This window comes from Anthonomus grandis, chromosome 4, assembly GCF_022605725.1.
Source record: "Anthonomus grandis grandis chromosome 4, icAntGran1.3, whole genome shotgun sequence".
NCBI classification, from domain to species: Eukaryota; Metazoa; Arthropoda; class Insecta; order Coleoptera; family Curculionidae; genus Anthonomus; species Anthonomus grandis.
The window spans coordinates 39221101-39797816 of record NC_065549.1 but is presented as its reverse complement, the minus strand read 5'-3'; the positions used below and the strand labels follow the sequence as shown (position 1 = coordinate 39797816).

Genomic DNA, 576716 nt, shown 5'->3' with positions numbered 1-576716 from the left:
TATTCTGATCACCTACATTACGAAATCACCCGGTTATAACAGGATCCGAGCAGAACTAAGGGAATGAGAGCACTTTGAAAATCCTGAAAAAGTCGTTTTCGACGTCCGTTTTTGAGGCCAAAAATGGGCCTCAAAAATGCCATATCTCGGCTCTCGTAGAAGCTACGATCTTGCGGATGGTCTCGTTGGATTCACAAGGACGAAACTAAGACAAAACCGTTGGAATTTTCCCGATAGCTCATATAGAAGCCGAGATATAAGCCTTCAAAGTTTGGGTTTTTTCATTTTTCGGGTATACCCCCCCGTATCGAATTTTTTCACCAAAAATTGATTTTTTTCGAAGTCAAACTAAGTATACCAGCGTCTTATTCTGATCACCTAGATTACTAAAACACCGGGTTATAACAGGATCCGAGCAGAACTAAGGGAAAGAGAGCACTTTGAAAATCCTGAAAAAGTCGTTTTCGACGTCCGTTTTTGAGGCCAAAAATGGGCCTCAAAAATGCCATATCTCGGCTCTCGTAGAAGCTACGATCTTGCGGATGGTCTCGTTGGATTCACAAGGACGAAACTAAGACAAAACCGTTGGAATTTTCCCGATAGCTCATATAGAAGCCGAGATATGAGCCTTCAAAGTTTGGGTTTTATCTTTTTTCGGGTATACCCCCCCGTATCGAATTTTTTCACCAAACTGAAAAAGGGCTACAAAAATGCCATATCTCGGCTCTCGTAGAAGCTACGACCTTGCGGATGGTCTCGTTGGATTCACAAGGACGAAACTAAGACAAAACCGTTGGAATTTTCCCGATAGCTCATATAGAAGCCGAGATATGAGCCTTCAAAGTTTGGGTTTTTTCTTTTTTCGGGTATACCCCCCCGTATCGAATTTTTTCACCAAACTGAAAAAGGGCTACAAAAATGCCATATCTCGGCTCTCGTAGAAGCTACGACCTTGCGGATGGTCTCGTTGGATTCAGAAGGACGAAACTAAGACAAAACCGTTGGAATTTTCATGATAGCTCATATAGAAGCCGAGATATGAGCCTTCAAAGTTTGGGTTTTTTCATTTTTCGGGTATACCCCCCCGTATCGAATTTTTTCACCAAAAATTGATTTTTTTCGAAGTCAAACTAAGTATACCAGCGTCTTATTTTGATCACCTAGATTACGAAAACACCGGGTTATAACAGGATCCGAGCAGAACTAAGGGAATGAGAGCACTTTGAAAATCCTGAAAAAGTCGTTTTCGACGTCCGTTTTTGAGGCCAAAAATGGGCTACAAAAATGCCATATCTCGGCTCTCGTAGAAGCTACGACCTTGCGGATGGTCTCGTTGGATTCAGAAGGACGAAACTAAGACAAAACCGTTGGAATTTTCATGATAGCTCATATAGAAGCCGAGATATGAGCCTTCAAAGTTTGGGTTTTTTCATTTTTCGGGTATACCCCCCCGTATCGAATTTTTTCACCAAAAATTGATTTTTTTCGAAATCAAACTAAGTATACCAGCGTGTTATTTGGCTCACCTAGATAACGAAAACACCGGGTTTTAACAGGATCCGAGCAGAACTAAGGGATTGAGAGCACTTTAAAAATCCTGAAAAAGTCGTTTTCGACGTCCGTTTTTGAGGCCAAAAATGGGCTACAAAAATGCCATATCTCGGCTCTCGTAGAAGCTACTACCTTGCGGATGGTCTCGTTGGATTCAGAAGGACGAAACTAAGACAAAACCGTTGGAATTTTCATGATAGCTCATATAGAAGCCGAGATATGAGCCTTCAAAGTTTGGGTTTTTTCATTTTTCGGGTATACCCCCCCGTATCGAATTTTTTCACCAAAAATTGATTTTTTTCGAAATCAAACTAAGTATACCAGCGTGTTACTTGGCTCACCTAGATAACGAAAACACCGGGTTTTAACAGGATCCGAGCAGAACTAAGGGATTGAGAGCACTTTAAAAATCCTGAAAAAGTCGTTTTCGACGTCCGTTTTTGAGGCCAAAAATGGGCTACATAAATGCCATATCTCGGCTCTCGTAGAAGCTACGACCTTGCGGATGGTCTCGTTGGATTCAGAAGGACGAAACTAAGACAAAACCGTTCGAATTTTCCCGATAGCTCGTATAGAAGCCGAGATATGAGCCTTCAAAGTTTGGGTTTTTTCATTTTTCGGACATACCCCCCCGTATCGAATTTTTTCACCAAAAATTGATTTTTTTCGAAGTCAAACTAAGTATACCAGCGTCTTATTTTGATCACCTAGATTACGAAATCATCGGGTTATAACAGGATCCGAGCAGAACTAAGGGAATGAGAGCACTTTGAAAATCCTGAAAAAGTCGTTTTCGACGTCCGTTTTTGAGGCCAAAAATGGGCTACAAAAATGCCATATCTCGGCTCTCGTAGAAGCTACGACCTTGCGGATGGTCTCGTTGGATTCAGAAGGACGAAACTAAGACAAAACCGTTCGAATTTTCCCGATAGCTCGTATAGAAGCCGAGATATGAGCCTTCAAAGTTTGGGTTTTTTCATTTTTCGGACATACCCCCCCGTATCGAATTTTTTCACCAAAAATTGATTTTTTCGAAATCAAACTAAGTATACCAGCGTCTTATTCTGGTCATCTAGATTACGAAAACACCGGGTTATAACAGGATCCGAGCAGAACTAAGGGAATGAGAGCACTTTGAAAATCCTGAAAAAGTCGTTTTCGACGTCCGTTTTTGAGGCCAAAAATGGGCTACAAAAATGCCATATCTCGGCTCTCGTAGAAGCTACGACCTTGCGGATGGTCTCGTTGGATTCAGAAGGACGAAACTAAGACAAAACCGTTGGAATTTTTCCGATAGCTCATATAGAAGCCGAGATATGAGCCTTCAAAGTTTGGGTTTTTTCATTTTTCGGGTATACCCCCCCGTATCGAATTTTTTCACCAAAAATTGATTTTTTTTTAAGTCAAACTAAGTATACCAGCGTCTTATTCTGATCACCTAGATTAAGAAATCACCGGGTTATAACAGGATCCGAGCAGAACTAAGGGAATGAGAGCACTTTGAAAATCCTGAAAAAGTCGTTTTCGACGTCCGTTTTTGAGGCCAAAAATGGGCTACAAAAATGCCATATCTCGGCTCTCGTAGAAGCTTCGACCTTGCGGATGGTCTCGTTGGATTCACAAGGACGAAACTAAGACAAAACCGTTGGAATTTTCCCGATAGCTCATATAGAAGCCGAGATATAAGCCTTCAAAGTTTGGGTTTTTTCATTTTTCGGGTATACTAATTGATTTTTTTCGAAGTCAAACTAAGTATACCAGCGTCTTATTCTGATCACCTAGATTACTAAAACACCGGGTTATAACAGGATCCGAGCAGAACTAAGGGAATGAGAGCACTTTGAAAATCCTGAAAAAGTCGTTTTCGACGTCCGTTTTTGAGGCCAATAATGGGCTACAAAAATGCCATATCTCGGCTCTCGTAGAAGCTACGACCTTGCGGATGGTCTCGTTGGATTCAAAAGGACGAAACTAAGACAAAACCGTTGGAATTTTTCCGATAGCTCATATAGAAGCCGAGATATGAGCCTTCAAAGTTTGGGTTTTTTCATTTTTCGGGTATACCCTCCCGTATCGAATTTTTTCACCAAAAATTGATTTTTTTCGAAGTCAAACTAAGTATACCAGCGTCTTATTCTAATCACCTAGATTACGAAAACACCGGGTTATAACAGGATCCGAGCAGAACTAAGGGAATGAGAGCACTTTGAAAATCCTGAAAAAGTCGTTTTCGACGTCCGTTTTTGAGGCCAAAAATGGGCTACAAAAATGCCATATCTCGGCTCTCGTAGAAGCTTCGACCTTGCGGATGGTCTCGTTGGATTCAGAAGGACGAAACTAAGACAAAACCGTTTGAATTTTCCCGATAGCTCATATAGAAGCCGAGATATGAGCCTTCAAAGTTTGGGTTTTTTCATTTTTCGGGTATACCCCCCCGTATCGAATTTTTTCACCAAAAATTGATTTTTTTCGAAATCAAACTAAGTATACCAGCGTGTTACTTGGCTCACCTAGATAACGAAAACACCGGGTTTTAACAGGATCCGAGCAGAACTAAGGGATTGAGAGCACTTTAAAAATCCTGAAAAAGTCGTTTTCGACGTCCGTTTTTGAGGCCAAAAATGGGCTACATAAATGCCATATCTCGGCTCTCGTAGAAGCTACGACCTTGCGGATGGTCTCGTTGGATTCAGAAGGACGAAACTAAGACAAAACCGTTCGAATTTTCCCGATAGCTCGTATAGAAGCCGAGATATGAGCCTTCAAAATTTGGGTTTTTTCATTTTTCGGGTATACCCCCCCGTATCGAATTTTTTCATCAAAAATTGATTTTTTTTGAAGTCAAACTAAGTATACCAGCGTCTTATTCTGATCACCTAGATTAAGAAATCACCGGGTTATAACAGGATCCGAGCAGAACTAAGGGAATGAGAGCACTTTGAAAATCCTGAAAAAGTCGTTTTCGACGTCCGTTTTTGAGGCCAAAAATGGGCTACAAAAATGCCATATCTCGGCTCTCGTAGAAGCTACGACCTTGCGGATGGTCTCGTTGGATTCACAAGGACGAAACTAAGACAAAACCGTTGGAATTTTCCCGATAGCTCATATAGAAGCCGAGATATGAGCCTTCAAAGTTTGGGTTTTTTCATTTTTCGGGTATACCCCCCCGTATCGAATTTTTTCACCAAAAATTGATTTTTTTCGAAGTCAAACTAAGTATACCAGCGTCTTATTCTGATCACCTAGATTACGAAAACACCGGGTTATAACAGGATCCGAGCAGAACTAAGGGAATGAGAGCACTTTGAAAATCCTGAAAAAGTCGTTTTCGACGTCCGTTTTTGAGGCCAAAAATGGGCTACAAAAATGCCATATCTCGGCTCTCGTAGAAGCTACGACCTTGCGGATAGTCTCGTTGGATTCAGAAGGACAAAACTAAGACAAAACCGTTGGAATTTTCCCGATAGCTCATATAGAAGCCGAGATATGAGCCTTCAAAGTTTGGGTTTTTTCATTTTTCGGGTATACCCCCCCGTATCGAATTTTTTCACCGAAAATTGATTTTTTCGAAATCAAACTAACTATACCAGCGTCTTATTCTGATCACCTAGATTACGAAAACACCGGGTTATAACAGAATCCGAGCAGAACTAAGGGAATGAGAGCACTTTAAAAAACCTGAAAAAGTCGTTTTTGACGTCCGTTTTTGAGGCCAAAAATGGGCTACAAAAATGCCATATCTCGGCTCTCGTAGAAGCTACGACCTTGCGGATGGTCTCGTTGGATTCAGAAGGACGAAACTAAGACAAAACCGTTCGAATTTTCCCGATAGCTCATATAGAAGCCGAGATATGAGCCTTCAAATTTTGGGTTTTTTCATTTTTCGGGTATACATCTTCAACAGTTGCAAGATTAAGTGTGAAATGCATGCTATTATCAAATACACCATTATTATAACACTGAACTTGTTCATCACAATTCGCAGAATTTTGACGAAATTGAGAAAAAAAGATGTTAATCTGATTTGGATCAGACAGGTGTTTCGGAATATTGGTATTATTTTTATCTCTACAAATGATAAACTTTTTTAATGACGACCAAAGCTGACGTTTATTTTTTTCGTTACTCAACAGATTAAGGTGCTTCTTTTTTTCTCTTCTAATTGTAGCCAGAGTATGATTTCTCAGAAATTTATAATTCTCCCAATCTTGTATATCCCTTGTTGCCTTGAATTTCCTTAAAGCCTCATTGCGTTGTTTTTGGAAAAGAAGTACCTTAGATGTTAGCCAAGGAGCTTTAGGTTTAGTAATTCTTGCTTTTTTAAAAGGAGCATGTTTATTAAAAATTGTTTGAATTAAATAATTAAAAATTACTAGCTTACTATCGATATTATTTTGATATAAAATGCTATCTCATGGTAGGAAATATAAATCCTGTAAAAAAAGTTGGTTATTAAAATTTTTAAAGCACCTGTACTCAATTAGTTTAGGAACTATGGGTACCCTGTTTAAATTTAGTTCACAGAAAACCAAGTTGTGATCTGAGATGTTGTCTGCGCAAATGACCCCTTTATTATGTATCAGAGACACATTAGACACAAATATTGCATCAAGAAGAGTGCTGCAAGTAGCTGAGACTCTGGTTGGGTCTTCAATTTCAATTTCAAATTCAAAGAAGTTCCAATTGAGCATTAATATTAAAGTCAAATGAAACAATATTAACTTTATACTTGTCTCTTACATAAGCCGCCACGCCCCCGCCTCTACCCTGACGATTCTTCTTAAAAAATTGGTATCCCGGAATTTGAAACAACAATTAGTCATCGGTATTAGAGAGCCATGTTTCAGATAAAAAGATAACGTCTACATTTTGATATTCTACTAGGAATCTAAATTCATTGAACCTTGTATGCAATGATCTTACGTTTAAATGTGCAATTCTCATTTACCTATAAAATATATAACACCTCACTATAACAGACACTATAATATACCTTTTTATACCAAAAAGAGAAAAATTAATAAAAAATAAAAAATTAATATACAAAAATAATATACAAATAAAAATTATTTAACATAAAAAAAGTAAATGGTTAGAGGTTAAGAACCACAGATGAATGATGAATGAGTCGCTCTCATTCCCATTTGTAATACCTAAGACAAGTTTTTACCAAAGAAACAATTATAAATACAAAATGAAAAAAAAAATACAAATTCTACCATTTTATCGTTATAAACAAAAAGCGTAAACACGCATAAAATTATAAATAATATATGTAGCCATATACTTATATAAAAGTACAGTAAACCAAATGACCAATTTTAATTTTTAAATGTACCTGTTAATCACGTCAATTTTTAATTGAATGAATATCCATCTCTGAGTTAATGCGGTGCACTGTACCATTTTCCGCTCTAACATACACATTACCATTCAAAATCCATGTATTTTTATGTGAAAATGAACTAGAAGCACTTTTGAATAGCACTAACCGAGATTTAGTTAGGTCCTCCTTAATTTGCACACCCGTATTTTTTGATATTTTCGATTTTTAAGCACGGCTATATGAGCGGTCTCCGACGAGAATCGCACCATAACTGCCGGCGCGGCGGCGGCGGTGATTCGCTAGGAATTTTAGAAGAAATTCTGTGGCATTTTTCAGGTCATTGTGTCCAATTTTTAATTTAAGTTTAGTGTTAAATAAATCCAATAATTTATTGGGCAGATTTTCGGATTCCTTAGGTTGTAAAACAAAAATACGGATGTTGTCATTGCGCACACTTTGCTCTTGTTGATCTATTTGTTGTCGAAGAGTGGCATTTTCATTTTGTAACTTTATCAGACCACCTCTAATTTTCTCAATTTTGGCCTTTTGAGTTTTCAATTTATCATCAAAACGTTTTTCACCCATTGTGAGAACTTTTTCTGCTATATCAGAGAGGAATTTCTCAGTAAAAACAGCAGCAACAACTGACTTAATTTCACGTAGATCTGTCGACGAAAGAACCATTTTGGCAAGAGATAATAAAAAAATAGCACTGGAGCTGCAGTACTATCGTTTACCAACTAAATATGGAAACTAAAAATTTGTATCTCGGTTAGTAAAGGAGCTACGACTTTGGGAATAGTCGCGTTGGATTTAGAACGACGAAACTAAAACAAAACCGTTTGATTTTTAAAGCTAGTACTGATAGAAGTCGAGATATAGATTTCCAAACTTTGGGTTTTTGGTGCATATATATGGAAACTAAAAATTTGTATCTCGGTTAATAAAGGAGCTACGACTTTGGGAATAGTCTCGTTGGATTCAGAACGCTGAAACTAAGACAAAACTGTTGGATTTTTAAAGCTAGTACTTACAGAAGCCGAGATATAGACTTCCAAACTTTGGGTTTTTGGTGCACATATATGGAAACTAAAAATTTGTATCTGGGTTAATAAAGGAGCTACGACTTTACAAATAGTCTCATTGGATTCAGAACGCTAAAACTAAGACAAAACTGTTGGATTTTTAAAGCTAGTACTGATAGCAGCCGAAATATCAATTTCCAAACTTGGGGTTTTTGGAGCACATATATGGAAACTGAAAATTTGTATCTCGGTTAGTAAAGGAGATACGACTTTGAGAATAGTCTCGTTGGATTCAAAACGCTGAAATTAAGACAGAACTGTTGGATTTTTCAAGCTAGTACTGACAGAAGTCGAGATATAGATTTCCAAACTTTGGGTTTTTGGAGCACATATATGGAAACTGAAAATTTGTATCTCGGTTAATAAAGGAGCTACTACTTTGGGAATAGTCGCGTTGGATTAAGAACGACGAAACTAAAACAAAACCGTTGGATTTTTAAAGCTAGTACTGACAGAAGTCGAGATATAGATTTCCAAACTTTGGGTTTTTGGAGCACATATATGGAAACTAAAAATTTGTATCTCGGTTAGTAAAGGAGCTACGACTTTGGGAATAGTCGCGTTGGATTTAGAACGACGAGACTAAGACAAAACCGTTGGATTTTTAAAGCTATTTCTGACAGAAGTCGAGATATAGATTTCCAAACTTTGGGTTTTTGGAGCACATATATGGAAACTGAAAATTTGTATCTCGGTTAGTGAAGAAGCTACGACTTTGGGAATAGTCTCTTTGTATTCAGAACGCTAAAACTAAGGCAAAACTGTTGGATTTTTAAAGCTAGTACTGACAGAAGTCGAGATATAGATTTCCAAACTTTGGGTTTTTGGAGCACATATATGGAAACTGAAAATTTGTATCTCGGTTAGTAAAGGAGCTACGACTTTATGAATAGTCTCGTTGGATTCAGAACGCTAAAACTAAGACAAAACCGTTAAATTTTTAAAGCTAGTACTGACAGAAGTCGAGATATAGATTTTCAAACTTTGGGTTTTTGGTGCATATATATGGAAACTAAAAATTTGTATCTCGGTTAGTAAAGAAGCTACGACTTTGGGAATAGTCGCGTTGGATTTAGAACGACGAAACTAAAACAAAACCGTTGAATTTTTAAAGCTAGTGCTGACAGAAGTCGAGATATAGATTTCCAAACTTTGGGTTTTTGGTGCACATATATGGAAACTGAAAATTTGTATCTCGGTTAATAAAGGAGCTACGACGTTGGGAATAGTTGCGTTGGATTTAGAACGACGAAGCTAAAACAAAACCGTTGGATTTTTAAAGCTATTACTGACAGAAGTCGAGATATAGATTTCCAAACTTTGGGTTTTTGGAGCACATATATGGAAACTAAAAATTTGTATCTCGGTTAGTAAAGGAGCTACGACTTTGGGAATAGTCGCGTTGGACTTAGAACGACGAAGCTAAAACAAAACCGTTGGATTTTTAAAGCTAGTGCTGACAGAAGTCGAGATATAGATTTCCAAACTTTGGGTTTTTGATGCACATATATGGAAACTGAAAATTTGTATCTCGGTTAATAAAGGAGCTACGACTTTGGGAATAGTCGCGTTGGATTTAGAACGACAAAACTAAGACAAAACCGTTGGAATTTTCCCGATAGCTCCCATAGAAGCCGAGATATCGACCTTCAAAGTTTGGGTTTTTTCATTTTTCGGGTATACCCTCCGGTATCGAATATTTTCACCAAAAATTGATTTTTTTCGAAATCAAACTAAGTATACCAGCGTCTTAATTGGGTCGCCTAGATTACGAAAACACCGGGTTATAACAGGATCTGAGTAGAACTAAGGGAATGAGAGCACTTTGAATATCCTGAAAAAGTCGTTTTCGACGTCCGTTTTTGAGGCCAAAAATGGGCATCAAAAATGCCATATCTCGGCTACCGTAAAAGCTACGACCTTGCGGATGGTCTCGTTGGATTCAGAACGATAGAACTAAGACAAAACCGTTGGAGTTTTCCCGATAGCTCCTATAGAAGCCGAGATATCGACCTTTAAAGTTTGGGTTTTTTCATTTTTCGGGTATACCCCCCCGTATCGAATTTTTTCACCAAAAATTTATTTTTGTCAAAATCAAACTAAGTATACCAGCGTCTTATTTGGGTCACCTAGATTACAAAAACACCGGGTTATAACAGGATTCGAGCAGAACTAAGAGAATGAGAGCACTTTAAAAATCCTGAAAAAGTCGTTTTCGACGTCCGTTTTTGAGGCCAAAAATGGGCATCAAAAATGTCATATCTCAGCTATTAGAAGTGCTACGACCTTGCGGATGGTTTCGTTGGATTCAGAACATTGACAGGAAATAAGACAAATTAAGAAGAAATTATGCCGAAAATAAAATTCACGAAGCTCTAAAAGCAGTGTCTCTTATATCATTAAAACATATGCTCAAGATTAACCCCCTGAAATATAATATGCTTTTTATTGGCGATTGTCAGTGACATTCAGAATCAGACTAAAATTAAAATAATGATGACCAAATACAGATCGGTGATAAACGTAAAAGTTTGGAATTAATGGTCGATTCTACCCTTTGTATTTGGAATCCTTAGAAAGGCTTACATGGCGCTAAAGTCTATTTATATTTATAGGCAAGATCTAGATATAAAGATATACTCCTTTGTGACTCGCTAGTTTTATCTCAATGTAATTATTGTGATGATGTCTATGGTTGATGCTTGGACTATAAGAGAAGAATAAGGAATACAAAAGCTATTTATGTATTTGACTTATTTTTGGTATTTGCAGAAGAAATCATGAATCATATAAGTGAACTAAAGTGGCTAAATATGTTTAATCGCAGATTGATGCATTCATTGTGTTTTTATTATAAAATTTTAAAAAACCGTAGCCCACCATACCTTTATCGGAAAATTTCTTTTAGTACTTATGTTCAACATAGAACTGAATTCTTTAAACGATCATTTTGTTACAATATTAAGTCGATATTAAAAAAAATATCGACTTAAATTCTTTGCAAATTTCAGTAAATGTGTTTAGAAAACATATATTTAAAGTGCTGTTTGATGGTCAGTAAATAGCTTTCTGAACCTTGTGTCTGGCATGGATTTTGCTTTTTGGTTTAGTTTAAAAATGTGTTTTATTTGTATTAAAAAGGATTACAAATAAATGTTACATAGGCATGTTTATAAATTTAGATTTTAGTATTGTCACACTTAAGAGTTGGCTTATACATATTGAATCTGCTATATGCAGAAATCTGAAAACATTTTGTCGGACTTGCATTGTCTTATTTATTTAATGTAACACGATGTTTCGGTTGGTAAGTATCTCCAACCGTTATCAAGCGTAAACTGTTTACATTTACATTACAAACCAGTTTACACTTGATAACGGTTGGAGATACTTACCAACCAAAACGTCGTGTTACATTAAATAAATAAGACAATGCAAGTCCGACAAGATGTTTTCACTGTACCATTGTCTACCACCTTCAAAAACAGACAGAAATCTGAATCTGGCGCCTTTTTTATTTACTCGTGTAATTTTTATACCAAATGAAACTTTGTATGTATTCTTGAGTTGAGTAAATAAAAAAACATTTATTACTGTTATTATTATAAATGTTATATTTTTTTTAAATGAAACCCTTAAAATTAGCAAGTACATTTCTTTAATATTAATTCTTAAAATCACAGTTAAATATCATATCCGTTGCCCTATTTTATAGATAAAAGAAAGCTAATATTTTCACCCTCCCCATATATCTGATTTCCATTTCAATAAAACAAACAAAAGTTTGATCTTCGCGGCTAGGTTGCGGTCACCCCAACGCACCAGGGGTTCACAAGATGGGCGTTTCGAGGTCCCATCCATCACCAGGGGCCGCCGCCGTTTCCTGCCTTTTCGTTGCTGCTAATATCAGGTCCAGACGGACTCCTTTGTCTTGTATTATTCACTTTCCGCTAACTGCAGCTCGCGGGGAAACACGTCGGTCGTTATTCGTCCTGTTTCTTGACGACCCACGACCCGACTGCACTTGATTTGTCATTTTTCTGTGTCGCTACGATGGGACCGCAGCATTACGTTTATCATTTGTTATACAATTGTTTGTTCAGACGTCAAAATTAAAATAAATTAGCTTTTTTGGTGCAAATGGTGTTTTTTTGAAAGTGTAGATTATACTGGGTCGTTGTTTAAACTGAGATCATTTTTCATAAAAAAATTAATTTAAGAATCAAGATTCTTTATTAAGATCCTTGCACAAGATAGCACTTACACAAGTCAGGGCATTACTAGAGTAACCTAAGTACTAAAAAAAACTAGCGCTATGTGCGTAAACCTAAAATACAGACATGAAGTACACACCAACTAAATTTAAACGAAAATATAAAATTTGTAAAGTTTGCACGAGCTAAAATAGGAAAGTACATTTTTTGTTGTATTGATTGTATAAGATTCTTCAAAATAATCGAAATAAATTTTCGTTTATTTTGTTTTTATACTTTATAAAACATCGTTCCTGTATTTTACAGAATTTACAGAAAATAGACTTTTGACTAGTGTCTCTAATACTTCTAAGTGAAAACACCATCTTGTTTTGAGTTAGTTATTTTATTGGGTATTACGTCACTTATAGCAAAAATCAATTTAGAAATTACTATATCACACGCTCAAAAATTGAAAAAAAGAACAAAATAGACCTATAGAAAATAGATTAAATTAAATTAAGTATACCGTTCGATATACTTAATTTAATTAAAGTTCAATAAGTTTTAAATACAATAATTTATTTGAGGTATAATAGATTTTTTTTTGTATATACCTAGAAGCTAAGGTTTAATCTAATAATCTCTGAGCTCGTTTCTTCCTTCAAGTTTGTTATGAATATAAAAATTAAAAAAATGATAAAAACAACGAGAAGACTTTTTAAAAAATACCTAATTTGAACCAACGTTTCGGTAGTTATATCTACTACCGTTATCAAGGTAATTAAAGTGAAATTAAATTAAATTAAAAATATAAATAAAATACATACTTATCTTTCAAATTTCCTGCTATATAATACTTCCTTAAAAACTCCTTCCTAATTCAACAATACTTTAAATACTTTTTTTACTTTTGCTGCAAAGCCGCGAGATAGCCATAAAAAAAGTTGACTGTATAAGTATTACTGTATTAGGCTTGGCCTTAAGCCGGCCACTCACGTTCCGGTAGACCTGAGAGCACAAAGCAACAATAGAGAAAAAACATGAATGGAACTGTCAAAAACATGTTAGGGTCCGGCCCACACACTGCTGGCGCTAGCGTCGTAATCTCATGTCATTTCTGTCAATATCATATGGTGGTATTTTTTTCGACATAATTGCGTTATTTATAATTTCTGATTTGTTTGTTCAATTTTGTGAATTTCGTGATATATTAGTTCTTATTCATTGAAAGATTTAGATTTTGTGAAAAACTATGCCTAAATACGTCAAGAAATGTTGTGTTCCAAATTGTAAAGACACTCATAGTAGAAGACATCGATTTCCAAAGTTTCAACCTCAACTTTTTAATCTATGGTTGCAAAATATCAGTAATGTTAAGTTAAATAGCCTTAGTAAAGACAATGTATATAAATCCTATGAAGTTTGTGAAAGACACTTTAAAAAAAGCTGTATTGTGCCAGGTACTCGTAAAGGGCTTGTTGTTAATGCAGTACCAACACTTTATCTTCCTGGGAGTCCTGGTAAGTTTAACATTGATCTAATAGGGTTAAACTATTTATCTTATATTTTTATTTTTTAGAAGATAATGTAATTCTACAAGACGAGCAAAATAAGAATGCATCAACCTCGGCATCAACATTTACTGACCATGATTATTGTTTGTTAGAAAGCAATTCTGACTTAAGAGGTATGTTATGTTATTAGATTAAATAAAATATAATATGAGTAATCTGCCATGTAATTTTCTTTTCTTACATATCTTGGCATTATATAAATCAATCTAATATTGTCTAAATTGTTGAAATCTAGAGATAATAGAAAATTAATCCAATAAGTACTATTGTCAAAGATTGAAGTAACAGAGTTATATTACACACATGTAATTTAAAGCCAAGCTTAGAAACATAAGAGCAAAACTATTATATTTTAGCTTTCCAAGATATTTTTACAACTCCTGAACTTTCAACATCTCTGAGTGAAATTGATAACCAGCTGAGTGATAAACCATCTGTATCTGGAAATGTTGGATCCAAGAGAAAAAGGAAAGGTAAGTTTGGATGCCAGGTACTGCAAGTTTCTCTTTTTATTGCTCTTCAGATATACATACGAGTTATGATTATTATTAATTTGAAATAGTTATTAAATTAAAACTTAACCTTAAATTATTATTAATTTATTGGTATATACATATTTATTAAAAATATTGTTAAATTTACATGTTTTTTTTGTTTCAGAAGTTTTTCGCCAATATAAACACATCCTTGGTAGAATAGGAGTAACAAGGCAAAAGCAGCTTACACCACGATGCAAGTATTTCTATAAAAGTGTGATGAAGTATTGCTCATTATCAAATAATCTGCAAAAAAAAGTTAGATCTTTCCAGACAAGATTAACTTATGCAGAAAATATATCTAAATCTGATACTTTCATTAACTTAATAAAGTATGTAAATACTACCACATATAACTTCATAATGTGTCAAGTTAAAAATCAGCTAAAAAAACCACAGGCAAGAAGATATTCAGTAGACGAGAAAATTCTTGCACTGTCTCTGCTAAAATGTGGAGGCCGAGGCTACAAGCTACTGTCAAAAATTTTTTCACTGCCAAGTAAAGGTACACTTACGAAGTTTTTAAATAAAATTCCCTTTAAAACTGGAGTGGACAAAAGAATGTTTGATGTTTTGGAAGGTCCAATTAAAAAAATGAAAATACATGAAAGATATTGTGCTGTATTATTTGATGAAATATCGCTTAGCACCAACGTACAGTATGATATCAAGGAGGATTGTATTGAAGGTATACAGGACAATGGGGTTATAAGGAAACCAATATTAGCCGACCATGCAAATGTATTTTTTATAAAGGGCATATTTCGTAGCTGGAAGCAGCCAATAGGATATTCATTTTCTAATGGGCCGAGCAAAGGATTAGAGCTTAAAAAATTGCTGGTTGATGTAATTAGAGAATGCCGGAGAGTTGGCCTTAAGGTTATTTGTTCGATTTGTGACCAAGGTCAAAATAATCGGGCTGCCATCAATTCACTTTTAAAAGATACAGCAGAAGAATGTATTAAACACAATGTTGATAATCGCCATCATGGGTATGTTCTAGACGGAGATGAAATTGTCCATGTCTACGACATTCCCCACTTATTTAAAGGAATTCGCAATAATCTTTTGACGAAAGACCTAATTTTTGAAGTTGAGGGTAAGAGGAAAGTGGCCAAGTGGGAACACATTGTTCAATTCTATTTGTTGGACTTGGATGAAGAAAACAGAATATGTCCCACATTGTCAGCTGCACATGTCTTTCCTGAAAAGATGAACAAAATGAAGGTGTCACATTGCACCCAAGTCTTTAGCAATAAAGTAGGATGTTTAATGTATAGGATTGCTAAGTGGGGTAAGTTTTTGTTTAACTATATTTGTTATATGTATTTAATAACAACAATTAATGTATTACAGATATAAAAGATGCTCAAGGTTTGCCAAGGGAGGCCATGGATACTGCAGAACTTATCCTTTTATTGGATCAGCTGTTTGACAGCTGCAACTCTCACTGCAAGGTAGCACCATCCAGCAAACCCCTTAAAGGGGCTCTTACGGCTTTCTCAGTGCACGAGAAATATTGGCTAGAAAAAATAAGCCTTCTTAAAAGTATGAGGTATCATGATAAAAAGAATAACAAATACATTACTGTACCATCATTAACTAATCTTATTTTCACTTTACAAAGTTTTATTCAGGTAAAAAAATTAATTTTGAAGGACAATCCTAAGTTTTTTCTGTGTTTGAGGGAAATTAACCAAGATCCATTGGAAAATTTTTTTGACTTAGTTAGGGCACATGGTATAAGAAATATCAATCCATCTGTATCTCTTTTTAAAAAATCATTTAAAGCATTAATAGTTAGTAATTTTTTGTCGTCACGATCACCAAACTCAAATTGCGAGGAGGATCAAACCCAAGGGGCGTTAGATACTCTAAGGTGTTTTATTACAGGGGAAATAATACCTGGCGTAATGCCATTATATCCTGAAGTCGCTTGTATTATTCCAGAAATTTCAAATAGGAAAACGAGAATTGGTCGGTCAACAATATGTTATATAGCAGGATTTATAGTAAAAAAGCTAAAGAAAATAACAAGTTGTAAATTTTGTCGTGATAACATTTCGAACATTACCAAGAAAGGTGATTATGGTGAATTCATAGAAGCCAGGGAATATCCTAATTCCTCTCTCACTGAGCCTGGAACGAACTTTTATCTTATGACTAGTAGGTGTTTTGCAACTCTATTTTATTTAATACCAAGGTATTGCCATTTACCTAATTTGTCAGCTTCTTTGGAAACATATTTAATTAAAAATATTGATGTCGGAAGTCTATGTTGCAAAGATCATCCCAATTTTGTAAATATTGTGATTAAGCTGTTTGTCAAATATACGTTGTTCTTTTGGTGTAAAAGAGTAAATGTTATTGCTAAGGGCAAGGATGAAAAATTTGCACGGTTTATAAAAAAAAATCCAACAAATGTTGATCCTATCAAAAAAATGGCGTTATTAAAGTTTGAAAATTGCAAAAAAAGATACATAAAAAAAAGCTAATACTGTATAATAATATTTAATAAAGACGTTTCTGTTATAATGCCTAATTTTCCTTCTTTGAACAGTCTTTTTTTCTTAGGAAACGTCAAAAAGTGATACAAAGATAAAGGATTGAGATAATAAAGATAAAATCCTTTTATACGAAATGAGTTCTAAAGTGATTTCAACACTCTTGGATGTCTTTAACTTATCAATTTATATAATGTTAGAATGGTTAATTTTTGTCATTTGTCCATTCTGTAATTTAAGTAAGGTATCGACACTTACGAAACTATACCATGTCAATCTAATTTTTAGATTTAAAAAAAAGCATATTTATTTATAGGAAATATGTTCCACATTTCATAAACATGTCTAGAATATTATCTCAATTCTTAAAAGAATTTTGTTTGTCGTAAACAATCACCCTTTATCTCAAAAATAATTAAGAAGAGCACACGTTCATGCAAAAAAAATTCTTGAAATTCGTCCCAAAATCACCCACTCTATGTATAAGGCCTTTAAGGAACACCCTGTACAACTAAGAAAATAAGATTTTAGTAAAGTAAGTGTATAATAAAATTGAATAAACATATTTCTTCTCTAATGTATTGTTTTAATTATTCACACCGAACCTTTTATCAGGAAATGTCCAAAAGTGTTCAAAAGATAAATGGCTTTCATACGAAATAATTTAACGTGCTTTGAACACTTTTAGACTTTCTTAAAAACAAGAATTTCGAAAAGAGTAAGTGCAATACAGGATTTAATAAATTCCCGAATTTCCCGCTATTTCAAGTTAGTTACGGGCCCACACACAGCGGCGCTGTAACTTATTTCCAACCTTTACACGTGAGAAACTTCTCTATTGGTGGTTGCTTTGTGCCTGAGAGGTATGCCTGCACAGGCATGCCTGTACAGGTATACTGCAACGTGTGTGTGAGCAAACCTGCGCAGTTCGGAGCAACTGTGCAGGTGACCGGAGCAGAATTGAAAATCGATTCGGTGTACCTGTGCCAGAGTGTTGTCGTACGATGTACCGAAACGTGTGTGCCGACTAACCTGTACAGTTCGTCAGTTTTTTCGGTAATTGGATACGAAGGCCACTTGTTTTTTTAATAAAATGGCGTTAAGTACGGAAGAACAACGTCGAATAATTGCTGAGTTAGAAATTTATAAATTTTCGCGCTGTTTATGGCGAATTAAGGCGAAAGAATATGATGATCGTGCAAAAAGGGATGCAGCATATAAGACACTTGTGGAGAAACTGAAAGAATTAGATCCTACAGCCGATAATGCTGTAATAAAAAAAATTTATAATCTAAGAAGCAATGTAAGAAAAGAGAAAAAAAAATATGAAGATTCTGTTAAATCGAGAGCATCCGCAAATGAAGTTTATCACCCTAAGTTGTGGTACTACGACTTATTTGTCTTTCTTGGTGACCAAGAAACGCCAAGAAATTCCACATCGAACTTAAATGCAGATGAGGAGACTTTATCTGAGGTAAATTAATAAAACACAATCTATTATTATTTATATTCATTATATATTTAGTTAATATAATTGTTTTGCCATGGTACGCTGCCCTCATGATTAAAGTAATACATGAAATTTTCCCTAACATTTTTTGCTGTATCACTGATATTGCCGGGGTTTCGTTGCTCTAAATTTTCCATGCTAGAGCTTTGTGTATTGTATCCATAATTGATAACGGTTCCGTCAGCATTTTCTTCTTGAACACATTGTTTAGGTGCGTATGATTTTGGTGAATTTTCTATTAGAAAATTGTGCAGCACAACTGCGGCCATTACCATTTTAATAATGTTTTCAGGTTTAAAATTAATTTGAGTATGAAACATACGAAATCGTGCAGCCAATATTCCAAACGCATTTTCGATGATGCGCCTTGCACGAGACAATCTATAGTTAAATATTTTTTCTCTTTCGAGTTCAAGTCCGCTTGTCGAAATGGTTTCATCATATCGCTGCGTAAAGCAAAAGCGTCGTCGGCGACAAACACATACGGCAGATTCCTACCATTTCCTTTGATATGTTCTTCGGTTGGAATACGTAAATCACCTTTTGTCAACATTTCGAAAAATTTTGTGTTTTGGAGAACACCTCCATCCGAAATTCTTCCATTGGTCCCAAAATCTGCTAAAATAAATTGATATTTGGCATTTGCAATTCCTAAAAGAACCATACTGTGCCTTTATAATTAAAAAATTCAGAGCTACTTCCAGCCGGCGGAATAATGTCAATGTGCTTGCCGTCGATTGCGCCCAAACAGTGTGGAAAGTTCCATCGTGCCTCAAATAAATCTGCTATTTCTTTCCAATCTTCCTGGAATATTGGATACTGAAAAAATAAAACAATAAAATTACAATCTTTACAAAATTACAAATAAATATAATATTACAAATAAATACTAAGTAATATTATCTAAATGTTAATAATATTGTTTATTTTAGGTTGAGTCAGTACAAGAAAACGTTGACTCGGAATGTCCATCTCAAGCACAACCTACAACAGACGGTACCGAATCGCTAACGCAAAATGAGAAGGTTGCGTGTTCTTCAAAGAGTGGCACAGTAACTACTTCTCGATCAAGGCCAGGAAAAAACAACTACGATTCTTTAACCAAGAATATTTTGACCACTGTGCAAGAACATTTTAAGCGTCCACGTACAGAGGAAGACCGTTTTGCTGTTTTTGGGAAAAGTGTTGCTATGAAACTAAGAGAAGTGGACAAAAGGCAGAGTCTACTTGCAGAAAAAATAATCAACGATGTAATATTCGAGGCTGAACTGGGTGGCATTACACTGCAACATAGATGCGTTAACATGCAGGAAATGTATAATGCAAGAAATCCTAACATGCAGCAATGCCAGCCACTTATACTACCTTGCCAGTCGGCTTCCAATTCTACATCATATTCGTCCTCTCCCAGCTTTATTAGTACCCCTGCTACAAGTCCAAATTGTCAATTCTAACAAAACAATTCAACAAACCAATAACAATTGTCTTCTGATGATGTAGCGGTTGTATGATTAAACAATACATCTGCTGCTTCTTATTTTACCAACTTCACAGACGATCAAGTGGTAAAAGAATTTTGAAATCCCCTTAGATACGGAAAACCCACAGAAAAAGATCAAAAAAGGCTTTTTTTCTACTTTTGAGGTTATGTAAACCCGCAAATTATTTAATTCTTAAAAACGTATACATGTACAATGTACATTTTCAAGAATAAAAAACCTAAAGTGCACAAAAACCCGGTTTTTGCCAACTCTTAAGGTTATGTACACCCGCAGACTTTTTTCTTGAATTCTTGAAAATGTACATTCAGGCTCCTAAAGTACAAGTCATCATCTGTCAAATAATGCCGTTATTAATAATAATTATTTTATTCCTACTTAATTATTAATATTCCTACTTAAATAATTTGTAATAAATACGTTTTAAAAAATAATAATTTGTCTTTTACTTACTTTCAAGTATTGTTTGCGCAGAACTTTATACAAAGCATCACACGTTTCGGGAATTATTTTTCCCAGGGCCTGAGGTGAAATAATTGTAGAATACTTCAAATCTTCATAACTTCTTCCTGTTGCTAGGAATCTTAGAGTTGCAGTTAATCTTTGATGAGGTGAAATGGATTTTCTCATTACAGTATCCTTCTTTATAATTAAAGGACTTACTAAAGAAAGCAATTTTAAATAGGTTTTCTCATCCATTCGTAGATAGTTTTGAAAATCTTTAGGTTCAAATTTTAACTCGTTCAATAAATTGATGTGACTGTAACTTTTTCGCTTTAGTATCCAATCTTTGCACCATTTTTCCCGTTTTTTCCTTACACGTTTATTTAAAGTCAATAAGAGTGCTAGCACAGTCAATGCATCATCACCTTTCGACGCCATCATTAACTGAACAAATTCTAGAATTTCACCATAGCGTATGTGGGCTTGTCAGGTCTTCGGTATACCTGTACAGTCTTACCTGCACAGTTGTACCTGCACAGGTCTACCGGAACGTGAGTGGCCGGCTTTACACGTTAAGGGCGACCATAGACGTAACGGTTTACCTGTACGGTAGCCTGCGCAGGTTACTCTGCAGGTATTCCTGCACAGGCAAAAGAGCGTATACACGTTACGGTAAAAAGCGGAGGGATTCAGTTCAGTTCGAGATGGAGACCAATCAAGAAGACGACGCGATCGCTTTAGTCGGTTTAGTAGTGGCGACTAAATGTTTTTAAAAACAAAGAAAAAAACGCAAAACCTGGTGTAACGACTGGCTTTTGAAAAGGAATTACTACACCCACACAAAATAACTACAAGAATTAAGTTCCCAACCAATGCATTACCGTAATAATTGCGGATTATTTGCGTATTATTTGCGGATGAGCGAGGAGGTCTACCAAAAATTATTGTCAATGGTAATCCCTTTGATACAAAAGAACAATACAGTTATGAGAGCTGCAATTTCCGCCCATGAAAGACTGACAGCTACCCTAAGATTCCATGCAACTGGCCGGTCTTACGAATGTCTCAAGTATTCTACTATAATATTGCCCCAATTCCAGAGACGTGAAGCTATATGTAAAGTGCTACGAAAGGACTATCTTCAGGTACGTATAATAACAAATAAATATAAATTAAATTAATTTGTTTGCCTTAAAGTTTTTTATTTAATGCCTACAACGAAAAAATTACATACTAGCATCAAACTGCGAGAAATAGGTACCTGCTAAACTTGTCTGGCTCGTACAATCTGCCACTGTTGACTGTGTACCTACATTGTAAATCATAATTAGAAGATGGCGAGACATAGGGTGTGCTGGTGTATGAAGAGGAGCTGCTCATGGAACTGCTCAGTGTAGGGTTCGAATACTCGGGATTATTATATGATGGGTATAAGGGCGCATTAAGCAAGCCAATTTCCGCGTCAAATAATATATCTTTTTTTTTTCTTAACCATTAAACCCTGACGTTTATCCAGAGATCTGATTCTCATAGCAATGCTTTTACCGAAAAGGTCATAACGATATTCCTGTAGCCGAGGCTTCTTGAAATGATCACGTACCGAAACTAAAACATCATTCGACAGTTCCTCATTTCTCCTTTTCTTTGACAGATCAGGTCTTGACCCAGGAAGTCGCCTGCGTTCGTTGGAGTCATTACAGCGTCCATTTTCACTTGACCTTGCTTGTTTTGGACTAATCTCGTTTTTCTCTGTGGTTAAGATTACTTTATTCACGCAAGGTATTGGGCTGGTTCCTCGAGTATCTCTTGCAACAAATATACATATTATTGGACCCAAATGCTCAAAATCGACAACCGATTTTTTTTGTATAACAATACAACACTAATAGCAAACAAATTTATTAACTTCAGCTTAACTAGGCATATAATGTTAATGAATTTAGTAAATTATAATTATAAATTTAGGGAACACAAAAGTCATAATGTTTTTTTTCAGTTTCCTGATACTGCTGAAAAATGGGAAGGAGTTACGTGTATGCCGAGCCTAACGGTTTACTGGAGAGGTTTACCTGAACAGGTCACCCGTATCACTTCCGCGTCATCCTTCACCCAGTCAACACGTGGTTGTGCTCGTCCTTTCCTATCCTACGGATTCCTTTCCTTGACTCTTTCCTACCCCTTACCGTTAGTACAACGTGCATTTCAGAATTAAGCTTTGTAAAAGTTTCTATCCCACTTCCGCGTTATCCTTTATCCCGTCAACACGTGATTGTTCGTCCTTCCTATCTTTTAAATCCCTGTCCCAGACCCTTCCCAACCCCTTGCCGATGGTAGCCGATCCTATTCACGCCGGTAACCAGGCCGGATGATGCCGGATGCATCGTGAGGGAGGCGACATCGTGCATTGAAAAGTCCCGATTGTGATTGATAATTTAATATAGTGAAAGTGTCGATTCGGGGAACAGGGTACATACCCGATGGTTTTCCGAAATCTCCAAATCGTGCTGGCAAATTGCCTCGTAGCAGAGCCATCAATTGAACGGAACAGAACAGGTCACCCGTACAGGCAAACCGTAGCGTGTATGTCAGCGTCTGCAGGCAAAGGTACACAGGCTAAGCAACCTAAATAGGCGATCGTAGGAGAATGAAAAATAGATTCTTTCGACCTGGGCTGGGAATCTAAAATCACGACTCGATCTCGATACGATCACGACTTCGAATTCGATCGCGACGACAAGGGTGATTCTAAATTTCAATCGTCGGCTAAACTCGTTTTATTCGATTTGATTTAGGTTTCTTGGTATATATTTGTTATTTTCCCTAATATTTGACAGATGGAAACGTCAATTGTCTTTTCTATTGATAAACAGTAAACACTAAAAATTTTTATTTATTTTGTAAATTTTTCCCCTTCGTGTTTTTTTATTTAAATATATGCCCATATTAATTCTTTAAAATAAAAAAAATTTCGTTTAAAACTACCACTATCCCTTGGAAAATAATAATTCAATTCATGGAAAATCACAAAACTTGTTGTGTTCATCCACTTTTATATAATATATAGTAACATGGGTGCAATCAATAGGACCTATAACACCAGGGACATTGGATCTCTCTATAAATGTTAATTTATTAATTTCTCTCATCTTTTATATTTGAAAAATTAGTCGGTCAGCAAGGTGATTGTCAATAATTTCAGTAATTTTATGGATTCAACGACTTGCAGTAGTTTCGCTAATTCCAAATTTAAAATCTTCCAAAATTAAATTCTTCAATTTTTTTTTAAATTCTTCTAATGCTTCTTTGGTAATAATCTGTGGCATAAAATCTTGACATACTAAAACTGCCCATTCAATGATAACTCTACTTCCTCTGCCTGTATTATTAACAGAAGGTTGTGGAAAATAGGGTCGAATTAAATCTATTAGTTGTGTTTAAGAAAGCTTCTTGATATACTAATGAAAACCTGGTATGACTATTGATAAACAATAAATAAAACAAATACGTTTAAAAAAGGATGCTTTCACATTATGCACGTATTAAAAAAGGAAGAAGCTATATCGTCTGGTGTATACGATATACCCAAGCGTGTCTTCGACAAATCGTTAAAAACTAGGCAATCCGCAAGACACTCACGACTGAAAATTTTCTTTAGAATCAGTCATATCGAGTAATCGTGTCAAATCGTGATTTTAGAATCCCAGTCCTGTGCAGTTGTGCTTTCCGAAGCGTGTGTGCCTCTTATCGAATGCCTGCGCAGTCAATTATTTTTCAGTTTGTTGTTGAGCGGGTGTTTATATGTTTACGTCGCGTTGTTTATTAAGTTTTTTATGGAATTATATGGATAGAATGTCAGGACAGAAGCGTAATGAATTAATAGAACAGTTTATTGAAATATATAAATCTGAACCCTGTTTATGACGAGTAAAAAGTAACGAATATCGTGTTCGCGACAATGCAGCATGCGAAAAATTGGTGACAAAGTTAAAGGAGTTGGAGCCCGATACTACAGCATAGAGAAATGAATATTAAAAGAGTGTTTGAAAGGTAGCCTAATTTGATCATCAAGTTTTAAAACTTAACCTAAGAAATTTAGTTCGGTTAGACGGCATCGAGGGCCAACTTCTGTCATTAGATTATCGATTTTCTTTCGTTCTTTGCCATCACCCACCTTCGCATCATCGATCGTCGCCATTGCTACATTGCTTATTCCTTTTTATTTGAGCGTCCATTGGGTGTGTTCTTTTGTTTTTTTCTCAACAAAAAATAGTTAAACATGTAGCTTAAAGTCATTAAAGTGTAATTTCATCATATAGAAGCTTTTTTGTTGTTTTATTGTGTGGTTTCAGATCCCTATAGGATGGGGTAAGTGCAATTTTTTTTATCAAATAATTTTCACCATGTTGTAGGTCACCTAAAATTGTTGTTTACCATTTTAAAACTGCCCTAATAATGTCATCACCAGGAAAATTAATTTTTAAATGCAAGGCACCCACTTGTTCTAATACATACTATTGTCCTATTGAAGATTCATACAAAAATAAAATTTTCTTTAAATTTCCTGAAAGTGACATTATTAGGAGGTCCGAATGGTTTAAAATACTTGGTTTAAGCCCAACCTCAACAAGGTGTTATTTATGTCAAGACCATTTTGATGATATTTCATTTACTAGTACTATACATACTCATTTAAGAAAGTGTGCTTTCCCAATTGCTGGCCCAAGTATTATTCAAAATGCCCCAGTACTGGTTGAGGCACAAGTACCTTGGGAAGATACATTGACTTTATTACCTGCTATCACAATCCAGCAATCTCAATATAATGTTTAGAATGAACATAATTATGCTAGACCACTTTTTACTAGGTCTGACGAAAGGTATCATCAGTGCTTGTTGTGCTTTGCAGTGCTGCTAGGAAGTACCAAAAGCACAATAAGTGAAACAACTTCCATTCTACCAGGTCACTACTCAAGGAGGTACCTCACCTCGATAAGATGGGAGTAAGATCCAGGGATTCTCTTTGAATATTTAAGAAAAAGGACCGATGACATCTAGAATTTAGGGTATACATCAGTGTCAACTAATTTTTAATATCATACTCTCCATAAAGAATATTTTAATTACAGGGTTAGTTTTTATATATTACCACACCCCTAACATTTTTGGGGACCCTCTGTACAAAAAAGTAGGTAGTAAACGTAAAATTTTTAGGGCATATTTTTAAGAAATATAGTTCTTATGTCTATAAATAATTAATTTATAAATTTGATAAATTGTAATTTTTGTATCATATCCTCAAAATGTAAAAAGCAAAATACATACCATGGACAGTGTTGTGCTAAAGCAGCACAAAAACAAATTGTATCAGGATCCCTCTAAGACAATAAATTATAAACTTACTTTACAATTGACTTAAATTCTACCCCTACTCTTGTTAATTTGTTGATAACAGTGAAATTAACATTGTTAGTATCGAGCATTTAATTCTCAAAATAGGACTAAATATATTATACTTAATCTCTAAAATATTGTCTTACATAATTGACCCATTAAATCTTTTTTTGATAGCGTATTGGGCTGTAAAATCTCTTTCACATTCTCTAAAAATTAATGAAATAGTGCAATTAACAATTAATTTTTTTGAAAGGCCTAAATGCATTAACTTAACAGCTTAAAAGCAAATTTGATGAATTTAATGTCAAAAAACTAACGAATTCAATTAAAAAATGTATAAAATAAACTTAAATTACAAACATTATCACTCTTAGCCTCTTCAAAAATTAAATTAAGACCCTTGCACTATTTCATAATTTTTTAGAGTTTGTGATCGAGATTCACAGCCTTTACGCTGTTAAAAATTGATTTAATAGGTCAATAATTTTAAATTTCGCGCCATTCTAAAATTTTGAATAGCCTGCCTTTCATTTCTATGACGGATCGGTATTACAGTAGACTATTTTACCGACTGTGACAAATGTAAATTATTTTAGTTCGGTTAGACCGCAACCGTACGCTGCAATCGAGTTTAGGGTAAAGATGGTGCCCACTTGTCACTATGGGATTGAACCCTCTCATACTTTTAATTACTCTATGAGTTAGTTTTAGTCTGCTTCGAAAGCCAGACTAAAACTAACCTTATACCATTTCCCTTCTCATAAAAATCAACCTCCTTCAAAATGTTTACCTAAACACTTTTTTTAAAACAAACACACATTCATTCGCCTTTCTCACGTTAAGTGCTTACACCCGCAGTTTATCCTACTTGGAACCCTCTTGTAAATAAAGTCATAAATAATAACCATGTTATAATTAAATATAACTTAAAAGAATAGCGCTAACATAGGTACTACATTTAAAATGTTAATTATTGTAACTATAATAAAACCTATAATATTCAATTAAATATAAAGTTATCTTACAAGAAGAAACGTGATATGTCAAAGAAGTCTGGAGCATCAACAAACGATTTGTACGTACCTAAACTGTGGTACTATAACTTATTCGATTTTTTTGGAGATCAAGACATGTCTAGTTCGTCTGTTTTAAATTTGGATGATGACAATGAAAGTGACAAAGTAAGTAATCAATTAAATAAGAATACTGGAATTTATTAAATAGATTTCAAATGATACATATTTTTTTACTTCTGATTTTTAAGAATACGACTTTCCTGCCAAGAAAGTTTACCTTCATGCATAAAATAGGAACTGAATTTATCTCTTAACTGTTTAGCAGTAGAATTCCAATTTTCCTGGTTTTGACGGTCCAATGCGATCATGTTCGATTGGGAGGTATTCAAGCCGGTGCAAATAACTTCCCCATCATGATTCTCCTGATACACTACCGCTCAAAAGTATTTGCCCACCATGTATTATTTTTAATATTTTAAATTAGATACAAAAATCTTATCTTTATACCTATATTTAGATTGTATGTCTTTTGTAAATTGCATATGCTTAAACAGCATACCTATCAACTATGGTTCATTGAAAAACACTGAGTATTTAAAAATAGTCTTGCAAATAACAAACAATGTAGTAAAAATAAGAACTTCTTCTAAAAAACTAATTTGCTTACAGCTCGTTTCCGATGAAATTTGAAACATTTAAAGGTGTTTAGTCTTTAAGAATTGATTTTGGTAACATTGGTAAATAATTTCGCTTGCTTATTGACGATTGTTACCGTTTCTTTGTTGCTGGTTTTTCAACATTCTTGGCTAAAACAAAAGTGTTATTGGTAGAAACAAAAGGTGTTATCATTGGACTTCATAAGGCTGGAAAGACTAACCGTCAAATTTCGACGGATTTGGGAATTCCAAGGCGGACTGTCGATTATAATGTTAGGAAATTCACCAGAGAAGGGACTATTAGCAACAAACCTCGATCAGGAAGGCCAAATGCAACAAGTTCAAAGGAGGATTTAAATATTATAATTACAAGCAAATGCAATAGACGCCTTACCGCCCCTGAAATCACAGCAAAAATCAACAAGGAGCGTAAAAAAGCGGTCAATGTTTCGACAGTAAAACGGCAACTTCATAATGCTGGTCTTAAAGGACGTTTAGCTGTATCAAAACCGCTACTGAAGGATGTTAATAAGAAGAAAAGACTTGAGTGGACCCAATCACACAAAGAATGGACCATTGATGACTGGAAGAAAGTTCTCTGGAGTGACGAGTCGAAATTCGAGGTTTTCGGAATGAAGAGGCGAGTTTTTGTTCGCCGTTATGCCAATAAAAGGGTCGCTGAGAACTGTACGGTGGCCTCAATTAAACACGGTGGTGGTTCGGTGATGGTGTGGGGTTGTTTTGGAGGATCTGCAGTGGGCGAACTAATTAAAATAGAGGAAATTCTTCGAAAAGAGGGTTACAAAACAATTTTTAGTGACAATGTACTTCCTTCTGGTACTCGAATAATTGGGGAAAAGTTCATGTTTCAACATGACAATGACCCCAAGCATACGTCGAAGTTGTGCAAGCAATATTTAGGTCAATTACAAAGGCAACATCTTCTGAAAGTTATAGTATGGCCCCCACAATCACCGCACCTCAATCCTATCGAATTACTGTGGGATGAACTGGATAGACAAGTGCGAAAATCATGCCCCACATCAAAAGAAGATTTGTGGAGGATCATCCAAGAAGAGTGACACAAGATACCTCAGGAAACTTTGGACAAATTAATTAGAAGACTACCGAAACTCTGTGAAGCTGTTATTAAAAATCGAGGCGGACGTGTAGATGAATCCAAAATTTGATTTTCTTAAATTTAATTAATTGAAACATGTATTGTTTATATTCATTTTGTTATAAATAAACCGTTTCTTAAGAATAACTGATGGGTTTATTATTTTTAGTTATAACTTTAAAACAGTCATATGTGGGCAAATACTTTTGAGCGGTAGTGTATGTATCATTTGGATGCACATAAGTGGTTGGTTGTTGTTGCATCAAGAAATTATGCAAGACACACGTTGTCATGACTACTTTTGATATGGTTTGGAATTGATTTGTGTGTGGAATATACGAAATCTGTATGCAAGTATTCCAAACGCATTTTCCACAACATGCCTTGCTCTGGAAACTCGGTAATTAAAAATCTCTTTCGAAGCTGAGTCTAGCTGAGCTTGTAGAAACGCCTTCATAATATTTGTTGCTAGGGGAAAGGCGTCATCGGCCACAAACACGTAGGGAATTTGTTTAAAATTATCCGAGACATTGCTAGGCGCTGGAATATTGAGGTTATTACTAATCAATCTTTCATAAAAAGTAGTATTTGAAAGAACTCCTCTATCTGAAATTCGGCCATTAGTTCCAAAATTCACTAAGAGGAACCGATATGTAGCATCCACTATTGCGAGAAGTACCATGCTGTGTTTGCCTTCATAGTTAAAGTAGAACGATCCGGTATTACCTGAGGGAACCATATCTATATGTTTACCATCCATAGTCCGGAGGCAGTGAAAAATGCCATTTTTCCTGAAACTTTCCTGCAACACCTTTCCATTTTTCAGCAGAATCAGGAAACTAAAAACAAACATTATGATTTTTGTGTTCCCTAAATTTATATTATTTATAATTTGCTAAATTCATTAATATTATATGCTTATTTAAGTTAATAAATTTGTTTGCTATTAGTGCTGTATTGTTATACAAAAAAATCGGTTGTCGATTTTGAGTATTGGAGTCCAATAATATACCATGCTTTTCTTTGAAGTCCCCCCCCCCCCCATTTATTTTTTGAACGGGTCAAAAAAAATTTTTGAAACTTGTCATAAGTAAATTGGTCTATAGATACTATTTTTCACTGTAAACTAGGTAGTTGTAAATTCCAAGATGGCGGCTGGGCGACATCTTGAGAAAAAAATTTAAATAGAAAGGGGGGTCGTGTGGTACCTCATTTTAAAGGTCTCAATGAGTACTTTATAACCCTGAAATATTAGACCCATATCTTAACTCGTTTCAAAATGACGGCCTAATAAAAAAGTATTTTTTTTTATTTTAACGTTTTACATTTTTATGATTTTTGAATAGGTAAAAATCAGTGTACGAAAATAAATGCGTCACTATTTTATTTTGACATAAAAACGACAGTTCTAAATGTCAAAATAACACATAAGGGCCATCTTGAATAAATGCATTAAATAGAAATCTTGTGTTACCTCATTTAAAAGGTTTTATTGAGTACTTTTAATATTTATTACATGGACTCGGTGGACTCCGTTTTGACCTGTCTAAAAGTAACAGCCAAAAAAATACACTGTTGCGATTTTATTAACGTTTTTAATAATGATGTACAAATAATTTATAATTTTTGAATTTTGGATTTAAAGATTAACTTTTTGGTTTCTAAAGACTTACTGAACCGCCCTCGTATGTCACATTTCACGTTAAAGGTTATTGAACATTATTTAGACATTCCAAAAACCAAATAGCTATTAAAAAAACTCGAAAAAAAATTCAAAGATATTTTTCCTTAACCGGTAAATTACTCTTGTATCGGTCATTGTTAGATATTTTTTAGTGTGTTTGGCAGTTTGAATTTATTGTTATTTTCAAAATGGTTAATTCTCGTCCATTGGAGGAAAAAGTAGAAGCAATTTTTATTTATGGAGCAACGCGTAATTTTCATGAGACTGAAAGGGTTTTCAACGAACGTTTTCCTGATCGTCCTATTTGCCGTAAATATTTAAGGGAACTTGTAAATAAATTTACAACTACTGGTACTGTCCAGGATAAAAAACGCCCAGGAAATATGTCTATTTCAGAAGAAAAGCAAGTCCAAATAATTGGCGAAATAATAGAAAATCCCCAACATTCTACTCCAACTGTTGCTGATATCTGTGAAGTTTTAACTTCGACGGCATGGAGAGTTTAAAAAAAAAAGTTTCACCCATACAAGATCCAAATGGTCCATCAACTGACTGAAGATGATCCTGACCGAAGAGTGCAATTCTGTGAAATTATGGCAGAGAGAGTAGAAAGGCAACCTACGTACGTGCGCAACATTTGTTTTAGCGACGAATGTACTTTTTTTTTAAATGGTAATGTCCACAGACAAAATTGTCGATATTGGAGTGATACCAATCTACACATTTTTCGTGAAACCCGATCTCAGTATCCGCAAAAAAATCAATGTATGGGCAGGAATATTAGGGAATCATATCGTAGGGCCGCTGTTTTTAGAAGAAAATTTAACAGGTGAATTGTACTTAAATATGCTGGAAAATGCTATCGATCCTCTCATAACAGAAATTGTTGAGGCTAATGTACATGAATTTGACATGGAAATTACATTTCAACAAGATGGTGCTCCTCCGCATTTTGCCAGGAATGTGAGAAATTATATAAATGATAATTATTTTGGTCGTTGGATAGGTCGTCGGGGTCCTATTGAATGGCCAGCTTGGTCACCAGATTTAACGCCGCTAGACTTTTTTTTGTGGGGATACCTAAAGCAAAAGGTATACGAAACAGAACCTGCCTCAATTTTTGAGCTACGACAAAGAATCACTAACATTTGTCAAAATATTGAGGCAGATGTATTTGAAAATGTTCGACGTGAATTTTCAGATAGGTTATTTATGTGTCAAGAGGTACAAGGAAATCATTTCCAGCATCTTTTAAATTAAATATTGTTTTTCTTTTGATAAATTGTTTATTTGCTAATTGTAAATTAGTATTTCATTGTATTCTATTAAAAACGTTAATAAAATCGCAACAGTGTATTTTTTTGGCTGTTACTTTTAGACAGGTCATTGAGACCTTTAAAATGAGGTACCACACGACCCCCCTTTTTATTTAAAATTTTTTCTCAAGGTGTCGCCCAGCCGCCATCTTGGAATTTACAACTACCTAGTTTACAGTGAAAAATAGTATCTATAGACCAATTTACTTATGCCAAGTTTCAAAAAAATTTTTTGACCCGTTCAAAAAATAAATGGGGGGGGACTTCAAAGAAAAGCACTGTATATATTTGTTACAGGAGATGATCGAGGAACTAGCCCCAATACCTTGCATGAATAAAGTAACCTTAACCACAGATAAAAACGAGATTAGTTTAAAACAAGCAAGGTCCAGTGAAAATGGACGCTGTAATGACTCCAACGATCACGGGCGACTTCCTGGGTCAAGACCTGATCTTTCAAAGAAAAGAAGAAATGAGGAACTGTCAAATAATGTTTTATTTTCGATAGGTGATCATTTCAAGAAGCCTCGGCTACAGGAAGATCATTATGACCTTTTCGGTAAAAGCATTGCTATAAGAATCTGATTTCTGGATAAACGTCAGGGTTTAATGGTTAAGAAAAAAAATTAATGATATATTATTTGACGCAGAAATTGGCATGTCTAATATAATAATCCCCAGTATTCGAACCCTACACTGAGCAGTCTCATGAACAGCTCCTCTTCATACACCAGCACACCCTATGTCTCGCCAACTTCTAATTATGATTAACAAGGTACACAGTCAACAGTGGCAGATTGTACGAGCCAGACAAGTTTAGCAGGTACCTATTTCTCGCAGTTTGATACTAGTATGTAATTTTTTCGTTGGAGGCATTAAATAAAAAACTTTACGGCAAACAAATTAATTTAATTTATATTTATTTGTTATTGTACGTACCTAAAGATAGTCCTTTCATAGCACTTTACATATAGCTTCACGTCTCTGGAATTGGGGCGATATTATAGTAGAATACTTGAGACATTCGTATGACCGGCCAGTTGCATGGAATCTTAGGGTAGCTGGCAATTGCAGCTCTCATAACTGTATTGTTCTTTTGTATCAAAGGGGTTACCATTGACATTAATTTTTGGTAGACTTCCTCGCTCATCTGCAAATAATTACGGTAATCCATTGGTTCGGAACTTAATTCTTGTAGTAATTTTGTGTGGGTGTAGTCATTCCTTTTCAAAAGCCAGTCTTTACACCAGGGTTTGCGTTTTTGTCTTTGTTTTTGAAAACATTTATAGTCGCCACTACTAAACTGACTAAAGCGATCGCGTCGTCTTCTTGATTAGTCGCCATCTCGAACTGAGTTGAATCCCTCCGCTTTTTACCGCAACGTGTATGTGCTCTTTTGCCTGTGCAGGAATACCTGCAGAGTAACCTGCAAAGGCCTACTATACAGGTAAACCGTTACGTGTATGGCCGCCCTAGGCTTTTGAACCGCTTTTAAAAATAAAAGTCGCAATCACATGTGACTTTCAAAGAATCGACGTAACCTTTTTTTGCAAGAGAAGTTTGAGGAAAAGCAAGATTGTTAGCAATTTCCATGTTAGTTCAGAGTTGAAGAAAGAAACATCTTTAATGCTAAGTTTAGGGAGACTCCTGGTGCTCATAGCACAAGCAGGAAAAAGAAATTTTCTACAATCTGGTATAAAAATCCTGTTTTTTAAATAACTAATGCAGCCCTTTTACAAAATGTAAAAATTGTAGGTATACAGTTGTATGATAACAATTAATCTGAGCGTATTTATTTATTTTATTATTAACGATAATGTGACGCGAATTGATGTTTTCAGTTTCTATGACGTAATTTTTTTGCTTTTTGTATCGCTGATGATGATTAATTATCGTTTCATAACAAGGATATATACATGTCTCATTTTCATTTTTATGTATATAATGTATAAATTAGCAATGGGAATGTTAGTAAAAGGATTTATCAATTCTTAAGGTAAAAAATGTTTTCAAACAAAATAAATAACCACGTTTTTATTAATCATATTGGAACAAGAATATACTGGAGTGAATATATGTATATACATATTCATTTTATTATATATTTATATTAATTTTATTGATTGTGTCACAAATATTAATTTGTAACCAATCTATTATGAATAATTTGCGACAATGATTATCTACGTAAATATGTCAACGTATAAGATCGTAATTAGTTAACAAATTATGTTTGTTTAATTACAAACAGGTGGCATTTTGTATGCCAATTCCTAAGAGATTAGTATGATGAGATTAGAGGCTTTGCATAAATATAAAACTTTTTTATTTTCCCCCTGTGATAAGTTCCCGATTCGAATAAACCAGATTAATAAGGAATTAGGTAGGATTTGGTAAATTACTTACTTTAAGTTTCTATTTTAAAGGGAATAAGAAAGGTTATTATATTATTGCATTCATATAATCTGAACATAGGAAAAAATGCATCAAAGGAAGTATTTACAGACCAAAGTTTTAAAAAATTCTTAATTTATTGTATTTTGAAATTACCTATATGTAAAAAAAAAATTAAAAGAATAAAAGCAGAATCGGTCTACTTTTTTATCAATTGAAGAAATTAGGGTTTTTTTAAGGGTAGTGAAAAAATGCCCGTATGCATATGTTTTTTTAAATTATTTATTATATCATTAAAATCTACTTTATAAAAATGAAAATTATCACTGTCGGTACCTGATCTAAAGGAACTTTAAAGAGGATCATGATTATTCAGAGGGAGATCTTTTAGTAGGTCAAAACCTAAATTTTTAGCACCTCTCTGAATCCTAAATCTGGCCTTTTAAGAAATATATTACTAATTGACCCTGATGGGCTGCAACATGAAACTCTACCATTTCTAAGGAAAGTATTTCATATTGTAGCGTTTTTACTGTTCGTTAGGTGTGAATTAAAACAATTGAAAATGGTCAAGTAATTTATTTACACACTTCACTATGAAAACACGATCTAGATTGACTACTAGTAATATTTAATTTTACTGTATTTATTTACAACTATTTAAATCTCGCGCCAATATTCCGAACATTACTTCACCGAACTGAAAACTATCGGCCATATTTAATTTTTTTTTATTACCGCAATTGTTGGATAATGCCTGAGTACCTATTAATAATAATAATAATAATAATAATAATAATAATAATAATAAATCATTTTATTGTTCCATAACATTTACATAGTTTATAATATTTACATACATATAATACTGGAACAAAAGGCTTTTTATTCAGCATCCCTCCCAAGGAAGGGGCTGTTAAAGCTCATGCATTGCTATACACTTTTCATTATAGCACTCAAATAACCTTCACAATAATTCCTCAATTTTTGCCAGTTATATACACCCAATTATATATAAAGTAGGCAAAAAGAACTACATTAAACCAAACTAACAATGTGGACGAATAATAATATTATTACCTACATCTACCCTAGATCTGCTAAACTCAATGATAAAAATCTAAATTTACTAAAGGAGTTGCTGCCTGATTTTATATTTTAAATACACAACAGAAAAATTAAATGTATTAATTTTGAATTTATTAAGGGTGGAGGCTATGTTATATGAAAATCCCTTTTTGAAAGACTCTTTATTGTGTCTTGGGATTGTAAAAATATGTTTTCTTCGTATATTAAGATTATGGATATCCGTACGGTATACTACTTTCTTATTAAGATAAATAGGACATTTATATTTAACAATGTTATAAAAAAAGCAAGCCGAGTGCAATATTCTTCTATTGTACATAGAAAGCCAATTCAAGTTCCCTGAGCTTATGTGATACACGCTGCCTTCGTCTAATGCCGCATATAAATCGTATACAAGAGTTTTGTACTTTCTGCACTCTTTTAGCCTGAGTTGTGTCCAAAAAGGGCCCATAAACGCTATCAGCAAAATTAAAATGTGACAACACAAGTGCTTCACACAATTCTATTTTTGTTTTCCTTTCTAAAGAATGTTGGTGGGGAAAAAGGGATTTCAGGGCTAAGTAAGATTTTTTAATACATGAAGTTATATGTTCATCAAATTTAAGTTTATTATCAATTATTAAACCTAGGTTCCTTGAAGAGTTTTTAAAAGAGATATTACACTGCCCAATAGTGAGTCTTAATTTATTATAAATTATTTCTCGAAGTCTTTCACTGCAGAAAAGTAAAGCCACTGACTTTTGTGGATTTAATTTTAATAAATGATCTTCCGATAGTGCGTTAAGAGTTTTAAGATCTATGTTTAGTCTAAAATTTGCCTCTACAGCATCCTCCGGCTTAAACGAGTATATTAATTGTGTGTCATCGGCGTAAAAATTATATTTACAAAACTTTAAGGATGCTATAAAATTAGACGTATAAATGGTAAAAAGAAGAGGCCCCAAGACACTTCCCTGAGGAACACCAGCAAAAATAGACATAAATTTGGAAAATGTACTATCAAGCGTTACTCTTTGCGTCCTTTTACTTAAAAACGACTTAACCAAAGCTTGGGCATTAACACCAAAACCACAATAAGATAATATGGCTAGTAAAATATCATAATTTAGCATATCAAAAGCACGAGAATAATCCAGGAGCACCAATACGCTTGCATTTCTCTCGTCTTATGCACCAGTAAGTTGATCCGTAACATCCGCAAGTGCTGTCGTACAGCTGTGACCACGGCGAAATCCTGATTGTTTTTCTGGCAAAAGGTTGTTGGACCACACGAAGCCTGGAATTTGGGACGCCATAACCTTTTCCAGAATTTTAGACATAGATGGTAAAATAGAAATGGATCTAAGTTGACTATAGGTCTCAGGATTACTCACTTTAGGAAGCGGAACCACTATAGCACATTTCCAATCACTTGGAAAAACTGAATTTCGTAAACAACAATTTATTAAGTGGGTCAGGTAAGGTATAACAAAGGGGCAGCATAATATTAAAAAAGTGCTATTAATATTGTCACTTCCAGATGCAGTTGACTTCATGTTAAGTATAATATTAGAAATAGTTTCCTCAGTAACCTGAGTATTGACAAATTCCTTATTTGTTTTTTTGTTTTATTTATAAATGTTCAGTCCGTCCCTGGCGAAACCGACGATCAGAAAAAGGTCTCAACGCTGGCGAGCTCGGTGAAGCCGAACGAACCACACACCGTTTTCGGCAAGCGAAGTTAACGCATTTATCCGTATTGTGTAAACGAATTTTATACGAAATTTGTTAAAACCAGCAAATATAACCTACATTCATTTTTAAAGTAGTGTTTATTTAACGATCAGTCCATTCACACGTTTCATGGTCCTTCTTGAAGCCAGATTAGCCGAATAATTAGTGCCAATAATCGAATCTAATACGAAATCCAATCGACAACAAAGCCGAAGGTCAGCCGCAGCAAGGAGTAAGATCCATTTATTTCCTTTCCTATTTAGTGTTTTTCCTTTATTATTAGCAGCGAATTCGATACGATATAGCGATTGTCTGTTAATACGCAGGCAAATAATTTGCATTTTGTTGAAAATTTTATTTGCAACAAGAAACAGCGTTTGAGGTTATTACGGCCGGTGTTACGGTCGGTCCGGCCGGTCGCCATTTCTGCAGCCTTCTCCGTTTGAATTTATTTTGTAACAGGGCCGGCTTAAAAAATTTATCCGATTTTTGTTTTTAAAAAAAAATAAATACATAAATTTGTGTTTTATTTAATTTTAGGATATTTTTTCTTTTTTTAAAGTGTTTTAGGTATTTTATGTTAAGGTAATTTTTTTTACTGCATTTTTCTTTCTTTACTTGGTAAAATGTCTGTCACAGAAAGCGAAGAATTTAAATTGTTGGTAAAAAAACGAGGCTCAATAAAGGGCAGATTAACAGTTTTTGAAAAATACGTAAAATTATTTGAAAGCCAACAAGCAGGCGTCCAAACAGTTGAGCGTGTTAAGGTCCTTGAGTTGGAACAACGAATACGCGATGCTGAGTTTTTGTTAGTAACTTTTGATGATATTCAAAACGACGTTGAATTAAATTGCGATGACCTTGATTCTCAGCTGTCAGAACGCGAGGAATTTCATACACGATATTATGTTAGTATATCGCTAGCAAAAACAATATACGAAAAATTTAATTTAAAAAAAGACGACCCAGTAATCGACCTCGATTTAGTATCTAATCATTCAGCAAGTCAGTCTAATGCCGATATTTCTGAAGGTATTAAATTGCCAGAAATAAAATTGCCAAAATTTGATGGCTCATTTCAAACGTGGCTAGATTTCCGGGATATTTTCGCTTCCCTTATTCATGAAAATCCCAAAATTAATGGAATTCAAAAATTTCATTATTTACGGGCCTCTCTGGTTGGTTCCGCTACACAGGTTATACAGTCTATAGAATTTTGCGCGGCAAATTATGGAATCGCCTGGAGAACTTTATGCGATCGTTTTAACAATTCGAACCTTTTAATCCAAAACCACATTGGTGCAATTTTTAATATAAATGCACTATCTACTGAGTCAGCAGCTAAGATTCGAGATTTAAGCGACAATCTTTTTAAGCATTTGAATTCTTTAAATCAATTAGGTGAGCCCACTGAACATTGGGACACTTTGATTATATACGTCATATCAAGTAAGTTAGACCATAATACAGCCCGCGAATGGGAAAGAATGCGTGCGAAACAAAAGAATTCGTGTACTTTAGAGTTTTTCAAAAACTTTCTAAAAGAACGGGCAGATTTGCTTGAAAATATGGAAATGAATCTCCATAAAAATAAATACGAACGCGATAACGAAGTACGATCAAATACGCGCGACAACCGTGTTGTGAATCGCGAAAATAAACGCAGCAACTGTAATTCTAGAACTTTATTCGAAAAGATAGAAGACAATAATGTTTCTTATAATTCATATGGAGTTAAACCAAAAACTTATGTTTGTTTTTTATGTAAACAAAATCACAGTCTTTTTTACTGTCCTGATTTCTTGAAACTTTCTATATTTGATAGAATAAATAAAGTAAAAGAATTACATTTATGTAATAACTGTTTACGTCCAAATCATTCGACAAAAGATTGTAAATGGACAGGCTGTAAACTATGCGGAGCTAAACATAATACCATTCTTCATATTTCGAAAGAAAAAACGGCAACTTTCAGTGCGCAGTCTCCAGAAAGTGATACGGTTGCTCACCAAAATTCAAGTTGCAATCTTTCTGCGTCAGAAAATGCTCTTTTGTGTACGGCCGTTGTAAATGTTCAAAATGTCGACGGTGAATTCATTAATGCCCGAATACTGCTTGATTCAGGGTCGCAATCAAGTTATATAACTTATGAACTCTATAAAAAATTGAATTTACCAAAAATCAAGACGAATTTAACCATATCTGGTATAAACGGTAAAATTTCTCATGCGACGGAAAAATGTTTTTTAAAAGTTCGTTCTACCATAAATACATATTGTTTTGATCTGACATGTTTTATTATAGAAAAAATCACAAATGATTTACCCGATACGTTAATGAGTCGTGACAGATTGAATATTCCTTCACATATTCAATTAGCTGATCCTCATTTTGAAAGACCTCAAAAGATTGACATGTTAATCGGTGCAGAAGTTTTTTGGAATCTTTTGAGTGAAGGCAAGATCCTTTTATTAAAACACGGGCCAGTTTTACAAAATACTCATCTCGGATGGGTCGTAACGGGTCCTTTAGATTCGTCGTACCATTCAATTTCACATAAAACTCGATGCAATTTAAGTAAAAATATTATTTTACAAAATCAATTGTCAAAATTTTGGGAAGTAGAGGAAATTTCTCAGAAAAATCCATGGTCGGTCGAGGAAGTATTATGCGAAAAACATTTCATGGAAAATTTGGAATTCTCCCCTGAGGGAAGATACGTGGTTTCTTTTCCGTTAAAAGATTCTCCGTGCAAACTCGGTAACTCTCGCGAAACAGCTATCAAGCGACTGGTTAGTTTAGAACGAAAACTTTTTTTTAACGAGACTTTTCGAAAAATGTATAATGATTTCTTACGCGAGTACGAAGAGCTTGGTCACATGACCGAAGTTTCGGATCAAGTTTCCGATAATGCACCTGACTACTATCTGCCACATCACGGGGTACTTAGAGAATCAAGCTCGAGTACTAAATTGAGGGTAGTATTCGATGGTTCATCACTTTCTTCAACTGGAGTGTCTCTCAATAATTTGCAGATGGTAGGCCCGGTAATACAGTCAGATTTACTTTCGATCATATTGAGATTTCGTATGCGACCCTTTGTTTTATCTGGTGATATACGTATGATGTATCGTCAAGTCTTAATTAAACCAGAGCAAAGGCGTTTGCAAAAAATTGTGTGGCGGTCTAACCCGAACGAATCGATAAAAACGTACGAATTAAACACGGTCACATACGGTACCACATCGGGTTCGTTTTTAGCAATACGAAGCTTATGCGAGGTAGCGAATGAGTGTTCGGATGAATTTTCTGAAATTGCTAAAATCATCAAAAATGACATGTACGTCGATGATTTGCTAACAAGTTTAGATTCGATTGAACAAGCAAAGTTAATTGTCAAAGAACTTCCTGAAATTTTGTTAAAGCGAGGCTTTGAAATGCGAAAATGGAAGTCCAATAGTGATGAAGTCTTAAAGGATCTCAAAGTTGAGCAATCAGAGAATATAATCGAATTTTCTGAAAATAAAGACAATAATAGCAAAATTTTAGGTCTTCTTTGGTCTTCCAATCAAGATATCCTCACTTACAAAATATCTCTTCCACACAAAGGAAATACAAAAAAAATTACAAAACGTGTCATCTTGTCAAAAATTGCGTCCATATTTGATCCCTTAGGTTTGACTTCACCTTGCATTATAATCGCGAAGGTTTTAATGCAAAAACTTTGGGCTGAGAACCTTACATGGGATCAGCCACTTCCTAAACGAATTCTTGATTCCTGGTTGGAATTTTCATCCGAGTTAGATATTCTAAATAAAATTCTTATTGAACGTAAAGTTATCTGTGAGCAACCCATCTCTATTTCTTTACATGGATTCTCTGACGCTTCAGAGTCTAGTTATGGAGCATGCGTATATGTTTTATCAAAAAATTCTAAAAACAAAACGGTTTGCAATTTACTATTCTCCAAATCAAAGGTAGCACCATTAAAAACGTTGACAATGCCGAGGTTAGAATTATGCGCAGCCTTTATTTTGTCTCAAATTATGACAAAGGCATTAAATGCGATAGATATTAAGTTTGATAAGATAATTTGTTGGTCAGATTCAACTATTGTACTTGGGTGGTTACGGTCAACACCGAGTTTACTAAAACCTTTCGTGAGTAATCGAATTGCCGAAATACAAAACTATTCGTTTAAGTGGAGACATGTACCCACCAAGGACAATCCAGCAGATCTAGTTTCCCGAGGTGTACGTCCAGCAAATTTAATCAATTCAGACATGTGGTGGCATGGCCCTAAATGGCTTTTAGGTGATGAAAGGGATTGGCCTGTCAATATTTATGCAAATAAGGATTTACCAGAAATTCGAATCTGTTCATTTATATCCACAACTCCTAACAGGAGTTTTCCATTCGAACGTTTTTCAAGTCTTGTTCGTTTAAAACGAACCGCAGCCTATATCTTTCGTTTCTATGAGAATTGCAGAAAGCCACCAAAAGATCGGGTATTTACCCATTTAACCGTAGCTGAAATCAATACGAGTTTTACTAAAATTCTTAAGGTTGTGCAAATAGAATCTTTTCCTGAGGATTACTTTATTTTATCGAAAAAACGACAATTATCATCTAATAGCAAAATTCTAAGTCTTAATCCGTTCTTGGATGATAATGACCTCATAAGAGTTGGAGGGAGACTGTCAAACTCAAATTATTCATACTCGAAAAAATATCCCATACTCTTATCACCGCATCACCATTTAACAAAATTAGTCGCAAAATTCGAACATGACAATTTGATGCATGCTGGACCGCAACTTTTATTATCGCACCTTCGTGATAACTTTTGGCCTATTTCTGGTCGCAGTCTTGTTCGGAAGGTAGTTCACGATTGCGTAAGGTGCGCTAGATACGATTCCAATAATTATCAGCCCATTATGGGAGATTTGCCTGTGTCACGGGTTCAAGCAGCTTTGCCGTTCGTCAAAACCGGAGTCGATTATTCAGGTCCTTATTTAATAAAAGATAGACGCGGCAGAGGATGTAAGGTCATAAAGTGCTGGGTCGCAGTGTTTGTTTGTTTCAGCACAAGAGCCATACATCTTGAAATGGTTTTATCATTAAGTTCCGAGGATTTTCTACAAGCGTTTTACAGGTTCATTAATCGTCGTGGAAAACCTTTGGAAGTATTTTCCGACAATGGGACTAATTTTACCAGGTCAAATAAAGAAATTCAATTATTGGGCAAATTTCTACAAGAAAACAATTCAATTATTGCAGAATCAATAGCGAACATTGGAATAAAGTGGCACTTTATTCCCGCGAATTCGCCCCATTTTGGAGGCATATGGGAGGCGGGTGTTAAGAGCCTAAAACATAACCTTAAAAGAGTTTTGGGGTCATATACGTTGTTTCTTTTTGATTTTCAGACAATGCTTATTCGTATCGAAGGCGTGTTAAATTCCCGTCCTATATGTCCTTTAAGTTCCAATCCCGATGATTTCTCCGCTCTCACACCTTCACATTTCCTCATCGGAAGATCTACTTTAAACGTATTGGAACCATCAGTCATTCATTTACCCGACAACCGACTTTCTCAGTACCAACTTTTGCAGAAAATTCATGAACAATTCTGGAACAGATGGCACAGAGAGTACATAAGTGAGATGCAGCTCAGAAATAAATGGAAAAGATCTACTGGCAGCCTCAACATTGGACAGTTAGTGTTAATAAAAGACAATGCATTACCTCCTATGCGATGGCGTCTTGGAAGAGTAATTAACCTTATCAGCGGAAAGGACGGAGTATCTCGAGTTGCCTGTTTGCAAACGCAAGATGGTATGTTGTCTCGAGCAGTTACCCGATTATGTCCATTGCCTGTTGAAAGTGCACCCTTTCAAGACGGGGGGCATGTTCAGTCCGTCCCTGGCGAAACCGACGATCAGAAAAAGGTCTCAACGCTGGCGAGCTCGGTGAAGCCGAACGAACCACACACCGTTTTCGGCAAGCGAAGTTAACGCATTTATCCGTATTGTGTAAACGAATTTTATACGAAATTTGTTAAAACCAGCAAATATAACCTACATTCATTTTTAAAGTAGTGTTTATTTAACGATCAGTCCATTCACACGTTTCAATAAAAATCCAAGAGTTCAGGTTTTGGAGAAATAGTAAAGTTAGCTGCATTGACAAATTGCGTGTTGATTTCATTAAGATTTCTTAGCTGATCTGGTATTGTATTTATTTTTTTATTTATGATGCCAACTTTTTTTAATTCCGCCCATTTTTCTTTTGCATTACAGTTTGAAAGCTTAATATTTAGATATGTTTTTTTTTCAGCTCGAAGTGCTGATGTAAATGTATTCCGAAGCTGTTTATAGTATTCCCAATGTTCTGGCAAACGTGAATGACGAAAGCGATTAAGTGCATCAGTCCTTAACTTTTTTAATAATTTCAAATTATCCGTAAACCACGGGCAGTATGGTTTTTTATTGTTTGTTTTTCTAGTTTTAAGAGGAGCATGTGCATTAAATAGGGTTGTTAATTTTGACGTAATAAAATTAACTTTTTTATCAACTGTATCTAAGTTATAAATTTCATTCCAAGCGATCATTTCTAAATCCATTTGAAATTCAGCCAAATTAATTTTTTTTTAATTTCTATAAACCACTGTCGAGCTCGGTGGAGCCTCATTTTGAAAAGGAATGTTACATCTTGTGAGAAGATGATCCGAAATATTAAGATCTTCTACCTCAGTATTAATTTTAAAATCACTATCAAAACAGATTAAATCTATAATACTTTGGGTTTTTTTAGTCAATCTAGTTGGCTCAGAAACATATTGACTTAGATTAAAAGTGTGTAAAATATTATTTAATGTACTGGTGTTTGCAGAACTGTCATCCAAGAAATCAATATTAAAATCACCCAAGCACAATATTTTATCGGTAGTCGTAAAAAACTGTAAAAGAGTATCCTCAAAGCAAGCAAAGAACTCATTACAATTGGTATTGGGTGGCCTGTATATTACCCCTATCAAAAGACTCGAGCCATCAACAAGAACCTTAATTCAGATATGCTCCAGAAAATTTAATGTTTGATTTATACATAATTTATATTTTAGGAAACTTTTCATATAAACAGTCACTCCTCCCCCTCGCGAAGGTCTGTCTTGTCTGATTAGCAGATAACCATCAATATTTATGGAATTATTAGCAATATTAATAGACAACCAGGTCTCAGTAATGGCAAAAATATCATAACTGTAATTAGATATGTGGATTTTTATATCATCGAATGAGTTCAGCAACGATCTAACATTTAAGTGTCCAACCTTTAACATATTATAAAAATTTTATTATTACTACTTAAGTCTATAACCAAATAACAAGCAAAAAGAAAAACTAGAATATGAAAAAAACTGTGAAACAAGGCATTATACTATAGCCGCTCTGTAGTTAATCTACCTACAATAGAATTATCTTAAAAAAAACATTTAGTAGAACAAAATATACATATGTTTAAATATTCATTAACAAAATAATATTGGAGATAAGTAGCTTATTACTCTCTTTACTGGGATTTTGTAAACTTACTTATTAAGTATCAACAATAAAAAAAGTTTTAGCAGTTTCAGTTTAATTACCCTAAAAATTATACTTAAATTAGCCCCATCACACACCCACAAAAGCTACGGTTGTCACCATTTGGAAAAATAATTAATAGAATAATATACCTCATGAATTCTAGCTGCTTCCTGAGCGTTGGAGCCTTGCTAAATCTGCCTCAGACATAATTCTAGTCACAGAGTTATCTGCGCACCTCACTAACACATTTCCACTCCATACCCAGGTATTTTTTTCACCAAAAGTTAGCTTAGCCCGATTGAACAATGAGACCCGTAATTTTGTTAAGTCTTCACATATGTGTATTCCGGAGTTTTTTAATGATTTGCGGAATTTTAATATCGACAAACGTGCATCGTAAGATGCGAACCGAACTAATACTGGCGGCGGCTTATTGTTGGGGACTTTAACGGCGATACGGTGACACTTTTTTATGTCGGAGTCCGAGATATTTACTTTAAGGTGATCCTTAAAGATACGGAGCGTTTTTTGACGTATATTTTCGCCGGGTTCACTTTTAATCCCAAAAATTCGTATATTTTTGTTACGATTAGACTGTTCCAGCATATCTAATTTAACATGAAGATTGGTGTTTTCCTCCTTTAGGACAGTTAGATCTTCTTTCAGGGCCGTTATTTCCTCTCTCTGTAGCCTCAGTTGCTCCTCAAACTTTTTAGATACAATAGAAGCAACTTTTTCGGCCAAATCTGACAAGAATTTTTCATTTAAAACACTACTTATTATTGTTTTTATTTCTCGGATGTCTACTGATGACAGACCCATTTTGGCGGCAAACACATAAAAGATGCAATCTCAATTTATGGGGTTTATGCAACGTTAATCTTGGTGAAAATACAAAAAAACAGCAGACCAGAGCACCAAAGAATCACTTAAACTGCTATCACTTAGTAGGTAACTTTTTAAACCTTAGTTATAATCAAAACTTTACAGAGCAACCACGAGCCTGTGTTACTCAAGCGCCATCATATTTATCAATTATATCAATATTATCAATATATATTATCAATATTCTTTTCAGTACTTGGGAGTTTTGTGATTTCTTCCAGGCAGTTGAATCCAGGCGTTCCTGGTTGAATAAAAATATTTTTTAATAAGAAACTACCATACTGGACGTTCCATTAAAATTTCTGTTTTAGGCCATCATTAGTCCATTAACATCTATAGTAAATTTAATGTTTAAAACGATTAAAAATTTGAAACGTCTATAATATCAACCACACCATTTAGGTTTCATTTGCCTTTATCCTATTTAAGTTATTGTCAATAATTGGACCGATTATTTGGATATTTCATGAGAATTCTTTTTAGAAGTTCCAGGAATTCCTGGACCAATATAAATATTTTTTTAGATCAAATATACATTAATTTATGAAAATCGTCGCTCTACGCTCTCTTTTTTTCAGTTTTATCACTATTTTCAATTTTTTTTTAGTTTTCTCGGTTTTCTTGTTTGATTTTATTATTGTTCTTACACTTTATTTGTCTTGATCTTATTTAATTTTTATTAGCGCAATTGTTGGATATTGCCTAAGTACCTATTCTTTTCAATAGTTGGGGTAATTTTTGACTTCTTCCAGGCAGTTGAATCCAGGAGTTCGTGGTCGAATAAAAATATTTTTTAATAAGAAACTACCATACTGGACGTTTCATTAAAATTTCTGTTTTAGACCGTTATTAGTCTTTTAACATCTATAGTAAATTTAATGTTTAAAACGGTTAAAAATTTGAAACCTCTATAATATCAACCACACCATTTAACTTTCATTGGCCTTTATCCTATTTAAGTTATTGTCAACAATCGGACCAATTATTTGGATATTACATGAGAATTCTTTTCAGAAGTTCCAGAAATCCAGAAATTCCTAGACGAATATAAATATTCAAACATACATTAATTTATAAAAATCGTCGCTTTACGCTCTCTTTTTTTCAGTTTTATCACTGTTTTTAATTTTTTTTTAGTTTTCTCAGTTTTCTTGTTTAATTTTATTATTGTTTCTACACTTTATTTGTCTTTATCTTGTTTAAATTTTTTTACCGCAATTGTTGGATATTGCCTAAGTACCTATTCTTTTCAGTAGTTGAGGTAATTTTTTACTTCTTCCAGACAACTGAATCCAGGAGTTCCTGGTCGAATAAAAATATTTCTTAATAAGAAACTACCATACTGGATGTTAGAATTTATTGTTAATTTTAATGATAGGTACAAAAGAGGTGACAGCGTTGCCCAATGTATAAACAGTTCACATTAGCGTTAACATCAGATGAAAATAAACTATCCTAATCTGTATTAAGAACCAGGTCTACTGATATAATACAAAACCAAACTTCAGCATTCACTGGTAGCCCCAGTTTAAATAAAGCATAATACTTCTTTCTCTTTTAGTTTTAATTTTTTCATATTTGCATCCATTGCCCGTATTGTAAAATTTAAGAAAATCAATAATGTTTTCCTCTTTTGTTTCTAATATGATATGTATGTATGTAGAAATATGATCAACGCCAACATTGTATGCTTCATAGAATAGCAGAACGCTTTCGACAGGAAGAAGAATATAGAGGAATTAAAATTAACGAAATTCCAAGTAGCAATATACGATATGAAGACGATTCTAGCATCAGCTTTAAAGGATTACAGCAAATGATGGATATAATAGAGACCATAAGTAAACGTTTTAATCTTAAAATCAACGCTATCAAGACCAAACTTATGGTAACAGTTTGTCTGCCAATAATCAATACAGATTTAATGGTTGATGAAAACATTATAAGGCGAGCATCATAGCTTAAATATATGGGTGCCATGATCAACGAACGATAAGATTATGATGAAAAAGTTTAACACTGCTGAAGTAGTCATCATTCTTATTGCGATAAAATTCTTTTTAACTCGCCCCGGTAAATGGATTGATAAAGACATTAAAGAGAATAAAAAAACGTCTATACATAATTTATGTGTAAAAGAACAAAAAATCATAGCTTGGTGGCGTGGCTTAAAGAAATCGCGGGCTGAAAACACATTACTCGCAGCGATTTCCTCCCAAGTTTAATCGACTGTAAGGCATATATTAAAAAACGGATAATCCCTCTCTCTATTCGAAAAAAGTGGTCTGGGATATGTAGTTGGGTTATTTATAGCCGAAAATTTTAAAAGTTTTATAGTCTGTGTGCAATTATCCGGAGAAACTGGTCTCAGATCGACTGCACGGATGTTGGGTATCGTTCCTATTTCATTAAATAGTCACGACCCACATTAATATAATTCGTATGATATTATTATAGGTTGTGATATAGAAAAGTTATTAATGGAGGTTGTTGGTGGTACCAGAAAATCATTGGAAATAGTAAGAATGTTTGGTTTTATGTTGTTCCGTATGTCCTCTATATGTTTGGTTTTAAGATAGTCGTTGTGACCACGATTGTTGTTATTAATTGAACATAGTTCTGTTATTAAGGACTTCATTTTATCTCTAACTGGTGCTTCCCTTAATGTAGCAATGATATAATGTTTCGGTGGGATTATTGTTTTTTTCGACAGTAGTTTGAAGTTAAATTAAAAGTCTGCAATCAGAGTCGGCACCAGGATAATTTAACGACTCGAACAGAGAAGTAAAAGTTCTTCGAAAAATGTCTATATGAGTAAAACATTAAAAAAAAGAAAGGAAGGTACTTACCGGTATTTACTAAATATCAGATCTAGTCGTAGACTACAAAGGTATTGTACAAACTGAAGTGCAGTATTCCAATTTTAAGCCAAACTCTAGACATACATATGATCCTGTATTGGAATTAGGGTTGCCAAGTGACCTCCTTTCGGGAGGACAGTCCTCCTTTCTTGCTGTGAGCTCTCCTTTCTCCTTTTCTACCCAAATGTCCTCCTTTTGAACTGCTTTTACACTAAATCCTGCTTTTAATTTTTAAGTCAATTTAGCGGCGATTTAGCGACTATCTTTATTTTACTATATTTATCGCTATTATTTTCTTTTATTTAAGAGTTTCTTACGCTAACATTTCATATAGCAGTCGATAGATGTCTCGCCCTTCGCCCGTATAGTTGTTTTATTTTTGTAGCGTAGGTACCGTACGGCGGACGGCGGTATTTTGTAACCAATAACCATAGACGTATAAACAAGGATATGTCCTTGGTTATACGTCTATGTTTGTAACAGACGGCGCCGGCGGCGGCGGTATAGGTCCGGCTGATTTTTTTGGTGATTTTAGATTTTAGTGTTGTCTTGTCTCTGTTTTAATAATATCTATCAGCAGTGTGGCCAGATTGAGCGATTTATCGCAATTTGGGCTACTACAGGCTCTATATATTGAATTATGGATCAATCATTAACTTCGACTCCAAAAAGTAAGAAAGTGAAGCGTTCCAGCTATTTCAATGACGCCTGGCTTAAAGAGTTTTCCTGGGTGAAAAAATATCCTTTTAATATAGAAGAAAATAAAAAAACAACTCAGGCATATTGTGTAATATGTAGATCGCATTTTAGTGTAGAATATAAGGGATATACAGCTCTTTCTAACCACAAAAAAACTGCCAGTCATCGTTCAATGAGTGAAGCTGCTTCAACGAGCAAATCAATAACAAATTTTTATGTTAAATCAAACACTGATGAGGAATTAACAGTCATTGCTGTAGAAGTTGCCAATATTTATCATTGTGTGAAACATAGCATGTCATACAATTCATTGGACTGCGGTTTAAAACTAGACTCAGAAACGTTTTCAGATTCTAAAATAGCAAAAAAAATATTTTGTGGAAGAACAAAAGCTACTGCTATAGTTCAAAATGTTTTAGCATCTTTTATTTTGGAAAATATTGTTTCTAATTTAAAGTCACAAGATATTTTTTTTGCTATACAGACCGACGCATCAAATAAAAAAAATAGAAAGTTTTTTCCAATTTGTATACAATATTTTGATAAAAGCGGTATTCAAAACGTAGTTCTAGATTTTGTGAAAATATGAAAGTAGCGAGAGTATGTTTAAAATGCTAGAAACCTCATTAAAAAAACTACACTTAGATTTTACCCATATTACAGCCTTTAACGCGGATAATACAAATTCCAACTATGGAAAACACAATTCTTTATACAAATTAATATGTGACAAAAATAAGAATGTTTTTAAAGCTAACTGTCATGCTCATTTAATCCATAACAGTTTAAAAAAATCTTTGGGAAATTTAAATCTAGATGTGGAGAATATCATTCTAAAAATTTATGCTCACTTTTCCAACTCGGCAAAAAGAAGAGATAAATTCAGTGAATTTTGCGATTTTACTGATACAGAATTTAAAGAAATTTTACGTCATGTAACAACCCGATGGCTATCAATGGCACCGGCTATTGATAGAGTTGTGTTGTTATGGGATGCTCTAAAATCTTATTTTCTATCGGCAGAAGATTTACCAAAGGTAGTTAAATCAGCCTTGTTAATCTCTACTGATAATGAAATTCCAGACAAGGTTTTAATATATTTAAACTTTTTATCCCACATTCTAAAAATTTTTCAAGACACGGTATTAAAACTAGAATCAAATGACACAACAGTTTTAAACATCTTTCAAATAATAGAGACATTTTTAACTAAATTATCTGATAGGGTCAATAAGAAATTTTTTGGATTTAAGGTTATGGAGCTTTTGAAAAAAATACCTGAAAGCGAAAAGAAAAGTATTGAGGCAGATTTTGCTTCATTTCTAGAGATTGCCATAAAATATTGTAAAGATAGATGTGAACTGGACCAAAATTCAACTTTACATTTATTAAGCAAAATATCACTAAGTGAAAAATGCTTTAATTATGATGACATTATTAATGTTATTACGCGGTTGCGTTTGCAGGACATAATAGGATTAGACTGTGATAAATTATTTGACGAGTGCCAGGTATTTGAAAAAGTTTTTGATAGGCTGAAAACAGTAGATCCTAATTTTATAAATTGTGATACGGTAGCCAAATATGTAAACATTTTTAATGCAATCGAAATTCCCAATATTATTAATATTTTTAGTGTGATATCATATATTTTAAGCATGCCAGCTAGTTCCGCTTTTCCCGAAAGGGTTTTCTCTGTTATGAACACGAAGTGGCGAGATGAAAGAAACAAAGCTTCAAAAGAGCTAATTAAAAGCGAAATTATAATTTTTTTTAATCAGCCCGAAAAGTGTGTTGATTTTTACAAAAAAATAAAATCAAATAATTCTTTATTATCTGCCGCAAAATCTGAGCAGAAATATAAATTTTTGTTTCCCTAAGAGCTGATAATTATTATTGTATGTCGTTTTATCAGTATCTGTTTAATTTCTGTCAAGTTTTTCTTAAGTTTCGTTTTTTATTTGTATTGCCACAATAGGCACTTCTTTTAGACTGATTCGTTTTGCGTTATTAGATTAAGTTTGCATATAATATTTTCCTTTTTTTTTTGTGTTGTTAATTTTTATTATTTGTTCGTTAGAATTTATTTATTTTCGTTACAAAATTTATTTACGTTATGTTTGCAAATTGCAATATAAGAAATATAATTTATGTTTGCATGAAATTATACATTTATTAAATTTTATTACATCATGCTTCCCGCCCTACGAAAACCTCTCGTTCTTCCATGCAGGCATGCACACCCCCTCCCCCCCTCTTTCCAGAAAAGTCCTCCTTTGGCTTGTGGAAAACTTGACAACCCTAATTGGAATACATTACCGTCGAAAAAATTGATCCAGGATGATTTTTTATTATTAATAAATAAATAAAAAATCATCCTGGATAAAAAATTATTGATAATGATTTTTTTAAATCATTATCTTTTAACTAACAGCTTGGTCATACATGTAGGGTCTTTTTAACTATTTCTCTTGATTTTTTACCTATATAGAATTTAAAAACGAGTTCGTTCTAGTTTTAGTTTCTTTACGCAATATAAATTTTGAGTGTTATGAGCCTGATGGATATGCCATTAACAATATAGGGTACAAAAAAAAACAAATAGCTTGGATTAAACGGAAACGTATAAAAGATCCATTTTCTATTTGATACATCCTACAGTTTGTAACAAAACCTAATTTTTTTGTTTAAAGCTGACCAATTTAGATATTCTGAAAGTATATAACCTGAGCATGAATGCATGAATGCATCCCTAAAAAACTAAAAACGTCATAAATATAGTCATCAGTTTTAATGATAATATATTTTTTGCCATTTCCTTCCTAAGTTATTTGAAGTACTTGTACTATTTCTAAGTTCTTGGTGAATACGGACAGATGAGACTGGTCATGCTAAAATCTGGTCACAGGTTATACACCAACATTCTCATCATTTGGTAGGAAACGGCTATAGGTCAACTTCTTCGGGACCCACATAGCAGGCAGAGATGATCTTTAAATAATGGGCCTACATTAGTAAGCAAAGGGATCATCTGGTACAGACAGCTGGTGACTATATTAAACAATATACTATATGGACCAACAGAGCTGGTGCAGGGTTCTGTGGTGAATCACCATATACCTGGGAGGATAAGCTGAAGTACGAAGGTCAATCAAATATAAACTATAGTTTGTCCATTTCGCTAAGAAGTCGAGAAACCGACTTGTTCTAAAAAATAAAGACACTCACGGAAATTTTTACTCAATTGTTTGAAGACACAGTTTGAGGCCGATATACTGTGTTAGAATCAAATGTATACATGTGCCAGAGAAATTAAAAAAGGGCGACAATGTGTCGAAAAAGAAAGTCACGATCCAAGGACAAGTCTTAGAGATAACAATATCCGTACTGTTTGAGAGCTTCTTGAAAGTAATCGCCGGTTAAATGTTAAAGAAATCACATCTGAAGGGTGTGTCAACTATGATAGTGCGCAATCCATTATCACTGATCGTCTTAAAGTCAGAAAAATTACTTCTCGATGGGTTCCAAGGTTATTAATCGAAAATCAAAAACAGGTCTCGATAGGAGAATTTTTTGAGACGCATCATCACATGAGATGAGACATGGGTCCACCATTATACTCCCGAGTCCCCAGAAAAGATGAAGGTTACCCACTGAAAGCCAAAACCCATCTCTAAGCCGGAAAAGTTATTGCAACGCTTTTTTTGACTCGAGGAGAGTTTTGCTTATTGATTTTCTTTACGAACAATGGACAGTGAATGCGGTTTACTATTGATAGTTATTAACAGTCCACAGAAATCGCCTATAGAAACAGAAGGCGGAGTATGCACATTTTAGAGAGGTCATGTAGCGTTTTATTTTTCTATTCCTTATGTTCACTAACGCTCCATTGATATTTCATTAATTTCAATAATTACATTAATAATTTCAGTCGACTTCTTTTATTCATATTTCTTTACATTCACACTGTCAATACTACTGTACACGTTACTACTGTAATCACTCTCCTGGTTTAATTATCGATGTTTCTGTTGACGGTCCGTCACTTCTCTGATTGGCTGATATTGACAGCTCAGGCGACAGGTGGGGTCGTTATTGATTGAGTCGGTACTGCGTCCATTTTTCGACGACTTGTTCGCGTGTTGCAGGTAGGAGCGCACGTAAAAGGCCATTTTTTTGTAATTTCCGAAGTTTGTGAAGCAGGAAGTGGCCAATATGGTTTATAATTTATGGTCCTTAATGTTGTTCCTTTAGGGAACCATTTATTTCATAATTCTGGTGCAGGATGCCCAAGATTTTGATGGATTGATAATGAAACCTAGCAAGGTGAGTGTGTCACATTTTTAACGCCATTCATTTTATATCGACAGTGAATATAATGGCAACCGTTATTGGGGGTTTTACTTTTCCGTTTTTCTCTTTATTCTTCTTCAATTGTTGATGGCTGCAGGCTTTTGATTTCCCTGGGAAATTGCTGAAAGCGGTGGAATTGGAGCTAGTATTAGAGATTCTCAGTCCGGATAGCTGAGCTACAAATGGCATACATCCACAACCTCGGTTTTGAAGGCTAGCCGTGCATTTTTTGGATGAATATACAGGCCAGTTTATTCCATTTATTTAAATATTACTAACCATAGATTTGTTTCACTTATTTAATTTAAATTTTTATTAATATACCTTTTATTTCAATTTAATGTTACAAATATTTAATCAATGTGATAATTTAATACGTGAATTTCCTATCTATAATATTAATTATTTTTTGTTCAGTATTTTTCAGTACCCATTTTGGTAGTTAAGTAGATATAACACACAGAATACACAGGAAGGACATTTGCCATGATGGTATCGATAAAACAAACAGAGGTTAAAATTATCAGGATTGTATAAAATCAAACAGCTTTAAAGTATGTTTGAGGCAAAGCTCCATATGTAAGAGCAGTTGAAACCTGTTGCGGTGTATACAGCCTTTCCGTTTTAAAAAGAGCCCCAAGCTTTTGAGAAGCCGCTTTAGCTGTTTTCGCTATACAGGGTGTCCCAGCGAAAACGAAACAGAGGTATTTTTGGTATAAAAAAAAAATTTTTTTACAAAAATCTCGAACACGTCGATTTTATTTTCGAGGGGGACAACTTTTCCTTACCAAGGCACCCTCATACCAGTAACCCTCTTCGAGGGGGTGGGATCACCCCTAAAATCTTAAATGGAAAGAGGGGTCGTATGATACCTTATTTTAAAGGTCTTTTAATTCTGAATATAACTGCCAAATTTGAAGTGGCTAAAATTTTTTATCCGGATATGACAGCTTGTCAAAATTGTAGAAACAGCGAAAATGAAAAAGCTATTTTGAACTCTTTTTTGGATAATATTTTTAAAAGAATAAGGAAGTCCTAATTTCAAAGAGGTCACTTATTAATTAAGAGGCCACCCTAATACCTGGAACCCTTTACGAGGGGTTGAAAGCACCCCTTAAATCTTAAATAGAAAAAGGGGTCGTGTCATTCCTTATTTTGAAGGCCTTTTTACTCTGAATTTAAATGGTGACTTCTGAGTGACTGATGGATATCTTGTGGATATAAAAATAGCAAGAAATACAATCTTTACTGCCAGTAAAAATGGAGAGATAAGAAATACCTACCCTTTTCCTTTTGTGTCTTTTAAATAAAACAAGTTTATTTAAATTACGTCAATTTATTAAATGTTCAAATTGTGCCCCGCCTACTTCCATGCAGGAATACAGGTTTTGCTCAAAACGATGCCTGATGTTTTGTAGAACTTCAGGTGTTATCATCTGACACTCATTTATAATTCTCTGGCGTAAGTCTTCTAGGGTGTCTGGTTGGGTAGCGTAAACTTTTGTTTTTAAATGCCCCCATAAAAAAAATCTAATGGGGTTAAATCGGGTGACCTAGCTGGCCATTCCATAAAAGGTCCTCTCCTTCCAATCCAACGATCAGGAAATATCTCATCAAGATATTGCCTCACACCAGCAGCATAATGTGGAGGCGCTCCGTCTTGTTGGAAAACGACTTGATCATCATCAGAATGATTTCCGCCTTCCATTATTTCTACTATTCTTGTATATGCCGCATTTTCCAAGAGATCTCGGTACATTTCTCCATTCAAATTTCCGGGCAGAAAAAACGGACCAACAATGGAGCCGCCCAAGATTCCCGCCCAAACATTTAACTTCTCAGGGAACTGAGTATGAACTTCACGAAACTGGCCCGGATTTGTATTTGACCAGTAGCGGCAGTTATGACGATTTACGTTGCCATTAGGAAAAAAAGTACATTCATCTGAAAAGCAAATGTTGTAAATAAGACGCGGATTAACAGTTATCATATCACTAAGCGATTCACAAAATTGCATTCGTCTGTCAAAATCGTCCTCATTCAGTTCTTGCACCAGATGAATTTTGTAAGCATGGAATTTATTATGCTCAAGTATCCTATGAACACTACTTTTGCTTACTCCTGTACTCATCGCCAATTTTCCGACACTTATTCCTGGCTCGGCATGAAGTTGACCTAGGACAGTTATTTGCATTGCTTCATTGACAACAACAGCATTTTGAACCTCACGCTTTTTATTTAAGACACTGCCAGATTCCCTAAATTTAGCAACTATTTCTAGAACGTATTTTCTGTTGACTCGTTTTTCTGGATGAAGGTCATTAAATTCTTGTACCGTTCTATTGGCACAATTGTTATGCCGAAAGAAAAACTCTATCATCTCAACCCTCTCTGCAGTAGAATAAACCATTGCTAACAGTGTTTCAACACGTAAAAGACTGGGTAATAATTTAAAACTATTTAAATAAATGCTGCTTTATGAAAAAAGTACCAATGATATTTAGCAAGCTAAATAAATTCTTCAGATACTTGTGTTTGCATTTTATTTGGTATTTTGTTTTTATTTATGATATGCTGATAAGGTGTAATAACAATAATATTAACAATACTAATAAATTTTTAATCATGTTTTAATGATCCAATAAAAAAAATTGTAAGAAAGGGTTTCAGGCATAAAGGTTTATTTAAAGCATTTTTTCCAGAATTTTATTTGGCTTTCATATCCAGAAGAAATCCATCAGTCACTCAGAAGTCACCATTTAAATTTAAAGTGAAAACGCTTTCAACATAAGGTATAACACGATCCCTCTTTCTGTTTAAGATTTAAGGGGTGCTTTCAACCCCTCGTAAAGGATTCCAGGTATTAGGTGGCCTCTTAATTAATAAGTGACCCCTTCGAAAATAGGATTTCCTTATTCTTTTAAAAATATTATCCAAAAAAGAGTCCATAATACCTTTTTCATTTTCGCTGTTTCCACAATTTTGACAAGCTGTTTTATCCAGAGAAATAATTTTAGCCACTTCAAATTTGGCAGTTATATTCAGAATTAAAAGACCTTTAAAATAAGGTATCATACGACCCCTCTTTCTATTTAGGATTTTAGGGGTGATTCCACCCCCTCGAAGGGGATTGCTGGTATGAGGGTGCCTTGGTAAGGAAAAGTTGTCCCCCTCAAAAATAAAATCGACGTGTCCGAGATTTTTGAAAAAAAAAATTTTTTCATACCGAAAATAGCTCTGTTTCGTTCAATCCGACAAATTGCTTCCAACCTACACTAACCACACCTAATAAGCGAAAGGGCCAAGACAGCGTCAAAGTAAGCCCGGACATAATGAGTCTTAGCTACATTAAACTAAATCAGATTGCACTCACCCCATTCCAAAATGATGTTAAAGTCGGCATTAATAGTTATTATCTAGTAACGCCTATGACACTGTGTGACGGCTGAAGTCATATGGTTGGGCAACTTGATCCTTTAAGTCTTCTGATACCTCAAAAATCAAATGTCTTCCTACACATCAATATTCCGTCATCAGCAAAGGTGTAAATTGGATTACGAGTTTTGTCTAAAAGATCGCTAATATATAACAAGAAGAAGGTAGGGGATAAAATGCATCTCTGAGGGACACCACTATTAATTTGAAACCTGTGCGAGATGTGTCGTCCATCAACGAGAGTTGGTGGCAAACCATATGAATACCGTTTGTTATGAAAGATTGTCATGTCAGACCCTAACGAATGCCTTTAAAATATCCAGAGGTATTGAACGAGATTCACCATAATTTTTGATACCATTGGTCCAAACATGCATGACATAGGGTCACCAGAAGATCAGTGTTTGCAAAAACCGTACTGACGGTCGCTAGTGATGTTGGTGGACTCCATGTTATATTGCAACGTCTCAAATATTTAGCAATACGATTTTTCAAATTATTTCACACGTTTGTCTTGTCTTTGATTTAGGACAAAATAGACTATTTTGCTATGCATAACATAATTGAATAGGAGGCTTATTGGAAAGGATCTTAAAAGTCTTAATAGGTTTGTATACTGTATAAAATTAGTCTACCATACAACGATAGGTGCAAAATATACATGAAAAACGAAAAAACGTCTAACACTGGAGAGAGCTAGGCAGGTCTTATTTGAGACTGGCTTTCTGCGCTCCGGTGTGTTGCTTAGTCGACTGACCTAGATACATAGAGTAGATGTCTTGGTAGTTGGTGTTTTGCTACTGTTTGGGCTCCTCTCGAGGGGCAAAGTGCTTTTGCAGTGATTTTGTCTCTAGGTCCCCGTACAAAGTGATGTTCCTGACCAACCAGGGTGCTCCTACAATGATTTATCTGGAAGAAGTTTTCAATAGCAATATTTCGTCCAAAGTGTCTATTCCTTATGTCTAATCATGAAGTACAGATATAAAAAAGGAATGACCTCGCATACATCTGGACTAGGATTGGACTACTAGGGCTGAACCTTTCAATGATCGTCGGTTGTTACAGTATGGCAGCACATACAGTTGATGAATTTGCGTGCACACGTTCGCTATTTGTAATTATGCATGTTGCCAGATACAGGAGAGCAATGATGAGGCATTTTCCGATTTAGACCATAATTTGGTAGAAGAGACACAAAGTACAACTGACTTAGAACGTTCTATTACTGCCTCGCCATCAACTTCTAGTGCGCCAAATACCTACACCCCTGCAAGATTACCTAAGAGAAAAATGACTGATAGCATTTCAAAAATACTTGAAGAAAACAAAAAGGCCAGAGAGAAAATCGTCGAAACATTTGTGAATTAAACCAATGTTACCCAAGAAGACGATATAGATATGTTCTACAGAAGTATTGCTTTAAGTGTAAAACAGCTTCCCCCGCATTTAATTGCAAAAGCAAAACTTCAACAGTTACAAATTGTTAATGATTTACAATCGCTAGCATTTCAACAAAAGGATTTGCCTCTACAGCAAGAGAGATCTTCACTTAATCTTTCTACAGATTCGAGATATAATGTGAATAAGAATCAGCCAATACATTTACCTCAACAGCAAGACAGATGCTCATTAAATATGGATAAAGATTTAACATGGCAAGGATCTGATAATGATCACCATAATCAAAACGATCAGTTACGATATTATTTAAATTTTATAAGTTAAATTGTATATATTATTTGTCATAACAATAAAAAAAATTTGTTTACCTTAACGTAACACCTAATTTTTCTTCAGCTGTTATCGATCGTTGAATTATGTTGGTGGGCGCTTTTTCAATATCTGATTTAATGGCAGATAAAACAAAGTGAAACTGTTTTTTCGTTAGTCTAAAGAACTGCTGAAACTTTTCTTCATCGTCCACTAGGTATTTGCATATTAAATTTGTATACGTTCCTTCCGTATTTCTTTGCTGAAACATCATGTGTTGTGGTCTTCTCTGAACATTGCTGATAGTTATATGCACAATAGCATCGTCTTCTTCTTCGTCTAACAAATAAAGAGCTAATAATGCACCACGATTCATTATTTCAGCATAAAGGCTTTCAAAAGGAACTGCCTAGACTGGTCCGAGTCTGCCCTCAAGTTTTTAGAAACGCTTGCGTCTTGCGTTTCCACTGCACAAGGTGAACCACTTCGTACTAAGCAGCCAAACACAGCAGCGGTTACAAGCAGTGGCTGCATGCGTCCGCTGCACAAGCGGAACCATAACTTAAGATGTTGTTCGAGGAAAACGCTCAGATGGTTGACGTATGTAGCCCAAGGGAGATTCACATCTTTCCACTTTAGTGTTCCACCTGGAATTTCGTGTGTCTTTTTAAAAGCATTATCGTTTCAGTGCTAGTCAAGGTGGCGTTAAAGGCGTTGGTACACTCATCTTTTCTATGCAGCTGATGTTGTTATAGCTGCATCGTCGGCAAATTAAATAATCGGGGTTGACTCTCTAATGGGTACGTCGGACAAGTAAATATTAAACAGGAGTGATAAATGGTAAACTCACGCTAGGATTTGGCAAATGATAAAGAAAACTCTGTTCTGCAAGAAGTAAATCAGTCTTATCTAGTACTCGAAAAGTTGGAGTTTTCTTTTAAGTTCAACTTGACACATTCTGTCAAATTCCATAGAGATGTTGAGGAATACTATATACTTTATGGTTTACTTCATATAAGATATTAAAGCGGAGTTTCATGATCTAATACACCGGGGTGTTCTTCCTCCGGAATCCTTAAAATTGCCTCACTTCCCCCACGCATTGGTGAGGCCATTGAACAAATTTTAATCTTTGTCTAAGTGCAGTAAGGCAGTCCAGTAAGAAAATTTCACAATGAGGTAGTTCTTCGCAGAGTTTGTTCAGAGTGTCATTGAACGTTGCATAACACTCAAATAAAGATCTGAGGCTACTTACTTTTGAGGCTCAACTGATAGAAGTTTTTAAGGGAGCCGACTTAATGCGGAAAATCTCAATAGGTATGAGCTACAATAGACCAATGAGTCGCAGTAAAGAGCGATTAATCAACCATTTATAGTAAATCTATGTTAACCAAACTTTTGTAGAGATGAGGTCACATATCAATCTTTTATTTAAATATATACAATGTCTATTAAGATTACATAAGAAGTGTTGGTGTTAAATTTAAGACAGTCACTGATTTTGTTAAAGTAAGTATGTCAAATTATATGATTACATTTATAATGAAAACTCTCTACAGAGTAATATTTTTTTAATGTAGACGAGAAGGAAAAGGAGTTGAAGCTGATAATTTTTACAAAACACATAACTGAAATATTATCCTTTATTGCAAAAAATATATATTTATACAATACTAGCACAGGTTTAACTTTTTTTAATTATTTAAAAATTACACTATATTACGAAGAAACATCTTAAAATATTTCTCTCCTGGCGTACTGGGGTAATTCAATGGGAACATTTAAAAATGTAACATTGGGTTTACATTCATTTTTTGCATTGTTTACTCCAATAATAATACACTCAGCCATAGGCTTCCCAGCTTCAAAATCTTTAAACTCCGAATCTGAACACCAGCAGCAACATATTGTCGTCACAATATTGCTAAACTTCCTGCTAAATACTATGGTAAAATTCAAAAAAGTGTAAAGAAATGGATTAAGCAAGCAATTAAATAGATACACGGCTATACAGCAAAATCTAATATTCCACATGATATTTACGTTATCTCCTAAATTTACTTGCTGATATAACATTAACATCCAATAAGGTAGCCGGCATCCGATAAAAGCAACGATTAAGCTCACAACGATCTTAAAGCTTCTAACTTTTCGTTCCATTTGTACGTTTTTCTTTTTTATTTTTGAAGTTACCACTGAAGCATCAATGGTGGTCGTTCTAGTAGCTGTAGAGGTTTCGGTAATTTCTTGACTGTATGCCTCTGACGGTGGTTTTCTATGTTTCCAAATCATTTGGGCAATCTTATAGTAAAACCAAAAAAACATTATCACAATCGGGGTAAAAAAGAGGAAAGTCATGCAAGTGTAGTAAATCAGTATAAGGGACTTAGTTATCGGTGCTCCTGAGCAAAGTGCAGATTCGTAACCGTTTACTAAGATCGGAATGAATAAGTAGAACGTCACCACTGGGTAAGAAATACCTGAAAAGAAAAAGCAAATTGTGGAGAGATGACTTTAGTAACATAATCCGATATGAAGTATATGTATTTATTTTAGGTCATCTACAAATATTAAGAATCCACATGTGAGCAACGTGCCTAGGACATTCATGAATACAATAAATAGAAAAGGGCCTAAATCGGATCCCTTATAAGATCTCCGGATGTTACATTGAAAGAATTGGACAAATAATTGTCAGTGTTAACTTGTTGCCATCTATCAGACAGACAGGAAAGTATCGAACTCAGTAGTACACCAAACAGATCATAATAAGGGTTTTTCAGCAATAGGGCATGGCTGACCTAGCCGAAGGCCTTGCTAAAGTCGGTGTATATTGCATTAGTTACATGACCCAACTAAGTTACATAAAAATTTTTCAAAAAAAAAACAGAATTTATAAAAAGATACAAGTTCGTATTAACAGAAGGTCCAAGCATAAAACCATATTTCCTAGGCAGTATTTTTTCTTAAAAATGGGCTGACAAAGCCAACATAACATACTGCTTAAAACTATGGAATTTTTATGAATGGGTGTATTAGAGTATGTTATATATGGGTATATGAGAGTTTCTAGATATCAGGAAAATTGCCAGATTGTAAGAACTTATTAAATATAATTCTCATGAATAGCTTATACAGATGGCTTAGCAAACTTATGGGCCTATAGTTCTCTAGTACAGCCATATTCCCTTTTTATGGGATATAATATTACAGTGGCGTTATACCATACCTGTCTAGTATGGTGTAGTCAGGAAGGGACATATTAAAGTGTTTTGATTTTCTGTAGTAGGATACCAATCTTAATTGCGTCAATTACCAAACCATCCTTAGCAGCAGTTTTGTTGCTTTTTGCTTTTCTTAGTGCTAGCCTTATTTCATTAATGCTAACACTTTTGATCCCTGTTTAACAGTTTCAGTAGATCTGTAATAAATCAAAGATTCCAGAAGCAAAAAGTCTGAAAAATGTCCTGAATTTCTTCTAATTGTACGTTATACTGATATCTTGGTCGCAGTATTCTTTGAAGATCTTTTGGAGATCACCCTATTGGTTTTTACAAGATGTATTTTGAGACACGTATAGAGCGACACATGGGAGAGGAAACCAGAGGTTTTTTTTTCAAGAATTAAAAATTATTAGGATATTTTTATTGTTAATTATCGCCGGCAATTTGGCTCATTGCTCAATTTAATTTTCTATATTCAAATAATAATTTAATGCAAATTTTTGTTTGAATATGACAAAAAAAAAAGAATATTACAAACTTATGTAAAATGCGCTAATCCTATGCACAAATTTAAATAAAAGTAAAATCCAAATTTGAGATCAGCCATATTGGCCACAAAATATCTAATAACTTACCTGTACAAACAATCCAAAAAAGAAAAGTTGCACCTAAGCATTTCCAAAGTGCTGGGTTCCATTTTTTACTTAACGCGTGAACGACGTTATGGTACCTGTCAAGAGCGATAACCAATAGAGCGATGGAGCTACTTAAGTTTCCTAGAACTTGACCTACGGGTATAAAGTGACAAAGAAATTCTCCATAAATCTGAAAGTAAGTTACATAAATAATTAAGTCCTTTCTTCGTTTAAAAAATAGCATTGGAAAATATTGTTCGCAATAACAAGCGATTTTTAGGTACAGACAAGTTATTTCTGAATGCTTCTCATATGGATGCATGAATGAATCAGGTTCGTTCCTTGCGAAGTTATTTACGACGTTTTTAGGAAATATTTTCGAAATTGATATAGCAGTAGCCGATATCAAATTTCTTATTTGAAATACGATACCCTGTATATTATTGAATTTTTTGATTTTTCAGAATATTCTCGACATATTTCATGTACAATGTCATATACCAATTTTCAACTGTTGATACACATATAACAGAGATATTCAGTCTTTTTCGATTTTTTGCAAACAATAACGTTAAAAATAAAAAAATTATTTTGATACATAAATTCGTTATAAAACACTCAAATACTGATATGTAATACTTCAGTCAAAATAGGAATCCTAATCTTAAACAGAAATTTCTTCTAACGTTACTCGACATCTCAGCCGTGACCCGAACTAATCGTAACCGTTATTCATCTTCTTAAGTCAGCTAAGTCAAGAGGTTTAGTTTTACAGATAATATTTTTGACGTATCCCCATAAAAAGAAGTCTACTGATGTCAGATCAGGAGATCGGTCAGCACGATCTCCTGATCTGATTCAGATCGGTCCTGGTCTCCCTATCCACTGATTTGGAAACATTCGGGTGAGGTACTGTCAGAAATTGATTTGGTAAAGTGGTGCTCCATCTTGCTGAAACTATATAGTATTAGCTGGAACTTGTGGGTTTGCTGGATCCGGATATAAGTTTGTCAAAGTTGACATAAGATTATTTTGGAGCAGTGTTAAATAATTATCACCATTCAAATTTCCATCGATGAACAAGGGATTTATTATATGATCTTCAACAATTCCTTTCCAAAAATTGACCTTTTCAGGGTATTGGATATGTTGTTTTTTCTTCCAGTCAGGAACAATAGCAGCAATTTTGTCGATTAGCATGACCATGAAGTGTAAAGGTGCACTCATTGGAAAACAAAACATGCTCTGATTGGATCATATTGTTATCTAACTTTGTCATCATTTGTTTACAAAAATCTGTTTATCTATCAAAATCGTCTTCGATAAGTTCCTGTATGGAATTTTCTCAAACTTAAGCATAATATCCAATTTTGTAACATCACTTACTGTATTCGCAGCTAATTTTTAAATATGCCTTACATGTTCAAGCTCGCAAAACTGCTTTTTTATTTTACTAATCGTCCCTCGAGATATAGGAGAAAAATTTGAAAATTTTGGAATACAATCAACTTGCATTTAAGTCCGTGTGTTATCTCCATAACCATCATCTGTAGAATTATTATTTTGTACGTTTTTGTTATTTAAACAATTCTTCTGATAAGCAGTTAACGAGCAATTATCCAAACTGAAATGGGAAATAAGTATTAAATTTGTGGTAATGAATCTTTGCAATAAATCGGAATATTTTTATTTATCAGACAGTTAATATCTCCGAAACAGTATGAAATTCATATAGGACATAGTACATGAAATATATCGAGAATATTCTGAAGAACTTAAAATAATAAAATTGATATTGGCCACTGCTACATGACATACCCTGTACAATTTTTTAAATAGGCAAGTAACGTGCCTAAGTATTTTTTCAAAAATACCTCCATTTATTTATTAAGGAAATTAATCCATTTGGCTGATACACACTGTATGAAATCTCATCAAAATTTAAAATCTAAGCACAATAAATATGGCTTTGAAATTTGTGCATCTTCCAAATACCTACCATCATAGAGATCTAAAACCTGTGACTGAGAAATAAGTCCGAATAGAGAACAGATGTAGTACAGTAAGTCCTGTACTATAACTATACTCACGGCCTCTCGAAAAACCCATGGAGAGCACTGGTGATCCATTTGGAGGACACCGATACCTTCACAGTATTAACGAATAATACGATCCATCTCCGTCAAAAGATTGACCTGATACTAGAACGATTCATTAGTATCATTGATGAAGACTCCAGGAATTTAATAATAATAATAATAATAATAGACTGTTTATATTTCCTCATAAGATATTACATATGCTCACATAGATATAAATAAGTTTACAATATAAATACAAAGAAAAAGAAATTCATCATAGTATATTAATTCAACATGTAACTGTAAAGAGGAAATAAAGGTCATATTTCAGCTACCCTCAGAAGAAGGAGCTGTTAAGACCTTGAATATTACACTTATAATTTAAAAAAAAAAAAATATCGCGAACCGCATTATAAACTGTACGAGTAGCATGCATACCCTACATCCATAACTAACCGAAAAGAAAAGAAATCTAAATTATCCTAGCTTACTTATTATTTACTAATAGGAGGCAGGAAAGGAGGAACGAGGGGTACAGGTATATTAACTATATTTCTGTTGTAGACTCTTATAGTAGAGAAAAATATACATATAAGAATTTATATTTCCACACGCGCGCCAGATCCAAACACGGAATCCCGACACAAAAGAGAGCAAAACCAGGGCGACTGATTTACTGACTGATATACTGATGTCAGTATTAAAAAGAAATAACATAAATTATTTCAATGCATTAAATATTATTTTGTTTAGATGAAAGAACCATTTTTATTGATTTTTTAAAAGCCGATGTAGATTTAGAAAAATCCCAAATTTTGTATTTATTAATTTTGGACACAATATTGTAAGAAAATGACTTTTTAAAGATTTCTTTCTTATGTAAAGGTATAGACAAAAGGTCATGTCTGCGAATATTTATATTGTGAACGTCAGTACGGTATCTGAGCTTATTATAGAGATATGGTGGTGCTTTAAATTTTATTATTTTATAAAAAAAACATATGGAGTGCAACTCTCGGCGATTTAACATATTAAGCCATTTAAGATCGACTAATTTATGTGATACCCTTTCCCTACGTCTAATTCCACAAATAAACCTTATGCACAAGTTCTGTAATTTTTGAATTCTTGCAGAGTTAGCGCAGTCTAAAAATGGTCCATATACTGTATCTGCATAATTAAAATGGGATAGAATTAATGAGTCGCATAAAATTTTTTTTGTTTCTTTTGACAAATAAGATCTATGCTTGTAAAGTTTTTTTAGCATTGAAAATCCTTTCTTAAGACAACTTGTAATGTGATCTGTGAACTTTAGCTTGACGTCTATGATTAGGCCTAGAGCTTTAGTTGAGACATGAAAAGGGATAAGTTCTCCATTAAGAATTAGCTGGACATGATCCAAAACCGCCCTTCTGCTATTATCACCACAAAATAACATTGCCACGCTCTTGGCTGGATTCAATTTAAGAGAATGATCTGTCGAGACTCTATTTACTAGAGCAAGGTCAGCATTCAAACATAAATTAGCTCTTTCAATATTACTAGCATTAAATGACAAATATAATTGTGTGTCGTCGGCGTAGAGATGGTATTTACAGAATTGCAATTTATCCATAAAAGCCGACGTAAAAATGCTATACAACAAAGGACCCAGAATGCTACCCTGTGGGACGCCAGACCTTACTCTAGCCACCCTAGACTTATCTTCCCCAATTAAAACTCGTTGTATCCTATCACTTAAAAAAGATAAAATTAATTTAGTAGCTGTAGTATTAAAACCGAAATAATGTAAAATATTAATCAAAAGTTCGTGATTTAGCATATCAAATGCTTTAGAGTAATCAAGCTGTATTAAAATCATTGCATCACCCCTGTCCAAACTGGCGACAACCTCATCAGTGACGTCAGTAAGAGCGGTAACACAGCTAAATCCCTTTCGAAATCCCGACTGTTTTTGTAATATAATATTCTTATCAGTAACATAGGCGGTAATTTGTTTTTCCATCACTTTTTCCAAGATTTTTGAAAGGGCTGGTAAAATTGAAATTGATCTAAGTTCGCCATAATTTAAGGGATTATTTTTTTTAGGAAGTGGCAAAATAAAAGCAGATTTCCAAGATTTTGGAAAGTACGAGTTTAACAAACAACTATTTATAATATGGGTAATAAATGGTATTATAAATGGACAAAAAAGAATTATTAATGTTGTGTTTAAATTATCAGGCCCAAACGCCTTAGATTTAAGTTTAATAATTAAATTTGATACTAAATTTTCATCCACTGGTGTAAAAGAAAATAATGGTGGAAACTCCTGATTAGATTTATAGAAATTGAAGGTTTCTTTTGTCGGAGGAGTAATATTAGAAGTTAAATGACTGAACCAGTCGTTAAGTTCATCGACTTTTTTTAGATGTTCGGGAATTTGTCTAGATTTGTAATTTATTATATTCAGTTTATAAAGCTCCTTCCATTTGTCTCGAGTAGTGCAGTTTTGAAATTTGTTATTTAAATAAGCCTTTTTTTCATTACGTACGGCGGTGGTGGTAAAATTTCTTATCTGCTTATAATAGTTCCAATGTTCCAAATTTCTTGTTTTTCGAAAGCGCATTAAAGCCCGATTTCTGTGTTGCTTCATTATTTTTATATTATCAGTAATCCATGGACAGTAAGGTCTATTTTTACAAGTTTTAACAGTAAGAGGTGCGTGAATATCTAGTATATTAAGCATATGATTAGTAAGTATAGACACCTTTTCATCAATATCTTCAGTATCATAAATTTGATGCCAGGGTGCACCTTCCAGATCAATCTGAAAATTATCAAAGTTAATTCGTGTCAAAGGTCTGTAAGAAAACATATTGTTTTCCTTATTTAATTTATTTAGTTGTAGATTACAGTATGTTAAACAATGATCCGATATATGTATATTTATAATACTAGAGTCAACTAAATTATCCGAATTATAGCATATTAGATCGAGGAGAGTTAACGAACCATTAGAGACTCTCGTTGGTTCAGAAATATACTGTTTTAAATCAAAAGTATCAAGAATCCCATTTAAGTCATCAACCCTACTCGACTCCAACTTAAGCATGTCTACGTTAAAGTCACCAAAACATAAAATTTTATCACATAATGTGTTAAGATTTATTAAAGTGTCCTCAAACATTGACAAAAATTCATTATAATTTCCCCTTGGCGGCCTATAAATAACTCCAACTATAATTATTTCATTCTCAATCTTTACTTTAACCCATAAATGCTCGATTGCATCAGCGCACTCGCGATATATAATTGAGTAATTTAATGTGTTGTGGATATATAAACCAACCCCACCACCTCTAGTGTATCGATCTTGCCTTTCAAAGTTGTAGTTTTCAATGAAAGTAGCCTGATCGTCAATGCCCTGAAACAACCAGCTCTCCGTTATGCCAATAACACCGTAGTCCCGGCCCGCCACATGATTCTTAAGAATATCAAAGTTATTAAGAAGTGATCTGACATTAACATGAGCACACAACATAAATTCAACAAATTATAATATAAGTTATAAAGGAGTGGTAAGAAAAGGATCTAATTTACTTCCAATAGAGAAAAAAGACTTAACTCATTTAAAAAATAACTTTCCTTTCGATATCCGTACTAAATAAATATTGTACTTCGTTGATTGTACTGTTCTCAATTCAGGTTTCTCTGACCATGAAGCTGTATTGGCCAGATTTACTATTGGCACATTAAGCAAAAATAATTTTCGTAAATTAGGCCGTATTTTTGGTAAAAAATTTTTTTTGAAGTTCAAGAATCTATGCCAAACAGCTGACTGGGGTCTTATCTTTGATGATATCGATGTTGAGTTTTCTAGATTTGTAATGACTTTGTCAAGTATTGCGAATAAGTCCTTTCCTTATAGACTTATCAAAAATTAGGCATCATAAACCCTGGTTCACTAAAGGCTTACGTGTGTCTGCAAGGAACATGCGCGCTCTTTATCACACCTAAAAAAATTTTCGGACAGCATATTTTTTCATAATTATGTAAGGCTATATAGAAAATTGTATCGAAAAGCAATAAAAGCCGCAAAAGATATTTATTATATTAATAGGCTGGCTAATTCTGGTAACGTTGCTGAAGAAACATGGTCTATTGTTAACGAATTAAGAAATAAGCCTTCTTCGACTAGCACTATCCCCTCTTCACCTGAGAATCTTAACGATTACTTTGTAAACGTGATTAAAAATCTAATGACTACTATAACACCTTCTCATGATGACTTTCGCGTCATCCTTCACCCAGTCAACACGTGGTTGTTCTCGTCCTTTCCTATCCTACGGATTCCTTTGCTTGACCCTTTCCTACCCCTTACTGTTAGTACAACGTGCATTTTAGAATTAAACTTTGTGAAAGTTTCTATTCCACTTCCGCGTTATCCTTCATCCCATCAACACGTGGTTGTTCATCCTTCCTATCCTTTAAATCCCTTTCCCAGACCCTTCCCAACCCCTTGCCGGTGGTAGTCGATCCTATTCACGCCGGTAACCAGGCTGGATGATGCCGGATGCATCGTGGGAGTAGCAACATCGTGCTAGCAACATCGTGCGTTAAAAAGTCTCGATTGTGATTGATAATTTAATATAGTGAAAGTATCGATTCGGGGAACAGGATACATACCCGACGGTTTTCCCGAATCTCCAAATCGTGCTGGCAAATTGCCTCATAGCAGAGCCATCAATTCAACGAAACAACAACAACAAGCTTCTCATGATCCACTTTCATATCTCTCTAATGAATACTTACATAGTTTCTTTTTTACCCCTGTACTAATAACAGAGCTTCAAAGTACAATAAATGAAATAAAAAACAAATTATCATCTGGTACAGATGGTCTTACTCTAAAAATCTTCTGAAATCTGCCTGATAACACCTTAAACCATCTGAGAAACCTAATTAACAAATAATTTCAAAATGGGGTCTTTCCTAACTGCCTTAAGACTGCAATAATTATTCCCTTGCATAAAGGAGGAGATAAAGAACAAGCTTCAAATTATCGTCCAATTGCTCTCCTTCCAACATTATCAATAAATATAGAAAGATTGGTTAAAAAAAGGCTATTATCATTCCTGTTTAAATATAAAATACTAACTCCCCATCAATTTCGCTTCTCGAGTAATAAATGCACTAATGATGCTATGTTCTCCCTTTTTAATAGTGTTTACTCCAGTATAAACAATCATCATTAAACAGCAACTATTTTCTGTGATTTTGCCAAGGCTTTTGATTGTGTAAACCATACTGTCTTGATCAACAAATTACAGCACTATGGGTTCAGAGGAACGCCTCTCGAATAGTTTTTTTTTAATCGTTCTAAAATTTTAAGTTTATCAGGAAGACTAAGCACAACTCGTTTACGTCTCGGCATTGCTAGGAGTCACACAGCACAAATAAAACAGCATGGACCGTTAAAACAACACTGAAGTCAGTCAACGTGAATAGAGAAACAAACTGATTAGGCAGATCCGTACTTTTTCGTTTCACAGGTTCAATCATTAAAAAGTAGTGTATCATTAAAAAGCATTACATACATAATATGTATTCCTAATCCAATGACGTGTTTTATTACCGTACCCTCAACAAAGAACTGGAATTTCGCAAATGTTCGTTTATCCGAAAAATCGATTATCCGAACACCCCCTGCACCAATTGTTTCGGATAATCGGCGCTCTACTGTAATTACGTTCATTCCGTACTCTGATATGGTCTAGGACAACGCAGTCCGCATGGAGATACTTTGGTACAATTCTGCTAGGAAGAAACCTAGTTATTACCAATACTTGGTTTCAGTTGTTCCATCATCGACTGTACACCTGGTAATAACCTTGGCTAATCAATTAAACCTTATTCCAATAAATCATAGATAGAGAAATGGTCTACAGGGAGTAAAGCATACCCCGGAGCGGACTAAACAGTGACCATAATCCCGGTAGTTGGCACTTTACTCGTAAAATGGAAAAGACTTCAAAAGCTCTCTATTACCTCCGTCAATGTTCAGAACCTAAAGAATCCTACTATGCTTGAAGGAGTCAGACAACGTATAAAGAACGAATTTTCAGCAAATAACTTAATGAATGATGCACATGCATCATAGAATGAAATACATAGTATACGAAGCAAAATAGAAAGAGAAAAAATGGGTCCAAGGACAAAAGGAAAAGGAAAGCATGGATGGAAAATCGACATCGCGATAATAGCTAATAGTTTAGAAATCTACAACGCTTGCTAAAGCAACTTACTACAGTTGGAGATCGTAACGGCCTTAAAATTAATACAACTAAAACAAAACTCTTAGTATTTATGGGAACTGATTAGAAGTGATAAAGAAAATTTCATATTTGGGGATCTGGATGAACAACAACCTAGACCCAGAAGGTGCCCACTATTCTGTAATCCAACCCTAAATCTAAGTCGTAGATATCATTTTGTGAAGTGTTACGTACGCTCAGTCTTTTTGTATAGCTGTGAAACGTTAACCTTGAAGATTAGAGCCATTTACAGAATAGAAGTCCTTGAGATGTGAATTTTTCGTAGACTTCTCAAGATACCTTGGATATCACAAACAAGGAGGTGCTAGAACGAGTGCAGTGAGAGAAAGAATTTGATACACGTAGTCACAAAACGAAAGATAGCTTATCTGGTTCATGTAATGTGTGGAAGTAAATATGATCTCTTAAAATTATTACTGGAAGGAAAGATTGAGGGCAAGAGAGGCATGGGTAGAAAGAAGCTTTTTTGATTAAATAATATTAGAAACTAGGTATGGATCCACTCTCTATTTCAGAGGGTCCAGGATTGTCGGTTCTTCGCCGAGATTGTTGTCCACCTTTATTGATGAAGACGGCACCCTGAGAGAGTATGACTGCTTTTGCTGAGTACTAATTTTTTCTTTCCAAATATGAGACTACAAACACTACGCTTCCTTACTAGTAGGAAGACTACTGGGTGAAGATGACACCAAGCAAGAGACTAAGTAGATTGTGTATATTCAAAAGTTGATGTCTAAATCTAAGGAAACATCTTCCATAAAGACCCAGATGAATTTAACGAACCTGGTAAAAATGCCAGAGGATGCTGTAGGTTCCTCTGTATTCCCACCCGAACACTTTAGCTTTAGACGATTAAAGAAGCTGGCTTTATCAGCGACTCTATACAGAAAACAACCAGAAACAACTCTGTCTGTAAGAGCTTTTAAATATGTAAGTCAATTAAATTATGCTTACCCAGTACATAGGCTTCTTTCTGAGCAAGTCCAAGTTATTTAGAGCAAAAAGTGTCACCGACAATATGTCCGAGATTGCCAACGATATTATGCATGTTTTTTGTAGATATTTGTATTTTCTAAAACAGAACAACTAATTTAAAATGTTAACTACCGTATTATTAATTTTCTTATTAACTCTGATAGGTTCAAGGTATAAATGCACTTTAATTTTTGGTTGTTTATGTTTTAGTATTAGGAATAGGAAAAAAGGTGCTCTGTGCGGATCAGAATCATCTATAAAATATTATTAGCCTGAATACCAACTTCAGACACTTAAAACATCAGAAACCAAAAATAATAAATTAGAAACTTCCAACATAAAAACTTTTCAAAGAACAACTCAAAGCCCTGACACCTCAATACTCAATAGATGTTCACGAAGAACTGGATAAAAGTTGCAGTAAACACTTGCACATTTGATATCAATTAAGGAAAATCATTGGAGGATATTGAATGAGAAAATACCATTGATGGACCAAAGAAGAGAAATTAACAACTTAAACATGCATAAAAATGACGTTCTTACAATGTATACATATAATAATAGACAAAACGTGTTTCGCTCTAGCTAGAGCATCATGAGGCCTACTTAAAAAAAATGGTTGATCCCTATATCGAGAGAGTCTTCATATCGAGTCATATTGGTATACGTACATACCTACCTACAGAAATCAAGTGACTTGCAGTGATTATTTAAGTTTGACTTTGATGTTTCCGTCAGTTAGTCAGTTGGCATTTTTTGTTTAAATATTTGCTTAAAATGGAAGAAATTCCACAAAATATAAGAGAAAAGGCCATAAAAGCGACCGAAAATCTTTTGCCAGTTAAATCAAGGCAACAGTATGATCGGGAGTATGGCATATTTGGTATTTGGAAAGATGCCAACGCAATTATTCAAATAACCGAAACTTTTTAACAGGTACATATGTTTAACAAATTTTAATATTTTTAGTCGGAAAAATACAGTCCGAACTCTCTCTGGACCAAGTATTCTACCCTAAGGTCTACGTTAATGGTCTATAAAAATATAGACATCTCGCAATACCATCATCTCATATCTTTTTTAAAAGTTAAGTCGAAAGGATATGTCCCGAAGAAGTCTAAAGTTTTGGAAGGAGAACAAATAATAAAATTTATTAAGAAGACTCCTGATGATATCTACTTGGTACACAAAGTCATATTGGTAATGGGTGTTTTTGGAGGTTTAAGACGAGATGAGTTGGTCAAAATGACCATTTATGATATTGAAGATAGAGGAACGATCTTGGTTATAAAGGTACCAGAAACTAAAACTTCAACTTCAAAAAGTTTTACTATCATTGAAGAAGATTTAGGCGCTTTAAATTTAATAAAAAAGTACGCAGCATTAAGACCAGCTAGAATAAAGGAGCGAGGATTCTTTCTTACCTATAGAAAGAGTCGCTGTACAGTACAACCTGTTGGAAAAAATACCATAGGAAGCGTCCCAACATTGATCGCAAAATTTTTAAAACTGGATAATGTAGAAGCTTATACCGGCCACTGTTTGCGTCGTACATCGTCAACTTTACTTGTTGAGGCAGGTGCTTCGTTTGAAATGCTAAAACAACATGGGAAATGGAAAAGCTCTTCAGTAGCTGAAGGATATATAAAAGAAAGTAGTTCATCCAAAAATAAAGTAGCCAAAATGATTGCCAATTCAGTTAATTCCGAGGTTAATTCCGTATCAACTATTGAAATTCTTTAATGGACAATTTACAAACTATACAAAATAGCGTTAGTGCTGCCACCTCTACCATCACAAAAAACACCGACCATTCTATAGTGGGATCTGCTATATTGTCTGGGACATTTCAAAATTGTAATTTTTATTTTGGAAATAAAGTTTAATTTTTAGTATTTAAAGAAACATTATTTTTTGTATAAAATGGATGTTTATTCTTTATTATGAGAGAAATAAAACTGAATAAACAATAAAATTTCCGGGCATTATCATAATGCCCGCTTATAATGCCCTAGGTGTGATAGCAGGTATTATTGCTACCATAACATATTCCGTTTCTAAGGTATTATAAATCAATAATAGATAGGTAAAACATAAATTTATTTATAATTTATTTTCACATTTAAATCCTTTACAGGCCTACTATTTATGTCAATATCCAAATTCTCACCCTAACCCGTGCTATGTTCACACTTGATGAAAATCGATAAAAAGTTCGAGATTATTTCGAGTTTAAGCGTTGTGATACACTCGGTACTCTGGATTAACTTTGGTAACGTTGTGATACTCTTGGATTCTCGTCATGATCACAGACTCTATCCACTATCCGTCATAGACAGATTATGTTACGGACCTTGTCATATGTCACGGACACGAACTTAAGCCATATTTTAGCGAGTAAGCGCCTTACTCGGTTGCCTTACGATATCTTAAGCCTTACGTCATCATATGGTTGCGCTCGAATAACGTCATGTTTAACAGCTGTCAGAGTCTAAATATTAGCTATACCTTTCATTGATTTTGCATTCGTTTTGAAGACTGGCCTAAACCATGAAAACACCCATTTGTCTAAGTTTTCAAAACGTTTTGAGTCGAAATCCGATCTCATACATTTTTAGGATCAGATCTAGATCGGCACAAAATACAAATAAATTTCACCCTAAAAACGTTTATAAAAGATCAGACATTTGCCCAAGAGGAAATACAATAAACAAAAAAGTTACTGGCGTAAACATAAGCTTACTCATATTTTTTTTCCACAGAAATAAACACAATCTAATCAAAAATCAATTTAAAACAATATCCGTGCAACCTTAACTTTATGTTCTTCACTGTATTTTTTGCAAATCATTTGCTCTTTTGATAATTTCTTTTTTTTTTCATTTTTATTTGGTATGGATGTCTTAACTATCTCATATACATTAATATTAAATAAATTAAAAGTAAGAAATATATTGCTTCTCAACTCTAAAAAAATATCAATAACAAATTGATATCAATATTTATCGTTTATTATTGTTTGTATAGCTTCCCTTTGACTTTGACATATCGAGTTTACTAGCGGTCTCGGGAGAACTCTTAAAGCGCCTTATACGGTGACGTCATGACTTGATCGCTCGAATGAGATGTCTTAAGACGCTTATAGACGCTTACTTGCTAAAATATAGCTTTAATAAATATACCTGTACTGGGATTATAAAATTACGATGCGACACGATTGCTCGATATTACTGATCAAAATGAAATTTTCAATCGTTGGTGCCTAGTTTTTAACGATTTGTCGACGACACGCTTGGGTATATCGTATGCACCAGACGATATAGCTTTTTCCTTAGATTTGCCACAGATTGTTACCAAAGAAGCATTAGACAAGATTTCAAATTTGGAATTAGCAAAACTACTGCAAGTCGTTGGATCCATGAAATTACTGAAATTATTGACAATCACCTTGCTGACCGATTCATTAATTTTCCAAATATAAGGAATGAGAGACAAATTAATAAATTAACATTTATGGAGAGATCCAATTTCCCTGGTGTTATAGCTCCTATAAATTGCAGCCATGTTGCCATATTAAAACCAAAAGTGGATGAACACAACAAGTTTTTGTGATTTTCCATGGATTCAATTATTATTTCCCTATGGGTAGTGATGGTTTTAAACAACTTTTTTTTATTTTAAAGAAATAATATGGGCATATGTTTAAATAAAAACACACGAAGGCGAAAAAATTAACAAAATAAATGAAAATTATTAGTGTTTATCAATAGAAAAGACACTTGACGTTTCCATCTGTCAAATATTAGGGAAAATAAGCCCTGCCAATTTAATGAAACGTAAATGATCACTACTAGGGGGCGCCATTTTGCGTCATTGTGTCCTTTCGATGTTGGTCACTCGGACAAATTGCAGTTGTGCCAATTGTAGGGAAACAAGACAATTACAGTTCTCGAGAGGTTATGTTTACAAAAATACAAAATAGAAAGTTAAATGTAGTTAAGAATTTAAGATAGTTGCATTATATCTGTGATTTTTCTTGTACTTCTTCTCTTCTTTAAGAATTTCGTTAAAATTTATGAAAGAAAGTAATGGTCACCTAAAATGAGACAAAGTTTTAATTAACTTGAGATAGTGAATTTAGGTACAGAGATACAGTGTTTCCTCATTAATATGGATGATTTTATGAGGGTTTGTAATTAGCAAGGGTTAATATAGTAAAAATAAACAACTCTATATATTATTCTATCATAAAGAATACAGATAGACAATTCACAATAGTTCGGTTTTGAGAAATAGTGAACCAAATACGTTTAAATAAGGATGGTGATACATTATCCACGTATTAAATAAGGAGGAAGCAACATCGCCTATTGCAGACGATATACCCAAACGTCGTTTACAAATTGCCAAAAACTAGGCAATCCGCTATATTCACAATTCTAAATGTTATTTAGAATCAATCGTATCGTGATTTTAGAATCCCATTAATGGTTTTTAAAACAATATCAATAAAAAAAAGTAATTTAGTTTGTAACAGGTCATACGTCAAACGTCAGTGTCGCCAACTTCATTATCATTATTTTTTGTTGGCGTCACTGAAAATGTTCAGAGTGACCAACATCAAAACGACACAACCACTATAAAAATGGCGGCCACCAGGCAATGGTCATTTTTGGGTATCGTGACCATATGCATTAGCAGTCCAGGTATATTTATTAGGTTCGTGGTCACGGAGTGGCACGACGTTTTTAACAGGAACGATTTTCTTTGACTTTGGTGGCAGGTGAAACTCACACTTGTGAAGACCTTTTCGGGTATTTTCTCTAATTGGGTCAATGTTGGAGCTTTTTCTAATTTAATTGTGTCTTAAAGAAATATCATCAACATTATTTAACACCACTACCGAGTGATTATTTTTTTAAATCTTTTTATATGCTGTTATAGTAAAGTCAAATTCGATAGTCACGTGTAACGTGTTCTCAAAACTTTCTTTTGTGAAAAACCCTCATGGTTGAGGTAAGCCCTTTTATCTATTTTCCTTTAAAATATCTTTTATACACCTATATTACTGATAATAAAAAGGCTTTTGTCCTTCCAGGGTTTTTTTCTGTTATGCAAAAATTTTAAGACTGGAATGTTGACCTAACCTCAACTGATTTTTCCTCAACGTGTTGACTAAATATTGTTCTGTATTATTGATCGCCAACTATACCCCGATTTAGCTCAAGTGCCTGACTGAAACTCGGCTACACGAAGTGACCACTTGGTTAATCACCTAGTTCCAGTCAAAGGATATTTAAGGCCAGTTATCATTTTCTTATAATATTAAAATTCTGTTTAAAATCAATATTCACCCATTAATTATTTAAAACTTTTAATATCTTAACACCATTTAGTTAAACCTTTTCTGCTGATCCCTACATTTTTTATATATATTACTTAAACTTCTTAAATGCAATTATTTTCTAAATCTTAACATTTAATGTGAAACAATTCTGATTACTCCTTTTTTAAATATTTTGATATTATAACCTTTCGCCTTGTATATATATAGTGTACATTAAAATACAGTATCTATTCAATCTTTGGCCAAAGACAATCGATATTATGCGGGATAAATAATCATAAAAAGGGTTTCAATGCCTTTTTAATTTGGTTCTCATTTCGAAATCAGAAGAGTTATTTCATATATTTTGTGTATATATTTGATTAGGAATTTTTATCATAACCCTGATTGAAACCTGATACAAAAGTCTTGTTCTATTTGAAATACCTTTTCACTATTTAAAAACAGTTAAATAGTGAGTTAATGTTTCTCAATTCAAGTGGCTTCAAACAATTAAAAGGTATTGTGATTTAAATTGAGTGGCGCCTAACTTATTTTTGATTTATGGGAATGTGATAAGTATTTATCAACATACGACCAAAAGCCTACCAATATAGAGATGCCGTTCGCTGTGTAGCAATATTTATTTACCTATTAACATCATTAAAAAAAAGCGCTACAATTTTTAACCTTTCAGTGGTCGCGCGCGGACTCTCGCTCCATTTGAAAATGATTTTGGTTATTGACTAAAAGTTACTGCGCACCTTGGGCCGCGGTTCTCAGTACCTTCATAAAATAGCATTATTAGTGTACCGCTAAACTCGGGAGCGTTCAGTTGTAGTGCGTTAGAGAGATAATTATATTTCAGTATCAGTCAGAGTATCAGTCCGCAGCGACTAGCGGCGTGTCGAAAATCGTTTTTAGTAAATAATTATTTTATTGCTAAAAGGTATGTAAATATTGCCTATTTTCGATCTATTTACTAATAGTTTACTTTTGTTTAACCTTTAGAATGGCTTTGTATGAAAAAGAGCAAGACAGACTAGAAAAATGAATGCAGGAATGTTTGGAAAATGACTTTGAAGAAGAATTGCCTCTGGATGAATCTGATGATGAAGAAGAACGCGTCGTCGAAACAGAGGTTTATAATCCTGATAGTGAACAGGATATTTTGGATACTGAAATTGAAGCAAATGAATGCAATGAAGGTCCCTTTTTTATAGGCAAGGACAAGACCACAAAGTCGCGAAAGCATTGTCCTTCAAAAGTTGTCCTAACACCGGCCGAAAATTTTGTTACGCATTTGCCTGGTCCCAAAGGAGATTTAAAAAATCAAAAATCTCCAATAAAAATATGGCAGCACTTTTTTTCTGAAGAAATAGTAAATACTATTGTCCAGTATACAAACCAGCATATTGAATCCGTCCGTGGCAATTATTCACGCGAAAGAGATGCTAAACCCACAGATTCTGTTGAATTGCTTGCTTTGATAGGTCTCCTTTATTTAGGTGGATTGTTAAAAAGTAGTAATTTAAATGCTGAAGATTTGTGGAAAACCGATCGCACTGGTGTTGACATTTTTAGGCTTACAATGTCCTTACAAAGACTTCGCTTTTTATTAAGACATTTACGTTTTGTCGATATGGAGACACGTGAAACTCGTAGAGCCATAGACAAGTTGGCGCCAATAAGGGCTGTTTTTGATAACTTCGTGCAAAAATGTAAATCTGGATTTAGTCCATTTCACTATGTTACTGTGGATGAAAAACTAGAAGCCTTTCGCGGTCGGTGTAGTTGTCTCCAATACATACCAAGCAAACCGAATAAATATGGACTAAAAGTGTTCGCTATGTGTGACTCAAAGGTGTTTTATACATGTAGTATGGAAGTTTATGTGGGTAAACAACCTGAAGGCCCTTTTCAAGCTAGCAACTCTCCAGATGATGTTGTACAAAGATTGTGTGAAACAATTAGAGGTACTGGTAGGAATGTAACAACTGATAACTGGTTTACCAGTTACAGCCTTATAGAGAATTTTAATGAATAAACACATAGCTAAAATAGTATCACTGTACCCTACAGAGGGTAAAAGGAATGAGAAGAACAAATCAGCAAGTGAAATATTTTTAAGATGAATCGAGATAGCCAATTGTTTCTTTGGAAGTCATTAAAAGCCAATCATTGACTGGCTTTTCTTATCACTTGGTGAGCGCACAGAAGAAGTTTTCTGGGTAGATTTTATTTTATTTGGCGAAATTTAACAAATTTACTTGTAAATCTTGTATCGTTAGATGTCAAAAAGCAAGGCTTCAATTTTTTAACGAGTATATAACAAACGAGTAGCAAATAGTTCATTATCGTAAATAATAAAAAAATTGTTAATCTTACCTGTGTATGACTGTTCTTATGGCTAAAAGATTTGCTGTTAATGCCAAAACAGAAATAATTAGAATGATCCAAAAATATAGAGGTCTGTTAACTTCAAAGCCTATGAGATAAGATTCCGGAACCGTCACTGGAATCTAAAGAAAAATTATATACTATTATACACATTTGCAGCAGATCGACATTTTGGGTGATTGACTAAAATTAGGCATTATTAAAGAGGCCCTAGACGCTCAATCGTTTGAGAAAAAGATTGAATCAATCGATTGAGTCAATCATTGGCGGTCGCTTCAATCATCCATGAATTTTTTGATCAAAGTGCATTCCCAAAAGAGGTTTCGTTTTAAATGGTACTGTTCCCGATGTTTTCCTATTTTTGTGAATTTTTAGTGGTAAAATTTCAAATATAGTGTGTTGAAACGATGGTCTCAAGTGCAGATTTATGCTTTGCTTGCCTTGCTTTGACTTTAGCTGCCGTCAAGTCAAAAAAACAGAAAAAGAAGAAGACACGAAGGTGGTCAAAACAGTGGTATAAATTAGGAAATCGCTTCACTCATGAACATTTACTCAATGTTTTGTGCAAAACAGAACCTGAAGACTACAAAAACTTCCTCAGGATGGACCAAGAAAGTTTTGATTTTTTATTAGAATTAGTGAGGCCTAAAATAGAAAAAAAAGACACTAATATGCGTGAAGCGATTCCTGAAACTCAGAGACTTTCATCACATTGAGGTACTGGTATGGATTTGGAAGACTTAAAGTTCATGTGCGCCATTGCTCCTCAGACTCTGGAACTTATAATAATAGAAACTTGCTCAGCAATTATCGAGGCATTAAAAGATAATCTTCAGGTAAGTTTTCAAAATATTTTTATTACACATTAAACATATTTGCATATAAAAATAGAAAAGGAAACATAAAAATAAATTAAAGTCTCTAATTGACATTGACAAAAATGTTGAAAACAAGTCCGCCGCACTTTCTTCTTGCAAATTTTCTGCACTGGGTTGTGGTGAATGCATTACAGAAGGGGCAGAGCCTCGGGAAGGACTGTCATTGGCTTCAGGTGGAGAGTGTATTGATTGTTGTGACGGAGATGGAAAGCACATTGGTTGTTGTGACGGAGATGGATACCACATTGTTTGTTGTAACGGAGGTGCATATGGTGCGGTGAGACAGCGCTGCCAACTATAACCTGACTATGGTGACGCTGGAGGTTGAGAGGGTGACCAACGTGGGTGCGTTCCAAAACGCAATCCGTCCCTTATTAAGCTACCCATTTCTGCTTCAAAAAGCACATCATTTATCATTTTTTCGGCGAATCGCTTTTGGTCTGGAAGTAACTTTTTTAGTTTTGTAGCCCAACCCTTAGCTAGTATGTCCTCTTCTTGCTCAGGTCTTCTAAAATAGTCTGAAGCCAGTTCCACTAGGTGCTCAGTTGGATGTGGCTGACCTTTTTTTTTCTTTGAAAAAGACTGTGGAGTTCGGGTAGGAGTGATGGAAGCTAGTGCAGTTTCATTAGTACGAGTAGAAGCAGTACTTGAAGCAGGAAATGGCTGCGAGTCTTCAGGCAACAGTGACTGCAACAAAAAACAAATAAATTAGTTAAAACAAAACTACGGAATAATAGTAAAGATGTTATGTTGTCCTATGAGTATTTGATATATATTTTTCTTTTTTTCAGATTCCAAAAACTAAAGAGGGATGGACGCAGGTTGCACAGGAATTTGAAGAAAAATTGAACTTTCATAAATGTGTAGGAAGTGTTGATGGCAAACACATATTAATCCAAAAACCCTCCAATTCGGGGTCTTACTATTATAACTATAGAGGTTCGTTTAGTATTGTGCTTATGGCGATTGTAAATGCAAATTATCATTTCATGATGATCGATGTCGGAGCAAATGGCCGAGTGTCAGATGGTGGAGTGTTGAAGAATACGTTATTTTGGCGCAGGTTGTCTGAGAATCGGCTGAATATGCCAGATTCTCGACAGTTACCAGGTACTAATAAAAAATTTCCGTATGTGTTTGTTGGTGATGAGGCTTTCCAACTGCTTCCTAATTTTATGAAGCCCTATAATAAAGCTGTTTTAACAGATGAGAAAAGGATCTTCAATTACAGATTATCCCGAGCACACAGGATAGTCGAAAATGTGTTTGGAATACTTACAAAGAGATTCAAGGTATTCCAAAATAACATTAAATTTCAACCACATAAAGCTAGAAAAATTGTTATGGCATGTTGCCATTTGCACAATTACTTGTGCTTAAGAAATAGAAGGAACTATTTGCAACCACATGACGTTAATAATGCAAATTCTTCTACCGGTAGTGTGGAACCTGCTTCATGGACACAAGGAACTCAACTATTGCTACAACTTCAAAGAACCAAAGGTAACTCAACAGTTGAAGCCAAGAAAATATGGGATAACTTTTGCGAATTTTTCAATACCTCTGGGTCAATCCCATGGCAACAAAATTGTTTGAATAATTGAAATAATTTAATTAAACTTATCAACCTTTATATAATGACACCCTATATATAATTATAATGTATAATAATAGATAAATATGTGATAAAAAAAAACTCTTACCTCTAAAGTTTCTGTTGATGCAATTTCAATTTGATCTTTTATAAATAAAAGGTCGTGGTAATACCAGATCGATGGCTCAGGAACATCATCCGCTGACGCCCCAGGCACTTTTTTTGCTTCAATTGCCTTGTATTCCCTGTTAAAATTAGTTCTCAAAGTATTAATTTTTTGTTTTAATTTTTGAACAGTGAAGTCCGGTTTTAACACTTTTAAAACACCCACAATTTTTTCACGCGCCGCGCTTTTTTTATTTCTATTAAAATAGTCCTTGCTTTTCACTTTCCACAGCTCTGAGGAATCTCGATATAAATCTATTAACAAGCTTGTAAGCTCACGTTCCGATTTTGTTTCGTTGTTGTCGGCCTGCGAAGAGTCATCCATGATTGCTTCTGAGCGTCTGGCTGTTGAAAAAGTTGATCAAAACGCTCCTAAACGGTCAAGCGTCCTCTTCAATCATTTGCGTCAATCAAACTTTTCATCAATGACCATCAATGATTGACTCAATCGACAAACGGGTTTCTAGACGATCAATCATGCTTAATTCAATCAATTGGCGCAATCGTTTGATCAAAATGATTGACCGTTTAGGGCCTACTTTAGAGAATTTATAAGAACCATACAAATGTTTAGGATTTCCTTCATAGTTAAGTGTTTTAAATGGTACGTCTTGGCTGCGTAAGGGGTAAAATTGTGGAATTAATTTTTTTAATAAAGACACTTTACACTGCGAGATTTTTCTTGCTGATAAATATACTGGTTTTTGAGAAACCCTAAGTAAATCTTTAAGAATCAAAGAAAAATTAAGTTTAATTAAAGTTTACAATAAATTAAAGATAACAATAAGCATACATTTATTTATTTCAATTTTAAAAGCCATATTGACAAAATCTAAAAATAGTATCCTGATATTACAACTTTCACCTGTTATACAAGGTGTTTTTTATAATCATGGGATAAAATTCAGGGGTGTGTTTCTTGGACGAAATCAAGCAAGAAAGTTTCTATGAACATATGTCCTGAAAGTCTTAGATTTTGTACTACAGGGTGGTAGAGTTGAAAAAAAAACATGCATACTCTTTTTACACACAGAGATACGATTATTAAATTACTTCACTGAAAACCTAAGGAGTACCGTAGAATGGGGCTATTCTGGAAATCAGGGGTAATTTGAGAATTCATCTGAAAAATGTTAAAAGCGGCAACAACGCCCACAGAGTTAATAACAATACGCAAACGCCGCGCAAGGCCATTAGTACACATGCAACCGCGTACTCGAGCGCACATCGACGAAAGGTAGCTGTTTTATTTTGGCGCGTAAAAATATTAGGAAAAACACGTGTTTTTTGGTGAAAGAACGGTAAGTGGTTAACTTTAATCTGTAAATCTAAACCGATTAATTGTATGATATTGGCACTTAATCCAAATAAAAGTATGGGGTTTTAGGAAGGTGTATTGGTAACATAAACATTTTAGGACTCTTTTGTTTTTTTTTATTCAGTATTTTCTGGAGTGGGGTAATTTGAGAAGTGACTGGGGGCTATTTGAGAAGGCATGGGGGCTATTTGAAAATTGTTAGAAATTGCTTTCAAATGAAATTGGCTTTTTTAGAATGGTATGAGATAATGGTGCGCACTTATAAAAAAACATTTAGCCATGTCAGAAATGGCAAAAATTACGTGCCATATAGGCATTACTCAGAGAAAGCCTTAGCCAGAGCAAAAGAAGAAGTAAAAAAAGGGCGGTTAACTTTGGCTAAGGCCTCCGAGCATTTCAAAAGGCCCATCGCCACCATAAGCAGACGTGCTAGGGGGACCCATATATTTGAAAAACCGGGAAGACTTTCAATATTTTCCAAGGAAGAAGAGGAACAGTTTGTGAAATACCTAAATATTGTGGCAGCTTGGGGATTTTCCTTTGACATATTGGATCTAAGACTTTTTGCGAAGAATTACCTGGATAAAAAAGGTGTACAGGAGGTTCGTTTGAAGGAGAACTTTCCTGGTAGAGATTGGGCATTAGCTTTTCTTAAACGACACGAAAAGCTCATATCAAACCGTCTATCATCCAATATTTCAACTAAAAGAGCTTCACTTTCACCAGAAGTTATCGATAATTTTTTTGATAATGCCCGAGATACTTTATTAGCGGTAAATCCTAGTTTAATGATAAATTATGATGAAACAAACCTTACCGACAACCCAGGCACTAAGAAATATATTTATAAAAGAGGATCAAGGTACCCAGAAAGAGTGATAAATTCGACAAAAACAGCCATAAGCTTAATGTATGCTGGTACTGCTGATGGCCAGATATTACCAGTTTATGTAGTGTATAAAGGTGAGCATCTTTGGGACTCATGGACTAAGGGAGGCCCTAAAGGTGCCAGATATAATAGGTCTAAAAGCGGGTGGTTCGATTCCGCTTGTTTTCGAAATTGGTTTTTTACTGTGGTAGTTCCATTTTTTTAAAATAAACCTGGAAAAAAGGTGAGTAGGTATAACAGAGAGGTTTAAGTCATTTTACCCATATTTAATTATCATTTTAGGCTCTCCTTGGGGACAACTTATCTTCTCACTTTTCCGAAGACGTCCTTAAAACGTGCGAGAAAATGGATATTGCATTTATTTGTTTGCCAAGCAATGCGACCCGTGTCATGCAGCCATTAGACGTCGCATTTTATTCTCCACTTAAGAAATATTGGCGCGAAATTCTGACAACGTGGAAGAAAGGCCAAGGGCGGAAAATGACTACACTCTCAAAAGATGTATTCCCTAGATTGCTTGCACAGCTCCATAACAAGATTGAAGAGAATGGCGAAGGAAGGCAAAATTTAATCTCCGGATTTGCCAAAACTGGATTGCACCCTCTAAGTCCTGCGCAACCAAAGGAAAGATTACCTGCATCGTCCAACATAGGTACAGATTCTAATATTTTAGATTCAAGCATTTCAAGCTCAGTTTTGGATGTCCTAAAAGAAATGCGTATGGGTAGTTGTGAGCAGCGTAAAGCACCGCGTCGCAAGAAGCTTACTGTAGAAGCAGGAAAAAGTGTTTCTACATCTGATTTGTACCCGTCTACTAGTAGAAATGTTTCTGAAATAAGTTCATGCGAATCATCAGATGATGAAGAAGACCAGCTACAAAATATTGACGATGAAGACCTTCCCTGTTCTAATTTGAAAAAACCTGATAAAGAAATCCAACCAGAAGGACATGATGATGAAAATCAGCAAGAAATAAGTGACGATGATGACCGTCCTCTTATAAACTTTAGTAATCTTAAGGTCAATGATTGGGTAGTTGTTCGATACACGGCAACAATTTCAAGCCAATGTTATATAGGACAAATAAAATCCGTTACCCTGCTAAACGGGGAACGGGTTTTCAAAACATCGTTTTTAAAAAAATCCTCCAAAACGGAAAGATTTTTACCTCCTCCTAAGTTAGATGAAGACGAGGTAACAACCGAAATGATTATCATGATACTTAGCCCTCCTAAGATTGAAGGTTCAGGGACCAGGCAATTTTTTACCTTTTCGGATAATCTTTCAGAACTAAACATAAAATAAACATATAGTCACCACTGTTTGTAACCTTCAAGAAACCTTTGTTACCTTCAAACCAGAGTTATTTTTAAGTTGTTTTTTTTTTGTTTGATCAATTTTTAGAGTTATCTACTTTATGTTTTTTTGTTAACATATTTTAATTGTAATTTGCAATGTTGTAAGAAATATTTTTTGTTTTGTATATTTTTTTTATATGTTAACATGTTTTTTATTTTTTTTTTAAATGTTTTTTTTGTTTTCCAAATATCCCCTTCAGTGGATAAATGATGATTTATGCAATTTTAAGCCATATTCTCAAAAAGCCCCACCCTATGGGGCAATTTGAGAAGGCCCTAAAAAAATTTTTTTACGGCTCCCAGAAGAGGAAGCCGTTAGTCAAATATAAGAAATAGATACCTCTATCATAGGTCTTTCCAACGCCATTACAAAATTGATCAAGCTTACTTTTGTCTTATAGATATCGCTCAAAAACCTCAAAAAAATTCTCAAATAGCCCCATTCTACGGTACTGTGTTCTCTGAAATTAATTTAGAATTTTTGTATTATTCTTACGAAATTACTTAGGATTAACTAAATCTATTCAATTTAGACATTTTTCAGATGTTACTTAAGATTTATAATCTTCGCTTGACTTACTCAAGATTAATAGTCATATTCTCTAAAATGCAGATACTAAGTAACAAAGCCTTAAACTCAACTTAATAGAGATATCGCAGCCCTTAGTTATGATATCCTCCTCTCAATAAGGTAACTACATAAAAATCCCTTGTATCTTTAGACGTCCTACAATCACTCGCATCAAAATTTTCTAATTATTCTAACATTACGAACAATTTACAATACTACAATATATTTTCGTATATTTATAAAATCATTACGTAATTAACCGATTAAACTTACCCATAACAAATAAAACTTACTTTTGAGGTAGCAGAACCCATCTGGTGTTGATGTGTAGTAAACACAGACTGACGAGAAAAAAAAAAGAAATTAAAAAACGATTATCTATCAATATGTGCCCAGGAAAAGCAGAGGCGAAATTTATTAATCCCAATATTAAGATAAATGTTTGACTCGGATTATGCTAAATTCTCATATACGTTTGATAACAGATGACTGAAATCACTGTTCTGAAGTGGAGAGATAGGTGTGCAATAAAAGCAGTTTATTTAATAAAACAATCTAGCCCTTAGCGTATCAAACGACAATTTTTAAAAATAATAATTTGAAACTTTTTTGGAATAATATATAAAAAATTAGCTTACAAAACCTCCTCAATTGTCTACGATCTTAATGATAGTCTCTTTGAATTATTATTTACAGCGTGAATATGAAGATTATTGCACTGTTGAAATTATTAAGAATAAGATATTGAACTGTTGGAATTATTAGGAAGGACTGGATAGTTTTTTCTGCAAAGGGCTGTCAACGTTTGAATTTTTTCATTTTTCGGATACCACCAGGCAATTTTGTTTTACAATTTTTTTAATTCGAAATCAGACTAACTGTATACTAGTGGCAACATCATAAGATCTCAAGTTTTTTAATTACAGTACTACAGGCACCAACGGCTCTGTCATCTATATGACTTGTATGTTTTCTGGTTAAATTATAGGAGTTTTAATGTCAATAACAAAAAATTAGGTAGTCTAGAGCTGTAAGATCAGGGCTTCTTGCTGGCCATTCAAGTTCATTTCTTCTGCCAATCCAACGATTTGGAAACGTCGTATCTAAGAATCTTCTTACCTTAACTTCAAAAGAACAAAGGGCACCATCTTGTTGAAACTAATTCTCCAGCAAATCCAGATATCGGGTGACATTTCAAATTATCCTCCATAACCCATTACTGTAGCTACTGATGCACTATTTCAGAGTAGTATTCATTATTTTGGCTATGAGTGTGCTGTATCTTGTGCTGGGGGAACAAGGGTCAACATACTATGAGTATAACTATGATTTTAGAAGTGCCAACTATAGGAAAATTAACAGTTTTCTAGTGTAGCATAGAAGTAAGTTGATTATTAATATTGTTATATAAATTAGGCACGTGGGGTTAAGTTGTAAATATTGTAACTATTAAGAAATTGCATATTAATATAATTAAGTGGGTTGATGACATAGGGAAATAAATGAATAATAACAATTGGTGTAACTGTTTAATATAATATCGTCGGCTGAATGCAAAAACTAGGTAACTCAAAATTTCGTGTTTATTGGGTTATCTATGTTTTAATATGCTTGAATTGAGAAGAAATTTATGCAAAAATTGGATAACTCCTAACTTTAAATTAGCGACATCTATTAGATATTGTAAAAAGTAGATAAAATAAATATGTTTCTTCTTTTTAATGCTAAAATCAGATAACTTAAGATACCCTTACAAATTTCTAAATAAAAGATCTTTTTCAAAAACAAATGTAGACATCTTAAGTCTCCTTTTTTTTGTACATAAATAATAGGTCCCTATTTTAAAGCAAATAATGGGTAACTGAAGATATCTAGTTTTTACATAAACTTTCACGGCTAAATTAATTGTTAAAACTAGGCAACTTCGTATACCTATTTATTGCCCAAAATATTTAAAACTTTTGTTTACGGTATTTGTGGATAACTTAAGATATACACTTTTTATCGTACTTTGACGGCTTAATTTACGACAAGTACAGTAGCTCATTGGTAAAACCATCAATAATAAATTCAATTAAATCCTCTTCCAAAATGCCCACATTATTGCCCAATAAAACCTTGTCATGGAAATAAGTGGAAAACTTCTCTCCTCGTTTCCATTTCCTTCCTTCTCATCCTAGCTACCTTATTAGGCCTAGCACCAAACATTCGTCTTAACTCAACAGTCAAATCATCCCATGGCATAATCACTAAATCATTTTTCGAGTGAAACCAGGAGTAGGATTCTCAACTTCTCGATAGGTGACGACTCGAAAGGTCACGACTACTCGAAGTAGATTTCGGTACCTAGCGATTAGGTGATTCTCAACACGTCTCGAGTCTTAGTCGTAGCAAAAGTCAAAATTATATTGGTAGCATTGAATTTAAACTCGTAATTTGACAGACTTGACGTTGACATATTATTATTAAATTATTTTGATATGATGTTTTTATTATTATTTTTGTTTGTGGTTTGTAGCAAAGGACTAATACCTATTATTTAATAATATTTTTTTTGTATTTTTATTGTTAGTAATGACCTAAAAATGTTGCCAGTTTTTGATCATTTGTTAAGGGAACAAGCCATTCTTGATTTTAGACGTAGAAGGAGAGAATGCAAAGAGAGTTTTGATTTTAATGGTATCAGTGATAATCGCTTTAAAGAACTCTTTCGTGTGAATACAGCACTCTTCCAGCATCTGTGCGAAGTTTTGAGACCTCAAATACACCACCCGACACACAGGGATAAGGTATCGGTGGAACAGAAACTCTTAGTAGCCCTAAGGTTTTATGCAACTGGTCGCTACCAGAGAAGTGTGGGTGGAGATTAAAAGTTCTAAGAAGTAACTAAAAATTATAGGTAGCCACAGAAAGTGGCAATTTAAAATGGCATTTTTTTTAAGAGAGCAATAATATTAATTAATTAAAACAATAAAAATATAAAAAAACAATTTAATAATGAAGTCAACAAAAAGATAATTGAGACATAAACTTAAATAACATAAATAAATACAAACCAAGATAGGAACTCAAACAATTAATAACTAAACTCTTAAAAAATAGGAATAGAACAAAAATCACAAAAAAATATAACCCATGGTGTTAAAACAGAAAAAAATTGCACTCTTGGCCACAAAACTTATACTAAATTAACAAATTTTTTATACCTAATATATTACCAAATAATGGTTGTGTATATTTTTTATGGTAATTCATTGTTCCTGTTACTTGAAGATTGAAAGCCTTCCTTCAAAGTCAAATTTATTTCTGAAAGACCACATTTTAAAGTGTTTTCAATGCTTTTTAAGCATTCTATGGTTTCTTCATATGCTTCCATTGGTTCCTTACTTTTTTTCTTTTTTTTGGGGGGAGGTTCACTATGATTCCCAAAGAATAAGTAATCATGGTCTTGGTCTTGCCTAGGGCATGCTTGCTCACATGGACCTTCACTTTCCTTACCCCTTTTAGCAGCAGAAGTCGAAGGCTGCTGTTGAGCATCATAATTATTATTATTCTCTATTTCAGTAATAGATTGGTTTGAGGTTGTGGTACAAGCTGTTGAGGTTGAAGCTCCTGATATGCTAACATTTATCTGAAAATTGCAATATAAAACAGTTAATTAATTAATAAGAATTTTATTTAAACAAAAGTGAAACACAGTAATTTAACAAAAACCATTTGCTTGTTTATGATTGGTCTATTTTGCAGGGAAAGAAATACCTAATCAATTAAAATACTTACACCTCTTTCCTCCACACCAATCCCTGCATAAACATAGTGCCCAGAATGTTAAGGATTCTCTGTTCTAAATCTGACAAAGTCTTACGGGTTGCTGGACCACCACCTGTGCCTTCTTGATACCTTTTTATTTCGGCAGCTTTTTTTTTTAAATTACTTTTGTAATCAGACCATGTCTAAAAATATATACCTACTAATTAAAACAAAATTTTTACATAAGATATTTTATTGATTCTAACTCAGATTTTATATTTGTGTATCAGACACCCACAAAGCAAACTTTAATAAAAGTCGCATTTTAATCAAAAATTTGTTTGATAATGATAATTTGCTTGAAAGATTTGTTGTATAATTCAGTAAATGGCACTTATTGCAGCATGTGGTTAACTCTTGTGATTGTGACTAAACAAATGTATAAATCTGGCATTATATTCTATATTTTGCTTACTTTTTGCCACTTTTTCACATCTCTAACACCAAGTCCTAAGGGATTTAACCTGGTGGTTAAATTTCCCCACAGTGCCTTGAACTTCTCCCTAGCATTCGAGGCAGAAAGTCTACCCCTTGCAAATTCAGGGTTGTCTTCCATAAACTCTGCCAAAACTTCCACATGCTGTATTTGCATTCTTCCTAGGTACCTGTTTAATAAATATTATTATATGGCAGGTTCCTAATAAAATTTACTTTAAATTAGTAAATTTAAAGTAAAATTAAAATACGGTAATTTAAAAAAAATAAATCTATAATAATATGCATAAATAAACAAACAACTTACCGGATTCTCCAACTGCACGCTGCCTAAGGTGCGGAAAGGATCGATTTAAAACTTTAAAAAATATTTGGAAATAATCTGTACTTGTACTCCCAAACAAAAAATCAAAATATCAAAAATTCAAACTCAAGCTCAAGAACATGAAGCAACAACGGATCATAGAGTAATTAAAAGTATATTTAATATTCATTTCTCTATGCAACGGATTGTCGTTGTCCGATCCAATAGAGATAGACACACACAACGAAAAAAAGGAATAGGAGATTTTTCGACCAATAGATCGCTTCGTTTACCATTCTCGGCAGCTTCTTAGGTCCCGAGCGAAAATGACAGATGAACTCGATAGATCCCGACTCGCTAGCGAGAACAAAATGGATCGGGAATCGCATTTCGTAGCAACTCGAGACGTCACGTCTCGAGAAGATCATTGAGAATCCGCCTTCAGGACCTTGCTTGACCCACAAATTTGTCAACAGCAATAAGAGTCATCACTTGAAGGGGTACATCATAAGTATTCTTGACAGCTGCAGAGAGTGGAACTCTGCAGCCAAACTTCTATGTCTTGACCAAAACCAGCAAATTCAGGCAACAAACTAGCAATCTTAGCATTTGAAAATTGTTTACGAGAAGTAGGGGAAGTTTTATGAGGTCAAGGTTGTGACAATGGAACACTATTTTGCTGTCTGACGCGGCTCATACGACATAATAGCGCGAACAGTAGCCTGCACTATGCAATCCATGGCAATTGCATGCACATTTTCACCGCCAATCTCACTAATACCTTGATTTGGAAGACTTTGTGTTATGTAATTCTCAGAATCGTCTTCATTCTAGGAATTGTCTCTTGCGCTACCTTTATCCATGATACCGTCGTCGCTTGATCGTTAGATTTTATCTTACCCCACACCTGAACTGTAGAATGGCCTTTTATTCGGTTAAACAAATACACAAATTATAACTCATAGCTAATAAATCCATAATTTAATATACATAAATTAATGCGTCTCGCCCACGAACTTAAAAATATACCTGGATTGCCAATTCAATGAAAAGTAAATGACCACTACTAGGGGGCCGCCATTTTGCGTGATTGTGTCCTTTCGATGTTGGCCACTCTGACAAATTTTAATTGTGCCAACTGTAGGGAAACAAAACAATTAAAGTTTTTGAGAGGTTATGTTTACAAAAATACAAAATAGAAAGTTACATAAAGGTAAGAATTTAAGATCGTTGCGTTAGATCTGTGATTTTTCTGGTACTTCTTTGAGAATTTCGTTAAAGTTTATGAAAGAAAGTAATCCTCACCTAAAATGAGACAAAGTTTCAATCAACTTGGAATAGATGCGTGCACTTTAAGATATTTGTTTTATCATTCTGATAATCTTGAATCTTATAAATCCTAATGCCATGAAAATCATGATATTCATTTAAATTTTTGCTTGTATTTACTTAACAAATTCAGTTAAAAACACTTATTTTCTTTCTATTTTTACTATTACGAGTTTTACTTTCCTTCCATGTACAGCGTTTCCACATTAATAGGTACAACCATATATAAGAATCAAAATATAGATGATTTTATGAGGGTTTGTAATTATAAAGGGTTTATATAGAAAAAATATATTATTCTGTCAACAACTCAATATATTATTTTATTATAAACAACACAACGGACAATTCACAATAATTCAGTTTTGAGAAACTGAACCAAATACCTTTAAATAAAGATGGTGATCATTATTCACGTATTAAATAAGAAGAAAGATACATCGCCTGTTCCAGACGATATACCCAAGCGTCGTTTACAAATCGTCACAAACTAGGCAATCCGCTATACTCACACGTCAAATGTCAACTTCATTATCGTTATTTAATATATTTTTTGTTGGCAATACTAAAAATTTTCAGAGTGACCAACATCAAAAGGACACAACCACTATAAAAATAGCGGCGACCATGCAGTGGTCATTTTTGGGTATCGTGGCCGTATGCATTAGCAGTCCAGGTATATATTTAAGTTCGTGGTCTCGCCACAATCGAGTTACGTCAATATCTCCTTGTCAATCACTTATGCCAACCTAACAAAACGTAATAACTGTCAACACATATGACGTTATATCTAAAGGCGCGAAATTCAAATTTTGAAATTAAATACTCCATCATTAAAACAGAACGAGTAAAGTCTATATAAAATATCTTAGAATCATTACCTTTACTATGCCGGTCCTCCATAAACGCTACCAGCTCTTCTAAATTAAATGCAGCCATAATAATAATAATTGAGATACAAAAACAACTGGCACGTTTATTTTACTCCCAACGATAAATTTTTAATGCCCGTTACAAACGAGCAATTGTCAAAAATAGAGCGACATATCACGTTGCATTAAATATATTATTTTTAATTGTTTGTCGGTTTTTAGTTAGTTATATTCCGACTTAAATCCATGTATCAAAATTAATATTCCTGGTTTTGTATGGATGTGAATATACGGTTGATAAAACAATCGACGATCGCGGGCCATGTTCGATTGTCAACTAGAGAGGAGGCATCTACATAAAATCAGATCCGTACTAAGTTATCATTTTTCTATTTAACTCATAGGTATTATAAAAAATATATGAAGATGTAATTATAACAAATTTTAAAATTGGAATAGGTAAACAGGCTAAAAAAAATAAAGAAATCTAATTTAAAATACACAGAATATCCATAGTTTATTTTAGGCATATTGAATACCAGAAAACAGAAATTATTTATATATAATTATTGAAAATTTATTTCATACAAAATTCAGACAGTTCAATACAAAAACTCGACTGAAATATTTGTTATTGGTTGGGGAAAATTGTGATTTGCAACTGCTGGTAAAGAGTTAGGTATTTTGAGACGGCGTATATTTATATTCCCCTTTCCAGGTGTAAGATAAAAAAACCTTGTTGTTTCTTCTACTAACATTTTATTAATAATTCCCATTATACGTATTATTCAATTCATTTATCCTAATTACCTAGTCAGAAAAATACCTCGTGTCATAGCACTCATAGGAATATTAGATACTTTTGCTTACTATGGCTATTTAAGATTGATGTACTTTAATAGTAGCGTAAAAGCTATCTATTCAATGATGCCATTTCCTGACTTTACTAAATTATAATAAAATAGGTTTGAGTTTAGACACAATTATTTGGAAGCTAAAGGCATCCAGAAACCAAAAAATACACTGTTTGAGAGTAAAGTAGCTGAATGTAAAAAGTAATTTCAGTAATTCTTATTTCACTTCTAGTATTCACATCGGCTTGAGTTTTAAAAAGTTCCTTAAAAAAAATCCTCAAAGTTCAACTTTTGAGGATTTTGATTTCTATCTCGACCTAGAGTGCTTATTCATTAAATTACGTTTAAGGAAGGAGCTTTTTCTTATCGGCTTTATGTTATGTTGCATTTACTTTTTACATAAGGATCTTTTCACAAGTAAATACTGATATTAGCACTTAGTCGTAACATCATGTCAAGGGCCAACCGTCGACATAAACGTAGAATAATAAAAACTTTAAGAAAGCTATAATAATAATAAAATATTTAATTTCCATAAAAATGCTTTTTATTAGATAAGTACCTTAATTACTTTAATGAGGTACGTTAAAAAAACGCCTAAAGAGTTGATAAACAGTAATATTGTTTATAATTTAAGCATAATCTATTAATAATAAATATTTATCATGTAAATATTTTTGACGGCGTCACTGGTAAAGATTACTTTATCTCCATAGAGAAATGAATATTAAAAGAGTATTCGAAAGGTAGCCTAACCTGATCATCAAGTTCTAAAACTTAACCTAAAAAATTTAGTTCGGTTAGACCGCATCGAGGGCCAACTTCTGTCATAATTGTCATTAGATTATCGATTTTCTTTCGTTCCTCCCCACCACCCACCTTCGCATCATCGATCGTCGGCATTGCTTATTCCTTTTTATTTTGGCGCCTATTGAGTGTGTTCTTTTGTTTTTTTCTTAACAAAAAATAGTTAAAAATGTAGCTTAAAGTCATCATTCAAGTGTATCATTCAAGTGTAATTTCATCATAATATAGAAGCTTTTTTGTTGTTTTATTGTGTGGTTTCAAATCCCTAGGATGGGGTAAGTGCAATCACCTAAAATTGTTGTTTACCATTTTAAAACTGCCCTAATAATGTTATCACCAGGAAAATTCATTTTTAAATGCAAGGCACCTACTTGTTTTAATAGATACTATTGGCCTATTGAGGATTCATACAAAAATAAAATTTTCTTTAAATTTCCTGAAAGTGACATTATTACGAGGTCTGAATGGTTTAAAATACTTGGTTTAAGCCCAACCTCAACAAGGTGTTATTTACGTCAAGACCATTTTGATGATATTTCATTTACTAGTACTATACATACTCGTTTAAGAAAGTGTGCTCACCTAATTGCTGGCCCAAGTATTATTCAAAATGCCCCAGTACTGGTAGAGGCAAAAGTACCTTGGGATGATATATTGATTTTATTACCTGCTGTCATAATCCAGCAATCTCAATATAATGTTCAGAATAAACATAATTATGCTAGGTCACTTTTTACTAGGTCTGACGAAAGGTATCATCAGTGCTTGTTGTGCTTTGCAGTGCTGCTAGGAAGTACCAAAAGCACAATAAGTGAAACAACTTCCATTCTACCAGGTCACTACTCAAGGAGGTACCTCACCTCGATAGAATGGGAGTAAGATCCAAGGATTCTCCTTGAATATTTAAAAAAAAGGACCGATGACATCTAGAATTTAGAGTATACATCAGTGTCAGCTAATTTTTAATATCATACTCTCCATAAAGAATATTTTAATTACAGGGTTAGTTTTTATATATTACCACTTCCCTAACTTTTTGGGGACCCTCTGTACAAAAAAGTAGGTAGTTAACATAAAATTTTTAGGGCATATTTTTGAGAAATATAGTTCTTATGTCTATAAATAATTAATTTATAAATTTGATAAATTGTAATTTTTGTATCAAATCCTCAAAATGTAGAAAAAGCAAAATACATACCATGGACAGTATTGTGTTAAAGCAGCACAAAAACAAATTGTATCAGGATCCCTTTTAAGACAATAAATTATAAACTTACTTTACAATTGACTTTAATTCTACCCCTACCCTTGTTAATTTGTTGATAACAGTGAAATTAACATTGTAAGTATCGAGCATTTAATTCTCAAAATAGGGCTTAATATATTATACTTAAATCTCTAAAATATTGTCTTACATAATTGACCTATTAAATCTTTTTTTGACAGCGTATTGGACTTTTAAATCTCTTTCACATTCTCTAAAAATCAATGAAAAAGTGCATTATTAACAATTTATTTTTTTGAAGGACCTTAATGCATTAACTTAACAGCTTAAAAGCAAATTTGATGAATTTAATGTCAAAAACACTAACGAATTCAATTAAAAAATGTAAAAAATAAACTTAAATTACATACATTATCATTCTTAGCCTCTTCAAAAATTAAATTAATACACTTGCACTATTTCATAATTTTTTAGAGTTTGTGATCGAGATTCACAGCCTTTACGCTGTTAAAAATTGATTTAATGGGTCAATAATTTTAAATTTCACGCCATTCTAAAATTTTGAATAGCCCAACTTTCATTTCTATCACGGATTGGTATTACAGTAGACTATTTTACCGACTGTGACAAATGTCAATTATTTTAGTTCGGTTAGACCGCATCCGTGATGCTGCAATCGTGTTTAGGGTAAAGATGGTGCCTACTTGTTACTATGGGATTGAACCCTCTTATGCTTTTAATTACTCTATGGTTGCATGACAATGCTAATTCTAGCATTTCAATGTTATCTCCCTTATTAAGAGCCTTTATGTACTTTCAAGTAGAATAGAAGGCATTTTTGTGTAATGTATAGCTTGTAACTGTTGGTAAACTGTTATATAAGGAAATATTTGGTGAATTATTTCTTGATAATTTAAGCCTGTAATCGAAATAGTGATGTAGAGCTTGTTGTTTACTGATGATAGTCCAAGTTGGATTTATACTTATTTTGATTTATATGTATTTCGCTTAACTAGAGATTAATACCCAAGTAACAATTTGCAGTCACCTAAGTTGAGATTACTCTTCTTTTCACTAGTTGCAACGTTGTTTTCAGCGCATTTAGCTGGTTTTGCAACGACGTTTATTTTCGACAAAAGCTCGACGTACTGCACTTGTACCGCAACTGTTGTAAAACTCTGCTTTTTTTACAACGTATTTTTTTACTATAGATGGTAGCAGTGATAATTTACACTTAAAATAACGACGTGCAGACGTGTACAATTTTTCGAATCAAAAACCCAGTAAGAACAACGTTACCTCATCGTTAGCGAATGGGAATTACATTGCCTGATCGTCTGTGTTGAGCATTTTTCTCTGTAGAGGGAGCTTTTTGACATGTTGAGATAGTTTTAAGAAGAAGATGACAATACAAAGGTAGAGGGAATAAGAGGAAGAAAAAATATTCAAATCAACATAACCTACTTAATCTACATTTTTATTTTTATAATTCATTTTTTGCTTGGAATTATTCGGATTTATTATTTTCGTTTTGCTTAAAAAAATTAAGAGATATAAAGACTTTAAATATTCTGCAACTTACTATAGACGCAAAAACTTGCAATGGAAGCAAAAATGCCTACAACTAGCTTACCTAAAGTTGATATGGATTATGTAGAATCAATAGAAGCAGTGAAAAGGTTTGTATTAAATTTTACATATTTAAAGTTTAAAATACTGGGCTTACTTTTTATAAATGGTTTCCTTTATGGTTCCTATATCCTAGTTTACAGGAGTTAGTGAGTTTATATTTTTTGAAGAGCTTATGAATTTTTTTGTAAAAATTAAAGTTTTTGTTTATTAAAGTTTGTGTAAAAAAACGTGTTGCATACGCGCAACAAACTGTCTTCCTCTTGCTTCAGGCTAACCAAGGACAACGACAGCGCGTTTCTTATGTAACCAATAAAAAAAATAACTTATTATTTTTTTTCGAAATTCGCTATAAATTCGCGTGTTATTTAGGGCTAAAATAGCATCTTTTTACAGTAAACTATGTTACGTTTATAAATTAAGTGCTTGTAAATCTTTCAAAACGGGTATTTTACCCGTATACCCACTATATTAAACTACATACAAAACAAATATTAATAAGGACTGTTCAAAAGATGGATTAAAAAGGTTGTATTTTTGAAGTAGCTGCCTACTGGAGTTATCTATTAGTTTATTGTTAAAAAAGTAATTCATTTTTCTGTCGTTATGGCGTCCATCCGTACAAAAATCAGTAACTCTAAGAACGTCGCAATAGCGTTTAGAAAAAAATCTCTTTCAAATTGGTGTAAAACGGGGTTGTCTCTACGGTTAAGACAACTTAACAATGCAACGTTGCGTTGCAATTTGCAACGTTGTCGCGTCGAAAAATTGCTAAATGGGTATACAAAAAAGCAAGAGGTAAAAATTGTCAAATCTACGAAAGGTAGTTGCAGTGGTCTTGGTAGCCAGCCCTGCATCACCTTATTTTGCAATATAAAGATACCTGATGATTTACCTGAGTTGCCCTAAAGTTCCAGTCTATACTAGATGTGTGGGAGTCAAAAATAACATAATATATACCGACTTAAGTTGTTCTGTGCAAAATATTTTTTTAATTTCTACAAAAATACCTTTAAAGGGTTTTTTTTAAATAGATATGCGTGTGTGCCAACTCAATCTGTCATCCCAAGTTATCTCGAGGAGTTTGACAGATTTTTCAGACGTCACTTGACTCCTAGGTTATTTTTTGTAAACTAAGACCCAGCGGTCTGTTATATTTTTGTTTGCTGTCAGATTCTAAAGTACTTAGGTCCTTACTTTTCTTTTTGAGTATTTTATCATCTGGAATTTATCTGTAAAAACAAAATTATACAACTCATTCTTATATATGTCGGAGAGTCACTTTCATTATTTTCAGCGGACATTTTCGTTATAAGTAAGTAAAACTCGTAATTCGTGAAAACACACACTTAATTACGTCAGTATAAAGTACAGTCGCAAATAAAATAGAAGAACTAGTGATCCGAAGCCGGTCTATCTATCATCAGTTCTCTCAAAAGACTGCCTTTTCTTTTCCTTTATGCATCTCGAAGTATTCATTCCCGGCTTCGTTCCACTCTATCGATATCTCTTAAAAGATATTGAGTCATGTCCTTTATTTTATTTCTAAATAAACTTCACTAAAAATCAACATGAACCCAGACTCATAAAAATAATTAATGGACGGCCGTACCACCGATCGTTGACAGTAACTTAATACCAAGCCTATTACTAATCAACAAAAATCCTTAGCTTAATATTCTTAAAAAAATACGTATAGCCGATATATTGTAGAACAATAATGGCCCCATTAATATGTATGCTACTGTGGTCAGATTATTTTCCAACAAAGTCGATATATTGCTCTCGACATGACATATAAGATGAAAACAAATTCCAAGGATAATCCATTAATCCCTCAATTTTTCCTAAAAGAGCTTCATCATCTTTCTTATGTATGAGCAAGGTAGTTGTCTATTGAAGACTATGTACCAAGAATAGTAGCTTTTTATAAGGTAAATATTTACTAAATAGTCTTTAATTCTATTTTTCAACTCGTTTTAGGTGTCTTTTGACAACACTTGTTGCAGATAAAAGAAGATGATTCATAGTGTGGCAATCTATGACCACGTGGCATCGGTAATGGGGAAAGTAGTAAGCCACAACTATAGGAAAAGATGGAGAAACTGTTTTGATTAAGAACATGGAAAAATATAAAATATATGGTGAAAGAATTCTTCCAGCAAGGACCTGATTACCCAAAAAGGAATCTTATTTAACTCTGAAACTGAAGAGTTGACTCTGTTAGATAAAAATGTATCCAAGAGATAAGGAAAAGATTGCATTTTCGACTGGAACAACACTTTGATAGTTTATAGTCATGCTTTTTGGATCGTGTATTTGAAAAGCTTATAGAAACTGTGTTACGTGGGATGACGTAATCATGCTTAGTCTATCTAGATGATGTGTGACAATCACTTTACAATAGAGTATAGGAAAGGCGAACATCACCAAAATACTTCCGATGCTGGATTCCAGAAGTTCTTCATGTTGTCGATAGAATTGTTGGTGGAGGATATTTTGGAGTTAGTAAGATCTTGGCAACAGTAAGAGAAAGATTTTACTGGTTGAACAGTCATGATGATGTTGAGCGCTGGTGTCGACCGTGTGAGCTCATCAATTAAAGGCCCAACAACTTGAACCAGAGGAAAAGCAAAAATATCTTGGTATACGTAGCGCTCTTGTTGCTATGATTTCTTTTAGTAAGTAGCCCGAAGTTTATCGGATTCCAAATTAAGAAGCAACCACAGTAGCTGAAGTGCTGTTCCAGAACTGGATATACTATTATTGAAACTAATATTAGTGAAGAAATAGTCGATTCTTGCAGTGGAGTCGTGAGTTAAGGTGAAATGAAAGTCCTGCAGTCTCGCTCTACTTATTTAATAAACATTTAGTTATTTAAAATTATCTACATGTTTCGGACACAGTAGTGTCCATCATCAGAGGAAAAAGGAAATAGTTCGAACAAAAGACAAACAGACACAGAAAAAACTTAAAGAATTGATATAAGGTACACTTACAAAGGTTTAAAATTTATATTAGATATACGCCCCAGGGTTTGATTCCATATCAAAAAAACCCTCTATTTATTATTACTTTTTTTTTTTAATTATTTATTTACATTCTGTTCTTGACAAGTACGGAACAGTATGCTAAAAAATATATATCCAAACCTCAAATGTAGGTGACATCTATGGAGAAGTTCTAAAAGTACCATGGTACCTGATGGTGTGTTACTACATTTTTTTTTTGGTAAAAGCGAGAGGAAAGCAGAAACATAGAGAACATATTAGATGGCGCGGTTAACATAATAATGTAGGTTTTGTAGTCACCAGACGAGAGATCCTATACTCTTAAACACCAAAATAATACACTTGTTAACGGGTAACAATACTTTATTGTACCAGTCGTACAAGAAAACAGCTACATAGCTTAGACACGTGGAAGTCAACGACTTTTACAACCAGTCTCTGTCACGACTCAGGTGCAACCTAATTCGCCATAATGGATCGAATCCATCCTGACAATTGACAGCCTCCACTCCACTCTCGGAGTGAGTGAGAGGGCGATACAAGTCCCCACACACTCCCCTCCTAGTGTGAACGTTACAATTCAACAAAGTCACAAACATTATATAATATGCAAAGATTAATAAAATTATGCATTAGCAACATTAGAATAACACAAAGTTACAAACACTATAATATGCAAAGATTAATAAAATTATATATTTGAAAATCTCACTTGCTTTTTACGAGCGTAAGTTTTTAAAACCTTTTCAACCATTGGTACTGGCAAATCGCCAGGACCGTCCAAGTCGTGGGTTCCAGCCAAACTGGATGAGGTGACTGGCGAATTGCCAGCACCATTCGAGTCCTGGGTTCCAGCTAGACTCGAAGGGGTGGTTAAAGGAGGGTCGCTATCAAGTGTATCAGCTATCAAGTCTTCAGACATGAGATATGCCGGCTTAAGTAGCTCAACCGAGACGCTTTTCGTTTTCCCGTTGATATCGATATCAAACACCCTATCGGACAGTCTTTTAACAACCTTGTAAGGTCCGGAATAGGTTCGTTCGAGTGCCTTCGCAACAACATTGCGTAAGAAAATATGGGAGCATTCGTATAAATTTTTAAAAACAAACGCGCGCCTCTTGTGGTGATGTGTGACTGGAACAGGCCTGACGAGTCGCATAAACTCACGAAACTCCTCAATGAATGTGCGAGGATCAGGAGTAAAATCCCCTTCAAGAAAGAATTCGCCAGGCATGCGAAGTGTCGTGCCAAACAAGAATTCGGCAGGCGATGCCTCGGTGTCAGCACGAACATGAGAGCGCAACCCTAAAAGAACCGTGGATAAGGTCCGCGTCCAATTCTTGTCATTGTGACACTTCAAAGCGGCTTTAAGGCAACGATGCCAACGCTCGATCATTCCGTTTGCCGCAGGGTGGTAAGCAGTCGTATGGATGTGTTGAGTGCCAATAAGGCTAAGTAAGGCTTTAAATAAGGTGGCTTCAAACTCAAGACCCTGGTCAGAGGTAATAACTTTGGGAGACCCATAACGAGAGACCCATGTATCATAAAAGGCCCGCGAAACAGTTTGGGCAGATTTATCCGGGATTGGAATGGCCTCTACCCAACGGGAGAACCGATCAATCATTGTCAAAATATAATGGAAGCCGTTGCTTGGAGGCAGAGGGCCCACCAGATCGATATGTACGTGGTCGAAACGACCATCAGGGGTTACAAAATGTTCAGGAATAAATTTGACATGCCTAGAAACCTTGGCATGCTGGCAATCTAAGCAGGTTTTGCACCATAGTGCAACATCACGGTGCAGACCGGGCCAAATGTACTTCATGCGAATTTGCCTGTCAGTTGATTTGGTTCCACAATGGGCAGCGTTATGTATACGATCAAAGATCACGCGCCGTAATGGCAAAGGGATAAAGGGGCGAATGGAGTCGCCAGAGACATCACAATATAAAGATGTCTTGTCAGGACCAAAGTCGAAGGTTTTAAAACAGAAGTCTTTATGGGGTGTCTTAATAAGCTCTGCCAGTTCTTCATCTTTGCTCTGCAAATCAGAAATTTGTTTTAGAGAGATGTCTATGGGTAGAGAGAGAGACTCAATACGTGACAAACAGTCAGCCACCACATTATCTGAACCTTTAATGTATTCAATGCACGTAGTAAATTGGGAAATGTATGAAAGTTGGCGAGATTGCCGGGGAGAAGCTTTGTCTGGACGCTGAAGAAAAGCGTAGATCAAGGGCTTATGGTCGGTCACAACCTTGAACTCCTGACCTTCAAGATAATGCTCAAAGTATTTAATTGCCTCGTAAATGGCTAGCAATTCTCTATCGTAAGGACTGTATCGAGTCTGCCGAGGGGACAATTTCTGAGAATAGAATGCCAAAGGCTCCCAGGACTGCTTCGTCCCATCAATCGGTTCAGACAGTTGTTCGAGGGAAGCACCAATCGCAATGTCAGAGGCGTCGGATACCACACGGAGTTCCGCACCAGCGCGGGGATGGACTAGTAAGACTGCACTAGCCAGCTCCTGTTTAACTTTTTCAAAAGCTCGTTCAGACTGATCCGTCCAGATGATAGGACTTTGATCATTTTTACGCGAGTCCTTGAAATATGCATTTAAAGGAGCTTGAGAGGAGGCCGCGGTAGGAATATTGCGATGGTAAAAATTTACCATGCCTAAGAAGCGGCGAAGCTGAGAGACCGTAGAAGGCTTGGGGAAACTTAAAATGGCTTCAACCTTAGTAGGAATAGGAGATATACCACGATGGTTAATGCGATAACCCAGAAAATCAATTTCATTAACGGCAAGAACACATTTGGCGGGATTTAAGCGAAGACCAAATTCTCTAAGTCTTTCGAAGACTGCTCGTAAATGAGTGTGATGGTCTTCAATGGTTTTGGAGAATACCAAAATATCGTCCTGATAAGCAAAGGTAAAATCAAGATTGCTCAAGGCTTGGTTGAGATATCTCTGAAAGGTCTGGCTAGCATTACGCAAGCCGAAAGTCATGAACATGAATTCGAACAAACCGAAGGGAGTTATTACAGCAGTCTTTTCGATGTCCTCAGGATGAACTGGAATCTGCTGATAAGCACGAATAAGATCAAGCTTGCTGAAGATTTTTTTACCATGTAATTCACTGGAGCAGTCATATAAATGGGGAATGGGATATTTATCCGGTTTGGTAACAGCATTCAACGGTCTATAGTCACCACACACCCGCCACTCGGTGTCACCCTTTTTGACCATATGAATGGGACTTGCCCAAGAGCTAGAAGAGGGTCTACACCTACCAGTGTTTATCCAATGCTGGAACTCCATTTTTGCATACTTAAGCTTATCAGGCGGTAGCCGACGAGCCCGAGCTGACAAGGGAGGTCCTGAGGTAACTATATGATGGAAAACTCTAGGAATTTTTGGAGGAATATTGCAGGAGCTGCCTGTAATTTCTGGGAATTCTGAAAGAATTTTTTTGCACTCACTATCTATCAGCACACAATGTATGGAGTGTACAGGAGCCTCTTTGACAATTCCTTTAGAGCATAGCTCAGTTGAAGTGTCTATTAAACATTTCCTGCGTAGATCAACCGCCAAATTATACTGAAAAAGTAAATCGGCGCCAATAATGGCATATGGAACCTCCGCGATACAAAAGTTCCAGGATATATCGCGCCGCAGCCCCAAATTCAGAGTACGAAGCGCCTCACCATAAGTATTTATGAAGCTATTATTAGCGGCATAAAGTTTTAGCCGAGCCGGTCTGTCGCGAAACCTAGGATCGACTGGCACTAGCGAAATGTCCGCACCGGTATCGACAAGATAAATTTGACCTGTCGTCCTGTCACGGATATGAAGACGTCGAGAAGGTCCAATCACACCTTTACCTGCCGCCTCCAAACAGGAAGGTGTAGAACTTAGTTTTTTATCTTAGCTGAAAATTCCGCGAACATTTTACACCACTCTTTGCACGAAAGAGCGTTATTCGGGTATTTCTGATGCGCATAACATAACTCGGATTTTGCAGAATTACTCCTGCGACCCTGATTGGACCCAGACCGTGACCGACCGCGACTGCGTAAGCGTTTAAATTCCATTTGCATTTGCTTAACTGATTCCATCATGGTGTCAAATTTAGCCTCGAGCTTTTGAAATTCAGAGCGGTCTACTGGCAATGATGGCTCGGGTTTTTTAAACACCCCGAAAGCTTGGGGAAATTCAGCGTTCGAACCCGGTTGACACGAAATTTTGTCGGCGATAGTGGCTAAAGTTTCAAGGTCCTTGTCTGATACAATCGTTAGAATGTCGCGCTGTTGTTGCGAAAGACAATCGAGAAAGATTGTTTTAAGAACTTGATCCGAGAGGTTACTTTCATTCAAATCACGAAGTTGACTCAATACTATAGAAGGTTTGCAATTAACATCGACACGACCCTTTAATAACTTTTCTAAACTGTCCTCCTTAGATAAGGAAAAACGTGAAACAAGCTTGGCTTTTGCTTGTTCGAACGCATCACCCGGAAGCGGACTCGATTTAATAATTGAGCTGATACATTTGAAGGCTTCCGCATCGTCAATACCATAACTAAATAATCGAATTTTGTAGAATCTACAGTTATATTGGCACGGCGTAAAGCGGCATCGACCTGAAAAAGCCAGCACTGAATGTCAGAAGTTATAATTTTGGGAATTTTAGGCGAGACAGCGTCGATGCGGCCTTCATTACGGCCATTACCGGCAATAACGTTAGCCAGGGCGTCCCTGACATCACGTAGTTGAGCATTAGTTTGATCTAATTGCACTTGTAGCTCTTCAGCCGACATTATGGCAACAAAATGAATAATATATGTGAAATAAATGAATAAAAAAATAAAAAAGTATGATCTAATTTTAAATTAAAAATAGTTTCCAACACAATATTTAATACAGTAAAAACAGTGACGATAATTAATCAAAAGGGATGATTATCACACATCCATAATAAAAAACTAAATTTAAACGTTTGTACCTTTACGCACTGCACTGAAGTATCATGAAGTATCAAATCAGCTGATCCCTCAATCACAAGTTTGAAGTTTGAAATCAGCTGATCTTGCTGTCAGACGGCGAGATGCAAGAGTCAAGTGGCGAAACGTCGCGCTCCAAAGTACAGCAACCAGCCAAACATCCGGCAACCGGTAAACAGCACCCGTACGAACACTACCAACAAGTGCGGCCAATAGTCGAACTGCAAAAAGCCGGCTGCACACAGCACAATTTCAACCGACAGCAACTGCGTGCCAGAATTCTGCCTAGCAATACGAACAATCACAAAGCCGGACGCACACGATGGCAGATGGGAAAAATTGGCGGTAAGGATACTGAAGACGGCACAATTTTTCAATAAAATTCATTAACAACACAACTGAGCGATCACATCACCGTTCCAGGGTAAAATTACCAAATAGCGTACTAGTTTACTGCTAAATTACAGCACACGCACAACCGTTACTATATGAACGTCGGGGTCACCACTGTAGGTTTTGTAGTCACCAGACGAGAGATCCTATACTCTTAAACACCAAAATAATACACTTGTTAACGGGTAACAATACTTTATTGTACCAGTCGTACAAGAAAACAGCTACATAGCTTAGACACGTGGAAGTCAACGACTTTTACAACCAGTCTCTGTCACGACTCAGGTGCAACCTAATTCGCCATAATGGATCGAATCCATCCTGACAATTGACAGCCTCCACTCCACTCTCGGAGTGAGTGAGAGGGCGATACAAGTCCCCACAATAATTCGTACGTTGTGAAGAAGGAAAGCAACGGTTAGGTACTATATAAAAGAAAATTGTAAAGGGTAAGAACGATGTATTAAGAGACTATGAAGAGTTAAGACACAGTGAATTGAAAAAGTGAGTACAAAAATGATGTACTTGATCATTACCACAGTAATGGTGGTTGTTTTGTATGACTTTATTTATTTCGAGTAATTCCAACAGATCAATTTTATTGCTTTTCCGGCAGAAATGTAAAAGCTTTAAGTCAGTAGCTGGATTTAAACTGTGGTTGTTAGTATAAACATGTCTTGCAAAGTTAGATTTGATGCTTGTAGGGCAAATATTTCGGTTCTTGTTCTTCTCAATCTCTTTACAAAGTGACTATAAGTCAAAGCGACTTTAAGTCCTTCAAACCACAGAGCCGTATTGGTTTTTCCAAGGCTATCGTAACCCTCGAAGGGACACGACGAGTCATCAGGCGACCTAAGTGCATAACAGCCTCGGGCTCCCCACTACACTACAAATCAAGGTCGTCCTTGTAGACATAAATAAAATAAAATAAATAAGGCCTTTATTCATAGCACACAAAGTTACAATATTAAAGAGATGAAATTTAAAAAGTATAAATTTTTTCTATATTAATATGCAGGCTGTCGAAGTCTAGCAAATGATTACTACTTACTTATAGATACTTACTTTTCGGAAAAATTTACATCAAGCAAATCTAAGATTTATAAAAAACTTGTCAATTCCTAGATATCAAACAGCCAATTTACAATAACCTTGTTCCGAATCCTATAAAAGAAATGTCAGTAGCGGGTTTTAAGAAAAAACTAAAGCTGCATTTTTTAACAAAACAGAATAGCTAAATTGGCAGTAGGTCATTCTTATTTTATATTTTTGTATTTTTATGGATCAATGGGTGTATATCTGTTTATTTTTATATTACTATTAGTGTTACCATTATACTGCCCTCCTTAGTTAAAACGTCCTAACTACAAAATTCTCTTTTTTTGGCTTATTACATTTTATTGACCTATCAAATGGTATCTGCCTCCTTGGCTAAATTAGAAAGTCCTAACTACATTTTTTATGCCTTAAATTCACCTAAATATATTGTTCATGTGCAGAAAAGACGATAATCCCAAATTAAAATGTCCTATCTATCTTTTTCTAAGTTTAAATGTCCTAAGTAGCTTTCCGTTTGTAGAATATTCATTGATGAGACGAGAGACACACCTTGTGCATTTATTTAGAAGTATTTGTACATTTAGAACATATAAGATTAGCCTGTCAATGGCTACTCTTACCCTAGATTTTTGACTCTTAAGTCTTTTTTTTATATTTAGGGATTTCAGGTGTCTCTGGAAGACAAGAATCTAAAAGTTGTTCAAAACAGGAGGCATAATGTCAAATTCTTTGGAACGCAATAACTCAAATTCGAAACCTTCAAACCGCTTGAAATTTCCAGGACTAAAAGTTCAATAGAGGCTTGAGAACTGTATGGTTTTTGGAAAAAATCGGTATACAGGAAGGGTTGTTTAGAGCCAACAAAAGTCAGGAGAAAAATTCTAAGAGTCGTAAAAAAAGTGCCTAAATGAAAATATGGCTGGATTTATAGTCCAGATTTCAAACTCTATGAAATGCTTTCGAATATGCCAGTAGGGGCATATTCGAGTTATAGCATATTCGAGTGCTAAGCAAAGGGGTTGCGGGTCGAAATAAGGAAGATTTAATTTCACCTTTCTTTTAATTTTTTTTATATATAACAGAGACTTATGTTACGATCTGGCTTGACGACTGTGCAACTCAAAACAAAAATTGGGCTTTATTTTCTTTTTGTTTACGTTGTAAACTCTATCGAAACTGAACTGCAGAATTTGGAAATAAAATACTTTCATCTGGCCACACTTTTATGTCCGCGGACTCGTTCCATCACCAAGTAGAACAATTATTGAAAAGGTACGGTAAGGTGATCAATTTTAATGATTTTAAATCGTCTGTAGAAATGGCAAACTCATCTAAGGTCCATATAAAAGAGATGAACATACAAAACAACTTTTTTGAATGGAAAGATTGTTCATCCAAGTTTAAGCTTCAAAAAAATGTTCTCAAACCTTACTTGCAGAATATGGTACATTTGCACTTTAAAAGGGGATAAAATGTGTTGTACTACAAAAATGCCTTTTCGGAAGAACCAAAACCTTCTTGCCGAACACAATGTCGAGGTGTAAAATTAAAAAGAAAACAAGATCTGATTTCTAAGCTACGTCCTATTATTCCGGCTAACCGAATGATATTCTGGAAGAATTAGCCGTTTCCCAAAATAATGATACTGACAATAAAGGAAATGTAGATTTCCAGGAAGAGTAAAGCACTTTTTCCATTCATAATTTACTTTAATACTGTTTTTAATGTTCTAATGTTTTATTAGTTAGTAATTTAGTTATAATGTTAATTTGAAATGTAACTCCTGTGTCTTTAATAAAAATCAGTAAAGTAATTATAATTAAAAAAAAAAAAATTTTCTCAGCTTTATCGATTTGCGAGTTAGGATGTTTTAACTAAGGACGGCAGTATAAATATATTATGGTTTTATTATAAATATATAACAAATAAAAGTTTCAAAGTCAAGCATATGTCATAAGTCATACGTACTTACCGGCACTTGATTTGTACATCAAAAAAAGTGTTTTGAGTTTAAATTTAAATTTATTAAGGTTATGCAATCGAAATTCATCCGGAAGTGAGTTGAGTAACTTTATTGCGTTATAGAACCTAGTATAAAGTGTTGTGCCTAAACGAGGCGTAGAATACTTTGTCTTATGTCTAATGTTTACAGAATGTATGGAACGACGTGTTTTAAAGATATTGCGCAAGATATTAAAATTGCAATCATGATTGGCTAAAACTTTATGGGTGAAATTGCATAAATGATATTTTCATCTGTTTTCCATACCAAGCCATTGCAAGTCATTTATGAGATATATGATCATGTTTTTTTAAGGACAAGCGAATCTGTTATTAACTTCATAATTTAAAAAGTGTCTTTTAGTAAAAAGGATTTTTAACATAGAAAATGCCTTTCACATTAACTGCTCTGCATGCTCCCAACCGTAAATCGTAGAGCTAGATCACCGTTTCTGCGTAATCTCAAACATTAAAGAGCTAATCAAAACAGCAATTTATAGACAATTTGTAGAATGATACCCTTGGGGCCTTGGCTGTAATTTACCAGTTTCGCTCTTAGAAAATTGTCTCTGACTAGAAGGAAACTATGCTTGGTAACAGGTGTTCTTACTGATCTCTGTGAAATGGGTATTCATAGATCATGGATCAGTGCAGTGATGTTCACACCATTTTATAGATACCGATGCATAGCATCGAAATATTGTATATTTTAAAATTGTTGATATATCTGTGGCATTCCCCCAAACTAATATTGGAAAAAAAGGCCTTAAAACATAATGATAAAGTTTTGAGAGTTTCGTTAGTAGTAAACAGTTGCCAAGTAATAAAAATAAAAGAAAAATTGAATAATTATAACCTTCGCATAATATATTTAATTTTATAATATGCATCTCAAAAACCAGTTAATGCATTTGGCCTTTATGTAATTATCATTTGCAATATCTAAATTACATTTAAATTCACCCAAAGATTCAAATAAACTAAATAAAGAACTTCATCAATATTTCATATAGTAAAGAGCACACAATTTTCCATCCAAACATTCAAAGAAGCATAAAATCGGTTTACGCAGACGCGTGTGAAAAGAAAAACTGTATATTAATAACATAAAGTTAATCGAATTTGAATAATTTATTTTATCAGTTTTTATAACGATAACTAAATAAAATCGCATCACAGTGCAGCTATTTAGCTCTCCACTTAGCTGTAGGAATGCCTTGAACTCCGAACCTGTATATTCCCAAATGGCGTATATCATGACGATATCCTTTCAGCCAATTACAGCGGTAGGATTTATTACCTGATTAAAATCATTAATTGCACTCAAAACGGCAAATATATATTTCGGTCTGTACAGCTCTATTTTGGTACTGTCACAGCCGGTGAACGAATGGCTTCTATTATAAAATAATTTTCAACGTACGTACGATACAAACGAGCTGGTTTGATATAAATTTTATACCGCCCTCCGAAAATTCGGTTTCATTTTAAGATTGATGGAGGTATTTTACGAAAAGAAATTTAGAAAAAAAATAATAGAAATATCCGTGTGTTTCAGTTTATATTTTATTTGTTTTGTTGTTAAAAATGTAAATCGTTTGTTAATTTTTGTACTTTTCTGAAATTTTGTAGTCTAAGGTTTATTAGATAAGTTAATTTATTCAATCTATTTTAGCTAGACTACAGTTTTCAGTCACTTATATTATAAATTAATGTAAAATCAGAACATGGAGCAAATGTTTTAAACAAAACCAAAAAAAAATAGTGAAAAACTTTGAAGCAACAAAAGCGACGGAACTAGGCCATATACAAATCAATAATAAAAAATAAAGAAAAAAACTTAAGTAACATTAAATGCCTAAAAAGAAAAGCTACTGAAATTCTTAGTGTAAAGCGATCAAAGGACTCAACTGAGAAGCTAATAAATATGCTGACTGAGACGACGAGGGCCAGCCTAGTGTTCCTTCTGTGGTTACATTCCAGTGAGCAGGTAATAAGTGTTAGGGTGGCGTCTATCTTGAAAAAACAGACCGTTTTTAGGCAAAATTTTAGGCATATTTTATGAATTTCTTGTTCGTTGAATTTAAAAACAATTCATTAGTCATATGCATGAATACCTTATTAACGACATCTTTACTCACAACTTATATTGACTATGCGTGGTTTTTTATCTATTACTTTTTACCTAAATAGTTCTAATTTTTAATCCTAAATAAAATTAATACTTGTAAAACTATTCTAATAGAGATTCTCTTACGTAGCAAACTAGTCTTACTTAAAAGCTTCATGAACTCCATGCAACGGCAACTTCATCGAGTCTAAAGCCAGACTCTTTGTAACCGGATCTCGCCAACACCTTTCATGTTCGTGAGATCTAGGCAGGGATATAATTTCCAGATAATTTTGGCAGGTTTCTGGATGGCGCCCAACTTCCCAACTTCCGGAAACGTCTAACGAACTTAGGGAAATTGATGCAACTTCTAGTTGAAATGACGACTATCTTTGCCTCTAATGTTTCTAATGTGATTTCTACATGACCGTTTGCAATGAACTTACGGAAATATAATTATTATGTATATATATACAGTGATCGCCTAAATTTCCGCATAAATTCGATAAAAATTAGAGACATGATTTTTCGAGAAAACGCTCGAACCCGTCTATTTTTATTTTAAGTTGCGCATTATTTCATTTATCATCTATTGCATTTATGAAATATAGGCGAAATTCCAAGCAAGTTTCGTATAACACACCTTATCTCAAAACTCGACTGTTTCAGAAATATTTACATTTAACCAACAAGAAAGCAAGTAAGTACGTCTATTTAAAAATTAAGATAAAATGGAGGATAAAATGTTATAAACTGTGAAAACTTTTATTAATATATCAAGTGTTCAAACTGATCCCCATTTACTTCTTGGCTATCACTATCAATTATTTCGGGTAATATCAATAACATCTCTACAAACTGTCTTTGAGTGGGTGTTGGTGATATACGTCTAATTTCATATCTAATTCTATTTTTTAAATCTTATACGTTGTTTAGCTTCTCAATATAAACTACTTTTCAGGTACTCCCATAGAAACTAGTCGCAGGGATTTAGGTCTGGTGATCTGGCCGGCCACTCTATTGTCCCTCTTCGTCCTATTCATCTTCCTGGGAACACTGTATCCAAGTAGTCTTGCTGAAACCACAAATTATCTGTCGGGACAGCAGGGTCTTGTTCGTCTGGGTATAGGGCAACCAAAGCAGGGATAAGATCTTCTTGAAGAAAATTCAAATAGCGTTGTCCTGCTAAGTTTTCTTCTGGATTTACGGTACTGTGTATGAGCCTCAGTCGTTCAGTGTGGATTTGACACTGACCAGTACCGACAATTTTGCCGATTTACGACATCGTTTGGACCGCTATGGACCTCCCCTACTCTATGGACCTCAACCGAGCGTTCCAAAATCGCATAAAAAACACGAGTGTGAAATGGGGCAAAATATGGAGTTCGTAATATGTCTGCTAAGATACGCTTAGTGACATTCCTTGGAACAAACGACTCCATATTAAGCCTCTTGGGCACATCATCCACTTGAATACCCAATGCTCCTTTAAATCTAAGGTCGCTCCCAAAACCCTAGCCTCTGCAGCAGCAACATTCATATTTTCTGGAAGATTTGTCACTGTAAATACCATTTGGTTCATCTTGTAAATACCAACTTACAACAATAAAAATCAACTCTCTATGTGCTGCCAATTCGGCCATTGTTTTTTCATACAAAAAAACTTTATGTCATCGGTAAAGAAAGTATAATTGTGTTTCAAACCCTCACTGCATGGTAGTACCCCGAATGGATCCTTGTGGCACTATATGCCTGCAGCTAAGGTAGGAGTTTTATTGTTGTAACGGGTCAGTTTCTTAAGATCAAATTATAAAACGCCTCTGAGATCGCAGGACCAAGCAGCACCTCTGTGTTTTCCAAAAACAAACTGACACTGAAGTAAAAGACCATGTGTCTTAATAAAATAAACTACTTTAGAGGCTATTAATGTTTCTATAATTTTAGAGACAATGGGTGAAGAAGGTATAGATCTATCATTGTTGGTTCACTGCAGGAAAATGCTTTGCTCCTGCAGTGACCCAACAATGATATGGAAATACGATGCAGGAAAAATCCTTTGCTTTGCTGGAGCAAAGCATTTTTCCTGAAAGAAACGTTAATTATTTTTATTAGTATCCCTTATTTCAATGAATGTGTCTTGGGAAAAGGAAGCCCTTGTGGGTGTAAGGTAATCGAGTCTTAGGAATCCCTATTTAATAATGTTGGAATACCATGAATGATAGTAATAAATAGCATTAAAAATGCTGGCGTTATACCAACATCATTCATACAATTGCAACATTCTCTATGTTTGTTACCTACATTCCACATGATTTTGGACATGGAGAGAGTTAAATTATCATTTGAATAAAGTTTAGCATCTTTTAGTGCCTGTTGATAATTTTTTTATACAATAATTCTATGTCCGAAAAATTATACTGTTGTTTCCTGATTCCCTTAGAAAAAGTAATGTGTTCCTCAATCCTTTAAGTCTGTCATTAAACCAACTTCCATTATTGAGTCATCAGATCAACAAAAAAATTTCATCATTTGTTATTTTCTCTGTAAATGTTGACAAGACTTTTAAAATAATTACAAATATTTCCTTCAAACTCCATATCTTCTATATTAATATAAATCAGATCCGTTTACATTTCATGCGGTGCGTGAAACCAGTGTAAATCTCTCAGCGACATCCCTTTTTAGGATTTAGCGATTCCTTTAACAAGCTAATATGAAAATACCTACCCGAAACTAAAAGTTACAAGGGGGAGAAAAATGAATTTATGCAAATAAACCCCTTGAACCGACGTGTCTAAAATTAAAACCCTTCTAAAATTTATGGACCATTAATACCAGGGGACCAGCTTAGAATAAAGCGGGTGTAAAAATTAATACGTGACTGTAATGACCAGATAAAAGTCATGAGACACGAACTGAGCCTAATAAATCTGAAAACAATGAATCATTTTTGATCAAATGCCAGTAGGTATAGTGGTACATTTAGCCCCTACCTTGTTTTAATTCAAATATACGCGGTTGGACTTTTAAAAGCTAGGGGAGAGCTTTCACAAATTTCAGTAAAGTTTCGGTTAAATTCATTGGCTTCCTATTAATTTATTGTTTTCTATTATATGTTATATCTATTATTTTATTTTTTTTTATCACAACTTATCTTCTCGTCTTTTGCCATAATTATTACGGAAAGGGCATTTCTAAAAAGGGTTTTCTATTTTTAGATTTTGTATAGATCTTCCAGAAGTTGTTTTTCGACCAGTCCATTTGTAGATATTATAAAAGGACAGATGGTTACTATTTTTAGTTGATGGAGGGCTTTTATTTCACATGGTAAATCGATATATTTCGTAATTTTCTTGTTCCTTGCCTCTTTTATGTTATTGTCTTTGAAAATCGTTATGTCAATTATCTGAGCCGTTCTCGCTTCTTTGTTAAATATCACATTATCTGAGCAATTGTGGATTGTTTTCTTATCTATTACAATTCTCAAGTCCCAGTAGACTTTTTCTTTTTCGTTTCAACTGTGTCTTTAGATTTGTGCTTGTAGTAGGGGATTTTTTCGGTTATAAGGTTATATTTGTGGCATATCGCTTGGTGGAGGATTTTGGCTGCATTGTCATGTTATTGTTTACAATCCCTTGAGGCCAGGAAAGAGCAATCTGCTTCCAGGTGCTGAATAGTCTCTCGTTTGTGTTTGCAGAGTCTGCATATACCGTTTGGTGTATCCTGTTTCAGTATATACTTATAGTTTTTTGTTGCCCTTACCTGATCCTGTATAGGTCCAATAAACCCTTTAGTCTCCATTCTTAGAAGGCTGTGAGTTAAGTATAATACTGAAAGATTATCATCTATATTATGAGTGTAACCCAGTTATGTAAATGTTTTGATTTTCACTTTGTTTCTAGGTTTTTGTAATAATCTTTGTTTTCTTCAGGAGCCATGTTCTCGGCGAGGTTTAGAGAAGTCAGTTAATGATCTATGGATATAAGTGCTTGATGCAATTGATGTTAAACTAATCTAAGGTAAGTATGCATATTTCTTATTTCTTTTGCGTGACTCCCTTTTAGGTTCCTTATATCTCTACCCAACCTTTTTTTCTTTGCAGGTACAGTCTATTTACAAAAGAGTTTAAGTAATGGAAGCGGTGCTTTGTCAATGACTTTCTTATCAGGCGATCCAGTCTCTCAAGGTCTCTTGTGCTCGGTTTTATGACTCCAAAGCTATACGTGACAACAGGTAGTACCCAGGAGTTAATGGCTTTAATTTTTTACGTGAGTATAATTCTGTTTTTAGTAATATATTTAATCTCCTTTTTAGGGTTTGTTCTATTGGATTTTTTATTGTTATATATTCGATGTTTACTACCTGATAAATCCCAAGGGACTTATATTTTTCATCAGACAGCAGTGATGTGAACTCTGAGAGATCTCCAAGTATATTATTATTATAGATTTTATGCCAAAGGGCAATCGCACTCCTCTCAGGGGTGGGAGGGAACATTCAACATTAGGGAGAGGGAACATTAAATTATTAACAAAATTAAATAAATAAAAATAATAATTTTAGTAATATATTTACCTTAATTTTAAAGCACCAAAAACAATAAAACAGCACATGAAAACCTAACAGTTGCCATAACTTTGCAAATGGCCTCCCTGATTGATGTTCGGTTAATCTTTCAACTTCAAATAAGGTTTACTAACATACTCCGTTCTTCTTGTGAATAAATAGATGGCAGCATAAGCCATAAATTAGTGTTCGCCATTATCCGCTGTTCGCGATTACCCCCCGCTCCCCTAAGAATTCACCTTTACTCTTTGTGCTCTATACAGGGTGTTTCCTAACTACGGTACGAAACTATACAGGGTGAATCGTTAGGTCGTTTTATGAAAAAAAGTTCTAAAATTTTGTTCTATTTCAAAAATGTGATAATAAAAATCGTAGAAGTTGAATGTTTATTATCATAGTAAACAAGACACAAGAGACAAAAAGTCGTGCATTGGAGGGTGGACATTTTGCTCATGTACTTTAAGGTCGAAATTGTTTATCGAATTAATTGGTTTTTATTTCATGTTGTCGTCCATGGATAATTTTTAGAATGAGTTAAAGATACTTAAAAATTTTTTTTCGAAAACAAAGCCAGATATGAAGATACGAAAAAGTTGTATTTTTAGTTGCTTAAATACAAAAATAAATAAAAAGCTGCAAAACAATTATTGGCCTTGTTTTTTTCTCAACAATAAGCATGTGGTGCCCACTGACACGCCACTGGACCTAATAATTTTAATCTAGTTACAGCTAAATAAGCGTATTATAACTTCAAATAACTGCACCAAATTTCAACCAAATCGGTTTAAGGATAGTTATAGTATTTTTAAAATACCGTGTTCTGTGCTTTGTAGTAGCTATAATTCAATATCAAAAGAAGTTTGATGGATTTAACTGTATACAACCCAAATCATTATTAATATATTATGATGTCTCTTTTTTTATATATAACTAGATTTAGATATAAGTTTTAATTTTTTTTATAATTTACTATGGTATATTTTTTAAAGTTTACTAATACATTTACTAATTAGTTTTGTTTTGTGTTTTGAGTTTAAACAAATAAATATTTTTTAATTATTACACTGAGAAAGGTGTGTCTGTGTGTGTGTATATTATGTCTATACCTAAAACTGATCTTTTTAGAAAATAAATGCCAAAGCGTGTCTGCTAATTGTTAAATGACTGAAAGGGCATCCTGGCTAAAGGGCCACCCCTCGGGAATGTACAGTTGGGGGAGATAAAAGAACCGGCCAGTACGGAAATTATTTTAGATCGTCGGGATGGCTCTCTGGACGGTAATATATTAACTAGCCTTGAATTGATATGTCTGCCGTAAGTATAGCGTAGTCCAAAAACACGCAAAGTTAAAAACTACTGCTGCATATCGATCCTCCTGAAACTGAACTAACATTCATCAATACCAACCCCCCGCATTTGTTATACTACAGATTTTATCAGAATTGTCGTCCCCTTTGTTAAAAAAAAAAACTAATCGCCTTATGTTAATTTTTTATAGTCTATTACAATTTTCTTAACATGACGCGAGGCAGGCTATGAATAAAATAGGGAAATCGCCTGTCAAAGCGAAACTCGATTTGTCTAAGCCGCGTTCGAAAGCAGCTCAGTTGTTTTTCCTTCGATCCATTTATATTAATTAGACAGTCACATCAGTTGTGGCATAAAAAAAGCAGGAGGTTTTTATTGATCTTTTGTTCAACCATGTTTATTTTTACGTTGCTTTTTCTCTAGAATGGATATAGTAATGACTTTTGAATTAATTATGTAATGACCACATTAGATATGTAATTAGTAAAATTATGAATTACCCACCAATCAGACGTGTTGATTACACGTGTTTCGCCTCTATCATCATCATCAGATCAAAGTAAGGTGAACTCGCTTGCTTTATTGGAGAAGAAAGATATTACTAAGGGCCAGCATTATAAATATTTTTCAAAAGTTAACTTTAACTTTTAAAAAATATTGTTGATTTTTATTATATTGACTTAAACCATACAATTATGTGTAGTAATCTCTTACAGGCTAACATCACTTATTTTACATAACATATAAACTTACCTAACCAATAACAAAAAGATAATCATACTGCCAATGCCTCTTTTTTATAGATGCACTATGGTATTTAAAATACTGTATGTGCATCCTTATTAATTAGTTTTGACAACAATAACATTAACAAAGTAAAAAATATTAAAAAATTATACATATATTAAGAAAAACACTGATTATATACCGGGTGGCGCATCGAAAACGAAACAGAGCCAATTACGGGCAGTCTATTAACTTTTTAAAAAAACGCTCGGACCCGTCGATTTTATTTTCGAGGGGGACACTTGATAATCACAAAATCACTTTCCCACCTACAACTCCCAAAGCGGGGGTGGCACTACCCCTAAAATCTTAAATGGGAAGGGGGGTCGAGTGATCGTCGAGTGAAAGGTCTTTTAATTCTCTTTACAAGGGTACTTGGTTTGACGCAATTTAAGTAAGTACTTTTTAAATTTTCGCATTGAAACCTTAAAAGGTAATTTTCAATATTTTTACTTTATCATAGACTACTAAAGGTACTTTTAAGAAAAACAATGCTAGGCAGTAGGACAAAACCATCAAGTATTATTAAATTATGAGACAAAAAATGAGAAAGCTCTATCATATTACAGAATATTTTGACTGAGTCTAGTCATTTAAAAAATTATCGTTGTAGGTGGGAAAGTGATTTTGTGATTATTAAGTGTCCCCCTCGAAAATAAAATCGACGGGTTCAAGCGTTTTTTTAAAAAGTTAATGAACTGCCCGTAATTGGCTCTATTTTGTTTTTGATGCGCCACCCGGTATATATATGATGGTATTATTCTAAAATATAAATCATTGTAAATTAAACGAGATAGTTTTTTTTTAATTTTTTATTATCCACCTATTTATGTCTTTTTTTACCTTATAGTATGAACTTGATCTAAACGTATTATAGAGCTTATCTCCTACATAGTATATGTGTCTCTGACATAGGGTATGTTTAGGATTTTGTAAGATTACACGATTTTGTGCAGCCATTCTGGTATTTAGCCCTTGATCAATTAATTTTTTATAAAATGATGATTTAAGCGTTAACCTTATAGTTGCCTTAGTATAAAGTTGTTCAAGTGAAAGCAGGTCGCTTTCCTTGAAGACAAGTCCTGTAGGGTATCTTCTGTTTTTTTAATAGAAATAATTTATTCTACAATCCATAAACATAAACAAAGACATAGTATTTTTTTTACAAAGCACCTAGGTGAAGAACCTGTGTGTGCCTAATAATTATAATTAAATAATTGTAGCTATTCTATGATCAGAACTTTAATATATATCTACATAAAGATTTACCCTATAATATATAATAAATTACTAATATTATATATTAACACAGTATATATAAACTTAAGATATGTACTAACATAGTTTTTTTTATTTTATTTTATTTATTTATTTATTTTTCCTAATGGTCAACTAAACTAACCCATACATACTTTAATAGGTACACATTATGATAACAGATATATTCTATTTTTCCTGTGAGCTTAGATTGGAAATAAACTTTGATGTTCAATGATATAATCTTTCGCTTCTTTAATAAATTTTTTTCTATTATTTAATGACTTTATTTGATATGGCAATAAGTTAAAAAATTTTGGATCCAGATATATTATAGATCTTTGATTTAATGATCTTTTACTTTGTGGTACTATGATATGCTTCTCCAAATTTATTCTTGTTTGATGGCGATGGTTAATTAGGTTTTGAGTGTTATATTTCTTTTTAGTATAAAGACATATAGCCAATATATAAAGAGTTTTTAAGTTGCGAAGTTCAACTGTGGGATATAACCTTGGTTTTTGAAAAATAATTTTTACAACTGAATTTTGAATTATTTTTAATGATTCCAAATAGGTGGCACTTGCTCCCCCCCAAACTGAGATTCCATATCGCAATATCGGTTCAATCAGAGATTTATAAAACATCAATAGAAGTTTTTTGGTTAGTACCGTTCTCAACAGATAAAATTTTCCTAGTAGGCCCTGATTTTTGCAGTAAGATATTGAGCGTGCAAATCCCAGCGTAGGTGATGGTCCAATATGATACCCAGGTATTTTATATTTGTTACGGAATTTATAGGTTCATTAATGGTATTAATCATAATATTTTCATAATTCGGACGATTTACATTAGTTAATGAGAAAGCAATATATTTCGTTTTTTTAATGTTTAATGATAAGTTATGAGAATCTAAAAAGTGTTATTCTTAAAAGTCCAAATTCAAATTCAAATTCAAATTCAAATATATTACATAAATTGTACAGTATTGTTACAAAGTTAGTGTTTGTGCCCTAAGTCACAAGTGACTTGTCGGGACACAGTATTTCAGAATACAATAATAATTTAATAATAAATTTGAGAGCTTGTTATAAAAACCAAATTAAATTAACTTAGATTAAATTTGTAAAAGTAATATTTAAATTAATTCATTCTTTTATTCTATCATTAAATAATATTTGCAAATATACCTGTAATTATAACATTTTTTTACATTAGAAAAGGTAGCTTTAATAAAATATTTTCATAGTTACACCTGATCCATTCGGTTATGCGTATATTAAATAGTTTTTTTCTTATAGCCTTAAAAGCGTGTGGTATGAAATTAAAGATTCTTGGCCCCACATAAGATATATGACGTTGACAAATTGTAAAATCTACTTTAGTCAAATAAACATGTTCTCTCGTGACAGATCTAGTAATATTAAGGCGTTGGGGTAGAATCTTATAAATGTTTTTATTCTTCATAAAGTTAAGGGTGCTCTTCAGGTAAAGTTCTCTTACAGTAAGAGCACCACTTTCCAAAAACAAATTAACTGTTGGGTATCTTTTTGGTTTTTTATTTATTATTTTTAGTATATATTTTTGAGTGATAACCAGGTTTGTTAACATTGTGCTACACGCACTACCCCAAATTCTTATACCATAATTTAGAATGGATTCAACCAGAGCCTGATAGACCATCTCCAATAACTCACGAGGCATAAATTCGCGTAGTTGATATAACTTATAAATTGTTTTCCTTATCTTTTTAGTTATGTAATCAATGTGCATATTGTATCTTAAATTTCTATCAATATAGACGCCGAGGTATTTTGTGTACGAAACTGAAGAAATCCTAGAGTCGCAAGTACAATTTTCCATCTGATTTGCAAAACAAGGATAAGTATGTATAGTTAGTTCCACAGGTTCTTCTTGTTGATTAGTGTTATAAATCGAGAAATTTATAAAGTGGGTTTTATTACTATTTAGAGTTAGAAGATGCTGATCCGTCCAAAGTTTAATTAATGTGATATATTTTTCAGCTAGCTTTTGCACTTCTGACCATGATTTTGCTTTTACTAGAATTACTGTATCATCAGCGTAACAAATAATAGAACAATTTATTTCAGGTAAAATTCTTGTAAGGTTGTTTATATAGATCAAAAATAAGAGTGGCCCCAGGACTGTACCCCGTGGCACACCACATTTAACTGTACCCATCTCTCCAACAAGATTATTAATTTTTACTTGTTGTGTTCGATCACTAAGATATGATTCAAAGAGTGCTAACTCAGTACCTCTTAAACCTACGTCACCCAGTATTTGCAAGAGAATGTGATGTGCCACAGTGTCAAAGGCTCTTGCGAGATCAATAAAAATGCCTAAGGTCTTATAACCCTCATTAAAACCATTCAATATTCGCTCTGTTAATTGTTGAATTGCATCTTCAGTACTCATTTTACTTCGAAAGCCAAATTGAGAATCTGATAATAATTTATTATTTTCTAAATGTTTTTCCAATTTAATTTTAATGCACTTTTCAAGTAATTTATTCAGGGTACTCGTTATTGCAATAGGCCGATAGTTTTCAATGCACTGGCTGTCACCAGACTTAAATATGGGAGTTATTATGGAGTTTTTCAGAATATTTGGGTAAATGCCTGTTTTTAGTACTAGATTTATCATGTGTAGTAAGGGCTTCATTAACGCTATATGATTGTCTTTAATTATCAATGCAGAAATACCATCGTTTGTACATGAAACCTTGCTTTTAAGAGAATTTATTTCCATTATCAATTCATTTACCGTGATTTCCGAGAAACTCGCTGGATTACAAGGAGTAGGCTTACTAAACACATATTTATTTTTAGGTATTTTTTCACTAAGGTTTTTCCCGATATTACAGTAATAGTTCAGAAATTTTCGAGATATTTTGTCCTTTTCAGTTACTTCATTACCATTTTCAATTATAGAGTTTATAATTACATTTTTATTTACGGTTTCGTTGGTTACTTCCCTGATGGTTTCCCATATTCTTTTTGTATCGTTTATGTTTGTATTTAATTTGTTTTTAAAAAATAAATACTTAGCTCTTTTAATTAATTTAGTGAGGACATTTCTGTAGAGTCTGTAAGTTTTTTGTGTTTGAAAATTTAAAGGATGTTTCAGGGTCAGCCTCCTTAGTTTATCGCGATTTTTAATGGAATTAATGATCCCAGAGGTAATCCATCCTTTTTTTTTACGAGTGTATTTTATAGTTTTAAAGGTGGTACAATTTTCAATTATAGTTCTCATGGTTTTAGCAAAATTATTCATGCAAATATTTGGGTCATTATATTGCAATATATCGCCCCAATCAAAATTTATCAGACTGTCTGCTATTTTTTGAAAGTTAACAATTTTTTTAGTATTAATTTGTACCTTTTCCGGGTTATTACTTTTGTTTAAAAACTACATGCTCAATAGTGTTGGGAAATGGTCCGTCAAACCACTCATTATAATATAAGAACTGACAATTATATCGTTGATGGTAGTTTTTAGAAAGATGTGGTCTATGCAGGTTTTTGCATTTCCTGCTACCCGAGTAAAACCATTTATTTGACTAATGTATCCCATGTGATTTAGATAGTTGAGATATTCTGTAGAGCATTGAGTGACTTTATTCTCTATAATATCAATATTTATATCTCCACAAAAAACCTCGACTGGACATCTCCGAAAGTTTATTTCGAATAAAAGCCTTACATTATTGATAAATTCTGTTTTGTTTAAACTAGGAGAGTTATATAATGCGATTAGCCCTATTTTTACATTATTTTTAATCAAAGTTACTCTTAAAAATTTAGAGAAATTTACAGTTATAATTTCGGATTTAGGTAATAGCGAGGTTCTAACATATACTATGGTGCCATCATTTTTGTTTATTTGACTTTCATTATAAAAAACTTCAAACTGATCCAATCGAAAATCATTTAAATTATTTATCTTATGTGTCTCTGAGAGCACTATAATATCAAATTTTTTATCAGTTGACTCAAGGTATGCCACCAGATCATCATAATGAGCATTAATGCTTGAGATGTTAAAATGTATTAAATTAAGGCAGTTAGAATTAGTTGGGGTATTTATATCCCCAATATGATTGCAGGTCTTAGTTTCAATAACTTGATAGTCATCAAGAAGATCATTATGATCCAGGTTATTTAGAGAATTATTCATATAAATCTCATTCATTTTTAAATTCATATAAAACAACCAATTAAATCACTTATAATTATTAGTTTAATTTAATTATAATTATTATTCAAGTGCATTACATAATTTATTTCTTACTGCATCCCAGGTATCAGCAGGAGGTTTTTAACCAAATAATGCTGTGGTGTCATCTGCGAAAGAAACGATTTAAAACCATTTAAAAATCATAATTGTAATTATCCATTTCTGTGTTATTTTAAATTTAGATAAAACAGTGCTACCCGCACTTCCCCAGACAACTAGACCATAGCGTAAAATTGATTCAATTAAGGCAAAATAAACTGATTTTAATGTTTGCAATGATAAAATAATTGTTAATTCATAAAATTTAAAAATAAGCTTTCTTACTTTATCTGTTACATATTTAATTTGTGTTTTCCAAGAAAAAGTTTCATCTAAGTAAACTCCTAGGTATTTGATACATTCTGTCTTTTTAATTTTATCATTACATTTACATAAGAGGCCAAAGTTACAATTTGCTTGGTGTATTTTAAGTGTCGGTATATTCGGTATGCTCTGATTTAAGAAAGAAAATGTTAAAAATTTAGTTTTGTCAATATTTAGTGTAAGCAAGCTGTAGTCCAACCATTCTTTTATTTTTTGTATTGCAATCTTCAGTTGTGGCTTCTTTCCAGTTTTTACCACTGGCTATTATTGCCGTATCATCAGCAAAGCAGTAAACTTCAGCTTCCTTTACCACTGACATACCGTTTATATACACATTAAATAGTAGTATAGAGAGGACGGTTCCTTCTGGCATCCCGATTTCAACAGTTTGATGTTTACTGTTTTCTCCTGAAATACTTACTCATTGTTTTCTTCTTCTAAGGTAGGATTTAATTAGGTTGTTAGGAACACCTCTAATGCCCATATCCTCAAAGCGTGATAGGAGAGCTGGGTGTGCCACTTTGTCGAATGCCTTCTGGAGCTCCAAGAAAATGCCTACGACCTTTTCTCTTTTGTTCATATTTTTTAGTATTTTCTTAGTTACCTATTTGACCTCTCTCTAAAACCAAATTGCTTATCATTTAATAATTTCTAATTTTCAAGGTACTTTACTAGTTGTTTTTTTAAACATTTCTCTATTATTTTACTTATTGTGCTTGTCATAGCAATTGGCCTGTAATTATTTAGTTTTTTAATTATTTAAGTTTTTTGTCGCCCTGCTTATAAAAATGAAGTATTTTGGTGCTTTTGAAAAACGTCCCATTTCTTCTTCTTCGTCTTTCAGACATTATTAGGGCCATGTGCTACTGTTAAAAGATGAAACTTTCGTATTTTTATTTTGGATTGGCTTCGTAGATATGCTTTTAGAAAAAAAGCCTCTACAAGCTAAAGAACTATAAAAAATTGCGGCATTTTATAGGTCATATCCAGGAACTTAATAAATATACCACTGCCTGGTGGCCGCCATTTTTATAGTGGTTGTGTCCTTTTGATGTTGGTCACTCTGAACATTTTCAGTGTTACCAACAAAAAATATATTAAATAACGGTAATGAAGTTGACGACGCTGACGTTTGACGTGTGACCTGTCACGAACTAAATTATTTTTTTTCATTGAAATTGTTTTTAAACTATCATTGAGATTTCAAAATCACGACTCGACACGATAACTCGATAAGACTGATTTTTATTAACATTGTTAATTGTGAATATAACGGATTGCCTAATTTTTGACAATTAAGGACCTTGCAGCAAAAGGGGGACAGCTCCATTTTTGGTCAATTTTTATCTGATACAAGGTGTCCAAATAGGGTATCAGCACATTATTTGTGCATTTAATCTCAGACGTGGCAACGCCGCCACTTACGGTGGGAGTCAAAATGTAAACGGGTTCATTTCAGTTGCAATGGAGCCGTTTACCGGAGAGCAACGCGCTTTTTGTGTACGTACATTTTACCAAAACAATAATTCAATCGCCGTGACAGCACGCCGTCTATATCGCGCTCATTACCAATTACATGATATTCAATTATCACCTAGCCCTGATGTTATTAGAAAATGGATCAGAATGTTTGAAGCTACTGGATCCATAGTGAAAATTCATAATCCAGGCCGCCCACGAATCGTAAGAAGTGCAGAAAACATCGAACGAGTACGTCAATGAGTCAGAGAGAATCCAACCTTATCTGTACGGAAGCAAAGTCAGACGACTACTCTCAAAAGGTTATCTTTACATAACATTTTGACCAAAGACTTGCATCTGCATGCATAATACAAGATACAGTTAGTGCAGGAATTAAAACCGAGGGATTACAATACACGGTTAGAATTTGTCAATGAAATGATGGAACGATTCGTCGATTTCAATAACATTTTATTCAGTGATAAGTACTAATCTGACGTCAATCCTCGCAGAAAACACGAAGATCCACTGCATAGCCCCAAAGTGGTCGTATGGGCTGCTATGTCTGCTGATTGGGCCAAATTTTTTTGAAGATCAAAATGGACGGCCACTTACCGTTAATACCGAGCGGTATTGTGCAATGTTACAAGATTTTCTTGCACTATCTCTACGACAGTTTCAGGGTTTTAACTTAGAAACCTGGTTTCAGCAGAATGGTGCGACATGCCATACGTCAAATCGGGCAATTGAAGCTGTTCAACAATTATTCCCCAATAAAGTCATTTCAAGAAGAGGCAATATTAACTGGCCTTCTAGGAGCCCGGACCTGTCGCCACTTGATTATTTCTTATGGGGTTACCTCAAAAGTAAGGTCTACGAGAATAATCCAGCTGATACAAATCAATTAAAGCAAAATATCCAGGAGCAAATAAGATTAATATCAAGAGAAATGTGTGGATGGGCTATCAATAATCTTCGTTCTCGATTTAAAGAGTGCATACAGCACAACGGACACCATTTAGACAACATTGTCTTTGGTTCATAAATTTTCATTGACTGTACTTTTATTTGCCATAAATAAATCATCATAGAAATATGGTGTATTTGGTTTATGCAAACATCACATTGCTGATATATTGCTTTTGGATACCTTGTACATGCTTAAATATAAGAAAAAAAGACCGCACCGATTGGTGCAAAAAGTAGGCAAATCCAACTATTATTAGAAAAGTTATACGAGTTTTGGGAGCTGCCCCCGTTTTCGTTTGGTGCAAGAAAGGAGCAGCTCCGGAGTTGTCTCCTTTTTGCACCAATCATTAGGAATTTTCCATTGTATACAAAGACGATATTTTTGTTGTTTTTTTACGTCAGTATAGCGCGCAGCAGAACAGCAGTGTTTTGCTGTTCCAGTTAATTTCGACGTTTTTTTAGTAGTATATCATAGTATCGTTGGTTAGTTAATTTTTAGGGCAAAAATGAGTGATTTAGAGTCTTGTAGTGATGATAATGTTAGCCTTTGCAAGAGTTCAAACGTGTATGAACTAATCGATTCAAAAAGTTCAAGTGAGTCAGATCACAACGCTCCAAGTCCACCCACCAATTAGACATCTAAAAAATAAGTCTAAGCCAAAAAATTCTTTGCCAATGAGGAGTAGTAATGCTGAAGAAGAAGTAACCCAACCTTAAAAAGAGACAAGAAAAGCGTTAATACAGCCTATTGGAAGCGAAACGTCATAAAGAGTTCCATTGCACAGGAGAAGAGCTATGTAAATTGGAAAGAGAAAGAAATAGAAGCAAGAAAAACAGGACCAGATTGAGATGTAAATTTAAATGCTTTAAAAAAGTAACTGAAGAAAGTAGAGCCGTAATTTTGTCAAAATTTAACTGGCCAAGGTAAAAATAGAACCTGCGTGCACGCATATAGTATTAAACTAGTCAAGCAAACTGTTAAGGTTTGCAAACGCGCTTTTGCATCAATACATGGAATATCTAAAAAACGTGTGGACAATGTCTCAAAATCTTTTCATATTGGAGATAACGTATCAGCTTCCATTAGCCAACGTGGTAAACATCAAAGCAGGGCAAATAGGCTTTTAGAAAGTTATGTTCAAAAAATAGATGCTCATATTAAAAGCTTTCCACGACGCGAGTCGCATTACAGCAGGCAGAAAGGTGCTCGATTTTATTTGTTTCCAGATTTGAACATAAAGAGAATGTACGAGTTATACATTGAGAAAAATGAACCGGAGAGTATCGGTAATAATGAGTATAAACCGAAAGTTTCGTACGATTTTTATTTTAGACATTTCAAAAAAAAATTATAATTATCGTTTTGGATCTCCACGATCAGACAAATGCAAAAAATTTGATTTGCTACATAATAAGTTAAAAGACTCTATTTATTGACGAAAATGTAAGAGAAGAACTCCAAATGCAAAAGACTCATCATGAAACTAAAGATTCAACTTTTTTGAAGTTAATTAGGAAAGACGAGGGTGTTGAGTTTTAACTTTTGATTATCAACAAAATCTACAATTGCCAAAGGTTCCATCAAGCGAAGCATTTTATAAGCGTCAGTTTTGGACTTACAACTTCTGTATTCATTCAGGTAAAACCAACTAAGACCATCTCTTCATATATGATGAGACTACAGCCAGAAAATCACCAAATAAGATTGATTATATCTTTTTTATTCTACCATATCAACAATTTTCTTTCCAAAACAGTTAAAGTGTTATGTCTGTTTTTCGACAATGCCGCCGCATAAAATAAAAACATGACCATAGTACAGTTTTTTCACCTGTTTGTTAAATCGACTACAGCTATTGAAAAGAATATACACCACTGGGTCACAGTTTTCTCCCCTGCGACTGCTGTTTTGGACTAATCGAGAAATTTCTAAAGAAAAAATATTGTCTTTTCATATTCCAAATACATTCAACAGGCATCTAAAAAATTTTTTACTATCATGGTTACTCAAGATATGATTTTGCACTTTAGTGGGCATTAAGAGAAACATTTTTAAAAAGTGGTTGTTGGTTTGAAATTTCCACATATCGTCTTTTTCAGTACAGTAAGGACAATGCGGACATGATCAGTGTTAGTATATCTACAGGCTTGTCTTTTTTTTCTATTTTAAAGATAGGAGAAAATTACCCTACTCTCCAACCAAGTTCTCCAGTATTCAAAACACCCTTACCCGTTAAAAAAGCTAGCCAATAACTATGTTCCTCCTGATAAAATAAAATTTTATCGACGTCTTAAAAGCGAAAATATTGCCAAAGAAGCAACAACAGCACTAGTCTCTAGTACTGATGATGAAATTTAAAAAAATCCTAATTAAAAAAAAATTAAATATCCATTATCTTATGAGTAATATAATTATCTATAGCACCAAAACCGTGTTTTTTATCTCGTATATTTTTTAAAATTTTAAAACAGTTTTTTTTTGTTTTTGACCATCCCTTTTGCTGCAAGGTCCCTAATTTGTAAACGACACGCTTCAGTATATCGTCTGCATCAGACGATATAGCTTTCTCCTTTTTTAATACGTGGATAATGTATCAGCATCCTTACTTAAACGTATTGATACTATACTGGTTCACTGTTTGTCAAAACCGAATTATTGTGGATTGTCTGTGTGTGTCACAGAATACTTACTAAAGGATTCTCCTTTGTTTTCTCTGGTCTGTGTTGTTTATCATAGAATAATATAAAGAGTTGTTTATTTTTACTATATATACCCTTGCTAATTACAATCCCTCATAAAATCATCTATATTTTGATTTTTATATATGGTTGTACCTATTAATGTGGAAACACTGTACATAGAACGAAAGTAAAAGTCGTAATAGTAAAAATAGAAAGCAAATGAACATGTTTTTAACTAAATAAGAATTTATATGATTCGGGTTTATTGAAATAATAAAACAAATATTTTAAAGTGCATACATCTATCCCAAGTTAATTGAAACTTGGTTGTCTCAAAAAACACCCTAGTAAAACTAATATTTGTAAGTTCTTTTGTTACATATATGTGTATACCTAATGGTTTTCGTCAGTTTCCTTCATGACGTTAACCCGCTTTAGGATCTGCGGGAACGTTGATCTTTCATATGCAAAACACCGACTAATGTACGACTTTGACGTAATAAAGCTTTTATACTTGGCATGGCCAAATCCGGTAGACAGTTTCGAATGTCTACGCGGAAAAAGATTTATGAGAGCAGGCTGCCTTCGGCGTGTGCAAGCAATGGATCATAATAAAGTTTTCAGATGTCATTTCTGTCGGGTTTACGGCGGTAAAAAGTTTATGTGTTTTTAATGATTCCTATACGGTATGTTAAAAAAAACGCAGATGACTTCCTATAAAAGATAATAATATCCACTAAAGTAAAGTCATCAGCAACTCTTTGCAAAAAAATAAATAGACCAATGGATTTTCTTACTTGCTCTAACTACCAAGGACAAAGGATAACTTGCACTATTTCAATACTCAGGCTTTTACAGCAAAGGAGAGGCTACCATAGGGATCAAGCCCGAGGCAAATTGTATTGCAGAGCAGAGTGCATTTAGTTGAAACATACGCGTTTTGAGTCATCTTCATGGCTTCAAACGATATCGTTAATATTGCAGCATTTTTTAACGTTCAAAATATTAAACCTGATTTATTTTACACGTATGTGAATACTCAGTAAACATGATCACACACTCACTCACATGACTACTAGAAATATTTATTTATACTATATTTTAAGACAGTGTCTTATTTTTTCAAAGTTATAGCCTAAGTTCACTCTGATGTCCAGCTTATTTCGTACCAGCGTTTTGGAGGTTTTTTTTGGTAGTTTGCGTTAGTTGATTTCTTCTTTGTTGCGATTTTAGCTAGTCGATTGTCAGGAATTCTGTCTTCATACTTTTTTTCCTTGTTCTGGACTATCTTACAACATCTTTTATGTTGAGATCTGATGTCGCTGCTTCTCACTCTGTTCCTAAGAGTTTTTCTCACAATTGACCTTGGCATCTTCATTTCTGTTGTTTTGAGCAGTTGCTTATAGTCGGCGCGCCGAAAAGCTGCAGTAATCACGTGAATAGCACGCGACAGTTAAAACGAAATGCGTGTTCGAATACCAGTGAATACTGGAGAATTTTAGAGCAGCGGTTTTGGCGCGCGTATATTGTCTGATTATTTTTTAATTTGTTTGCGTCTCTTTTGTAAGTTTATAATCTGTTTATCTTTTGTGTGTATTAGTTTGTTTATTTGTTTTGAAAAATGGGTGACGTACCTGTGGGCCATCTTTTGAATTCACCCCCTAAAAAACGAGCTTGTAAGAAACATTTTACGGTTTCTGAAAAGGAGACAATTATAAATATGTATAAAGTATGTGAAGTAAATAATCCAGATTACAGCAAGACACAAAAAGTATCTGTTACAGCTGGTGCAGCAGGTATGATATAATAAAATAGTATTTACTTACCTACATATTGACGCTCGCAAGTAAGAAGACCGTATCTCGAAAAAGCCCGTTTTGAGAAAAATGGGTTTAAAGTTTCAGATTTTGTTTATGATTTGTAAAGCAACCACTACGGATTAGGCATTAAAATTTTACAATGGTGTAAATATGTTATTTAGGCACCTTTTCAAAGAAAAAAATATTTTTATTTTAATAAAATTTCATACTAGAAAGTAGTCTTAACTCAATTTCGTCAAGAATCGAGTTACGATGTTCTTATTTGCGAGCGTCGATATAAAAAACCTGTAAGTTGATTTTAGCTTAACTAAGCTAAAATAAACTTACAGTTAAATTAAGGCTAAATTAAACTAAAATAAACTAAGATATATTCTACACACATTGAGCAAACGAACATTGAAAACAGCATTCTAATTTCTAAATCACGATGTAGAAAATATTAAAAGTCAAAAATACTCCAAAAAAAAACTATATGCATTTCAATTAACCAGCAGTTTTTTTACAATGTTTTTTATATTGTAAATACACTCACAAAAGTAAATGGTTTTATGCCGTTTGAAAAAATAAATAAATTAGATTAATTACAAAATAAAAAATATAACGTAATTTCATCAGGTGTTTCCAAAAAGAGTATCTATAATATAGTCAAAAGTTATTAAAATATTCATACCTTTCAACCACGAACAAAGTATCATAGGGCGAGAGCTATTTTGGATAACATTGATGAGCAAACAAAAAATGCTATCCGTAGAATAATCCATTCGTTTTTCCTAAAAAATGAGCCACCAACTGTCAAGAAGATTTTATCAGAACTTGAGAAAAATGAATAAATTCCGAATTTTAAGGAAACAACTTTTCGATACTTACTCAGGGAAATTGGTTTTCGGTAAGTGGCAGATTGCCATATAATAAAGATTTAAAACAATTTGAGTAAAAAAAACACAGTCGTTCGTTACAGCTTTGTAAAGAGTCGAAATAGTCGAAAAGTCGAAATAGTATGCTTAAAGAAAGGGATGAAATAATATGCTGGAGGCGACGTTATTTACGATCCATAAGAAAGGCTCGACAAGAAAATATAAACATTTATTATTTAGATGAAACATGGGTGAACGCGGGTCACACGGTTTCCAAAGTATGGACAGATACAACCGTAACCACCGCTAGAAACGCTTTTATCAATGTCTTGTCCACAGAGCTATAAGCTCCGGCAGGAAAGGGGAAACGGTTGATAGTTCTACATATTGGGTCAGAAGATGGCTTTGTTCAGGGCGGTTCAACTAGTTTTTGAATCAAAACAGACGAAAGATTATCACGAGGAGATGAATGCTCAAGCTTTTGAAGAGTGGTTCGAAAAAATTTTACCTAGCTTAGAAAATGGCTGTGTTATTGTGTTGGATAATGCATCCTACCATACCCGAAAGCTTGACAAAACCCCGACATCTGCCACAAAGAAATTGGATATTCAAAACTGGTTAATGACCAAACAAATTCATTACGAACAAGATATGATAAAGGCAGAACTTTTGAAATTAGTAAAAGAAAACCGACACGCAGACACATTTGTAGTGGACGAAATGGCTAAAGCTACCGGCCGAACGGTCTTAAGATTGCCACCATATCATTGCGAGTTGAACCCAATCGAACTGATGTGGGCGCAGATTAAGGGTGAAGTAGCTCGGAAAAATGTCACTTTTAAATTTGCAGACCTTAAACCACTTTTTGATCAAGCAGCGCAAAATGTCAGTCCACAAAATTGGAAAAATGCGGTTGCTCACATTATCAAAGAAGAAGAGCGAATGTGGACTCTGGATGATTTAATGGAAATTCAGGTGGAACCACTTATTATAAATCTTGGCGAAGATGACGATACAATTTCTTCAGATTCTGAGAAAGATTAGTTTTTTAAAGGCCTGTGTACCTGACTGTGCTTTTTTTTGAATTATGGAATTTTGATTTATTAAAAATGTTAACGCCCTTTATTTTAGAGAGAAAGCATTTTCAAACCTATGTTGATAATTAGTTTATTTTTTACATATATTTTTGTAAAGAATCGACCATTAAATTTTTGTGCAACAATAACGAATTACCCTATATCATTACATTTGAAATATTATGTATTTACTGTAAATAGTTAGCAAATTATAGTAAATTCATATTATTTACAAGGTATAGGGGTGAGCGTAAATCAAAACTCACACGGTGTTTTATAGGAAATTTTTAAAATAAGCCCTTTCAGTGACCTAAATACCCATAATAATAAATTTCTAATAATAAAAAATAAAAATAATACTAATCGATAAAAATACATTTATCGTATAATTATGAAGACGTAAAAACCCGCTCGAAATCTACTCGTTTAATACAACAAAATGGATCGCGCATCGAACACTCGCTGATCACGCGCCAACCACGCGTTTTCCTTGGTGCATCTATTCGGCGCGTCAACTATAGTACCGGCTATTTCTGTCGTACACATATCTTGTATATTCGCGTCTTGCTTCCGATACTTATAAATTTATTCCTCCATATTACAACTCGAAGGTATTCTGATACCCTAGCTCTCGCCATTGCTTGTGTTCGAACTTCTTCTTTCAAATTTCGATTACTTGTGATAGGTTTCTATTACTTTAGGTGTTAACCACTTGGTATTTAAACGATATGATCTGTTCTACGCTTTTATTGTAGATCGCTAACTTGCACCTTATCGGTTCTGTTGATATTGTCAGAGACTTCGTTTTCTGGATAGAAATCACCATGTTCAATTCCTTTGCGACTTTTTCGAATCTAAAAAGTAAGCTTTGTGAATTGTCCTTATCTTCCGATATTATCACCGCGTCGTCAGCAAAGCAAAAAATATCAACAAATTCTCCTTGAGTTCCCCGTTAACTTTCTAAACGGTTTTGCAACGTTTTTGGAGTTACTGATTGTTGGACGGATGGACGACAGAAAATATATTTTTTTTTTAACAATAAACTAATAGATAACTCCAGTAGGCAACTACTCCAAAAATACAACCTTTTTAATCCATATTTTGAACAGTCCTTATTAATATTTGTTTTGTATGTAGTTTAATATAGTGAATTATACTTATTATTAAATTTTTAATTTATAAACGGAACATAGTTTACTGTGAAAAGATGTTATTTTAGCCCTAAATAACACGCGCGCCCTGAATTTATAACGGATTTCGAAAAAAAAATAAGTAATTTTTTTTAGTTTAAAGAAAATTATTTCTACATTAAAAATAACACAACCCTTTTTTTAAAAAAATACAAATGCGTACTCAAATACAAATGCATCTTCTTGATTGCTGTTGATGCTGATGCTCAAAGCTTTCGAAGGCATTTTCTTCTTCTTCTTCTTAGTGCTGTCAGTAAGTTTTCTTTTAATGCTGCTCGTCTTGTTTTGGGAGGTGGATTCTTGCAGTGAGTCTTTATAAGGTGTAGACGATAATATTTCCGACCTAAAAAATGTGATAATATCTTTATTAAATACTAAAAGTAGGAGAGCTTTTATTATTATTGTTGTTGCTGTTATAATTACCTTTTGGAGCGAACACTTCGAATTTGCTCCTGTTTTGAATCATCAATCTACCAGGGTTTTGAATCATGCATTTGTCGCTTTCATTCGAGAATGCAGTTTTCAATGGACCAAAAAAGCATTTATCGAGAGGCTGCATTTTGTGGCTCCCATGGGGCGGCAACTATACAGTTATTCCGACAAAAATTAACTGCTTCGAGGGTACAATGTGATGTGTGGTTGTCAAGAATCAAAACAACAGGATCATCTTCTGATGATTTTACGTAGTCTTGAAAATGTCTAGGTAAGCCACCTTATAAAAAGCTCCGAATTCATATAACCAGTTTCTGTCACTAATTGTAAAATTCCAGGTGGACATCCATAAAAAAGTTCATGGTTCATACGTTTGCGTGGGAAGATAAGAGCGGGGGGTACCCAAACTCCTGAAGCTCCCATACAACACACAGCTGTTACTCGTTCTGCTGCAACCACTTTTGAAACTGTTTTCTTGCCCCTGGGGGCAAAAACTTTGGGCATTCTGTTAGGGACCATCGACATCCCAAGCTTTTGTTTTTTCATAGCATTGTCTTAAATTTTCAAAAAATCTGTTGCACTGAATCTTATTAAAGCCAATTGCTCTAGCCAAACTTACTTTTTCGGGAGCTCTAAGAGACAGCAAGTTTCGTTTAGCAAAATCTTTAACCCAGTGATTACCCACAATTTTTTTCTCTGGATTAAATCTGTGCCTTATTTGGTTTAGCTCGGCGTACTGGAATGCAAGCGACTCCAAGTCTTTCATGCGCAATCGATAGAATCGGCTATCCAGATCTTTAATATGATTCGCCAATTCTTTTTTCTGATCGAGAGTTAAAACTGAGTTAAAACGTCCCAAAGATTGTGGAATAGTCTCTAATCTCAATCGTTTCCGTAAAGAGCACTCGTTACCACCCAAGGCAGCAGCAAGTGAACGCTTGCTTTCCCCCCGGTCTATTCTAAGTCGCGCCTCGTCTAGCAATTCTTGTGTAACTTTCAGTGTACGATTTGTTTTCCTCTTATATTTTCCGTATATAATGGGTATATTAACTCACCGCATTGGTGCTCAAAAGATCAAGAAATATAAAATTTAAAAATTTTTAATTTTTGTGGTTTTCTTTTTTTTGCCCATGATATTGCTGTGAAAACAAATAGCTATCACAAAAGTAAGTATATCATTGGAGAGCATATTAAATGCAGTAGTTTTTGCTGAAAAAAAGCCCTATTTACCAAATTTTAGAAAAACGACAATGAAGAAGATACCACTAATTTTGCACATTTCCCAAATGTTACATTTAACTTCTGATAACACCCGGTATAAAAAATTACTCAAAAACTTAAATATACCCATCTTATAGCAAATTTAATTCTCTTTCAGATGGTATATCTACATTTTATGTGGAGGTAAGAATAATGAAGATATTCTTGTTTATATGAAAAAAAAAACAAAGAAGTTTGAAAAAATTAAAAAAAAACTACTTTTGGAAAAAATGTTATACGACTTTTTTGTTGCAAATGACTTGTAAAATCACCTCTTCAAGTTTGGCGGTTTTTAGACACCCTGTATATACAGAACATTAACTATACTGGGTGGACCTAATTAATCGGCTTGTTAACTGATTCCTTTGCTGGATTTGGAGCCTGTAGTTATACCCAGATATTCTTAACGTTGTAGTTTTTTAAATAAAGGTAAAAAGTCGAAAATTGTTATGACTCGGTTTAATTAATTTACATATTTTTTCATACTGACCTTGTAAATAAAATGTTATGTACTACGTGTTATTTAGTTAACAATATTAAAATTAATGTAGGTTTAACTTGAAAATTGTATAGCGATTGTTATTGATTGTTATGATTACATTTCTCTTCTTCTTCTTCTTTTGGTACCATGACCGTTTAACGATCTTTGGCCATATTGACAGTTATTGGTTTAATGACAGCTGCTCGGAAAAGTTGGACTGTAGATTTCCCATACTATTGCCTTAAATTCTTTAACCACGATATTCTCCTTCTTCCTGAACTACACTTACTTACCATTTTTTTCCTTATAACAAGATGCAAGGTCTCTTATTTCTCTGAATGCCTTATGATATTACCAAAATATTCTAATTTGCGTCGTTTAGTAGTTTTTCAAAAATGTAGAAGTAGTTAAAACTACCAAGAGAACTGTGTTGCTAATAATTTTGTGTACCCATCTATTTTTTTAGTAATCGCTAGTACACCTACATCTTACATGATTCTAGACGTTTGAGCATTATCTCGCTATACGTCCATGCCATACATGAGAACTGACAAACATAGTATCTTAATTCGCAACTTCAGCATCAAGTCGTGATTGATTACCATTCTTTTCATATTCACAATTCTCTACCATACACTTTAAAAAAACTTCTATTTTAATAAAAAGGTTTATAATTTAACTATATATGTATATACATAAACATACTATCTATAATCTAGAATAAAAACACTACATAGTATAAAGTAGAATTAAAGTAATATTTTAAATACATATTCCTTTTCAAAAATAAGTTTCCCAAAGATAGAGCTACATTAAATTTTATGTTTCTTTTTATTACTAAAGCTACCGTTTTCCTTTAACAAAACAATTTGTTTAACTTAAAAAAATACATTATGAAGCTTTTAACACATGTTTTAAACTTGTTATAATAATAACTCATTTTATTGTATTTCAAATTTCTAGATAACGTTCACCCGAATTCAGCTCCTTCCACTCCAGCTCTATTCCAATCTACGCTAGATCATCTATATAATTTTAATTAAGACCAATAGGTACTTACTATAATACCCATATACAGGGTAACCATGCTAACAGACAATGTTCTATCAGTATAAAATATTTTCATCACTGCATCGTTGCCGCTTATACAGGGTGATTTTTAAGTTGATACTTTTTTTTTAACTGTGTATAGAACTCGGTAAAATAAACGTTTTTTTCACATAACTTTATTCAAAAAACCGAAAAATAAAAAAATTGTATTGCCAAAATGTTATAAAATAAGTCCAATACGGTCCTCTCTAATTTAAATAAGTTGTTCAAAGTTGTCACCATTAACTTCAACACAACGATTTGCTCGACGTAACCACTGTTCCGTAATGGCACGGAATAGAGAAATCGGTTTTTGTCTAACTGTTGCCGCAGCCTGCTCAATACGTGCTAGTAGTTCTTCTTGTGTGTCGATAGGCGTCTTGAAAACTAAACTCTTCATATACCCCCACAAAAAAAAGTCACATGGATTTAGGTCTGGCGACCTTGGTGGCCATGCAACTGGTCCATTTCGGCCAATCCACCGATTTGGGTAACTTATATCCAAAAATTCGCTCACTTCTCGGCTAAAATGGGCAGGTGCTTCATCCTGCAGGAGTCACATAGCTTGCCTGATATTCAGTGGCACGTCTTCTAACAGAACAGGCAGATTATTTTGCAAAAAGTCCAAATAAACATCGCCCGTCAAACGGTCTGGTAAGATAAATGGTCCAACAAGTATCCCATTCACAATTCCTGCCCACACATTAGCCGAAAAGCGGTGTTGAAAATTGGTTCGGCGAATTGCATGGGGATTATCAACAGACCAAACATGCGTATTTCGAAAATTGTTAATTCCGTTTCAAGTGAATGTTGCCTCGTCCATGGCTAAAATTTTGTTCGAAAAAAATTGATCATTTTCATGTTGTTGTAGGAACCATTCACAAAACTGAACTTTGCGGGGGAAGTCTTCAGGCAGTAGCGCTTGGACACGTTGAACCTGAAAGGGATTAAATTGATTCTCGCGCAATGTTGTCCATACTTTTGTTTGACTTAATCCGACCTGCCCTGCAACAACTCGAGTACTTGTTGTTGGATCTTCTTCGATGAGATTTAAAATGTGTTCTTCCCTATGAACATTTTCAGGTCTCCTTCCTCTTCCTGCATGTCCTCCACGATGTTCCCGTAAATCGCCAGTATCCCTAGCCCGTTGAATAAGATTTATGAAACTTCTGAATGTAGGATGATTCCGCAAAGGAAAGCGGTCTGCGTATAATACCGAAGCAGCAGCAGCACTTTGAAGACACCCTCCATAAATAAACCACATATTAGTTCATTGTTTTCATAACAATGTGCCATTTTTAGGATTTGCAAATTTAAAATTAACAACAGTAAACCAAAAGAGTCTAAGACTAACTGATCGGTACAATGCGTGATCGATAATACAAAAATTCGAGCGAAAACTAAACATAAAGAGACGATGAAAAACAAACCCATATTCGCTTTTTTTATTCTGTATGTCCCTTGTTTTTTAGTGTATCGAAAAAAGTTATTTGAAAAAAATATATATTTTACCGAGTTCTACTTACTTCCCTATACCTACTTCTAGCGGTCCAACCAGAGGATAACTAATTGTTGATTTCTCATCCATTTAAGTTCCTAAAAAGCTCAAATTTTAAATATCACTTGAAGAGACCATCTTGATTAACTTTCCATAGCTCAATTTAATCAGGATTATACAGGGTGATCGAAAATTAAATTAAATTGAAGTTCTTCATTTACTAAAACGGCGAAAAGTCTATTTTTTTTAAATGGAACCTCCTATATTTCATTTTTTATTCTGATAGACAGTTAAAATATCTTTATTTTAATATAACATACTCCTATACCTAAGTAGCCCCGTTTTAGAAATAATATATTATTTTCGTGAAATTTGATATTTTTATACATTTTTATTTTATAAATTACTTAGTTAGCTATGAAAATGTCACAAAGGTTTAATAAATGACAGTGACAGTTTTAGTTATGGTATTACTATCATATTTTATAATAAATTTAGTTTTTTAAAAAGGAGCATTATTATTGACTACTCAAATGAAGTTTTGATGGGACTATTTATTTTCCATGGAAAATGTGCTCAACTAATAGCAAGAACATGTAGAGACCTTTACGCATTGTATCGATTTACCACCTATAAAATACTTCGTTAGTCACACGTAAAAGTAACAAAAAAGTATTCTCAATAAAGTCATTTATAAAATCGTTTTCTGGTGCATATATTCGTCGTTCTTCTAATTTCGCTTTCATCTAGCTCTTCAAAACAAGTAATCACTCTTTGACGCAGCTCTTCTTTACTGTTTACTAGTGTTATATACACCCTTTCCTTTATATTACCTCACAAATAAAAATCAAGGGGGGTCAGATCAGGCGATCTCGACGGCCGATCTCATGATCGCATATTAAGCAAAATACATTGAAGCTAATTTTTTCTTAAAAACCCTTTTTTTGTTGCGTGTGGATTTAAATCAGCCCAAAAAATTCCTTCCCTGGAAAATTTTGCTTCGTCGGTTCAAATTATTTTTCTTACAAGTCAGCGTCTTCATCAATATGGATCAAAACATAATACTACCCTTCTGTGATAGTCTTGTTGTTTTAAAGCCTGAACTTTGGTGAACCTGTATAGATACATTTTATGATTGGCTAATAATTTTTGAATCGAATAATAAGAAAAACCTAAATTATCTTTAGTACTTATTGAAGCTTGTGGATATGCAGTAAAATATGCAAATACATTCATAATATTATCTTCTTCATTATTAATTGGCTTTGTTTTATTTAATTCAGGTTTTGACTTAGAGCTATAAAGACCAAAATTATTTTGTAACCTTAGCCGATTCATTGATGGTAGATCTGGACACATTTCGTTAAATTTTCTACATATTCTTGCTATTATTATTTGATCATATTGTCCATGGAAAATAAATAACCTAATCAAAACCCCATTTGAGGAGTTAATATTTTTCATTTTAGACTTTTTAATTAAGTTGATCATAAAACACAATGTTAATATTTTAACTTAATAGGTCACTGCCATTTATTAAGCCACTGTAACATTTTCATGGCAAAGTAATTTACAAAACAAAAATGTTTAAAATTATTAAAGTTTATGAAAATAAGTATTTATTTAGGTATAGGAATATTGAGTTTTCGTCATTTTGTAATTTTTTTAGTGAAAGATATTTAATTTAATTTTCGACGACTCTGTACGATGCTGATTAAATCACGCTAACCGCCAACTAGAGATAGGTATAAGGAAATATGATATAAAAAGACTCAAAATGAAGCAGGAAATCCAAACATCTAAAAATATATAAGATATTCCATTTAAAAAATCAAAGGTACTGCCATTTTTCTATATAAGCGGCAACGCTGGAGTGCAGAAAATATTTTAGAATGATAGAGCATTGTAAGGACTTGATATCATATTCGTTTGCTATGCAGGTTTAAATTGCATTTTATACAAATGTATCTTTTTTAGCTTAAAATTGGCTACTGACGTAATACCTAATAAAATTGATTAACCCTTTCATAGGCATAGTGATTTTACTAATAAATCACCAAACCAAAAGTCTGTACTTTATTTTACAGTGATTTTTATTGTAGTTATATAGGTATTATCAATTATGTTTAAAACCATACAGGGTAATGATTTAAAAATTATAATTAAATAAATAAATAAAATAATTATAATTAAATAATATAATAACATTTATAATCTTAAATGGCAACTCCCTGCTTTTGTGATCTCTTATATGAAAGCTCTTAAAAAATCCTTTTCAATGGTACCAGTTATTTCCAGATATTCTTTTAACTACATATTCTACAAACCCCCATTGGGTTAATATAGCATAAAATTACAGCATTGTACAAACAAATACAGAATTAAAACCATCCAATTACAAATATTATGGTATAAAGTAGGAATTTAAATATTTGATGCCATTTTATCACAAGATGTGTATAAATAATTAAAAGTATTAATGAACAAATCTATTAAATATACTACAATAATTTAACCTTAACGACCCAATTCAAATATTAGCTGGAATGGAAGGAGTTAAGGCTGAGACGCAATCAAAAATTTATGTTTTAAGAATTAGGTTTTAGAATTCCTCCAATAAGAACATCGTCATTTGACGTATGATTTTTGTTGCTTTTTTTCCTGATGTGCTAACCTTAAATTGCTTAAATATAGATAAATCTATTTTTAAACTAATTTAAAACTATTTCTGATAACTACAAATTAAAGTTTTGACTTGAATGATCCGATATCGGAATACTAGGGTACAATTTATTAGGGAGTAACATCTCTAGAACAGTCTTTATAGCTGACTATGCAATTGCCGCGGGCAACATTTGTCGCGTGTCAAAGTTAAGTCGCCGTTCGTGATAATTGTTCACCATAGTAATTAGTAAAAAACCCTTTTGTAACGTAGTTAGTCCTATTAGTAAAATAAATCTTTTTTAAAAGATTTTTATAGCTCCGCAGGTCTTATCATTTAACTGGCGCTGCGAACAGGATAGTGCAATTTCGCCCTTTAACGTGTTTTCGTTGTGTGAAAGTGAACCTTCGTTCTTAGTGCACTTTAAAAAAAAAAGTTGAACTGCAAAATCTGTGAACATTTTTGGTGAAAAGAGAGTAGATTTTTTTTTCAAAAGACCCGAAGAGTCTACAGTTTTGTGCAGTTCTCTGTGTGGAAATTGGTGAACCGTCAGATTGGCTGCAAGCTGATCGCTACGTGTTGCATCCAGTTCCTGAACCAGACGAGATCATCCCATCCAGACATTCTAGAAGGCGTTGGTACCCTTACTGGAGAACTGCTGCAATACAAGCTCTGTGGATAAACCATGCTGTTATTCCTCCCGATCCTGATCCTCCAATCAATAATGACCCCTTGCCAGGCCCTTCAGGTCTACAACCTGCCCAATAGTGGATATTTTAAAGAAGAACTAGCTTCTTCGCTCAGTTAATAATTATCATACTACATATATTCCTTTTAATATCTCTACTGTTAAGTTTACATTATCACATCTATTTAGTAACGTATTAATTTTAGAAAATATGGTGAATAATCAAAATAATAATTTCACAAAAACGCAGTTTTTTCATCTATATAAATTATTAAACAATACTTTCGACACATTTGCAAAATTTAATGTTTATAAAAGTAATCGTGCGAAACGCGCATTAATGAACTTCCTTGGTACTAGTATCAATTTCGTCACAGGAAACCTAGACAATAAGGATTTACAAACTATTACGGAGAACGTAGAAATTTTGAAGCATAATCAACTTAATGCCATGCATAAAATCAATGACCTGAGTTCATTCGCTGGCAACGTCATGAATAAATTTCAGGAAAACATAAAAATAATCAATGAAAATTCGAAAATGATCAAAAACGAGTTCTCAAATATAAATAATGAAATAAATCTAATATTGTCCATCCAACATCAATACATCGAAATAACCAGTTCGAATCAATTTTTAGAAAAACTATTGCGAATTTTTTCCTTTGCCCACTTGCAGACAGTTCGAATCAATTTTTAGAAAAACTATTGCGAATTTTTTCCTTTGCCCACTTGCAGACACTTGACCTAGAAATTTTAACTACAACTGAAATAAACGAAATTTGGGACTCAGGAAAACTTTACACTACCCTAAAAATGCCCTATGGTCTATAAAACATCTTTCAGAACTAACTCTTATTTGTAAAACCGGATTGCTAATAATTGACGAAATGGCAATTTTGGCAATTAAAATTCCAATATTTGAGAAAAATCTGTGTAACTTAAATTTTGTTTATCCTGTACCAAGTAACGAATCAAAAATGTTGTTGAGTCCGAGTAAATACTATTGTAATGATTTATGGTATCAAAACTGTGTAGATGTAAATTCGAGGTGGTTGTGCTCGGATCCTCTCATTAATAATTGTTACTTACCCAGTAATTGTCAATCTGTAAGTGTCTTAAATAACTACCAACTACATACATATAACATATAAAAAGTCTCTACTATATTGTACCAAAAATGACGAAATAATGTATGTCTTGTCTGTTGTCTTGTCTTATCCAAAGCCAATGTGATGTAGTAGTCAATCATCATAAATACTCTTTATCCATAAACAACGTATCCATACAAATTTCAGCAGTAAGTGAATTAAAACCCACAAATTTTTCCATTTCTTTGCAACTCAAGCACTTGGAAAATCCAGAGGAAATTCAAGACGACCTCTTAGAGCCAATAAATTTTGAAAGAATTGTTTTACAAAAACAAAGTCACTATATTGTAATTTTAATGGTTTGTATAGTAGTAATAACTAGCTTAAGTATAGGCCTGTACCAGTCGAAGAAACATAGTTCTCTCAGGACAAATCCAGTGAAAGTGCTCCAGAAGATGTTCAACGAGGACGTTGAAAAATCTGAGGGTGGAGAAGTAACATCCCTAGAACAGCCTTTATAGCTGACTAGGCAATTGTACTATATAAATACAATCGCTCAATTGCCGCGGGCAACATTTGTCGGGTGTCAAAGCTGAGTCGCCGTTCGTGATAATTGTTCACCATAGTAATTAGTAAAAAACCCCTTTGTAAAGTAGTTAGTCCTATTAGTAAAATAAATCTTTTTTAAAAGAAGCTCCGCAGGTCTTGTCATTTAACTAGGGTAAACCCGGCAGAGATGCCGGCGCGGGAGAGTGCCACCTTGTGATTACTCTCGACGTAAATTTCTCTGGAATTCAAACACACTCATGTCGACCGTTTGCTAAGAGACACGAACGTTTATGTACAAGACCATCAATACTTATTAGCGATCACAAAGTTATTGACATTTATTTACATTGTGCCATTGTGAAATCTTCTATTGTGTTGGTAAGTAATGTCGCTCTTTATCTCTTTATTTACTAATAAATAGGCCTTATATTAATATTTATATGTAATTGCATCATTGAGGTTAGGCCACCTTCAAGTTTTAATCCCTATTACCTTAAACCTAAAACTTAATTCTTAAAACATCAATTTTTCATAGTGTCTCAGCTTTTAATAAACAAAATATCGCTTATTTTTTAATGCAGCCTTACCTCTAGTTATTAATATTTAGGTTTAAAAAACAGTCCAGTCTTTATGATATTATTAAACACACCCAATAAATACATTTTGTATATGATAATAGTAATAATAAATAAACTGATCGTCAAAAAGATATTAAATAATAGTTTTAAAAGTTTAAATATTTTAAATATGTAGAAACTATATCATAATGGTTCTATTTGATTGCATAAATGAAAAAAAAATTGTTAAAAAATACTAATTATAATGGAGTAAAAAATTACTCCATTTATCGTTTTGACTCCCAGTTTAACAGAACCTATAAAAATAATTGTTCTTAAGTAGCAGTTTTGTGAAAAAAATAAATAAAAAAGTAATCGTTTTGATCGTATCAAATACTAAGTGTATAGGACGGTTTAAAGTTCAGCTTTGTCAGTGGGTTTTAGAAAAAATAACAAAGTCGGTTAAATTATGACAAAATTGCACAATTTCATGATAAAGAAAATTATCTTTAATGAAATTTAAAAAACTTAAAATTAAAAAAGAATAAATTTCATAAAAGCTGAGCTAAGCAGAGTATGCCTATGAAGACCTTTGGACATTTTTTTTCAATTTTCATCAAATTTTAACGCGTCAGCATCAAAAGCCTGTTACTTATATATTTCTATTCTTATCCACGGCAAAAAGCCCAAAATTAGTTTCTTTCTACCTCCTTTTTCTTGTATTTTCGTATTCGAATTTTCATAAGCATCAAATTACGAAACCTTGCCCTAATTTAACCTGACCTGAGTATCTTAAAGTTGTCGATATTAAAATGCTGATATTTGCGCCATCCTGTACGTTTTCAAAATTAAAGCATTTTACAAATATGATGAATAAGGTAATTAGAAATTAATAAGGTAATTGTCAATTATTTAAAATAGGGTAAATAATGATGTGGTCAACCAAAGATTTGTGTAAAGTGCTCAAGAGTATTAAGGCCAATGCTGATTAAAAAGCCCAGAAACATTTATTGTGCATTTTTTTAAAATGTACAATAAATGTTTCAATGGTATTCTTCTATCAGACCACCTGGAGCCACAGTTTCTGAAATAAGGGCTTTCGTCATTTTTCTAAAATTTGGTAAATAGGGATATGTTTTTCTTTTCAGCAAAAAATACTGCATTTAATATACTTTCCAATGATAGTATATTAAATGCAGATACTTTTGTGATGGCTATTTGTTTTCACAGTAATATCATGGGCAAAAGAAAGAAAACCACAAAAATTAAAAAATTTCAAATTTTATATTTCTTGATTGACCAAAATTAACAAATCAACATTTTATTTAAACAAACCTAAAGTTATAACGATTGTTGAAAATGTCTTCCCTTATTGAATACATTTGATGCATCTTCTTTTGACACTATCAACAACCCGTTCAAGTTCAACGCGTTTTTGTCGCATTCATTCATTGCAACACACACTAATTTGATTAATTAGTTCGTCTCGAGTATTAAGGTTAATACGAGGGCTGTTTAATAAAGACTTAGACTCTCGCCACGAGCAGCTGTGTAATACAGGTGGCGCGATCTCGTGGTCATGGCATGAAACAATATACTAATACCTATTTACAGTACAAATTTGGTAGCGATCTGGTCATTAGTGCGCAAGTAGTGACATTGCGAAGAAGACGTGTATGAAAGTCGCCTCTAATATTTACAATGTCTGGATATCGAGAACAACGTTACGCAATTAAATTTTTGGTGAAATCGAACAAAAAACCACTCGAAACATATCGTGAGTTAAAGAATGTGTACGGTGAAGCTTGCATGAAAAAATCGACGTGTTTACAGTGGCACGCTGCCTTCCGAAAAGGTAGAGAGATCTGTGAACTGGAAGGCGGTCCAGGAGCGCCTGTTACTGCGCTTCGTGAAGAAACGATAAACACAGCTGGCTGTCTAATCGCTACCACCCCACATCTCACAGTTCGAGAATTGTCTGCTATACTTGACATTTCGTTAGGAAGCGTGCATACAATATTACATGTCCATTTACACGTTTCGCGTGTGTGCGCGCGCTGGATACCACGTCTGTTGACGCCTGAACAAAAACAACGCCGAGTTGAAATTTGCGAATACTGGTCCCAATGCGTTTGTACGGAAGGTGATGACTGGTGGAAAACGATTATTACAGCTGATGAAAGTTGGATATATGCATACGACCCAGCTACAAAACAACAAACCTCCGAATGGATCAAAAAAGGACAAGGACCACCGAAAAAAGGACGAGCAGTAAAGTCCGCCAAAAAGAGTATGGTAATTACGTTTTTCGACTAACGCGGCCTGGTCTACACTCATCAGTGTCGGTTGCCACCCAAGAAGGGTATTGAGTTACTTATTATATTGATTACGTCACTTATAGCAAAAATCAATTTAGAAATTTTTATCTCACACGCTCAACAATTGAAAAGAAGAAGAAAATAGACTTATTCACGTATTTAAAAGAAATATGAACTTAAATCTGTAACGATACCGTTCGATATACTTAATTTAATTTAAGTTCAACAGAAAAAATTGAAAGACAAATTTATAATTTACTTAAAAAGCATAAAAACCAATTTTCTAATATTGATAGATTTAAATTAACTCCACATAATAGTAAATCACCACATTTTTATGGTTTACCAAAAATACATAAAATAAATGTTCCTTTAAGACCTATAGTTAGTAGCATAAATTCACCTACTCATCCTCTTGCAAAATATCTTTTAAATATCTTAACTCCATACACTAATAATTCTGATTCTTACATTAAAAATTCTCAACACTTTTTAGAAAAACTTTCTACAATTTCTTTTAACCCTCATGATCTATTGGTAAGTTTTGATGTTGTAAGTCTTTTTACTAATGTTCCTGTTGACAAAACTTTAAATATTGTTAAAAATAAATTAGAGAATGATAATAATTTGGCAGAACGTACAACACTAAGCGTTAATACAATTTTAGAACTATTTTGTAAAAACTACTTATTTTCAATACAATAATGAATTTTATCAACAAAACTTTGGTATGGCTATGGTTTCTCCTCTTTCACCAATTTTAAGTAATATATTTATGGAAAATTTTGAATCTGAAATTATTAATACATTTGATAAAAAACCTAAAATATGGTGGCGATATATTGATGATATTTTTTCAATATATCACCATAACGAAATAGATCTTATAAATTTTTTAAATTACATTAACTCAAAAGAATCTACTATAAAATTTATTCTTGAAAAGGAGGCTGACGTTCAGCTTCCTTTTCTTGATATTTTAATTAAAAAGGATTTACAAAATTTTGAAACTAGAATTTACCGTAAACCAACTCATACTAATAGATATCTTAATTTTAATTCTAATCATCCAATAATGGTAAAAAAAGGAGTGGTAAAAAGTTTATATGATCGTGCACACATTATTTGTAATAATCAATATTTAACAACTGAAAAAGATTTTATTAAAAATATCTTAATTCAAAATAATTATCCCAAAGAATTTTTAGAAAATTGCTTTAATGAGTTTGATAATCCACGTATAAAATTGAATCAACCACTTTTTACGACAAATCTTATTTTACCATTTATTCCAGGTTTTTCTGATAAGATAAAAAGAATTGCTAAAAAATTTAATATAAGAACTATTTTTAAATCACAAAACACATTACGATACTTACTAAAAAACAATGATTTTCAAAAATCAAAAATTACACAACATGCATTCGACAATAACCACAGAATAGACTGGAATGCTTCCTCAATTTTAGCAAAGGAACCAATTTCAAAATTACGTAAGCTAAAGGAAAGTGCATTTATAATGTTAAATGAAGATAAATGCTTAGCTACTTGTTCGGTTGATTTTCATAATACATGGATTCCTTTGCTAAAGAGAGAAGTAGATCAGGGTATTCTCAAAATTAATTAATGATTTAAAATATTTGATATTCATGTATTTTCTATGATTAATTTACATTAAGATCACACCCCTTTAATTTTTAAAAAAGTAACCTTTGAAATTTTTGTTATCTTTCAAAATAGTTTGTCAAACTATTAATAAACCGTCAAATCATATAAAAAAGTATATAAAGTATTTTTGAATTAGGAAGAAATTTTGATGAGACTGCATTACTGAAAATTTGAAAGATAAGTATATTTTATTTTTAATTTAATTTAATTTTACTTTAATTACCTTGATAACGGTAGTAGATATAACTACCGAAACGTTGGTTCAAATTAGGTATTTTTAAAAAAAGTAGGTCTTCTTGTTGTTTTTTATCGTTTTTTAATTGTAATATTCATAACAAAGTTAAGTAGGATATTGAAAAGAAGAAACGAGCTCAGAGATTAATAGATTGAACCTCAGCTCCTAGGTATATAAAAAAATCTATTATACCTCAAGTAAATTATTGTATTTAAAACTTATTGAACTTAAATTAAATTAAGTATATCGAACGGTATCGTTACAGATTTAAGTTCATATTTCTTTTAAATACGCGAATAAGCCTATTTTCTTCTTCTTTTCAATTGTTGAGCGTGTGAGATAAAAATTTCTAAATTGATTTTTGCTATAAGTGACGTAATACCCAATATAATAAGTAACTCATTATGAATTCGTCACAACAATACAGATTTTACTTAAGAAGGGTATTGATGCGACGTATTTCATATCCGTATTAAAGCAGCTCATTAAGGATCACATCCCCAAAAAGCGACCCGACCTTGTTGGCAGATGGAAACTTCATCATGATAATGCTCGGCCTCACGTCGCATACACCGTGACCGAATTTCTCGTCAAGAAAAACCCACCAGTGGTGCCGCACCCTCCGTATAGCCCTGATTTAGCACCGAACGACTTTTTTCTTTATCCCACTGCAAAAAAGGACCTGAAAGGAAGGCGTTTTCCCTCTGGAGATGCTGCTGTTAAAGCTTTACAGGCGGTTTTTTAAGCGCATGACTAAGAAGAGCTTCGAGGACGCGTTTTTGGAATGGCAGCGGAGCTGGAAAAAATGTATCGCCTTGAATGGTGACTACTTTGAACGTGACAGAAGCACAGCATAAAGAAACCAGCAGTCGCACTTCAATAAAAATACATTGGTTTGAATAAGCGAGTTCGGTGCATGTGTACTAATGCAGGCGCGGCATATTTGCTTAGAGTAGGGATGCCGCTGACACTCGCTACGGTCCACGCGGCTTTTGCCTTGGCTAGAGCCGGACTTAAACATTTTTTTAGATATTATTATCTTGTAAAATAAAAATACCTACATAGTACAAATATTTATTTTTTAATATTATTAAAGTTCATACATTAACAAAATATTTAAACAAAAATAAACATCGCATTTCTACATCTAAAAACGACGATATAGAAGAATACGTGCAGGAAGTTAATTAGGTATGTACCATAAATTTAAGAGACCATTCTTTGAGTAATTTTAATTAAAATCAGAAAAGTTTTTATAAAAAACGCTACGCTTTGTAAAAACGCTATCAAAATAGTCACTAAGTACGGCGCTGAACTAGGCGATACACCTATGAACACAGTTCGATAAACAGTGAGCTCGGCATCCGGAGAATATGGCTGCGGTATGGTTAAGGATGCTATTAGTTCGCTTACATTTTCGAGCGGAGTGAGACTGCTGGTTTCTTTATGCTGTGACAGAAGCGTTGATGTATAATTCTTTGTAATAAAATTTTCATAGCCTGAGTCTGAGTCTTTATTAAACAGCCCTCGTACTATAAACAGCCATTATGGGCTGGGCACCCATCCATTGGAAACCAAAGTTCCTCTCTAGCGGCTAAGGGGATTTCTTCCAGATAGTCAACAAGGTAATTAATAATTAACAATATTTAATAAATTTGAAAACTCATTGGAATTGAGTCGATCAGGAACTATTACAGGTCCGAAAAGGCGACCTCTCATTATTAAACAGTCGCATGAGGGTTTTCTGTATGCCATATATGGTTATTTCTTAAATTCATTATTCCGGCTCTTGTAAATGTTGTTTCATCTGTCCAAAATATTTGATCTGTTCCCCACTCTTGCAACTTATTCAAGTACCACCTATAGAATTGAAACCTCACCATCCGCTGGCAATAAATTTCTTTCGGGACTTTTTTCAATCAATTTTAAAAATCGGGACTTTTTTCAAATGAAACGGATACAAATTATTTTTTTAAGAACTCTATGTACACTGTGTCCCAATTTGGTTGTATTTGCAGGTTATCTCTGTTATTTTTAAAGATAGAGATGTGCGGTTTTCGCGAACCTGTGTCACTTTTTTGTTAAACGTTTATTGCCGCAAACAGAATTGAGATACCTTTTTTTGTTTCTGAGATACAGGGTGAAATTGAAAATTTTCACTTTTTGACGACTTGCTCTATCTCACGAACCATATAAGTTATAAAAAAAGTAAAAACTGCTATGGATAGATAATTTTAAATAAAATTCAGTGGCGTAGTCAAAAATTTTATTAAAGGCATTATTTAAGAGATATGACCCAAACTTGCATTTTTTTAAATGGAACACTCTGTATTTTTTCATACCAATAAATTGCGCTATTTTTTCCGATTAAAATGATATATAACACTTGGTATCTTAAGTCATGATAAATGGCCAAAATATGCAAAAAAAAAACAAATCATAGCGAAAGAAACATTAGTTGGCCATGAAACAGAAAAAATTGAAGTTGGCTGTTTAAAGATGTCAATCATACCGTGATAGAAGTTTTTATAACCAAATAAAAACCTTTTAATTATATAATATTTAAAAGTCTTAGATACAAAAACTCTTGTTTTAAGCAATTTTATTAAAAAAAATATTGTAACAACTGAATAAATGTAACAAAGAACCTTAACAAGCTATTTTTTATTTATTAGATCTACAGTCCTATAAAAAAATTTGTAAAAACTAATTAAATTGCTCGAAATGGTTGCCATTTTCCTGAACGCATAATTGGCATAGAGTTGTTATTCTCCGCAAGGCATTTAAAATAATAAGCGGCCTTGCTTGCAAGGCTTCAAAGGCTTGAACTGTAGCATCCTGAAGTTCTTGCAAATTATGCACCACATTTAAATAAATTTTGTTTTTTAAGAAAGACCAGACAAAAAAGTCCAAAACAGAAAGATTCGGTGATCTAGCTGGCCACCTATTTGGAGCGTGGGTACCAATCCATCGATCTTCGAATGTCTCGATTATAAATGGCCTTACTATTTGAGAATTATGAGCTGGCGCCCCATCTTGCTGAAAATATATGCTATTTAAAAATGCCAACGGTATCTCATCTAGAAGTTCTGGTAAAATCCGCTGCAATATTCCCAGATATCTGACTGCTGTTAAAGTGTGTTCATAAAAAACATACTTTATTTTAGTGCCCAAAATAAAGCATGATACACTAAATCCAAATCTGCCCTGTTGTTGGCGTTCCCGTAATAAGTATGTATTCTGAGTGTACCAATGCCTGTTATTATGACGGTTAAAAATTCCAGTGCAACTTATATATGCTTCATCGGACCATATAACTTTTCTGGCAAAATTTGGAACAATTCGAGTTTGCTCTAAAAACCAATTGCAAAAAACTATTCGCCTTTGCGCATCCCCGGGATGTAATTGTTGAACTATGTTAACTTTGTATGGTTTATATTTATATTTTTTTAATATTCGCTGTGTTTGACTCTTTGACACTCCTACATTAGTTTCAATATTTCGACAGGAATTTGAATGATTTGCCTCAACACTTGCTAAAACCGCAATTTCATTATTTTCCTGATTTTGCCTATGGTAATTTTTATTTCTTGGCTTTGTAAATGATCCATTATTAATCAAACTCATTTTTATTCTCCGAAAAATAGACTTGTTTGGTTGACGCTTTTCAGGATATCTTAGAAAAATTGTTTTAAGTATAATAGCAAATATTAGGTAACGACACTAACACATACCTATTTAAATACAAATCGGATGCCCTGTCACTATTTTCTTGGCACTCAATAAAACAAGCTATCATGTCATATTCGTGACTGTTTTCAAAATTATTAGTCATTCTTAAAAATTACGCTCTATCCCTTAAGAAAAATACTAAAATATTTACTTAAAAACTTTCGTTCGAAATAAATAAATTGTAAACAATTGTTGACAGCTTCATACTGACATCTTTAAACAGCCAACTTCAATTTTTTCTGTTTCATGGCCAACTAATGTTTCTTTCGCTATGATTTGTTTTTTTTGCATGTTTTGGCCATTTATCATGACTTAAGATACCAAGTGTTATATATCATTTTAATCGGAAAAAATAGCGCAATTTATTGGTATGAAAAAATACAGGGTGTTCCATTTAAAAAAATGCAAGTTTGGGTCATATCTCTTAAATAATGCCTTTAATAAAATTTTTGACTACGCCACTGAATTTTATTTAAAATTATCTATCCATAGCAGTTTTTACTTTTTTTATAACTTATATGGTTCGTGAGATAGAGCAAGTCGTCAAAAAGTGAAAATTTTCAATTTCACCCTGTATCTCAGAAACAAAAAAAGGTATCTCAATTCTGTTTGCGGCAATAAACGTTTAACAAAAAAGTGACACAGGTTCGCGAAAACCGCACATCTCTATCTTTAAAAATAACAGAGATAACCTGCAAATACAATCAAATTGGGACACAGTGTACAGTGGAATGGTGAATCCTTAATGCAGCACTAATGCGGCGAGTACTTATAGATCTATCTTCTGTAACAGCTCTCATAATCGCAGGTTCTTGTCTCCAGCGTTGACCATTTTGACCACCTTCTCTAATCCGCAAACCTCGAAAAGAACCAATTTCCCCACAGCGTCTGAACACTTGTGCAAATGTACTTTTATGGCGTTGCCATCTATTAGGAAAACGAAGCGCATACTCCCTTGCTGCCTTCCGCGAGTTTTCATTTGCGACACCGTTAATAAATAAGATGTCCCGATATTCAATGTTTGTGAAACTAGGCATTATTTTTTTAAGCACGTTTAAATCAAATTACGTATTTAACTATTTTAAGGCAAAGTGATAATTTAATGACAGTTCTTGGCAAATTGTAAATATCTATGCTTTTATTTTAAATCAAGTAATACATGATTTGTGAATTTCCTTCTTTTGCGGATTCATTGCCATTTACAAAAGAAGGAAAACCTGCCTTTTTTCTTAAAGAATTAATATCGCGATATGTTATTTGTTTACGGCATCTCTAATAGAAATTTGCGGAGTTGTGTTAGGGAAGATAGATCTACAAGCACTCACCGCATTGGTGCTCAAAAGAGCAAGAAATATAAAATTTGATAATTTTCAATTTTTGTGGTTTTCTTCCTTTGGCCCATGATATTGCTGTGAAAACAAATAGCTATCACAAAAGTAAGTATATCATTGGAAAGCATATTAAATGCAGTAGTTTTTGCTGAAAAAAAACATGTCCCTATTTACCAAATTTTAGAAAAACTACAACGAAGAAGATACCACTAATTTTGCACATTTCCCAAATGTTACAATTAACTTCTGATAACACCCGGTATAAAAAAATTACTCAAAAACTTAAATGTAGGATAGTATTTTTTTTATAATTAAAATAACATAATCAGTTAGTGTAAGCTTTTCTTTATCTTTATATTCTAAAAGTATTTTTTCTTTCAAAATGATGATGTGATATATAATTTGTGCTCATTAAAACAATATTTAAGGTTCTCAGAAAATTGATACTGTCGAACCGAATCTGTGGAAACTGCTGACTCAGTACTTAATACACATTAAAAAATGAGGATACGAAAAACAGGCAGTCAGTCGAAGTCTTTGAAGAGTAAAAGTCGATCTAATCTGCCGGTTTAAGACGTGAAGTCGCGGGATCACCAAAAAAGACGGTTTTGGTGCCGTGCAAGAGCTTTATAATTATAACGGGAGAAGACGGCTCCCGGTTTTATAATTTTGAATATTTTAAAGACGAATTAAGACGTAACTAAGACGGATTTTTTAAATAAATCGAAGACGTAAATATAATAAGACGCTGTCGTGTGAAGTTAATTAAGCGGGTTTTATGTAAAACAAGTTTTATCATCACACTTTATTATTCATGTTATTAACTCTACTTGATTCACTTATTTATTAAACTCCTTCTTTTGTTGTTCTGCCATCCACACTTTTATTTCCTAAAAGAACTCAATAATATCTCTAGCGATAAAGAAAAAACCTACATAAATATACCCATCAATGGTATGTGGTACCACCACATAACGGAGATATTCTTATTTAGATGAAAAAAAAAACAAATAAATTTGATAAAATCAAAAAATGTTAAATACCAGAAGAACTAACAACTTTTTGAAAAACTGTTATACGACTTTTTTGTTGCAAATGACTTATTTAATCACCTCTTAAAGTTTAGCAGTTTTTATGGTAGACACCCTGTATAAAGAATACAATAACATATGTCTGAAACCATAATCTGAAATTTAAACTATCTTATTCAAATTAAACCAGAGTTGACTTTTGCAGTAGTTTGGAACGAACTAGTGGCCTATATAGCCAAGCCAAAAACTAAGGTTAGATTCGGTTTTCCAGCAACCAAATCCTCTTATTCAAATTTTTCATATTTTTTTTAACACTGTCAAATATTAACATTAATTTTAAATTTGACATCAACAACATGGTGTGGATTTCGAATTTGAAGTCAAAATTGCTCTCTAATAGTTTCATTACGGACCTCCCTACTATTAGTTTTATCCCAGGGTATTTATCAGAAATTTATTTTATTTAATCAGGATATTTAATCAGAAATAAATCGCAAAATAAACATTGTCTTACATAATATGTTAATAAAATGGTAGACCTTAATACCCTTGAGTACCTTAGTAAAAGTGGCACACAATATGAGATGTTTAATTAAAAATAAATAACTCAGAAAGGTGAATTCATGCCAAGCTTCGTACCAAAATCAAGCCTGGCTCTTCTCAGGAATCGTTTGTTTGCTCTGAAAATATGAAGTGCTATTAGATATTTAACACAATTTTATACAGTGTGTAAATAAATAGATGCGAAAAATTCAGGGGCTGATTCTTGGATAAATTTGAAGAGAAAAAGTCCTAACTTTTGAGATACCGGGTGGTAAAGATACCGGGTAGTAAAGAAAAATCTATGTTTTTTTACAATACCTGTGAAACCCCTGTAGATATTTTAGTAATATTTGGTATGCATTTTCTATGCATCAAAAGGCATTTTCTGAGGCTCACTAATATTTTTTAGTTGTATTAGTGACATTCGTGCAAGGATTAAAGTATGAAAAATAGGGTACACCACTGTTTACTTAACCTTTTAACCTTTTTTGTTTTTTACTTAACCTTTCAAATAATGTATTAACCTATCAATCTGCATTAACCTGTTAAATGTCTGCTGATGATTGTTGGTTGATTGCCAGTTCTTGCCTCCTTTTAAAGTAGAAACTTTTTTATGCAATTTTGATTCATTTCATCAAAATGGCAAATGATTCAAATGACCGATATGCATTTTGTTTATGGTTTTGCTAATTCATTGCAAGCATTTAGAATATATGCTGAAATGTACCCTAAACGAATGGCACCTCATCATACATTATTTGCACACCTTCATCAAAGACTACGAGAAACAGGAACTTTTCGCCAACGCGATATTAGAACACCAGAATTGGAAGAAGCACTATTTAATTTAATTGATGAACAACCTGACACCAGTACTAGAAAAATTGGTCTGCAGCTACATGTCAGTCATATGATGGACTATTTTAAATGATCAGTTATTATTTCCATATCACGTACAACGAGTCCAGGCTCTATTACCACGAGATTTTCCTAGGCGTCTTGAATTTTCTCGTTGGATGGTAAAAGTCATTGAGCAAAACCCTCAGTTTTTAAGGCAGATTCTGTTTACCGACGAAGCTAATTTTTCCAGAAAGGCAATCATTAACTACCATAATAACATTTGGGCAGATGAAAATCCCCATGCCATAGTTAAAGCTCATCACCAACAACAATTTTCTTTAAATATATGGGTTGGAATCATTGAAGACCACCTTATTGGCTCACATTTTCTACCACAGACATTGAATGGGGAAACATACACTCGTTTTCTCCAAGATATACTTCCAGCACTTCTTGAGGCGGTACCCTTAGATGTTAGGAGAGTAATGTGGTTTATGCACGATAGGGCTCCTGTCCATTTTAGTTTAGAGAGTTTAAGTGCAGCAGATCCTACGTGCGTAAGGATGCCGCGCCTGCGCATTTCATTCATTTTCACGTTTCGCTTGAAATTCAGGCTACGGGTGTACGTTATTCTGCGTTGCTCCACGGGTCTAATTTACTGCAAGTACGTATACGCCGAACGTCCCGAGCATCCACGATTCAGCTCGATTCCAGTGCGGATTAGGTTTTAGGTTATGTTATGATGGGGATCATCCCAAACAAAAACAAAGGTGCAAAAGTTTTGTAGTTTGATTATATTAGTTTTGGGTTTTGGTTGCTTAGTTGGGTTTATTTTGTTTGATTAGTTATAGTTTGATTATTTGTTTTTGCTGCTAATGAATTAGATCCTCTGATAACGCTCAATAGTTTCCAGTAAGGGTAAGTTTAGTTTTTATGTCTCATGACTTTTCGGGTTTTCAGTTAAGCTGTTTATGGTCAACTTAATATATTTCAATTAAGCTGTTTATGCTTTCATCTTTGTCGCCTAGAAGTTGATGAAGAAATCTAGTTTATTTATCCCATCCAATGTAAGATATGGCTATGCTATTTCTTATATTGCAGCTAAACAAGATGAGCGCAGGGACCACCACTGTAAAATCATTAAAATCAAAAAGTAGATTTCGGTTTACAGAAAGTTTTGATCTAGATTTGGCAAGAGAAGTATTGTGACAAAATCCCCTATGAAGACGCTATGATGTCGACAAGTCGCTGTCAATTCTGTCACGTCACGTCAACAGTCAACACGCAGAAAATATTTCGCTTAAACTCATTTCGCAGGACACCTGACGTTATACTCGTGTGTGCGTTAACCTCGTTTAACGTGCGTAAATCTTGACTACGTCGTCGCTGCACTTAATCTCTCTTTAATTAGCACGTCGTTATTTAGACGAAACATATCCAAATCGTTGGATAGGCCGAGGCGATCCTCGGTTTTGGCCACCTCGGTCACCAGATATTAATCCACTAGATTTTACCAGATGGGGTCATTTAAAAACTTTTGTGTACCGGATTCCGGTACTGGATATCGATGACTTGAGAAATCGAATCATTAATTCATATGGCGTATTTTTATCGGATTCATCGACAACTGCGGCGACGTATAGACTCTTGCATAATGGCAGAGGTTGGTCACTTTTTAAAATTTTTTATAATTATTTAATTTCTTTTTCTTTCATTCGATTTAAAACAAAAATTAGAATCACATCTAAACATTAATAATAAACACGTAATACATTTATGTACAGGGTTGTCTCTTGTCTGTATTCTCTTAAAGGTATTTCTTCTAATAAAGCTTCAATCTCATTTTCTAGAAACCGCAAATACCTATTTCCAGTCAAAGATCCTTGAAATATAATGGGTCCAATTATTTGGTTTCTAAGGATACCACACCACACATTTAATGACATTCTGCCCTGTTTTTTTATTTCGACGTATGCGTGAGGATTTGCTGGTGCCCACATGTGAGTATTTTTTCTATTATACATCCCTGCTGTTGTAAATACAGCTTCATCCGTCCACAAGATTTTATTAAAGATATCGTTATCTACGTTTTTTATATATAACATCTGATTATAGTATGTTAGCCTTCTTATTTCATGATTATTTGTTAATTTTTGTACGGGCATCAATTTGTAAGGATGATATCCATATTTCTGAAGAACTCTTTGAATCTTAGACCTAGAGCATTGAAAGTGTCTACTAGCATCTACGGTTGATAAATATGGTTTTTCTACAAAAATCAAAGCATAAATTATAATTCTTATAAGGCTCTTATATATAAAATAACTTTTTACCTTGAAAATATAATAAAATTTGTAGTTCTTCATCCGCGTTAGCTAAAACTGTTCGTTTTTTTCTTTGTAGATTTTTGTGGTTTCTCATACTCCTTTCAGTGTAATAAAAAGTGGACCTAGCAGGAACTCTCATTTCGGAATGAATACGGTGATATTCAGCTTGCGCTCGAGCAACATTATTGTTGTTTTTGTAAAACAACCTCATAATTTCAAACTTTTCTTCTTCGGTATAACCCATATTCAAAAGAAATAGCAGAAACATTGACAGTGACAGCCCGACAAATAACATTATTTATTTTATTGTTACCGATAAACACGATAGCAACGGGGATTCGGGTAAACAGTTGTTTTATTTTTTAATTTTTTAAAGATAAATATTGGGAAAACGGCTAAACCAAATATTAACATATTATATATTTTTGAAATCAGAAAAAAAATGTCTTTTATATAATGTAAAAATATACAAGGGGTTCCATTTTAAAAAAATGAACTGTGTATTTTTTATTAACTTTGCGATACCCCTGTATTATATTTTATAACATTTCCTGGCGATTTAAGGTAAACCCTACAACTTTTATATAAAACTTTTTTTTCCACCTCGTATAATAACCGAGCTAGGCTTTGTCTAAATATAAAAGACAACCCGGTACATGGATTTTATTTTTTTAATCGAATACGCAACCTCGGACAAAAGAAAGACAAGAGATCAAATTTGCTGAGAAATAAATGAAAATTCAAAAAAATTAAAAAAAAAGTGGCGCACCATATTTTTCAGCAAAAATATCTAGTTTAAACCTTACACGACCTTCACTGATACAAATAAAAAAAATTAGTGAGCTCAGAAAATGCCCTTTGATGCATAGAAAATGCATATCAAATTTAATTAAAACTTCTACAGGGGTTTTACCCAAGAATTATTAGGTCCTGAATTTTTTCGCATGTATTTATTTACACCCTGTATATTATTAGTTTAAAATAGGAAAAATAAAAAACAAAAAATACTTACGTTATTTCCTGTTTTTTCACGAGTTCATTAAAGAAAAATATTCCAAGAGGCGACAGAGATCCAACAAGTATAACCCATAAGGGAATTGGATACTGTTGATCTAATGGCTCCGTGTTCTTGAAGTACTGATAAGTGATTATGGTGTATATGCTTTGGAAAAACACTCTGTAAAATTAAAGAAAAAAGACACGTTTATAAAATATAATAAAAAAATAGTGAACTTAAATTTATCAATTTAAAAAAGTTAAGCGTGAAATTAGGAATGAAGAAAAAAAATTAAGAAAAAAACAATAACATTTTTAAAAAACTGGTAGAGTCGTGGGTTCAGGGTAAAATTTAATTTAAGTTGAAAATTTAAAGAAAGAAAATTGTTATATTCAAAATTTAAAAATTACAGTTAAGCAGGGCCCCACATATTTTTTAAAGAGAAACTATGAAATATCTCTACTTTTGTTGAAAACTAACCTTTTTGTTGTTCCGTGAGGGAGAAAAAGGATTAAGGTCAGAATTAATACAACGTGATAGATAATAAGAACACTCCTTCAACTTCTCTGGAATTTCTAAAACTCGGCATCGAGGTCTTATCTTGTAGGCTTTTCTGGATGACAGAACATAACTTATAGAAAAAATATCCAGAGATTCATAGTTTAAACTTGTTGGCAAGCATAAGAAGTTAGTTTTATGGCATCATTGGCCTTAAGGCCCGCTTTCATGTGACGACAATGTCGCGATTTTAGTGCCATGGCACTAAAAGTTACGACATTTTAAAACATGTAAACTTCAAAGTCACGTCGTTGTGACAACAATTTGACGCCGTGGCATTAGTATCGCGATATCAAAATCATGTTGATATTTTTGTGGCATTTTATGTTAGTTTCAAGTGACAAACCTTGTGAAAACTACAGTTTACCATTGTCGTGACTACGTGGCATTAATTTTAGGCGCGTGTGAAATTCAAGTTAAAAATATAGGTTTAAATAATAAAAAAAGAAAATGTTTTCTTTGATGTCGTTCACTTTTTGGAGAAATATGAGAGACTTCATTGTTTGTGGAATAAGATTCATCGTCAATTTAAAGACAGAATCGCAAGAAGCAAAGCAAAAGAACATTTATTAGATATAACTGGAGTTATAGACGTAAAAACATTGCGCAAAAAAATAAGGAGTATCCCTCGTACATACAATACAGAAGTACGGAAAATTAAAAACAGTAGAAAAACTGGAAGTGGAACGGGAGATGTGTATGTCGCAAAGGTGCCGATAGATTCCTAAGACCAGCAACAGAAATATTCCCGGAATTAAACCTGGTAAGTGAATTAATACTTTTTCTATAGTTAATACATTTATTACAAAATGAGAAATATTCACAAAATTATGCCAGTTTACAGCCCCTTCTCCAACAAAATATGTCGCATAATTATTTCTTTTTTTCACAAGCTCGTTGCAGTAATCTCGATTTTTTGTAGCCCTTAGATTAATTAATCCCTGAGCAGGTACCTTGTGCCAAGTTCCTGGTAAAATTTTACCCTGCACAAAGTCTTCTGCATCACAAGTTATCCCTTTCAGGCATAGAGGTTTTACTATGAAACCACCATATCAAAAGTGTTTATTTTGTCTCACAGTGGTTTTTAAGTGAAACCAACGATAGTATTACCGATATCTGTTATCGGCTCGTTGAATTAAATGTTTTCAAGGCATTCTATCGATTCAATTTGAGGCTACCGTTCTTCAAATATTTCCGTCAGGTGGTTTTTTGTAGAAGTATCCAATTTCGTGGGTGTTTTTTTATTATTGTAAATTGGCATAAAATTAAGCGGTAAGTACAATATGATTAGTAGGTGTGTAGCATTACGGTTATGTTTAGAGCGATATATGTCAAATGTCTGCAAAAGTAAGATACGTTTCTTGTTATGGTTTCGCGGTGAAACCAGTATGAGTTATCTAGTATGAACATAGAATTTGATAATATATTTTGCAATTAGTGTTATTTAGTTTTGATTTGATTTACAGTTTTAATTTTTATAAATTTTATAAATCCTACCTAAATAATGACATAAAATCTTGCTACAGTATTGACAGAAAATCAAGAAAATGGTGGCATAGACTGTTTTGGCACTTCATTGATGTTTCTGTGGTAAACTCGTATTTTTTATATCGAAGCTCACCGAATGCGGAAAAACTAACTATGAAGTTATTTCGCCTTAGAATAATTTCTGGTCTTATTGGCGCGACTAAAAAAACACTCCTGGCAAAAAAGCGTCATAAAAAAAAATAGGTACAAGCCGTACGTACCACCTGAGGTAAGAAAAAGTAATGCTCTTCATATGCCCGTCCATGGAGGATTTAGACGTTGTGCTCTATGTAGCACTGCAGTAATGCCACATCGAACTAAAGTCTGCCCAACCAATCTGTAGCTAAGCGGTATCGGTGCGGGGAACGTGGTTGTAGACTAGACCCGCCTCATTTCATTCATGAAATGGCCAGTGACGTGCGAAATTTTATAAACCGATTACACAGATTTGAATGTATTAAATATTAAAAAATATGGTTTAGTGTTAATTTTAAAATAGGTATTTGTAGGTAAGATATTAATTTGGAAATTAAGGTATTCTAAAATATTTTATTTGTAAATATGTAATAAAAAAATGACAGACAAGATTAGGGAAGTTTGAGATAAAAGTAAAGTAAAGAAAACACAAAATTTGTAATACACCTACTTAGTTTATTCACTTAAAATAAGAGTGCCGTACACGATGCCTGGATATCGCGAGGGAAAGAGCACGGCAGATAATCCGAATTATGCTGTTTAAACATTGAATTTACTACATAATATGTATAATCTAAATTATTATTTAAATAAGTATAATCAATTTGTACCTGCTGAAGATATATTGCTAACCACTCCAGTAACAGTCTCACTCTACCAGCATTTTTTAAACGTTAGGTCATTGTCTATCCAAGTTTCATCTAAATAGACAATATTGCGACCTTCGGCTCGGTGTTTTTTTATTTCTCTTAGGTATTTATACCTTAAAGATGTTATTTTTGAAAAAATTTTCTTCTTCTGGCAATTTTTGCAACAGCTTTCTGCTAGAAAGCATTTTGTTGGGGTCCGTCCGCATTCTTTCTTCATCTTCTTTGTGAATTTTTTTCACCATTGAAATGCTTACGCCAGTATATTGAGATACTCTTTCAAGTTTGCGCTTTACTGGTAGATTAACGAAGTTATTAGTAGCTTCTTCATTGCAAACCCTAAAAATTTGTACAAGAAGTATATAATCCTGATATTCGATTTTTTTTGTCGTCGTTCCAATTCATATTACTTATATTTATAGACATTTTATATTCAAAATAACCAACATTAACTTTAAATCTTTTTGTTTGTAAAGCAATCGAGCTTGGTTTTATTTCATTGAATATGATTTTTATTTATTACAACATTAGGTACATAATTTTTGAAATTTAGTGTCGCATAAATTATGATTTTATTTTAATGTTTTTTTTTCATAACTGTGCTTAGGCTTTATAATTCTCTTGTAATCATTTTACTTACCTATAAATATTCGCAATCACTTCCCTTGCCTGGCTATGAATTGTCTTTCTATGAATAAAGTTATTCATTTTAACGTAAATAACACAAAAACTGTTAAAAATTATGAACTTTAACAACAAAAAAACAAATAACACAAAACAACAACAAAACAGCAACAACAATAATAGCAAATAAACTAAACTATGCTACACTACTCAAAAGTCATAGGTCATAAATTAAGTAGGTACCTAAAAATACAACAATAAAAACAGTTTAATAGCTCAAAAGTATTAACATACGCCGCCGCCACTGAATCCGCAAGAAATCGATATTATTCCGAAAATTACACAAAACCTGGTAGGATGCGATCCAATAAGATAGAGAAAGACAGAGAGCTGCATAAAAATAATAAATTAATGGCCGCGATGTCATCAACCAATCACCTGTCCCCAAACAGCGAGATGCTTCCGCGAAAGCACGACGTTGCCGGCTTTGTAAGTTTTATTAGGAATTTCGGATAAATGTTAGTCAATATTGGATTTTATAATATGCAAAACATTAGCAAATAGAACTAAAAAATATGGTTTAAACTGCATTACATAATTTATTATCTTTTTTATGATTAAATAGCTTAATTTTACCATTATATTTACTTTTTATTCTATACTATTTCATTTTTGCAGTAAGACGTAACAACGCTTCAAAATTTCGCCCGCATTCTTTTCGTAGACACAGATCCGATGGTCAAACTATAAATGGGCCTGCAATAAAGTCTGCCCAACCAATCTGTAGCTAAGCGGTATCGGTGCGGGGAACGTGGTTGTAGACTAGACCCGCCTCATTTCATTCATGAAATGGCCAGTGACGTGCGAAATTTTATAAACCGATTACACAGATTTGAATGTATTAAATATTAAAAAATATGGTTTGGTTTTAACTTTAAAATAGGTATTTGTAGGTAAGATATTAATTTGGAAATTAAGGTCTTCTAAAATATTTTATTTGTAAATATGTAATAAAAAAATGACAGACAAGATTAGGGAAGTTTGAGATAAAAGTAAAGTAAAGAAAACACAAAATTTGTAATACACCTACTTAGTTTATTCACTTAAAATAAGAGTGCCGTACTCGATGCCTGGATATCGCGAGGGAAAGAGCACGGCAGATAATCCGAATTATGCTGTTTAAACATTGAATTTACTACATAATATGTATAATTTAAATTATTATTTAAATAAGTATAATCAATTTGTACCTGTTGAAGATATATTGCTAACCACTCCAGTAACAGTCTCACTCTGCCAGCATTTTTTAAACATTAGGTCATTGTCTATCCAAGTTTCATCTAAATAGACAAAATTGCGACCTTCGCCTCGGTGTTTTTTTATTTCTCTTAGGTATTGATACCTTAAAGATGTTATTTTTGGAAAATGTTTTTCTTCTGGCAATTTTTGCAACAGCTTTCTGCTAGTAGGCACAACTTTAAACCCATATAAATTCGATTTATTAGGTGTTTAACTATTTGAAAATGAAAGTTGTCGTCTTGTTCCACCTTCGTCATTCGCGGTCTTTTTTTGCCGGGACTAGAAAGCATTTTGTTGGGGTCCGTCCGCATTCTTTCTTCATCTTCTTTGTGAATTTTTTTCACCATTGAAATGCTTACGCCAGTATATTGAGATACTCTTTCAAGTTTGCGCTTTACTGGTAGATTAACGAAGTTATTAGTAGCTTCTTCATTGCAAACCCTAAGAATTTGTACAAGAAGTATATAATCCTGATATTCGATTTTTTTTAGTCGTCGTTCCAATTCATATTACTTATATTTATAGACATTTTATATTCAAAATAACCAACATTAACTTTAAATCTTTTTTGTTTGTAAAGCAATCGAGCTTGGTTTTATTTCATTGAATATGATTTTTATTTATTACAACATTAGGTACATAATTTTTGAAATTTAGTGTCGCATAAATTATGATTTTATTTTAATGTTTTTTTTTTCATAACTGTGCTTAGGCTTTATAATTCTCTTATTATCATTTTACTTACCTATAAATATTCGCAATCACTTCCCTTGCCTGGCTATGAATAAAGTTATTCATTTTAACGTAAATAACACAAAAACTGTTAAAAATTATGAACTTTAACAACAAAGAAACGAATAACACATAACAACAACAAAACAGCAACAACAATAATAGCAAATAAACTAAACTATGCTACACTACTCAAAAGTCATAGGTCAGAAATTAAGTAGGTACCTAAAAATACAGCAATAAAAACAGTTTAATAGCTCAAAAGTATTAACATACGCCGCCGCCACTGAATCCGCAAGAAATCGATATTATTCCGAAAATTACACAAAACCTGGTAGGATGCGATTCAATAAGATAGAGAAAGACAAAGAGCTGCATAAAAATAATTAATTAATGGCCGCGATGTCATCAACCAATCACCTGTCCCCAAACAGCAAGATGCTTCCGCGAAAGCACGACGTTGCCGGCTTTGTAAGTTTTATTAGGAATTTCGGATAAATGTTAGTCAATATTGGATTTTATAATATGCAAAACATTAGCAAATAGAACTAAAAAATATGGTTTAAACTGCATTACATTATTTATTATCTTTTTTATGATTAAATAGCTTAATTTTACCATTATATTTACTTTTTATTCAATACTATTTCATTTTTGCAGTAAGACGTGACAACGCTTCAAAATTTCGCCCGCATTCTTTTCGTAGACACAGATCCGATGGTCAAACTGTACTTGTAATGTTGGCTTATGTCTCAATTCGGATAAAAACTGTTTTATTACGTACCATACTACATAAATTTAAGACTTTGTTTTCGGAACGAGTTTATGTTGTATCTCACAGTGGTTACCAGATAAAACCATGTCCTGCGGGATACTTGTAAATAAATTAAGGAAAAAAAATTAAAGTTAAGTTATCAGTTAGAGTATAAAGTTTTTATTTATTAATAAAAATTAGCTAGTATACCAAAACCATTCTCTACAATGCGCCTCGCATGGCAATGTCGGTAGTTAAAGAACTTCTGTTCGTATAGCATATCTGGACGTCGGGGGTATTGAGTCATGAGATGCGGTTTTAATGGAAAGGCATCATCTCCTAAGATAACACATTCTGGTGGAATCTCTTGTGCATTTGATTCAAGTGCAGTTTTAAATGCACAATGATCGAAAATTGTCCCATGTGATTGGCTTTCATGTCCCCCGATGTCTATTAATGTGAAACAATAATCGTGATCGACTAGTGCTAACAGGACAATGCTAAATGTTCCCTTGTAATTAAAATACAAACATGTCGTATTGGGTGGGCATTGAATCACCACGTGCTTGTCGTCTAATGCTCCCACGCAGCCTGGGAAGTTCCACTTCCTATCAAATCCTTGTGCTATATTCTTCTATTCGTTTTCGTCCCTTGGTATCTGAAACAATAATCAACTATTAAGCTGAACTAAACAAAATCATTTTTCTAATTTTCAATTCTAAATAATTGTTTTTTTTACAGAAACCAGATGATGACGATAATGAAGAAAAGGAGGCGGATTAAGCTGCTCGTATAGTGATTGGCAATCCATCTATGGACAACAATGCTACTTTAAATAATTACAAACACCACCAGAATCTCAAATCCATCAACTAGCGATACTTCAAAGTCACATTCAGCAAGAGCAGTCACAAAACGGCCACTCACATCTCGATGCCGCAAAAAGCAAATATCATCAATCGATACCGCTGTAGCCTCCTTGCATACCCCATCGCATGCATACCCCAGCTACAATCCAATATGCACAACATTTTGGGGAAGGCGGTGTAACCAATCAATCAGTCGCAATAGACTCTACACATATAGCGCCACCACAAATTTCTCCAATACAAACATACTTTTCGAATTGGTCACTTCAGCAATTAAAGTGTAAACAACGTGTTTTATCTATTATACAAATCATGTTATATAAACATTTTTATGAGTTAGTGTTTTATAATGTGTTTATAATAAAAATTATAAGGGATCACAAAATAAATGTTTTGTTTTCTTATCAACGTGTTTTAATTTTACATTAATAAATTACTTACCTTTATAAATTCCTTCAATCCTGCATCCGACACATCAGGTAGGAATATACTTATTGAACATTTCGGGACTCGATACAGATATTGTAAAGAAGATAATGAGTATCATGTAGCCAAGTACCTCAAACTTATTTGAAGCTTCAATTTAGCTGGTAGTATTCTTCTTTTGAATGCTAGTTTGAACCTTCCCAAGAAGAATATTAAACATAGCGTGGTCTATGCGCATGAAATTCACACAGCTTGAAGGATCTTCTGCAGCAAGTTGTCGTATGAGGTTGTTACATGCACCCAATTTATTTCTCCGTTGGATCCATCGTCTTACCCATATTTTTTTTCCACTTTTCCGTTTTTTTCCTTTATTTTCACTTATAATTAAACTTAACACTCATGCAGCTGCCGCAATCACTTCAGTCGATGCCATTTTTAGTTTAATACAAAAATCAAGACATTGAAATACATGAAAACACTAAAAATGTTATATTGTCACTTTAAGTGCCATAACATTATTATGTCGCATGAAAATGAGCCTTTAGAACAAACTTATAGAGAAAAAATAAGGACAGGAGAACTTATTAAGTCTGGGAAATACTAAAACTCAAATGATTCCGTTGACTGTTGATCGTTGACCTAAAACGTTAAAACCGAAATGGTAAGTAGCGAATTCGACACTCTGTAGTAGACAGTTAATCGAAATTTTCAAATAGCTAATCTCCGATTTGATGAATATAGCCTGAAGAGCCATGGAAAAAAGTAAAAGGAACTTGGCAAAAATGTTAATGCAACCTCGGATTGGGTTTTCCGTAAGCCAGTCGTGTGCGATAAATGAAGAAGGCGAAATGCTGTATGCGTCGTTCCTATACCTTATGGCTACCTTACGGCTATAAATTGGACTTGAACTTGCTAGTTTAATGGCTCTGTTACGAGGCAATCTGCCAGCATGATTTGGATATTCGGGAAACCCGTCGGATGTACCCTATTCCCCGAATCGATAATTTTCAAAATTGTTAATACTAAAATGCACGGTGACGCTTCCCCCACGATGCATCCGGCATCATCCGGCCTGGCTACCGGCGTGAATAGGTTCAGCTACCACTGGAAAAGGACAGGAAAGGGTCTAGGAAAGGGTTTCAAAGGATATGAAAATAAAAAACGACCAGGTATTGATTGGGTAAAGGATGACGCGTAAGTGGGCTATAAAATGTCAAGTCAAAATTTGATATTAATTTGATTATGTTTTTCTGACCATAATTCATGATGAATGGAAAAAGTAAAGAAAACACAAAATTACACTAATTAAAGCAGAAGAAACTATACCAGGGAAAGCAAGAATTGTTACTACTAAGACCCACAAGCTCTCAATCAGAAACAAAAAAACCAAGGACTTCTGTCCATAATCAAAAGCCGAATTAAAGCCGAGTTAAATCTACAGCATCACAAATACATTTAATAAAATTACAAAGGTTACATGTTTCGCTCGACTAGAGCATCATCAGACTTAAACAATAATTAAAATTATGTAACCCGAAAAAAGGAAAATTCAACAAAAACTTACCTTAACATACACAAAACACCTGACATATAAGTAAACAAAGCTTACAATAAAGTGGCACTATTTATGTACAAAGAACTCAAGTAAACAATCAAATCACTTTATACATTTTAGAAATCTAACCATCATTTAAGTGTCTAGAACTACTTGAGGTTATTAAAAACTAGGTGGCCACCAAAATCAAACTTTTCCTTAACACAGGACAGATCTGGGCTTTTAAAAGCTTTACTAATTTCCATTGTCTCCAACAAGTCTAGTTTTTTACTTTTGTTGCACTGATGAAGTATTTTTATATTTTGGCTGTCAGGAAAATTATGTTTGGAGTCGAGGAGGTGATTAGCAAAAGCCGATCTGGTCACTGTGATATCGGTATTTTTTAAATTTATATCGATATTTTTTAAGTTTTGATATAGTTTGTTTGTTGTCTGATAAAATTAAATGATAATTTATACTTGTTCACATACTGAAAATACATTTTATATATAGATTTAAGAGGGAAAAAGTTACTGACTGCTAGTTGTTTAATGGTAAGGAATTCTTTTTTAAAAGCTCCACGAGAAAGTGGGATGTTAAAAAGTCTGTAAAACAATGAATGGAAAGCAGCAAATTTATGTGAGGACGATGATGTTGAATTATATTGTTTAATATTATCTGTTGTTGCTTGTTTACGAAATATTTCAAAGGATAACTTATTTCTTTCCCTCTTAAGTAATAAATCTAAAAATGGTAAAGTGTTGTTCTGTTCCCGTTCGATTGTGAACTCAATTTTAGAGTGAAGAGATTTGACATAATTATGGAAATTTGTAAGCTCTACCTCACTTCCATTTCAAATCATACATATATGATCCACATACCGTTTATAAAAGATGATGTTATTTTTAATGACTGCTCATTATTTTTGTTTCTAAGTTACTAAGAAATACTTCACTAAGAAATGGTGATAAACAAGGGCCCATTGCTAGTGCCTCTTTTTGTTTGAAAAAACGGTTGTCAAATTGGAAAAAAATTTTGATTCAACACAGTAGAAAGGAGCAAAAGTAGATTTCCCACCAAGAGTGAATCAAGTTTCCCCCTGAGAAGATCTTTGACTAAGACCAGACAATCAGCGGGTGGAATGCTTGGAAATAAGTTTTTCACGTCTAGCGATATAGGCTGGGCTGTATCTGGAACGTGAACATCTTTTGGCAAAATTCACTGAATTTGTTACAGAATATGGCGCTTTGAAGTTTGAGACATTTCTAAGAACCTTATTAAGCCAAGATGAGTCAACAAAGGAAACCACAGGTCTAATTGGCATGCTAGTTTTATGGAGTTTTGGCAACCCATATAATAGAGGTGTTTTAGGGTTCATGGGCTATAGTTCTATTTTAAGACAAATATCAAACTCCATAAATCAAAAATACTCAGACATTATGGTTGACACACGCAAATACCAATCCAATACCTTCCATTACCAATCTACACTTCTAGTGTGGCTCAATATCTCGATATAATAGAACTACAAGCATACCAAATAGATTCTAGAATAATTTTTGTTCTCAACATACCACTGGTAGATCCTGAAAAATATACTTTGTTTAATTTGTATCCAATTCCAATATTGGATAGTCGAACAGGTCTTCACCATATTTTAACTACATCATATAAACACATTGCGCGAAATGATGATTCACTGTTGTATGTAAAATGTATGTAACTACGTTCCAGTATTCTTCCATATCCAATAGACACAGACGCCATCTGTGAAGCCCAACTCCTCAAACAACTAAGTCATCTACCCAGGACATACCAGACTTCAATAGTACTTGCAAAATACTACAACATCCAAGAAATTAGCCAAAACTTATGGCTAATAGCCGTTCCTGACCAAGAAACAAAAATATGAATATAAATATGAGCAGTAATTTTAAAAATAACATCATCTTTTACAAACGGTATGTGGATGATATATGTATGATTTGGAATGGAAGTGACGTAGAGCTTACAAATTTCCATAATTATGTCAAATCTCTTCACTCTAAAATTGATTTCACAATCGAACGGGAACAGAACAACACCTTACCATTCTTAGATTTATTACTTAAGAAGGAAAGAAATAAGATATTCTTTGAAATATTTCGTAAACAAGCAAGAACAGATAATATTATACAATATAATTCAACATCACCGTCCTCGCATAAATTTGCTGCTTTCCATTCATTGTTTTACAGACTTTTTAACATCCCACTTTCTCGTGAAGCTTTTAAAAAAGAATTCCTTACCATTAAACAACTAGCAGTCAGTCACTTTTTTTTCCCTCTTAAACCTATATATAAAATGTATTTTCAGTATGTGAACAAGTATAAATTATTATTTAATTTTATCAGACAACAAACAAACTATATCAAAACTTTTAGGTCGTTTACTTATTCTGGACCAATTTCGTCACAACTATCCCGCTTTTTTTCTCCCTTTGGCATAACCCCAGCTTTTAAAACCAATAATGCATTAAAAAGACATCTAATTAAAACTAAAGATAAACTACCCCCGCTATCTTCTCCGGGAGTTTATGAGATTAGGTGTAAAGAGTGAGAGAGTAGACTCTTAAATGATGGTTAGATTTCTAAAATGTATAAAGTGATTTGATTGTTTAGTTGAGTTCTTTGTACATAGATAGTGCCACTTTATTGTAAGCTTTGTTTACGTATAATATGTCAGGTATTTTGTGTATGTTATGGTAAGTTTTTGTTGAATTTTCCTTTTTTCGGGTTACATAATTTTAATTATTGTTTAGGTCTGATGATGCTCTAGTCGAGCGAAACATGTAACCTTTGTAATTTTATTAAATGTATTTGTGATGCTGTAGATTTCGTGTTTTTACCTTTTATAAAAGTGTATTACCAGCATCTTTGGGATAATGGATGAATTTTTCGAGCTAAAACAATTGTTCAAATGATATTGAGTTATTGACATATCTAATGCTATTTAACATTAAAGATAAGTTATGAGAGTTGATGAGCATTCAATGTAATATTAAACCAATCATGTAGCGGTAGCAAACAGATGAAGTTAAACCGTTATTTAAAAACGGACCAAAAACGGAAATTGGTAATTAAAGATCTATAGGGTAAAGCGAGGAGAGATAGCACGCGTTTTACAAAACATAAAATATCTTCTTTATGTAAAAAAAATTCAAACATTAAAAATACAGAAAATAAACATAAACTTTCGCATTCTTGTTATTCAGTTAAAAATCCTAAACACTCATCCTAGTGGTATAAAAAAATTAAAAATAAACTAGAAATCAGTCCGTTTATCCTACTCAAGCTAGGAGATTTTTTTGTAAATTGGTAAATAAACATTATTTATTTATATAGCATAATAAATATAAACTTTAGAAATTCAAAAAATGATAACCAATCAGGTGTTGCCTTAAAAGCGTGACTCCCTTTACTAACTTCCACTATCATGCTTCCTAGAATGATTTCTTATACAGTGCATTTTTTTTATCTCGGGTCATAGGGTTTTACGTGTAATATTTTCAACCCAATGTTAGAACCCGTTCTATTTAATCGATAGGATTGAAACTTGGAACAAGTGAAGTTTAAGTTAACAGACTTTAAAAAATCCCATTATTCTGCAAAAAAATTCGCGAGAAACCTATTTAAAATACGTTTTTCTGATGAAAGTTAGCTTTTTCTGTACCTCGTAACCTTCATTACCTTTACACTTCAAAGCAGGTAGACAAATATCTGACAGTGACACAAAATAATTGCTCTATTGAAATTGTTCAAAAACTCTTTAAAATTTCGATTTACACTACGGAGGAACGTATTGAGATGGTTTCAAACTACATTAGAGGAATGTCGGCGCAAGAAGTGGTAGATAATTTTGCAGTGTCTTATCCTAACCGTCCCGTCCCGTCTAGATCAACTGTACAACGGTTTCATGAAAAATTTATTACGATTGGATGCATCGCCAGTTCTCGCTTAAAACGAAAAAGAACCGAAACCATAGTAGACGAAGAATTTAAAATGGAGGTATGCTTGGCCGTTGAAGAAAATCCAACAAATAGTCTTACTCAGTTTGCTGAAGTTATCGGAAAAAGCAGGAGTAGTTGCTATAAGGCAATCAGAAAAGAAAAATACAAATCTTTTAAAGTTAGAAATGTTCAAGAACTCTTGCCTAATGATTATTTTCTTAGAATGCAGTTTTGTGAACAGTGGATGGAACGAATTAACAACGACCCCACAATTACAAAAAAAATACTATTTTTAGACGAAAGTACTTTCTGTACAAATGGTACAGTCAACAAACAAAATACTCGAATATGGGCGCGAGAAAATCCTCACGTCATCCAGGAAACGCATACCCAAACAAGACAGAAACTTAACGTGTGGGCAGGAATTCTTGGAGATCGAATAATTGGACCATTTTTCATAGAGGGTAGCCTGAATACTGCAAAATATTTAGAATTACTTCAGGTGCAGGTCATTCCCGCATTAGGAAACGCTGTTCAAAATGGCAGGATAATTTTTCAACATGATGGTGCCCCCGCTCATAGTGCAGCGACTGTTGAACAATTTATTTGTTTCTTGTTGATTTTTAAAAATATATTTTTGAGATTTTGAGGAAATTATTTTGTGTCACTGTCAGATATTTGTCTAGCTGCTTTGAAGTGTAAAGGTAATGAAGATTACGAGGTGCAGAAAAAGCAAACTTTTTCATCAGAAAAACGTATTTTAAATAGGTTTCTCGCAATTTTTTTTGCAAAATAATGGGATTTTTTAAAGTCTGTTAACTTAAACTTCACTTGTTCCAAGTTTCAATCCTACCGATTAAATAGAACAGGTTCTGACATGGGGTTGAAAATATTACACGTAAAACCCTATGACCCGAGATAAAAAAAATGCACTGTATGTACATTGAGATTTTGTTTGTTGGAAATAAAACGTTCAAAAATATAAAAGGATTGTAAAGTTAAAATCCAAGCAAGCCTTTTCAACCTAGTACCTCTTGGGTTTCCAGAGATGTTGATTGCAGATCCATAAATTTCTTTAACCAACCAACCGACTCCAAGCCAATAAATTTATATACTTTTTTAAAATTTAATTTATTATACGATTATATTCATTAATATTATAAACAAATACTTACAGAACAAAAACCGTTCCGAGCCAGATCAGATTGCTGTGGGGCCATTTCCTGTAGAACAGTCTATCTCTATGTACAAATCCGGCAGAAATAACAACTAGAATTTAAAAAAATAAACTAACCTATAAATATCAAACAGATCTAAGATATTACTTACCAAAATGTAGTAACACAATAAATATAACAATTAGTCTAGAAGTCAACAACGTCCAACTTCCTTCTTCGAAGCCGCCTACATCAGCTCCTCCCGATATATTTCTGTAGGCAGTAGGCGTGTAGAAAAAAACGCACCTAAAATAATAAAGGATTGAGAAAATTATAAAGTTATGAAAACTGGATTCGAGTTATAGAACTTTGAATAACCTAAAGTAGAATGTAAATGAAGACCTGAAAAGGTGAAAAGGGATCTTGGGGATATATTTAATTGCAGTTATCCAGGGTGTCCCCTGTCAAATGTTCAAAAATGCTACAGTATATACAGGAGCCACAAAAAAGTAGTTTGAGATAGGACATCGATAGTCGGAAGTGCCTCGTTTCCAAAACACAACGTGTTGAAATTTAAAAAAAAAATATTTTTTTTTCCTCTGTATTAAAAACGCTTTAAGCGTTTTCAATGAATTTTTTAGGTTTTAAATGATAAGTAGTAAGGCAACTTTTTGAGGAATTGCAAGTAATTTAACTTGTCCAGGGACGGACTTGCAGCACATGTTCATTAAATTTTATTAAAAAAATAAGTGCGCCACTGTTTTTTTGAAAAAAGTATTTTGTTTTGTATATCTTTATTTTAAACAAAACACAGCCCTTGCATTTTTGCGCTCCGACGCACCGTTTGGAGCAAAAAAATAAAATCTATTCCAGGGTACTTTATTTATTAGTTTTTTATTTCCCAAAATTTTTCCCCAATTTTTAAAGGTAATCTCCATAAAATAAATATTAATGATAATAATAACAAAGTGTGTATAGTTCATACGATATCAATCTGAACGGCAGAAAAAACAAACATGTGGGCATAAGCGGCATCTTCTTTATGAGACATAGGCGTGCAACGGAATTTTTTTTATTTAAATAAATTTATATTAAATATTAGTATATTAATTTATAACAAGGTATAGTAAATTTTTACTTTAAAATTATCCCAGACTCGCTAATTCGAAATTACAGTTTTTTTAATACTACTTTGAATTTTTTTAAATTTTTATCATGATAATGTGTAGTAGAATTTTTTTAAATATTATTACTTATAAAATGGGTAAAAATAAGAACTTACATAAAAAAAATTGTATTAAAGAAGTGTAGTCCCTTCTTGCAATGGAGTTAGAAGTTAAATTAGAAATAAAACCATCAATCACTCTCAACTAATTTAATATTCAAAAAACCAAAATGGGAGATGTCCATCATCAGGGTTAAATTTGATTTGGTTCGCATGTCGAGGGTGAGATGAACAATACATTCACAATTAAAATAGAGTTATATTTATGTATCGAATAAATTAAAATTTTACAAAATGTATGTAAAAGAGATGAAATACTGGTCAAATATCACAAAACCTTCTTAACCTAAATATAGATGGCGATGACATAATTAATTTACATCACATACCAATTTAATAAAAATTTGGTAAAAAACACTAAATGTTTTCAGATATGCAATTATACAGCTACATAATTTTTCATTAATTTTACTTAGAATGCGGTTTTTTTGCATTTCTTTAAAAATATAAAATATACTACGACTTAAAATTCACTATCAGAATTTTCTGAACTTGAGTCCAAATTTGGAGTGGAATATCTTTTTTTTTTCAACACTTCGAACACAATTCTTCCATATATCAGTTTTGTTTATTTCTTCAACAACTGCTCTTATGGTTCCTAAGACGAAAGCACTGCCAGTTGGGGAATGATTATATTTCCGTATTTTGTCCTTCAGAGTAGCCCAAATCATTTCAATAGGATTAAAAACGCAGTAATACGGAGGAAGACGTAAATTGTATAACCATTTGCCTCGCAAATTTTGTCAAGGACATATTCTTTTTTTAAATTTTCGTTTTTTATTATTTCCAATAACGCCTTTTTTGTCGCCTTTTTAGGAATCTGCAAGTTTTTAATTTCCATAAATTTCGCAATTTCTTCTTTTTTTGTGGAATTATTGGGAATTTTATTATGTAACCGGGAATGATATGATGCATTATCCATCACAACAATAGAATTTGGCGATAAATTTGGCAACAATTGCTCAGTAAACCATTTTTCAAACAGACTGGCTGTCATGTCTTCATGGTAGTCAGCAGAGGAGTTCTTAATATTTTTCGCCGATAATAATAACGCATTGGCAACAAAGCCGTTAATACCACCGGCGTGTAAAATAATGACGCGTTTGCCGCGAGAACAAGGTCCACTTAGTGTGCACATTTTGGTATTATCAACCCAACAACTCTTAACAAGGTCATGTGTGTCATACAGGTAAACAATTTCCCTTTTTGATTGACGATATTCCTTTATTTTACTTAAATATTCCTGCCGTCAGGCTACAATTCGAGGAGATTCCATAATAACCATTCTTTTATCTAGTTTTTTATATTTAAAGCCACAATCTATTAAGACGTTACGTAAAGTATCAAGAGATTTATACTTATAATCAAGATAATCCATATTTAATTTATTTTGAATTGCTTCTAACGTTGGAGCGGTGTTTTAAGAATAAAATTGATAAACAGTTCGGCGTATAACATCTCTGTCAGTATTATCAATTTGCTTCAGTTTGTTATTGTTGTTTTTTTCGTTTTACCGAATGATCGATCACAATCCCTGCTTTGATTATAGTGTAGACGGTGGTACGAGTCAGTTTAGTGAGCTCACACAGATCCTTTTTAGAATGTCATTTTGTGAGGCCTCGCTCATTTCACTTTTTAAACAATTAAAAATATTTAATATAAGTCTTTGGGCTTGAACATGCAAGTCTTTATTTTTAAATTCGGATTGATCTTGGTTTATATTGGCATCCAAATTTTCCATTTCATCATCAGACACATCAAAAGGTCTCCACAACGCCATCTTGGTGATTTTAGGTATTAACAACACCAACAATAACAAAAACAACAAAAATAACAACAACAGCAGCAACAATTTAATAACAAAAAAACGCTAAATGAAAAGAAAAGCAACAAATGCATAAACTAGAATTAAACGGCACGCGACCAGCACACTTCAAAACACCTGCTATACAGACGAATATGAAATATAAATAAAAAAGTAAAAAATCGCCTTTAAGCAAGACACTGGCGTTTACTTCTAGCCCGTTCACAATTCAAAACCTCTCTCGACTCGCCACTTGCCCTCTTCGTTTATTACACGGCATTCGCACATCCCTCTCTGACAAAGTTTTCTTGTTGAACGTAAAAATCCCGGCGTTCGTCGCCTTCGAAGCATATGAGGACTAATCACATATATTTCGTTTCTTATTTTAATACCTATAGATGCGGAATATTGACTGTTCCCCAATTTTGCCACCGTTCGGATTAAGATCGTATGCACTATACATGCTTTTGTTATGTTTAGTGTCGGTGCATACCTACTATCGTAGTTTTACGGTATGGCAGTCACTTTAATTAGGAGATCGGATCGAAAGTCAATTTTTGCCAGAAGATCGAGATACCATACCCAATTGCAAATACTGTTATCAAGGCGATAACTACGAACTTAAAAATATATATTTTTAAGTTCGTGGCGATAACACGAACAAAAGAAAAAATTAATGACAGTAATTAAACAAAAGTAAAAAATCAATTATTTAATTAATTATTATTTAGTTGTCTCGAACTGTTTTAAAAGAAAACTGGTAAAATTCAACCGCCTTGGATTGGACGAGCTTGCAGATATGCATCTTCTGTATGGCGAAGTGCGAGGAATTACTTTGTTGGCACAGCGATTGTACAGGCAGCATTTTCCAGATCGTGAATTTCTCAAACGCAGAATTTCAATAAAAATTGATCAAAGGTTACGGCTCAATAATGGGTAGTAAGGTAAGTATTATTAAAAGTCATAAATGGTGATATCACGTTTTTGTATAATTAATGTTTTAAAATTCGATTGTTTTTCTTTACAGATTGATCGAATAGTTGCAAGGCGGTGCCCGGTAGCGTATTCACCGACCATCTAGTGTTAAGACCGTAATAAGGATTCATCGACGCTGATTGGTCAAATTTAATTTGAGATGACGTATTAGACGTATGTCGATACTTAAAACTCTTAAACTCGAACTCGTGTTCGTGGTTCGTTTTTCGTTTGTTCGGCGTTGTAGGGTGTTGTTGTTGTTTTTAAAATCTCAAAATGTATGATTTAACAAATGTAACTACGAAACTAAACGAGACCTTTTGTGTTGTGCTAGAGAAGTCCGAAAAAGCATGTGCTACTTTGCGGGCCAACGTTAATTCTGAAGAAGAGGTTCAAGCATTTTTGTTGGTATTTAGCGACATAACCAAAACAAATTGGATCGTACATCATAATGTACCTTCTTCATAAAGGTAGGGGCATTATATTATTCCTTGTCTATGGGTAGGTGCTTGATAGCATACGAATTAATTTGGCTTTTTGTATTTTTTTATACGCATTCCTTACCTTACTAATATCCTTTTAGAATGGTGTTTCACAAAGCTTGGTAATGTCATCACAGTTGTAAACATAAGTCCATCCACCAGAAAACAGAGAGAAATACTGGATGTAGCGCTGCATTGGATATTAAAATCAAATTAAATACTGTTAACACTCGCCGCAGTGATAAATATTTGGCTAGATCTCCACCAATATGTGCAGTTGTGAGATTTGAAATTGAGCACAACCACAATATTAATACAAGTAGTGTTTTAAGATTACTTAGGGTATCAAAAGAGGTATGTGTGGCAGCTGTACCTACTTAGGTATTTATATAATTATATATATATAATTTTATTTGATTTAATTTTTTTAGACCATTTCTATATTTGAACTGCGGTAGATCAGGTGTCTCGAAATTTCAAAGGTGGTGCAGCTATTCGCGTTCAACCAACTTTTATTGCACGATGAAGAAATGAAGTCACCAAGGGCTCAAATAGCTGCTTGACGCCCTCCAACAAAATTTAAGTCTAACAGAGTTAAAAAAAGGCCAAGAAATTTACATAAAAATATTATGGCAAATTTACCCCGTGCCAAATCTCATGGTAGGTAACTAATCAATAAATTGGTAGATGCTAACCTTTTTGTGTATTGATATTATCTAATTTTTCTAATATGAAAATAAGATTGTTAATCAAACCCAATGTTACCTTCTGTGTTGTTATGTATCTTTGCAATGTGCCAGAGTTATTTACCTTATTTTATATTTTATTTTCAATGTATGAAATAAAGAAGTTCGATATTATAACAACTTTATTTTATTTATTCTTTTTATACAGTTTCTTACAAGTTTAACAAAATAAATCATTTATTTACTGACAGAAGGATCTTTCACTCGCTTTACAACGTAACATTCTTGATCATTGTCAAACTCAAAATTTCATTCTTCATAAAGAGTTGTTAAAAAACCACAATCAATCAAACATTATATTTTTTATAAAATTTCACAATATCTACATCTTTACATCAAAAATACGGATCACGAGCAGAAAAAAGTAGTACCTAGTGTTACAGTTTTTTTATGAATGATTAAATTTATCTAGTTATAGTTGAAATTAAATTGAGTAATGCAATCTTATGCCCACAAAATCATAAAGATTAAGAGAAATAATTATTTAAATGTACAACCCCTAAAATAAAACTCATACTATTCAATTTGTAAATGTTTATTGATTATAATAAGAAAAAATAAAAGAAACAAAATGTGATTCACCCTAAAACCCAAAATATAACTAAACAGAACACTTCTCGTCATATTAACACAGGTAGGTACACAAATAGTTAATCATGTAATGGGCACTTTATACGGCACTAAATTGTTTTATTTATAGTTTTATTGTTTTTTTTTAATTGAAATTTATCACGAAAATTAGTCCAAAATAGTTAAAATTCAACTATAAAAAACTTAAATTAGATGTTCACTCCAAAATTCATTTACCTACCTAATCGATACTCAAATCTTGACCAATCAGCGTCGATGAATCCTTATTACGGTCTTAATACTAGATGGTCGGTGAATACGCTGCCCGGTAAGAGATACTATAGGGAATGAAATTATAGCACGTATTTAAATTAAGCCTAATAATAGCAGTCGTAAGTTAGCTTCAGCAGTTGGTTGTGCCAAAAACACCGTGCACCGAGTACTACAAAGCCCTAATCTTCATCCATTTAAATTGCAAAAGGTGCAGCATCTTATTCCCGGAAATGCTCCCGAAAATGCTCATCGTCGTCTTGAGTTCTGCAAATGGTTTCTCCATCAAACAAGTCAAAACGTCAATTTTCCAGGTTTAATCCTTGCAAGTGACGAAAAAGTATTTCCGCGCGAGAAGTCATTTAATCCTCGCAATAACCACGAGTGGAGCAACCAAGGCCCCCACTCTAAACACATCAGAGGGTATCAGCAGAAATTTCACATTAATGTTTGGGCGGGTATTCTTGGCGACCACTTGGGCCTTATTTTCTGCCAGATTACCTTGCCGGTAATAGTTACTTAGTATTCTTGCAAGATGTTCTGCCGGGCCTAATTGAAGATGTGTCTCTCTAGTTGCGGAAAGAATTCTTAGATTCAAGCACGAAGACTGTCCAGCGCATTTCGCTTGTAATATAAGCCCAGTCCCTTTGCCAGAAAGGTAACCTGATTTAACACCTTTAGACTTTTTTTTGTCTGGGGCGCCATGGAACAGCTTATCTACGCAACACCTGTAACCAACAGAGAAGACCTAGTTGCTAGAGTTGTAGTGCCTGCGAACTTTCTGCGAAACGATCTAGGGGCCTTTGCTCGCGTACGAGCATCTTGGGTCAACAACAGGTGCAGAAAAAGTGTAGAAATGCATGGGAGACCTTTTGAGCATTTGGTTTGGATTGTTTATTGTTTTTTTTTGTTATTGTTTAAATTGTTTTTTTATTACTTAAATTGTTCTTTTTAAGTTGTTTTTAATTTTTTTTAATTGTTTAGTTAAATTATTTATTTTTTATTGTAATGACAATAAACTTTTCGTTGTGACAAAAAAATTTTGAAAGATCCTTGAAATGATTGTTCCTTCCTTTTTGAAAGATTATATTAATTTTATTATTTGCACGAAAACGGTGCGTCGGAGCGCAAAAATGCAAGCGACGTGTTTTATTAATAATTAACAAAATAATTCATTTTTTTTTTAAAGACAGTGACGTTTTTTTTTTTCTAATTAACATACATGTGCTGCAAATCCGTCCCTGGACAGGTCAAATCACCTGCAGTTTCTCAAAAAGTGCCTCACCATCTACCATTTAAAACCTAAATATTTCATTCAAATCGCTTAAAGCGTTTTTAATATAGAGGAAAAAATCGATTTTTTTGAAAAATTTCAACACCCTGTATTTTGGAACGGACGCACTGCCGACCATCGATGTCCTATTTCAAACTAAATCTTTCTGGCTCCTGTATGTACTGTAGCATTTTTGACCATTTGAAAGGAGACAGCCTGTATATCGCAAAGTAGATTTTGAGAATAAAACGTAACTAATTTAATAATGACGATATCTTACCTGCAAGGCCCCAAGTCTGTCAATGGTTCAGAACACATTTGTTGGCAATGGCTAGCTAGAACGCCAGCATAGCAAATTAAGACTGTGATGACAGTCGGTAGGAACTTGATACCGTAGCACCATAAAATAAAAACTGTATTCTAAAAAAAGGTAGATAGTAAGTAGAATATAATTAGAATCTAATGTAATAGTTTCTTAGTTACTAAAATTTCAATGTTAAGTAATTTCTATAATTATTTTTATATTTTTCTTAGTTTTCTCGTATATCATGATTTTCGAAAATGTTATTCATTTATATTTGTTGCTTACACACCAACACTTCTATTTCCTTAAAAACCAGATAAATGCAAACTAAACGGAATCACCAAAAGAATACGGTGATTGAATGATTTGAATTTTCTTAACGGCATTTAAATACGCTTTAAAGTACGCAACTTTTTTCTAATTTAACCTAGGCTGTAACTTCAATAGGTTCTGAGATCCGCATGCTTAGGAGCCTTATCTCGGACACCGTGTATATGTACGCTTTTATAACAGCAACATTCTATAAAGGTTAAAAATTTACGCATCAAAATAGAAAACATACATCGAGAATAAGTTTTTTTGGAAATAAAAGTAAATAAATGATAAATTACATATAAAGGCACTTACATCCCACCTAAATTCAGCCTGGATCTTCCCCTGAGGTTTCTTCATGACGTCGGGATCTACGGGGTTCATAGACAGGGCAATACTAATGGCAGGAGCCACCACACCAGCCAGCCATAAATTGTGACCGGTTGTCATTAACTCAGGGAGCATAAGAATCACAGCGGCGACTTGCATCAGGCTAAGAATAACACAGCAACATAACCAGTACTGAACTGAAATATAAGATTCGAAATTAAAATAAAAGAGATTGAATAAGAGAGAAAGAAAATAGATACAAAAGGTTAAAAAAAAATGTCAACATCTGTCACTAGATGTCAATATTTGATATATTATGTAAAAGTTTAACATAATCTTCATACAAAATAATAATTTTATTAAAACATTTCTAATATTGGGTAATGGTTTCGAAACAAGTATTGATTTATGCATATATAATATAAAATACATTAAATTCGTTACATAGTATTAGTCCAAAGCAAAAAAACAAACTATATTACATTCAATTTTAAATTTTAAAAAGTAGAATGAAAAATATACTTTATAAGTTATAAGACAACATATCCTTTACCTTCTTGTTCCTAAAAAAGTCTTCAAAATTACACTTTTCCGTATTAGTAAATTATTGACCATATCACTCATATCGTTATTTGTTGTTTGCAGGCAGGATATTCAAGAACTTGTCGTGAATCAATCGTATTCAATGGCTCTTGATCATTCAAAGGCATTTGTTTGTAATGATATTCAAGTAAATGATATTTTTTCCTATGATACACAAATATAGTTTCCGGTGTTCCGTAAGGCTCAATCCTCGGCTCACTATTATTGCTAATATGTACCTCAGACTTACCTGGTGTTGATAATTCTGAAATACTTCAATATGCTGATAGGACATACAGTATTGTTGACTGTGTAGATTGTAGCTGATAATGTTAACACCGAATTAGAAATACTAAATGATTATTCAACAGAGCATAACCTGATCATTAATCCTTAAAAAGCGAAAATGGTATAAAAGAAATAGCAAGGAGAGTTAAATGAAAATAGAATAGGTTTGTGGGGATGTGATATCTTCAGATACGTGTTTCTGCTTATTGGCTACTACAGAGCAGAGCAAACAAAACATGATGGTAACTAAGATTCAGAGTGGTATAAGGCCAGACAATGTAAAAATGGTCATTCCTTGATACTTAGCAGACCAATATCCCTCAGCTTTGCACCCACACCTTTATCATATGTTTTGATATCTCGTGTTAGACACACACATCAATTGTATACGTTTTGAGTCCTGCTGTTAAAAATATGAACCATATATTGGATATGCAGATTAATATATTCAGAAAATCTCATATTTCCATCAAGTAGTACACGAAGATTTTCAACACTATCTGAGCACTCTATAGTTGGTTCATCAATTTTATTAATTATATTGACTGATATTGCTATGCTTGACATTTATGGGGATTTAAACTTAAAGAGTGATCCTTACATTCATAGAAATATAAAGAAACAAAATAAAAATAGTTCTGAAGTTGTTAAGTGGACCCTCAAATGATATCATACATTTAATTTAACGCATGGTGTACGATCCCACAACAAATTATTCATTAATCGGTACGTTTTAATACTAAAACCAAAATTGTTTATAATAGTAAGTACCAGGTGATACCAGGTGTAATTTTCCACTCCCACACACCACTTAATTTCATTGGAAATCTGCAGGGTACAATTTGCAGGAGTGCAGGCTGAATTTTCCCGATCGATTCTGACAATGAACGTAAAATTATTAATCCTAGAAAATAAATCTTATGCTTTTGAGTGTTCTGAAAGTAGTCAGATTTTTCCTATCAGTTTGCCTCAAAAATGCCATAGGTCACCTTTAAAAGTGCAGTTGTGCAAATATGATTTTTGCAAAAACCAGATCGCGTAGAGAGCTAAATATTGTACTGGTTAATATCTTCACGTATCTGAATACCTAAAATTCATTCTATTACCTTAGTAAGAGTTGCTAGGATGCTAGGATCAGCGATAGGTTATTTAGGGTTAGAAGGATTACAAATGTTAGGAACCGGTAAAAGATTTGACCTTGATCCTTCCATGTAGTAAGAAAAGTAGAAGTCTCTATGCACGTTTTTACTAAATCCATAAATATTGGCAAAATATCTTTATATGTTTATAATTTTTTTAAGTACATTTGCAAAAATAGATGCTAATCTAAAAGGTTCGTGTAATATATGTTAGGTATAACATACTCATACTAAATATTTTTGAGGTCTTTTTTTGCAAAAATAGTAGTTCCTTTATATAATTCCTTTGAGCTTCAGCTCTTTTGTTACGAAAATTGGGTGATTTGTATTCCCTATGCCACCATCCAATCCCGTGATTCTTCTTTTTTTACTGAAACCTTTAGTATGTATATTGATTTTTAGATCCAATTTTTAAATTTTGATGATAGATTTTATGCCACGGTTTGCCTCAATATGTTTAATAACTTTAAAAGTTTTTTACTTCTTCTCTTTTTTATTCTACCAATCTGTTTCTTTCTTCGCCATATTTTTCGTTCAAAAAAAAATCAACAATAAAATTCGCGTATTTGAAAGGCCAGAATTTTGTGGTCGTATATTTGGCAGGTATGTTTTGACATAGCTTGTATTTTTTTTAGCACTACAATAAAGCATAGTAAGGTAAAATGAAAAATCTACGGTCTCCCTCCACTTGTTTATTAAACGTGATGTGTCCCGTGTCCATCATCAGGGACTATTAAACCAAATGTCCAGTTGAACCAATTTCCTGTTCAGTGGATTGTTCTTGTACCTGCGGTCTAGAGTAGCCAGACTGGCTTTCTTAATAGTAAAGAAATAGTCCACACTTGCAGTGGCGTCTTAGATTAAGGTAAAATAAAACTTCTATCACTTGTTTATTTATTCATTTCTTCACTATTAAGAAAGCTAGCTGGCTACTCTAGTCCGCGAATACAAGAACAATCTACTGAAAAGGAAATTAGTTCAACTGAACATTTAGTTTAACAAGGAGTGCTTAAGAAGAAACCTGAGGCCCAACTATGTCACCCTGAGGTCTAAAATATCTCCTGATGATGGACACCGCTGTGTCCGAAACATGTCGGGATTTATAAAACAGAATCACGTTTAATAAACAAGTGGAGGGGCAAAGTCAGATTTTCACTTTACCTTAATCTACGACTTCATTACAAGCATGGATTATTTCTTTACTAATAAATTTTAGGCTGTCTTTTACATTTACTATGGAATAAATAGTATTTTTTTATATATACCGAGCGTGCAAATTTTATTCTTCAAAAAATACGTATGCACTAACATGCAACTGCAGGCATAAATTCTGCTTAGAGACAAATTGCAATAATACGCCCTACATGTTGGACATTTCTGCGTTCTATTTGGGTTAAAATGCAGTTAGTGCATGGAGAGTAGGAGACACTATCCAGTTCTTTCAATAATTTGTGAATTAAGATCTTCGTTTGGCCGGCCGCGTATAGCCAGTTCCTACATTGTACAACGCACTCATTCCAAAAGTCGCGCTGTATCGTGGTATACATTGGCTAAGAAAATCGCGCGTAAACGAAGGACAAATCCTACCACGATACAACGCTCTGCGCTAGGTCGTGGTATACATTGACCGAGAAAATAGCGCGAAAGTGAAAGACAAAATCTACCATGATGCAGCGCTTCCCGCCGAATGCAGTGTCGAATAAGGGAGCTGTTGATTAAGGGGTTAATAATTCTAGGAAAGTTGAGAAAATTAATGACGATGCATAAAATGTATTTATTAATAACAAAAATAAGAACAAAAATTTAGTTATTATAATGTATATACCTACTCGTAAATAATTTAAGAATAAGTAAAAAATTGCTTTTTAACAAAATACAATAAAACTAGTGCTGTGAACCATGTGACTTTGCATCAGGTTGTGCCTTAAGAATGTTATCGGCAAGATTTCTTTTTCTTTTTTTTTGTCTTCCTAATTCATCGTTGGTGGGACGACCAGCCTGAATCCGTTTCGCGCCTGAATGCAAACCTGGTCTAATTTTGCGCCGCGATATGGAAGTTGGCTGGACTCCTATTTTTCGATAAATTATTATAGTTACTTTTAATTTTCGCTAAAAAGCATTCTACTTATGCTGGAGTTTTAATTTTAGATAACACATTGTTTATTTTTTGAATAATATTGGTCATATTAGGAGATCCGTTGAGGGAAGCAATTTCAGTTATTCTTGAAAAATTCTGGGTAAGGTTTTGTACAGCTACCTTATGTATTTTTTCAAAATCATCCTTTTCAGTAGACTGATTTTGTGTATCAATTTCATTGTCTATTTCATCCAATTTTTCAATCAGTCTACGTTCAGGTAACATACTTTGGGAATCTTTGTGAATATCATCCATGTTTTTAAAAAACTCTGCAGGAATGTTTTCTCCGAAAGCAACTTTAGCTAAATCTTGTTTATCCTCTTTTGTTAATAATGGTGCCGTGTGTATCCTAATGCCGTATTTTTCTTGAACTGCATACAAGTGTTTGCAGAACCGACCACCTTGACCAAATGGACAATCACACATTGCAATATCAGTGTGTACTGTATACAGTAGTTGATTGTCCGATTGTGATGTCACCAGGTAAACATTTCGATCAATTTCAGTTACACGTATACCTTTAATGTATTTAGAAAATTTCAAATATGCAAGTTTGTTTGAAGTGTGTCGCGAATTAGCATGTTCTAAATGCCGCCTTTTGTGATAATTTTCGAAAACCTTAACTATAAAGTCAATTAAAGCGCAAGAATTAAAAGAATGACAGCGTTCCAATACAATGTCTTTAAATATGCGAATTGATGGCTCCACATAATTATTCGAGTTGTTCCCTAGAGTAATTAAGTTATTGCGGTAATGTAGACGCCACTCTTGACGACGGCTCCAATGTGCATCTAGATAAATTTTTAAATTTTGATAATTATTATCATGGCAATATTCTTGAGTTAAATTTTGAAAATATTCCGTACATTCTTCATCAGTATTCGCAAAAATCACTAGTCTGAACGCTAACATATTTTTTTTTCTGTGTGTTTTTTCTATGCAGTTATGGGACTCCCACAACCACCGTCAAAATGCTTGGCAAACATGGAATGTGCATAGAAGTAAGTGTGATTGTGGAAAAACTGCTTTAAGAGCATTCCTTGAGTTTTTAACCTTTCCAACCACATGTGATTCTTGTCAAACAACCTATGCTTTTTATAGCATGTTTAAGAAAAATCCTTTAATCCATATCTCTACAAGATACTCATTTTGATAACAAAAAATGCAAATAGAACATAATAACACATGTTTCGCCTCACAAAAGCACGAAACTCTAACGCGATTGGAATCTTTTTTAATCTCAATAAATAAAAAAATAATAATAATAATAATAATAATTACCTGAGCTCCACAAAGTCTGCCCAAAATTCCTCGCCTCTAAAATGAGATGATATATGGAAATGGGATCTGATCTATTAATAGTCAAGGAGCACGCTATCGAGTTCAATAGGCACGATAAGTCAGTCGGGCTAAAGCAGTTTATTTTCCTGTAAACTTCCATTTTTTGACATACTTGAGGATAAAGCGGTTCTACTGAAATCCTATAAAGAAAGTAAAAAATGTCAATTAAAAAAACATATTTTTTTATAAGTTTATTAATACTTTAAACTTTTCATTATACAGGATGGGTAATGGGTATAACTCTTAAAATAAAAATGTATGCATGGTCTAACTGTCCCAACAGATACAAAAGACTTGAAAATAATCCAATTTAACAATTAGTTGATTATTACAAATATCGATTCGAATCTTCAAATTCACCTATTTATATAAGCTTATGCCGTCCTCTATATACAAAAAATGAGCCAGTAAATTTTTAATTAAAAAAATAACAGTATTTTTAGATCGTTTTACTTACGCTGCATCCGCCTGCATAAAAATCCCAGCGTTATCACAGTTTTGAGAAGAACCCAAAATACAAACTACTTCCCGGTAGTCTTGCATAATTTTCAGCATTTCCCTGGTCGCCGTGGGAGTGCAGTCAGTAAACAGGGATACCAACAGGGGAACATTATCGATCAGTTCTATATGAGGTCGAATTTTATCTATTCCACGAGGCAATTTGGCCTAAAAAACAATTAGAGTTACAACATTGTTATGTGTAAACTGAAGTGTTAATTGTTGCAAAAAAACAACATTTTTTTAATCTCATTAAAAAAAATTATTTATTAATACAGCAATTATCAGCACGTGACTTTGCCTGAAATGGATTTAACGCGCTTTATCGGGAAGGTGAGCATTTGGCAACAATGCATCCCTAAAGCAAAGTAGAACACTGTTCGTCTCGCAGCAGACGGGTCAATGTTACCAGAGATTCATCGGGAGGAACCAATTCGTGCATTTTTTAGTTTGCATGCGGTTGGACTTTTTTGCGTTTACTTACAAACAAGTCGCACCCGTATTTTGGTTTTTCAAGACGTTTGATACGTAAAGAAAATAACATTTTTGTATTAGTTCAATCAAAATATCCTCATGTTCTTCTGATAATACAGTTTATTCACTGTCCAAATTGATCGGATTTAATTTATTCATAAAAAATGCTTTTATATAGGAGGGTATTAGTATCACAAATTTAGGGAAAGAAGGAATGAAATCTAAAAAAGTTTATAATTTTGTCTCACTTTCAAATATATGTATCTAAAACAGTTTTTAGTAATTAAGATATAAATAATAAATTAGACATGTGAGTGACTTCAACGAGAAGCAACTCTATAGATCGAAAAAAAAATTATCTCATTTACAAATATGCTCAACACAGTTAATTGGCAATTAAAATACAAAAAATAAATTATAATAGTAATGTACTTTAATTACCCACACTACATTAATATCACAAATTAATTTATACTGTACAGCCTAAGAATAAAAATCTAAATAAAAATTACAAAATAAAGATAATAAAACACAAATGGGGAGGCTAACCGAAACGAAGTCCATGTCGGGCTCAAAGCAAACGCTCGGATACGTCAATTTAGATTACCAGGACGAAACATTTTCAGAGTATAATACCACCCCCATCTGTCATTCCTTAGTCAGGGTGGAACTATCCTCAAAAATGTATTACTATCCTTTAAATTTTTTAATAAATGGAATAGTGGGTCGAGTTATAGCTTGTTTGAAAGGTTTTTTGATTCTCTTTACGGCTATACCTAGTTTAAAGGACTTTACTTTAGCGGTTCTCAAGCTATTGACTATTTTAACATTTAATGCAGTTTTTTGGAAAATAATCGCAATCCTTTGTCAAACAATTAATTAATAACAATCATACATAAACACTAGTCCAACAAATGCTGAAAAGGGCCACCGTTAACCTCTATGCAATAATACAGATTTTGTTATCTGTTGGCATTCTAATGTAATCCTTTCGCGCAATTCTTCTATTGAAGCTGGTTGGGTAGCATAGATTTTACTCTTTAGGTGACCCCCCAGAAAAAAATCCAGAGGAGGTCAGGCAACCGCACGGCCCATTCAACAGAGCCTCTCCGTCCAATCCAGCGACCAGGATAGTTCTCATTTAAATTATTGCGTACCTATTGAGGGGGCCCACCATCCTGCTGAAACATCAACTAGTCTTCAACGTATTGATTGTTATTGTCATTTTTAATTATGTTCGTGATTGCCAAATCGATAGCTTCTTGTAAGATTTAATTTTTAACCACACCAAAAGCGTAATTTTTCGTGATGTTGAGTATGTGCTTCGTGATAAATGTGTGGATTGTGGTCCGACCTATAAGGGCAATTATGACGGTTTACAGTGCCGTTTAAGAAGAACGAGAGTCATCTGAGAAATAAACGTTAAACACATAGCATAAACAACTCCAAGCGCCCAGTGCAACCAAATTTCTCTTTCGATTTACCTACAAGCGTTTCTGAGATTAAACCGTTTATGACACTTCGTCTAAAATCTTTAGCAGACATTTTTGGTAACTCCAACCTATTATAAATAATATTGGAATTTACAATTGATGCATCTAATAAGTAAAAAAATATTCGATGCCACCACTTTTTACTGCGACGGTCAATCTTGTAGTTAGAAAGTCTTTGGTCAAATATGTCGACTCCATTTATATTAAAATTGTAATCGATTATAGATTCAGGACATGGAATTTCAGTAATTTGTCCACTTCTTTCTTTTCTTTTTACTGTTCCTACATCTTCTGGCTGATGAAAATTTGATAACATGTGAACACATCGACGGTCTTTCCATTTTGCAGCTAACAATCCGGTACTGCTTGTAAACCATTGCACATCACCGCGTTTCAAATTCTTGTCTGGTTTAAATGTTGACATATGACGACGATTAACATTTACGGTTCCAACAGCATGGATTTTTCTTTCTTTTAATTGTTAAAATAGATCGACGCTAGTAAAAAAATTATCAACATATAACACATGGTCTTTATTTTCTAAGTGTTTTATCAAATTTGTAACGACTCTTGAACCAAGGCACTTTTCTATCTCACCAGTAGGTGATTTTCCAGTGTACAAATCAAATTTTAGGCAATAACCAGATTTATCAGCTAACATCCACATCTTAAACCCCCTTTTGATTGTTTTTTTTGGCATGTACTGCTTAAGGCTACTACGACCCTTAAATTTAATCATTGACTCATCAACTACAACTACTTGATTAGAAATTAGGCATTTTTCAAAGTTATGAGTCAACAGTTCTAGCATAGGGCGAATTTTATAGAGCTTATCATAGTCTGGGGAAGATTTTGGAGGCATCAGAGAATTATTATTCAGATGGAGATGACTCCAGAGCCATCCAAATCTTTTTTGGGTCATTACTGAGCTGATAAAAGCATCATGCAATTCGGGAGCAGTTGACCAATAATCCTTATAGATGGGACTACGTTTGATACCCATTAACAAATGTATGCCCAGAAAAGCATTAATTTCACACTGATTTGTAGGGACATAGCTTTTGCCAGTTGAAAGTTTTTCCTGCTCGGCATAAAGATTTGTTTGAAACACTAAAGTATCAATAAATTCCTTAGTAATAAACAGTTCAAAAATCATATACGGTGTTGAATCATTAATGTCTTTGATAAACTGAGGAATTCCAGAAGGTTCGGTAAGTTGAGGAAGAGGATCAGGTCTATGAACATTAGACCAAACAGGAATTTTACCTTTTGACCATTGTAATGTTGTTGTAGTTCGGAAAGGGGGATATTATCACTTGGATCTTCCTCCTCAGAAACCGGCAGATCTTCCATATCTGTAATAACTGTAGGAACTAAAGTTTCGTCCTCTATATCGGAGGAGTCCATATAAATTTCTGACTCAGACCCCGAAGGCAGTGTATCGACATAAAATGTGTCGATTTGTGTGTTGACTTCATCGTAAGTCAAACCTCCTACCGTCTTAAATGGCAATGGCTCCATACCTGCAAGAAAATATTGTATAGGTATTTTATAATAAGTGAAATTCAATATTCTAAGTGGAGCGGTGGTAGTAAAAAAGGACCACATAAAAACAATACTTTTTTTACAACATACTAATAAATATATGTAAATTAAATATCTATACTTACTGGAATGATGTAAGCTATCACTTTTTGCAGGATCTAATAGTATTTATCAATTTAGACACAGATAACTAACTTTTGTTTATTTTAACCTCAAATTTAATTCGTAACAGGTGTTTCATCAATGCTGCTATCCACCGAATAAGAAATTTAACCGCCAAAGTAAAAAAAAAACGTTAAAATGTCCACGGAGCGAGCTCCAATAGGTGGTTTAAATTTTGTGCTTCGGCAGCGCATTGCAAAGCAACATCAAAATATGGTCTATTTTTTGAACCACCGAGCCTTTAAACCATTAGTCAGGGTGGTTTAAATTTTCGACCATGAATACTTAAAGAGTTAATGCGGCATTTTTACTCCATATTTGCAGCCATTCTAATCCTAAACTGATCTTGAAAAACTTAATCCTGAAATAACTTAATAGTATAAAGAACAACGTGCACAAAATTGAAACACCTTCGCAATAAAATACTTCTAAGTGAACTCCCAATCAACATTTCAATTTTACATCATATTGAATTGCTGTTGACCAGTAGCCGATACCGCCGTTTGCACAGATCGGGCCGAACAAGCGTAGCGCGTTTCTTGATTTGATTCATGCTAGCCCGGCCGTGCGTTGTTGCCAAATGATACTAAACTTATCGGCGGTTCAAGAAAATGTAAGAAAAATGCCTGAATTTTGTATTTCCATTCTCAAAGGTTTATTATTAATTTTTTTGAAATGGTTTTTTAATAAAAAATCAAAATTTTAGAAATTAAAAAAACTAACACCTATCAACTCTTGAAAAAAATATGTCAATTTCACTAATGAAAACCGCATTAAAAAATATTGTAAAATAAAAAAGTTATCCAGGAAACAGGAATTTATAGGTGAATAATCCCCTTAAACTTAGCAAACTAAGACAATTAAGTAATATAAAACTAATGCTTGGTGTACAGGGTGGCCATTTTATTAGAGCTATACCTTTTCTTAGAATCTACAGGGTATGCAAACAAAATTTCTTACAGAAGTGTTTTGGTTTTAAGCGAATATTTAAATTATTTGAGTTTCATCAATACAGGGTGTTCAAAAAGTGCTGCACCGACTTTAACACCAGAATATTAAATGAAACATTATGTATGTTTTTAGATTCTTTGGGAGAAATAAACGTAACTTTCATAAGAACTAATTTTCCAAATTTTGTGTAATTTAGACAAAAATTAAGGTTTTGTATTTTTTTAGCAAATTTATATCCATTATTAAAAATAAATTAAAAAATAAAATAATAAATTGTTTAAATTAATTATAAAATAATTAATTTATCTTGAAAACTAATTTTTTCTAAATATAAAACGGCATTTTTTCCTTGTTCCTTAGACCATTTTGATGTCCTTTATTATTTTTTTTTGTTTTTTATAAATTACTAATTTCTAAATAATTCCATAGGTAGACACTTACTCTATTACTCATATCAAAATTAATCGGAGCGCTCTGTTCAGTACTATCAGTTAAACAACTGAGCGACTGCCAATCGTGTGTAGTGCTATCCGCATGTACTGGTACACTGTCCTGACTAGTTACTTCGTCGTGGTTCTCGCTCTGACGTCTCACGTGAAACTTCTCCACTTCAGTGTCGAATTTCACTACGGAGTGGTCAAGATTTATAGCACTCGGTGCGGAAAAGCTCATGGTGCGTGAAGACTCTAGGTTGCTGTGAAATTAGGCAAATTGAAGGTTAGTAGTTAAGGCTTTATCGCATCGAGAGATGTAAATGCGTGAGGAAAGGAAATAAATGTATCGTCTCAAGTTATAAGTTAAATATTGAAATAAATGACTAGAAGCTGCTTGTGACGCAATCAAGTTTAATGGTGATTTTTTTTGTTGGAGTCGGTCTGTTTTAATTTTATGGTGACATTTCGATTTCGCTGTTGAATCATCCTCAGGAAACTTTTTTTTGTTTTTATAAGATGGTTGTGATGGTTTACTTGTTTTTTTAATTAAGATATAATTGTAAGAACTTACTTAAAAAGGACGATACACCATTCATTAAGATAGTTAAATCAAGTGGAATTTGATTTGTGAAAGATTTGCACCAAAGCTCAATATTTAACATAACAAATATTGTAACCAAGAAGAATGGAGGAAGGAGAGATATGTATCATGCCTGTGCTGGGTGAAGCCAAATCCTATTTGAGCCATATTTTAGCGAGTAAGCGGTTTTAAGCGGCTTTAAGACATCTCATTCGAGCGATCAAATCATGACGTCACCGTATAAGGCGCTTTAAGCGTTTGTTAGCGGTCTCCCAAAACCGCTAATAAACTCGATATGTCAAAATCAAAGGGAAGCTATACAAACAATAATAAACAATAAATATTTATATCAATTTTTTGATATTTTTTTAGAGTAGAAGCATTATATTGCTTAGTATTAGTTTTATTTATTTTATATTAATGTCTCATATATATTAACAGTTAAGACATCCAAACCAAATAAAAATGCAGAAAATAATAAATAATCAAAAGAGCGAATATATTTAAAAAAAAAAATACAGTGAAGAACGTAAAGGTGAGATTGCGGGTATTTTTTTGAAATTGATTTTTGATTAGTTTGGGTTTATTTCTGTGTGAAAAAAAATATGAGTGAGGTTATGTTTAGGCCAGTAACTTTTTTGTTTATTGTATTTCCTCTTAATCTGATCCTTAAAATGTATAAGATCGGATTTAGTTAGTTTAGTATTTAGACTAAAAACGTTTTGAAAACTTAGACAAATGGGTGTTTTCATGGTTTAGGTCAGTCTCCAAAGCGAATGCAATACCGATGAAAGGTAAAGCTAATATTTACTAATATTTAGACTGCGCAACCATATCGCAACCATATAATGACGTAACGCTTAAGACATTGTAAGGCAACCCAGTAAGACGCTTACTCGCTAAAATATGGCTATAATAAGTTCGCTAACCCCACAATGCTATTCTCGGACTGACATTTGTGCAGTAGCGTAGTGTGTCTGGCAAATGTAAATTGTCACCCAACTGCCACAGCTTTGATCCACAAACTTCATAAATATACCTGGACTGCCAGGGTGGAAAGGAAGGTAAAAACCCAACTTGGGAAGAAATTGCCAAGTATTCTCCAAATGTCAAGTCGTATTGGAACTACCTCTTCAGTTGTTTTTGCTGTCTTATCGATGGGCCAACCATAAAAGCACAGGCGAATCTTCGGATGGATGTTATTCATAATTAGGTACGCATTTCAATTCCAGACGCCAGCGATCGGATGAAGGTATGATGTCAATGCCAAAGACTGGAGGTACAACAACGGTGACGGTTTGGCTCTATGACACTAAGAGACGGAAGGGTCTGTCACCGAAACATCTTGGAATGGGCCTTACAAAGTGCTGGAAGCCATCAACGATATTCTTTATAAAATACAAAAGCCGCCGAGGGGTAAGGCTCGAGTCAATCAACTTAACCGAGTGGCTGCTTATTATGGAAGATGGATTTGACATTCGATGAATTGAGGGCCCATCATTCTAATGGCCGAAAGAGTCGTTATGGACGTGACCTGCGAAGGGCAACAAGACCTGTTTTCTCTGGTGCATTGTGAAGCAAAGGATTAACAAATGTCTGAGAAAGTTCGGAAAAATTCAAGGGGTGCGTCGGTCTAATCCCAGGCATTTACACAAAATAGCCAATAAAGAAACTAGCAGAAAGATTTTCTACTTGGTTACCAAAGAGGCGTCATATCAAAAGACAACCTATAAGGACGTTTGGAACGCTTTGTACTCTCTAGAGCAGGAGTTGGTTGACGAGGATCGGAGAAGCTTAGCAATTCCCAAACTCGGCGTGAAAGTTTTGGTGTGCTGTTATACTTACCAACGTCATTCTCTGCACAAAAACGAGTTTTATTTCTACAAGAGACCCAGTTGCAAGAGGAGAACCTTCTGCCGATATCAACATCCACCATCTTTGGAATCATTTGGGGACGAGGGACGGGGCAGTGTAGCGATAGTCATAATACCAGATGTTTTCCGTCATTCTAGAATGACACAAGTGGGCACACTGCACGACGTTTGTAGAGACGCGTGGAAGTCCAGCGAATCTTGCGGAATCATCCTCGGCCGAGTATACAAGAAGCCGCTGGGAGACAATTGAAAGCTCAGTTCAAGTTTAGTTCGGAATTTTGGCGCGATATTTAAATCGGACATAAGTAGTAGTATATAAATATTTCTAGTAGTCATAAGTGATCCTGCTTAGTAGAGCAAGTGTGTAAATAAATCAGTTGATTATTTTTCTGCATGGATTATTTTAATTCACACCTTAATAAACAGTAGAACCCATACATTATAAATATTGTTTCAAATGCAGTATAACCTTTGTTACTGGCTTAGTATTACTTTTTGATATTTTCTTTAATTATTAGATTTGAATCCAACTAATTAACTCTTGTCTTGTTAAAAAAATATTATGAAATTGTATAAAATATGATCATAATAATAACGGGTGGCGCAAAAGTAATGTCATAATGTGAACGTGCCTTAATTTTTACAAATGGCGCCAAATGTCACTCTGTTTTGACATGTATGATGTAGACAAAAACAAAGGTAAGGACACAAAGTCACGGTCTCATCCAATCTATATAATTTCTCAAAAAAGGCTTAAAATCTACATGTGTTTCGCTCCTGTCGGAGCATCATCAGGCCTAAAAAATACATTAAGATATTTTTCTAAAAGAACGCTTATAAAACTCATTACCTAGACCTACACAGATCACATTACAACTAACAACAAAAGAAAAGCTAGGTTAAGTTAACAATTCCCACCATAGATAATTTTTTTTTTTTTTTTTTTTTTAATAAAAAAGTAAAAATTTAAAATGTCACCAGTGGGGAACGATCCCGAACCTTTAGATTTACAGGCGCGCGTCTAACCCATAGGCCACCAAGTAACATGATAAAACATGGGGAACACTCCGAACTATACTATTAAGTGTGAATATAAGTAAACATCTTAACAATAAAAACCAAAAATATCTAAAAACGAAAAAGAAAAGATCAATCATCAACAATGTCATCCAATACTCCTCAAACTCCCCTTATTCCTACAAATTTGCCTCTTTTAATTCCCTTTTCTATCGCCTTTTCAACATCCCCCTTTCTAGAGAAGCTTTTCTTGATGAACTAAATATAATTAAACATATTGCTTTTAACAATGGTTTTCCACTTGATATAATTAATCGCCTTTATTCTAAATTCTTTAATAAATACAAACTTACTTACAACTTAATCCATCTTAATAACGAAAATAGTCACCTTTTTAGATCAATGTCCTTTTTTGGTAATATTTCTTTTCAGCTTGCAAAATTTTTTAAGTCTACAAATCTTACAATTGCTTTTAAAACTACAAACAGTTTAAAAAGTCAGCTAGTTAGTACAATAGATAAGGCAGATTTCTTTTCAAAATCAGGGGTATATTCATTAAGATGTAATGACTGTAATGCCATTTACATAGGGCAATCGGGGAGAAAAAATTTCCACCAGAATAAAGGAACATACAAGTTTGGTGGACAGGTATAGGAATACTGACATGATCGAAACTAAATCGGCGTTTGCGAATCATTTATTGGCCTCCTCACATGGTTTTTCTTTAACTCAGGGAGCGGATATTTTGCATGAGTGCTCAAAAAGCAAAAAACTGGACTTGTTAGAAAAGATGGAAATAACTAAAGCTAAGATGAGCCCTGTCCTTGTGTGTGTGAACGATATTTTCACGTTTGAACCTCACCTCATTTATAACAACCTGTCTTAATAAAAAAAAAAAAAAAAAATTATCTATGGTGGGAATTGTTAACTTAACCTAGCTTTTCTTTTGTTGTTAGTTGTAATGTGATCTGTGTAGGTCTAGGTAATGAGTTTTATAAGCGTTCTTTTAGAAAAATATCTTAATGTATTTTTTAGGCCTGATGATGCTCCGACAGGAGCGAAACACGTGTAGCTTTTAAGCCTTTTTTGAGAAATTATATAGATTGGATGAGACCGTGACTTTGTGTCCTTACCTTTGTTTTTGTTTTCGTTTGGTCTCTTAGAGAAAAATGGATAATACGTTTCTATGTATGATGTAGATATATAAGGAATTAATTGTCAACAAGCGATGGAGCGATACACACCTCAAGAACGCGCAATTATTGTTACTGTTTATTTGACAAATGTTCAGTCTGTTGTTTTAACGCAGCGTGAATTTCTTCGTCGTTTTTCTGGTCGTCGTGCTCCATGTGCTCGCGTTTGGCCGAACGCCTCGTGCAAACTGGGTCCACTAGAGATATCGTAAGAAGTGGCCGGCCTCGTATTGCTCCTTCAGCCGAGAACATGGCTGTTGTTGTCGACGACGTCAGAGAGAATCCACAAACATCAACAAGACGACAATGCACACAACTAGGCATCAGTAGACGTTCGTTGGAGCGAATTTTAGTGAAAGATTTAAAAATATTTCCATACAAAGTGCAAACTGTTCACGAATTGCTGCCTGCTGACCATCAGACAAGGTTAACTTCTTGCCATGCTCTGTTAAACTTAGTGCAAGAAGAGGATGATTCCATATCAAAAATGCCCAACGAACCTCATTTCCAACCTTAAGTGGTTATGTTAACAAACAAAATTTTCGTTTCTGGGGCACAGTGAATTCACGTCAAATACGTGAAGAGCCATTGCATCCCCTGAAAGTTACTGTTTGGTGCGGCATTTGCAGTGAAAGAGTGATTGACTCTTATTTTTTTGAGGACGCCGATGGCACCGTAAATGGTGAACGTTACAGGCAGATGCTAAACCAGTTTTTTTTTCCTGCAAGTTGCTGCATTGGCTCTTGATCATTGTTGGTTCCAACAGAACGGAGCAACCGCTCACACACATCGGGCAACGATGAAGATTTTGAAACACCAATTGCCAGGTCGAGTGATTTCCCGTTTTGGTGATTTGAACTGGCCCTGCAGATCGCCAGATCTCACAGCACCGGACTTCTTCCTTTGGGGCTTTTTAAAATCTCGCGTTAACCACAATAAATCACGCTCCTTACAAGCCTTAAAAGTTAACATTGAAGAAGAGATCGCCAATTTGGACCCAGATGTTTTGCGAGCAACAATTGAAAATGCCGTAAAACGAGCGCCAGTATGCATCAACTCGGGAGGTGGCCACTTGAGTGATATATTTTTTCCAATTAATGTTATCAATCTTACATTTTCAAATAAACTTATTTCGACAACAGAACTCTTTTTTTTTTCAATTTAGAACAAAATGGCTGCCGGTTCAAATTATGACATTACTTTTGCGCCACCTTTTATAATATAATTACTAAATTTTGCTACTTTTCAATTTTATCTAAAAATCACATTATCTTGGTAGTCATAACAAGAGTATTTTTTGTTACTTGTTTGTTATATAAACATTTTTAAAGCTTTTCATCATAATAATTATACCTTAATTAACAAAAGAATAGACACTGATTAAGACAGTATTAAAAAAATGTTTTGGAGGATCCCGAAGATGATTCAATAAAAGAGTCAAAACATCTACCTTAAATTCAAACAGGGCTTCTGTTGTTTTTATTACAACATCTTCCAACAAAAAATTCTAGCATCAGTAATAAACAAAAAATAAAATTAAGATTTCAGTTAGTAATGTTAACCTAAAATCAAATTTTTATGAACATAAATTGAACAAAACATATAGTTAAAAAGCTTCGATTTAAAATATCAGTTTTCGCCTTATAAAAAACTATACACAAAAAACACAACACTGAACCAAACAAACAAACAAACAAAGGGAAAAAAAGCGTGTCCAGCATCTAAAATTTCAGGCTACAATAATACCTATCTATCAGAACCGACTTTTCTCCACTACCAACTTGGGACTGTTCCTGGATGCGCCCTTTACCAGCCGGTGAGGACTCCAAACTAACTTGTTGCGTTGCACTTTCTCTCCTTAAGACCCAAGTTAAACCGATAACATCGACACAGCCAGCCAGAGCAGTACAGTAAGAGAGAGCCAAGATAAAGAAAAGGGGTAAAAAACTAGAGGTTAGATTTTTAGGTACAATACAGATTGTTGGGGTATGTAAATAAGGTATCGAAAAAAGCAAAATGCTTATTTATACAGTGCTTTAATAATATTTAACACATTTGTTGATTACAAAATACTAAGAAACAAGATGCTTTTAAATTTGTTTGTTATTTTCTTTTTAATTATTGTTGGTTACTTGTTTTATAATATTTTTTGTGTATATATCAGGTGTTTTCAAATGTATATGAAATTTGGCAACACGGTATAGGTCATAGAAGTGTATTAAGAGACGCATTCAGTTGTTTGTTATCATAGCCGACTTTATTCAAGCCGCGAAATGATCACATCGGCAACATGGCTTTCAGATCCGTTTTCATTTCAGTTCTCACGGGACTTAACGGGGATCGTTCGAATTCCTCTTTTAAATTTGAATTTTTAAGTGAAATTTCGGAAAGGAAAGTGAATGTAGTTATTATTAAGAACTTACTAAGTCTTAGTAACATCTCCCAGCCAGTGTCGGTGTGATATATACTATAAAAACAGTGATAAATGTTTATTAAGACAAACACCTTGTTTGTAAACAGAAAGAGGTGAAGCCGGCCGGCTTTTTAAGTGGTTAAGTTCATTGTGCTATTTATCGATTTTCAAGTTTATTTTACCTACCACTTTTAAGATTTTTTTGTGTTGTGCTTTTATCTGTGTGATTTAGGATTTTTTGTGAATATCTTGTCTTCTACTAAAACTAGAAACGTATGCCTAAGAGCCAAGGTTAATGCTTTATTCACATAAAAAAATTTAGGTTTTGTTTTATTTATAAAAATATTTGGAGGAAATCTGGTAAGGAATACCCATAGTGCACACGTTATTAGTAAGTATAGGTAAATCTATTAGCTTTATTTACGAGGGTGGTCCCAGAAGTACCCGGCCTGACCTAGAGATGTCGGTAGTAGTTTGAAAAATATCAGTGTATTAGAAAGTATATAATCTATGAAGCATATGTTTCAAGTTTGAAGACGCCACATTGCTTAGTATTTGTTTAACAGCCATCAATAGTGAACGTTTTCAGTGAATTTGTGAAAATGGAGAAAATTGATGATCGTTATGTGAAACAATAATTTTATTTGAAAGGCCTCAGCCCAACCAATATAAAAACTGAACTGGATTCTACTCTGGGTGAGTCTGCTCCTTCGTTAACAACAGTAAAATATTGGGTAGCAGAGTTTAAACAAGACCGTACGAGCTGCCCGGACGAGCATCGCAGTGGTCGACCAAATGAGCTGACGACTCCAGAAATTTTAAAGAAAATTCACAAAGTGGTACTGGATGATCGTCGACTGAAAGTGCGCGAGCTAGCGGACATAGTAGGCATTTCAAAAAGTGTGGTACATCGCATTTTAACTGAAAATTTTGACATGAGAAAGCTGTGTACAAGATGGGTGCCGCGTTTGCTCACACTCGAGCAAAAACAGTGTCGTGAAGATGTTTAAATTGAGTGTTTAGCCAAATTTAATAGCAACAAAGCAGAATTTTTGCGTCGTTTCATAACCATGGATGAAACAGGGTCCATCACTTCACATCTAAGATAAAAGAACAATCAAAACATTGGACTCAAAAGGGAGAACCGGCTCCAAAGAAGGCGAAAACCGTTTCAGCTGCAGGCAAGGTCATGGCGTCGGTTTTTTGGGATGCGCGAGGGATAATTTTCATTGACTATCTTGAAAAAGGTAAACCTATCAAAGACGAGTATTATGCGAACTTATTGCAACGTTTGAGCGAAGAAATCAAGCAAAAACGGCCGCATTTGGTTAAGAAGAAAGTGTTGTTTCATCAAGACAATGCACCAGCTCACAAATCCGTTATTGCAATGGCCAATTTACCAATTAACGAATTAAAGTTTGAATTGCTACCTCATGCACCCTATTCGCCAGATTTAGCCCCCTCAGATTATTTTCTGTTTCCAAACCTAAAAAACTGGCTCAGTGGTCAAAGATTTTCCAACGATGAAGAAGTGATGTCTGCAGTTAATGGCTATTTCGAGGCGCAAGACAGTTCTTATTATAAAAAGGGTATCGAAATTATAAAACATCGCTGGGAAAAGTGTATAGAGCTGAAAGGAAATTATGTTGAAAAATAACTAAATTTTTTCCCACAATTTTCGTGTTTTCTTTCTTGGGTCGGGTACTTCTGGGACCACCCTCGTATATATAGGAATTCAGTGAAGAATTTTTTTGCCTTTTGAAATATGCCAAGTCCCTGCTGTGTTCCCGGATGTAAATCTATTTACAAAAGTAGTTTAAGAGCAGGGGAGGCAAGTATTTCTGTTTTTGGCTTCCTCAAACATGAACTACTTAAAATTAAATGGCTAAAAGCCATACCTAGAGATAATTGGGCTCCTCCTCAAAATTCTGTGGTTTGTGCCAAGCATTTTGACCCGAATGATTTTATCCGTGAAGATGATTATCTTTTACCTGATGGCACACTCACTAAGATTAGAGTAAAAGCAAGATTAGTTTGCTCAGTAGTGCCTCACATTTTTCCAAATTTACCTGCAGATTTAACAAAAACAGTACCTCTGAACAACAAAAACATAATGAACTTGCCAATGAAGCCTTTGAGCAAGACCTTATGAGTAATGATTCCCAAAAAATTCTAATATCTGACCTGTGAAATATTAAATTTGTTGGGGATACAAAACTATATTTCTATACTTTAAACTTGAATGATGCTTGTATAAATATTATTATTCAAATATTAATAGATAGCGACCTACATGTTACAGTCTTTTTAAAAAATAATGAGTTGTCCCAAAATGACCTAAAACGGATATTACCTTTCAAATTGAAATTAAGTAGGTGGTCTCAACTCGAAAATCTATTAACTAGGTATAAGTCTTCTGATTATTGTGAGCTTAATAAACCATACTCTTCATTAACCAAAGTTCAGATTTCTTAAAACAGACGTTAAATTTATTGGAAAGTTCTGATTCACACAACTTAGAGGATGAAAACGGTAGTGACATTTGTAATTGAGTAATACTTTTAATAGACCAAATAACTTTACTTATTTTAAAGCAAAAACGTTATTGCCCACCAACTATAGTGATGTCTTTTATGTTATACAGATCGTGTTTTCGTTCGTTACTTATAGGAAACCGCATAGAGGGGAAATTTTGCAACGTCGCGCGTGTAAGCCTGCGATAGAGCACTGCCCCGGCCGGACATCTGACTTTCGTGGGAGCTGCGTCGTTTGGCGACAAAATGTCCCAAAATATTACGCGAAAATTTTTACGCAGGCATTTTTAAAATATTTATTGAAATGCGGGTTTTACAGACATGACAATGTGTAAAACCCGCATAGAATTGTAATCTTAAAATGTTTAATATGCTGTGTTTTGCATAATGAAAATTAAAACGTTATTCTAATAAAAAATAAAATATCAACTCTGATAAAAATATAATAAAAAATCAGAAATAAAACTCTAATAAACAAACTTAACAACATATAATTTTTTAAATAAAAGGCTCAAATAAAAAGCCTTCTTTCGCTAAACAAAAACTTAACCTATCGTAAAAGCTATTTCGCACCTCCAAAAGAGTTTCAGGTAAAATGGAATTGGCACCTTCGACAATTTTATTTCGCAACTCCTCTAAATTTGTTGGCCTACTAAATTCATGCTTGTAAATGGTCTGCTTAAGGTAACCCAAACATCAAGGAGGCCATTTAATATCGCCAGTCCCACTAATAAGGCGGTTAGGAAAAGTATTTGCTAAAAATTCTTTTACCCTAGCCGCGTTATGAGCAAGACAGCCATCTGGCTGAAAATAAACCGATCCCAGATCTACATCAGGTAGGATTTGAATGGCAGGAAGAACTTGGTTTTGCAGCAACTCAAGGTACTTTTGGGCGTTTAAAGTGCCATCAATAAAAAATGGCCCTATAACATTGTCGCCCAAAATACCTGCCCAAACATTCAATTTCTGAGGATATTGGGTACGAAACTGAAAACTTCTGTGCTCGTTTTCCTGAGACCAATAACGAACAATGGAAGGATTGTGTTTGCCATGTAATGGAAAAGAAGATTCATCAGAAAATAAAATATTTTTTAAAAAATATTCGTTTTCATTTGCCTTTTCCATCATGGTTTCACAAAATTCCATTCTTCGCCATTGGTCTTCAGGAAATATTTCCTGAGTTTTTGAATACTTTAACAGGTGGTTAACACTCTTTCTAATTGCCCTATTAGTTCTTGACGTTTTGTGTGGCATTTTTTACAATCTTGAAGACAAAAAGATGTCTCAAAATTTGTAACCACATCTAAAACCGTTTTTGCACAAGGAATCGGTCTATTTTCGAATGTTACTGAAAACAAATCTCTACATTGTACTGCCGAATTGCCTCCATAAAACCATTTAATTAGTTGAACTCTTTCGGAAGGGTTATAAACAGCCATAGTGAAAAAAACACGAAAATAACGCTCAAAAATTATTAACGCAACGTGCAGTAACACAGCAAAGTGAGGTCTGCTGACTCCCGGTTCAAAAAATAAAAGCGAAAAATTCCGCCGCCAGCAAGCCGCAACCAAGCGGTGTTGCCATTATTTTGGCTAATACATAGCTCACGATAACACGATCTGTATATGACCCAACAGTTATTTCAGGCTATTAATTTACAAAATAAAGTCGACGCGAAAAGGTTAAAGGTTAAAATCGAGTGACATCATGCAATAACTGAGCTCTATAAACATTCCGATAATTAAAAAAATAAATATTTACAAATTGTATCTATTTACAGATTATTTTGGAAGCATACGGGGTGTTTCCAAACATTCATCTAAACATGCAGATCACTTCTTCAAAAATAAGTTTTTTAATTTATATTTAAATTATTACTTCTAGAGGTAAAAACTTATATCCTATAGATGTTTTACAATCAAGTGAAACATCAGCACAATTTTATTAAATCTTCCATTTCTCTAGGTCCATCTACTTTCCCAAATTTTATAATAGTTTACTTTTATTTTATTTTCTAACTTTAGTTCTTTCTTTTTCTATTTTGAGCCACAATTGTAAAAGTGTCACCTCAAAGATAATTGAAATTGCACCTCAATGATTTTGATGCATATTAAAATTATAGAAAATAAATATATTTTTTAATTTTCATATGTTCTACTTTTTGGTGTTCTTATGTCTAAATGTCGCAAAAAAAAACTATTAGAAGCGAAAGTTTTAAAAATAAAAGTCTAAAACATGCGCGTTAGTACTATATGTTTTCATATAAATAAACAGTTTCTACAAGAAGTAATACTTTTTTTCTCTTATTTTTCTAAATTAAATTTGCTGTTTTTGCAGCATAAGAATACGAAAAAATCTTAAATGAATAATACCTATTCCGGTCACTTAACAAAGAAATGTGGCAGTTCCACCCACTTTCCAAGCCCATTTTCTCGCTAAAATCTCGCGATCTCAGCTCATTTTCTTTGCTGAAGTGGACGAAACGAATACAGGCTCTTTCTAATTGCTCTATTAGTTGAACCTGAAAAATATAACTTTTTTACTGATTTTATTATTAAAAAGCTATAATGCAAGAAATAATATAAATAATTTGCTAAGTTATATTATAGAAATTCTTCACAATGTCTGCAAACGCTTAAAGAGTGCAGGGGAAGAGAGAATTATTAAATATAAATGCCTATAAAATGGTAATATCAACTTTTTTTTGGCATAGTCTGTCAAATTCTTAAAGAAAATATAACAGAACCTCCAAAATATTAAAATAAAAAAGTAACCACAGTCCAGGACTCTAATCGTTCCTGAATTTTCAATAAATTCGATGTTTATTCGCGAAATACAGATAAAGGAATATTGATTGAAAAAAAAATATTGAAACTGTTGAAGTTTAATTTGCCAGCAAAGTCTTCATCAATGATATTTTAGAAAAATTGGTTGCTTAAAGTTAATAAATTGTTATTGAATTGTCATAAAACAATAATAAAAATTTAACAGAAATAGCGCAAGTTGACCAACATGGTGGTTTACAAAAGGCAAGAAACTTTGGTGTTTGGGAATCTAGAAAAAAATATTGAGGATACCTGCAATAAAAAAAATAAATAATTTTGAGTAAATTATGCTATAATATTGTCCGCAATTAAAGACAATGGAATTTCAATTGGGTGCTTAGAAAATTGAAAGGATAAAATTAGTAATCAACAACTTTGTTTCAGTTCAACATGTGCACACGGGCAAGGATGGCGTTTTGTTTACAAACATATTCATCGATTCTCTGTTGTCAAGTTTACACGCATCTTCAAAACAGGAATTTTTCAGCTATATATATATATATATATTAGAAGAGGCCACCACTGCCAACTCTTTTGTGCATATATATATATATATATATACATATATACCACCACTGCCAACTCTTTTGTGCAAAAGGCTCAATGAGCTCCATATCGACGTCGCCTTATTACAGGAGCCCTTGACGTTCCAGGGCTCTGTTAAAGGCCTGAATTTAACTGGCGGCATTTTACATAAACGCGTAGCTTCTGAGAATCCCCGCGCATGCATCCTTACTAGAAATGTAAGGAGCTTTCTCCTCTCAGACTCCCCACTTGGGTCTCCCGCTTCTCATGGACTGCAATTCTAATTCCTTTGGAAATGCGAAGATAAGAAACTAAGAGGCCGCCTGGTTGTCTACCTGTGCTCAAATAGCCTAGAACTACTCAACCGGAGCAGTGTCCCAACTTTCTACTACAATAGGGGTCAATCAATTATTGACCTTACGATCTGTTCACCTAATACTGTGAACCTTTTCAGCTCATGGAGGGAGTCCCTTGAGGTCACAATGTCAGGCACATTCTTTTTGAATTAAAGAAGCAGGCTCGATGCGATACTTCAGCCTACAGAAATCCGAGGTGCACTAACTGGGACCACTTTCGAGAGGAACTAGTCGGTGGTCTTGCGGACATGCCGGCAAGGTACACACTTCTGGCCGACACAGAGATCGGGAGTGTCAACCTGACTCGTGCGATAGTCGCAGCCAACTGTCTCCTCAGACGGAGATCCGCCAATGCCAAGAATGTCTGGTGGAACGGTAACACGGAAAAGCACCGTAACACTACACGTCGGCTCTTTCACAGGGCTGAGCGCACCAAGCTTGCCACTGGATGGGATGCGTGCCACGCAGCTCAAAGGCAATACAAAAAGACACTCAGGGACTCCAAAAGACAGTGGAGCCGTTTCTGTGGTCACATTGAAAACACACCCTGCGCAGCACGCCTGTGCAAAGTACTGTCCAAGAACCCTGGAACTAAATTGGGGTCACTGTCACTCCCAGATGGCGGCTTTAATAATGACCGGAAGTCACTGGAGGTCATGCTGCACTCACTTCCCAGACTTTAACCACAGTATAAAGAACAAGACAGTAGGTTCACTCTCTTGCGGCCGTTTGAAGTAGGGACTTCTAAACAGTGCCGACTTTTTTTACGCGGTCGTAAATCATTATTTAGTTTCGACGGCAATCCTTTACGATACGGGGGGTGTTTGAAACATTTTTAATAAGGAATATTTTCGTACATAGCGGCGGGCAGCGTGTAATATATGGAATTTTTTGAAATTAAAGGCACTTTGTATTATTGTTAAAATGAAATTGAAAGAATATCATTAAGTATCTCTTTTGAACAAATAACTGTAAGAAAAACACTTGGTAGATAGCTTTAAAATTAAGTTTATTAGAATGTACACAATTAAATCTTAGCTTTACGTTCCTTTCATGCTCTTTTCTTAACTGACCTAGAAACTACCTACCTAATATTACATACACTTAATTAATAATAACTTCGTTAATATACCCATTTTTTAAATATTTAATAAAATTTACATAATAATGTGATAACAACACTCAGCATATGGAACTCGGTAACAGTGAAATATAAAAAGGCAGTTAAATAAAAAAAACTTATTAAATGCCTAATTATTTGCTTTTTAAATAGGGGATGAAAGAACAAACCACTAAAATTCAAATAAAACGAAAATAGGTATTTTACAACCTAGAATTCATATAAATATGCAAAATAAATATAGTTTTACATTGGAGATTATAGTACACATCAATATTTTGAAACTTAAACCCTTAAAAACCTCCCTTAATGACGAAAAAAATGCAGTTTTAAGTATGGTTAGACGGTATAAGTGGCTAAAATTTATATCATTCAAATGATTGCAATGCAACTAATAATAAATCGGATAGCTTTCACTATTAAAAACCACCACTAATAACAGAATATTACCAAAAATTTTGCATTTTTTTAGATTAAAATCACGATTTAAAAAAAATATGTACTCTAAATCGCTGACACTTTTTGAACATATTATTGGTACCTATATATAGTCCATTGTAGAAGGCTACGCTTTAATTTTTGAAATAAATACATAATTTTTTATGATAAATTTTTTTAAAACTGCAATTATTTTTATTTTATTCCTAACTTTTTTAATTTTTATGCTAATGACTTACAATCAAGTTTATTTTTAAAGTTTTTGATAGTACATACTTGAAAAAATGTGCTAGATATTTGTCTAAAAAACGTTATTTTTTTAAAATTATTTCACGTTATTATTTTACGTCATTATATTTTGTTATCTAAAAAAAGGGGTTATGTTCACACAGTTGTATCTTAGCGCCTATAGCACCTAGATAAATCAAACAATAGCCAATCTTTTGTTTTTAAACCAACTTTTGTTTATTAGATTTTTTTGTAGGATCTCAATTTTCCGAGATATTTAAGAAATACTGAAGAAAAGCGTGTATTTTTTTCTGTAAACTAATCCATTTTTATTTTTTTAAAAATGTATATCCCCTTTTACTCCTGCAGCCATCTACGCAACATATCGCCGGCATTTTTAAAGTACAAAATTTCCGCACAACGCTATTATAGTTCTAATATTGAAGACGCCCCTGTATAACGCAGTCGCCACCGGGCAGCAAAAAAGAGTAGCATCAGAAAGCGAGTGAGAAAGGCAACATTTTGGGCGGCGCTTAGAGTGATCCTTCTATTCTAGTTTATGTTCGGTGCTTTAACTCATCTCGCGATCCTCCTAGCTAATTTTTTTACTATAAGCTAGAAGCTTACCATGAAGTAGAAGACGATCGACACACATGCTCAAGCTCCACCATTGAACCACCAGTCGTATGAAACATCAGTAGTTTGAACCACCAGTCACACAAATCACAAATCACCGTCAGCAACTACCAACTTACAATTCTCGCAAGACATCGGCAATGGCTGTTACAGAACTTCCGTCGACAAAATTCACAAGCAGTAAGACCTAATTCAAGTATTTACGATTGATCAACTTAAACTTCAAGGAACTTTTTTTTATATCTTATTTAAAACTTTCGCAACCATTTAAAACTCTTGTGACAATGTAAAACTTTCGTAGCTCTTGTAACACTGTTAGGTCAACCTTTTCATTTTCACCCTCTAAATAAAATACTTGTTTTTTTTTTAACATTCCCCAAATTTTTACTCAAGGGAAGTTCACTATGTTTGCAGAGGATACAACTATCTTATGGCATGATGCAGATCCGTCTCAATTAAGCAGAAAAATAACTGCCGGTCTTTACAAAGTAAAAACTTGTTGTGACTCAAATTTGTTGACTTTTAATGCTTCAAAGATTAATATTGTCAATTTTAAAGGTTGCATTAATAATATTCTTATGAACTCTCGTTTTGTTGCAACCCAACAGTTTAATAAATTTTTGGGTTTAACCATGGATGACACTTTAAAATTTAAGGAACACATCTCTCGTGTTTGCAGTAAGGTCTCGTCTGGGTGTTCTAAAAATGCATATTATGCCCTAATTGAGCCGCACCTTCGGTATGATATCCCATTCTGGGGGTCCTGTTCGCAGTATCTTTTTCATGGCTTGTTTGTTTTTCAGAAGAGAGCAGTTCGCTATTTATGCGGGGTAAGGTCTGCTAATCAGTCCTGTTGTCCTTTATTTGTTAAATGTGAAATTTTGACTTTATGCTGCCTGTTTTGGAAACGGTAACACTTATTTTTGAGAAATTTAGAGGGGACCTTTGAAGGAGACACTATGCGACCCGCCAGGTCTGTTTGCTTGGATTGCCTATTCCTCACTCTAGTCTTGTTAGAAATTCATTTGAATTTAAAGCCTTAAACATAAGACGACTAAAGTGTATAAAAAAGTTTAAAAGAGCAGCAAGGACACTTTTGGTAAATAAGGGATTTTATAGCTTGGGGGAATTTTATATAGATAATTTGATCTGATGCTTCTTTTAATATTTCTGTTTATCGCCATTAACGAAATTTTAATGTATGACTGTTCTTATTGCATTTTTTAGTGTTTCATATTTTCTCAAGTTTTTTATATTTCTTGTTTCGTATTATAAGTATTATAATTTATATCTGATATCTATATATATAAATTTTTGTTTTACCAAAATGGTCAACAATTGACTTATTGACAATCCTACTAGACCAATTTGGAGTGAAGATCGAGCGAATAACATCTTGCCCAGTTTCATGCAGCGACTTACTGTTTAACTTTAATTAGCAAGCTAGCTATAAACCTTTTTTTCTAAGTCGTAAGACATCTCGTCTTAAAATCATTGTCCCGACCTATCGCCGACTGGGAAGGTCTCAGAGTGGGCCAGATTGTCTTGGAATGAAATTCTTTAATATTCTTCCTTAAGACCTTAAGGTCCTCTCATTTAATAAATTTAAACTTGTAGTAAGAAAAATTCTGCCCGAGAGAGCTTTTTATTATGCCGCAGAATTCATCAGTACATTTAATAATTAATATTTTATATTGTTTAGTAATAGGTTAAAGTTTTTAAAGATACTGTGTAATTTTGGATCTCTCAAGCTTTAATATGCAACTAATGTTTTGCCCTATATATATATATATTTTAACTTGTGAATATGCTATTATACATATATTGAATTTGAAAATCTCTTACCATGTCGGTCAAGGCTTGATATTGCATTGTAACCATACCAATAAAGATTTGATTGCATTGCATCTGAAAACAGTTCTCAGTGTCCGATATATTATTTCCTACGGGATAGTCGTTATACAACAGAGAATCTAAAAAAAAACTTATAATACGTAATTTTCATGTAAGAAAATCATTATTCAAATATAACATCTCAATTAAAAACCCTTTATTTTACTCTCGACACGTGTTTTGCTAACAATGTTAAACTAGTTACAAATCTCGTTATCTACTAATGATGTAACTAATAGGGCGGAAAAATGAATGAAGCATGACCAAACAAATCTTAAACACCAACTAAACTATTTAATTATAAGACTATAAGGGATTGGACCTTTATCCCTGTTAAGAATGTTTTTTTGATTTTTGAATATTGCTAAACATTCGTATAAACTTCTAATAAAAAAATGCGTTTATTTCGAAAACGGTCTACTTTTTGGAGATCAAAGAAGTATACCTTTTTTGACTAGAATTAAATGCTGTTTTATTATTTTCGCTCGCAAATATACGTACAGGGAGGTCAAAAAAGTTATGACCTTTTTAATCACTCAATGTTGTTGTATGTTGCGCCATCTAGTGGCAATGGCAAAATAGATATCATATTCGGGTTCCTCATCCCAAATAATAAGAGTACGCCAAATTTTAGGTTAATCTGTCCAGTGGATTCCAAAATATCTGAATAAATGTTTGGTAAAAAATTAGTTTTAATACCCTGTAGAACGAAAACCAATAACATTTTGCTAAGCGATATTGAGCTCAAACGGTTTATTTTCATGTCAGGTATCCTACATTAACCTATGTCCAATTAATTACGGGACACCCTGTATAAGGAGATCTGTAGGTAGTTTTAGTTTAGTTTTAATCTTCTCCCGATGATACTAACATCGTTAGCAAAACACGCGTCGAGAGTAAAAATAAAGAGTTTTGGTTAGTGGTAAAACTGTCTCGTAATTTGAGCGTTACACCAAAATTTCCAACCATAGAACTAAACGTAGAAAAACTAAAGACACATTGTCATAAAACAGGAGTCGTTAGAAATGATCGCTATCGCTTACCTGTACTAAAAAACTGTGCATTTTTAATTTTTGGTTCCAAAACACTTTTGCAGTCCCAATGTACGGGCGTCGGGCTTCTGTGATTCATATACAGATGTCTGCTGTCACTGGGCAGCTCTAGATATACTTCGCTTAAATTACTGCTGACAGATTTTGATAATGGCCTAAAAGCGTTTGTTTTAACTTTATTAAATAAATGTGTTGGGTTTTTTATTCCGGTTGTTCAAATTAAAAATGAATATATTTTAATGAAAGACTAAAAGTACTAAATATATTACAATATATATTTTTTTAATTATATGCCAAATGTGTTTGGTACAAGACATAAAAGAAAGTCTAAAATAAGATTCAGTTATAGACACATCAAAATGTTCTAAGACGCAAACGCATTACAAAAAAAAATAAATGAAAATTTGGAAATTTATTTGGAGAATATTGAAATTAAATACATCTGAATTCGTTTTGGAAACACTGCTAAACATTAATTAATCAAAAACACAAAAATTCATCGTAGTCTGCCGGGGAATTAATAATGTATGACAATTTAAAGAAATAAAACATCGAAAATTCGTTCATAGCTAATAACAGCTCGGTATCTCTTTGTTAGATTTTTAATTAAATTGTCCATACCGTTTTGCTCAATTTGTAGCACTTGCTCATATGGTTCTTTCCTTACCTGGAACACTATTCCTTGATTTAAAATAGGCCATTTTAATATATTGCAAACGTGCTCGATAGCACTTAAATCAAGAGAATACGCAGGCCATAGTAATACCAAAACTTTGTGCTGTTTAATAAGTTTCTAGCGGTTCTTGCAACATGCGGATGTGCATAAGTAACAAATTCACCAAATTGTAATTCGAAAATCTTTAGAACAAACCATCAAAGTTCGGCCTGAGTACCTGTCAACTTCTTCAATGGTTTCCAAATTGAATTTAGATGTATTTAATTTCAATATATTTCATATAATTATCTTTTAAGACCTTTATCCGCTATACCATTTTGATATGTATATTTATGGCACTAAACGGTACCCAAAACCGCACTTTTGACAGATTTTAATAAGTTTCTCTTCTTGTCAATGTCTTGTATATTGATTTTTATCTCCAGTACGGGAGAGTGTAAAACTTGCTAGCTAAAATAAAATGTGAGGGAAAAAAATTATATATTTTGAAATTACCTATAAGCGAATGCTGTACAATAGGCAGTCAAACTACTTCTCTGATAAAAGTCTTGTATTTTCTTTCGATCAGAATGAGTCAAAGGACATAAATCAATTCCATCCCAGTAATCTACACAACAGTCCAGGATAATATCTGCAGTGCCCTCACTAGAAATACAAGAATATTACAAAGTGAAAATATACAATCCAAAATATATTATTTACCTTAAAAGTTGCATATTGCCGCTACACAATTCTTTCACAACCACAGCAAAAGCATGTGGAAAGGGAAATTTCAGCTTAGTAGATAACTGCAACGTTCTGGCATATTTGTTATCCCTTCTGACCATTTCGGGTTGCTAAAAGTATATTATGCAAGTGATACAGGCATTCGCGTTCAAAGAAAGCTATAAAAATAATTGACATACAGGTTGGGGAATTGAAGATTACATATTGTCGAAACTAATTGCAATACCACTTCCTCCGTCGATGAACGGCCGGTAGGTAAGAAGGTATTTGCAGTTTTTTATTTTTTTACTGAATAAAAATAATATCGGCAAGTGTAATTTTGCTGTTGGTATTTAAGGCGCTATTATTTTCTTTTCAACCAATTATGGCTGGTTATACTTCCGAAAGAGTTCAAATTATTAAATGGTTTTATGAAAGTAATTCGACAATACAATGTAGGGATATGTTTTCAATGAAATTTAAAAATAGACCGATTCCTTTGAACTGCGAAAAAACAATTTTAAATGTGATTACAAATATATATCCATTAATATTTACATTCATTTTAATCTTAGTAATGGTAACTGTCTTTTAATAAATTATCCTAGTAATTTATTAAAAAATCGTTTAAAATTGTCCCTAACCGCCTTATTAGTGGGGCTGGCAATATTAAATGGCCTCCAAGATCTCCCGATTTTTCACCGAATGACTTTTATTTGTAGGGTTATCTTAAGAAGACTATTTATAAAAAGCATAATAGTAGGGCAACGAATTTAGAGGAGTTGAGAAACAAAATTGTTGAATTTGCCAATTAACCTATCAAAGTAAGAAACAGCTTTTACAACAGACTAACCTTTTGTTTAGCTAAAGAAGGAGCCTTTTATTTAAATAATTACTTGTAAGTTTATTATTTTGAGTTTTATTTTCTGTTGTTTTATTCTATTTTTAATGTTTAAATTTCATTTTTATTACAGTTCTTATTTTTTTCAATAAGAAAAACGCTTTAATTTATAGGCAAAGCATAGCATAAAAAAATTGTAACTACGAATCTATTCGGGTTTTTCACGTGTAATTAATGCCTTAGAAAAATATTATACCAATGCCGCGTAATATTTATTAAATTTTAGCCCCACCGATGTCAGACGCTTATCTATATATACATATATATATATATATATATATATATATATATATATATATATATATATATGTATATATATATATATATATATATATATATATATTTTATTATCGAGGGGAAACAATTTTTATGCAGAAATCACTTCGCCTCTTTCAACCCCCTACCCCCCAGAACCTCCCTCTCAAAAATCTTAAATGGCAATAGGGGTTGAGTGATACCTCATTTGAAAGAACTTTTTATTCTCTACATTTTGGCACCTTATTTTTTAAATTTGAGTGCTGCGTTGCCAAGTTAGGGTTATTTAAACATTGTTAAATTACTTTATTAAACATTATTCCTGTAAGTGTTTTAAATACGTTGAAGCTATGATTTCTATTGGACCGTGTTTGACCATAAAGCGAACCGGTGCATTTCTCACTGAAAGTGTTTATCAATCCGACAAATTCTTTTGGTCATGAAAGATAAACATTTAATTTTTTTTCTTTTTTGTTTATTTTCGTTTGCAATAAAATTCGTCTCAATACAGTTCGATGATATGATCCGAAATTTAAAATAGTATTTTGTGAACTTTCCTACCAGTCAATGTCACTAGGTATTTAAATCAGTTAAAATTTATTTCGATAATTTGTGTGTTATTGTTAGTTACTATGGTATACACGCTTAGGCAAAGAATTGAAATGATTTTTATTTATGGCGAGCAAGGAAGATGCGCAAGAAGAACGGCAGAAGTTTTTAATAATAGAAATCCTAATTGTAATGTAAGTCACAGATACATTTTGGACGTAGTAGCTAAATTTAATGAAACGGGTTCAGTTGGAAATAAAAAAAGGGCAAGTCGGCGTGTTTTAAACGAAGATGCTCAAGTAGAGATTTTGGGAACATTCGTTGCAGAACCCACCAATTCTCTCCGTACAGTAGCACGTCTAACTGGAATGTCACATGAAACTGTACGACGAGCATTACAGTTACATAAATATCATCCGTACAAGATGCAAATTTTACAGGAACTTCATGAGGACGATTTTGATAGGAGAATAGAGTTTTGCGAAATTATGTCCAACTTAATAAACACTCGTGCAATTGTGGTAAGCAATATTTGCTTCAGTGATGAATGTACCTTTTTCCTAAACGGCCATGTCAATAGACAGAATTGTCGATACTGGAGTGAGGACAATCCCCACATTTTCAGAGAGGGTGCTACACAGCGGCCACAAAAAATTAATGTTTGGGCCGGTATTCTTGGAAATGCTGTTATAGGACCGTTGTTTATTGAACAAAACTTAACTGGAGAGCTCTACTTACACCTACTTGAAGATGTAATTGATCCTTTGATAACAACTGAACTGGAAAATCAAGTTGGTAACATTTTGCAAGAAAACGAACTACACTTTCAGCAAGATGGAGCTACGCCGCATTATTTTCGGCCAGTACGGGAGTGGTTGAATAACAGATTCCCTAACCAATGGATTGGTAGAAGGGGACCGATAGAATGTGGCCTGCTAGGTCACCATTACTTAACGCCGTTAGATTTTTTTTTATGGGGGCACATAAAATCGGTTGTTTACAAAACTCAGCCTGATGATATCGAAGATTTAAAAAGAAGAATTACAGAGGCAAGTAGGGCTATTCCAGAAGAGGTATTTCAGAATGTTCGGGAAGAATTTGAGAATAGACTTTATTTTTGTTTGGAGAACAATGGAGAACACTTTGAACACCTCTTAAAGTAGATGTGTTAATAAAATAAATTTTAGGCGTGCTTTTGTAAAGACCATAATTGTAACGGCTATGCAAATGTTTAGTAAAAATAATATTAACCTAAATAACATGTTTCAATGTAATATTAACCTAAATAACATGTTTCAATGCAAATCATAGCTTTAACGTAATTAAAACACTTACAGGAATAATGTTTAATAATAAGTAATTTAACAATGTTTAAATAACCCTAACTTGGCAACGCAGCACTCAAATTTAAAAAATAAGGTGCCAAAATGTAGTGTAGTAATTGCCATTTAAGATTTTTGAGAGGGAGGTTCTGGGGGGTAGGGGGTTGAAAGAGGCGAAGTGATTTCTGCATAAAAATTGTTCCCCCTCGATAATAAAATCGACGTGTCCTAGCGATTTAATAAAAACATAACCCGTTTCGAGATAATAGGGGTGGGAAGTTTTCAAATTGACACCCTGTATATATGTCATAATATACATATATGTGGCGCCACTGCCTAGCAGCGCCACCCTACCAAGTCGTCGCCAACGCAAGCAAGTGCTTGTTCCGCGAACCGAGTTCTAGCCGTCTTGCCGTCTCTTCTCCTTGCCAATGTCACGTAGACGTCAATGGTCAAAAAAAGGTGCAAGTCAGTCGGTCACGTTTGCTTTATGTCGAGAAATTCTCTCTGTTTTTGTTAATTTACTTTTAGTTAGAGAAGTTGTAAAGAAGTGAATAAAACCCGAATCTGATGTTGAGGGTTGTTGTTAATTCCACCTCCACAGTGTAGCATAAAAAGCGGCCACCTGCGCGAGACTCATAGTGGATCTCGGGCGGAGTGCATTTAACACGAGGCAACAAGTCGCGTGATCCTCACGCCTTCACTCGAAACCCCTCTAAAACTCTAAATATATATACATACATATTCATATATATATTGTGGCTTCTAGAATAATAATAGTTAGATGGTTCGCCAATCTTTGATAAGGAGACGGCGTACTAAGACGATGTCACTATTTAAATAAGTAATTACCATAGATAAAATTCGTAGCCTACCTTGTTTATAGTTTTCAATGGGCAACCTGTTTTTAAACTATTCGCTTTCTAAGTTCTCCCGAAGATCAGGCAGGAACGTTTTTGGTGGAACAATGCATTCCAATCGATAACTTGTATTAAAGAATATTCAGCAGCATCACTATGATGTTTAGTAATTTGAATTTAAGATATCAATAAATCCAAAAGATCTTCGGCAAACAATCGTAGATATTCCAGGATACGTAACTCATAGATAATTAACAGATCACTCTCGAAATTTAAGATTGGGTCAACGTGGTGATTCAAGAATTTAAGTAGTGTAGAGAATTTAACGCGAATTCGTCCTATACATATTAGACAACGTACAAAAATAGTTTCTGGATACCCTGTATACCGTTACTGATATAATTATATGCTTATTATATGATTATAATTATCCATCTACATATTTAATTAAAAAAAGGGCCTTACTTACCAAATGCCTAAACACGCTTAACTGCTGCTCCAGTTGAAATATTTTCTGTGCTTGATCTAAAAACCCAATTTCTTTAGCCAACTCGCACAGACACCTTCGGTTGGTTACAGGAACTAAATGCTCGTTATACATTGCTTCGCAGGAGATGTGCGAGCAAAAGTTTGAGTAATGCTCCTATAAAAAAAAAAAAATTATATTATCAATAAGAATGTAATCAAGTAATCCGAATTCCAAAACGAATTTGAAATTTCCGAATTTCAAATAACTTAGCAATTATATTATTTGAAAACCCAGCTTTTCCGATGTGAAGTGCGAAGAACACAGCTCAAAACAGCCTGATTCATAAATGAAGGTAAGAAGACCTGAAAGAGGGATGCATGGCCAAATGCGGCTATTGTATCCAAGTTTTTCCGGAAAAGGAGGGTGCCCTCACTGCAGAAGGACCCTCAGTAAATAGTGCCTGTCCCAAGCAAAATGTAAGTGTGAACAAAATCAAAGTATATTATCAAACTGTACGTGGTCTCACAACCAAAGTGGCTGTGTGAAGGTATTTACTCTGCCGAGCTATTTGATGAGAGGTATACTGTGGTAAGAAAAGACAGAACTACTTCAGCTACCAGGGAGGGGTGGAGTTTTGCTAGCATTTAATAAAAAAATTCCATATGAAGTTTAAGAGGCTGAAAATTGTGATATCGAATGTTTATATTTTGTAAAGTTAAAGTTTAAAAATGTATATGTTCTTATTTCTGTTGTGTACTTTCTACCAAACTCCAGTTTGGAAAGTTACAATTAATTTTACTTAATTAATTAAGCAAGTTTTTATTATTATTGTATAAAAGAAACCACAAGCGAGCCGGCTTGTGATACGACTTTCATACAGACCCCATCTGCTAGGTAAATAAAACCCGCCCGAAAACTACCCACGCAGACAAACAGGCAGAAGGGTAGATAAGAAAAGTGAAAGTTACCATTAGTCTTCGTTCGCTATTCGGTGTAAAAACCACAGCTGTGTTAGATTATTTTTGAAACGTCTCGGAATATTATATTTTGGTTTTGAAGGAACTTTTGTTTTTTTATTGATTAGATTTTACGATCTTACATGTAGATGCCATTTTTATTTATTTATAGTCGTTTTAACGTTTTGACCTTGTCGGAGGCACTATATCTATAAGATGTATTGACGAAACACTTTAATTTGTGCAAGTAATTTTAATATCTTTTGTAATTTAACAATTTGAATCTATATCTTAAAGGTTTCCTTGGTTCTTTTATAGTATCCCTAATGCTGGACATGTTATATGTTCGAAACGTGTCGGATTAATAATTTTTAAATAAATTTAGTGGAGGATGACCGAAGCATTTTTAGTTATCCATTGACATATTAACTCCACTGCAGAACGGACTAGTTCTTCAACTTGTTAATTTTTGTTTAAAATCATATATTAGGTTCCTATCAAATGATTTATAGTGACAAAATCGGAATACAAATACTTATAAACACAGGATGTCAATAAAATCATAATTTCTGATATCGTCATGTATTTTTTTGAAAATCAATCAATAGGCATAAAATTAAATTTTTATAGGTATTTGCTAGCAAACACAGTAGAAAATAAAGGTCTTATTTCACCAGAAATTCCTTTTATTATGACGACCGGTTTCGCGATTACAATATCATCGCATCATCAGGTCGAGGACTAAAAGTAAAAGACACAATTTACATAGATACTACGCTTATCAAAAATTGGTAAAATGCTGAATAAAATCGAATTTTAAAGCGTACTTACATTGTTAAAAACGAGATTTGTCAAAACAAAACAAAAGCACATATAGAACGGTACAGTTAAAATTAAGCCAGTAAATCTCATCGTAAGATAACAAATAATACACTTAGGTTTAAAACAATAACATCTAAAAAGCACCGTTACAACACAATAGACAAAACGATCTAAAAACTATGATAACCGCCATTCAAACTAATCTGACCAACAGAGTCATCTATATCTAGTTTTCATAATTAAGAAAGAACGTTACAAAGAAATCTATATTTTATATCCTATAACCGAATGGGTACTAGATAGCGGTACCCACAGTAACTTTAAAATATTTTTTAAAACTGTTAAACAGATGTCTCTACCAGTTTATATTAAGAAAACAACGGGGTTTTTATTAAAATAAATTAACCGGAAAGGGAGGGAAGAGTTATTCAAATAAAATATTAATTAAATTAGTTTCAGGAATGTTAATCTGAATATTAAGAGATTTATCATATTCTTTTTTGAGAGATCTTTTAATCTCGAGTAATTCAAGATTATTTAGATTTATGTTGTCCTGAACTCTATGTAAGATCTTGTAATTATCTAGTAGATTCGATGGGTGACCGGTCTCCATAATATGCTTAGCAAATAATGACTCAGGATTGTTTTGTCTAATGCATCGGTCATGTTCGCTAAACCGAGCTTTAAAACTACGCTTCGTTCTACCTACATAAAAATAACCACACTCACAATAAAGCTTATAAATTCCTTTACAAGATAACGGATCCGTTTTGTCTTTATTATTAATCAATAAGTTACCTAATGAATTGCTCGATTTAAAGGCAACCTTGACATTTAAAGAAGTTAGAACTCGTTGGATTTTATAAGAAACTGCTCCATTGTATGTAAGTGAAATAAACTTATTTACTGGCTGATTACTTAATATTGTTTGATGTGGTATGTAGACATTTTGGAACGCATTACGTAATAGAAATTTATTTTTTATTTTGTCTACTAAATTGGGAGAAAAATTATGAGTTTGGGCAATTTGTTTGATAATATTCAACTCTCTATCCCTGCTTTCAGTTGTTTGAGAAATCTGTAGTGCTCTATTTACATAACTATTTAAAGCTGCTACTTTATGTGAAAAAGGATGGAATGACTCATTGTGTATGATTGTTCCAGTGTGGCTAGGTTTTCTATATATCTCAAAATCATGTTTATTATTTACGTTTTTAATAAGTAAGTCTAAAAAGGTTATGGTTTTATTGATTTCCACTTCTAATGTAAATTTTATTTTTGGATGAATGTTATTAATGAATGATAGAAAATCACTAAGATTTTGTTTATTGCCATTCCATAGTAAAATGCAGTCATCTACATATCTATAATAATACAGTATATTAGATAGGTAGGGGTTGTTATTCAAAATATTATTACTTTCGAAGTGATTGATAAATGTATCAGCTAAGAGGGGGGATAATGGAGATCCCATGGCTAGCCCATCCTCTTGTATATAGGTTTCATTATCAAAATTAAAGAAATTTTGTTTTAAGCAAATTTCTAGGATATTTATTATTTCTTGTGTTTCGATATTGGTCAATGTAGAATTAAATAATTTGTTTTTAATAATATCCACTACCTCGAATATAGGAATGTTAGTAAAGAGATTTGTTACATCTAGAGAGATAAACAAGGCATTTTCAGGGATAATGATATCTTTGATTTTGTCCACAAGTTGAATATTATTTTTTATAGTGTAGGGAAAGTGGCAATCTATAGTAGTAATTAAGTGATTATTAAGCCATTTAGCTAATTTATATGTTGGAGAGTTAGTGTATGCTACCACCGGTCTTATGGGCATTGAAGCAGGTATATCTGATTTATGAACTTTAAGAAGGCCATAAAGTTTAGGAACATTTGTGTTGTTAGCTGAAAGAAAATATCTTAATTGAGGATTGATTAAATTTGTACAAAATTTTAAGGTGTCATTCACTTTTTTGATAAATGATGGTAATCTTGCACTCTGTTTTCGAAAATTATTTTCTTGGATAAATTGAGTCACTTTAGTGTCATAGTCATTTTTATTTAAGATAACAACACAGTTTCCTTTGTCAGCTTTTGTCAGGGTTAAGTTTGAATTTTGTAATTTATTTTTTATAGATTTAATTAGTGTAGAACTGAAATCACCTTCAGTTTTATTAGGTGCATTTTTAATTGACTTTAACTCAGTTCTTAAAATGTTACTACACTGGGCTCTAATTTGATTTATATTATCTGCTTCTATATTCTGTAGAACCGTTTCAGTTTCCACTGTTAACATTTCTAAATTTTGTAAGGCTTCTTTTTTATTATGGATGACCGGTCTGTATTTCAAACCCCTAGATAAAAGTGCTAATTCTTTATCATTAAAAGTTGTATTAGAAAAGTTAAGACAAGGTTTATGAAATTTATGTATAACATCAAATTGTTCTATCGAAGGTCTGTTGAAAGCAATCTGTTTTTCTTGTTTTAGTTTACTAAGTTTTCTTCGTAAAGATACAATTTTTGTGTTTTTTAAGTGTTGCATTTTACAAGAAATATTTCCTAAAGTATTCTTGAGTTCTTGAAAAGATAGCCCTGTTCTTAGTCTATCATAAATACATTTAAGTTGAATGTCTATATTATTAATGATAATATAACTTTTTCTAATCTCTTCTCTTATAAAATTACCTCTCAGTGTATTTAATAAGCGGCTGTTCCTGTTAGATAACCTTTGTTGGTTGAATGACCGATGCATTAGACAAAACAATCCTGAGTCATTATTTGCTAAGCATATTATGGAGACCGGTCACCCATCGAATCTACTAGATAATTACAAGATCTTACATAGAGTTCAGGACAACATAAATCTAAATAATCTTGAATTACTCGAGATTAAAAGATCTCTCAAAAAAGAATATGATAAATCTCTTAATATTCAGATTAACATTCCTGAAACTAACTTAATTAATATTTTATTTGAATAACTCTTCCCTCCCTTTCCGGTTAATTTATTTTAATAAAAACCCCGTTGTTTTCTTAATATAAACTGGTAGAGACATCTGTTTAACAGTTTTAAAAACTATTTTAAAGTTACTGTGGGTACCGCTATCTAGTACCCATTCGGTTATAGGATATAAAATATAGATTTCTTTGTAACGTTCTTTCTTAATTATGAAAACTAGATATAGATGACTCTGTTGGTCAGATTAGTTTGAATGGCGGTTATCATAGTTTTTAGATCGTTTTGTCTATTGTGTTGTAACGGTGCTTTTTAGATGTTATTGTTTTAAACCTAAGTGTATTATTTGTTATCTTACGATAAGATTTACTCGCTTAATTTTAAGTACGCTTTAAAATTCGATTTTATTCAGCATTTTACCAATTTTTGATAAGCGTAGCATCTATGTAAATTGTGTCTTTTACTTTTAGTCCTCGACCTGATGATGCGATGATATTGTAATCGCGAAACCGGTCGTCATAATAAAAGGAATTTCTGGTGAAATAAGACCTTTATTTTCTACTGTGTTTGCTAGCAAATACCTATAAAAATACATCCCAGAACATGGACACCATTCTCCAAACTATAAAATTAAATGTTTAACACGTTTTTAACGAACGTGTTAACATTTTACAGGTTTTTAAGGAATAACTTTGAAAAAACTTAACACAGGAACCCAAAAATCATTTATTAGTTTTATTTCAGTGACTAGCCGGCTACTGGCATACGGCGAGAGACTACAGAAGCGCCGTCCACATTTGCACATGTATGTCTATGCGTAGCTGCTCACCGCATGCGTATGCAAGTCTGTACGCACCTTTAGATTTATTTATTTATTCGTTTTTCTTGTATTTGTTTATCTGTTTGTGCAGTCTCTTTACATACACATACTTTTATAATGTACATAGACATTTAATAGATGTTTTTCATTTGCTTATTTACATAACTATTACAAAATTCTGATGCAAGACGCCAAAAAATCTAAGTTACCGGTGCGTCTATACTAAATATCTCCCTCTTACCACCGTTTCCGAGATCTCTATGCATTTCATCCTTATCTTGGACACCCTGTATATTGAAACTATTGGACAAAAAAAAAGTAAGTTTTTTATAAAACCTTGCATTCCTGTTCCCAATAATATGCCATTAGTCACTTATATTCATAAAATACGAGTATAACTTACCTGTGTATCAATATGACACGTATTCAATAAAATGGCCAATCCGAGTGGTTTTAAATTAGGCAAAAACTTCTGCCAGTCTTTGTCGTCAAACCTTAGCCGGAATGGATCATAATGGTTGTGTGTAAGGTCTAATACTTCAGCAGATGCAGAAACCGGGCTGTCTGGACCAAAATGGAGGTTTCCTAAGGGTTCTGATTGGTCTGCGTTCAGCTCGTTTAGGTTGTTTAGACTAAATAAAATAATTAATGGTATTAAATATATTTGTATATCCTAATATATAAAACACATAGATAAAAATAATTATAAGGTACATTGAGCTAATCAGATCAATATCACAGAGTCTGGCCCTATAAACATAACACTAGCTACATAGAATTTGTTGCCAATTAGAGGCAACAAAGAAAATATTATCCATTTTACAAAATTGTTATCATTACATAATTGCTGCATTACTACAAAATTCATTTCGGTGATCAAAATCATTTTCCGATAGGTCTTGAAGTAAAAATATTTTATAAGGGTGGAACTTTGCTTTTTTCAATACTTTATGCACAGTAGATCGCGATAAATTAACATTAGGAGCCGTGCCTCTGATTGTGGCTTTGGAATTATCTTGAACCATTAACAGAACGTTAAGCTCATCTTCTTCAGTTATTGAACCCCGACCAGCTTTTTGAGTATCCCGAACATGCCCGAATTCACGAAATTTTGCTTCAACTCTGCTTATCATGCTTTGGCTAATAGGCAACCGATCAGGATGAGTTGCGTTAAACAACTGAACCATCTCCTTTTGAGCACGAGACACATCTGCGAAACCAATCATGCACAAGATTTCGATTCTTCCACGTTCGGTTAATTTTCTCATATTTCATACAATAACAGTAGGTAATAAAGTGTAGTTACTAATAATGCGCAGGATGAGACTGCTTTCGCCTCTCAAAAAGAATAAACACCACTTCCAAACCAAGACACTCATCCACATTGCAATCTATCAAAGAGCAATTTTTCAACTTCTAAATTTCACATTTGATAACAATTTATTTTATTATTTATGGCAAACTGTTTGTCACCAATATATGCAGATATCATTCGAAGTTCAGAGCTACAAAAGAAATGCTTACCAGATCTTAATTTTGAAGTCCCCTTTTTTAAAAGATACGTGGACGATATTATTACTTGTGTTCGAATAAACCTGGTTCGAACAGTTGCAGCTTTCCTAGATGCGTCTAAAGTTTGCAAAATCGTATTTTCGGCTCTAACTCAACTTTTTCAAATGGAACTAGGGTGGCTCATTACCATAGTTAAAAAGTGTATTATTTTACAAATAATTTGGTATAAGACAATCGATAGTGGGTACTTTCAGAAAATCAGCATTATTGAAATTTTATTATTTATCTCTTGATACGCGTCACTGTAAAATCGACTGCAGTGATACGTGACTTACCCAATGAAAAAAACAAATAAATTATGTGACAGTTGACATGTCAAATAATTTATTAGGGCACAAAATGCTCAAAATGCCCACCTTGTTGTTGGAAAAATTGTCCGAATAACTATTATTATTGAAAAATGTCTGAGTAACTCGAATTATATCAGAAACTGACAGCTTGCCGTAACAATTCGTAACAATGATATGTCAAATACAAGACCAACTTACTATTGTATTATAAATACCGACAAAAAACACTTCAAAGGCTCTTCAATTTATCGTTAATAGACGGTAAGGGTGAGAGTCCAATTTATCGTTAATCTTGGATTTTTAATAGATGTTATACGCAAATGCTACTAAATGCTAAAAAGTCGCTACAAAATACATTTAACACGGAAACAAATATTTTACTAATTCACAGCAATCTTTGGGTTTTTTAATTGGAAAAAACTAGGTAGGTATGAGCCGCTAAACTGTTTTTTTGAAAATTAAGACTTATTAGAATTACGAATTACCAAATATCTTTATTTTTAATTATGGTAATGAGCCACCCTGGTTCTATTAGAAAAAAATGAGTTATAGCCAAAAATACGATTTTGCAAACTTTAGACACTACTTGATCTAAAATTAACGATTTTAAATTATTCATGGCACTCTATATTGAAATTTAAAAAATTAAATAGTTTAAAGGTTAGATGTCAAAAGTGGACATATGAGGTATTATTTTTCCTAGATTGTAATTTCGTATCAAAATATGTTAAAAAAGTTGGAGGGTCCCATTTAAAATAAGAAAGTTAGGCTCATTTCCGGCTAAACCGCAAGAGACAGAATACAACTGAATACATCAGCAAATCCCAATTTGGGTGCTACACCCACGTACCAAACTTCATTTTTTTTAACTTAAAAATTAAAAAAGTTGTAGGGGCGAACCACTTTCCTACTTAGAGACCCGGTATAGTAGACAAAAAACACCCAAAGAACTACAAAAAGGTGTTGTTTACAAAATTCCATGCTCTGACTGGAATAATTCGTCTTTATTTCGGAACTTATTCGGATTTTTTTGTCGAACTTTTTTGTCTAGGTGCTGCCACAAGTTCTCGATGGGATTTAAATCTGGACTTTGAGCTGGCCACTTCAGAACTTGAATTTGTTGAGAGGTTAGGAAATTTTTAACAATTTTAGAAGTGTGCTTGGGGTCGTTATCATGCTGGAATTTCCAAATTAACGGCAAATTATCCTCGGCGTAGGGAAGCATATTATGCCTTAAGATGTTTAGATAATATTGGCTATTCATGATCCCATCTATTCTTACCAGTGGACCAACGCCATGCCCGGAAAAACATCCCCACACCAACACATTACCGCCTCCATGTTTGATTGTGGGAATAGTGTACCTTGGGTTGAATTTTTCATTATCGGGACGTCTAACCCATCTCATATCATCTGACCCAAATAAATTGAACTTACTTTCATCTGACCATAAAACGTTTTTCCATCGATTATAGGTCCAATGTAAGTGTTCTTTTGCGAATCTTAAACGAATTTCTCTATTTTTCGTGGAAATTAAAGGTTTTTTTACCGGTCTCCTGGCTTTTAAGTTGGCGTCACATAAACGTCTTCGAATAGATCGAACTGAAAGGGAAATGCTGGAATATGCCTTTTTTATATCTTCGGCGGAGAAAAATGGATTTCTTATAGAACATCGTCTAATTAGCTTGTCAGTTGCAGATGTTGTTTTTTTGGGTCTACCTGGCTTAGAGATGCTGGCAGTAGTGCCTCTAGTTTGCCACAATTTGATTTGTTTACAAATGACACTTTTATGAAGATCAAGTTCTCTAGCGATTGTTACTTGTTTCACTCCCGCATTGTGCTTCTCAATTATAAGTTTTTTTATTTGTTCAGATAAATTTATACCTCGAGGCATTTTAATACTAAATAGGATTCTTCACAATCGAAAACGAACTGCTTCAAACGAGACCTATTTAATTTAAAATATTTAATACAAAAAGTTTCTCTATTTATGTCCTCAAGTAAAAAAAACATTGTTTACTATTTACATTCCTGTGATAAATATTCAAACTGTTTTGGTATGAATTTCTGGCTTAGGCTAAGATAAACATTTTTAATACATGGTGTCACAAAAATTTTGAATAGATTATTAAATTAGAAAATAAATTAAAAGTTTCTCTACTTTTGGCCGGCACTGTATATAGGTCAAACAGGTCGTTATTTAAAAACTAAGATAACGGAACACAAAAGAAGCGTTCAACCTGAAATACTATTAAGGTCAAAAAATGAAACAGCTTTGGCAGACATACACCTATTTAATTTTGAAGAGGTAAAGATCATCGACATGCGAAATAACTATAAGAAAAGATTAATCTCAGAAATGATAAACATAGAAAAACATCAGAACAATGTAAACAAAAAACAAATTTAATTAATCTAATAAAACCCAAAAATCAAATTTGAATACTCTTCAAATAACCTTTGTATATCCATTCAACAACATTAAAAACATACTTAATATATTATTATCTTAAAATATTTATAACGATAACTTTAAAAAAGCGGAAAAAAAATCTTGTTTTGTTTACATTATCTAAACACCTTAAAAATTAAAGTCCACAACTAAAATAGTATTCATTATTGTTAAGTACACTGTTACTTCGCACCAGCAGGTACATATTATTCAACAACAAATAAACCAAATACAATCATATGAAACTCCTGTTCTATTTATCACAATTTAGCGAAAAGCTTTGATGTTTCTGTTGTAAGTATATTTAAATGTTCCCATTTAATTTTTAATTTTTTTATTTTACCCATAACTCCTCTTAGTTTTAACCCTCTACTGCATGAATTTTCCAAAAAAAATTTTTTTTTCTGGAAAAAATATATTTTTATGCTGTATATCTTATTTTTCGACGTATACGTATTAAAAACATTTTTTTTGTTTTATTTTTTTATTTTTAGCCAAAAAAAGAAATGTTCCCGAAAGGGAACATTATGGATTAATTTTATATAAAGGTAAGTAAAAATAATTTTAATTCTTATGTAAGTATAATATTTTAGGAAGTATGGAATTTAACAAAACAGTTTTGTTTTGAATTACAACAAAGATGAACCTTACATTTTAAACATTTAACTCTTGATTTGCCGTTACATTGTGGAAATTTACATCTCTCCCTTTCCACTGTCCAGTTTGGGCAATGGCCAACACTATCTAATTGAATTGTCCTGGATGGTCCAGCTTCTTGGCATCTTCTTTTTGGTATAGGTAGAATTTTATTACTTGGTCGTCCCCTTTTATGACTATTTGGAAAGCCTCTATTGCACAACTGCATAGCAAGTTCAGTTTTGAAAGTCAAAAGTGGTATAATATTGCTTTCTTGTCCAAGTTGTTTTTTAATTTTTTTATCTAATATCCAGGTATTTACGGCAACCACGTCAAGCATATGATAAAATATTCTATGGTACCATTTGCGACTCTTCATTTTTATAGGGTAAAGGCCAAGTAACGAATCCTGGAGATCCACTCCCCCCATGTGTTTATTATAAACTCAAACAATATCGGGACAATCAATTTCCTTTTTAGTATTCTCGGTTTTGAAAAATCTTTTTACTTTTCTAACAGGTTCCGTACCGCAATAGGACGAAGCCAAGGTAACAATTTTATTGTCATACCACTGAACTACTCTTATTTCAGATTTTCCCAAAGTTACTGACTTTTCTTCTATTGTCCCTCTTCCGTTTGTTTTCATTTGTTTTTCGGTTTTGGGATTGAAATTTTTAAGGCGGTTCTGTCTAATAGTGCCGACACTTTGAATACTTTTATCCGCTAAGTAAGCTATAAGAGGTAGTGAACAAAAATAGTTATCATAATAAATTTTATGATTTATGTTTGGAGGAACATCTCTGCATAATCGAACAATAATGTTACTTGCTGCTCCTAAATTTGGCTCTCCTTGTATGATCTGCGTTGCATCCTTATCTCCATAAAGCTCAAAGTTATATGAAATTCCTGAAACTCCAGAAAGTACCCACATTTTGTAGCCCCATTTATGAGGTTTCTTCGGGTTATAGGTTTTTAGACTAATCCTTCCTTTGAACGGTATTATTTGTTCGTCGCACGACAAATTTTCTTCCAGAGGCAATTTTTTACAGGCAATTTTTATTTCATCCAGAACTGGCATAATTTTATCAATACTTTTATCACTTGTCAAATTATCTGCAAAGTGGATATTTTTTTTTAGCTTTTCGAAGCGGTTTACGGTCATTACATCTGCAATTTGCGGAAATCGAGTGTTTGGGGACCAATGTCTTCTTGTTGTGGGTTGTCGAACGAGAGATGACCAATAATAATTCCAACAAATCGTTGTAGTTCCTCAACTCCTGTTGTGAAAGGTACATTTGGATTTTTTGTACACTGTACAGGCAACTTTGGCGAGCAGTTTCTTCAAAAAATTCTTCGGAAAGAAAAAAAGAAAACAATTTATACGGAGTATTCAGTTGCAAAATTGAATCAGGCAACTGTTCACTTCCAAGAAATTGTGTGTTTAGTTCATCTGTTTGGCTGCGTGTCTCTGTCCATTTTATTTGAGATATATCTATATAATTTAGACGTTGTCGTAAGACGGACAATGGTATGTTGTCATCTGGTTCTTCATCGCTGCTAGTAGTGTATAAATCTTCATTTTCTGGCTTAGGGCTCTCCCGAATTTCGTCTTCAGAAAGTTCCGAATCTTCGCTTTCATCAGGAATATTCCTCACGTGAAAAACGGGTTGAAGTTTTTTTCCATAAAAATTTTTGGTACTTATTGGCGTAAAGTCATCTGGATCCATTCTGAAAAAAAAACAATAATTTAGCTAAAAAATATACTTGTCAAAAAAAAACAAAAATATCTAGTACCGAAGTAATTTCTACGCATAATGTTCCCGGATGGGAACAAAAATATAAATATGTTTTTTATTACTTTATTTTCAAGAAGTATTTGAAATAAATGTACCTTATACTAATTTATATACTACAAAATGATATTTTAAAAAAATAGTAATTATTACTTACCTAAAAATATAATTATTTACCACTAAAACTCGCACAAAAACACGTTACGTCTCGTCAGAACAGTAGAAACCAAAATATGGAATATTTTGTCTTGGCCTACCATCTAGTGGGAGAATGACAAAGTTTTAAATAATAATGTTCCCGAGAAGTCACTCAATATTTTGTAAGTTTTATTTAATAGAAATTATTGAAAAATGATATTGTTCCCGTTTGGGAACAAAATGCAATAGAGGGTTAATATACTTATTTAATTTGTTTTTCATGTATTTTAATTGTTGATAATATTTTTTTGACCACTGTATAACATACCGTTTTGTGTTGTCTATAAATGTTTTTTTTTAAATTTTGTAGTACCCTGAAGAAGGCCTAATAAAGGCCGAAACGTTGGCAATTAAAGAAACAATTTGAAAAGCTTGGATTTTTTTTTGACCATTTATCCAACTAAACACTTAAAAATTAAAAAAAAAACACTTCCAAATGTAAAAATACTTCTAATAGTTGCACCAAAAAAAACTTTTTGACACTGACAACAACAACTAAAAAACCAAAATTCTAACATTTAATTTAGATAGTTATTTCTTTAATTTTACATTTTATCATAATTTTTCATTCAAAATTGCTTATGTAACCAGTATTCATTTTATTTATTTTATTTTTATTTTATTTATTTATTTAACGGTATCCACCAATATTACAAAAATAATACAACAATATTACAATATTACAATAATAATACAACTTAAGCTAGATAATAGTAAGACATAAATCAATCAAAGTTACAAATTAATTTAAAGAAACCTGTGAAAGTAACGAGTCATTAATTAATTAATTAATTTAAGAGAACTCCTAAAACTGCTAAAAGAAACGTGCAAGTCAAGACTATACCTATCGAAAGAACGTTGTAATCTAGTTATAGTCTATTTTCTTTTTGGTGAGAGCATAGTGCCTCATTATTTATGCAGAAGTAGCATAAATATAGGGTAAGTCTTCCATTTTTCTACATGTAACAAAATGATAAACCAGGCTGTTTTTACCAATTTTAAGTGGACAAGTCCTGTATGGTCTCAAATACAATAGGTCGTAAAATTCAGAACAATGTTTTCGAGTTCATTTTTATGACAAACGGGTTGCCAGTGTCGTCCCGGCTATGGATATTGATTTTAATTTTTAAGTTATAAATAATTATCTGTTATAAAAAATTTATAAATAATGTTGGATTTTATCTATTATCTATTAGATAAAGATTTTTAGAAAAAGTATGGTTGGTAGGTATAACCTATATTTATTAAATTAACAAGAAACATTTCTTAAAAGCGGAAAAGCCTCATTATAAAACTATGGCAAATAAAATGAAATATAAAAATTTGATTAATACCGCAATTTGATCGTTTTTTAAATGCTTAAAAAATGTTTGTAAAATAATTTCATTTTTTTAATACCAACCAATAAAAAATGCAACTCTTCAAACATATCTTGTCATTTATAAGAAAGGTAAATAAATATAAGGATCTTTTAATTTATTAACCATATTTACATATATTACAATAAAAATATTTACGAAATATACAAAAAAAAATCAATTTATAAATCACACATTTCATTACTCTCATCGCTTTCATCCGAATCAGACATTCTCACTGTTATAACTAAGAGTTCGACAGTTTCTTCTAGAAGATTATCGAGGGTCCACATCTTTTCTTCTTCTTTTATAGCATGATTCACAGCATTGCTCCAGTTTTCTTGGGTAACGTTATCCACTGCTGCTTTCAGAAGTTCTCTCACATCTTTCAATTTAAAGGTTTTATTATTTCTAGCTACAAATCCTTTTACTTGAGCCCAAATTAACTCTACAGGATTTAATTCACAATGGTAAGGTGGCAAACGAAGTACAGTTATATTGTGTTGTTTTGCCATTTCGTCAACAACGTGTCTTTTATATTTTGATTTATTTTCTGTAACTATTATCAGAAGCTCTGCTTTTACCGCGTCATCTCCAAAAGGTATTTCTTTTTCGGTAAGCCAGTTTTTTATTTCCCCTTTTCGCCAGCAGGATAATGGTAATTTTTCTATTAATCTTGAATGGTAGCTGGCATTGTCCATAACAATAATTGAATTTTCGGGAATTGACTTGATCATTTCGGAAAAATAATCTTCAAAAACATCAGCGTTCATTTCTTCATGGTAATCCTTAGTTGACTTCGAGTCGAATTCAAACAGAGCGCCATTTAAAAATCCTTTATAGCCCCCAATATGTGTAATTATTAATCTGTGGCCCTTACCAGAAGGAGACTTCAAGCCAGTCGATAAACCTTCTAAAAAAGCCTGACGGGAGCTTCCAACATTTTTATCCTGCCAGCACTTGCTCACGGTGTGTCCTTCGTTAAGCTAGGTTTCATCCAAATAATAAATGTTTCTTCCTTCCTTTCGATACTCCTTAATTTGCCTTAAATACTTTCTTTTCCAACATACTATTTCTTCTTTATCTATTAAAATAGATTTTCTATTTTGCTTTTGCCAAGAAAAATGTAATTCGTGTAAAATTTTCCATAATTTTTTTCTTCCCATTTCTGGAACATTTTCGTCTTCTTTTATAAGTGTCAAAATTTTGTCGATAGTTGGGATTTCATTCTTAAAATAAAATGAATGTACTGTCCTCCTGATGATATGCTTTGCTGTCTCATCAACGGCTATCGGCTTCCTACCGGCAGTTTTCTTTACACTCTTCTTAGGCAAGTTCTCACGATTTTCACTTTTTCTATCACTAAGAAGTCTGTAAATTGTTGCTTTACTTGTGCCTGTCATATTGGCACATGTAGAAACTAGATTTCTAACAGTACTTAGAGGCATTTGATGCACAAGTGCATCATGTACGTTTAGTACTATAGTCCTTGCTTTAAAATCTAAAACACCTTTACACACTACGGGGCTAAACTTTGACATTCTTACAACAAATGCGCAACAATACTGAAAAATAAATTAAGTTTTTTAGGATATAGATACATTATATACCATAAAATATAACTACCTGTTTGCATTTAAGATTGCACAATTTAGGTATTTATAATACTTATACCTCCATATGTACCTACCTAGACAATATCTACTTATAAGGGTTAAAAAGAACTTGTTCATTAGGTACTTAAGTAATTCAAAGAATTTGTGGCTAAAATTGACCTATTTCTTGCACTATTAAATAAACCGAACAAATGAAAACATTGAGATCTTAATGTACTTGAAAAGTGGGACGCCAATGGTTTACGACCGTTTTATGGCTATCGACCCTTTCGTGTGCTCCTACAGATTAAGAAATGGATTATATAGGATTATGCTGTCCATAAGAACTACTATCAAAATCTACATAGAAGAGTTTTTTCAGTCTAGTCAATTTTTGCACCCGAAAATTCAGCCTATTTAAAAGATAATCACAATCAGTCATGCCAGATATTAATTTAAAAATAAAACACAAGTCTGAATTATTACGCCTTAACTCAAGTGAATCCAAAGAGAGAACTGACATGACCGGCTTGTAATCAGTATGACCATTAGCTAATGGAACCTTAGGTTTAAAAGAACAATTTCTTAAGAATTTATTTTGGACTTTGTCAATATTTTCAATATGCGATTTATAAAATGGAGACCACACGGGACTAGCATACTCCAAACCAGAACGGACTAACGAACAGTACAGAACTTTATAGACAGAGCATGAGAAGTCTTGACTGCATCTAGTTATAAATCCTAGATTTCTATACGCTTTCTGAACTAACTTTTCAGCATGAGACAAAAATGTCAACTTCAGAATCGAAAATTACTCCGAGATCCCTAACTTCCGTTACCCTTTTTAAAATAGTGGAACCTATACTATAACCAAACGATGTAAGATTGCGAATTCTTCCAAAAGTTATTGAATAACACTTCGGAACATTTAAATCTAAACCATTAAGGTTGCACCATTCATAGAGATTATGCAAGTCATCCTGTAACAATTGACATTGAACATTAGAATCAATAGACAAAAACAATTTCAAATCATCAGCAAATAATAAAAATTCACAATTTCTTACAAATAATCCTATATCATTAACAAAGATTGTAAAAAGCAACGGATCCACATGTGACCCCTGAGGAACGCCAGATGGCACAGAAAAGCTGCTAGATAAGAAGTTATTAAGCCGTATACATTGCGATCTACCCAGTAGATAGTCCCTTAGCCAACAAATAACATTTGATCCAAAACCCAAAACTTGGAGCTTTGCCAGTAGAAGCGCATGATTAACTCTGTCGAACGCCTTCGAAAAATCCGTATAAACCATACGGAGCATTTGTACCATATGCTTTGTAAAAAAATGCGTTCTTTCTGAGTCTGCATTAAATTGTGGTTTTCATTTAAAAAACATATTAATGACGTCATATCTTTTTTTTAAGTCACCCTATATATTTAACTTCCACGTAGAATAACCCTAAAGCAAATATTAAAATCGACGGGTTCGGGCATTTTTTTCAGAAACGGTCCATTTCATTTTTATTGAATTTATCCGCTACTTTTCAGATGCACTGTATATTAACCAGAGAATATACATAATAACCACTTATTGCATTAACCGTAACATATATACGGAACAAACTGGGCGATGTGTTAACTATATACATGCTGCATGTTATATTTAAAAAAGCACGCCAAAACTAACGGTCTGCCTCTGAAAAACAGAGAAATAGGAAGCTTTTTATTACGTTTTGATAGGCGAAAGACCCTCGTGTTGTACCAAACAAAAAAAAACTGAATTATGATCAATATGAATGAAGGATCCACAATTTGCTACAATACTTAAAAACCCGAAATAATATTACATTATAATAACACAAAAGTAGGCGTAAATGGTTTTGATCAAATGTGTGGTAACAAAAGTAGACACTTGTTTGCAATAAATAATTTTTGAAAAATATGAGTTCCTTACCTCAGCATGCAGCTTGTTTAATTTCTTTGATATATTTAACTAGCATTTTTTTAAATTTCGGTAAATCTTTGTTTTTTAAATAGTTTTAATTTAAAACATTAATAATTTTATTATTATTCTATATTAATACAACATACCTGGTTTCAGAACCTTCACTATCTTTGGTGTTGTTGTGCAGAAAAAAAACTTTTTCAGCAGTGGGATTGGGCCAAGAGAGAATTCCTTTTTTGTCCACACAAGCTAATGCCTAAAAATCATTAATTAGAGTTCAACATCACAATTAATATTCAATATAATAATTTGTCAGTTAAATGAATTTTGCAAGCAATTTTAATAGTGACTAAGTGTTATCTGTACTTACAGAGACAGATCCCAGTACATGCAATATATTTACAGTTCTGCACAAAATTTCCGGCTTTCCTTTGCAAATATCTAAGAAATTTTTGTACATTTCTTTCCAACTGAACGCATGTTCTTCTGCAAAATCTGTTTGGGTGTCGGTATCCTCTTCTAATGGATTGTATTTATTTTGAAACATTCTGGTTGCGTCAAAGATTGTTTTAAATCTAAAAGTATGCAATGCTTTAGACATAATTCATTGCTATAAAGAAAATAGTATTGGGTAACAACCCTGTTTAAGGTATTATTAGTACAGATTGAGATAATGGACAAAATAATGATTAATAATGATACGATTCTTAGCAAGTTTGAACTGATAAAGGAACTGATTTGATTCAGGCGTTCCAAAAATCCATAATAATCTTAACAATAATTATTATTAACAGACCTTTATATTTTCTTAAGGAATCAATGCTAAATAGATTCTAGTAGTTTGAGTTTCTTGCCAGAACGTAAGATCCAATATCTATTTAAAAAATTATTTGGTATGCAACGGTTAGCAATTTATGTTAGAAATAAGAATATTTAAACTCTTCAACCAATTCTATATAATTTTCCATATTATTTTACCTCAAACTATAAAATGACAGAATAACATTTCTCTCATTGGCACTCATTTCAATCAAAAATTTCTTTCCTTAATATGAAATAACTACCTAGATTATTAAATAAAAAAATAGGTACAGAAGAGAATAGAAACAACATGCATAAATTCATTCAAAAGTAAATTATTACCTTGCCATTCCCACATAATTCGATATATTCCATACTAAAGGAAATATTATAGGAAGAAGTGGAAGTATGGCATTACTAGGACTAATAAAAAATATGTTGGCTACTGAATATTGTCCCAAGTACTGTCGGAAATAAAAGTATCTAAAAATTAAAGAGGAAATAAAATATTTACATATTAATATGACATTTATTTATAATTATACTATTTGGTTTGTGGTTGTGTTAAGAAAAACTAAGCCCCTGTGTTCAGTAATGGCATTAGCCTTACTTGCATTAATTGTTTAAATACTTATATTAATCTCACTTCTTTAAGTAAATTTTAAATGATCCCTATATCTAAAAGTATGTTTGCTCGTTAACAGTAAAATTCCTCATTCCCCTCCTAAAAATAAACGAGGAACCAGACGTGAGAGGAGTGGACAAGCACTTAAAAGGGAACCATTTTCGTGTATTTGACGCATTTTGGTATATACTTCACTAGTACTCAAATTAAGTAGCTAATCCTGTAAAACCTTGCCAAAGTTATCGAAAATACCGGTCGGTAGCGGGAGTGACGGGCAGCTCAAGTATATAGAAGAAAGGAATCAACAGTCTGGTATGTTCATTTTTTATTATCCTTTTTCTCTCATAAATTTATTGCTCTCACCCCCACACCCTGAGTGTTAAAATAGCCAATGTTTTATACTAAGGGCACTACAATAATGTAATGGTTATAAAGATGCATACAGACATAATCAAAATAATAAAATTTTAAAAAAATACTTTTTTTTTAAGATGACAATTTTTACCGTCGACACATCAGTAATTTATTAAATGCTATCATAGCATTTGAACTGACTATTACTGCCTTTATTTTTCCGTGTGGATGGGCGATATGAACGTCAATTTTTTTGTATGTGTCAATTTGTTCTACTAGTACTCTTAAAGCATTTGTAATTCCTATTCTCTCGCAAGCTGTAAAAAATGCAACGCGAGTTTCAAAAACTAGTTGTACTTTGCTGGATTTAATTGTTCTGTTGAATATTAATATGATGCGCGGTGACGTGAAACATCAGAATATACATGAGACTTTTATACACGATTCCTTAGTAAAAAACTTAAATAGATTGTCTAGGAGTTTTCAATGTTTTGATCTTGAGGCTGACCTTAATAAATACAAACTGAGGACAGATTTTTTTCGAGAGTTTATGACGGTCAAATTATTGACGTTATTTAATTGCCAAGCAAGTACTCAAAAAGTATACGAAACAACACCAAAGGCACCATGGTTTACGGATGTAATAAAATACATGAAAAAGGAGCGAAATAAATCATTGTCTAAATATAACGGAAGAAAAAAACAGAAATTGGCATTATAGGAAATGAGGAACTATTTTACAAATGCTTTTTGGCAAGAGAAAAAGCCCTATTTATAATTTATAGCACATAATAGTATTTGTAAAAATACGTGGAAAGCTTTAGATGATCTTAATAATTATGGTAAACAAAAAAAACAATATAGCCATACCAAATAATTTAGAAAATCCTGAATCTATTTCACAGAATCTGTTAATGCTTTAGTGACAGACATTACTGACGATCTGTAGTTTTCAATTTGCATTTAGTTTAAATAAATAAATAAAATTTGTTTTAAATGTAATATCTACTATTTAATCAAATGTCTGTGGGTCTGATAGACTATCCAAATGATTAAACTCTGTTGCCCAGTAGTAATCCCTTTCATCCATAACATTTTAACGAAGGCATTCTGTAAGGCCAATTCCCTAAGCAGTGGAAATCATCTGTGGTTCTTTCTTTGCATAAAATAAGTCAGAAACTAGTAACGTTACCTGACTTATGACCTATAAACTTTGTGTGTCTAGGATTCTTAAAAATGTAATTTATATGCAAATACAATGACAACTTGTCTCATGCCCTACTCTCTCTTCAGGATTTTGTAAAGGCTATAGAACAGTGTCGAAGTGTTTAGAGGCAGTAGCCGAATATTCTAAAAATATTCAGTTAAGAACGAAAAATAAAACGAATTGTTAACAAAAACTTCATAGGGGCATTTTTAATATCAAGTGTTGCCTCCACGTTCCCAAATGATTGCTCGCATTCTTCCTGGCATACCTAAAATTAAGCGACGAATGTCTTCTTGAGAAATCAGGACCCATTCTTCGAAAAGAGTGTATTGTAATGCATTTAAGGTTACAGGAACAAGAACACGACTTCGTTTCGACCACATTTTGTAGTCTTCGCCCGAACATGTCCCAAATATTTTCAATTGGATTCGCTTCTGGACTTAACGCTGGTTACTCCAAGATAGGAATGTCTACGTCGTTCAAATAATTTTGAATAATTCTCGCGGTGTGAGGTCTAGCGTTATCATGCATCAAAATTAAAATATTTCCAATGAAATCAACATAAGAAACCTCAAAATCTTGCAGAATTTCATAAATGTACCTGACATCAGTTAAAGGGCCTACGACTCTGTGCGTGCCTCTAGAGAAATTCGCCATATACATATAAACTCCCTTGGTAGCTTACTCTAGGACCTTTAAATTTTGCAAAACATTTTTGTGGTCAACCCCATACAGTTTCACGACCAATCAGTAAACAAAAAGCGGCCCTATTCATTTTCACAGCACTGTTCATGATTACTGGCAACCTGAAGTCACGTAACATGATGACGTCTAAGAAGCTCTGAACCTTTCGTGGGTCCATGATTAGCAAGATTGGCCCTTCGGTTACATTGGAATTCCGGACATGATGAAGTCGATATCTGATTCCTAAAACTCTAGCATGACGATCGCGAGAGAAAATTATAAGGTAAAACTTTATAAGGGAAAAAAACGATCATCATGAGCATTAGTCCTTCTAATCTCATCATCCTTCAATCTAATTCTATCTCATTGGGAACCAGTTCCAAGTAGTCTAATGTAATCTTCATTTTCCAACAAGCGTGTATAAATACGGTGCACACTGCTATTTGATATGAGATGATAACGTTGGACAATATACCGTCCTTTTCTTCACTTTTTGAAACAACGCAACCGTAGTATCCGCTGTTTGAGGACTAACAGCAGGCATTTTTAGTTCAAATAAACGTAATAAAACTTTTAGACGACTTGCTAAACAAAACTAATAAGATTTACTTTAACTCAAACTCGTCAAAACCATTTTTTGTAAAGTAACGGTACGTACAATTACCCCCGTCGAGTATACTACAAAAAGAACAACGTGCACTTTATCCTGGAATGTGATCCAAACTTTCATCACACAGCCTGGGGTAGCACAAACATTAATCACAGAGGTGAGACTCTCTTTAACTATATACTTGAAGAGGGGATAATAATTAATAATACAGGCCATGAGCCAACCTTTATCACTAAAACCAGAAAAGAGGTACTAGATTTACCTATTAGCTCAAACTATATCGGCAGCAAGGTCAGGGTGGTGTCATCGAAGCCATCATGCTCAGATCACAGACACATACGGTTGGACATTGCTATCGGTAACAGACCAATAGTTGAGTACAGGAACGTAAGAAGTACTGACTGGGCCAGATATAAATCGACCCTACAGAGGAACTTACTATCTTGTGACAAAACTAAAAAGAATCATGATAAGCTAAATTACATGGCTGATAAAGGGTCTGAAGCTAATGTAATAGCATATCATGAAAACTGAACACTGAAGGTGAAGCGGGACAATCGTGGCACACCTTGGTAGAACAACAATCTGAACAAAATGCGTTCTGAAGTACGCAAACTCTTCAACTGTACCAAAACCAGTAACAAGTGGGAGTCATATTAGGGCGTTAACCGACTACAATAAGGCTACACGTAAAGCTAAGACGGATTCGTCGATAAGGTTCTGCGAGGACGTCAGTGAAACGCCTCGCAGTGCAAGGATATGCAAAGTGTTCTCAAGGAAACGTGAATAGGAGCTGAGGTCGATAAAACGCCCTGATGGCATTTTCACACAAACCTGACGAGAGACGCTTGAAGTCCTTGCACAAACAAACTTCCCCGGGTCCGAATTGCTTCATTACTTTAAAGAAAACGCTGAGCCGGAACCCCGGCGACCATTCAAAGAAAACTGGTTTTTTACCAGAAGCATAATGCCGGCTAGTGTGGTTAAAGGTGCTATTAAATCATTTTAGCCCTTTAAATCACCAGGAGGGGACGGAATCTATCCAACACTTCTTCAAGTTGGGCTGGACCTAGTTTTACCCACCTGTTAGCACTACTTAGAGCCAGTCTACATTCCAATGTGCTGGAAAGCCGCCAACGTAATAAGCAGGGCGCCCACTGAATCGGCATCGACCGTCTCGGCACGGTCGGTACAATCGGCCGGATTTGCTTCGCATGTATTTAAATGGGGCCGCGCGCACTGAATCGGTTCGGTACGTTCGGTCGGTTCGGTTTTCTCCGGCGACGATCTCATATTGTGGGGAGGAAACTTTTGCCGATTGCACCGAAAGCCTGCGACTATTTCAGTTTTTTTTTTCGCATATAGTGAGGAAATGTTTCAAAGAATTTTAAAAACCGTTGATTTGATAAATGTCAAACGAAATTTTAATCGAAGCTGCTCGCAGTTTTAGAATATTGTATGATAAACAAAACACATATTATCATGATAATTTAAGGAAAGAAAACGCTTGGGAGGAGGTATCCAAATTAACTGGATGTTCTGGTAAGTGTCATTTATTATATCTTAAATCGGTGTTTTCGTTATTTACTGTTTATTAAGTTGGCATCATCAGGAGATTTTAAAACTAAGTTTTAATTATCTGAGGATGCCAACTTGGTCGGCGAAATGTGCGAGTGTGAAAGTTCTCATTTTGGTGTTAAGTGGTGTACAACTCTTGCTTTGAATACATTAATTTATGTTTTTACAAAAATACACAAAAAAGATAGGTTATTATATAGTTCACGCATTCAAATGCACGTTGGAATGTTATGTAATAATTTATTTTATTTGACTCTATACAGGGTGTCCCACAACGAATGCCGGCTATCTATATCTCGTAGAGTTCAGAAATTTTTAAAATTTGACAGTATACCAACGTTGAGGCGCAATTAGGCTAAAATAATTTTGAGATGGCGCAAAAACCAGTTTTCTTAATGATACAACCATCCTCTTTAAATTATTTTCTAAATAGTGGGATATAAAAAAATTAAGAGGGCGGAGGCATGACACTATACAAAATCACCCTGAACATATTTTCATTCTAAAATATTTGAAAAACGTTGCTTCGTCCTCCAGCAAATCATAAAATAGATATTCTCCGAAATCTCTTCTTTTCAAAAAAATATGCACCCAAAATCTCCTACGCTTTTCTACCGCTTATACTTCAGCACAGGCTACTGCAATCATAATATCCTCTTCAAAATCTGAGGAACTGCTCATTTTTTTTAAAAACGCTTAAACGAGAGCTTAATCACAATACTTCTATATGCTCGAATAGTCGAACCACTTTTAAACGTCGTCGTGTCTTCGTTCTGCCGATTGTATGAGCGCTAGTTACCGACTGAACGGACCGGACCGACCGAGCCGATCCGATTCAGTGGAGGCCCTCCTATATACATACCGGGCGACCAATTGCCGAGGCATCTTGACGGATGTCAATAAGTCTGACATCCTTTCTGTTGAAGACCCTGGAAAAGGTCATTAATGGACATCACAGATGTGGCGCTGGAGAAACGGCCAATCGATGTCCACCAATATGCCTACCAGGCAGGATCAACAGACTTAGCCCTCAACAATCTTTTAACGAGCATCAGTAACTCACTGAAACAAAAGGAAGTGGCAGTGGCGGCCTTCTCAGACACATAAGGGGCCTTTAGCAATGCACTGCCACGCTCACTGTTATCTGCAACTGAATGAAAGCCATGCTAAGTGACAGAAGAATAACGACAACCTTACAGGGCGAACGTGTGCACTTCAGAGCCGTGCTCCTCTCCTGTGGTCGCTACTCGTTGACAACCTGTTGGTCATAATTCGACTGTAGGAGGTCGAAGTCCAAGCTTACGCAGATGATATAGCGATCCTGTTAAAAGGAAAAAATGCGAAAGCAATCTTAACACCACTACAAAAAGTGCTGGACATCATTCTAAAATGGTGCGAGAGCGAGGAAATGTCGATTAATCCGCATAAAATAGTAGTGCCATTCGCCAAAAAAAGAAAAATCCTGAAAGGTGAGACCATTCAATTTGCAATGAAAGCGAAAAATCTTGGACTTAGTTGGAACTCGCATCTTGACAAAACAATCAAGAAAGCAAAACTGTCCCTATGGAAATGACGCAGGATATGCGGCAAAGCCTGGGGAATGAACCCAAAACAGATGTTGAAGGCTTCACCGTTTAAGGACTTACCAGCAGCTATGGCTTCCCTATCTGAGTTGATCTTAAGCAGCTTTTCTTGCTTTGAAATGTTATCGGAGGCTGCTCGGGCAGCAATGGACATTGGAGTTGGCGGTAAGGCTATATGCTGGGAGGGATGTGCTTTATCGCCATCTATTACAGTACCAGCAGGCCACATGTCTGTCTCTTTCGTTTTTCTCTTTTCTTGTCTGTCTCTATCGTTTTAGGAGATCCTTGTTTTGCACACCGCCTTTAAAACTAGAGGGTAAACTGTGTCCATCCTTAAGCATAGGAAAACATCGAATAAAGTCGTTGGTGCCAAGTGTAATCTTAATGTAGTGTGCAAGCTGACTCATAATATAATAGGCAGGTATGTTTTCTACAACAGTGTAATGCCATTCATCACTGGGTATTTGTTCTGAAGAGGTTTTCTGAGTTTTTGATGAGGTAGACATTTCAGGACTTTTATCAGTCTGGGTCGAAATCGTTTTTTTGATTTTAGGTGCAGTATAATTAATAACAGATTTTTCTTTAAAGTCCATTTTTTTAATTCTTTCCAATTTGCCGGCCATTTGATTTACGCTTTTTCGTAAGTCCCCGATTTCCCTTATTAATTCCTCCTTTGAAGGGTCCCGAATCAGTATGTTTACAGGCTCCTCATGATTACCCATTAGCAGAAGCGAGGAAATATTAAATATGTCCTGTTTCATGTCCCGAATGGGGTAGAATAATGACTCTTGCCCACTCTCAGATCTGTTGCTTGAGAGCAGATTGTGAATGTCATCCACTTTTTGGTAAAGCTCTTTCCATTTGGAGTCGTGATCGGTTAGAATTTCATAAACTTCATTCACCACGGGAAAAAGGTCATTATTTTTTTTTAAACATGTCTCAATCGCTTCCAAAACTTCCAAGGGAAGTTGCGAATTTTGTAGTTGGGTGACTTTTTCATGAAGGTATTTCATATTCGGGGAATCGCATAAAGAGCAGAAAAATCTTACGTTGTTGTATTTTTGGTTGTATAAGGCCTTGGTAGTTGTTTTGTCCAGGCCAGTACATGACATACAAAAACTTCGTCGGCACTCTCCACTACAGCGAACTTATTATATTTTTCTTTTTCCAAGATGTTCTTCTGGCAGGAATCGCACTTATACTCGGCCATCATAAAATAATAAAGTCAATGACAATTCAAACAAAAAACAGTCTGGTGGACAGGAACTATTTGTAAAATAGGAAACAGGAACTATTTATTTTGGAAAAACACACGCGCGGCGCGAACTAGACGAGGTAGAAAGTTCAAGTTCAAGTTTACTAACTGTTGTGAAAAGTCAATGATTTTTTGCAAACGGATAATTATTTTAAAACAAAAACAATAACGCGAACTACTGATTAAAACCGGAAGTTTACGCACCACAAGTACTGTGACTTCGCGATAATGTAGGATCAAAAACAGAGAAAATTTAAACAAATTAAAACAAAACACATTATCAAAACCAGCAGAGCCGACGAGCGAAGACACAACCGTCTCGTACATCTGCTGAGAATCGAATGAAGTGGTTATACACAGAGGTCATCAAACCTACGATATCCTACGGCTCTGTGGTATGGTGGAGCAAAGCAACACAACCACTGGCCAAAACAACACTTAACAGGCTTCAAAGGCAGGTCCGCTTGCTTATTACGGGGGCGATCCGAACCACCCCGACAGCCACCATGGTACTACTACTTGGACTCACCCCTCTGCACATCTCACTAAACAACGTCTGGATGGGATCAATTGAAATTATATACATATTTTTTGTTTTAAGTGCTCTGTTTTTCGTGCCGGTGATTGTATAACTTTCTTTAATTACCCGACTTTGAGACTAGAAAATATGAATTTCGTTTAATTTTCTTTTTATAATCCATTTATTTTCAAATATATAATAATATGTAAGTTAAGTAGTTTATCAAAAGATGACTATTTGAAAAAGCTTATGTATGGCTGTTTTAGCCAAAACCATCATTGTAGTGTCCCGAGGATAGCCTAATTAAGGCAGCAACGTCGAAACTTTTAAAGACTTTAATCTTCAGTTTCTTTAGACCCAAATCCAACCGAACCACAAACCAAATTTAAAACACTATAATGCAAGATAAGCAAACTTTAATTAAAATCTTACCTGAACATGTTTGCACTAAAGACCGTAATAAAAAGAGTAGGTAAAACTATACATTCTATCACCCGTACCATCACAAAATATCTTTGCTGATTGTGCTGTGTTACCGGCCTATCCAAGGCCTCTTCTAACGACAATTTTAAGTTATATAAATAAGGCGTTTCTAATAACCTAAAAAACTTCTAATGAGGTAAAGGTTCTTTGCGGTGTGACATTAGGAAGATTAACTACCTATATTTCTTTGCTTCCAAAGGTTTTCTAGATTTTGGAGCACTAAACATTTCGTTGGCATTTTGTAGGGATGGGGCGAAGATTTCCTTGGCATGTAATATTGGATATTCATTGTGCTTATCTAGGGCTTCGCAGTACCCGGGACTTATTTGTCCCGGTCTCACTGTAAAGAAAAATCATATTATTTTATTTGAAGTAATTTAACCATAAGTGTAAACTGCTTGAAAACAAATCTCTTAATTTTGTTTATATATTTCTTTGCTTTTCCAAATAGCCCGATTGCATTATTCTATGTAACCGCCAAACCGTCCATTCGAAGTTTGCCGAAGAGTGAACGATATGGAACCGTCGACACAGATGGAAACGTCGGTCACTTAAGAGAAGTAGAAAACAGTTATCTGTCCTCCCGATAGAGCAGTAGTTGTTTTGTTTTTGCTAATTTTTGTTGTGTAAAAGAAAACATTTATACCATGGAATTTCCTGACACTGTGCCATACAAAGAAGTATCGAATAATGTGTATAAATTGAAGATTTATTCAAAGGAAGATAGGTAGTTTTAAGAGATGATTGCTGTAATATACGCCTACAGGAGCGGTTAAAGCTGATGCATCAAACCAGCATGTTTCTTTTGTTCGGTTTAAGGCTGGTATATAGATGACGCAACGCAAGCTCGGTAACGTAACGTAACATCGAAGATCGTTTATAGATTGATATTGGTTACGCTGCGTTAGGTTTGGATAGAACATTTTATTTTTTTTTTTTTGTGAAATGGGTACTTTTGACTCCACCATACATAATAGTATGTGGAATCTTGGTTATGGTTTTAAAATCGAGATAAAAAAATGTTCTATTTCAAAATGTTTTATAGATCGTTGCGTTTCAGACGATTCTGAACATTTTTTGTTCTGTAGTCTGTCTGTCTGTCTGTAACCAACGCGCATAACTCAAAAACAATCCGTTCGATTTGAAGGAAATTTGGTACGCAGTTGTCTTTTGGGCTCTAGTTGGTCCCATTTTAAGATGATTAAAAACAACCCCTAGGGGGCGGAGTTAGGGAGGGGGAAGGAAATTACAAATTTTTAAACATTATACATGCACATTGTATGGCCAAACTTGTATACCATGTCTGTATTTTTTTATCCCTTTCTTGCTTAAAATGGTCCAATAACACGTTCACTTGTATCGTAAATTTACTGTTCGGTTGAAAGAATCAATTAACAAAAAAAGTTACTTTTTGTCATATTATTTTTTATTTAAATAACATAGTTTTTTTAAATCATAAGATTTAAATGACTTTTTAATTATTCATTCTATAATGTAAAAATATTCTCAGTAATTTTAATCTCCTTGTTAGTAATTCATGTTGAATCTCGAGAAGTTCACGAGAGTCACTTGAACTATACACAAAACATTTAAAACTAGTGAAAAGACCCGCAATCTATTTAAAAGAATATATTTCTGTCACTTTAATACACGATGCAGAAAAAATACAAAACAAATAAGAAACAAAAGATCAAGAAATATAAACTGTCCCGCAAAATTATTTATAACAATAAGACGATTTTATGAAAATTCCAAAACCAAAGAAAAAGTCGATAAACAATATCCATGTATAGTGCAGCTGCGCAATAGTCATAACCATAGGATAGATGTGGCAGACGCCCTTAGGGAAAGGCCTGCTTGTAGGCTCCAATGCCAAACAAGAAATTTTAGATTTATTTGAGAAAGGTCACTCTGCGGCTTCTGCATACCACACTTTTTATACCACAAAAATGGAATTATACGGAAATGAGTATAATAACAAAATTTTAGATCGGTTTTATTTTCCTACAAAAACAGATCTCACAAACTTGTGGCAAAAGACATTTAAGCAAAAATATGGTGTAGGATTGGTTCCAACATGCTCAAAAAACTCGACGAAATTTTGGCAACACAAAATGGCACATTATTTAAAATAGTGCAAGTAGAAGAACATTATGGGGCCGCCATATCAACTCCGTTAATGCAGAGAGCCCAGAAGCTTCCGCAAGCATCCGAAATATTATTCGTCGATGCTAAGGGAAACTGCGACCTACAAAACCATAAGGCTTATTTCTTTCTAACCCAGTCAGAAATTGGTGGCGTTCCAATTGCTTGCGTTCTTAGCAGCAGCCAAAAAAGTGAGGTATTTGACGCATTAGTTAAAGCTCTTCAGTTACAACCTAAAGTTATAATGACAGATGACGACTGCAAAAACACTTTCCAACTTTTAAGTTGCTTTTGTGTGTTTTTCATGTCCTCAAAGCATGTTGGCGTTGGCTAAATATGTCAAAGAATGATGTGCCTAAAACTGAAAAGCAACATTTTTATCAAATGTTTCGAAAATGGGTGTATGCATTGGTGAGCGATCTAGAAGAAGCAAAGGAATTTTTTTATTCACAATGTAAACACACCAAATTTCGTTCATATGTCGAAAAAATGTTTATTTATATACATAATTGGTCAATATGTTACTGAAAAAATTTGCCATTAAGAGGATCAGATACGAACAATTACGCAGAAGTTATGTTTAGACTTCTAAAAGATATTCCACTCGAAAGAACAAAAGCTTTTAACTTGCCTTAGCTAATCGATTTTATTTGCACTGACTTCGAATGTTATTATACGCAAAGAATACTAGACATTGTTTTAGGCAGGGTTTGCAAAGTCGTTCAGGAGAGATACATGCCCAAGGAACCAAAAGTTATAGCAAATATTAAAGATTTGGGTGATCAACAATATAGTGTACAAAGTTTTTTAAATCCTGAGATATTTTACACTGTCGATATGATTTTTTGCAAGTGTACATGTGTTATTGGGCATAACGGTAGACACTGCAAGCATCAGGCAGCAGTAATTTCAAAATATAATATCCTGTTCACGATTAATACAGTATCACACCAAAACAAACTTTCTCTATTTGAATTAGCAACTGGAACTAGAGCAAATGAAGAAATGTTTTTACCACTTTTGCATGATGAGCAGGGACTAAATTTAAATCTTGAGTTTAGTTGTGGGATGGGATCGAAGGAATAAAAACAAACGTCACTTTATGTACTGGCCAACGTTTCGCAATAATTTTATTGCTTCATCAGGGCCCTAAGGTAACAAAAAAGACACAATAAAAAAGGATTATTATATATAAACAAAATTTAACTTTTTGGGGTTATGTTGATACCACCAAAAAAGAAAAAAACAGAGAAACAAAAAAAAAAAAAAACAACAAAATCTTAGATTTGAATTAAAAAAAAATTACACAACAAAAAAAAAATGATAAAATTGCTTACATAACAGTGTGATTTTGCTTGTCATAAAAAATCATGTTTACAGGACACACAGGTAACATAGAATATATAAAATATTATTTTTTTAACAAAAACGGTTTAAATTGATGGGTTGTATCACAGACAGTTGCTTTAAAATTGATTCTACGGTGTACAATAATAATTTAGCATCTAGCCAGAAAAACCGGGTATGCGAGAACACAATAGACGCATTCTTTTTAGTGATAAGAACCAAAACAGTCCCAAAAGTTTACATTTTGATTTGATCTATTAGATTAAAATAAGAAGAACTTAGATTGTCTATATCCGTTCTTTTATTTACCGCATTATTATGTTTTTTTATGTTTATCATTTCGGCTAGAAGTCTCTTTTTAAAAAGCTGCTGTTGGCCCATAATTGTAGTCTTGCCAAAATTAAAATTGTGTCCTGTATTCATTTTGTGCTCTGCTAAAGCAGTAGGGTTTTTTTTAAGGGCTAAATTCCTACAATCATACTCATGTTCGTATAGGCGCTGCCTCAAATATCTACCCGTCTGACCAATGTAACACACATCACACCCAGAGCAAGGTATTTTATAAATAATGTTAGAATGTAAATCAAAGGCGTCTTTGGTTTTAAGCTTCGTATCAGATTTTGATTGTATGTTTGTATATTTGTCTTTTTAATTTTATGAGAAAGTGTGTTAATGTAAGGAATCTTGAAATAAGCCAACTTTTTGGGGTTATGTTGATACCACCAAAAAAGAAAAAAACAGAAAAAAAAAAAAATAATAAATAATATTTTATATATTCTATGTTACCTGTGTGTCCTGTAAACATGATTTTTTATGACAAGCAAAATCACACTGTTATGTAAGCAATTTTATCATTTTTTTTTTGCTGTGTAATTTTTTTTTAATTCAAATCTAAGATTTTGTTGTTTTTTTTTTTTTTTTGTTTCTCTGTTTTTTTCTTTTTTGGTGGTATCAACATAACCCCAAAAAGTTAAATTTTGTTTATATATAATAATCCTTTTTTATTGTGTCTTTTTTGTTACCTTAGGGCCCTGATGAAGCAATAAAATTATTGCGAAACGTTGGCCAGTACATAAAGTGACGTTTGTTTTTATTCCTTCGATCCCATCCCACAACTAAACTCAAGATTTCAAACCTATAGGATCGCAACTAGAATTTACTAAATTTAAAATCTAATAAAAGTAATAGGGCTGAAATCAACTGGGTTGAAACTATTGAAACCAATAGCGACAACAATGTAGATGATTCTCATAAAGCCGTTGATCAACATACATCCGACTTCACTACATCAGAGATAAGAGATAAGCGAGGTGGAAGCAACACACTGATCATATTTTTAAGAATTTAACTGATGACCCTATTAATTTTGTTCCAGCAGTGACAGCCTATCTCGATAATGCCAACAAATATGGAAAATCAACTCCCGCTTGCTGAGCGGACTTCACACTTCATTTAAACATAAAAGACAATTGCCGAGTTTTTGTAAAAAGAAAATAATCACCAGAAGGGGTACTAAAATTAGTGTACAGTCAACGGAAGTTAATAATTAATAATTAATTAACCATAAGTCGCCGAAAAACTACCATTACTGGAAAAAGAAGTTTGTTAGGAAGACCCTCCGAAGGTGGAAAAGTTCACATGAAAATAGCTATGCATTCTTTAAATGCATGTGTTTTAAAAGGACAGTCAATAGGGGGGACACGAAGCAGAAAAAATAGTTAACTAAAATATTTAACCGAAACTGTATTTGATGACAGATAAAGCATTTTATTAATTATTTGATTTTGTTATATGCAATAAGGCGATCAAATACTGAGTGTTGCATCTTCTTAAGTTATGGGATATCGCATATAAATTTAAAGTAGGTCAAATATGTGCTAATTTGTTAACTTGAAAAAAAGTTCTAAAGATTTTTTTTTTAAATCTTGGTAAGGCAAGCATTTTTATTTAAAAACTACTTAACACAAATCATCCAAATTTGTTCTGTGGCCTTGTTTTACCCACCTCTTTAAAATGTTCCATTACAACTTCTTCTTTAAAGTTAACGGAGATTATGGAAAAGCCTATATTTGGCCCCCTTCAAATTTACATGGGGATTTTCTATGCCGTATTATGCTGTGCACATCATCCGGTATATGTACCCGATAAATAAGTCTGACTCGTCGGTTCCATATTGTTCACTCTTCGGCAAACTCCGAACGGACGGTTTGGCGGTTACATAGAAGAATGCAGCCCGATTACCATTCGTGATCGTCGATATGAATAGACTCTTGCTTTAGTAAACAAGATCAAAAATAAAAAATATTAACAAGCATAACAAAAATAGGTATAAATTGCTAAAACATTACTTAGATTGAAAGAAACAACAAGGAATTACCTAATAATAAGAATTTCAAGAATATGTTATAAGATGCAAACAATATTTATTTATAATTCTCATAAATACAATGGCAGTGGAGTTATTGAGTTGTTCTTCAAAGGCTTCACAAAAATCTTAATATTTCAAAAATTCTAAGTGTTTTTTTTTTTATAAAAGTACTAGAGGTCTATCTTCGGCTGGTTTCGAGTTATCGACTCTTAAAGAGTCATATTTTTGTGCTTAAATAATGTGAATATATTAATATAAAATAGAGGCAATGCAGGTTTACCCTATACTTCAGTAATTGCAATTTTGACTATTAGTACATTTTACGTTAGTTTATAATAAATTATTTATTAGAAAAAACTAAAAACAGTAACGGTATATTACAAGTATCAAGAAAATAACAGTGAAGCAAAAAAAACTGTGGGTCTGATTTAATTATTACCTTTTAAATTTTTTTAATACTTTTATTACAGTTTTTGATTCAAATAAAAAAAAAACCTATTTACCTAGAATAATATCATCCTTGACTAAAAGTGCCCATGGTAAGTTAACAAGTTTGCCATCCCTATACGTCCATTGTAAAGTAATGCAAGGTGAATATGGCGTAAAAAGGTTTGGGTAGTTATCTGCTTTCCAGTCAACATAATTAATTTCCTTCTTCATCTTGTCAAGGACCATCTGAACGCGTCTAGGAATCTAGAAATAATTGATGACAAGTAGCAAATCATATGATTTGCCTAGTTAGTTACCCAATCTTACCTCATTATGTCTTAATTTATTGTCATACAGCTCAACGGATAAGTTAATAATTAATAAAACGAAGATGATAAATGCCTCATATAATTCAACATTATCACCATCCATCCAGTAACCAAGAATTAAAGCCAATGAAGCCCAAAGCTGGAAGGTGGCTGAGATCCAATTAATTGTGGTGTACCTGCTTGTGGAACTAAGAGTATCTTTTATCCATGCCCATTTTTTTGATTTTCTGTAAAAGAATTATTTTTAGTTTTAATAGAAACAGCATTATTAAACAATAAACAATTGACGTGTTTTTTTGCAATTTTTTCATTAGTATGTATTAAGTGACCTTTCTAAATGTGAAGTTTCTTATTGGGAACTAGTGTTTTTTGTCATAAATAAGGAGTAAATCAATCCGCTGTTCTGATTGTAATTAATACAAGTCAACAGTGTTGCCCCTTGTTATTATTACTTATGAGATTAATGATAAATATTGTTGGAGTGTTTCATACTTTCATATTGTACCTATCTGATGGGAGGAAATACACTCCTACGAATGCACTAAGCAGTATGCCTTTAAAGAGAGCAAAGCTAAAATTTTTGGTATCCGAAATTAAATTTATACAAATGGCTACTGGATAAATGTTATTTGTTAGTACAACATGTACAGAAAAGCTGTTTAATATACCCAATATTGTAAGGAGACATAGTAAACTTAAAGTACAGCTTTAAGTTTACTAACTTAAAGCTTAAACTCAGGGATAATTGGTTAAATTGTAAAAGTAGAACAAAAGTTAAGATGGAGCAGATAAAGCAATATACTCCTGAAATGTAGTGTGTATGAGTGCATATTTCAGTAGTGTATTCAAGTTTTAATGTTGGTGAATATAAAAAATACAGGATTTATAATATGGACAGAAAAAATATAATAATTTTCAATGTAACTGAGTTGAAAGATTAAATACAAGCTGAATGAAACATTGATGATATAAAGATTATGTATATAAATAACTGAATGATATTTACAGGTTAAAACTTGACCAATTAAAGTTGATCTGGAACCGGACGCAGATACAAGAACTGTATTAAGAAATCGTGATAATAAAAACATTCCTAGTGTTAGTAATAGTGACCAAATAAAAATGTAAATATTATATTGTTGTATTTTGGAATAAACCAATTAGAACCATCCCAAATGACTAATGTAAGTGAAACATTGATTGATTATATCTAGTCTTTGGACCAGATATTTGACGCATACTCCATGCCACAAGGGCATTATAGAGTTTTATTATAGTGCCAATTTTGAAAACCCAAGGCACACTAAGCCCTATTAACTATTTCAGTATAGTGATAGTTAACTCTTTTATTCCTCCGAAATGTTACCCCCAAATCTTTTTAATAGCATTTTTTCTTTCATTTTGAAATTATCAATATAATAATCTTCAATAAAATAGTTTGCTTTGTGAGTATATAGTATATGCTAAGTGAGCATTGCAAATTTTTTTATATTAGGGGACATCTTACTTTTCAACCAATCAACAAAAGAGAATAAATCACTTTTCAATTTGATAGTATCCTCCCTGACAGATATGGTTTTATATAGTTTAAAATCATCAGCATATAATATACTTGCACATGAAGAGATATAATCAGGAGGGTCATTAATAAATAATAGGAACAGCAAGGGACCAAGTGCTATCATGAAGAATCCCTGAAGTTGATACAATATTTATTTGAAAAACAATTTCCAACCTTATCCTTGTTGGTTCTCCCTGATAAACAGGATTTAATTAAATTAAAGGCCTTTTTGTGACAAACCAAAAATAACCAAATTATTCAACAGTATACAATGATTGACTTTTTCAAATCTTCTTGTAGTCAGTGTACAGGACATCCAACTGCTCATTCGACTCAATTGCCTGAGAGATTTGTTCTGAGAGAATACAGAGATTTGTAACTGTGGATTTACGATTGACAAAATCATGCTGACACTTGTTAATTTGATGTTTTATATGTTCATATAAATCATCATAGAAGATATTTTTAAATATTTTGGACAAACTCTTTAGCAAACTTATTGGCCTATTACTTAAAATATAATTTTTCTTGTTATTTTTATGGATCGGCAAAATGGTTGATAACTTTAATATGTCTGGAAATTATCCCTGTTTAATTCACATGTTACATAGATAAGCTAGGGGTTTAGATAAAAATTGAGCACAACCTTTATAAATATAAGATGGAATTTCAGATGGGCCAGTGGATTTTTTAGGTTTTAACTTCCTAATAGCATTAATTACATTCATTTCTTTAAAAACAAAAGTGTCCCATTCCCTGTCTATGTGGCAAATAGCATTATTTAGTGTCATTGATGATGGTATACCTGCACTTTTATGTTTGGATTTGAAGAAAGTCCAGAAGGCGCCCTCGGATCAAGAACTAAATTTTTCTTTATCAAGGTTTTATATGAATTGTATTGAATTTTTGTTTGATTTTTTATTTAAGAATGCAATGGACTTTGTTTTCTACTTATTTAAAAATGAATTGGATTTTTTTCTTTTAATTTTACTGGTTATGAGACCAGATATTTCATCAAAATATAGCCAATTACAGATACCACCTATAACATATTATTGTCTACTACAATAATATTGACTACTCTAAAATGAAATCCAAATATAATATTAGCAGATAAAGGTACAATAAAACTTAATAAAAAGTTTAAAATATTTCTTATAATCTATAATATATTTAAGTATTTATAATTACCCATATTTATATTATCACATATCAGGCCTGAGACTGAGAAGCAAAAAGTCTAATGTCAATAATTCCTGTAAAATGTCTTAAATCTGTAATCGCAATATCAAGATCAGAGGCATAAATATTAAAATATTCACACATTCATATATTGGTGAGTTCTTGTATATATTTGTTCTAGGATAATCCAGATGAAAAATGTTTCTTTGTCTGGTATTACAAACACAAATGATGAATGGCTGCATATTTTTTAAAATTGTATAAATGTACACTAGGGATGTTTTAATGCGCCGATTTTCTAGGGATAATCTGTTAAATATTTTCAGAAGCAAATTATGGTTATAACCTTTCTTTTGGATAATATCCAAATCTCTTAAAAAACATATATTTTAAAAATTTGCGGTGTACACGCTCTATGGTTTTAATCGAGACGTCATATTGTGGAGACCAAATTATGCTTCCATATTATAATCTCGGTAAAACCAGACTAACAAACAGTTTTAAGCAACACTAAGCATTAACGTTTTTGGTAGTTTTAATAACGAAACCCATTATTTTGTGTGCCTCATTAACTGTGTTAATAATGTGATAGGTAAAAGTTAAATTACAGTCAACAATTACACCTAAATCATTTTCATTGCTGGAATGTTCAAGCTGGGTACCGCTAATATTTTAGCTATAATTAATTATATTTTTGTTAAGTGTCAGCCATATTGTTGAACATTTTTTATTATTAAAATGAAATTAGTTTGCATTACACCATTCATCTCTCTAGAGATGCAATCACCTAGAGAAGTAATTTCCATGTAAATCTTAAAATCATCTGCAAAAAGTAGTTTTTGTGAATCATTAGAAACAGAAGCAATTTTATTCATGGCAACCAAAAATAACAGAGGTCTCAAATTGGAACTCCTGAGGTACTAGTGTAAACATCAGACCTGGCACCCTTAACCTCTACATACTGTTGTCTATTTTCTAAATAGGACAAAATAACTTAAAAAGATAATTAATGCAAAGATTTTAGAAATAGAGCTCACAATAGCAATTGGGCAATAGTTCTTAATTTCATCTCTAGAACCACATTTGTATGTAGGAAACCTTTTGGTAACAAATAAAAAAAATACATGGGTTTAAATGGATAGCAAATTAAATTATTAGTATTATTATAGTGCATTTCTATTCAAGAGGACCGTATTGAGCAAATTCTGATTCTATGCCAGTGTAATGGGACTAAGTTCATTATTGGTGGTGTTTATATACCTCCACAATCACCTCGGGATACTTATATCTGGCATTGTCAAACCATGGAGTGTGTTACTACTCAATATGCCAACCTAAATGTAAATCTGTTTGGAGATTACAACCTACCAAGGGCTGCATGGGGCAATGACGAGCATGGTCTCCTGGTTCAATGCCCAAGAGGTGACCCAGCTTTAGATGTTGCACAAAGATTTGGTTATTTAAAATTTTATCAATGTAACTTGATTCCTAATGATAGAAATGTATTTTTAGATCTGGTTTTTTCTAATGTTAAGGATTTAAATGTTCTTAAAGCTTCTGACCCTCTTTTTGAAGCTAATTTTCATCATATTGGCTATGAGTGTCATTTGGATATTTCAACAGCAAATAACTCAATTTTTTCAAATCTAGCTTATGAAGAATTTTTTTATGATTTCCGAAACGGTTACTACAATGAGCTTAATATCTTTATATCCTCAATTAATTGGAACGAGTGTTTATCTCATAGTGATCTTAACTTATCAATCAGCGTTTTTTATGAATATCTCTCTATGGGAATTGCATATTTTATTCCTTTAAAGAAATATAGAACTTCCTCATTTCCTAAGTGGTTCTCCCCTGAACTTAGAAAGTTAACTAGGAACAAAAGGACTGCTCATTCATTATATATGAGAGATAATACAGACGAAAACTATATAAAATTTTCTCGCCTTAGGTCTGAATGCAAACGTATGTCTGATTTGTGCTTCCGACAATATATTGAAGGGATAGATTCCGGCTTACAGAATGACCCTAAATCATTTTGGAAATATATCAATGATAAGAGGTCCAATTATACCCTTCCCAATACCCTCTTTTATGGTGACAAGCAAGCGTCCAGTGGTTTGGATATTGCAAACATGTTTAAAGAATTTTTCCAAACTGTTTATTCTCCTGGTATTGATAATAATCAGCTGCAAAATGGTCCCGCTAATGGTTTAAATTTAAACATTACTAAGATCTTAACATATGATATATTTGAAGGTATTAGCTCACTCCCTAACAAGATTACTGCAGGCCCAGATGGGATTCCGAATTTTCTCTTGAGGAAATGTGTATGTACTCTTGCCATTCCTTTATCTTTGTTATTTAATGCTTCCTTACAAACATCCACATTTCCAATTGCCTGGAGGGAAAGTTTTATTGTGCCATTGTTTAAAGCTGGCCGTCGGGATGTCATAGATAATTATAGAAGTATTTGCATTCAATACCTAAACTTTTTGATAGCCTTATAGCTAATCAACTTTCTTGGTTATGCAAAGGCTTAATATCAGATTCACAGCATGGGTTTTGCAAGAATAAGTCTACTGCCACTAACTTGATCTGTTACCAATCTGATCTTATGAGTAAATTAGAGGATCATAAACAAATTGATTCTATATACACCGATTTTAGTAAGGCGTTTGATCGTATTGATCATCAAATTCTTCTGTCAAAACTGATCTCCGTAGGGTTTCATGTTGATTTTGTGAGTTGGATTAAAAATTCTTTAACTGGCCGTATTCAAAGGGTCAGGGTAGGTGGACATCTTTCTGATCCTATCAGCGTAACATCAGGTCTCCCTCAGGGAGGGCATACATCACCCTTATTATTTAATTTATTTATTAATGATATAGTTAACTGTTTCCTGTATAGTCAGTGTTTGATGTTTGCAGACGACTTAAAATTTTGGAGGGTGGTTGGTAGTATTGTGGATCAAGAATTACTACAAGCAGATATGGATCACTTAAATAATTGGTGTGAACAAAACAATCTTCATTTAAATGTTAAGAAATGTTGTGTTATTAGTTTCACTCGCAGGATCAACCGGTTTCAATCCAATTACTTCATTAATAATGAGCCACTGAATTATGTTGCATCTATTAGGGATTTGGGAGTTATTTTTGATGAGAAACTCACATTTATTGATCATATTAATTCAATTTCTGTAAAAGCATCAAAATTGCTAGGGTTTGTTATGAGAAACTGTTCATATTTCTCAGTCTCTTCAACAAGAAGGGTTTATTGCTCCCTAGTAAGAACTATATTGGAGTACTGCTCTGTAGTTTGGTTTCCATACCACCAGATTCATATCGATGCTTTAGAAAGAGTTCAACATAAATTCCTGAGATATTGTGCTCATAGAACTTTAACTGTTATTGAGAACCATGACTATTCTTATATTGAAAGTCAATTATCTATTCTGACACTGTCGCAACGCCGTAATATTTCTGGTGCTAGTTTTATATATAAGATCGTTAATAGGCTTATTGATTGCCCCGATCTGTTGGGTCGCATATGATTTAATGTTCCTCATCACGGGTTGCGCCATAATGTAACCTTTAACATTCCATTCCACAGAACATCCTATGGAATTAATAATCCTATGGATAGATATATGAATTTGTTAAACAATTCGAATATTGATGTGTTTAACATAAGTTCCTTAATGCATCTAAAGAGGTCACTTACTTCATAATTGTGCATAAAATTTTGTATTTACATTCTTGCATATAAATTATTAAGGTTGTTTCTAGTATATGTAGTATAGGTGTTTTTTACTTTAGTATTCATTTTTAAGTAGGTTTAGATTATGACAGTTGTTTATGTAAATATTATTGCTTTGTAAAATTTACAGTTAATGGGGTTTTCCTGTATTATAAATAAATAAATAAATAAATTAATATACACAGACTTTAAAAAAATCATGAATCCGCAATTTCTTTAGAACCTGTATAATTCTGTTCTCAAATGTCATTTCTATAAGCACATAATTCTTTAAAAATTTAACATAAATCTTTTGCACATAATATCTGCAAAATGAGCTGCTTTGTTGAGAGTTGGCTGTCAGATGACTACAATGATCCCAAATTGTCACTGAATTCTTTCAATTTATTCCAGTATGATCAATCACACTTGACTAGTGGTAGGAACTTGACTAGGAGTTGTGGAGGTCGTGTATGAATATACATTAGGGACAATATAGATTCTAAGGTGTTAAAATTACCATATGATTCAGTAGAGCAACTATTTTTATTGGGTAAATATAGTAATTCTGTCTTTATAGTTGGAGGATGTATATACCTCCAATTTCAGATATAGGGATTTCTGAAAAACACTGCCACACAGTTGACATTCTCAAACAAGAATTTTCTAATAATTTCTATATTTTTGGGAATTTTCTAACATACCCAATGCAAATTGGGAGAATGACGACCCTCAGGTAGTTGCTTTTCCACAGAATTCAGCAGGATTAATTTTGGGTCACAGTTATGCCTATTTAAACTTCTATCATTGTTTACCTAGATCTTATTTTTACCAACAGCAGTCTTTCAGTAACACTGGCTGACAATAGTCTTTTTTCAGAGTCACAACCTCATAAGCCATATGACCTTGTTATAGATATTGGCAGGGAGCATGTCCATATTGAATATTTAGAGTTTTACTATGATTTTAAAGGGGATGATTACATTGATATTAATAACTACTTATATGGAGTCAACTGGGATTTGGTATTAAACTCATCCGATATAAATTTAGCAGTATCAGAGTTCTATCACATTTTGGGTATGCTTTTTGTTCCTCTGAAAAAATATAAAACTTTCCTGAATGGTTCTCGGCTGAATTAAGGTCTCTGATGAGGCAAAAGAAAATAGCTCTCAGGAGGTATAGGGCCAGTAATAGTGTGGCTGACTATAACAATTTTTCAAATCTTAAAGCAAGATGTAAAACCTAATCAAATATTTGTTACAATATCTATATCTCAAACTCAGCTGCTCTATACTGACCCCAGACAGTTTTGGTATAACTTAAATAGTAAAAGAGCATTAAACAGATTACCAAATTCAGTGTATTATAGGGAGAGTGAATTGATAGGTTGCAATCAAATAGCTGAAGGTTTTGCTTTTCAATTCTTTTCGACCTTTTATAGTCAAGGTAATCAATGGTTTGGTCAAGAATGAGAATCAGCAGTTGAGCGGGAGTATGTTCAAGGCAGCTTTGATTTTAGTTCTGAGAGAAGAAAATGTAAAACAATATCTGGATCTCTAGTAGAAGGATCTAGATTTTTTTGATTGAAGATAAAGTTTATACTTAAGCTTAATAAGTTTGATAATCTCAATCTACATTGTGCATCTATGGAAATTTGCTTTTGGTTGTTACATTGAAGAATTTGATATTATTTGTAAGCTTAGTAGCAGAGATGCCAAAGGCTCACATACCACAGTTTACCCTTATCAGACTTTTTCTGCTCGGCAGATGTGCAAAGGTTCCACTGTTTTAAAAATTTTAAATGTTCATCCAGGAAATTCTGAACTCTGTATTTAATTACTTTTTGTAGATATTATAAATAGAATTATAATAAAATTGGGAACTTTGTATCTACCTTGATTTCCTGGACTGATTAAACTGTTGTAAAACAGACTCAATTTCGATATAAAGCTTATTCAAAGCATCCTGAGTGTTTAGCCCGTGCTCTTCCTGATTTGTTGGCTCCATTATGCCATTTTAACTAAAATTGTATTTAAAAAAATAAATAATACAGACACTTTTTTCCAATTTGTTATGTTATCAGTATTATTTACTATATTTAGGAAATCTTGATATTTTGAGTAGTTTGAGGTTATGAATGAAGTTAATGGTGCATATACGTACCTGCCGATCGGCGATAAATATTGCGCATATTGTAGTCGGCTTGACGTCATTCTATATATCTATCATATCTATATCTATTCTATTCAGTTCTATAATCTTCGTCGAAGACTATTATCAATATTTTAGTTGAAATAATGTAACCTAATGTAACCACGTAGTATACGTGCTATATTTAAGGGGAGGAAATGGACAATTTTTCAATAATGTATTTATTTATTTACTGTTTATTCATATTATTAATACTCTAAATATACTTACACATGTCATAGTTAAAGAAAATTTGCTAATTCAGACTTGTAAAATTAAAAAGTTTTTACTAATACAATAACATACTTATGTACATACATTGTATTGTTACATACACAATGACTTGTTATCTAGGTATAAACTACGGTATAAACCGTAGAGGATTTGATACACTTACTTATAACATAAATACCGTTTACAATTTTGGATGGTAAACTAAAAGTCATATTAATGTGAACACCAATATTTTTCTATGTTAATTCTATAGTGTGAACAAACCCATATTTCGATAATGTGAATTTTAAGAAATCTTTAGTAATCCTGTGTAGACTTATCTAGGCTTGTTAGTGGATATTGGCCCGAATGAATAAAAAGAAGCATAACCTTATACTTGCAAAATATAGAGCAAATCCTTCCCTCCATATGAATAATAATCAAAGTAAAACTTTTTCTAACAAGTACGGAGCAAATGCTTATCAAAAGGAGGATTTGCTTACATCGAAAGTAAATGGTATGAATAAAAGTGAGTTCTTACTTCCAGTCGTGAGCATATCCTTCAAAATAGTTGCATCTAGTCAGACTTAGACTCACCTGCTGAGAATAGATAACGGATCGGTTAAATAAATTGTTCGTAGTGCCTAAAATATTCACAATGGCCGAAGTAGTGAATTTGCGAAAGGTGAAATATTATAAACCTCGGTCGTCTCCACAAAATAGCGATTTCAAAAGTCTATTTCGATGTGAAAATCGTAATGTGGAATGGTTAGCTAATAATTTTCTGGGCCCTTCTACAGAAACGCGAGGTGGTGCTCTTTCTTCTTTACAGAAGGTGAAAATATGTTTAAGGTATCTGGCTGATCCTGGATTCCAAAAAGGTATAGGTGAGGAGCTTGGTGTAGAGCAGTCAACAGTATCACGAACAGTTAATACCGTCGTTAATAGAATTGTTGTGCAAGCTAATCAGTGGATAATATTTCCTACTTCTCATAATGCTATAATGGAAGCAAAGGACTTATGGCAAAATAAATATCGTTTCCCAACTGCAATTGGTGTCATAGACTGTACGCATATCGGTATAGAAAAACCCAGTTTTCATGGTGATGAGTATATCAACCGGAAAGGAAAAGCAACGCTTAACGTGCAAGCAACTTGTGACGCCAAATGTATGTTCACTAGTGTTGATGTAAGTTGGCCAGGATCGGTCCACGACAGCAGAATTTGGAAAAATTCGGAAGTTCGGCAAATTATGGTAAATTAAGAACAAGGAACAGCGTACTTCTTGGAGACGAAGGTTATGGAATCGAGCCATGGCTCATGATTCCATTTCGCAATCCCGATAATCCAACTAAAAGGAGTTACAATAATCTTTTGAAACAAGAAAGAGTAATTATCGAGCGCTGCTTTGGGCAAATTAAACGTCGATTTCCAATCTTGAAGTATGTTTGTCGTGTTAAAAGTGAAAATATTCCAAATATTATTATATCATGTTTTATTTTACACAACATTGCAAAAACATTGGGAGATGAAGATTTTCAAGAAGATGAACTCTTTATTGATAATAATGAAAACGATTTTGTTGACTTAGAAGACGACCATGTTCGTATTCGAGGACAGGAAGTGAGACAAAATTTATCTAATAAATTGATCCATGTGTCACCTAGGTTAGTATTAATTATGTAATAGCTTATATTATTTCCGTTTAGAAAGAAACACTCATCTTTGTGTCACACAGTTTAGTAAAAAACATGTTACAAATTACCTAAATGATTCCGTTTGAAAAGAAGCGCTTATTTTTTTTTATTGTTAGTAAATATGATAAAGGGTTCGATGAAATTACTATTTTCTTTTCATTCTGTCACATCAGTTAGTAAGGAATATGTATGTAATAAATTATTTGTTTGAAAAGAAACTCAGATATGTTTTTTATTTTAAATTTATTGTTTACAAAATACTGGACAAAAAAACACCATTATATTATGGTTTCTAATATTTTAATTAATTCTAATGTAGTAATAACAAAAACGAATATAGTACAAAACAAAATGAAAAAATACTTCAACTATGCCCAAAAAAAAAGTGTTTACAAGTCCAGATATGTCAAGGAACCTACAGCTGTAATTTTTTCAGTATTTCCACTTTTTTCCATTATTTCTTGAAGTTTCACATTGTAGTATTCCCTCTGCACCCTGGTGGTTTTCAGTTGTTCTAATAATACCAAGCGTTGCAGCTCTGAAGTGGTCAAACTTCTTGTTTCGTCTGTTTCGTATGTCGCTAATGCATTTCTTTTTGAGGATTGTGTGGCAGAAACGCTGGAATATGCATAGTTTTGCTTGCCAGGATTGTTACTTTCTGTTACTGATGATGACGAACTCTCATTTTCAGCAGTTTTACTTTTTTCTTGTAACACGCCACAAGATTTGGCCCCTATAAAAATATTTTTATTTGCAGGGTGATAAAAGTTTTATTGTAAAAAAATTAGGTTAGAATTACAAACACACGAGTGACCCGACCGAGTTAGGGTAAATGACAAAAACGTCTATAAATTGGATGTACATAATACTTATAAAATTTCGTAATTACGAGGTCCCTGATATCGATTAATAAATTGTCCTTGCAAAAATTGTATTTGACCGTTATCATGTTATCAACTACTTTTTACCTAACTAAATTATCTCTGTTCAATTATGGAAAATCGGAGGTCGGAGTTTTAGGTGAAAACCCCTGTAAAGACGTCGAAATGGCACAAAAGAAAAAAAGTCAAGCACAGAAGATTAAATTGAGAAGTATTGTTGCCTTGAAAACTAGTGGCTAGAAATCAAATTACAATTGACTTTTGACATGGCATGACACTCAGTTTTAATAATCCGTCCTTCGTTTTCATAAAGAAGATCAATAAACTGAGTTTAGCTCAAAAATCGATTACGCAAACACAGTAGTTTTTCACATTTAAGAAAAAAAAATCAACAAAATTAAAACTCTTACCTGCAATTCTACTAACTGTCGGATTTGTATCACCTTCCATTGCTTTGAACACCAATTTTTCCCAGTCCAATAACTTTATTTTTCGATTTCCGGTTTTATTAATATCGGTTTTTTTCTTTAGTCTTGTTTTCATGTTATTAACTTTCTTCATTAACTTGGTGATTTCGATTTTCTTTCCAAAAAAAGCTTCATATTTAGCTGTAATTCTTTCGACAGCTAGGTCTTTCTTTTTCTTTGCGCTTGGAATTTGTGATTTCATCAAAATTTCAGGGTATGAGGCTCCTGTGCAATAAAATTCAATTCACTAATATTACTCTGTGGTTCAACTTCCTCTTCACTAGAAGTCATTTTGCTTTTTTTTACTACTTGAGTAACAAGAAATATAGATGAAACCACAGACACAAAGGAACCAGCTTATTAGTCTGAGCCAAACGTAATCACATGAAATTAAACAAGTCTCGACCTGAGGTTTTCGCCACCTTTTGCTCATTATTATGAAGCATTTGCTCGTGAGTAAAAGGTTATCGTTATTCATATGTAAAGAAGTAAATCCTTATGCTTCTACCTTTTGCTCAGAGCATTACCTTTTGCTTCTACCTACCTTTTGCTTATAAGCAAAAGCTTCACTTTTATTCAATTGGGTTTACGCATTTGAAACGTTGTTTGGTCATTTAGTTGGTGTTTATTAGATAAGAGAGAGTGTCGCATCTTGCGCAGTGGCCTTTTAAAATGGTTAAAATTAATGGTTAAGTGTTCAACTCTTTATGAGAAATCAAAAATGTTGGAAGAGCACAAAAATGGTATGAGTGTTACTGCACTAGCAAAGAAATACCAAATAGCAAAATCAACTATTTGTGCAATTAAAAATAAAGAAGAAGAAATTCTAAAAGTTGTTGGAGAGAGTTTAAGACCTAATAAAATAAAAAAATGCACTTTAAAAAGTGCAGAAAACCCCAAGATGGAAACTTTGCTGTATAAATGGTTTACCAAACAGCGTGAACGAAATTTGCCAGTTACGGGTGATATGCTTAAAGAAAAGGCTCTAGATTTACTTAGAAAATTAAAACTCAACGATAAATTTAATGCAAGCGATGGATGGCTTCAAAAATTTAAATGGCGATATGGTATAAGGTTGCTTAAAATTGCAGGTAAAAAGTTGTCCTCGCAGCCTCACCTTGTAAATCCCTTTATTGAAGGCTTAAGAAAAAAGATGAAGCAGCTTAATCTTAGTGAAGATCAAATTTATAATGCAGATGAGACGGGTTTATATTGGTTATATAAGTTATTGCCAGATAAAACCTATGTTGCAATTTTTGAAAAAACGGCACCTGGTCTAAAAATAGCTAAACAAAGAATAACTCTTTTGGGGTGCACAAATGCTACAGGATCACACAAACTAACGCCTTTAGTACTAGGAAAAGCAAAATCACCCAGATGTTTTAAAGGAGTTGATAATCCAATCATCTATAAAAGCAATAAAAATGCCTGGATGACGCAGGAAATTTCTAAAAATTGGTTTTTTAAGCATTTTGTTCCAGAGGTAATAGAAAGTTTGGTTTGCTTTTTAATTTTTTTAAAACTAAATTGGGTTTTTAGGTTAAATCATTTTTACAGTTTTACAGTTTTTAAGTTTACATTTTAAAAAAAAATTTACCACAAAAAATCTTCCTTTAAAAGCCGTTCTCCTGTTAGACAATGCCCCTTCGCATCCACCGGCAGAAGAATTAAAAACTTCTGATGGACACATTTTTGTTGTCTACATCCCCTTAAATGTTACACCATTAATTCAACCATTAGACCAAAATGTTTTGCGAATAACCAAACTATTTTACAGAAAAGGCCTATTAAGTTCAATTGTATCAAAGGGTCAAGGAGTAGCTGAGACTCTAAAAGTTATAACTTTGGGAGATGCTATTATGCAATTGCATATGGCCTGGCAAAAAATAGAGCCTTCAGTAATTTCAAAATGTTGGAATAATATTTTGGGAAAAAATTTGGAGGAGGATGACCTACCTTTAGCTCGACTAAAAGAGATGTGGGAAAATGATGTTAGAGCAGCTGCAGTTAATGAAACCATATTACATTGCTTCAAACAATTGAACAGGTATTATTTAGTGCTAGTTACTCCTTTTAATTTTCGATTTTTGGAAATTAAAAGAAGAAAGTTTGTAATAGTTTTAGAATTTCATTGAGATATGATTATTTTTAGATTGATTATAATCCCAAAGACATTGAGGAATGAAATACAGACGCAGTGGAGGAAAATCTCGATAGCAATGATTCAGAAGATAGTGACTGCGAGATAATAACTTTTGAAGAAAAAAGAGTTACGCATTTGGAGGCTCTTGCAGCCTTGAAAATTGTCACACAATGGGCCAATCAAAACTATGTCGACATAAAGGACATTATTACACTAAAAGGTTTAGAAGAAAAGTTTTTAGCCTTAAACCTGTCGCAAAAAAAGCGCAAACAAAAATTACATCTTTTTTTAAATAAAACTTTTGTATAATGCTTAAAACTGTAATAAATAAATTTATCAATAAATACAAACATAAATAAAGTACAATGTAGTTCTCTTTTATTTTAATTTTAGCTATTTTTAATATAATCTCCATAATGTGAACATTTCAGTAATGCGAACTAAGTCGAAATTTTTGAGTTCACATCGCGAGCCTACTGATATTATTTAAAAATTCATCAAAAAAATAAAATAAATAGGCACTCAACAGATTTGATCATTATATTTTAAAAATGGGATTGATTTTACTTGGACTAGGAGCTTTTTATCAGAATTTAACCGGCCAGCACCTAGGTGAGGCTTGGCATTTCTTTAGTCTGTTGTATAAAGCTACCCACAGACGTACAGAAAATTCATAAGGAAAAACTCTATTTCCTCTACCCAACTCGCTCAGTCGCTCAAGTCGCTCAGCGATAGACAAGATTTTTTTCATATCCACAGCAGTTCGCAGTCATGAATGTGGAGTGTTGTGTGTACAATGAATGAAATGGAAGTAGCTGCAGCAGTGGCAATCAGCGTCAAATTAAAAGAAATAAGAAAATGAAAAAACAAGAAACGACGGACAGGAGCACGATTGCTGCAACGGTCTAAATTCACTCATACAAACTTGTTGGAAGAACTACGTTTGGAACCACATGATTACAGAAATGATTTGCGCATGAGTGAAAGTACTTATGTAGAATTACATAACTTAGTAACACTGCTGGTTCAGAAGGTGAACTGGTGAACACGGTTATGAGGTAGGCAATACCTCATAACCGTGAACCTTTACGATTTTTGGCAACAGGAAGGAGTTTCGAAGATTTAAAGTTCACGACTAATATATCCGCGCAATGTCTGAGTATCATAATTCCTGTAACATGTAGGGCGATAGGTATGTAAAGTCTTATACGCTAAATGCATGAAGGTAGATAAGTGAAAACATTAAAACTTAGTAGTGATTTGTAAAAACGATTGCAGTTTCCAACTAAGAAATAGGAATGGAAGGCCATAGCAAATTTATTTTATAAAAAATGGAATTTTCTACATTGTTTGGGGGCTGTGGATGCAAAACATCTGCGCATCATAAAGTCACGTAACGCAGCATAATCTTACTAACTGTAGCATATGTCAAGGGCAAATTTATAATGGTGGATGTAGGAACAAATGGACGGGTTTCGGATGGCAGAGTTTAAGAAAATTCAGAGTTTGATAAAATGTTAATTAAAACTAAATTATAAGTGATAGCGTTATGCCATTCGTCTTCATAGGCCATGAAGTTTTCGCTTTGCAAACAAATTTTCTAAAACCATTTAATATTAGGGAACTTGACGATGACAAAAATTAATATAATTATAATTTATCTGGGGTAAGAAATTGTGCGGATGATGCGCATTCAGCGTATTGGCAAATAGATTTACAGTATTGAGTAATTTTTTTGAGCGTCAGATTTAAGCCCAAAAATGGGCATCAAAAATGTCATATCTCGGCTATTATAAGAGCTACAACCTTGCGGATAGTCTCGTTGAATTTAGAAGGACGAAACTAAGGCAAAACCGTACCTGATAAATGTGTTTTGCTCATGTAATGTAACATCTAACTATATTATGCTTTTATTATCTATAAAATTGAGTTCACAGCCAACCCGTCCTACTAAAAATTTGAGTTTGAAAAATTGTTCCAGACAAAACCAAAAAGTACTGCTGGAGACATAGTGAAGCCACTTCCGTTTTGTCAATAAGGTTGTTGTTTTATTTTTCATGTGTGTAAATCACAAAATATGTTATTATAGGGGTACAAAGCGATAAGAAATCCTATAAATTAACAATTTTAGCCTCCAAAAAGTTTCAAAATTGCCCCAATATACAGAGCTTTTCTTTGAAGTCCCCCCCCCATTTATTTTTTGAACGGGTCAAAAAAAATTTTTGAAACTTGGCATAAGTAAATTGGTCTATAGATACTATTTTTCACTGTAAACTAGGTAATTGTAAATTCCAAGATGGCGGCTGGGCGACATCTTGAGAAAAAAATTTAAATAGAAAGGGGGGTCGTGTGGTACCTCATTTTAAAGGTCTCAATGAGTACTTTATAACCCTGAAATATTAGACCCATATCTTAACTCGTTTCAAAATGGCGGCCTAATAAAAAAGTATTTTTTTTTATTTTAACGTTTTACATTTTTATGATTTTTGAATAGGTAAAAATCAGTGTACGAAAATAAATCCGTCACTATTTTATTTTGACATAAAAACGACAGTTCTAAATGTCAAAATAACACATAAGCGCCATCTTGAATAAATGCATTAAATAGAAATCTTGTGTTACTTCATTTAAAAGGTTTTATTGAGTACTTTTAATATTTATTACATGGACTCGGTGGACTCCGTTTTGACCTGTCTAAAAGTAACAGCCAAAAAAATACACTGTTGCGATTTTATTAACGTTTTTAATAATAATATATAAATAATTTATAATTTTTGAATTTTGGATTTAAAGATTAACTTTTTGGTTTCTAAAGACTTACTGAACCGCCCTCGTATGTCACATTTCACATTTCACGTTTGGAATGTCTAAATAATGTTCAATAACCTTTAACGTGAAATGTGACATACGAGGGCGGTTCAGTAAGAAAAAAAGCACTGTATATATATTTGTTAATTATAATAGCAAAATCAAGAGCTAAAATACCACGTGCAAGCCGGCAATAATTACGTATGTAGAAAAAAACTTCATAATTTCCAAAATTTTATATTTTTTCCAATCGTCCTCAGTTTTTTATCACACTATTTTGTATATTTTCACCACACTCAACAATCTATGCAAAAATTTTTAAGAAAAAATCGGTTTTTAGACGTCTATTTAACTTTACCCCTAATAACTTTTATAGTGATCTAAAATTTTTCACTTTATTCCTATATTGAATAAACAAAATATAACGATTAAAAACACAACACTTTTTTAAAATTATTTTTTTTTAAATATCTGTCAAATTATTGACATTTGGCACAACCTATTCAGAAGAATCAGGGCTGGGATTCTAAAATCACGACTCGACACGATTACTCGATATGACTGATTCTAAATAAAATTTTCAGTCGTGAGTGTCTTGCGGATTGCCTAGTTTTTAACGATTTGTCGACGACACGCTTGGGTATATCGTATACACCAGACGATATAGCTTTTTCCTTTTTTAATACGTGCATAATGTAACAGCATCCTTTTTTAAACGTATTTGTTTCAGTTATTGTTTACCAATAGTTATACCAGGCATTTTTAGTTATTATATAGGTTTTCATTAGTATATCAAGAAGCTTTCTTAAACACAACAACTAATAGATTTAATTCGACCCTATTTTCCACAACCTTCTGTTAATAATAGAGGCAGAGGAAATAGAGTTACCATTGAATAGGCAGTTTTAGTACATATATCAAGATTTTATGCCACATATTGTTACCAAAGAAGCATTGGACAAGATTTTAAATTTGAAATTAGCGAAACTACTACAAGTCATTGGATCCATAAAATTACTGAAATTATTGACAATCACCTTGCTGACCGATTCATTAATTTTTCAAATATAAGAGATTAGAGAAATTATTAAATTAACATTTATAGAGAGATCCAATTTCCCTGGTGTTCTAGGTCCTATTGATTGCACACATGTTGCCATATTAAAACGTTTAAACATACCAAAAGTGGATGAACACAATCACAAGTTTTGTGATTTTCCATGAATTCAATTATGATTTTCCAATGGATAGTGATGGTTTTAAACGACGATTTTTTATTTTAAAGAAATAATATAGGCATATATTTAAATAAAAAAACACGAAGGCGAAAAAAATTAACAAAATAAGTGAAAATTCTTAGTGTTTATCAATAGAAAAGACAATTGACGCTTCAATCTGTCAAATATTAGGGAAAATAACAAATATATACCAAGAAACCTAAATCAAATCGAATAAAACGAGTTTAGCCGACGATTGAAATTTAGAATCACCCTTGTCGTCACGACTGAGTCGCAATCGAATTCGAAGTCGTGATCGTATCGAGATCGAGTCGTGATTTTAGAATCCCAGCCCAGACCAGATGAGAACGATGAGATCGTTTATTCTGTGGTTCAAACGATCACGATATCGTTTATTCTGTGATCAGACTAATCACTACAACGTTGCCGGATTGTGAAGCTTTTTTCTTAGCTTTCATTCCTTATATATTATTTTATTACATAAAGGCCAGTTGGTTTACTTTGTTTAAAGTTTTATTTCCATGTCGTTTTTTTCATACAAGGACTTTATAATAAATTGGGGCACCATCTTACATTTTGTTGCATGAGCCGCAGGCGAGACAAATAAATTGAAATTATGTCGACATAAGGGGATGGAATGGGATGGGTTGGGTTGGGTCGGTTTTTAGGCACTATCTTATATTTACGTAAAAAGGGAAACTTTACACTGTGTTAAATAAGTACTTAATACACAGTGTTTAGTCACGGTACATGTACGCACGGTAGTAGAAGAAATAATATAAAGAGATGCTGCATGCTAAAATACAAACATTGAACAAAAGGAAATTCACTTACAACGTGTAAGAAATTCCAAGTGAAAACCGAATTTTATTCCTTCCATTAATTTTGTTAATAACTGCCGAATTTTACCTAAACTTTATGGACTTTTGTCTAGTATGGCAACACTGCCGCATACCCTCTTGCAAAATTGACATATAGAGTTTTCGCATAGCAATGTTTTGAAAAGGACGTCATTTAGTAAGACATTTTTTTAATTTTATAGAGCAAAGAATGATGCATTCAAATTTTTATTTGGTTTAAAATGTCTATAGACCTTACCCTTTCTACTAAGCAAAAATGTTTGCAAAATGTTGGGTCTTAAATTGCTCAAGCACGTACCCTCTAAATGACCCAATGAAAAATTTATCTCTACAAACAATTATTATCTGTAAAATAAGAAAAATCGATAACCGGATTTGTTCGTTTCGATTTCGACGGGAGGAACATCACAAATTTTATTACAGGTTGTCCCTAATAAATCCTAAATATGGCAGATGGAAATGTTGTTTCTTTATGATTTTGACAGATGGCGGTAGTGGTTCCCACATTAAAAACCCGGTTCGCCATTGTTGCGTGTCGACGGTTCTTGTGGCCGTGCCTTGAAAGTTTACTAAAATTTCATTTCTCCCGTTCGTGTACGTTGGAAGTTCAGTGTTTTTGTGCAGAACGTTTATTAGTGCAAAAGAAAACGCCGAAACGTCGTTCAACCTCAGGTGTGTGTATACAAAATTCGTGAGTACGTCTGGAAGCGAGTGGGAATGCGAAAGTTTAGAAACATCGATTTAAACAAGCAGCTTACAATGGCTTATAATGTGATGGGTAGTTTTTATTTGCAAATGTCCACATGTTTCATGTTATTTTGGGGAAATTTGGTGATCTCAGCTTTTGCTTTCACAGAAAAATGTGTTTTTGGTTGCCACATGACTGCATTATGTATACTCCAAACGTTTTCCCCTTAATTTTGACCCTTTAAATAATAGTTTCTATGCATCTTATCTAGCCTGTTTTGGGATAAAATATTAATGATTCAATTACCTAAAACAATATTTAAATTTCACCAGTTTGACATACTAAACCTGTTTTTTGTAAGCTCATAAAGCTTTGTTATAATTACTCTTCCTCTACCTTATTAACATTTCAGTGAAATGCCTATGACACTCTTTACTCTGTGTTTTTTTGCAATTATTAGCCAAATATTTATTATTTATATTAAAAATATATACACATCAATTGCTTATTTAGGTTCCAAATGGCAAAACAAAAAACCTTTTGATTTTAATAGAACTTTCTTTTAGTTTTTTTACATTTCCATTTATCACAGAGATCTTGCCCCAACCAGATTTGTCGAAAGGTTCTGGTGTTTACATGATAAATTTAATCAGATGATAAAACTTGTGCCTTATACTAGAACATTTTTTTATAGTCAAAAAATAGTTACTAATTGTTACTATCATAACATACCTTTCAATTTTTCAATTTATTTTATTTGTAGATGTACATGAAATTTCAAGTACATAAATTACTCAGTGTTAAAAAAGTAAACTAATACAAATATATTGGGTGCAATAAGAACGTGCAATTATAAGAATATGTTAAATAAAATTAGAAAAAAAAAATCTTATAGGTATAAAACCTTTATTGAATCACATCTAAGGTACCTGATCCCATGTTTTGTATGTTGATCATGTTGCTCTTTGCAACAAAGTTAATAAGTCCATTTATGCCATAAAAAATAAAAAAATTAAAAAAAAATAAAATAAACTTTATTGTATGACATAAAATAAGAATAGCATACAAAGGTGGAAAGTACCGCTACGTGTATTTTAATAACCACCGTGCTTAAATGTCTAAACCTAAAACTAAGACTGCTAATATTCCTACCTATTTATTCATACATATGTATATATTCAGTAAAATAATTATGTGTCACAATAAATTATTTGATATATTGCTCTTCTTTATATAGTCCTTAACTTTATGCTTAATGATCGTCAAATGGGTACAAATACTACCAAGGCTCGTGGAGGTGGTGTATTGATTGCGGCTAAAAAGAGTTTATGTACACATAGAATTGGTATCCCACTTGTTGATGTGGATATTTATCAGATCTATTTGACTTTTACAATAGACAATCAAAGCTTTGTTGTTGGTTGCATTTATATACCATCTCCATCTCCACTTCAAGCCTATTTAAGCCATTGTGAATCCGTTGAATATGTATATAGTAGATATTCAAGTAGTTTGTTTGTATTGGCAGGTGACTACAATTTACCACATGCTAGATGGGAGAATGATGATCTTGGTTTGGTGGTTGTCTGGAGAATGACAGAGAGTCTGTGCTTCTGGTCATATATTCAAAATAAAAGAACTGGTTTTAGTCTTCCCTCCAGAATGACATACAATAACAGGATTTTATGAATATCTCGGATACTGAGGATATGTTTGCAGAATACTTTTCATCCATTTATTCGGATGAGCAAGTCAATGACATACCATCTTTTGATTTTGATAAATCAATTTGTCTGAATACTTTAACTCTGTCAACGCAGGATGTTTATGAGGTTATTACTTCCTCTAAGAATAAGCTCTGTGCTGGACCAGATGGGATTCCGGCATTCTTCCTAAAGATATGTGTTTGTGTTCTTACAAAACCAATACTGTTCATTTTTAACAAATCTCTAGGTACTGGTTCTTATCCCACTCTCTGGGAGAGAAGTTTTATAAAACCCATTTTTAAATCTGGTAGTAGAAATGAAATTTCCAATTATCGGGCTGTGTGTAACCAATCTGAGTTGCCAAAACTGCTTGACTGCCTGGCCAGTCATAAGATTGCCTGGAGTTTTAAATCATTATTTAATCCTGAGTAATTTGGATTTATAAAAGGCAGATCTACTGATGCTGTATGTCAACTACCTCTACCACTGCTTGGAGAAGAGACTTCAGGTTGACTCAATATATACAGATTTTTCCAAGGCTTTTGATAGGGTTAACCATGGGGTACTCTTGCAGAAGCTTAGGGCTTTAGGTATTGTGGGGCCTCTTCTTCAGTGGATCTCGGGATTCATTAGAGGTAGAACCCAGATTGTTAATCTTAGGTACATATTCCTCTGAAATTTTGGTGCCTTCTGGGGTGCCACAGGGCTCTCACTCAGGCCATGTTTTGTTTTGCCTCTTTTTGATTGCTTTAGTTTGGAAACTTGAAAATTGATGTGAAGCTATTTAGGCTTATTACATCCCTTTCTGATGCTGTGCTCCTGCAAAAAGACCTCAATTTGTTCTTAAATTGGTGCCACTTGAATAGAATGTCCCTTAATATCAATAAGTGCCTTAAGATTTTTTACCTTAAGAGTACTTTTTCTAAGCAAAGAAACCCTATTGTTTTTCTTTATAAAATAAATAATGTAGCTATTGGTGTCAAAACAGAGGTTTCTGACTTAGGAATATTTATTGACTCCAGGTTGTCTTTTAAAAGTCACATCAATCAGGTGACTGGTAGGGCAATGAAAATGCTGGGTTTTATCCAATGGTCTACAACTGATTTGTCTTTGTTTACTTTTAGATTTCTTTATTGCTCTCTTGTTAGGCCCATCTTGGAGTATGGCTCAGTTGTGTGGTCCCCGTCATATAACTGCTACATTGAGCAGATTGAAAAAACTCAAAATAAATTTTTAAGGGTGGCGGCCTTTAGATGTGGTTACAGGAGACAGGAGTATTACTATCAGTGGGTCAGGGATAACCTGAACTTACCCAGATTAGAGTCATGGAGAACATTACTCGACTTATGTTTTATGCATAAGGTTTTAAATGCTACTATAGATTGTCCTGAGTTATTGTCTCTTTTTAAACTTAGGGTGCCTTCCAGATTGAATAGACAATCAGAAATATTTTCAGTCCCATTCCACCATACCAATTATGGCATTAATGAGCCAATTACACGAATGGCTCGAGTGCTAATGGTCTGTCAGGACAGATAAACTTTTTTGACTCTAGGATAACATCTTTTAAGGGGCAGTTAAAGAATATTATTTCATAGGGGCTTTAATTAATTAACTCATCTACACCTTTCACTGATTTATAGATAGTTTTGTATCTGAATATATATGTTTGTATGGGTATGCTATGAAACACTTTTAAATGGATTCCGTTAATAAATAAATAAATAAATAAAAAGTAGTGTGACTTACTTCCTTAATAATAATAATAATAATAATAATAATAATAAGCTTTATTTCCAACAGGTTACATATACACAGTTACAGGAAAATCAATTAAATATATAAATGTACGAATGCATGAATTGTATTAGAATCATGCAACTAAACTATAAAAGAATTGCTATATAATAAAAAAAAAAAGAAAGTAGTGAACTTGAGAAAATAAATAGTGACCGTTCAGTATATCTAGAGAGCAGCAGGTTATGGTCAAAACCCCTTGGAGGATAGACTCCATCATCCTTAATTGCCAAATATTTAAGGAATCGCCGTTGGACTGATTCTAATAGGTGAATGTGCTGGTTGTAAATGGGAGACCAAATGAGGGAGCAGTAGTCCAGCCTGGATCTAACAAATGCATAGTAGAGAGTTTTGGCAGTGGCAGTGTTCAAAAAAAGTTTGCAATTTCTAATAATAAAGCCTAGCATGCGAGTAGCTCTAGAAACAGTATCTTCGATGTGAGGGATAAAAGAAAATTTTTGGTCAAAGGTGATTCTAAGATCCTTGAAACAGGTAGACCTTGCCAGAGACTCTCCATTAACTGAGTAATTAAAGGCAATTGGACTTTTGATACGAAAGTAGCTCACAGGCAAGATGTTATAAGGGTGGCGGCTTTTAGATGTGGTTACAGGAGACAGGAGTATTACTATCAGTGGGTCAGGGATAACCTGAACTTACCCACATTGGAGTCACGAAGAACATTACTCGACTTATGTTTTATGCATAAGGTTTTAAATGATGATATAGATTGTGCCGCGTCTTATCTCTTTTTAAACTTAGGGTGCCTTCCAGATTGAATAGACAATCAGAAATATTTTCAGTCCCATTCCACCATACCAATTATGGCATTAATGAGCCAATTACACGAATGGCTCGAAGTGCTAATGGTCTGTCAGGACAGATAAACTTTTTTGACTCTAGGATAACATCTTTTAAGGGGCAGTTAAAGAATATTATTTCATAGGGGCTTTAATTAATTAACTCATCTACACCTTTCACTGATTTATAGATAGTTTTGTATCTGAATATATATGTTTGTATGGGTATGCTATGAAACACTTTTGTAAATGGATTCCGTTAATAAATAAATAAATAAATAAATAAAAAGTAGTGTGACTTACTTCCTTAGAACTCACAGGCAAGATATTATAAGTATAGATCCCTGTGTAGGCAAAACAAAATTTAAAAAATTCAGTGCGATGCTGAGGAATAGGAAAAATATTTTTATGGCGAATATCTACTAAATGGGCATCTCCACGGCCCATCAAAAACTCCGACAAATAAGCAGGCTCTTTGAGATTTTTTACTTTATATACTAGACTGCTAAGATTTGCAAATCTTCTCTCTGCCGTATTTAAAGTATAAATTTGTGACATATGCTGACTAACATGATCCCTGCGTAAAAGATCTTTAGTAAACCGCACACATGAATTTTGTATTTTTTGAATTTTATATTTGTTAATTTCAGTTAGGAATGGACCATATACAATATTAAGGTAGGCAGATATACTAAGTACTAGGCTTTCAGTAAGAATTTTTTTACTAATTAGGGGTAAGACATTTTTGAATTCATACAGAATTTTGAGTTTGTGATATGATTTTTGAGAAACATGAGTTACATGAGCATCAAATTGCAACCTGCAATCCATGTGCAAACAAAGGTTTTTTACTTGATTAGTCCAATTAATTTCAGAATCGTTAATTTTAAGTTTTACAGCTGTGGCAGTTTCTAAGTTTATCTCATTTTTAGAAAACAATATAGCCTGTGTTTTTTTAGAATTAATAAATAAGGAGTTTTGACTAGCCCAAAGAGAGATACACTCCAAGTCATCATTAATGAAGGTTAAAGCAGTGGACAACTCATTAGCCGGGGTTGAACTATAGATTTGTAAATCATCTGCATACATATGGTATTTACAGTGTTTTATGTGTTGAATCAAATCTGATGTAAAAAGTGTAAATAAAAGTGGGCCCAGGATAGAGCCCTGAGGCACACCCCTGCCGACAACCCTCCAGCTTGAGATGCTCACTGCTCCCTCAGCATCTGTAATTCTTACTGCCTGTTCCCTATTTTCCAGATAGCTGCCAAACCATCCATTAGCTTTTAGGTTATAATGATTTAATTTAGCTACTAAAAGATCAGTATTTAAAGTATCAAAAGCTTTGGTCATGTCAATGAGCACTGTTGGGCAACAGTGACCTTTATCAAAGGACCTTGCGATATCACTAGTTATTTTCAACAAGGCCTTGGCACAACTGTGGTTAGCCCTAAATCCCGACTGATATTTAGGTATTATACATTTAGGAAGAAGATAATCTAGTATTTGGGTTTTTACAATTTTTTCCATTATTTTGGATGGAGTTGGCAGTATACTAATTGGCCGTAATTCACCCACAGAAGTTGGGCTGGATACTTTAGGAACAGGCATTATGAGAGCCCTTTTCCAGATATCAGGAACAACGTCAGCCATGAAGGACGAGTTTATAATATTAACAAGAGGGCCTAGACATGTCGAAATACAAGATTTTAACATGCATATAGAAACTCCATCTATCTCAACCGCACTGCTCCCAACACTGTTCAAGGCCCTAAGCACCTCAAGTTCTGTTACAAGTCTAAATGTAAATGGATCAGAATTTATAGATGAGCTGAGAAAATAATTTAAAAGAACAGGATCAACCTGTGCAGCAGGTCTACTATCTATAAAATAATTATTTATTATATTTGGTTCTTTAATGCTACTTGGAATAGGAATAAATTCATTATTAATAATTCTCCAATTAGCAACTTTTTTCCAAAAATCTGTACTAGAACCTTTACATTTATTTATTTCATTGGAAAAATATGCCTTATTTTCTAATTTTATAGTCTTATTGACATAATTTTTTAGATTAATATAATAAGTTCTACTAGAAGCAGTTTTTACTGAGATATATTTTTTAAAGGTCTTATGTTTTGTTTCAATCATTTTTTTTAGATTATGGGTTAGCCATGGTGGACTGGTACTTCCAGATTTTCTCAGCTTTAATGGACAAAACATATCAAACAAATCTAACAGTTTAGAATTAAGTATTTCTACTTTAGTATTAACATCATCAGTCTTATATAACTCACGCCAATCTAGATGCTCTATATAATATTTAAATTCTTCAGAGTTAGTCAGTGTAAAATCTCTTTTATATATCATAGTCTTAATCAGCTAAGCTACAAATCACTTCTGGAATTAAGTCATGCAAGTATTTTAATTTAGAGTATGCCACTGCTGGTGACCTATAAACTACTCCCACAGTTATGTTTTGCCCCTCATGCTTAAAACTTATCCAAAGATGGTCAATGCCATATCCTGAGTAAGGCAGATCAATAAGAGTTGTTTTTAATTTATTAGTTACATAAATTGCGACACCACCTCCCCTACCCTCCCTGTCTTTTCTATATAACTTGAAATTTTCTATTGAAAAAGATTCAGAAAGGAGTAATTATATCATACTTAGATTTTTCTATAAAGTGCCTAATATCTGCAAATTTATTACATAAAGACCAGGGATTTATATTAACTATATTTAATTTGTGCTTACAATTTGGTATGGCTGGGTGAGGGTCAGCTTCTTTGGGCAGTGATGGAGTGGGGATTCCTAGAACTATTTTCTGCGTTGGGTTTGGGTTTGGTATTGGGTTCTCCTGTGAAAATTTCTACTGGTAGGTGGTTTAGCTTTATGAGAAGCCACTGAGCTTTGTGTCCTAAAATGATCCACATAGCAGCGATCCGGCCAAAAGCTTTCGGAAAGGTATGTTGTTTCCAGCTCTTCAGGTATTCCAAGTTTAAATGCAGCGCTATTTGGGTTTTTATACTTTGACTGAAGTTTTACACACTGATAAACACCAGCACATTTTGGGTTTAGGACTGCAATTATATCTTGGGGACTAGTGTTCACATCCAGGTTGGAGAGATAAATCCAAGTTAATTTAGCTATTCTCTCACCAATATTTTTATTTGCCACGCGTAACTTCTGTTGCTCTGGGCCTGTGCATATCTTTCCAGATGATGCATTGGATAGGTTAGTCTTGCTACTAGGTGGATTTCTACTAACTTGTGTGTCTTTTTGTTTTGGCACATCATCATTGACAAATATAAGCTCATTCATTTTAGTATTTTGGGCCTCGAGCAGTTTGGATGTTGGAGTTGGCCTTTTAGGTATCTCTGATGCATAGTTTGTTTGATTTTGATGTTCCAGATTCTTGGTTGTATCATTTTTGTCAATTGGCTCAATATAACTTTACATACTTAAGTAATCATTTAGACTATACAGTTCTAAAGTAAGTAGTAAGTTTTTCACCTTTTGTTTAAATCTGTTTTGATTTCCTATAGTTTTTATTTCATGCGGAAGTTTATTAAATAACTTTATGCACATATAGTAGGGACTCTTCATACAATGAAAGCCCATGTATAGGGTAGTTAATATTAAATAATAATAATAAGCCTTTATTTCCAACAGGCAACTTGCCCAATAACAGGAAACAGTTGCAAAACAATGAAAAATATAGTTAAAAAAAAACACACACAAACAAACCTAAAAGAATGAAAAGAAAAGAAAAGAAAAAGAGTAAAGTAAAGTCACATTCTCAAAAGTTATCCAAAAAATTAGAACAAATAACTATTAATATGATATAAAAACCCAATTATAAAAGTTTAACAAGATAATCACATATTCAACAAAATTAAATTAAATTAACTGCAATATACCTACTAACTATAACTTAAACACTAACTATAACTTAAACACATGGGCCCTAATCCCAAGAGTAATGATCCACCAAGATATCGATAATCGCATGAACCGGAGAGAAATTTATATCGCACATGTGACAGATCCAATTAAATATAGCGCATATTGTATATAGTGGCGATTTCAACAGGATGTTAGTATGAGGCCTTGGCAGAAAGAATGTTAGGGGATGTCTAGCATTAAGCCTAGGCACCATGAAACGTACACCAGAAAGAAGTACAGGACTATCAATGAATCCATTCAGTAACCCATGCAGGAATTTTACAGAGAAGATCATTAATTGTGCGAGTATTAAACCTATGATCAACAGAAGTAGGAAACTTATCTGTATTTTTAAATAAAAACATCACTGCTTCAAATATATATAATGCTTATACAGTTAGTATTCTCTTAGATCTAAAAATACCTCTACATGATTCCAAGTATTGCATCCCAAACATTATTCTAATTACCCTTTTTTGAATGACAAATACACTTTGTATCTTAGAGTTGGCCAGAAAATAATGCCATACCTAGCTGAAGACTCAAAACCGCAAAATACAAGGCTCTTCTAGCCCATTCATTTAGATATTTTAGAACTGTATGGAAACAAAAACAAACTCTATTCAGCTTAATTTATAAATATTCAATGTGATCTGAAGTCTAAGAATTCATCAAAATGTACACCCAGAAATTTAGTTGATGCCTCCTGCACTTCAACCAAAATTGGACTGAGGGATTCATGCAAAGAACTTTTTATTGCACACAAAATCTGAACTCTGCCTTCTTTATTCATTTTGGAATCTGTTTGTGTTATTCATAAAAAATATAGAAACCACAGCAATGTAACAGAAAGACATGAATATAGCAGTAGAAGGGCCAATGATGTAACTTTACCCAACAGTACATCAATAAAAAAAATCTTTTATTTTCAATGGTAAAAAGCTGTATCTTCCTGCGGATACCAAAGAGATTCATAATAAAAAGCTCTTTCAAAAAAATGTAAAAGGATTGCTTGTTGCAAAAGGCTACTATGAAATAGGAGACTTTTTAGCAGATAGATTTTAAAAGTACTGTGTCCTTTTTTAACATGCTTTAATATTAAAAGTTTTAATATTTTATCAATGTATATGTAAATTTAAGTTTGAATTTTAATATTGTAATTTGTGTTATATGTTAAATCTAGTTTTATTGTATTCTTACTATATTATGGTTTGTTCATTTTTTTGTTTTTTCTTTACAGCTTTGTCAACCAGATTTCTTATGACAATAAAGCTTATATTGATTGATTGATTGATTGATTGTCAAAGTCCAAAGAAAGTTTTTCAATGACTGATTATGGGATTGGTATGCTTAACTTCAGAACTTTGTGCATCATTGCAGTTCCTGCTGTACATTAACTCCTTTATTATTACAGAGTAGGATGATAGCATCTTCATTAGCTCAATAAAGTTACTTTTCTTCACAAGTAGTTTTATCTTAATACTTTTTTTTTGCCAAGATAAAAATTCTATCCTAAAATTTAAACTTAAAATATTGAGAAACATACTTAAAATGTAAAGTTTACATAAATGAATAAATATGTTGTATTTATATAGCATTGTTAACATTATGGTAATTCAGTAACATCTAGTAAAAAAACCATCATCACTCCACTTGAGACTACTACTATTTCTTAAAACTAGCTCCACTTATTCTACTAAATAATTTGTATTAAGTATAGTATTGCCAATATACTCTTCAGCTAGGCCTCTATGTAAATATTTCTAAATCTTTTTTCTTAACCAACTGATCTGAGCAATTGACAGCAAGCAAGCTATTATTTGTCATTGGTTATCGGGAACTTTCTCATCTGTGGCAAATACTACTCCAGTTTATAAGGGGAGTCTTAATTAATCATCAATCAATTCATTCTGATTGATTGAAAATTATGTGTTAAAGACCATATACCAACCCTAAGTAGTAAGGTTAGTATATCATCTTATATGGTCTTCCCTTATTTTTAAAAATTGTTTTGCACTCATGGGTCATTGTCACTCATCACAACAAATGGCATAATCTGCCTCTACCACTTCCAAGATCTGCACTGGTAAAAAAGACACATGAAAGCAGAAAAAGTGTTCAACTATTTATCAACAAATCTGAAAACACTGAGTTCCTTAAAGACTTTTTAATAATAATAAGTGTTTATTAACGGTGATAAGATACAATCATTTATTTTTATGTAAAAATATTTAACTGTTTAATGTTAACTGACAATTTAAAAAATTTGGAACAGTCACAGATTTATATATATTCACACTTATCAAAGATACTTAAAATAAGAACATGAATTATAATAGGTTAAGTTCTAAAAATTAAAATTAAAAACATTACAAAGGTTGACTATTTAAATAATATCTACACTTAATATTTTGACTTTACTCTTAAATGTATTTAACCAACGTTTAAAAACGTCCATGCTTTCCGGCAGTTCACTTCCACAAATTCACTTCATTCATACATTCTAGACTTCCGCATTCTGCTTAATGGGAATTAAATGCATAGTTTGTTCTGAAATGTGACTCATTAAAAAGAGAGTAACCGCGATGCACCCTTTGAGGTATAATTTTTATAAAATAATAAATCTTGACTACTATTTAAGATTTTACTGGCAGGGCTTATTATAGTATGGAGGAATTCTATTAGGGTGCACTTTAAATTTTAACATTATTTTGCTTTTATGGTGATATTCGTCTGTTAATTTAAGATTGTCTAATATCAATATTTGTGTTTTTAATTCTTTATATTTAGATTATAATTTTGAATTGTTTTATTTCATGGTTGTGGTTTTGTGTTTAACGGTTTCTGTTCACAAATTGAAATCTGTCAAACTTTAGGCCAATTTGGTTTCAAGAAAGAACAAATAATGGTGCATATCATTTGTTGCAGCAATTGCACACTGCGAAAACTGCAGAAACTTCTACAGTTTTCTTTTGTGATGTGTCAAAAGCCTTTTTCTCATTGTGTATTTATCTTGATTATCTTCTTACTTAAAGGGTTGTTGAATAATGCAAGTACCTTAGCCAAATTTTGCTAATCAACAAAAAAATCTGATCTGATCTATTTGCAAGGCTGAGCCTCTTGAATTATAACACCATGTTTCTTCTTTAAAAATACTTACTCCCCTTGTCTATATTTTGTTGAAACTGCTTGCCTTATTTAAAGAATAAGAATATATTATTTATTTTAAAAATTAGAGTAGATTGGAGAAGAATCCAGGATACTCACTACATGACTTCTAGTCTGACAAGTATATTTTTTATGGGGGTAATAATAGCTTCTTTTCCTTCAACTTTCTGAATGAAGTCCAGTAAAGAAGAAGGACAGTAAAGAAGTTGAATATTGGAAACGCTTATTTCTCCTTGAATGGGTTTTCCTTATCCACATGTGCATAGCAACCTTTTGCAATTGGTACTGAAGTGGCCTAATTTTAACTCTTATATATACCTTGATGGATTTTATTTTGACTTTTTTTATTTATATTTTTTATTTATATAAAATTGTAGCCAAAACTTTAGCTTTTGTTAACTAGCATTAGTTTCCTTTAGAACCTCTTAGAACTTCTTATAATGAAAAGTTTTGATAAAAACATGTATATGTTGAAGATAAACTATATTTGACTTAATTTCTAAATTTTTAGGTCTTGAATTCTTGCAGTGACCAATATGAGTTGAACCCAAGTTATGCAACCAGATTAGTTTGGTTCAGTATGTAAACTTGGGAACATCCGGTGAATTAAAACGTGAAGAATGTCAGGAGGAGGTCATCCTCCCCATCATCCGCACAACAGACATGTGCCCCCAGCAAATTCAGCTTGGAACCATCTATCGGTAAGATAACACTATGTAACTGCATTAAGATTTTTTTCTTCAGATTGTCATCATAATGCCTACCCGATTCTGAAGATTAAACTAGTTGACTAAATACGTTTTATATTAATTCTAGGTTCCAGGCTTTTTTCCTCGCCAACCACAGGTAGCCCACATGCAGGCCGAGCATTCGTTGCTTCATCAACCCTCATGGCACACCCCCACTACTAATGAAGCCATCAAAATGATGCCTCATGCCCAAATGCTGAATGAGATGTTCAAAAATGAAACTCTGTTTCCTAGGGATTGTGTGGATCTTAGCCTAACAAGAAATGGTAATGTAATTATTTTTTATACATGTTTTTCATAAGGGCTTAAGGTTCAAAATTAAACAAAAGAATTTTGGGACAATATTTTTGGTCTAAGAAATATTAAGGTAAAATGAAAATCCTTCAGTCTTCCTCCACTTATTTATTAAACATTTCGTTTGATTACATATCAAAAACCCTCTATTTATTATTATTGTTTTTTTTTTCTTTCGTTTCATATTTTCTTAAACTCTTCACTTAAGGGGGCGCAGTCGGACGCCATATTAGACTTCCAACTTTTAAAATTTTCCGACAGATGACGCAAGTGACATGTTATTTATAAATCGTTAGTTCGTCCACCGTTGGCTGTAGCGCCACTGTAAGCTGTGGGAAGAGGGGAGGCGGCGGCGGGTGACCAGACGGAAATAAAATTCTGGGAATTATATTTATTTCATTATTTGCCTTTATTTTTGGTTTGTACAGAACCGTGTTGTTTTGAAGGGTTTAAATAGACTATATTATATAAGCTGTTTGAAAAATTAAAATATTTTTGTTTTGGTATTAGTATTAGTAGTCAATAAGAAAAATATTTGAATATTGATTTGTTGAACCCAAAAATTATGAAAGGTTTATATGTTCTATACAGGGTGGAATCAGGACAGATATGATTAAATTGCGAATGCTTTTTAAAATTATGAATATTTTGGTGTTTTCCATTCATAAAAGGAGCACATTTATTTGTCTTTGCTCATCTTATGTTAAGCTTATTTTTGGTGATAGAAATCAGTACAAAAGGAATTACAATTTTATTTAATAAAAGTAATATATTTTTTACTACTTTTATTTAACACAATTGAGCTAAAAAAGTTTCTGTTTTTTATATCCTTTTTTCTAATATTATTTAAAGCCGTAGAACAAAATAATTAAACGCACAATAATTCTTATTATTCTCCGACATATATATATACATATATATTTATTTATCATATGTATATATGATTTTTTTTATATAAAAACCTAAAATCATTGAAAAATTCATAATCGGAATTAAACCATAAATCACAAAGAAAAATTAGAAATTACTTGTGGAAATTTAAAACTGAAATATTTTTATCAATTTTCAATTTTTTCTGGGTTTATATTGAATCCAACACTATCCTTTTAGCCCCAAAAAAATTAAAATTGTTTTTCTTATAATTTTTTTTTTTTTTTAAAATATTATGATGAGATATAAATATAGTTTTCAATTTCTCCTGTTCATTTCATAAACATATTTTATACAAGTATTTCAAATGTAGTATAAGAAAATTTGAGGGAAACTATTATTACTAAAATTATGAAAAAACCACATTTTGACAAATGCTTCGAATGTTAATTTCATGCTAATAAAGTATATTTTGAGAACAAAATAGGTTAAAACGAGGCAAGACCAAAGTAAAACTAATTTTAAAATTTTAATTATAAAAGAGAATAATTGGCCAATATATAGAGGTGCATGTCCACAGTGTAATTAAAAGTACCTAAATTTTTGTTAATTGTAATGGCACTACATTTTTAAATTTTCAAAAAATATTTGGCAATTACTAGCTTTACCGATAACTATTTATTATCTTTTGATATAGTGTTTTTTAGTCTTTGGCTATGTGTGTTTTGTTCTTTGGCTACTGGAGCTTAGTTTCTAATCTTAATGAGAAAAGGAATATAAATCTCAAAAAAAATTATATTTTAATATCAAAAATATGAACTAAGCTATTTAAAAGTTCTAATTTATGTGTCTTAACTAATTTGATAGTTGCATTTTTTTGTTTAATACTAACATATACATGTATGTAATGAACCCATACTTTTTAAAAATGGACATGTAATTGTAAATTAAGTAGTGATTAAAAGAACAAGGGTAATAAATAAATAATGTCTATTTACCAATTTTCAAAATTATTTCACATTATAATATAACCCTCCTAATTAATTACAAATAAACAAGTTACTGAGAAGAATAACCAACTTAGGCTTGTAATACTAATTAGTAAAACTAATATTAAAGAAATATACAGCTTGTTATTAATTTACTAATACACTAGTTTCACACTTACTTATACTACACTACACTTTCATAATAATACTCTCGGAGACTAACCTTTAACTATAATCTGAACTTGCTAAGTCAAAATTCTAGCCATTGCCGAACGGGAAGAACATAGTGAGGAGGAGCGCCGTCTTGCTGGAAATATATTTCAGACGACGAGTTTCCAGATAAATGGATAGGGCGAAGAGGGCCTATGGAATCGCCTGCTAGATCTCCTGATATAATGCCGTTAGACTTTTTTCTATTGGGTCATTTGAAATCTATTGTGTTTACTCCCCAACCTGAAAGTTTGGATAATGCGTTGATGAACGCATCATCGACAGCTGCCATGATATCCCACAACATGTTTTTGAAAATGTCCGTCAGGAATTTGAATACGCCTATATCATTGTTTGGCCAAAAACGGGCAACATTTTGAACACTTATTGAAATAAAAACTGATATTTTCATGTTTTTGTTTTCTATTTGAACAAATTAAGATAAACAAAGATTTTTCTAATTTTCTCGAAAACGAATCGACCTTTAATAAACGATACCCCTTGCCATTTAAAATTTTTAAGGGGATGACCCTGAGGGGCAATGGGTGAAAGGGGGTGAAATAATTTTAGGTTAGAAAGTTGTCCCCCTTGACAAACCTTTTGACGTATTTCGGCGTTTTTTTTAACTGTGGTTTTCGATAAATCCGTGGTGAGAAGCTTTCAAATGAACACCCTGTATATGTTTTTTAATTAGGTTTATAGTTTATGATATACCTATTAGTTTTAATACTTTTTATTTTTTATACTTTGGGTTTTGCCAGATTTTGATATTTTATTCTGTTTTACTATTTTATAATTGGTTTTATAACTTAAATCATATGTTTTACCACTACTTTGTATATTTTATAATTTATATTTTACTACTTTATTGAGGTATAAGTAATTTTATTTATCTTGTTAAGCTATATTTTGAGTATCGGTACATATGCCATGCTTTGATCACAGAAATGTATATTTCTTAAACAATAAAGCACTTTTTGACTTTGACTTTCAAAAGGAAAAATCATGATATCTAAGATAATTTGAAACTATCATAGAAAATTTTATTTATTTATTTATTTATTTATTTACGGGCATTACCCATTTTTACAGAAATAGCATAATTTACAATAACAATAATTTATAACCTCAAACAATTTATACTTAGTATTATTTTATATAATTATCATTTGATATTCACAACCCATCACTATCACAGTCATAGAATAAAACAGGATTAATAAATAATGGCAACAGGAGAACTTAAAAAATATACAACAAAAGAACACAATAAAATTAATTAAATTCAGTTTTCACTCCCTTGAACCCAATTATCACCTCCAAAATTGGTTTAAACCAGCACACAATAGTATGAAGTATGAATAGTATGTACACACAATTAAACAGAATAGCAAAAACCCCACAAGAATATACAAAGTCACACATGAAAATCCTCAACAAACTTAGCAAAGCGCCTTGGACTTATATTGAAATCTATGTTCAGAGATGTACTATTATTTGCAAGCCTGGCTGATCTAGCAATAAAGCTATTGTACTTGATGTTTGTTCTACAGAAAGGTTGGTAGAAAAGGCTGTTTGACCTTGTATTTCTCGTAGGTATTGCTAGACCTATTGAATATAGCAGGTCTGGTGAATCTACAGAAGCAGTCAGAAGGTTATACAAATTTTTTAAATCCCGTTGTTCCCGACGAACAACAAGAGGAGGAAGACAAAACAGCTCATACAGAACCCTGTAATCATAATGGTAGTTGTCAACAGGATCAATTTTGGATTTAAATGCCAGGTATTTCAGCATTCTCCGTTGCACCTGTTCCAACCTGTGAATATAGCAGGCATAATGAGGACTCCAGACTGAGGAGGCATACTCCAACAAAGGTCTGATCAATGTACAGTAGAGCATGCGGATAGCAGGGGTATTTGTAAAATCTCTTGTGCATCTCTTGACAAAACCTATTATTTTAAGGGCTTTTGTTACTATCTCAGATATATGAAAGCTAAATGTAAGAGATGAGTCGAATATGACTCCAAGGTCCCTAATTGTTGTCACATTCGACAAGGGTCTATTGCACAAGGAATATGCGAATGTTGTGGTATTTCTACGCTTGGAGAAGCAAATACTATAGCACTTGGCTGGATTCAAATCCATGCAGTTCTGAACACACCACTCTTCCAGTCTGGAAAGATCTGACTGTAGATTGACACAGTCATTAAGAGAGGAGATAGCTAGAAAACATTTCAGGTCGTCTGCAAAACATAAGAATCTGGAATATTTAAAACATGAGTGGATGTCGTTCATAAAAACATTAAAAAGAAGCGGCCCCAAATGTGATCCTTGAGGAACACCTGAGGGAACGCTTAGCTCATAGGACATGAAGCCATTGACCCTTACAATTTGGGACCTATCTGATAGGTAGCTGCGAAACCATCTCAAGAAATTTCCCCCTACACCCGCGGCTCCAAGCTTACTCAAAAGTATCTCATGATTGACTCTGTCGAACGCCTTCGAAAAGTCGGTATAGATAGTGTGAACCTCGCCACCCCTATCCAAGACGCTCGCCAGATAGTCTGCATAAGTCAATAGATTAAGCTCTGTTGATCTCCTGGTCTTAAAGCCAAACTGCTCTGATATAATGGTAGGACCCAAAAATGATGTAAGATGTTGTGTTACAATTTTCTCGAATAGTTTTGGAATAGCGTTTAAGTTGCACACTGGTCTATAGTTGCTTACGTCGCCCTTGTTTCCTGCTTTATGTATAGGGGTCAAGTAGCTTGTCTTCCAAAAATCAGGGAAGACTCCCAATTCTAATGATTTATTGAATAAAATAAAAAGTGGATGAGACAGAACAAAACTGCATGATTTAAGGATGGAGGGTGGTATGCCATCTGGCCCTGGACCCTTATTGGTGTTCAAGCTGCAAATTTCATTGTATATTGTAGAAATATTTATGTGAAAATTGCTTATGTTGATATTATTGAAGGATAAAGATTCAGGTACAGGGTAGTTTTTGGTTGAATAAACTGTTTTGAAGTAATCAGCAAAGAGATCAGGTAGGGCAGGACCAAAAAGGCAATGCTTATCATTATAGAACATTTCTGAAGGTAGATCATTTCCTAGTCTTCTAGAGTTTACATAAGACCAGAACTTCTTTATGTTACTGTGATCAACTAAATTTCTTTCTGATTCGGAAACATATTGTTCAAAACAGACTTTTGCAAGTAATTTACACTCTGATCTTAAGCTTGAGAAGGTCATATAATCATCTCTGGAACCCGAATCTTTGAAAACTTTATGTGCCTGTTTCTTTGAAATTACCAAATTTTTAAGAGCTGGAGAAAACCACTTTGGAAAGTGCCCGCGAGACACCCGTTTTAAAGGTACAGCAATATGTATAACTGAATAAAGTATATCATAAAAAATATTTAACATAATATCTAGGGAATCCTGTTGAAGCACATAATTCCAATTAACCTGTCCAAGAAGTTCATTAATTAAATAAAAATTTGCTGAATTATAATCATAATAATATTGATTGTTAAATCTACCTGGATGATTAGTATGTCCTCTCGAAACAGTAATGGATGTAAGGAGGGGTGGATGGTAATTGTCCTGTGGAACCAGAGCATCATCAGCTGCCGTGACCTCTGCAGACAAGGTACTCTCACAAAAAATCAGATCCAGTGTATTCCCCAGGTGGTTTGGAATATTATTCAATTGGTATAGATTGTGGAAACTACATAAGTCTGATATCACTTCTATGGACTCGACTTCCAGAGGGCAAGCACCCAGTGCACTGGTCGCTTGAGAACAAAAGTTGTCTGATGACCAAATTGCTTTTGGCAGATTGAAGTCCCCGAACAGTAGTAATGGGCACTCCTGATTCCCAGAGAAAGAATCGATCTCTTGGCTGAGCATGTTGTACTTTTCTGAAGGTGATTTTGGAGGGAAATAAATACAGCCCACTATGAACTTTCCTAGCCCAGAGCCTACACTAACAAATAGCAGTTCAAGGTCTGTTGACAAGTTTATTACAGCACTAGATAGTTCCTTTGAGATCGCCACCAATACTCCACCACCTCTTGAGGAGGTGCTAGATTTTGCACTTCTGTCAGTCCTAAAGACATTGTACTTATCCAAACCAAGCTCTGCATCCGATATATCAGCCGAGAGCCAGGTTTCACTTAGTAAAATTATGGAGTAGCAATTAGAGATAATGTTACTCTGGAGAACTGACAACTTAGTTCTCAATCCTCGAACATTCTGGTAGTAAATATCTAGGTTTTGCTGTCTATGGGATGGTTGCTTTGTTGTAGAAGGCCCGTTTATTAGTTTTTTTTCTTAAAAATGTATGGGGTACCATTACGATACCTAATGGATACATTTTCACCCTGGGCTCTCCGGCTACTAAGCTCAACTGACAATTTCTTTTCAGCATCCCTCTGCTTCATGGTGAGATCAAAGTTCAAGAAAACATTCTTTCCTTTAAGTTTAAAGCGATTCCTGACAAGATTCATGACATCATCTGGTGATTTGAGAGATATCCTTAAAGCCCGAGCCTGATTTGCGTTAGGTTTACCAATCCGAGAAAAGTGTAACACCTCTGGGGGATTTTCAGTGAGATGTTTAAATAGTTCTTCGACCTTTTTCTTGTCCTCACCCTCAGGTAAATTAAAGAGCATTAGATTCTTTGATCTCTTCTGCCGCTCCTGCCATTCCAGGATAACTTCTTCCTCTGGAGCTTGGCTTGTAATTGGTTGTGCAGAACTATTTGAATTATCCTTAGCTGCATTCTTTAAGCCTTCTATTTCCGTTTTAACTAGAGATTTGATGTCCTCAAGACTTGCTGAAAATTGGGATTTCATTGTTTTTAGGTCATTCGAAAAAGACCTCATAAGATTGGCTGAATCCAAAATTCCCTGTGTACTACTTTTTAATTCGGTAAATTCAATCTCAAGAGCTGTGACACGGTTAACTAGTTGCATGGTTTCATTTAATTTTGGCAAGCACAATTTGCATATATAAGGCATAACTCGGCTGCTCATGACGATGGCCCGAAGTTCAGTGGTACTAATTCCTGAACATTTCCTGCATAAAATCTTCTTACAAAAATCACATGGGTAGCCAAAAACATCGTTTGAATTTTTTGGCTCTTTCAGCACACAATCCTGAGAGCAGGAGGAACATATGTTAGACATTATAAGTTATGAAGAAAGATTCAGATTCGCCAAATAACGTAGGAAAATGAAAATAACGTAGATCATGCAAAAATTGGTACATGCGAAAACTGCGCGTAAGTTCGTCCGTTGGTCTTTTTATCAGTGCATTCCTTTTTTTTTTGTTGGAATTGCAGTAAATTTCAAAGAGCAAATGATTTTGGTAGTTGTTTATCCACTTTCTAGTAACTCGAGATTAATATTAATACACAATAATAGTTTTATAATATCGGCGAAAAAAAGCTGCACATTATGACACTAAATAACCTGTGTTATTGGGAATAAAACTATCACAATTTGTCAGAATATCGGGAGTAAGAATACCGTGCGACCGCGCGTTGTATATGATTATCAATTTGAGTATTATGTCGGCCAATGATGTCACTTATTTGAGGGAGTGGTGGGGATAAATAAGGAAAAAGATGGGGGAGGGATTTGATAAATGACGAAAATTAAGTAGGAGGTAGGCAAAGAGAATTATTAAATCGTAATAAAATTGTAGTTCAATAAAGGTAGGAAATTTTGAAAAATCTGATAAATATTCAAGGGGAGTAGACGAAGTAACAGTGGGTGAAGGGTGGAAAAATATTTTTATTGTAAAAAAAGATTGTTGCCTAACTTAAGTGGTATTAAGTAAAAAAAAAACAGGCAGTTTATCGCACAACATTGCCTGCCGAGATCGATCCAGTTATATAGACTCTTACAAGCACACGGATCAATTTAAAGAAATTATACATAATTTTAGGACAAAACCAAAATGGAGAAATGCTCTCAACTCCGTCGGCCCTAAGCCTGAGCGTCCGCGACGCCTCCAAAATTAACAGTCTCGCTTCGGGAATGCTGGACATTCAAGCGATGGAGCTCACGAAGTGCGCCAATCCTAATCTGAAGTCGACTATTAGTCCGGGATCGATTAGAACTAGTACCATAAGTCCAGGACTAAAGTCGGCCAGTCCGGGTTTGATGGCAGCCACAGGGCCTGGAATGAAGTCACTTAGTCCAGGTTTGTACACGATTTATAATAATAAGTCTTTTTATTTAAATTTAAAAAAAAAACATACATCATAGAAAATAATGGCGAAGTCTAGCCCTAGAGCTACTCCTACTCAGTCATTAAAAATAGGTAGAGCATAACAGAAGAATAGAGATAAAAAATAGGTATATTACCGGAATTAAATGCTCAAGTTCCTTGCACAGGTGTAGGGCATGCAGCAAACTCATAAAAATACACAGATCATTGGTAATAAAACATGATTTTTCAACTTGAAGACTTTGATGAGATTGAGCATATTTAGTTAAATTTTAAAGTGCTTAGGCATATGGTTGTAGAGTTTAATAGCATTGACGTTTTAAATAGAGCAGTTTTAAATTTGGGCATAGTAAGTGATTCTTTACTTCTTACATTTAAGTGATGAACTTTGTTTCTTGGAATAAAGTTACTTTTGAGTTTTTTTTGATAGAAGAGGTCTTATAATTTTAACATTTTCAATAGTTAGGACATATATATTTCTATAAAGGTACAATATCTAAGTATGATGCACGTTATCGAATATAGGTCTATATTCGATATCATAGAATAGAGGTCTGGCTATTAAATAACGAGACAGGTTACGAAAAAGGGTTTTATTATAAAATTTTTATACATTCGAATGCTCCTCTTCAATATACTCCCCTCCCCTCGCCACACATCTTTCCATACGTTTTTTCCATTGATCGAAGCAGTGCTGGAAGTCTTCTTTGCTGAGGGCCTTTAGGAGCTCTGCCGTTTTTTGCTTTACCGCTTCCATCGACTCAAATCGGGTCCCTTTCAAAGCCGATTTTATCTTCGGAAACAAAAAATAGTCGCACGGGGCCAAATCTGGCGAATACGGCGCGTGTTCGAGCACTGGAGTGCGCTTACCAGCCAAATACTGCTTCACAGATAGCGCGTTACGGGCAGGTGCGTTGTCCTGATGCAAAATCCACGAGTTGTTTTTCCACAACTCGGGCCATTTCTTACGAACTCGTTCCCGCAGTGTTGCCAAAACTGACAAATAGTAAGTCTGGTTGACAGTCTGACCCTCTGGAACCCATTCAGTCATCACGATACCGTTAATGTCGAAAAAAACGATCAACATTGCCTTGAATTTTGATTTGGACATCCTTGCTTTTTTTGTTCTGGGCGATTCAGGCGTCTTCCAATGCATCGATTGCCGCTTGGTTTCAACATCGTATTGAAAAATCCACGTTTCGTCGCAAGTAATAATGTTTTTCATCAGTCCGGGATCTTTTTCTAACCTTTCAAGGAAATCTGAGCAGACCTGTTGACGCAAGAGCTTTTGGTCAGGAGTCAGGTTTTTTGGCATCAACTTCGCACAGACTTTTGTCATGTGTAATTCCCCGTGTAAAATTTTTCTAACCGTTTCTTTATCGGCGTTTACAGCCTCGGCAATCATCCGAGTGCTCATTCGACGATCTGCACGCACAATTTGGTTGATTTTGGTCACTGTTTCCGGAGTTGAAACAGCGACAGGGCGACCTGAGCGCTGGTCATCTTCAGTGCTCTCTCGGCCCTCACTAAAGCGTTTACACCACTCAAAAACACGCGCACGAGAGAGGAAATTTTCCCCATAGGCCTCTTGCAACAATTTATAGCACTCAGTCGGAGTTTTTTTCAATTTAACGAGAAATTTAAGATTGATGCGTTGCTCTTGTTTTTCGTCACACATGGTTTTCGGCACGAGAAAAAAAACACGTTCGTTTTAAACCGCTACTGCACGAATACTATAATAGTGACGAAAACGTGTTTTGTTACGTGCATAGGATATCTAGATACCCAACGCACTACTCGTTTTTTTGCCCACCCGTCTAGGGCGCCCTCTAGGCACGCAGTCTCGTTATTTAATAGCCAGACCTCGTACAGTGCTTGTCCAATGGACGAGAATTGACCATTTTAAACTACTACCACTAAAACCGAAAACTAAATGAGAATATTTTAACTACACAATGATATTTATTTTCGTACTGATATTTTTGTCACTGTCAACAAAAAAACACCAAAATAAACTTTCATCGAAATTATCGCTGTCGCTGATGATACGGCAGAGAATAACAATTATTTGTAGAGATATGCATGTCAGTGTTTTGGTATTCAGGTAATTATTAAATGTACCACCATTTTGTAGTACTTAAAGATATTGAATTTATATTCTAGGGTTATAAAGTACTCGTCAGAAGTTTCAAAATGATGTATCACAAGACCACCCTTTCCATTTAATATTTTTTTCAAGATGGCGCCCAGCAGCTATCTTGAAATTTTAATCTGTCAATTTTGATCTAAAACATAGGATTCATTCATCAATTACATTACCTCAAGTTTCAATATTTTGAATTGTTCAAAAAATAAAGAGGGGGGAGAAGGGGCATTAAAGAAAAGCACTGTATATAAAGGCCGATTTACACGATGCCAGTAACTGGCGCCAGTCTCACTGGCTCACTGGCAAGCCAGTTTTTTACTGGCCAAGTGTTGTACCTAAAGTTGTTTACACGATCTCAGTAAGTTCAAGTCAGTTGTGAATTTGTACTGTGTTGTTTTTAAAAATGAATTCGAGAAAAAATGAACTTTTCAAAAAAAGAATAAGAACCGTGGTTATGTTACTAAAAGATGAATTGAGTAATAGTTTGCTGCGCTTAGATTTTAGGGATGCTGTAGTAAGTGGCCGTTTTTCTGCGCTTGATTCATTCTTCGCGGGTGATGTTACTGCCGGAGCAACCTGACACCTATTTTCCGAGCTTGGTGAAACTGAACGTTCCATATCGTTGATAGGGTTTTCTTCGACATTTTCTATGTTATCCTGCAAATAAAAAAACAAAATATATTAACAAAACTGTAATTTCAATAGGTTACAAAAAGAAAAAATATCTAATCATGTTATTTCATTTTTTAAATGCCAAATACAGAAGAGGAATGGAAAACCATTGAGGCGGGCTTTAATACAAAATGGAATTTTCCAACGTGTTATGGCTCAATAGATGGAAAACGTGTAGAAATCAGAGCTCCCTCTAATAGTGGAAGTGAATTTTTTAACTATAAAAAAACAAGCAGCATCATATTGTTAGCTATTGTTGATCACAACTACTGTTTATCATACATAAACGTTGGCGCAAGTGGCAATGCATCTGATGGTGTTTTCAAAAACTGTTCAATTCACGAGCAACTAGAAAATGGCCTGTTACTTGAAGATGGAGTTATTGTTGGAGATGCAGCATTTCCGCTTAAGACATATTTATTTAAGCCATATCCAGGCGTTAACCTCAGTGCAGAAGAAAAAATATTTAATTACAGGCTATCACGTGCCAGACGTATAGTCGAAAACGCTTTTGGGATTTTAGTCAGTAGGTTTCGTATTTTTGAAAAGGCAATACCGACTAACTTGAATACGGTAGCAATCATTTTTGCAACTTGTGCACTACATAACTGGCTAAGAAAAAAATCAAAATCCTATATCACTGCAACTTGTATAGATAGGGAAGATCAGGATGGAAATATTATACCAGGCTTATGGAGGCTTGAAATAACTCCCTTAAAAAGTATCTCGAATCAAGGAAGTAATCATTCAGCAAATATTGCTAGAGAAAAAAGAGATAAATATAAGAATTTTTTTATGGACGACGGTAGTGTTCTGTGGCAATTTGGTCACATATAGTATTATAAAAATAGTAAATAATGTTAAACTAAACTTATAAATATACATATTATTTTTTCTTACTGCCACATTTTTGATTAAGGAATTTAATTCCTCAAACCATGTTACTCTCGGTATATAGACATTTCCCCCAGCGCCAGATCTAGTAGATTTCTCGATTTTATCGACTTCTAAATAGTAAGTATGTCTAATACTTTTTATCTTATTTTTTATGTCCTCAATCGTAATACCTTCGATACCAATTTCGGTCCGAATTTGTTGAAGAGCCGATGTTCGGTTTTGTTTGTTTTTATATTCCTGGCATCGAATAATCCATAGGCATTCATGCTCTCTATACAGTTGAACAAGCTTTAAAGTTTTATCTGCACTAAACTTACGGGCCATTTTTTCAAAACACCCAGAAATAATTACAAAAAATAAACTAAATAATTCAACTTTCAAGACAGCCTTCCTAAGTATGCTACTGACTGGCGGCAACGTGTTTAGACGCTGCCTAAATGCTGGCATCGTGTAAATCGGCCTTAAATATAAATCTGTAAATCGAATACTCTGGGATTAAAAGTCAGTCCACCGCGGAATTATTAAAAACGACATTGATCTTATTTACCTTGAATAGATTATTAAGTTCAGGATTTTATGGATTTCTTCAAGTGGTTTTCTCTAGTATGGCGATTGTGTATGTTTTTAATAATTATATAAAACATATAGAGTGTCGATTTGCAAACTTTTAATGCAAATATTGCCCAAATTAAAAAGTTAGAAAAACCCTTAGAACATTGAAAGGCTAGAATTAGTAAACAAGTTTATTTGAGTTCAACATGTGCACGGGGGCAAGGGAGCGTGTTCTGTTTACATATTCATTGGTTAATCTAAATGCAAAAATAACCTCTTCAAGGCAAAAAAAAATTATTAACATTCTTTTTCCTAAAACCGCTTTAAAAAAATTTGAAATGGCAACACCACAGGCAAAAGCTGATGTCATCTTGCGAAATGCCATCTTGACAAACGGCTTGGTGTTTACATTCGGCATTCGTGAAGTTCTGTGTTTTTTCTTTAGTTTTTGGTTGAAAAAGGAAAGAATGTTGAGTCATTTCAGTGTTTTTATGAACTGTTATGGTGGTAAAAAATTGTGCCGTTTGTTGCCGCACCATGGGAAAATGGGGACTTAGGCCGATCTTTTCACAAGTAAATACCGATATTGTCATAACATCATATCGAGTGACAACCGTTGTCATAAATGTAGAATAATAAAACCTTTCTAAGAAATCTATAACAATTATAAAATATTTAATTTCCATAAAAATGCTTTGAATGAATGAATCAACTATGCTATCGAGCGGCAAGTTTTTATGATGTTATGAAGTGTGTTTTTTTGCCATTTCTACATAAGCATTTGACATCATTGCATCAGAGATGTCGCAAGCAAACAAACATACTACCCATAGTTCCACGGCAATGCTATTTCTAACCTTTTAATGTTCTAAGGAAAAACTAATTTTGGTAAAATTATTTTATAGGTAGGGGGAAGAAGAACTACTATATTCAAGTGTTGGGGTGGGCCACCCTTGGGCTCCATGCTCCCCAACCCTAAACCTTAAATGGCACTATCCAATTTGTGATACCTTAAAAAAAAAAAACCATATGAATATGTTCCTTTGAGATGAAAAGATCAAAACCTAAATATAAATTTTTTTGATTTTTGAAGTTAAAATTTATTAAAGATTAGGTTCTGATACATCAATGTATTAAGAAAAAAAATGCACAAATTTGACGTTAAACTATACAGGGTGTTCCATTTAAAAAATACCAAGTTGGTGCCCAATCTCAAAAACGGACTTTTATGTAAAAATATCTATTATAAGCAGTTTTTATTTTTTTTTTGTATCTTATGTAGGGCCTGAGAAATAATATCTCCCAAAAGTGAACATTTTTGTTTTCGTCCTGTATTTCAGGAACAAAAGTAGTTGGAATATTTCTGTTTGTGATACAGAGTCGCGAAAACTACAATGCCATGTCTTAAAAAATGTCAGAGATACTATGCAATCTCATCCAAAATATGACACAGTGTTTATCCATATATTAATGTAATCTAATAGCTCTTGCACTAATTTTTGTCACCACTGCTCTTCATTGGTTCTTAAATTCCCTTTTGTAGAAATTTTTAAAAGTAACTTAAACGGCGTTCCAGTTTAAAATCAGATCTTTTTTGTTTGTTGCCCATTTTTCAGAATTCAATTTTTTTTCACTGTTCGTTCGTTTGTTTGAACTGTTTAAAAAAAAAGAGTATAAAATTAAGACTGAAACAACATTTATAAAATCCGACCTAAAGATAATAATCGGTCCATATATTTCCGTTTTATATTTCGTCCAAGACGAAGACGTTTTGTTTCTTTTATTTAAATTCAAGAACTTTTAGGTCGAAAATCGTTAAGTCCGGCTCCGAAATCCGCTAGTCCAGGACTTAATTTGGCCAGTGGAGTGCTCCCCGGAATTTTTCCAGGTGTTTCGGCGACTTTATCAAATGCAGAAACAGGAAAAAACCAAAAAAGGTCCAACATTAGAGTAGATTCGATATTGGAGAGATTGAATCCACCACCTGAAAAGGTAGGGTAATTTAGTTTACTTCATTTAAGACCTGATAAGGAATATATGGTTTTTTTACTTTCCTAATCAAAACTTAACGAGATTTCATAAAAAAATCATAGATTTCATGTGCAGTAATATTTAGAATTAAAATACCATTTTTTTCTGAGGTCATTTACTTAGTTGCCCTACAAAATGGCCACTTTTTTTATTTCAACGGCAGAGCCAAATTACAAGAAAAAAATAAAATAAAATATAAGTACATATATGTGTCTCGTTGAACTTAAAACCTTTTAACAGGCGTTAGGCCTTCCTATGGGCTATCGAAATATTTCAATATGACCTTAGTGAAATGTTTACGGTTTTCGAGTTATAAGCGAATTTTTTGAAATTTTTTAAAGATTCTGACCAAATTTTTTCAAAAAATGTAAACCACGCCAATGGCAATATATATCTAACCTTAATAACTTTATAATATTGTCCAATCATGAAATGCCTTAGGACAGTTATCACTTTTTCAAAGTTCTTCTTTATTGTGGAAATAATACAGAGTTCCCAGGATTATTGCATTTTCACTAAATTACTATTTGTTTTGCTCTTATACTGTAAGAGAAATAATGAATGTTTGATTGAGAGCATCAGTTTAAAAACTTCCCTGTTTTATTCTAATTTCATAATGGTGAAAAAATATGCGGGTGTCTTATTTCATAAAAAAAGTTATGCTTTTTGATATAGTACGAAACACTCTTTTAGAACCAGTAAATAGTACGAAAAACTATCACTAACATCTACATTTGCATTAAAAATCAGTTTTTTTTAATGCTTTAAAAATAAAAGTTACAAAACTTATGCCTAAAAAGCAAAAGCTACAAAAATAATCGAATAATTTAATTTTTATTGTACCTGGGGATGAAGCCACGAGCTCTTATGCAAGTAATGTAATAAAATTTTAGATTGCCCGAGATAAAGATTTTTGAAATACGGATATATTTCCGAAACTAAAAATATTTTATTTTAAATATCTATTGACAGAATGAATAGACCCACAATACCCAAAAGACCCGTCAATAAAAAATATTGTTTAGTAGGTAAGAATATAAATATAAAGACATAACTGTATCGGTTTAGCAGTCGTACAGAGTAGACGTCTATACTCGTAGGAGGCGCCGGTGCTCAGTTCTGTTTTGTTTTGATTCGTTTTGATTTAATTTAAATTGTTTGGATCTAGTTTTGCCTGTTTACATTAACGTGCTATATTTTCGCGGTACAAGTGTTTCCTAAAAAACTAATTAAGTTCCTGCATCAGTAAATGTTTTTGTTTTATAGACAGTTCCTGTTTTGACTAAATTTAAAATTATCTGGCTACCATTGACCTTAACTTGAAATAATTGAACATTAACCGTAGGACGTGCAATTGTGTGTTTTGTTATACGTTTGTTTCCTGCGTTGGGTTTAAGTTCAAGTTACTGTTTACTTGCAGTTTCTGTTTTTACTATTAATATTTATTTCAATTTAATAATATTTCCTTATATTCTAAAATGAACCGCTGTTTCAAATGTTGTCAAAAAAGGGATTTTTCAAATTATTGCCGCATCTCTTGTATTTTAATGTTCCACCCAAGTTGTCTGGAAAGACATTTTGATGCCATAAAACTGGGAGGCTATAGGATTTTATGCTCTCAAAGATGTCAAGATGATTTTAATAAAAGAGATCAGGAAGGAAAAATTAATGAGCAAAAGATTTATGATTTGTTGACAGAATTGAAAGAGAAGGATAGACATATAGAGAGAATGAGAAGAAACAGCATGGTTTTTGAAGATGAAGTGTCGGAGGCAGAAAAGAAGTTTTCCTCATCCCTAGAAAATCTGCATAAACGGAATGAAGAACTTAAAGTTGAATTGGAAAACTTAAAAATTAAAGAACGTGAATTGTTGGCATTACTGAAAGTGAGTGAAAGGGCAAGTCTTAAGTTCAATTCACAAATAAGCGAGCTAAATATCCTAAATAAAAATTTAATTGTAACGATAAAAACATTAGAAAATGAGTCTTCAACCTATAAGACTGAAATAAACTAGCTACAAAAAGACGTAAACGACTTAACTAACTTAAATAAGAAGATGTTAGACTCCGTAAAGGTGTTGGAGGTTGAAAAAGATACCTGTTATTCCGACATTTGTGCATTGAAGGAATAGTTACAGATATCTAAATTTGTTGTTATTAATTCTCCAACACAGCTACCAACTAGGCCAAATACACCTGACGATAGTCGACCTCGGCTTTTTTTTGTTGGTGGAAATTGTAGCAGAGTGTTCCTAAAACATTAACGTTTAAAGTTTGAAGCTTACTACAAGGTCCAGTGTTTCCTGAAGCCGGGCAGTTCAAGCAGTGAGGTGATTAGGGCAGCATCAAATTTAGTTAAGGACTTTACGAAAGAAGATTTTTTAATAGTAATGTTAAATGGAATTTGTTCTTCATCTAATGTTTAAAAAAATTTAATTCAAAATCATGTTGATACAAACACTTTAGTGATGACAAGCCCTTATACTTATTTAAACCATAATGTTATCTATAATAGTAATAAGGCCTTTTATCGTACTTTTCATGCAAATAATATTAATCTGTATGGGATTTCAGAGTCTATTCACGCCAGTAACTTTGGTTCAGACTTAGCATCATTATTACATGCACATATTTTCAAATATTTTAAAATTAATATTTCATCGAATAAATTGTCTTTAAATCATCAAATTAATGACTCTGAACTGATTACTGATCGTGAATTGAATTCTTCTTTTTTATAGACATGTCCACGAAGGTTGCATCTCATTCATGTTCATATTCTACTAGTAAGATTGAAATTAGCTCTTCGAAAAGCTTAAGTATCTTTATTCTTAATATACCGGGTGGCCAAATAAGCGAGGTAAGCGGCTGTATCTCAGGACCTGTACATCTGGCAATAATGGAATTTTTTTTATTATTATAAAAGTGGCCATGGGAAAATTCTGGAAATTATTTTTAAGTTCCGTATTTCACCGCAAGAGGGCGCAACTAAAAATTAAATAAAAGAAACGTCTTTTTCTCCGAAAATTTAAATATTAACTTATACTTTTGATATTATTTTTAGTAAGCCTAAATAATTTGCTATAATTTTGGTTTATGAATTATTGACGGACGAACGATAGTAGGGGTGGGGGAAGCTATTGAAAGTGAAATCATTAAAATCGGTGTAAATTCTAAACCACTTATTCGATTTGAGCAATTCAAAATTTATTTGCAAGATAAATGTAGCTGCTTTAAAAGTCTGATCTCATTGCTACCCTATAGTTCCTAATAAAACCGCCAGAGGACGCAATTTGTTATAATTCCAGTTTTTTTCATTTTGCTCTAAAAATTCAAATTGAATGGTATATTTTTGACATTCTATTTAAAAAGTAAATAAAATTTGCAAAAGTACTGTAAAAACCGCACGATGATATCTTTGCTCGTTTTAAAGTTATAGCGAATTAAAGCTTTTTACGCACCGAGCCTAAACTTGTGTGTCCCGCCTAAAAATCTCTAATTAGTATTACCACAACTAGAATACCATGATGTTATCATAATTAATAAATTATTATAGTAATAATTGATTGATAAATAATAAATTAATAATACCTATGTATCACAGAATAACTGAAAGTTTATGTGACTTTCTTAAGGCGAATAATTTTATTAACGAATTTCTTTTTATATTTAAATTATGGTCCTGAAAAGGACCGATTTTAAATCCAATCATATTTGGTATTTAATGCCTCGATAGGTGTCAGTTTGAACACCTATCACATTCCAAACAAGCTTCCAATCTTCTTTGTGTGGATAAAAACTGGAGTTTCAATTTCAGCAGCTGATATTTCATTTATTGCACCACGGATTCAGTTTTCCATATCCTGTCTTGTTGTAGGTGGAGTTTGGTACACCATATCTTTTAGTAGTAAAAGTCTAGGTATGTTAAATCGGGTGACCTGGCCGGCCAAGGATATAGACTCCCCCTTCCGATCCAGCGCCCTTGAAAGTAATTATTTATATGATGCCGCACCAAACGGGAAAAATGTGCTGGGCACCCGTCCAATTGGACATACATATTCCAATAAAATAGGCAAGGAATTTGTTAAAAAATGCAAAAAAAACATTACCGGTTAATGTGCCATCAAAAAAATAAGGACCAATAATTTTCATTCCGATAATGCCACACCACACGTTTACACTCCAGCTTGGTGCTGGACTTCTCGCATCCAGCGAGGATTTTCAACCGACCAATAATGCATATTATGCCTGTTGACTTTCCCATCGCTACAAAAAGTGGCTTCATCGGTCCACAGAATCTGTGACAAAAAATCCCTGTTTTCGCGAATCATTGCTAGTATCCATTGGCAAAAATCAATTCGGCGCTTAAAATCATGTTCGTTTAGAGCTTGATGTAGGAATATATGGAAAGGGTGTAGCCTTAAAATAAAAAGAAATGCCTATATTCGAGAAGAAAATTATAATAAAAAGATGTATTACCTGTGGTCTTTAAGTATATTTTGAACAGTAGTTCGAGCTATTCCCAAATCTAAAGATAACGCACGAGTTCCAATATGCCTATTAAACTCTACGTAGGCCAACACATTAATAATGTTTTCTTCAAAACTTTTAGTAGCGCGACGCCTTCTAAATTTGGGCCGACTAAAACTCCCAGTATCGCGTAGTCGCTGTACCAACCGTGGAAAAATTCTTCTGCCATAATGGCGGCGATCTGGATACCGAAGGGCATACTGTCTTTCAGCTATTGCTGCATTTTAAAAGCACTCAAAGAAAACCGCAATCAAATCCACAGCTTCATTATTTGTTAAAGGCATTTTACAAAAAATCGAGCAAAGAAAATTGAAAACAGATTTAAACTGGCCGTCTAATAAATATTTGACGTTTCCATACAATCCTTTTTAAAAGTTTCTTTTGTTTTTGCCGCCTACTATACGTTAACTAGAGGCCGAGCGCTAGATGGCGCTACATAAGTTTGGACTCTGTGCGTAAAAGAATTTAATTCGCTATAACTTTAAAACAAGCAAATATATCATGGTGCGGTTTTCACAGTATTTTTGCAAATTTTATTTACTTTTTAAATATGATGTCAACAATATACCATTCAATTTGAATTTTTGGAGCAAAATGAAAAAAACTGGAATTATTACAAATTGCGCCCTCTGGCGGTTTTATTAGGAAGTATAGGGTAGTGATGAGATCAAACTTAAAGCAGCTACATTTATCTTGAAAATAAATTTTGAATTGCTCAAATGGAATAAGTGGTTTAGAATTTACACCGATTTTAATGATTCCGCTTTCAATAGCTTTCCCCACCCCTACTATCGTTCGTACAATAATTCATAAACCAAAATTATAGCAAATTATCTAGGCTTACTAAAAATAATATCAAAAGTATAGGTTAATATTTAAGTTTTCGGAGAAAAAGACGTTTCGTTTATTTCATTTTTAGTTGCGCTCTCTTGCGGTGAAATACGGAACAAGATGGATGAGCTTCATCTTTTGCTGAACACATGTAATTTTTCTGATATTGTACTTCTGACTGAGAACTGGTTGAGGCCTAGTAAATGCTTTTTAATATCTGATTATGTTCCTTATCAAATTTTTGTCGTCAACAATCTATACATGGAGGAACCATGATCTTGGCTAGGCAAACAGTTGAAACGATTTTTTGTAATATTGATAAGTATGATAATCTTCTGTTAGAGAATGTTTTTGAATTCTCTCTTTCCTTTTGTAAGCGTTTTAATTTATATATTCTTTGTGTTTATAGGGCCACCTACATGAGATATTGCTATGTTTTTGGACAAACTTGATTCTCTTTTATCCCAGTTGTCCCTACACTCTAAGGTTATATTGGCTGGTGACTTTAATATCAACTACACTGATGAAACTTTGCCACGTACTTCTCTTTTAAGTATTTTAAATTCTTACGACTTGAAAATGCACGTTCTTTCTCCCACACGAATAACTTCTTCATCTGCAACTACAATTGACTATTTCTGTACAAATTTTGATGACGTTTTATGCACAGTACTCCCATCTGGTATTTCGGACCATGAAGCTATTCTTGCTAAAATGCCATATAATACTGTATTATCTTCATCTCATTATATGGGAAGAATTTTCAGCAGGAGAAATTTCAATGCTTTTTCTGCTGCCACAGCTTCGGTAAATTGGAATGCACTTGAAACGGCTTCTGACCCACTTACTTTATTTTTTCAAGTTCTATGTAATAAGATCAATCAGTGCTTTCCTAAAATGAGGCTTAGAACTAAAAAACGAAAACCATGGGTTATAATTAGAGGCCTTAGAATTTCAGCTAAAAACCTCCATTTTTTGACTAAATTGTGCGAATATACCACAAATGAAAATATCCTTGTATATCATCAGAAATACCGTAGTCTGTACAGAAAGACAATTAAAGCAGCAAAATCTAATTATTATAGGGATCGCTTAAATATGTCATCAAATAGGCAAAGAGAGTGTTGGTCGATTATTAATGATTTTAGACATTGCCATAGAAAAATATCTGAACCGGAGTTAAGACCTGACATTTTAAACGACTATTATTGTGATATACCTAATATCTTGCTCAAGGGCATTCGTAGTAACATTGATCCCTTACACTATCTTCAACAAGCTGTCGGTTGAGCATTCATTTTTCTTTCATCCTGTCGATCTTACCGAAGTAAAAAATCAAATCAAACGCCTAAAAAACCATAAATCATCTGGAGCTGATGGGATATCTTCAAGGTTGTTATTTTTTTTTGCCTGATTCAGCCTTAAATGCTTTAGTTTCTGCCATAAACAATTTTTTACGTATTGGCATTTTTCCTTCATGTTTAAAAGAGGCAGTGGTTATCCCTCTTCATAAGGGTGGAGATTTGGATCAGCCTTGTAATTTCCGTCCCATTTCTATTTTGTCTACCCTCTCTAAGATAGTTGAAAAACTTGCAAAAAGCAGAATTTTGTCCATTTTTCATCATAATGGCATTTTGTCTGCAAATCAGTTTGGATTTCAAGCCGGTAAAGGGACTCATGATGCTGTTTTTAGCTTTTTGGAGAGCGTCTATGTGTCCTTGAATTCTGTAGAGTCATCGGCGGCAGTGTTTTGTGATCTATCCAAAGCATTTGACTGTGTGGATCATGGAATACTGTTATCTAAGCTCGATAAATATGGTTTTAGGGGCGTAGCGTTGCGATGGCTTGAGTCATATCTATCAAATCGTACTCAAAAGGTTACAGTGTCAGGGCGTTTGTCTGCTTCTAGATTTCTAAAATGCGGCGTTCCCCAGGGTTCAGTGTTAGGACCAGTGTTATTTTTCTGTATGTGGATGACTTGAGTTCATTGAAACTGCAGGGCAAGGTGGTTCAGTTTGCTGATGAACCACCATACTACGGAGCCATAAAAATTCTGATTGGTGTGCTTCTAACAGGCTCGTGTTTAATGTAAGAAAGACGTCTATTGTGGGGTTTAAGTGCGATGTTCAGGGTCTGATGTTTGACGAAAATGCGGTTTGAAGATCATATTTTTAATTTTTTAGCTGGGAAATTATCTTCTGGATGTTTTGCAGTAAGAATGGCTGGGAGGGGTGGTTGCACGTTCAGTGTAATTCTCACTTATTGAATCTCATATTCGGTATGGCTTGCCTTTTTGGGGCTTAACCAATAAGGGGCTACTTAACATTGTCTTTGTTATTCAAAAAAAGCAGTTAGATACCTGTGTTCTGCTAAGTTAAAAGATTTTTGCAAACCCCTCTTCATTTCTGAAAAAATCCTAACTCTTTTTTCACTCTTTATCTTAGAAACGCTAAGAAAGACGCTTTTATTGGCTAAGGCATATTATAAGCTGAATGACTTTTTTAATGATAGGTTTTAACCTTGGACATGTTGGAAAGTTTTTTTTTCCTTTTTTTTTCTCTAGTTTTGTCAACAAGTTTACCTTTATTTAGTAATTGATTGTTTTATTTAGTTATCTTTAATTCACGTATGTTCAAAAAGTTTTGTCTTCTTGTATTTAATTTTGTTCATTGTTTTGTCAATTTTTGAAATTGTATTTTTGTTTTTTTTTTTAGCTTGTAGGATGCTTGTACACAAGATTATTCTTACGTAATATAGCACATGTTCTTTCTTTTTTACTTTCTTCTAAATAATATGTTCAAAGGATTTAAAAAATCAAAAATATAATTTAGGTTTTTTATTTACAGAAAGCAAGTTGATTCTGCTTCCGGCAACACCGGAAGCGGTATTTAATTGTTTGATATGTCAAAATATAGCCACCTAGTAACCATAAAACGTCACCAAATTTTGAAATGATCCAAATTTTTTTGATCGAGTCATCGTTGACACCCGGTATAATTCCTTATTCCCGTTTTAGCAGAAGGTCAAAAATGTGTGAAGCTCATTTTATAATATTAATATTTTTATATTATTATGTTGAACTTGTTTTTTGTAGTTTTATTAAAGTTTTTTATGCAATTACTTTATTTTGTGCTACGTAATGACGCATGGTTATCGTTTTCCTATATCCATAAATATTTTTCTCATAATTTAGCTAAAAAAATGTATTCTAAAAATCTTAATTTATTCTAAAACGGAAGTAAAACATCATATTTGACTGTCAAACAATAGGAGAGGTTGGATAAAATTAACTTCTTTATTTTTTTTAACGGGGTTCAGCCTGTAAAACAGAAAATGCCTGCGCAATACCGTGCAATTATCAACGTGAGAAAAATACGTGATTAGATATTCTTAACGTAACCTATTTTTTATTTTAATTATTATTAATTAACTGATAACAATAACTCTAAAGAAACCTATTTTTATTAGCTAATAAGCTACGCCACTGTCTTTCGCTAGCATGATGCGGTCGAGGAAATCTTTGCGTCGGCCGGCCCCAGAACGGTCGGAAGGAAAACATCACGAAATGTGTAGTAAACGCGGGTCCCTCTGGACGCCTCTTAAGTGTAATTCTTCCGTGGCTAAAACACTTAGATTATAAAGCCAGCACATTAGAGAAAGAAAAACGTATTTTAAACTTAAAAACACTAAAATCATCATTAATTAATGCCTGCGAAAATAATTAAAATGGCCTTATATTTTTGTTTTTTATAGTAAAAAAAAGACTACATTGATTTTTTTCATGTAACAACTCAACTTTTACATTTAACTTTCAAATAAGAGTTGCTCCACATTCTCGTTGCTTACTACGAGCCCTAACAACTATATATTGGGACAAACTAAAATACATATGTAATTTAATTTTTAATATACTTCTATTTTTTTAACTTTTTTTTTTAATGTAATATTGTTTAAACAGTTAATTAATAACAAAATCGATTCATTAGGAACGCAAAAGCACAAAATATCTATTCTAACACACCAAATTATTTAAAAAATGCTAATATTGGGTGGCAACTAAATAATGGGACAGTATCAAGTCACGAGTTAAAAATGATACCAGATAAGACAAGTTGGCTGCAAAAACAATTAATAAACAATGTTGCCAGGGGCGACAGACACATTTGTTTATTTTGAAATTACTTCGCTGTCAGTTTGGGTAACTCAAACATTTCTTTATTAATTAAAATGGTGCGTGGTATCTCGACAAATTCAAAAATTCGCGAGTTGGTGGTTAAAAATTATTCCCGAAACAAAAGAATATGTGAAGTGGCGGATGAACTAAATATTCCTAAAAGTACTGTATTTAATATAATAAGGCATTATGGGGAAACTGGAGGAATTTTACATAAGAAAAGGAATAGCCCAGGTCGCCCAAAATTAACGGCAGAATGGAATCATGAAACTGGGCATAATTTGTCAAGAGAATGTTGTCGCAAGTGGATTCATAAATGCGGATTGAAGTTTTACAAGGTTATTGCAGATCTTACATTAAACAACAAACTTTTTTAATACATTTTTTCTTATAGGCAAAGGAAAACCTGCTTTTAACAGCAAAACAAAAGAAAGCCAGGCTGATATGGGCAAAATCTAAATTGTCCTGGTCAGTAGAAGATTTGTCCCGTGTAATTTTTAGCGATGAATCCAAATTCGACGTATGTGTTGGTGATTACCGAAAACGTGTGATTCGCACAAAAGATGAGGCTTTCCATAAGGACTGTTTAAAACGCACCGTAAAGTTTCCTAAAGGAATAATGATTTGGGCAAAGTTTACTGAATAAAATACAAGTTGCTTCACTCGGCGAAAAACCTTTTATCTTTCTATCTCAAAGGCGGGCCGCCGAGCTCCTCGCCGACGGGGAACTAGCAAAAAATGTAAAGGGGAATTCTGGTAAAAGATAGCTATTATTTTACGAGTTTCGTCTAATTCGAACTATAGGGGAAGACGGAGCACGATTTTATAATAACTTTATTATCTGGAATAAAATTATTATTTAATGTATCTACTTGGGAAAAATATGTAAATTGATAATACTATAAATTATTTGTTTTTATAACCACCAAACTAAATAAATTTTACATTATCAAAGTTTACCTAATTCAAGAACTAAATGGTTAAATTTTTTTTGTTAATAATTAGGTACTTAGGTATCTTAATAAAGTTGTTTTGGTGCGACTAGTTTCATTAGGATTTACTTTTAAATCAAAGTCAAAAGTTTGTGTGAAAAAATGCATATATTACTGTTACCAAACTTAACAACTAAAGATAGACATAACTACTAAGTAATGACATGTTTGTATTTTAAATGATTGATTACTACACTTTTTGACGTTTTTGTTATTTTGTCAGACTAATAATAGCATTATCAAAGACATTATAAGTAATAAACATAATGTTTCATTCATAACCAGCCCAATAATGTGGATTATTTGCCTGTATAAATGCCAAGTGTCAAATAAATAAGTCCTTATTTTATTTCTTATTTTATGTTATTTGTCTGTTGTTGTTGCAAAATAGAGAGCTTCATACTATCTTTGCTTTTTTTAGCGGCTTTAATATCTTGGTTCGCGAATTTTAAGGTAAAATAAATACGAACTCTTGTATAAAGTCGTACAAAATAATCTACACAAATAATCTATGAACTGCAAGGGTGAATAAATTTGACTTCTAAAAATTGATTTCTCAGTTTATTTCCAACATTGGTTTGATGATCTAGTTCTTCGAATTTACTAGTAAATATGTTCTCCAGCGCAATAACATAATCAGTCATATTCTTAAATGGGTCATATTCTTAAAATCCAAAATTAGTTTCACTGCATGATTTAAAATGACAAAATTTAGTTTCGTCTTCACCTAACGTATTAGAATTAATTAAGAATAGTCAAAATGCCGTAATGCAAACATTTTTTTAAAAGCCCGGCAAAACTGTATGGGAGTTGGATTTCTCACATTTTCAGTACAATTCCTGATTTGCCCGAAAAAGTTTTCCAAACAATCTTAATTTAGATTTCTGGTAAACAGATATTTATATCCCTTACCCTGCAAAGTCTCAAATAATATCAAAATAGTATTAATAGACAGCCGCCAACCAAAAATAAATTTAAGTTGTTTCGTCATATTTTTCCCATTAACATTTATAACGTTTAAGTTTTTAAATAAGTTGTCCATTTCTCTTAAAAAAAATTGATTTTCATTTCCCATGAAAGCATTGAAATTTTGCAGTACTCGAGTTTAGAATATCAAATAATCTATTCATTTTTTCAATGAAATCTGCAGTAACTTTTGCTGCCTCTGGAAGAATTTTAAAATCAATATAAGTATGCAATGCTACTGCAACAGAGTAACTAAATATCTGTGTCACTAATTTAACCTTCATTTTCTGTAAGTTATTTGGAAAAATGTGCTCGCTAGATAGTCTTGGAGCAAGTCTATACTGTTTCATTTTATCATAATTATACATGGTTTCCAAATAACTCTTATTTGTTGCTCCTTTGTTAATTACAAAATTGTACTTAAAAATATTTGAACATCGTCCAAAGTAACTCCTACTTCCAGGGATCTTTTTGCGTGAGAGCCTTCCTTTTCCAGAGTTTTAATTTCTTTTCTTAATTGAATTTTTCTTGGAGTCATTGCCGAAATCTTCATAGACGTTTGACAGAACTTATCTTGAAAGTAAAATTTATTTTAGATATACGATACCTGTTTTAATACAACATTAAAATTTAACTCAAAATAATTCAAAAAAATTTAAGGTAATGTTTTTTGTAATTTATTGAACTTTACCCAAACTGAAATAATAAAATCTAACAAAAAATATAGATTTTTGTACTTAGGAGCTAAAAAACTATTATAGGGGTAGCGTCGTATTCATTATTATATTACTAGGTTTTTCTTAATTTTTATTGTACTTTAAGTAAAACATTTGAGTATAGTGCAAGTGTAATTGTTTTTCATATTATAAAAAAGTTCACAGTGCCGATTCTTTCACTTACCTGTATTATTACATACATCCGTCTGGACAGAAACATTAACCTGCATCGGAGTGTCAGTTTGCACGGAAGCGTCACTGAATTCCTTCCTTAATGTGTGACTTGCAATGATGTTAGAATTATCTGTGCCTGGAAAAATAGTACGTAAATTTGTAAATAATTCTGATTTCCCTATACACCAAAAAATTACAAATATTAAAAAGGTACCTTCCTTTAATATATACCCTTTAATACATATTGCCATTATAAGTGCACAAATTAGAAGAAAACATAAAACATACTTGTCAATGCTCTGGTCAGGAACAATGTAGGAATTGCGTCGGGTCTAAGACGTTGATTTCAAGGGCAAATAAAACTGCTCTCCGCAAAATGCAAGCTACAGATATTAACCCTTTTATAACATTGTTCCGAGCAGCAAGATCGGCATATCTATGTTCGTCAGTAAATCCCAAAATACCTTTCCAGAGTTGGCACCTATAATCCATTTTTTATATCAATTTAAAAAAAGAAACAGGAACCAGAATATAAAGTAACTAGGAATGCAATCATAAATTTAATAAACAACTAATTCCAATGTACTTATCTATTTTCATTTTTCGGACATCTAAAAAACATTAAACCACTTCCACACTTTGTAAAACAACTGTCTAGCGAACAATAAGTCGACATTTTAATATAATAGATTATAATAATTTGCCAGTCCACTGAGTCCACCCGGTACAACTAGTAATAAAACGCTCGCACATCAAAACGATTTAAACTGTACCCACTGTGTAACCCAACAGATTCGATTGTCGGAGCGTCGCCCGGCAAATGAAGTGAGGGGCGGTGAATAGGTAATTCGGCGCGTGGAGCCGAGTGAAGCAACTTGTATTTTATTCAGTAAACTTTGATTTGGGGTTGCATGACACTCGGAGGATTAGGGTGTTTTGAGTTTATAGAGGGCACCGTAAATGCTGCAAAATATCAACAAATTCTACAAAATAGCCTACTTCCAAGTATCGCGAAATTAACAGTTAATGAAAATTACATATTTCAGCAGGATGGGGCTGCATGTCATACGGCCAAAACTACAAAAAAGTGGTTTGGGGACCACCACATCAACTGCCTTTCTTGGCCTTCTAACAGCCCAGACCTTAATGTCATTGAAACAGTATGGCATAAAATGAAACAGACATTAAGGAACAACCCTCAAAGAACATTGCCAGAACTTAAGGCCAAAATAGAGCAGATTTGGAATGAATTTACCCGAAACAACCGAACAGTGTGAATGAAAACCGAACAGTGTAAGGCCTTAGTCCAATCAATGCCCAAAAGAATTCAAGCAGTTATACAATCTAAGGGCGACGTTACTCCATTTTAAAAATTGAAGTTCGCGTTTCTCCCATTATTTAGTTGCCACCCAATATTAGCATTTTTTAAATAATTTGGTGTGTTAGAATAGATATTTTGTGTTTTTGCGTTCCTAATGAATCGATTTTGTTATTAATTAACTGTTTAAACAATATTACATTAAAAAAAGCAAGTTTAGAAAATAGAAGTATATTAAAAATTAAATTACATGTGTATTTTAGTTTGTCCCAATATATAGTTGTTAGGGCTCATACTGCAGCTTAATAATTTTAATTTTCGTTAGACATTCCCGTACTCCCAAGAACAAAAACATGACTATCCGGTATCCTTACCCTCCACTATCGCAGCGGCGAGTGAGAAGGCTCAGCAAGAAAAACTCCATTCTCAAACTCAAAGCGTTATCGTTTCGACGGCGACGAATTATGACGAAAACAGTAATTCCAGCAGCACAAATGTGAGTTTTCCAAAGAAAAGCAAATATATTTAAGCTTAATTGTTCAGGTAGCCTTATGTATTACATCTTATTTTATTAATCAATTTGTCATTGCCATTATCTTACCTATTGTGACTTTGTCGTGAATATAATAATTCATTTTAACATTGCTCTTCACGTGCATCTTATATATTAGCGCGATGTTGTGCTTTAGAGTTTATTACGTTTTAGTTTCTCGAGAATTTTGTTAATTATGTGTGTTGTGTTTTTTTAATTAGGTCCCTACCCCGAAGGAAGAAGATTCTGGTTCAATGCATAGCAACGAAGACAGCTTGGATAGTACAAAATCAAGGAGGAAAAGAAAACCTAGTAAAACAGTGAGAGTTAATAAGGAAGATGACTTAAAATCTGATAAGGAACAGGTACGATATTTCCTTATGTTATACGTTACTATGAATTAATATTTTTATAAATTAAATTACACTTGGACAAGTTACAACTTATATTCCTTACTATTAAACGTAATAAGCCTTCAGGAGTTAATTTGCTATTTGAAGACCTGATACTTCAAGATATAATTAAACCCTTAAAAATAGGAGCAAATATTTATTTATTGACATTTTTAAGTTAATATAATTACAAAAAAAAAAAACAAAAAAGTAAAATTTAAATATAGGTCTAATGAGAGCCCAAATCTCGACCTTTCAATAAATAAATAAATCAGTTTATTTACAATAATAAAAAAATAATACAAAATGATAATTTCAATTTACCAGTAAATAAACAATTATCACAGAAGTAGCGGTATACTACTTGTAAGGTGATATCTTATTACACCTAATATACATAATAATAACAATAATAAAACGTAGATAAAAATAAAGTTTAATTTTTTCTTTTTGACCAAAATGTATTGAGTCTACATCTGATAAATTCGTGGTGTATGCAAAAAAAGTGTTTGCATCATTAAAGAATCACTAGAAATCATTTTACAGAAGATTCATACATTCTGATCTTAGAATCAGAACAATTGCTTGACTCAAAACAATTACACAGCTTCTGCACCGCTAAGTAATCACCCACATAGATGCAAAATTTCTGTTGATGCCAAATGATATTTATCAGAATATTGTGATAAGTTTTTTAAGCACCTTTTTTATAGCCAAATTACGAGCTGATTTGGTTTTATAGGTCACTGCTTTTAGTGTGTATTATCTTTATATCTTTAATTTCATGACAAGGATCTGATTAAAGTGACCTATCTGATGGATTAACTAAAACCATTCAAAAATACTTTTTTAATATCAGCACAGAATACAATATTGTGTTTAAGTTTTTTTGTTATATAAAATTGGAAAATTTCTTCTTGCTTTAAATATTTATACTTTAGTGTTTATAAAGGTTTTTTGTTTAGATCCAGACTTGATTTCTTTAGATTTTTTTTTGTGAAAATTTAGGATTTTCTTTAAACTCTCGAGCTATATACTATCCCTAATTGTCTCGGTCTTTCAATAGCAATCCTAAATCCCATAATGGTGGTCTTGCTTGAACGCATTAAATAAGGAGATACTCCACATTGTATTCAATAGGTGAGTTAACATCTCACAAATGTATATATTATAAGTCTTCTGCCGCAACTTAACTTTAAAATGCAAAGCAGCAATAGGAAACTGTAGTTTTAGGCAAGTTTTAGGAGTTCTGGGATAATGGAGGTTATCTATCTAAGGATTCTTTTCTCAGCTCTATAATAATATAGTAATTATAGTAATGTTTCACCCAAGGGCTGATCTGGATGTCTCTCTGCCATCTTGATTCACTGAAGCTATCCTATTTTTAAATTAAAACAACGCAACAGCATTTTTAAAAGATCGAACACTTAAATGTTCTGATTGAAAATGCAAACATAGAAGATGTAAATATTAGACAATCTAGAGGCAAATTCTGACATTAACAGTAAATAGGACCGAATAAGCCTCCGATATTGGATGATGGAAACCAACTAAAGTTAAAGATAATTTGGTTTTCTGATCAATAAAAAGCCAGTATCTTTCCACCAATGGAAATGATTTTGTATAACGGATGCATAAAAAATCACCTTTATTCTCTGACCAAGGCGAGTTGCGCGCATCAATAGCTTAATTCTGCAACGATCCTGATTGTCGGGCAATAACATTAGCATAAAATCAGTGACCAAATAAGTCGTTCTATCCGGCATTTTCGTATTATACTTCACTTAGTCAACACGCGGTTATTCTTTGTTCTTTCCTTGGGTTTTCTTTTCTACGCCCTTTTCTACCCGGATGCATTGTGGGAGAGTGCAATTAGATTTTGTGAAAGATTTGTGTTTGGGATATGGTGTAGAGCCAGACTTACGGCGGACATAACCAAATGAGCTGACAAATTGCCTGTTGGAGCAGAAGCCATAACTAGAGCAAACATTCAAGAACAAAGTTCGGTACGGCTTTTACGTAATCGTTCACCTAATTATCAGGTGGTTGTTCTCTGTCATTTTTTTCCTCCCATTCCTAGCCGGTCGTTATCATAATTTCAAGCTAGTAACCATGCTGGATGATGGCATATGGATCGTGGGCGAAGTAGATTACTGTGCCTCAAAACTGATATTTAATAACCTCATTACACAGTGGAGCGTGGGTGTAAGGCATTGACATGGAACCCTCTTGCTTATATACATACTAGAGACGAGGATACAGAAAGTGATTTGAATGGCCGTAGGAGCCTAGACCTTATAATAACAACCTAAATAATAATAACAATTTATTCCCGGGCTTAGGTCGTAGCTACAGGTAATTTAGATTTTGACGAGTTCAGTATTAAATGTCTTTTTTTTAGGATTTGGGTCATATCTGTATATGTCTTGTTCAGTGTTTTTTTTTGTAATAATTTAATTTCCGAGATCTGCAATTTCTTAGTTTAGTTATCCTATGTATTATTTATTAAATTATTAAACCTTTCTCTGCCCATTTGATGTATCCAATCTCTAACATACATTTTAAAATTTTTATCATTTAATTTATCTCTAATATTTTGAGGAACAAAATTAAAGATTTGTGAAATGTAATGCTTACTGTATTGCTGACCAATAGTTTTTCTACTTCGGGGTACTAATGCATTCTGATTCTCAGCTCGAGTTGCATAGGATAGGAATGAACTATATTTTCAACAGAGATGTCTCCTTTATGTAGGTTCATTAGCAATTTCTGCACATATAATTGCCGCAAATCATATATGCCAGTATTAGAAGTTGGAAGGAAATAGTTTATTTTTATCATATATAATTTTTATTATCCATTTTTGGACAACTTCAAGAGAACGCATATGACAGTTTCTTATTCCACTCCATCCGCTCAGTCCATAGCTTAAGTGTGATTGTACTAAAGCAAAATGTAATGTTTTCAAGTGTTCTAAATCCAAAAATTCTTTAAGATCTTTGGTATCATTCTGAGGTTGTGTTTTTCTGTTGTGATTTTTCCAATCACGTATTATGACACTCATTTTATAATAATTCTTCACGTATTTTTAAACTGCGTCCATGATATAGGCATGGCAAAACTTAGCTCATTAGAAGCCAACATGACCACCCAATTTAGTGAGGTTATTGATAAAGTGAGTGATCTGCACAATAACCAACAGCAAGTCAATAATATACCACCTAGTACTTCTCAATCCCAGGTCAACGACTGCAATGATTTAATGCAAGAGGTCGCGGATCGACAGAGGAGAATGAATAATATCATGCTGTTTAATATGGAAAACTTACCACGCACTTCAGAAATTACCCAAATATCTAATCTTCTAAACTCAGTTACTGGCAAGCAAGTGCATGTCTCAGAAGTGATTAAGTTGGGCAGACCAAATAGTAAAGGTCGTAAATGTCTCAAGATAGTTCTATCAAACAATTCTTATGAGATTCAAATGTAACCAATGTACTAAAGAACCGGAGGAGGTTTAGCTCTGCTAAGGCGGTTTATGTTGAGGCTGACCTCACTCCTAGTCAGAGGAGTGATCTGCGAAAGGTCAAGGACGTACTTGAGCATCGGCGATCCAATGGAGAAACAAATCTGTACATCAAGTTTGACAATGGCATGCCTGTCATCGCCACAAAAAACTAAATCCTTCCAGCACTTCACACCACCTACGTCTTTGTTATCAAAATGTACGTGGCCTCCGCACCAAGACTGATAAGCTTTATACAGGGATCTCCGTGTGCGACTTTGACATCATTGCCTTCACCGAAACGTGGCTTCAACCAGATATTCTCGACTCTGAATTGTGTCCAGAAACATTTAGAGTGCTCAGATCTGATAGACAGTTAATGTTCCGTCTTATCAGACAACCGAAACTAACAGTGTCAAATGCAAGCTTTTGACCAATCTATGTGAGATCCTTGGTCTTAAGCAGTTTAACAATATTCCAAATGTTAATAATAGGCTTCTTGACTTGGTTTTTTCAAATTTCGACGTCAGTGTCATCAAAAGTATATCACCGCTTATTGACGAAGATTTGCATCATCCTGCTTTGACAATTTCTTTTAAATCGGCTTCCCCTCATAAATATAATCCTTCTATAAGTTCAAATAATCTACAGCAGTTTAACTTCAGAAAAGCAGACTTTCCACTCATGTATAATTTGTTGCTTGATGCAGACTGCTTGTCCGTCTTGCAGTCTTCTGACGTTGACAGCGCTTGCAAGGAACTTTACAAAAGACTTGATTCAGCTTTTGCTGCTTCAGCACCTTTAAAACAACGAAGACGACGGCGATTTCCAGTATGGTTTTCAAAACAAATTATTTCTAATATCTTTAAGAAGAAGAGTGCCAAGAATCCCTTTCTTTGTTCATTCTAATGTTAATTTACATCTCCTTTAATTTTGATATATACATGATGTTACTATAGTAATTTAAGTTTTCCTTATTTTTCTTTCTTTTTGTTATTTAATTTATAGTAATTTAATACTTGTTTACACTTTCAAAACATTAATTGTAGATTTTCCTGTAACTGGGCTTTGCCTGTTGAAAATAAACTGCTAAATAAATATCACTGTCTTAGTTCTTTATTTTCTTCGGTATCATTCTGAAATCGTGTTTTTCTATTGTGGTGAATCCAATGAATCCAATCATGTACAATAAGAACACCTCACTGAGTTTGTTTTTTTAATTTTTTGGCCTCTGATAATGTTTGTGAACTTTTCACTCTAAATTGAATATTAATTGTTAGTTTTGGTTTAGTGGTGTGTGTTCTCGTCCCCTATTTTCGAGACCCTACAGAATAGTTCAGTCAGAATTGTTTTTTTTAATCTAAACTCAAAATGAGTGGCACATGCACCAGATGTCTTCATTCATGTATTCTTAAGGAACCAGCTAAGAGTTTCTCGTCTTTAATGAAATTAAGATTAACATAAAATTAATTTAATGACATCAGGAACAATATTCAATTATTACAACAGCAAGAGACAAAGAAAAGGTGAAAAGGATCTACTTGTTAAGTATTTTGCAAAGATACCTAAGATGTTTCCAAAAAACTAAATGTGCTGCTTCCTCAGTTCCAATTGGTGGTCTGTTACCAAAACGTGAGAGGTTTACGAACCAAGTGATCTGTTGCACCAGAATGTGTCCTACAACTCTCAATATCACATAATTGTCTTAAATGAGACCTGGTTAACCAGTGAGTACTTTGATAATGAACTCCAATTATACGATTATACTGTATATTGAAAGGACAGATCAGCTTTTTAGTAGTGAATGGTCTCGTGTCGGGGGAGTGCTGATTGCAATGCATAAGAGTGTAACCAGTCGAGTTTTGTCATCAAGTAAGGAAATTGAGGCACTGTTTGTTTGTGTAGAATCAGGAAGCCAGCTATTAGTGGCTACTTCATTTTCCGCCCAGAAACCCCTCTAACAAGTATATGATTAAAAAATTCTTCAACAGAGTAATAGGTCTTAGCAGCAAGCAATCTCTTTGAATGTTTTTTGAAATTCCTAGGCGAAGTTAAGTTTTTAATAAAGATAGAAAAAATTGATTTTTTTCAGCTAACTTCAGCTTGGTTGGTGTACCACAAATAATATGGTCTTGAAATACCAGTAAATGTCATTGCATACTTTTCTCTCGAGGTACAGGCCAACTTAATCATATTTAAAATATTAATGGCCCTCCTCTGGGAGTGTTATCTTGTGTAAAAGACCTTGGTATCACTTTGGACTCCCAGTTAAGTTTTTCTCTTCATGTCACAACAACTGTATTAAAGGCTATGCAAATACATACTGGATTTTATTAAGAGGTGTACCAGAGATTTCCAGGACATTGCTTCTGTTAAGCTTTTTTACTCTGCACTAGTTCGTCCTCACCTCATTAAAACAATCACATTCAGATGATTGAACAGATTCAGCACAAATTTTTATATACATTGCGTTTAAAAGGAATATTCCATTTCCTATTATCTACCACGAGTTTAAGTCTGAACTTAATATCCACACTCTCCAAACCCGTCGTAAACATCGTGACCTGTCAGTTTTCTATGACATTCTCCATTCTGGATGTTGCTGCCCAGTTATACTCGGTAAAATTGGTCTAGTTCCTTATAGGCAGACCCGTCAGACACCCTCATTCCATATTCCATCCCACCAAACCAATTATGGAAATAGTTCCTTTGTTACCAGAGCAGATAAATTCGCTAACCAGTTGGATGGTTTTACTAATAGAATAGAATTTTTAAGACTGAATTAGATTGATTAGATTAGTTGAACTAGAATTTTTATGTTCTGTGATGTGAAAATATTTAAGTTAAATTACCTTATATATTTTTAAGGTTTTTATCAGGTATTATGATTTTTGTGCAATGTGTAGTGTAGGTTGAAAGAGAAATAAATGTTTATGAGAATCGCTTAAAATGTAAATACTCTTACATGATAATAAAAGTTAAGAGGAAAATTTTAATCAACTATTTAATTGTGTCAAAGAAAATAAGAGGCCAGACATTTTGTAATATGTATTTATGTCAAAAATTAAATGCATGAAAAGTGAAACTTCTTCATTGAAATCAACTGAATTTGATTTTATTAAAGACTGAAGATTGACAATACAAAAACATAATAGTAATAAATAAAATCAGATTTTCTTGCCAGAAACCTAGAATTGCTTGCTGCAAATCATTTAAAATATTACTCGCAATATTGAAAGAGGACTTTTTAGAAAAAAAGTCATTTAAAATAATATCCTTAAATCAAATAGCAAACTCAACCCACGCTTCCAGCATTCATAGAAATGAAAGACAAACTCAAATGGTATGACAATGACAAATGATGTTCTATCAGTCAATGTCAACAACTGTCTGTCAGCTCTCTGTCAATTTTGCCAAGCAAGATGGCCGACATGCGATTCCGATTTTCACCATACAAGCTTTATACATGTGAAATACGGTATAAATTATTTCAGTCTTCAACCACTCCACCTCTACAAGACCCGACAGCCTCCAATCACAGCCAAGAACCAACCGACCTCACACCGCAACCGCGTCCCATCGTCAGCAACCACTTGCCAAAGTCGGACGTGGCCAATCACTCGTCGGATCCCGCGAGTATAGCGACCATCTTGGAAGGCGGCGAGGCAAAATCCGCGGACGAGGTGCAGCTCGACGATACGCCGTCGCCCGACGAGCTGGACGCCATTTTGCCGGCAAAAACCCGAAGAAAAACTTCGAGCGAGTCCGAAACCATCGATGATATTGCGGCGATGGTACAGGAGGGTTTGAAGGAAAAGCAGGAGAAGGCAGGAGGAGGGGGCTCGAGAGCCGGCGAGGAGAGTGGGTCGGGTGTCTCGGAAATCGTTGGAGTAAGTTATATAGTCTTTTTTTGTCTACATATGATTTATATTTTATTCGTTTTGGTTTACCGGGTGTTAATTCTTTAGGATCCTATTAAAATACTATAATAGCGTATCTCGGAGTCTTTCTAAAAAATGTATACCGATTATTATTTCTCTTATACAGGGTGTCCTATTTGCTATATTTTGCTGCATAAATGTAAAAATACATAAACCCTAATCTAAATGTCAAAAAATGTTGTTTTAAATTATGATACTTATTGATATTATCCGTTCAATGTAGTTGGCTGTGACAGTACTTGAAGTCTGTATTATCATGGTTACCAAACAAAAATAATATTTTTGACAGAGGTTAGGTCATGTTAATATTTGATGGATTGGTAATAACGGTCCTATAAATTGGCCCGCAAGATCGCTTGATATGACACCCATATGGGGTTTTATTAAGAACCAGGTTTATCAAACTACGCCTCAAAAATTTGGAGGACCTAAGTTTAAAAATAAGAGAAACGTGCAATAAAATTCCAATTCGTTCAACAAAATTCAAAGAAAAATTGTAACCAATGCGCATAAATGCTTACAAAATAATAGTGGTCATTTCGAACATTTAAATTAATAACAATTTATTTCATAATTATGTACAAATTATTTAATAGCCTTTATTTATTCTAAAAGTTCTATATTTATTTTGTAGTCAAATAATTGATGTAATATTTATTTTTTTTAATTACCTCATTTTAATATTAGTGTTTAACATTTAGAAGCAATAGTATTATTCAGCAGATGATTATTGAATAAATAAGTTGATGACAGCTAAACAAATTGTACGCTCTAAAGTAATTGAAAAAAACCAAGTCATTTTGTGTCTACAATGGAATTATTATTAATATTATCACTTTTATATTATTTTAGCGTTTATAAATATTTTTAAACAACAACCAAAAAGATAAACTCTTTACTGTATAAATAAGTAATTAATTTACAATTTAAAGAAAGCATTAAAGAAACATTTCTACTGATGGTTATTTATACGTCGAAACGTTGGAAGACGTATGAATGAGATACATCATTTTAAAGGGAATAAAAAATGCTTTTAAAATAAGTTATAAAAAATGCAGGTCCGTATTTTTAAAAAAATGAAGTTGATAGCCGTTGCCAAGATACCAAAAGTCATTAAAAAATATTAAAAGATGAAGTTGTGTAGAGCACAAAAAATTATACAACTTTGTAATTAAAAGTAAGTTTTTAAAATCAATGGTTTTGGAAATAATCATTAAAATTAAATTTGGCGTTTTTTATAAATCACCCTGTAACTCACGAACTAAAAAACATTTTGCAACGCTATAAAAAGATTTAGAATAACCATCAAAATTGGCAACTTTTTTCTAATTTCACCGCTCTCGTATCTCCTATAGTTTCGGAAATAGCAAAAGTCACACATGGCAAATAGGACACCCTGTAGATCGTGTCCCCAATTGTGGTGTTCAGAAAAAGCCCTAATTTTCTTTATAAACATATTATACAGGGTGTTACGGAATAAGATGCTGATCCTTAAGGGTGTTATTCCTTAGGTGATTTTAAGAAGAAAAGTTTAAATAAAGCTATGTTATAAGCCCTTCACTTTTGAGCTACAGGTGTAAAAGCCTTAAGCAAAAAATCGTTTCTTCATTATAACTTTAATAACTGCCTAGATACGTTTATGAAATTTAGCACACACTCTCTAAGTATCCAAGTGTAACCAGGGGCGTTTGTACAAAAACGTAGACAAAATATTTTTGAAAAATATTATGTACGCCACTGCTTTTCTGTAATAGTTTATAAGTAAAGTTATTTATGTAACAAGTGTGTAAAATGATCCTTTTTTGATGAATGGGAAACTTGCGACAATACCCATGAATAAAAAAAGGATCATTTTACACATGTGTAACATACAAAATTTTTTCTACTACCGAAGAAAACATTAAAAAGAATCAAAAATATGAAATTATTTTACGCACTTAAACGACTTTACGGTAAAAAACCGTCAAAACATTTGTTGACAAATTATAAATTAAATGTGAAATAAACGTCAAATTACCTTTTACGCCCTCAAATAAACGTCAAATTACTTCTTACGCACTAGTGCGTACTAGTTGTAGTAAACTGAAACTTTTTTCGTCTAACATGCTTGATTACCCTTACGTTTATTTTTTTTTATTAGTTTTTTTTTCTCATTTTGTTTCTGATTGTTCCTTAGTTTTTTATTCGGAATTTTTAATAGTAAAAATGTTTGGGGACAAACGATGTATTTTCTTTAGCATCCCGTTTTTTTTACTATATCTGTAGTAGGTACTGTGACGAATGTCTTATAAGTTATGATTACTGAACACGTGTTGAATCCTTAAAATTCCTTATGCACTTTTCGGTAGCAAATATTTTGTAATTTAAAACCAATTATTTTGAACCTTTTGATTAACTGTCTATTAGATCTCAAATTAAGCATTAAATTACTCATTTCAACAAGTCTTATACCTTTAATTTGTTAAGTTTTAAAACAAACATAAAAGAATTTATGTTGGGTAAACATAGTTCTCTACCAGTTCTAAATTCATTTGTTGTTTATTATCGCAGTTATTAGTTCCCAATTTTCTTATTCTATACAGGCATGTTTCAATTCTACGTATTCTTTCAATGTTTTTTAATTAAATGTCAAATGCCCCTGGATAAAGTAAATTCAAAGGAGCAAGAGCCTGAACAACATGATCAAATTATATTTACACTAAATGTATGTCCATTACCAAATAATATTTTTATACAATCAGTATTAAGATGAATAAGAAATGATAAAAATGAAATTAAAGCATATAGTCTTTACCGTATTTTGTGCGTTTAATTATTTAAAAAAAAATGGCACTGAAATATAACAAAAAAGAGTAACTTAACTATAGATTAATGAAGTAATATAATGCAACGTTTATTATAAAATATTTAACGAGTTAAGTTGAATTTTATACCGGCTATTCAAAAAAAAGCAAGTTGAGTTTGATAATATTAATTGTACCCTAGGAGGTTGTTTTAAATTCCATTTCGAGGGAAATACTACCTCTAAACCAAATATAAACTAATCGTAGATATTTAAATATGGCATCAAATCAAAGGTTTCACCTCTCTTTTAACATAGCAATGGTGTTAACTGAGAACAGAGAGGAAACTGACTGAAGAAAATTATTGAGTGATAAACTAAGAGATGAAAATAAAAAAAAATACTTGAATACAGAACAAAAAATAATAGTAATAGAACAATTAGTACCACACGAGTAAATCCTCTAGGAGTCTCCGACATTTAAAACTACTTTAAATTTGTTTGGACCTAATCAGACCATTAGATAGTTAGTAGTTTTACCACCATATGTCGTGTTAGTTTCACCTTCTGTAAAGTTTTACCTTGCTAAGAATATAGCTGAAACTTTCTAATAAATCCCCAGTAAAATCAAAACAACGAATTAATTAAGGTGCCTTAAACTAGCTGTTTTGGCTTCAAATAAAACTTCAAGTGGACTGTATAAATGGCTTTAATTGTAAATTATCTGAGAGCTTTATTTACTCTCAACACAAAACATGGTTGACGACGGAAGACTGCTATGGGTTTTTTCGATACAAATCGTAACGGTTACATTTTATTTTAGCGCGCTGTTGCCAAGTCACAACATTCCGCCCGCCTTGAAAGTACACAGTACTTTAAACAGAACATAATATGACCAAATAATTTTTTTTTTTTTTTTTTTTTAAGTTATAAATCTAAATAAACTTAGCATCTTATATCAAAAAGTTTTACAACTTAAAATTAATTACTTAAAAAAAATTATTATACTTGCGAACTTAAAATTAACTTAAATAGTTTCACGTTTACACATTAAATTCATACCTGGTACAACGTTCTAAATTCTATTCTTAAAGATTAATTCTCGATTACGTGTACGCGGATAATACTGAGAACGTCCTTAAATCATGTAGATATTGGTAAGGCACAAATACGGTTAACAGCTCGTGTTACGATACCATAAATTGTTTTTAATTTTACGACCCGCACAATTCCGTCGCGTCCTGGGTGCAACGAAACAACTCGACCCAATGGCCACCTTAAAGAAGGTGTATTGTCTTCTTTTATTAGCACTAACGTCCCCACTTTCAAGAGTTCATTATTACTCTTCCTCCATTTGATCCTGCACTGCAACTCGGACAAATATTCCTTTTGCCATCTTCGCCAGAACTGTTGCACCATATACTGGATATGCTGCCAGTGGGATAAACGATTCTGAGGTAAGTTGGTCAGATCGATTTCAGGAAGGCTAGAGAGAGGTTTCCCAATGAGAAAGTGACCGGGAGTTAAAGCCGCTACATCTTCAGGGTCATGGGTTAACGCACATAACGGTCGCGAATTCAAGACACTTTCAATTTGGGTTAATATCGTAGAAAACTGCTCAAATGTTAATTTAGTTTCTCCAAGGACGCGTTTAATATGGACTTTAGTGCTCTTTATTCCAGCTTCCCAGATTCCACCAAATGTTGGGGATGAAGCAGGAATGAAATGCCACTGAATACATTCGTCCGTCAGTTGATTAATAATATAGTCCGCATTATTTTTAAGAAAGCTATAAACATTTAGTAATTCAGTATTGGCTCCCCTATAATTTGTGCCATTGTCGGAATAGATATTTTTCGGCTTACCGCGCCTGCTTATAAATCTTCTCAAAGCCGCTAAAAAGGCTTGAGTAGTTAGCTCAGACACAAGCTCAATATGTATTGCCTTAGTGCTCATACATACAAATAAACAAACGTAAGCCTTTATAATTTTAGCACCCCGAGTCTGTCTATCTTTAAGCAAAAAAGGACCCCCAAAATCTGTGCCCACGTTCGTAAATACGGAAAAGGAATTTACTCTAACCTCTGGGAGGTCTCCCATTAAATATTCTGAAGATTTTGGCGAAACACGGAAGCATTTAAGACATTGACGGACGACAGATCGACACGCTCTTCTACCAGAAATAATCCAATACGTTTCTCTAATGCTATATAGTAAACTCTGAACGCCACAGTGAAGTAACCTTTCGTGTTCTTCCTTCAATAATAATTTAGTTAATATATGGTTGGCAGGCAGTATTATAGGATGTTTACCTTCATACGGTAGGTCGGAATTTTTTAGTCTACCCCCTACTCTCATTAAATTATCCTTTATAAATGGATTAAGCGATATTAATTTACTAGAAGGGCGAATAGACTCATTTTTTGTTAAACTGGCATGCTCATGTGCAAAGCAATCAATCTGTACATTTCTTATTATTAGGTTTAAAGACGTGTCCAATTCCTTTGGAATGAATGGACCAGAAATTTTTTCACTATTAGATTTTAGATTAGATGTAAAGCGCAGAACATAAGATAAAATTCTTACAGTCTTTTTTAATGAGGAGAATTTATTTATTAAATCGATAATGTCGCTATTTGGTTGCATAATTATAGAACAAGTTATGCTTTTTTGTTCAGGTATATCGATCTCCTCTAAATTAACTTCTGGCAAATCCCAGCCTGACTCATTTAGGTTTAAAAATTGAGGGCCGCGCCACCATAATTTTGATTGGCTTAAAGTACTAGAAGAGACTCCTCGCGATAATAGATCGGCCGGGTTGTCGCTAGACTTTACATGGTACCAATTTGTATACTCTGTCAGCGACCTAATCTCGCTAACCCTATTGGCCACGAAAGTTTTCCATCTACTGGACTCGCCTTGGATCCAATGAAGGGTTATTGTAGAATCTGTCCAATAATAATATTTATTAAAATTTATTTCTAATGTAGAAATAACCTTCTTGGACAAATTCGCCAGCAAAAGAGCACCGCATAGTTCAAGTCGAGGCAAACTTAATTGTTTCACCGGTGCCACACGAGATTTGGCACATAATAGACTTGTGCCATATTGTCCGGATGACATTTCACATCTTACATAGAGACAAGCTCCATAAGCTTTAATTGACGCATCCGAGAAACCATGCAGTTCGATGGAAATATAATTTGCAAAAACAGTGCACCTAGGAATCTGCAATTCACCTATGTGACTAAGAGTATTATAAAATGATTCCCAAACAATTTGCAGATTTTGAGGTATTTCGTCATCCCATTCTAATCTAAGTTTCCATAAATCTTGAATGATTAGCTTGGCCCGAATTATAACTGGTCCAATTAAACCCAGAGGGTCAAATATTTGGCAGATACTCGACAATATTTTTCGTTTTGTAAAATTTTTTGTTTCAAGAAAATTGGAGCTAAGATTTACTTTATACTTAAAAACATCTTTATCCGAGTCCCAATATACTCCAAGGGTTTTATTTTGATTATTTTCTAGATTTAATATACCCATATCAAGATTTTCATTTGTCTCAAATTTATTTAATAATTCTTTATTATTACTTAAAAATTTCCTTAAAGGAAAACCATAATTTGCCAACAGTTTAACAAGATCCCTTTGAAGACCTAATAACTCTTCTTTCGAATTAGAACCCGTAAGTACGTCATCTATGTAAAAGTCTCTTTTAATAATTTTACAGGCTAGCGGGAATTCTAATTGATTTTCTAAGGCAATTTGAAATAAACACCGCACTGCCAGAAAAGGTGCTGAAGCAGTTCCATATGTGACAGTGTTTAATTCACATACCTGGGGATCTTCATTTGCATTTACGCGCCAAAATATTTTGTGATATTTCCTATCTTTATTACATAATAATATTTGACGGTACATTTTACTGACGTCTCCAGTTAAAACGTACTGATGTATTCGAAACCTCGCTAATATCGAAAATACGTCCTGTTGTAAAGTAGGACCAATAAATTGAGTGTCATTTAGTGACAAACCCGTTGAGGTTTTCGCCGAGGCATCAAAAACTACCCTACACTTGGTAGTCACACTACTTTCTTTTATAACAGCATGATGTGGTAGAAAATATCCTTCTTCATGATTATTTACTATTTTGGACATATGACCCATACTAAAGTATTCATTTATAAAAGAAAAATATTGATTTTTTAAATCATCACATTTATTTAATTTCTTTTCTAATAAATTAAATCTGTGCAGGGCCATTGAATAAGAATTACCTAATTCATTTAAATTATTTTTAAAAGGCACACTAACGATAAACCTGCCATCTGACTTTCTTTTCACCGTTTGTGCAAAATGATCCTCGCAATATTTTTCTGATTCTGAGAAAATATTTTCCTTTGGAACCTCTTCAACTTCCCAGAATTTAATTATCGATGTATTTAAATTTTCATCGTTTACATTTAAACAACTTATTGAATTGGATGGTTTAAAATTTACAGTCAAATTACCCCCTATTACATAACCCAATCTGGTTTCCTGGATAATTGGCAAATTAGGACCAAGACGAATTTGATTCTGACCTATTATTGCCCAAAAAACATTTGACCCTAGTAACAAATCTATCTCAGAACACTTATTAAAATTAGGGTCAGCTAATTGCACATTATCCGGAATATTAAGAAATTCTTTATTAAATGAATGTATGGGTAATTGATCTGTAATGCGCATCAACACTAAACAATTAATGTTTGTTTCATAATCAAAATGGCAAGATTTTATAGTAAGATTAACTTGACTATTAATATTTGTCAAAGTTTCACCCACTCCTTTAACAAAATGCTTAATTTTCGTGGATTCCAAACCTAACCTGTCACAAAGGCTCTTAGAAATAAAATTACTTTGTGAACCGCTGTCCAACAAAGCACGGGCATATATGAATTTATTATTTCTATTTACTTTTACTATCGCAGTCGAAAGCAAAACTTGATTATAACACGTACTTACCTTACCATCTAATTCCGGCGCGCACAAACCGGCAAACGCGCTTTCAGCCGCATGAGCATTTAACGAACTAAACGGCTGCGGCGGCGCTGTTGGCGAAGCCCCACTCTCGGTTTTATTTCGAGTTGTCGGGACTTGAACCGGTAAAGAAATATTTGCACCAGTGGTAGGTTCAGAGTTCACTGTATTATTATTGTTTGAGTTAGGAAAGGAATTTAAATGTAAAATTGTATTATGTGCTTTTTTGCACTTAAATCATTTTGGTTTTTGACATTTCCAGGATGGGTGGGAGTCTCTTAGGCAGTTTAAACATAATTTCCGTTGTTTAATTGCAGAAATTCTATCGTTTATTGGCAATTGCAGAAAAGACTCACACTTAAAAATGCTATGATTAGCTTTACAAAAATAGCAACTAAATTTATTAGTGGGTTCTGTTGATGCGAACGTGTCACTATAATTTTTATTTAATCTTTTATTAATATTAGACCCTTTATTTCTGTCTATATCAAAATTAGAAGACACCTCTAATTTTTCTAAAATTTCACATTTTAACCTTAAAAAATCATTTATATCTTGCATGGTGGGTAATTCGGTAATATATTTGTAGGACTCCCATTCACGGCGAGTAACGCTATCAAATTTTGTACAAAAAATATAAATTATCAACCGATCCCACGCATCAATATTCTCTCCTAAGCTTTTGAGAGCACGAAGGTGTTTTGTAATAGTATCATAAAGACTGCGCAACTCATGATATGATTCTTTTTTTATTGAAGGGTATTCAAAAATAGACTTAATATGATTATAAATAATAAGTTTTTTATTTTCAAAGCGATCAATTAAAAATTTCCAGGCCGTATCGTAATTATTGGCGGACACTTCAATAGATTTTATTATTTCAAGGACCTCGGCACTTAAGGATGACTTAAGGTAATAAAATTTTTGAATATTATCGAGCGAATCGTTGTCATCTACCAATGCCTTGAAAGAATCTTTAAACTCGAGCCAGTTAGAATACTGCCCGTTGAAGCTTGGCAATTTTATAGGCGGCAACTTTACCAATGAATTAAAATTTCGAGAAGATTGACCGTTTCCAAAGTGATTCGAATTACCAGCAATACTGGGAGCCACTCTTTCTTCATAACTTTTTATAGCGGACTCAATATTACCAATCAACTTAAAATAGCTAGATTCAAAAGATTCACGTTCGCGATCGTCCTGTTGAGCATTTGATTCCGCCTCGATTTGAAATTGGACGTCGTCAAATTCGTTTAAGAGAGGCGACAATCTCTCTAAACGCGCCTGAAACTCTCTTACAATACTTTCATTGAAATCAATATTTTGATCAATTATTGAATTAATATAAGTCGAAATTCTTGTTAATTTGCCTTTTAAAACACCTCTTTTCGCAACTAAGTTTTCCATGATATTAACCCTTACAATTTACAAATAATAAATATTACTAGAATTAACATAAAACAACCAGTCTTGAATTTATTAAAATTAATTAAATTAAAACGACCTTACTCAACCTGTGGTGGAAATAATTTCTCCCTCCAAACGTGTTCTATTTTCTCTCTCTCAACTGGATTCCAGCTCGACAGTCATGTACCGGTCGTCTTCTTCGTTTGAATTTGAGCGGAATGCACCGCTCTCTCTCTCTCTTCCACACTGGCGTCTTATCAGTTGTTCTAGCTCGAGCTCTCTCGCTCTCGTTGGGTTCAATGCCTGGCTGCCTGCCGCTCGCTTCGCAAATATGGCGGACGGCTTTATTCGGTAATTTATTGAAGCAGCCTACCTTATTTTATTTAATTTGATCAGCAATCCGTCGACTACCACACTAATTTTTCACTTTTCACTATCCGGTGAGATGGACCAATGTTTTGGCTTCAAATAAAACTTCAAGTGGACTGTATAAATGGCTTTAATTGTAAATTATCTGAGAGCTTTATTTACTCTCAACACAAAACATGGTTGACGACGGAAGACTGCTATGGGTTTTTTCGATACAAATCGTAACGGTTACATTTTATTTTAGCGCGCTGTTGCCAAGTCACAACACTAGCGTTACTTTTATTGTAATCTAGATTATTAAATGAATATAATAAACAAGTTCTTTCGGTGTCATACTTTTCTAATATGACACCGAACCTTAGAAAATTGAAAGGCTAGAATTAGTAAACAACAAAACTTTATTTGAATTCAACATATGCACAGGGGCAAGGGGGGTGTTTTATTTACAAACATATTCATCGATTCTCTGTCGTCAAGTTTACACGCATTTTCAAAAGAGGACATTTTCAGCTATATATCAATACATACAGTGGTGGCCAACTAATTAGAAACAGTGTGAATAAATTAATAAAAATCATAAATCTTTTGTAAATAAAATTGTTTATTCTTAAATTTCTCGCCCATTGTCGTAACTAACATTTACCTTTAATATTACCATAAATTTAGTGGATTTGTCTTCACATATATACTTTTTAAAAAAAGTTAATTTTTTATACAAATATTGAATTGGACAACTAATTAGAAACCAAAGAATTATCAATTTAAAAAAACAAAATAAGAACTCTAAACTCTAAATAAATCAATATTTTGTAGCAAATCCCTTATTTTCAATGACAGCTCTACATCTCCTGGGCATTGACTCCACCAGATGTTGACATTTGGCTAGTGGTATTGATTTCCACGCCTGCTCTGCTTCTTCCGCCAGATCTTTAAGGTTTTTAATATTTTTATGTTCTAAAAGTTTTTTCAGTTCTCTCCAAAGATTCTCAATGGGATTGAGATTCGGACTACATTAGGGCCAATCAAGTACATCAACATGGTTATCGTCAAACCATTTTTTTACAGACTTAGCCGTGTGCTTGGGATCATTGTCTTGTCTTTGACCGGTGTCTTATGTTTTGCCACATTGTCTTGTGGCAAAACATAAGACACCGGCAAAGATCCATAATATCTTTATATTTTTCTTGGTCAAGAATACCGTCAATGTTCACTAATGGACCAACACCACGCCACGAAACACATCCCCATAATTTTATATTTCCACCTCCATGTTTGACTGTGCTGGTTGTATACTTCGGATTATTTTCCGCACCCCTTGGTCTTCTCACAAATATTCTACCATCACTACCAATGCGATTTTTTTTTGTCTCATCAGACCATAATACTTTTTTCCACTCTTTTATCGTCCAATTAATATGGTCCTTAGCGAATTTTAATCTAGCCTGGCGATTTTTCTTCTTTAGCAGTGGTTTCTGCGGGATACTCGTCCAAATAGGTTGGCCGTCTTATAGTTCGTGATGACATCGCGATAGCTGGAGAAAGTTCTTCTTTAATCTGGTTGGAGGTTAAAAATGGATTCATTTTAGCCATTCGAACAATAGTTTCATCAGTTCGTTGGCTGTTTTTTTTTAGATCTTCTCTTGCGTGGAATATTTTCGTACGTTTTATGTTTATTTATGTGTTTGAGTGCATAGAAAACCCATTTTTTTTAACATTTTAGGTGGTCAGCTATTTTACTATAAGTCCAACCTCTTTCCCTTAGCGTAAAAATTATTTTACGCATTGACGGATCACATTTTTTTTTCTACCCATTTTAAACTGTGGAAGACACAAAGACAAGGCTTGTAGATACAAAAAAGACAAATTGTTACCAGTACAAAGGTTTGAAATGAACTATACGCGCGTTTATTTTCGTCGTTTCTCAAGTAGATTGCCAACTGTGTTATCTATAAATTTTGTTTATATTCTGCATTCCTTACAAATTTCTTAGTGGAATGTCTATAAATAAATTATATATTGCTGTTGTGATGAACGATCAAAATTTCACAAGTTGGTTTTAATTTATTTTAAGGAACTGAAACATTGAATAAAGTATTTTTTTTAAATCGTTTCTAATTAGTTGGCCACCACTGTATAATCGTGTTAATTTTACTTACTGATGTAAGATTTTGGATAAAAAATAAAAAGTAGAAATAGATATATGTTTTTCTAGCGCAAAAAATGCGCTAGAAAATCTTACAAGCAAAAAAAAATTATTAACATTATTGTTCCTAAAACCGCTTCTAAAAAATGTGAAATGGCAACACCGCAGGCAAAAGCTGATGTACATCTTGACAAACGGCTTTGTGTTCACATTCGGCATTTGTGAAGCTCTGTGTTTTTTCTTTAGTTTTTCGGTTTTAAGGAGGAATAGTATTATTTTGCGCCTGTCAAAATAAGTGACAAATTTTTATGGTATTATAAAGTGTTTTTTTTTGCCCTTTCTACATAAGCATTTGGCATCATTGCATCGGAGATGTTGCAAACAAACAAACGATCCATAGTTCCACGGCAATGCTAATTCTAGCCTTTCAATGTTCTAAGCACCGAACCTCAAAGATTCCTTATTCTTGAGAATTTTGCGATTTTGAACGATTGAATATATTTTTTTTTATTAATTTCTTGCTTACTTAAGGAGAAATGTCCGGATACACCTAAGCTAATGGTAAATATTTTATTTTGTTTTTATTACCACTCCCTTATTAAACCTTCATTTATATCTTTCAAGCTTGTCGAAAATCAGGAAGAGATTCTACCTCTTTTAAAAGTAAGTATATATTGATATGTTTATTTTTTATCTGGGCATATTTCAACAATTGTCTTTTAAGCCTGAGAAAGTCTCTACCAGCAATGAAATATGCGAATCTGACGCAAATGCCAAAGTAAGTTTAATTTTTCTTAATAATGACCATGTTATTAAAGATCATGTTAACTTTTTTCAAGCATGAGCGAATTGAAATATTAGCAGTGCCTAATGCTGAACCAAATTTACGGGTAAGATAATCGGAGCTTTGTATTATTTGATACCAATTCAATTTAATTCGTGAATTACCGGATACTCAAAAAGTCAATATGAACGAATAAGATTACGTTTATTCTATGACTTTGAATACCAGCGATATAGTTAATTACTAAAGGGGGTGTACAAAATGTCAAATCAATTCTAAAATTATTTGCAATAATAATAATAATTTCAGAATTATATTACACAAACACCATAAAAAACTTTTTATACGCTATTTTGTATTTGTAAATACAGTGTGACCCATTTGTTTTCGGGTCACCCTGATAAAAAGTTTATTTTTGGTGCGATTTTGCTCGGGTTTTTTTTTAAATGTTAGGACCAGAAAAACTGCATCATTATAACAAAAAAAAATTCTGCCATGTAAATTCCAAGGCCTTCTAATGTCAGTTTTTAAGGGCCAAATTTTAAGAAACCATGCTAGGCATTTTTGTAACAAAAAATTGTGCACACCACTGGATTCGGCATCCCCCAAAACGGCCTTATACCAAATTGCACCAAAAAATATTAAGTAATAACAATTTTATAACAAAAAATAAAAAGGGAAATTATGCACTTATTTACATTTAAAAATGTGTAAATAACCATGAAAAAAACAAATTGAACAAAGATAATACAAGCAAATAACAATTCCAAACTAAATACAAATAAAAACAATTAATAAACTAACAAAAATAAATACAAATAAAATAAAAACAACAGACAAAAAAATTAAAAATTAACCGCTACTAAATTTTTGGAATTTATACTAATCCACCATTGTTTTCTATGCATTTTACATTCCTTTTGCCTACATTTCAAATAACTTTACGGACTTGCTCTGGAGTAATTTCTGAACAAACCTGGATTATTCTGACTTGTAGATCTTCTAAATTTTGAGGTCTTGATTGGTACACTTTTTCTTTAAGTAAGCCCCAGAGAAAAAAATCGAGTGGCGTTAAGTCAAGGGATCTCGGTGGCCACTCAACGAAAAGACTGTTTCGTCCTATCCAACAGTTTTCAAAATGTTGATTTAACCAGTCTCTTACTAAACGAGCATTATGGACAGTACAGCCATCTAATTGAAACTTCAAATTAAGGTGATATCTTAAGGGTAAATCTTCTAATGCGTTCGAAAATTCATTCTCAAGAAAATTCAAAAATTCAATTGTATTCAAATTACCATTAAAGAAAAAAAGGCCAATAATTTTGTCGCTTAGTATTCCACACCAAACGTTAATTTTTTGCGAATACTGTCTCCTTGCATTTATTATAAATTCTGGATTCTGCACGGACCAGTGGCGGCAATTTTGACTGGAGACTACGCCATTTGTGGTAAAAGTGGCTTCGTCGCTAAAAAGGATTTCATGTAGAAAGTTTCTGTTGTTTAAATATTCTCCCTGAAGCCAATAGCAAAACTCTAATCTTCTTGCCGGGTCACCATCCTCTAAGGTGTGCAAAAATTTTGGCTTAAATGCTTTTATGTTATTTTTTTGCAAACATCTTCTTATACTTTCTCTGGGGATGTTAAGGACCAAACTAGCTGTTCTGACACTACTTCGAGGATTGCCGTTAAAATATTCCAAAATGTAATTTTCATTTCTTCTGAGCCCACGCCGTCCATTATGTCTATTTTTAAGTAGATTTTTCGAAACAGATCCTGTTTCATTGAAAAACACGTTGCACAGTACTTAGACTTACTGGTCTATCAGGATGCCTTATATTAAATTCTTTGGCAGCTTCTCTCATCAAACGCGTGTTACCACTAACAAGACGAACAATTTCAATTTTTTCTCTTAAATTTAAATTTTCCATGATTACTAATACTATCTAAACACGTTCTATTACCACTTTTGACAGTTAGATGTCCAATGTGACAATTCAATATTTCAATATTTTTTAGAGACAATTTAGAAGTAAAGCGCATTTCTTTTTTTTATCATAAAATTGTTATTATTTAATATTTTTTGGTGAAATTTGGTATAAGATCGTTTTGGGGGATGCCGAATCCAGTGGCCCTTAAAAACTGACATTAGTAGGCCTTGGAATTTGCATGGCAGATTTTTTTTTGTTATAATGATGCAGTTTTTCTGGATCTAACATTAAAAAAAAACCCGAGCAAAATCGCACCAAAAATAAACTTTTTATCAGGGTGACCCGAAAACAAATGGGTCACACTGTATATAATGAAACACCCTAAATATTAAAACCAAAATTAATAGATCTTATCAATATAGTTTCCATAGTAACAATACTTCAAATTTAAACAAACTCTGCGAATACTAAAAAAACGAAAAACTCTTTTGTAAAGTGGTGTCCATTTACCTTTATGCAATAATAAAGATTTTTTTAGAATCTATGCCTCATATTTTCAAGCATGTCTTGAATTATTTATCCCGAGGTTTTAACTGGTGGTTATCTACCCAAGCAACACATCATTTATTATTCTAGTTAAATATATATTTATTCAACGATTTTTTAGTACATTTTTGGTTTTGGTATATTTCACAATCGTATATGGCCAAGGTCTATTTATTAAACTGTAGAAAATATCATATACGATTCTGTTTACAAAAGGTAGATAAGTTTCGACATTTTAAAAAATTGACACGGGATTTACATATTTAGTTTTAAACTCAATTACTACACCTCAATTAAGGGTAGGGTTAATGAAAAACGGGTTTTTTGCAAAAAATAATTGCCTGAAAAAAAATTGCTTTTCTAAGAAAATTATAGGTGATAAAAAAATGTTGAAAACAGTTTTTTTTGGTTCTAGACAACTTTTCATTATCTAGGTTCAAATACAGTTTTTAAATTAAAACTATTGGTATATTTATCCAGCGTATATGGTCAAATTATTTTTATTAAACTGTAGAATATATGTATATCATAATTTACGATTCTGTTTACATAGGGAGGGAGTTTCGTCATTTAAAAAAAATTGACAAGGGATTTACACAGCTAGTCTTTACACTCAATCACTAGGCCTCAACTATTTTAATGAAATGACCCCGATATCACATATATGCCACTGTGTGGGATACGATATAACTTTCATACACGTATATATCTTATAGTGTAATGATGGAATATGATACTCAAAGAAATCTAGAAAAAAAATAGGAAATGCATTAACGTCTATGAAACAATAATTTTACCAAATAAGATATACACATTAAAAAAACTCAAGAATACGCATTTGCTCAAAATTAAACAAAATTTAATAAATCCCTAATAACTAAATTTAATAAGGGATAAATCCCTTAGGGACGCCATTGGTAATTTTTTTTTCTTTGTACGTCGAAAAATGCCCCTGATGCATAAAAAACACCTGCAAATTTAAAAAAAAATCTACTTGGTAGTAAAGTTATTTAAAAAAAATCGCATTCCATTAAACGCATTTTATGTCGTTAAATACTATACAATATACCAAACTTAAACTTTTATGAAATAATAATTGTATATTATTAACATATAATAAACCTTCTTGTTAAACGTGAATCAAACATAAACATAATATTAAATTCCTCAACGTATATCACGCGGGCATTTTATCCGATATAGTTGAAGTTCAACCAAAAATGTACATCTGGGGTGAACCAAAAATAAACGTTTATTTAACTATCTTATGTTGCTTGGGTAACTTGAATAGTGATATACTTTAATGTTCCAAAAACTATGTTATAATTACTATAGATATTTACAGACTGGAACTTCTAGGACCATTTGCTCCAGGTCTGTATAAAAATTCAGACAAAAACAGATTTAAACCTTAATTTAAATTATTGTAAAAATAATATTAATAGTCAAATAATAATGCAGTAGAAAGATTTTGTGAAGAAATAATTATTCAGATACCCATATGACCCTGCATGATAACTAATTTTTTGTATTTTTTTGATGTGGCAGCCTTTACATTTATCTAATGTCTAACACTTTCTCGAGTCCCAAGAACCATATATTTATTTATTTAATTATTTGACATAGTCAGCTACAGAATTATCAATTCTAAATGGTATGATTAAATTAAGACACCAAACAAAAATACTAAAGGCATGATAGTACCTAATTGGTGATCAAGTAAAGTGAAAAGTATAGACAAACATAGATATACACATAGTCAATAAATTCGTAAAATGAAGGAGTAATTAGTTAAAAAATAAAACAATTGCTAAGACAATCACATTACACTTCTGATTAAAAAAATTACGCTGATTCTTCTGTTTATTATTGCATTTTACCGAGCAACTATTTTTCTCGACTTGCAGACTTATTTTTCTTTTTGTTTTATTTTTCTCGGATATAACATTTATACACCGTTAGGTTGGGTTATTTAGTACATCCATTTAACTTCTGTGCGGGACAACAGTGATTCAAGAAAAATATTGTAAGGGAATAGGAGATAGTTGGGGAAAAAATTGAACTGAGAATTCCTCAAATTCCATATATTTTTAGTTTTTACTTTAATACCTCATGATTTAATGTAGATAAAAAATAAAAACCCGGTCTCAAAATATGTTAATTTGAGACCGAGACTTAGGGTTTCTATTTTTTCTCTTCTTACGTAGGTGTCTTTGAGATAATGGTCGAGTTCTTTCAATGATTTAATGTATCATAGGCTTTTGAGACATCAAGTATAGCATTGGTAGCACGAACTTAATAAATATACCTGGACTTCTAATACATATGGCCACGATACCCAAAAATGACCACTGCCTGGTGGCCGCCATTTTTATAGTGGTTGTATGCTTTTGATGTTGGTGCCAACAAAAAATATATGAAATAACGGTAATGAAGTTGACGACGCTGACGTTTGACGTGTGAGTATAGCGGGTTGCCTAGTTTTTGGCGATTTATAACGCTTGGAACAGGCGATGTATCTTCCTCCTTATTTAATACGTGAATAATGTATCACCATTTTTATTTAAAAGTATTTGGTTCACTGTTGCTCAAAACCGAATTATTGTGAATTGTCTCTCTGTGTTGTTTATGCTACAATAATATTATATAGAGTTGTTCATAGAATAATATATTTTTACTATATAAACCCTTGCTAATTACAGACCCTCTTAAAATCATCTATATTTTGACTTTTATAGATAGTTATACCCATTAATGTGGAAACACTGTACATGGAAGGAAATTAAAACTCGTAGTAAAAATAGAAAGAACATAAAAGTGTTTTTAACTGAATTTGTTAAGTAAATACAAGTAAAAATTTAAATGAAGGTCATCATTTTTATGGTATTAGGATTTATAAGATTCAATATTATGTTTAGATTTATAAGATTCAAGATTATCAGAATAATAAAACAAATAATTTAAAGTGCATGCATCTATTCCAAGTTGATTGAAACTTTGTCTCATTTTAGGTGAGGTTTACTTTCTTTCATAAATTTTAACGAAATTCTTAAAGAAGTACAAGAAAAATCACAGATTTAACGCGACTCTATATCTCAAATTCTTACCTATATGTAACTTTCTATTTTGTATTTTTGTAAACCTAACCTCTCAAAAACTTTTATTGTTTTGTTTCCCTAAAATTGGCACAACTAAAATTTGTCACAGTGACCAACATCGAAAGGACACAATCACGCAAAATGGCGGCCGCCTAGTAGTGGTCGTTTATTTTTCATTGAATTAGCAGTTTAGGTATATTTATTAAGTTCGTGATTGGTAGGGACAAAATTAAGACGAGAAATCACATTTTGTATACATTCGTCAATAAATACTATAGATTCATTAGCTTATAGGTGGGCTGTCAGTATGCCACCTTGTATGTTTATTCACAAATATATAATTTTATTGTTGTTGAATAAGTATTCGATATTTTTCAAGTCTGATCATAAGGATGAATCTTCGACGGAACTTACGGATTCCACAAAAAATGTTGATGAAATCATGGATATTCAGACTACAGACACTGTGACCACTGTGGACACTTCTAAAGATTTAGCGATGGATTTAAAAGATACTGTGAATGGTACCACGGATACCGTCGATGGTTCCACAGATGTCGTGGATGGTATTATAAATGCTCTTGATGGTATGAATGATATTGTCGATAGAAACTCCGATAGTGCAAAAGACGGCACAACTAATCTTGTTGATGGGAATAAGGCGGAAAAAGAGCCTGTCGAGTTAAAAGAAAAAGAGGTAAGGTACACGGTAAATACGAGGATTTTCTAGTTTGACGATTTTTTTTGATATACACGGTGTAACATAAATAATGACTTTCATTTTAAGGGATGATTCCTTGTAATTTTTTAATTAAAAAAGTTCATGTAAACATATGTCCAGAGACGCTTCATTTTCAAGATACAAGAATTTTTTTTAATCGATATTTTTATTAATATCTACAAAAATACGTTTACCGAATTTGTTGAAATTTTTACACTTTGTTAATAACTTTATAAGGTCTCCTTTGGCTTATTTGTACGTTGCTTAATTTTTGTGCAAAATAATAAAAACTTGCTTGAGTTTTAAATATCATGAAAGTTTTATTAAATGAAATGCTGTAAATGAGAACCACAAGTTTTAATCTTCATCCCATTGATTGTTGCACACGTTGGAATATTCCTGGAATGCTGCGTATGACTACTATTAGAAGAATCTACAATTCGGCTTCTTGGCGTCGCATAAACAATTTGTATGAAATTGTTTAAAATGAACTTCAAGTAATTGAAGTTCTAGGTTTAGAGAAAATGTCTATCATATCTTGAGAAAAACTGTAAGATTTTTAGATAGATTTTTTGGAATTTTTATTAAATAAATCATAAAAATAAGCGGTTTGCATAAGAGGATTTATTTCTAAAAATGCAAAAATGTATTTTCGTTCAAGAAATATCTTAAAAGCTAAACAAAATAATGTATTCTTGTAGAGACCCCGAAAGACAAAAAAATTAAACATTATTTTCATGAAAATTTCGAATGCACTTATCATATAAAATAAACAAGAAAAAAAAAAAGAACAAGCGTTAGTAAACAACTGATTTACTACTCAGTTGGTAGAGTATTGTATATTTATTTATAGTTTGCATACATGAACATTGCAAAAACATTTTATACAATAAAATTTATCGCACTGAATACAAATATTTTAACTAATTGAATACAAACTTTCTGTCGTGTTCTTCAGAATTTTTGGCATAACAACTGGAACATCTTCTTCGTGCCGAGGTTTGCACCTCTTCCAAATGGTGACTTACATCCAACCGCTCCTGGCGATCGGATGGTCGATTTCATCCAAATAATATGTTTTGTTATTTTCTTGCCGGAATGTATTAATTTTAGTTAAGTTTCTCCAACACTTAATATCATTTCGGTCCATGATAAAACTATTTCTTTCACGTTTTCCATATTTAAAGTTTAACTTCTTCAATATTTTGTAAAATGTGGTTCTTTTGAAATTAGGCAAATCATTGTCCATCATTAACAATCCTTAACACTTTTTCTATTATTAGAAGTTCATACTTGAAAAAAAACTCATGAACTTTTCTACGAATAGCGTTCTTTTCGATATCGAGCAACATATAAAACTTGGTCGTTCGATTTGCGAACTCTTTAGGCTCTGAGACACCACCAGTTTTCTTATATTCGGCGGCCACCATCCGCCGAACACTTCTACTTCCAACTCCTGTCCGACTTGCGACATTATTGGCAATATCACGTAAAGTCATTACTGACAACCAAATTTAACACCAACAGCTAACTTTAAGAATAACAACCAACGACATCAAACATAATAAAACAACAACAACGATTACAAAATAACAAATTAACTAAAAACGCCTTCAATAATAATCAATAAACAACTGATGCTATCAAAATAAACTGGGAAATGCAACGTGACTCTGTAAAAAAACTACATGAAATGGCCTGGATATCACATGGGCTCTCTGATCAATAGCAAGTGGAGCACGTGTTTTGACGCCGCTGATTACGCGAAAGGGCTTGTTTGGGTGCTTGGCCTGCTTCATGAATGTAGTATAATGTCCTAAGATCTTTATTAATCCTTCAACTAATACGGTGCATAAGATTTCATATTATTGCCCTTTTATAATTTAGTTTGTTTTATGCTTCTTATATATCTTATATAATCAATACGAAAATATTATTTTACAACCACAATGTATAGACTTTTTCAACCACAGCCTTATTCGTAGAGTTCTAAACAATTTGCTTTTTGTCTGGATATCCTCAGAAAAAAAATGTAGTCAATTTTAATATTAATAAGTCCTTATCAGCGCATATTAAATTTGCGCCTCTTTTTATCAGTTAAAATTCTACAGTGAAAATATGAATATTGATCTGCTAGGTAGAAGAATACGCTGTAGAGTGTACCTAAATGAAGTTAAAATCGATAGAGCCGTAACGCTAATTGAGGAAGGTTATTCCAGAAAAAGAGTCACAGAAATTCTTAATGTTAATTCTAATTTTTAGCGGTCGGGCCGCTATAAACAAAGCATTGGTTCGGTATTTTAGGGCATTATCAAAAGAAAGCCCTATACTCAACGTGAAAGGGCCACATCACCTCGACAAGACCGTTTATTAAGTCTGTGGGCGATAAGGCAACGAACTACTACTGCACGAGCGTATAATAATATAAGAAGCATAAATCTTCTTTACAAAAAAAAAATATAAAAAAGAAAAGTTATTTATTTGAGAATGAACAGTGTATCAAGATTCTATAGTTCACATTTCATCATAATAATGAATAACTTCACCGCAATTAATCAGGACTTAGTAGACTTAGTTAGTCTTGGTGGTGCACAAGTTTTGAAATAAAAGCCACTTATGCAACGATGGTCTACGATTTTGTTTTAGTCGTCCTTTTGACAAGTAAACAATTTATTATTTTGTTTTGTTTTATAATTTCTATATTTTTAAAACTCTATGTATAGAAATAATCCGGAACTTTAATTTTAATGATTTTAACTTGTTTACGTTTTTTGTAGAGCCTTGATATCGAGGCAGATATAGTAAATTTTTTCTTCGCTGAATTCGTGTTTTATATTATTTTGACTTTCCTGATAGTCAATTACAGTGTACAACTGACAAAGTTTATTACAATTATTTTTCATATTAACTCAAAACTTATGACTTATCCTTACTTATACATTATAATGGGACACCCTATATATATATATATATATATATACATTATGACTTATCCTTACTTATACATTATAATGGGACACCCTATATATATATATATATACAGTGCTTTTCTTTGAAGTCCCCCCCCCATTTATTTTTTGAACGGGTCAAAAAAAATTTTTGAAACTTGGCATAAGTAAATTGGTCTATAGATACTATTTTTCACTGTAAACTAGGTAGTTGTAAATTCCAAGATGGCGGCTGGGCGACATCTTGAGAAAAAATTTTAAATAGAAAGGGGGGTCGTGTGGTACCTCATTTTAAAGATCTCAATGAGTACTTTATAACCCTGAAATATTAGACCCATATCTTAACTCGTTTCAAAATGGCGGCCTAATAAAAAAGTATTTTTTTTTATTTTAACGTATTACATTTTTATGATTTTTGAATAGGTAAAAATCAGTGTACAAAAATAAATGCGTCACTATTTTATTTTGACATAAAAACGACAGTTCTAATAGTAAAAATAACACATAAGCGCCATCTTGAATAAATGCATTAAATAGAAATCTTGTGTTACCTCATTTAAAAGGTTTTATTGAGTACTTTTAATATTTATTACATGGACTCGGTGCACTCCGTTTTGACCTGTCTAAAAGTAACAGCCAAAAAAATACACTGTTGCGATTTTATTAACGTTTTTAATAATAATATACAAATAATTTATAATTTTTGAATTTTGGATTTAAAGATTAACTTTTTGGTTTCTAAAGACTTACTGAACCGCCCTCGTATGTCACATTTCACGTTAAAGGTTATTGAACATTATTTAGACATTCCAAAAACCAAATAGCTATTAAAAAAACTCGAAAAAAATTTTAAGATATTTTTCCTTAACCGGTAAATTACTCTTGTATTGGTCATTGTTAGATATTGTTTAGTGTGTTTGGCAGTTTGAATTTATTTTTTTTTCAAAATGGTTAATTCTCGTCCTTTGGAGGAAAAAGTAGAAGCAATTTTTATTTATGGAGCAACGCGTAATTTTCATGAGACTGAAAGGGTTTTCAACGAACGTTTTCCTGATCGTCCTATTTGCCGTAAATTTTTAAGGGAACTTGTAAATAAATTTACAACTACTGGTACTGTCCAGGATAAAAAACGCCCAGGCCATATGTCTATTTCAGAAGAAAAGCAAGTCCAAATAATTGGCGAAATCCTCAACATTCTACTCCAACTGTTGCTGATATCTGTGAAGTTTCAACTTCGACGGCATGGAGAGTTTAAAAAAAAAATAAGTTTCACCCATACAAGATCCAAATGGTCCATCAACTGACTGAAGATGATCCTGACCGAAGAGTGCAATTCTGTGAAATTATGGCAGAGAGAGTAGAAAGGCAACCTACGTACGTGCGCAACATTTGTTTTAGCGACGAATGTACTTTTTTTTTAAATGGTAATGTCCACAGACAAAATTGTCGATATTGGAGTGATACCAATCCACACATTTTTCGTGAAACCCGATCTCAGTATCCGCAAAAAATCAATGTATGGGCAGAAATATTAGGGAATCATATCGTAGGGCCGCTGTTTTTAGAAGAAAATTTAACAGGTGAATTGTACTTAAATATGCTGGAAAATGCTATCGATCCTCTCATAACAGAAATTGTTGAGGCTAATGTACATGAATTTGACATGGAAATTACATTTCAACAAGATGGTGCTCCCCCGCATTTTGCCAGGAATGTGAGAAATTATTTAAATGATAATTATTTTGGTCGTTGGATAGGTCGTCGGGGTCCTATTGAATGGCCAGCTCGGTCACCAGATTTAACGCCGCTAGACTTTTTTTTGTGGGGATACCTAAAGCAAAAGGTATACGAAACAGAACCTGCCTCAATTTTTGAGCTACGACAAAGAATCACTAACATTTGTCAAAATATTGAGGCAGATGTATTTGAAAATGTTCGACGTGAATTTTCAGATAGGTTATTTATGTGTCAAGAGGTACAAGGAAATCATTTTCAGCATCTTTTAAATTATATATTGTTTTTCTTTTGATAAATTGTTTATTTGCTAATTGTAAATTAGTATTTCATTGTATTCTATTAAAAACGTTAATAAAATCGCAACAGTGTATTTTTTTGGCTGTTACTTTTAGACAGGTCAAAACGGAGTCCACCGAGTCCATGTAATAAATATTAAAAGTACTCAATAAAACCTTTTAAATGAGGTAACACAAGATTTCTATTTAATGCATTTATTCAAGATGGCGCTTACGTGTTATTTTGACATTTAGAACTGTCGTTTTTATGTCAAAATAAAATAGTGACGCATTTATTTTCGTACACTGATTTTTACCTATTCAAAAATCATAAAAATGTTAAACGTTAAAATAAAAAAAAATACTTTTTTATTAGGCCGCCATTTTGAAACGAGTTAAGATATGGGTCTAATATTTCAGGGTTATAAAGTACTCATTGAGACCTTTAAAATGAGGTACCACACGACCCCCCTTTCTATTTAAAATTTTTTCTCAAGATGTCGCCCAGCCGCCATCTTGGAATTTACAACTACCTAGTTTACAGTGAAAAATAGTATCTATAGACCAATTTACTTATGCCAAGTTTCAAAAAAATTTTTTAACCCGTTCAAAAAATAAATGGGGGGGGGACTTCAAAGAAAAGCACTGTATATATATATTAACATTTATTAAGAGAAAAACGTAAATAAATAATAAAACTTATTTTCTTTTTTAAATGCTGCTAAAGAATGCACCTGACATCATAAATGAACTTGAGGAACCAGTAAGTTTTAAAAAAAATACTATTGTGTTAAACGTTATCGTTTTTGGGATGCTGTTTTACTTTGCCATCATTTAGAATAAAATTGTATGTTCTAAGTAAATGCTATCTTTGTTGTTATTCCAGTAAAAGTTTTGGAAATGTTTGTGTTCATTTTATTCTAAAGGCAAGATAATAAATGACGATGCCACTCCGATTTCTCCGAGATTTGGTAATAAAATCAATAAACGCTCGCACCCGTCGATTTTTTATTTTATGGGAAGAAAATAATCTTGCATTTATAAACCTTTACCATTAACCCCTACGCGGGCGTGACAGATACCCTGAAAATTTTAAATGGGAGTAGGGATCGGGTGATACCTCATTTTAAAGGCCATTTTATCCTGATTATAATACCCAAGTTTCAAGTTGCTACTAGCATCCTCTTTAATGACACATACACATTTTTTCGATCAAAATGCTTATTATTTAATTCTCTCATCTGTACTGGTGTTACTTTATGAAGTAAAGACTGATTTTTTTATAAAATAGCCCTTTTAAAGCCTTTCTGATTTTTTATAAGAAATTTAATATTAAAGAAATTTGTCAATTTTTATTTACTTACATACATTTATGCTTAGTACCCAAAATAACACCAAATAATATTACAATAGTATGTTGGAATGTTTCCATGCTGTACAAAATACTTCTAGTTATTAGTCTAAGTTTGCTATCGGCTAAATTAACTGTATGAGAATTTTAAGTTTTGCAATATTTTGGTTTTGCCAAATATTTAATTTAAAATGACTTATACGCTTCAAGCGAGAGCTGAAATTATTTCAATTTTCTTTAGAAATAACGATTGTGCTAGAGCAACTGCATTGCCCTACAATGGATTAGAGCCAGATGCACACTTATCATACGTACTATCGTGCCGAAAAAAAATTGGGACAGCAAAATCTCCTAAATCTCTTGGTCTATTAGAATATTATATTTTGATGTTAATTTAATTTTGTGACAGCTGCGTCAACAAAATCGTTCTTTCAAAATGCCTGCATTATCTCCTCAACAAAAAGCGATAATATACACTCGTCTCATGGATGGACTTCCTGAAAGAAGAATTGGGCATTAGTAAAAATAGCGTTTCCTTAGCTAAGGCAAAAATTGCAAAATAGTTGGCTTTCTAAGAAACAATCCGTTTGAAACAGCAATAAAGGCGAAAGAAGACAGACACGCATTTTCCTGGTTCTGCTAATACAGCTCGTAGTAGGATAAGAAATTCGGAAATTAAAAGTTGCTGTGCAACAAATAAAATATTTTTGACTGAAGCAAACAAACAGAGAAGATTAGAATTTGCCAATCAATATGCACACCAAAACAACATATGGGAAACAAATATTTTCGGATGAAAAAAACCTTTCAATCGTGCAATAATGGCAAAATCCGTGTTTACAGGCCTTCTAATACCAGATATGATGAAAGATATACACATAAGACTAATCAAAGTGGACGTTTTAGTATAAACGTTTGGGCCTGGATTAGTTTTAGAGGACCAGGCGTTTGTCAAATAGTGCAGGGAAGGCTTGATGCCTTAGGATATTGCAATATCCTGAACAATGTTATCATGCCCCCGGTTGGTGTAGTCTATGGGCAAGATTTTATCTTCCAACATGATACTGCTCCTATACATATAACCCGTATAGTTTAAAACAATCTAGACGAAAGACAAATTCAAGTTTTACCGTGGCCCTCAAAAAGCCCTGATATCAACCCAATTGGAAACGTTTGGGGTAAAATGGCAAAATATATGTATAAAGATTACTTTAGGCCTAGAAATCAAAATGAATTACGCCTAAAGATGACGCATGGGAACAAATAACTGAAGAATTTACCAGAAACTTAATTTTAAGTATGCCACGACGTTTGCAAGCTGTAATTGATAACGACGGCGACGGTGCGCTTACTAAGTATTAATAATTTTTTATTCCATATTATCAAAAAAGATATTAGTTAGTTTTGGTTTATTTATAAAATGTGTTCTAAATAAAAATCGAAAAATAAAAATGTTTTCTATCAATATTATTATTTAAATATGTAATTATTAAGACTCCAGAAACTCATAATGCGTAAATATGCATACCATACCCAAGGAATGCGATTTACTATAATAGACTAGGAGATAATTTCCTATCTAAATTTTAATGTCCCAGTTTTTTTTCGGCACGATGGTACGTTAAATTAGTGGCAAACTTTCGTGAAACATGATCAGTTGCAAACAAACATAGAAATGTGATAAATTTAATCCTTAATGATGCTGTAGAAGTTGCAGTTTTAGGATATATGGCAATATGGTATTATGAACAGACATAATTGCAGATATTGGTCGGATTTCAACCCTAGATTATTTAGGGAAATATATACCCAATATCACGAAAAATTAAATGTATGGGGCAAGTTTTCGGCAATTGCATTATTGGGCCACATTTCTTACCTGGAAATTTAACAGGGGAAATGTACCTTGAGTTACTGGAAACTACTATTGAGCCAGTTGAGTTATTGCCATTGAGGAAGACGGAGCACTCCTCCGCATTATGCGTTTCCTGTAAGGCAATTTTGGATGAAAATTTTCATGGCAGATAGATTGGATGGAGATGGATCTCTGAATGGCCTGCCAGATCTCCTGATTTGTCACCCCTTGACTTTGTGGGATCATTTAAAATCCAAAATTTATGGTATACAGCCCAATTTTTTAGAAGATTTGCGACAACCAATAATGCATGAATGCCAACAAATTACTCCTGAAATGTTACATAATGTGCGCGAGCGTTTCGAGTAGTGTCTTTATTTTTCTATGGAAGTTATACGTGGACAATTTCAAGATTTAATTGATTAAATATAAATATTAGAACATTTTTATTGGTAATTGAATGTTTTTTTTTTATTATCCGAAACTTTTTTTATTTAGTCTTTTACTGAAAGAAAATAAAATACACATTTTTGTGCAAGTGATAATAGTTAATCTACAGTGAAAGTCGCTTATAGCGACGGTGAAGCGACCACGAAAATTACGTCGCTATATCCGACCTGTTTTTTTTTCTAGCAAATTAATAAAAGATAGACTTTACGATAGCCAGAAGAAATAAAATTCGCTATCCAATTTGTTTAAAACAATTTATTAACCACTAATTTACAAATTCACAACATTTAACAGATACCTATGTATGTATGTAGTACCTACACCTTCTCCAGTTTTAAGACTTGAAATAATATGGGATTTTACTCTGTTTCTTTATTCGAGTATCATAATAGATAAATTCAATTTTTTTCTCCAAATTATTAACATCGTTTACTAATATTTCGTCCGATGAATAGTTATACAAAACAAACTTTTTAATAGTATTAGTGGCTTGAAGAGCTTCTGCTGCAGATGGAGGTTGAAATTCTTCCGCTTCTGAACCCTCATCTTCGCTTTCCTCTTTGTCCTGAGAGAAGGATAAGATGTCGTCTACAATTTATTCTTCACTTTGATTGTAGTGTACTTCCAAACTATTTTCTGCATGTAAGAACTCGGTCCATTGATCATCTGACAATGCAGCAGACTTTTTTATTACAGCCAGCGGAACCTCATCTTCCTCTTCAAAATTAACATTAATTAATTTAGCCAGTGGAATGTCATCTTCTTCATCAAAGCTATCATTTTAAACATCCTCACTTTCTACGAAGCCTCCGTGTCTAAAACAGTTGGCAAATGTTTTTGATGAAACTCTATCCCATGCTTTAGCGATCATTGATACTGCATCTAAAAGGTTAATACAACACTCTTTGTCTTGTTCAGCTTTTTCTATGATTTTCATTAAGTGAAACTTTTTAAAATGCACTTTTAATGATCGAATAATCCCTTGGTCGATTGGCTGCAGAACAGAGCTAGTGTTTGCTGGAAAAAACTTGAGTTTTATGTTTTTTAAATTATCAACTTTCGGATGAGCGGGACCGCTATAGCCGGACTTTTTTACTATTGAAAATATAGAAATCCAACCAAGATACGGGCGTTTGGTCGTTATATGCGACATTTCGTTGTAAGCGACGTCGTTATTGGGGACTTTCACTGTATTTAGTAAATAATTTTAAAAATAATCTTCATATATATAACACTAGATTTATAAATTTATTTAGAGTAACACAGCATAGAAACACAAATTTTCAAAAATCTTTTTTTTTGTAGCTTCTCAACTTTGGAATAAATTGCCTGAGCATGTTAAACAATTTAACATGCTCAGGAAATTTAACCAATAGGAGTATTTAAAAAATATATTCAAAATTATCTCCTTCAAAAAAGAGCAATGGAATGCTTAATTTAATTCGAATTAAATACAATAAAGGTGTTAAAAACCATGAAAATGGCTGTATACATTTTTTTATAGAGCTTTTATATCCTCTCGCCTCCATATAAAATTTCTTTACAAGTAGCATTAGTTCACATGCCACGTTTTCCTTTGCACCCCTTGCGCGTCTACCTATCTCCCTTTGGTATTTCTTTTACTGTAAAAAAAAAAAAAAAAAAAAAAAAAACTGTATTATCATAAACTTGTATTAAGGAAAGTACTTACAATTGGCCAGGTTAATAGTTATTATTATTCTTTTAAAAAAAAAAAGAGCCTTGCTACACAGGTTTGCACCTCTGCTAACGGTTTCATAATCGAGGCATGGTCCTATTTATCAAAATGGTTTATTTATTGTAAATTGATAATTATGTTTGTAATTTTATTGATAAATAAATTTGTTTTGAATTTGAATTATTTCAAACTTCTATCATTTAATAATTTAAAAAAAGGTAAGTTTTTTATCTTTTTGTAGTAAACTGGACCTTCTAACAAACTTGAACTAATAATTCATTTGAAAGGTCTTTTGAGTATCATTTATTACCCTAGCTTGAAGCGGCTTACTCTTAGGCATATTAAATCGATAAATAAAAACAAAAGTATTTTTTAAAAAAATTGACAAACTAAGCTGTGATTTCACAAAATTTGAAAACAGCTAGCTAAATTACCCTTTGCCATTATAAACCACATGAAAAGACCTTTAAATCAGTCGACCCCAGTTCCCATTTAAAATTTTAAGGGTAACTGTCACTCCCACGTAGGCGTTGATGGTAAAGGTTTATAAATGCGAGATTATTTTGAAATAAAATCCTCTTAAAATCAAAAATCTACGGGTGCGAGCGTTTTTTTTTTACGAAATATCGGAGAAATTCGGGATGAAAAGTTTTATAAACAATTATCCCATGTATGTTCAATACGTGAGCTTAGTTATGAAAATTATTCTAAAAAGATCTTATTTTATTTTAGGCTCCTCGATCTTTGCCAAACGCCTCGCCCAAACCCGTGACTGTGAGTGTGATAAAGTCAAAGGATCATCTCGAAGAAACTTTATCTAGCGGTGCCGAATCTACCTCCACTGTTGATAATATTTCCACACCGCAATCGTCAAATCTATCTTCTGCACTACTACCTCCGAATACTACGCCTTTGATAACACCAGCGCAAAAGAAGGCGTCAAATACTCATTTTGTCGAGGTAAGTTATTCCAGCGTTTTTATATGCGAACATCGTAAAGTTTGTAAAAATGAATTTAGATTGTTTTAGAATACACGACATTCATTGACATGCGAATAACTTGAACATTGAAATGCGAATTTTAAAGTCGCGCCAATTTTTAGACTTTTTTTTTACAATTAAAACTCCTTAATCAGTCCAATCATTGGTCACGAGAGTGACTATTTTACTTCTATACAGTTAGCCTATGCCTAAAAAAAAAGCAAAAAACCAACCCATAGACCCTTAACTATCAAAGAATAGATTAATTTTTTTGTAATAACTACTAAATTGTTGAACATATCTTATATTTTCTGGCAATTCATTAAATACCTTAAAAGCTTTTGTAATAGGATTTCCTAAGCCTGTTAGTTCTTGTAGTTGTTAATAATGAATTATTAATTATTATTAATTAATAATTATTAATTATTATTATTAATTAATAATTGTAATTGTTAATTCTCGATAATTTTACTCCTCTTACGGATATTTTACATACGAGAGAAATATTCTCATGGAAACCTTTTTTATTACAAAAATAATTGAAAATCTCCATGCAAGTCTCATTATTACCGATTACTAATTTACTATTTATGATCTGGATAGGTTGAAAACAAACTGGAAGAAATGTTTGCTGGTATAGTGGAAGACGTAGAGCCAACAAGTTCGCCTGTCTCCTTACATACGACAAAAAATGACTCTACCTTAGGACTTACAGACGACAGGTTCGTAATTAAAGGAAAGTTTTATAGTGGAAGTATTCTAAATTTGTATTTTCTGCTTTAGCTTTGTTAAACTGGAAGATTCGGATAATTCTTCGTCAAAATTAGATGCGAAAAATCTGAAATTAGAAGACGGATGCAGTGCTGCCGAAAAAAATGCCCCTAAAGAGGAGCCGCCTCCTGTGGACGTAAAGGCCGAGGAAGAGGAAGAAAAAGCCAAAAAGCATCAACCGGTTGATAAAAAATCAAATTCGACTGGAAAAAAAGTTGGAAAGAAAGCCAACTTTGGAGTTCCTGTCAAGAGGGATAGCGATCAGGAAATGGAAGTACCCAACAAGAAAAAAAAGTAAGAAATATAATTTGAATACTAATGGTGCAAAATCGGTTATGTTATGGTTATGTTTTTATTTAAGTTATAATAACCAATTAATGCTTATATTCATAGACTCTCCAAAGGCAAACAAGTTGCAACCAGTATCAATACAACTCCAAAGAAAACCTTGAAATTACCAGTTGACGTACCATTAAAGTCCCCGAAGAAAACCACCTCAGTTACCCCAAGTAAAGGCACTGTTAAAGCCACTATTTCCGAATCTATCAAGGTAAGTAAGGGTTAAATGTATTTATTATTAATTTTTCACGTTTGTAATTTACACCAAATACTAATTAAATTTGTTGTGTGTAAGTTATAGGCTGTTTATAGGTAAACACGTGGGAAAAATTCAAAAGGTTATTTCTCAGTCTATTAAAATAAATGTTTATTTATGTTTTAACATACAGGCTATTATAATAAAGATAATAAAAATATATAAATAAACACAGTAATCACACCAAAAAAATTAAATCTTATCGGAGCACTTAAATTTGACTTTTTAACAAATCTTTAAAAGTTACTCAGAGCGTTACTAAAGCCTTTGTTTGCAATAACTGCTTGACATCGTCGTGGCATAGAGTTTACGATCTTGGCACCTCGATAACGAGATGGTATGCCAGGAATTGCTAATAACTGTCCAGAGTTCTTCTTGATTTTTTGGTTTCTCACGTGACACAGCATCCTTAATGTACCCCCACAAATTCTCGATGGGATTGAGATCTGGACTTTGCGCAGGCCTTTTTAGCATATTAATGTTGTGGTTAATTAAAATTTTTTTACAGAGACGGCTGGTATGTCATCATGATCATGCCTGAATACCAATTGAAGTGGTATTTCATATTCTGCAAAAGGTAGCATAACCTCCCGTAAAATATCGACATAAATATGAGATGTCATAATATTTTTTATACAATATATTGGTGCTACCCCATAAATTGGAAAACTGGTCCATACCATACTTTTAGAACCACCGTGCTTAATCGCCTTAATGGTGTATTTAGGTTGATAGGAGGTGGTATTCAAAGGGCGCACCGTATGTTCACGTCCTGTATTACCAAACAAAACTATTTTGCTTTCATCTGACCATAAAATATTTCGCTATTTAGATGCAGGCTATGCCAAATGTTCCTTTGCCAATTTTATTCTGTTCTTAATTTGTCTTTTATTTAATATTGGCACGTTTCGTGGGCTTCTGGCAAATAAATTAGCTTCTCCCAATCGACGGCTGATAACAAACATTCAGTTCTACAAGGTCTTGTAGTTGAGAAGCAGAGGCAAATGGATTTTTCGTTGAGGCTTGAATTAAAAGTTTATTCCTGTCTATTTGTAGTTTTGCGTTTAAGACCACGGGTTTCGGCTTTGGTCTGCCATCTTAAAACATTTGCTACCATTATTCCTTGTATTTGGGAGTATGATTTTCCCTGAGCGCGTAATTTTCTTATTATTTTGCGCTTTTCTTCAGAACAATGCTTATTTCTACCCATCTTTCTAAAAAAATCGAACATACCAGTAGATTAGAAAAACTCATCAAATTCTTAAAACTGCTATTTTTTGACCACCTAAAATTCAGGTCTCACTACCACTGGATAAAATATGTTTGTTATCGGCTTTTAAATACAGATACTTCTTTAGTACTTTGTTGGTTAATATTTTTAGAACAAATTTTTTTTTTTTTGGCTTTAGAATTTGTGCATAACAACAGGTTTGCAGGAATGCATATATTTAATTTTATTCAACTACTGCTATTATTTTGGCCACAATTGTATATACAGTATTGGCCATAAAAGTTGGAACTTTAAAAAATTTAAAATTTTTCCAATGTTTTAAATTTATATTTTATTTTTGTACATCCAATCAATAAACATATTTATAAGTAAACAAAAAAGCATACCAGAAATTCAACCTTATCTTGTTTCAGACAATAAGAAATACTTTAAATTTTTGTGTCAGACAAAATGTTTGGAACTTTTTATAAAAAATGTATTTTACAGGCAGTCTTTGACACACCAGTGTGCAAGTGGATTCTTTTTATTTATTTTATTTTGTGTTACCATGGGAAAAGGCAGGGCCTATTCCAGCGACATTCGCCAAAGAATTTTAGATTTTTACAATCAGGGTTTTAGGCAGCGTAATATTGCTCAAAGACTAAACGTTCCTAAGAACACCGTGTCACGGATAATTAAGAAATATCGTATATTTGGAAATGTGGTATCAGGTAAAAGCACTGAAAGACGACTAAAGCCACGACTGCCCGTGTAGATAGGCGAATTTTAAATATTTCCAAGAATGACCCATTTTTGTCATCCTCCAAAATTTTACAAAAATTAAATAAAGGTGAGCCTTCCAATATCTCTGCAAGAAGGGTAAGAAGGCGATTGTGTTCTGGTGGACTTCACAGCTACAGACCTGCTAAAAAACTTTTGCTGCGGAAGAAAAATGTCAAGTTACGCCTACAATTTGCAATGGATCATCTTATTAGATTTCTTTAGACCAACACATTCTAGTGAAATAATGGAAGCTCTATCCTCAATGAAAAATAAGAACTCCTCTGGATGGGATGGGCTGTCACTAAAGGTCCTAACAGCGCTACCGCTACCAACCCTTGATTCTTTGGCTGAGGTGTTAAATGTTTCACTTTCAAGTGGGTCCTTTCCATATTTACTCAAGGATGCCTTGATTATACCATTATTTAAGGGTGGAAACTATGATGACCCATCAAATTTCAGACCCATAGCCCTGCTTCCCACGCTTGGCAAGCTTGTAGAAAGATTGGTAAAAACTAGGATGATGGAATTTCTGAAACGGCATAATGTTCTTAACCATCAGCAATTTGGATTCCGGACGAAACTGGGTACATCTGATGCTATTTTCAATTTTTTAGAGAGTCTGTACATGGGGTTGAACGCTGGGGAGAGTGCGGCGGCGGTGTTCTGTGACTTATCTAAGGCGTTTGACTGTGTAAGTCACAGAATACTGCTACAGAAGCTAGAAACCTATGGATTCAGAGGAGTTGCTCTCGACTGGTTTCGTTCTTACCTATCTGGAAGAACACAAAGGGTATTCTTTGACAATGATATGTCATCCCGTCTGAATATGGACGCTGGTGTACCCCAGGGTTCTGTTCTTGGACCAATATTGTTCCTGCTATATGTCAATGATATCTCTCAAATTCCAATTAGGGGCAAATTTACTATCTTTGCGGATGATACAACATTACTTTGGCATGACACTGACACCAAGAGATTAAGGAATATTGTTGATGAAGATTTAATTCTTGTAAAGTCATGGTGTGAATCTAATAGATTAACTTTTAATATTTCTAAAACTAATATTTTAACTTTTAAATGTAACCTTGGAACTGTCACTTTGCAAAATGAAACAATAAGTCCTTCTGAAACATGCAAATTTTTGGGCCTGACGATTGATAAGCAATTAAAATTTGAAAATCATATCTCCTCTTTATTAGGGAAGTTATCATCCAACTGTTATGCTATTAGAGTAATAACACATTCTCTGGGACGTGATGTGGCCAAAATTGCCTACCATGCTCTTATAGAGTCTTATCTGAGATACGGTATTGTGTTTTGGGGTGTGTGCTCTCAGTATTTGTTCAGTTCTCTATTTATTTTGCAAAAAAGAGCCATACGCTATATGTGTGCAGCTCCCTTTCGTAGCCCCTGTAGGCTATTGTTTTTAAAACACTCTGTCCTGACATTGCCATGCCTTTTTATTTTAGAGACTGTTTGTCTTATCCACAAAAAATATCGCCATCAACTTGGCCCCCCCTCCTCGGGTTACAATCTCCGAACAACCTTCTCTTTACCTCTACCTATCCCAAAAAGTGAGCAGATTAAGTCCTCTTTTGTATATGGGGGCAGAAGGCTTTTTAACCACCTACCCCTTTATATAAGGCTAATAAATTGTGAAAAACGTTTTAAGAAAAATATAAAGAAACTCTTGCTTGCTAAAGCATTTTATTCTGTAGACGAGTTTTTAAATACAATCTTTTGACAGTGAAGAATTTTGCGCAGCGTAATGTGAATTCTTACTACCCTTTCTTTGGGTGTGTTTTAAATTCTATGTATGTAAGAATTGTTAAAATTTTTATATTTTTGTAAAAGATTATGTTGTCAACTATCTTTAAGATTTTATATAATGCTTTGTTAACAACAGATGATGTTATGTAACAATAAAGCTATTTTTGACTTTGACTTTGACTTTGACTTAACTGGACTGTACAAGATTGGAAAAAAGTGCTATTCAGTGACGAATCTAAGTTCAATCTGTTTTCCAGTGATGGAATACGACCGAAAGGTGAAAGACTCAAGAAAAAGTTTATCCGACCTACGGTTAAACATGGAGGTGGTAATGTGATATCCATACTATCACATTATGCTTTTCTTGGTATGGTACTGGGCCAATACATAAAATTGTGGGAAAAATGGATCGATTTATGTATCGGGATATTTTGCGAAATATAATAGAACCTTACACATTTGAGTCTATGCCAGTAAATTTTGTATTCCAGCATGATAACGATCCAAAACATTCGTCAAAATTGGTAAAAGAATGGTTGGACCAAGAAAAGATCACAGTTTTTAAATGGCCCAGAGTCCAGACTGGTTAAAAATTTATGGGAACATCTGGATCGCAAAATTCGGGCATCTGGAACAGTCAAAAATGCTAATGAATTATTTCATAAGCTTGTTGAAGCCTGGACTCACATTGACAGACAAATAATTGAAAATTTGATTGAATCAATGCCCAGAAGAATGCAGGCAGTAATTAATGCTAAGGGTTACCATACCAAATATTAATTATAATATTATGGTTTCAATAAGTTATGTTTTATGTCGTTTTTGAATAAAAATCATTTAGTTCCAAGTATTTTGTCCAGTTTTTTTTTTAAATTTTTATTCCGAACTGCTACTGGTGCTGATTTTTTGTCAACATTTAAATTAATTAACACTAGTTTTTCGTGTACAACAACTTTATAAAAGAAAATAAAATGCTAATTAAAAGGCACACAAAATATAATACATTTTCAAAAGTTTCAACTATTATGGCCAATACTGTAACTCAGAAATGTGAGTAGGTATATTACATATTACAAAGATGATCAACAAGTAATTTTCAGCTATAAATAGAAAAATCCATAGAATTATTAATCAGCAATAATTTAAATTGGCGGATTATGACAGGTAATTTTATATGGATTATTTTCAAGAGATAATAAAACAAGGTATGGTGTTTAGAATCGATTAAATATTAAACAAGAAAATTTATATACAACATATTGATTCTATCGGGTGCCATTCTTTTCCTGACCAGGGTCAAATTCTCTAGGTAACGCTTTTCTATGGAAGTTAAATTTATTATAAGCTAATTGACTTTAGGTAAAATTTATAGACAAAAAAAAAGAGAGAGGCTCAAAAAAACTCTCGGATTTTTTTTCTGCTCCAAGGGGAAATTACTTCTATAGGTAATTTACTCAAATAAAATAGTTATAAGATAAGATAAATTAAGCTAGATACAACAGATAAGATAAGAGATAAAAAATAGCCACATGAATACGCACTAACCTGCGATTAGAAATGAAACTTCCTTACTATGCGACAAGACGCCGGCGTTTTCTCGAGAGTCGTGACTCGGCGATTTTCTTTTAGTTTCGAATCTGGTTTTATTTAATCTGTAGTATTGCGATAATATTTTATTCTACCCTTTCAACTTAATCTAATGAACTTAATGAACGCCTTTCGTGTCCACACCATACCATTTTAAGACAGGCCATTGCTGAAACCTAAAATCATCGGCACCAGTGAGCATTAGCAAAACCTTTGCCTATTAATTTTGTATATTCCCTTTTTTTCGTGGTGTAAAATTGCATAGATGATAATTGGTGTTAAAAGCAGGGAGCCATACCTCCATAACGGAAGACGAACCAGAACAAGGTGGGTCTTCACAGTATTTTCAGGTATTTCAAATTTCATTTAAGTGTTGCGATTTATTTTTTATATGGTCCACCATCGAAGGTAAAGATGTTGATTTAAAATATATATATTGTTAAATTTTGCGACAACTCATATAAATACTTTAAAATAGTAAAAAAAACCGACAACAATTGTAAAAAATTGTCGAGAATTGTCAAAAATTTTTGGAATAAACTTATGGCCATATTTTTATTTATGTGATTGATTTCAACAAATATCATTTCTGGTTTTCGCAAATTTTGTTCACTTTGTATCTTCGAAACAAACGGATTTTTCAGAAAATATCATGGTACAAAATATTTTTATAATAGGCCGAGAAATAACCGCAAAACTTTTTACCACGTGCTTACATACTCTGTAAAGCATTTGCAGTATATTACATATAATCTAAATATTCTGAATGTGAAAATTCATTATTCTCTACTTAAACATACCGGGTGACACAGAAAAAAGGGAACACTTAATAACTTTTTACTTTTCAAGATAAACAAATGAAATTTGGTATATCGATAGAATAGTTATAAAAGAATCTTTTGATATATTCTATTGTTTTCCACCACTTCCGGTTTAACCAGGAAGTGACACTAACTTTCTGATTTTAACCAGGACACTTCGTATATTATTACGTATTTCGATAGAAAATAATATTCTAAAGACAATGATACTATATTTGCTACCTTTTGTTTTATATTCATAGAAAAAATCATTTTTTTTTACATTTTAAAATCCATGAATGCGTTGAAAGTTTTACTTTTTAATCAAGTAATCACGGAAAAATAGTTATCATTACATTTTATGACTTAAATCTTTTACACTCCTATTTAAAATGTCAAAACCATTAATTTTGGCATTTACTTAATGTTTTTAATAGCACATTATTGGGAACAATATTGCCTGCCTATTTTTTTCAACTGACATAACACAGCATTTTTTGTCAAACGTCATATTACTATTTGAGAATAAAAGAACAAATTTTTCAATGCAATATTTTTTTCAGTACCTTAATACGACATATTTTATTTAACATTTACCTAACATAACATAGGTAAACACAAACCGGTAAACAAATAGGACAAATATAAGGTTTACAAATTATTTCAACATAACATGTTAAAATAATTTTACGACGAAACGACCACCCTCTTGTCTAATTAAAGTACGTATGCGCGGGAATATAGCGTGCGGCATATCAACTTTTTCTTCATTGGTAAACATTTCAAATATTAGCAAATTTATTTAAATAACTAATAATTACGCTTGACAAGAAAACGCAGCCTATTCAAGCAATCAAAGCCTGCTAAAGTCGAAATTATACCCATTTGTAGTTACGTCATCCAGGTGAGAAAAAACGTATGGCGTAGTTATTATTGCCAATCAATATTAGGTTAGAAACTTTACCATCGCCTTCAGAAATTAATAGTCTGCTATGTATTTTTATACGTTCATGATTTATATACATAATTAATTAGATTATTAATGATTTATTTTAGCAGCATATTATTATATTTTTATATTCGTGTATATACTTTCATTCCCAAAAAATTTTAAAAAATCTTGTAGTATTTATTGTATTATTAACAAACTTAACAATTAACAAATATTATTATAATTAATCATAAATAATGCGACATAAAAAACAAGTTCAAAACGGAATTGCACTTCAAATTGAGAATGTGATAGAGCGAGCCGCAGATGCAACAAAATTGAGCACAACAACGATTACGCTGCTCATATATTTTCCAAGCAAAAGACCGCAAAAACCAAATCTACAACATATTTGAAAAGTAGAATTCGGCACGAGCAGTAAACTTAATAAAAGCGAGCTTACAAAAATTGTGAATAATGGTATAAAATTATTTTAACTCACTGGGAAAAATTTAAATACTGACAATTTAATTTACTTGTTCATGAAAAAAAATGCTGCTTGAAGGAATATGTTAACACATTAAAATGAAAATACCATTCCAAAAAATAAAACATACAAACTCAAGAAAAACACGTCATATTGCATTACCAAGTTAATGAAATTGCAACGATATGATTGAATACTTAAACGACGATCATAAAATAAAATTTGCTAGAACAAAAAAAGCTTAATCAATCTCGTCAGTATTGTCAGAGTCAGAACTGAAATCAGAGATATTGTCTTCGTCATCGTCGTCTTCGTCAGTCGTAATCACAAGTGGCAGAATGTCATAGGTATCACACACTTTTATTGCCTCCCAAGCCTTTTCAATTACCTTTTCTATATGAAAAACATATTTTTGCCAATGATCTATAGAAATTTCGTTTATTACCCTTTCCCATGTAGTCAGAACTTCTGAAGGTGACCCCTTAAAATTGGAACTATATTGATCATATTTTCGTTTACATTCCGACCATACCATTTCAATTGCATTAAACTGGCAATGATATGGTGGCAGTCGCAAAATTTTGTGTCCTAAAGGTTTAACATATTCATCAAGGAAGTACTTTTTTTCACTAGGGCAGTTTCTGCGTGCAATACTCCATATTTTATTTTTCATGGCTTTTTCTGGAAAGCCAATATTCTTTTTCTTCAACCATTCGGTCAGTCTCTGCTTTGTCCAAGATTTTCTCGGGATTTCTTCTAATAAACCAGAATGGTAACTTGCATTGTCCATGATTATAAATGACTTTGGGGGAAGATTTGGAACCAGCTGAGTTTTAAACCAGTTTTCGAAGTTTTCCTGTTCATATTGTCATGATAATCTCTCGTCTTTAATCCACTCTTGAATATTAAATTTGCACCCTTGATGAAGCCATCTTTGGTTCCGGCGTGGACCACGATATAACGATGACCTTAAAAATAAAAGATAATTTAATTCTCTTCTTTTAGAAATCATTCTTCCAGAACATAAATTTAATATAATTAATAAGTAATGTTCCATGCATATACGAGTAGTGTATGGAGTTAAATTCCCTCATATTGTCTTAGAGAGAAATTATATGGAATTATGAAGTTAGAGGGCCCTTACAAGGGCAATAGTTTTTATTCAAAAAAAAATCTAAAAAGATAACCAGATAATTTTTACCTTCACTGTTTTTCCTTGAATCCGTGTGCTTGGTGTCATCTTGCCAGCTACTACGAAATGATCCCTTGCTAAAAATCCACGTCTCGTCAACGAAAACTGGAGTAAAACCTTCCGGACCTACATTTCTATTTTTGATATACTCCCTTAAAAAATTGATTCTTTTATGAACAATATTTGGCAAGTCCATCAAATATTTTCTGTTATTTGATTTTTTCCACTTGAAGCCTATACTATTGATTCATCTTCTTAAGGAGTCAATGGAAAACAATCAAAGATCACAGAAACAAAATATTCAATTTCTTCCCTGAACTTTTCTCTTGTTGCCAAAATTACATATTCTTTTCTGGCGTACATAGAATAAATTGTGTCCCGAATTCTATGTTTCAAATATGTTGTAATTTTGGTTTTTGCTGTCTTTTGCTTGGAAGATATACGGGCTGCGTAATCCTGATCTGATTTTATCCCATTCTTCTTTATATTTGCGATCGTTTTGTTTTATTCTTCTTTAAATTTGTGCTCAATTTTGTTGCGGCTCGCTGTATCACATTCTCAATTTGAAGTGTAATTCCGTTTCGGACTTGTTCCTTTTCCAGCTGAAAAAAAGCCAATATATTTAAAATCATCAGCTGCGATTGTTCATTATACCTATTTTTTTTTTTAGGCATTATCTAACACTTTTCGAAATAACTTCCAAGAACAAGTTGACAAACCAATATTTTTGATTGATTGACAGTGACGGATATTTCACATAACCTAGTATATAAAAGATGAATAATCATCAGACACCAATTTTTTTCAAAAGTTTGTTGTCGCCGCTGTTTGGAATATGCTAAACAAAGATAAGCAAAAATGACGTCATTACAAATGGGTATAATTTCGACTTTATATTCATTGATTAAATGCATTTATTTATGTGACTTTTTATGAGTTTTTTTCTTCTTATGGGCAAATGCAAAAATTAATGGTTTGGACATTTTAAATAGGCGTGTGAAAGATAAAAGTCATGAAATGTAACGAAAACTATTTTTCCGTGATTACTTGATAAAAAATAAAATTCAACGCATTGTTTCTATGAGTATAAAACAAAAAGTGTAGTATTATTGTTTTTAGAATATTATTTTTTATTGAAATACGTAAAAATATAAGTGTTGAAAACAATAGGATATGTCAAAAAATGCTCCTATAACTATTCTATCGATATACCAAATTTCAATTGTTTATGTTGAAAAGTACAAAAGTTATTAAGTGTTCCCTTTTGTCTGTGTCACCCGGTATATTTTAAGATTAAAAACACTTTTTTTGTATAAAATAAATATTTTTACCTTATTGAAAGTTGGGTTAAAATTATTTATTTATTTATTTTCTTCAGTCTCAGGTGTCAAGTCTGATACTACATTAAATCACTCATTATACGTGATGCATCATCATGTCTTAGTTTCAAAGATTTTAGTTTCTTAGAGAAACTTATTGCAGGTATATTTTTTAAATGCCAATAACTTACTTCCAATGAAACAATGGGGTTTTCGTTATGTTGGGGTACGCCCTTAGTTGCAATGGATCGTATTTTTAGAGCAACAGTGTGTCAATTCTAGTCATGATAGATTTTACCAAGGTATTAGACATTACTATAAGATTTTGAAACTAAAAATCTTTCTAAATTTGTTGCCGAATATAAGCCGAATTTAATTTTAAACAGCCAGTTCTTAATGTCTTCGCCAAAAAAATCAAACCATATCGGTACACAACCAGTTCTAACGCTCTTTTTTGCTGCACAATCTCATTTGCTCCATTCTTAAAATTTGCTCCATTTTTAAAAAAAGAAGAAAAAGAACTATTTCTGGTGTACAATCATTATAACACGCGCACTGCATTGTTGTGTTCAGATTGAAGTTTTGAACTCAATAATTTTAAAATAAATAATCAATAAATAAATCAATTTTCTATATTACTTCTCCTAAAAATAATGAAATATTTATTTCAGGATGTATATGCGTATGATTCGAGCAGCAACGCCAGTTCGAGCAAGTCCAGGGGTCCCTTTGTACAAATTAGAGGACCGCGAGATTCTCCTGTTTCCGTCAACATCGTAAATACTCCTCTTGCAGTCGACGATGAAACCAAACCAGTGAAAAACAAAAAGTTTCACGACGATAGTGAATATAGGTGAGAAACCATTTTTTTTTGTATACTTAATAACTTTTTTACTTCTGAAGATAAACAAATAAATTATATCAATAGAATGAAATATATAACAACATACACACATCAAAATGGTCTAGGGAACACATACAAATATGTTAATATTTTTGAGAAGATTGGAAAAAAGTTAATTATTGCAATTTTTTTACATTATTCGAATAAAATAACAATATAATTATTAACTTTTTTTTGTAGATTATAATTTACTCATAATTTAGGGCCCAAATAAAAATAAAGAACAAAATCCCATTTATTAGCGTTTATTAAAAAAAATTATAAAAATAAAAATTTACCAAATACAAATTAAACTAGTAGCCAGATGGTCCACCTCTATTATTAATAACACTTTGGCATCGTCTAGGCATACTTAAAATTAAATTATTAATTAATTCTTGAGGGCAACTCCTCCCAAACATGTGTCACCGCAAGACGAAGCTCCAGAGCGCTTTGAAAAAAGTCAAATCATTGAAGAAGTTGCCTTTTTAACCAATCCCAAACATGCTCAATTGGATTAAGGTCCGGTAAGGTAGAGGGCCAGGGTAGAAAATTTGATTTTCCTCAATAGCGATTCGTACAAGCCGTGCTCGATGTGGTGGGGCATTATCTTGTTGCAACAACGAATTTGGACCCAATTCGCGTAAATATGGAACAATTACAGGCAGTAGTATATTATCCCTATAACTTATTCCAGTCATTGTATTTTCCACAAAAATGAGGTTTGCTTTTCCGTCAAGTCTAATGCCACCCCAAAACGTTAGTGATTCACCACGTTGCCTTACTACTTCCCGGGCATGACGCAAACGACTTTCATTTCCTTCCTCTCTCCAGACACGAATTCTACCAGAATCAGGATAAAATGAAAATCGAGACTCATCCGTAAAAAGAACTGTGGCCCATCTTTCTTGATTCCAATTAACATGTTCTTGGCACCACGTTAATCTTGCACCTCGATTTCCTAAAGTTAACCGAGGAACCCTTAGGGGTCTTCTGGCATGAAGTCCTCTCTCATGCAAACGGTTTCTAATAGTTTGACTTGAAACCTCAGCGTTATGCACTCGTGAGAGCTGCTGAACCAAAACAGAGGCTGTTACCGTGGGATTTCTTTGAGCTTGCAAAGTTATAAAACGGTCTTGGGCAGGTGTGGTAACTCGCGACGGGCCTTGATGCCGTTCTCTAACATCATTTGTCTCTCTATATCTTGTCCACAAACGGTTAATTACACTGGGAGATGTATCCAAAGCTCTTGCAACGTCTCTTTGACTTGTTCCTTCCTCAAGCGTTCCGACTGCTCTTAGCATTTCCTCTCGAGTTAAATGTCGTCTTTCCATTTTTATTGAATAAAAACTAAATCACAATTGTTCGGTTGGAACCACAGAAAATGCGATATTGCGTTAGAATTTAAAAATTATAATCTGCGTTATTGCGACAAAAGTAGCAAAAAACGCTGTTCTGGCATGATTTTTTGTGCCCAAATATTTATTTTACTTCGTTGGTATCTTAATATTAAAGGTAGTATCTATTCCGTATGAAAATATAAATATATAAAAATTTATAAGGTGAAAAAAACTATTTTTCTAAGTGTTCCTTAGATGTGTATATTTTGACATATTCGGTTGTTTTCTAACTTTCTCATTTTAACTTGGAATCTTGGTATATGATAGCCTATTTTGATAAATATATTGATTTTTGTTTTATGATCATAAAAAAAATAAATTTTTACAATTTTAAAATAGAATGCGGTAAAAGTATTTGATGAAGTAATGATTACAGTAATATAACCTCAATTGGGGCCAAAATGGGGCCCTTAAACAAGATGAACTTTTTAAAAACTTGACACTATAGATAAAAATAATAAACCAAACGTAAGTAGAACCCTAAATAAACCCTACAAATCAACTTTAACTACAGAATACTAATAAAATTGTACAAAAACTAGGAGAATAATTAACGTATCTACATTTTCATAATAATATGTATGGAGAGATAATGTCTGATCTGCATATTTAAGATTTAGAATAATTGGTACAGTATTTTTCTGCTAATATTAGATTAAAACTAATTGTCAAACTATGTCAACACTATGTCAAAAATGAGGAAAAATAAGTCAATACTAATTAATCAAACTAGATGTATTCAGAGCAATTTATTTTTAAAAGCTTAGCAGAGTGCTTTCGGCGTATGAGCCATCATTAGTGCTAACTGAAATGAGTTGGGTGTTAATTGTATTATGCGTAAAAAACATTATAGTTCAAAGGTGAACGAATCGAAGGGAACTCACTTGTCAGTTAAGCCCAGAAGTTTTCCATAGTGGGTTCACACACATTTGATAGTATTAAAATTATACAAAACATTTAGAAGCACTAAAGACTATACAGAATACTAAACAGGACCAAAAGTATTTAAACTAATTTAAGCCTAGTAATTTTTAATTAATATTTTTAGCTGGCTTATTCAAAAAAAATTTTATACTTTACACTGCTAAATTATACATCAAAATATAAATGTTTTTTCGTATAGGCATAAGGTACGATCTAAGGGCCTTCACTGCAGTACGTTAAGTAATAAATATGACGCTGAACGGAAGGATGCCAGTTGGATATGCGCTTTTTGTAAGCGAGGGCCTCATGCTAGTGAACTTACGGGTAAGTGTTATAAGATCTAGTTATGGTTATTGCAAAATTTTGAGTCGTTTTTAATGTCACTTTTAATTTTTTTTTTTAAATTTTAATAGGCCCAACTGTGATAAGTGATGTTCCAGCACCGGGAGACCTCTTTGGACCTTATTTCATTACCTCTCAGTGCCCAGAATTTCAAAAGAGACTAGATGATCCGTTTGACAGGTAATACTGATCGTTTCTATATTTTAATTACACAAAAGCGTAAAGATCGGATTTTCATAAAAATTCCGACTTAAGCATTTTTTTATTTTGAGGTAGAAATTTACCTCAGTCCAAATTTCCATTCAAATTTAGGTACCTGAATTTAGTTGGATTGGAGCGGGTTTATATCAATAATCTTCTATAATTACAGAGTTTGTTAACATTTTCAGCTTAGAACATTGAATACCTAGAATAAGCCTAGTTGCAAATGATAGGCGAGGTGTTTGAGTTCACCATCTCTCAGACAAAGTTGTCAAACTGATTTACCAATTTTTCATACAATATATTTATTTTTTAATTCACTAAAAATTTTTTTTTTATTTAATTTTGTAACAGCTAAAAAATGTATACCTTAAACGTTTTTTAATTTGCTATATATAATATACAAGATTTTATTTTGAAAACTTTCAGTGTGAATGTTTGAAAGTATTCAAACATTCACACTGAAAGTTTGAAGTTAGGAAAAACTAAATTTGGTACAATTATTATATAGGCATAAATTAAATATAATTAAATGCCCTGTATCTTAAAAAAAAAGGGCTATGAAAATTTTGTTATCAGCATCTTTAGTTTTACGAAAAAGTAGCATAGTGTCGCAAAAACCGCAACTCTCTATCTCTAAAAATAACGGAGATATCCGGCAAAAGTACCCAAAATGGGACACCCTGTACATTGTCATGATTGACTCCTATAATAATATTTGAATTTTAAAATTGCAAAACAGGCTGAAACAAGGTCAAGAAAATGATATAATATAAGAATAAAATCTATTTAGCTTTTTAAATAAAAAAAAAATTACATTTTACTTAAAAAAAAGTTTTAAGTATTTTTTTTTATTTAGGCATAATCTTAATTTATTCGCAAAGGAAAAATATATGTAAAAAAAAAATATAATTTTTGTTTAATTTTTTCTTTTTCAAGGTTTTATACAGTTTTCTTGTACATATATACATATATATTTTGCTAGATATTTAATGAACTAACATTTTATAATGCATTTAAACAGATTAATAAAAAAAGGATGCACTCCAAAATTCCAACCGAATTTCCTCTCATGCGTCGTCCACGACTATTCCCTGGGCGAACTGTAGTTAACACTGTATTTTTATATAATGTTATGATTAAAACTAAACTAAAAGGAAATAAAATATATCTTAAAACTATTTACTTAAACCTTATAACACATAAATATCCATATTTAGCCAGATAATATTAGAAAAAAACAAATGAATTTTAATGGTTCGTTATGATAAATCGTAATTTCTTACTATTTTTTTTCACTACACTGCAACACACACTTATGATTTGGTAGCCCTGGCCCTGCTGAATCCAGCAAGAACTACAGGGTGTCCATTTATAAACTGACACATTTTAACTGCTTATAAGTTTGCCAAGTTTCAAAATTTACCTGAAATAGGAGAAAAAAAATTGATGATTTTCAAAGCCCGATTTCTCAAAAATTTTAAATGTAACACCCTGTACTTTTTAATTTCACATGAAAGCCTGTTAAATCCCCTTTCCGAAAATGTATAAATTGTCTTAAATTCATTATTTTTTTTTACAGAGCCAATTTTAGTAAAGGACACCTTTTTGAAAATTTTCCTAGAATACATATTCGGTGATTGATGAACATTTTCTGGTAATTGCCTATGTATCGCTTTAGCATGATCATAATTAAATAATTTACACTATTGCCATGTCTATAAAAAGTATTTATTCTATGTATTAAATTACAACTATTTACAACAATTTTAACAACAAACAATTGAAGAAATTAATTTTAATTTATAAATAATAAATTAGCTGCTGAATATGACCCCCATTTTGCTCGGAACACAAATGTAGACGGAGAAATAAGTTGCCGAAGGCATTTTGTAGCATTCGCGATGTAATTTGGTTGAAAACGTTTACTATGTTTTGCGCAGTTCATCCAAATTTCTTGGAGTTGGATTATAGCAACGGTCTTTCACATATCCCCATATACAAAAATCTGGAATGGTTAGATCGGGAGAATAAGGTGCCGACTCGATTGGACCTGCTCGCCCTATCCATCTGTTTCCAAAAGTAATATCTAAGGAATGCCTTGCGGCCCTGGAAAAGTGTGGTGGTGCACCTTCTTGCTGGAAGTAGACCGTGTCTAAAATTCCATCCCGCTGAAGTTGAGGATAAAAAAATGTTTCCAACATATCGGTGTAATTGTTTCCATTCACTGTTGCTTCTTGAAAAAAAAATGGTCCATAAATTTTAGATTTCAATACTGCACACCAAACGTTCAGCTTAGGAGAATCTCTTTCAAATTCGTTATATACTCGAGGATTTTCATCTCCCCAAATTCGGCAGTTATGCTTATTTACTCGACCACTGATGTGAAATGTTGCCTCATCAGACATTATTAAATTGGTATCCGACTCATTTCTAAAAAGATCTAGTAGTGTTTCGCACATTAAATATCTTTTTTCAAGGGCGCGATTTTCTATTTTTTGGAAATTTTGAATTTTGTAGGGTTTAAACTTAATTATTTTTAGAATTTTGTGTACTTTACTTATTGACATATTTGTTGTTTGAGCTATCTTCTTAATAGATATTTGGTTATTGTTTAACACTTCTTTTACCAGCAAAATATCATCCAACAGATTATCTTGTGCATTTATGTTTGTTCTAACTTTTCTTTTAACTGTTCCCTCCTGGGAAAATTGGCGTACCCCATGAAGTATAGAATTGCGTGAAGGTAGAGCCCTCTCAAAAATCAGCCTAAATCTTCTTCTCGTCTGCGTAATTGATTTGCATTCACTGAATAATAACACGCAACGTGCCTTTTCCCGGGTGGTAAAAACATATTTAAACCTTTCAAAATCTTTAAAAAATGCAAAAATACATATAAAAATCAAATTATTGAGACTGCCAACAAATTGTGCAACTCACAGCCTCCTTGACAAGCTACAGTTGTTATTGTTGTCACTTGATACCGAGAATGTTATTTAATAGGTATTTATTGTAGGAAAATTTTCAAAAAGGTGTCATTTACTAAAATTGGCCCTGTAAAAAAAATAATGAATTTAAGACAATTTATACATTTTCGGAAAGGGGATTTAACAGGCTTTCATGTGAAATTAAAAACTACAGGGTGTTACATTTAAAAATTTTGAGAAATCGGCCTTTGAAAATCATCAATTTTTTTCCTCCTATTTCAGGAAAATTTTGAAACTTGGCAATACTGTCAAAAGAAACTTTAAAAATATTGATGAAGTTCTGTGAAAACCGCACATTGTTGTAATTTTTCGTTCTCGACTTATAAGCAGTTAAAATGTGTCAGTTTATAAATGGACACCCTGTATATTATTAGTGTCTAGGAAATCGGTAAGGTTGCCGCATTAAAAAATATTAATTCATAGGCTCAAATATCTTTCAAGAACCTTATAAATTATAAAAATATTTTTTAGTGCCATTCTTAGAACATTGAAAGGCAAGAATTAGCATTGCCATAGAACTCTGGGCAGTTTGTTTGCATGCAACATGTCTGATGCAATGATGCCAAATACTTATGTAGAAATAGCAAAAAAACATGCTTTATAATATCATAAAAATTTTTACTTATTTTGACAGACGCAAAACAATAATATTCTTCTTTAATAAAATATGAAGCATTTTTTAAATAAAATATGATAAGAAGATACTGTATAAAGAAGTCAACATTTAAAGTTAAATGAATGTAGATAGATTAAAAAAAAAAAGGCAATCGTCCTCAAAAAATATTTACATGATAAATATTTATTAGTTATAGATTATGCTGTAAATTATAAAAAATATTACCGTTTATGAACTCTTTATGCATTTTTTTAACGTTCTTCATTAGAGTAAAGGTACTTATCTAATAAAAACATTTTTATGGAAATTAAATATTTTATAATTATTATAGATTTTTTAATACGTTTTTATTATTCTGTGTATATGACGACGGTTGTCCCTTGATATGATGTTATGACAATACCTGTATTTACTTGTAAAAAGATCGGCCTAAATCGCCTTTTTTTTCTCATGGTGCGGCACAAACGGCACAAGTTTTTACTACCGTAACAGTTCACAAAAACACTGAAATGACTCAACCTTTTTCCTTTTTTTAACCAAAAACTAAAGAAAAAACACAGAACTTCACAAATGCCTAATGTAAACACAAAGCCGTTTGTCAAGATGACATTTCGCAAGATGACGTCAGCTTTGGCTTGCGGTGTTGTCATTTCAAATTTTTTAGAAGCGGTTTTAGGAAAAAAATTTAGAGATTGGAGGGACACAAAGTCAATGGTCTCAAATTATGTTTATTTTTTAAGTGAGATTTTTATGCATAACCTGGAGGGTAAGATAATGTCTGTTTGGCCTGGAGTGGGGATGAACTCTGACTGGATATTTTTTTGTATTTTTTAAACTCACTACATCCTAACATAACTAACTTTTACCTTAGAAAAAGAAAAAGATGGTAAGCTTCCTTTTTTAGACCTTTTGCTGACTAGAGATAGAGTTTGTCTAGCTAAGGAAAGGTACACCATCTGATTCAAAGCTGCGCCAAGTTTTGTCCCCCTAATAACGCGCGATTAGCGACAGTAGCGCGCCTTTTTTTAATTTTAATTTAAGAGCACAGACACAAATATAAGAATGAACGCAACGGCACTGTTTATATGCAAATTGATACCGTTACTTTGGCAGCGGCGTAAACAAATTTACTGCGCAACCGAGCCGAACAACACGTGCTGTACCTTTCCTTAGCTAGACAAAGTCTAACAACAAAATCACCTTTGATATTTATAGAAAACCTTCCTCGACGGACAACATTATCCAGTTTGATTCTAATTTTCCGTATTCTCATAAATTTGCTGCATTCAACTCCTTTTTCTACCGGTTATTTAAAATACCATTATCAGCAAGCGCCTTTCAAAAAGAGTTAGTGCTGTTTATTTACATTTAAACAGATTGTAGTAAATAATGAGTTTCCATTAAGTATAATTAATAAAATTTATTTCAAATTTTATAATAAATATCTAAAAGCTCTCCTATAATTTAATTCATAACACCAGCATTAAAAATTCTAGATTTCATTGCCTCACTTACTTTGGTAGTATCTAGTGATGCGAAGAGTCTGGAATAATCGTCCGTTCAATCCGAATATCAAATTATTCCGAATCAATCCAGATATCTAAATCGTCCGGATACACGCTGCTCGTCGTCCGTTCGACCGACAATTAAATAAAAGCTTAAAAGCTTGCACGAGGCTCACGAAGTTCCACGTTCCACCGGGGGATCGGAATTGGTCCTACTCGGAATTTGTCCTACGTTTACGAATCCGGCCGAACGGTTAAAAACAGTGTTGTCAGAACTCTAAAATATTCTTAGCAATGTGACCGAAATTCAGTATTCAGTTCAGGGAGGGGGATACTGTGTGAAATTGAATGTGATACCAACCATACAACAACTACAACGAATAAGGCCGTTCAACCTAGAACTTATTGTTGTGTGTGTGTGTGTTGCAAAGATGGAAGGATTTGGTAATCAAAATTTTTTGATCAAGAATTTATTAATGAAGCCAGAAGGTATGAAACTTTTAATAAAATTTAAATTTAAAATTAAATCAGTTTTATACTTATACAAATTTTTATAAAATAGACAATATAATTATGAGGAAAATCGAAGTTTTATGACCAATATGCTCTATTTTTTTTTTAAATATACGAAACCTGATCCAACCTTGAGCCAACCTAACTCGCCCTAACTTTGTCTAATCAAATGATAACGACTGGACATCAATTTAAGCATTATTAAAATTAATTGGCTACACAACGTCCTGGTGACTTGGGTTGGCCCAAGGTTGGGTTAGGTTTTGAATATTTTAAGAAAATAGAGAATATTGGTCATAAAACTTCGATTTACCTCATATATTGCCTATTTTACTTGGATCGTTACGTTATTGCCCGGCCATTATCGTTAATGTGCGAATTTTCATCATTGACCGTAACATATACACTATACAGAATACCCCATATTTCCATATAACTTAATAATACAGTTGCCGCCCGCGTGCGCCATCTAGCTATTAACAGTTGCGACACAGACAATCCATCGAATCTGTCGCTATTTAGCTGCCGAAATTCGTAAATACGGCGTTGTCAAATATAAATACCTCCTATCCTTGCTTCTATATCGAAATACAAACCCAGGATTTTCGAGGAAAAGCCGAACCGTTCCGATCGACCGTAGGACAAAATCTGAGTAGGACTAATTCCGGCTTCTCGTTCCACCGGCTAAGAGGATCCGAATTAAATCGTCCGGACAAATAACCCGGCAGTCGGCAATATCGTCGCGTCGCCTTGTGTAAATATTGTTTTATCTATCCTTATTGTACTCATTTAGAAACATAATAGACAATACGAGAACGCCCAAATTGTTTAAGGGTCGCCTGACCTTCAGAAGTTTTTTTTGTAAACAAACCATTTTTGTATTAATATTTTGCATCGTTTAAAATATACTTGATTTATTACATACATAATTAGCTATTTTAGTTTTAGCATCATGTAGAAATCCATAAAAACGAAATGTCTAATGAGTTGCATAATGCATACCTTATATTCGAAAAACAGCTATAAAAAACGTTTATCGGACGGTCGAGTATCGAGCCCGAAGGCCGAAAACATGGCATAATTTGCTGAACGGGCGAGACATCGAACGGATGAATTAATCCGGATGAAAAAACCGAATTTTCAATTCATCCGAATCAATATCGTCCGGATATTGAATTCATCCGGATTTTTACAACACTAGTAGTATCTCCTCCCGATTGGCTAAATTTTGATTGACTAAATTTTTTAAAAACTATAATTTACAGATATCATTCAAAACTTCCAACACATTATTTAAAAAGCTGGTAAACATTAAAGATAATTAACTGCGGGGACTGTAATGCCGTTTACATTGGTCAGTCTGGAAGGAAAATAAAAACGAGAGTGCAGGAACACTTAAGAGAATATAATAAACACAAAGATACCGAAATCACCGAGACTAAATCGGCTTTTGCAAGTCATTTATTATCCTCAAAACACTTTCCTTCCATCCCGGAAAATGTAAAAATCCTTGATGAGTGCCCCAAGGGTCATATCTCAACATTGTAATTTGTGTCTATGCATTGTTGTTTTTATACTAGGGCTGCTTTCCGTTTTCTTTTAGATCTGACGATGCCTTAGGGCGAAACACGTGTAATCGTTTTTTAAAAAATAAACATAATTTGAGACCATTGACTTTGTGTCCCTCCAATCTCTGAATTTTTATTATTAAGAGGGTCTCTTTGAGAAAAATGGACTATTTTTTTGGGTTTTAGGAATAAAAATGTTAATAATTTTTTTGTTTCTTTGACGATGTTAATTTTGTGCTTAGAATAACATATCTATTTCTACTTTTTATTTTTAATCCAAAATCCAACATCAATAAGTTAAATTAACATTATTATACAGGGTGATTCAAAATTGAATGCAAAGGTTTCAAGGGCGCATTTACCAAAATAAGATTTTTTTTAGTAAAAACGTATGTCCTAACTTGTTTCTTTTTCTAGATATAGAGTAAAAATTAAAAAAAAAAATTTTTTTTTTTTGAAAATTGCTTTTGTATGTATCTGTTACTTAAGCTAAGTTAAATTTTGAAAATACATTAAATGAATTTCAATAATCGATACGAATTTATTATTTGTTTTAATAGGGCCAGGCACAGATTTTGATTTTTTTCCTGGAAACAAAGCTAGATATGAGTAAGGCTCAAGAGGCAAGAAAGTTGCATTATTGACCGCTTAATCTAAAAAAAAATGAAATTGTCAAAAAAGCGGTGGCGTACCATAATTTTACCTATACGCCCTCTGAAACGCCACTGGAATTAATAAATTTATTTTATTCCCACCAAAAGAGGACCTTTATGACGACAAATAAGCCTATCAAATGTTATTTAAATCGGCTGAAAGGATTTTGAATCATTGATAAAAAAACCGATATCTAGAAAACGAAGCAAGTTAGGACGTAGGTTTATATGAAAAAAAGTCCTTATTTTTGGCTGGTAAATACACCCTTGAAATCTTTGCACTCAATTTTGAATCACCCTGTATGTGTTGATATATAGCTGAAATTTCCTCTTTTGATTGAAAATGCGTGTACACTTGACAACAGAGAATCGATGAATATGTTTGTAAACAACATCCCCCTTGCCCCTGTCCACATGTTCAACTCAAACAAAGTTATTGTTTACTAATTCTAGCCTTTCAACAATCTAACAGTTGGGTAGGTGCCATCATTAGGACAGTTTACCTTATTTCTTTTGTTTTCCAAGATCCCTATGAAAGACATCAACAAATACCTTGGACACACTGTATAATATTTCTTTCTACATTTTAGGCAGTTCAAAAGCCGAAAGATAAGCAAAGCCTTAGACGCGGCCGCCCTTAACTCTGCCAAATCCCTAAAGAAAACCAAACGGAAATCGGAATCGTCGTCGGATCCCGTGGACGCACAACTGGGCATCACCCCGACGGACCAAAAGACGTACGAAATCTGGACGCACGAAGACTGTCTCGTGTGGAGTCCCGGGGTGTATCTCGTCGGGCCAAAAATTCTCGGTCTAGAGGAGGCGGTGTGGACCTGTTCGACGATGTCTTGTAAATTATGTGGCCTTAAGGGGGCGAACGTGAACTGCGGCAAACGGGGCTGTTTGGAGACGGCACATTTAGGCTGCTCGCGGAGAGACCACTGGGCCCTGGACGAAGGTACTTTTAAGGCCTATTGTCCGGACCATGCGCGTTGAGCTTTTGCGCTCTCTCTTAATATTTACGTGGGTGAGGTTTCGAAGGCTGATTAAAATATAACTTATAGTTTAATAAGAAGTTTGTTATTAAAAAGAAACATATTCTTACTTTAGTTATTCAGGACCGGTCGTTATTTTTATACTTTCATTAACTAAACTGAGGCAAGCGATTTTTTTTAAATATTGCATCATAGTTTTCATTTATGACAATGCTTTACTAGATCCAGTCCAGGATATTACGAAATTGAGCATGACTATTAGAATCTTAGGCTGAACACATAGTGAAGAGAACAAACTGGCAATTGAATGTCGGTTTGGTAAAAGAGTGGCCAACACATAGTGACGCGTTCATCGTCTGTATCCGGAAAAAGTGCTAACATGGATTTGTCTCTAGTCGAAAGTACTTCACTTAAAATTTGATATTTAATACAAAATGAAAAAGAAAAAAAAGAAGATTTAATGCTCACAAAATAAATAAAAGTAGACATATACAGTTGTGGGCAAAAAAATAAGAGTGCATATCAAATTTCAAATCAAACTGACTTCGCTATATGTTGGAATTTGCGAATAAAATACTACGCATTTTCTTAGCATTATTTGGAATATTCTAATTCATATTTTCGCATGAAAATTTCAACATTTGATTATATTTCGGAAAAAAAAATTCAGCATCTCTTGATAAAAAAAAACTGGACAAACTGTAATTGCAACCCAATTAATCCAACTGCCGTAAGTTTAAGGTAAGAAACTTAAAAAGAAAACCGAAAAAAAGTAACTCATATATTTTAAAAAAGTAAAGTATAAACATAGATTAGAATTTAAAATTGGTTATATCAGAGGAACTTGACGTAGGATTAGAGAAGTCTTGTTCAACACTCTGCGGGGATGCGAGTTGCATATATACATGAGGTAAATTTTTCTTTTGATTTGAAGAGTACAGGGAAAAACCAGATATGTCATTTCTTTTAACATTAGAGTAAATTGAATTTTAATGTTCAAAACCAATTATTTTTATTTCCAAAACGAATATAAACATGTAGTTTACATAAAACGGAAGTTAATATTATTATAAAGTATTATGACTATAATTTTTTGGTTTAGAAAAACTAAATACGGCTTTATTGCAAAAAATCTGCATCACTCAGGATTTTGCAGGAACAAAAGCAACAATGTCACCTGAAACCGACAAAAACCAGCTGCTTTTATTTTTGAAATAAAAAAGATTTAATTTTTTGGAATTTTTAATGTTTATTTATCAACATATTATTATAAAGTAAGTTAGAGATGAGCCAGGTTTTGCAAAAATGTCACGGCTTTTGGACTGCAAAACCTCATGAGGCTCATTAGGTTGTTAAACTTAGCCTTTGGAATTGGTAATGAACATGTAAAAAAATTACGAAAACTAATACATCTCATATTTATTTAAAACTTTCTTATAACTTACCATCGTATACCGGAACGGGCAGCGAACTGGTTCATTGTATGTTGAACGGTTGTAGATAAAGGGGCTATGATCAGATGACGCCACTATTTCCTTCAAAATCTGGATTTTAAATGGGCATTTTTGTAAATATATTGTGTCTAAAAATGATTTCCAATCCAGTATCATATTTTGTGACACACTCACTACAACAAACGGCGATGGTTTGGAGCGGGAATGCCTAATGACTTCTTCGAACTCTTCCGGGACCTCAAAGGGGCTCTTCAAATAACACAATCCTACATTTTTGTCTCTCCTCTAATAGGGAATGTGATTTTTATTTCATTCAGATTATGAATTTTGTTGTTTACTACAAAATGAATAAATCGAAAAATGGTAAAGTTTTTATTTTGTCCTCCGGCAGAGTCATAAAAGATTTGTAGTTCTCCAACATCGTCGTCTAAATAATTATTGATAAAATGGAGAAGAAAAGATGCAACTTCGTTTGATCCTTTTTTAGCCTCTCCTTCATGACAGGTATAAAAAATAGATTGACCCGAAGAGAGGACATGTACATTAAAGGCGTACATAGACAATTGGCGTTTATACTACACGTCGTTAGTGGCAATTTTAGGAATTGAAATATGTTTTGCAAAATCAATGCAGATGGCTTCCTTTTTGTTGCTTTTTTTGCAGCTTTTTTGGCTTCCCTTTTCCTTGAATAAAACGCCTCAGCCTTTCTTTTATGCAACTCGTTCATAACGGTAAATTCTCTAATTTCATCAGTATCAGTCAAACTTTTAAGCTTAATTTGAAATTCATCACACGTTGCGCATATGTCACTTCTAGGGTATCCAAAAGCAATATTAAATTCTTTATTAAAGATTGTTCTGTACGTTTCATACGAGACCTTAGCATTTAGATGCTTTTCCTTAAAGAGGTTAAACATCTTTTTGATTGTAAGTTCTTCTGGTAAATAGGTCTTTTTTGTATCTTTTAGACTATAGTGGCTCTGACGACCCTTAAAACTTTTGATGTGGTCACATACCAAACCTTTTGTTAAGTCGTCCAGCTTCCTATGAGTTGCACTATGCTTTCCGCGTCTGTCCTTAAGAGCTGCACCACTTCGTTTGAGGCTTTCCTTTATATAATTTATTTTATTTTTTGTAATGCCATGAATGGAACAAAAAGCTTTGGCACACACCGGAATATCACCATCGCGAACTCGAACTCGATATGCATAACTTGCATCATGGAAACTGGCAGTCTTTTCGTTTTGACGAGGTCTTCTATGCTGGACGACTGTAAGACTGTAATTAAACCAGCTAAATAATAATTTTGCTCATCGTGAGAGCTCAGAGCATTAAAATGTCTCAATATTTCTGCTCTTTGCGCCTCATTAAGTACCTCAAAGCACTTTAATCTTGAGCAATTACAAGGCTGTCCAGCTTCATGAGTGGATAACTTCAACATTTTAGAGACCTCTGACATCCGACCGGTTCTCTTTCTTTTTTTTGAAGGCATAATTTTGTTCTCAACGGATCCCTCCGAATCACTATTAGCCATAATGGTTTATTATTAATCACACGGACAAACAAGAAGTCACACTTTTGCGGTTACAAAAATACTGGCACGTTTTTTAAAATCGAATATTGCATCAGCCGGTTTGTTTACATGACATCGCTGGTTTTTTCCCTGGACGTTTGGACTAAGCTGGTTTTTATTCGGTACGCTATATTTTAGATACTAATTTACTACAAGACTACGGTGGTTGTTTCCCGGTTTTAGTACTCTAAAATAAGCGTCTTCATTCGAAGAATTCAATGGCGCCTCTACCGAGATTTTCAATAAAAAATGACATAGAGTGCTTCAAGAGTGCGCACTTAAGGTTTAATCAGGTAAAAAATCCAAACGAATTGCGTTGAAAATACATATTTTTTTATTTATGACTGTTGATACTTAAACAATAAGGTATAATTCGCAAACTAAACATCAGTACTTCAACAGAAAAAATTAAACTTAAAAAAAAGTGATTTTGCGCACTCTTATAAACCCGCTTTTTAAGAGTACGCATTTAGTATTGTAAGAGTACGCACGCAATTTTATGAACAAAGGTCACATGTATAAGATCCAGAACCCTCGTAGGCATTGCATTTTTCATGCCACCATTCAGCACACAATATGCACTCAATCCAGTCTTCTGTAGGTTCTTTAAATGTTTCGTTGCACCCTGGACAGCTCCACATTTTCTTATGAGGCGGTGATTTTGGCTTCTTCAAAACAGCTTTTCCATTTTTCGGTGTCTTTGCCTGTCTGAGGTTCACAGCGCATGTTCTTTTTAAACTCTCTTCCGAAAGCTCTTGTGGTGGTGGTAGGTTATCGCCCATATCTAGTTTGACTATGGGTTTCGGTTTTTTTTTCTCTTTTTCTTCAACTAGTTGGTCCTTATATGGGGAACTAGTGATAATTTCCGATTTGTTGCCTCTGCGACTTGTTGACCTGAACGTAATTGATTTGGGTAATGGAGAAATTGTTGTTAATTTAATATAAGTTGATGATGTTTCAGGATTGTTCGATAAATCAAATATTTTGGTTTCTGGCGCTACAGCAACTGTTTGTTCCAAAGTTGAAATGATTGCAGATGTGTTGGAAACCAGCTCTGTAGGCTGAGGTGAATTTTTCTTAGTAGTGGAACTCTAAAGAACAACAGTTGGACTGTCAAGAACTTTGGAAGCATTTTCAGAGGCTAATTCAGAGATTTGATGAGGTTGAATATTGATTTTAGATGTTGAGTTATCAGCGACTTCTAACTGAATGTTTGGCGCTTCTACTTGCGTAGCTACTGTTGCTGTAGCAGAATTTTCTCGTTCTGTGACTAAAGTGGCCATGAAGTCAGCTTCGGTAAATATATCATCATTAAAGGGACATATCCCTATCACTTTAAAACCTTCAATCGCATTCGTTAAAGTAGCAGCTTTAAAATATGCAGGTGCAAATATTGAAGAAATTTGGTAGACCGTAATTACCCGCCCTGGATGGTTCGTCAACCATTTTTCACACTCGTTGGAATAAAACTTTTTTAACGGGCTAAAAAAACATCGGTCAAGTGGCTGCATACGGTGGCTACTATGAGGAGGAAGTGTTAATGCGATAATGTTATATTGTCGAAAAAAATCAACTGCTGCAATAGAACAATGGAAAGGGTGGTTATCCATTATCATTAATACTGGTTGTTCCTTTGTTGGCTTAGCATGATCTTGAAAATGTGTGGCATAATCAACAAACAAATCCTGATTGATGAAACTACTATCAGATACCATTCCAATTGAAGATGGCGGAGCTCCGTCCAAAAGTTCTGCCGTCATTCTTTTACGTGGATATATAAATGCGGGAGGAATAAATTGTCCACTAGCACTCATTGCACATACAACAGTAACATTGGTTCCCCGTTCTGCGCTTGATATTTTATTGACACACCTTTTTCCTTTTGTAGAGAAAACTTTAGGGGGCTTGTTTGGGACAGTTGAAAATCCCGATTCGTCCATATTGTAAATTGCATGTGGCGGAAATTTATATTTGTTCATTAACTCCGCGAGATTTTTTTATAAAACCGCTCACACTGTGGTTTATTAAACCCAACAGCTCTGGCGACGCTTGTAGCGGTGGGTTGCCTTAATGTAACATCTTTGTGCCGTTTTAAAAATCCACGCAGCCAGCCCTTGCCTGCCATTTTTGAAGTTATATTAAAACGATGTTTTAATTTGTTTTTTTCAGCGAACTCAAATGCTAGACTTCTTAGAGCTCCAGAAGTTAACCCGTAAAACATGTTGTCTATTGTTTTAATATAATTACACAACTCTTCCATCTCTGCTGTTAAGGTAATGTCGAATCTTCCCAGTTTTGTAGCTACAGTTGTCCTTTTTAGCCTTTTTCTTAACGTGCTTTCCGCCATTCCTAAGGATTTTGCCACGCTTCTTTTACTTTCTCCATTTTCAATCCTCTGTCTTGCTGCCTCCATAACCGCCGGTGAGCATAAAGCACGTTGAGAACTTCGTTTTCTGCCAGACATGCTGAAACACAAGAACAAATACGTTTAATCCGTTAGAACAAAAAACCTGGTTTGTAAGAGTGCGCGCGTACTCTTACAATATTATTGATTGCACACTCTTACAAAACGAGCATGTTTTAAAAAGCGCCAGTGCTGCCTCCATCTTGGTTCAAAATTGTAAACAACGGTATGATTTATACGATTCTTCAAGATTTATTGTAAGCATGACAAAATATGACCGCGAAATTCTTGAAAACTACAGCTGTGTACAATATCCAAAATGTCAAAATATAATAACAAAACAGATAAAATTCCTTAAACTTACCTAATAACGTTATTATCGCTGTTTGTTTGCTTAAAATACACAAGAAACATGCAGACACTCCTCTTAATCAGTACGAACTAACACCTTGTTGTTGTCGACGACGTGCTCCAAAAATCGACGAGTGCGTACTCTTATTGGCCGCGCACTCTTAGAGCACTCTACCCTACCCTTCATTTGTTCTTGAGGTTGCACACTGATTTGATCCCGAAGTTTGCTGCTGATCATAAACAAAGTTGTGAACAAGTTTTTGCATTTCTGTTCTTAATAACATTTTGTTTTGTGGTCTAAGCGGACATATAATTTGGTAAAAGATTTCAAAAAAAAAAAAACTTTCATATTCATCCAGCGATTTATTCTGGTGTTCTTGCATATACTTTTAAAAATATATTTTTTGTCTTTCTCTTTAACACAAGAGTCCTTATGGAAATATCCATTAGTATAACATTTTTGAATAAGTGCGAATCATCGTTGGTTTAGGAACATAAGGGGCTCTTAAAATCTGCAATAAAAAATCCAGGGTCGTATGAAAAAAACAAACTTAATGATGACAGCTCAAATACGAAACATCGGTTTAAAAATCTGACTACACCATTTTGTAAAATAGAGAAATTAGCAATGAGAATGAGTAATTTATTTTGTTATATCTATTCAAATAGAGTCGTAAAAAAATAAAAATGAAATCGAGAATATTCGGTTTTTCCAAATATCTTCGGAAGTATTTGGAATTTTTTAAATTTGAAAAGGGCGTTTTAATGAGCACCAAATTACGCAACTTTGCCTCAATTTAACCGACCTCGTATCTCTGCTAGTTATCTTTTATTATAATTTCTTCTCAGGATCCTCAGAATGATCTAGTTCGTGTGGGTTTTCTAATTCAAAAGTATTTTTGGAAAAATGAAAATGTACGTCAGCTCTTGGCATAAGAAATGTCATTTTTCTAAAATGTTTCTCCTTTAATGAAAACCATTTTGCAGTCAAAAAGTGAATAATCTCCTATTTTTAACTGTGGAATAATTTTTTATAATATTGATGTAGGTTTCTATTTCAATAATAAGAAATTAAAAAAAAAAAAAAACTACTAAACGTACTCGCTCGATCTCTTGATGAAAACTAAAACGTTTAAGTGCGTTAAAAACGGCAGCAACTCTCTGCCCATTCTAAACCACTCTAAACAATTTTACTGTCCCTCGTGTAAGACTGGTCTTTAAATGTCCTCTTACTACAGTAAAATTTAGGTCTTGGTCTGGTATTTTCGGCATCGGTATTTTTTTTTGACACTTACATTAGTCCGACAACAATATCTTTAGCGAAACCTTTTGAAATACCTTTTAAGTAAAGTTTTTTAAATTAGTCGTTTTTCCATCTCAACCACTGTAGAAGTTATATTTCGAAACGTGCAGCCTCAGAAACCAAAAACCACATCCCAACTTTAATTCTTGAAAACAAAAAGAACGTTTATATATTGTGATTTTAAATTATTTAAGCTATTTTTACGGTTCTATATTTTGTACAATTTTGATTTTATTCTAATAAATAGAACTTATTCAAGTTTTACCTAATTTGAAATAATAATACTACATATTGTGAAAAAATTGTTAACATAGACAAACACTTTTTCTCTTAATTCCCTTTATTTTTATTAATTTGATCGGTATTGTAAATATTTTAAATATAGATTTGACTCTTATACATACAAGACTAGATTTACGTTGTTTTAGTTGTAAAATTGTACAAATAAATGTATTGTATTTATTGTTTCGTGTGTTATTACCCATAACTCATAAATATGAGGATTATTTTTTTAATTTTAATATATCGTTACTAGTTACTGAGCTGAAAAGGAACTTAGCGAAAAGGGAGTGTGATACGACGGGAAAGAAGACGGCTTCGTAACTCGTTACTTGAGAAATACGAGATGATCTGGACGCGAATTTACAATTCCTCTACCATTACAGTCACGAGGGTGACTGAATTCGAGTAGTTTTTGTTTGCAGAATATTAGTTACATTTTCTAATTTATTACGGTGCAGAAATTGACCATACTAGAATAGAATTTGTAACTTTATTTTGTGCGCCATTGTATTTACAAAGTCTAACCCGTCTAGATTTCAAAAAAAATCTGCTGTTAAACGGTTTATATGAGTCAGTTAGTCACTCCGTTGTCACGCCACGTCGGCGTCGCGTTGCGTCGTTAAGTTCGGTTATGACAGTGTAGTTACCTTAATTTAACATATTTGTAGTGCTTCAAAATGATTAAAACAATATTGAGTGGTATTGTGGATAGTGAAATTCACTATCTTGAATTAGAAGAGAAAAATCAAGATCAATTTGTGACTAAATTCCAGTGCAAGTTAACAAAAGGGACAAATTATCAGGAAAAATGTGACAACTTTATTAAAGACTTTTCTCGTAACACAAACACTAATTGGATAGTAAGCAAAGTGTTTAATAACTGTGTTCGTTATGAATTTCGCAAACTATATGTCGATATCTGAAAGCATCAGTGAGATAAACCCAAAAAACTGTTTTTGAGATAAATACACCATACTAAAGCTAAGGCCAAGCTTAACACATTGCAACACTAAGATATCTCGACAAAAATATATAAAATATAAAAAAAACAAACTTCACTGTTGCTTTTTCTTTTATTTGGGCTTGTTTTTTAACAATATCTCAGGGTTGCTTTAATATTCCTTCAATCACGTACATGCAACACTGAGATAAATATAAATATCTCACTGTTGCAATAAGGCGGGAAACATTTTGTATAAATGAACATCGTATATTTATCTCATTTAATTTTGGTTTTCTAACGTAACAATTCTGTTTTTGTAAAATTTATCAGATTTTTGTGTTGTTGAATGTTGTGTGAAAGTTTAGGCTTGAATATAAAGAAGGAATTATGAGTTCAAGAGGAAAACGACTGTGTGCTTTGGCTCTTAATGAAGCACAACCAGGTTTTGTTTCCACAGGTTAGTGTTCTATTTTTTACGCCTGTTTTTAGGCTACAAAAGTATTAGATACTCGTAATAAATAATCCTTTATTACTCGTATTTCGTATTATATTATAGTAATATACAATACGAGTAATTTGTATCGTTTTATTTTTAGCAGAAACACAAGTTAAAAGTGATATAAACTTTGTTCATCCTAGTAAAACCTCATTACAGGTTGATTTCCAAGTACAAGAGAATAAAACAGAGTCTATAAACCCCAAATTTTTATTGGGTAGGTACATTGTAGGTAATTGTTTTAGGTACCTTATTCCTAACAAGTGTTTTAATTTTCCACAAAATTTAAAGTAAAAAGCTTTTACACTTATTACTTTAAGGTGTATTTTTGCAGTAGGTATAATTTTTAAAGTTGGTATTATTAAAATTAAATAATTTATTCTTCTCTCTTTGTATCTATAGAACAATCAGCGCAAAATATTCCAATAATAGAAGAGATTGACCTATCAATAAATGGACACTGTTATTTAGCAAGACCAGTTCATGATTGCATTATTATTGATACAAAAAAAAAATTGAGGATAGCATTTTTTCTGGTAAGTTTGTTAATATTTACATGTTACTTTCTGATTAGGATGTAATAGTGATAGTATTTAATATTTAAGTACTATTTACACTGCTTGCATCTTAAAAAAAATTTAATGTTTTCAGCTAAAAACCCACAAATTTTAATCCAGGATGATGACATTTTTCCAAGAATTACATTAAATAAAGAGCAAGTTGAAATTGACTTAGAAAATAGTAGAGATTCTTTACATGGTAAGTTTATTGGAATATAATATTAAATAAATAATAATTATTAATTTTTATTTAGTTTAAAAAAATTACAATTTTTTTAATAACAAAGTTATAAATAGTAACATTCTAGGTAGCTTTTTGGTGTGCAGGTTTTTGAACAATTATGTTTTTTTAAGCCTCAGAAAAAGTTCCACAAAATTTTCACGGTGAATACGATGAGGTTTTGACGTCAGATGTACAGCAAGTCATTGAACCAGAATTAGGCTATGGAACTTTGCAAGAATTCGAGAATAATATGGATATGGCAGTCATTACGGATGATACTATTTTATCAGGTGTGTACGTTTTTGTGTGTTGTTTTATTTATAATTCTGTTTACTCATTATTTTTTTTAAATACCTATGCATTGCAACTAAACAAAAGCTGTGTCTCGAAAGTCTGGTAACTTGTGTATAAAGTCAATAATAAATATTCTGTATTTTTAGATGTAAACGAACAAAAGACTTTAGTGAGAAAAGAACAGATTTGCAAGAAATTCAAAATAAAATGGGACAAGATTTAGGAAATGAAGAAGAATCTTCCAATGATGAGGATCCCAGTTTTAACCCTAATGATGGAGAAGTAGAAAGTAGCAGCAGTGATGGTAGAGACAATAATGAAGCACTTATGAATACAAAAAAAAAAACGTCTTAGAAAAGAAAATTTGTGGGCAAGAAATGTTAAAAAACAAAAAATAAACTCTGGTCAGGAATATACGTCGCGACTTGGTAAGGTGCATAGACCAAAAAGAATTAAGCCACCCTGTAATGAAAATTGTTTGTACAAATGTGCTACACACGTTTCTAAAGAAAAAAGAATATCTATTTTTCAACAATTTTATAAGCTAGCTGATTAAAATAAGACAGCGTGAATACCTATTAAAGTGTATGAAAACAATTACGCCAAAGAAGGTAGCACAAAACCCCGACAACCGTAAACATAGAAAAATAAACCATGCGTACTATTTTGAAGTCAATTGCAAAAATGTAAGAATCTGTAAATGTTTTTTTATGGCAACATTAGATATTTCTAATAATACCATTAGTACTGCGATAAAAAAGGCACCAAATGGGTTTTTAGAAAATGATATGAGAGGAACCAGAGAAAGTGGTAATAAAACTCCCATTAACCTAATTAACGATGTTGAGGACCACATTAATAGCTTTCCTAGAGTGGAATCCCACTATTGCCTAGCTAGAACTAAAAAAGAGTACATAGATGGTTCACTATCTATCTCTTCAATGTACAAATTTTATGAAGAAAGATGTGAACAAGATCAGAAACCTTATGTGCTAGAACCAGTGTATAGGAAGGTATTTAACACCAAATTTAATATTTCATTTTTCCAACCAAAAAAGGATCAATGCTCATTTTGTGTAATATTTGAAAAGTATAGTTCAGAAACTGAAAGGGCGCTGAAGCAGAGTGAAAAAGAAAGCAAAAGAAAAAGATAAAAACCTATTTAAGGTTGAAAATGATATAAATATACAAGGTGACTGTGTTCATGCTTGCATTGAACGAGAAAAAAAGAGAGTTTTAAAGCAAGGACCTATTTTTGTTCCATCAGAGTTAGCCATGATAATACGATGAGCAAAAAAAATGCTCCCATGTATATTGTAAATGAAATGGAGACGAAGGACTTTATAGACTGGAAAAAGTTATGCGACGAAACGGGTAAAAATTTTAATATCAATAATGACGGAGATAAATGTATATGGCAGCATGTGAAGATGATTCAAGTAAATGTTAGTGAGCCAGACCTCATTAAATATAAGATGTCCTATGTAGAACAAGAGTTTACAAAATCAGTTAATGTCAAATTCCGGATGAGAGGTCGCAGAAGAGCCTGCGAGGCCTTACAATTAACACCTGCGTATAACGAACCACCCCCAATACCTGCGAATAAATTAAGAGACCTACTTTCTTTGTGTGAAAGTGGAGCTATTCCTCAAAGACATCACCAATTTTTTCTAAATCTAAAGGGACATGAAAACTCCAAGGTGACAGAAGACAACGAAGATGGCACCTTAGAAGAAAAATGTTAAAATAATCTAGCACTTTTCTCATTTTGATATTTTGTTTTGATGTTTTTTGTTAATAAAAAAAAAATCATTTCCTCTTTAAGTATGGTCTTATATTATTATTTAATGCTTTTTTTAATGGGATAACCTAAACCTAAACAATAGTATTTAATGCAACTGTAAGATAACCCATACTATGCAATTATAAAATGAAAAGGACTTAAAAGCAATGCTGAGATAACTCATTTTTTCTTTAATATCTTCAAAAATAAGTATCCTAAACAATTTTAGCCATGTTTAATAAAAATTTATTGTTTTTCTCTATATAAAATCACGTGGTTAAACAAAAATTCACTTCACAAATATTTAATAACCACTATACAAAATCAGATTGCCATTATCTCAAAACAGTTAATTAGGATTTCTCTCACTGTTGTATTCAGGTATCGATGTGTGTCATCTAGCCAAAAAGAATAAACGTGTAAATAACTGTCACATATGACATGTGCTGTTTTTTACCAAAGCCTACTTCTATAAAAATTAAAAGACTTAGAAAATGGAAAATGACAATGTAATATCGGAAACAGCTAAAATGAGATATATGGTGTTATATATTTTTGAAAAGAGTGTGGTCTTTATGTGTTCCATAAGAAAAAATTTTTTTTTTTGGAATATCAACTTCATGAAACACCCTGTATAAAAATATATAACGTAAAAATATTTATCATTAAAAAGTACTTTGAGAAAGTGTTTTAAGAAGTCAATTATCTTTAATAGCAAAAAAGTTATGGCTAATTACCGAAATCGACCAAATTCTAGCGGCCAAACAGTTTGACATTTTTGTTTTACAAAATTTGAGCTCATGACATATAAGTCAATTTTTTTCTATCTGTTCGGAAAATACGAGTTTTCTGTTAAAACAGTCGAAATCGCACCAACCTGTATATTAGGTATTTAATAAAAGTGTATGTAGTAAAATGTTTTTGTTTCGATATACGCGGTGTTTTTAAAGAACGTAACGATTTTTTTCGTTGGGTGCAGAACACACCGCCCAGTATTACTGTCAAAAAAAACAGGAAATGTTTTAAATGTCTCATCTATGGACATCAAAAAATTTTTTGGTTTACAAGCCATTATGGGATGTATTTACTTCCCAAAATCCATATGTACCGGAACAATAAATTTAAGTTTGAATTAGTTTCTGGTGTTAGGCCCAGAGATAAATTTTATCTTCTAAGGGTTAATTTCATGTGGTTGATGTGCCTCACAAGAAATTCAGAGGTAAAATAGACTTTGGAAGTTTCAACCAATGATTGACATGGTTGGAAATAGATGCAGATCCATTGAAAGAAAATCTCAGAATGAACAGATAATACCATTTCTAGAGCGAAGATTAATGTCCAGTACGAGAAGAAATAAACCTAGACCCGTAGGTCTAAAAAATTGTCCTTACAACATCAGCTGAAGGCAAAGTTCTAGACTTTGAAATTTATCCCTTGATAAATTTCACGTTTTTCGGAGTCGTTTTCCCTTGAAAACGACTCCTTTTAAGCACATAGACTTAGATCTTGGTTCCTCAGTTGTTTTGCATTTAGTTGAGACATTACCTAAAGAAAGTTATATTTTTTTGAAAAAATGTTTTCCACAGAGATTTTACTGGACAAGCTTATTTCCTTAGACATTTAGGACACTGGAAGTATAATGACAAATATAGATTGAAGTAATGTACATTTAAGAAAGATAAAGAAATGAAGAGAGGAGACTCGCAGGAACTAATCAGACTTGATAATAAAATGTGTGCTACAAAATGGACGGACAATAAATGCGGTTCTCATGATTTATACAGCTTTCGGAGCCGAACCAAAGGACTTAATTGAAAAGTGAGACAAAAAATAACAAAAATTCGTGAAAGTTCCTGCCCAAAGGTTGTAAAGATGTACAAGAAAAAAATGGGTGGCGTGGATGTGTGTGATCAGATGATAGAATACGACAGTTCTTTTTTCAAAACAAAAAAACGGATTTTGAAAGTTATTTTGCATCTCTTTAACATGGTAATAGTTAATTCACAGATATAACTAGCTAACGCAAGTTGCGTTAGCTAGTTATATCTGTGGTTAATTTCTGGTTAGAGTACAAGAAGAATTTTACCGATAAAAAAAAGAAACCGATGGATCTGCTTCACTTTAGGCTAAGTTTGAGAGAATATCTTGGATGTATTAAATGTAACGTTTACCTTTGTTTCGCCAAAAACAGGAATTGCTTTGTAAACTAAATAAAGTATTTTTTTGCCATTTTCCTGAATATATTTTTTTTTTGTCACAACTGTGAAAAATAAGGTTCACTCCTATAGGGCACAATTGTGAATCATCTTGAAAACAGGCAATTTGACCTTGACCATATTTTAAATACTTCACTTAATCCTACATTATAACATAAATAGTTAGGCCTCTTTTACACGGTCAGGATATTTATCCGTCCGTTTGATCCTTCGGCCGGGCAGCGCCCTGGAGCGCTCTTCACACGGGAGTTTGCAAAACTCCGGACCATTTAGTGCTAGGTAATTCAGTTTGACGGTGATTATCATGGACAATAGACGAAAAAAGATTATAATCGCTTTGTTAATACATCGGCGAAAAAAACAGCGTAATAGACGAGTTTGGGTTCATCCGTTGCTAGAAAGCCGCTACTTGAAAGGAGCCTTCTTTGTGCTTTTTCAACAATTGAAAGAAGACGAAACTAAGTTTTTTAATTATTTTCGTATGAGCGTTACTTCTTTTTATGAGTTGTTGCAACGTGTGCAGCCCGAGGTACAAAAACAAGTTTCTATAAAATAAATAAAAAACAAAGAATACATTTTAGGTTAATATTCTATTTTAATGAAAGAATACATATATTTCCACTTCAAAGAAATCAAAAGTCAATATCTGAATTCTGTGAGAAAGGGGATGACAAATCGTTATACTTACTCGTAGATTGCGTGTCATTAGAATCAGGAGACAGGTAATGTGGAGATATTACGTTAGTAGAATTGTTACTTGATGGAATCGTTTGATGTTGATTGAAGACACTGGGTAGCAGTGAAGTGTATGAAAGGCCAGAAGACTGATACTGCTGAGAGTTCTGCAATGGATTGTTGCAGGGGTATTGTTGTGTTTGTTGTTGAGAGTATGGGAGAGTATAAATCTGCAGCTGTTGTTGTTGGGTTGTTGGAATAGAAACAGCGTTCTTAATGTTTTTAATCACCTGCAGAACTCCCATCTGATAATCTACAATCTAGTTGTCATTGAACTTTTGAATAGAAGGAAGAATGCTCTTAAAAAATTTCGGTCCTCGTGGTCTCCTGCCTCAATCGATTTTAGCATCCTTAGTGCAAATTCGTCGAGACTTCGCTTCCTCTTTCTCGTTGACTGCTGTACACCTGTAGTCTTTACGGTAAGGGTTTTTGCAGATGGAGTTTGCGAAATTTGGTGGGTTTTATCTGGAGTTTCCATCCCTCGATCTGCTGATTGGAGTTCTTCTGTTTCCTGCTGACCTGCCTCATCTGTCTGCTTATAGGCCATGTTAGACTCAGTTGACCGGTGATATAAGCCCTTCTCGAGAAAATTTAGTTGTTCGTGATACACATACTTTCTCAGTTTTGATGAAGCAGCTCCTGATTTTTTTGAGTTTTTGTCTCGGTTCTTCCATTTAAGCCACTGGTCTCTGATATTATTCCACCTTTTAACAACCATTTGACCTGTAACAAAAAATCTTCAATAGTATAGAATTTTTAATTTTTAATTGATTTTTTTTTTAAATTTCAAGTACCTGGCTAGTGGATGTAGCTTCACAGATCTGTATTATAGCTATCGACTGGGAATTTCTACAAGTACAAAAATTGTTCGGGAGGTCTGTAACATTCTCTGGTCATCTTTAGTACAAGAATTTATTCCTAAACTTACGAAAGAAGTTGCAACTGGATTCGAAAAACGAGCAAATTTTTTCCACTGCTGGTGCGGTAGACGGAAAACATATTAGAATTGTAAAACCCGAGTTTAGTGGTTCGTTATACTATAATTATAAGTCCTATTTCTCAGTTGTGTTGATGGCAGTCGCTGACTCGAAGTATCGATTCATTTATGTTGATGTAGGCGCATATGGAAGTGAGTGGGATTCAAGTATTTTTAAAGAAAGACCTTGGAATTGCGACCTGCAAAGCCTTTACCTGGTTCTGAAGGTCCAAATATACCTTATTTTCTTATAGGAGACGAAGCTTTCGGATTAAATACTAATTTACTACGGACTTTTGAGGAAAGGAACTTTCCCAGAAAAAAAGAATATTTAATTATCGCCTCAGCCGAGCCAGGAGATATGTTGAGTGTTCCTTTGGTATACTGACAAACAAATGGAGAATTTTGCATCGACCTTTGAATGTTAATACAGATTTTGCCGTTAGTATTGTGAAAGCTTGTGTAGTGCTTCACAATTTCGTGAGGGAAAGAGATGGCTATAACTTTGAGGATACCATGACAGTTTTGGGTATTAATGATTTGCCAGCACAACCAAATATGCAAGGTGAAAGGGCGGCTAATGATATTAGACATGTCCTAAGTGACTATTTTCTAACTGAAGTAGGCAAAGTACCATGGCAATTGTCAAAAATTTAGATGACTTGTTTTATTATAAATACTATTTTCCAACCTTAGCGTATGTTTAGTTCAATGTTCATAAAAAATAAGAGGCAAGTAATAAAATAATTGTAAACTTACCAAACTCTTTTCTTTCTCCGTCACTTAAATTTTCAAAATTTTCTTTCAACTGGGCGCAAATACTTCTCCATGCCTCAGTTTCTTTATTGCGATTGTTGTAATCCTCAGCAGCTTTGTTCCAAATTTCTGGTTCATTCTAAACTAAACTAATCAGGATTTCAGAATCTATTTCTTCTACTTCTTTCGACATGATTAAATACTCGTAACTACAATACAAAGTAAACACACAGTTTTCACAACAGCCTACACGGTACTGACCTGCAGACAGGTATAGACCAATCGGACAATTAAACACCCGGATCATATAAACGCATTCATTGCGCACTATGCACTAGTGCAGCATAGTACGGGCGTTTCCCCGTCCGAGCTCCGTGAGCTGTAGCGGGTATATCCGGGCGTTTTGTGTGCCCGGACGGCGATTCACCCGTGCCCGGAAAGTGTGAAAGAACATATGTTAAACTATGTATTTCTACTATTCCGGATGGCGTATTTACCAACCCTAACCCGCTACGGTGCTAACCCATTCCGATTATAGCCGAACGAAAAATTTACAAACTATATCCCGACACAGTTCACTCGTACTGCAGGGAGTTAGGATCAGGAGATTAGTCAACTGCGTTGAATCTCCAATCTAATATTATAATGGCCGCTTTCGCAGCACTAATTTAAGAACGTTTAGGAACAAAACAAATTAAAGGCAAAATCACATTGACTGCTGACTGAGAGACAATATATAGGGTATTTAAAATTCGTCCCTCACTAATGGGTTCTCGGTAACCATAGAAGATACGAAGATGGTTAAATTTGGGCAAAGTTGCGCATTTCTGAGCTCAAAAATATGCCTTTGAAAAAATTAAAAACTCCCGATTAGTTCCGAAAATAATCGTGAAAAATCGAAATTTTAAAAATGTATTTTACTTTTTTCTGAGCTTATTATCTATCGGATTTTAAAATAATTTACACTTTTGCATTTTCACTTTTTCCTTGCTACATAGTGGTGGAATCTGTTTGAAGTATGGTAAAGTGTAAAAATGTTTGTAAGGCTAAAAAACTAGGTCGGTGGTCTACGAGCTCTATCTAGTAATAAAAATAAAAGTGAAACAAATTATTTTAAACTTTTAAACAGTCGAAATACAAAATACTTGGGTTTTTAACATAATCAACAAAATTACATGGAATGTACAGGGTGGCACAAATTCGACCCTCATCATTGGGATCTCGGAAACGGTAAGAGATACAGAGTCGATTAAATCATGGCAAAGTTGCATAATTTGATGCTTATTAAAATTCCGTTTAAAAATTTAATAAGTTTCTAATACGTTTGCAAATATCGATAAAAAATTTGCACTTTTGCGTTGCCACTTTTTCCGTGGTTTTTAATAAAACGTTTCATCTTTTGCCGACCATCATTAACTTTGTTTTTTCTTATGGGCGCCATATTTTTTTTTACATTTTTATCTAATTAACCCTAACTGTACAGTGAAAGTGACCCCATTATTGACCCCACCCGCTGGCTTGTGATTGGTCGGTGCCGCGCCGGAAGAGACGTAATCAATATTCTATATTATCGAAAAAACCATAAAATTATTATTATATTACATTATATTATTATGTATGTAGAATAAGTAATAACCAAATGTAAATAAGAAAGTATCCAAATGTAGAAAACTATAACAAAATTTAATTCACTTACCAGAATAACAACGTTCAATCCCTTCAATAAAAACGAATCATTCTTAATAGTACCCTTGTTTATTTTTTTAATACCAAAGGTAAGGCTGGCGCTGCATTCAAAATTTCGTCGGCGGCTCTTACATTACTTTTGGCTTTGTTTTTTTCACTGTGCTCGCATTTAAATATTTTCTTGTATAAACATTTCTTAAGATTGGGAAACGTTTTATACACAATCCAGTTTGTTGTAGAAGACTCTTGAAACCCTTGCATCCATTTTTTTATTGCTTCCGAGTAATTTGAATCTTGAAACTGAGTTCTTACAGTAATTTGGAAACAATTAACGTCTTTTATATCGACTTTGCTCAAATCGATATCTGATAAGTCGTCAAACGAAAATAGTTGTTTTATAACTTCCATTTTTTATGCAATACACTTTACACAACACTTTATGAATACTTAGAAGTACGCCACGAAAAAAAAACAACAGTTTAAAAATGTTAGGTTAGGATGAAACTGAAAATTTTATGTCACAATCATCATAAAAAACAAAGCACGGTGTTACGAATCCTAACTTCGTACAGGTACCAGAGAACTGCATCGGGATATGGTTTGTAAATTTCGCTGTCGGCCATAGTCGGAATTGGTTAGCACTGTAACGGGTTAGGGTTGGTAAATACGCTTCCGGGTGACGTGACTAATCTTAAACGGACAAACACCCTGACCGTGTGAAAGAGGCCTTACTCGTTACGGTAACTTTAGAATATTGATAATTATATGCTCCGGGAGCGTACGAGATATTTTTTTTTGAAACACCTTGTATATTATATGGAATAATTAATCAAGATCATTTTTAGATTCGGTACTGTTTATTTTGGCAAATACTTTATATAATTTATATCGTCTCAAAAACATAATTTAAACACAAGTTTTACTTTTCGAAGCTACAGTAAATTTTAAAGTTTAATTTAACCGCAAATATGATTCCTCTGAGCCGCTTACTAATAATTTGTGACATCCTAAAAAATAACATTTTGTCAATAAAAAGTTGTTAATATTTAAATAAAAAAAAGCGTAATAAATTTATTAAGGCGTTCACTTTGTTAATCATTTTTTTAATTCTTCTGAAGAAGTGTATTTTTCGGGACAATGTTTCCTCCGAGAAAATATTAATAAGGTATTTAATTACAACTGCTGCTCTTTTTAGTCCAAATCGGCATTTTCGACTAGCCGCCTCGACGTTGACGCAGCCTGTGGTCGATTGGGTTCGTTTACTTCATCATCACTTTCATCATCTAAACCTCCTGAGTGGAAAAAAAATATATTAAAACGTGCCTCGCAGCCGTTTTATAATGGACAAACATAATACCGAATATTGCACTTATCATTTTTGTAAATATATAACTATTTCCTATGCTACAAGTAATAGGAAAACAAGCCTTTTTTAAGACCTTTTATATTCTCTGAGAAATGCATAATGAAATTGACGAAAGAGTTTTTAAATTTTATTCTTAGTTAATAACCTTAAACATGTTTCTTTGAAAACCGACTATGAGATGATGAGTTTTTTAAAAAGTGTGTATACTTCACCTCTAAAATTCTACGTTTACTATACAGTGAGGACGCGCAAGTTAGAACAAATTCGATTTTTTTGATAATGAATTCATGTATACAGGGTGGACCAAATATGAGCTACGACTATCAACTTAATTTTTTTAAATAGAAACACCCATTGTTTATTTTATTTTTGAATTCTGTATAAAATTTTGAGTATACCTTGTATACCATGTCCTATTACCTAACCTTAATATTTACTAAGAAATTTGCAATTATATTTTTTATAAATAACCACGAATTTTTGGAACAGTTTATAAAAAAAATCAAAAAACAAAAAAATTAATATAAATGTTCAAATTGTTGACCATTAACTTCCTGACAGTTACCAAGTCGATATTCAAATTCTTGTAATATTTAATTATTTAGGTTTATCAAAATAAACTTTAGATTTTAGATAACCCCATAGATAAAAATCCAATGGGGTTAAATCTGGGGACCTTGCTGGCCATTCAATAAAACCTCCCCTTCAAATCCATCTATTTGGAAAGATGTTGGTAATGTAATCTCGTACTGTTCGCGAATAGTGTGGAGGGGTGCCATCCTGTTGGAACCATATCGAATCTGCCGGTATAAATAGGTTTTCACCATTTGGATAAAGTGAAATTAAACTAGGTACTATCTGATTTTGAAGCAACTCTAAATATTTTTCAGATGTAAGTGCGCCCTCAATAAAATAGGGACCCACAATTTCTGCCCATACGTCTAACTTCTTGGGAAATTGGTGCCCAATAACGAAAATTTTGTCTATTTACAAAACCGTTTAACCTTAACTAGCCCCGTCGGAAAAAACAATCTTACTTAAAAATGGTGGGTTTGCAATACATTTATTCATCATTATTTCGCCAAACTCTATTTTGCGGATGTGATAATTTTCAATTCAGCTCCTGAATAAAATGAATTTTATATGGATGCCATTTATTCCTATGCAAATATTTAAGAACACATGATTTACTAACCGACTGATCTGCAGCAACTTGTTGAGTTGATTTATGTGGATTTTCTTGTAAATCAAGCAAAATATTTAATTGTCTGTTTTCTAGAAGCGTGGGACGGTTCAGGTCATATTTATCTTTTGCTTACTACCGAACGTGTAATAGGCCTCTCCGGTACTTGTTAAACAGATCGCAAACTTCGTCCTGTGTTCGAGTCTCGTCGCCATTATCCTACCATCATCAAAATTTCAATTCTTTGTTTTTAAGTTAAACGCGCCATACTTTTAAACTTTGCAACTGCACTTTACACTTACTGACATTTACGTAAAGTTATACATACTGTTTCCATGCGATTCAATGGTGACAACGTGTCAACAATCAAATACAGTGTACTCCGTTTATAACGTACATGGGATGTAACGTACTTCCGGTTATTACGTACTTATAATTCGGAACCCGCCCAAATAGTCTTGTCATTTTACTGGATATAACGTACTAACTAAAATTTTAACTCCGGCTATAACCTTCAATATTTTTGCCCGATTGACAGTAATTTTCCGATTGTAACGTACAAAGGTACGTTATAAGCAGAGTAATTTTCCACCTCTGTCGGGGATTCCCATTAATCGATACTGAGAAGTTTCTCTGTCGTCGCGCGTTGGCACCGGGGCCGCCGGGGATTTCCAGTTCTCGACTCTGAGAATTTTTATAGAACATGCAAAATGACTGGTAGTTTTAGATTGGACATTGCGTATTATTGTGCGAGTGCGAGTTTTAGTAGTTTTTTTGGTAAAATGACGGATAAGCGCAGAGCTATAAATTTGAAAGAAAAAATAGACATCATTAAAAGTATTGAAAATGGCATTAACAAATCGGAAATTGCGAGAAGGAAAAATATGGCAAAAACAACAGTTTCTACAATTTGGAGCAATCGTGAAAAAATCAAGCAAGCAAGTGAAAATAAATCGCAAAGAATTAAGAAAATTAGGAATCCCGTACGCCCAGATGTGGATCAAGCTTTTATTCGATGGTTTGAGGTGAGAAGAACCGAAAATATTCCTATAAGTGGACCACTTTTAAAAGCAAAAGCGGAAGATTTATCTAAGGCATTACACGGTGGAGATTTTAAGTGCTCTACGGGTTGGCTCGAGCGTTTTAAAGTTCGTCACAACATCAATGTCGGTAAAGTGTCCGGTGAAGCAGGAGATGTTAGCAGGGAAGCTGTGGTGAACTGGTTAACCGAGAAATGGCCAAGTATTGCACAAAATTACAGCTGTGAAGATATTTTTAATGGGGATGAGAACGGACTACTTTACAAGATAACTCCAGACCGTACACTGAAATTTAGAGGAGAAAAGTGTGTGGGAGGCAAACAATCAAAGCTAAGATACACCGTTTGGGTTTGTGCAAATATGACAGGTAGTGAAAAATGTAAACTTCTTGTCATTGGTAAATATGAACGACCGAGGTGCATGAAAACTGCCTGTTATTTATAAATCGAATAGACGCGCATGGATGACTTCAGACATTTTTATTAATTATTTGAAAGAGTGAGATGAACAACTAAGACGTCAAAAAAGAAAAATATTGCTTCTAGTGGACAATTATGCAGCTCATCCAAAGAATGTAGATCTGACAAATATCAGATTAGAATTTTTGCCTCCCAATTGCACTTCTGTCATACAACCAATGGATCAAGGCATAATAAAATGCCTGAAAACATATTACCGTAGATATTTTATGTATCGCCTAATTCAAGCATTGGATAGTGAGGAAACGTTCAATCTAAAAATTCTAGACTCGATAAAAATAATTGCAAAATCTTGGAATGAGGTTTCACAAAAAACGATTCAAAACTGCTTTCGACATGCTGGTCTAGTGAAATCGATCGAGGATTTTGATTCAGATGATGACTTGCCTCTGAATCAGCGGTACGAGAAATATAAAAGTGTTGATGATGATGATGACTGGGATATTCCGCTAAGTTATTGGTTGCAAAATCACTGCCAAGACGTAACTACTGTAGAAAAATATCTTCCTGTACTAGATAATTTTACGACCATCGACGATAATCTGGTAGCAACGGAGACCTTAACGGATTGCGACATTATTGCCGAAGTAATAGAATCAAACTGTTCAACGAATGATTTAAGTTCCAATAACGAAAGCGGCGATGATGATGGACCAGTGAACGAACCCATTCCAAGTTGTGAAGCACTTTGTGCAATTAAAACTGTTACGAATTTCTTACAATATACTGACTACGGATCTGATGATACAATTTTACAAGCCTCGTTAAAAGTTGAGAAGCACATCGAGAATTTCAAATTGTGTAAAAAAATCAGCAAACAAAAATAACACGTTATTTTTTTGAAAAATCGTAACTAATAAATAGTACAGATTTATTTTGATTACATATGTATATGTATCCTATTTCAATCACAACACACACACTCCATATTTCATTCAAACACACTCCTGAATTTTAAATGAATTTGTTCCAACTTGCGCGTCCTCACTGTATAAATGATCCCTAAATTTAGCTATTTTTGCTTTGCAAAAGATGATGATCTTCCGAAGATGGTTAGTGGTGAAACTAATTCGTGATTCAAAATCTATTTATTTACATCCTTTTTGTCTATTTCTAATTACCCATATAAGAATTCCATTCTGTTAACTTTTGAAAGTTATTTTGCTCAAATTTTCATCGTAATTTACAGAATAATCCTTTAGTGTATAATGGAAAACACTCACCTAAGAAACTTTCTATAAAATTTCCAAAGAGTCCTCCAGACTTCTTTTTCGCAGGAGGCTTTACACCGAAAAATATTTGTCCTATTTTATCTAAATACTGTAAATAACATGGATCCCGTTCTATTGATTTTTGATATTGCTCGCATAAGACCGCAAAAGTCTGAAGTTTCTTTCTGAAAAAAAATTAATTAGATGAATAAAAAACATTTGTATCTTGTTCATATCTATTTATTTCAAAATTGAGTTTTTTTTTGTTTTTACGTTGTATGTCAAAAAATTATAGATGGATAGAAGATAATCCAGATATCCTATTTAAAGTTAACTAAACATAATTTCATTAAAATAAGTTTGCCTAATTTTTTTTGTTGGATATAGGTCAAAAACACTACTTCAGACGATCAATTGTATATTTTGTCGACGTTTCGATCTCTATAAGATTATCCCCAGGACATGAATGAAACGTAATGGCAGATATATCTGCCATAGCTCCCACTGAGAACAAACTCCTACTGAGCTTTGGAATAAACAATACATTGGTTATGGTTCTGTCAAACCACTGACCGTGAATGCACACTTGTATGTTAATGATTCCTATTCTAGAGGCGAAAACACGACTCGAACGTGTATACTTTTCGCACACTATTTTTAAACCCAGTGACCTGCAAACACAGACGGCCTGGGCCCATAACCTGTTGAATAAAAAAAAAAGTGGAATCCGGAAAAATCGATATTTATTGAAAACAACAGTACACGAGTGAAGCGTCGCGATGACTGAGTTAAGAAAAACAAAGACGCAAAATAACCGAAATTGCGACTAATGCCGCCTGCCTGGTGACTTTTGACGGTGAGCGCTTCTCCGGGAATAGTAAAGATTTAAATAGATTTATTTCTTAGCAAAAACAAATGTGTTTTATTTTAACAATTCTATCTAGACAGCAAAATTATAAAAAGAGACTTTTAAGTGAAATGATGGAAATTAGAAAAAGCACAAGTAGCATTAATAAAAAGCAGGACGTTGACAATCTAAGTAATGCTTATATTAACTTAATTAGCAACATAAAAGTCTAATATAAGAACACCTCGTACATAACCTAAGATCTAACACTATGTGAGTCTATCTATCCAAAAAAGAAATATTTACAACGACAAACGTTATCTATGTTTTGTTTTTTTCTTTTATAAAGAAGTGATAAGTAGATTGGCTGCTTGAAACGATTGTCCAAGTTCATCTCCCAACATAGTGGTTATAACATAGCAGAGTAAATTAATAAAAATTACAAAAACTCTGAAGCACAAAAGGATCTATGAATTTCTTATATTGATTATGATATTACAGTTATTATTATTGACGAGGACGATCTACAATATACAGGGTGATTGATGGTTGATGGTACCTTAGGCGTTTACGGAGAACAGAAAATATTTTTTTTTTGAAAATTTGGCAACATGGGTTTTAGCTGATGATCTAACGATTAAAAATATTTATTATTACCAAAAAGTAGTAGCAACTTTGTTATTTTAAATGGAATACTTTTATGGAATGGATTGGTTCTGTATAAGGTGTTCCTATGCCTATCTTTAGTGGTTTTCGAGAAATTAATTATTTTCTTTATTTTTGACGAAAACATAGATCCAAATAAATTTGTATTACTACGGCACTGGAACGCGCAGAACCTTGAAATTATAAACGTAATTTATGGAAGTATTGTACATTATTTTTCGCTACGAAAATTTGTTCTACGTTATACAGGGTTGCTCAAAATTAGTGATTTTACCGCTAGATACAAAAATGGTAAAAAGTGCATTTTTTTTAATGGAACCCCCTGTATATTATCACATATTCTGAAAAGGAAATTAAAATCCCTGTCTAAAGAGGTATTATGTTCCTATATCGAAGTAGTTCGATTTCGGAAATAAAAGCAATTTTCTGTAAAAATCGGAATATTTTGACATATTTGCTTTAGTTGGCCATGAAAGGTCATGATGAAACAATGCTATGCTATTGATGTTTGACAGTGACATTTAGTTGATTAATAGTAAATACGCTTGGGTGTTTTTTTAAAATAGTGACCTAAAAATTCATTAAAATGGAAAGAAATAGTTATTCAAATGAAGTTTTGATGAATTTATTTATTATTCATGGACAATGTGACAAAGTTGTAGCAAGAACATGCAGAAAGTTCAAAGAAATGTACCCGAATTTACAAAAAATGGATAAAAGAAAATTTGTGCGAAAACAAAATAATTTTATACAGCTTGGTTCACAACTTAAAAATGATACAAGATTATAAGTAATTTACAATAAATTTTCAAAATGATTGCCATTGACTTCTAAGCAATTCAAAATCCTGCGTTGTACAGCATGTGTTGTCGCTGCTTGTATTTCAGAAGCATCTAGTTGACCAATGCAATTGATAACTCGTTGACGTAGTTCCTGTTTACTATTTACCGGTGTCTTGTATACCATTTGCTTCAAATTACCCCAAAAGTAAAAATCAAGTGATGTAAGATCAGGTGATCACGCAGGCCAGTCCAATGGTCCCAAACGCCTAAACCAGCGGTCATCGAATTTCTCAAATAACTCACGTGTCACCTCCTCAGTGCAATGAGCAGGTGCTCCATCCAATTAGAACCAGCAAGTGCGATAATCTTCAAGCATTAAATTTTCCAGAAAATCTTCTACTACTGAGTGCAAAATCTGAATGTATTTATGGGAGTTTAATGACCCGTCGGAAATAAAAAAAGCTATTTGATTGTCTTTTAGTAAACAAAAAACATTAAAACTAAATTTTTCTTGAAACCCCATTTCCTTAACCGCGTGTGGATTTTGATTAGCCCAAAAATGTTGATTTTTTCTATTAAAAATACCTTCTCTAGAAAACTTTGCTTCGTCTGTCCATATTATTTTTTTTAGAAAGTTTGGATCCTCTTGAGTGCAAGTCAGAAGTATCTCACAATATTGAATGCGACGTTGGTAATCATCCGGTTTCAGCTGATGAACTTTTGAATATTTTAAGGGATGCATATTATTGTCGTTCAGAATTCTTTGCACAGAATAATAAGTTAGGCCTAAATCATCTGCTGCACTCCGGAAGCTTGTGGATATGCGTGAAAGTAGGCTAAAACATTCACGATGTTGTCCCCATCAGACGTTACAGGCTTGGGCAAACTTGTATCATTTTTAAGTTGTGAACCAAGCTGTATAAAATTATTTTGTATTCGCACAAATTTTCTTTTATCCATTTTTTGTAAATTCGGGTACATTTCTTTGAACTTTCTGCATGTTCTTGCTACAATTTTGTCACATTGTCCATGAATAATAAATAAATTCATCAAAACTTCATTTGAATAACTATTTCTTTCCATTTTAATGAATTTTTAGGTCACTATTTTAAAAAAACACCCAAGCGTATTTACTATTAATCAACTAAATGTCACTGTCAAACATCAATAGCATAGCATCGTTTCATCATGACCTTTCATGGCCAACTAAAGCAAATATGTCAAAATATTCCGATTTTTACAGAAAATTGCTTTTATTTCCGAAATCGAACTACTTCGATATAGGAACATAATACCTCTTTAGACAGGGATTTTAATTTCCTTTCAGAATATGTGATAATATACAGGGTGTTCCATTAAAAAAAATGCACTTTTTACCATTTTTGTATCTAGCGGTAAAATCACTAATTTTGAGCAACCCTGTATAACGTAGAACAAATTTTCGTAGCGAAAAATAATGTAAAATACTTCCATAAATTACGTTTATAATTTCAAGGTTCTGCGCGTTCCAGTGCCGTAGTAATACAAATTTATTTGGATCTATGTTTTCGTCAAAAAATAAAGAAAATAATTAATTTCTCGAAAACCACTAATGATAGGTATAGGAATACCTTATACAAAACCAATCATAAAGTGATTGCGGATCGGAAAATAAAAAAATATACAGGGTATTCCATTTAAAATAACAAAGTTGCTACTACTTTTTGGTATAAGCGGCAACGCTGCATCGCTAAAAATATTTTTAATCGTTAGATCATCAGCTAAAATCCATGTTGCCAAATTTTCAAAAAAAAAATTATTTTCCGTTCTCCGTAAACGTCTAAGGTAGCATCAACCATCAATCACCCTGTATGTAAGTGTATATGCAAGTTTTTCATTTTGATAAAATCTTCCTAATATTATCAATTGTGGCCTTTTGGTTTTAAAATTTGGAAAGTTTAGGGATTGTATGGAATTCTTGTCAAGTTTTATAACAAATTTTCAAAATAATTAATTTTATTTAATGTGATTTTAATTGTATAAAATTGGTTCAATGATTTTTAACTTGAACTTTGATAATCGAAACGTCGACAAAATATACAATTGATCGTCTGAAGTATTTTTTTTTGACCTATATCCAACAAAAACAAAAATTAAGTAAACTTATAAACTGAGGTCATGATAAACAATTAATTAAAATAAATTGTTCTCTACTTGTGTCGAATTTTTCTTATTTCACGCTTAAATACTGTTCTAAATCTGTTATTGTGAAATGTTATTGTTTTATAATCAAAATGTAATCCTTTTTGCATGCTCTCTAATTGGAGATCACTAATTATATGTATCATGTTATTTATATGACGGTTAACTTTAAATTTATTAGAAAGTATTTACTTACGTTTCTACAGCCCTCAGTAAAAACCAAATAAAATTTAGCAAAGGTAGCAAATATGGTGGCTCAGTCTTCCTTATTCTCGGATGGTTCTCTGTGTAAGTAGTGAACGTCTGGTTTGCCGTATTCTGATTTCTAAGGCAAAGAAACTGCAAGACCGCCTGTGCTACGAATAGGTCCACCTCAGATTTAAAACCTTTGGTCAGTTGAAATTCTATAAGTAATTTTCCGCAGCTTTTGCCATCTTCGGACAGGACGTAATGGTGTCTGGCTTGTACGTAATTCAGTTCATCCCAGTAGATTTTTGCTATGTGCTAGGTATAAATGAGGCGTTCAGTGCAAAAGTGGCCCAAGTAAAAAAATAATAATATTCTATTAATATTACAGATCGCTTGTTTCTGTTAATCTAAGTGCGTTAGTGGCCCATCTGATTTTTTTTAAACTGGCCCTAGATGGCGCGTCAATACTGCTTTTGCATACTCTATTAATGAAATAGAAGATAATGCAATAGTGACCCAACGTTAGTGAATAACAGCCGACGTAAAAATTTGTTGTGCAATACTGGTTTATCTTTTAACCTTAAAGTATACTTGTTGTTTGTTTCTTGCGGTGTGTTTACATTTGTGTGGTTTTTGAGATATTTGTTTATTTTTATTGCAAAAATGGATTTACCAACAACATCAGGTAAGTTTTAACTTCCTTATAATACTAGGATACAAAAAAATTAATTATTGAGTTAAAAATATTGTTATGCATACTCATTATGTTTTAGCCACAAGCAGCGTTCTGAGACCTAGACAAAAAAGGCAAAAAAGTGAAAGTTCTGAGACTTCAGAGGATCCCTTTGCCGATTTTGGATTCAACTATTCTCCGTCGGATTCTGAAGGCTCAACAGATGATAATTTAGGTTTGTGTTTTTCTCAATAATTAATCGCTTAGATAAATCGCATGACTATAATAATAATACTTATTTTTAACAATTTTTTTATTCTAGACAATCCTACTTTTGAAATAGAACATGAAATACACGAACAAGAAAATCCCAGATCTAAAAAGCGAGGCCCTAGGAGAAAATATGCAAATAAAAGTTTGTGGAAAAGGAATATAAACAAAAGTTACGAAATAGTGGTTGCGAATATACAAATGTAAAAGGTACTGTGGTTCCTGCTAAAACATTTGATGGTTCAAACTGTCCATGTGTTAAAGAATGTTATAAGCTTATCGACCTTAAACAACGCGAGAAACTATTTAAAAGTTTTTATGAGCTTTCCAGTTTCGATTTACAGACTGTATACCTATGCGGTCAAATAAAGGTAGTTCGTAAATCTACTTACACAGTTAATAGTGACACTAGAACATACACCAGAATCTATTACCTGCCCAATGACAGGGGTGCTCGACATCCAGTTTGTAAAGATGTTTTTAAAAAAAAAATTTAAGAGTTTCGGATGGACGATTAACACGTGCTCTTCGTCAAAAAGAGCAAGGCAACAAACCAAGCAAGGACAGAAGGGGCAGATGCGTACCTGCTAATAAAACCATGAAGATAAAATTCAAAAAGTCATAGATTTTATCTCCAAATTTCCAAAGTATCAATCTCATTATTCGCGAAAAAAAATCCAAACCTATGCTACTTATCCCCTAACCTAAATTTAACAACAATGTATTCATTATACAAATCTGATGATAACATAGTTGAACCTGAACCATTAAAGCTGGAGGAGCTGAAGAAACAATAAACAGAATAAAGGTAGAAAAGACTTTGCACCTGAGGAAGGCTGAAAGTGCACGAAGTGGAATGAATTTAGATGCGGAATTGGGTACGATAGAGGATAACGATGTTACTGTTATTGCTTTCGACTTAATGTCAACACTACCTACACCACACCTTTCTACTGGGGTTTGTTATTACAAAAGGCAAATGTGTTTTGTTTGGGGATACGATACAAAACTGTGCAAAACAGTTTGGGGATACACAACTTGTCAAATAACCAGGCGCACATGTACGTTTGGCACGAAGCCATAGCATCTAGAGGACCTCAAGAGATCGGATCCTGCTCAATTCATTACATAAAAAATGTTGTAAAAAGCTCCAAATTAGTTATGTACAGTGATCAATGTGGAGAGCAAAATAGAAATTACAAAATGTCCTTAATCTGTTATTACATAATACAAAACAAAATCTCTTCAGTTCAGCAAATTGATCACAAATTTTTAGTATCGGGTCATTCTTACTTGGCTTGTGACCGTAACTTTGGGGTGGTGGAGAAAACTAAAAAGAGATTTAATGAAATTTATGTTCCTAGTGATTGGATAAAAGTGATTAAAACTGCCAGAAAGCATAATGCTTTTACAATAGTTGAAATGCAGACTCAAAACTTTATAACAACCGTCCTTCTAGAAAAAAATATAACAAACCGTAAAAAAACCGTGAATGGAGAGGTTGTGAGTTGGTTAAAAATGCAATGGATCAGCTATAACTTAGCTAACCCCGACCTATTTTATAAAGAGTCCAATCATACAGAAGTGTTCTTTAAAGAAGTTGATATTTCCAAACAAATTACTTAAACTTATGTAAGGGACCTCCCTCTATTATATCCTGCAGGTAGAGAAATTGAGGCGGCCAAGTATAACAATCTGCAAGAATTATTAGTGTATGTTCCTCCTTATTTACGTACCTTTTACAATAATTTAAAAGTTAAAGACATTAATAATGTGGAAAGACAAAATAATAACATTGAAGATAACACATGCGACAATGTTCTGTACTCAGTTGAAGATACTCCTTTGGCTTCCTAATCTAACGAGGTACCTATTTGAATTCATTTTGGTTTTATTATGTTCATTTTTGCTCAAAACTTAGTTAAACTTAAGAAAAATTATTTTTTGTTATAACTTAATATGACTAAAAATATAAACAGATAAAATTGTATATTTTTTAAACAAAATGATAGTGCAAAAGTTGCCTAAACCTTATTTAAAAATAAAAAAAAAACAATATTTTTAACTTCCTTTCGAATCCTAGTTTAAAAAATAGCTTTTTTAGCATTTTGACCAAAAAAACTCAAAATAATAAAAAAATAGATATCAAAATATAAAAATCAATAATTACAATTTTTTCCAAGTCAATTTTCTACAAACTGTAATTTTTACCTTGGGCCATTATTGCGCTAAACGCCTCAAATATGAGCTATTGTATAAAATATCACGTCAAAATATACAGGGCGGTCTATTTAACTTTGGACAGCCAGATAATTTGAAAACGGTACGTTTTAGGACAAACATTTTTAAATCAAAATTACTTTGTTTTTAGTTTTTTAGATTTAGTTGGATTTTATTGGAAATTTTTCTTTATCCCAACGTTTCGGCCTGTATTAGGCTTTCTTCAAGCTTGCAGAAATAAGTTAAGGCCTTTCTTTGTTTATCTACTTATTTCTGTAGCATTTCTGTATAATCAAAAACCCCGAAAAACTAATTAATAAATCATAAATGCATTCTATTACATGATAAACATTTGTTGTATTCGTTATGTGAAAAGAGAATTTGGACAAACACCAAAAATATTTGTCAAAATGTATATAGACTATTTACCTGATGTAAAGAAGGATGACCTTGTGTACTACCTTGTGCAGACCATTTTACAGCTTTACACAAAAAACTCTCCCTTTCAGTGGCATGCAAAGGACCAATCTTCAAAAAAATTGCAGCTAACTTTGGAGACCAGGCCTCATAGTTGGTGTCTTCTGACTTATCAAGTACTTCAACTAGTAGAGTACCTAAATCAGCTCCTGAAGCTTTCTACAAAACAAATTCACAGTTACTTATAAAATACTTTTAGGTATTGTATAGAAAATATTGAACCTAATTTTTTTTTTTAATGTTTTAGTCTATTTTAGCCTGTGATGATATATTTATATGGCAGAGCAATATTACAAATAATATTAAGAAAGAAAAAGCAAATATGATAATCGTAAACAAGACTTTCTTTCTTTCTTTCAAAAACCCAATACATCACACCCGAACACCGTAGAATAGATATAACTCTCCTATATAGATAATACCTTCCCAACAACAAAATACTTGGGGTCTCGCAACAGTAATAAAAATCAGGTGTTTTTATTTTTATAGACAAAGAACTTTATTGGTACTAACACAAAAGCTTACACAAGTCAATGAATTACATATTGGCCAAAAGCAAAGGCACACTTAAAAGAGCCTTGAAATTTGTAAAATATGATTCCTAACTAAGAACACCCTGTATATGACAGAAGGAAACAATTTAAGTCAAAGTAATTCTCCATTCTTCTAGAATCCCAATTAAGTCCAATAGTGACATTGAATTAACATTTCTAGTATCAAGATGAAATTAAATGATTTTTAGATTTTTTTTATAAAAAAAATTATTGCAGTCAAACTGCGCATGACAAAGCAGCCATATTTAGCGCGTATACTAGGTAGCCTAAGGCGGTCTTAAAAATAAAATAAAAAGAATGGCATTCCTTTTAAAAAAAATGCTGCTTATATCGCCCTACTTTTTTGAAGCACCCTGTATACTTCAAAAAATTTTCCTGACATTCGCTATCAGGTCCCAAAAATTTTTTAAGAGGTTAGAAAATTTGAACCTCATTTTTTTAGGCTTTATGGAAGACCGACGCACTGTTGCAGGACCCTGTATAGGCTAGTGTTAAATGTCTCAAAACCATTGTACAGGCTAAATACCCATAATAAAAATCTTATAACCTGTAAAAAACTTGCAACTCCTTCACAATTTGAACATGTTTGTAGTATTATTAACTTTTTGCTGTAGCAGTACTATCCATTTAAAAAGTCAACACCATAGAAGTTTATATTATGTGATATAAAATAAGTGATGTAAAACTGAGTTCTGTTTAATACAATAAACCTTTGCAAAATGTAAAAAATGTGTGTTTTAAAACATGATTTATTATTCAAATTCAAATTCAAATTCAAATATGCTTTATTGTTTAAACAAAAAATTGTTATAAACAAAGCTTCACCTAATCCTAAAGAGACAGAGTTACAAGGTTAAAATTATATTTAAAAATGCAAGTTACAATGACGGATCAAAGTTAAACAGTTAAAATTTACATTTTTTTTTTTTTTTTTTTTTTTTGAATTAATAAAATCAACTATATCTAACTTTTCTTAACTAAGTACAGTGCAACATCTAGGGTTAAAAAAAGAAAAACATTTAAAACAAACAGGTTAGGAAAAGAGCTAGGTCTCCCTTAATTAATTAAAATCTGATTGTCGTTGAAATATTCAGCCACAGAGTAATAAGCTCGACCACTCAGAAATCTCCTCAAGAGAAACTTAAATTTGATGAGAGATTTTGCCTCTCTAATGTCTTCTGGTAGGTGGTTAAAGATTTTTATACCTTCATAAAAAATTGATCTCTTCACCAAGGCAGATGTTGGAATGGGAAGCCGCAAATTATTCCGCTGGCGAGTGACATATCGTGGATTCTGTAGGACAAACCTGTATTGATGGGAGAAAATAAGGCATGCCACCTCCTGTATGTATAGGCAGTAGATTGTAAGAATGCCCTCCCTGATAAAATATGGTCGGCATGATTCCCTAGGTGATATCCCGCATATATAACGCACAGCACGTTTCTGTAGAACAAACAACATTTGTAGAAGATAGTTGCTTGCACTACCCCAGAAGCAGACACCATACCTGAGATGGGACTCAATCAGGGAAAAGTACACGGCTCTCCCAATCCCCATGCCAAGCTCCCGACAGGTCACCCTAACAGCAAAACAACCCGCAGAAACCCTATTGCCGAGACTCCGTATATGGTCCTCAAACTTAAGTTCCTTGTCAATCACCAGACCCAAAAACTTATTGTTAGAATAAGGCGGGACAGGGCAGTTAGCAATAAGAATATTATCAAGACTACGATTATTTGTAAAACAAATTAGTTTGGTCTTCTCTGGATTTAATGATAGTAAATTTGCCCTGAACCACTCATATATAAGTTGAAGATCAGCCAACATGGCTATTCTCAAAGAGTCGGTATCATACCCATGCCAGAGAACGGTGGTGTCGTCAGCAAAGAGCGTGAATTTTCCCTGGATATTAAGTCGGACGAGGTCATTAATATATAGGAGAAAAAGTATTGGTCCCAGTACCGACCCTTGAGGTACTCCCCAGGCAACAGATTGATATTCAGAATACTCCGACCCCACACACACTCTCTGACGACGACCCTTTAGATATGAACAAAACCAACTCGCCGCCAAGCCCCTAAAACCATAGTGGAAGAGCTTCCGCAGCAGAACCTCGTGACTGACACACGTGAAGTCACAAAACACAGCAGCGGAAACTCCACCACCGTTAATCTGACAGTAGACATCACTCATAAAGTTAAACATTGCGTCATTTGTGTTTTTATTTTCTTGAAAGCCAAACTGAGAACCACTAAGAATAATCTTTGATTTTAAATAAGACATCACACGTTTTTTAACCAATTTTTCAATAATCTTTGAAAGTGTGGACAGAAGGGATATTGGTCTAAAGTTTGATGGTTCAGTGAGGCTGCCCGTCTTATGAATTGGGATAACCTTAGCAGATTTTAGGCAAGCGGGAAAGGTGCCCATAACCCATGATGCATTTATAGCTTCAACAAGGACACTCAGAGAGATGTCCGGCATGTTCAGGAGTATTTTGGCAGATAGGCCATCCTCCCCGGCTAAGTTTTTGTTTTTTATAGAAGTTAATACCTCTTTAAGCTCAACCAAGTCTGTAGGTATAAAGAAAAATGATCCTTGAATACTGGTGCTTGATAAATAAGTAAGTGGATCTGTTGTTGGGAAACCCAAATCTTTATGGATTTTATCAGCAATTCCAATAAAAAAGTCATTTATATGATTAGCAGAACATTCAGGGACTGCCATGGAATAATTGCTGTATGATTGACGGATATCATTAACAATCTTCCAGCATTCTTTAGACTTGTTTGTGGCCTTATTTAGGCAATTTGAGTAGAAGGATCTTTTGGCGATTTTTATTAGTCGCCGATACAAGGACCTATAAGAGTTAAAATATTGATGAAAAGCCGGACAATTCGTGAACTTTCTTAATGTGTGAAGGGATCTCAAATTTCTACATGAAGTTTTAAGTCCCCTAGTTAACCATGACTTCTTGTTCTTTTTTGGTCTAATTTTCACCATGGGAAAAGAGATATAAAAGAGGTTTATCAATTTCCGGTGGAAACACGACAATAGATCCGACGAATTCAACACGCTTTCCCATCCAGCAGCCACACACGAGTCATGGAATCTGTCGTAGTACCTCCTGCTGAAAATTCGACCGTAGGAGCACACAGCAGTTTTGGGGCATTTCCCTTTACTGATTTCACAGATCACTGCCTCGTGGTCCGACATGCCAGAATTCACAGTGCAATCCACCATATGTTCGGGATAATTAGTGCAAACATAGTCAATGGTGCTGGACGAGAACCGTGTGATGCGAGTGGGAGACCTAACATGCATTTGAAGGTTAAATGAACTGAGTAAATTACGGAGGGTCAGTGTTGCAATAGATTTCTCATTATAATTTACATTGAAATCACCCGCCAACAGTATGGAGGATGAACATGGGATCATAAGCAGGAGACTTTCCAAGCATAAGCAGAATTCAGAGCTATCAGATAATGGTGACCGATAAATACAAATAATGTATAGGTTTAAATCCTCACAAAAAGATGCAGCAAATTCAAAAACAGATTCCTTTAGGAGATGGTTAAATTTATCAATTTTTCGAAAAGTGCTTTCCGTTAAAAAACTTTTGCCAGCTAAGATCATACATCCCCCATGAGATAATTCAGTTCTACAAAAGTTAGAAATCACTACATAGTTACTAATGTACATCATTTCGTTCACTTTAAGCCAATGTTCTGTGAGGAGGATAATATTAGGTTCCTTTAGTTCATTCAAAAGTAGAGAAAGTTCACCTGTTTTATTACGGAGAGATTGTACATTTAATAACATTAACGAGAACTTGGAATTTGGGGCTACCTTGACTCCTTTGGAATCTGAAGGGTCAATAAAAAATTTTCATCTGTGTAGGGAACCTGCATTGATTCCACGCCTGACGGATTTCTGCTTGATGATTGCTGGATGTTGGGATTAAGAGGGACCTCCAGTGAGTGGATCCTACCGTCATTAAGAGCAAGACAGTTTACTAGGTATTCAGCCACCAGCTGTTTAGGAGATACTATAAGGTTAATAGGAGAAGCTATAATAATAAAATATTTAATTTCCATAAAAATTAGCTTTTTATTAGGACCTTCCTCTAATAAACACCATTAGAAAAACACATAAATGGTAATATCACCTATACTTAAACTCTATAATAATTAATAAATATTTATCATGTAAATATTTGTTGACAATGTCACTGGTAGAGAGTGCTTGGATCGGTAGCATCAACAATGCAATCGAGCAGCATTGCAATGCCATTATCATTTTCTTTAATATACTTTATTTACATTTATTTAATGTTGTATATTGACTTCGATATAGAATATCTTATATTTTATTTAAAAAAATGCTTGATACCTATTTTCTTAAAGGGGAGCAGTAGTATTGTTTTGTGCCTTTGGAAACAACTGAAAATTTTTATATTTATTTATTTTATAGACGGGATCAACCCCATTAAAAAAACAAAATATTACAAAGTTCAATAGTTACACCTAACCATAACTTAAAATAGCTAAAATACAAATATGTTTTTACAGGCAAACCAACATAAAATCAACAGAAGAGTTTACACAATCTCTCTAATTTGATTCCTAAAACTAGACAAGCCAATGCCCACAACTTCAATATCCTCACTGTTGATAATATTTAAAGTTCTTCGATAGGGGAGTGAGTGGCATAGGTGGTATTGTGAAAAGGCAAAGCAAATAGTCGGTTTCATCTCAAGAGTCTTAAGGGGACATTGAAGCTAATTCTACCGAGAAGGTCGGGGCATACAATCAGACCATTAAGAAGCTTAAATACAAAGGTTAAATCACCACGAATATGTCTTTCTCTCAATGTTGTCATAACCAGCACTCCCCATGCATAATCATAAACATGATCGTTCGGTATTTCCAAATTTAATTTAAATAGACAAACTTATTCTGAATCCTTTCAAGGGCCAGACAGCTGTTCATGTAATAGGGGGACCATATCATTGAGCCATACTCCAATAAAGAAACCACCAAAGACATGTACACTCTCTTACAGGTCTCGACTGATAGCTCTCTACAGTTACATAGAACAAAAACCCAGAATCCTGAAGGACCTAACCACTATATTATTTATGTGTATATTAAAATCTAAATGATCGTCAAAATAAATGCCAAGATCCTTGATTGTATCAGAATACTGAACAGGGCTTCCCTCTATATTGCATGATGTTACAACTTTGTTACTTCTTTTGTGAAAACTAATATAATTACATTCCTTTATGTTAAAGAATAATATTATAAAGCGATTTTTGCCATTTCTATTTAAGCATTTGTCATTATTGCATCAAAGATGTTGCAAGCAAACAAACCCGTAGTTCCACAACATGCCACTTCTAGCCTTTCAATGTTCTAAAACTAATACTCATTCCAGTAAACTTTGAAATCCTAGCACCATTAATAAAGTAAAAAATTATTAGTTTTTAAAATATTAGGATTTTTCCAAAAAGTCCAAACATTTTCATGATTAATTGAAAAAAATTCAATGAATAATGCAAACATATTCAAAAAAGCTGGTCAAATGTCTACTAGCATGTGAACTTGAATTAATGTCAAAGTACATTATAACATAGGTATAACCAACCTATTGTGCTGAGTAAACTTTAATTGAACTTTAGACTGTCTTATTACCTGGTTAGCGTCCAGAAACAGCATAGATCCTTGATAGAACATTTCCTTTAGTTCTTTATATTTCTTTTGATTTAAATACCTAAAAAATGATTTAAGGTTATGTATGCAAAATAGCTATCAAGCTCCTGAAAGAGAACAACTAATAATAGAGGCAAATTACCTAAAATATAAAGTTCTATACATTTGATGGGCCTCATAATACTCTCCATTTTTGATGGAGTTTTCTAGTTTCTCCAAAACCCTTGAAATACCTCTGCATCCCGCAACCGCCATAACTTCTTATCTTATTGTTTGGGATCGGGAACGGAACGGGAAACGCGACATAAAATAAGAAAAACTATAAACTGAAACTTATTCTGAGTTTTTGGTCTTTCTCCCTGGTTTGTTTTGAAAGAAAAGTGCAAAGTGCCAGAAATTCCTAAATTTTACGTGACATGTGACGAATGACGGATATGACATAAACGTCAATAACGTTGCTGATTATAAGGATGACAAATTCTGAGTAAAAACATGAAACGTGTTTCTACCACAGCTAAAGTTCTCTACAGACGATGCGCAGTTCGCGACTCGTTATGTGGGGTTCGTTAATTTGCGCATCGTGTTGGGTTTGGGCAACACCCACTCAAAGACAAGGCCTTAGTGCTTGGCGCGTGACGTCATCGATGTGGGCCACCGATTTTTGAAAAACCAAGGGATTTCATATGCTAATATCTCAATATTTGGCTTATTTTAAAAAATGCTAGGAATAGAATAGAGTTCAGGAAACATTCAAAGGTATGTTTTAGTTCTGGTTGAATGTCAGGTTAAATATTATGGTGTAATATTAAATGCAGACTCCCAACTCCCCTACATCTGCGCCAAAATTCAACATATGTATTTAGGTATTTATAATATTTTTTTTATACCATCAAGTAGTAAAAAATGTTATTATATACACATAAATACATATATTGACTTTAAAAGCTTAAAAAGCTTATCATACTCCAGTTCATGTAATTTTTTAATTGTAAAAAAAGAAGCACATTTTTTCTTCGAAGTGTCAAAATCAGAAAAATAAAATTTTTGGTCTGGTTTAGAGTTAAGCCAATTATTAAATACACATTTAAGTAAGTGAACTGTGTCAAATAGGTAAAATAATGTTCTCTGATTATCTATGGGATGAGGATTAACAATGCTAAGTTGGTCTGCAGTTGAAACATGACTCATGGCTATCCCGTTAATGGCATTATTATCACTTATAAAAAAAAACTATGTACCCCATCTCTTCTAAGCTTTCAATAATTGTCTTAATAAAATTATGAAGTATGTCTGATGTAATTTTGGAGATGGGAGCTATGTGAACTTCTCCCTAAAGCTGGAACACACACTTGTAATCATAAAAGTAAATGCCGAGGAAGCTAGAGACTTATTATTGACTGATGTTTCAGTGATATTACCGCCTTTATAGTCCATGTAAGGGTCAATATGAATTTCATCAAAAAGTAGTGTCACAAATCTGTCATGATTCTTTAGTAAACTAAACACATTTGGGGCATAAGTTAAAAACATTTTTTTTCATCTATGTGGGGATCGGTCATGTGTTTGTTACAAATACCCATTATAGTTTCAGGATGTGGTAAAATTAGGGATCCATAACCTCGTAAATACTTGTATGCATTAGGACTAATAGTATAGATTATAGAAGTCAAAATTATTGTACTACTTGAATATCTGTACCTTTCCTTTGCAGTTGTAAGCAAAGCTAATGTGTAAGCAAAGCTAATTCACAAATAAAATCTAAAGCATGCACTATTTTGTTGTCTTCAATGTTTTCAACACTTTTTAGTATATTTGACACAAAATCGAACACAAGTTTCATTTTATTTATGTCATTTGATGGTTTGACATGATCGAGAATAGTAATGCCAAGGGTATTGGTAGCAGTCTCGGTAGCAGTATTTTGATTTAGGTCACAGTCAGGGTTGTCATTATTGGTAACATTTTCCTCCAAAGGCAGGATAATAATAGTAAGGTCTATTGCTTCAAGTATTGCATATAAATCATCTAGGCTCAAAGTCATCTCTGTGTATGGCTTTTACCCATTTTCGCCTTAGGTTTCCTAAGGATTTATATCCTTAGGAAAACCGAAGACATGCACTTTAGGTCCGTTTTTATAGTTTCCGTTACAACGCGGAACACAACACTTTTGAAGCATATTTACACTCTGGTATTAATTACAAGCCGAACTAGGAGAAAAACATTAAATTAAACACGAACTAAAGTATTAAAGTCTGATATAAACAAATAAAACCGGGGCGTTGTCCGGCCGGCGAACCGGTTTTTCCGAGGATTTTTCTAGTCCGAAAATACGATTTTGCGATTTAAAAGTACGCGAAGAGTACATAAATATAACATACACGTTTCGCGGAAATAAACAGTTCCGATTTTAGAAAAAAAAACACAAAAATGAGCTAATGTTTACTGCGGATCTCGTCAGAAATACCGGCAACCACAGAACATAAATATAAACAACCTAAACCTCTCGTTTCATCAGGTGGCACAACTAGTAGATGCGCCGTTGTCAGATTTATATAGAAAGAACGCCTATTGGCAAGTAACAAGGCATTAGATAAATGATAAAATTTGAAAAAAATGGAAGTTTAAATTATAAAAAGAGAAATAAGGATGCACTCTTTTTTTTTAACTAAATTGTAAAGTAATAGCAGTTAAAGATATAGATTTAATTATTTTAAGATAGTAAAAGAGCATCCTAATGTTCACGGCAATCTGCAAAGTCTGGCAGCGTTGCAGGCACAGCTGCACAACAGCTGAATTCACCCGAAAATCAACCCGAAGTGCATGGCCCAAACGCGTGACGTCACGAGCAAACTTTTTTGGAGCGCTTTGTCCTTTTGTAGAGGTGTTATTGGCGAGTCTCAATGTTACCAAACAATCTTTTGAAGAGAATTGCGCAAAAATTTTAAACTTAGGAATTATGTTGAGAGAATGTACTTACGCATTGATAAGTGGTGTGTACTCGTACCAAACTTGCCAATAAGAGGATCAGATTCGTTTGTTTAAGGATATTCCTCTAGAGAAAACGAGAGTTTAACTTACAGCAATTAGCAGATTTTGTGTGTACAAGTTTTGAAAGTTTTTACACGCAGAGAATTTTGGATATACGTTTAATTAGAGTGAACAAAATTATTCAAGACAGATATATGCCTAGACAGTTAAATATAATCCCAGTAATTGAGATCTTGGAAACCAACAATATAAGGTTCAAAGTTTTACATCTAAGGTATTCTACCATGTGGATATGACAATTAACACTTGTACGTGTGCTATTGTATTTAATGGGAAGCACTGCAAACATCAGGCGGCTGTCATATCTAAACTTAATTTACTTTCAGCAATTAATATTATATCCTTTAGCTACAGGAGCTTTACCTAATAAGAATACTTTCTTGCCTTTACTAAGAGATTGAATGAAAAAATAAATAATAATATGAGTTAACTACGATAAATAATGGCACATCAGAATTAAATACCAATTTAGGCGTAGTAGACACTAATGTGTCTAATGAAGTCACCAATGCCTCAAATCCCAATCAGGAATACTCAAGAATAGATTTAAGGACAAAGTTGAATGAGAAATTTTTGACCAGTTAGAAAATGATCCCGAAAATGTTGTACCAGCAGTTACAGCTTATTTGGAAAATTTGGACAAATATAGATCAACTATTTTAACTCTGTTAAGTGGACTACATACGTCATTTAAATACAAGAGGCATTCGGCTCGAATACAACGACACAAAACAGTAAGAAAGGGTGGTAAAATTAGTGTTCAACCTACTGCTATAAGCCGCAGATAAAAGAAAAATCGTAGGGAGACCATCAGCAGGTGATAAAACTGACGTCAGAAAAGCTCACGGGAAAAGTGCGTAATACAAAATAGAGGGCTGGGAGGTACCAAGCAAAAGAAATAGTTTAATTTTACATTTTGCCCGTTTGTATGTTTTAATATACCTAACAATACCTATACAATGTATAATAAGAATGTATTTTAGTGATTACATTATTTGTTTAAAAAACTGCTAATAAACCTTAAATAAACTTAAACCTATAGCAAAAATTAAAAACCATTTTATTCCTGTACGTTGTCTGTATAACCGACGTATGAGAAGCAGGTTCGGACGAATAGTCTGTTATTTAGCAGTCTCGCTTCGGCCGTACGCATTTTCGCCGATCCTAATGGGTTCAGGAATGGGAGGCATTTAAGCAAATTTGATTAGTTAAGAATTTCGCGCCCGTTTTTAAATATTTATGCATTGAAATAAAAATAAAAGATCCTGATATTTTAAAATAATTCGAATTCTCGCTAAAGCATCAGTATATAAAAATATAATTATTAATGAACGTTTTTAGATATATGCGTATACCTACATGGGTGTTTTTATAATGTTTATGGGAGTTAATTTATATTCTTTTGTAATGTTCCTACGAAACATTACAAGAAATATAAATTATTTCCGTGTTTCGATAAATATGTTCCCATATTGCTCTGGGACATATTATTAAAATGCCAAAATAAACTGAACAATATAATACACCCTATAGTTTACGACCCTATATTTGAGCAAAATCCTTTGCTCTTTCAATTGCGATTTTGCTCAAATATAAAACTAACATTCTTATTTTTTGTGCTGTTCTTTTAAGGTGTAATTCTTATTAAGTGTGTGTCCAAATTCGAAGATGATAATAAACTGGTAAAAAGTAAATGCATATTCACCGCACGGAGAAAAACGAAATTAGGAAAATGTTTGTTGCTTAAATCGGATTTTCGACGTTTTAGTACATTTTAGGTTGTTTATAGCAAAAAGAAACTGAAATCTATTCATAATCCTAAAATATCGCAAATAAGGATACATATTATACATGTATTAAAAAATAATATATGTATTAAGCACTGACATGATATTTAGGAACTATTTTATTATTTAATAATTATTATTTTAGTGAGAGAAATGCACTTATTAAAAATATGGCTACTTAATGTAAAATCACAGATATAACTAGCTACCTCGGTAGTTATATCTACTATACCTACTCAGCTACCTTCCTAGATAGTTACATATATATTTGGGGTAAAATCCTCTCGAAAATAAGTAAACAAATAAAACAAATTCTAGACCAGGAACTTTTATTCAAATTAAAATACAAATATATTTGTCCGGTGTACTTAAACTTTAATCATTAAGAATTTACACATTTTTCTATAAAAAGTTACAATGTTTAAAATATATCAGCAATCCAGACGTTGTTTTAAAACCCGAATATATTTTAATTTTTTTTACATTTCGTAATACCAATACTTTTGTTTAAATAAACTGCAATTTGTAAATTGTGTCGAGTTTTTTTGTTAACAGGTAAAGAACTAAATTTAGTGTAATGGTGATCTTGTAAATTGACATTAAGTTTTATACCTTGCCTAGGACGACCAGCTGATATTACCTTTTTTCCGCTTAAACACTTTTTACGTCGACCAATTGCTGTAGATTGAACACCTATAAATGAGGAATGTTTTCTTCTTAATTGTTTATTTTGTGCTGTTTTCTTTCAATTTTTTAAAGGTACAAGTCCACTATATTTACCAAATGTATGTAATGCACTAATAAGACCAGTTTCTGTTTTTGCAAATTTATTCGTATTACTCAGCATTTTTTGCACTGCTGGGACAAACATATTTGGTTGGTTTTATACACCTTTTGTTATTCTATCAAACAAATTTTCAAGTTCCATTTTTTCTGTATCCAATAGCTCAAAAATATGGTTTTCATCCTTCTTTTGAATTAAAGTACTCAAGGGTTCTTTATAAGTTTCCTCGGGAATTACCAAAGGCTTCAGTACGTTACTACTTGGGTTACTAAGGACGTTATTACTTTCAAATATTTCTGTATTGCTTACGGAGACAGGAATTTCTTTCAGCGGCTTTAACCAATTACTAGGGCACTTTTTTCCTGTGGCTATGTAATACATTGTTTGTTTGGCATTCTCAGAAATTAAATTAAAACCACTCTCAAGCTTGTCTTGCATATGAAGAATCACAGCGGATGCATGTGAACATAAACTGCCTGTTGTGCCTTTAGCACAAGAGCAGGTACCATTAATAATGTCTACCCAATATTGGTTCTTATTTTCACTAGAAATTAGGTTAAAAACACCCTGCATATCAATACATCTCTGAATCTCATAGGACACATTGCCTCTTTGTTTGGGTAACATCCTTTTTAACATAGCTTTTGGGTATCGACCGTTCGTGAAATCTATGAGTCTTTTTTCCATATACATTTCATAGCGAGTAAGAATATAGTCAACCAACTGAATGATACTAAAGGCCATAACTCTGTTTAGGATACAGTCCTTTAGAATTCGGAAAACCACCTCTACATAATTGGTTGTGTCTACTACCTCTTAACATATATTTTTGTCGATAACAGGTAGCCCAGTCCTCTTTGTAATTCCATAATATTAAATATTGGTTATAAGAGGATACTTTTTTGAGACATTACTGTTGAGAATTACTGTATGGTGCTTTAAAGCTTCTTCTACATTTAAAGCATAAACAAGGTTTTTTATCATTAAATATAGCTCTTGTCGATTAGATTGCAAAATGCCATGCTTGGTGTCACATAACCAAGTCCAACATGCTTTTAAAAAATGAAATTGGCACAACAAAAGCACAGAACCAGCAAAATTTTTTTTTAAGGGATTTCTTTCTTTCAGGTCATTGTCAGTTAATAATACTGTAGGGTATCTTTGTTTATAAAATGAGTCAGGCGGTAATATATTTTTCATTTCCTGTAATGCTTCATCAAAAACATACTCCTTTTTAGTATCAGTTATGTGGCAAGCCACCTGCCACTGTTGGCGTTATAAAGAAATATACTCGCTGTATCTGTTTGTCCATTCCACCAGAAGCATCGACCATTACCAACTCTCGACTTTGACTTATGTTTTGATGAGCTCGAGACATAATTGGAGTACACAAAACTACAAAATAGTGATTATCATCTTTGGTTTTGTAAAGCTTTGCTCTTCCTTGATTATATGTTTGAATGTATTCATCCAATTTTGCTTTTAAATTTTCTAACATCAAATTTTCTAAAATAAAATAGGTTTATCGTTAAAACCCACCACTGCATAGGTAGATCCAGGTTTTTCAGTTTGATTATTTGTTTATGTTTTAGTTAATATAGTTAGTTGTAGCTCTCGCAGCGTCACGGTAATATTTTTTTTATTACGATACAACCTTATGTCTTTTTGAACAACCTTGTATGTTTATATATGTATATGTTGTACCCCCCTAAAATGAACCTTGGATCTACCACTTTGTACTTTAAAGTAACAGCAAAATGTTAAGTAAAATTACCTGTAAAACATCCATACTCTTTTGAAAACTCCTTTTCAAACAATTTATGTGCTACAGAAAGTGTCGGGACATAATGAGTATCTGCTGCTATTTCATAATAATTTCCTGGATTTTCCAGCAACAAATCTGTTTTTAAACAATGCAAGGCCGATGAAGGGTTATGACCTTGTCGAAAAAGGCTCTGAAGTTTTGCCCTGGTCTCATCTGACATGTCACGATATTTTAAAACTGCTGCACTAATAATGCAATGATTATGCGTAGCCTTAAATGTTACAATAGCTGGCCATTCAGCAACAAGATGGTCTACATTTTTAGCTCTAGATTTAGCTATATACCTAAAAATAGTAAAAACATAGCATTCATACTTTTATGGAGAGATTTTTGCTTTAAAATATTACAAACCTTTTAATAACAATATTAAGCTTTGCTGGACAATCTGTATTTCGTGTAGATCTTATTCCCTTAACTCTTTTATCTGTAAGATGAATGCAACGTAGATCAACCTTGTAAATATTAATTTTTCCACAATTTGGATATGTAGCAGCTTTTCTCCAGCTGGTTTTCGTGTGTTGCTCATAATTCTTAAGCCAAACCTATTGAAAGTATAATATTTTAAAAATTCAAAAATTAATAAAAGTGTTTAATTAAGTCCAATGCACTATTTGCTATTGAACTGATTTGCTAGTGAACCAGAGCCTTTACAGTATTATAAATAAATATTTAATAACAATATTAATTTAAAAAAAAGTGTATTTGTTTACTTGCCTCAGCAGAAGACTTATCCTTCACTTCTTTTATTCTCATCACTTCCTCATTAGTTTAGATATTGCCTTTAGTATGCACTACTAAATATGTATAGGCTAATGGTAAATTCAGCAATATATGTTCATTTACGTCCATTTTTGTATTATTTCCTCCTGTAGATTTTCAATTTTGCAATTTCAACTCTGACCTAATAACCAATAACCACTTTAATAACACTAATAACCTGCACGGCAAAGTGAGTACAAAACAAAGTATCACGTGATCGCTTTTAACCAATCAAATTTGCTTATACGTTTTCCATTACTGAACCCATTAGGATCGGCGAAAATGCCGGCCGTACCCAAATGGACGGATTGACGGTTATTTAGGAATATGCATCCCGCCACACGCCAAGTTGATCGCCCCCCGTCCTTGTCATCAATGTCAATGGAATTTCTGTCTGATCATTAGGCAACACGCATTTCTCTATATTTGTGTTCTGTGTTATCCGCCAAAAACACTTGCGCTGGTCATAGTTGCCATGGTAACAAACAAAAGACTATAGCAGACTGCCGCGATTTTGCTATAATTCATTTTAGTACATATTCGCGTAATTTTATTATTTTCTATTCAATCAATGCTGAGTGAGCCGAATCTGTGACGAAATTTTGCTTAACCTTATCTGTACGAATACTGTATGAAAATGGAGAACGGAGGTAAGTAATTTAACCGTAAAGTTGCTTGCAACGTACTTGATGAGCCAATAAGCTATTTTCTTTTAATATACTAAGGGTACCAAAAAATATATCGATTGAAACATAGTCCTCTAGTTTATAAGAAAAGTTTAATTTTATTATATTTTTTCATATACAGTACGTTCCGGTTTCCCTGGGCGGGTCACCAAGAAGGGAGTCATAATATCGCTTAAATCTTGAATGGAATAGATAGTACTTTATTTTGAAGGTCTTAACTCCTTTTATCATATTAGATACCCAAAATATGTAGTAAAAATCGTACAAATTAAAACATGTAGACTAAAATAATACAAGAAAAAATATTCACTTCAAAAAAATCATACGTATGATGATGTGTAAATAAAAACTAAAATCGAGAACGCAGCATATGTCTGTTCCCAGATCCATACTATTCGTAACCAAACGTTATATACCAAAAGTATTAAATTCGATGATTAGATTACAGAACATATCCCCCTAAAACAGTATCAGCAATGGTAACACATGGCTATGAATTCCAGTGCCATTCTGGACTAAAAAATAAACTAAATCAGAGATTTTCTCTTTCTGACGGGTTGGTGGATGCGCCTTCTATATTACAGTGATTTTTATTCGAATTCCTTTGCGCAATGCGCATTATATTATTACAATTTTTTGATTTTGACTTAGCAATTAATAGATAATAAATAATAGTCTACTAGGTCTTTAGTTGACGCTTATTGATCAGTTGGGTTCATGCAATCTATTAATTTCTAAGCCAAAATTTGAAATCCAATGAAATGCAAATACGATATACATCCGTAAAGCGATTGAGAAATTTTATAAAACCCGTTGATGGTTGATGGTTTTTCTACGTGGAAATTAACTATACAAGGTGAGTCAAAAAAAAGATATGACGTCATTAATATGATTTTTAAATGAAAACCCCCATTTTTTAATGCAGAATCAGAAAGAACGTATTTTTTTACAAAGGATATAGTACGAATGAATAGTGGTTACATAAGCAATTTTGAAGGAAAAATTGTGATAAAATGTAAAATTAAAGAAATTTAAAAATAATTTTTGAACATTGTCAATGACATCTGAACTAATATTTGTAATTTCCTGGCGCATTTATTCTTTTAAATCTTCTAAACTCGCTGGTTTAGTGACATACACTTTACTTTTTAAATATCCCCATAAAAAGTAATTGAGGGGAGACAAATCTGGCGATCTAAGTGGCCATTCAATGGAATGACGGGTAAGCATAGTGGGATTTTTTTTTCAGAAACGGTTCATTTCATTTTTATTGAATTTATCTGCTGTAAAATTAAAAGAGAAGAAAAAGCAAGCAGAAAAACCAAGTTCTCATTAATTACTTGTTATACATATTGTATTATAACTTAGGGATACATATAATTCATATCAACTGAACAAACTACACTATAAGCGTTGATTGAATATTTGGGTAAAATAATCATTCAACGCAATAAGAATTTGAAATCATTAGCAACTATAAAAAAACCCTAAACATTTTTTTGGGTTGGGTTGGGTATTTTCTATAAAACCTAAAAAGTATAAGAAACTGTTAAGGTAAATAACCAATTATTGACAGTACAACGGGAGTATTTCATGAAAATCATGATAAATATTTTTTATATAACATTTTGCAGTAAAATTTTGCTACAACATATAGTTTATTTTTTCCTTTAAGCAATTAATACAACGAAACGCTTTAAGAATACAAATATGCGTTGCAAAAAATATTAAAAATCAGTTTTGTCAAAATACCTGTTATTGACATTATCATATCCAAAAAAACCAATGATTGACAGCCAGTAGTAGACACTAATAAAAGACCAGTTAAAAGTACTGTCATATTGCATATTTTGGAAATATACTACAAAAGCTTTATTTAAACATACTGAAATACAAACATCTATGCACATGCATAGAATGACATGCATTGGCCTTGATATATTATTTTGTTTTAGTACTTAAGCTTCAAAAACATCCCCAAGTGATTTGAATTCATATTTAATTCGCTCACCAGAAGATAATAAATCAGGGGTAGGCAACACACCAATAACACTATTTTTTTTATATATGACACATCATTTTCATCACACACAAACATTTTTTTGTCTCCACCCAAAGATTTCATTGACATTACCCTAATGTCATCATTGTCAACTAGTTCCTGCACAATACAAACATATCGGTATGTAGTGCTCTTTCTTTTGCCGTCAAGAAACTTCATTAAAATAAAATTTCCTATTTGAATGTCTCCGTTAGAAACTTAAACAAAATTATTTGTTTGGATCTTCAAAGAGGTCTACATCATCCGAACTGTTTCCATTCTCTATCCATTCTTCTTTCTCACCAGAACTCTCTTCTTGTGGCTTCTCTTTCTTTTAAAGTTTTTGTTCCCTTTTAAATTTCCTTTTTTCTTTTTCTTCTATTTTCTCGTTTTCTTTTTTGGCGTGATATCTTCGCCATGCGTCAGAGGTGACAACAGATGGAATTTTTTCCTTCATTTTCCTTTTTTTTGTTTGAGGTTTTGGGTCGGGCCAAAATAACGCCTTCTTAAAAGGAGTTGGAACATTTCATGCATCAAGGGTTTGAAAGGAGGTGCTTGGCTGGTCATGAGTGTTATTATAAGATATGCTCGGCTGATCATCAGTTATATTTGTTGGAGTGCAAAGATCTTCGGTAACAGAAGCAGGAGCAAGATTAGTGGGAGAATGGCTAAATCGATTATCTGCAACTCCATGGCCCCTTTTTATTTGTTACTTCTGCATGTTGAACATCTGAACATGTTTCTAGTGTCCAATTTTTCCAAATTTCGAATAAATGCTTATCTTCCACTGGACCATCCCAAGAATGTTGGTTTAAGGAGTTCCTGAATGTAGTTAGCTTTTCTTGGTCAATTCTGCTCTCAAAATTTTTCAAGGCAAGCAGGGACTTATCTTTTGTAGCGTTTGAAGCCATAGCAGCTACAGGGATGTCACTTGAATCGTCATTTTTGGCAGAAATTTTACTAAAATGTACATTGTCAACATTAAAGGGGCATAATCCTGAAGATTTAAAACCATTTTGAATGGTTTCTGATTTAATGTGTTCCAGGGCCTTTTTAAACACACCTCCAAAGTGCATCTTCTGAAGCCTATTGCCAAAGTTTTTCATCCTCCAATCCTGTACCTCATTTCTGTAGGCTAATTTAAAGGGCCTAAATACTGCAATGTTCATAGGCTGAAGGACGTGTGTAGAATTGGGATATAAAGCTATCAACTCAATGCCATTATCACTGCAGAATGTTAATAAATGGCGAGACACATGGCCATCTACAAAAAAGAGAACAGGTTTTTGAATCTCCTCTTTTATGAGCCATGGATTGAATATATTGGTGATATATTCATAAAAAGTGCTTGAAAACATCCACCCATTTTCGGATGTACCCAATGCCCAATCTTTAGGCACACTTGAAGCTATGGCAGATGGAATTCCCTCATAGGCCAAAACTATCATCGGCGGTGCAATATTACCAGCTGCATTAGCTGTTACCACTACAGTTAAGTTTTCTTTATCATTTCCTGCTGCACGATAAATGTTTTTGTCTTCTTTTTTTGCTCACTTTGAACACTTTTCCTTCTTTGGGTGAGAGGTAAAATGCGCTTTCGTCAGCATTGAATACCCTTATGGGGTCATCAGTTACTTGATAGAGATCATGGGACGTTAGATACTCCTTTATTTCCTGAAACCATCTATGAATTTGTCCTGAAGTTACACTTTCTTTGGATGTTGTCAAATTCTGTGATATTCTTTGTGAAATTTCCGGATGTCTCCTCAAAAATAGCAGAAACCATTTGTCGCTAGGACGATTATTGTTAGTAAATGATTTTGCCAGTTTTGAATGACTCATGATTTTTTGAACTGAATCTAAAAGCTGCATTTTTGAAACGGGAAAATGTCTTTCAGATAGTTCAATAATCCATTTAACCAATAGGGATTCCTCATGCTTGCTAAGTATTGTTGAGGGCCCCATGGTACAAACAACTTCAGACTTTCCTTGCATCTTATCAAGTAGGGTTGTCCGTGGAACCTGGTGGTTTCGAGCAGCCACTGCAACTGGTACACCATTTCTTACTTCCGTCAGTGCAGCTGTCATTTGGTCAGAGGTATAATTTCTTCTAGGCGACATTTCTGAAAAAGCAGAAGGACTTAAATATGTTTAGTTTTGGCTCATCCGAATATTGTCATCATTACTTTGTTTGAAAAAAATGAAATATTGGCATCATTGTCTTGATACGTATTTCACACTCAAAATGTGATTGGTCAAAAGTATTAAAAACCAATAGTTGACAGTTGTGTCAATAACTGGTGGAAGGAATAGTCCTTGAAACCAGTTATTGACACCTCCATTTTCTTGTAAACAAATAAATATGGGGAGAATTTTTAATTCATTTTTAACTTTTTAAACAAAAATAAACCACAGAAAATAACAATACATACTAATGCTAAATTTTTAGAATGGGTCACAAAAATCACAAAAAATTTGGAACACGGGTTTACAACATGAACTGACCTGACAAAATGACTGACCAGAAAATTCTGGAAATATGTTCTGGGTTGCCAGATTTACAGAGGATTGAATAGGTTTCACATTTAATACGAAATTCAAATGCGTTTTCTTATTTTAGGGAAAATTGTAGAATGGTGTCAATGATTGGTGAAATGTCAATAACTGGTTGTTTACCTTATACTTCAAATTAAAAATTCAAATTTATTAATCAACTTAGTTACCGTCAAACGGGGTTAAGTGAATCACAGTGGGTAAAATGAATTAATCGGGTATTTCCGCAAAAAAGTCGATCCCGTCGCAGACCTGCCCCATATAGTGACATTATTGCATCGAGATGACCTCGTTAGTATGTCTTTGTATGTGGTAGGGTGTGTTTCGCTGCTCAAAAAAATACACGTGAGTACCATAACGACATGTTCCGGTTAAACGATTTTTTTGTATTTTACAAAACTTTGGAAACGATTGGTTGCGGAAGTGATCAATATTAATATTTATTTACTTGAATGTAGTTAATGTGTTTATTAGACATTAATAAACAAATTTGTGCTTAATTTTTGGTAATTTTTTTTTTGTTGAATTTTAGCATTTTTTTTTTCTAAGATGGTAACTTTAATGGGTAAAATGAATCATTTAAGTGTCGCTGTAAATTTATGATTAAATTTTTTAGAACTTTTTTTTTAAATAATTTTTTATATAAGAAATATTTTTTTATTAGTTTTGGTCTTTTTAGCATGCCGAGAATTTACAAAAAAAAATTGGGGCCGCAGGGAAAATGTAACTACGATCAAGAATATGTTCGTCGAGCAGTGGCAGCGGTTAGACGAGGTGATATGTCCATGAGACAAGCATCTGAAAGATTTGGTGTACCTTTCAGTACCATTCAAAGAAGATATCATGGCAAACATTCTTTAAAATATGGTCGACAGCCTGTACTAAGTGGTGAGCAAGAGCTAAGACTAAAGGAGACAATCAAAATTTGCGCCGACTGGGGATTCCCATTAAAAAGTACAGATGTTAGAGCAATTGTGCAACAATATCTAAATAGACTAGGAGTAAGGGATTCCAGATTTAAAGAAAATATGCCAGGGATGGACTGGTTCAAAAGTTTTATGAGCAGAAATAAAGACCTTACCGTTAAGTTGGCTGAAAATACAAAACGCGTTAGAGGTGCATTAACCCGCGAGGTTATTCAAAAATATTTTGAAAACTTGCAGGTCACGTTGAAAGACGTCCCTACTCAAAATATTATCAATTACGACGAGACCAATTTTGTGGATGATCCCGGGTCGGCTAAAGTAATTACAAAAAGAGGTGCAAAGCATGCCCATAGGTTAATAGACTCCTCAAAGACCAGCACAACTGTGATGTTTGCAATAGCCGCTGATGGAACATTACTGCCTCCATATACGGTATACAAGGCAAAACATTCCTATGATGGTTGGACAGAGGGAGGAATTGAAGGAGCAAGATATAACAGAAGCATGAGTGGATGGTTTGACTCTGATATATTTGAGGACTGGTTTAAGACAATTGTCATGCCTTATTTTCGAAAGCTTGCTGAGCGTAAAGTTTTAATAGGCGATAACTTAAATTGCCACATTACCACTAATGTCGTACAGCAATGTGAGAATAATGAAATTGATTTTGTCTTACTCCCTCCCAATTCAACTCATTTGCTTCAACCGCTCGATGTCGCGTATTTTAGGCCTTTAAAAGCTGCATGGAGATCCACCTTGGAACAATGGAAACTAAAACACCGTGGAGTCATTCCTAAAACGGAGTTTCCAAGGCTGCTGAGACAGAGTGTGGAAAAGGTTGGCATAAAGTCGAAAGAAAATTCCATTGCTGGTTTTAAGGCATGTGGAATTTTTCCGCTCGATCCCAACAAAGTTTTAAATAAAATTCCACGAAATTTACACATCGATGAAAATGGTGAGAATAATGATCAGGCCTGGAGTAACACAATAATCAGTCACCTAAAAAATTTAAAAACTACCCCGAATTAGTTATTACCCCCGAAAAAAATTATTATCGAGGCTGGCAAAAGTGTGGCAAGTCAAAGTTTATTATCAACGATAATAGATAAAACACCCACAAAAAAATCATCTAAAAAAACATGAAAAAAAACGAAAGAAGAGCCCTGGAAATATCGGATGATGAGTTAGATCGAGAGTTAGATAAAGAATTTTCCCTAAGTGATTTCGAAAATATTGTTGAAAACTTTGACGAGTTTGATCCAAATCCGTCGACATCGAATGATGATACTTACATGATCGACACAGACTTATCCATGGAGCCAAGGATTGGGGAGTTTATTATTGCAAAGTTTCCAACCGAGAAACGAGATCGATTGTTTGTTGGCAAAATCGAGAATTGTTCAAAGAAAAAAGAATTTACTATAAATGCCATGAGAAAAAAGGGAAACTCGGAGAAGGGGTATTTTGTTTATCCAGAAATACAGGACCTTTGCCTAATAAGCCAAGACCAAATTATTAGAAAACTGCGTCAAAAGTCTTTCAAGAGGGGTAAATTTGTTTTTAACTTAGACAACGACGAATTTAAAAAGTTGGAGTAATTTCTTTTTTGTTAATTTTCCTATGTTTTGTATGTAGACTTAAGTTTTTTTTACCAAGAGTGCCATTTTTGTTTAAAGAAAAGTTCCTAAGTTTGTTGTTTTTATAAAGCCTTAATATTCTGTGATAGAATGTGTTATAGAATAAGACTTTGTTACTTAATCTTACTTTTGTTACCTTTAGAATAAAGAATTTGTTTTTTTTTAAGTGTTTTTTTCCGTTTAAATCTTCTTTTTTTATTTTTTGTTGATTCATTTTACCCACATTATGTTTAAAGTGAATTTTACAGCACTTCTAATACATGATTCACTTTACCCCAAACCGGAGGGTAAAGTGAATCAGACTTTATCAAAAAAAATGGAGGACTTCCCATGCTTAAATGCTTACAAGTTTTAACAAAATCTTTTAAGACGTTTACCAGAATCTACAGTATTTTTATTTTTTTTTAAATTTAATACTTTGGCAGAAAAACGAAAAAAACCACTTATTTTGATTCACTTAACCCCATTTGACGGTACATCATTTCTAGTCATATTACATATTCCAAGTTATATTCATAGAGAGATCTAGAGTTTATGATGTGTATATACATAAGCAATATACCAAGAATTTTCCTTAGAATCGAAATATAAGAATATATGGAGCTCAACAGATTATCTTTCTTACGTAATTTATATGCTTAATGTTCTAAAGTTTTTTAAAAAAAGTATTATTTTAACTGATTACATCTTTTCTTAACTTTTTTTAGAAAATCTAGAAGCTATTGAGAACGAAGAAAGTTCAAGTGGACCATACTGTAAAGATGTAACCGCTATATTAACTAAAAGCGTACATGATCATGCAACAGAGAAAAAGGTAAATAATCATATGTTTTTCCATTGCTAATAAAAACATAATTTTTTAATGTTTAGGTCATGCAGCAATTAAAACGTGAACAACTAAAAAATAAACACGATCAAATCGAGAAGAAAATAGCGACGATTTGTGAAAAAATTGAGGGTTTAAACCAAGAGCATCAAGAATTGGATAGGCAGATCTATACTGCTACAGAAGAAAAAAACCAAGCTTTTGTAAGTATCGCTTTAACCTATCATATTTTTGTTTAGTATAGTTTCTAAAAAATGATATTTTAGGTTCGTTTTGAAAGAACAAGTGCAATAATTCAGGTCTTGAGGGATGAAACTACTCAAATTCAGGAGTGCACGAAAAAAATTGACGCGGCTGCTTCGGGTATTGCTAATAGAGTCATAAAATTAGAGAAGGAAAAATGCAAATTAAGAGACCTAAAAAAGACGAAAGAGGAACTTGAGTCGAAAATTCAGAATATTATGAATTCCCCACAACCTAGTTTGGATGAAAAACTATTAAGGGTCAGAATGTTTTTACGTTGTATAAAACAATTGTCCAATATTTGATTTTCAGGCGATTCAAGAACGTAAGAATAGACGAAATCAACTAGTGGCTAATATAAACACCAAAAAGATTATTAAAAATAATAATGACCAACTTAGAAGTAAGAAATTTACTCTTTTGGATGAAATATTTGATCTTGGAGAGAAAAATAGCAAAAAGAAGCACGAAATTGAATTAAAACGGCAGCAAATATGGAATAACGAACAAAATTTAGTGGAAAAGTTTTCTCTTTTGGAGCAAAAGTAAGTGCACCTGAGTTAATATCAAATTTTTAATATAGGAAAGAATGGCCAAGCTAATATTTTCACATAAGAAAGCTGTGATTTTACTATGTACCATTAATTAGTGTACACCCTGCGTATGACTTTTTGAATGGAACTAAATTTTATAAATACAATTAAATTGTTTTAGGATAAAAGAAATGGCTGAAGAAAGGGATAAGCTGATCTTGGAGCAGCAAAAAATGACAACTTTGAAAAATGATACAACCACTCAAACTGAAAAAATGAAAAGTCTCATTGAAGACAAAAAGAAAGCACTGCAAGAAATAAACGAAAATATTGCTGCTAAAAAAGAAACCATTCAGAATGAAATTAATATGAAACGGCAAATATATGATGCTGAACTTGAAACATTTAATAAAATTGAAGCAGATTTCCAAGATGCTAACGTTCAAAATGAGCAAATTTTAGCGGTAAGTCAAACGCTAAATCTAGGAATATAATTTTGTATGTTCCTTTTATTTTTACTTGAAGAAGCCAAATATTAAGCGACCGCAAAAAAATATATTGAACTCTGCCGCCCTCAGAGGCGTGCCGTTAAAATGAAACGGGTGGGTAATATAATAAAGTTATCTTCATAGTTTCAATTCAGTTTTTTTTATAATAGTTTTACTAACAAAATTAACTTCAATTGCTTTGATCTGACGGAAATTTTATCAATTCTAAATATGTTTTTGGTTTTGAACAGATTTAGAATTGATACTATTATAAAATGTATTATTGTAAAGCTTACATGAGTTGTTTAAACGTTATACAATGTTTTAAGTTAGGGACATAAGGTTTAATTTAAAATACAATATGGTTTAAAAATTCACCTATTATACAATACCTTTTTATATTAAATTGCCTACTTTTTCGCAATGGATCAAGCAATCCGAAATTTATTGTCGGAGTTGTCAGATGCAATAATGAATCGACGTGCGTTTTATGTCCATAGCTTTTATAAATTAAATCATTCCTACATCGCAGTTTTACGTCGGTTGGGTGCTCGTTATGCTCTTCACAACGTCAGTGAAGCACCTAGTACCAATCTCATCAATTCTTAATAATAATAATAATAATACATCGTTTATTTGCCCAATTTACAATAAAATATTATATCTTAACTAGATACAAAGATAATAAATATCATATGCTTTAAAATTAAAAAAAACATCTTAACCATAATATAGGCCAAAAGGAGGCTAAAGGCAATTTAAAAAAAAATCGTGTTTAACCTCCTTCATTAAATAAGTTATAATTTCTTTTCTGTTTCTTTTGTTGCATCCAAAATAAATTACTAGGTATCCCCCAACAAGTGCCAAACATTCAATAAGCTTTAACATACCCAATACATACATATTTAATAAACGCGACGATCGCCAGATATACCCATTTTACCGCAATAAATATTTTTTGTATTTATGTTTAAATATGCTTGTTGATACATTTTTAAAGTCCTCCGGAATCTGGTTGTAAATTAAATAAATATTATAAGAAAATGACCGCTGATAAAACATAGTGGTATGCAAAGGCGGAGAAATTAGACCTCTATGCCGGAGATTCCAGTGGCGGCTCGCGCCCTGTAATCTAAGGTAGGCGACATATTATTATAACAGTGCGCACACCGAGTAGCCCGAGCTCCCCTCCCTCCGCTTTTTCGGAATTTAAAAAAAAATTGTGGTGCCACGGCCACTTTTCATTAATAATTTACTAAAATTAAGAAAAAAATAACGTTTTCGAAATCTTTTAAAAAAAAATAACCTAAAAATAATATTTTTTTTTAAATTTAGATTTCAATCAACAAAAAAAAGTGCGGAAACAAAAAAAACAAAATGAAACACACCTTTACAAAGTTGTATGAATTTAAATTATGATCGTAATTTTTGTGTTATATCCATATTTCATTTAATTTCACTAAATCCTTAGATATATACACTACCTACTGTTATTGACAGATACCTACTATAAGATGCAAAGATGCAGTAAATATTCTTCTATATTATAAACAAATACAAATAAATTAATTTTTATTGACATAGATCTTTTTTATTTACTTTCCAAAAATGCATGGTTATTTAATTATGCACCTTTGAGCTTATGTAGTTTTCTTCTTTTTAATACTATTTTTAAAAAAGATTAAAGTTGAATACTATATAACTAAAAGATATCATAATGTTCTTCTACTTAACATAGATTTTGTTTTTAATTTTTGATTTTTTAAATTTTTTTTTGTTTTTTTTTTAGTTGTAAAACAACTCGCGAGAATGCTTGGCCTTGCTTTTTGTCAGGTTTTAAAATTGAAAGGGGGGGTGTAGGGCGACCAATAGAAATTATTTCCCTACGATTATTTTCATTTAGGCGGGAAAATGGGGTTTCTTGTAAAGAACAAATTACATCATGCACAGGGGTTTCGGCGAGATTATTGGCCATTCTAAAAAAAAATAGTAAAAGGATCCAAACAACTAGGTTAGGTATGCACCTCTACTTCTACAAAAATTACCTACTTTCTACTCTATATTATAATATTCTCAAAAATATACAACCCCTTAATAGGTACCTCTACTACCTTTACAAACTTTAATAGCACAATTATTATTCTAATATACTTATACTTATCTAATATAAACCAAATTCAAAATTCAATGGAGAAGCAACCATACGACGTACGACAGCAGAAAAATCGTTCAAAGCTGAAAGGAACGGAAGAAACCAGCCACAAACCGTTAATGAATAAAAACAAAACCCCGCCAAGAAAAATCTGGAATTATTTTCCTCCTACCATATTATTAGTATTAGTACCATCACCATCTTTATTGCTCCTATGTAGTTTTAAATAAGTGCAACAAAGACGCCACACAGCACAAAATCCCGCCCCAGTCCCCACCATTGATTTTCCATTGAACGAGGGCTCATCTCATCCGTGCTTTAATTATCATACTGAAACTCACCCAATTGTACTAAAAATTAAATACGTTATAAAAATCGTAGTCATTGCTTGAAAATTTACAACAAAAAACCTAGACTGCCATGAAAAATGTACATTTTTAATATTTTTTACATTTAAGTAAAAAAACAGAATTTGTATTGCGTGCTAAATTTTTTTCCACTTGTGCTAGATTTAGTACAATCGTACTCTTAAATCACCGGCCCTTTCCCCTTTATCGATCGATGAACGAGCGCTTCGAGCGAATTGACGAAGACGGTCGAAGGCGGCCGAATTGTCCGCCTAACAGTGCACTTTTGGTCGCATAGAATAATTTTGTTTCACGTCGGCCGCTGTAAGTTTTGTATGGGAGATTGCCGCCGTAGAGACCATTAAATACAGGCGGTTGGAAATATCGCCTTCCCATATATAATATCGTATTCATTTGATTTTATGAGGCGAGTCGCTTTAGACTAGCTCAGGTTTCACGTAAAGTGGCGATTGATGCATGCGTATTAACATTAGACTAGGAGGTTTATCAGATATTTTAATATTACATTAAAAATAATGATTATATTATATAAATTATAATAGTCATTTTTTTTCAAATTTACAAGTGAATTTTATAAGGTAGGCGGCGCCTACCTTGCCTACCCTGACGAGCCGCCGCTGGGAGATTCAAAGAATGTACGTCAGTTCTATAGCGTATTTTATTTAATAGATACGAGGGGCGATTTAAAGTTATTACTTGGTGAAATACAGTAGCAGCATGCAGATTTCTACGATCCTCCATAGAAAGCCATTTGGTTTGTCGTAGCATGTAACTTACAGGATGTCCACGACGAATGCCGTAAATTAATCGCAAGCATGACTTTTGCACTCGCTGAATTCAACCTTTGTCGATAGAGTCTAAGCATGGACCATATACGACGTCGGCAAAATTAAAATGACTCAAAACCAGAGCGTCGCATAAAGTAATTTTTTGAGATGTTGAAAGCAGGTGTCTATGCGGAAACAGTTGTTTTAAATTAGAATAAGCAGATTGAATGCACTTACTTATATGCTGTTTATACCTCATATTGGTGTCAATGTGAAGTCCCAAATTGCGGGAACAAGTAGAATGCAAAAGCTTGTTTGAGGAAGCTTCCAAAGCCATACTCTGATGCAATGCTTCGCGATTTTTGCCGAAAATCAAGAAGGTAGTTTTAGACGAGTTTATTTGCAGATTGTGTTTTTCTGAAAAATCTATTAAGGCTTTTAGATCATCGTTTATTTTCTTGGCAGCTATTTCTTTACTTTCAGGAAAAAAAGAAAAGTAGAGTTGCGTGTCATCAGCATATAAATGAGCACTGCAATATTTTAAACAACTGGTGAGATTACTAGTATAAATACAAAAAAAAACAGGTCCCAATATGGAACCTTGTGGAACTCCACATAACTGAAATGCAGTAGATGAAATGCCCTTATTCGTTTCAACGTATTAATTTCTATCGGTTAAATAACTTTTAATAATATCAATTGCGTCAGAGTCAAACCCATTATAGCCTAAGATCGCGTAGAGTAATGTATGATTGATACGATCAAACGCTTTGCTGTAGTCGATAAGTACTAAAGCAGTGGCCTTACCCTGATCAGTAGCTTCAATAATATCATCTGTGATCTTTAAAAGTGCCGTGGTACAGCTATGACCCGATCTAAACCCTGACTGAAATGCCGGTAAAATATTATATTTATCTAGGTACTCCCTAATTTGGACATTTAATATCTTTTCCATGACTTTAGAAAGAACTGGCAGAATACTAATAGGTCTTAAATCATTAAAATCGGAAATATTTTGCTTTTTTAAAAGTGGAAATATTTTTGAGACCTTCCAGACATCAGGAAAACATTTGTCTAATATACATGAGTTTACAATATTAGTTACAAAAGGTATAACTCGGTCCACACACAACAACAACATCTCTAGATTTATTTGATCCGCCCCGGTAGCAATCGATTTAATCTCGAATAAATATTTTCTCACAATATCAGTGGACACGGTATGAAAATTAAATTTTGATAATATTTGACGCCTTTGCTTATTTTGATACAAATTTAAAAGATCTCCATGCACTGAATTGTTCTGCGCTGAGGCCTGTATAAAATGATTATTTATAGACTGGGGGACATTAAGATGATCGGGTAATTCGTTAACTTTGCCATTTGAAAATACATTAAGTTTCTTTAGCCTTTGCCAGAAAATCTTTTTATCTTTAAAACCCATAGTTACTATCTGTGCGAGGTATTGTTTTTTTTCTTCACGTATTGCAATGCTAGCTTGATTTTTAATTTGTTTGTAATAGTCCCAATTCAAATCAAATCATCAATCTTTGTTCTTTAAACTTATCATTTTTTTAATGGTATAAGTTAACCATGGAGGTTGTTGTTTTTTTATTTTGTGCTGGGTTAGAGGTGCTAAAACGTCGAACAAATTTATCAAAAAATTATTTAAGGCAGCGACTTTTTCGTTAACTGTTTCCAAATAAATTATGTGTTCAAATGGGGTGACCTGTAAAAATTCGTTAAGCAATTCTCTATCAATGTTTTCTTGGATAAATAAATTTGAAGAAAGGGATTGGAACTATTCATCCTTCTGGAATCGTACGAAATGTGCGTAATCAAAATATTGACCGTGTTAGCGATGCAGTTGTCCAATATCCACACAGATCAGTGCAAAAATATGCTGCGGTTCTCCAGTTACATGAATCTAGTTTTTCTTGTAACCTTAATTCCTTTTTGAATAGGATTTTGTCGTCAACAGAAATGTCCTTAATTTTCATAAAAGTTATATTTATATTGTTTTTTGAAACTAGTTTTTTGGTATTTTATTTAGCATTCTTGAATGGTTAGATGCATTATCCATAACAATTACTGAATTTGGATAAATGTTAGATAATGTTGCTGATTAGAAAACTATTTTTCAAATAATGCCGCAATCATATCTTCAAGGGAATTAGCTGAAGATTGAAAAATATTTTAAGCAGACAAAAGTAACGCATTTTTAACAAATCCTTCTGTACTTTCCGCATGAAGTATAATGACTCATTTGCCTATTGAGCATGGCGTATTCAAAACACAATACGTGGAATTCTCAACCCAACGGTATTTAATTACGTCATGCGTAAAACCATGTTTCATCTAAATATATTATATTTTAGGGTCTGTGCCGTCGGCTTGACCCTAATGAGATTACCCTACTTCTTCTGATCGAGCACAAGTGTCATTTACCTCCCCTTTTTACCTATCCTACCCCTCTGTGACATCCCCACCCCCTGCTAGTCCGTACTAGCGTCTAGCCGGTATCGGGAGCACCGATCCCGAATTCTACCGAACGTCTGAACTTGCGTGGCCGACAATAGTATGGTGCCAAATTTAAATGGCTACTGCTACTAATAGGTACAGGATAATTACTTATATTTAAAGAGCGACTGGTGGCGCTATTGTACAGAGTGGAAAAAAACTTTAAATGGAAAAGTTGCGGGATTTGTCCTAAATCGCCAGAAAATGTTTTAAAACATAATACAGGGGTATGGGAAAGGTAATAAAATGGACAAACTTGGTATTTTTAAATGTAACACCTAATATTTTTTATATAAATTAAAAGCCTCGTTTTTCCTGATTTAAAAATATATGCTATTGGTAAAATATTTATATTTACTTAAAATTTAAAAAAGAAACAGTCAATAAATAAATTGCTTAACTGTAATTTTTAACCATAGTGACGTCTGAATTAATTATAGCAACGGAGATTTTAATAAACTGTTTAGAATATTCTTCTTACATTTTAGGTATAAATATTTTACCAAAATGTCAGCATATTATAAATTTTTGAAATCAGGAAAAAGGGGGCTTTTAATTTATATAAAACTATAAAGGGTGTTTATAGTTTTATATAAATTAAACTTTGTCTAATTTATTAACTTTTGATACCTTTATATTATATATTTTAAATCCCCATTACATTGATTTTGTTTTGGTTTATTGGGCATTCTATTGTAATTTGTTAAGGGATATTGCATACATAAAATATAACTAAATGTAAAAATAAATTAAATATATTAATTTGTTGATATATACTTTCAACTATCTACATACAGGGTGTCTCATTTAAGAGTGTAACAGCGTAATCATTATTTTGCGATGCTAAATTGGGTGAAGAACAACGAAAAATCATAGTAGGCATTTATTTATTGAAAACTTCTTGGAAATCTTCATTAAAAATCCCCAAATCCAAAGTTTGGTTGAACTCCAATAAAATGAGGTTTTGATGAAAATGTATATAAGCCTATATGTAAATGTTTACACTTTTAAATGAGACACTCTGTAAATACATATTTTTTACAATTAGAATATGACTTAAAGAGCCTAATTCTAAATAATTATTTACACACTTCACAGAAACGTGAAGAAAATTATAAATATTATGTTAAAAAAAGCTGCTCATATAATTTTTTAGAAAAAAAAAATTAATTTAAGTATTAAAAATTAGTAAAAAAATAATAACTAGTTATGACATAAATAAACAACTAAAATAATATTAGTTTAGAATAGTAAAACTTTCAAAACTATAGTTTAAACAGGAATAAATTAATATCTTAAAATGTTAAGTAAGTATTATATCACAAATTGAGTACTTATTATTTATGGTTAAGTATTTGAATACCTATGGTATTCAATTCCTGTTGAGAAGGTTTCAACTTTTGCTTGTTTTTGCCAAAAAAAAGAAATAAGTCTCTGCTCTGCGTATGTTTCTTAAGGGCAATTGAAAGTAGATGCAAAAAATACCCCATATAAAGCAAAAATAGTGAAAAACCATTTTGTAAACAATTACCTAAAATTTAAAATAAAACCTACCTTTCCATTTATTGAAGTCTGTCATTGAGGAAAAATTTAAATTATGCCAATGCAGCGGAATTTCATGAGCATTTTGAAAATGCTGCAATAATTCCTTTTTAAAAGAAGCACAATAATTGCACAAAGGGCACTTTTTTAGATACTTTATGATTTCCCTCTGGGTTTCATTTTGAAGTGTTTGATTGGAATTTGGATTAGAAATGTGAGTTTTTGTATGTCGCCTTAAGCTCTGCCTATGATTGAATATTTTCTCACATAGGTTGCATCGAAAATGCTTCGAGTTTGGTGAGTTTGAGTTCTTTTTATAGTGCAAGGGTGCTAATTTTGAGACATCTTGGGGATGAAACCTTTTTAATTTATTATTACAAATCAAATTAATAAATAGTCAAACGAATAGATTTAAAGTCTTACACACAAAACACAAGCAAGTGCTACTACGAAATAATGAAAAATTCAAAAGAACTTCAAACATCAAATTATTGTGGTTATGTTTACACATTCCCGGGTCATACGGGTTGCCGTGTTAGTACGCTATTGATTTTGGTTGAGTATAAACGTGTCACAAAGTGTTTAACGGCGTAGCCGTTCGAGATTTAATTTAAATCGTAGTGTCCTTTTTTTATAACCAAGGTAGGTTGATTAATTTTTTCCCTTTAGTTTAGTGATATATTTTTCTTTCCACCAAAACTTGCGGTATCACCTCTTTTTTGGTCAAGCCAAGAGGAGTCGTCATCTATTTCCCTTCTAATTAATTTGGACAAAAATTTTAGACTTTCTTCGCCTTTCCAGGCTCACTAAATTAAATTTATTCATTATGTCCAATTTGGGAATCTTCCAAAAATAATCTTCCCACTGGTTTGTCCCCACTATTACAAATAAATTTAATATTTTGCATAGGGTAAATTAGAACGTTAAGTTCATATTTTTATTGGTTACGTAATTCATAATTATTATTATTTTTACTTATAAACAAATGAAATTTAGTACATTAATCGAATCGTTATAAGACCATCTTTTGACATATTCAGTTGTTTTCCGTCAATGCCTGTGTAACCGAAAGTGACAGCAACTTTCTTATTACGAGAGACTTGGTAGATTATTACGTATTTCGATAAAAAATAATATTCTGAGAACAATGATACTACATTTGCTAATTTTTATTTTATACTTATAGGAAAAGTCGATTTTTTAGATTTTAAAATAGGATGTCACGAATGCGTTGAAAATTTTAATTTTTAATCAAGTAATCACGGAAAAATAGTTTTTATTTTATTTTATAAATTAAATCTTTTATACGCCTATAAAATATCCAAACCAGTAGTTTCTCTGTCTGTCAAAAGGTCTTTCTAGTATCTTTAACTAGACTTCAACAGCTGATTCATTAATATGTTGTCAAAGAACATTGGTATTATTAAACAAAAGACCTCATTCACTTATGCTGTACCACATTTATAAATTTGATGTTTTTTTTTATTTTAGGCAATTTCTAAGAGCAATCTGAACTTCACAGAACTGAAAAACCGACAGGCAGAACTTTCATGTAAACTTTACGAAAAGAAAACGGAACTATTTGCGAAACAGCAGAGCCATGCCGCTGAAAAGGTTAAACTGAACGATTTGAATGAATGTTTGTCAACTAAGACTAGTGCAGTCGATAGTCTTAAGCAAAAAATCACTAACCTTGATAAAGTCGCTTATGATTTTGAAGTGGAGATAAATGAATTCCCAGCAAAGAAAGCGGAGATTATGGATAAAGCTGTCGCTGAACATACCGAGAAAATAACCGTTTTGCAGAAAGAGTTAAACTACCAGAAGGCGTCCATCGAGCTTGCTGAGTATGAAGTTAGCATAAGAACAAAGAAAATTGAGGAATTGAAAAGTCAGATTTCGGGTAATTATCTTGTATTTTATATGCAACTAGTTAGTAGTATATTAGATAGCGAGAGGAAAAATTCTAGACACATGAGTCAAATTAGAAATCTTTCGATTTAAAAGATGCAAGCCATTACAAGGGAGTTGAAAATTCGATTCTTTTAAAATTAAAACCCTGTACAAAAACAAGATTCGGTTATAATAATAATAATATAATAATAGTCTTTATTTAAGTATAAGTAGATACATACAGGTTGGGGAATCAATTATTACGCAGAGAGGTGCCTAAAGGCGAAATATGGCAACGCGCACTCGTCTGCTACGTCCTTGTTTTTTAGTATGACGCAGTATTGCCAGGTGTAGCGCAATTAAATTTGAAATGACGTTTAAAATATTGGGACTTGGGTCGGGCGCTTTCAATCTCTCTTACTGTTCTCTCTTTCTTTCTCCCTCTTTATTTTGTAAATAGATTAGTAAATAAATAGAATTTTTTATTCAGAATTAGAATCAGATTTGCATACTTAATGATCTCCTCCTTTTCTGGTAAACCTTCACCGAAAGTTTGATAAGTAGATTTAATCGCATTTTGGTTAAAAATATCTAATAAATCTTTCATATTTTTAAATCGATAAGCGGGGGATTTTCTTAAGCGGGGATTAGGCTGCTTGTATTTTCCCCCCTTTGAATTTCTTTAAAGTTCAAGTTTTTTAGAGGAATCATTTACATAAATTACTTCAAAAACTCCTCGGCATAGGCGGTCTTATAAATTAACGATTTACGATGTGAAGTTTCTTTTTCTTTTATTAAAACCATTTTATGTAGAAATATAAGTTACGTTATAGGGAGTTACTTAAACTAACTAGAGTTTGCTTGGCAGATTTTATAATTGAATCGGTCATTTCAAAAACGACTTAAGTCAGAAAACTAGATTTTACAGGAGAAGCAAAAAATTAATACTACACAGAATAAATTAATTTTAATGAAAACGCATTGGGGAAATATCTAGTATACTAAGCTATTTGAAAAACACCACCCAGAAAAAAAATCATCCGTTTTTTTTTCAAACGATACAAAAAATTACTTAGGTCATTATTGCAAGGAACAAAAACAAATATTAGAAGAAAAATATATTTTATTGCAAAATTTAAGTAAGAACATAAAAAAAAACATTGTAGTTCCGCATTATAAAAATAAGTAAAGCAAATTTAAAAAAAAATTAGGGCACATAGTCAAATTCAAGGTCATTTTCAGCCTCTTCTATATTATCTTCATCGGTTGGCCAACGCACGATGTTTTCGTAGAAGCCCTTATGTTCCTCTAAAATACTGTTTTGCACTGTCGGATGTTTTCAATTTTTTTTTGGGTTTATTGGCACACAGTTTCTTGGGTAGGCTTTTCCGAGAGGTGGAAAACTTATAGGTTGAGCATTATTTCTCAACAAAGGAAAAGAATGAGTTTTTAACCCATCAATATAGTTACTAGTTAATATAACTCCCTTTCGGTTCTTCTTGTATTCATAATACATAAACGTGGATGGTTGTTTGAGAGCCTTAGGTATTCCTTTTCCAACAGACTCAATAGAAATACATGTCGTCTTATAGTATTCTGGCTACCATTGAACAAAATCATAAATCTGGTTGGATTGAAGCATAAATACTCTAAAATCTTTACTAGCGTTAGCAATAATACTATAATATTCATCCGGAACGTAAATAGAAGTCCCGGTCATTAGGTAAAAAAAAGTGACCTCGGATGGGAAAATAGTGCTGAATGATATTAAAGCGTCCCGTGTCAGTTAGGGCAGAAAAAAACCTTATAAGAGTGTGATTTTTATTTTGCCCTGGATAATTATCCGAAAATAAAAACAATTACTTCATCAACATTCTCATCTAGAAAATTATCGAAGTAGTGTAGTAAAATAGAGCAGATCTCATTTGCCCCTTTGTTGGCTATACCTTCATGATACACATAAAATACCGACTTGCCGCTTTTGAGATCTTTTATTCAGAAGCAATTCACTCAAAGCTGTCGTAGGTAAAATATTTCTTGAATGGGAATATTCGGGAGGGGCAAGTTTTGCATGAACCGAATGTGACTGCTGCGACGTCATCCCGGGACTTACAAAGCTCTTGGACCTCAGATATTTTATCATGGAACTTCTTACTTCGTCGTTTGTGGACGGCTAGCTCGGCTTCAGCTGCCCTTTTTGCATGATCTCCCAAGTTGGAACTTTTAATTTTCACCATAAGTTCTTCGCATGTTATACACGTGTCGACCTGGGGCCTGCCAAAACGAAGTGAGAAGTTTTCCTTAAAATACTTAATATAAAACTTGTACTATTGTTCCGTCAAAGCGGAATGGTTACTTATTTATATATATATATTTTTTCTTTATTGGGTCTTGTGTTTAAATATAATTAACATGAGCTTTATTGGTTTTAAATTCTAATCTTATTCTAATTACTTTCGCGGCCTTTTATCGCGTCATAGTGAGACAGCCTTATTCTTTGACCGAGAAGAGTCGCACGCATCACCAGGTAGTACTGCACCGAATTTTGATGCAGTCAGGAGAAGCGCATAAACCTTGAACAAAATAGGTTGCTCTCAATATACACACATATTTTTCGCGAGTGAATTCCAAAGACATTAAGTGCCGGCACGTCTTTAAGCAAAATAACCCAGTTTGAATTGGATAGAAAAAGAAGCGACAGCAAGGTAGGCCACCACTTTAATAGGGTTGTCTTAACCGTCGTAATATTTCATTCCACCTATGAAAATACAGTCCACTATTCTAATTTTACCCCCAACATTTTTGGTCACTTCGATCGCGGATTTGGATTTAAGATTTATTGCATATATTTAGCTAAAAATTACATCCAAAACGTGTCGTCAATAAATAACTAATGCATAAAAAACTCATGGTCAAACTGCTATCTTATCGGTAAACCTCATGTTAGAACTTTTTTTGGTAAAAGATAGAAATTCCGTTCTCGGGTCAATCTGATCATACCGTCTACCTGTCTCTCTCCTCACATCTAGCGTCTCGACGTTTCGCGTCGCGTTGCGCGTCAAGTACACCACGCACGGTGACGTCCGCTGTAGCGCCGCTGTCGATCGTCCGTCTTTTATATTGCTAGTGTCACGATTTTTATACAGAGTGAAATCAAGTCGATTTCGTTGGCTTTACTTATTCATTTTCATACTCTTCGCGCGGACTTATAATTTGGTTTTCATTGTTGCCTCTTATAGTACTCTTACTTTATAGTTATACATCATCCTTTATTATATTTATATTAATATTTTATGACTTTTCGGTGAAAGATTTGGTAATTAATCTTATTACCCCCAAATACTAAGCCCCCTGGTTTGCCAAATCTTCTCTCTCTCTCTTTCTCTCTTTGTGATACTCATAGGCGATATTTGCCTCTCTTCTTATATATGGTATTATTTGTAATATTACTCATAATATCTCGCATAACTCCCTCAATTGTTTTGATTATATATTGTGACAGTTTCTCTCTATTTGCTATACCTTCTCAGAAATTTGTTGCAATTTAGTGTATCAAAACTATTTCATTTATATGGTCTCATCCATTTCTCCTTCTCTTTAATGCTCTTAATATCTCTTGATCTCCCTATATCTCTGCTCTTGCGTGAACAATTTTATAACTAATTTAATCAACTATACCCTTCACGCTTAACGTATAAAATAAATATACAAAAATAAATTCATTTTTTTTGAATCTCTGAGTTTATAGCTCTATATCAATAGGTATAAGTAGCTTGGTTAATTTCACCTCATTAAGCATTTTTTACTGTTTAATCAAAATAAGAAAAATAATAAAACCCCTTTCTCATTTTGTCTAAAACTTTGTTTTTTGCTCAGTATTGCTTTATCTCGGATTAAAATATTTAAATCCAAATTTAATTTTTCTTCTTTAGCTCACGTTAATATGGCTGATAAAAAGCTAAGAGGCCTTATTGCTCAACGCGATAGTGCTGTTAGCCGCTTAGAAGAAATCAAAGTAGTTGCTGATAATGCCATTAATAATGTACGCCTTCATACACAGTTAAAAATTCGGGTCAAACACCTTGAAGGGATTGTTACTGAATTCAATAATCATCACGCCTCCATTTTAAATATTGTCGCTCAGGGTGATGATGATGATTTGGCGAATCAACAGGCTATTCGAAAACATTTTGATGAAAATTTTTATTCAATCCAAGCAACTTGCGCTGAATTGTTTGATAATACTGAGCAAGGGGCAGAAAGGGCAACCCCCAGTCATGTTAAATTACCTAAGCTGGAACTTAAAAAATTTAATGGCACTATAAAAAATTGGAAGACGTTTATTGACCTCTATGATTCTATTATTCACAATAATTCAAGTCTTTCCAATGTAGAAAAATTTACATATCTTTTAAATTCCTTAGAAGGACCCCCACTAAGCATTGTTCAGTGTACTCCTTTAACTGATAATAATTATAACATAGCTTATAATACATTGAAGGGTAGATATGAAAATAATCGATTAATTTCGGTTAGTCACTGGCGTGAGATTGAAAAGACTGTGAAGCTTTCTGATGAGCATGATGCAAAATCTCTTCAAACTCTATTAGATACATTTACTGAACACTTAACTGCAATTGAAAATATGGGTCACCCTGTCTCACAATGGGATTTCGTTTTATTTTACATGCTATTTGATCGCCTTGATTCAAGCACAGCCACGAGGTTCGAACTTGAGTGTGGTAAATCTCTAGACGAAATTCAAAATAAAAACAAGCATTTGGAAATTTTATTAGACTTTCTTAAAAAGCAGTGTATCGCATTAGATACCGTCTCAAGCTCTTTTAAAGATGTAAAGCCTAGTACTTCTAAATATATAAAACAAACAGCAATGCCAAAGAGAACTTTTGTTGTTAGTGCTGCGTCATGTTACTTTTGCCACAAAAATAATCACTCAATTTATAAATGTTCAGAATTCTTAAGTAAAAATTCCCACGAAAGATATAAAATTGTAAAAATCAATAAATGGTGCACCAATTGCTTAGGTTTGAAACATAACTCGTTTAATTGCTCATCTCGTCGCCGCTGCGAAAAATGCTCCAAGCCTCATCATACCCTTTTGCACCATGACTCCTTTGAAGCTTCTCAGCCACCTGCCGTTGAGCAGGAATCTTTTACAAACTGTGAGTACAGATCTCAACCTGTTGCCTTGACCAATATCAAACCACACAAAAATACTGAAAGCTCTGTTTTATTGGCCACGGCACAGATTCGGGTTCTGGATTCCCAGGGTCAATTTATCAATGCGCGAATCTTATTGGACAGCGCAAGTCAAGTGAATTTTATTACAAACAAATTATGTAAACGTTTGGGCTTAGTCAAACGACCTCTTTCCCTGTTTGTTAAAGGTTTAGGTGACACTGTCTCAAATGTCTCTCATGAAGTCACATGCACCTTCACGCCTAAATGTTTTACAAATCCCAAATTTTCTCTAGATTTTGCCATAATTCCAAAAATATGCGAAAACCTTCCCTCTTCAGATTTACCCACAGATTGCTTCACTCAGTTTTCTCATCTCGAGCTGGCAGATGAAAGTTTTAATGTTTCGGGTCCTATTGACATGTTGGTTGGAGGTGATGTTTTTGGTTTTCTTGTTAAAGAAGGTCAAATATCGCAATCGATTAATAAACCTGTTGCTCTAAATACTCAACTAGGGTGGATAATTATGGGTCGTGTGTCTTACCAGGACTCTATTTCTCGTTCAACCCCTAATAGCCTTTGCGCTACTGTCAGCTCCACTCTTCTAGATATTGTTAAAAGGTTTTGGCAGCTGGAACAAGTCCCTAATTACCATGTTCATTCCCCTGATGAAGTTGCTGCAGAGGAGTTTTTTCAGAGGACTCATACTCGAAATTTCTCAGGGAGATATGTTCTTCAACTTCCTTTCAAACATTTAGAACTCCCAGTTTTTGAAAACACTCGAGATATCGCTTTGCGTAGGTTTTATTCTCTTGAACATCGTTTAGAATCCAATCCCGAGCTTCATGATGAATATCGCGCTTTTATGCAGGATTTTATTGACACTGGACATATGGAAATCCTACCCTCAAACATAGATATAAAAAACTGTTATTATATACCCCATCACTGTATTCTTCGTCCAGAAAGTTCAACCACAAAACTTCGTGTTGTTTTTGACGCCTCCGCGAAGGCCGCAAATAATATTTCTCTCAATGACACTTTGTTAGTCGGCCCCAAGCTTCAACAGGATATATTTCACTTGCTGTTAAAGTTTCGCATCCATGCTGTTGCATTCACTGCTGATATTAAGCAGATGTTTCGACAAATTCTCATAGATCAACCCTGTAGAAATTTTCAAAGAATTTTATGGAGGTTTTCAAAGTCTGATCCTGTGAGAGACTATCAACTAAATACCGTAACCTACGGTGTAGCTTCTTCACCATACCAAGCTATTAGAACTCTCACTCAACTTGCTAGGGATTATAAGTTTAAATTTCCTAGGGCATCTGAAATCTTAGAGAATGAAATATTCGTGGATGACGTAGTTAGCGGTACTGATTCTATCGAATCAGCTCTTGCCCTTCAGCAAGAACTAATTTCGTTGCTTTCTCTTGGTGGCTTTGAATTGCGAAAATGGGCGAGTAATACGCCTTTATTAATATCTCATTTAGACACCTCTTTGACACAGTTGAACCCCCTTTCCTTTGATAAAGAGACTGATTCCATAGTCAAGATTTTAGGCTTGCAATGGAATCCTCTTAGTGATTCTTTTGTCTTTAAAATAGAATCTATAGTAAAACCATGTACAAAAAGAAACATTTTATCTGATTTGGCTCGTATTTTCGACCCTTTAGGATTTCTTTCTCCTGTTACTGTCTCTTTGAAAATAATTATTCAACAATTATGGTCATCTGGACTAGACTGGACCAACCTGCTCCTAATTCTATTAAAGAATACTGGTCTTTATTTAAAGAAGGTATTTCTACCCTATCGAGCCTTTTATTACCTCGAAAGATTATCCCTTCCCAGATGAAATTGTGTGAGATGCACGGCTTCTGCGATAGCTCGGAAAAGGCGTATGCAGCTGTGGTCTATTTTCGCATAATTACTTATGATGATAACGTTCAGACGTATTTGCTATGTTCTAAGAGTAGAGTAGCTCCTCTTAAGACAATCTCGATTCCAAGGCTAGAGTTGTGCTCGGCTGTCTTATTGGCAGATTTAATGTCATCAGTGAAAGAAGCGCTTGCTGATTCTATAAATATTTCGTCATTGTTTGCATGGACTGATTCCACCGTAGCTTTAAGCTGGATAAAGTCTTCTCCCCATAAATGGACTACTTTTGTAAGTAACCGCGTATCGTATATTCAGGAAAAATTATCTGCGGATTGCTGGGCTCATGTTAGGTCGGAAAATAATCCTGCTGACTGTGCAACCAGAGGTCTTCTTCCCTCCGAGTTACTTCACCTCGAAAAATGGTGGGCCGGACCCGGTTTTCTAACATCCTGTCTCACTAAATGGGTTAACGATTCTTACACGTCTGACGATAATATGGACCTTGAAAAAAGGAAGATTGTATTATTAGCCTCAACTCCAGTGGTTGACTTATGGAATAATTTTATCTCAAGATTCTCCTCTTTATCCAAAATTATTCGTGTTTTTGCATATGTTTTACGCTTTTGTGCATATGTAAAAGCTCCAAAACTTTTTAACAATAAAGGTCATGTAACATTGGCAGAATTGGATAGAGCTCTCTTACTTTTAATCCGAGAAGTTCAGAAAGTTTCATTTGCTCAAGAAATGGCAGAACTTTCGAAATCCAATCCTAATCTAAGAGTATTACCGAAATATATTCGAAAGCTATCTCCCTTTTTAGATAAGGATGGTGTCCTCAGGGTGGGCGGACGATTGAAACACGCTTCACTTTCTTATAATCATAAACACCCCTGTCTATTGCCCAGTGATCATCGAATTACCTCTCTCATCATTGAACAAACTCACATTAAATATATGCACCCTGGTTTACAAACTACCCAATTCCTACTCAGTCAACGCTTTTGGATTCCTTCTTCAAGAAGAATTATTAAAAAGGTTTTGTCTTCCTGCATGCGTTGCTTTAGGTGTAACCCTTCATCACAAATTCCTCTTATGGGTGATTTACCGTCCTTCAGAGTAAATCAAGTAAAATGTTTCACCAAAAGTGGTGTGGATTTTGGAGGGCCATACTTAATCACTATGGGCAAGCATCGTGGCAGCAAAACTTGTAAGGCTTATATTTGCCTTTTTGTCTGCTTGTGCACAAAGGCTCTTCACCTGGAACTGGTTACAGAGCTATCAAGCGATGCCTTTCTGGCCGCATTAAGGCGCTTTGTTTCTCGCCGAGGTCGTGTCACAGACATGTTTAGCGATTGTGGGACGAATTTTGTGGGTGCGTCAAAAGAGTTGATGCAAAATATGCGTAATGCATCGATCCACGAAGGCATAGTGTGGCATTTCAACCCCCCTTCAGCCCCAAATTTTGGTGGAATTTGGGAAGCTGGAATTAAGGCCGTAAAGGGCCATCTACATCGCGTAGTTGGTTCGCACATCCTCACCTATGAGGAGTTTAATACTGTCTTAACCTCAATAGAGGCAATCCTAAACTCTCGACCTCTCTGTTCATTAAGTAGCGACCCTAATGACTTAAACCCTTTGACCCCTAGTCATTTTTTGAATTTTGAACCCTTAAATACCTTCGTTGAATCCGACCTAACAGAGATTAAATTGGGTCGTCTTTCGCGCTGGCAACTTATTCAACGTATCCACCAGGATTTTTGGAAGAGGTGGCATAATGAATATTTACACACCCTTAATCAGAGGTCGAAGTGGTATGATACAAGTAAAGCCATTGAAGTTGATTCGTTGGTATTAATAAAGGAGGATAATGCTCCACCCCTTTCGTGGTTGTTGGGTCGTGTAATAGAATGTTTTCCAGGCAGGGATGGCATTACGCGTGTTGTAGCGGTAAAGACGCATAAGGGGATACTGCGCCGTCCTGTCTCGAAGTTATGTTCATTACCGAACAATTAGTTTTTCCTGCGGAAAATTTATATTTCGCGTTAGAATTCATGCTTTTTTTTTAATTTTTGCTCTTTTTTTTTACTTAAAATGTGGGACATTTTAGGTGGGCGGTATGTTCCGTCAAAGCGGAATGGTTACTTATTTATATATATATTTTTTTTCTTTATTGGGTCTTGTGTTTAAATATAATTAACATGAGCTTTATTGGTTTTAAATTCTAATCTTATTCTAATTACTTTCGCGGCCTTTTATCGCGTCATAGTGAGACAGCCTTATTCTTTGACCGAGAAGAGTCGCACGCATCACCAGGTAGTACTGCACCGAATTTTGATGCAGTCAGGAGAAGCGCATAAACCTTGAACAAAATAGGTTGCTCTCAATATACACACATATTTTTCGCGAGTGAATTCCAAAGACATTAAGTGCCGGCACGTCTTTAAGCAAAATAACCCAGTTTGAATTGGATAGAAAAAGAAGCGACAGCAAGGTAGGCCACCACTTTAATAGGGTTGTCTTAACCGTCGTAATATTTCATTCCACCTATGAAAATACAGTCCACTATTCTAATTTTACCCCCAACAACTATAAAGTACAAGTTTTATATACCCGGACTTTTTAATACCCCGACCTGGGTATAAACCAAGGTCGGGGTATTTCGATTTAAAAAGTAAATACATAGACTTGAAGTCCAACCGCGCGTCTAGATATTCCATATGACGCCCAGAGTAGTGGGTTTGTTTCCTTGGGAAAGACATAATATGATCATGAATTTTTTGTAGGATATTTGGAGGTATGGTGTTCTTTTTGGGGTGCTTACCACGTCTATCGTGTGATCTTACTGACTGGGATTTTAGTTTAAGTAGACGCTTTACACGGGCAATCGTAATGCCATAGATGAACAAAAAGCTTTCTTGCAAACAACTTGTTTTTTTCGAGGAAAAGTCAATAAAATATTTAATCGAGTACTCATGGGGAATGCTTAAGTCACCTTTACGAGGTCTGTGTGATTTTACAGATTTTTTTTCTATTAACTGTTGCAGGTAAATATCCTGTTCATCCTTTGTATTAAAATCGTTTAGTTTTGTTATGCAGTTACTGAAGTCGGCTTGAAGTAACCTGCGAAAACAGTGCATCTTACAGCTGAAAATAAAAAAATATTGTAAAACTTATCCTCAACAAAAGTATTTAAAAAATCCACTTACTTGGAATCGGGACCTGTACTACGTGCGAAGACAGGACTACCTTTCCAGTTTACGTGTTGGTCCCCTTTGACCTTTGCATGTTTTATTATATTTCTTTTATGCAATTCAGGATGTGGTTTCTTTTTTTTAAGCGGGTCAGGATTAACACCTTTACTAGAGCCCGACATTTTAACGTTTCTAGTTCAACAGACACTACAATAATCGACTAGCCACGCGTGATTGATCTTGTAAAATAAACTGTATAAACTGTAGCTTTTGCCATTCCGGTCCACTTTCGATGTTCTCTTGTCTTTCCATATTCAGAGGCGATTTGGTATATATGCAGTTCTTGGTGTCCAGTAGTCATTCAGGCTTGGTCTTCAAAGTAAAAGCAGTTCTAATGTTGACTTTTATGGCAACTCTCTTGATTTTGTTCGAAGTTACAAGCAATATTTTCTTTTATATATTTAATCAAATTTAGGAAAAACATTGTATATGTTTTGCTAAAATAATATATACATAATATAAAATGTTTTAGATATTGATGAACAAATGAAATGGCGCCTCATCGAACAAGAATTTATCCAGAAAAACCTGAAAATACTGTCAGGCAAAATAGAACAGGAGGAGCGGAATTTTAAAAAACTAAATTCAGATCTTAGTGCAACTCAAGCTCAAAAACAATTGGCTCCTTTTGAACCTGCGGAAAAAACAGAAGAACGGTCGATGAAGATTACCGAGACGACGGAAGAGCAAAAAAAGAATGAAGTTAAGAATACGCAGGAAAACAAACAAGTAAGTATAGAGTCGACATGTATAGGGTCGTGATTTAATAGCGGATAAATTCAATAAAAGGAAGTAAATTTTTTTTTTAATTTTCAGGCACGTCTATTATATTTTCCCATCAAAAGTAAATATAGATTGTAGTACAAAAAAGTGTGACAGAAAAAATATATTTTTTTTAAATTGAATCTTCTGTATATTTTTGCATTTTTGGATTCTTCAAGAAATTCTGGACGTGTTTTACGCATGTCCTATACACCTATCTTTACTTTTGGCGAAATAATTATATAAACACTTGATGGCAACATAAATTTATAAACTACATATTATTAAAATGTATTTTATCAAATGCTGGGAGTGGCCGCCTTAAAAGAATTTCAAACCAGCTATAACCAGTTATAATCAGTCATTTCAATTACCTACAAGCAAAGATAATACTACCCGTAGCAGTATTATCTTTGCTACAAGTCTGCATGTGTAAAATAAGTATCAATTATTTAAAAGTTTCAACTGTATTGTTAATTAAAAATATTTACAATGCACTTACCTATGACAAACGAAGTTCTAATAATTTTAAACAATAAATATTCAAACAATGAGAATATGTAAGTCACTCTACAATCAAGACGAGAAATCTCGTCTCGAAGGCGATTTCTCGTCTCGTCTCGAGACGAGATTTTAACAAACTCTCGTCTCGATGTTTTTCTCGAAGACAATTTCTCGATCTCGATTCGAGATTCTCGAAATTGTTAAAAACAATTACATACAATTTAAACAAACAATCGATTATTATTAAAAAATATCTTGTATATAAAGTCTATACTAGATTTTTTTTCTGTAGAAAAATACAGAGCTATAGGTATAGTGTGAACTAAATACTAAATGCCACGTGTAACCAAAAAAAACGCAAAATTTGACCCGAAAATAAATAGTATATTGTATACCTAGTAGGAAAAGCTTAACATTCCTGGGCGATCGTAAAAATTGCCAGTCGAGGCGCAAGCCGAGACTGGCAATACGGAGTCCCGGAATGTGGCTTTTCCTACGAGGTCTACATACTATTTTTCCGAAAATCGGGAATCATTAAAATTACGGTAAATTATTACTAATCATGTTAAAAATTTTAAATCAACATTATTATTTTTCCCTTAAATAAAAGAAGCCATGAAACATTGTTTTGTAACTACGGAAACGAAGTACATAATTTTAAATTGTCAAACTTGACGAGTGAAAAGTTTATTTGTGGCGTCTTTCCAAAGTGTTGATTTTTTAACGTTTTAAAAAGCCAAAGTAACGTGTAAAATGATGAGTGATGATGACTGTTCCATTTCTGAAACCCTCCCAGAACTCACGGAGGCAATGAATGCTGCATCATTGGAATTGTTACCAATAAAATCTAGAAATAAGTATAACTATGCATACAACCGCTTCATGGACTACCGTACGAATAAAAATGTAACTTCTTTCTCGGAAAATGTTGTAATGGCATACTTCTTGGAGCTTGGTTCCAAGATGAATTCTTCAACTTTATGGGCCAATTATTCAATGCTGAAGGCAACCCTTGCAATTAGAGATGATGTGGATATATCTGAATATTCAAAACTTCGGGCATTCCTGAAACAACAAGCACATGCCTATAAGCCAAAAAAAATTCAAGATTTTAACTAAAGAAGAAATAAACAAATTTATTCAGGAAGCTCCAGACAAGGAATATTTAATGATTAAGGTAACTTACAAAACTTCAAATTATATTTGGATTCTTTACATGCTTATTTATTGTTGTAGGTAGCTGTAATATTTGGAATTTCCGGAGCTTGCAGAATGGACGAGCTGGTTAAAATGACTGTACAAGATATACAAGACCTACTATCTAAAATTTTAGTTACCATACCGGATTCAAAAACCAATACATCAAGATCATTTATAGTAATAGTACAGAAATGAATATTTCCTTACTGTTATTTTCGGTTGCCAGGCATTAATCAAGTTGGAGGAAATATTGACTTTTTCTTTCAAATATGTTGTCAAAAATGTTATTATTTCTTATCGATTTTCGGAAAAACATATTGTTTAAAAAAGTACAAATCCAAACGAATCGTTTATTTTTTAATAATAATATTTTATCCATGGATTTAAAATTGTTTAAAATTAAAATTTAGTTGGTTAAATACACAGACTACGCACTGCGCTACTTGTTCTTCATTGATTAACATGACATGACTTTGATAATTATTATTTTATTAATGTAGGTATTTATTATATAATGTAGGTAATACATTTTAATAGGCGCGGTAAAAAAATCCATTTTAGTCACAGAACACTTAAATCTATTAAACAATAAAACGCTTTTAATTGATTATGCTTGATATTGATATGCTTGCTGCTCGCTTGATAATTGATTATTTTTTATAAAGAGGTTATGTTTTCATTTATAATAATGTATTTTGTTATGATCGTTTTACTCGAAAAAACCGATTTTCATTTGAATTTATCTCGGAACAATTTTTTACTCCCGAAGAATCAGAATTTTGCATAACATATGCCCTATTATGATGACCTCGACGGAAATTTCGTCTATTGTTAAAATTTCCGCTGTTAGAATATTGCCTTGACCTGTTGCCGAATCTATTGCCGCGACTATTATAATGGAACACCTGATGATAATCCTTCCTGACCGTAAGCTCCTCGTCTTTAGCTCCTCTTCTAGCCTCACTTATTTTTGAATAATTTCGCGCCTTTACAATGGTTTTTAGGTCATTATTTTGCAACCCATTAGCAAATGCCGATATGGCTAATTTCTCATTTACTGTAGTCAAAACAGCCAAACTGTCATCATCGACATCTGCCTGATTAATAGTAAGGTTTACAAGTAGCTCCTCTACCTGTTTTCCAAAATCCTCAATTGATTTTGAACCTTGCTTACTATTATTAAGCTGAAAAGACAATGCTGATGTTGACTGCTTTGTTATAAAGTGATTTCTTAGATCAGCTATAAGAGCACCATAAGAAGTATAATTATTGTTAAGTCTTAATTTAGCACTTTGCGACAAACGGGTTTTTAAGACATAATTTATTAGCGACTTTCTCCCATTTTCATTTAATAAATCCGCATATAATTGAATGGCATCAATAAGAAACTTTGTTGTTGATTCCAGCCCATCCATAACTGGCAGCAAATTCGCCGCGGTTCTCAAATCAAAATTATCCGACATAATTTTATCTTCCGAAGAACCACAATCACTATTTAATTCAGTATTACTATTATCTTCTTTTGATTCTGGTTGTTCAGGTCGATGTAAAGCTAGCCTATCTTTTAAAATATCCTCTACAGTTGCAAAATATTTTTCTAAACTACAAATATATTCTTTCGCCTCAACAAATATTTTTTCATTAAGCGCACTTTTATTAAAATTTACTTTTTCACTCTCTAATTCACTTCTAAATTTATTTAATTTACTTACATAGCGTTCAGTTTTACTTTTATCTTCTTGTCTCTCCTTCGAATCTTTTCCTAAATTCCTATGAAATAGTCGGACTTCCTCCAATAAATCACGAAATCCGGTTAGTGTCGACATGAACTATTAATTCTTACTGAGACTGGACACTACTACACTTTTTACACAAGTTATGACTACCTAACACACTAAACGCACTCATTACTGTAACTATTGACTATTTACACAATTTGCTCTCTGCTTCTAATTATTTCCCGTCTGATTTTCTGCTCTAAGACATTTTTGCAATATCTTAAGCAAAATGCCATCAGACAAAGTGACACTATTATCACTAAAACTATAGTTAGGACATCAGCCACACGCCAACCAGCTGCTCCAGAAGCTGTGGTACCACCACTGTTGCCACTTTGTACAATCACTGTTTCTTCTTTGGATTGGTTTTTTCCCATTTTGTTGCTTTATTTGGTACTCCGATCCAGTAAATTTATTGGCATATTTTATGCCACTGGCAGGGTCGCCATGTAATATGTTAGGGGGTAGCTATGGGAAATAGTTCACCATTTTCCACCATACTCTTAATTAGACTATCTTTTATTATATATATTAAACAGTTACACCAATTGTTATTATTCATTTATATCCCTATGTCATCAACCCACTTAATTATATTAATATGCAATTTCTTAATAGTTACAATATTTACAACTTAACCCCACGTGCCTAATTTATATAACAAGTATAGTCGCTTCGCTGCTATACTTTTGGTCCAATTTTCGGTGGGGACCAGTTCGGAACCTCTAGGTCCTGTCAGTGATGGGCCTTAGAGGATTTCTTAAAAAAAAACAAAAATTATCAAGTGTACCTACGTTTATATGCCAAGGAAAGAGATGACCAGTGGTTGGGGTATCATGCTTCAAAGAATTATAATTTGTTATATAGTCGCGTAGTATACTGTCTTATATTTTAAATATCTGTCAAAATATGTTAATTGTATCCTAAATAAAGCCTAAATACCAAATTACAACAGAATCGGACCAATAGCAAAAAAGTTACGGTAGTCACGTGACCTAGGCTGAAACTCAAATGTCAGTTATCTGTCATAATTTATTAGTTGAATCCTAAATAAACCATAAATACCAAACTCAGAGAGAAGTTCCCATAAGGGTCTATTTATTGAAATAGAACAAACAGGATTTTACGTCGATTTGTTTTAATTTTTCTTTTTATTTTGAAAAGTAATAGTAATAAAATATCAAAAGAATTGACAGGAGGAGAATAAGAAATAAAAGAAACCATCAACGAATTGAATCGAAGTTATAGAAGTCGAGATATTAGTAAAAATGTAAAAAAAAAATAAAAGAAAACTCGTTTTTTCCCAAGGTAGCATTTTTTTTCTTAAAATGATAACCGACAAATTATAATGTAAGCCCTAAGTTGGCAATTTCCAGTAAAAAAAACCCAAGAAAAAATTTTTTTTTTTGCTCCAAAATCGAAAGGGGTGTAGCCATGAAAAATTGCGAAAAAATGGTTTTTATTTTTTTCTAAATAAACTATAACTCTGACAACTTTTTCTCTTAAACAAAAGTTCTAGGGAATGTTACGAGGTATTTGAATGTTAAAACTAATTGATTATAGCTATCACAGATTCGGAGAAAATTGTAAAAAACTATTAATCATAAATATTGAATTATCAAGAGCCCTATGGAAAAATTTCAACTTTTTATTTTTCTATCTTGTACTACTTCAGGATACCTTTCAAAAAGGTTATTATCGATTTGACTCTAAAATGAACAGAAAACCTATTTATTTGCATTTATCGATTTTCGAACAAAATCGGGCCCAAAATGAAAATTTTTTCAAAACATGCTCCAAATTCAAAATTTCTTTTTTCTGGCTAAAGACCACTCAAAAAGTAATAAAAAAGCTTTATGACAAAATTTTTCAAAATCTATAATAATGCCACAATATTACGAGAGAACATAAGATCCCTTTAAAGCCTATGTATTCGAACCGGTGATTTCTTAATTTTTTTTTAAAGGCAAATTTAAGAAATAATTTAACAAAATAAGATAAAAGGAATAGGGTAATACAAAATATTATCTACAAATATATACATATCATCTAATAGCCAATTTCAATCAAATGGGAAATTTTGATAGTCACGTGACCCTAGAACTCAATATTTTAAAATTTTGTAAAAAATCAACAATTGCATCTTAAATAAACCCCAAATTCCAAATTTGAACCCAATCGGATCAATAGCAAAAAAGTTATGGAAGTCACGTGACTTTAAAATTCAATATGTCAAATTTCTGTCAAAATGTATTACTGGCATCCTAAATAAAGCCCAAATACTAAATTTCAACCCAATCGGATCAATAGCAAAAGAATTATGAAAGTCACGTGACTTTAAAATATAATTTGTCAATTATCTGTTAAAATTTATTATTTGTATCCTAAATAAAGCATAAATACCAAATTTGAACCCAATCGGACTCATAGCAAAAAAGTTACAATAGTCACGTGACCCAAAACTCAAATATCAAATATCTGTCGAAAATTAATAATTGCATCCTAAATAAAGCCCAAATACCAAATTTGAACCCAATCAGACCAATAGCAAAAAAGTTACAATAGTCACGTGACCTGGAAGTCAAATGTCAAATATCTGTGAAAAATTCATAATTGCATCCTAAATAAACCCCAACTACCAAATTTCAATCAAATCGGACAAATAGGAAAAAAGTTAAGGTAGTCACGTGACCTTAAAACATAGTCATGTCAAATATCTGTAAAAATTTATTAATCTTATCCGAAATAGGTACTAGGTACCAAATTTCAACCAAATCGCACCAATACCAAAAAAGTTATGATACTCGACTAACCTTAAAAATCAATAATTTCAAAAAATTTTTATTTATATCCCAAAAGCAATGTTTAAGAATTGTTAACATTTATTAATAATAAATTAAATAGTAAAAACTCACCAAATATCTAAATTCTTATTTTAAATTAAATAGATCATTACGACTGACCCGTGTATATATTCGAATAATTTTAATAAAATAATCGGGCAAATTTCATTTCGTCTCACCCCGGTATAAAACCACTGACTTTTCAAAAAAACGGCATTTTTCGAAGACGTCAAAATGTTTGCCGAATTTTCCTGGCCGCAATACACAATTTCCCCAATTGATATGCACAGATTCGGAGAGCCCATTCATTTTCTGATTCGGTGCTTCCTTTCCCTGATCGTTTCCGGTTCATTTTCATTCATAATTTTACAAAAAACCCAACCAAGTCCCGGCCACCTGTCACGAGCAAAAAATTTGTACCCACCATGCGTCAAAGTATTGTTCCCACTAGCCATTTCATCAGAGTTTAGGTTGACACCTCCAATTACCTGCAAAAACGCAAAAAAATGGACTTTTTTCATAAAATCGCATTTTTCGGGTACTTGTACTATCGCTGGAACCTTGAAATTTTAGTATGTGTTGTAAAACAAAATTTCGGATCCTTTAGATGTTGTTTGATCTTTTCACCATATACAGGGACGCGGCAAATGAATTAAACGCGAAAATTCGAATTGCTCAGAACCTATTAAAGTTGGAAGATTGTAATTTTACACAAATAATGGGGTTATTAAAGTATTTTAGGCCTGAGATTATAAATGGTCCAGGTGCCACTACGAAAAAGTTATTAAATAAAATGTGATTTTTGAGTCGGACCTTCATGGGTAAAGTTCATTATTGCTCGCCCTGTATGGCTTACGAAAATTTCGGTTATATGGCATATGAAAGGTAAAGGATGAAGTTATTTTTTGAAAAAAAAAATTTCCCAAAATAAGTATTGTTTGGCGGGAAATCTCAAAAAACTGAAAATGCCAGAACTCGTAAAATAATTTTTTTACAAAAAAAAGCTCCAAGTATGTCAAATCTCTTATAAAATAAAGTATTTTCGCCGAAACACTTTTTTTATAAAAAATTTTTTTTAGAGGAGTTTCTTCTAGAGGAGTTTGAAATTTTTTTTTAGTCACTTTTATTCGCTTATAATAACTCGCCCTGTATACTGATCTGGCCCAAAAAGTATACAGCTCTTAAGCCCCCACCGATCCTTATGTCCTAAAAATTTCAAGTCGTTTAAAAGCTTTTTATTTGAGTATTGAGAGACTCTATGCCAAATTTCATCGTTTCGCTAGCCATACAGCCAAAAATATGAATTTTTATTTCCAAAAAAACACGATTTTTCGGGCCCGACGTGGCGTGCATAATATAGTCTGCGACTATATAACAATATTAATAATTAACCTACTTCTATGCTACACGGCAATAAAAAAAGGCAAATTTTCATCATCTTTAGGAGGCGATATTTTCATAATTTTTTTTTTAATTTCAAAAAATTAAAACAACCAATATAAAGAGTAATCCTTAATGTATCTAAAATGGTTTATACATTTAAAATTTTTTATATATTAGCCGAGTTTGAAGGTCCGAAAAATGCCCTGTTTTTCACGCGATTTTCGAACTGAGCGGGGCCTCTTATCTTAATTATCGTTGTGTCTTTTACAACAATAATTAATAGGTTTTATAGCTGACACCTGCAGAAGCGGCGGCGGCGCAGCGGCGCGCTTTTGTATGGCAATTTAAAAGTTTTTAAAACATTATTGATCCATTTCAAGGCGAAAAATACTGCATATTACCTATGGTCGTCTTAATATGCTTCTAGATAAATTGGAAACTTGGAATTGGATAATTGTCCAAATAGGAATACAACCGACTAAAAAGTTATAGAAGCTCTTCAAGCAGCAAGGGATAAAATCGTCAAACACTATTCAAAAACCAATTGGATATATTGTGTTGCATTAATATTGGATCCACGACATAAGACTGAGATAAATGTCTTTACTAACTGAGGAAAAAACTTAAAACAAGAAGCCATAACTAAATTCGAAAACTTGTATAAAGAAATGTATTACGTTAGTTCTAATATTGATAGTCCGTTAGCATCTTAACCTTTCACCGATGATATTGATGACAATACTGATGACTTTAATCTGCAAAGTTTGTTTGAAAAAAGCAATGGCGACAGAGAGAACTGGACAAAAGAAATTGATGAATATTGTTTATCTAAGAGAGCTGAAGGCAATCAAGATATTTTAGAGTGGCGGAGAAAGAACGAAGCCATTTATCCAAATTGATTGAAAATGGCTCGTGATTTTTTACAAGCCGCTTCAGTTCCTGCAGAAAGACTGTTCTCAAAGGCAACACTGACAATTAGAAAAGAACGAAGCCGATTGACTGGAGAATCGGCTCAAGTTTTAATTCTTGGCTATGCAACAAAGATATATTTATGAGTGCATAAGCAGTAATTTTGTTATCTATACTTTTCGTATTTCTATTAATCTTTATTTTATGTTTTGTTCATTTTTAAATGTTTAGAATTTATGTTTTAGTTTAGAAGTTTTTCTCCTTTAAAAATATAAAATTATTTGAGTTTTTACCTTTATTATGTCTCTTTTGCTTTATTAATTTTCTTATGTTTAAAATTAATTAAATTTATTTCCGAACATAGTTTTTCATTTTCATTCTTCTAACCTTTTAAAGGCTGTTGAGTTATTGCAGCATCTACAGTCTTTCGAGATCGAGAAATCTCGAAAAAATTTCTAGATCTTGAAAAATCTCGAACTGATTTTCTCGATCTCGTCTCGAAAAAACGACGAAATTTCGAATTTCGAGAATCTCGTGAAACCCTACTCTACAATAAGTAGTATTGAGGCTAAGTGACGAGAAACTGGAACTGTTAAGGATCTATCGATCAGGAACGGCTTGCGATCCTAATGATCAACAATTGGATATCTTGGTTTCATTACACGAAAATCTGAACCTTATTAAAACTGAAGTTTGAACCTAATTATTCAAGAAGGGAAAGGCAGCCGTATAAAAGTGAATTACTTCAAGAGTCTTCAACGTATCTAACCACGTATTTTTACTTATAAGGAGTCTAGATTGACAAATCTTACAGTTGTCATTTTATTTTACAATGCTTTAAATCAAAAGAAATAAGTAGATGTTATTTATACTGATATGGAGCAGGCATTTGATAAAAAAGTACAGCAATATTATAAATTCCATTTACGTAAAATCTTATTTGCGAAATAGTTTGTTGATGTCTGATATGATAGTATAAGGAAAAAAATATTTCTCATAAAAGCGGCAAAGAGAAATCATTGTAAATTATTTACAAGTTCATACGATGACCGCTAGGGGGCGTAATACAACATTGAAATAGAAAAAAATCGTCTTTTTGAAAATCCTAGAGAAAAATGATACCATTTTGAAGTATGATAAATTCTGAAAATTTTTTATTTAAAAAAAAAATCTTTTTTTTTTTAAATAAAAAATTTTTAAATAAAAAATTAATCTGTCAAATAATAGCTGGGGGAAGGGTTGAATATTTATATCTAAAATTGTTGATAACTTTTGATTGCCTTAAGTAATTTTAACGAGTGTTATTTTAGACTTTTTCAGCGATTTTCTGGCAAATATAAAATACAACGATATAATTTTTTTCATTTAAGCTAAAAGAGCATGAAAAAACATAAAAAATGGCGCAAACCGCAACTCGATAACTTATTATATTCCGAAATTATTAATTAAAATATTTTTTAACAAAAAAAAACAAAACTCCAGAACTGAAATATTTGTATTAAATAAATTGTTTTATATATTTAATGGTATCCTAGATGCTCAAACTGTTGTGTCATTGACAGAACCGTTGTCTGAATTTCGTAAGGAATTTATAACATTGCGTCCTGCATGTCGTTCTGTGTTGTGGGTGGGGTAGCAAAAATGTGACAAGGGCAACCATCATGTTGGAAATTATTTGCCCTCTTGTTTTCAAATCAACATCTTCCAGTAACCCCGAGAGATCATTTTGCAATTAAAAATTTAAATACACATTACGAGAAAGTGTTTGATTGAACACGAAAGGACCAATAATTTTTCCGCCAGTGCGGCATTACACTACACATTTACAATCCATCTTCCTTGGTGTTGAGTCTCGCGGATCCAACGGGGATTTTCTTCTGCCCAATAATGCAGATTATGCAGGTTCACACCACCATCACTGCTAAATGAAGCCTCGTCCGTCGATATCTTCGAGATAAATCGGGTATCTTCTCTAACCATGTTTAACAGCCAATGACAGAAATTGAGTCTGTTATCAAAGTCTTTTTCGATACCTTTAACAATCGTTACCCTTAACAATATAATTTTGTACACACATAGTAATAATTCATACCTATATACATAGTAATAATGGAAGTGAGTGTGAATAATGGATGAAGTCTAAGTAAAAAACAATAAAAATAAGATATTAGGATGCTTATTATTGTTGTAACAAATAAAAATAGGTGCTGTGCTCTTTCAGAATATTTTCTACTGTATCGTGGGATATTCCCAATTCCCTAAAAGTTTTCGGATGCTTATGTCAGGGTTTATTTCAATATATACCAAAATATTTATAACGTTTGCCTCAATGCGCCCTCGCCTTCGTCTTCGATGAATATTGCCGCGAATACTTCCAGTATTTTTTAGCCTGGTAGCTAAACCGGTAAAGACTTTATGATTAGAGTGTCTTCCGTCGGGATATCTTTGAGCATATATACGGACTGCAATGCGTGCATTTTGCATTAACTCAAAATACACTGCGTCAAGTTTCTCGTAAATGGAACGCGTTATCGAAATAAACTAAGAGTACCTTTTTTACGTAAAAAAACTGTTTATAATTTTTTGAATAAAATCGCAATAACCCAGAGCGTAAAAGAAATAGTGATGTTTTAACACCTACCCACCCCTGTTTGGGATGCCTTTGGGATGATTTAGTAATTTTTTTTATTTAGAATTTTAACTACCATCTAATGATTTACAGTCCACCAATTTTCAAAATTTTATTGTAAACAGTTTTAAAGTTATAGAGAAAAAATCGTCTTTAAGGTGTCTTATTAAAAGCATGACATTTGCATACGATGTGCTCTGCAGTGTCGTCTTCCTCCATGCATTTGGCGATTCCCGCCAAAGCAATCCTATTCATGTGGTGACGCAGCCTGCAGTGGCCGGTTTACATTCCCATTATGGCTTTTAAGTACTTCAAGTTTCCTTATGGTATCTGTCATGGTTGTGTCTCGGTAATCCTTCTCAGTAGCACTTTGCTTTGTTATGCACCAGGGTTGTGATTGTGTGTTTTGCCGTATTGTAGGCAATGCCTAATGCTGGTTCTGGACCAATCAGGTTGGATTCTGCTCCTTTTTTGGCCAGTTTGTCAGCCGCCTCATTTCCTGTAAGCCCAGCATGTCCCGGAATTCATGTTTTGAGTTTGTTTTTGCAGCTCCATATTGATCTAGATGTGTAGGTAGGGAATTCTAGCGATTTTTGAGCTGCTTGACTGTCACTATAGATTTTGATGGTTCTGTTTACAAGTTACATTTGTACTTCCGCTTGAAAAATTGATGAGTGTTTCTCAAGGCAGATAGATATTTCTCTTTGTCCTTGGGTTAGTGCAGTATATTCCAGCTCCTATTGCAAGATTGGTTTTGAAGCCATCTGAATATACTCGGATGTTCGCTTTTCGCTAGTTCCATCCGTTTCTGATCCCAGTTGGCTCGGTCTGGTATGTTGATTGAGTATGAACTTGTTTAGTATTTTTCTGACTGTGTGACTGCACACCTTTTCAACCAGTTGATTCTATCCAGGCTTTGTCGAGATGCCATTTATGACATGGTGGAGCCTGTAAGTAGTTCTTCTGGCTTCTCCCTGCAGAGGGGTCAGTACAAGTAGTACTTCCATGGCGGCTGTCGCGGTCGTTCTGATAGTCCCTGTAATGAGCAAGCAGGCCTGCCTTTGAAGGCTGTTAAGTTTTGTTTTGTCCAGTTGTTGTGTGTTGTGATGCTCCACCACACCAGAGAGCCGTAGGATATCGCAGGTCTGATAACCTGCCTGTATAACCACTAGATCTGTTTTGGGTTAATTCCCCAGGTTTTGCCGCATATCCTGAGACAGTTCCATAGGGACAGTTTTGCGTTTTTGATTGTTTTGTCAAGATGCGAGTTCCAATTAAACGTTCTATTTAAGGTTATACCCCAAGATATTTCGCCTCCGTTGCAAATTAGATGGTTTCACCTCTCAGGATTGAGTTCGCCCATATTCTTTTTTCTGGTGAATGGCACTACTTATTACCATTTTATGCAGATTGATGGACATTTTCTCTCTCTTCCACCATTTTAGAATGATGTTTATCACTTTATGTAGTGCTGTTGAGATCGCTTTCTCATTTTTTCCTTTTAACAGGATCACCAGATCATCTGCGTAAGCTTGAACTTCGACCTCCTACAGTCGAATTATGGCCAACAGGTTGTCAACGAGTAGCGACCACAGGAGAGGAGCATGGCTCTGCAGTGCACACGTTCGCCCTGTAAGGTTGTCTTTATTCTTCTGCCACTTAGGATGGCTTTGATCCAGTTGCAGATAAGAGGGCTGAGTCCTCTTGCTGCTGTCGATTCATAGAGTGAGCGTGGCAGTGCACTGTTGAAGGCATCTTCTATGTCTAGGAATGCTGCCACTACCATTTCGTTTTAGCAGGTTACTGATGGTCGATACAAGATTATTGAGAGCTAAGTCTGTTGATTTACCTGCCTGGTGGACATTGAGTGGGCCTTTCTCCAGGGCCACATCTGTGATTTGTCTGTCAATTACCTTTTCCAGGGTCTTCAACAGAAAGGATTGCCTGAATGAAGATGCCTCGGCAATTGGTCGCCCGACTTGCGGTATGTATATTACGTTGTTGGCTTTCCAGCACGTTGGAATGTACCTCCATGGTAGACTAGCTCTAAGTAGTGCTAACAGGTGGGGTAAAAGTAAGTCTAGCCCAACTTAAACAAGTGCTGGCTAGATTTCATCCCCTTCTGGTGATTTAAAGGGCTGAAATGATTTAATAGATAGCCCCTTTAACCTCACTAGGCGAAATTATGTTTCTGGTAAAAAGCCAGTTTGCTTTAGATGGTCGCCATTTAAATAATTTTTTAAGAGACTCGAATAAAAAAAAGTAAATTGAGTGTCTATTTTTTGTTGAAACCAATGACGAGGGTGTCTTTTAATCTTCATGAGAAGTTTCGATGGTTATTATCTATGGTTTGACAATTGTCAATATCAAACTGTGCTAAAATTTTTGTTTAGTAAGGTTTGGCAATTTATCCAATTCGTGCAGTTATTGATCGTTCTTATACTAAACTCTTTTCGTCTTAAATTAATAAGACAAAGAATTGTGCGTACCGACGCAAATCTTGGTATTGTAGCGCGAAGTGTTTAAAGAAGTTGATTCGTCGCCCGTCGGCCAACTTGTTGGCCTTTCTCCTTCAACTACTTGGAAAATTTTACAGGATTTTTTAGGATCTTGGCTTACGTGCCTATGAAATACAGCTCGTGCAAGAATTGAAGCCAAATGACCATCGTATACGTCGCATTTTTGCTGATTAGGCTAATTTGAAACTGGCCGAAGATGAGCATTTTTATCGAATAATTGTGTTTAGTGATGAAGCTCATTTCTGGCTAAATAGCTTCTTCAACAAGCAAATTGGCCTTATATGGAGTGAAGACAATCATCAAGCGGTTAACGAATCATTACATCTATTAAAATTGACTGTTTGGTGCCATTTACACGCTTGCTGCATCATCGGTTTCTTCTGCATCATTTATTTCTTTCAAAATGTGAAAGGAGCGGCCGTTACGGTGAATGACGAGCGCTATCGAGCCATGCTGAATGACTTTTTGTTTCCGAGAATTGATCGAAACATTGACGATTTTTGTATTCAACAAGACGGCGCAACTTGCCATACAGATTAACCATCGATTTATTGCAAAATCAAGGTAACACCTTTAATTCCAAAAGTGGTCCGGTTAACTGGTCCTAATGCTTAGCAAACTGCCGTCACGTTTAACGCCACACATCCGGAGAAGATAACTTCGCATAGGTATGTTTTGGACCTTGTTACTAAGTTTACTGAAACTGGATCTGTTGCAAATAAAAAACGTGATCATCGGCGAATTTTGGATGAAGCCGCTCAACTTGAAGTTTTGGGTCATTTTGAAATAAATCCTAATACTTCATTACGCAAAATTGTTGCTGCCACTGGTGTTTCATTAGCTATGTTGACACAGTTACCAAACTTCATAAATTTCATCCATTCAAAATGAAAATATTGCAAGACTTAACCGAAGACGATTTTGATAGGCGAGTTGAGTTTTGTGAAAAAATGACTAAAGCAATTAATGATAATACTATTCATGTAAATAATATCTGCTTCAGCGATGAATGCACATTTTATCTAAATGGATTTGTTAATAAGCATAACTGTAGATATTGGAGCAATGAAAATCGTCATGCATTTGTAGAAGGACATACCCAGTACCCTCAAAAAATTAATGTATGGGCAGGCATTTTAGGAAATAAAGTGATTGGGCCATTATTTATTAATGGAAATTTAAATGGAGACATTTATTTGGATATGTTGGAAAATACCATCAATCCACTTATCACTGAATCCATTGAAAAGCAAATCGATGATGACGGAAACCCTATACTTGATGAGGCTGAAATATATTTTCAGCAAGACGGCGCTCCTCCTCACTATGTTCTTCGCGTTCGGCAATGGCTAGAGGACGAGTTTCCAGATAAGTGGATAGGCCGAAGGGAGCCTATAGAATGGCCTGCTAGATCTCCTGATATAACGGCGTTAGACTTTTTTCTATGGGGTCATTTGAAATCTATTGTGTTTACTCCCCAACCTGAAAGTTTGGATAAACTTCGTCAACGCATCATCGACAGCTGCCATGATATCCCACAACATCAATTTGAACATCGCCCATTGTTTGGCCAAAAACGGGCAACATTTTGAACACTTATTGAAATAAAAACTGATATTTTCATGTTTTTGTTTTCTATCTGAACAAATTAAGATTTTTCTAATTTTCTCGAAAACGAATCAACCGATTTAAAAAAATCAAACGTCAAAATAAAAGACTTCGAAAGACAAGCTATTACTCGATACCCCCTGCCATTTAAAATTTTTAACGGGATGACCCTGGGGGGCAGAGGGTGAAAGGGGTAATGTAATTTTAGGTTAGAAAATTTTTCCCCTTGACAAACCTTTTGACTTTTGTTTTTTTTTAAACAGTGGTTTTCGATAAATCCGTGGTGGGAAGTTTTCAAATGAACACCCTGTATGTTAATAGTTTATGCTAACAAACCCGTAACTCTGGAAGCATTGGAAGCCAATATTCAAGCCACCATTGACGCCATACGGTCATATAGTTTAGTGCAAAAAGTTGTAAAAAATTGGATTGATCGAATAGACCATGTAACTCGAAGCCGCGCCGGGTCAATTCCCGAAATTACATTAAAAAAATAAATACCATGAAATTATCTACCAGATTATAATAAAAACATTATCCCAACAATATTTCTGTCTTGTATTATTATTAAAAGTTCGCAAGTCCATAAAAAAACATCCATAGTACATTGCTGAAATTTATTATTTATCAACTTATTTACTTCCATTGTAAAAAACCAACAATTTTCATTTCATTTTAGGCATTTAATTTATGTTTTTTTTTAGGATAAAAAAGATCAAAATGAAATCGAAGTCGTGGAAATGGAAGAGACTCCTTGGGAGGTCCCAAGCGGTCGAAAATCCCCGGGCATTCTAAAATCGCCGTTTAGAAAACCCAATCCTTCACAAAACAAACGGGTTACATTTGAAGGATTATCCTCCACGGACTCGTCATCTTATGGTGCCAAATCACCTGAGCACAGCCTTAAGGACGTAAGTTTTTTATTAACTTTTTTTCTGCCTAAATACTGATATGACCAAATGTATCCACTGAATATATCGCTTACAAATGAAAAAGAAAATTTCAATTATCTGAATTCCAATCTCTGTAGAGAGCGATGGAAAAATAGGCTGTTATCAAAACTCTATTAGAGCAATAGTCGGCAAGGTATCTACTAAGAACATATTTAGTACTTCTTAGCTTTTCAGCAACAACATAATTGAGAGCGAAGGGCTGGATCCAAAAGAACTTCCAAAACCTTAATTGGACGGCGTTATGCAGAAAGCTCCCAACCCTCAATCGTGACAAACTGAGATAATCAACTCTAAAGATTTTATGAGTTTAAAAAATCTATAGGATGTTCAAAACTACTTTGAAACTTTATTTTAATTTTTGGTAGGTTTTTGCGTTTTGCAAAGTGGATAATTAATACCATTAAGTTGCGAAATAAAAGAAAAATAATACTCCAAGAATAATATTTATTTACGAAAAAGCCAAATAATAATAATAGTTATTATTATTAATTTAATGTTATAAACATATTCTACATAATCCACTTCAAAATCCAAATCTTCCACATTAATATTGTAACCCTCAACATCCTCAGTTATATTGGCACCTTGCAAATTTTGATAAAAAGGCAATACGTCTGCAGGAATAAGATGCATCATCTCCTTTAAATTTTACAATTTTGCTTTAGCAATAGGCTTACCGTTGGGCCACAGAGCTATTAAGTCGCTAAAGATTTCTTCGTTGCAAGGTCTACCTCGAAAAGATTTTTTAATTGAAATTTTTTGATAGGGTTGAGAAAAATCATGTTGCTGTATCATTATTGAAAAGGGCTCCTGTTTATTTATCTTGATTGACCTGATCTTTAACCAATTAATTTTCTCTTTATCTTCTGTAAATTTTTCTGTTGGTGATTTTTTTCTCAATATTCATTACACCCAAAAAATCTTGAGCGTTCATTTGCGTGACTACTAAAGGTCTTTTTTTCTGCAAGAACGCATTACTTCGATGTAGTCATCTGGTGTATACAATCTTTGTTGTCTTTTGAGAGCCGACTCAATGTCACTAAAGTCGGTGTCGTTCGGCAGGAAACTATGCCCAGAACAAAGGTTATATAACATATCGGTTATGCTTTGTAAGTTCGTGCATGTATCATACAATATAGATTTAAGCATAAGTATTAACTTGATATTCCGATTCTGCCCACCGCAAGAATCACACCAAAGGGTAAGTTGTTTAACTTCTTGAGGCAATCTACTTTTTATATGTTTTAGAAGGCAAGATCCTATTTCTTGGGCGCCTCTACCTGCTGAACCTTCTACCCAAACGTAGCAGTAACCTCTACTTTCTTTGGCACTATGTATACCGGCGTTATATACCCACAACTGGCGCTTATAAAATACGATGCCTGTAGGGATTCTAGGAAGCGGTAGGGTCTTTTCTAAGTCAAAACTTAAACATTCAATATCCATCTGTTCTTTTGCTATCTTAAAATCTTCCTTTCTCATTTGCTGCGCCTCCTCTGCTACTTGCAAATGCTTCTTATGTTCCTGCTTGAACTCTTCTTTTTTTTCTTCATTATTTTCATTGTCTATCTTCATTTTAAAGCTATCGCAACTGTTGCACGTGTCTTTTTTTAAAGGCTTTAGTTTTAAATTAAATTTCATATAGAATATGTTCTTGTATGAGATTAGGCTTACTGGATTGGCTTCTTCCTGTTTGTACATATCATACATTTTTTGAATTATGATGCCAGGTGGTAAATATTTTTTACCTCCGTTTGTTCTCTACGGTAGTGTGAAGTATATTTAGGTATTTTATCAGTATGATTAATAACAGCTTCAATTTTTTCATCTGGTAATTTGTTTTTACCTCCTTGCTTCAAACCTCTTTGATCACCAATAGGAGCCCGACCATGAAATTTCTTTAAAGCAGTGTTTACGCGAAACGTAGTTAGCTTTAGAGTATTTATAAACATTTCTCTACACACCTTAGTATTTCTTATTTTATAAATTCGAGAGAACTTTCTTCTTTCAGTATTTCTGCCATAAGATCTCTTTTTTTCAATCTCACACTAGCAGCAATAAAATTAGCCTGAGCATCATATGAATTTAGTGACCAAAACCTCTCAAACTGGGATTTCTGAATTTCAACGTTAACACTTTCGGCGCATTTTAATGTACAGTTACAATGAAAATCAACAAATTCCTTGGCTTGGATTTGAATACTTTTATAGTTAAAATATGGTTTATTGGTGTACATACCTATCTTTAATCTTTTTTTCCTTTCGAGTTTGATTGGGAATTTTTCGTTTTCTACCCTTCTTTGGCCTTTCTTGCATCGCTGGACTTACAATTTCTTGAGTAGCATCAACTGGAAGATCGTTATCGGCGACAACATGTACAGGAATATTTTCGTCACTGACATTTTCAGATGCCTCTAACTTCACTTCTGACAAAGAATCATCCAGTTCGACTTCATAATGTGGGTCGGTCAGTGAGACGTCACTATCTTCTACAAAAGTTTTCTGAGATATATCGCACCTATCAAACGTGGCAACAGAAATAGGTATAAGAAATGTTAGAACATTATTTTTTTGAGGTATGTTGGCCCAGGTATGCAGTTGGTATGCAGGTCCATAACTAGCAGCTAAAAAAAGATATATTTTATCAAAAATAATTCCCTAAAACATGGATTTTATTTACCATTACCATCTTCCACAAAAGTTTCCTCAGAAGTATTGGGGCATTTAATTAACGTAGCAACAGATGCTCTAGGTGTTGGAACCACAAAAATTCGGAAGCATTGTGTTTTCACATGGAGTTTGAACGACAACGTGAGATGCTTCTGATTCTACTACAGTCTCCTGGTTATGTCTGTAAAATATAACATCTAAAAGAGTTACTTTTTATTAACATTGAAAAATTAAGTTCAACTAATGATGGTCCCAGGTCACGAAAATCAAAAAAAAAAATTACCAAATTTATAAGTAAGGAAGTGTCGATTAAACTACCTATTTTTAACTTTTTTTAGTCAGAATAACTTGTAATTTGTTAAGAATTTGTAGATACTAACATCTTTGGGTGTCAAACTAAAAGAAAACATAAGTATATAAGTTACTTACCAGGATTTTCCTTGATGGCAAGAGCAGCCTTTAAAATTTTAGCACTTCGATTACTCTACATTGTACTGTATACTAAAAGGTATACTTTTAGCCTATTTGCACTATTTTTAAGTTTTTTTCTTAAAATATTTGGAGAACCAGCACTAAAGTTGTTATTAATAACAACGAAAAAAGTAAACTAGGTTATGTTTTTGTTATTATTGAGGAGAGTCTAATATTTGCAGAAAGCTACTAATTCACTTGGGCGCATGGCGCGCTTTTTAAAAATAATACCAAGTGGGTTGGTAGGTTTCTGCAAATAGAAGGTTTAGCCAAAATAAATTTTGTGGGTTACCATGTTTTTAGTTTTATAGGGTATATTATTAAACTAGGGTTGGTAGGTTTTTACAGAATGCAGAAAGCGTATTTTTCTATCCAAAAACGCACCCACCCAAAATTTGAGATATTGTGGGTTGGTAGGTTTCTGCATAACGCCATCCAATTAATAAGTCACTAGACACTTAAATTAATTCTAAAGTGAAAATAATTTTATTTAGAGTGAGTGGTAATCAAACTTTTATATCCAAAAGCTTTGTAAAGGGCTTTCGGTGCAGAGTCCATCATTAGTATCAAATGAAACGGTAAACAACGAAACGTTTTTGATAGTTGCCACGATTTTTTTGTCCTTTTATTAGACAATAAAAAATTCAGTATCTCCTTGGCTGTCTTAAATCTGGCATGCATGCCTTGTCTATTATAACTGGTATGGGATGATTATTACCTTAATACTGGTAGAGGTGCGTTTTTCCACAGTACACTTCTGCAGGAGTTAAATGATAACTCCCGGTATTTGCTTTAAAAAAAACAATTTTGATTGACTCTAAATCTAATTCCTATTAAAAATGTAAAAATGGGATATATTATTTTTAAATACAGATTGATTACTTAGCATAATACAGGCTGATTCAAAATAAGGTGCAAAGATTTCAAAGGCGTATTTACCAGCCAAAAATAAGAAGTTTTTTCATAAAAATGTATGTCCTAACTTGATTCGTTTTCTAGATTGGACAGAGTGTAAAAGTTTTTTATTAATAATTTTTTTTTTGTTATGAAAATCTGTTTTTGTATGTATCTGTTACTTAGGCTAAGTTAAATTTTGTAAAGAAATTAAATGAATCTCAATAATCGATGCGAATTTATTTAATTTCGACAATCTTTTTAAATAATACAATATTTTCTAGAGTTGCTGCCAGTGGCGGCTCGTGACTTTAGGAAGAGGTAAAGCGCAAAACCCAAAATATACCATAAGCAGCAAAAACAAAATTTTAAAACATATAATAAAAAATTAATATTAGAGAGACACTTACCCACGCTTATTTTTACACCCTAGGCCGTATTTATTTACTTTTTAAAGATAAGGTCTATTCTTCGGTCTTTTAAAGCTGCAAATTTATCGATGATATCGTCATAAAATGGTTCTACACTTACAAGTTCATTTAAAAGTTCCTTTTCAATAGAAATCTTTGCTAAATTAGTATTAGTAAGCCTATAACAAAAACAAAGGTAAGGACACAAAGTCACGGTCTCATCCAATCTATATAATTTCTTAAAAAAGCTTAAAAGCTACACGTGTTTCGCTCCTGTCGGAGCATCATCAGGCCTAGACCTACACATATCACATTACAACTCCATATCATATTATAACTCCATATCATTACAGTTGTAATGTGATATGTGTAGGTCTAGGCCTGATGATGCTCCGACAGGAGCGAAACAGGTGTAGCTTTTAAGCTTTTTTAAGAAATTATATAGATTGGATGAGACCGTGACTTTGTGTCCTTACCTTTGTTTTTGTTTTCGTTTGGTCTCTTAGAGAAAAATGGATGATACGTTTCTATTAGTAAGCCTATTTTCTGTTATTGAATTCCGTAGGTATGTTTTAATTCTTTTTAAGCAAGAAAAACTACGTTCAACTGAAACACTTGTAGAAGGAATGGTCACAATTAGACGAATTAATTTTGCAGCTTTAAAAATGTCACTATTTTCGTGTAACTGTTCCAGCAGTTTATCTAACTGAATATTGCGGTTATTTTCGTCATTATAGATGAAGTTTAATTCATTTTTTAGCCGTGGCAAATTAGTAAATATATTAGGGAAAGAGTCTTTTAAATTATTTAATGATTCAATGGGAAAATCCCTAGAATACTCTTCAAACTTAGTTGTATCTATCAACCTAACAAAAGCAATTTTTTCCAAATCTTGAAACCTCGTATCCATTTGTCCTAATATTGTATCTAAAAGTTTATAATATAGAACGAAGAAAGTTCTTTGGTCGTCAAAGTGTTTCGTCCATGACGATAATTCGATGGCACTGACACTCTCAAACTCACGAAATCAATTAATGATTGGAAACTGTTTTCATTTCTCTTTTCTTTAATAAGTTGCTGGGTGTTCTGAATTTGTGACATGCAAAGGCTAATATTTAGTGAACGTTTCTTTAACGTGTCAAAAAGAATATTAATTATAGTAATTTCGAAAATGTCACTAAAAATGCTGATGAAAAGACCAAACTCAAAATCATGGAGGTGGTTCAAGAAACCAACGCTTTGAGTTATTGAAGTTTGATCCGAAGTTTTGTCGTCTCTAATTTCAGCAAATACTTGTTTTAAACCATCCCATTCATTATGAATAACATTTACAATCTTAGAGTTAGATGTCCATCGCGTTATTGCTGACGTAGGTATTCTTCTTTTAATGATCTGATCAGCTACATAAGTTCTTTTTGAAGAATGATGAAAAAATGAGGGAAAACTATTCACATTTGCAAAAAAAATAGGACATTGTGGTATAGTACTGCAACTCTGTTGGAGTACTAAATTAAAACGGTGGGCTGCACAGTGTACAAAAACGGCTTGTGGAGCTTCAACTTTAATTTTTGATTGCAGACCTTTTACATGTCCAGACATAACACTAGCACTGTCAAAACACTGCCTCACTAATTTCGAACGGTAATCATATTTTTCTATTCTTTTGGTAACTAAGTTAAAAAGAGCATCACCTGTTCAGTCCGAACTTCGAAACATCGAAAAATCCCAAAAATCTTTCGACCACTTTCCCTTCACTATTAACAAATCTAATTATTATGCTGCATTGGGACTTTTGAAAAATGTCGGTTGAATCGTCCACTTGAATAGAAAAAAAATTACATTCTTTTATTTCGCGGTCTATATGTTCATCGAGATAATCGGAAATGCAGTCTATTAGTTCATTTTGAATAGTTTTTGAATTGGCAGAGAAAATAGATGATACCTTTTTATAATGCTCTTGAATATCTACGTTACTAATCGATATGTACGAGTGCAAAAGTTCTTTAAAATTACCACGATTGTCCGAAGAATAAGTTTTATCATGCCCCCGAAATGCTAGGCAAGCAAGAGGCTAAACACACAGTAGCACGAATGGGTAACTGCATAAACCTTCTATTTAATAGTACTTTATCGTTAAATTGTTTTATACATAACCTGGAATTTTCCTTTAAACATACAACATTTACAAAGGACAAGGCAGATTGAATGTGCTCCGAAGATGCTTCATGTCTACTACAACCTCTTGTCACATTTCCAAAATTATTAAATCCCTCTTTATTCCATAGACTCGATTTTACACCAATAATCACAGGGCAGACAAAATAGTTTTTTTAAATAAACACTACCGCACAACCACTTATAGTCAGAGTACCACTGATTTCTAAACCTACGAACGAAGGTTCTATCTTTTAATTTTCCCTGCTTTTCTATATCGAGAAAAGGCTTAGGTTCCTCTGAATTTAAAAAGTCCTTTTTATCATCGTTTTTCCAAGAAAACGGTGTTTCTATCAAGATGCAAATTGGGTCATATAACGGCAACATTTTATAAAAAAAATTCCCGAACGCGATGGAATTTACTTCCGATAAACAGGAACTAAGTCAATAGAATAAGAATCTTTGGCTGGCAGCGGCATGCATACGCAGCGCCGTTCTGTAAATTACCCCGCGCGTTTGTCCGTCCGTTGCCATAGCAACCGTCGTAAGCGCGGGGGGAGGTGTTGCATCGGATTATTATTTCTGCTAATTGTGCTGCATTGACACATGCGGTGGTGCTCGCCGCTGCTCTTATGAGAATATGTTTAGCGCACTCGGGTTTCTGAATACTTTTACAAATATATTCTTTGGATATATTTGTAATAGGTATATATTTGTAATATTTGTAATAGGATTACACTAATTTTGATAAATCAGATAAAATAAAGAACTAATTTGTTATAAAATATAAAACAAACTAAATTGTAAACGTAAAGATGTCGATTTTAAAACTCTTAATTTTTTTAAAATTTCTGCATGAAAAAGCCCCTGACGAGCCGCTACTGGTAGCTGCAGATGGTAATTTAGTTTTACTTAAATTAGGGCCAATGAACTTAATTTTACTTAAAAGTTCTTTTGGATCGATAACTGAGCTGTGAAAAACATTAAGTTTTGAAAATGTTCATCGCTATTTCGATGTTATCCAAGATATTGTAAATATTATTATGCCTCTATTACTTGTGAAACCAGTATTTTACTTAAAAAGAAAGAATACGTATTTGTACTGTTTACATTTTATTTGTTTAACCAGCATCTTCTTGGGCAAGATTATCAGTTATATATTTTATTATAGAACCTAATCCATTAATAAGTCCTCGTTTGCTGCGCTTATTAAAGAGGTGTTTATATATATTTAAAGAGTTGTTTTTAGATAGTCTACAAGATGAAAGGAGTTTAAAAAGGAGTTATTGTCAAAAATCATGCTATTTTGTCACTTACATAAAAAATTTGCATGGAATACCAATAATCGGTTGTATTTTGTGCGTTACCAAGTTTAATTGGTAGTAGTCCAGGATATGAAATATTGGAGGGTTTAGTTCTGCTCCGGCAAGTGTGAGGATTAGTAAAGTTCTTGTCTAAATTTCCATCTGGTATTCCTTATAGCCTAATTTTTCCTAAAGGAATCGATTTTTGTATTCCCAAGACTTAAATCTAAGTGTTCTCAAATTATCCGGTGCTATACAGTGATAATGCACTCAGATAGACTGCAGGTGCTTCAGGCGATTTTTGTCCTTTGAAGGGTTCTGCAATTTCCTCCAAGCTTCGTATCAAACCGTAGAAACCGACCCAAAACGGCGATTTTTGTCATTTTGGCGGACTTCGCCAGTTACATGACAACTCCCGGTATTTGCTTTAAAAAAAAACAATTTTATTGAGAACGTTACAAACTAACTTACTAGCTAACTTGATTGACTCTAAATCTAATTCTAATTGAAGATGTAAAAATAGGTTATATTTATAAATACAGATTGATTACTTAGCAAAATATAAAAATAAACACAGGGACGGCATAAGGTGGCGGACTGAGTATCCGTAACTCACGACAACACTAGCGCTCATGTTGTCGTGCAAAAGATGTATTATTTGACATAATTACGGACAAATAAAGAACTATCAACCATTATTTAGAATTTTTAACAGAATTAATTACCTTGGCATTTAGATCAAGAATTCTTTATTTTTCAGCTTGAACAATATTGTACGTGATCTTATGCAAATAATTTTTCTTTTAAGGAGATTATTTAAGAAATAGTATTAAACTAAGTTATTTTTAGGATGATGACGTTGAAATGGATGAAATAACACGAAACTGGATCCCAGATGCAAGTGTCATCAAAAGGAAGAGACGACTTGACTTTTAGCTAAAAAGTTTTTATATGTTCGGAACAAGTTTAAGTTGTTATTTAATGTTGAGAGAACCGATTTAATTTATTTATTAGTATTTAATGTTAATTTTGGCGTAAAAATGTTGCATTAATTTTGCCAAATAAATCAGTTTATTTCAATATGTAGTTTTAAAAAGGTTAGTAACAGTACTCCTTGGAGTATTTATAAAAACCAAACTAATGAAATTAATAATAATAATAACCCTACGATTTTTATAGATACGCTGAAATTATTTAGAAAAAAATGGCACGGTTATAAAATTTGAACAAGACAAAAACCATTTTCGAAAAGTATGGATGAACTCTAATCTACAAAACATTATTATGGAAAAAAATAAGCTACACTGACTAGTAAGGATAGTAAGAAACAATATTTTGAAATGCAAATAAACCGAAAAATTCTATGACAAAATCAAAACTTTGGGACCGCATAAATAAAATTTGTGACAAACCTACATCAAAAACTGAAATACACCAAATAAAATCTACAAATGGGAATATATCCACAGAGAAATAGACTATTTCAAATGAATTCAATAACATCTATAGTGACTTAGATGAAAATCTTGTGAAAAAAATTAAAAACTTACCTTAAAATTAAAAAAAGTTATAAGGACATTCAATATGCACGTGTCTGAAGTCAATAGAACTATAATAAATCTTAAAATAAAAAAAAATCTGGATGGGACAATATAAGAAGTGATAGAAATTTCACCGATTTTGACGTGGAGAAGTCGTTGGTTTTTTGCGGACTGTATTAAAATCGAAATTATTAAACCCATATATAAAAGTGGTGATAAAAGAAATATCAAATTACAGACCTGTTTCACTTTTATCAACATTCTCCAAAATTTTTAAACAATTAATTAAAAGATGAATGACAAATTTCTTAACTTAATTTAATGCATTGTCAGACTTGCAATTTGGTTTTAGGGAAGGGAGATGTCTACGTATGATGCAATTAAATATTTAACATCACAAATATCTAATGCACTAGATAATAATGAAGCTTTGTTATGCTTGTTCGTGGATCTTTTAAAAGCCTTTGATACTGTCTGTCATGAAACACTCTTAAAAAAAAACTACACAGCTGTGGACTCCAAGGTAAAGTTTTCGACTTGCTTATAAGCTGCCTTGTAGCGTTTTATTTTTCTATTCCTTATGTTCACTAACGCTCCATTGACATTTCATTAATTTCAATAATTACATTAATAATTTCAGTCAATTTCTTTTATTCATATTTCTTTAAATTCACACTGTCAATGACACATTACTACTGTACCGCATCACTCTCTTGGTTTAATTATTCATGCCTTTTGTTGACGGTCCATCACTCTGATTGGCTGATATTGACAGCTCAGGCGACAGGTGGGGTCGTTATTGATTGAGTCGATACTGCGACCATTTTTCGACGACTTGTTCCCGTGTTGCAGGTAGGAGCGCACGTAAAAGGCCAGTTTTTTTATTTCCGAAGTTTGTGAAGCAGGAATTGGTCAATATGGTTTACAATTTATAGTCCTTAATCTTGTTCCTTTAGGGAACCGTTAATTAATAATAATAATAATAATCTTTATTTAGCATAAATAGCTACATATAAAAACAACAAATTTCCCAAAAAATTAATAAAAATAAAAATACATATATTATTAATATTAATGTTCATAAACCTAATTCAACAACATATTTAGTCAGCAAGAGTACCATATAAGTAAGCAATAAATATCAAATGCTGGGTATCCCGATCCCCGACATTTGCAACGCCCCGGTTTTACCAGGAACAGCAGCATCCCGGTTATTTTTATTTTATTTTATTTTATTTTAATTATACCACTCCACAGAAAAAATTCCAATTATTGAGTGGGGGAAAAAAATACAATATTATACAAATTACAATCCAAAACTAGAGAAAAAAAAGAATACATTATTAATAGCAATAGTTTCCTACAATATTATACAATACTTGAATAAAAAATAATTTTGTTTATGCTACTATCTAGGAAAAGAGCACTCTTTTAATTTCGGACAAACTACAGTTGAATATGTCACATTGATCCTGAACAGAATTAAAAGTGCCACATGCTCTATGCATTGGAGAATATTTACAAATATTCGTTCTAGGTCTAGATAGGTAAAATGTGTCAGAATTTCTAGATGATTTCTACATGAAGATTTACATGTAATAAGTCTGGCAAATCAATTTTATTATTAAGAAGTTTAAATAAAAATTTCAGATCAGCAGATTTTCGCTTCTCCTCAAGACTACTAAAGGAGTACCTTTCTAGTAGGCTTTGATGTGAAAAAACCAATTTCTGGGTACACTCCGTCACATTTATATGAAAGGAACTTTAAGAATTTACGCTGAACATTTTCTAGTTCATGTATATGATTCATATAAAATGGTTACCACACAGAAGAAGCATATTCCAGTATTGATCTTACATAAGAAAAATACAAAATTTTAAGACTAAAGATAGTATTAAAGCTATGCGTTCCTAATGACAAAACCCAGCATTCTGTAGCTCCGATTAACAATGTCCTGAATGTGTGGCTGAAAGGAAAGAGTGCTGTCGAATGTCACCCCCAAATCCTTGAACTCCGTTGATCTCGGGACAGTCTCACTGTCCACAGTATAGTCATAAATAATCAGGTTTTTCTTCAAAGAGTAAGAAACAACTTTACACTTGGCAGCATTAAGAGGAAGATTGTTATTTTTGCACCATGCATTGAGGAGATTAATATTATTTTGCAATTCCATACAATCTAAGATAATATTGATGCCATAATACAATTTTGTATCATCCGCATATAACAAACTATTTACAGTGAGCAGTTCCGATATACTATTAATAAATGTGTTGAAGAAGAGCGGCCCCAATATGGAGCCCTGTGGAACTCCAGACGTTGCAAATATCTGAGCCGAACTACGGCCATAACATTCCACGTGCTGAAGACGACCCGTAAGATAAGAGCTAAAAAAGTGTATTAGGTAAGAAGAAAAACCGTAGTTTTGGTCAAGATTATTTAGAAGAATATCATGATCCAGACGGTCTAAAGCCTTCGAGAAGTCTGTATAAATAACGTCAACCTGTGACCTGGCATTTATTGACTCAGATATATGTTCTGTAAGACAAGCTAAGTTTGTGGTGGTAGATCTACCTTTCATAAATCCATGTTGACGATGATCTATAAGACCCCTCATTGAAGGAAATAAGGCCGAATGAAGAACACGTTCAAAACATTTAGAAAAGTTGTTGATTATTGTAATTGGCCGATAGTTCTCGATGAGATTTTTATCATTTTTTTGTGTACTGGAATTATCTTTGATGACTTCCAGAGGTTCGGGAAACATTCTTGTTTTAGAGCCATTGTCTTATTTTAGAGCCGTTATCCAAAGGATCGCGCATTATTCCGGTCCGTCTAAACATTGCCATGTCGGCGACCTAAGCACCCCGCCACCAAAACTGATTCAGAAGTTATTAAAAATTATCACATACATAACCCTAAAGCACTCTTACTAACTTTACAATAATATTATTAATTAATTAATTATTAATATACCCTTATAAATTAATCAATATACGCTTATTGTGTAAAAAATATAATATACATATGCACTTGAAGTTACTATTAACATGTGGATCTAAACAAAATAATTGATGTAATCAAAATTTGCAGTGCTCGCAAATAACCATAAAATGTTACGCCAATCGCTGAATCTCGGTCATGAGGTCAATTACCTATGGGCTGGTGAACTAGATCGAATACAGGGTGTCCTGGTTTTTTTAAAGAGACCATCCCGGTTAATCCATGAATACTTTTTCAGTATCCCGGTTGTTCTATGGATAGCAAACACAGCGCTTCTGCCACCCACAAACACCTCATCATTGTTTTCACTTCACTACAATATTTATCTGCACATATATTTACTATAATAATTCAACATACTAAAATTAAACTTAAAATAAGTGTTAAACTAAAATAGTGATCCTAAACAACATACTATAAAAAATAAACAAAATAAAAAAAAACAATTAGGCAAAGGTAACAAAATCCTAGGACAATATATGTGCCCTAACCAGCCTTTTAAAATTATTTACAGAATTACAGTCTCTTATGCTTGTTGGTAATCTATTAAAATCTTGTAAGCCTCTCTGTAGGACAGAATTTAACATCTGGTTAGAGTTACACCTATCGATCAGTATGAAATTGTTACAGTTTCGAGTTTGATAATGATGAACATCTCTAAAAAACTTCACCTTCTTACAAATATATGATGGTAACATATTATTTTTAACTTTATACAAAAAAACATAGATGCTAAACATAATTTTTTGCTTAACAGACATCATATTCAGGTCGTTATGCATCATTACGATTGGTGTATATCTATTGCATTTCAAAATAGTTCTCATTGCTCTGTTCTGTACAAGCTGCAACTGTTCAATTTTAAAGTTTGGTAAATTGTATAAAATTGTTGAGCAAAATTCAAGATGCGGAGCTGCAATGCTATTATACAGTAATAGTTTTGTAGCCATTGATAATTGTTTTCCTACTCTTGCAATGAAACCAATTTTTTTTGGAAAATTTTCGAGTTATGTAATCAGCGTGTGCATAAAAATTTAAGTTACAATCAAATATTACTCCCAAGTATTTAATTTGACTCTCATATTCTATCTTTTCATTATTTACCACAATGTTAATATTTTTCACATTGATGTGCATTAATTTGCTCTTTTTCCCAAATAAACAGAATTTTGATTTTGATTTATTTAAACAAAGACTATTACTGCAAAGCCATTTAAATAAATTAGATAAATCATTATTAAGAATTATTTGCATTTCATTTAGATCCCTCCCGATTAAATAAATCATAGTGTCGTCAGCAAAAAGCTCTATTTTACAACCACTTATAACATTGACGATATCATTAAAATATAACAGAAATAACAGGGGACCTAAAACAGTTCCCTGAGGTACTCCATATTCATTTATTAGTAATTCTGACACACTGTTTTTAAACTTGACTTTTTGCGACCTGTTTTGTAAGTAAGATTTAAACCACATTAAAACTTTATGTTTAATACCCATCTTTTCCATTTTTTTTAACATATTAGCTCTATTTACAGTCTCGAATGCTCTCTTAAAATCGAGAAACACAGCCAGAACAAAGTTGCCCTTATCCAGTTCTTTCAAGAAGGTATCGCATATAGGCCGAAGACCGTCACAACTCGAAAATTGCTATTTTTCAGTAGAAGCGTTTAAAAATATCCAATATTTATTTCATAGGGCTACGCTGCTTTTTGAAGAATATGTTTAAATTTTTTTTTGGTATTATTAAAGACCCTTGTGGAGAATATTTTTGATGATAATTTTTTTAGTCTGTGTCATCAAACAAAAAATAGAGTTAAATGTGACAGTCTTTGCTGAAAAAAAAATGACGTTTTTTTATTTCAATTTGAGTTAATAAAAGTATTAAGCTGAATTCATGTAAACGAAACTTGTTTATTATCTACTATAGTGTATTCCAACGCGTTCAAAACCGTCACCGAACGATTACGGTCATCCGCAGTAATTAAAATCCGTCTAATTACTGCGCATGAGCGTGATCGTTTGATGACGGTTTTCTAACGCGTTGGATTGGAACAAACCTTATGAAAAATAAACCTAAATAAAATTTTTGGTAACATATTTTAAAAAATTATAATATTGAACTTTTATAATACTAGATTACACTTACATCAGTACAAACGTATTAAAGAAAAAAGCGTCGTTTTGAAACGTATTAAAAAAAAACTTAACTCTTATACCTAGTTATTTTCTTCTTAACTCTCAAGTAAAAACATCTAACAAAACAGTCAAAATCTATAATCTACTTAAATAAATTTTGGTAGAAACCATGATAAAAGTCGGGTATTATGTTTTTCTCTAGTAACTGCATAATTCCCTTTTTTTTGGTTTCAGGAATTTCATTTTTATCTTCCTCCTTTAGCTGCTTCTACACATAATTCTGCTACCACGACCTGTTCTTCTGGGTTGGGTTGGGTTGGTATCTTTGCTACTTCCTTCATTTTCTGTTTCAATTAAGCAATTTTGAATTTCCCAGGATGGTTGCTCTATGTTATGAACTTGTAATTTTTTTTTGGCAAGCTTCAATATCATAGAAGTTCTTCGAGACATCTTAGAACTACAAAATTGATAATGAAAAATTTATTAAAATTAATTAGGACTGAAAGTGTGAGAAAAATTTCAAAAAAAGTAAAAAGCAACAGACAACTTTTGGCAAATTTTATTTAACTTGTTTTATAAATAAAACTGTTATACTTACGCCTTTTTTATACTTACGAATTTTTATTCAAGAAAGAACGTCATAACTCAAGATGAGACGTGTTCAGGTCTAAAAGTACAGAAATTTTTATAAAAAAACGTCCTAAATAAACAAATTTCAACACAAAGTAAAAAAATTATTTATTTTTATAAAGAAGAGCGCACTAATTCTAAATTTGACGTTTTTTTCCGAAAAAAACTATATTTTATTTACCACATTTTCCATAAAAAATGCACCAACATAAAATGTGACGTTATTTCTCGAAAAATATACAAAAAAAGAACTTACCTTTTCACAGAAAATCGACCTAAACTTATATAGCACGGTCTTTCCCACAAATATTTAAAAAAAACACTTGTCACTTTTATGTTGTGACGCTCTTAACTGAATAAACACAGGTGACGACTGCAACTGACCAGGCACAACTGAATTGATACGCTCTTGCGTGTTAAAACAGGAAAGGTTCTCACTTAGTACACTGACCACATGCGCCGTCAAGCGGCTATTCGTCGAAATTAGCTTGATGCGATATTTTTTGTAATAGGAAAACCGAAAAATCGATTTTTCGGACTTGTGACGGTCTTTCTGGAAGGTAGCGATATATTAATTACAGCAGATTCACATTTGTGATGCTCACGAAAACCTGATAGATTTATCACGAAAATATCGTTAGAATCACAGTATTCTTGTAGTTGTTCTTTCACAGCAATTTCTAACACTTTCTCATAAACCTCCACGGTATTTATTGGTCTAAACTCATTGTGGGAAATAGTATTTAGTACTTTTGGTACAGAGATTATTGTTAACACTTTCCAAGCCTCTGGAAATACTTAGCTTGAGAGTGATGTATTTACTATATTTAAAAGTCAATTTCCAGCCACACTACATATGTCACACAAAACCTTTTTTGAAATTCCATTTTCTCCGCCTCCAACATTCTTCATGTTTTTCAGAATTATCTTTATATAATTCAGTTAGGGATATTTCTTTAAAATTTGAGAACTCCGGATATTGAATATTAGGGGGATCGACAAAGGTGTCATAAGAGAGAGAATAGTTTGGAATACTATTAATAATATCAATTATACTATTTATAAAATATTTATTTAACTTTGTTGCAATTTGTAATTTATTTAAAATTATTTGGTCATCAAATTTAATTTCGGTTGGTAATAAAATATTTTTTCCTGGAAGTAACTTTTTGAGGTTTTTCCACATTTCGCGCGGATTTTTTTTATTTTCATCAATAACTTCTCTAAAATATTTATCTTTTTCATTTTTAATTTGATTAACAATTGAGTTTCGTACTCTTTTGTATTCCCTCCATACTCCATCATCTTCTTCTATAACAGCCCTAACATAATAATATAACTTATCTCTTACATTCATTCTCTCAGGGATAACAAACGTAATCCAATCTTTTTGCAAATATTTTTGTTTTAGAATGGTTTTATTTGGGCACATAGAATTTAATATATTTGTGATACTATTAGCAAAAATATTTACCAAAATATTCACATCCGCATTATTATTTGTCCATTCAGTATGATAAAGTTAATCATGGAGTTGGTTTACATTGTAGTTCTTCATACACCTACGATTAATACGAACATCACGGTTTTCATTTATTTTCAGAGCAGGATGTACAGCCAGAATACAATGATCACTTATCTGGGTGTTAAATGAACCCTAAATGACAAATTCGCATTATTGGTTACAATATAATCAATTAATGTCTGACTTCTATCTGTAATACGAGTAGGAGAGTCAACAATTTGAGAAAAACCATTTGAGTATATGGAAGATAAAATTTTTTCACCATAAAACGAAGGTTTAAGTAAATCAAAATTAAAGTCTCCTACAATAATGTTGACACCCTCAAACGCACTAACCTGATCAAGATAATCATTAAAAAGGTCCACAAAATTTGCATTTTCAGTTTGAGGTGGATGATATAAAACAGTACAAAGATATCTAACTTTTGATATTGAAAATTCTAGCGATAGACACCATACATAACTTGAACACACTGTACATATTTTAATTTATATTTGAGATCACTTCTTATTAATGCCATGACTCTTCCAGTTCTTTTATTATCTGTCAAGCACTGTTCAATATGGTAACCATCGACATTCAACTCACACAAGTCAATATCTGCACAAACATGAGTTTCGGATAAAAGCAAAAGCTGAGGCTGCAATTTCATAAATTTTTAAAATTTATATTATTTTCAAAAAAAAAAATATTTCATAATTCTGATGCAGGATGATTTTGATAGATAGATGATGAAACTTAGCAAGGTGAGTGTGTCACATTTTTAACGCCATTCATTTTTTATCGACAGTGAATACAATGGCAACCGTTGTTTTAGGGTTTTACTTTTCCGTTTTCCTCTTTATCCTTCTATTGTTGATGGCTTTTGATTTCCCCGGGAAATTGCTGAAAGCAGTGGAGCTGGAGCCAGAGTTAGAGTTAGTATTAGACCGGATAGCTAAGCTACAAATGGCATATATTCACAGCCTCGGTTTTGAAGGCTAGCCGTTCATTTTTTGGAGGAATATACAGGCCAGTTTATTCCATTTATTTAAATATTACTAACCATAGATTTGTCTCACTTATTTACATTTTTATTAATATACTTTTTATTTCAATGTAACGTTACAAATATTTAATCAATGTCATAATTTAATACGTCAATTTATTATCTATAATATTAGTTCTTTTTTGTTCAGTATTTTTTAGTACCCTTTTTGGTAGTTAAGTAGATATAACACGGTTAAAGGCACCCATTCACTAACAGATCGCCTGCAGGCCATGGACTGACGGCCATAACGGCAGGCAATGGCCGAGGGAGGCCACACACTATTCAGTCGGCCTTTCGGGTTAAAACCCAAAGAATTGGCGCTTCAGATCGTTGCCTGCAGGCGACCCCAAACATGTCCACACACTCTCAGTCGATCGTAGTTTATTGAATGAGCGTTGCGTTTAACAAAATGGCTAATTCAAAAAAACTGAAGAAATTAACAATTTTATTATTACTTCTGTAAATCGAAAAGCCAGCTAGACAACGAAAACGATTCTGGCTTAAAAATTGGCTTCTAGAGGGAGAAAAATTGTCTCATATAAGTCTTATTAAAAAACTTCGAAAATCTAGTTCAGACGATTTAAAAAATTATCTCCGTATGGATGATAAGACCAAACACTATTAAGACTCGTTAAATCTGACATTACAAAGAAAAATACCAAAATGAGGAGAGCGATTAGTGCAGAAGAAAGGTTAATTGCAACATTACGGTTCCTAGCAACAGGAAGAAGCTTTGAGGGTTTGAAATTTTCAACACTTATTTCCCCTCAGGCACTAGGAGTCATCATCCCTGAAACGTGCAAGTGCATCTACAAAGTTTTAAAGAAAGAGTATTTAAAGGTAAGAAAATAAACATTTATTTATTCGTAATTGAAACTTATGAAACTAATTTACGATTACAAAGTGAATACATTTATTATTAAAATTTATTTATTGAATAAAAACATTTTTATTATTTTAAAATAATTAAATCCGACATCTTCTTCTTGAATTTGGCCAGCAGATGACAAAACTGTAGGTTGTTGGTCAGAAAAAGCAACATTTGAGTGTTATGCAACGTTTGATAGCTGAAAAGGTTTGTTCACTACAACGTCTGAGTCAGGAGTCAATTTATTCTGGATTGCATAAAACAGAACTTTGTTTATTATTTGTTCGGCATAAAATCTTTGTTCTTCATTAATTCTTCGCAGTTTGTAAGCTATATTTTCTCCTATTACATAAAACTCATCTGCTATGTCATTTCTTAAAAATTGTGCTGCAAACTTTTTCAATCATGTCATGTTGCTCTGTTAACTTTCTCTTTGGTGCAGAACGTTTAGCTGAACTTGTAGAGGTTCTTGAGGAACATCTGCTATTACTTGCCAAAACAGTCGGTTGAGGGGACGTTAGTGGCGTTGGTACGGTATTCGTATCTTAAGATTCGTCAATACCAGTACTTCTACGGCTCGAAATTTCTTCGTTAATATGTTCGGCTTAAAAAAATAAAACAAGATAATAATAATGTTAAACTTTTAAAATAAAAACAGACGAAATTTAGGTATTTTCATGGCAGATTTTTTTTTAGTTTCCCAAAACCCGTAAGGAATGGCAAGATATAGCAAGAAACTTTGAGAGTAGATGGAATTTTCCCAACTGTGAAGGTGCCATTGATGGGAAGCATATTAGAATTGTCAAGCCATGTAATAGTGGATCATACTTTTATAACTATAAAGGTTATGACAGTGTCGTTTTAATGGCAATGGTTAACGCCGATTACGAATTTACTTACGTCAGTATGTATGTAATGGACGAGTATCCGACAGAGGCGTTTTTGAGACCACACAATTTCACGATAGATTAATAAATGGAAAACTAAACATATCAAGCAATGAAACTACCAAAGAAAATATGAATTTTTTCATCGACAGTTTTATAATACTGCACCAATGCAGAATATGCTTGTTCCCGCATTTGTCGGTTGGAATAATGTTTTGATTTTATTTTTCATAAACACGGGTGATTTCTATAAATATCTATCAATCCAGTTATAAATTCAGGTTGGTTGCACCTGTCGCTCATATTTATCCTGTTTAAAACGACAAAATTTCAAAAAAAATTGCTGACCTTCAGTCCAATTTTTAAAATTAATGAAAGTTCTGGCCTTCGGATATAAACTGACAAAAAATCACCATTGACAGTAGGGTTTCCAACGACGGCAGGTCTCGACTTGCAGTCGACTTGCGTGTATGTGGAGAGCACACGCCTCAGGGTTAGATGCCTTCAGGCATCGGCCTGCGGGCGGCCTGTTAGTAAATGGGTGCCTTAAGGCTGATATGCCTCAGGTAAAAAGGTTCATGAACTTTCCCCTGCGTAATACAAATATATACTAACAACTTGAATAATTGCAATTTATTTTTCAAGTGCTGAAATCTACCTGGTAGTCAAATAATTTAAATGTTACTTTTGTCAAATTTATTTTAATCATATCGACATTATTCATATTTTAATTCATAGCAAATTATTAGCATTTATCAGATTAGAACATGAGGGGTGTACATATTTTTGATGTAAATATAATTTGGTTGTATTGTTGAGATTTTTTTGCCTCTGTAAATCTACCTTATCCAGGGTCATTTAATTGTTAATTGAAACCTATATACCAAGTCTTTTTCTTAGTTTTCTTTCGTTTATAAAAAAAAACTAAGGGGCGCCCTTTTATTTAATAATTATAATCAAGTTTAGATTCTTTAATAGCCAGTCATAAGTGAACCTTCGAACAATCCCAAGCCTCCAATAATTCTGAGCTACCGTCTGCAAACTCTTGGCAAAACAGTAACACTGTAAAGTTAATGCCACAACCTTACAAATAGAACACAGTGTGTCAACATACATTAACTATAAGCAGTGAAAGAGATGTTAGGTTTGGCTTACCCCAGGGAAATGTGGGTCCTTTACTCTTTACAATTTATGTAAACGACATCTTAAATTAAAAGGAACGCTAGTTAGTTTTGCAGATGACTCCGTTTTGCTCTGTAAAGTATTGGCAAATTGTAACAACACAAATTGAAAATTACTTTGTTGAGTTAAAAAGATGGTTTCAACGCAATAAATTAACTCTAAATACAAAAAACTAAGTACATGTACTAAGTACATATTTCGGTATTAAAATTGATAATTTATTTAAATGGGACCTTCATATCGATCAAGTGTTCAAAAACATAAAACTGCTCAAGTTTAAGGAAAACATCTATAAGCTAATCCAGAAGTCGACACCATTATCCACTTCTTGAATCGTCAGAAAGTTCATTGGAAACACAGATAACGTTAATTAGTTTAAGAAACATATCGTGTAATATTAGTGTAAGTGTATTATTTGTTAATAAAGGTAAAAAACAAAAGTCCAATAACTTGGAAAGGATTCCATCAGTACTTCATCCTCCCGACATCTGGGATAAGTGAATGATTTGCCCCTTCTCCAGGAGTGAGTGCGATTGCCGTGTGGCTTAAAATCCATAATAATAATAATAATAATAATAACACTTACCGTGAACTACACTATCGAGAGTTTGCGACACGCCGAATGATGTTTAGGATTCTACACACGAATTCATTAACCAAAAGACTTTATCTATGGTAGTCGAGGAATGGTGATGATCTACAAGTTATACAGAACCTAAGAACAAAATCTGATACAAAGACTCCTCGAATTCAACGAAACAAAAATAAGATTGGCAGCCCAGAAAAACCAAGGTTATTCATAAACTTTCTAAACCTACAATACAGAGGTTCTAATCTTATTTAACATAAACTCATCCCAACAAACGAGCTGCATGGATAGAGCAACCTCTCCATGGCAAGTTCCCAAAGAATCTAGAGCTGGATAATGTGGACAAAAAAATAAATAAAGCGTCTTCGTTAGAATGGCTTAGAGCTGGTTACTCCTACTCAGAGACCGAGGATTTCTTTATGACCATCCACGACAGAGAGATATATAATAAGAACACGAAATTACGAGAAACATTGCCTTCAATTTAAATTCTTAATATTATGTTAAATACTATTGATAAAGACTCAATAAGAAAATCAGTACATGCTTTCAAAATATAGGATGGTATCTTATTTGGTCCGACAGATTTTTTAGGTTTTAATCTTTTCACTGCGATTTTAATTAGAGTAATGCTTTTTACAAACAGAGTGAGTATATTATTTAGCTGTCCATGGTTAGATGTAAATAACTTTAGGATAAACTTCGTCATTTCTTCTGCGTGACGTGTGTTTTTTTAAAGCAGAATATTCTTATAATCATTGAGGGAATATAAACAATAAAACATTTACGCTGACTACTAACAAACGAATTAAAAATATCACTATTGATAAAAGAAAAAAGTATTTTCAATAAAATGAAATACTAGATTTATTCTAAATGCATACATACATCACTAATAAAAAGATTAATATTTTTTTCTTTGAGAGATTAGCTACTACAGAAAGTGGTTTTCCTATCCCTTTAGGTTGATTAAACTAATCTTAAATTGCAGCAGCACGATCAAGTAGATTGCGATTGTGGCTATGCTCTGAAAAATAAATAAGAAATTAATTGAGAAGGGAACACGTGTAAAAATATAGTGGAAGCGTGTTTAAACTAAGTAAATAGCAGTTTTATTTAAGGTAATATTAGATTTTGCAAAGAGTAAATCCAGGACAATCCACGTCAGGCACGGTTGAGAAAAGGTCATTATTAAAAAAATAACCAGAGCTGGACACAAAAAAAATATTTATTTTTACTTTCTGCGGCCTTAGCATTAAATAGTATTTAAAGAATTTATATACCTCTGATTTCAATAAGTTTTTTCGAAAAAAATCCAAAAGGTACACTATCAAAAGCACAGAAAAAATTCCCAGTGTTCCAAATCTATTATTAAAATTATTCACTCTATGTTTTATAACGTGTATTATCTCATATTTGGAGCTCGCTTCTTAACCCTGCGTTACTCGCAGGGTGAGCGCGCCGCTCACCTTTTTGTTGTTTTCGGCACTGCAATAAAAGTCTTGCACTTATCGACCCGCCCGTCCACCTAATCCCCATCAGTAGTGTTAGGTACAATTGTATGTAAGTACTAAGTGGTTCGGACGCTGCGACGCGTTTAGTTCTCCTACTTCTACTACACGAATCCTTAGTGCGTGCATGTCGGAAAGTGAGCGAATTGTTTACCTGCGAGTATCGGTGTTAGTCAGTTTTGTCAGATATTTCTGTAAGAACGAACTAGTTTATTTTGTGTTTTTGCGGAGTAATGTTGTGTTTTTTATCGTTTTATAGGTGGACGAGTTAAACATGGATGCTAAAGAAGAAGCAAGACTTTTAAAAATCTTTAAAGAGCTGGAGCAAGAAGAGCTACTTGCTAGAGAACACGGAGTTCCAGAAGAACGACTAGAGGATGTAGAGAGTGACGAAGACTGTGTCGAAAATAATTTGGACTTTAATACTGACTCTGAATTATCCGCGGACGATTCCGATGATTCTGTGTCTTCTACGCGTTGGTCTGACTAGCGTCTGCCGCCTGGCAATCACTGTGCCTCTGCAGTCAGATGTGTGGTGCTACGTTGCCTCTATTCATATTAAAATACCGACTGCATATGTTGCGCGCCGCGCCGGCAGCTCTGAGATATTTTTTAAGGTGGTAGTTGGTTAAAAATAAAATAGTTTTGTGTTAAATGGAGGATTCTTTTATTAATTATTTTTTTAAAGGTTATATCGCTACGTACAGGGTACAGTAATAGGTCATTATGTACCTATTTAAGCACCTATACCTAATTTATATGGATTTTTCAGTTTTGGTTATTAATGTTAAATAGTTGTCCTTCCTTATATACTAAAATGGGTGACATTTAACATTAGTGCAATCGGAATTACATTACAAAATTAATTAATATGATGAGAATAACCTAATTTAAGTCAATTCCAAAAAGAAAAATGAGGAATTTTAATTTTTTATTATAATATTAATGATTTTAATCTGTAACTATTTTTCGACGCGTAGTAATAATGTCAGTGTGTTGGGACCTTCTATTGGTTATAGTGACATTAGTGACAAGCGATGCGCAAAAATGTTTTGTTCATTCTAACGGGTTTGGGGTAAGGGAGCGCGGCGCGCCTGGCTTAAAGTGAGACTGGATTTTAGAGTTGGATCTCAAAACGGATATCGACCGTGGGTTAGAGCCTCCCATCGGTTGGGTTAGTGTCTTTTGAGCCGCGTACCGGGAATATTAACTTTATTCATTACTTTTTTTCGTTTTCACGCAAAAAACTTAATTTTTCCGCATTTTTTTCCTTTAAAAAATAAAAATACTATACAATGCCTCTCCTCTTTAAATTTTCTTCAAAAAAGGTTTACTTTTGATTGCACTAATATTAAATAGACCCCTAAAATGAGTTAAGAATTGATAAAGGTACCTACTACGATTTCAATGAATTCATAATGTAATAAAATCACATGCCATTATTTTATTTAACCATTCATGAGATAAATGTGTTGAAAATTGTGCTTGCTATGACTAGGAAACTGTGCAGGATTCTAAAGATGGTAAAAACATATTGCACTTTTCTGAATGTAACCATTAACCTTTGAAATGCTAATTTTTAGGATTTTCAATTTAATATTCTATATAGGTATTAATTAGGCACAACTTTACACACTTTTTATGTATATGCGCAATTTGCTATTTTAATATTATTAAACCGTAACCCTAATAATATTTACGTCGTTATTCTTACTTCTATGCGTTTTTAAATGTTGTTTCCAACGATTTCTGATCGTAAACACTTCTTCACAATGCAAACATTTAAAATTGTCATTTTTAATTCTTAAATGAGGAGCTATCTCTTCCCGTAACTCCGAATGAAATTTATTGACATGCACTCGTAAATGAGTGGTTCTTGTAAACAAGCGATTACAAACTGTACATAATTTATTGGGTTTGGAGTCCATATTATCACCGTTGTATAACCTACTTAATATGAATAAATAAAAATTAAAAATTACCTTTATTTATCAAACCTACCCAAGCAAAAAAAATGTACCTCGACTAATAATTTTTCTTTATCGCATTCAAAAACATCCTGCGCGCCAAAATCACCTCCGAAAAATCCTAACGAGAAGTGCGAGACTGCGAGCGAGCACATGCATGCATAACGCCATAACGGCTCACCCAGAATGCGTTTTAATCATAAAATATGATATGACCTTTGATGAAAGCGGCAACATTGGCTATGCTCTGCCGCGAGAGCGAGCGCCGGCGGCACAAGGAACGGTGGTTCCGCAGACGCTAGTGTTGGTCTGAAGATGGCCCAAATTATATATGTAAAGACAGAAAAACAATTTGGAAAGTTAACAGAAAGCCAAAAACTAGTCGTGCTAGACCGTAGCCGATCGATAGTTCTAGCCTGGACACTTATCCCCGCTTCCATCGATACCTCACAACAGAAGCCGAAATCATGCGAGGCGACGACCGCATCGCGATGGCAAAAATTCCGCGCTGGGGCACATATTTTGCGTTGATTCGAAATAATATTTTACTGCAGTTATTATTGTAGTTTATAGTAAGATTACGCATTTAAAATTTTAAACTACCAAACTATTTTGATACTCGCTTTAAGTTTTAAAAAGAATAAAAATTCGGTATTTAAATTAAGTGGATAAATTAACAATTTTATTTTTAACTTACATTTTACAATCTTAATTTTATTTAGAATAATGCCTACCTCTTGCTGCATTCCTGTTGAAGCTCAGAAAAAATTAAAATGGATTTTAAATTTTTTTTTTTGGTTTTTCTTGATTATCTTCGGAATCATTCAAATTATCGATTTTTTAAATAAGCAACAAAAATTCGGCGTAGGTACCTACCTAATTTTGTTTTCGGCATTAACATTTTTACGAAAAAGTAATACAGCAATATTTAAAACATTTATCATATACCTAAAAATACGTAATAATAAAAAAAAATATATTATCTTGTAAAATGTAAAAGATTAGGTCCCGCGGTATCTTCACTTAGTCGTTCCACTGTACGGCGTGCGCCACCAAATCTCGGCTTCAATTTTGATGCCACGAAACCAGTGTCACGGCTAGAACTCTCGATCGGCTACGGCTAGACGCCATAATATAATAACGCATTTACCGGGAGTAAAACCCGAAGCGAAAAGTGCGCTAACGCCGTTTGAATCTTGGAATTTATTTATAACGGATCAAATTATTCACGAAATTGTCCGATGTACAAATATTTATCTATCTAGATAACTGTGGATACTGCACAACCTTCGGTTTTGTAATATGCATTAGCATAATAAGATTCGTAATATAAATTCATAGATACTATAAAAAATCAGTTATTGGTGCAAAATCTGAAAGTTTAAAATTTTTCATTATCTCAGAAACTGAAATGTCTAAATATTTAACCCAAATCAAGACTAGGGCTGTTGGTTGTTGGTTCTGATGGAATACATGTAAATTTTTTAAATATTTTGCTGTCCTTTTATTTTAAAATATATTTGTCATCTAATAAATAATTGTAGGGCAAATTTTCTATTTCCTTCTGAATGGAATCGGGCTGATATTGTGCCAATACCGAAAACGAATATTGTAAAGGGTTTCAATGGCTTAAGGCCGATTCCCATTCTTCCAGTATTGGCTAAGGTTATTGAACGAGCCCTGAAGAATCAAATTGTAGACTATGTGGAGTCTGAAAAGTTGATTGCGCCACGCAATCAGGTTTTCGAAAAGGCCACATTATACTACGGCTCTTTTTAATGTAAGGGATGACATTTTTAGACCTATTGATAAAGGTAATTGTACTATTCTGGTTCTACTCGATTATTCCAAGGCATTTGATACCATAGACGTTATTACTAGTCTTGGAATATCTTGGTTTTCATCAGAGTTCAATCAGATTAATTCAGAATTATCTTATGAATCGCCAACAAAGGGTGGTTTTAAATGGCAATAAATCATATTATCTTGGCGTTAATTCTTCAGGTGCCCCTCAGGAGTTAATTTAAGGACCAATTTTTTTTTATATGCTTCCCAATTTCCTAAATTTTTAAAACACTGCAAAATACAAAAGTATGCAGATGACACTCAAATATATTACTCTTTTTCGCCCTATTTACTGGCTTATAGTTGTCTCTCTGTAAGTGAAGATCTAAACACGCTATACAAAATTTCTAAAGACCATGCTCTCTACGTAAACCCAAGTAAATCCTTTGTGATGTTTGTGCTTCGTACGAAAGAAAGGTAAGGAATCAAATTTGCTCCAAACTGAAAGAGATTTGAAACCTAATTTTTATTTTTAGAAAAAGAAGTGGTAACCTTTTTAATCAAAAACACCACTAAATAAATAAAAAAATGCAAAAATATCTTAGATCAAAAAGTGCATTTTGTTACTCGAAGGGCGTGTACTACATTTTATAAAAATATCTTAAGCTATAAAAAAGTTATGACTCAAAAACTTTTTTTTAAACTTTAACACTCCGTATTTCAAAAACGAAGCCTTTCTCGATGTACGTTGATAAAGAAAATTAAGGGTTATTCTAAACACAGAATGGCTGTTAAAGTTTGTACACTGTTGATCGGGACACCCTGTATAAACCTCCAGAATAGATTAAAGGTCGGGATACTCTGTACGTGCCCACTTTTACTTCTTCTGACGCCCGTCTTACGGAGTATCCTTATAAATCTCTTTTTACCATTTAACTCACTGTTCTAGCTTTCTTTCTTTGAAACTTCAGAATAGAGTTTACAAACTAAAGATCCAGAGATCTTGAAATAAAAAACTAAAACTTCATTAATAAATGTAGAACTAGAACAGAATACGATCAATTTCTTCAAATATAAACTAAAATATATTTATCAAATACTTATTCCACAAAACTTACAGATGTTAGTAACTCCCTATTAACCACGGTGTATCCCCGCAACGAGACTTTTGGTGGATTCATATGGATAGCTTTTAAAAATAGTTGAATCTAAAAATGTTTCAATTCGTTTTCACTGATCTCTGAAAAATATATATACGTCACCTCTCTTATGGTATCCTGATCGACTTGAGCTAAGTTGATCTCCATAAGAGCCAATGTCACCCTATCAGCAATATTTGAAGATGCTTGGTGCGAGCAGTCACAAAAGATAAACAATAATATTAGGCAATAGATCGCATCTACTAATAGTCCAATTTCTTTAAACGTAAACTTCACTCCATGGTCAACAACTTCGGAAGTAAAACCGTAGGTCTGTGGGAATATTATAATATTGGAAAGTACAGAAAAAAACTTAAGCATACTTACAGATATAGTGATATTAGCCATCATAAATAAAGAATAAGTGGAGTAGGTTCTACCATAAGCGTTTCCAAGTTTTTGAAGAATTTCACTTAACTCGAGCCATAAGATTCTGTAATGTTTGATTATATAAGAAGAGCAGAGATGCTGAATATCCTAAAAAAATACTTTTATTATTTAAAGTTTTGTTATATTAGGTATAGGTTTAGCACACATTTGGCTACAGAAATAGTTTCGAAAAATAATCTTTTTCTAACATACTATTCTAGATTATTTCACTCCATAGCCAAATGTATTAACTCGAGAATTCCGGTACCATTTTAAAACTCCTTGCAACAGCAGTACTAGCATTACCAACGGCTCTGCAATTAATGTACCAAAGGGCGCAGTTCATATTAATCATTGTGATTATATGTAGGTAAGCTGTTGTGTGATATAAGCTGAAACCTTCTAAAAGTACACTGAGCGTAAGCAGGAAACCTACGGCCACAAGAAGACAACCAGAGCTAATGATGACAATCAAAGTACTCAGATGGGGAAACTCAAGATCCCTTCCTAAAAACAGTAATAAATATTAACGAGTTATGAAGCCTGTCTAAAATATTTATATACAATATAGACTGATCTTATAAAGATATAATTTGTATAAATAATGTTTATTAGTTTTGGCAGAATGGTTGATTTAATCTTCTGAGGTTTTTGGAAAATGGTTTTTATTGTAATGATCTTAAGCGCAGCGAATATACCAGCTGTTCTCCGGGAATCATTTCGTTCGTCCCCTAGATCCGAGGGTGCGACAAGGATAGAGCGAGTGGCCACACCTCGCGATTTGGTGACAAACGTACAAAGTTGGAAAATGTTCCGGAACGATGGTCTACCTAATAAACAGGATCCATTACCGCTAGGAGGCCAGTTCAAGTCTGAGTATTGGCGCGCTCTTTAAATTGAAATAAAGACAGTGTAAATAAATGTTTCTAGTAGTATTTGATCATTGTATTTAATACGTAAATGTACGAATACGTAAACGAACAGTAAAAATATAACAATATTTGTCACCAATGTAAAGTTGCTACTATAATAATATCCTTTATTTGCCAACAAAATCGTATACATGACAACAAAACAACGTCATACAAAGGAGGATCTAACTCCCATAGGATACATTAATTTTGCTTATCTAGAATTCATAAAGGCAATAGCCTTATATAAACAAAATAACAAAATTCAAAATAAATAATTTAAATATCTAACATAAGTTACAATCATTATCTAAAAGTAAAATTATAAAAACATTTAATCTGCAACCAGTGGTAAACAGCTTTTTTAAATTGGACTAATGATTCAATGCTTCTAATATCAGCAGGTAGCATTCTATAACACCTGATGGCCATATAATGAGAACCCCTTTCATGGTAAGCTGAATTATGCAATGGAATGCGGAGATCGCTTCTATGTCGTGTAATCATAGTCACATCCTCAGCGTACATTGCCCTATTCTCAACAAACAAGTGATTGTGTTTCTTGTTGATTGATTGTGGAGGGAAGGGTGAGTATTTTTAGTTTGCTGAAGTAAGGCAGTACAGAAAGTTCTGTAGGTCAGTCCCAATAAACAACGAATAATACGCTTTTGCATTCCAAATATATCTACAGCTCTTCTTGCTGATCCCCAGAAACAAATCAAAAACAAATACTAAAAAATACTAAAAATAAATAATATTCTAAGATCGAATGTACCTGTCCGAAATAAAATAGGCGAAGAGATACCTCAGATACTACATCCCTTAATCTTCCAATCAATCCGCACAAGCTAGTTAATCTGGAATAAAGGTTTTTAGTATGTTTCTCCCAATTTAAATTGGGGTCAATGTGTATTCCTAAGAATTTAATTCTATTGGCTACAGGAATTGACTGCCCACCAGACCACACAAGTAGATTGAGAGACTAGACTTTGAGATAGATTCTAAGACAACAGTGGCGTTCGAAAAATTAATCAACCCCGTTTTATTCGAGTTCAAAGACAGCTTACTGTCCAGGCACCAGGTCCTCATGCGCTCCACTGCGGTTGTGCATCCCCGTGAAAGATCTGCCACTATCCTCCTGGCAACTATAACTGATGTGTCGTCGGCGAATTGACAAATCATATCAGAAGGGAACAGTTCAGGCAAACCATTGACATATAATCGGAAGAGCACAGGTCCCAAGATTGAACCCTGAGGCACACCTCTTCCTATAATTTGAGGGCGGGAAAACGTTGGTGAGCCGGAATGTGTCACACAAAATATTTGTTCTCTTTGCTCTAGATATGAACTGTGTAATTTAGATGCTGCACCCCTGATGCCATACCGTTCCAGGATGTCCAGCAGTAAAGAATGGTCAACCGTGTCAAACGCCTTAGACAAGTCGAAGTACAGTCCAGCTACACTGGCCCTTCTCTCAAGATTCTCCATGATATATTGTATTGCACTATGAATGGCCATTTCCGTCGATCTTTTGGGAACGAATCCGTATTGGTATTTATTATTTATAACTATTTGATAACTATTTGCTAGTTTTGATAACTAGTTATAACTATTTGATAGATAACCCTTTAAAACACCTTCGATATGGATGGTAATACGGATACCGGCCGATAGTTGGCAATATTCGTTTTTTCTCCCTTCTTAAAAACAGGCACTACTTTTGCCCGCTTAAGAGCAGAAGGGAAAATTTGGGAGCAAGACTCTCATTGATCACATTGGAAATGGGTCCGGCTAAGTTCATCCAAGCCAGAGGAAAATTAACAGGATTGAGAAATATGGTTGGATAATCATTATGCAAGTCATGTATATTGGAGTTACAGCTTTGTTGATGGTCAAAAGTAAAATGTTGAGCAAATAATTCGGTGACTAAAGCTGCGTTTTCAATAGACTCACCATCTTCCCTTAAAACAATATTGTTGTTAGTTTTATTTTTACCTGGCTCAGATTTTATGATTGACTATGCCGATTTTATCTTGTTTTTTGAATTTTGGGTTTTGTTATCATTTATAGACTTCTTATAAGAGGAGATGTAACATCGATATTGTTTCCTTTCACGTTTATATGTAACGTAGTGTTTCCTAAAATTAGTAAATTTGTACCAAACATAGAGATCTTTTATGTAGAATATCTTTTTATCTCTGGTGTAATCCAGGTTGGCTTATTTTTCAACTTAGTTGTACTTATTGGAAAAGCCAAATCAAAATAATAGAAGAGAATACGAAAGAAAGTATTATATTTTCTTTCAACTCCCTCAGCAGAATAGACCTCCTCCCATGCCGCAGACATCAGCATATTGCAAAATCGATTCATGTTGTGTGTCGAGAATTTTCGTCGCTTCAAAACCATGCCACATTGGGAAACCTCCACCTGTCTCTTAAAAACAAAAATTTGAGGATAATGATCAGACAGATTACTAAAAGTAATCCTAATATCACCATCATTATAGTTTCTTTGGAGAATCATCAGAAACCTGGTCGTTTATAGTCAAAGTCAAGTATCTCGAATGTAGCCATCTCGATGAATAATCTTCATCCTTTTCTTGAATTAAACAATGAGTTGGTGGTCACTTGATAATACTATAGTTCATCAACAATATAATGTTTTTTGATTATTAAGAATATTCTACTACACGCTTCTCCAGTGTACCACCTGGGGAGACGATGAATGTTCGAACTTGCAACCATAGATAATAACATCTCTAAAACGACCATCTAATAAAAGTGAGAGACATGGCAGAGGTTATGAAGATGAACAAAGAACGCATGTATCACCTAAATCAAGGTTTAAGAAGGTGCCTCTTTCGTCTCATACTTTACCAACTGCCATGCTTGACCATTCTTATATCCCCAAGCGAATTCTTTTTGTTCTTTAATTGCGCTCGAAGAACAGAGATTTTCTTCAAGTGAGAAGGCCATCATTATATTATCGTAAACAATTATTTTACAAAGAAATACGCGATCCGAGTACTATTTGGACCTGTTACAAGATACGAGCATTGTCGGAAGAAGTGTGTAGACTAACAAAGAGACTGTATAAAAAAAAGATTGTACTTTAGATCAGATGATGCATAAGTAGAGCTGCTTATGAAAAAGCTTGACAAGCAGGATAAGAAATAAGAAGGGCAAGAAATATTTATATTCGAGAACATCAAAGGCGATTTGATGCAAGAACATAAACACTTGATTAAGAATAAGAAAAGAGCGAGTGAGAAAACGGAATGAAGCTTATGAGAAAAGAATTAATGACTTTAAATGTAGATCTTAAAAAGGATTAGGAAGAAAGGGATTATTTTCGAGAAGAATTTAAAATGAAACAAAGAGTTACCACCTTCCAAGCATCACTGAAAATGGCAGTAAAGTGTGATCTCCAGTTCCTCTTCTTCCCAATCTTGGGACGCAAACAACCATAAAGTAGAAGCCACCAACGTTAAATTGCAAAGAGGAGTACCTATTTAAAATATTTGAGGCTATTGGCAGGGGAGGAAGAAACCGCTACGATAACAAAGAAAATGCATTCAATTCTAAGTTATACTATAGAAAAGAGAATATATTTTAAAAATGATGCCGTCTTAGGTTCAGCTTAACTACGACTTATTAATGTATATCTTAGAAATGAGATATGGCCTTACCACAAGTCTATCAAGCTTTATAGAAATCTAGTAAAAAAATATGATGCTGGCTTTACACCGTTTGAAGGCGATGTTGTTCATGTTACTTACTCTTACGTAGTTTAGAAAACAAATCTCCATAAATCGCTTAATCGATGAAGCTAAAGAGAACCAAAGTTACCTCGCCATAAGAGAATATCGACTATGAGGCAGTTTAAGTCATAAGAGGACCATCCTCGATAAGACAAATTTGGAAATTGTCCTCGCAGATCATCTTGTTTGGATAGACCGGACGTTAAATCTAAAAGGCCTGATCAGGAAAGTGTGAATGAGAACTAGAAGTTGAACATGTGGTAATAATGCCCCAAGACTTGAGAAACCAGGCAATATTTCTATAGTCAGCTTCATAGGGCAAAACCTGGCTGCGAAAGCTTTACTACTAATTCATTCACCCTTGCATTTTTCCTGCAGAAAAAGATAATTGTTGCGAGGGTTGATTTCTTCTGTTCTGGAAACTGATATCCTTATTTATGAAATGAACTGGAGCAGATTAAATTACTTCCTATCCCGAAAACTTTTGAAGTTAAGGGAACAAATTGTCTGAAGAAGTTGAAGGGCGAAGCGGCAAAAAGGGTATTGTCTGCTCGATTATTATTAACCTACAAATATTGATTACCCAGATGCCAAAATTTCAACTCATTATGTATTTCTATTGTACGTCAAGTTTGTACTACAAGTAGGTACTTGAGCAATCCATGTCTTGACCACGAACTTAATAAATATACCTGGAATGCTAATGCATATGGCCACGATACCCAAAAATAACCACTGCTTGGTGGCCGCCATTTTTATGGTCGTTGTGTCGTTTTGATGTTGGTCACTCTTAACATTTTCAGTGTTGCCAACAAAAAATATATTAAATAACGGTACTGAAGTTTACGACGCTGACGTTTGACGTGTGTGTATAGCGGATTGCCTAGTTTTTGGCAATTTGTAAACGACGCATGGGTATATCGTATGGAAACGGTGATGTATCTTCCTTCTTATTTAGTACATGAATGTATCATCATCATCTTTATTTAAAGGTATTTCGTTCACTGTTTCTCAAAACCGAATTATTGTAAATTATCTGTCTGTGTTGTTTATGATCGAATAATATCTATATTTTGATTTTTATAGATGGTTATACCTATTAATGAGGAAACACTGTACATAGAAGGAAAGTAAAACTTTTAATAGTAAAAATAGAAAGAAAATAAAAGTGTGTATACCTAACTGAATTTGTTAAGTAAATACAAGCAAAAATTTAAATGAAGATCATCATTTTCATGGTATTAGGATTTATAAGATTCAAGTTTAAGTTTAGATTTATAAGATTCAAGATTATCAGAATAATAAAGGAAATATTTTAAAGTGCATGCATTTATTCCAAGTCGATTGAAACGTCTCATTTTAGGTGAGGATTACTTGCTTTCATAAATTTTAACGAAATTCTTAAAGAAGTACAAGAAAAATCACAGATCTAACGCAACTATGTTAAATTCTTACCAATATGTAAATTTCTATTTTGCATTTGTAAACATAACCTCTCAAAAACTTTAATTGTTTTGTTTCCCTACAATTGGCACAACTGAAATTTGTCAGAGTGACCAACATCGAAAGGACACAATCACGCAAAATGGCGGCCACCTAGTAGTGGTTATTTACTTTTCATTGAATTGGCAGTCCAGGTATATTTATTAAGTTCGTGGTCTTGACACGCGATCTCATGATTCGCATAGCTATGCGAAAAATAAGCTGTTTCCTTAGTTAAATTAAATTGATTGCGTTTAAGTCAATAGTTCTGTACCATTACACGACTTACACTAATGTGGGTTAAGCTTATACTCCAAGCAACTTTTCTGCAGCTTCTTTCTCAGTGCAGGATACTCATCATCCATACGGTTTACGTGAGACCACTTTCTGGAGATTACAGGAATTACAGGTAGTATCTAACGATACAAACAATATTTATCTCGTTATATATGTGCTTAGAGTAATTTGTGTCCACTAAAGTTTAGGATATAAACTTATATAACATGTATAAGTTATATAAATATAAGTTATATGAATATAAGTATGATAATGTCTGAATCTCTTTTAAGTAGAAAAAACATAATTAGATTTAAAATAGAAAACTTATCAACACAAGGCTTATCAAAATTTAACTAACCAAAAAAGGTACGTTTTATAATATAAATGTATTTTTGTATATGTATTTTTTTTCAAATATATTTCATCCTTTACAGATTTGAATAACAATCATTCAGTCGTGCCAGTGTAGAAATAATAAATACGCAGAAAAAACATCACGTTTTCAATCGAAGCCAAGCTTTATAAAAAAAAACTTAAAATATTTATTCTACCCTTAATTGCTTCGTGTCTCCTGTAGGACGGGATTTTATCGTTTAAGACGTATACATCTCTTACGCTTTAGGATCTCTGGATATTTAGATTAAACTTAGTTTTGTCGAGAAATAATAAATAAAATAAATATATATTCGTATCGATCGTTACATCTCTAATATGTTAAACTCTCTCTCTCGTCTCCTATACTATTTAAGCTGTGGTTTGGACAAGCTTCCTGATGTTTTTTTTTTAATGGAACACTAGAGAATTTCTTAACATAGTCGATCAATCGTCTTAGATAAAGTCCTCGAGGTTGTTTCCTCTCCAGCATACCCTGCACAGCCAGTTTTTCCGCCCTTCCTTCTGTTTTTAAGTGTCCGAAGTATTTCAGAATTCGACACTTAATTACACTTGACAGCCTTTTCTAAATTCCCAATTCTTCCGGTAGGAGACAAGAGTTCTAGATGCCGTCCAAGAGATCCTTAGGGATCTTCTTGACCCACATCTCGAAAGCCTCTAACTTTTTGATATAAGCGGCCCTTAAGATCCAAGCTTCCGATACGTTTATAGAATTGGGAAATACAAGTGTTCTAATTAAATTGAATTTTGTTGCCTTCGTAAAGTGGTAATCTTTCCAAATGTTTGTGAGTATAGTCAAAACCGATTTGGTAAGCGCTTTTCTTTTTATATCCATTGATAATTTGCCTTTGGTATTTATATGGGCACTCGGATACATTATTTCACTTACAATTTCTACATCATAAATGTTAGGTGCGGCTGCTATTTTGTTGATACCATAAGTTTTATTTTTTGTCGGTTGAGTTTTAACCCAAATCGCAAATTCTCTTGCTCGATCCTTTCAATCAACTCTGTCATCTTTTGTTCCTCTTTTGCGATAAGGGTCGTGTCATTTGGGTAGCCGAGATTATTTATTGTCTTGCCGTCGATAATTATACCGCATTCCCAGCCATTCACGGCTTTTCTAACCATGTGGGTATTCGCCATAAACAAGGTGTTCCGAAACTATGTTTTAATTTAAAAGATGTTAAAAATTCTTACCACCCGCTTTAATGTAAGCGAGATAGCGTCGTACCATTTCCTTCTGTACACGTTGAAAATCTTCCGGAATTTCTTGAATTTCAGCAGCAGCCGCAACATTCCTTTCTACTAACTCTTCCTCTGCTTAAACCATAGAATAATATTGAGGGGGTATACCGGCTTAAACCGGAGTGTCGTACATAAGCGCTTTCATGTAACCCCATAAAAAGAAGTCGTATGCAGTCAGATCTGATGAACGAGGAGGCCATGCATTTGGTGCGCCCCTGCCAATCACTCTTTGACCACACCTGATACTGACTGTATTATGAACAAGTCCTGCTCAAACATTCACCATAAATTTTTGTTGAAAACCACGCAGGTGCATAGCGTGGGGATTTTCTTTATCCCAAACGTGTAGTAGCGGGTAAAGGCGGCTTCATCCGTAAACATCACTAAGGACGAAAATTCGGCGCCGCGCCTCGTTTGTTGTAAAAACTTCTACGAATGTTCACTATTTCATCGTTATTTCCCAGTTTTGTTGGTAGGTATGGTTCATAGGAATGTGTTTCATAATTTGTAATAGAATTATCCATTATGAGCTTTTCCGTAACATTAAGAATTGAGGACATTTTTTTTTAATTTACGTTTTACAATATGATAAATCCAAGTGATTTTAAAAAGTTTCTATTAGACTTACTTAACGGTTTCAAATTAAAGTTATAACTAAATTTATTTTTTTTATGTTTAACTTTATATACTTTATTTGTAAACATTCCATTTTCCTTTTTATTATATAAGATAGCCATTATTCCAATTTTTTAATGTGTAGCCTAATGGTAACGGTTTCGTTTCTAAAGTTGATTACGTCCCCCTCTTGATCTATAATTTTTACAATAATTTTATCTATCACCTTTACAACGACTGGAAAATAAAGGATATTTTGTGGACTTTCAATAATTTTATATCCAGGTGGAACATTGGGAAAGAATTGATGAATAATGTGAACGGGTTGTCCGTTCAGGTATGATCCTTCGACTATACTACAATCCACACAAAGAGAATTTACTTTTATTATCTCTGCTGGAAAATCTGACTCATGATATTTGTATATTTCTATTCTTAAGAACTATAATTTCCAAAATTGCACTGAGAAAAAGGTGATGATAACAATTGTATGTCTGAACGTTATAATATATTCGATATGCTTAAACCAATAGCAGTAACATTTGCTCCAGAATCCAATAAGCCAATAACTTTCATACCAAATATCGAGACTTCAAGATGAGGACGATCATCACCATTGCACTGTGCGAAGGCGTAATCTAGAATAGGGTAGCTGGGGTTACTAGTCGAGACCCAAGGAATCGAACTGATCTCTCGACTAACTAACAGTTCGCCCTTGGGTTTCCCGACCTACTACAATTTGGACATGAACGGGTAGACACATTTTCCCGACCGCAACGGAAACAGTGTCGACGAACGGGTTGTGGACAAGTACTATTCAAATGGTCAGTACTACGACAATTTCAACAAACCACCGGAACGAATTCTACTCAACGGGGATAATGCTCAGGCAGAAGTGCGCGCATCTTTTGAAAATGAAATTGATGCAATTGTTGTTCGTGTAAAACCTCTTATACCCCAACATGGTTTATTCGCAACGAGTGCGCTACAGCTTAGGTACTTATGGAAGGAGATTTGTCAATTTGCTGTAAGATTTCTTCTTCCTGGTACACGCATTGTGCGTGGTCTTCCCCCCACATTATGAAGCTTTATTAACAAATCCGGTTTCTCGCAATTTTGAATGCAAACGTGCAAATAATCCCCAACTTATTAATCGCCGCTGTGGAAAGCATTCTTGGTAAATCCGCAACGCGCGTCTTCCATTTCCATCAGCAGCGCCATAAGCCAGGTGTAGGTCTGCTAATTCAGCAACTGTAAAATTCTCCATTTTAAACTTTTAAACGGTCACACTTTAATTTGGATTAAATTAGGTTTACATATGACCACGACGCAATAATAAATAAGTAGCCTATGCAAAGCGAGTGTCCGGCGCGCGGCGAATGGTCTAGAACGTCAAAATCGGTAGAGCTTAATATCGATATTATTTGCATATGTACGTATGTTAAACTTTTTTCTTGTGACACCTATTGGTAGCGAAAGAAGGCGCATGCGCTCTCGGTTAATAAATAAAAATCATTTGTTTTGGCGAGGTCTACCCACTCTTACATTTTGGCACAATAGTTTCGAAACGTCCTGTATATTAAATAGCAAGTACAAGATGCATCCTTGGCAAACGCCGCGTTGTAAGTTAAAGGCTTTAGAGACATGACTATTCGTATAACTGCTATTGCTATTATCGTATAACTGTCTTAATAGTAAGACAAGGTGTAACGGGGTTTCTATGTCTAGGAAAGTGTTATTAGACTTTCCAGAGTTGAAACCATTCTACGCAGTCAAAGGCTTTACGCCTAATCGAGGAAACATAGAAACGCAGGGTTCCCGAACTCTCTTGCCTTCTCGATGATCCGCCGTACGTTCATAATTTGTTCGGAAAACAGGCAAATAACACAATGGACATTCGACACACTCCCGAAGCTTCTCCCGAAGCGACTCCGCGAGCGCCCGAACAGGGTGACCTCGACACATAACACACCGCTCGGAAATATTCGATTATGTTGAGATGAGAGAAACAACAAATCGGAAATCGCTTACCAGAATACGTACCGAAAAAACCTTTCGAGACACTTAATTATCGGGGTTGCCAGCGCTATTATTTCACAGGTAATATACTATTTTTTTTAGGTGATCGAATAATACCATTCGATAAATCGTTACAAAAAATAATTAAAAAACAAAACTAATTTCAATAGCTGTCTCATTATTCTTTTTAGTATATGTTTCCTATTTAATGGTTGGGTTGAGTTGTATTGGGCTGGGTTGGTTGGGGCTGAGCTGGGTTGATAGTGATTTTTTTTTATATAAAAAGGTGCTGGGTGCAAAAAGGACCTGTTGGGTTAATAATCATTTTTCATAAGAAAAACTGATTGCGCAAAAAAAAAAACGAACAGGGGTAAAATTTTAATATTTTTTATTTTCTTTTTTGAAATGATTGAAAAATGATTGAGTCTCCGACAACGAATTTATAATAAATACGACATATATTAACTTTTGTAACTGTTTAATTTTTTAAATTCGTACAAAAAAAACGGCGTTCGATAGGATAGTAAACTGTTACGCCAGGGGTAATTATTTAATATAGTCACTTTTTTTTTAAACGATTTAAAAAAAATAAAATTGATAAAATTAAAAGTTTTAGTCTCCGACAAAGAAATTATGATGAATACGACATTCACTATCCTATGTACCTGTCTTTTTTTTTAATCTTGAAAATGGGTAGTCGATAAGATAGTAAACTGTTACCGTAATTTGTATACATTCCAGCCCTGACAAAACTCAACAATATGAATGAAAAGTTGGCTCAATCTAAATAAGGCTATAATATATGATATTCTCTAAGAACCAGTTTCTTTTCCTACTTATAAATATTATTAACTAATAACTCATTGCACTTTTTTACGACACCAATTCAGAAATAATGTTAGTCACAAATTACTTGATAGCAATAAGTGTGTGTATAAGTAAATTAAAAACTGTATAGTCTATTACAGTCCTTTTGGTTATTCAGTATGTTATATTTAAGCTGACACACTATAGTTTATAATCCAAATATCCTCGGAGCCATATGACTTCATCAAAATCATCCAGTTTCTCCAGCATATTATCCTAAATTGCACTTTTTCAAGTTTATTAGTCAAAAGTAGTAAATATAAACACTATCACCACACCTATGCAAGTCAAATGGAACTTTGTTTGCCACAATTTTACACAAAAAATGGTATAAAGATGGTACGTTTTTTTGGCGTCAAATTCCTCTTCACTTCGCAATAAGTATAATGCAGGTATTTAATGTTCTAAGAAGAAGAATCACAGGATAGGAGGCCAAGTAGTAAATTACACAAAGTTAGTTATAGTGTTTCTTAATCAGTATCAGGAAGTATCATCCCAGGTCCTTTGTAGTTATATCTTAAAGCTTCAAATATACTGAAGAACTCACAACTTAATAACTTGTGGCAAACTATCGATAAATATAAACTAATTATTGTAAGCACGACTCGAATGTAAACTATATACATAATATACATACTATATAAATAATATACTTATACCTAACCCTATTTTGTGTTAGATGACAACACTACAGCTATTTCGAATAAAAATTGGCTGACGTGTAAAAGACCCAACCGATCATACTCGAACGTTTAAAATATTTCGCGGGTATTGTGTCGAATGTCCATTATGTCGAATGTCGATTGTGTCGAATGCACCCGTCTCATTTGTTCTCTGGTGCTTTTTCCGGTTACAAACTCGGCTTGTTCTTCTAGAACATGTCACTCTTAAGAAATTTTTGAGTCGCCCTAATAGGATTCTACGCATAGCTTTACTTGGATGAGATACCAGTGCGATTGTTCTGTAGTTGTTACATTTTTTACTTGACCTATTTTTATGCAGGAGAGTGAAAGTGAATGAAATCCAGTCGTTCGGTCTCTGTTTAGGTTTCGAGATCTTATGGCAGATCTTTCATATGAGATTAACACCCTAACGGTTGGAGTAAGGTGTTTTAGCATTTCTGCGCTTACATTATCTCTCATTTGAACCAGGTGAAAGTTCCCAAGCAGGGGCTGCCATTAATTATGACCTTGCTAATGTTTACGAGTTTTCTAAAAATCATTGCTTACAATTAAATTCTATGAAATCAACATTTATGCTGTTTAGGGGCAAGGGTAGCCGTAAGAATTTTTTACAGTATTATGGGGACTTATTTCATATCAATAACGAGCCTATAAAATACGTGAAGCACTTTAAGAGCTTGGATTTGATTCTGGATAGTGACCTGCGATTCACGCAGCGCGTAAATTCATGTATTCAAAAAGGATTTTTAAACCTTAAAAATATTTATCCACATCGTTTTAAATAGAAAAACAAAAATTCTACAGTGTGATTCGCTGGTCCTATCACAGCTTAATCATTGCGATGCAGTGTATGGTCCATGCTTGAGAATTGCTGAAGAGAGTAGAATTCAGAAACCCCAAAATGCGTGCCTTAGATTAATATATGGCATAAGGAAGCGCAACCCCAGAAAACACAAGCTTAAGGAAACCAGATAGTTGACTATGCACAACAGAAGGATTTTTCCAGCATCTTCAATATTTTTTAAAATAATTAATTTAAGATCTCCACCTTACTTATATAATAAAATAAAATTTCGCACAGATGTTCACAATATTAATACCCGGTATAAAGGAAGGCCAACACCTCCGCTTCACTCAACCGAAACTTATAAAAGATAAGTGTCTTATCAAATTTCAAAAATTATGAATAGCTGCCAAACTAAAACCGAAAACATTTTTAGCTTTTATTCTTTAAATAAATACATTTTTAAGAAATTTCTGTAGGAACAATAAAGCATAATTTAGTGGGTGTTTCGTTTTATTTTTACTTTCTTTTCTCTACAACAGACTGTATCTTTTGCTTTATGATGTATTTTGTTTGTGAGGTTGAATTTGTTTCTTTTCCCTTGTGTAGGCATATATGCTGTCAGATTTTCTTTTTTTTTGCTGGTTGATGTACTCTTTATAATTTATAGCGGTTACATTATTCCTATTTTGAAACTTAGCATAGTATAGATAATTAAGTTAGATGGAAGAAGAGGCATTTAGGTATCTGAGTCTTTGGGCGCTGAATCTCGCCTTTAAACTATTAACTTTGTAATTGTATTTTTTTCCTATATCCCTTTTTATTATTATTATTATTAATATTATTAATATTATTATTATTATCTACACGTGTACTCTTATTATATTTTAAGTAACCTATGTCTAGCTCTATTTCTGCATTTATTATATCCGGTTTCTGTTTGATTTCCCCGATGGAAGGGATGTATATTAATTCTTGATTGTTGGTTTCGTGTCTATCGTGTCAATATATCGTGTCGTTTAAATTTTCGCTTTTGATCTCTTGGCTCTTGGATGAATGTTTTTTATATCTATTTTCTTTAAATTAAGATACTGAAAATCAAAATGCAAAAAACCTCTCTAAACACTTTTTATCCTTTTATTGAAATATTCATACATCAACTTCTTGATAATCAAATGGTTATTTCAATAGCAGTTAAATAACTAACACTTTCATGACTAGAGGTTTTGCTATTAAACACCAGTGCGGTGACATTTAAAAAAAAGAAATCATAAAAACATTATTCTATAACAAAATCAAATACAATACTCGTTCGAACTATTATTTATAAAAAGGTATTAAAATCAATACAAAGCATAAATTATTAAACATAATAAAATGCATAAACCAATATCAAAGTAAGGTTATTACGATTGGGCCCTGCATTATGAGGAAAGTAGAAAGACCAAACCGGCAGCTATCAATTGCCAAAGGGAAATGCTGTAAGAAAGAGTATGGTGGAAATAAATTATAAACCATCACAATATAGGAAAGTTATCTTTTGAAAGATATAAATCAATAGTATCAGATTATTTATACCTACTTACCCATATAAGTGTACTACAATAAACATCACAAAAAACAAATTTATATCAAAACGCACAAGTGCACCAACGACGCCGCCGCCATCATGAACGCCATCTACAAATAGTACAAATAGAAGAGCACGTGACGATAACAAGATGATCGACATTGACGGACGACACGGAGAAGGCGCAGTGTTGCCAACACTTCATTATCATCAATTTCAAACCTTCCGAACTTATGGAGGAGGAGGATTTATTCTGTCCATAAATTTAACCTGTCCAGAGCTAAATAATATCTTTACTATTTTACTACATGCCACACCATGCTAAATCGAAACTAAATGCACTGGATCTAGCTTGAAAATATCTAATTTGGCAACGTAGAATGCCATGTCGGTAAAAGGCATGTCAATTCTATACTTAGAAATACGGTTCTAACTTATTTGTTAACAAGTGAATTATTTGATAACAATAAAACTCATTTGATATCAATGACTGACCTTCTTTTATACGTCAAAATTGACAACATTAATGTGAGTCCTCTTTTTTATTGTCATTCAAATTACGTTGTTTTATCGTCACAAAAAAGGGCATTTTGCTGACTACGTCATTAAATGACCATATTTTGACGTCTTTTTTCACGTCATACTTTATTCTGTGATGGGACGTAACTTCTTTTATATTCGGGGCTTAGTCCTTTTGGATTTGAAAGTAGGATTTGGTCGTCATGGCGGTGCTGCTATGTGAACTTAAGCTTATATGAATAAACTTTAAAGCTTTATGATTATCTCGCTAATAATACTTCGCATTTTAAGCAGTTAATAAAATAAATTCTTTAATAAATATACTATTTTATTCATACAGCTTCTTACACCCTTATTGCCTAAAAGTCTTAATTTACATTTTTACACTTTGAGTAGCTATTTGGTACACCAAAATTTAAGCTACTGAAATGAAAATAACGTTAGTTTTTTCACTTCTTACCTGTAATCTTATAATAATTTAACTGGAATTTTCCCCAACCATTTTTGTAGTCGCATACTTCAAAAGCCACAGACCAGCCCATAAAAGGAATAAAAAAATGGGGTATAAGATACACAATAAAAATTATAGCGTAAATATACTCGTCGAATTTCTTGCTCCTGTTTAATAGAATATCAATTCTTTCTTTTCCAACTAAAAAATATAAATTTTACGTTATAATTACACATAAAAGTTTATAATTTATTTCTTTTGTTTTGCTTAACATAACTTCTTATAGTTGACGTCAACGATAATCTATTTTCTGTGCTCGGAAGCCTCAATAATCCCGACCGGATATTATGTAAATTTATATGTCAACATTTTTTTATCAAACACGATCGGATGTTTCTGTAAAACAAATTTTAAAAAATAAAAAAGATATTTTCTCAAAAAAATAGAACGTTTGAAGAAGTTTAAATAAAAATGATATAGTCAGATCATAGAAATCAATACACAGCCTCCGGACTAAAGAATTAATAACTTCCAACAGCATTAATGAAAGGTGTTTCAATAAGAACTTCAGATTTGAATTGCGCGCCATGTTTGACAGTCTAAGGGTATGTACCATTTTCAACTGTCAGTACAGGATTGTACTGTGCTGATTTTACTGTAATTTGTCGTTCCGATTTTATACAGCGTGCTGTTTTGCTCCAAAAAAGGAACAGTTTTCAGCACTGTTTTCACAACCACAACATAACCTATAAAACCAAATTACCTATTTCTGTTTTGTTTTCCGGTACGGTGTTTTACTTTACTAAACCAGACCACATTGACCACATTTTCAGTCATATTTATAAAATAAATATGACTGAAAAAGCAAGATGGTAAAAATAATAGACGCAGAAAATAATTTTGAATACCACATTGAAGTTACACCAAAAGAATACGAAAGAGCCCAAACAGGTTAGTGCGTTGTATGAGAGCTTTTTAAGTGGTAAATTTTATTATTGTTAAACATTTTAAAACCACAATTATTATTTCAGACATGATCTTTGCAACCAAACTGCTTGAACATAATTCCCACAACGTAAACAAGAAGATTCAAGAAATCAACATCAACAACACTTCTGACAGTTTTGACATTCCCCCACTATTTTACTGTACCTACAGTGGCTTTTATCCCCAGTCAATCCAGTAAAGATTAATGACGTCACTGACGCATTTATGACGTCATTCAGTACTGAATCAGTAAACTGAAAGAAATATCGGAACGACGTCCAGTAAATTCAGTACTGACAGTTGATAACGGTACATACCCATTATGGGTTTTCAACTGTCAGTACAGGATTGTACTGTGCTGATTTTACTGTAATTTGTCGTTCCGATTTTATACAGCGTGCTGTTTTGCTCCAAAAAAGGAACAGTTTTCAGCACTGTTTTCACAACCACAACCTAACCTATAAAACTTTCGAACAAACATATTTCCTGTGAGAAAGTAAAATACACATGTACCTTTGTACCTTTTACTTTCTGCAGTACAGTATGTGCACAATTACGAGTTTTCTAAAAAATTTAAAGGGCTAAAGAGCGCAAATTTGTGGTCTTAGGAAAAATTGTGTATACCTACATTACTCATGAAAAAAGTAAGCGAATTTCAAAAACTCAAAACCTCAACTTTCAATTCTTCTTCGGAATATAGGTTTATCACGTTTTCCAAATAATTTGGAACGCGAATACGGGCCTGTCCTTGAGCCTGTAATTGGGCAATATAAAAGTCTTCTTGGTCCAATTCATCTTCCTCATCATCAATTAATAATAAAAGGGAAACGGTGTTTGCCACTATCATGGCTGCTACATTATTGGGGTTCATAGCCATAGCTTTTATTTTGAACAATTTATGTTTTGAACTTGGAAAATAATTCCCACAACGTAAACAAGAAGATTCAAGAAATCAACATTAACAACACTTCTGACAGTTTTGACATTCCCCCACTATTTTACTGTACCTACAGTGGCTTTTATCCCCAGTCAATCCAGTAAAGATTAATGACGTCACTGACGCATTTATGACGTCATTCAGTACTGAATCAGTAAACTGAAAGAAATATCGGAACGACGTCCAGTAAATTCAGTACTGACAGTTGATAACGGTACATACCCATAATGTTACATGATTATGACGTGACAGATGAAAGTTGACAGATGGGGGTTAGTAAACATGGAGCATTACACGGTAGAACAACGCGTCCTGATCATTCGGCTTGCGATCGCGAGACAGGCTACATTATATTTTTGGAGGCTGTGTTTCGATCTTGTCCTACTAATTTATTTTCTTTTTGTGCGCGTGTAAAAGGTAAGTTTAGCTTATTCTAAGTGGTTAAAGCTTTCTACATACTAGCTTGCTTTTATTTGCTTTTTGGCTTAAAAATTTCCATTTTGTGCATGCTTATTTCCAATTACATTGCTTAAAGAAGTACTATGAGTGAAGCAGGGGGGGGCGGCCCCCCCCAGCCCATGGCAACAATGCCAAAAGAATGTGACCCTATAGATAATGGCAATGTTGATGTTTGTAGTATTTCAATAGAGGCTTCAAACACTAAAAAAACCAACCTTGAAAAAGAACCAGTTTTTTATTCTAAAAATGATACTGGCCCATTTCTTGTCTATTTAGAATCCACCGAAAAAGTGGGTTTTAATGTAGGCAAATTTAATAATATTAAAATTGCTAGAGACATTTTTAACCTAAATCTGACAGACGTTAAAAAAATTAAAAATAAAGGCTTAAACAGAATCTCTGTAGAATTCATTAATTTCCTGTCTGCAAATAATTTTGTTAAAAACAAAACCCTGTTAAATAAGGGCTATAAAATCTATATTCCATTAACCTTTGTGACTTGTAAAGGGTTAGTCAGGCAAATTGACATAGAAATAGGCGAAAAAGAAATATTAGAATGTTCTAAAACTGATACCGGCATAGAAATTCTAGAGGTTAAAAGATTAAACCGAAAAATAATTAAAGACAAAGATATAACATATGAACCCACTGGCTCGGTTCTTATTACATTTAAAGGTGTTTGTCTTCCCAAATCCCTAAATATCTACAGACTGGAAAGACCCATTTCTATATACATCTCCCCTGTAACGCAGTGCTTTAGATGTTTACGGTATGGTCATATTCGCACTAACTGTAAAGGCAAAGAAAGGTGCTTCACATGTGGTGAGGAAAAAAAATCTGATTTAGAGGAGCACCCCCCTTGCGAAACTAGATGTTTTTATTGTAAAGGTCCCCATAAATCTACAGACAAAAGCTGCCCCGAATATACTAGGCAAAAAAACATAAAAGAGTTAATGGCATTCGAAAATATTCCCTTTTTTGATGCAAGCGAAATTGTTAAAAAGACCTATTTGACACGTAATGAATTTGTATATCATCCTTCTGACTTCCCTAACATTAAAAACCTAAATAGTTCTGAAAAGAACAATCTAAAAGAAAATGTAATCCAACCATCACAAAGACGAACCCAACATGCAAAAACTGACCCTATTAAAAGATCATACCAACAAGTAGTCTCTGAAAATAATACAAAGAAAAGAATAATTCATAAAGGTTATGATGTAAAGGCACATAATGATAACTTAATTTCCCCTAACTCTAGACCCCAAAAAGAAACTAGCTCTCCAATTTTTTCATTAAGAAAAGAAAACAGTCTCAAAACACAAATGCCTTCTACAAGTGCAGTTCATAGGTTTAATTCTCATGAATCTTCTTGGTACCCAGATGAAGTTAAAAGCATCATCGATGCATTTTTAAACATGTCAGAAAACAATAAAAGAACAATAAAAACCTTTTTATTCAATAAAAATTTTGATATGGATATTGATCCCGGCTCTCAGTCAGATTCATTTAACTAAAATCAATTTTCCCTTCACATTAATGTCAGGAGTAAATAATTTAAAGATCATCTTTTGTAATCTAAGAAAAAACACGTTACAATAATAATTAGAATGCGCACAGGTCATTGCCTGACTAACGCCCATCTATATAAGATTAAAATGAAAGGTATCCCTTATTGCGACTGCGGTATGCTTGATCACCTAAACCACATATTTTTTGAAACGTCCTATTAATAATATACCCGATCTAGACTTGTATAAAATCTTTGTATTGAAAAAGAAAATATCACCATTATCCATAACTCAAATTCTGTCTGCTCCCGACGACGAATCAATAGAAATAATCATGCGATTTATAAACATCAATAAGATTAAACTTTGAAGCTCATCTATCTAATACCCCTCTTGTATCCTACAATCCCGCTTGTTTTAGTGCTTGGTGTGGTCCCTTATTCCTTTTGTTGTAATACTAACGTTTTCCTCCCGTATTATAGCCACAAACCATAAAGCCGACAGCCGATACAAGACAAAGCTATAGTCACAAGCTAAACAGAACGAGCAAAGTTTTAATATAAGAAGATATTTCGAAGATTCCTGCATGGTCCAGAGCCAGACAAAGAAGGAGTCTCCCCCAAATCGGGCTGGCAATTGCCTTGCAGCAAAGCCATCAACTAAACAAGACAAGACAAGACAACGCGTCCTGATTGTCAAAAATTATTGGTAATATTTATGATCAAAATGGTGAAAGTTTAATTGCCATTATTCGTAATGTGCGTTCAATATTCGGTTGAAATAATGTTTTTAATTAATCTGCTGTGAAAAGAATAATCAAAAAATTCTAAAGTACTGGTGTGAAACACACGATGCGAGCTCGTGGATGCATTTCGCGAGAGTGTGACAAAAAGGCCAGATACGTCAATTCGTCATCGGACACAAGAATTGAACGTTTCAACAGGTACTTTTCAGCTTTTAGAACATTGAAAGGCTTTTAATATTCTAAGCTTCTTTCTCACTTAAGATTTACAGGTACATGCCTACAAAATCCAACTGACTTAACCGGCAATGGTGCATTTGATAACTTGTTGTTTTAATGGATAACTCTTGTAAAGAGATCGTCGAACGTGGGCCACCCTTCGTACAATCCGCTAAACGTCGGAATGTTCATTGTTGGAATGGGTGTGTTGTTTAATACATTCTGCCCCTCCTTGATTTTTTCTTCCAGCTGCTCCATAATCTCATCGTAAGACCTTTTGACTAGACGGTGGGCTGCTAAGTATTTTTTGCTGGTGGTGCCTTGCAGAGGATCTCGTTGTGAAGTTGCTGAAGCTGGGCCCCCATTGATTTCTGGTGTCTTCTTTTAAAAATTCATATCGAGTTGTAGATTTGTTCCTACGAAGTTCATTTTGAATTTCTTCAATCAGGAATTTAAATTCTTGTATCACTACTTCTTTTCTTTTCAGCACTGCTTCGCCTTCTTCTGTCTTCTTCTCCTCTTCTGCTTTTTTGCACGTCTTCATATAGGTTTTAAAGTTTATATATGAGAGCATAACCTATTATGATGCGCAAAAGTTAGGCCCTAAAACTTGCACCACCAATACTGAGACACAAAAATTCACTTACACACACAATGACTTTTCAGCACTATTGCCTAATAGAAATAGGCAGAAGGAACAGAAAGAAAATAGATTCATCAATGTTTCCGACAAAGGATTCGCTATTTCCTAAAGAATACTCGCTATTTCCAAAAGCACACAAAAAGTAGAAACTAGAATACAACTTATCAAAAAGAAGGCTCGGCAATTCAACAGGATACAGCAAAGAAGAGCACGACAGGCAACTCTTGCATCCTAACTACAGGCCTAAGAGAAACTCCCAAACCCAGCCCTTTTAAGCTTTTAATAAAAACAACAAAAACTTAAAATTTCCCCCACGCAATCGACTTCTAACAATTGTGAACCCTTACAAACTGCCCAGACAATCGACAACCAACTTCATTCTTTCTGTGGCATTTATAATATAACATATACATATATAACATTATAACATAAATATTATAAATTACATCAAAAATGCTCTAATAAAGATGATTTCTGTAGACAAAATTCCGCCCCGTACAGATGATATGGATGACTCAGACTGTTACTAAATCTTAAAAACATAACATTAAATTTAACTTTGCAACTAATTAACACAACAACTAGCCCCTCCCATCTCTCTCGATAATTTCCCTCAAACCTAACCAGACTAGATTTAACCAGCGGCTTATTATAATTCAGTGGAAAATTCGCATTATTACCAACATTACGGAAAACCTGAGGATCCTGACAAGAGAAGGGGATCAGGATCTGATATTTCTTCATAAAACCAGGCTAAAAAAAGAACAAAACTTTTCACATCCACAATTATACAACTTTCAGAAATGATCGAGATGATGGTTATGGAGGAGTAGCAATATACATAAGAAATAAAGCAATGTATTTAAAGCCACAAATAAATGATGAACACAACATCTAGATCCAATTTGTGATAATTCAATAATATATAATGCAAGTCAATACAGGGTGTTCGAAAAATAGAGAGATATATTTTAATGGGTGATTCCTTGTAAAAAAATATAAGAAAAAGTGTCTATAAACATGGGTCGGGAAATGCACAGTTTTCACGATACAGGGTGATAATTTTTTTTTAAATATTAATTTTTTAATAATATTTAAAAAAATATTTACTCGATTCTTTTGAAATTTGGCAGTATTACTTGTTGTATTAAAAGGCTAATTTAGCCCTAAATAGTTTAAAATTGTATGGTCCAGTGGCAAAATTTAAAAAAATTATTGGCAAAAAAATTTACGCTACTGCCTTTTTTCATCTTTAATATTTGTTGTTTGATTAAGCATTTAAAAATACAACTTTTTTTGCCTCTTGTATTTATCTCACTTCGTTTTCAAAATCACTTTTATTGCAACAACAACTACAACAAATGTTGGAAATATCCATCATCCATTTCTGTACACCTTCTCGCTCGACAAATCGTTAAACGACGCACTTCAGCTAAAATCCGAGGTCTATTTCTCACTTCTTCGCAAGCATTTACAATTTTATTTCTTAACTCTTCTATTGTTTGTATGAGACTAGCATAAACTAGACTTTTAAGGTGTCTCCATAAATAAAAATCTATTGAATTTATGTCAGGGGAGAGAGGTGGCGATTGAATTGGTCCACCTCTTCCAACCCAATTTTCCCCAAAGCTATACTAAAATGAGGAGAAGCTCCATCGTGCATAAAAGTTATTTGACTACGCACATTTAGAGGAACTTCTTTCAGCAGTACGGGCAATTCTTGTTGAAGAAATTCTAAGTAAGATTCGCCGTTTAACTTTAAGAGTAAAAAGAAAGGCTCAATTAAATTGTCACCAACAACACCCATCCACACATTTAAAGAAAATTGCTCTTGGTGGCGACATTGTACGTAAGCATAGATTATCGTCACTCCATACATGAGTATTATGAAAATTAAGAATACCATCAAATCACCCCGAAATCCATCTTCGTCCGTAAAAAGAATGGCTTTATTAAAGTTTCTGTTATTATTAACTTTTTCGTAATACCATTGGCAAAACTGCAAACGGGGCAGAAAATCTCTTGGTGCCTGCAACATTGAACATGATACGGTTACAAAAGTTGTCACACAGTACTGTTAGAATGGTCGAAAATGACCCCTAATCGAGCAGCTGTAGTCCTGGTACTTACACCAGGATTTTCTTCCACGGCACGTAAAATTGCCTCCTCCAACTCAGGCGTTCTTACGGACTTCGTCCGGCCTCTATCATTGGTGGGAATTGCAAAACTTCCTAAGTAACTTTATTGTCAAAAACATCACGAAAAATAAATAAGAAAATTTACCTCTTTCCCGCAATCTACGGTCTACGCTTTCAAAGGTCTTACTATCTGGAAGTTGCCGTTGGGAAAACGCTTTTGCATATAGGAGTCTCGCTGCATAACAATTACTGTAAGCACGTGCATACATTACATGCATGTCTGTTATTTCCCCAAAACTGTATTTTTCCATCACAAAAACCGAGATAAAAACTTTTTAGAGAAATTTCACCAAGAAAATTAGGTAAATAATGATTTTCTAGGAGAACTGACGCTTGTCAATGTCAAACCTCCATGCAAAAATTATTTTTTTGTTGAAAACGAAGTGAGATACGAAAAAAACACAAGAGGTAAAAAAGTTATATTTTTAAATGCTTAATCAAACAATTAATATTAAAGTTGAAAAAAAGCAGTGACGTACATTTTTTTGCCAATAATATTTGCTAAGATGTCCCCGGGACGCCACTGTACCTTATAATTTTACTCTAATTAGGGCTAAATTAGCCTCTTAATACAATAAGTAATACTGTCAAATTTCAAAAGAATCGAGTAAATATTTTTTTAAAAATGTATCACCCTGTATCTTGAAAATTGTGCATTTTCGGACCCATGTTTATAGAAACTTTTTCTCATATTTTTTTAAAAGGAATCGCCCATTGAAATATATCCATCTATTTTTCGACACCCTGTATAGTTACAATCTATGCCTCAAACAACTCACATAACCAGAAGGGCACTCATTCAAGAAATAAAAAAGAACCGCTACGTATAGTACAAATAAAGATATACATAAACATTTTTTAAAGCATTTTTTTTGTTTAAAATTAGTTTTATAGATCCTTGGAGATGTGTTCTATTTAATTATGCAGTGCAAACAAATTCTAATACGTCCGGACTATTCCGCCCAGATCAAAGGAAATAGATTATCGAAAACGGCAATTATACCTAAGACGACTAGCACCGTGGTTACTACGTAAAATACGTAGGCATAGATCATAGGTTTTGAAGTCCAACTGAACGTAATTTTTCCAATTTCACCTCTCTCCACTGGCATTACACCTAAAACCTAAAATAATTGTATTAAAAAATTATTAAGAAATTAGGATGATGCACGAAATACATGGCCGTTCATAGCGAATAGTCACTTAAAAAAATAGTATGTTATATAATCTTAAATAATTGCTAGTGGCGCGCAACATTTCAGTTAAATGCGTTATAAGTTACTAGTTTTTTCAAGGCTTTTTTTTCAAGAATGAAAATATCCCTAGTTTTAATTTCTAACTGAAGTGGCACAACTTTGCGGTCTCATAAACTCTTGATATAACTTTTCATCTTTATTACATTTAGTTGTATAAACACTTATCTTTACTGGTTAAAAGGGGAAAACTCCTTTCATATATAAACACCAACATTTCTCAAAAAAACGCGCCGAGTTTATCTTAATAAAATTTCATCACTACAAGAGTTTCTGCGACCTTTTACAGAAATAACATTAACTTTTTTTCAAAGCTCCAACTTTTATGAAAACCTGAAAAACAATATCATTTATTAAGGAGAGGACCCCCTGTTTCGAGTCACTCTTTATTTCACTCGTTGTTAAAGTTTATTATTTCGTAAAGACCATTTTCGTTGACTCGGTAATTTAATATTTAAAACTGTGTTCCTATCGCAGCAACCACTTAAAGAAATGGATCCATTTAAGTTATGCGAATATTTTATTTGTTACTTCCATCGATTTTCTTTTTGACTATAAGCGTTTGGGTTTCATATTTTACCGAATAATATTACACCTGGGGTGGTCTGAATGTTTTAAGTAAATGTCGGGGATAAAATGTATTGAACCAAACTGTACGTTTCTCTCTAAGGCTCCGTTTAAATATTAATTGGGTTGGGTGTTTTAGTTTTGAATTAAAATTAATGACTTATGATATAGCATAACATTAGTACGTTGCTAGTCCCTTTTATACACATTTTATAGATATTTTTTTATACCAAATATAAAAAGAGATGACGTTTTTTGAAGATCTACACACAGAAAAATCCTGATGGATTTTTTCACATTTTGATGTGTAAAAAAAAATGTTTAATTTTAATACACAATTGCTAGATAATATCTCACAGTCCTGTATAAAAATTCTTAGGCATTTTGTATATGTTTTAATGTGTATATTTCATACAATTATTGCATATTAAATTAATACACCATAAGTGGATATTAATTATTAAGATAATGTGTATAAATATTCCACATTTTTTTTTTAATCCAATGCAGTTTGGTAAAAAATCTAATAACCAAGTATATTTTTACTACAATTTTTAATTAATTTTTTATTCTGGCTTGTGTTGATTTTATTTACAATTGTGTAGATTAAAAAAGATTCTTGCTAATAGCCCTTCACAAATGTAGAATTTTAAATCATGTATTGTGTAGTTATAATACACAATTGTGTATAAAGGAGGACGCGCCCGACGCCCTTGCCTTTGCCGCTAGAACTTCGTTGTTAGCGTCAATGTTACCAGATTCAATATTAAACAGTTGTATCAAAATTTGCAGTCGATTTAAAGTTGTTAATTGAAAATGATTTAATAGGATATTGAAAAATAGGCCCAATCAGCATAAGTTCTAATTTTATTTATTTAAATAATATCGTGATAATAATACGCGCAAAGAAAAAGGAAACTTTTTTAATTGGCGGTGTAATCTTTAAGATACATTTAATGGCAGCATTGCTATAATTCCCAGTGCCACAGGTGTTCAACTGTTCATTCTTCAGTCCTTCAATCAATCGGCCGGCAATAATTTGTTTTAAGGTTTTTTCGTTTCGTTAAGTGTTAAAATTGCATAAGAAAAAAATGGATATATTCGTTGAAGATAAACTTAAGGAGTGGGGTTTATTGGACGAACTCCAGGAGCATATTATTATGTACCTGTAAATTAAACCCTTAGCTTAAAACTGTATGTTGTTAATATGTAGGTATGTATCTACATAAGAATTTTCGTTAAGTTCCTAATTACGTTCCTATTAGATATTTCTATTTTCTTTTAAGTTTTTTCGTTTTGTTGTGTCATTTATATTTATTAAGTGATTTTGAAATAAATTGATGAAGGGCGATTTAAAACGAAATAACAATCATTTTGATTTCCATGGGATATAAAAATCCGGTATATGTAAACATGCCAAAACCTTACTTATTATAAACGAACCACCCTATAGTCAACACATTTTTAAATTCTACATAAAATGTTAAAAATTTTCATATATCATAATGCCATATTTGTTAACTATTTTTTTAATATAAGGTGTTGAAAATGGCACTTTTTATGACTTTAAAAGGGATCTAAAGCTAATTCTGTTATGAAGAAAAAACAGATTTTAATTTTCCATTTCGTGTTTTTAATTTAAACTTTTTAAATGATTTCTAAGGTTTTTTTTTCTATTTTTAACAGAATTAGCTCTAAAGCCTCCTTAAGTTATGAAAAGTGCAATTTTCAACACCATGTGTTAAAAAAAATTGATAGCAGTAAATGATTGTTGTTTTGTTAACAAGTAGCCGCCTGATATACTGTACCCATTACCCCTGATATACATTACCCCTGTTTATGGGCACGCAAATATAAAAAATGACCCTGTACATAAATGTATGTGTTTATTAGCCTTTAGGTTAAAATCCTGTTTTTACAACTAAGAATTTCCATTTTAAGTTCCTATTTGCGTTTCTAATGTGTATTTGTAATACTACTACTAAAGTTTTTTTATTTTGTTGTGTAGGTTATATGTACTTTTTTAAAAGGTATTTAAATAAAAAAATTTTTGTTTAAAACAATTGAATTTTTTTACCCTACCTATACAACTAAAATTTTTATAAAACATAAATGTTAGAGTGCTTGGGAAAAACAGTCAATATGGAAAATAAGTCAAATTAGGAAAATACATATTCAATCTGTATTTTTCTAATATGACTTCTTTTCTTACCAAACGTTGGGCCTCACTTATTTGCCATTTTTTACAAGACTTATTTTATTTTAATCAAATTATGACCTATCCTGTTTTTCCCAGGCGCCCTAGAATTTATTATTACACAGATTTATGACGAAATTCTCTAAAATGTATTTTTAATTTTTAAACAATTTGTTTATTTTTTTATACAAATATATTGATTATTTTTAAATTTTTATGAATATAAATACAAAACATTGTAATAAAAAACTCCAGTTCTTATGTTAATTTGATATACAAACCTAAAATAAGTAACCTACACTATATTTAAATTTATAAAACAATATATAGTATTAATATACACAATTTGTAATAAAATTTTATAGTTGAAATGAATGAAAATAAAATATATTGTAAAAACAACCTACATTAACGTGTGTATTTAAAATGCACAAATTGTGTTTTTTTCCTGTACATACCATGTTAAAAAAAACACTAAGAGTTTGCTTATTTACTGAACAATTACATTAAATAAATATAAAATATTGTCGAATTTAAGTACACAAATAGTGTACTATATATACAATAAAATAAATCAAATTGATACACAATTTGTTCATTATAAAACCACAGTTGTTTTAACACAATAGCAGAGAGAAATTCTACACAAATTGATTCTGTACCATTTCCAGAATCAAATTGTATGTAAAATCTATACAATTGTTGAATTTTTATTCACCTATTTTTAAGAGTGTAGATAAATGTCTAGGCTGGATCCCACCACAAAGTAAAAACTGTAACAAAGTTACTATTTTTTTCCTAAATATCTTATTCTACACTACTACAGGAATTTCGTAATTTTTTTTTGTATTTAATACCACTTATATCCGAAATATTCTTCTGTTAATAGTACAATACTTAGCATACGCATAATTATTATATTTAATTAATTACGCGACAGCGTAAATCCGTCTCCCCGCATTATAAGTAATTCCCAGTCCTATCGGTACCACCTCCATAAGTTTGTAACACCGTCAAATGGAGGCGCGCGATCATGATGATGAATGATCTCTAAAGGCGTTGCAGTAGCCCTAAGCGGGGAGGCTTCAGATACAGAATGCATCCAACGTCGAAGTGTTCTCTGAACCAGTTTCGCTTTGCCGAATGTACCAGCGCGACCAACCTAGTGTTCTTCTGTCCGCTGAACGAGTTAGTACCATGGCTCAACAACCTGTAAACAACTCTTCCTTCCTGTTGGATGAAGACGAGGATTTCTCGGATTTTTGCAACACTGACGAGGATGAGCAAACTCCCCAGGATGAGGCCCAACTAAAAGCGGACCTGGCCATCTTACGATCCACTCCGACAAACCAGAAACAACTAACTCAATATTATGTTGTCCTCATGAGAAGAAGCACGAGGTGGAGATTAACGCTCTTTGCCGGGTCTTCTAGCAGACGACCAAGGCATTCAAGAACCGGATAAAGGCTCTTGAGTCCGCCTTGCCCTCTGCTACTGCTGCGGTACAGACCAGCCCCGCAGCTGAAGCCTCCCCTGCCGTCCTGGAAATGCCTGCCGAGTCCATCGAGATGGCCGAAACTCCAGCGCAGGAGCCTAGCTCCTGCCCTAGGACTCCAGCAGACCCACAGGACAAAGACGACGGATTCCAACACGTCGTCGGCAGGGGGAAGAGAAGGAAGACCTCAGACCCGGAGACGGTCTCAAGGAAAACTCCCACCATGATCCAGCCCCAGCCAACCAAACAACCCACCCAGACTTCCTCCACTTCCAGAGCTGGGTTCAGGAACACTCCACCTGAGCCCAGAGCCGAGCCCGTTCCGCCACCAACAAAGGCCAAAATTCCTCCTATTGTCATCTGTGAGAAGAAGAGATACGAGGAGGTATCTGCTGCCCTCAAAGCCAAAGGAGTAAACCAAGGCCACGTCGTTAGCACGCGTGATGTTAGCACGAACACCAAGTGCCATTCCACTCCTTCTCCTTGCCTGAGGACAGGAGATTATACATCGTCCTCCGAGGACCGCTCGAGCCGTGAGCATCTTGGAGGACCTAAGGAAGCTGGGATTCTACCCACACACTGCAGCCCGTTACTACAACAGAAACAGACAACCAACACCGCTAGTCCTGGTTCAGCTTCCGAAAGAGGAGAAATCAATCTACGCAATCTCGGCAGCTAAGGCGCATCAATATCAGGGTGGAAGCCCAGCGAAATAAGTCAAGGAGGATCCAGTGCTGCAGGTGCCAACTCCATGTGCACGCCCAGGCTAGGTGCACGGCGGCATATAAATGCGTGAAGTGTGGCTAACTTCACGCAACCGCTGAATGCACAAAACCAAGAGACCAGCCAGCCACATGCGCAAATTGTGGAGGACCGCACCAGCGAATTACCTGGGATGCTCCAGGAACCCAAAGCAGATCCTGAAGGCCATGCTGCAAGCATTCTTTGCTTCTATGCAGCAGCAATTCCAAATGCTGCTGCAGAGCATCAAACCAGTGGAGGCCAATTAACATCCACGCATTTCCTCACCAATTTTTGTATTATGTCACTGCCTTAATTTATTTAAGAAAATATCCATTTAGTTAAGTATTCATAAATCTATGGATTAACCTATATATATTATATATAAATAAAGGTCAGTTTCAAAGTAAAAAGTACTGATGCGGGCAGTACGCCCGCTGTAGACAAGGGAGGCCTCACTTTCTACACCGAACTCCACTCCACCGCCGCCAGGTCCGCTACGTCTTCTGTCTAATTGTAGGCAAGATCGATTGTAGGTAAGAAGGTGGTGTGTTCCATTCCTTCCATATCTGCGCAATGCATGGCGGTACACTGGGTTAATGTTTACAGTGTAGCACCACGCACAGCACAAAAGATAATAGTATGCGTACTGGGTTTAAGTTTTCAGGGTGTTTCAACACCCTGAGTCTGTCACGTTCCTGTCCATATTGGCAAAAGGGAGTTGCACCCCGGGTTCAAGCTTTCGGGGCAACACCCTGGCTGCCACTATTTTGACCACCAAAGAGCTACTTTCTGTCCGTCATCTGCGAAATCGTACTTACACTAATAAAAGCTGGCGGGGGCTACGAGTGTCCAAACCATTTGACCGTACTACCGCTGCTTGATATCTTGCGCTTACTACTTACACATCCGCTGCTGTCACATCCCCTGTTACCTACACCGTACCGACCGTAACCCTTTCATAGACCCATTCTGTATTATACCGGGGTACACGCAACAGTACTTCCGGACATTTCCGGACATGGGTTCCTATACTCAAATGGATTTTTCTGTTGCACTGAACAAGTTTGATCCCATAGTTCTGAAACACCCTGTACTTATAGAATTAATCCCAGAAACGTTATCCTAGGGTGGTGTTTATTTTTGGTAGGTAGCCTGTTAGATGTTTTGAGCGAGTAGTGTACGGGTATGTAATTAATAATAGTGTATCTTTCTTCTTAAATTGTCTTATAGCTACAGATTGTAAAAATAGCTGCCTTATTAGATCCAAGATACTGGTTTCTTTACACAAATATAGAGCGTCCGAAGAAAAAAGTACACTTTTACCCAAGATTATCCTTAATAACCATTTTTGCACAATCTCTAGTGGCCTGATATGTGCTTTTAAAGTGCCACCTCATACCAAAATGCCGTATGCTAAATGTTGTATGTGTGCTACGTATAGCATTTTTAAATATGAAAAGTTAAAATATTTTTTTATTTCTCTAAATTTATCTATACATGATCTAAACCTTATCCTTGACATGTTCAACATAATTATTCCATTTTAAGTAAGGATAAAGTACAACTCCTAAATATTTAATTTTTTTAGTGAAGTTAATGTTAATTGATTTGTCAGGAAGAATAACGGTAAGTGCTTTATAATTAGGCAAGGAATCAGTGTAGCATCCAAATAGCATAAAAAAGGTTTTTCTCAAAATTAATGGTAAGTTTTTGGTTATTAAACCACTTGAAAACGTTGACTCATACAGGTCATATTCTGCTTTTTTTTCACAATTTCCCAAGTGGTTTCCCTGTAGATAACGGCAGAGTCATCCGCGAAACATGTTATTTCACCGGATGATTGAAGATTAAAAATAGAATTAATGTATAGGTTAAATAATATGGGCCCAAGGACAGTTCCCTGAGGAACATCGACCTTGATTAGTACTTCCGAACTTGTAACACTAGCAATATTCACACACTGAAACCTATTTGATAAGTAGCTTCCTAATAGTTTTATAGGAATTCCCCTAATTCCATTTGTTTCTAAAATCTTAAGTAACATTGTTTAATTGACTGTATCTAAGGCCTCGGCCAAATCTAGAAAAACACAGAGAATCTTGCAAATAATAAGTTTTCCATTTAGGAGGCTCAAATGTAAAGCTTTCTTCTGGGCTATGCACAGTGTAGGTACTTAAAATTTACTATTTATTAGTATTGGTAACGCATTCCCTTAGTGGTCAAGTACTGCAAGAAATCTAGGATTGCTGCTTGATTTACATTTAAGATTTTTAGGGGGTGTCATAAATACACTTACAGATCATCAGCATAGAGTAAAACTAAAAAGCAGTGGGTTCAGATGTGAACTGATGTAACCAAAAAGAGGCTAGATATATAACTTTTTATTTTAACTTATTGTCAATTGCTTAAGTAAATTAAACTACGACATCAAAGTACCAGACATACTTTGCAACATAATATATAATACTTCAATCTGGTCTTGACCCTGTAATCTCGAAGACAATAGATATAAAATTTAAATATTGTATTACCTACCCTAAATAACGTCAACAATAGCTTATGATCTCTATAAAATTGATCGTGCTCATCGATAATTTTGCCATCCTTTTCATCAAGAGTAAACCGCTCCGCGATTTCTCGAGCCCTTGGACTCCCACGAAGCTTTGCTATCGATCTTAGGGTAAGTTCTTCTCCATATAGATCTGCCAGATCTTTTAACTGGATTTGTGGTACTTTTGGATGATCAGAAAATACGTCCATAGCTCCACCTTAAAAATTAAATCGTAGATTAAACAAAATGGTAAATTTTAAAACATATCAGTTTCAGATACAAATTTTAAGGTGTTTCTTGATCCGTTGCTGGCATTGTATCAGACTGATTAGACATTAAAGTTTAATTATCTGTGATCTGTAAATATTATTTCTTAGAAAATATATAAAAAATTGTCAGTTTTTAAATTTGTATGAAAGTCAATATGACTTTTTTAGATAGGATTCCTTATTTTAGATACTGCATTTTAAAAGGGTGAATAATATCACATTCTAAATGTCTTTTTTTTTAAATTTTGACAAGGTCAAACTCAAAAAATTTAATCTCTAAAATTCAAATTTTAGAGATGTTCCATGATAAGCAAACACGGAAAAAAAATTCGCCATCTAAGATTAACTCTCATGAAAAAAAACAGTTTGGCCCAAGTGTAATATTTATAGGTCAATAATAGTTTATACTTCGCTGAAAAAATTTTCCTAAATTTCTGTTCTTGTTCTACTTGCTATAATCATTTCATAATTTGATTAAAGTAGAATAAAGAAGTTATATACAAGAAAAAAAAATTAATTCAAATTTATTTCTTCTTAAAAATGTAAGTCTTAGTCTTGAACTAACAATTATATGAAAAAATTTCAGTCGAGTAGTTTTCATTTTGTTTTAAATATTCAAACAAATTTCATTTGTTCCCTATAGCAATAGTCCGGGGAATCTGTACCATATTTCATAAAATATGGTATAAATATACGTATATAATAAAATTGCAACCCTCAAACGAATGACTGGATATGGTAAAGGGGTTCATAAGAAACACAAAAAAAATTAATTCATACCTGGGGTAGTTGCGGGGTGGTTTTGCGGGGGTGAAAACTGAAAAAAACAGCTGGAGCATTTTTCTATCGCCATCTCCGGCGAAAGTTGACGCCCAAATGAAAAGTGCTTAATGGCAAAGTTGTAGACAATATAAAAATCTATAATTTTTGTAGAGGGCACTTTTGAACATAACCTCAGTTTTTTATTTTTCATTTATTCAAAAATTATGCAATTTTCATAAAATTTGGTATAAATATACCCTATACAATAACAATTTTTCAAGAAATTCAAGTTTTTCAAAAAAATTACTTTTTTTTTAAACGAAATTTGTCTTTCAGAGAATTGTCCTAGGAAGTTCGTATGGGACTCATTTTTTTTGTTTTTATTTCTACTTTTTAATAAAATAAAGAAAGGTTATACTTCCCATTTGAAAATAAGCCAAAAAATGCAAAAAACTGAAATTTTTTTTTTTGCAACAATGACCTTTTTAATAATTGTTAATAATTTACTAACAATTTTTAAAATGTCAAAAAAGTAATAGCACCACTAGATTCTACGAAAAAAAAATACATAAGAAAATATATATTTCATCATGTAAAGTTCAATCGATTGTTTTATGCAGGAGACAATTCAAGCTTATAATATATACCCCCCAGTATATATCACGTGCCTCGACGCGTATTCTGTATATTACACTAAATCAGCCATATAAGTCGATGTCGCGATATAATTATCGACGTGCAGAATTGATTTTTCGAACTTATCAATCCCAAATAGGTTTTTTCAATTCAATTTGGCTACTTTTTTATCGAAATCGGCGATTTTCACATATTTCAGGACCTCTAAATTAAAACGCGATATAGTGTGTACATTTTTTATGTGTAATATCCCGTTTCTGTTTGAAGTTACTTATTATAGGTATTGATGTTGCAGCTCGGAAAGAGATTACCTTCGAAAGATCATTGAATTGCAGATGAATAATGTCTGTATAAGGCAAGTAATAATCTAAGTACGGCAGTTAAATAGAAATCAACGCATCAGCATGTACTATACACTCATAGATCCCCTCTCCTAATTTTTGCTGCAGCTGCTCCCATAGTCTAAATATGTAAGGTCTGCTCGGTTAGGATGCGCGTTCGTCCGGTTGCGCAGCTTCATACTTCTTAAACGCTTTGCTATGCAAGCAAGTACCCAACCGGTTGGAGGTGGGCGGAGCGACGAAGCTACCGAGCAGACCTTATATATTTAGATCATGGCTGCTCCGATCATATTTATTTTGGATAGAAGTAAACAGTCAGTCAGCGTCTGCTTGTGTTTTTGTGAGTTGGCTGAATAAGCAAAGCCATTTTATGAGCCTGATTCTCATCCAACAGTAATAGCTCACAATGGTTGTAATATGATTGCATATATTTACAATTACACTAAAGGAAAAGCAACTTTGAACGATTTGAGATTTCAGCGTTACGAAATCTTAACTGCTAAATCTACATTCAAATTAGAAAAGTTATCACCAACAATTGGAGCAGCTACACAGCATTGTTTCAGAGTATATCATCAACTTCAAATATGGCTTGGTAAGAACTTAAGTGCAACCATGTGGGGATGGAAAGAGTCACTCGTGAATAATAGTACAATTCTTATGCCTCGATACACAAGCGACAAGATGATACCCGAAGAGTTACTCAAAAAAAATCTTTTGCACCTGCAAAGGTAATTGCAGTACAAATCGATATGGGTGTAGGAAGCATGGGCTATCGTGCACATCATTGTGCACTAATTGCCAAGATACAGGCAACTGCTCCAATATCGATGAAATAGAGGAAGATTGCAGTGATTCGGAAGAGATTTTAAACGAGTTTGAACTTCCAAGAATCTCATTAGACGCCGAAAATGAAGAAGAATGTGAAGACTCTGATATCAGCGATTATGAAGATGCGGAAAACGCTGAAGAACCAGATTGTACTGGAGAGTCCGACCATGAACAAGTTTCACAGCATGTAAATAAAAAAAAAGACTAATAAATCAATAAAACAATATGTCGTATTATATAAACTGTACATAATGTAAAAAATTTTCTTGTATCATAAAATATTGTATGATATTTTCTTGTATAATAAAATATTGTATCATAAAATGTATAATGTATTCATAAAATCAAATACTGCAATAAATTTTCAGCAATTTTGTAAAATTTTAATCAATTTTGTACAATTATTTCATACTTCATTAAATATTTTTTATGGAAATATGTAAAAACCGCTGATTTCGATCAAAAAGTAGCCAAATTTTGTTTAATAAAATCGATTTGGAATTGGTAAGTTCGAAAAATCGATTCTACGCTTCGAAAGTTATAAAGCGACATCGATTTCTCTGGCTGATTTAGTGTAATATACAGAATACGCGTCGAGGCACGGGATACATACTGGGGGGTAAGCTTGAATTGTCTCCTGCATAAAACAATCTATTGAACTTTACATGATGAAATATATATTCTCTTGTGTATTTTTTTTCGTAGAATCTAGTGGTGTTATTACTTTTTTGACATTTTAAAAATTTTTAGTAAATTATTAACAATTAATAAAAAGTTCATTGTTGCAAAAAAAAAATTTTTGGCTTATTTTCAAATGGGAAGTATAACCTTTCTTTATTTTATTAAAAAGTAGAAATAAAAACAAAAAAAATAAGCCCTATATGAACTTCTTAGGACAATTCTCTGAAGGACAAATTTCGTTTAAAAAAAAAGTAATTTTTTCGAAAAACTTGAATTTCTTGAAAAATTGTTATTGTATAGCACTGAAAAAAATAGAGATTTTTTAGGATACTAAGGGGTATATTTATACCAAGTTTTATGGAAATTGCATAATTTTTGGATAAATAAAAAATAAAAAACGAAAAAAAATTTTTTTCGCAATTTTTGCATTTATCTTGAACATTTTGAGGTTATGTTCAAAAGTGCTCTCTACAAAAATTATAGATTTTTATATTATCTACAACTTTGCCATAAAGCACTTTTTATTTGAGCATCAACTTTCGCCGGAAATAGTGATAGAAAAATGCTCCAGCTGTTTTTTTTCAGTTTTCACCCCCGCAAAACCACCCCGCAACTACCCCAGGTATGAATTTATTTTTTTTATGTTTCTTATGAACCCCTTTAGCACATCCAGTCGTTCGTTTGCGGGTTGCAATTTATTTGTTAAAAAGTACAGATTCCCCGGACTACAAATAAATTATACTTAATGCAATATTCTTATACTTATTTTATTTTATTGTTCGTGTAAGGGCTACCGGTGTCGACATTGTTTAGGTGCTATTCTGGTGGGCATTTTGTGTGACTTGTGAATTATTATGGAGCAATTGTCAGGCAATTGGGATTTTGAATCCCTTTTAACAACATTTATGGGTAAGTAAAAGATGTTAATACCGTATTAAAAAAGTCGTGTATATAGCTATGCGCCAATGTCCTGATGCATGCGTCGCCATTATTTTAAGGAATATAAGTAAGTCGTCAAAAGTGTCAGCCAAAAAAAGAGTTTTTCCTGACTTATTAATGGCAAGCCCAAATCTATAAATAATGGATTTTGGTACTTCTTCTTTTGCATTGAATATAAATAAATTATTTATTGCCTATTTTCAAAAAACAAAATTGATAAAAGAATTAATTCGCTGTATAGGCACTAGAATTAAATTCTGTCAACATTTGGAGCAGTACAATAAAAGAAGCCAATCTACTGGGGATCAAAACATACAAGTTTTAGATCTAGAAAACATTCCTATGGTATAATTAATTAAATTTAATATTAAATTAGTTTAGGACAAACCATATAATAAATTGACATTTTAGATTTTAAACACCATATTATCTAATGATGCTGAAAACAGTGATGGTGCATGAACATCAGAATTGACATTAGTACCAATCTATAATAGAGACATTACATTTTGTGGGATTGAGGACTTATTGAGCCAAGACAACAGAATGCCGGAGTTTGATCTTCATACATTATTAACAACTGCTCCTTATGGCTCTCTAATTTTAAATTATTATAAAGAACATACAATGCTGATATGTGAGGAATAAATTAGTAGACGTCATAGGCAGACATATCTATGACTACATAATGAAATTAGTAAGTTAAATTTTAAGCGCTTATTTAAAAATACAGGATGTTCTATAATGATATGAAAATATTTTAAAAAAATGAAATAGATTGCAGACAATATTTTAAGAAATTAACAAACGTGTTAGTTAATAAACGTGTTACAAATTAACAAAGTCAATGCTCTAAGACCTTTAAGAAAGAAAGAAAGAAAAAAAGAAAATATGCTATATTACGTAAGAATAATCTTGTGTACAAGTCTCCTACAAGCTAAAAAAAAACAAAACAAAAATAATATTTTTAAAATAAATTTTACTTTCAAGATAAGTTCTGTCAAACGTCAATGAAGATTTCGGCAATGACTCCAAGAAAAATTTAATTAAGAAAAGAAATTAAAACTCTGGAAAAGGAAGGCTCTCACGCAAAAAGATCCCTGGAAGTAGGAGTTACTTTGGACGATGTTCAAAAATTCCTAGATGACAACTACCCAGCAGATTCTTGTGCATTCCTTAAGAGTCAGCTATCTCTTCTGAACAAGTCTTCTCGGGGAAGCAGGTACACAAATGAATATAAACAATTTGCTATGAGTTTATACCTTGTTGGACCAAAAGCCTATAAAAAAATGTCATCCGTGTGTCGTTTGTCGTCAAAGTCCACTCTTCAACGTTGCACAAAAAACTGGCCAATAAATCCAGGATTTAATGATTTTATTTTTCGATTAACAGAATTGAAATCGCGTTTTTTAAATGACAAAGCAAAAGACTGTTTTTTATGTATAAATGAGAATGAATGAATCTCGAGCGATGTTGCCAAGGAATTAAAACAAATAAACGCTTTAAATTATTGAGTCTAAGGCTGTATTTTGTGTTTAGAGTGTGTTTTATCAGTTTTTTGATGTTTTCGTACTTTTTTGGAGAAAATTAATGCCAAAATAAACGATCATGGTGCATTCTTGTGTAGTAAAGAGAGTAGAGCATTAAAATCCAAATTTCATCAGTAAGTTTATTTGTTTACGTTTAAACAGCAAAAGACTTTTGTATTTTTACCGTCACATGAAAAATATTACGGTTAATTAATTATATAATAACATTTTTCGCCTCTATTTAAAATTGCACAAGAGCGACGAAAACAACACGTATAGATATAGAAAATTATTTGTACACTACACAATCCTTTCTCCATCCTTTTCTCTCTCACTACTAATTTTAAAACAATAAAATTCCACATTATTGGGCTAGTTATGAATGAAACATTACGTTTATTACTTATAATGTCTTTGGTAATGCTATTATTAGTCTGACAAAATAACAAAAACGTCAAAAAGTGCAGTAATCAATCATTTAAAATTCAAACATGTCATTGCTTGGTAGTTATGTCTATCTTTAGTTGTTAAGTTTAGTAACAGTAATATATGCATTTTTTCACACAAACTTTTGACTTTGATTTAAAAATAAATCCTAATGAAACCAGTCGTACCAAAACAACGTTTAATAAGATACCTAAGTACCTAATTATTAACAAAAAAAATTTAACCATTTAGTTCTTGAATTAGGTAAACTTTGATAATGTAAAATTTATTTAGTTTGGTGGTTATAAAAACAAATAATTTATAGTATTATCAATATACATATTTTTCCCAAGTAGGTAAATTAAATAATAATTTTATTCCAGATAATAAAGTTATTATAAAATTGTGCTCCGTCTTCCCCTACAGTTCGAATTGACGAAACTCGAGAAGAAGACGAAAGATAAAAGGTTTTTCGCCGAGTGAAACAACTTGTATTTTATTCAGTAAACTTTGACTGGGTCTATTAATTTATATTATAAAGCATACAAACTGGATTTTGATAACTCGTATATATTATTAGATGTTAACAATTTTTTTTTATAGATTTCCAGCTTTGCTAAGAGAATATGAAAATATACATCTTGTGTCGTTTTAATGTGTTTAATTGGGGAAACAATTATTGTTTCAGAAAAGTTCCTTAGATTATGTACGAGTTTGACTTCGCCTATATCCCCGTATTTTGAAGTTTCTTCTATTAATTTATTTACCTTTAAAGAAGTATTTTTTATTAAGCTTATTTATTTAAAGAAATGAATGTTAAGAAAAAGTTTATTTTGTTTTATGTTAAGTTGGCATTTGCAGCCTTTATTTTATAATAAATAGGAAAAAGGTATTCGTTGCATTTTCATTTTATGATCCTAAAACAAAGAAGTGTATTTAAAAATCTATCTAAATTATTACTGATATTAACTCATTAAAGGAACTACTACCTCTAAATGAACAGAAAATTCAAAATTGATTTTATACGTAAGTATAACAAAAGATGCTTTCTTTAACACGTAGGTATCCTTTCTCTCTCATAGTTTTTTGACCTACAACGCACATTAGGAAACTCAGACGTACAATTGAGTATTTGTTAACCCTTAAGTACTATACCCCAAATAAAACACATATTTACTATGCGTGGGTCCCAGTAACCCATTTTTTTAACTTAAAAATGAAACCACTTTTTAAATAAAAAAAAATGTTTTTAATGTCAAAATAGTTTATTCATATAGATATTTTAACAATTAGTGCAAAATTTATTTATTTAAACATGGTTCACACAAAATATTGCAACAAGAAAAGCATATGGGTTTATTGCACTTTTTGCAAAAAGCACTTGTTTTTCTATCCTTCTTTGGGGGACAAAAGGCGCATCTTTTTCTTTTGGACCTTGATTGCTCTGGTATAGGGGTTGGATAAACAGGTAACGACGTTCCAAGTCTCAGCGCAATCGATTCACGTAGCTGTCGGCGAATATGTTGGTTGTTCATACGGATTTCCATATAGTCCTTGCAAAGTGCCATTCCAAGTTTCTTCAAAAAGGAATACCTTTCAATTTCAGTTCCCTTGGGAGAACATTGGTAAAGTACCCGAGAATTTACACCAGCTATATTAAGCATTTGAAAAAATAGTACCATTGGCCAGCGTCTTGTTCTGCGGGAGGTTGAAAAATGAACACATTTTTGATCCAAGGCGTCTACTCCAGATTTTGTATCATTATAAAACAAAATTATATCAGGTTTGAGAGTGCTTTTATCAATTTTTGCGTCATGATGCATGCTAGATATTAGAATCACAGATTTCCCCTTTTTAGGCACATGACTTACCAAGGTAGTTTTGCTCTGGAATCCAAAGAGGCTTGACGATTCAGGTCGGCTTCGAATTGCTTGAAATTCAGGTGGTATTTGTCTCTTATTTTTTTTCATTGTGCCGACGTAAGTTAAGTTATTCTTTAGGAGTTCATTGACCAATTCTACAGAAGAGTACCAATTATCACCAGTGATATTTCGGTTTGATTTTTTAGGCAAAGAAGTAATTAGACGAAGGACTACTTGAGTTGGCTGCAAAAAAACAGATTTTTGCACGGGCCCATTATCTCTACCAAGATATACTTCAGCATTGCACATATAATGTGTTTTACTATCAGCCAGAATTTGTAATTTAATGCCATATTTTGCTGGCTTATTTGGCATATACATGCGAAAGCCACATCTACCTCTAAATGCCACAAGCATTTCGTCCACAGTCAAGAATTCACCTGGTATGTAGTTTGTTTTCGATCTTTCGACAAACTCTTCAAAAAGATCTTTAATAGGCGCTAATTTTGTCATAGCTCGCCTTTCAGCCCTTGTGGTTTCATCATCAAAACGTAGAGTGGATAGTAAAAAATTAAAGCGTGCAAGAGTCATAGTGCAATTAAAAATATCTCTACCGGTGCCATCTGTTGCCCACATAGATCGTAAGTTTTCGTTATTTGATTTGAAGATCCCCTGTAAATACAACAAACCAATAAAAGCCCTAATTTCTTCGCTAGTTGTGGTAGATAAAAAGGATAGACGATTTTTTGCAGAAACAGTATAGTTGGCAGCCATGATTTTTATTTTTTGATTGGTAAATTCAATAATTTTTTGAATCATATTGTCTGTGAAAAGCAAATTCCATGCTTCCAAAACATTTTTTGGTGGATTTTGCCTTGCCTCTCCAGCCAATCCAGGTAATATTTTTATTATATTTTCCGATGTTGTTCTGCTTCTTGTAGGCTCTTGTTTTGACCAAATCGTCTTATCTTTTCCATGCCATGAGCCCGATCTCTTCTCTTTTTCCGATGTGGATATACTTGGAGGGACTTCAATAATTTCTTCATCCTGGTCGAAGTCTGAGTCGTCTCCGGAGCTCCATGAAAATTCACTTTCTGTGTCATGATCGCTTAAAACCTCATTATCTTCTTCCTCTTGATCACTTTGATCATTTGAAACTACAATATCATTGAACTCTGATGGAAGCAGTGCAGCTTGGGTTGTAATGTCTTGGTCATTCCAAAAATTTTCATCTTCAAATAAGTCTTCTATGTCTTTATCAGTCAAAGCATTATTTTTTAAAGCCATATTTCTTTCTAAAATTTAAAAAAAAACATAAAAATTAAACAAAAAACAAAAAAAATTAAAACTTACCAAACCAGAAATTGTAAAGTAATTACTATGCGTGGGTCCCACAGACCCGTCGACACTAATAACTCGAAATTCGATACGTCCACTTTAACAACAGATTCACGACTGAGAAGTGTTTAATGTTACTGGAGATTAGATTCTACACAAGCGGAAACGCCAATGGCGCGCGGCGTTGCCAAAATCTGCATGAAAACTTATTTACATGGGTCCCTAGGACCCACGCATAGTACTTGAGGGTTAAATACATGCTACGTTTTAGGACAATATCGACAAATAAAATTTATTAAATGGGCCCATTACATAATTTGAAAGCTATATTTTTAAGTTTTTCTTTTACTCAACGTAAAATGCCAGATTTTTTAAATTTATTTTAGACTAAAACGTAGCACTTATGAAACCCATTAAAAATTTTAATTTTCCAATTAAGTTAAAAAAAAAAAAGAGGGAAGGAAAAAATTCATGCAGTAAGGGGCTAATAGCGGATTAGTGATCTGCAATTTCACGTACTTATACTCAAAAAACTCACTAATGGTGGAAAGTTAAAGCTGCTTTAAGCTGTATACAGATCGTGTTATCGTGAGCTACGTATTACCCAAAATAATGGCAACACCGCTTGGTTGCGGCTTGCAGGCGGCGGAATTTTTCGTTTTTATTTTTTCAACCGTGAGTCAGCAGACCTCACTTTGCTGTGTTACTGCACTTGCAGTAACATTTGCATTAATAATTTTTGAGCGTTATTTTCGTATTTTTTCACTATGGCTGTTTCCGACAGAGTTCAACTAATTAAATGGTTTTATGGAGGCAATTCGGCAGTATCATGTAGAGATTTGTTTTCAGTGAGATTTGAGAATAGAACGATTGCTTGTGCAAAAACGGTTTTAAATGTGGTTACAAATTTTGAGACATCTTTTTGTCTTCAAGATTGTAAAAAATGCCACACAAAATGTCAAGAACCACCTATTGAAGTGGTCCAGGATATAGAACGGCGGGAAGAAATGGTTTGCAATTGTTTGCATTTTTAACAAATACTTTTCCTAACCGCCTTATTAGTGGGACTGGCGATAATAAATGAGCTCCTAGATCTTAAGATTTGTCTCCAAATGACTTTTATCTGTGGGATTACCCTAAGCAGAACATTTGCAAGCATGAATTTAGTAGGCCAACAAATTTAGAGGAGTTGCGAAATAAAATTGTCGAAGGTGCGAATTCCATTTTACCAGAAACTGTTTTGGAGGTGCGAAATAGCTTTTACGATAGGTTAAGTTTTTGTTTAGCGAAAGAAGGCGGTTTATTTGAGCCTTTTATTTAAAAAATGATATATTGTTAAGTTTGTTTATTAGAATTTTTTTTCTGATTTTTTAATATATTTTTATCAGAGTTGATATTTTATTTTTTATTAGAAAAACGCTTTAATTTTCATTATGCTGAGTAAAACACAGCATATTAAGCATTTTAAGATTACAATTCCATGCGGGTTTTACACATTGTCATGTCTGTAAAAATCCGCATTAGAATAAATATTTTAAAAATGCCTGGATTTTCGCGTGATATTTTGGGATATTTTGTAGCCAAACGACACAGCTCCCATGAAAGTCAGATGTTGACTAATCCCGTCCTCGGGCCAGCCGGGGCGGTGCTCTGTTGCAGGCACTCGTACATGCGCGACGTTGCAAAATTTCGCCTCTATACGGTTTCCTATAAGTAACGAACGAAAACACGATCTGTATAGTATTTTTATTTAAAAAACGCTGACTTTTATAACTTAAATAATTGATAGTGTTCTAATTTTTTTATCTCTTTAAGTAGTTCTTTAAATTAGTTTTTTCAATTAGTTCAGTCATCTTATCTTCTAGTTCCTGCAGGAACTTCTCATTAAAGGTGATTGTAATAGTGGATTTGATCCCATGAAAGTCGATGGACATAGAACACTTCTGGATAACACTTAACAATAGAGTCCTCAAATATCGTTTAGTGTCCGTACTTTAATTTGCATATCTGAAACAAGTTTTCAAACTCAACAAGTTCGAGTTATGCAAACTTTCAAAATTTGATATATTTAAACTAAGTAGAAATAAATTTGACCTTAGCATCCATCAAACGATTCACTAGTTAGACTGTTAAATAATTGTATTTACAGCCCTGACTTATAATTAGTCAATTTTCACACAAAATCTTATAATACGCTCCCTCTTCTGTAAATAACCGTTGATATAACCTTAATGCGAAATATTGTATCACTTGTGTTGTCTCTCATCAGACCCTCGCCAACGTTGCCTCCAAGCTATGTGCTTTATTTCGAGTTTGCTCTTCTTATAAAACTTGTTTTTCGTGTACTTCTTTAAAATTTAATAAGTTTGACCTACATATACAAATCCTAAGAAGCTCTGCGGCATTGTCGCGAAAACTTGAAAATTGTAAAACACAAAAAAACTGTAAAATAACTTATTTTGACGCGAAAATATGCATTGACAAATTTAAATTTATGTCACATACCTAGATAGAGCTGTACGGTCTGGTTTAATTTCTTACTTTTTTTGATATAAAGCTCCATTATTGCATTTTCATAAAATTCAAGCATCTTTAGTGAAAACACTGACAAATATATAAGGCCTAGTTCGTGTTGATCTTAGTAGTGCCTTAAATAAAGCAGGTGCAGGAGCATTTCTCGCGAAGTCGTCATGTTCTTCTACATATCGGATTTTTAACATTTTAATACACTTAATTGTAAGAAAGATGCAGTAAAAAAGTGGGAAAAAAAACTGACGCTCACTTATGGAAGTTACTGAAATATTTTTTACTTAAAATGTGGCAACATCTCCAAAGTTGATGCACGGCTAATGAATGCAACAAGAAAAAACTCCATGCGAGTATGAGGAATGCACGATGAATTTTTCTTCTCGACCTTCTACGATTTTTAGTGTTTCTAACTATGATAATCAGGGTATTAGCGAATTCAAGCTAATGATTCGGGAGTTGCAAGGATAGTTGTGTGGATTTCGTAACTCAATATATCTTCTAAATGAGAAATTCGAAGATGAAAGAAAATAGATCCAAAATACTCTCAGACATGGTTACTAAGTTTCGAAAGAGAATAAAGAGCTAAAAAAAAGTTGAGAAGTTGGAAACCGTCCTAAATACAGGGTGATTCGCGACCTAGTGCACATATTTATGTGGAGTATAAGACATGCCTGGTGTAAAATGAAACGGATATTTAAAATGATCAATAAGGACTCGGATGGTTGAAATTTGAACATCTGAAATAAACCACTCATAAGATCTACATGCATTAATCGTCACAGAAAAACCACAGGGATCATCTTTTAACCTAGGTTTTACTGCCTTGTCTATTGTTATAAGAAAGTTAGACCAGTACTATTCAGCATCTCATATTAATTAATTTGCATGTAGCTGAATGAATCTGTTTTTGAAGGTGGTAGACAATGGTACAGTGAAAACATCTTGTCGAACTTGCATTGTCTTATTTATTTAATGTAACACGACGTTTCGGTTGGTAAATATCTCCAACCGTTATCAAGTGTAAACTGATAACGGTTTGACTCAGTTTACACTTGATAACGGTTGGAGATACTTACCAACCGAAACGTCGTGTTACATTAAATAAATAACACAATGCAAGTTCGACAAGATGTTTTAGCTGAATGAACATCCTGATTTGATATTACTCGATCTACAGGATCATTCGATTTTAAAAGTTCTTCAGTATCGTCTAAAATAGCTTTCTCTTTAATACTTTTAGTAAGTTTTAATGGGCACAACAGTGCTTCTGGTTGCAATTTTCCAATAGCAGTTTCGTATAATGAAACTTTGTTTTCGGCAGTTAGCTAAATTTTACGGATAACTGCATGGCTATCTAATGTTTTGCCTGATGTTGTCTTACATCTTTAGAATTTATATATAACTTTTTTAAAGTAATGCTATTCACTTTATCAAAAACTAAATCTAAAAGTCTCTGCTTATACACTCGCCGGCACATAATTCCGCCACCCTGAAATATTGGCCAAGTTTGATGTTTTATAAATTTTTTATTTTTTATCAGATTCTCACGATTTTGCCATCAGTTTTTAGATACATTTGTTGTGATTTTTTAAATTATTTTGTAAAGTAGCATTTTTCGATTAGGTTATATTATACAGGAGTAAAACAAACTGGTGTTTTTTTCTCGTAATTTCAAAAGACCCTGTAGGAAAATTAAGGTGGATAATTCTGTTTACATACTGTTCCTTGTAATCTTTGATGTATTCTAAACATTTCGATTTTTTATTCATTCCATTATCTCATTTCTGCTGCGAGCTGCAAATTTTTTATTAAAACGCTGATTTGAAGCGTATTTTTATTAGGAGAAACAAACACTAGGTATATCCTAAAGTTAATTAAAAAAAACAATTTTAATAGCGTGTATTTCCTTCTCTCGCAGCAATAACAGCTTGCAGTCTTCGCGGCATCGAATGAATAAGGTTCCTTATTCTTTCTTGAGGAATAGCCTCATATTCTTCGATCAGCGCTAGTCGTAAGTCTTGCAAGGTTTGTGGTTGTACAGGACGACGACGAACGGCCCTTTTAAGTTGATCCTAAAGATGTTCTATTGGGTTGAGATCCGGGCTACATGCGGGCCATTCCAATCTTGGGAGTCCAACTTCATCCAGATATTCGCTCACTACATGTGCAACCTGAGGTCTAGCATTATCATGCATTAATGTAAATTGGTTCCCAATGAATGGAGCAAATGGGACAACAACTTCTTGAAGGATTTCCTCAATGTAACGGTGGGCGGTTAGAGCTCTATTTTCAATAAATATAAGATTGGTGCGTGCTTCGGTAGAAATACCCGCCCAAATCATGACTGAACCGCCACAATATGAGATTTGTTCTGAAATGGTGCAGTTAGCATATCTTTCATTTCTATGTCTGTATACTCGCTCACGACCATCCAGCGTCCTTAAACAAACCCTGGATTCATCTGTGAATAGTATGTTTGCCCACTGTTCTAGAGTCCACTCAAAATGCGATCTTGCAAACCTCAGTCGGTGTTGCCGATGCCAAGGAAGTAATTGTGGACATCTTGCTGGCCTTCGTGAATAAAGTCCAGCTTCTGCTAATCTTCTACGTATCGTTCTTTCACTTACACTTACTCCATGAAGTATTCGCAAGTCATTTTTTAGACACACAGCAGTAGATCTTCGATCTCTTAAAGAACAAATGGTGACAAAGTGATCATCAGCTGCAGTGGTCATTCTCCTTCTGCCAGAGCCTTGTCGTCTAGTAAAAATTCTCGTCTGTAAATACCTATTCCAGGCATCTCGAACTGTAGACCGCGGAAATCTCAGTACGGGCGACATAACTTTTGCTACGGCCATCCTCTATTAACGCAACAATTCTACCCACGTCTGCTGGAGTTAATACCATATTGACACACAACAAATTATAATAGTGACACTGTCAAACTTTATGTCACATTAATTGCGTCCTTAGCCAACGTCGATAATTTTTAATCGAAAACTTGACATTAATTATCTAAAAATAAGCTTGAAATCAGCGTTTTAATAAAAAATTTGCAGCTCGCAGCAGAAATGAGATAATGAAATGAATCAAAAATCGAAATGTTTAGAATACATCAAAGATTACAAGGAACAGTATGTAAACAGAATTATCCACCTTAATTTTCCTACAGGGTCTTTTGAAATTACGAGATAAAACAATAGTTTGTTTTACTTTTGTATAATATAGCCTAATCGAAAAATGCTACTTTACAAAATGATTTTAAAAAATCACAACAAATGTATCTAAAAACTGATGGTAAAATCGTGAGAATCTGATAAAAAATAAAAAATGTATAAAACATCAAACTTGGCCAATATTTCAGGGTGGAGGAATTTTGTGCCGGCGAGTAGAGTATATTTTAAAATGAGATACTATAAAATCAGTGAGTTGAGTTAAATTGTAGGTTTTTGTTTTTTCTAAAGGAATATTCTTAAATAATCTAAGCATGATTTCATTACAATTAGTTGTATCGGATCCAAGTGTTGGTATTTCTGAACATGTAATAACGATTTTGTCTATGCTCCTTAGGAATATTATTTTTGGACAAATTCAGCCAGTTTTATACCGATTTCAAAACATTAAATATACATAATATTATGTTAGAAGAAGGCCAGTATGTCTGAAGACCTTTCTTTCGATCATCTGTTATAATGACGCTTGACTTTATTTTAACTGACATCATATTCATTAAATTTTAAACGGCTCTATCAAAAACATCTTATTTTTGACTAGTTAAAATAATGCAGGTCAAACGTAAAGAAATATAGTTTGTGATTTGACCATCGCAGTTGCCAGTCGCATCTATAAAAAAAACTACAGATTATTGGCAGAGTTTCTCGGATGCTTTTTTCGTGATCCCTATACAAAACAAGACAGAAAAAAGAAACCATCAGAATATTTTATCAGATTTTCTTGTAACTTGTTTAACGTATTTATTCCTACACTTTCGCTGTAATTTGATTAAGTGTGGTCGCCATATATTTTAAAAATCTAATGTTTTTGAGTAGAAGTAACGTCATAAAGACAAAACGTAATACTCGTTACCGTACTCTCTAATTTTTTTAATACAAAAGCTGTTTTACGTCGGAGCTACTGAATGTCCCTTTTCAAAAGAGTTGATAACTTCTGTTTTTGTTTCCTCGGAAATGGGTTTTATTACAAGAGCTGCCGCACTTTCGATATTCAGGCTTTATTTATTTATTTTTTTTTTGACTGTTATTGTACACTTATGTCCCAAACAGCATCATATGTCCTGGGCACGTAATTTTTATGACATATTTATGTCCATATGTCCATTGTTATAAAAATAACGTATTTAGTACTTACTGTTGAATACTTAGTTCTTACGTACATTAGTTACGTCTCGCGGATGTACATACATGTATATATAAATACTTAAAAAAAGTTTTTGCTCATATGGATTATACAAGAATAAACAAAAACATATAAATTTTTGTTAATACACAAAACTATATGCCAGAAATGATTTGTTTTTCAAATATACGTATTTTTAAAAAGTTTTCTTTTAAATATTTTTAATTTCAGTAGGGTAAACAGAAGAAATACCATTTGCACGCTTCTTTGATAGGAAAAGTCAAAGAATTCGGTATAAATTAGACAAGTGTCAAATCGAGATTCCCTCTTTCCAAAGGACTAATATACCCCATAAATTTGGTTAATTTACATGTTGATCTGGTGGAGAATTAATTAGGTATAGGATTTTCAAAACATCTAAAAACTATTATAGATGGTGGAGTATTTGTCATAATAATATATAAAGATGATCAAGACCGGTCGCAAAAGCAACCCAGTGTTTTTGTTGCCTCCACTGACTGTCAAATAAGTAATTGGCAACTTGAGGTGTCAACTCCCTATCGACAGTGTTTAAGACAAGCGGCAGATGCGATTGAATTTAGTTTTACTGGAAGGATCTACTATGATCTAGCCCAATTCATGGTAAAAGCATATTTATTTATTTTAGTAGTAATGAATTACTTATTTGATAATTTGCTTACTTTAAAATATAATTTTAAGGTAAGCAAGGATTGAAAGCTCAAATAAAATTGAAGACTATTTCACAATAATTGCGAAGAACAAATGATGTTTTTTTTCAAAACGTTTATTTTTTTTGTTTTATTTTTTAGACATATAAATGTTTTATTTTATATTTTTATAATCAATATAATTTCAGTTTTAATAAATTAGATATTTTTCCGCCTAAATGCACTTTACCACACAAAAAAAGGAGTCGTGTAAACATCTTAGATACGTCATAGTATGTCCAATACATGACGTAAAATGTCCTAAAAGTACGTACATATGATGTAGAATCCTGCGTAAAGTGGTGTGTACTGTATGCGAACATTATGTCGTGGAGTACGTACAAAATACGTCTTTAGTCCGTATCTGTGCTATTTGGGGATGTAATCATGTACATTACTTCGGACCTGAGTCGGCATTGTTCGATAATTTCCGTTGTGTAATATGCTACGTCCGATACGATTATGCCTCCGGGATGCACACTAGGTCCGCAGTCCGCTATTATTTAATTTATAGGTTTGATATGGATGTCACATGCAAAGGTGTGCAGACGATACATAATAGCTCCTAATGTTCTTCAATATATAAATAAAATATAAAATCTTAGAGTAATTTTTTTATCATAATTTGTGCAAAGATCAGTTATTTTTACTTAGAAATCACTATAAAAATAATGACATACTAAACAGTTTCCTTAAAAAACAATTTTCTGAGTCATTAGTTCTTTCCCACCATTGTAAATATCGTATCGTATATACCAGTAAATATTGTGTATGGTCCCTGCTTCAGCGTCCAGTCTAAAGCTAGACTACAAAGAATTAAAAAAATCTTGTATTCATTTCATATTTCAGAGTTAGAGGGCCTGTAACTCACAAATTGAAAAGCTTGATTTAGCAAGTTCTTTGCTTGAATTATTAGAGACAAAAAGCTCAAATGCTTATATGAAAAGCTCACATTTTGCTTTAATACTTATCACCCCCAGGCATGCCTCAACAATTTACTAAATATACCTCGGCATAGAACTATTAAGAAAACTGTTTTAGGTTCAGATTAGCATAACTTGTAAAGGCAATAACGTTTAAATAAATAAATTATAATTAAACACATCAGTGACAGACTATATACGCGTTGATTACACGTTGCAAATCTATCGGAATCATATCTTTTGTTACAAAGTACGGAATATCGTTTATTTCAAAACCTTTGTTCACATTTTGGATATAAAGCGTTTGACGCGTTGCTCAAATTAATAAAAGATTAATTTCCGGTATTTGCCTGGATTTCGCATAGGGATTCTCAGTAAAAATGTATTTATTGCAATATCGGGTAGCGAGCGTAAAATGGAGGACGCTAGAAAGGTGTAAATCCGTCTATTGTTTTAACAGGACTTTTTCCTGTTATTTTGAAAAAGATCAGCTTTAGCGTACCTGTTGAATTAGAAATATGAAAGCTTACAAATTTAAAAAAATTAATCATTTTTAATAAACAAACCTCATGAGTTATTTCTACTAAAAAGTTGACAAGGAAAATAAGAGAAAGTATGTTTCTTACTCAAATCTCTATTGGTTTCAAAACTACATTTCCCAATTAAATTTTCTGTGATTTAAGAATGCATTTTATTATTGTATCTCATTATCTGCTTTAGTATTGTGGTTTAGACAAAACTATTTGTAATCTTATTTGGTCATGTTTGCAAGACCATCAACAATATGTTAAAATAAAGGACGCCCAATAAAACAGGGCTAATGATAACGTGGAGATATCAACCGTTTAGTAATCTATAATAAAATACTTTTCTAAGATATTTAAAATGTAAAGATCTAGCACCATTATTATAAAGATTTGCAGAATTTTATTAAACGTTCCATTAATCGAAAAAAAAAGTATTCATTTTAACTTAATTTTAAATAATATTCGCATCCATTTACGAATATATTATCTTGATTATTATTACGTAGTCCACCGCTGCAGTCTCTTTAAAAATTCGTGGCCCCAGTTTGGAGACATAATAAGTTAAATGCACGAACTTAATAAATATACCTGGACTGCTAATGCATATGGCCCCCATATTCAAAAATGACCACTGCATGGTGGCCACCATTTTCATAGTGGTTGTGTCCTTTTGATGTTAGTGACTCTGAACATTTTCAGTGTGGCCAACAAAAAATATATTAAATAACGGTAATGAAGTTGACGACGCTGACGTTTGACGTGTGACCTCACGAACTACATTTTTTTTTTATCGACATTGACATTGTTTTTAAACCATCATTCGTATTCTATAATCACGCACTAAAATCTCGACACGATCACTCGATATGACTGATTCTAAATAACATTGCCAATTGTGAGTGGATTACCTAGTTTTTGGCGATTTGTAAACGACACGCTTGGGTATAATATGGTCTGCATCAGGCGATATAAGGTAAACGTACCTATTATCGGCACTGCCCCTATTACCGGCACTTTTACAACATAATTACAAAAAAATAAGATTCTCCCACTTGCATTTATAGTTTTAACATCTTTTAAATATTCTTGAAATATCTGACTATATAAATAACCCCACCCAGTCCGATGACGCGCGACAATAAATCTAGGAAAAATTATTTTAATGCCGACAGTTGACGTCTAGTCGTTGTAACGAGTGGTGCTTGTTCCTGGCGTTAAGAAGTACGCCAGATTTAACACGTGATTAAAAATTGCATCTGAATTGAACTTGCTTTTTAGTAAGTACAACTTGTTAAACATAGATTGTTTAATTGTTATTTAGTGAAAGAAAATAATTTTTTTGCCTTTATTTATTATTTTAAGGGGTGCCGATAATAGGAACCTCTAAAAATGACTTTGACCCAATTATCGGCAGTAGTGCCGACAATTGGTGTTTTATCATGCCAGTTTTTAAGGTTTTTTTTCGCTAGTAGAAAAACATTAATGCAAAGGTCCAATTTCCGGTACCCAAAATTCCTTAAGCCAATATTTTTATTCCCATTCAAAGAAAGGTGCCGATAATACGAGCATTTTCATGCCGATAATAGGTTTAAAATTTTTCTAGGTAAAAATGGATAGAAAGAAAAGACTAAAATATTCTCCAGAAGTGCTACAAAGTGCTTTAGATGAAATCCAAAAAGGAATGCCCTTTAAAACGGCAAGCAAAATCTATAATATTCCCAGATCTACCTTGCAAGATAAAATTAAGGGTAGAGTTCCACTTAATAAGAAGTCTGGCCCAGAAACAGTTCTAACCCAAAATGAAGAAGATATGCTGGTTAAGTGGCTTTTCCAGATTTATAATCGCGGGTTTCCTGCCACAAAGACAATTGTATTGGACAGTGTTCAACTTTTAGTAAAGGAGCTAAACAGACCCAACACTTTTACCAACGGAAGGCCTGGACGAAAATGGTACGAGCTTTTTTTGAAAAGGCATCCAGAACTAACCACTAAGATTGCTCAAAACCTAACATCTTCCAGGGCAAATCTAACAGAACATCGGATTCGACAGTGGTTTGTTGAAGTTGAGTGCTACCTAAAGGAAACGATTTTTTAAACAAATTATTATGTCCAAATAGGGTTTTTAATTGCGACGAGACCGCATTTTTTCTTTGCCCCAAAAATGATAAAGTATTGGTTAAGAGGGGAGAGAGAACAGTCTACTCCTTTGGTAGTAACGATGAAAAAGAATGCTTGACCACCCTTATTACCTGTAGTGCATCTGGTCAAATTTTGCCACCAATGGTATTATTTAGTTACAAACGCATTCCTAAAGCACTTGTTGAGAAGTTTCCATCTGAATGGGGAATCGGAAAATCAGAAAACGGCTGGATGACAGGCGAGACATTTTTCGAATACGTGGCAAACATTTTCTACCCCTGGTTGGTCGCTAACAATATCCGGTTTCCAGTAGTGCTATTTTTAGACGGCCACACCTCCCACTTAATCATGTCTTTAAGCGAATTTTGCACGAAATCAAATATCATTTTAATTGCCCTTTGTCCCAACGCCACACACATTCTCCAACCTTTGGACGTGGCTGTGTTTCGACCTTTGAAAGCTGAGTGGAAAAAAAGTGTCCAACACTGGAGAATGGAGAATAACGGACAAAAGATGACCAAGGATGTTTTTTGTACAATTTTGGAAATAACTCTAAAAAAAATGAATAAATTTCCGGATATAGTTAAAAATGGGTTTAGAACCTGTGGGTTGGTTCCATTTAATCCAGAAAATATTAGATATTCCAAATATTTTAAAGTCCCGACCTCACACGAAAACATTGTTGAAGAAATATCAGACACAACTAATAAGGATTCGCTGAAAACATGCTTAGAAATATTAGAAAAAGAGATACCTAATGACACCCTTATCCCATTTACCCAATCAGAAAGCATATGGAATGGGCTAATTGAAGACAAAAACTTATTTAATGTGTGGAAAAAAATAAGAAATAAAGTCAATCAACCAGCGTGGAAACAGAAATACAAACTAATGCTAAAACTCTGACTGAGAATCCTCTTATCATTGCGGAAAATACAAATTTTCACTCTATGGATGAAGAAAATGAAATTGATATCACAGATCTATTTGACAAGAGTGAAAATTTTGATCAAACTTTTGACGTTCCAATAGTCGATCAAGAGGTACTTACGGACTCTTTTCTCAATATGGACGTGAATATCTCCGTAATAGAAGACTCTCAAGTAGATACTTCTGCGCACCGAATAATACCTTTAATTGAAGTACAAAATATATGCACGGAAGAAAGAAGTAATGATAAAACTTTATGTGTTATTCCAGAACATATTACGCCAATAAAGAGCTGCTCAGATTTAACACAAAATGAAAATGTTCCCCTATTAGCTAGTAATGAAGAAATATTATCAATTTCAAAAAACAAATCTCCCGGTTCGTCGTTTATCCCTACTCCCTTCAAAAAGGTTTTATTTTGGCCTGATCCTAAACCTGATCACAGCAAAAGAAAAACAAGGGAAAAAATCCCTGCGGTGGCTACTTCCTCCCAATGGCAAGATTACCATAAAAGAAAGGAAGAAAAAAAGAAAACTGAAGATGAACAGAAAAATCAGAGAAAAATGGAGCGCGAAAGAAAAGAAGAGCAAAAGAAAAAGGAAGAGGTGGCGAAAGAGCAAAGGAAACGAGACCTTGAAAAAAAAGAAGAAAAGAAAATTGATAGAGAACTAACAAATAAAAAGAAACTGGAACATGGAGAGAGAAATTCGGCGATTGAAAATACTAAAAAGAAACTAAACTTTAAAAAAGCCCTAAATGTTACGGGACCAAGTGTGATTCGAAAATCAAACCGTAGGGCTGCCGACTTAGGAAGTTTAAAGGAAAAAAAATGACAAAATGCGCCCTCTTCTTCAAAACCCTTTAAAGATTCTTGGTATTGTTCAATTTGTGACACAGATCGCAAACTTGATATGCGGTTATGTTCAAAGTGTTTAATGTATTATCACGAGGAATGTGTCGGCCTTACCAAAGACAATAAAGAGGAATTTCAATGCGTTTTTTGTGATAAATAAGAAGTTATTTAAAAGTAGGAATAAGTATTTTTGTTATAAATAAAGCCTTTCTCAGAGAAACGAAAATTTAACTTTTTATTTCCTAATCCTAAAATCCTTTACGAGTATTATTTGGGTGCCGATGAATGGTGCCGAACAGTGCCGATAATTAGAACTTGGGCCATTTGCGCTATGCCGATAATAGGAGCAGTTGATAAGTTTTGATTTTTATTTTTTATAAAAATATATATTAGTGTTAGATAAAAATAAATTATTTTATTTTAAAATATATTGTTTAGAGCTTAAAAATCCTCCATTATTAAATTTTCTTCTATTATATTTAACTCAATTAGTGATTTTAAATTTTGTTAACTTTGTATAAGACCCTTAAGGTGCCGATAATTGGTACGTTTACCTTAGCTTCTTCCTTATTTAATACATGGATAATGTATTAGCAAACGTATTTCGTTCACTGTTTCTCAAAACCGAATTATTGTGAATTATCTGTCTGTGTTGTGTATCATAGAATAATATATAGATTTTATTTTTACTATATAAACCTTTGCAAATTACAAACCCTCATAAAATCATCTATATTTTGATTTTTATAGATGTAGATGTAGATGATTTCTATTAATGCGGAAACTCTGTTTATAGAAGGAAAGTAGATGTAGTAAAGTAAAAATAGAAAGAAAATAAAATGTTCTTAACTAAATTTGTTAACTAAACACAAGCAAAAATTTAAATGAAGATCATGATTTTCATGGTATCAGGATTTATAAGATTAAAATTTTTGAGAATAATAAAACAAATATTTTAAAGTGCATGCATCTATACCAAGTTAATTGAAACTTTGTCTCATTTTAGGCAAGACTTTTTTTCATAAATTTTAACGAAATTCTCAAAGAAGTACAAAAAAAATATTTTGTTTTTTTAAACATAACCTCCCAAAAACTTTAAAACTAAAAAACTTTTGTTTTATTTCTCTACAATTGGCACACCTGAAATTTGTCAGAGTAACCAACATCGAAAGGATATAATGACGGAAAATGGCGATCACCTAGTAGTGGTCATTTACTTTTCATTGAATTGGCAGTCCAAGGCTGGGATTCTAAAATTACGATTCGACACGATTACTCGATATGACTGATACTAAATAACATTTTCAGTCGTGAGTGTCTTGCGGATTGCCTAGTTTTTAACGATTTGTCGACGACATGCTTGGGTATATCATATGCACCAGACGATATAGCTTCTTCCTTATTTAATACGTGCAAAATATGTCAGCATCCTTTTTTAAACGTATTTGTTTTATTGATTGTTTATTAATAGTCATACCAGGATTTTATTCATATATTAAAAAGCTTTCTTAAACACAACAACAAATATATCCAATTTGACCCTATTTTCCACAGCCTTCGATTAATAATAGAGGTAGAGGAAGTAGAGTTGGGTACCATTAAATGGGCAGTTTTAGTATGTCAAGAGTTTATTCCACAGATCGTTACCAATCGAGCATTCGATAAAATTTTAATTTTGGAATTAGCGAAACTACTGCAAGTCGTTGAATCCATAAAATTACTGGAATTATTGACAATTACCTTACTGCTCGATTCATTAATTTTCCAAATATGAGAAATGAGAGAAATTATTAAATTAATATTTATAGAGAGATCCAATTTCCCTGGTGTTATAGGGCCTATTAATTGTACCCGTATATGTTGCCATATTAAAACCAAAAGTGGATGAACATAAGTTTTTGTGAATTTCCATGGATTCAATTATGATTTCCCAATGGATAGTGTTGGTTTTAAACGACATTTTTGTTATTTTAAAGAAATATAGGCATATATTTAAATAAAAAATTACGGAGGCGAAAAAAATTAACAAAATAAATGAAAACTCTTAGTGTTTATCAATAGAACTGACGTTTCCATCCAAATATTAGGGAAAATGACAAATATATACCAAAAAATCAGAATCAAATCGAATTTAGAACCACTCTGCTCGTCACGACTGAGTCGCGATCAAATTCGAAGTCGTGATCGTATCGAGATCGAGTCGTGATTTTAGAATCTCAGCCCAAGTGTATTTATTAAGTTCGTGGTCAAATGACATCAGAAAGAGTGTATGCGGAACACTCTCGCGTTTTTAATCTCGACCTTCAAAATGTCAACCGTTAAGCCAAGAGACGTTCATAGAGGACGACGATTCGCACGACTCCACTACGTCTAACGCACGAGCAGACACTCCGATTCCTTGTCACGGGAAAACGAGGAGCTGTGGAAGAGGTTGGTCACTTTAATAGTGGACAGTCAATCGCCTTGAGCGTGAGAAAGTTAAGGCGTTGCAACAGGCAATGCGCAATCTAACGCAACGCTTGCCAGTGAACCGTGAGCCTTAAGCGTCATCTGTTAGCGCTGTAACTACTATAACTATGTCGTGGAATCGCATCAATGCGATGCACATTGGTACGTAATTACTGATACATGAGGCTGTCAAGCCTATCCGTGACTTTTATCCCATCCACTAGAGACAAGCGTATCTATAAAATAACTTGCTATTTTTACTCGAGTTTTTCGTGTTTATAGTCTTGACCTCCCACAATTGGTTCAATATTTTTTTATGCCTTGATCGTAAAGGGATTCTCGGATCCCATAGAGGCCACTAAATTTAAAATATGTCCTCATTGGCGCAAAGTTCGAAGGTAAAACCCTGGTTCTTTTCCATATGTACTAGGAAATCTTTGTATTCCAAATAATTTTGGCACCAACTATTAATTAAAAAGCCGCAGTAGTCACATTGAAAATATGTGGAACCTGAGGTCGAACCCAAACTTGACATTCTAAAGAGAATCGTACAAAAATAATAACTGGTAAAAAAAATTTGGTAAAAATTCAAAAATAACAGTTAAAAAAAATAATATAACGAACCAAAAATACGGAATGAGGTTCGAATTAACCAACTTCTATCCATGTTTTCCTTCATGTAGGTACGTGAAACCTTTCGGGTCTCTTATTGGCTGATAGCAACTACGTGGTTCCAACGTGGTATCCGTAATTACGTAATAAATGTGGATTAAAGTGTCACTGGAAGGCAACATAGACACATCTAGCCAAGATATAAGCGATGACAACGACTTTCAGGTGGTGTGCATGTGAAGAGGAAAACCATGCCTCCTGCGAAGGCAGCTGCTCCCAAGGGTGGCTGGTGATTTTCCGGCGCTAGAGCCAGCGCTGATGGCCCCATTTAGACCTGGTTTTTACGCTAAATCGCCGGTAATGCAGCCAGCTACTCCCATGGTGGTAGCAAAAAGGTCTTCGAGGAGCGATAAGGCTTCTGCAGTACCAAAGAATACCTAAAAAAAGGTTCGCATCCCTCCCATAGTCTTGCGGGATAATTATGATCTTGCGTTACGATTCTATTTCAAGGCGCTTCAAGAAAAAGAATGCAGACTATGGGAGGGCTGTGAATAGCTCTGAGGGTACCAAGCTTCATTCACCCACGGTAGAAGGCTACCGGAAGGTACAGGCCTCTTTGTTTTTTCCTTCGCTGGAATGTACAGGTGGTATAACGGCAATGGCAGGCCAGTGCTGATGGTTCTGGAAGTTCTGCCTTCCACGGAAAAGGAGATCTTTAATCTCCAGTTCCTGGGAGGTCTCAGATATAGGGTGAAAACCTAGAGAACAGGAGCTATTTAACCTTAATATCGCTGCCAGCTCTTTAGGGCAAATTTACAGCGTTGCCTAAATACGTAAAGTGCGGCAAGGGTCACCTCTCGACCGAGTGCGTAAAGTGAAACACCCGAGACACCAGCCAATTGCGCTAACTGTCTTGATAATTATCCAGCATCATACAGGGGTTGCCCCAGGTACCTCAAAAATGCTGTGAAGACCGTCCAGAAGCCCGTGGTCGCAGCACTTAAGAAAGGGGATGACTTCAAGTGGGGTAGATAGGGGTTCAGTCTTTCTCAACATGCCAAGGCCTCTGATAAAATGTGGCATCATGAGCTGTTAAGCAAACTCCACCTTGCAAACTTCCGGGTACCAGATAAAACTGGTCCACTCCTTTTTGCAGAAAAGGACGTTTCGCATTTCTACAGACAACCACCTATTAACTCATCGATAAATCCTAGCAAGAGGTCCACAAGGTTCACCCCTTTTACCACATCTATTTAACGTCTACATATCCGACCTACCCACAACGGAGTCAACCCTTGCTTACCAGTTTGCCAATGACACGGCAATCACGGCTTCAGCTACTCGGAGGATTCACCTACGACTACACCTCCAATACCACCTCAACCAGTTAATGGCTTAGATGGACCGATGGAGACTACAGGTTAATACATGGAAGACTAAAGTCATCATGTTTACGAAGAGCCGAAAGAGGGCTCCACGCAAAAGAGTAAATATGAAAGACGTGTATCTCCCTTGGGCTAAACAAGCCAAGTACCTGGGCGCCAGCACGACCAGCACTCCACAACATAAGCGAAGGCCAAAGGGCACCTTCGCCAACTTTACGCGCTACTCCACGCACACAACGGACTCTCATTAAGGACTAGGCTCAGGATTTACAAGGTGCGTGTGAAATTAATCATCACATATGCTTTTGTCTTCTGAGCAGATATGAACAACAGTTATTTCAGACTATTACGGCTGTCGAAAACAGGGCCTTCCCTATCATCACGGAAGACTTAGGATTAGAATTACTGGAAGACCACGTCACAAAACTAAACAGACAATAGCTCCTTAGGGAGGCAACATTTGACAATCCACTCATCATATACTCCCACACTACACGAGCCCACCTAGGGGCAAGACACCAGCTGCCGCGGGATCTTCTCGACGTGACAAGGCCAGACATTTAGAAGCCACAATCAAGTGACATATAATGCTGCATAAAGTCATGATCTGCTTTCGCAGAACAGGATACGACTCATTTTCACTCGTAACTCAAAACCCCGAGCTTTTAACCCAGAGGCCAAAGACATGTTAAGAAAAAAAACGCCATTCTTTCTGTAGCTTTTTAGCTTCTAGAATTTTGCAAATGCTTTCTTTTTATTTGTGCCAAAAAACAAAATTGATCTGTTCTGATATTTCGTACAAAATTGTTTAGGCTTTTGGTTCAGTAGTTTAATTATCAATAAAACTCCTCGCGTATTTTCGTTATAATAGCGTTGGTTGCGAATTTTACTGGGTAAATTTTGCATTTTGGGTTTTGTTTTTTTTTTGCGAATTACGAGTAAGAAAAGAACAGATTATAGAGAAAGGCGTCACACTCAACATCGTGAAAACCGCTCTCGGAATAGAGATGGTTTAAGTTCAAATGTCAACGCCTAAGCCGTGACCATAAATCTGAGAGGGGAAAGGTCTCGTTCTCAATAGCCAAAGTGAGGGTCGCTCTGTGATTAGAACGGATTCACGCGCTATAAATCGGTTACAATTTCGTAAGCGTATAAGTCGCTCTCCGAGTGGAGTTGATTCACGTAGAGATCGATCTACTCTCAGCAACGTGAAGGTGGTTCTCTGGGTATAAGTGGTTCACAAAGACAAAATTAACGGTCCATATATCTTCACTACGAAAGACGCTTTTGACGTAAGTCAGTTTCAGGCAGAGAATTCCAATTTCCGTCTTTATATACACGATTAAATCGTTCTCTGGTCGTTCTCATCGTAGAACTGGTTATTTTTTTAGGAAGACGAGTCAATAAGGTGGCTGCTGTAGGCTAGACCGGAGCCCGAGTTTAGAGATTTGTCTTTACAGCAAAATGAGCTTCGAAACTCACCTTGATACGGACGCAAATAATATTGCAAATTCTTATAATCCTGTTTCAGGTATGACGATACTCCCTTATTAGTAAAATAATATATCCGAAAAAACCGAGAATATTTTTGGAGTTCGACCTGTATAAAAACGAAAAACTTATTTGGACTAATATTTTTTAAAAAAAGTAAAGGAAAGCTTATTTAACAAATATGATTTGCCTCAAAACTGCCTTTTGTCTCCATGTAAAATAAATACTGAGTTGCAACCCAAGCAATTATATATGTACGAGCAATTTATATTTACTACGTGACCAAAGACACTCTAACTATCAATCAGAATTAGGCAAAATCTTATCGGCTTTGGCAAATTATTATATTGTTGGATAAATACTTTTATATATCCCGACTTGTCCGAAGTAAGATATTAAGTTATATTGCCGCCTCGGAGAAAATGCTTTGCCACACATTCTTTGAGAGGTCGTAAAAACGTCGTCAAGTTATCTTACCTTTAATGAATAAGCTAATAAAAACTGCTGTTGACAAAATTCTTACAGGAAAATTTTTATTTGGGCCGGCTTTATTTGGCAGAAAAAATACAGTATAGTTAAGTCTTTGGAGGAATTGGGAAGGATCTTAGTCATTCATGTGCAAAATCTTTAACCGTCGGTTTTTCGACCACTTGGGTACTAAAAGCTTAATTTTATAACCGGTAGGTACACATCTGAGGGGTAGAAGGGGAAGAAAGTACAAGGACTGACAAGAAATTATAATAGTAAGCAGTTTAATTGAGTTTTATGGTCGCCTAAAGTTATTTAGAAAGACTTAGAAAACAGTAACCAAAAGTCAAACAATTTTATCTTGGTTACAAGTTACAAGGTTATAAAATTCCATTTATTCAAAAACCTGTAACAACTATTATAATAAAAAAATTCTAATAAAACAAGGAGTCTGTTGGCTTCTTCAATAAAACACTTTACTGCTATAGGGGCTGTAAAAAATGTAAACCTATACCAGACCAGTATATTTTTTCTTAGCAAGAAAATCTGAAAAAGATTTAAAAAAAATTAAATGGAATCGTAAATTAACCTCATATTAAAATGAAAGACCACAGGATCTTACTTACTTGGAATTAATATCACCGCGTACAGAATTAAAGTTTCAATTAGTAGATATGAGTAGAAAGTACAAACGCAATAAGCGAAGATGATATATCATTTTATGATTTAAAATAATGTTTGTAATTTAAACTTATTGAAAAAAAGATCTAATTAACATTTCAAGGCATGCCTTTAACAAAGAATATATCCTGATAGAAAAAGGTAATAATAAAACCTTTGCCTAAAGTTTGTAATCCTGGTTTAGCACAAATAATTGCTTAATTAAGATAACGAAAGATATACGATAATGAGGATAACGGGGAGACTACTGGTTTATGCTTACTAAATTTTAGCAAAGTGTTTGTTACCCTAAATTACTGAATGCTACTATCTGAACTTAACTACTTTGGGTTATCAAATAATCTAATTAAATGTATGGATTTTTTTTAAATTGATATATGTCATATTGCCTTTCAATAATAAATAGTTTCACTCAAGACAAATTGGAATATTTGCAAATTAAAGCAATCTCTTGTTACCTCTATATGTAGCAGATATGCAAAATGTGGTTACTTGTGCGAGTCTTCAACAATATGCTAAAGATTCCTAGTTATTAACAAAAGCCCGAGTTTGTTATATAAACATATGCCGAGAAATGCTTTCTCTCCGAGATACAGCGTTTTAGAATTATGAGAAAAAATAAAGTTATTTATTTATAACTTTTACATTCTGTGAAATATTTTTATGAAATTTGGGACGTTTTACATAAAAATATATTTTTTTAAATTCTACCAGTGGCGTCCGTACTGCATAGAGACTAAATGTGTAATTTCCTGATTATGTAAAGCACAGAGTGCCATGGAAAAAAAATTGTCAGCTTCGAATATTAATAATAATTTGAAGCTTGTCAGTAATTTGTCAGGTAATAAGTGGGCGCATGATGATTAAACTTAATTATCATTAGTTTCTATTTAACAAGTAAATACCTTTTTATTTTACGAGTCATTTCTATTATGGAGGAGATGGAAACTTGACGGAGGCAACTAGGGAGTACAGCATTTACGGGAAGACGCCATCCGCATTCCTCAGTATGCACGAACGATTTAGAACTAATGGACTTAGTACTAGATCTAATGAACGGAAAAATAGAGTTAATATTTAGCAAGAAAGGAATAATAAAAGGATTCTTCGTGAATTTGATAAAAAATGCAACAACAAGTAGTCAAATAGCAACTCGTTTCGTTCTTGTAAATCAAAAATTTTACATCTACATCATTTGCAGTCCAGGGTTTAAGAGAAGATGATGAACAATTAACATTATTTTTTGCCACTAGATTCTTCGTTTAATTCGATTAACGAACAGAATAGAGAATTCCGAGTATAATAGAGAATTTCTAAATACCACATTATGCACTGATGAATCGTGTTTTACTCGTCGGAGTGTGGTAAACCTTCAGAATCAGCACGTATGGCCTCACGAAAATCCACATGCCAATTTGCCAAGAAATTTTCAAGTAGAATTTAGTGTTAATGGGTGGGTTGGAATTTATAATAATTATCTATTTACTTCTTACCAGAACGAGCTAATGGTGAAATTTTTTCACAATTGTTGTGCATCGTGTGCTCATATCTTGGAATGCTTACTGTATGTCAGGGGCAATGTTCGTGGGCTTATGATTCATCCTGATATTCTTTCTCACCAAACTAAAAAATCATAGAAACTTAGTGCAGCCCTATAAGACTGTACAGATCCTGTAACGCCACATAACATCACATTCTATTATGGGATACAGTTTTTTATTGTGTTGCCTGTCTCTGTTAAGGAACTGTCCCTCACTGCATTCAAGGTCAAGATTAGAGACTAGCTAAGTAAACATACCTTTTACTTTCTTAATTAAAAACCAATAATAATACAGAAGAATACCTCTGTATTATTATTGGTTTTACTCTGTTAATATTGCGTTATTTTATATGTGAATATTTGTTTTTATTGTGTTAATAATAAGTTTTATTTTATTTTTTCTTCTTTAGTATAATTCTTTTTATGTATTTTCTTTTTTTTTGACTCATATAAGAGTAATTTTCACTTGTTAACACTAATAGATGAAATAAATATATAATTTATACAACATAGTTTGCTTTCTTCTCATCTTTTTTTAATTGAAAACCTTATTTTTAAATTAAAAAAAACTTACCTTTATAAGTTACAATATGCAAATTTCGTTTTAATAAAGGGTTATTTTTTCAACTTCTTAATTTTCAAGTTCTATTTCATTCTATGGCACAAATTATGTAGTTACTAAAGCAAAAATTATATTCTTGTATAGGATATAAAAATTATAATGATTCTTAAAATATTTTTCTAAAACTAACCAAACTTCAAATCGTCGTGTAAACTAAGAAGTGTTATAATACTTAACACCAACATGCGACCTTAATTACAAATCAATAGTCATTTATTATTGTTAAATTATGTTTGTTCACATAATTTTTTTACTTAATAAATACAGCTTTATCCGTTAAACTTGGAGTAGAAAAAACTCCTGTTAAATTTTTAGCGAACTCTTTATTTCACCCAACGTATACTTAAAATTAATCAATACATACAGTGACCGCCTAAAGTTCTGCATAAATTCGATAAAAATTAGAGACATGATTTTTTGAGAAAACGCTCGGACCCGTCGATTTTTATTTTAAGTTGCGCATTATTTAACATAAATTTTTGCCTACAGAGTGGAACAAAAAAAAAGATATGACGTCATCGGTAATTTTTTTAAATGGAATGGTATATTTTTAATTGCATTTATGAAATATAGGCGAAATTCCAAGCAAGTTTTGTATAATACACCTTATCTCAAAACTCAACTGTTTCAGAAATATTTACATTTAACCAACAAGAAAGCAAGTAAGTACGTCTATTTACAAATTAAGATAAAATGTTATAAAACTCTTATTAATGTATCAAGTGTTCAAACTGATCCCTATTTACCTCTTGGCAGAAAGCAAGACGGTTTACAAACTCATGTAAAACACTATCAATTATTTCGAGTCTAATTTCATATCTAATTCTATTTTTCAAATCTTCTACGTTGTTTGGCTTCTCAATATAAACTTTACTTTTCAGGTACCCCCATAGAAAATAGTCGCAGGGATTTAGGTCGGGTGACCTGGCCGGCCACTGTATTGGCCCTCTTCGTCCTATACATCTTCCTGGGAACACTGTATCCAAGTAATTACGGACATCTTGAAAGAAATGTGGCGGTGCGCCGTCTTGCTGAAACCACAAATTATCTATCGGGACAGCAGGGTTTTGTTCGTCTGGATATAGAGCAGCCAAAGCAGGGATAACATCTTCTTGAAGAAAATTCAAATAGCATTGTCCTGTTAAGTTTTCTTCGAAAAAGTATGGCCCTATTACTTTATTTTCCACAATACCAGCCCAAACATTAATAGATTTACGCCAACCGGTATACCATCATACGGTACTGTGTATGAGCCTCAGTTGCCCAGTATGGATTTACCCAATACCGACAATTTTGCCGATTTACGACACCGTTTAAACAAAAAGTTGTTTCATCCGAAAACAAAACTCGTAACACAAACTGACGGTTATTATTGCAAATGTTCATCATTTGCTCGCAAAATTGGTTTGTCGATCAGGATCGTCCTCATTTAATTCGTGTATTAGTCTAATTTTATAAGGGTCGTATTTATTTGCTTTTAAGATACGCCTTACTGACGTTCCGGCTATATCATTATCAACTGAAATTTGTGAAGTTGCATTGTTTGGATTTTCTTCGACGGAGAGCAGAACGTTTAATTCTGTTTCTTTAGAAATTTTTGGACGACCTGATCTTGGCAAATCCCTAACATGACCGGAAGTTATGAATTTGTGCTCTATTCTACTAACTATTGACTGAGAAATAGGATGGTTTGGATATTTGGCATTAAATAGTTCACTTAGTTCTTTTTGCGTGCGCACTCGATCCCCGTACCCTAGCATCATCAAAATTTCAATCTTACTCTGAAGTTGAGGTCCAAGTCACAGTTCATAAAGTCGTTTTTGAATCTCATGAATAAGCTTCTCGTTTTTTCTATCCGGCATTTGATTTCTATACTTAAAAGCCGCCTTCGCCTAACTTTCCATGTACACTCCCCACGTAGTGAAAATTTTTAACTCGTTTTACGTCTTCACTATCGTATGAAAGTTCGCAATCAAACACTCATTTGTAGGTGTTTACTAAGATTTTTTTTAGAATGTTGACATTAATTCGCATAAGTCGATCGACCGTGCATTCTTCCGGGAACGCTTTTGGCAGACTCATCATCTGCTTAAAATTAGAAATAACCACCTTGTTACCGGTACAAAAACAATGATAATTTAGTGTTCTAGAATTTTCCACCTTTTGGCTCAGTATAGGGTGGTTCCCTTGTAAATTGTTCTACCAGGACCAATCATGCCTTAATCCCTCAAACTACAGCCAAGACCGTGTCACGCTGCATTCTGGGAGATCATTCAGATATAAATCTCAAAATCCGCCTTGGGTTGCCTATAATCGAAATAAGTCGAACCATATCGGATTAACATTTTGCATAAAGTATAGTGCAGTCAGATTAACATAAAGAATAAATAATTTTTTTATAAGATATTTAGAAATTAGTTCTTAAATTCTCAAAAGTTGTTCTAGCTGAGTGAAATCTTTGCAACTCCTCCGAACAATCTGTAATGCCATTCATTGTTTTAAATACAAAATCTAGTGAAGGATTTACTACCACATTTGTAGCCTTTAAAAAATATGGTATCAAACGGTGCAAAGTAATACTGGGAGCAGTTGTACTACCGGCCCAATCATCAAGTGAGATTCGTATTTGAGGAGTGTAAGTTCAAAGTCTTAGAACAAACATTTGACGATATAGAGAGCGCCCTTAGGGTGTTACTTACGAGTGAACTCTTAAGGTAGACGTTCGATGTTTGCGACCACGACAAGAGATAGCGACAAGCGACAGCGACAACTTTTCAAGACACCGAATCAGTAGAACTGAATAGGGACATCAAAGGAAGCGACAGCGTCGCGCGGCATATCGGTGTTTGCTCATTGTCGCGTGCGACTAGGGACATTACCTCTTTTGGAGCAGTAGTGTCCACCAGCAATTTTAGTAAAAAAATGTGTCTCCTCCAATTTTTCTATAGAAGACGACGAAAAATTGATAGAATTAGTTCATCAGAACCCACCAATTTATGATCCTGCATTAGAAAATTACAAAGACGGTGTGCTACGGAAAAATATATGGAAAGATATTGGAAAGGCCTTAAGTAAAATCGGTATGTATCATGTAGTACATAGTGTTCTGTGAAATGGAATGTACAGAGGGTCCCAAACACAATGCACGGGGCATTTACAGGAGACCAAAAACCATAATGATAAATTAACTTCGTGTATAACTTCTTTCAGGGTAATTAAATTTGACGTTTGCGATATCAGGATATATCGAAAATATCTGTTTTGATTGTTGCGTATGTCAAAATTAATATTAGGCGTGATATCGAGTAATCACTTACCTTTTATAAAAACCCTGGGGCATACCCTGCACATACAATTAACTTATAGGGACTAAGTAATAAAATAATTTGCAATTTCTTTTCTGACACAAAATATATTGTTTTATTCGCATCGTCGATCTATAATACGTTCTTGCCAAGAAACTTCTCCTTCTTCACTTGAAAAATGCTCTTTCAGTATCTCCCTGATTCTTAAACCGCCACTGTTAGCAAATCCACCACCATGGGCTAAAGGTACCATATTCTTGCTACCTTACCAATGTGGGTGATTCTTGATTATCGTTATTATTATTACATTGAAGTAAAGCAGATTTAATTGTGTTCAAAATTTAAAATTTCCTTTTCGCATTTTAATATAGCAAATACTTTCACTTGTATAATTTTATATAATTTTGACTATCGCAGGCCTATAAAAGCCCTGCCTGATTTATAGGTAGCCCTTATCTACGAGAGGTACCATTATATTTTTTTATATACTTTTATACGTCCTTATAATCTGTAGCAAATGCAATCTAGTCACTCCCATCGCAGGCCATTGCTTAATGGCCTGCGAGCAAATTTTAGCATGGCATTTAAAATGTTTTATTAACTAAGATTAGTTAGAATTAATTAAGAAAGATATACAATATTATGTTTGGCACACAATCATATTATTGAATTAATATGTTTAATTTTTATTGATAATCGTTGGATTTCTTCTTTCCCATCTTTAAGCTCCCTAATGTGCATCTGGGTCAACTTTTTTCCCTTCTGTCATGCATTAAAATAGTGGGATGAAAATCATATCCATCATATCCATTTAGGTTATGCATACAAATCTTTTCTAAATGCGGATCGAGCAGATATTATCAGATTGTGACTAAAATTGAAAAACTTTTTCCTTTAGGCAAAATTTGATGGCATTGAAACATTATTTAAAGAAAAATCTTTAACAAGTTTTCGTGTGGATCACATTTACATCATCTGAGGTAACGCAAGAAGCCATGAAAATAAAAAGTATTAATTTCCTTTAAAAGTAGAACAATTTATATTCTTACATTTTTATGGTTTACATAAGAATTTAAATCTTTCGTATTAAAAAAAAAGTTTTGTATAAACGGACTGAGATGTCTAGAATAATAATTTTATGTATAAGTGTATCCTTTTAAGGACAGAAAATAGGAGCGTATTGTGTAAACAGTTTTGATCGTTTTGAAATTTTCCTGAATATGAAATAGATGTTTATGTATAAACAAGACTTCGTGACTATCCTTTAGAAATGTGGCGTATTTCTTAATAGCTTAAATAAATGTTATATAAAAATGGTTATTTTTTTACTCTAGGAAAAATATTTTTTGAAAGCTATAGTGGCTAAGAAAAGTATGGAAAGGTTATTAAAAAATTATTAAGTATCATATCAAAGTTTAAGTATTAAGACGCTGATTTTAAACAGAAAATAATTGCATTATACCAAAAAGGTGTGAAAAAAAATTGAGATTTCTTAATGTTTTGATATAAAAAAGGATATTGTAAATAAACTTATGAAATGTCATTTATAACAAGGAACCTGCATTTAAAAGTGAAAGGCCACGAAAAATTTCATCGAAAATAGACGTAAAAAACGGTCATTGATATTAATAAGGAACAATACTCAAATGTAAAATTTTCTGATATATAGTCTAGTTCAGATATCTATTAGAATCTTTGATGTGCCGCGAATAGTCCGTGTGCCGGTGTTGCTTGTATTGTCACATAGCATGCATGTTTAAATCGCAAAATTTTATGTGGAAAGAGTCATAAAGTTATATTCTAAGCGATATTTAATCATTCCATTTAATAAATAAATGTTTTAATCATACTTTTTAGATGTAAGTACGTAAAATCAGTTTAACCAAAAATTTTAATTTAATAAGTTGAGAGAAATTTTGATTTAATTTAATGAATATGAGAGAAAAAGTTGGTACAAATTACTTAGACCCATTTATTCTGTTAATTAAGGCATTAAAGATTTACTTTTTGACACAAAAGGGTAAAATGTTTTGGTTTGTCTTTAAACTTTATATACTTCCTTTTTTTGGGTATTGAGATTTATTTTTATTTGGTGGTTATTATTAACGGGGATTTTGGCTGCCACATTCAATGTCCTTTATTATTGTTTTTTTTTAATTTCTCTATATTTAGTATCAACATCTTTTGATAAAAAGTAATTATGTGGAAAAGTAATGGTATATTTTTTTAAATAAACTTTTACATTAAAAATCATTTAGCTGTCTATATCTTATGCGTGTAAAAGACACAAGTTTTACTTATAAAAAAACACACAATACATCCTGGGCTCCAATTCTTGAAAACCGGGGAATAGAACGGCTAATAGAAAGGGGGCGTGGCTCTATTAAAAATACAAAATCCGTATTCTTGAACTTCGCTTTACTGAAAATCGATAGAAAGGTTGCTCCCTAGAGATCAACATTTTCTCTACTGGTTTTTTTGCGGGGAACGATTTAGGTATCGCATGTAACACAAGCGCACTAATTTCACACTGTATGTCATGTGTCATTTTGGTAAATTTTGTTTTGTTTTTATTATTTTATGAGGGGGTGGTGTTTATGAATGTATATTGTTTATTTTGTCTTTGATTGCGGTTATTTAAAGTAGTTCTTTTTCATCGTATTTCTGCTTTTTTAATTTGCTACCACGATGAACTTAAATGCAATCTTGGTGTGGGATATTGTTGAGCAAAACCAAGAAGATGCTAATGAATATTGGAGAATTCCGAGAAATAATCTTCCACAAAGTGACCACGTTTAATCATTATTATCAATCAGACAATCACAATAATAAACAATAATAAATAACAATAACTTATGTATACAGTGCGAACGTAAAGGTTGGAATAAATTCATTTAAAATTCAGGGGTATGTTCAAAAAAAAAAACGCTCGGACATGTCGATTTTTATTTTTAACTGCGGGTTTTCTTACTATAATTTTATGTATACAGGGTGGCCCAAAAATAAGTTACGGTCATCAACGTAATTTTTTTTAATGTAAACACCTATTTTATATTTTAGATTTAGGTTCTACATCAAATTCTAAGTATATTTCATGTACCATGTCCTATACCTAAACTCAACCGTTGACGATTGAACACAATATAAGGCTATTTTTGGAAGAGTTATTTATATCAAGCAAGAATACATAAAAATATTTTAATTGATTTATTAAGTGTTGAAAATGGCTGCCACGAACCTCTTGGCAATATCCCAGTCGATGCTGAAATTCTTGTAAAACGTTATCGATAACAGAAGGTTCTATCAATCTTATTTCTTCCGTTATTCTAATTTTTAAGTCTTCAATGTTGTTTGGCCGATTAACATAAACTTTGGACTTAAGATACCCCCACAAAAAAAAATCTAAAGGAGTCAGATCCGGCGATCTGGCCGGCCATTCAATTGCACCCCTCCGACCAATCCAACGTCCAGGGAAAATGGTATCCAGGTACTGGCGTACGGGACGAGTGTAATGGGCTGGAGCTCTATCTTGCTGATACCATAAGGAATTATCTAATATATCCGGGTCTTCTGGATCGGGGTATAAAGTGGCAAGGCATGGAACCAAGTCATTTTCTAAAAACTCTAAATACCTCTCACCATTCAAGTATCCTTCAAAGAAAAAGGGCCTTATAACCCTGTTTTCAATCACCTCCGCCCAAACATTTACTTTTTGAGGGACTTGGCTGTGGCACTCCATCATCCAGTGCGGATTTTCAGTAGCCCAATATCGGCAGTTTTGCCGGTTTACACTACCATGAAGACAAAACGTTGCCTCATCAGAAAATACAATTTTTTTTGAAAATTGTGGATTAGCATGGCACAAGTCCATAAGTCTCTCACAAAATTCTAAACGCCTATCTAGGTCATCTTCATTTAGTTCATGAACCAATTGAACTTTGTAAGGGTGCCATTTATTTATACCTAAATACTTAACGACGGATGTCTGGGATATCTGATTTTCTAACGCAATATTGCGAGTCGTTTTATGGCAATCTTCTTCAACTGCCAGCAAAACATTTAGTTGCTTCTCTTCTGATATACTTGACCGACCTTTCGTATAATTATCCCTGACATGACCCAAATCCCGATATTTCTGTTCTATTTTACTGACAGTACTTTGAGATATACGTGGCCTATCAGGATACTTGGCATGATAAATTTCACAGACTTCCATCTGAGTGCGCATCCTGTTTCCATAACCAATCATCATCAAAATCTCTATTCGCTCTCGCTCACTAAGACGTACCATTTTTTGAAATTTTAATTTTATCTTTTGATAAACTTAACACAAGCAAAACTTTGCTTAGGCATCTAAATCAAACTAAATTCACTCAAAATTATTTGATGTCAACAAATTGTGACAAGTTACCAATCAAAAACACCAACCACAAATGTAAATAACCAAACAATAACTAATAGGTTGCTTGATATAAATAACTCTTCCAAAAATAGCCTTTTATTGTATTCAATCGTCAACGGTCGAGTTTAGGTATAGGACATGGTACATGTACATGGACAAATGTACTTAGAATTTGATGTAGAACCTAAATCTAAAATAAAAAATAGGTGTTTACATTTAAAAAAATTACGTTGATGACCGTAACTTATTTTTGGGCCACCCTGTATACATAAAATTATAGTAAGAAAACCCGCAGTTAAAAATAAAAATCGACATGTCCGAGCGTTTTTTTTTTGAACATACCCCTGAATTTTAAATGAATTTATTCCAACCTTTACGTTCGCACTGTATAGTTATGCTTATCACTGATTTGTTGTATAAATGGGCATATATGGCACACTGCATGTTTCATTTTTATGGTTGTGAGCTTATGATTATAACTTACAGCTAAACAAACGTTGTATGAACCGAACATTACAGTTAAGTCTTAAGATAGTTAACCTTTATAGTTCTACATTATTATCTACTCATGGATGCACTGGGCTTAATCTATCAAAATCAAATCAAATTCAGTTTTTATATTAACTATAGTACCTAGCATTGTTGATTATTTGATATTTTGATATATTTGATATGACATTTTTGTCTTATTTTATTATCTTTCGCTACTGCTTTCACTCCTTACATGGACCATCTGGAATTGCATTGAGAATATTGGTTAATTCCATTCAATGCTGTTGCATCTTTTGTTTAGTATAGGTTTGAGTAAATTTCTCAGTAAACATTTCCTTGCGTGTAGATATAAACTCCACCATAATTTTTTTTGTTTATTCATAATTGGGTTGCTTTTTTGCCCACTTTTATCCATATTTAAATTGAATAAAAAGAAAAAATACCAAACTAAATAAACAGCCTTAAACGAAAACACTAAACAAACCAAAAAAACTGGCAGCCCATAAAATTATCCCCACTTCTAAAAACAACAAGCTTCCCCACAACCTTAAATGTCAAAAATACCCTTCTATAATTGGTTGGAATATTTGGCAACAGGGCTACGATTTCCCCTGAAACTTGCTCTCTCCTTTTCTGTCGAGAATACGATGTGACGCGAGGGAGTAGAGATGAGTTAGGGATGCTCGATCGCCAGGGATGCTCTATTAGTCGTTCTATTCTATTGCCGTCAAGAATTGGGCTCCTGAATGTAATATTTATTAATTTGTTTGCCTCATATTTAGTTGTTGTGCATAATAGGAGAGATTAGATGAAAATTAACAAAAATAAATGCTTATGATAAAAACTAAAAATCTTATACAAAATACTACATTTTAAGTATACTGGATCCGAAAACTACACCCAGGATACTAAATACTTTTATAAATTTAACCACTCATTTGAATCTGGCCCAAAGAGTTAATACAATTTTCTAAACTCTGTTTTTTTGCCTTTGTTCTTTAGCAGTTTCTTCCATTAAGGAAGGAAATAGTTTCTCTGTTTCTCTGCCGCTATGGATTCTAACTTCATCTCGCACTAAAGCATATCGATAATAAAATAGATGTAAAAAGTATACACGAGTAGCAGAAATAATTTTTAAATTTAATTATTAATAATAAATTTACAATATTTTTTTAAAAATAGTTACAAGTTAGATGTAAAATTTTTTTTCTTTCAGTGAATTATGGAAGAAGTAGTCATGCCTCTCTGGGCCAGAACAAGTGTGGCAGTAACTAGGTTTGAGCTAAGTCGTGAATTTGAATTCACAGGTATAACTGTTAACGCGATTTTCTATTCACTGTGGATATAACCTGTGAACGTGAATTCACGATTGAGCGCCGGTTGGCGAGTTTGCTTATCGTGTAGTTTAATTTCATGGCAGTGAATTCGCATAATAATAAGAAAAGTATTACTATTCTGTGTTTATTGTGTTAAGGATAGTTCCTACCCAGATACAAATATTAAGGGGGCTAAAAGTAAATAAAAATTGGAGACAATATCATTGACAATGACAACAATGATTCATTGTTGTCACATTTGGAAAAACATATATTTTCGTAGACATTTTTAAAGCTAATATTACGATGTCCTAATAAGAAATAATTGTCTTTAAAAGTTTAAAATAATGATAAAAACATCTTTAATATTCGACCTTCCTCAGAAATAGATAAATTAAGATATTCTATCATAATAAAAATCCAGTAAAAAAAACTAAATAAGCATGACAATATAAAATATAATACATGTACAATAAAAATAATTTATAAAAAATAATTCTCCGAAATAAATAAAAAATAAGAAATCTCCCGTTTTTCTCCACAAATGAGAGAGACGGATAGACGATGGGAGTGAGATAGTCTGTTTAACGATGGCCAATCGCTGATAAATGAATTACTTCTTTCGGTTAATTTCAACGCGCATTCGTTTGTCTTTATGTGAAGGCGCCTTTCTCATTCACATTTTGACATTTCACAGTTTATTTGTAAGTTGTTATTAAGTCGTAAATGTGATTTTTTATTCACAGTGAATGATTCACAGGTAGTGAAATTTTGCTCGACCCTAGCAGTATCTGTAGAAAAAATTATTAAACTGGTTTTATACTGTCTCTGTAAGACAAATCATGAACAAAAAACTGTAAAAAACAAAATTTTTAACTTTTCTTAATAAAAACAGTGTTTTTCTTACCATAGCAAAAAGGGATTTTTCCCAAAAAATGGAGGAAAAAGCAGAATTTATTGTGTCGCTGAAGGACAAATAGGAGCAGTAAGCTGAAAAAAACAAAACTTTAAACTTGTTTAATTAATAAAAATATGGTTTTCTTCCTATGGCAAAAAAGGGACTTTTTCCTAGAGAATGGAAATCATACATCATCATAAATGTATCATACCATGTTTTAGCTTAATAATACATGGATCTTTCTTCCTACCAATATTTTTTAATTTTCTCCAATTATTCTATACGCCACCTGACAATTCCACTACAGCAGCTCTTTTGTTAACCAACTTCCCTTAGCCATTGGGCAATATCCGTGTTAAGTCCCTTTGATTGTCCTGTATCTTTCCTTTTTTTTCTGTTTTTAATCCCTTTTTCTGCAAAAAAGCATATTGTACTATAGGGAACCCGTGTTAAAAACGTTGTTTTTTGCAAAGCACTACAAACATTTGTGAACTGAGGATCATTCCTTAGATTGTTATAGACATTTAGATAAATTTGTTTGGCGCCTGTACTTAAGCAATTACGTTTTAAAACTGCTTGACTTTCCCCTGTAGCTTCTACTTCCTTTGCTTCTCTTTGCTCTCTCAATACTAGAAAATGAACTATCAGAACTATGTAAGTCTAAATCACTGTCCAGATCACTCTTATGGTTTTCATCACAAATGTTATTATCTTTCTTGGGCACCCACGGTCTCCATAAGCCCGCACAAATACTTTCCTCTCCATTTGCCAAATTTTCCCTGTGGTCTAAACATTTTAAGGTCTTTAGGGATAATACCAAAACAAATCCACAAACACAAATAAAAAAAAACACACTTCCTCATAGTAAAAATTGCAAAAAATGTAGACGAATACAGGCCAAATTCAAAATTCTCCACTTTCATAAACCTGTAAAAAGCAAAACCGGCAAAAACCATCAAACAATAATAACCTCACATGACCCCCCTCCCAACTATTAAAGGCGATAGACCCATCCTTACAGATCTCTTTAAAAACACGACGAAAGTAATACAAAAATAGTCCAAAAATTTATTTGGGTACGGCCCCGTAATCCTCAAAATCAGTGGGATAGAGAGAAATACACAATCACTTGCACAACCTAAAGTAGGAATCGACAAAACGCAGGTGTTTTATCTTTGTTGAATAGACTGGCTAAAAAGAGGTGAGAAGTCTGTGAGTGCTGGAAGTGTTTAAAATATTTTGTAAGATGCTTGGATTTTAGTCAGCAGTTAATTTTTTGATACTATTTTCTTTTTAAAAATTGACATTTTTAAAAGAAAAATAAAAAATAGTGTAAAACATGGGGTTTTACGTATATTTAAATAGAGATCATAGAAAATAGATTTCATAGATAAACAATATAAAATTTTGCCATTTAAACATGTATATCATGCGACAATAAATACGACATAGGCGCACGGACTAATTAGTGCGGCATCTGCGACACATCAAAGATTAATAGATCTAATAGATTTCTGAACTGGACTTTAACTGTTATACGTTACCTTATAATTAGGAACTTTTATGGTCGATGTACTATTAAACAACCATTGTTAACGAGACGCCATAGAGTGGCTTGAGATACAAAGACTGGATACAACACATCTGTTTTAGTGCCTATTTGAGTTTTTGGGTAATTTTGTTTTTGATTTATTCATTGTTTTTCTTTTTTTTCGGGAAAATAAATTAAAAATAAAATAAGAGAAATAAAGTCTTATTATCCGAAATATCAGATGTTTTATAAACTTGCTCTCCCTGGAGTGGCAACGGATGTGATAGGAGTCTGTAGGGGCGACTTCGATTGACTGCTTGATGGAATTGTTACTACGTTTACATATTGCTATGTTTATGTGTACAATGTTAACAAAATTTATCGAGTAAACTATTTATTACTGTCATGCACAGATACATCTTTGATAGGTGCCATCTTTTAATTTTGTTTTGCCAACTTTCTTTTCCCCTCTAGGCATCTTTCTCAATTTCAGAGTTATTTATTTATTTATAAACGGGCAAAGCCCAATTACAATTCTGTTGAACTTTTAAATTTACAACAGTAATACAGAATATAGTTAATATACAGAAATACAGAAAATCACTAAGTAATAATAATTGAGGGGGTTAGAAGCCAAGGGGTCCAAGTGACATTTTTTCAGACATCGATCTAAGTGTAAAAACTGAATGGTGAAACATTATTTTATATCATGGCTAAGAGAACTAAGTGCGTTTCAATACTAGTGCTGTTCTCTATGAACTGTTGAGAAAATCAGCAGATTAAGTCGCCCCTATTGTTAACTGGCATAGGGAACTAAGTGAGCTTGAACTCCTTTGCCACTCAAGCATCAGTCATTTAGTAGATTAGGCGCGAAGTGGAAGAGGTTAAGTTTTGCAAGTTTTTACAGTTTTTTAGTGTTTTGAAGTTTTTTTTTTTAAATCAAAATGGTTACTTCTGATGAAGACCAAAATGGTAAGTTCTCAAAGTGCTATATAATTTGTTGACATATGTTTTCCTTGACGTTATTTAAAAAAAAAATTGAGATCCGTTTAGTGATAATTCCGATGTTGATATGGACTACGTCCCAAATTAAAATAGTTCACAGTCTTCTTCAGATTCAGAGCTTAGCATAGCAGAAAGAGAACCTCAAGCAAGTACATCCAAGAAACGAACACGAAAAATAGCACAATGGAAGGGATCCGAAGCAAAACTAAAGCGTAACTCTGGCCAAAGGTACGGTGAAGTTCATGAAGCAAAATCAGTTAAACCGTACAATCACATTTGTAGATACAAATGTAATGAATATTTTACTGAAGAAGTGCGTGGGCCTATATTTTCAGATTTCTGGGATCTCGGAAAGAAACAAAATGGTTGGGACTTGCAAACTTCATTCATTGTTTCATGTGTTTCTAAGCATATTCCTAAACGACCCAATCGACTTGCAGTTTCTCAAAAGAACGTCAGCACTTAGTTTTTTTTGTGTACGTTGGATATGTCTCAGAAGAGGTTCTGTAACGCTGTCAGTAAACATAAAGAAACAGGAATCGCAGATCAAAGAGGTCGTCTAAGTTTATTAGCCATTATACAAGAAAGGATAACCCAAACCGTAAATATCTATCTCCAGAATTAAATATTTCAAAAATGTACAGTTTGTATAAAGACTTTTGTTCACAACGACGAACAAATCCTGTAAAAATCAGCAAATACCGTGATATTTTTAACACTCAGTTCAACCTTAGTTTTCACCGGCCTTACACTGACACTTGCTCAACCTGCGATATTTTAAAAATCAAAATGGATGCCCTAGATCCAGGTTCTGAAGAAAAGAGAGCCTTACTCCGCGACCACGAGATTCATTTAAGGAAAGTGTCTTCTGTTAAATCCTTGAAGAATCATGCCACTACCTTAGCTAAAGAATCCCCCCAAACTCGTCGTGCCATATCTTTTGACCTGCAAAAAACTCTACCCACTCCATTTGTTACATGCAGCAAAGTGTACTATTTACGTCAACTTTGGACGTACAACCTTGGAATACATGATCTAGCTAGTGGCAACATGTATATGTGGCATGAGGGAATGGCAGCGAAAGGGTCTCAGGAGGTTTTTAATCAAATATATTGAATGTCTGACACCAACTATTACCCATATAGACGCTTTCAGTGACAACTGCGGTGGACAAAATAAAAATAAAAATATAGTGAAATTCTGGACCTATATTGTGCAACATACCCACATCAAAAGCGTAGATCATCAATTTCTTGTCTCGGGCCATTCATTCATGGAGTGCGACCAGGAGTTTGCCCTTATAGAAAAATCAAAAAGGAAGCTTACAAACATATTTACTCCTGATGATTAGATCCATTTTGTGGGAGACGTTAGTCGCAAATTTATTGTGGTTAAAATGCAGCCTCAGGACTTAAAGTCAATATCTCCAATAGATGAAATACATAAAACTAAACACTGTAGGCCTTAATAAGATGCAATGGTTGCATTTTGAAAAAGTTGGAGCTTACAAAATGTTTTATAAAGAAGTCTACAACCAAGAAATCGCATTTAATATAATGGACCTAAAACATAAAAATACTACTGGATGCCCAAGGAATTAGCCAACCACTGTAGCATTGCCAAATTTGCTTGTTACCCCACCAAAAATCAAAGTATCAGAGTCTCTTGCAGCTACTACCTTTTGTTCCGCCTGTTCATCATACATTTTACAAGGATCTGTTAAATGAAGGAAAAACCTCAAGGGTTCAACAACAACAAATTAATGTCACCCAAGAAGAGGATACAGACACTTACAGAAATTTTGAATCCGATGATGATTATTATGTTTTTCTTTATATTGAGTGCATGTTAATTTCTCCATTAGAATAAATATTTCTTTATTTTGGTAAATTGTTATGTATTTTATTTTTAAGGCAAAGGGGCTTAAGTGATTAGCCTATGAGTTTTAACTCGCAAAAAAGCCTTACATAAACCAACAAATGATGTCTAGAATTTATTAAATGCATTTTGAAACAATAAAATTACAATAAAAACAGAAATATAAAATATCACCGAATATTTTTTAATGACGTAAAACTTTAAATCAAACATTCTCAAAACTCTTAATTTGGTACTTGGACCTCTTGGCTTCTGACCCCTCAATTAATAATATCTAACCTAAGCTTAGTAAAACTTGTCACAGGAATTCGTTATAAGTTTCAAAAAGGTCAATATCATGATATTGGTTTGCTAAGCTCATTGTTCTAGTGAGGAAGTTATTAAGACCATAGTTAGAACGGTGGATTGGGTAATGAAAGCTATCAGTGGCTCTAGTTATTCTTAGTGGAGCATGAATAATGATTTTTTGAAGTAGCTCTGAAGCTCCAGATTTCCCGTGTAGGATATTATATAAAGTAATAAGATGCGTGTATAATATATGGCGAATAGTGATGGGAGCCATATGTAGAATATCAAATATATCTGCACCATTGTAATTATTCAAGATATTCAATTTATATGCAATTTATTTTAAAAATTAGTGTTCAACTAGTGGAAGAGCATCAATATGTATTCCATAGAAAGGAGACCACATACAGGAGGCATACTCCAGATTAGGACGGACATAGTAGAGTGTTTTCAAAGCAGCATTACTTGTGAAGTCTTGAGTACATCTCCTAACAAAACTAAGAATCCGGAAAGCCTTAGTGATAATACTATCTAAGTGATGAGAAAATTTTAAGCTTGTATCGAAAGTGACCAACCCAAATCCTTAAAAAGAAGAGCTCTTTCAAGGGTATAGCAACCGATATTGTAGTCAAAATTAATAGTATTTCTAGAATGACAAATAGTCATTATTTTACATTTAGGTGGATTAAGTTCCATACCATTTCCTTCACACCAAACTACCAAATTATTTATACCATACCACTGCGCGCATCTTAATGCGCTATTATCATTGAACAAAAAAAACGTTTGTTTAGGCGACATCTACCCACCTTAAAGCTGCGTCCACATCGAGTCGACACTGACGATCGACTATGTCTATCGACATTGTTGATCAACAAGCGATAAAAACTGCATCTGTCCACACCAAAGTCGACACAAATGTTTGTCGATCAGTCAAATCAACATGTCCGACGAAGAAGACGTAATTGTTGCTTGTGCCGCGTATATTATTATCGCGACTAAAAAAAGATTTTGGGTTCGACCAAGTCTTCAAAGTAGAACTAGATACAATGCTAGTAATTTGATAGACGATTTAAAAAAAGATGACATAAACATATTGAGCCTTGAATACAGGTGCAATGGTGGTTTTAGAAATTTTTTTCGAATGTCAGAAGGTGAATTTGAATATTAATTGGTAAAAATCGGGCCAAAAATTTATAAAGAAGACACCAATAATTATAGATCTGCCATTCCGATAAAGGAGCGTCTTGTTGTAACGTTACGATTTTAATCAACTGGAGATTCATACCACTCACTAATGTATCTTTTCAAAATTTCAAAACAGGCAATTTCCAAAATTGTTGTGGAGGTGTGCGATGCCCTTATTGATGTATTACAAGACTATATTAAGGTAAGCACTTTATTTATTAAGATTTAACGAGATTTATATAAATATGAAAATATAGTTATAGCTACTTCTTAAATCAAATTTTTATAACCATAATAAAGAATAAATACGCACAACAGTAGTAAAAATAAACTATAACTAAAACAAAACTAAATATTTAAACCCTAAGAATAGTTGTGCGCATATCTATACTTATGACCAAGCTTATAAGGTATGACTTCCTGGAGGTTGCAGTTGGGTGATAAAACGATCTTCAGCTTCATTTTTATTTTGTAAATTACTTAGACACAATGGTTTAATAAATGACAGTGATATTTTTAGTTTTAGTATTAATATTATGTTTTATACCAACCTTAATTTAAAAAAAAAGAAACATGTAGAAAATTTAACACATTGTATCTCTTTACAATAAGTGGATAAAAAAACTTATTTATACTACAAAATACCTCGGTAGTTATAAGTAAAAGTTAAAAAAAGTAAAAAGTATTATTATGGGAAATTTTTGAAATAACCCTGAAATAGGTATCCATTATGTTTCCATACATGTTCTTGAAGTTAAATTTCTTCAAGAAAATGTATGGAAAGTTTTGGAATTTTATTTCCCGTGGTTTTTGAGTCTCAATTGTGAGAGTTGGTGAGAATTGTGATTTTGAGTCCAAAATGTTTTTTTCTTAAAACTGTGTCTATTTCTTCAAAAAAAGTTGAAACAGGTGACTAGTCAAATTGTTCCAGGAATATGTGTAAAAATTTTCAGAATTTTGTTACCACTGGTTTCTGAGTTATAGGCATTTTGGAATTTAAGCTAAAACTGGTGTGTAGTTAAATTTCAGGAGTAAGTATGGACATTTTTAATTTTTTTACTGGTTTACGGGTATTTTATAAAATTTCGAAAAAAATTAAATCGACCTCTACAAATTTTTTTTTTCCTAAAAACTGTACATTTTTTGAAAAATGTTAAAATGGGTTTTTTTTTATCTTAGAAATACGTGCAAAATTTTTTTAAATTTTATTTTCACTGGTTTTTGAGATATGGGTATTTTGTGAAATTTTTGAAAAAAAAAAACGATTTTTCCAAAAAAAAATTTTTTCGAAATCCTGTTAATTATTCAAAAAATGCTGAAATAGGCGCTTTTCAGAATTTTATTCTGTAGGTCTATTAGATTTTCAGAATTTCATTTTTACTGTTTCTTGAAATATGAATATTTTGTGAAATTTTGAGAAGAAAAATAGACCTTGACAATTTTTTCTTAAAAGATTGAAATATGTGTGCAATCAAATAATGCCTGGATTTCGTATTTCAATTTTCCGAATTTTATTTTTATTTCTTGTTAAGATATAAGCACCTAATTTAAAAAAAAAAATCTCACAATTTTTTTTTTTTTATTTTTTTACATCAAACTTAATTTTTACTGGTTTTTCAGTTATGGACGTTTTGCAAATTTTTGAAGTAAAAAATCGATTCCTTCAAAAAATTTTTTTTTTCTCAAAACTATTAATTTTTTGTAAGACGCTAAAATAGGTATCTAGGCAAATTAGCCTTGAAATATGTGGATAAATTTATTTTTACTGGTTTTTGAGTTATGGGCCTATTGTGAAATTTTGAAAAAAATCGACTCTCTCCAAAAATGATTCTTTTTTTAAAACCCTGTATATATCATCGTATACGATGATATAAACATACGATCATATAAACATCGTATATCATTGAAAAGAGTATTAACTGGAGATGTTTTTAAAACTACTTGAACATCTTGATAGATTTTAGTTTTTTTTTACGTCAAGTTAAAATTACCTTTCATAACTTTTTTTGCTACTTTTATTAACTTTTTGAGCTCAAAACGAATTATTTCGGTATTATTTGTACTTGATATTGATTTTTTTAGATTCAGGATACATTACAGACTAAATACAAATGTAAAAAAAAAACGTGAAAAATATGCTGAAAAAATTTAAAGATGTCAAAAGCCATATTTTTTTGAAAATGCTAAAAATAACACAAAATCAATGATATAAAAAAACCCGAGACTTTTAGAACACAAGTTTAT

At 33.3% G+C, this 576716-nt stretch overlaps 10 protein-coding genes and 2 long non-coding RNA genes across 23 annotated transcripts; 5 read left to right on the top strand and 7 right to left on the bottom strand.

Moving 5' to 3' along the window:
• The first annotated feature begins 13390 nt into the window (after positions 1–13390).
• Positions 13391–14207, top strand: LOC126734780 (uncharacterized). The gene is made up of 3 exons (XR_007660173.1): positions 13391–13678; positions 13738–13845; positions 14089–14207. It is a non-coding gene; the product is annotated as an uncharacterized LOC126734780 (long non-coding RNA).
• A 3622-nt stretch (positions 14208–17829) lies between these two features.
• Positions 17830–19736, top strand: LOC126735686 (uncharacterized). The gene is made up of 2 exons (XM_050439752.1): positions 17830–18246; positions 19215–19736. The coding sequence occupies exons 1-2, from the start codon at positions 17866–17868 to the stop codon at positions 19734–19736; spliced, it is 903 nt and encodes a 300-aa protein (XP_050295709.1). The 5' UTR covers positions 17830–17865.
• A 7654-nt stretch (positions 19737–27390) lies between these two features.
• LOC126735685 (uncharacterized) lies at positions 27391–45015 on the bottom strand. Its single transcript, XM_050439751.1, is given in 5 exon segments — positions 27391–27441; positions 36268–36465; positions 42876–43670; positions 44812–44939; positions 45012–45015. Coding segments are annotated over 5 exon segments (1176 nt in total).
• Positions 45016–59765: 14750 nt separating this feature from the next.
• Positions 59766–86221, bottom strand: LOC126735593 (somatostatin receptor type 3-like). The gene is made up of 5 exons (XM_050439634.1): positions 86164–86221; positions 79086–79219; positions 71348–71465; positions 61996–62185; positions 59766–60616 (listed from the first exon to the last, which is right to left on the bottom strand). Exons 1-5 carry the CDS (start codon positions 86182–86184, stop codon positions 59871–59873), a joined length of 1209 nt encoding a protein of 402 aa, XP_050295591.1. The 5' UTR covers positions 86185–86221; the 3' UTR covers positions 59766–59870.
• Positions 86222–100803: 14582 nt separating this feature from the next.
• On the bottom strand, positions 100804–104966 carry LOC126735684 (uncharacterized). Its single transcript, XM_050439750.1, has 3 exons — positions 104879–104966; positions 100859–101451; positions 100804–100812 (listed from the first exon to the last, which is right to left on the bottom strand). The coding sequence occupies exons 1-3, from the start codon at positions 104964–104966 to the stop codon at positions 100804–100806; spliced, it is 690 nt and encodes a 229-aa protein (XP_050295707.1).
• Positions 104967–153893: 48927 nt separating this feature from the next.
• On the bottom strand, positions 153894–259070 carry LOC126735592 (transmembrane protein 94). 4 transcript variants are annotated; one of them, XM_050439630.1, is made up of 25 exons: positions 258868–259070; positions 250482–250710; positions 250229–250418; positions 244043–244205; positions 243815–243982; positions 235309–235449; positions 234536–234740; positions 234312–234421; positions 222723–222951; positions 216760–216933; positions 212401–212534; positions 212194–212343; positions 211014–211177; positions 209923–210050; positions 204322–204470; positions 198749–198859; positions 192346–192598; positions 187239–187447; positions 186722–186921; positions 181280–181491; positions 180629–180768; positions 173116–173249; positions 172962–173055; positions 158649–158813; positions 153894–154606 (listed from the first exon to the last, which is right to left on the bottom strand). In XM_050439630.1, exons 1-25 carry the CDS (start codon positions 258978–258980, stop codon positions 154534–154536), a joined length of 4038 nt encoding a protein of 1345 aa, XP_050295587.1. In that variant the 5' UTR covers positions 258981–259070; the 3' UTR covers positions 153894–154533. The 4 variants fall into 4 exon arrangements, with proteins under 4 accessions (XP_050295587.1, XP_050295588.1, XP_050295589.1 ...); XM_050439631.1 differs by lacking the exon at positions 198749–198859; XM_050439632.1 differs by lacking the exon at positions 235309–235449.
• LOC126735594 (uncharacterized) lies at positions 214130–215489 on the top strand. Of its 5 annotated transcripts, none has more exons than XR_007660464.1 (3): positions 214130–214491; positions 214549–214629; positions 214689–214967. XR_007660464.1 is itself a non-coding variant. In XM_050439636.1 (3 exons), the coding sequence occupies exons 1-3, from the start codon at positions 214192–214194 to the stop codon at positions 215269–215271; spliced, it is 960 nt and encodes a 319-aa protein (XP_050295593.1). In that variant the 5' UTR covers positions 214130–214191; the 3' UTR covers positions 215272–215489. The 5 variants fall into 5 exon arrangements, 2 of the variants coding, with proteins under 2 accessions (XP_050295593.1, XP_050295592.1); XM_050439636.1 differs by having other exon boundaries at positions 214693–215489; XR_007660465.1 differs by having other exon boundaries at positions 214130–214629; positions 214734–214967.
• A 10904-nt stretch (positions 259071–269974) lies between the features above and the next one.
• On the top strand, positions 269975–380975 carry LOC126735515 (uncharacterized protein CG5098). 3 transcript variants are annotated; one of them, XM_050439554.1, is made up of 22 exons: positions 269975–270142; positions 282087–282276; positions 282392–282590; positions 290644–290901; positions 297000–297187; positions 311253–311423; positions 311681–311824; positions 318851–319246; positions 331558–331587; positions 331651–331689; positions 331751–331804; positions 331866–331916; positions 337762–338079; positions 343791–343826; positions 349148–349375; positions 350000–350118; positions 350180–350461; positions 350561–350717; positions 361513–361694; positions 364248–364372; positions 364462–364570; positions 373024–380975. In XM_050439554.1, exons 2-22 carry the CDS (start codon positions 282196–282198, stop codon positions 373427–373429), a joined length of 3573 nt encoding a protein of 1190 aa, XP_050295511.1. In that variant the 5' UTR covers positions 269975–270142; positions 282087–282195; the 3' UTR covers positions 373430–380975. The 3 variants fall into 3 exon arrangements, with proteins under 3 accessions (XP_050295511.1, XP_050295512.1, XP_050295513.1); XM_050439555.1 differs by lacking the exon at positions 343791–343826; XM_050439556.1 differs by lacking the exons at positions 331558–331587; positions 331651–331689; positions 331751–331804; ... (1 more) ...; positions 337762–338079; positions 343791–343826.
• LOC126735519 (uncharacterized) lies at positions 358043–360237 on the bottom strand. Its single transcript, XR_007660425.1, has 3 exons — positions 360177–360237; positions 359532–360124; positions 358043–359298 (listed from the first exon to the last, which is right to left on the bottom strand). It is a non-coding gene; the product is annotated as an uncharacterized LOC126735519 (long non-coding RNA).
• Positions 380976–392297: 11322 nt separating the features above from the next.
• LOC126735517 (Golgi to ER traffic protein 4 homolog) lies at positions 392298–411737 on the bottom strand. 2 transcript variants are annotated; one of them, XM_050439559.1, is made up of 7 exons: positions 411457–411737; positions 411297–411375; positions 404999–405205; positions 401414–401721; positions 396754–396926; positions 392640–392754; positions 392298–392469 (listed from the first exon to the last, which is right to left on the bottom strand). In XM_050439559.1, the coding sequence occupies exons 1-6, from the start codon at positions 411567–411569 to the stop codon at positions 392654–392656; spliced, it is 981 nt and encodes a 326-aa protein (XP_050295516.1). In that variant the 5' UTR covers positions 411570–411737; the 3' UTR covers positions 392298–392469; positions 392640–392653. The 2 variants fall into 2 exon arrangements, with proteins under 2 accessions (XP_050295516.1, XP_050295515.1); XM_050439558.1 differs by having other exon boundaries at positions 392298–392754.
• Positions 411738–420002: 8265 nt separating this feature from the next.
• LOC126735516 (flagellar attachment zone protein 1-like) lies at positions 420003–475090 on the top strand. 2 transcript variants are annotated; one of them, XM_050439557.1, is made up of 10 exons: positions 420003–420167; positions 428068–428174; positions 428231–428389; positions 428453–428689; positions 428742–428974; positions 429144–429426; positions 438291–438702; positions 449493–449749; positions 465860–466066; positions 474860–475090. In XM_050439557.1, the coding sequence occupies exons 1-10, from the start codon at positions 420149–420151 to the stop codon at positions 474944–474946; spliced, it is 2001 nt and encodes a 666-aa protein (XP_050295514.1). In that variant the 5' UTR covers positions 420003–420148; the 3' UTR covers positions 474947–475090. The 2 variants fall into 2 exon arrangements, 1 of the variants encoding a protein (XP_050295514.1); XR_007660424.1 differs by lacking the exons at positions 420003–420167; positions 428068–428174; positions 428231–428389; ... (4 more) ...; positions 465860–466066; positions 474860–475090 and adding an exon at positions 445681–448260 and having other exon boundaries at positions 449493–449632.
• Positions 475091–488299: 13209 nt separating this feature from the next.
• On the bottom strand, positions 488300–526534 carry LOC126735379 (gustatory and odorant receptor 22-like). Its single transcript, XM_050439345.1, has 8 exons — positions 526308–526534; positions 518520–518640; positions 509830–510021; positions 494508–494746; positions 494198–494347; positions 493934–494143; positions 493790–493879; positions 488300–488435 (listed from the first exon to the last, which is right to left on the bottom strand). The coding sequence occupies exons 1-8, from the start codon at positions 526530–526532 to the stop codon at positions 488361–488363; spliced, it is 1302 nt and encodes a 433-aa protein (XP_050295302.1). The 5' UTR covers positions 526533–526534; the 3' UTR covers positions 488300–488360.
• Between the last annotated feature and the right edge of the window lie 50182 nt (positions 526535–576716).

Coding starts and splice junctions, on each gene's coding strand:
- LOC126735594 (XM_050439635.1), top strand. CDS start 214,192: ATGGTATACACGCTTAGGCAAAGAATTGAAATGATTTTTATTTATGGC. Junction 214,630..214,692: donor TAAACACTCGTGCAATTGTG/GTAAGCAATATT, acceptor GTCAATAGACAG/AATTGTCGATACTGGAGTGA.
- LOC126735686 (XM_050439752.1), top strand. CDS start 17,866: ATGGCGTTAAGTACGGAAGAACAACGTCGAATAATTGCTGAGTTAGAA. Junction 18,247..19,214: donor ATGAGGAGACTTTATCTGAG/GTAAATTAATAA, acceptor TGTTTATTTTAG/GTTGAGTCAGTACAAGAAAA.
- LOC126735593 (XM_050439634.1), bottom strand. CDS start 86,184: ATGGGTTCTGCTACCTCAAAA. Junction 79,220..86,163: donor TGGGTTCTGCTACCTCAAAA/GTAAGTTTTATT, acceptor ATTTTTCTTTAG/ATTCCAGTGACGGTTCCGGA. Junction 71,466..79,085: donor ATAAGAACAGTCATACACAG/GTAAGATTAACA, acceptor GTTCTGTTTTAG/AAAATACAAATATCTACAAA.
- LOC126735684 (XM_050439750.1), bottom strand. CDS start 104,966: ATGTCGGCTGAAGAGCTACAAGTGCAATTAGATCAAACTAATGCTCAA. Junction 101,452..104,878: donor CCTGGCTAACGTTATTGCCG/GTAATGGCCGTA, acceptor CGGTTCTTTTAG/GGTTGCGCTCTCATGTTCGT.
- LOC126735515 (XM_050439554.1), top strand. CDS start 282,196: ATGTCAGGAGGAGGTCATCCTCCCCATCATCCGCACAACAGACATGTG. Junction 331,805..331,865: donor AATCTGACGCAAATGCCAAA/GTAAGTTTAATT, acceptor ACTTTTTTCAAG/CATGAGCGAATTGAAATATT. Junction 343,827..349,147: donor TAAATGAACTTGAGGAACCA/GTAAGTTTTAAA, acceptor ATTTTATTTTAG/GCTCCTCGATCTTTGCCAAA.
- LOC126735516 (XM_050439557.1), top strand. Junction 429,427..438,290: donor AAAATGAGCAAATTTTAGCG/GTAAGTCAAACG, acceptor TTTTTATTTTAG/GCAATTTCTAAGAGCAATCT. Junction 449,750..465,859: donor ATACGCAGGAAAACAAACAA/GTAAGTATAGAG, acceptor GTTTTTTTTTAG/GATAAAAAAGATCAAAATGA.
- LOC126735379 (XM_050439345.1), bottom strand. CDS start 526,532: ATGGACGTATTTTCTGATCATCCAAAAGTACCACAAATCCAGTTAAAA. Junction 510,022..518,519: donor CACGGTGCTAGTCGTCTTAG/GTATAATTGCCG, acceptor TATATTTTTTAG/TTGGAAAAGAAAGAATTGAT. Junction 494,348..494,507: donor TTGCAAGGAGTTTTAAAATG/GTACCGGAATTC, acceptor GTATTTTTTTAG/GATATTCAGCATCTCTGCTC.
- LOC126735592 (XM_050439630.1), bottom strand. CDS start 258,980: ATGGAGCCAACAAATCAGGAAGAGCACGGGCTAAACACTCAGGATGCT. Junction 234,422..234,535: donor ATGTACTGGGATCTGTCTCT/GTAAGTACAGAT, acceptor AATGATTTTTAG/GCATTAGCTTGTGTGGACAA. Junction 204,471..209,922: donor ATCAAGCCTTGACCGACATG/GTAAGAGATTTT, acceptor TATATTTTTCAG/GTTCAACTAATAGAGCAATT.
- LOC126735517 (XM_050439558.1), bottom strand. CDS start 411,569: ATGGCGGTTGCGGGATGCAGAGGTATTTCAAGGGTTTTGGAGAAACTA. Junction 411,376..411,456: donor TATAGAACTTTATATTTTAG/GTAATTTGCCTC, acceptor ATCATTTTTTAG/GTATTTAAATCAAAAGAAAT. Junction 392,755..396,753: donor TTTTATAGAAAGTTTCTTAG/GTGAGTGTTTTC, acceptor TTTTCCACTCAG/GAGGTTTAGATGATGAAAGT.